The 576716-nt window shown below is 38.2% G+C and overlaps 15 protein-coding genes and 1 long non-coding RNA gene across 21 annotated transcripts; 7 read left to right on the top strand and 9 right to left on the bottom strand.

Moving 5' to 3' along the window:
- Nucleotides 1-35735: 35735 nt before the first annotated feature.
- Nucleotides 35736-36839, bottom strand: LOC131970350 (gap junction delta-2 protein). Its single transcript, XM_059331726.1, has one exon. It carries the CDS (start codon nt 36837-36839, stop codon nt 35736-35738), a length of 1104 nt encoding a protein of 367 aa, XP_059187709.1.
- Nucleotides 36840-54537: 17698 nt separating this feature from the next.
- Nucleotides 54538-79082, top strand: LOC131969737 (vascular endothelial zinc finger 1-like). Of its 3 annotated transcripts, XM_059330913.1 has the most exons (7): nt 54538-54794; nt 63145-63890; nt 66781-66850; nt 67518-67686; nt 72386-72427; nt 73081-73146; nt 73343-79082. In XM_059330913.1, the coding sequence occupies exons 1-7, from the start codon at nt 54762-54764 to the stop codon at nt 73708-73710; spliced, it is 1494 nt and encodes a 497-aa protein (XP_059186896.1). In that variant the 5' UTR covers nt 54538-54761; the 3' UTR covers nt 73711-79082. The 3 variants fall into 3 exon arrangements, with proteins under 3 accessions (XP_059186896.1, XP_059186897.1, XP_059186898.1); XM_059330914.1 differs by lacking the exon at nt 73081-73146; XM_059330915.1 differs by lacking the exons at nt 72386-72427; nt 73081-73146.
- Nucleotides 79083-88610: 9528 nt separating this feature from the next.
- Nucleotides 88611-120160, bottom strand: LOC131970567 (melatonin receptor type 1B-B-like). Its single transcript, XM_059331993.1, has 3 exons — nt 119965-120160; nt 101706-101824; nt 88611-90819 (listed from the first exon to the last, which is right to left on the bottom strand). Exons 1-3 carry the CDS (start codon nt 120158-120160, stop codon nt 90070-90072), a joined length of 1065 nt encoding a protein of 354 aa, XP_059187976.1. The 3' UTR covers nt 88611-90069.
- Nucleotides 120161-136183: 16023 nt separating this feature from the next.
- Nucleotides 136184-148103, top strand: LOC131970346 (solute carrier family 35 member F2-like). Its single transcript, XM_059331719.1, has 8 exons — nt 136184-136293; nt 138294-138469; nt 139292-139419; nt 141001-141160; nt 142096-142252; nt 143551-143603; nt 144779-144933; nt 147544-148103. Exons 1-8 carry the CDS (start codon nt 136184-136186, stop codon nt 147799-147801), a joined length of 1197 nt encoding a protein of 398 aa, XP_059187702.1. The 3' UTR covers nt 147802-148103.
- A 1207-nt stretch (nt 148104-149310) lies between these two features.
- On the top strand, nt 149311-175010 carry LOC131969988 (flotillin-2). Its single transcript, XM_059331225.1, has 11 exons — nt 149311-149500; nt 152066-152147; nt 154888-154978; nt 156302-156425; nt 157249-157367; nt 161918-162031; nt 162448-162567; nt 165264-165478; nt 166981-167164; nt 169584-169733; nt 171392-175010. The coding sequence occupies exons 1-11, from the start codon at nt 149452-149454 to the stop codon at nt 171428-171430; spliced, it is 1287 nt and encodes a 428-aa protein (XP_059187208.1). The 5' UTR covers nt 149311-149451; the 3' UTR covers nt 171431-175010.
- Nucleotides 175011-176609: 1599 nt separating this feature from the next.
- Nucleotides 176610-192200, top strand: LOC131970056 (protein FAM222B-like). The gene is made up of 3 exons (XM_059331315.1): nt 176610-176909; nt 182537-182664; nt 185084-192200. The coding sequence occupies exons 2-3, from the start codon at nt 182583-182585 to the stop codon at nt 187108-187110; spliced, it is 2109 nt and encodes a 702-aa protein (XP_059187298.1). The 5' UTR covers nt 176610-176909; nt 182537-182582; the 3' UTR covers nt 187111-192200.
- A 600-nt stretch (nt 192201-192800) lies between these two features.
- Nucleotides 192801-213598, bottom strand: LOC131970157 (transient receptor potential cation channel subfamily V member 1-like). The gene is made up of 15 exons (XM_059331454.1): nt 213120-213598; nt 210919-211073; nt 210440-210592; nt 208572-208709; nt 208191-208495; nt 206690-206866; nt 203652-203807; nt 201790-201885; nt 201633-201703; nt 201385-201550; nt 199622-199688; nt 198546-198868; nt 196788-196906; nt 193679-193785; nt 192801-193590 (listed from the first exon to the last, which is right to left on the bottom strand). The coding sequence occupies exons 1-15, from the start codon at nt 213281-213283 to the stop codon at nt 193511-193513; spliced, it is 2277 nt and encodes a 758-aa protein (XP_059187437.1). The 5' UTR covers nt 213284-213598; the 3' UTR covers nt 192801-193510.
- Nucleotides 213599-219139: 5541 nt separating this feature from the next.
- Nucleotides 219140-228920, top strand: LOC131970461 (V-set and transmembrane domain-containing protein 5). The gene is made up of 4 exons (XM_059331856.1): nt 219140-219709; nt 222957-223283; nt 226158-226301; nt 228539-228920. The coding sequence occupies exons 1-4, from the start codon at nt 219634-219636 to the stop codon at nt 228568-228570; spliced, it is 579 nt and encodes a 192-aa protein (XP_059187839.1). The 5' UTR covers nt 219140-219633; the 3' UTR covers nt 228571-228920.
- A 382-nt stretch (nt 228921-229302) lies between these two features.
- On the bottom strand, nt 229303-244611 carry med17 (mediator complex subunit 17). The gene is made up of 13 exons (XM_059330457.1): nt 244410-244611; nt 242611-242855; nt 241215-241378; nt 239016-239235; nt 238763-238899; nt 238380-238461; nt 238097-238249; nt 236443-236573; nt 235881-236065; nt 234948-235085; nt 234047-234164; nt 232265-232424; nt 229303-229719 (listed from the first exon to the last, which is right to left on the bottom strand). The coding sequence occupies exons 2-13, from the start codon at nt 242843-242845 to the stop codon at nt 229511-229513; spliced, it is 1932 nt and encodes a 643-aa protein (XP_059186440.1). The 5' UTR covers nt 242846-242855; nt 244410-244611; the 3' UTR covers nt 229303-229510.
- Nucleotides 244612-244731: 120 nt separating this feature from the next.
- On the top strand, nt 244732-261595 carry LOC131969874 (centrosomal protein of 295 kDa-like). Its single transcript, XM_059331099.1, has 21 exons — nt 244732-245177; nt 246101-246301; nt 247026-247150; nt 247234-247327; nt 248423-248536; nt 248626-248766; nt 250177-250360; nt 251262-251429; nt 251611-251829; nt 252016-252119; nt 253106-253321; nt 253401-253477; nt 253634-254942; nt 257144-257327; nt 257763-257945; nt 258041-258259; nt 258380-258477; nt 259177-259273; nt 259775-259999; nt 260983-261131; nt 261515-261595. The coding sequence occupies exons 1-21, from the start codon at nt 245079-245081 to the stop codon at nt 261593-261595; spliced, it is 4287 nt and encodes a 1428-aa protein (XP_059187082.1). The 5' UTR covers nt 244732-245078.
- A 641-nt stretch (nt 261596-262236) lies between these two features.
- On the top strand, nt 262237-271169 carry LOC131970152 (uncharacterized). The gene is made up of 9 exons (XM_059331446.1): nt 262237-262682; nt 264764-264928; nt 266358-266842; nt 267431-267586; nt 267672-267732; nt 267894-268235; nt 268465-268561; nt 270849-270948; nt 271044-271169. Exons 1-9 carry the CDS (start codon nt 262256-262258, stop codon nt 271083-271085), a joined length of 1875 nt encoding a protein of 624 aa, XP_059187429.1. The 5' UTR covers nt 262237-262255; the 3' UTR covers nt 271086-271169.
- Nucleotides 271136-282062, bottom strand: ech1 (enoyl CoA hydratase 1, peroxisomal). The gene is made up of 10 exons (XM_059331448.1): nt 281663-282062; nt 278707-278863; nt 277520-277608; nt 277318-277442; nt 275967-276015; nt 274836-274900; nt 273936-274006; nt 272999-273070; nt 271903-272053; nt 271136-271443 (listed from the first exon to the last, which is right to left on the bottom strand). Exons 1-10 carry the CDS (start codon nt 281697-281699, stop codon nt 271339-271341), a joined length of 921 nt encoding a protein of 306 aa, XP_059187431.1. The 5' UTR covers nt 281700-282062; the 3' UTR covers nt 271136-271338.
- Nucleotides 282063-283553: 1491 nt separating this feature from the next.
- Nucleotides 283554-297488, bottom strand: LOC131969496 (heterogeneous nuclear ribonucleoprotein L-like). Of its 2 annotated transcripts, none has more exons than XM_059330515.1 (14): nt 297347-297488; nt 295329-295444; nt 294887-295124; nt 294338-294423; nt 293871-293967; nt 293492-293564; nt 289087-289119; nt 287926-287997; nt 286800-287047; nt 286039-286160; nt 285072-285273; nt 284642-284699; nt 284348-284464; nt 283554-284155 (listed from the first exon to the last, which is right to left on the bottom strand). In XM_059330515.1, exons 1-14 carry the CDS (start codon nt 297422-297424, stop codon nt 284097-284099), a joined length of 1599 nt encoding a protein of 532 aa, XP_059186498.1. In that variant the 5' UTR covers nt 297425-297488; the 3' UTR covers nt 283554-284096. The 2 variants fall into 2 exon arrangements, with proteins under 2 accessions (XP_059186498.1, XP_059186499.1); XM_059330516.1 differs by having other exon boundaries at nt 284354-284464; nt 297347-297487.
- A 1133-nt stretch (nt 297489-298621) lies between these two features.
- On the bottom strand, nt 298622-306645 carry srsf7a (serine and arginine rich splicing factor 7a). Of its 2 annotated transcripts, XR_009394120.1 has the most exons (9): nt 306423-306645; nt 304571-304801; nt 304279-304470; nt 304033-304119; nt 303326-303367; nt 303129-303173; nt 302181-302279; nt 300638-301196; nt 298622-299524 (listed from the first exon to the last, which is right to left on the bottom strand). XR_009394120.1 is itself a non-coding variant. In XM_059330518.1 (8 exons), exons 2-8 carry the CDS (start codon nt 304789-304791, stop codon nt 299458-299460), a joined length of 753 nt encoding a protein of 250 aa, XP_059186501.1. In that variant the 5' UTR covers nt 304792-304801; nt 306423-306644; the 3' UTR covers nt 298622-299457. The 2 variants fall into 2 exon arrangements, 1 of the variants encoding a protein (XP_059186501.1); XM_059330518.1 differs by lacking the exon at nt 300638-301196 and having other exon boundaries at nt 306423-306644.
- Nucleotides 306646-313358: 6713 nt separating this feature from the next.
- slc8a2b (solute carrier family 8 member 2b) lies at nt 313359-362904 on the bottom strand. 2 transcript variants are annotated; one of them, XM_059330822.1, is made up of 14 exons: nt 362521-362904; nt 360500-360637; nt 360037-360264; nt 358921-359283; nt 354050-354175; nt 352764-352959; nt 352015-352145; nt 347195-347568; nt 337653-337756; nt 336427-336444; nt 325721-325845; nt 320844-320943; nt 317674-317949; nt 313359-315731 (listed from the first exon to the last, which is right to left on the bottom strand). In XM_059330822.1, exons 1-14 carry the CDS (start codon nt 362902-362904, stop codon nt 315355-315357), a joined length of 2940 nt encoding a protein of 979 aa, XP_059186805.1. In that variant the 3' UTR covers nt 313359-315354. The 2 variants fall into 2 exon arrangements, with proteins under 2 accessions (XP_059186805.1, XP_059186806.1); XM_059330823.1 differs by lacking the exon at nt 336427-336444 and adding an exon at nt 333666-333688 and having other exon boundaries at nt 325721-325828; nt 337629-337756; nt 362521-362852.
- A 33-nt stretch (nt 362905-362937) lies between these two features.
- On the bottom strand, nt 362938-544165 carry LOC131969693 (uncharacterized). The gene is made up of 4 exons (XR_009394144.1): nt 544061-544165; nt 459994-460031; nt 404047-404109; nt 362938-363062 (listed from the first exon to the last, which is right to left on the bottom strand). It is a non-coding gene; the product is annotated as an uncharacterized LOC131969693 (long non-coding RNA).
- Nucleotides 544166-576716: the final 32551 nt, after the last annotated feature.

The raw sequence follows: 576716 nt of genomic DNA, 5'->3' as shown, positions 1-576716 counted from the left end.
TCATGATGAAAAAGAGTCAAAATGACCAAAGTTGAAATCATGATGAAAAAGAGTCAAAATGACCAAAGTTGAAATCATGATGAAAAAGAGTCAAAATGACCAAAGTTGAAATCATGATGAAAAAGAGTCAAAATGACCAAAGTTGAAATCATGATGAAAAAGAGTCAAAATGACCAAAGTTGAAATCAAAATGAAAAAGAGTCAAAATGACCAAAGTTGAAATCATGATGAAAAAGAGTCAAAATGACCAAAGTTGAAATCATGATGAAAAAGAGTCAAAATGACCAAAGTTGAAATCATGATGAAAAAGAGTCAAAATGACCAAAGTTGAAATCATGATGAAATCATCATGAAAAAGAGTCAAAATGACCAAAGTTGAAATCATCATGAAAAAGAGTCAAAATGACCAAAGTTGAAATCATCATAAAACAAGTCAAAATGACAAAAAAGCAGGTAAGTCATCATGTGTTTTAATTTTATTTTATGTCATTGTTGTTTTTGAAATGTATGTAATTTCCACTGTCCAAAATTTTCAAAATGACCAAAGTTGAAATCATGATGAAAAAGAGTCAAAATGACCAAAGTTGAAATCATGATGAAAAAGAGTCAAAATGACCAAAGTTGAAATCATGATGAAAAAGAGTCAAAATGACCAAAGTTGAAATCATGATGAAAAAGAGTCAAAATGACCAAAGTTGAAATCATGATGAAAAAGAGTCAAAATGACCAAAGTTGAAATCATGATGAAAAAGAGTCAAAATGACCAAAGTTGAAATCAAAATGAAAAAGAGTCAAAATGACCAAAGTTGAAATCATGATGAAAAAGAGTCAAAATGACCAAAGTTGAAATCATGATGAAAAAGAGTCAAAATGACCAAAGTTGAAATCATGATGAAAAAGAGTCAAAATGACCAAAGTTGAAATCATGATGAAAAAGAGTCAAAATGACCAAAGTTGAAATCATGATGAAAAAGAGTCAAAATGACCAAAGTTGAAATCATGATGAAAAAGAGTCAAAATGACCAAAGTTGAAATCATCATGAAAAAGAGTCAAAATGACCAAAGTTGAAATCATCATGAAAAAGAGTCAAAATGACCAAAGTTGAAATCATCATGAAAAAGAGTCAAAATGACCAAAGTTGAAATCATCATGAAAAAGAGTCAAAATGACCAAAGTTGAAATCATGATGAAAAAGAGTCAAAATGACCAAAGTTGAAATCATGATGAAAAAGAGTCAAAATGACCAAAGTTGAAATCATGATGAAAAAGAGTCAAAATGACCAAAGTTGAAATCATCATGAAACAAGTCAAAATGACAAAAAAGCAGGTAAGTCATCATGTGTTTTAATTTTATTTTATGTCATTGTTGTTTTTGAAATGTATGTAATTTCCACTGTCCAAAATTTTCAAAATGACCAAAGTTGAAATCATGATGAAAAAGAGTCAAAATGACCAAAGTTGAAATCATGATAAAAAAGAGTCAAAATGACTAAAGTTGAAATCATGATGAAAAAGAGTCAAAATGACCAAAGTTGAAATCATGATGAAAAAGAGTCAAAATGACCAAAGTTGAAATCATGATGAAAAAGAGTCAAAATGACCAAAGTTGAAATCATCATGAAAAAGAGTCAAAATGACCAAAGTTGAAATCATGATGAAAAAGAGTCAAAATGACCAAAGTTGAAATCATGATGAAAAAGAGTCAAAATGACCAAAGTTGAAATCATGATGAAAAAGAGTCAAAATGACCAAAGTTGAAATCATCATGAAACAAGTCAAAATGACAAAAAAAGCAGGTAAGTCATCATGTGTTTTAATTTTATTTTATGTCATTGTTGTTTTTGAAATGTATGTAATTTCCACTGTCCAAAAAGAGTCAAAATGACCAAAGTTGAAATCATGATGAAAAAGAGTCAAAATGACCAAAGTTGAAATCATGATGAAAAAGAGTCAAAATGACCAAAGTTGAAATCATGATGAAAAAGAGTCAAAATGACCAAAGTTGAAATCATGATGAAAAAGAGTCAAAATGACCAAAGTTGAAATCATGATGAAAAAGAGTCAAAATGACCAAAGTTGAAATCATGATGAAAAAGAGTCAAAATGACCAAAGTTGAAATCATGATGAAAAAGAGTCAAAATGACCAAAGTTGAAATCATGATGAAAAAGAGTCAAAATGACCAAAGTTGAAATCATGATGAAAAAGAGTCAAAATGACCAAAGTTGAAATCATCATGAAACAAGTCAAAATGACAAAATAAGCAGGTAAGTCATCATGTGTTTTAATTTTATTTCATGTCATTGTTGTTTATGAAATGTATGTAATTTCCACTGTCCAAAATTTTCAAAATGACCAAAGTTGAAATCATGATGAAAAAGAGTCAAAATGACCAAAGTTGAAATCATGATGAAAAAGAGTCAAAATGACCAAAGTTGAAATCATGATGAAAAAGAGTCAAAATGACCAAAGTTGAAATCATGATGAAAAAGAGTCAAAATGACCAAAGTTGAAATCATGATGAAAAAGAGTCAAAATGACCAAAGTTGAAATCATCATGAAACAAGTCAAAATGACAAAATAAGAAGGTAAGTCATCATGTGTTTTAATTTTATTTCATGTCATTGTTGTTTTTGAAATGTATGTAATTTCCACTGTCCAAAATTTTCAAAATGACCAAAGTTGAAATCATGATGAAAAAGAGTCAAAATGACCAAAGTTGAAATCATGATGAAAAAGAGTCAAAATGACCAAAGTTGAAATCATCATGAAAAAGAGTCAAAATGACCAAAGTTGAAATCATGATGAAAAAGAGTCAAAATGACCAAAATTGAAATCATCATGAAACAAGTCAAAATGACAAAATAAGCAGGTAAGTCATCATGTGTTTTAATTTTATTTCATGTCATTGTTGTTTTTGAAATGTATGTAATTTCCACTGTCCAAAATTTTCAAAATGACCAAAGTTGAAATCATGATGAAAAAGAGTCAAAATGACCAAAGTTGAAATCATGATGAAAAAGAGTCAAAATGACCAAAGTTGAAATCATCATGAAAAAGAGTCAAAATGACCAAAGTTGAAATCATCATGAAAAAGAGTCAAAATGACCAAAGTTGAAATCATGATGAAAAAGAGTCAAAATGACCAAAGTTGAAATCATGATGAAAAAGAGTCAAAATGACCAAAGTTGAAATCATGATGAAAAAGAGTCAAAATGACCAAAGTTGAAATCATCATGAAACAAGTCAAAATGACAAAAAAAGCAGGTAAGTCATCATGTGTTTTAATTTTATTTTATGTCATTGTTGTTTTTGAAATGTATGTAATTTCCACTGTCCAAAAAGAGTCAAAATGACCAAAGTTGAAATCATGATGAAAAAGAGTCAAAATGACCAAAGTTGAAATCATGATGAAAAAGAGTCAAAATGACCAAAGTTGAAATCATGATGAAAAAGAGTCAAAATGACCAAAGTTGAAATCATGATGAAAAAGAGTCAAAATGACCAAAGTTGAAATCATGATGAAAAAGAGTCAAAATGACCAAAGTTGAAATCATCATGAAACAAGTCAAAATGACAAAATAAGCAGGTAAGTCATCATGTGTTTTAATTTTATTTCATGTCATTGTTGTTTTTGAAATGTATGTAATTTCCACTGTCCAAAATTTTCAAAATGACCAAAGTTGAAATCATGATGAAAAAGAGTCAAAATGACCAAAGTTGAAATCATGATGAAAAAGAGTCAAAATGACCAAAGTTGAAATCATGATGAAAAAGAGTCAAAATGACCAAAGTTGAAATCATGATGAAAAAGAGTCAAAATGACCAAAGTTGAAATCATGATGAAAAAGAGTCAAAATGACCAAAGTTGAAATCATGATGAAAAAGAGTCAAAATGACCAAAGTTGAAATCATGATGAAAAAGAGTCAAAATGACCAAAGTTGAAATCATGATGAAACAAGTCAAAATGACCAAAGTTGAAATCATCATGAAACAAGTCAAAATGACAAAATAAGCAGGTAAGTCATCATGTGTTTTAATTTTATTTCATGTCATTGTTGTTTTTGAAATGTATGTAATTTCCACTGTCCAAAATTTTCAAAATGACCAAAGTTGAAATCATGATGAAAAAGAGTCAAAATGACCAAAGTTGAAATCATGATGAAAAAGAGTCAAAATGACCAAAGCTGAAATCATGATGAAAAAGAGTCAAAATGACCAAAGTTGAAATCATCATGAAAAAGAGTCAAAATGACCAAAGTTGAAATCATGATGAAAAAGAGTCAAAATGACCAAAGTTGAAATCATGATGAAAAAGAGTCAAAATGACCAAAGTTGAAATCATGATGAAAAAGAGTCAAAATGACCAAAGTTGAAATCATGATGAAAAAGAGTCAAAATGACCAAAGTTGAAATCATGATGAAAAAGAGTCAAAATGACCAAAGTTGAAATCATCATGAAACAAGTCAAAATGACAAAAAAAGCAGGTAAGTCATCATGTGTTTTAATTTTATTTTATGTCATTGTTGTTTTTGAAATGTATGTAATTTCCACTGTCCAAAATTTTCAAAATGACCAAAGTTGAAATCATGATGAAAAAGAGTCAAAATGACCAAAGTTGAAATCATGATGAAAAAGAGTCAAAATGACCAAAGTTGAAATCATGATGAAAAAGAGTCAAAATGACCAAAGTTGAAATCATGATGAAAAAGAGTCAAAATGACCAAAGTTGAAATCATGATGAAAAAGAGTCAAAATGACCAAAGTTGAAATCATGATGAAAAAGAGTCAAAATGACCAAAGTTGAAATCATGATGAAAAAGAGTCAAAATGACCAAAGTTGAAATCAAAATGAAAAAGAGTCAAAATGACCAAAGTTGAAATCATGATGAAAAAGAGTCAAAATGACCAAAGTTGAAATCATGATGAAAAAGAGTCAAAATGACCAAAGTTGAAATCATGATGAAAAAGAGTCAAAATGACCAAAGTTGAAATCATGATGAAATCATCATGAAAAAGAGTCAAAATGACCAAAGTTGAAATCATCATGAAAAAGAGTCAAAATGACCAAAGTTGAAATCATCATAAAACAAGTCAAAATGACAAAAAAGCAGGTAAGTCATCATGTGTTTTAATTTTATTTTATGTCATTGTTGTTTTTGAAATGTATGTAATTTCCACTGTCCAAAATTTTCAAAATGACCAAAGTTGAAATCATGATGAAAAAGAGTCAAAATGACCAAAGTTGAAATCATGATGAAAAAGAGTCAAAATGACCAAAGTTGAAATCATGATGAAAAAGAGTCAAAATGACCAAAGTTGAAATCATGATGAAAAAGAGTCAAAATGACCAAAGTTGAAATCATGATGAAAAAGAGTCAAAATGACCAAAGTTGAAATCATGATGAAAAAGAGTCAAAATGACCAAAGTTGAAATCATGATGAAAAAGAGTCAAAATGACCAAAGTTGAAATCAAAATGAAAAAGAGTCAAAATGACCAAAGTTGAAATCATGATGAAAAAGAGTCAAAATGACCAAAGTTGAAATCATGATGAAAAAGAGTCAAAATGACCAAAGTTGAAATCATGATGAAAAAGAGTCAAAATGACCAAAGTTGAAATCATGATGAAAAAGAGTCAAAATGACCAAAGTTGAAATCATCATGAAAAAGAGTCAAAATGACCAAAGTTGAAATCATCATGAAAAAGAGTCAAAATGACCAAAGTTGAAATCATCATGAAAAAGAGTCAAAATGACCAAAGTTGAAATCATCATGAAAAAGAGTCAAAATGACCAAAGTTGAAATCATCATGAAAAAGAGTCAAAATGACCAAAGTTGAAATCATCATGAAAAAGAGTCAAAATGACCAAAGTTGAAATCATCATGAAAAAGAGTCAAAATGACCAAAGTTGAAATCATCATGAAAAAGAGTCAAAATGACAAAAAAGCAGGTAAGTCATCATGTGTTTTAATTTTATTTTATGTCATTTTTGTTTTTGAAATGTATGTAATTTCCACTGTCCAAAATTTTCAAAATGACCAAAGTTGAAATCATGATGAAAAAGAGTCAAAATGACCAAAGTTGAAATCATGATGAAAAAGAGTCAAAATGACCAAAGTTGAAATCATGATGAAAAAGAGTCAAAATGACCAAAGTTGAAATCATGATGAAAAAGAGTCAAAATGACCAAAGTTGAAATCATGATGAAAAAGAGTCAAAATGACCAAAGTTGAAATCAAAATGAAAAAGAGTCAAAATGACCAAAGTTGAAATCATGATGAAAAAGAGTCAAAATGACCAAAGTTGAAATCATGATGAAAAAGAGTCAAAATGACCAAAGTTGAAATCATGATGAAAAAGAGTCAAAATGACCAAAGTTGAAATCATGATGAAATCATCATGAAAAAGAGTCAAAATGACCAAAGTTGAAATCATCATGAAAAAGAGTCAAAATGACCAAAGTTGAAATCATCATAAAACAAGTCAAAATGACAAAAAAGCAGGTAAGTCATCATGTGTTTTAATTTTATTTTATGTCATTGTTGTTTTTGAAATGTATGTAATTTCCACTGTCCAAAATTTTCAAAATGACCAAAGTTGAAATCATGATGAAAAAGAGTCAAAATGACCAAAGTTGAAATCATGATGAAAAAGAGTCAAAATGACCAAAGTTGAAATCATGATGAAAAAGAGTCAAAATGACCAAAGTTGAAATCATCATGAAAAAGAGTCAAAATGACCAAAGTTGAAATCATCATGAAAAAGAGTCAAAATGACCAAAGTTGAAATCATGATGAAAAAGAGTCAAAATGACCAAAGTTGAAATCATGATGAAAAAGAGTCAAAATGACCAAAGTTGAAATCATCATGAAAAAGAGTCAAAATGACCAAAGTTGAAATCATCATGAAAAAGAGTCAAAATGACAAAAAAGCAGGTAAGTCATCATGTGTTTTAATTTTATTTTATGTCATTGTTGTTTTTGAAATGTATGTAATTTCCACTGTCCAAAATTTTCAAAATGACCAAAGTTGAAATCATGATGAAAAAGAGTCAAAATGACCAAAGTTGAAATCATGATGAAAAAGAGTCAAAATGACCAAAGTTGAAATCATGATGAAAAAGAGTCAAAATGACCAAAGTTGAAATCATGATGAAAAAGAGTCAAAATGACCAAAGTTGAAATCATGATGAAAAAGAGTCAAAATGACCAAAGTTGAAATCAAAATGAAAAAGAGTCAAAATGACCAAAGTTGAAATCATGATGAAAAAGAGTCAAAATGACCAAAGTTGAAATCATGATGAAAAAGAGTCAAAATGACCAAAGTTGAAATCATGATGAAAAAGAGTCAAAATGACCAAAGTTGAAATCATGATGAAATCATCATGAAAAAGAGTCAAAATGACCAAAGTTGAAATCATCATGAAAAAGAGTCAAAATGACCAAAGTTGAAATCATCATAAAACAAGTCAAAATGACAAAAAAGCAGGTAAGTCATCATGTGTTTTAATTTTATTTTATGTCATTGTTGTTTTTGAAATGTATGTAATTTCCACTGTCCAAAATTTTCAAAATGACCAAAGTTGAAATCATGATGAAAAAGAGTCAAAATGACCAAAGTTGAAATCATGATGAAAAAGAGTCAAAATGACCAAAGTTGAAATCATGATGAAAAAGAGTCAAAATGACCAAAGTTGAAATCATGATGAAAAAGAGTCAAAATGACCAAAGTTGAAATCATGATGAAAAAGAGTCAAAATGACCAAAGTTGAAATCATGATGAAAAAGAGTCAAAATGACCAAAGTTGAAATCATGATGAAAAAGAGTCAAAATGACCAAAGTTGAAATCATGATGAAAAAGAGTCAAAATGACCAAAGTTGAAATCATCATGAAAAAGAGTCAAAATGACCAAAGTTGAAATCATCATGAAAAAGAGTCAAAATGACCAAAGTTGAAATCATCATGAAAAAGAGTCAAAATGACCAAAGTTGAAATCATCATGAAAAAGAGTCAAAATGACCAAAGTTGAAATCATCATGAAAAAGAGTCAAAATGACCAAAGTTGAAATCATGATGAAAAAGAGTCAAAATGACCAAAGTTGAAATCATGATGAAAAAGAGTCAAAATGACCAAAGTTGAAATCATGATGAAAAAGAGTCAAAATGACCAAAGTTGAAATCATCATGAAACAAGTCAAAATGACAAAAAAGCAGGTAAGTCATCATGTGTTTTAATTTTATTTTATGTCATTGTTGTTTTTGAAATGTATGTAATTTCCACTGTCCAAAATTTTCAAAATGACCAAAGTTGAAATCATGATGAAAAAGAGTCAAAATGACCAAAGTTGAAATCATGATAAAAAAGAGTCAAAATGACTAAAGTTGAAATCATGATGAAAAAGAGTCAAAATGACCAAAGTTGAAATCATGATGAAAAAGAGTCAAAATGACCAAAGTTGAAATCATGATGAAAAAGAGTCAAAATGACCAAAGTTGAAATCATCATGAAAAAGAGTCAAAATGACCAAAGTTGAAATCATGATGAAAAAGAGTCAAAATGACCAAAGTTGAAATCATGATGAAAAAGAGTCAAAATGACCAAAGTTGAAATCATGATGAAAAAGAGTCAAAATGACCAAAGTTGAAATCATCATGAAACAAGTCAAAATGACAAAAAAAGCAGGTAAGTCATCATGTGTTTTAATTTTATTTTATGTCATTGTTGTTTTTGAAATGTATGTAATTTCCACTGTCCAAAAAGAGTCAAAATGACCAAAGTTGAAATCATGATGAAAAAGAGTCAAAATGACCAAAGTTGAAATCATGATGAAAAAGAGTCAAAATGACCAAAGTTGAAATCATGATGAAAAAGAGTCAAAATGACCAAAGTTGAAATCATGATGAAAAAGAGTCAAAATGACCAAAGTTGAAATCATGATGAAAAAGAGTCAAAATGACCAAAGTTGAAATCATGATGAAAAAGAGTCAAAATGACCAAAGTTGAAATCATGATGAAAAAGAGTCAAAATGACCAAAGTTGAAATCATGATGAAAAAGAGTCAAAATGACCAAAGTTGAAATCATGATGAAAAAGAGTCAAAATGACCAAAGTTGAAATCATCATGAAACAAGTCAAAATGACAAAATAAGCAGGTAAGTCATCATGTGTTTTAATTTTATTTCATGTCATTGTTGTTTATGAAATGTATGTAATTTCCACTGTCCAAAATTTTCAAAATGACCAAAGTTGAAATCATGATGAAAAAGAGTCAAAATGACCAAAGTTGAAATCATGATGAAAAAGAGTCAAAATGACCAAAGTTGAAATCATGATGAAAAAGAGTCAAAATGACCAAAGTTGAAATCATGATGAAAAAGAGTCAAAATGACCAAAGTTGAAATCATGATGAAAAAGAGTCAAAATGACCAAAGTTGAAATCATCATGAAACAAGTCAAAATGACAAAATAAGAAGGTAAGTCATCATGTGTTTTAATTTTATTTCATGTCATTGTTGTTTTTGAAATGTATGTAATTTCCACTGTCCAAAATTTTCAAAATGACCAAAGTTGAAATCATGATGAAAAAGAGTCAAAATGACCAAAGTTGAAATCATGATGAAAAAGAGTCAAAATGACCAAAGTTGAAATCATCATGAAAAAGAGTCAAAATGACCAAAGTTGAAATCATGATGAAAAAGAGTCAAAATGACCAAAATTGAAATCATCATGAAACAAGTCAAAATGACAAAATAAGCAGGTAAGTCATCATGTGTTTTAATTTTATTTCATGTCATTGTTGTTTTTGAAATGTATGTAATTTCCACTGTCCAAAATTTTCAAAATGACCAAAGTTGAAATCATGATGAAAAAGAGTCAAAATGACCAAAGTTGAAATCATGATGAAAAAGAGTCAAAATGACCAAAGTTGAAATCATGATGAAAAAGAGTCAAAATGACCAAAGTTGAAATCATGATGAAAAAGAGTCAAAATGACCAAAGTTGAAATCATGATGAAAAAGAGTCAAAATGACCAAAGTTGAAATCATGATGAAAAAGAGTCAAAATGACCAAAGTTGAAATCATGATGAAAAAGAGTCAAAATGACCAAAGTTGAAATCATCATGAAACAAGTCAAAATGACAAAAAAAGCAGGTAAGTCATCATGTGTTTTAATTTTATTTTATGTCATTGTTGTTTTTGAAATGTATGTAATTTCCACTGTCCAAAAAGAGTCAAAATGACCAAAGTTGAAATCATGATGAAAAAGAGTCAAAATGACCAAAGTTGAAATCATGATGAAAAAGAGTCAAAATGACCAAAGTTGAAATCATGATGAAAAAGAGTCAAAATGACCAAAGTTGAAATCATGATGAAAAAGAGTCAAAATGACCAAAGTTGAAATCATGATGAAAAAGAGTCAAAATGACCAAAGTTGAAATCATCATGAAACAAGTCAAAATGACAAAATAAGCAGGTAAGTCATCATGTGTTTTAATTTTATTTCATGTCATTGTTGTTTTTGAAATGTATGTAATTTCCACTGTCCAAAATTTTCAAAATGACCAAAGTTGAAATCATGATGAAAAAGAGTCAAAATGACCAAAGTTGAAATCATGATGAAAAAGAGTCAAAATGACCAAAGTTGAAATCATGATGAAAAAGAGTCAAAATGACCAAAGTTGAAATCATGATGAAAAAGAGTCAAAATGACCAAAGTTGAAATCATGATGAAAAAGAGTCAAAATGACCAAAGTTGAAATCATGATGAAAAAGAGTCAAAATGACCAAAGTTGAAATCATGATGAAAAAGAGTCAAAATGACCAAAGTTGAAATCATGATGAAACAAGTCAAAATGACCAAAGTTGAAATCATCATGAAACAAGTCAAAATGACAAAATAAGCAGGTAAGTCATCATGTGTTTTAATTTTATTTCATGTCATTGTTGTTTTTGAAATGTATGTAATTTCCACTGTCCAAAATTTTCAAAATGACCAAAGTTGAAATCATGATGAAAAAGAGTCAAAATGACCAAAGTTGAAATCATGATGAAAAAGAGTCAAAATGACCAAAGCTGAAATCATGATGAAAAAGAGTCAAAATGACCAAAGTTGAAATCATCATGAAAAAGAGTCAAAATGACCAAAGTTGAAATCATGATGAAAAAGAGTCAAAATGACCAAAGTTGAAATCATGATGAAAAAGAGTCAAAATGACCAAAGTTGAAATCATGATGAAAAAGAGTCAAAATGACCAAAGTTGAAATCATGATGAAAAAGAGTCAAAATGACCAAAGTTGAAATCATGATGAAAAAGAGTCAAAATGACCAAAGTTGAAATCATCATGAAACAAGTCAAAATGACAAAAAAAGCAGGTAAGTCATCATGTGTTTTAATTTTATTTTATGTCATTGTTGTTTTTGAAATGTATGTAATTTCCACTGTCCAAAATTTTCAAAATGACCAAAGTTGAAATCATGATGAAAAAGAGTCAAAATGACCAAAGTTGAAATCATGATGAAAAAGAGTCAAAATGACCAAAGTTGAAATCATGATGAAAAAGAGTCAAAATGACCAAAGTTGAAATCATGATGAAAAAGAGTCAAAATGACCAAAGTTGAAATCATGATGAAAAAGAGTCAAAATGACCAAAGTTGAAATCATGATGAAAAAGAGTCAAAATGACCAAAGTTGAAATCATCATGAAACAAGTCAAAATGACAAAAAAAGCAGGTAAGTCATCATGTGTTTTAATTTTATTTCATGTCATTGTTGTTTTTGAAATGTATGTAATTTCCACTGTCCAAAATTTTCAAAATGACCAAAGTTGAAATCATGATGAAAAAGAGTCAAAATGACCAAAGTTGAAATCATGATGAAAAAGAGTCAAAATGACCAAAGTTGAAATCATGATGAAAAAGAGTCAAAATGACCAAAGTTGAAATCATGATGAAAAAGAGTCAAAATGACCAAAGTTGAAATCATGATGAAAAAGAGTCAAAATGACCAAAGTTGAAATCATGATGAAAAAGAGTCAAAATGACCAAAGTTGAAATCATCATGAAAGAGTCAAAATGACCAAAGTTGAAATCATGATGAAAAAGAGTCAAAATGACCAAAGTTGAAATCATGATGAAAAAGAGTCAAAATGACCAAAGTTGAAATCATCATGAAAAAGAGTCAAAATGACCAAAGTTGAAATCATGATGAAAAAGAGTCAAAATGACCAAAGTTGAAATCATCATGAAACAAGTCAAAATGACAAAAAAAAGCAGGTAAGTCATCATGTGTTTTAATTTTATTTTATGTCATTGTTGTTTTTGAAATGTATGTAATTTCCACTGTCCAAAATTTTCAAAATGACCAAAGTTGAAATCATGATGAAAAAGAGTCAAAATGACCAAAGTTGAAATCATGATGAAAAAGAGTCAAAATGACCAAAGTTGAAATCATGATGAAAAAGAGTCAAAATGACCAAAGTTGAAATCATGATGAAAAAGAGTCAAAATGACCAAAGTTGAAATCATGATGAAAAAGAGTCAAAATGACCAAAGTTGAAATCATGATGAAAAAGAGTCAAAATGACCAAAGTTGAAATCATCATGAAACAAGTCAAAATGACAAAAAAAGCAGGTAAGTCATCATGTGTTTTAATTTTATTTTATGTCATTGTTGTTTTTGAAATGTATGTAATTTCCACTGTCCAAAATTTTCAAAATGACCAAAGTTGAAATCATGATGAAAAAGAGTCAAAATGACCAAAGTTGAAATCATGATGAAAAAGAGTCAAAATGACCAAAGTTGAAATCATGATGAAAAAGAGTCAAAATGACCATAGTTGAAATCATGATGAAAAAGAGTCAAAATGACCAAAGTTGAAATCATGATGAAAAAGAGTTAAAATGACCAAAGTTGAAATCATGATGAAAAAGAGTCAAAATGACCAAAGTTTAAATCATGATGAAAAAGAGTCAAAATGACCAAAGTTTAAATCATGATGAAAAAGACTCAAAATGACCAAAGTTGAAATCATGATGAAAAAGAGTCAAAATGACCAAAGTTGAAATCATGATGAAAAAGGGTCAAAATGACAAGTTGAAATTATGATGAAAAAGAGTCAAAATGACCAAAGTTGAAATCATGATGAAAAAGAGTCAAAATGACCAAACATAACATAAGTAATCAACTGAGAAAGTTTCATGGTGATATCTATTATTTAATTTTTTTACCCTATTCACCTGTGGTGTCTTGACTTTATTGGCTTATTATGCTAATTATGCAAATTGCCCAAAGTGCAACTTTTAGCAACCAAGTTAAATTCCATCCATTAGGCCTATAGATAACATTTCTGCAATAAAACTTTAGGGTACTCAACATTTCTGGGTTGTCTATTGGGCCTATGGGGATTATGGCTAGACTATAGGACATCAGCAAAAATTAGTTTCTCATCAACCTCATTTTGACCTTTGATGACTTCTGTGTAGCCTACTTGTAATTTTACTATCCATAACTGAAGTCAGTATCAGCAGAGCTTTTATTTGAGCCTAATATTAAGGCTCTATGACGATTTTGAAAAATGGACATTTAAAGAGCCAAAAATTGGCGGCCATCTTGAATTTGGGTCAAAAATAGGTAAAATCAATAAATTTACATCACTTATGAATTTCTTGACCCAAATCGTCTCAGAAACCATGTATTATGCAGTACTGTGGTCCAAACCATTAAAAAGATAATTTCCAGCTTGGCTGACGGTAGCCATTTTGGATTAAGGGCTCTCAAAAATTTTCCCCGCATTTTTGAGAGGGGCACCCCGGCTCAATTTCTTATTTAACCCTTATAGATGACAAATCCAGTGAGAAACCAACCTTCGCTCTCCACGGTCACGGAACTGCTATAGATGACCCAACTACTATTCCATCCTAATCATTGCATGTTTTAATTAATTATTGTAGAGGAGAATAAGGGTTCTTCTGTTTTTTTCAAGGCGTCTTATTTTGACACTTTTCTTGTAAATTCTGTGGTGGACTCTGTTAACACATTCATGTGCTCTTATTTTGCTACATGTGTTTGTTATGTGTGTGTGTGTGTGTGTGTGTGTGTGTGTGTCCATATTGGTATACAGAGAGAGAAAAAGATGGATATATAAAGGTAGGTTCTTATTTCACAACCAAGTCACAGTGAGTGGCCATTATATTTTTACTAGGCACTTCTAATGCTAAACAAAAAATTTCAATCTATCATTCCTGTTTGAAGAGTTGAAATATTATGGGCGGGACACACTTGATATAATTATTATTAATGAATTTATCAAATATTAGAAAGCAGAGCTGTGCTTGATCAGGTTTTCTGCCTTTAAAGCAGGAATTAAGACAAGGGTATAGGGTATAGCTGGCTCTTTTAATATCTGATCACTTTTTTTTTGTTGGCAAAAACCTGGGACACAACTTTAATGCACCCACATTTTCATCAAAAACATATTTTCAGGCATAAAACTAAAATGGCATGGGAGAAGGATTTGGGAGTTGAGCTGTCTGAAGATATGTGGAAACATAGTCTAGAACGTATTCACACCTCATTATTGTGTACACACCATGGGTTAATTCAATTTAAAGTGCTCCATCGCCCGCACTATTCAAGGGATAAATTGTCCAAACTCTTGTAGATCCCAGCTGTCTGAGGTGCAGCATGTACCTGCCACGATAGGACACATGTTCTGGTCATGCACCTCCCTCAGCAACTACTGGAGACACATATTTGATGTATTCTCCAAAATCTGTGGTCAGACTATAGCACCAAACTTCAAAGTCTCAAGTTTGCAAGTAAATGCTTTGGCATTTGCTTCCCTGCTTACACGCAGACTCATACTTTTTAATTGGAAATCAATACAACCCCGTCATTTCTGCAGTGGTTGAGGGAGGTACTATCTTTTCTGCCTTTGGAGAAACTGAGATACAAGACATGTAAAGCCTGCAACAGCTTCACTCGGACCTGGAGCCCCCCTTGTAAAAGGTTTTCCCTTTCAATGATACACTTCAACTAGCCTGGGTATACCCAGACTGCCTTGCGCGTTCGATTTCATTTCGAACTGCCAAAGGGTCTGGAAACCAGAGAGGTTTCTTAGCCCTGTTTTAGGGATCCAATCACAGAGCGGGGAGGGACGGCAAGACGTTGATGCGTACTACTCGGCAGACGGAAGCTTGTAGTTTTCTTACGGATCCAACATGGCTGCAGCAGACGCGAAACTCTCTTTAACTGTAGATGGTGTTTTAAATAGTTTAGAGCGAAAGTTGAAAGGCGAAAGGTCTCTCGGCGTTAAGGTAGCGGGGCTATTAGCCGCTAGCGCCGCTAATCACCGGCGCTACCGCAACGCCGGTGATCTCGCTAGGAGCCGGGGGACAGCGGAGTTGCCGAGAGACCCGCAGCAGCTTGTTTATTGCCCATAAAATCAGTGGATGTGTGTGGCTGAATGACATGAGGGGGAATAAAGCGTGAAGATAAACAATCTTGCAGAAAGCAAGAACTGGAGAAGCAACGCAGCAGGCAACACTCTCTCACAGACACACACACAACAAACATCAATTTATGTCGCTCTACATACGTCATCTGGTATAACTGATACGATTGGCTAAGAGCTACCTACAGACGATTTTGATAGACGTTCTAAGCGCCCAATAAACGGCTCCGGAGGATCGTAAACCACACCTCCTCTACGGAGAAATGAATGGCTGGTTTCCAGACTAAATCTCATTTTAGATTAGTCTGGTGTTAGCCAGGCTAACACTTCAACACTAATTGTATTGAATTCTTACAACTACTTTCTAACATGTTCAAAACATCAATTCACCCAATAATCCTGTCTATTTTTGCATTTTTCTGTTATTTAATTTTATTTTTAATTTTATTTTTTTAAAGAGCCTAGAGGGGGGAGGGGGTGGGGGGATATATCTTTTTTTTGTCTCTATGCTTGTAAGTTGTATGTTTGTTAATGAAAAACTGCAAAATAAAGTTTAAAAAAACAAACAAACATATTTTTTAACAAAAAATTATTAGTACAATTAGTACATTTTTACACCTTTGTTATCAGTAAATATTATTTGTTTTAGAATCTGAAGCCTGTCACACACATACAGGGGCATCAGACTGGGTGGAAAAGGTGGACTCTAGACTTTACATTATTTGTGTTCAGTGAAAAAACACAGACGCAGACACAGTACACAGTTATTGCTGATAGGCTACATAATGGGAATAAAAAGTCAACAAAAATGCCATCCTAGGGTAATCAATCAATATCAGAGCTGAATGTGTTTTTCAAAATAAGGCTCACTACACTAAGTGAGCTAGGCAAATTCACAAAGAACTGCAACTCTGCTGAATAAGACTCAATATAAAAAGGCCAAATAAAACACTTGAATGGAAAGAGAGCTATGGCGCCTAACTATTGTCTATAGCACCAGTTTCATGAGCTTCCAACCCAGGGAGCTAGAATGTCAATGTTACATAAAAACTCAACACAACTGAAGCCCTACCAGGGTTTGAGTTGAGCCAGTGGGAGCTGAACCCCCATAAGGAAGAATCTAAGAATTTAATTCATTTAGATGTTACCAAATGAAACAATTCAATTAAGTTGGTTCAACTATTTCTTTTTTCAGTGTGGGTTGGCACCATGGGCGCCTGATGTTATATAGGTAGGAGGGTAGGCAGAGGGCCGTCATGCACCTGGGTGGGCCTATGGTTTTTTACCAGCGCGAAGATAGGCAGCAGGAACCATGTTTCTTTGTTCTTTTTGTTTGCTTGCTCGCAATGGATAAAATAAACCTTTGGAACTAACAATTATGCATGGACATCACCTTCTTTGCCTGCGTACACCACACGCTCATGGTGCATCAGTGGCATTTTGATTAAGTTTGTTTTAAGTTTAATTTTGGTTTTTTTTCTGACAAAATTGTCACTACAATGGATTTTGATCACATTTCTAGCGAGAAATATATGTTTTATTTTCTAAATATTCACTCAGTGAATGTACATAATCACTTTGTATGTTGGAATAGCCACGGGATATGACTGTCATTAACTTGCATTGTAGCGAAATCCGTGTAAGTTTCACAGAAATTTGAGTGATTCCGTGGCTATTTCACGGATTTTGAGTTAAGCAAATCCGTGGCTATTTCACAGATTCACTCTCATTCGCTCTCTTCTGGCTCCACGCTGGCTACAGCACAGCACAGGATGTCGCTGAGATTTGAAGGTTGAAATGCAGTTTCATTTTTTATATATAGGACGGAATGCACAGATTTCTGCTGACACATCAAGAAAATCTAGGTTACATGAAGCAACAAGGGGAAAATAAAAAAAGATTCACTGAGTGTCACTGCTGGGAGCTGAGGTGAGAGCAGCTGATACTGGTGAACTGTGCAACATTTCTATTCGTACTGCAGTGCCCTGTGGCCAGTGTGCAGTGGTGTGTCTTCTTGGTACAGCAGCCAGAGGCCACACCTGCTCACATCTAAAGACAAGTGTTGAGAGTTTTTAGTCACAGCCTAGTCTCAGACTAAGGCCCCGTTTACACGAGGACGCTCGCGTGTAAAAACGACAAAATATTTTATCGGAATTGCCTTTCGTTTAGACGGTGACGGGGTTTTTGGGGCTTAAAAACGCAAAAATCTGAAACCACCTTCCAAAGTGGAAAAGTTAAATACACTCCGCCGTAGCGTGTCCGTCTACACTGCCAAGACGCAAAACTCTGCTCAGATCTGCTCACGTCACGTATGTGTTTACGTCACATACGTGTTTACGTCACATACGTGTTTACGTCACATATATGCTCCAGTACAGGGAAATAAACAAACGTGGGATTATTTCCATGCGTCGGACCTTCAAGCTGCTCTGGCAGCTCTAGTAAACTTACTGGAGTCTTTCCACCAAATGTACAGGATATGTACAGATAGTATTAGTGAACAGAGAAGGATCAGTAATTACCTCTATCACATTTTGGATGCAGCAATTCGTCGGAGGCGAGCCAGACGGCTGTGAACGAGACCTGGGAGATCTAGTGGATGGTGGATAACTTTGTGGAAGGAGAATCTGATGAAAATGTGTGGCGTGAAAACTTCTGCATGCCCAAAGATGCTCTTATCGCTTTAAGTATTGCCGCCTGGCTGCATACAATCGAATTTCACACACTTTTGCGTCACCGTATGCACACAGATTTCCTCCCGAAAATGCTCGTCTAAATGAGGAATAAAAAGTGAAGACGCGACGCCACTTTTGCGTCTTCTGTTCAGACCGTCCTCGTGTAAACGTAGCCTGAGATTCTGAGCGGGGGAAAGGTCCCCTACCTTTCCCCCGCTCATCTATTGGTTGGTGATTGTGTTACATCACTGCGACTTGAGATAATATCAAACACGTTTGATGTGATCCTAACCCAAGACTAGGAAAAGACTGATATGAAACAGAGCAGATTACTACCTTAAACTTAACCATGGAGATGACGGGAGCGCTGTGACTCCAGTAAACTCCTAGATTTACAAAAGACTTTCAGCTTTTAGTCTGGGACTGGGAAAATCGTTTGGTCTAAGCCCGACATTAGAGAGTCTGTGTTGTTCCAACTGACTAGATCTTTGCTTGTGTTGTACTCATTTGTTCATCGCTTTGGATACAACTGTCTGCTTAATGATATTGTAACATTGCAAATTGTAATTCTTGTCAGATTTGTGGACTGATAAACTCACTTCTGAAACTATACTTTTTAAAAATGAAATGGTGTTCGAAAAAGTAAAAAGAACAACCTTGAAGTTGTTTGATGCTCAGTAGAGCCAATCAGCGCCCTCTGTAACAACCAATCACAGCAGAGCATCCCTGCCCTGTCCCCCTTACCATCCATTCAAGCATAAACCCAGATGACACTGCAGACGGACCAGTGAGCCTCTGCAATTTCCAGACCCAACATTGTACACATTATGCGCATGAGCAAGTTTAAATATGAGTGATAAATTATTAAAACAGTGGTGTTTGGAAATAATGACTATTTGTCATGATGATATTATACCTAAAGAGGCGTCAAGTTAATGCAAATGTTTTGATAACGTAAATTTGTTGTAAAGCATTATCAAATGCTACTTTACATAAAGTGTGTCAATAATAATAAATAAATAAAAGTGTCAGCCCATTCTTTGTAACAGGGAACCTGCTCTAGCTCTAGCTTCAGCATGAAGCCATGCATTCTATATATAAAAGATATATCGGTATATTTTTAAATGTGATATGGAATTAGACCATAATAATTAGACCACTCATATATTGATTAGACCACCCTTGTTTTCTCTAATATCTTGTTCATATTAATGTCTGTTACAACTAAAGGTACATTTGTTTGAACAAATATAATGATAACTTTTATTAACTTTTATTTCATAAACCTCCGTCGCTGTGTATTTCTGTAACATGCCTATTTTGCTCCTGTTGTTATTTGTAACGGTGCACTTTGCTAGCAAAGCTGACGTTAGGGTAAAAAAATCCTCTTTTTGGCCGTATTGCGGCCTTCGGTGTTGTAAACTCAAGGCGAGCCTTCTGAATCGGGTATTTATTAGGCCGTGGTATTTAAATGACGCTTGTTTCGAGCCGTCACATTTATCAACAGCCGATCATTCTCACACTGTGATTGGAGAGATACAATCGTTTGATAAATCACACGTGGACCCTGTCGTAAGACGAAATAAACGCTCAGATCTGCGCTCGTTTCTACGCTCGTTTGATAAATGAGGGCCACTGTGTATCACAACCTTCAAAGAGACTTGAACAGCTGTTGGCCTGTCCATGTCATAGGTAACTGGCCAATAGGATTCGGTTTGCATGTAAGTCCAACTTCTGTAAATGAATGAAAATGTGAATTATGACTAAGATCAGGGCTCACTGTGACTAGGATCCTGCGAGAGCTGTGTCAGTCTGAGTCCAGCGCTGCATGACTTTACCTGTGACCTAATAAAAGGCCTGCATTGAGACCAGACTTTTTCTCCGGTGTGTGTTTTCTATGGGCTTCCAATTTACCAACCAGAGAGAGACCTTTACAGTGTAGGTGTGTGTATGTGTGCGTATGATTACATGTCTCAAGACAAAGACTTGTAAATACCACAAGATAGTGGTTGGGGGAAAATTGACCTTTGTTGTCTTGGAGGACAATGGCCATGTGCTGCAGTGTGAGCTGCTACAGACTGTGTTTGTTTAAAGCCAATTTAAAGTATATTGTATATAAATCTGTTTGTGAGCAAATCAAAGAAGTTAGTTTAGTGACTGACTGTCTGTATGAAGCAAGATTAACATACAACTTCAAATGATTAGCTATACAAATACCACAAAAATAATACTTAAAAACACACGTAAACCAAATCATTGATTACAGGTCAATACTTGCTGATTTTCATATTCTTAGCCCAGTTACATTACTCACAGTCCAGTTGAGAAAGGGGAGAAATCCTTTCAGTAGGGAGGGCGTGGAAGAGGGTTTGGTTTTAATAATTTGCCGTCGTGCAAATTAAGTTTCTGGCTTGTCCTTGTATGTGGAGCCTTGATCCTTGATGTGCAGGGTAGACTGGGAGTTGTTTCAGAATTCCTTGTTAAAAGCAGGCGGCAATCTCCGGGTCTGAGCATGGAGGCAAACCAGGAAGACCTTAAGCTGCATTCTACCAAAAAATTCCAGCAGGGGGCGCTAAGTTTAGCTGCAAAAAAAATAATCTGCCCATTCATTTGTTTTCATTCATCATTGCAAAATTTGAAAACTTCTCACTTGATTTATTACCTCAGAAAAAATGTTCAGGACAACACTATGGTCTCAATCACTAGTAAAAAATCTTCTTCAAGACAATTTGATGTCAATAGTTCTAACAATGGCCCCATTTAAAAGAAAATAGAAGATAAAGAATCATATGATTTGGGGCGTGGCTACCTTTGATTGACAGGTCACTAATAAGGCGAGCCGTCATCAGGAAAGGCATGTGCAGAAGAGGTTACAATTTGCCAAAGAACACATCAACTGGCCTAAAGAGAAATGGAGGAACATTTTGTGGACTGATGAGAGTAAAATTGTTCTTTTTGGGTCCAAGGGCCGCAGACAGTTTGTGAGACGAGCCCCAAACTCTGAATTCAAGCCACAGTCCACAGTGAAGACAGTGAAGCATGGTGGGCATGTTCTGACAAAATGTTTGTTGGTACACTTCTTAAGAGGCGGAAGAAGAGCCCGCCCCTTCACGTCACTCAAGCGAATTTACCAGTCGGTGACGTAGCCACGCTAAGTCACTTCCTTATTCTACAAGTCTACCTAATGCCCATACGGCCACAAAACAGCATGAAACCTAGACAAACTTGAACTAAAATACCACAAAACCTTACTGACCTGTCTCTGTCTCTAACATACAACACAGTGCTTGTTTTGCCTACAAAATAGCAACGGGCACAGCCCCTTCTTATCTAAACTCCTCTGTTCAGATTCACAAACCCTCCCGTCCACTACGCTTCTCGAGTGAAAGACGTCTGGCTCCTCCACTGCTGAAGGCCTCTGCGTCTCGAACCAGACTCTTCTCCTCTGTAGAGCCCCGGTGGTGGAACCAACTTCCAAACTCCATCCGATCCGCTGAGTCCTTCTTAATCTTTAAGAAGAGACTGAAGACTCTTTACTGAACACCTTCACTCTTGATCTACACTGATGACTACGACAAGTATCGCAGTGACCGCTCAGCGACCTATAAAGCACTTGTATCCTAATGGACTCTAACTTAACCCCGGCTCTTACTCTGCTATGTTTCTTGACTTCATCCTTGCTTGTGTTGTATTACTCTCATTTGTACGTCGCTTTGGATAAAATTGCTGCTAAATGACATTGTAGAATTGTAGAATTGGTGCCAGCATCATGATATGGGCATGTTTCTCCTACTATGGTGTTGGACCTATTTATCACATACCAGGGATCATGGATCACTTTGCATATGTCAAAATACTTGAAGAGATCATGGTGTCTTATGCTGAAGAGGACATGCCCTTGAAATGGGTGTTTCAACAAGACAATCAACGCAAACACACCAGTAAACGAGCAAAATCTTGGTTCCAAACCAACAACATTGAAATTGTGGAGTGGCCAGCCCAATCCCCGGACCTTAATCCATTTGAGAAAATGTGGGGTGACATCAAAAATGCAGTTTCTGAAGCAAAACCAAGAAATGTAAATGAATTGTGGAATGTTGTTAGAGAATCTTGGAGTGGAATAACAGCTGAAAGGTGCCACAAGTTGGTTGACTCCATGCCACACAGATGTGAAGCAGTTATAAAAAACTGGTCAAACAACTAAATATTAGTTTAGTGATTCACAGGATTGCTAAATCCTAGAAACAAAAAAGTTTGTACAAAATAGTTTTGAGTTTGTAAAGTCAACGGCAGACACTCTTCACTTAGAACTACACTTCTTTTTGAACACACCCCTTTCAACTAATTGCCCAATTGCACAGCCTTAAGAGCTGCATATCATGAATGCTGGGTCTTGTTGGTTTTCTGAGAATCTACTGAACCTACTGGTACCTTGTTTACCATGTAGCAATAAAAAATATACTAAAAACCTGGATTAATCTGGTTAGTCACATTGGGCTGCTATTATTTTGAACACTACTGTATACATTAAGACCATATCTTAGTGTTTTTATTTCGTAAATTAAGTGAGAAGGTGATTTTAGGTATTTTAGGATTTAGGTATTCTGAATAGATATTTGTCGAGATTTCCAATGAGAAAATCAGCTTTACTGAGGATAAGTGTTTTAAAATGTTTTTTTTAAAATGGTATCTTCGTGTGAAATATTTGTCACGTTTTATGTCCCTCTGACCAGAAATGTTTTAATCCTCTGCATTTCCTATATTACACACCCAGGCCTCCTACTAGTTGGTAATGGGAGGTGCCCCAGAGACGTCCTTACCAGATGCCTGAATCACCTTAGCTCTTACCTTTCAATCTGCTCCGAGCTCTGTCCGGATGTCTCATACACACGTATGTATATTATGTCCCTGCGTGCCTGTTGTCACGCAGGCACGCAGGTTGTCTGTGGCAAAAATGCATGGAGCTAGTCAGAAAACAATCCAAACCTGGACCTCTGCAGTGGCAATGGTTAAAGATTTACTGAGTTGAGAAAGATAGCTTTACTTGAAATACATGTAAATGTTTGTTTATTTGCATGCACTTACTTTGGCATACAGGACATTGATATGACTTATGTACTATGTGATGTATGCTGTATGTAATGTAGAAGATCTTTTTGGGATATCGAGGGAGGGGAGATGTCGCTAACCTGGGAGGGGTGGGTGGGTAAAGGGAAGTGAATACTACTTATTGTATTACTGTATTTGACTTGTTTCATGCCCTTCTCTTTTGAAAATAAAAATAATTGATCACAAAAAAAAATCACCTCCTTCACAGGACTAAAAGAATCCTACATACATTTGACATGAGTGGGATAAAGGAACACATACACACCAAGATTAAGGCCATCAGAGCTCAGTGACATCTAATTCTACCTGATTGTGTTTTGTTTTCTTGTTTGGTCATGACCAAGACACAGAAGCACTAATATATAGTTTTCGCTGGTTCCACTACATTGCAAATAAATGTGCATAAATGATGAATTACATAAAATTTACCCAATTCAATTATTTTAAAAATTAATTTATTTAACTAAAATAATACAGTTGTAAATCTGATAAGGCACCTTAGTACATTTGCACGTGTCACGAGTGACTCAAAGATCTAGTGGTCAGGTGTGTTCGGAAATATACTTGACTTCAGATAACACATTGTACAATTACAAATCAATAAAATACTCGAAAGTTGCATTTAGATGTTCAAACAGGGCAGAAGCAAACCAAGTTTTTCTTTGTCCCGAAAACATTTTTCCTACATTCTGTCTATACAGATTTGCATGAGTGCTGCTCCAAAGTGTTTACATGTCAGGGACCAAGCTCATGTTTCATTGAAATATTTATAAAAGCATAGAGAGAAAAATTTAGACATTTTTGAACACCTCTGGTTAAACATGGCAAGCTGTACATGAATCCTTTGGTATGCATGATATTGCATCATTTTGTAAGACATCAATATGAATCCATCAGCTGCTCTGAACAGGATTAAATGGACGTCATTGTCATTGATCTGAAGACAAGGAGCAACCATTTCTCCGCCCAGTCTTATTTCTTCTTTCTGCAGCTTGAAACCTACGTAGAACAAAGAGAAGCACTTTGTGGACGCTTTCATTAAGACAAATGGTAGGCCACTCTCGGGCCTACAGATGGCCGGATGTCACATGATTAGGGTAATCCTTTGGGTATAGCCATTGTCTGTTTGTCAAAGCCCGATGCATTTGGGAGTTCATGTCTTCTTCGTAGAACCTTCATGTCTACTCTATGGCTTCAGGCCTGGTAGCCACATAGACAAAGACAACAATGAGCAGCACCACTGCAGCTAGTGTTGGCAGTACTATGGTGGCCACCTGCTGTCGGGCTTCCTGCATGGCCTGCTTACGCTCCTTCTTGTCCTTGGACGTTTCTTTTTTGGGTTTGCCTTTGAGCTGCCTCATGATGTCTCCACAACCGCTCACTCTATGTCTTTGCTGAGCTCACAGAAACCTAACAGAGACAGAAACACATCGTAGTGAGTAAACTTGAATAAACATCAGTTCTCATGCTCCAACATTAGTGGTGAGAATTAAACTACACAGAAACGAATTCAAACAAAGAACTAGGGCTGGGCGATATATCGATATGAAAAATATATCGATATATTTTTATATGCAATGTTGAATTAGACCATATCGCATATGTCGATATAATTCAATTTTTTTTCTTTCTTTATATAATAAATGCTGCCCTTACTAGGGTTTGTCTTATTTGAGTTATTTTGTAATGTTTGTTGTTCTTTTGTCATATTAATATATTTATTTCAGAAAAAGATTGGGCTGTTTTATTTCATAGGCTATTTTTATTTCAGACCATTTTTTTATTTAAATGTGCACTTAATGGAGATTGGTGATTTTATAAAAGGTACTCCTGTTGTTATACAGTATTTATGTTCACTTAAATAAACGGTTTCAATAAAACTACATGTGACATGTCATATTTGGCTTTGACTTTGACTTTTGCTCACTTTGCGATAAAAATATCGGGATATATATTGTATATATCAATATTCAGCCTAAATATATCGGGATATGACTTTTGGTCCATATCGCCCAGCCCTACAAAGAACTGCTTACAACAATATCTGGATATTATCTCGACTTTGAGCACCACAAGTGGTGTATCGTTCCATTTTTAAAGAAAGAAGCCAGACATATATACGTCCAATATAAAGTAGTCTACAAGACACACAAAAACAATCCAGATTGATAAACAGGACAACAGGTAAGAGATGTATTTTTGATATGGGGGTTAACATCTTTCATCAAAATCATAAATGGATTGAAAAATAATATGCACCTATTCTAACTGATCTCATCTGTTGAGATCCTTTACATAAATATGAATCAGTATCATATTTGCGACATTACAGAGAACTCAACAGCACTTAAAAATCAAACATGTTCACACAAATTTGACTGCAAAGTTCCCATAGTTATAATTATATTGAGTCGTCCTTTCAAAACCATTAAAATCCTCGTCTTCCACAGCCTGGGTGATGTAATAAAATTAGTTAAAAGTATGCCAATTTAATGGTATTGTGATGCATGCAGTACAATCCTCTATTAAATTAACAAATCTTTTAAATGCATGCTTTCAAGTAAGTTCTCATTATATTGCTGGAGTGAATAATGTTCAGGACATTTCAGTTAACCAACAGATAAAATAAGGTACACAGTTTATAACTTAATAACTTCTAGTTTTCGCAGGCTGTTACTATGTGGGATGTAGCTTGATTAAGCATGTTGACTGGGGAGTTTTGATTCACCAATTTCCATTCATTCATTATTGTAAAACATTTGTTTTATAAATTAGTTGTTAAATTTAAACCTACAGTGTACACACAGCACACATTGTAGGCTCAAATTTTCAAAGCAACCTTTCCCACTAGTTAAGTTACTGGCTAGCTAAATCAACACATGGCACATTTCACTGTATGTATAATTAATGTATTCTCTCATTTCAAAGTTAAAGGTTGGTTTCTGTCTGCAAATGTCTGTGTAAGTAACATGTATTTCTATTTTATTACTGTTATTTCTGACCAATAGTCCTAAATTCCTGGTAATTGTGATGGAAAGTTTCCACCAAGGTTATTATAATTAACGAAAACTAACAAAATAACGAAAACTAGAATTGAAAAAACATTTTAAGAGTTTTTTAAAAAACGATAACTAACTGAAACTGTATTGTGTGGTTACAAAACTAACTAAAAGTATAGTGAAAATGTCCTTCGTTTTCATCTTTGTCAACTTTTTTCATAAGTAAACCTTTTTGGTTGATATGAAATCTATTTCATCTATCTGGTTTTATAACCTAGTAAACTTATTGGGGCTGAGATGGATAAGACAAAGGAAATAAAGGCAACATTTATTGTGACTTTTTGTCAATTTCGCAACCCACAAAAAAAAAAGAAACTAACACGAAATCTAAGTAAAAAATCAACTAAAACTAAGCATTTTCCAAAAAATAAAAACTAATCAAAACAAGCAAACACACTCTAAAAACTAACTGAATTTGAAAACAAAAAGTCACAAGGAAATTAAAACTAAAACTAATGAAAAATCCAAACCTATTATAACCTTGTTTTCCAACTTGAATATTCTTGAAATTTTCCAAACCTATTACCAACACTGTGGAATTTTGCCTTTTCTGGGCATTATGTGGGGCAGAATTCCAATGTGACTGTCTAATCTTCATATTGTCTTCCAGTCAACTGTGCAACTTTTTTTCTTCTTTTTTTTTTGTAAATAAAGTATAGATTATTATCAAAGTATGTGTTACACTTTTGAAGGCAACTAAATTCTAACTCTAACATGGATGAACTCTACATTATTTAGAGTTCATCCAAGTTGTTTGTGGCAATGACATGAAATAAACCAAAATGTCAATGAACATTTGAAGCCAGGTCAAATTTAAAATGAGGACAACGGTTCAGTTTTAAGCTTGAAAAGTTCAACATGCATGTGAGACTTTTTTCGGCCATTAATACCACCAAATAGAACACAGACTGCAGTCATCATGTTGCCATATGTCAGTGTGGACCATGCACTGTAAAATTCCTGAAAATTCAATGACAATTATATTTCTAACAAAAGTGGTACTTTCTATTGCCACCACCCATCATTTTGACAGAAAACTGCAGTCGATCTACCGTAACTTGTCACACCCCTGTCCAGTTGGTGTTATGTGAATGTTAAAGAGCTATAATTCAAGGCAAAACAAACAAACAAACAAAAGAACAAGAGTTTGCTCCAGTTCTCCAGAATGAGTGAAAAAAATATCAGAACCCTAAATTTAAAAAAATGCTATGATGTTATAGACCAGGGATGGGCAACTGGAGGCCCGGGGGCCACATATGGCCCGCCTCTTCACTTGAAGTGGCCCTCAGTACAACTACATGCATTTGAGCATGAAATCTTAAAAGTGCAGTGTAAAAATGCACAAAATTACTTCTTGCAATTAATGTTGGTCTGCTGTTATTGCACTGAGAAAAAAAGAAATCACATTAAGTGGTTACTTTTTATTTGCTTCAAACCTTTTGTATTCTTATTTATACTGTTATACATGCCTTTGAGCATGAAATATGTTAAGTTACTGCACTGGAAACATATTTAAAATGGCAGTTTCATCATATCTGGTTAAGTGCATGCTCCTATATGTGGCACTATGGTAGTGATGATTAAAAATTGTGGCCCCCTGCAGCATTTCAGTTGCCCATCCCTGTTATAGACCATATCGTTTGCCTCATAGCATAATTGCCTAAGTCATTTTTTGGCCAAATTGTGATATCTGCCTAACTTTACTCTCCTACTACTGCTGCATCTTTCTGTATTATTGCATAATGTTCTCAGCCTATCAGAACACTTGTTAGAGTCCAAAATCACTTTCTGCCTCAGTCATCTCCTTGACTTAGGCATTTTTGTGGCTACATACAAACCAAACTACATTATCTATATGTAAGAGAAAAATTGTCTTAGTCAGGGCAAATTCTGCCTAAGTCACTTTTATCTGTTATGAAATGGATGTGTTTAATTTTTTATGCAAACTTGTTCACACTTCTATTTGAACTTACTGTTACAATATCAATTAAGAATACCAATGGGCTTCCTAAAAATTGTGTATTTTCTTGTTTCCCGAAAACGTTCAAATATGACTTAGGCAAATATGCTATGAGGCTAACGATATGTTTTGGGATAGATAGTAGCTCATGTCCTACTAAGGTTTATTATGGTTTTACTGTACAGGTCTATGAGAAAACACCACCGTATTCTGAAGCAGCAGACTAAAAGTTTATCAAAAAGAGTAAGACCAAACATGTGTTGAGTAAAAGTTAGTCTGGAGCCCCATAAAGAGTAACAAGTTATCGCCAAGCCCCCAGCCACCAAACTAACATTATACACCGGAACGTTGGTACTGACGCAAATAACTCAGCTAAATTTACTAGCTGGCTATTTTAAGCAGGCCACAACAGAAACCTAGTGAGCTAGATACGAGGACGGATTAGACTATAACTTAGATAAATCAGTAGGCCACAGCACATTTCTCCCGTGCTATATATATATGCTGTCGGCGAGCAGAAAGTTACGGTCCTGTACCCGCTGGCTCCCTGGTCTAGTTAGCATGGAGAAACTTTTAGAAGTATGAGCTGGCTGAGAAATCCTGCTGAGGAAGCACTAAAGCTGCACCAAGAGTAACGTTACGGTATCTTACGTCAGAGTATTGAAGAGTCGAAATATATGTTTTGGAGCGCTTCCAGTGTTTCCTCCAGTGGTAGACGTAGTGTACAGTAAATAAGTTTAAAAAAAAAAAAAAAAAAAAAAAAAAAAAAAGACAGCTGTTCCTGCGGGAGTTTGACGTGGCTTATGGAATAACGTCAAAGATGCCGTTGTCAAGCGTCTTCTTCTTCTACTACTTCTTCTTCTTCTTCTTCTACTTCTTCTTCTTCTTTTGAGTTTTATTGGCGGTTGGCAGACCAACGTACAGCTGCATTACCGCCACCTGCTGGACTACTGGAGTGGAGCAGTAGATTAATAGGAAAATGATAGATAGATAGATAGATAGATAGATAGATAGATAGATAGATAGATAGATAGATAGATAGATAGATAGATAGATAGATAGATAGATAGATAGATAGAAAAGAACAACCTAGGCATACTTCAAACAATAAAATATAAAAATACAATAAAAATACAATAAAATATAAAGTGTCTAAAGAAGGAGTAGAATAGAATTCCAGTGCAGAATAAATATGAATATACAGTATAAAAATGTTGGTGCTATGAAACAAATAAGGTGCAATGAACAGTGTGCATAAAGAACACATAAAGTGCATAGACAGTATGTAATGAACCAGGTTATTATTTGTTATTGTACAGTGTGATGGCATGTGGCAGGAAAGATTTTTTATATCTGTCCCTTTGACAGCGGAGCTGGAGCAGCCTGTGAGAGAAGGTGCTCCGCTGTCTTTCTTCTGTGTGATGGAGAGGGTGCTGATCATTGTCGATCAAATAAGGAGAGAAAATAAAAATAGTGTTAATATAAATTGTGTGTTCAGATCTTTACAGATGGATCGAAGGACCCACAAATAGATGCAGCAGGGTCACTGCTGTACCTAGTTATCAAGTAGGAATTAAGGACAACAGCAGATTATTAGACTGTTGAATTGTTCTTTGCAAACATTAAGACAGGTACAGCCAGAGGTCACCAAGAGCTGGTTTATGAAGTCTTGTTATTTATTATTAATCTTATTCATCCAATATTGATGCAGCAATGAAAAAAATATTCATATAACATTCATGTGGGTCCCAGCACATTTACTTTACTACATCAAAATCAGATGGTAAAGGCATAGTGTGGAGGAAGATCAACTGTTGCAACAGCAGAGAAGTGAACAGAATGGAATGAGCAAGTGATAATAAGCAGGCTGAGAACTGGCATACCTACCTGAATAGTACATGCTGTTTCACAGAAAAACAGCCAACAGTCATCTCCTTCCTTTGGGTTCCTGCTCACAAAGAAGTAGAACATTTTGAAATGTAAAGCACCTGAAAACCACAGGTGCTATACATTTCAATAAAACATCCTAAATTCAATAAAAGTAGTGATCATTACCTTACCATTACTATTTTTCCATGGTAAGAAACAACCCATTTGTTTGAGGCAATTAGATGAGAGAAGCCCCTATTTCTAATTTAAAAACATTTAAAAATGTGTCACATCACAAATATAATATTGTCACTGTATCACAGATATATACATAACATTAGCTTGGTAGAGACGTTTGTTGCATGTCAAACCCGTTTCTCTCCAACACACTTCCATTATGCCTCTATGCTGTCATCTGTCTAAAAAGGTGAAAAATGTAAAAGAAAAAAAAAGACATTTTAAAGATAAACATTAGCATATTCCATCATTTGACAACAAATGTCATCACACAAAGAATTATGTGGCTCTGGTTTCTTAACTGGTTTCAAAAACCGAAACTTGATAATTTGGTGTGTTTAATGTTTTCGCTACTTCACCCTATTTCAAACCAGAACTTAACATGTTGAGTAAACGCAAGCTTAGAGTGCCACGCATGGGGACTAACTGTCTCATAACATCTAAAATCAAATGTCATTATCAGTTATTCAGCTGACATTCAAAATCTCACATCTTCACATCTTCCAAGGTGTGCAACTGTGCAACATTTTTCTATCTGATTAAACCCTGAAACTTCCTGGTGAGTATTATTATTATTTATTTCATTTTATTTTATTTTTATGCACTCCATTTGTCACTGGAAAGTCACAATTTGCCTCATTGAAATTTGCTCATAGACATAGAAATAGGATGTGATGTCACGGGTCTGACTCTGGGATTAAAGAAATGTCTCACAGATAGAATTAAAATTTTATATCGAAACTTTAGAGTTGATATCAAATAAGAAATGTGAACGCACTCTCATACACTTTAAAAACTTATTTTCAGAAACCCCAGAATAATATAAAGGGAAGCGCCTTATGCCCTATGTGCCTTATTATGATATATATATATATATATATATATATATATATATATATATATATTTCTACTGATACTGTAACTGACATTTTTCTTTGTATGTCTTGTTTATATACTGAATGCCTGTATTTCCTCCATTGTTAATAAAGATCTGGAAAAAGAAGAAGAAGAAGAAAAAAAAAGAAATGTCTAACAGAGCAATGATACACAGTCTGCCAATAGATGGTATGGCACACTACAAGAACAATTCCATCTTAATTTCCAAACAAAAAATGAGGCAAAAAAATGAGAAGAGTCAAAGTTTATTATTATTTAGGACCTGAAACACAAAGTATTTTGACTTTGAACTCCATAAAACTGGAGAACTCACAAAGTCTTATTTTTAAAAAATCAATGAAACAGAGACCAGGATCAAAAGCACTGGATCCAACTATTCCCATCATGCAGCTTCATGGAGTCGTTTGTTAGACCCATCCTGCCTTGTAAATGTCTGCATTTGTCAAAACGTCTCACTTCATTTTGTAATCTTTCTGTTAAAAACGTGTGACCTCCAAGCACAAGCTCAGATAAACCTGATGACATCACTATTATCATCATTTTTTGAGGTATTTGAAATCCCCTAGAATCACAGAACATCATATAACTGGCTACAAAGGATTGACCACTATGAGTTAACTGATCTAGATTAAGCATTAAGTCCCCCTTTAACCAATGCAGGGAGCAATCAGCTGCCAAAGCACAAGACCACATATCTGTCCCGTTTCATAAAACAGAAAAAACATTTCCACCATTTAAAAACACATGACATTTTCACATTTTTGTGCTATTATAAGTCACACTACAATACAGCAGAAGTGGCATAGATATCTGGCACATACAGTGTAAGTATTTGGATACAAAGTAAGGTTTTAGCACCACTCCCCATTTAAAAACACAGCATAACTGTAGAAAACAAAGTCTTCATAGTTCATCAGTTTTGTGCCAGTAGCCGGTGGTAATTTTGTTAATATTTAAAACTAGAAAAGACACTGTAAAAATCTATAATTTTTCTATGGCACAATCCAGGGTCCATAACCACAACACACTTAATCCTTTTAAACATGTATGTCATGAATTAGTTTTAAAATTCCAAAAAACCAGCATGAATGGAATTCCATAATATTTTTGAAATACATTTTTATAAAAGTGTTGTTGCTGTTGTTGTTTTTTTTTCTTTTATTGCTGGTAAAGAAAGTGAATAAAAAGTAAAAACAAGATTTCTTTGCCATATTAGAAAATAAGCTATACACTGACAGTTATCTATTCCATTACTACAAAAGCCGCTCTACCTAAATGCAAAAGAACAAAAACACCACTCAACAAACTTAACATCCTCTTATACATTTGTGTGGATGTAAAAATATGAATCCTCATACAGCCAGATAAACAGATAAAAAGTAACACAACAAATATACTTAAAAATGCCAGATTTTTTAGTTTGCTGTTGGTGTTCATGATGCAGTGCTTATGACACTAAAGGGCAAATACACAAAGAAGAGATTGCGGCTGCTGATAGCACCATGAATTGCAAATTACTTGCAACCGCAATTTGCACCATCATGAGGTCTGACTTACCACATATTTACACATGATTTGAATTATCCAAGTGGTGGAGTATAAATGCGCTTGAGGTTAAAGTGTGTGTTGTGAGTGGTGAAGCACTGAATAACTCCAAATCTGACACGTACTTGAGCTTGAGCTGTTTTAAAAAAAAAAAAAAAAGATTAGACTTGGTTAATTTAATCCTCTGGGGTCTATGATCATGCTGGCGTCATCAGATAATGCAGTTTTTTCAAAGCGCCATAACAAAAAAGAAGGTCATGGCACGCTGCTGTCGACTTCACTCCAAATTACAAACTTGAAATTTTCTCCAGTTTTTTGTTTAGGGGACGAGGCAGGCATGGCATTTTGTAAAAATGGAAAGAAGGGGACTAATAATCTAACACTGTAATAAAATAAACATGTAATAAACATGTTTTTTGGTAATTTGTGTATAGTGTCATTATATTTGAATTTTACCTTTATATGTTCATATTTGCAACCTTCAGGTCAGGAAAGCATATTTGTGGTTTTTATTGTCATAAATAGTATAATTTTATTTCATATTTCATGATTTTTGTGTATTTTCGGGCTCAATATGTTAATAAAGTGGGTAAAGTAAAAAAAAAAATTGTCAGATCATGTTGAAGTTGTGCTGAGAAAATACCAAATACCAAACATGGGTATAGTAAATCTTATGTGGTATATGAAGAGCAAACAGACTGAGTCCCCAGAGGGTTAACCACAAAGATAAATATGTCTTCAGAGATGACAGAGACACAGTGTGTATTTATGCACAAGGCACAACAGCAGGTCTCCATTGGTTATTTAAATGTCCAGAGTCAGACCAGCCAATTGGTCAGGACCTGACATTAATTAAGGCCACAAGGCGCCTACCTGGTACACTGCAAAAAAAGAAAAGTTGGGTGAACTCATAATTTCAAGGCAACAAACTTCGATAAAATTTTAAGTTGGACAATTAAACTAAATATTTTAAGTTTTGTCTTTGAGTTTGCTCAACTCTGAATTTCTCTGGCACGATTGTAACGCCACTATGAATGTCAGCTAATGTTGTGACCACAATTTTGAGTTAGCATTGATACGCTAATGGCTACTCTTGTAGCTGTAACAAGCAGCGCCGCTAGCATCAGTTAGCCACTTGCATCAGTTAGCCGCTAGCATCAGTTAGCCGCTAGCTTTTGCTAATGACCAAATTTCACAACAAAGAAATAAGAGTTAGCAGAACTATTGTCCCTTGTTGTGAACCCCAACTTAAAGATATAAGTAACAACAACTCACAAACTTGTTTTTGAACATACAACTGGCTTCCTTTGTTGTGCTAACTTACATTATTGCCCTAAATGTCAGTAATTTATATTTCCAAGTTTTACCAACTTAAATCACTGTTTTAGGCCAAAAAACACAAGTTGACTTTTTTGCAGTGTAGGAGGCCCGGGGGAAAACCTAGAATGTGGGGAGGGATTATGTCTCTCCTGTGGCCTGGGAACGCCTCATGATCCCCAGGGGGAGCTGGACGCTGTGGCTGGGGAGAGGGAAGTCTGGAATACTTTGCTTAACTTGCTGCCCCCGCGACCCGGCCCTGGATGAGAGGATTAAAATGAATGGATGGATTGATTGCTGTCTATAATATTTGGCATTGGTAACTACAGTGTGGTTATAATATAAGGAATTAGGTGGGTTATGCTGGGAAAAAAACAACAAAATTGTTCAAACCAGTTCAAACCAAGGTTATTATAGTTAACGAAAACTAACGAAATTACGAAAACTAGAATTGAAAAAGAAAAAATTCATTAACTGAAATAAAAATAAAAACAAGTTTTTTTTTTGTTTTGTTTTTTAAAGATAACTAACTGACACTGTAAAACGAACTAAAATTATAGTGAAAATGTCCTTCGTTTTTGTCTTTGTCAACTTTTTTCATATGTAAACCTTTTTGGTTGATATGAAACCTTTTTCATCTATCTGGTTTTATGACTTAATAAACGTATTGTTACTGAGATGGATAAGACAAAGGAAATTAAAGCAACATTTATTGTGACCTTATTAAATCTTGCATCTAACAAATAGCCCATGACAAAAAAACTAAAACTAATAAAAACTAGCAAACACACTCTAAAAACTCATTAAAATTAACTGAATTTGAAAACAAAAATTGACAATGAAATTAAAACTAATGGAAAAAAAAACTATTATAACCTTGGTTCAAACCAGTCTTCTTTCTAGGTATGTAGTATGAATGTTGGTGATAAGAATATTGATGTGTCAATTTCGGAAAGTAACAAAAACTTTCTGACAAAATGGAATGACAAAATGAAAAATGAATGCATTACAACAGAGCACACTCCATCCACTACCAAGGACTGTGAGCTCTTGAGTTCCTTCTTCTTCCTCTCCCAGAAGTTTAATTGCGATTCAATGCCGTTATTGCCTCAACATTACATTGGTTTCTTGTATACTTACTGCATGCTACATGGGGAGTACAATAACTATATATCATGGACACGAAGGAAAGACCTTCATCCCTCACTGTGATACTTTAAACACTTGCATTGCATTAAAGTAGTGAATCTGGGAGAAAGTTGCTTTTATCCCCCCACTTTTTTCTCGTAAATCTGCGATTTTTTTCGCGTAGATTTGCCACTTTAAATCTCTTAAATCTGCAACATTTTTTCTTGTAGATTTGCCACTTTAATCTAGTAAATTTGCTACTTTTTTCTCGAAAAATTACCTGAAGTTACCAAATATAGTTCTTTGCCTGATAAAGGGTTAAGAATTTCAGGTGATACATTTTTACCACAACAATTAATGAAACAGACATTGTATAGTTAAAATTGTATACATTAACATTTTAATTGGTACATTTCAGACCTCAGATGCCACTTTCTTAGCTTGTTTTTCACAAAGTTTATGGCAGAAAAATAAAACTCTCAAAGCCAAGACTTCTTAGTCCGTCCCAGCCTGGCCATGTTGGCCAGCTTGACCTTTACTTTGTCTCTGCTATCTGGACTTCTCTTGGACGTGCACTCCACAGTTGAGTCTGTCTCAAAGGAGATAGCAGGGCCATGTGTGAGCAGACCCCTTGTCTTCTCTGGGGCCATGGCTGCTGGGGTCTGCAGGACCAGCTGGCCCCTCAGAGAATGCCTGAGCTGCAGTAGGAGGGGGTTGTGGTTTGAGTACAGTCGAACTGTGTCCCTCTCCTGACTGCAGCAGGTGGAGCAGGCTGAGCAGAGGATACGGAAAATATAGACCCAGCCCAGGTAGTGGAGCTCTGCGATGTTGAGCACAAAGCATCCCAGGCTGATGCTGAACATGAAGTTCAAAAAGATGGTTTTCTCAGTGGCACGTGACACAAAGCAGTCTGTACGAGTAGGGCAAGGGTAGGTCTCACATCGGTACAGGTGAGGCACCTCAAACCCGAACAAGAAGTACTGACCCACCAGGAAGCTGATCTCCATGACGGATCGAAGCAACACATGAAGAATGTAGATGAGCAGAACCTGGTTGGACTGCTGGGTGGGATCCTCTCCTACTTCTCCATAATCCTTCTCCAGAGAGCTTTGCTCTACTCCTTCATTCTCCTTGGCATCCCATTCCTGGGTGTAATGATGACAGTATGAGGGCATGTTGACTCTCAGGGCCTCCATACAATCCTTTCCCCTGTGCCCATGTCTCTGTCCAGGAGACCTCTGGGCCACTACCTGTGCCCTCTGGCCATCCTTCTCATCCTTAGCAATTTTATGCAGAACAAAAACAATGTAGAAGATGGATGGGGTGGAGACCAGCACAATTTGAAAGACCCAGAAGCGTAGATGTGAAACAGGAGCAAAGGTGTCATAACAGACGTTGTTGCATCCGGGCTGCTGGGTGTTACAGGTGAACTTGGACTGCTCATCACTGTAGACGGCGTCACCCACTAAGGCCACCAGCAGTATACGGAAAATGAGCAGCATAGTGAGCCAGATCTTGCCTATCACTGTCGAGTGGTTTTGGACCTCGGACAGGAAGCGACCAAGTATGGACCAGTCACCCATGGCTTCACCTTAGAGAGAAAGTAAAACAATAATGTCAACAATGTTAACCCTCTGGAGTCTCCAAAATCACCAAATCCACACTTCTTCATGACATCCAGACTAGAAAACAAAGCAGCGTGGAGACCTACTGTAAATTTACCTCTAAAGTTAAAGTAAATATATATATATATGATTGTAGGCTTTTACAGTTCAAGAGTCACAACTGTTATTACTTTTTGAAACAGATCGCTTCTTGTTTGCAGTCTATTGACTGCTGCCACTGAAATAGCGAAACCAGACAGACTGGGAGCCAGCTGAGTGACAAAATACAATATAAATTCCATCTTTATGGATTAAATCAATGTTGAATATCGTGTTTAGATTCTTGCAACAAATATCAATAGCAAGAGTTTATCGTCTATGAGTGCCATAGACAAGTTCACGAACATCACTGTAAACAAGAAGCATATCCATATGAATTACTTCTTGTCGCTAAACAGATGTAGCTTTCAAAATAAGAGCACATTGAAGTGTTAACAGAATCCACCACATAATTTACAAGAAGACTGTAAAAATATGATGCCTTAAAGGTCCCCTATTGTGAAAAATGTGTTTTTTCTGGCATATACGTATGCTTTCCAGTCATCCTTCAGCCAACCAGACCTGTGCATGTGAAATGCTGAAGCCCCTGATACGGGTGCTATTAGCATAAACAGGTGAATAATTACTCCCAGGGGCGAGATTATATCATATTCATCAAGAACAAACAAAATGCAAAGATTTGAACAAGAGCAGCTCATTAAATCAACAAACACAGTGGATGCCCAATACTCAATACCCCGAACCCTGAACTTTATAAAAGGAAATTCGACCTGCAAACACAGTACAATTTATCAAAAGACAGAAAAAAATTGTTAAAATCACATGGATATGTATATGAATTTGGAGAAAAAGCTGGCCACCTCTTAGCCCACCAGCCCAAATGTCAATCTGTTGCCCAACAAATCCCACAAATAAAGAAACCAAATGGTGAATTAACTATTGATGTCCAGTCCTACTTGATTTGGATATAGACTATTTTTCCTGTGGGTCTAAAGACATTACAGAGTGTGGCTCTTACAAACCCATCTCCCTTTTAAACAGCAATGAGAAGATCTTAGCTAAAACCCTTGCCCTACTCTTAGAAACCACAATGAGCGACGTAATCTCTGCTGACCAAACTGGTTTCATGCCAGGGCGACACTCCGGTACAACTCACGCAAAGTCTCAATAACTACAAATGGCAGGCAGTAGCAGTACTTTACGTTGTCCAGGGCAACTCGTCAGGGTTGTACAATCAGCCCACTGTTATTTGCCTTGGCCATAGAGCCCTTATCCATTACACTCAAATCATCAGGATGAATTAGTGGCATTTTTAGAGGAGGAGAAGAACATAGATTATCTTTATATGCCGATGATTCGTTATTATATGTATCAGACCCTATTCTCAATTTACCTCATATTACCCATGCTCTATTAAAATTAGATACATTTTCTGGATATAACTTAAACTAACCATTCAAAATGTATAAAAATGGCTGTAAATATTTGGGTATTAATGTCACAAGAGATGTGCCATTATCAGAAAAAACTTTTCTCCTCCGCTTGAAAAAATGCAATTTGATCTGAAGACATGAAAAACACTCAATTTATCCTTGGCAGGAAAAGTAAATTGTATTAAGATGAATGTACTCCCAAAATTCTTGTACCTGTTTCAATGTATTCCACTTTACCTACCTAAATATTTCTTTAAATGTATTGATAAAGCTGTCACCTTGTTCATATGGAATGGTAAGAAACCCAGGCTTCGTTTAGAACTTCTACAGAGGCCTAAATCTTCCCAATCTTTGCAATAACTATTGGGCTGCAAATATTAAGAAAAAATCTATTTTGGTTTCAAATCCCAGATACAGACCTCAATAACTCTTGCAGCCCTGGTCACCTCCAGTATCTCCGTTTCCATCACAAACTTCTCAAATAATCCAATCATTAATTATTTCAAGGTATGATCTCAATTCAGACAAAAAATTGGGTTTTAAACATCTTTTTAACATAAGAACTATATGTAACAACCACCTCTTCCATCCAGCCAGAACAGACATGGTGTTCTCTCTTTGGCAAAGAAAAGGCATCAACTGAGCACCACAGTTCCATGTGTGTAAAAGTATAATATTGACAACCATTAGTTTTACAAAATAATTTGACTCAAAGTCCTCTCACTAACTTTTTCTTTAGCTTTGAACTTCAGCTTTCCAGCTTTTGTTATGTTGTAACAGTGTGAATGAGGTTCTATGTATCTTCTGTCACATTATCAACCAGAGGTCAGTGGACAGCTGGAGAAATACCAAAGAGGACATATCATATCTGACAACAGTGACAGGGGTAACCATCCCCTGAATTAAATCTTATACTTGGGTCATGTGATACCTTATCAAGCTCCACAACAACTGAAAACTCCATCCCCTTAAATTCTGAACAAAACAAGTTTACTGACCCACAGCTCACCATTTCACCATTCCATGTGTTCTTCTGCTCTTCAATTGAAGTTATGTGGTGGTCAAACTATGATGATAGCTGATATAATGATGATGAAGTTAAGGTCTTGTAGTGTGACTTATTGTGTTATCACTTGTATCCTCCATTCCTTTATGTATTATTATGAGATGGAAGCTAAATCAAGCAGAGACATAAATACAGCTTCCTTTTGGCAGCTACAAACCAAACTGGATTCTTCCCCAACCTTGTTTTTTTGCTTTCTTTTCAAACTGCACTATTATAGATTAATTTGGATTTCAAAACAGTTTTCAAATGATTCAATGCATTGTTGTTATACATTGCATTACATACTTTCCTTTAATTTGCCAGGAATTGCATCCTGTTGAGGAATTATTATTATGTCGTTCTTTATTTTCCACAACCTAACAAGTTTTGAAGGTAATTTGGTACATCTTTAATTAATAAACCGGTTGCAGAACTTCAAGTACCCAAAATCTCTGAAGGGTTGCTGAGTAGATCCCATGGTGTAAAAAAATGTGTGTGTGTGTGTGTGTGTGTGTGTGTGTGTGTGTGTGTGTGTGAATTTTTAACTTATCGTCAATCTCATTCTTTCTGAGACAAGGTTAGATAATCTACTTTGTATGATACAGTACGGAACTTGAGAAGATAGTAAAAATAAATGAAGTGTAACTGAATGCAATTTGAACTCACCTTTATGTGAACTTGAGCTTTCCAGAATAGATCCTTACAAAGTAGCCTTTGCCATGCAGTTTGCATGGCTATTTTTAATCTTAAAGTGTTGACTAAATGAATCCTGTTGAGTGTAGTAGGAGAGAATAGGCTGACGACACATATTGAGCTAGTCTATCCGAAACTGGCATTGTGCTATGGCGTTACAAAGGCTGGCAATGTACAGTGCAACAAAGTGTGTGTAGGGGGTGTCATTTTGTGAACAGCCGGGAACAGTCAAACAAAAAGCATATGGAACAAGCTAGAAAGGGGACACAATGCAGGCTTATGCAAAGGTTCTGTATTTAGCCAGCTCAAAAACAATGTTCTATTATTCTAAGGAATAATTCTACATATAGAATAGATTTTAAAATCTTACTGCTGGTCTACAAAGCACTGAATGGTCTCGGACCAAATGACATGCTTGATCTGCTACCTTTCTACGAAGCATCCAGACCCCTTAGGTCATCTGGAACTGGCTTGTTGCGTGTCCCAAGAACAAGAACTAAGCGGGGTGAGGCAGCTTTCAGTTATTCTGCTCCTCACCTGTGGAACAAACTACCTGTAGATCTGAGGTCTGCCCAAACGCTCAGCTCCTTTAAATCAGGACTAAAAACACTATTGTTTACTGCAGCGTACTCTTAACTTTAACACTTATCTGCTATACTGCCCTTACTTTTTAACTACACAATGTTTGACTTGTGCTTTTTATTATTTTATCTCTTTTTTATCCTGCTGTATCTTATTTTATCCTATTTATATTTTTATTTCTATTTCCCTGTTTTAATTGACTGTTTTTACTGTTTTCAATTGTGTCTTGCTGTTTTTAATGTGTATGTAAAGCACTTTGAATTACCTTGTGTTGAATTGTGCTATACAAATAAACTTGCCTTGCCATGCCTTGCCTTGCCTTACATTTCCCCTTTTTCTCCAGATGATGTCTCAGTAATTTCAGATCTGAGCATATTGAAGTTTCAGCTGCAGTCACTGTAGCTCTCTATTCAACCAACATACATGTGGCTCAGCTTTATCCATGAGTATCAAAATCCCACTTCAAGTACTGTAGATCATAAAATAGTCAATTAAAATATATAAAGAATGACCTCTGAACAGACTTCTTGTTCGTTGTAACTATACATTGCAAAAATGCTGCATCTGGGAATCCAGTCCTTTTCCAGAAACAGTAATCACAGTTATTATCCCCTGTGTCTGAAGTGATTGTTTTAATGATTATTGCACATAAAATATTGAGGATCTTTACCAGCACCTGCTCCACGGAATCACCTGCAGCCCCTTAACCCTTTATCGGGTGAAGAACTATATTTGGTAACTTCAGTGGATATCAAAATGGGGTCCCCATGTCTCTCTGTTTGGTCGTAGAACCACGTGGATTTCTAATCAGCAAAGATCAGGCTACGTCACAGACGGTGACACCATGACATTTGAGAATATTTCGAGAAAAAAGTTGCAAATTTACTAGATTAAAGTGGTAAATCTACAAGAAAAAAAGTTGCAGATTTAAGAGATTTAAAGTGGCAAATCTGCACGAAAAAAGATTTACAGAACTTTTTTTCTCGCAGATTCACCACTTCAAATCTCATAAATCTGCGCAATTTTTTTCCCCTAGATTTGCCACTTGTAAACTTTTTTCTCAAAATATTACCCCCCTCCCCTGGGTCCGTATGTTTTTTTTTTTTTTTTTACACATTCTGGCAGTATGTAATATCCTCCAATATTCTCTAGGGTTGAAATTTGGAATTTGCAAGTATTTCAACGAGTGCCCCATTAAGGGTTAATTCACAATCCAACACAGAGGTACCTGGTCTAGAAGCAGTACATCAGTGACCAATCATGCAGATTTCTCTGGCTGGAATTCAATTGTCACTTTATGCAGATTTAGTGAAAGGATGGATTAGGTTCAGCATATTAGGACAAAACTCAACAATATGGGTCAGCCAGATGTGAACAACACCTGAATCAATGGTCAAACAGATTTAAATTTAAAGATGGAGAGTAGTCTAGCTCGAATGTAATTTGGGAAAATATTGCATACTTGATTTCTTTCTGTCAGACAAACCATTTCTGCATGAACCCTGGGATGGACAGTGTGGACAGGTATTTTTGTCTCCCTACACTGTAAAAAATGTCTGTAGATTTTACGGTGAAAAACTACTAAACCATGACAAAAGACCGTAAAATGATAAATGGGTTAATTCAGTTTCAGTAACAGTGAAACACCGTAAATGTATATATCAGCCAAAACAATATTTTTTTTAATTTATTTTAACTACATTACTATGTGTTTAACACACTGGCACTGTGTTTGTAGCAAAAATATATTGTAATATATATACAAGCCATCATTTTTTGCATTTATATTTTGTAAAAATACTTTTTCTAACTGTTAAATGTACTAAACACCATAAATCTAACATAAATATACTGTAATATTTAATGGTAAAATCTTTAATTTATGCACCATTTATAAAGTATTTTCTTGTCAATTATACGGCAGAACAGCGTTTCTTTTGATGAAAAAACGTTTTATTTTTACATAAAAATATGGAATAAAATTACAATCTTAAACGTGAAATCAACAGTGCCAATATCTTTTATCGTAATGTTAGAAAAAGTTGCACCGTATTTATTACGGTAAAGTTCTGGCAACCACAGCTGCTGGTTTTTACCGTAAAAACAACAGGGTTTTTTTTTACAGTGTAGAGTAGACATGACTCCGCCTAAAACATCAAACTTTACTCTTTTTTCTCAGTAAAATTATATTTGAACTGTGATAGCATTTAATTAATTTCCATTCATATGGTCACAAAGTACTTGACCTCTGTCCAAACCTGTTATGAGTTCTCCATCATTGCATCAGTTTGAATGAGGTAGCATGTCCGTGTTAGCATTTAGTTTAAAGTACAGCTGTCTAAGATGAGCCTCACATACACTACTGGTCAAAAGTTTTAGAACACACCAACTTTTCCAGAATTTAATTGAAAATTATGCAGTTTAATGTCTCAGTGTTTTGAAAGTAAAAAAAAGATTCCAAATCGCATTTTATGTTGGACTAAAGGACTAAAAAAAGACACAAAATGACCAAAAAAAGACACAAAATGACCAAAAAAAGACACCAAAAGACACCAAAAGACACAAAATGACTAAAAAAAGACACAAAATGACCAAAAAAAGACACAAAATGACTTACAAAGACATGAAAAGAATTAAAAAATGGACAAAATAGCCCAAGACTCCATAGAGTTAAGTTGTTAACCCATTTCTTGTTCCCTGAAAAAGGCCTACTTGTATAATTCTGAAATGTACATTATTTTTCAGTTTTGGTTAAGCTTACCTTTTTATTTACCTCTGGCAGTTCACCACTTACCTTTGTACCCTCCCTAGCTGTTCATTTGACTTGAACTGCTTGAATTTCAATAAAAAACTGGAAAAATTGGGGTGTTGTAAAACTTTTGACCAGTAGTGTAGTTGCTAGCATGGCTATATGCTTTAACATTTGTCTTGAGTTCATTGTGTATCACCTCAGAGGTTTTCCTGTTACTATGAGAAACAGAGTCCCTTACCTCACCTCGAGGCCATGTCTTGTTACATAGCCACCTTCTAAGTCAGTTAAATTTATTTATGCTTGACCTGTTTATATGAAACATGTCCGTTTTCATTATTTTCACCAGCCTAATCTTTCAGGTTGTGGAGGTGCATGAGCTGGCTGTGATTCACAGAGATCATTTTAAATGTTCCCCATACTCTCTTGGAAACATTTCCTCATTTGAATTACTTTTACGTGGTTATGTTATGATGTTTTATGATAAATGGCAAGGCCCCTTTGCTTTGTGTTTTAATCTACGGACCCCTTTAATCTAACCCTTTTTTATTCCGGAATCTTTTAGCTATAGTTATGCTTAGTTTTGATAGAAGTTAAATATTAGATGTATTTTTTTTAGCTCTATTTGACAGTGAGAGATAGAGTGAAAGGAGAGGCAGGTGAAGACAGAAAATGCTCAGGGCCGGATAACCACAGAGGTTAGGTGCTTTAAAGCCAAATATAAAGCATGGACGAGCATATTGAAAGTAATTATGGGTTATTGGTCTACCAGAAGAAGCGGAGGGAGTAACCCAGATACCCGAGACCTAGATACCCGACCAGCTCGGGCTGGAGACGAAAACCGGCTGCATCAAAATTGAAAGAGCTCACCACACCCTAGCTCCAAAGCCGGGACCAAACCAGCGATCATGATGATCCGTCCTAATGAGGTTCCACAACTTCGCTGACAAACAGAAGGTGTTGGATGACGCAAGACGCAGGGGGACCATGAAGTACCAGGAGGGATTCATTTTTCTTCTTTATAAAAAACCCAACATAAATGAGATTTTGTTTTTTACATTTTGTTTTTTTTCTTTTATTCATTTCGTTAAACTTACACTTTTTAACTTCAAAATATTCTCTTTTTTTTTTCTGAGCCAAATGATCTGGATCACTAAAAAGAGATCAAAATCCCATCACTAACATGGACCAACTTCAATACTGACAACGCCACAGCCTGTTGAGGGCCAGGAGGAACCCTTTAAACCCTGAAAACTTTTATTAATGTTGTGTGACCAACTCTGATTTTTCCCAAACAGGAACAATTAGCAGGAGGCGTGGATAGTACAGAACAAGTAGAATTTTATTAAGAAATTTAGTTTAAATCCCACTTAAAATATGAGAGGCAGTTTAAATTAGTAATGTGAATGTACATTGAATGCTCTATTTTTGTAAATAGTGAATAAAATAAATAAATAAATAAAGCAAATAAAAGTTTATATACCTATCGTTATTTTTCCTTAAAATAAAATAAAAATTTGATCACAAGAAAAATTTGTAAAAAAACAAAATTAATAGTAGACAGCACAGTTCCCCTTGAAGCAGGAAGGTTGGGTCGGCTCACACACACACACACACACACACACACCCACACCAGGAGGCAACTGTGAAAGAGAGAAAAAGGGAGACAGAAGGCCCGACACCACAACCACAACAACATGCACTACACACGTAACATCTATAAGATTAACTACAAAAATGTCATGCAGTGTGGGAGTTATACATACACACCACTACAGAGTGTCCACCCAGTACAGTCTCACCACAAGGAGGCAGTGTGGCGACGCAGACTTAGCCTTGTACAGTTTCAAGTTGTAGATACAGTTTTTCTCAGTCGCTTTGGTGCATTTCACACATCAATATTAACATTTGCACAACAGTTAGTTCAACCTCCACAACATTTAGTCATTTGTGCTCATCATAGTAGCAGTTTCTCATTCCTTACAACAAGTTACAAATGCTTTTGGACAGTCATCAAGTGCTTTCATACAACTCTCTGCTGTTTTATAACATTATCATTTGCTTATGTCATGTCAGTCAAAATTAACTATACTTGTGAATGCTGGATAGTCATTCCATATAAACAGTAATAATAATTTCATTGCTTGAGTCATTACACACAAAAATGTTGAACCAGTTGTCAAAATCTGTCAAGCAATATTTATACATTTTTCAAAATCTTTTTTTCTCCTGAAAATGTCTCCTAAATTGAAACACTTTCACTGATGAAGCATTAGTGAAGCATTAGTTGCCAATTCTACTCATAGCTGAGTCCCATAAACCCTCTTTACAAGCATATATGAACCATTTCTACAATACTGTGACACAGAAATGGAAGGTCAGCCTTGTGGAAGAGGGGTGAGGGCGCAGGGAGGAAGCGCTTTACACTACACACTACGCTCATTCACCCATTCACACACACATTCATACTGGTGGCCGAGGCTACCAGGGCACACTGGTGCCATCTGCCACCATTGGGAATTCATTCATGCATTCATTCATACACCGATGAGCGCAGCATTGGTGGGCGTTTTGGGGTTCAGCATCTTGCCCAAGGATACTTCGACATGTAGGCTGCCACGGTCAGGGACCCTTCCGGTCAGTAGGTGGCCGCTCTACCAATTGAGCCACAGCCGCCCCATCACAGCGGAGACCAGCAGACGGTGGATTCGTAACTCAAGCAGATACTTTCCACGCTGCATTGCCAGAGATGATATTGGCTGTGATGTAGATGAAACAATGTGGCCAGACAGAGAGGAACATCTGGATGTGCATGAATGATACTATGTACACTGCTGGTCAAAAGTTTTAGAACACACCAAGTTTTCCAGAATTTAATTGAAAATGATGGAGTTTAATGTCTCAGTGTACTCTAAAATTAATGCACATTTGCAATATTTAAAATTCTTTATTGAGCATGATAGTGTTTTGAAAGTAAAAAAAAGATTCAAAATCACATTTTATGACCAAAAAAAGACACAAAATGACAAAAAAAGGACACCAAAAGACACAAAATGACTTAAAAAAGACACAAAATGACCAAAGAAGACACAAAAAGACACAAAATGACTTACAAAGACATGAAAATAATTCAAAAATGGACAAAATTGCCCGAGACCCCATAGAGTTAAGTTGTTAACCCATTTCTTGTTCCCTGAAAAAGGCCTTCTTGTATAATTCTGTAATGTACATTATTTTTCAGTTTTGGTTAAGCTTACCTTTTTTATTTACCTCTGGCAGTTCACCACTTACCTTTGTACCCTTTCAAGCTGTTCATTTGACTTGAACTGCTTGAATTTCAATAAAAAACTGGAAAAATTGGGGTGTTCTAAAACTTTTGACCGGTAGTGTATGTTGTATGTTCAACTGAACATACAACATTAGGGCCTAATTTTCAATATGTACTGCAATATTGTTTACAGTTGTGTACAGCTCTACCCAAAGGGAGTTTATGTTTGTTGTAAATAAGGGTGTATTTCTTCTTTTGCACAATGATGTGAACAAATTAGAATTGCAAAGATCATATGCAGTAAATATATGAAACATACATATTCAGTGTGTTGTACTCAGTTACCTCACTAAATACAGTAATGTGTGACTTTACTGTAGTTTTCAAATGGCTGGTTAAATAGTATATAGTGCTGTCTGGAGCATTTTCAGGTAGCGTCACCAAGATCTGACTGTTTTGCATTGGAAAACATTTACATAGTAAACTGTCATAATGATAACATGACAGAGACATTTGACTATCTTGTTCATAAACATGGTGTCAGGACTTTTCATCTTTCAACTTTCATTGACATGAATACTTGCTTTTGAGGAAGGAACTATCCATTTTGAGCAAGTGACACGCTTCTGCAGGTTATCAACTAGGTTTTGCAGTTTGTACTAATTATTTTGTGAAAATATAAAGAGCGATGTGAGAAATGCACCAAAGCGACTGAGAAAAACTGTATACAGAGGGGGGAGAGCAACCTGTATTACAATTCCATCAAAGAGATTAGCCCCAATAGGCTCCTTACACTGGTATGTTACAGTTTTTTACAACAGATATGACCCATTGTTCAATACTTTTAACGCTTTTTCAAAACTCTTCACACAGTTACTACAACATCAGCCTGTGTGGACGATACAATTAACACAATTCTTCTTCTTTTGACACAAAATACACACATTTTACACATTTAAAATCAGTTTTAACTCCTTTTACACACAAGCTCAATCAAGACCAAAACAGTAGATGTTAACTGGTGAATTTTCAATTGCTTTCACACGGTTTGTCAAAACAGAAAACCTCATGTTCAAAACCAATGGATTGAAAATTACATTGATCACAGCTTCTGCTCCTTTTTCTTTTTGTCTATTTGGCAATACAGTGATGAATGACAGCTGATTTTTTTCCCTCTTTACTTTACTGTAAGTCATTTTCATTTGCAATACAGTAAAGTGTTTACTGCAAATCCTGTCACTCACTATCTTCTTCTTTCATAAACATTCTGCAAAGCTGCTCTGACACGGCTCGTTCACTTTCTGCACTGAGTGTTGTACAAAAAAGGACCAAAATTCATGGCCAACAAATGAAAAATGAAGAACATCATCACAAACATTGTCTCTATGGAGGCTATTTTGTCCATTTTTGAATCATTTTCATGTCTTTTCATGTCTTTGTATGTCATTTTGTGTCTTTTTTAGTCCTTCAGTCCAACATAAAATGTGATTTTGAATGTTTTTTTACTTTCAAAACACTATAATGCTCAATAAAGAATTTTACAGTAAATGTTGCAAATGTGAACAAAGGTCGCAAATACAACACATAAGAGGGTTCCATCCAGTTCTATCATTTGATACTAAATCTATTTGAGCTTGTCTCCAGTTTTACTTGGTATATCATCATCAAACTGAAACTGGCCTCATGGAGTTTACAGCCAGAACTTTAGAGGTAAATTTACAGTAGGGCTCCACGCTGCTTTGTTTTCTAGTCTGGATGATGAAGATGTCATGCTTTGGAGCTTTTGGAGACTCCAGAGGGTTAATTTACATGTATGATCAATACAATAATCTGTTGATTGTAAAAGAAAAAGGAAAAAAAGTAGATAAGAAACATGCAAAGTGATTCGGTTTTGTGTTCTTCCATCAGTTGTCAGTGTTTTTTATGACACGGTGCTGTGACTGACTAAATGTTTCTGTTGGAAGACAACGTGTGTCAGTGTTTTGGTAGATTTGGTCAATTGTGTTAGTGTATTATTGTATTTTGGAAGTGTGTGTCTGTGTTTAGTTACACTGGGTGATTTTGACCATGAAATTAACTGTTTGGGGGATTGAGTGTATCAAGTGTGATGTGCGTTAACAGTTTTGAAAAAGTTTTTAAGGTTCTGACAAACGGGTCATAGCGGTTGTGAAAAACTGTAACTGGTGAATTTTCAATTGCTTTCACACGGTTTGTCAAAACAGAAAACCTCATGTTCAAAACTAATGAATTGAAGATTACATTGATCACAGCTTCTGCTCCTTTTTCTTTTTGTCTATTTGGCAATACAGTAATGAATGACAGCTGATTTTTTTTTACCTCTTTACTCTACTGTAAGTCATTTTAATTTGCAATACAGTAAAGTGTTTACTGCAAATCCTGTCATTCACTATCTTCTTCTTTCATACGTAAACATTCTGCAAAGCTGCTCTGACACGGCTCGTTCACTTTCTGTACTGAGTGTTGTACAAAAAAGGACCAAAATTCATGGCCAACAAATGAAAAATGAAGAACATCATCACAAACATTGTCTCTATGGAGGCTATTTTGTCCATTTTTGAATCATTTTCATGTCTTTTCATGTCTTTGTAAGTCATTTTGTGTCTTTTTTAGTCATTCAGTCCAACATAAAATGTGATTTTGAATCTTTTTTTACTTTCAAAACACTATCATGCTCAATAAAGAATTTTACAGTAAATGTTGCAAATGTGAACAAAGGTCGCAAATACAACATATACGTAAGAGGGTTCCATCCAGTTCTATCATTTTATACTAAATATATTTGAGCTTGTCTCCAGATTTACTTGGTATATCATCATCAAACTGAAACTGGCCTCATGGAGTTTACAGCCAGAACTTTAGAGGTAAATTTACAGTAGGGCTCCACGCTGCTTTGTTTTCTAGTCTGGATGATGAAGAAGTCATGCTTTGGAGCTTTTGGAGACTCCAGAGGGTTAATTTACATGTATGATCAATACAATAATCTGTTGATTGTAAAAGAAAAAGGGAAAAAGTCGATTTGACACATGCAAAGTGATTGAGTTTGTGTTATTCCATCAGTTGTCAGTGTTTTTTATGACATTGTGCTGTGACTGACTAAATGTTTCTGTTGGAGACAACGTGTGTCAGTGTTTTGGTAGATTTGGTCAACTGTGTTAGTGTATTATTGTATTTTGGAAGTGTGTGTCTGTGTTTAGTTACACTGGGTGATTTTGACCATGAAATTAACTGTTTGGGGAATTGTGTGTATCAGGTGTGATGTGCGTTAACAGTTTTGAAAAAGTTTTTAAGGTTCTGACAAACGGGTCATAGCGGTTGTGAAAAACTGTAAAGTGAAACACAGTAAGGCATCAACCAAACTAAATTGATAAAAGAAAAGAAAAGGGAAAAATAACAGTAGAAAACAGTGGCTGGCCTGGTCCCCCTTTGAGAAAGCAAACAAAACACATGAGTTGCCAACACATTAGTCACAAGATTACCATATCTTGCACATAATGAAAACATTAATGAAAGTAATAAAATAAAGGCCTGATTTGCAATAATACACAAACTCCTTTAGCGCTGTGATGCAGGAGGATGGAGCGTTCCAGCCCTATGGGTCCAACGCTACTGATAAAAAAAAGAAAGCATTGTAAATATCACAAAGCTTCAACACATTAACATACTCAGATAGACCATGTATATCGTTTACCAGCATTTCCGTTTAATGGTGGTGATGTGACATCAGTTGTCAACTAAAACATACAAATAAACCGTCCTTAAAAAAGCAGACGGACTACTGAAGCTGTTCACAAGTTAAAGACGCGCAACATCCACCAGATGCATCAGTAGTGAACAGACAAGCAGTCGCATCAGCAAAAAAAAGGATAGCATTAGCCAAAACCATTCATTGATACATTGATACACCACCAGTACCGTCAGGGTGTTATTATATTATATATTGTTTTTTTATTTTATTTTATCTTTTTTATTTTATTTATTTTATCTTTTTCTTCTTCCCTCTCTTCTCACGTTTCTGGTGCTTCTTGCTTTGTTTGCCTATTTATTTTCATTGTGTTATATATATATGTGTGAGCCATGTTATATATATATATGTTATATAACATATATATATATATATATATATATACAGTACAGGCCAAAAGTTTGGACACACCTTCTCATTCAATGCGTTTCCTTTATTTTCATGACTATTTACATTGTAGATTCATCAAAACTATTAATGAACACATGTGTAATTATGTACTTAACAAAAAAGTGTGAAATAACTGAAAACATGTCTTATATTCTAGTAAGCAATGGGTGGTTACTTTGAGGAAGCTAAAATACAAGACATGTTTTCAGTTATTTCACAAGTTTTTTGTTAAGTACATAATTCCATATGTGTTCATTCATAGTTTTGATGCCTTCAGTGAGAATCTACAATGTAAATAGTCATGAAAATAAAGAAAACGCATTGAATGATAAGGTGTGTGTCCAAACTTTTGGCCTGTACTGTATATATATAAATATATGTTATATTATCTGCCTCTCATCCACATACACACATAAATTGCACATACACACACGCACATACACTTGTGATGCCTCTGTGCACATCGTTGTACATTTGTCTTTGTCTTTGTTGTTGTCTGCGCTGTATGTCTGCTGTCTTTACTTGTGGTCCACATGGTGTAGTAAAAATAAAAAATAAAAATAAAAAAGTACTGTCAGGGACATTTGCGCCTGGCTATCACCCTGTGCTAAAGGGAGAGTCCTCCCAACGAGGTGTGCTCAGCGAGAGGTAAAGGACTGACAACAATATTCTTCAGCACTGGATCTTAGATAAGGGCCCCTCAGTGATGGGGCAATAATGGAAAACATACCTCTGGACTTTCTCACCTGTCTTCTGCATTCCAAAGCCTTTGAAAGATTTTGGAAACCATTTCTTGACTATATTAATCAAAATCAAATCAATCAATCAAAATCAAAATTACTTAATTTATCCCCAAGGAGAAATTCAGTTAGTCTGGTAGAATCTCTGTTAGAATGAGACAGCCTGATGGCTGTAGGAGAGAAGGATCTTTTGTATCTCTCCGTCCTGCAACAGAGAGAGAGGAGCCGTCCACTGCTGTTTCTTTGGTCCATAAAGGTTTTGTGTAGCAGATGATCTGGGTATTTCAGGATGGACTAGAACATGTTGACAGGTCATCTCTCCACCACCTCCTCCAGTGTGTCCAACCTGGCTCCAACCACAAAACCAGCTCTTTAGACCAGTCTGTCCAACCGTCTTCATCTCTGTGTGTGATGCTGCCTCCCCAGCAGACTGCAGCATAAAACAACACACTACCACCACAGACTGATAAAACATCTGCAGCATCTTACTACAGATGTGCAGAGATCTGAGCTTCAAGAAGAAAAAGAGGCGGCTCTGCCCCTTTTTGTAGAGAGCGTCTGTGTTTAGGGACCAGTCCAACTTATTATCCAGGTATACACCTAGATACTTAGAACTTGGCACCACCTCCATGTCCACCCCACAGGCTGTTATTCACTGGCTGAAGGGGGGCTTGAACTTGCGGAAATCTCTGATCATTTCCTTAGTCTTTGAGGTGTTCAGTAGGAGATAGTTCTTGTGACTCCAGTCACTGAAGGCTTTTATCAGATCCCTAGTATTCACTGAAGCATTTGTATAAACAATTTTTTATTTTTTTATTTTCTTTAATTCAGCTCTCATTTTATTTCACTATGTACTGCATAACGTACCTGACACATTTACCTGGAACCCCTGGTATTGTTTGGGTTTTGTTTTTTGTTTTCTGACATTATTCCCAGATTGTTGTTGTTGTAAATTGAGGTTTCCACTCACTTAAAGGGACACAACCTGGACATTGTTCCCTCCTCTGCTTTTACTTTTGACAGCTGGATCTCTGTAATAAAGTTATCTTATGTGTTTTTGACCACAAGCTATTAAGAAAATGACCTCCTTCCACCTTCTGCTGCTATAGTGTTTACTTATTTAGTGAAAAACCTATGTCCACTTATCTAAAAGTGGTAAAAGATGGAAGATCCTCCAATGTAACGTCTAGCTCCATAGCAACGCTTTCTTGATGTCTTTTGGATGGAGGTTGATCACATTAGTTTATCCACTGTAAATAGTTCTATGCCCATTGATAAAAGAACTGTGGAACCTCTCCTTCTTACACCGTGGGTGTAACAGTCTGCTGCTGAAGAGCTACTCTACTAAAAGCAAGAAGTAATCTTTAGTCCGTCTACAAATGTCCAATCTGCAACCAGAAACGGTTACCTTTCATTTGAAAAACAATTTACAAAAGTCATTCAATCATATTATTTGAACTGAGGAGCATCATAAAAGCAGGTAGTTTTACTTTGCCTGATGTTGACAAGGTCATTCATGCTTTAATTTAATCCCGGTTAGATTATTGCTATTTATCACACTCAGGGTCAAACCAAAAACACATCTCACATCTTCAGCTGGTAGAAAATGCAGCTGCTTGACAAGATCACACTCCTGTTTTAGTCTGTCTTCACGGCTTAACAGTGCATTTCAGAATTGTTTTTTAATATGTTATGGATATCTTCTAAAGCGCTTCATAGATTAGTTCCCATATTATAGTGTAAAGCTTCAGATCCCTATATCTGACACAGTCAGTGGCATATTTTGAATCACTTCTCAAAACACATTTTAAAAAACAAACAAATAAAAAAACATTTTTTAAATGCACAACATTTTATTTCCTACATGTGTTTTGAACTGTGTTTTTGAACTTTTAGTGTTTTTTATTAGTGTTGGGCGTTTTTATTCTTGTATTTTTTTTAAATTGCCAAATATATTTGCATCAGTACAGTCCTGAAATGTTTTAATCTTAGTTCAAATCACTTAGTAACTTTGTTGAAAATTATTGTAGAAATAATGTGTATTATTAATATTATATTAAAGGTGGGCATGTTTTTGGTTCACTTAGTTTGTGTGTTTGTTTGTCTGTCAGCAGGATATGGAAAACTACTTCCAATAGCTATTAAATCAGCAGATTAATTCATAAAGTGAATATGTGTTAGTTGCAGTAGAAAACTGGAAGTATTGCAAGGTTAAATAGGCCTATACATTAAAAGTCACTGATATAGGGAGATATGTTTTTTCTAAGAAACATTCTAAGTAATTCATATTTTTCCTTAAATGAAAGCTATATTGGCTGACAGACAGACAGACAGACAGACAGACAGATAGATAGATAGATAGATAGATAGATAGATAGATAGACAGATAGACAGATAGATAGATAGATAGATAGATAGATAGATAAATAGATAGATAGATAGATAGATAGATAGATAGATAGATAAATAGATACTTTATTCATCCCCATGGAGACATTCAGGTATCCAGCAGCTGCTAACAATATAATTAAAAGTCACTGATATAGGGAGATATATTTTCCCAAGAAACATTCTAAGTAATTCATAATTTTTCATATATGAAAGCTATAGCCTATTTGCCTCTACCTTTATAATCTATATCCTTCAGGAGTTCCTGAAGTTTACTCTTTTCTAGACAGACAGACAGACAGACAGATAGATACATACATACATACATACATACATACTTTATTCATCCCCATGGAGAAATTCAGGTACCCAGCAGCAGCTAACAATATAATTTTGATACTTCATTTCAGTACAAAACATTATTTTCTTTTTTTCTATTTATATTATTGCTATTTTTATGTTATGATACGACATGCTAACGTCATTCATTGGGTTATATTTAGTGTTTATTATCGACTATGTTTTTACATGAACAACAGTATTTTTTTTTTTTTTTTTTTTATTTTGTCTGACATCATTGTCTCTCGGAAACTGTAACTGGGCAGGATTGATGTTAAGTCAAATTTTCAGTAAAACCCAGACGTCCTAAAGAAGTGCAGTGAGTGTGTGTCGGCCCATAGACTGGATATAAATGAGCCCCGGGGGTTACAGGAAGTTGTCGCTGCCATGTTTAGCTGCTTTGTTGTAGATTCCTTGCAGGCTTCCTACATATTTTAGCCTAAGTGTTGCAATGGAACCGAGCTGGAGTACGTTTTTATTCCAAGTAAGTGACACAGTTCAACACAAGTCTGGGAAATAGCACATCCGATTTTTAAATTGAAACGTAAATACTGTTATCCAGATATTTCATATCACTCTTATGAAATGAATTAGAGTTAGGCAAGCAAAACAAAGGTGTTAGCAGCGTTAGCCTGCTAGCTAGCTCCGCTGTGTGGGCTGCACTAGCAGCTGCTAACCAGTTTTTCAAACCCGAGACCTCCGGCTGTGTCTGAGCTACAAGGAGACTCCAATGACGCCTCCTTTGTGTTGGTTACATGGCTCGAGTTTTATATCACACCACATTGCAAGGGTTGCCCCAAAAAAACACAGTAAAGCCGTTTTTAGGCAATTGCTAACGATGCGCGCGCGTTAGCAAGCTGGCTAGTAGGTCAAGCTATTGCTATTGCTTTTCGGCATGCTAAGCTAATTGGCTAATTGGTAAGCTAACCAGAGTACTTTTCTCGTCTGCACCACAGTATCACTCACAACAAATCAAAGAACGATAACTGGTTTATTGTGACTTTGACTTATGAACTTATGAAGGTAACTGAGTCGTTTTAATGAACGTTAACGTTACATCAGACTCGAGGCTTTTAACGAGAAATTGGCTAACGCTAACACTGTAAATTGGAGGGTTTCTAGCACGCGGACAGCAGCGACTAAACCACACTGAGGCTATCAAACTTACTTTTATAACACAGATTATTTGATAAAGTGAATATGTGTGACTTGCAGCAGAAACATGAACAACTGTATTTATTTTGTTTTATTTTGTCTGACATCAGTGTCTCTTGGAAACTGTTTGTAATTGTACAGGAATAATGTTAAGTCAGATTTTTAGTAAAATCCAGACGTCCTAAAAAAGTCAACTGAATTTGGTTCACTTTGTTTGTGTGTTTGTTTGTCTGTCAGCAGGATATGGAAAATACTTCTAATAGCTATTAAATCTGCGGATTAATTCATAAAGTGAATATGTGTTAGTTGCAGCAGAAAACTTTAAGTATTGCAAAGTTAAATAGGCCTATACATTAGAAGTCACTGATTTAGGGAGATATGTTTTCCTAAGAAACATTCTAGTAAGTAATTCATAATTTTTCATAAATGAAAGCTATATTTGCCTCTACCTTTATCATCTATATTCCTGATTTCTATGGGAGTTCCTGAAGTTTACTCTTTTGTAGATAGAAAAAGAGAGTAATTTTCTCGTATGCACCACAGTATCACTTGCAACAAAACATACTACGATAACTGATTTATTGTGACTTTGACTTCTGAACCTAGGTAACTGAGTCGTTTTAAATAACGTTATGGTTACATCAGACTCCAGGCTTTTAACGAGAAATTGGCTAACGCTAACACTGTTAATTGGAGGTTATCTAGCACGCAGACAGCAGCGACAAAACCTCACTGAAGATATCAAACATACTTTTATACACAAATCTGGAGCCATGGATTGCAAACAAGAACAATGTTTTTGTTAACCTTAGGCCACCTCTGACCTGACACTGTACGTCTGGCACCTCGTAAACTTGCAAGTTTGAGGTGGCCTTTTGTTAAAAAAAAAACAGAAGACATGGTATGAAAACTAGAAGTATTGCAAGGCTAAATAGGCCCATAAATTACAAATTACAAATGTTTTTGGACAGTCAATTGCTTTCATACAACTCTCTGCTGTTGAATGCTGAATAGTCATTCCATATAAAACTAATAGTCCGGTGTTTTCGTTAACCTTAGGCCTCCCTTGACCCAACATTTTACGCCTGGCACCACGTAAACTTGCAAGTTTGATGTGGCCTTTTGTTAAAAAATAACACAAGACCTGGTATGGCATGTGCAACTTGTTTTACGAACATTTCTAAATGGTGGGAAGTCAGCCTTTAGTTGGACACACATAATGTTACATTTAGGGCCTTGAAGCATAATGGATATCCAAGTTACACTCTGTAAAGTATTCCAGGAGTGGATACTTTTCCTTAATACAGTAGTGCTCAATAGTTCATCTACGTAAGAATACGTGGAGTTTTGAAGAGGACAACCTCAGATAATTTTGAATTCGGTCAGTAACTTGTTATTTGTGTTAATAGAGTTTTTGTTTTAAGTCCGAACCCTTGTGTAGCTGCTTGAAGACAGCTATTGCAAATGGTTTCTGCAATTGCTACTTAATGACAATAGTACATTGCACTTCAAAAGCTTATCTTGTAGTATCTTGTACCAACAGACCGCAAAATGTATATTTAACGTTTTGTGGTTTGTTTTTGCATTTGTCAGATTTCAACACAATTCTATTGGCACATAATTTTAATATTGTGAATCATGTTGCAATTCGGTTGCCTTTTCCTGGAAGACTTAAACCTTTTGATGGTAATCATACTTTCCCCTGTTCCTTGGAGTTTTCTTTTGAGAAATGATCTCATAATAATGACAGTTAATAAATTGTCATTTTAGGATTAACTTTGATTGGTGACCTGAATATTAACACAGACGACTGAGGGTCTTCTTGGGTTGTCAGTGTTTCCCCTAGGATGGAGTTGTAGCAGTGGAGGTGAAATAGAAAATTTCTTTGCTTGCACACGTGCAGCATTTTTTTGTGTGCAGCTTGCAAAGCCCCAGATAGGCTCTTGGGAACATTTGTGAACAGTAATGAGCAGGGGAAATGTCTGCCTAGCTTACATATGAGATTTAGGAAAATACACTTTTACTCAACATCAGCCTGTTGCCAGTAAAAGGGTCCTATGGTCATTTTGTGGGTGTTAAAAACTAATATTCAATGACCATTTGAAGATCAAATTATTTGACTGTCACAATTCATCCACTATAGGTCTACCCAAACTTGATTTACAGAGAGATTACTTGAAGAGATTGCATTGGGTGATAATTTGTTGATTATTTTTTAATGTGGTTGTTTAAGATATTACTTGCCTTGTAATGTATCAAAGAGCTGTTGTTTCACTGAATCCCAAACTGGTGACCTCACTGAAGATGAATGAATGATTGAACCTTTAATTGTTGGTTGTATGATAGAATTTGCGATCTCCACAGATTGTCCAGAAAGAACATGAACGGTTACAGTGATGAATGAGTCCACCACACATTTCTGGTGGTCTAATATCCCTTAGGATGTTGTTACAATAAATGAGGAAACAAAAATAGAACTTAATGATGTGCTATTATAATATATTATAAATAAAAGTCTGCATGAATTACACAATACAAAGTTATTCTATACAGTGATAAACAACACCAAGCTGAATAAATGAAAATCCTGTTCATATAACTGTCAGGAACTGTCAATCAAGAACAAGCTATCAAATTTAGAAATTTTTGTATCCATTGTAGGGGTGCTACGTGTCACAGATTATCCGTGATCTGCACGGACCACCCCCCACGGTTCATCACACATATGAACCACGGATCAATTGCAGAGATTTAAATATAGTTTTACTAGATTTGAATATAGTTTTACTGAGATTTAAATATAGTTTTACTAGATCTGAATATAGGGGGGGGTTGTGTGTGAACACGTGAATGCTGCACGGTGAATCCTGACGAGCTTGAGAAGCCTCCGTCATCATGTAAATTGCATGTATGGGACCATTTTGGCTTCCCTGTTAGCCACAACAATGTTGGAAGAAATGGCAAAACTGTTAGTGTGTAGGCAGTGGTGGAAAAGCAACAACTGTAAATACCGTCACATTGCCATGGTGGCCAGATGATGCGTTACTGTGCCTGGCACCTCTTTTCCTAGCAGAGAGAGTGTTCTCCTTGGCAGGCAAAATACTGACGTCTACACTCTCCCTACAGAATGCATACATCCTTATTTTCCTGAAGAAGAAATTAAAATGACACGGTTGCCCAAAAAGTCAGTCACATAAACATCACTTCTTCACACTTCAGACACAGTCCTCTGTTAAGTGTTGCTTAATTTTCATGTAATATGTTCGGCAGAGATTGATTACTTTATATTATTACTTTATCTGTCAGTAATAAATGACATTGTCACAATCATTTCATGGAAAGGGGTAAAAAATACTTTATTCCAACTTTATGGTCGACCGTGTTTAATCTAAATTCAAATTTGCTTTAAATTATCATCAGTGTTGGGTGTCAGGCTGAGATGTGTGATTCAAGTTCTAACTGATTTTGATTTTGTAAAAAAGAAAAACCTTCACTAGAGTGACTGAACCTAAATTGTTAGAGGACTCTGTACTAATTATTATTCCTGAATTGATTCAGTGATGTCACCTGAACGACACATAACATCTAGCCTTACCTCACTATGACTGACATGGAAGCAGAATGAACTTGTGTGCTTCTTACTGCAGTACTCTCTGAAACTTGTTGGTTACTTCTTTCCAAACATACACAGTCTTGCAGCTTGACAGGACCTGGCACCTCTGACTATTACTTTTCACATAATTTTGGTTAACAGGCTGGTGTTTATTTAATGTGATTATCTTATAATTTTGCTTGTGGTGATGCGTTTAGTGGGGTAAATTACAATCGTTAAAAATAGGACTGTTATAAAAGATACGATTATAACCCATTCCCTTTTGCCAGTGAAATCTGGAATTGAAATTTTATGATTTTACACTTCAGACTGTTATTCCAGCAAGGCAAAGGTTCAAAATCAATAGACGCACCCCGTAGTTGATTTGATAGCTTCAATTGCTATGGTATTTGTCGTACTTATGGAGAGTTGCAGATAGTGGTTAGCATTTGTGACAGTTTTGTTTAATGGCAGACATGCCCAGAACATCTGGAATTGGTGTGTAGAAGACCAGCCGGTGTTTGATCAAGGCAAATACAGAATAAAATACAAAATCCTGGCTTATGTTGATGAGCTAATTTAAGCGAGAGATCTCTTCCATTAATGTAGCTTATGGGTTCCCTGCTCAGTAACCATGGTAACTTACACCACAGAACTAGCCTGCTCCATGGCAGGCTAACTGACGAGCTTACTATAGCTGTGTGTCAAATAATTTTAGACGAGCAGAAGCAAAATCCCAAAAGACAGTTCCGTCATATTTTTTTCAGCACTCAGATCACTTTTGTCATGTCCGTTTCCACCTATTTTTCTCACAACATGACGAGGCATGAATTTACATACATCTTTTAGTTATTATTTTTTTAATTCATGCAACTTTTTTTTTGGAGTGAACCCTTTATTTGAAAGCTCTGCATACTTTTAAATGTAGTTATAAATGTTTTTTTTTTTTTTTTTTGTACTCCATCAATTTTTACGCAGCTTTATTTGTTCGCTGGGCAGCCGAGAAAAAAAACCTGCTGCTCTGCTTTTCAGTCGTTTTAGCGACAACATGTTGGCTGTTCCACAATTGACTGATCTGGGCTGCTGACATGCTCCGTGCTCACACACAATACCAGCTTGAATAAGCCTGGTTTGACTTAACGTTGACAAGACACGGCTGAATTGTGTTAGTGGAACAGTTTAAGCCTTAACTGAAAGTTGATGTTAATTCTAACCAGGCTTTTTCAATTAAGACCTGTTTTCATTAGCTGCAACGATGGAACGACCCCCAGGAGACTGTTAGGTGGCTTAATATTCACGGCCCACTTGGTTCACCTCATGTGATGAAGCATCTAATGAGGCAGTGTTTAAATGACCTCTACTTATTGTTCTCTAAGTGTTGTTATGATGGGGTTTGGAGTTTCCCACAATTGTTACTTTGTATACCTCTATGTAAATAGATATGTCATTAATAGCAAATATACTGAGAAGTCCTTAAAATATATCTTAAGCAAATCAAATTTGGTTTTAAATCAGAACTGTTGTCATTCAGTGTTTGTATAGAGATATTTGAAAGGCAGTATAATACGGCATTGCTCAGAAACAGATTTTCCAATACAACATTCTGTCAAATGGGACTCTGTCACTGTGACTCTTTACCCCCCTTTTACTAAGAAAAAAACCCTGACTTGTTGAGTTGTATGTTTACTCTTATTTATAAATTCACATACTTTTAAGTATTGTTTATCGTGGAAGGGACCTCACCCCTCACAAAAGATTTGTATCAAAATCATCAGAGCAGTGTAATGGAACAGCAGGCTGCTGTCCCTGTTGTTGCTGAGAAAGACTACAACCCCCCTCTGGCTGACCAGGTTGGGATGCTTGGCTAAACCTGAAAAGCCATGGGTCAGGACTTTAACCCTGCCCGATGGTGATTACAGAAAAGAACAAGACTCTCAATTGCCATGTCTCTTGGTTGACCTGTTAAAAGGTTGATGGTTACAGTGTGAATCTCTGCTTTTTCCCTGGCCAAAATATTCATACAAGCCCCCACCTTCCATCTGTTCTATCTCATTGGAGATCTGCCATGACCAATTGGACAATGCCTGCCAGCAGCTGCAGATTTAAGATGCCTTCCCTCCATTTTTTATTAAAACTGCAGTCTGGTAACATTTTATGTGCCTATCATTGCTTTACTTATATGAGCAGCACATTTTTACAAATATTTTTTCTCTGTCAGGATTCTAAATTATCACCTGTCAAGCATTACAGGTAGATTTTTCATTTGGCAAGTACATTTTGGAAAGCTATGCCACACTGACCAAAATGGTCACATTATAAAAAAACTGCTGAGATTCTCTACTGTTTTTGTCTCAGTAACAGGCTTGCTGCAGGCTCTGCTGATTGTGTTGGGCTTCACACATGGACACACATGTGCACACACACACACTTCCAGATGTGTTTGTACATGCTTATCTGAGTGAAATGAATGTGTATCACAAAAAGGAAATGTATTATTTTGGAAGCTAAAAAAATCTGCTTGTCTGTAAGATTTTTGGCTTGTGTCAAAAAGATGCGATATGGCCATAATCTGCAATCCCAATATGGGTATTTTCATAATTCGATAACGATATATATCACAATATAGCATGGTTTCTGGTAATTCAGCAAATAAATGGTCTTTATCAAATAATCACACGGTAAAGCATATTTTTATGTACTCCCGTGTGAATTAAATATTTGACAAAAGAAATGTACTTGAGTATTTTCTTATTTGAGAACTTGAGTGCAAAATACGATTACAGATAAAAATATTAATGAAAATAGGCCTAGCCTATATCTTTTTTTAAACAACAGAAGTGTCCCCCTGTTTTGGTAAGAGCTCTTCTGTTTGGTTGGACTAAATCCGAGTCTGTTGGAAAAACAGCGTCGATGGATAAGAATGTCTAGCATCGTCCAAATGCAGTAATTGTTGCCACAAAGCGCGGTTTTGCTGCTCCTTTTTCAACACCAATATAGAAAATAGATGCAGTGCTTAACAGATGTATTAGACCAACTGTCATAAAAAACGAAACATGGATATTTTAGAAATCTTTCAAAAACTTTTTTAAAACAAAAATGTTATTGTTATTTATTACTTGACTCCTGTGGTCTAAGTCACTTTGGACAAAAGCGTTAGCTAAATGACATGAAATTTAAAGTAGGAAATTAATTAAGCAGAACATTCAACCACTAAAACTCATTTTTCTGTTCAGGAATGCAAGTAAAAAACTATAATTTGACATCTTAGTCAAGAAATATGTGCTTTACTATTACTTTTTTGTAAAAACAGTAAATTTGAAAATTCATAGATAACAATAATTATATATTAACATTAAAAATATAATTTTGGTTAAAGAGCTTATACATACTGGTGTATTAACCATTACAGGAACATAAACATGATTTTGGTAATTACTAATGCTGTTAATTTAGGACAGTTGTGGCATAAACCGGTGGTCTAATAAATTTGTTATGCACTGTATATGATTGACGTTTTATGCCATTTTGACAATATCATATAGCACATCCCTACTGTCACATAAAGATTAATATTCTATTTGTTAAAATTAAGGGGAAAGTGTGTCTGTCATGTTTAGTGTTTAGAAACTCCTAATGATTAAAGATGTACAACAATGTATAGAGTTACTGTTTCAGGTACACGGGTACAATCTAATAAAAAGCAGTACACCTTTTCCTTAAATGTGGTCCATTTTAACCTGCAGCCCCAACTTGCAAGGTGGAAATGGACTTGCTTCAGGAGTATGTTCAGGAGGTTACTTTCCCCTCATAAAACACTATAGACACTTCTGTCTGTCTCCTTTGCCAATTATACAGTATAATACTTTCACTTGAAAAATAATAAAACGTAAAATGAAAGGTGATGTACATCTGTGGAGTGAGGAGTATGTTGATGCCAAGATACTGAAATGTACGCGTTGTGATGGCCAATGCATCCTCTGGATCAGAAACACTGTCACTTTCCCTCTTTATTGGTCCTTTGCTTCATATGTGGTTTTGAGGATGTACATTGACATCATTTTACATGGCTCTGTCTTTCTCATTACAGCAGGCCAATGAAGCTCTGCATCACCAGCACCAAGTAGCCGGGAACAGCCTCTTGCCTTTGCTAAGTTCTGGCACAGAGCCACCTGATCAGAAACCAGTGCTGCCCATTCCCTTAGACCAGAAACCCCCTGTCAGTGCTGCAGAACTTCTCAAAGACAATGTGGCTAGTGGGACTGGGGGTGGAGGGTCTCCAGTTACTGTGGTCAAAAAGGAGCCCAAATCAAAGACACCCTTCATCTGTGGCTACTGCAACAAAGCTTTCCGGGACAGCTACCACCTCCGGCGGCACGAGTCTTGCCACACTGGCATTAAGATGGTTTCGCGGCCTAAGAAAACGCAAACAGCCCCCACCATGGTGCCCCTTATATCCACTGTACCACGTGAAAATAGTGGAAACCCGTCATACATTACTACTGTAGCTGGTATCCTGACTACAGCCACCACGTCAACATCCACAGGCGCCAGCATCATGACGCCAATGCAACACCAACAGCAGCAAAGCATCCCTAAGAAGCCCCCCAAACCAGTGAAAAAGAATCACGGTTGTGACATGTGTGGTAAGGCCTTCAGAGATGTGTATCACTTGAACCGCCACAAGCTGTCGCACTCTGATGAGAAGCCATTCGAGTGTCCCATCTGCCAGCAGAGGTTCAAGAGGAAGGATCGTATGACATACCATGTCCGCTCCCATGATGGCGGAGTTCACAAGCCTTACATCTGCTCCGTCTGCGGGAAGGGCTTCTCCAGGTATGACAACAAAATGTCTTAAACTTGTTTTGTTTTTTTTATTCACTTTTTATTGAGGAATTTTTTAAACATTTTATACAGAACAAAGAACAAGAACAGTTGGGGTGGGGGGTACCAATATCACACAGCATCATTTTCTCCTATCATCATTCTTTGCAGCAGTCGTTGTTAGTTAAATGACAGTTTTATATAAAATCAGCACTTGTAGGCTTAACATATTCTGTCCATTTTGACCAGGTTTTGTAAAATGAGTCCATTTGTAACTTTAGATGAAAAGTCACTTTTTCCATTGTGTAGATGTCTTGTATGATGTTGTCTTAAACTTTTGAGAGGTACATGGAAATACAGATACTTGAAAACACATGTTCATATACATCATATAATATTGCTCATTGTTTTTTTCGTTTCTTTAAGACTGTTGCCAACATTTTAGTGACAGGCCTAGCAGCAGCTGATGCATGATTTTCTCCACCACTGAATTAAATTCAGTCAATCGCACTGGTGTGCAACTTTTTACTATCACACACACTTTTTTTTTATAGTGGCTGTTGCAAAAGGAGATCTGATTTTGATCATATCTATTTTAGTATTATTATTAGTATTTATTATATGTATAATTTATTATTATTCATAGAAATATGCGCAGACAGAATCTTTGAAAAGAGCTGGATCTCCCTTCATTACTAGGACATTTACTTTTCAAAAAAAAAAAAAAAAAGCATGTTAAAGGACTTAAGAGTCTCTCAACATGATCTTGCAATTATTGCTCCTAACTCTGTTAACCGTTAACAGACGAGCAGGCGGCTGAGTCCCAGTTCAGCCGTCTGGAAGACTTCAGGACATACTTTCGACAGACAGTTAGATTAGTTAAGTGATCTGCAAGTAAACACCAGGTGCTTGCTTTATGCCATGTAACCACTAGGAATGGGCATTTCAAGCCAAAATGCTATTCAATATTCACTGGGAACTATTTGACAATTATTCGAAGCGCCCAACTTTCTGCTGGATGCCTCACTGACTTGCAACATATGAACCATTAAATTTTTGTTTTAACTTAATGACTATTCAAATATTTGAAAATCACTACTTGTATTTTTTAAGTAAGTATCATAGTATCGGTTATGTGTCAGTGTTTTTGTTGCAGTATTCTGCACAGATATGACGCCTGCCTGCTCTCATCCCTGCCTGAAACTCACAAACAGATAGGATAGGTTTACTATGTGTTTATTTTCTATGTAGAGCGGGAAGGGCTTCTCCAGGTATGTGTACATCATTTCTTTAACTTTTGAAAGGTACATGGAATTACAGATACTTGGGAACACATGTTCATATAAATCCTACAATATTGCCCATTGTTTTTCGTTTTCACAAGTGTGACCATTTGTGATAACAAGTGGTCACTGTAGTCGCACATGGAGACGCATTCTAATGTCAGCAATTGACTGACGTATTAAGAGTTGTCCACTTACGATCAGATCACCCAAGATGCATGGTAACGCCAGGTCTGAACGGGGTATTATATGATTTGGAGAGACTATTGCTTGGCTTAGTTGGGTTTTTGTTTACAAAAGCTGGGCATAACATACCTACAAGGAAAGTAAGCTCTAACTATTGGTTTAACTGATGGTTACTGGAACCTTTTTTGATGATAAATCTTACTGTAAAAATGAGGTCTACTGTAAACAACAACAAAGTAAGCATGGTTTGTTGAAAGAAGTTATTGATCTTTTGTGTGGCACAAAGGAGGTTAGTCAAAAAATGCATTTCTATGCCAGGCACAGCAGTTATCAATTTCAATGTCTGGTCTCAACTCATATATGCAAGTATGAGTCAGCTTGAAGTCCACATCTGAGTGGGAGAATTGTTAGACTGTTGTGTCAATGCCTGAAGCATATAAAACTTTTTTTCTAATAGTGACAAGCCAAAGCATGTTTCTATAAAAGATTTTAAAAGTAAATAAACCTCCCTTAACATTTAATGCACCACTGTTATCCGGCTCGGACACCTGTGGTGCTTCAGTGTCTCCTCCACCATCAGTTCTACCTCAATAGAAGCATTTCCAATAAGCGCTACCACACGCTCCTCTGTCTGGGACAGAATTCTTACTTAATGTAAAGAATTGGATATATGTTTTTATATGAATGTTCTAATATGAACATATCTCCATTCTAATAATATTACTTGCATATTGTTCCCATTATATAGGCTATACATGTCAAGGTTATATAAATGAAATATTCCATTTCATTGTCCACTACTACACTGCTGACCGCAGCAATGATTTCCTTTGAAATTTTTCAGTCGGTTCTGTTGCACCTCAGATGTCAGTGTTTAGATTTCTCCCTCTGAGAAATTCTTCTTTTTGAATTAAAACTTTAAAACATTGTTTACCTCCTGCAACCAAAAAGCTGCAAAAACTTCAGTGACTATTTTACATTTGGAGCACAGACTTGAACTCAAAGTACCTCGGGTAGGTACTTTTCTGAGCCGCCACTAACTAGTCAACGCTGATTGGATATGGTTGAGGTGGCAACTTCGCGCATGCGTGATTAGCATCTTTGTTACTAAATATAGCGACAAAGATGCTAAGTTTGGCAACACTACTTGCCGCGTCGGTCAGTTGTCACATTTCAACTCCGTTGGTTAGCCACTACAAAAAGTACCTGTATGGAAACAGGCTGAGGGGAACTAACTAGTGGGCGGAGCCAAAACACTCGGACGCTTTCCAAAAAGTACTCAGTGGAAACACGCCTAATAAATGCCACTGTGTAACTATCCACCAAGTCTGACGGGGTTAACCTAATGACTGAAAATTGTGAAAGAGATGCTACTAGTTAAGCCAAAGCTAAGGGAGTTTAATTTTCATCCTTCTCTTTATCTCACCCTGCAGACCTGATCACCTAAGCTGTCATGTCAAGCATGTCCATTCCTCAGAGAGGCCATTTAAGTGCCAAGTAACGGTAAGAATCTCCTCTGCATATTTCTTTCATATTTCATGAGTTTAGACTTGTTGTTATTGATACTTGACGATCAACATAATTGAGAACACTGCTTTGTCACTTTCTGACTCGCCCACCCAAACCAGTGATATTGTCAAGTAAGCTCAAACAGTCTGTATCAGCCTCAAACCCGCCTGATTGACCAACGGGTCGACCCTTCTCCTTGTGGGTTGTCCCGCTCATCATCATAAATACTCACCTGTATTTCCTCCTGGTAGAAGATGTTGTGGTGTTAAACACTCCGTCAGTCATGTAGTATAAAAACCACAACTTCAATACTCCTGATTACAAGACAAGTTGTGTATTGTGAACAGTGCAGCTTAAAATAAACAATACTAATTTCTTGTAGTTGTCAAGTCCAGCATTTGTGGCAGAAAGTACATTGCTGATCACTCATGATCCCCATAAACTTGACAGTGTTTGAAAAAGCAGCAAAGGTGTTGCCCACCTATCTGCACATTATGGTAATGACACTCTAGTCTTTTCCCATGTTTTTTTTTCTATATCAGAAAGCATTAATACATATCTTTACTTTTTTGAAAGAAAAAAAAGGTCATAAGCATTTGAATAACACATTTGGTTTCCTTGTGTGAAGAGAAAAAAAAAGGTAACTGGTTTTCTGTCCTAGGCATGTACCTCCGCCTTCGCTACCAAAGACCGTCTGCGCTCCCACATGATCAGGCATGAAGGCAAAGTGACCTGCAACATCTGTGGCAAAATGCTTAGTGCAGCCTACATCACAAGTCACCTCAAGACACATGGCCAGGCCAGCTTCAGCAACCCATGTAACAATAAAGGTAAGCTATAGTCTCCCTAAACGTCTCCTAAACCTCCTCACTACTTCCTTCACTTTTTCAGTTTGCATTTAATCAGTATGCAAGTTGGAACTGTGACAACATGCCAGCCACACATCTGTAAACTTCCCAAATGCCATGAACATTTGATCTTATGTTTGTCATGATACTAATGAGTTTTCCAATTTAATGTATATTAGAACTTAGCTACAGACAACCACTGCCTAAACTGCTGTTTCAAAGTCGTTGTTGGGTGTTTCTCCAGTCAGTGCCCTAACTGATCTGCTATCATCAGCTTTCAAGTTGTAAAGTGGTTTTGATGCTTTGAAAAAATAATGTGTATTTGAAATCGAGTAATGATAGAAATGCCTACAGGTACACTAATTCACCTTTTTCTAAAAACCTCTTTCAGATTTTGGTTAAAATAATGCCTTACCTGCAAGTATCTCTAAATTTCAACTTTTCCCAATCTATATTTATTCTGTGCAGCTTCAAAGCTCTGTAATGCCCCCCTGTGGACAAATGACTGAATAGGTACTCAGACCCTTTGACATCCAGTTTCTGTTGTGGAACGTCTAATATCATGGAGTGCTTTCTCGAAGTCTGTCTTTCTCTACTAAAACCCACCTGGACCTTATGTATAAAAGATTGGAATTAATTCTACCAAAACTATTAAAGTATGGAGGTCATCAGTTTATATTAAATATTTAAGACACATTCCAATTTGTAGGTGGTCGTTTTCTTTTCCAGCACCCAGTTAAACGTCTTTAATAGTCGGAACTAATTGGTCTTGCTTTTTTATACCATTCTGTACTGAGATGTTAACTTATCATTTGGTTGATGTGTGACCTTGTGATTGGGAATATAGTGCTTTGGAATATTTTTTTAAGTAATGTTGAATTATCTTGGGACCAGTTTCTATTTCATGTATTGCAGGGTTTCTTATTTTGTGTATAGTTCTGTCTGCTTGCTGTTTGCTTGCTTTGCTGTAACTTGTATGATAAGAGCTTCAGCAATTTTCCCCATCTCCATAATATTGTTGCTTTGTTAAAACATTTTTTTTATATATTTCAGGTGTATTTATTGCACCTATTTCTTATTTCAGGTCAATATTTTGGGGTTTGGATTCATCTTTAGGGTTTCTGAGTGTTCTTTTTGGAGTATTTTCAGTTTGTTGCCTAATTTTCTTTTCATAGGAGGAAATGTTTATTATTTTGTCTCTAATCACAGCCTTTAATGCGTCCCACAGTACAGATGGCATCATTTTTTTTTAGGGTTAGGTTTTTAATTTTTGTTTTGATAGCTGGTTTATTCAAAATGGTTGAGTTAAAACTCCAGAGAGTAGACCAGAGCCCTCTACCACGAAGCAAGTTCAACATACTTGGGCTTAGTGAAGCAAAATAAGGAAAAGATATCCTAACAACTGCAATCTGAGATAAGTGCTATCACGAATGTGGTTATCAACTTTCTTAGTTAACCCAGGCTTTCCTCTTCAGGCTCTCTGGGATACTCTTGCATTGACAAAAAATCATGATGGGAGATGTCTATTTAAAGAAGATATGAATGTTATACTATTTTGAAATTATTCTGAGCTTTCAGAATCCATAAACCAACTATATGTTGTCCAAACTATGTCTTATTATGAAGTATTTAAGTATTAACAATAGATAACAATAAATGTAAGCGCAAGTTGTGATCAAAAGATCTGAGACAACGCTCACCAGCTTACTATCACATGCTTGGTGTCACTAAAAACTAGAAATTCCCACCTCTTCCAAGAGATTATTTTGGGGGGTTGTCCATGTTTAGGATCTTTGATTAATCCCACAGTGGGAAAATTTGCAGTGTTACAGCAGCAAATGCAGCAAACATCAGCAAATAAAGGTAAGATAGACTAGTTAACAGTTTGAGAAAAAGAAGCAAAATATAATAAGGAAACAGAACAAACAGTTGAATTCTCACAATTACAAATACAAAATATTGATATGGCAAAGTTTAATATGCATTGATAAAGCACTTTAAACAGTGAGTGAGGAGAGTAGTGTTAATTTTCAGGATGGAGGAGGATCTGCGGTATCTCCGTCAAAGTCAAAGTTTATTTATAGAGCACATTTAAAAACAACCTCAGTTGACCAAAGTGCTGTACAGTTATTAAAATAGAATAAATCATACACAACTGGGTATAAATAAAAATAATAAAATACTAAAAACAGTAAAACAATAAAATAAAATAGTAATAAAAACTCAATCCAAAACAGAGTTAGAGATAAAAAAGACAAATAAAAGGGTAAAAAAGTAAAAAGAAAGCCAAGGATTCTTGCCTAGCTGGGACTGAACGCCAGGGGGAGAATAAATTAGGTTTTTAATAATGTCCACACAGCCCGGGTGCAATATTCAGAAGTCAGTCTTCTGAACATTGTAGTTTCACCACGGCAGACCCATGTCAAATAACTCCGCCTGTGGCTCGGTTGGTAGACTGGTTGTCAACTGATCGGATGACGATGGTTCGATCCCTGACCATGGCAGCCTACATGTCGAAGTATCCTTGGGCAAGATACTGAACCCCAAACGGCTCCCGATGCTGCGTTCATCGGTGTGTGAATGAATTCCCAATGGTAGCAGGTGGCACCGTTTAGGGTAGCCTCGGCCACCAGTATGAATGTGTGTGTGAACGGGTGAATGTAAAGCTCTTTGGATAAAAGAACTATTTAAGTGCTGTCTTTTTACCATTTACCATTCACTTGCGCATAATTACGTTGTAACTTGGTGTAAGTGCAGTCAGATTCCATTTGCATCGAAAGAAGTCTTTTCCTAAGTACTATTTTGACATCTTTACGTGGCCTCATGACATTTTCCATGAAGGTCAAGGTAAATAACTTAGGAAAGCCATAATTTTATAAGGTTCCTAAAAAAAAAAAGTCTGCTGTGAAAAGTCAGTTCCACAAAAGGTTCTTAAATCACTGAATTGTTTGCACCTGTGTTATTTTACTGGTGAATCCATGTCTCCTCATAAGTTGAAAGCATGTGCCAGTTGATCCTAATAAGCATAGATCAACACCAAGCTGATCACTATGAGAAAGTATGCCCAATAAAAGTCTAAAGAGGGTGAAGCACTGGACTCTAGACATAAAAAATACCATCAATAAGCATGCAGGAAGTGATTTCAAATTAGGGCTCATATTTATTAACGTCAGGAGTAAAATGACCAGCACAAGTAGCAAACCTATGAGATGACACGGTAGCTGACCTGGCAGCAGTCACTGGATTTGTTTGTGACAAGCTGCTTTTTGCTGCATGTCATTCTCTCTCTCTCTCGACTAATTTCCATGCCTAAACAAACTTATTAAGCAAAGTGTCAAGCATGAACAAACAGGTTTAACAAACTGACCTTAAAGGACAGAAAATTAACCTAAAAAACATAGCGGTTTTGTGTGAGAAGTGGCACTACCTGCCTTCAGTTAGCTGCTTAAACCTTGGCACAAAAGGTGTGGTTGCAAGACAAAGACACTGAATTCAATGTTAATTTGTCTAGTGGCTGCGATATGAGCTTTTCACCACAGTCATTGCAGAGAATGCAGACTCGCACTGATGTTTAAAATCGAACATAAGAAGAAAGATGGCTACTTTATGGAGGAAGCCACAGTTTTCTGCAGGGCAATGAGTTTAGTCTGCAGAGATGCAGTGCTTGCCCATGGGAAGATGCTCTTGGCTTTTCTTGAAAAGTCTTGCTTTTTCATGCCTGCAGGACAGAACATGAAAGTCAGTTAGCTGTTAGCTAGCTAGCTAATTTTGAATTGGATGCAGCTCGGTAAAGCATATATGGTCGCAATTTCTAGCCTTTCTATTTTCTATTGCCTTTGAAAATTATTATTTTTTTCTTTTAATAAATATCCGTTCTCTCTGGAATGGTAATAGAAAATGTTTAATAATTATCGATTCATATTCCATAGTTTCTTGCCAATCGTAGGAGATAGATATAAGCATAAACGCCTGGCTGGGAAGCTATTCCTGATTTTAATTTTGGGTGTTTTATTTGAGGTGTTTTTTCCTTTGTATGTGCTGAACAAAATAACGCCTTGTTTGACTCTGGGAGAGCTTTATCAAGTCACATGGGCTTGGAGACTACAAATTTATGACAGAAAACCTGAGTTGCAAATCTGTGACCATTCTCCTCTCTCTCTGTGTCTTTTGTGTATCCCCTTACTTTACGCAAATACAATACTAAATCACTGGCATACACCTAAAAAGGAGAAGATGTGTGAGATGTCATGAATATGTCATGCTAAGGTAAACAAATCTATATAAGTGCCTGCATTCTGTGATTTGTGTGTGGTATAACATCCTTTTTATGAAGTGACTAAAGTAATCTCAACAATAAGTGTCCGTTAGAATTTCTTCATGACTGCTGAAGCTGCATACTGGAGTTCAGTGTACATTCAGCGTTCAAATGCCTTTCAAAGGGATTCGAATGTTTGGGAGTCTTGACTTTCAGGATAACTATCAAAGAAAAGAAGCAGACATTTTGTCTTCCTGATGCCACTAGGAACTGCGAAGCTCACCGTAAAGTGTTTAATATTTAACACCCCATTTCCAAACCACATACACACAATGTACTCATGCCAACTGTTGAAGCTGACTCCCAAATGATGGCGTCGATGACCAGTGCTCTTGTAACCCCATATGTGTCTGTATTTCTGAATAGGCATAAGTGACTGGCAGTGGAACCACTCAGGGCCACGAAAAGGTAATCCTGTAGCTAGTAGAAGAAAACCCCTAAACACTGAAATTGTAACCTCTGCAAAACACAACTGGCCAGTTTTTCTTCACGTACCACGTCACTCAAGTACAGAATCATTTTGTTTCTCTGAGGACTGGCGTATTTAAGGTTCTTCTGTTTTTTGAAGATGTAGAGTTCTGCTAATATAAGGTTAGATTTCATAAAGCAGGATCAGTAGATCATTTAAATTAGCCACAAACTGGACCATAACACTTAAGCTGGATGCACACTACCTGACCCTTTATCAGAGGTCATCTTGTATTACACGACTGTCATTTCTCTCCCTTCTTTGACCAGATTGATAAGCTTGTTCATCCCCTCGCTTTTCAAATCTACTAATTATTATAATAATAATAATAATAATAATAATAATAAACATGTTTGACAAAAATTGTCAGAAATGAGCCAGCCACCTCAGAGACAAGCTGACGAACTGGCTCTGACCTCATCTGGCATGGTCAAATGGCGGTCCTGCAATGTAGAGTGCATCCAACCTACATACACAGAGCTTAAGATGTCCTCAATAATGTGTAACTGTTTAACGTGAACGTTTTGAATGAAAACCAATGGACAGTTAGCTGGTTAGTCTATTGATCCTGCTTTTTGAATTTACCCCTCAGGTGAGTTGACGGTAGGAGAGATTTTAAATAACTCCTTCCAAGTCCTAATTGACAACTCTCACAAAGGTAGGTCTCTTCAACAATATATATATCTATTACCACAGTTGACATAATGCATTAATGATATATTGACATTTTCAGTGACCCAGCTAAACAGCCAAGGAGCTGAGTGGGCTGTTGACTTCCCTGTTTTGGAGGGGTAGTATATTTCTACAAGCTTCACCATCCCTAAATTTACTCTCATCTCTCTGTTTGATAACAGATGCCAACAATGTGCACAACAACTCCGCCACTACGACACCAGTCACCAACTCGGCAGCCATCACCTCAGCTGTGAACCGCGGAGGCGTTTCCAGCAACCCCGTCACCATCGCTGCTCAGATGAACATCACGACCAGCACGGTCAACATCACATCACCGGTCAACCTGCAGCACCCCGTCACCATCACTGGCCCCGTGAACCTGGCCTCCGTCAACATCCCTACAACGGGACACATGAATATCGCCCACCCAGTGGCTATCACCTCTCCCATGCCCATGAATATCACTGGGCCACTCAACATTGCCATGAGGCCCATGGAGAGCATGCCTTTTCTATCCCAAGTTCTGCCTTCCTCTCCTCCTTGGTAGAGCTTTTTTTTTTTTTTTGTCTACATAAGAGCTGATAATGTTTTAACTGCCTAATAATGGATAAGTCTGTCTAATCTTAGTAAAATGGCCCTTTTGATGAATTGATAGTGTACTAAACTTGAAAATGTAATTCAACATTGAAACTAATGTAATTCAACCACATAGATGGTAACCAAAACGTGTTACTTGCAGTAGGGATTGTTAAGCATAATTTGTCAGTTTTTATTTGTATTTATAGAAGAAACTTATTTCAAATACCCTTAATCTTGATAGAAAAAGGATTGTTTTGCTTACGGTCAGTCATTGCAGAGCATCAGCATACATTTCATATAAGATATGTTTGCTGCCCCCCGAGGAGGATCCGTCAGATGAATGGTCAATTTTGAGGAAGGGTAACATTGATACACTCGCCTATCATAGTATTTTTTTTATTAATATTATCATTGTAGATATTGGACATATAGGACATTTCTAAAAACATGAAAGAGAAACGTTTTATTGATATGAGATCAAAGTTTCTGTTTTGACTAACCCAGTGAATTAATTACTTGACAAATCATAGTACTTCATCACATTGATGTGTAAAAGTTCTGTACATCAAATATTACCATTAAGCATTGCCCACACTGGTCGAATGCACCAAAATTGAGAGATATGTCAGTGTTAACAGTAAGGAAAAAAAAAATCTGACAAATCTCAAATTATTAACTCAGTTAGTCAAAGCTGACAGTTGGGTTTCCGAGTGACATGTCAGTCTCACATATGAACGGAAAAACTGATTTGGTAAAAATCAAATAAATTAATAGTCTTATCAATTAAACCTTTCAGCCATGTTTCACAGTCTTTGCCAGCTATTCTAGAGGTTTCATTGGGTGATCTAGCTTTACAATTCTTGTCATGTGATAACAGGTGATCTAAAGGGGACTCTGTCTGTTCAATCTGCTGATCAAGACCATGACGTACAGTTGAAAGCTCCTAAAAAGATAGCAAATGTTCCTACCAAATTTCAAATTATTTGTGAAACTAATATCTCCAAAGTGAAAAATGAACTTTCACGCTCAGTAATTCTTTCACATGCTGTCATTATTAACCCCATGTTATGGGTGGGGGTTTTAAGGGGGACATTTGTGCACATATTGTGTGTAAATAATGACCATTTTATGCCAAAGATTTTCTTAGTATAGTGTTTTCCCCCTAAATACTATATTTTAAAAGATAAGGGGGGGAACCTTTAAACGGCATGTAAACCACCATAGGACACAACATTTTCCTTTTTGAAACCCAGCTATGAAATTGGCACCTCAGATAGGGTCTGACTCCTATCTGTTACATTTTTTTTTATTAGAAGCCTACAATACCCATTATGCAATTGCAATGATAATTATTTTAATCATATGTGATGTGTATATTTATGTTATATTGTTTGCATTACTGGCAGTTTGTCTCATGAACAAGTTTCATTACACTTTCAAACCAAAAGAGTATTTTTTTTCCCACTTTGGTTGAAAGTTATTGGGCAGTTATAACAATATTAGCTGCTACATTGTCACCCATATTTAATGTTTATTGATCCCTTTTTCAAATGCGGGTCGTGTGTTTTTACATTGACAGTTAATGGTGAGCCAGCTCATTGCAGTAGTGTTGGCATTGAACACGCGCTGTGGAGAGGCAAACCCTTTTCCTGGATGAAGTACAGTGTTGGGCATGTAAAAGTGACCACCTTATTGATTTCTTCAACTGGCTGTCCAACTTAAATGTGGGTGATATATGATACCATACTATACCTTAGACTTTTACGGCTGCTTAAAAGAAGCGCATTGCCAGAGTTGTTCTTAAATGCTTCCTCTTAAGGCAATTTTTTTTGTTTTGTTTTCTTCTGTTATTTTAGTGGACTTATCAGTATTTGATAGTTTATGTATTTTAAAGTTTAATAACAAAGACAAAGCTTCCATTTCGGGGAAGGGTGAGTGATATTGTGGATTCCTTCTATGGCTCAGAAGTTGTTGAGATCCATCAACCATCAGTGTCTGTTTTTTAAAATTGCTGGAAACCAGTCAGTCATCACTGCTGGATACTCTATACAAGTTTATCTGTGACATCTGTTTGGGGAATTTTTTGTATGTATTTATATTAGGATATGACAGTTAAAGGTACAGCAAAGAGGAAATGTCTCATACTGAAAGCATGTCCCCTCTGATTTGCCCTAAAATGGCAGTATTATCAAAGGTCAAATACTTTTAACTTTTGATTACTGAGGACTTATGATAAATGTAGAGGTCAAAAAAGCTAACTAGTGGCTCATTAGACTCTTTACTACAGCAGTCCCAAAGTTTACCTATGGTATGTTCAGTTGTTTTCTTTAGCAGGTATAGGATCCCATCACTGTCAGTCAAACTCAGGAAGGTTACTGAGAATAGTCTTTTTTAATCCATGTTCAATAATTTCCACACCGACCATTTTTTTTTTGTATATATGAAACACTATTTTATTGCCTTTTACCTGTGGGAGAGGGAACATCTCTCTGCTTACCATAGGCTAGCAATGCAAGTACTATATCACCACTGATGTGGCCGTCCATCTCGCGGAAGAGAGAAATGAGCAGAGAGTAACTTAAGGATAAGGCTGGTGTTAATTTAATTCCCATGAAGGAGTCATACCATTCAATTGGTTATCATGCCTCTTCATTGACATGAAGAAGTGAGTAGTTTATTCCCCATGGATTGTCAAACTAGCTGCTTGCCAGTGCATGTAATCTGCCCCACATGGTGCATGTTATTTGTCACCGGGTCCAGCGGTTTCTTTTTGTATTTTTAGTAGTTTTTAAAAAACGGAAGGGTAGCACAATGTTAGCAATATCTTGTTGTAGCTACACTATCAATCTGTCAGCAGGATAAAGTTGTTGGTTGAGGAAAATAATCAGTTATTATAAAAGGGACAAAACTCCAGCCTTATCCTTTTAAGTTGAATTCTGTCAGTAGATCTCGCTTGCATAGCTCCATGTCGGTTATTTTTAGTTATTTCATTATTTGTTGTTTTCCTGGCAATTTATCTTTACTAGAAAATGAGGCTAAGATCACAAGGAGACTTTCTTCCGTTGTAGCTGAAAGAGCAGGATGTCAGAGAAAAAGTAGCATTCAATAATTCCAATTTCATACATGCTATCCATGTGAAGTCATTACTAAGAATGGGTGGTATTGGTTTAAGCTTCATCAAGACTGAAGTAACTGAACTTTATGAAGCAGCAACCACAGAGGTGAACAGTGACCGGGCCAACACAAGCCTCGTCATTCAAACATGAAAGGCAGCACTTACTATATAAATTTGGGCAAAAATCACCAGTCCTTCATAGTACAACAACAAAACTGTTGCATTCTGCCATTCTGTTGACTAAAGCAAAGCTGTCTGGTCCAATTAGTCCTGGCTCAAGATCAAGTCTGAAAGGTCTAAAAAAAATTCCTTATTCCGATGTACCCCTCTATGGTCTAATTGGGTTAGGGTTATGGTTCAGCATGCATTCAGCTGTCATAAATACGCTCCTGATTATAGACATGTTGATCTCAGAAACAATAGCATCCTAACAGATGAAGGTCTTCCTTTTATGCATGAACCTACAGAGGACGCATGCTGAAGCTTAAATTGTAAGCTAGTTAACATGATGAAAAAGTGAATCATATCTAGCCCATGGACTGGATGAAATTAACATATCAGGTCTCTTTTGTAGTCCCAGCCTCAACAGTGACAGCAGCAGTCTTATAACGTCTCGCAGGTCCCTGGTGGAATGTGTTTTGAGGAACACAAGTGAATTAGTTTGCAGAAGTGAAGCCTGTTGGTAGTAAAGGGCCTCTGAAGCACCTGCAGCATACTGTAGGATGTGCACACTACCGATGAGTGGTACTTAGAGCTATATTCCAATTTTGGAATGAAACCATCATTGGTGTTTTACAGTTCACCACGTGTATTTGGCAACCCAGTTAAGCCCATTATTTTCATTATATGTATGCCAACTCTATTCACCAGTGGAAATGCTCTAATATGGAACGGCATTATGATCTTGGAATTTCATTCTTTTCCCATCTTTATTTTACTTTACTTTTTCTTCTAATGTTGCATGTGGATGAATGAGTTTGTCCAGTGTAGGTTTGATTTCAACAACCATTTTTAGAAGGCTAGTGACTTTTTATGTAAACAAAACACTAAAAAAAAGGATGAAAGAAAGTGTGTGGTGTCATTTGTCCTTCTTCAGTGGCCGTAAACAAGTGTGCCTGAAATTCTTTGCAAGACTTTTCCACACGTCGATGCTTCCTCCTCTAGATGTGCTGTGTGATGAAATAGTTTTGTGAGGGAAGCCTTCATCAATTCAGACAGCCGAGGCCCCAACAGGTCTGGCAACAAAACTGTTAGTTTTTTTTTTTTTTTTTTTTTTTTTTTTTTTTACACCTAATGATTGTGAAGTTATTCTGCTCCAGGAACAACCTTGAAACATGAATTGAGATCTTTATTTGGGTCATGGTCATGTTAATGTATCAGTGACATTTAACCATGAGGTTTAATTTTTTTTTAAAATTTGAATCCAACCTAATGTGAAAAACATTTGGTCAAATAATTTGGAAGATTACTGTTATTTTTTATTTTCTGTGAATTGTATGATGAATTTGGCAGATGTGAAGGCAAATGAATGTATATCTTTGTACAAACCATTTAGTTCAGAGGACGTTAGTTATGACAGACATGCAAGAAAGAAATAACCTTTTATAAATCTTTTTGTATTAGAACATTAACAATGGTAATTTTTGTATATACGAAGGCTAGGCTTTCTGATTAGCAGAAAGGTAAAACATTCCTACATTTTTTTTTAAATGTATGTCCATTGAGAGTAATTATGTAAACATATGCGCAATGTTTTATGTGCCTTTTATTTGGTTTTGTCTAAATAAAAGAAAACAATAAAACATGATTGTGGACAGTCCGTGCTGAGTCCCACAAAGGAAAGTCAATGCTGTTCACCTCAGCTGAATCTCTGGACTGACCCCACCCACCCAACACCACCACCACCATCACCCGCTCTCAACACTCCCCTACAGCAGGAGAGATGTTCTCCTTTCTGGTTTTAGTTGCCTTCCCTAGATAGAGTCCAGGTTTCTGGGAGGCTGAGATGGTTGCTGAAGCCCCTGGTATGTATGGATGTTTCTGATCTCCAGCCTCCACAATGTTTTCACTGGCTCACAGTTGGCCTGCTCATGATGAAAGTGCCTCTGTGACTTTGCTTATTGGAGTGGCTTGTGGGGGGTTTTGTGCCAAATCATGGTCTGTATGTGACAACAAAAACATTTAGGTGTTTTTTCATTCTTTTTACTATTAAACTTTGAAAATGTGATGGGGCTGTGTGAAGTGACTTTGTTTGACATTGACATTGAATGACTAAAGACTTGCTATCGACATACCTCAAGAGATGAGGGATTCATTGTACCTCAGCGTCAGGTCTTTGTGCTCAGGCCAGAGGACTTTGTCCATAGCCACAACCAACATTCTCCTTTGGCAGGCAACGGGGGAAACGCCCTCTGGTGTACTAATACTCGTCCTCCTCTGGCCATTCATTGCTGCTATGGTCAGTCAACCAACCTGTACTCTGAACTGGCATAAAGCCTGTTCAGTTGGTTTCACATCATTAAAAAACAAGTGTGAACACTTTTGTGTTGTGTAAACAATAGCTGGATTGATAGCTGTGTTGTAGTTGTGTGCATTTAGAGTTGTGGTTGCTGTGTTTGGAATCGGGCACTACTCCTACTAAACATTATAGTAGAGTTCAAAATAATAGCAGTCCAATGTGACTCCAGGTTTTTAGTATATTTTTTATTGCTACATGGCAAACAAGGTACCAGTAGGTGCAGTAGATTCTCAGAAAACCAACCAGACCCAGCATTGGTGATATGCAGCTCTTCAGGCTGTGCAATTGAGCAATTAGTTGAAAGGGGTGTGTTAAAAAAAACAGCAGTGTGGCATTCAATCAGTGAGGTCATCAATTTTGTGAACAGGTGTGAATCAGGTGTCCTCTATTTAAGGATGAAGCCAGCACTTGTTGAACATGCATTCCTCTTTGAAAGCCTGAGGAAAATGGATCGTTCAAGACATTGTTCAGAAGAACAGCGTACTTTGATTAAAAAGTTGATAGGAGAGGGGAAAACTTATAAAGAGGTGCAAACAATTAGAGGCTGTTCACCTAAAATGGTTTTGCTCTCCATTTTAAAACATTGGAGATCAGAGACACGTGGCAGAAAACAGAAGACAACCATCAAAATGGATGGAAGAATAAGCAGAATGGTAAAGGCTCAGCCAATGATCAGCTCCAGGATGATCAAAGACAGTCTGGAGTTACCTGGAAGTACTGTGACAGTTAGAAGACGTCTGTGTGAAGCTAATCTATTTACAAGAATCCATTTACATTTAGTCATTTAGCAGACGCTTTTATCCAAAGCGACTCACAGGAAGAAAAAAAGCAAACAATCAGGGTATAGTGCAGTAAGAGCCATTAGTGCATCAATAAGTACTAGTGAGGATTCTTTAAGCAGTAGAATTATCGTGTGGTGCTAGGAAAGAAGATGCTCTCTAAAGAGCTGGGTCTTCAGGAGGTTTTTAAAGGTAGAGAGGGACGCCCCTGCTCTGGTTGGAACTGGTAGTGGTTCCACCAACAGGAACAAGAAATGCAAAGAGTCTGGATTGCCTTGGACCAACGGGGGGCAGAGCCAGGCGCCGTTCATTGGAAGAGCGCAACGGTCATGAGGTAGCATATGTCTGAATCAGGGTGTTCAGGTAGGTAGGAGCAGTACCGGAGACAACTTTGTAGGCCAGCATTAGATATTTGATGCTTTGGGCTGCAACAGGTAGCCAGTGGAGCTCAACGAGCAGCGGTGTGACATGTGACCCTTTGGCTGGTTGTAGACCAGGCGCACCGCGTTCTGGATCATCTGAAGCGGTTTTACTGTGCAGGCTGGCAGGCCTGTCAGGAGGGTGTTACAGTAGTCGAGTTCTGAGCTGACGACGGCTTGTGTCAAGAGTTGAGTGGCATGTTGAGTTAGGTAAGGTCTGATTTCTCTGATGTTGTAAAGTGCAAAGCGGCATGACCGGCTAACTGAGGCGACATGACTGGAAAAGGTGAGTTGGTCATCAATCATCACCCCTAAGTTTCTCACCACCCTGGTGGCGGCAAGACACAGGGAGTCAATTTTGATGTTGCTGTCGTGGTGTATTGTACGTTTAGCAGGGAGGACCAGCAGTTCAGCTTTTGAAAGGTTCAGCTGGAGGTGATGTTCCTTCATCCAAGTGGCGACGTCTGAGAGGCAGTCAGAGACCCGTGCAGGGATCCCCCTGCAGAATCCCCCGCAAAGTCCCTCTGTTAAAACAAAAGGCATGTGCAGAAGAGGTTACAATTTGCCAAAGAACACATCAACTGGCCTAAAGAGAAATGGAGGAACATTTTGTGGACTGATGAGAGTAAAATTGTTCTTTTTGGGTCCAAGGGCCGCAGACAGTTTGTGAGACGACCCCCAAACTCTGAATTCAAGCCACAGTACACAGTGAAGACAGTGAAGCATCATGATATGGGCATGTTTCTCCTACTATGGTATTGGGCCTATTTATCACATACCAGGGATCATGGATCACTTTGCAAATTACTTGAAGAGGTCATGGTGCCTTATGCTGAAGAGGACATGCCCTTGAAATGGGTGTTTCAACAAGACAATGACCCCAAACACACCAGTAAACGAGCAAAATCTTGGTTCCAAACCAACAACATTGATGTGATGAAGTGGCAAAACCAAGAAGTGGAATAACAGCTGAAAGGTGCCACAATTTAGTTGACTCCATGCCACACAGATGTGAAGCAGTTATAAAAAACTGTTGTTATACAATTAAATATTAGTTTAGTGATTCACAGGATTGCTAAATCCTAGAGACAAAAAAGTTTGTACAAAATAGTTTTGAGTTTGTAAAGTCAACAGCAGACACTGCTATTTTTTGAACTTTCAACTAATTGCCCAATTGCACAGCCTTAAGAGCGGCATATCACGAATGCTGGGTCTTGTTGATTTTCTGAGAATCTACTGCACCTACTGGGACCTTGTTAGCTATGTAGCAATAAAAAATATACTAAAAACCGGGATTAATCTGGTTAGTCACATTGGACTGATATTATTTTGAACACTACCGTACATGTGATGTGAAATAAATCTGTAGTGCTTACATTGCTTAGTATGATAACTTGTGCGTTCAAGAAATTCCCGGATGTATTGTCAATAATGAATGATTTTGGAAATGCCAGATATGGAGGAGACTGAGCTGCAAGAGAGAGAAAAGATTCCTGAGGCAAAGTTACAGAGAAGAGAGAAAAGCATTGGTGAGAGAGGAGTAGAGTGAGTGGAAAAGAAGAGAGGAGGAGAGGCAGAATGAGAGGAGGGACAGAGTTCAAAGAATGAATGGAGACCAGAGCCAGGGAAAGAGATGAGAGTCCTGAGAGAGGGAGGACAGCAAAAGGGAGGAAAGGCTGCTTTCATTTTTAGAGACCTTTATGACCAAAAAAGTGAAACACATGACAAATGTCTTTTTCTTGTATTTTTATATAGTTCAGTATTAGTATTTTTATTTAGTTAATTTAAAAACAGACCAAAGCTTCAGACACACACACACACACACACACGCTTGTACTTCTATCTTTGTGAGGGCCCTCATTGGAATTGTGAAGTCGTTAGTTTTAATTCGTTTTTAGAGTGAGTTTGCTAGTTTTAGTTTAGTGTTTATTTTTTTGAAATGCTTTAGTTTTTATCAGTTTTAGTGTTAGTTTTAGTTTTTTGTATTTGTTGGGTGGGAGATTAAAAGAGGTCACAGTAAATTAATTTTGCCTTATCCATTTTCATTATGTATAAAAAAAAAGTTGACAAAGATGAAAACGAAGGACATTTTCACTATTGTTTTAGTTAGTTTTGTAACCACATAATACAGTTTCAGTTAATTATCATTATCATGTAACCTTTAACCCTAAAACAAAGTCTGGAATCTCAAAAAAGCCTTAAAAGAAGTGAGGATCGGCCGAAATGTCCTCACTTTGCAAAAATGTCCTCACTCTGTTGGTTAAAAATGTGTTCTGGTCCTCACTATGTAGGAAGTACAAGAACACACACACACACACACACACACACATTCCAGCCAACATGGCAGCAAAGCTATTCTTCATCCAGCATTCCCACAGCAGAAATTAAATCTCCGAGTTATTATTTTAGTACACAGCAGATTTTAACAGATGCAAATGTATAATTACCACACACCACTTTGGATAACTGCTAAAAGTAAGGGAAAAAAGGGTTAGAAAATTTAAATATTTTTATTCATAATGTAACTTTTCACAGTGGCAACTATTTTTTACAGTGGCAAATGTATGTTTCCATCATATACTCAATTCACAGTAATAAGTACAATATGTCATCATGCTTCTGTTTTCTTTTTGCAACTTAAAAGACCACTAAGTGACTGGTTGTTTATCAAAATTAGTTAATAAGGTGCTCCATCTGCATTAAGCTATAAGCTACAAATAAAGCAACTATTGTGTTGCTACTATCAAGACGAAATGGGGGATGGGGGGGGCTTCATCAAAGGGGCAAAATCCAAACCTGTACAATACAAAGTGTTACACCAATCACTGGTAACTGTAACAATATATTGTAATTTTGAGATATTCTAATAACAAATAAAAATTGGCTGCTAAGAAAATTGAAGATATATGTAATAATATTTTGAGAAGATTTGAATTTCCAACAAAAGCCCAATTCGGCATATACAAACATCACTATATTGCTCTTACTTTTTGTGTTATGGCTATAACACAACAACTTACTTGTGGAATGACTTCTATAGAAATGTACATTTTACCAAATTTATCAAGACAGAAGTTAGGTCTACATGGCTTAAGTGCAGAGTTTGCATCAAGGATAATTAAAGCAGAAGAAATTAGAAAGCAGGGAATATTATGAAAAAAATGAATATAAAACAAGGGAAGTTACAAATAAAGGAATGTCACTAATATAAGCGTGTTTGTAATAAAGGCCTAGTTCTCTCTGCAGGTGAGGTAAATATAACCCGCAACTATTAATTTAATATTCCATGGTATGTCCTGAAATTGCACCTGTAACTCGTGCTATATTACACAGCACTATTTTATGCCCTGTGGGGTTATTGTGGGAACGTTAGAGATGATTGCATTAGTAGTTGTCAGTTAAGTTAAGTGTAGCTTAAGAAGAATAAGAAAAGAAAATCCATCAGAAAGTCACTAAGTGGTCCTTTCCAAATTATACAATGTCTTTTCTTGCATTTACAGGTGACAAATATGTAATATACCATACTCATTTATCATCGTTTCAACATCATCATCATCATCATCATCATCTTTTTCACAGTAATCTTTACACTCCACGCCCGTTCAACTTGAAACAAAAGCAGAATAAAGGACAATTCAATATAATACATCAGTCAAAAACCTCATGCACATTATTTAGCAATATGGAACACAGCCTGACAGGCCATGAGATCAAACTGCACCAATGGTTTCCATTGGTTTTTACTAAGATACACTGGTTAAAAACAGTATTAGCATTTATCACAAGTATTTAGTTAGCTTCTTTAGCTGTCATGTTCTCTGGTAGTGTTATGAAGTATGAAATGCATAGAGAAATTGATGATTCTCATCATTACTAAGATTAAAACTTTACTAAGATTTGAACCTGTAAACTGCACATACACTGTCAACCGGGCTCTGTAGATAATTGTGCTTTTTATATACCATCAGGGCTTAGTTCAATGACTTCATTGTAGGCTTAAACACCTAAATGTTCTGACAATTTAACAGACAAATCAGAATGTTATAGTACTGCATTTGTCTGATTACTAAGATGCATTCTGAATGAATTTGCACAAAAATCACAGCTAGAGAGGTAATGCATTTTGTGTAAATTCACCTATATACCTATAAAAACACTTGGAAATACTGAGATACAGAAGGATGAAGAAGTCCCTGTGTGGACTTTCAGACAGCCATCATGGACTTCATGAAGTGTAACATCTAAATTACTAATCTCTGGTGCCTCCACTTTCAAATATATATTAACCTCAAAGTAGGGGAGGCAGGCACCCTGATGCTTATAAAAAATTATACATAATAAGTTGCAATACATGCATCATCAATTTTGGTTTTCTTTAAAAAACAACAACATGAAAGTCATTCAATAATTCAAGTACTAAAATCAGATTAAAATCAGATGACAAAAATCAATGACGCAAAAATGAAGCTGCAATGTTAATAAAAAGACAGAAATGAACATGTAGCCCTTTCCCACTGCACTGACCTCGAAGGAACCCCTTGTAGGGACTCAGGAACTCTAGAAAGTATAGGTCCTAGTTCCTCTAACCACCCAGGAACTATCAGGGCAGAGTTTGTAGCAATGAACATCGCTGTTTAGACAAACACAGGCCTCATGCTGCTACAACTTGTATGGAGCATCATTTACACAATAAGGAAGCAATGAGTGCCACTTATGTCAACATAAGGATAAGGAGTCAATGTTCCAATGTTGAGTAAATTCTCTCTACTCTTAACAGTAGCGCAACTAAAAATGTTGGTCTTGAAAAAGGTGCAAGAGGAAAAGTCAAAGAGTAAACCATATTGCCAAAAGAGCATGTTCATTATTCAGTTTTTAGAATGAAGACGGTATATTTATTATATTATATATTTTTAACAATAGTGACATCTGAGTCTGACCACCTAAACCTTTACACTCTTACCCTGAGACAGAGTCAGTATGTTTACATGACACTTGAAAAAAGCTAATTATTGCCATAATCTGACTATAACTGGACAACTGAAGTGCATGTAAACGTGTTAGTCCGACTGATGCCGGAGTTCTCCAACTCCAATTAGGACACCCAGATAATGTGATTGGAATAGGATCTTCGCCCGCATGTGTGACAAGACAACACATATGCGCATGCTCCACCCCCGGCGCTGGCGTATGACCCCGGAACAAAAACATGTAAGAAAGCCGCTCGCATTAGATGCTTGCACATTAGCCGCTCGCAAATTAGCTGCTTGCATTAGCCGGTCACGTTAGCTGCTCGCACATTAGCCACTCGCACATTAGCCGGTCACATTAGCTGCTTGCACATTTGCCACTCGCAAATTAGCTGCTTGCATTAGCCGGTCACATTAGCCGGTCACATTAGCTGGTCACATTAGCCGGTCGCCCGTATTGACGGCACAATATGTCGAACTGATGTCAACCAGAAAGGGGGCCATATTAAACCAATGAAACGACACATATCGCCACCCAGTGTTGAAGAGGAGGACACGTTCCCGTCAGTTATTTTCAATTTTTTATCAATTGCATGTAAACTGGGACAAGGACAGAAACCCTATTAGTGCGTTTACATGCACAGTTTAATCAAGCTATGCTTAAAAATCAATATTGGCATCTGAGTATTGCTCCCTCTGCTGTACTGCTGCCTCACCGTGTTCTCCCCTGTGGATGCCCCTCATGTTGCTATGCTGCTCACCAAAGCAAGGGCTACACCTTTTTTTCTAGACTCAATGCACACAGCCTTGGACATGGCATGCATACTAATCCCCTCATCACATTTGGCATAATCAAGTCCTCCTTGAAATCTGCCATGCCCCCCTCCTGTTTCACAACGGCTGTAATCACTCCTGTCCTAATATATATAATCTGGACCTGGATTACCTCACCAATCTCCAACCTTGCTTTTCTCTGTAAACAGCAGTGCATTATTCCATCATAACATGTCCAACCATGAGCTCTAAGGACACCTTTAATCTTGCTTCAGAGCTCACCAGAGTCATCATCATCATCTCGTCAAAATCTCTAATGACCTTCCATCACTGCTGAGGTTCGCTAAATCAGTATCATCCTTCTGCTGAACCTCACTGCAATGTTTGACACAGTTTCAGAAAACAGATTGGAACCATCAGATAACCCATCAGCCCAGCCCCAGTCAACCACAGCTCTGTGCTTGCACCCCTCTTTTTTATCATCTACCTGCTCCCCTTTAATGAGACTGTCCACCACTACAGCCCAAGCTTCCACTTCTATGTCAATGACACCCAGCTTTGTATCTCTAACTACCCACCTACAAATCCTTCCATGCCATTGTAGAGTTTTTGCTTTGTCAGACCTCATCCATGCCTGTATCTCAACCCAGAATCAAGTGTCTGGTCACCACCTTCCACACCAGTCTGAGGACTTTTGGGGAAAGCCCTCAGTTGGAAATATCTCCTGGGAAAGATACATAATGTTGCATCTATAGACATCTTCAAAAAGGTCCTGAAAACCTACCCTTTCACCAAGGCTTATGGCATTTTGGTATACCCGGATGTTCATGTTTTTGCCTTTTTTCTTTTTGTCTGCCTCCCTCTGTTAAAGCGTTCTTGGGTGCCCAGAGTCATAAAAATGCAAGCTATTATTATTGCTGTTGTTGTTGTAATAATGATTTCCATATAAAGGTCACACTGCTTATTGCATTGGTACTTAACACTGGCATTGACTGTAAATCGTGCGCTGTTTTTTCTCTCATGTTTTCTTTGTTATGTGAATCTGCTCAGTATATTTAATGGCAATCTGCCTATTTCTTCAGTTGTTGTGGAACAGTGAAATTTTTACGGAAAGTGGTAAGCCATGGCCTTGTGTGGCAACATTTTTCTATGGATTCACACTTAATTTTTTTTCCCTGCAGCATACTATCTCTAGTTTGTGTTTGTTCTCTTCACTTTGTTTGCATAAACGTTTTCTTGCCATCATCTGTGATTTATTGTACACTAAGGCCATCTTATTAACAGGACCATTGCTTTGCAAGCAGCTTATCATAACAAGGCGGCAACCTCCCAATCTGAGCAGTGAAGCAAACCTAGAAGTGCCTTAAGCTTGCATTTTTTTCAAAATTCCAACAGGGGTTGAATAAAGAAATCTGGTCCTACACTGTAAAAATGTCCCGTTGTTTTTACAGAAAAAAACTGGCAGCTGTGGTTACCAGAATATTTGCCGTAAAAAATACAGTACATATGTCAACATCTTTACAGAACAACTACATTTTACATCCTAAAACTGTAGTAATTAAAAAAAAACATTTTAAAGTTGTAGATTACACCGTCCTTTACTGCTAATTTAACAGGATGATGCTGCTTTTATACAAATTATTTATTAAAAATTTACATGCAGATTTTGCTTATTGTGCATTGAATACCAGTAAATTAACATTCAGTTATTATTTATTGTACACTGACTGAATACCAGTAAAATTTACAAGTTGTTCTGTAAAGTTGTTTGCATTTGTACTGTATTTTTAATTTTGCAGAATTATTCTGGTAACCACAGCTGCCATTTTTTTCTGTAAAAGCAACAGAATTTTTTTTACACTGTATCTCAATAAAAAATGAGACTGCTTCTCAATTGATGTATCACCACGGAAAGCAATCTCTTGGCAAGAGTATGGTCCCAGTCACTAGTTTAAAGTCTTCTTCAAGACAGTATGATGTTAACTGTGTAAATAATGGTCTCATTTACAAGAAAATAGACAATAAAGAAGCTTAGTATTTGGGGCGTGGCTACATTTGATTGATAGGTCGCTAACACGGTGAGCTGTCGGTCAGGATAGAAGCGAAGCAAAACAATACTTAACCACAGAACTGTGTACATCTAAACAGCCTTGAACTTGTTTGATGTGTTTTTGCCTCAGAACTTTGTGTGTGTTTTATGTTAATGCAAGTTTATTTGAACATTTTAGTCATTTTACAATGTCTTGTTCAGCGTTTGGTTGTACTAACAGACTTTTTTCCAGTAAGTAACGTCCAAATATGTTTTTTTCCCGGTTTCAAAAATGCTTCAATGCTGGCGATGGACGTAAAGCAAGATGGTGACAGTCGTAACACTGAACTCAGGTAAAAAGGCAGTCCACATACAAGTGGGTGATGTCACAGTGAATACATCCATTATTTATGATCACTATGATCCTAACCCATATTTATGTTTTTGTAATAAAGTGTCAACTTAAAGTGGCTGTAGTAATTATGACAGGTGTAAAACAAAAAGTGAGGTGACGGAGTGAGAGAGCAATGGATGTGTCAAAGAACCCAGGAAACAGTTATTTGTGTTCAATTTGAAACAAAACAGGTGACGTTGAGTTTTTTAACCTACCTGCTGGTTTTGTTTTGCGGTTAAGTGACATGATATTACGTGACATCATGCAACACAACAATGTCAGATTGTCTTTTCCTAAAACCAACCAAGTAATAGTTGTTGCATAAACATAACCAAGCAGTTCTGTTTCACAACAGCCACGTAAACAAAACAGTCACACGTTTAAAACTCCCACTGTTCAGAGTGGTTAATGGAACGTCATATATGTCATTTTAAGAGACATTCCCAAACAACCAATTCTGTCATTTGGGTAAGAGGATATGTTGACTTTTTCAGATAAAATCAGTGCTAACTGAAATTGATAACCCTTAGGTTTCACAAATGGCACTCTTAAAAAACAATGGATAACAGCTATTGTATTCAATAGGCCTTTTTTTTTAAATCCCTTTTTTAAAAATTCAATTTGTCTCACTCACTGTTGGTCACTCTATGTGTATTTCCATAGTTCATTGCTTTGGTACAGTAGAAAATAAAGTTGATGGCACGGTACAAGTGAACATGGTAAGAGAAGGGACTAGGACAGGGGTCGGCAACCTGCGGCTCCAGAGCCACATGTGGCTCTTTAGGCCATCTACAGTGGCTCCTTGTGGCTGTGATCAAAACATTTATACAATAAATGAAACATTTATTTATTTTTTATTTAACATTGGTGTAGGCCCTGTTGACCCAAAGTAATTTGTGTTCTTCGATTGGAAAAATGTGCAGCTTTTATATGACATTTAAACATTTTTTTTAAACTAGTCAACTTATATGTGCATCATTGCTTACAAAAGTCCAAGGTCTGGCTTCAACCCCAAAATTTTGCCAACTTCAAGTCTAGCAAGTTTAGCTTTTGATTCCAAATCTCGTGAGATATTTCTGTCCAGCCTTTCATTTACACTTGGTCCTTGCTGCTTTCTGACAAAATCATATCAACAAATGCTCATTATGACCTATTAGTAATGCTGGTAGGCTAATTTAGACTTAGTAGGCTGTTTTATCTTCATTGTAAGGGTTAAAATAAGGTTTGCGTCTCCATTTCAACATTTTTTCTCTTTTTTGGCCAACTGTGGCTCTTTCGTCAATAAAGGTTGCCGACCCCAGGACTAGGAGATGGAAGAAGAGAAAAAGAATGTCACATAGATTCTCCCTTTACTTGCTCATTGTTATTGAGTCCTGGTGAGGGTTTGCTCTTCATGCCCTCAGTGCCCCCTCGAGATGTTTCTTGGAAGAAGAGGTGTGGCATCCACACAGACATGACGATCCTCTTGTACTCCCTGCGGAAGTTCTGGTTCAGCAGACCATAGATTATGGCATTAAGGCAACTGTTGAAGTAAGCCATAAAGTAGCTGACCACAAAAAGCCACTCTGGGATTTGAGGTGCCACTGTTTCAGGGTTGATAGCAACAGCAAGCCCAATGAAGTTGAGTGGTGCCCAACAAATAGCAAACAGCACAAATACCACAAACATAGTGATGAAGTTCCTCAGGTCACTGGGCTTGATGCGGGAGCTGACCTCTGACTTTACTCTCCGCCTCACTTGGATGACCAGGATCCAGATGCGCAGGTAGCAGAAAGTGACCACAGCAATGGGCACAAAGAAATGGATGACCACCACTGTGATGGTATAGGACGTGCTGACTGTTTGTGCAAATGTGCATGAGTAGACGCGTGGGTCGTACTGCAGTGAGCCGACAAAGAAATTGGGCACGATGGCTATGACTGTCAGCAGCCAGATCATTGCAACCAGCAGCAGCGTGTTGCGGTAGCTGTACAGCTTGTCATAGCTGAAGCTGTGGCAGATGTAGCAGTAGCGGTTGATGGCAATGCCTGTTATGTTGAAGATGGAGCCAATGACGCTCAAGCCCATCAGGAAGCCACTCACCTGAGAGAGAAAGAGAGACAGACACCACAAAATAAGAAGTTTTAATTCATTTAAACATGCTTCTTGAAATTACAGCTCAGTTTTGAAAAAAGTCTAAAGTTTAGAATTAAAACTTCACCACACCATTTGATCACACTTTTTTTTTTTGGATCAAATCAGATTTGATCTCATCTGCTGTTCTTAGTTATGCTCATATTTTTTTTAGCTGGGGACTTCAACATTCATGTTGTTAATCCTGACAACCGTTGTACATTAGAATTTTTAACCATTTGTGAATATTTTAATTTAAGACAGCATAAACGGGGCCACACTCTTGATTTAGTCTTTACCTTAGGTTTGGACATTAATTCTCTGTGTCTTAGGGACTTTGTTTTGGACCATAAAATGGTTCTATTTGATGTAAACTGCACTTCTACGACTCTTTGTCCAAAGCAAACAGTATATACTCGTGTTCTGAATAACAACTCAGCTGCAGACTTTGCTGTTATCTTCAGTGCTCAGGGTTGTTCTACTCAACGCAATAACGTAAATGACATGGTTAATCAGTTCAATACAATGTGCCTGAGAATTCTGGACCAAATAGCCCCAATGAAACTAAGGTCATGTTTCCCCTCCAACCCAAGGCCCTGGATAAATAATAATACTAGAGAACTAAAAAGAGAATGAGAGTGGAACGTAAATGGAGGAAAACAAAACTTCAAGTTCATAGACTCCATACGAAGGAGGTATTAATTTTATTTAATTCGCTGGTAAAGAGGGAGAGACTCTCATATTTTTCCAACTTAGTTGCTACTAAAAAACATAACCCGAGAATTCTTTTCGGCACCAATAATAGTTTAATAAGCCCCGCCCCAGCTACTGTCTGTGCCACCTCTGCTGAGCACTGTAAAACATTTCTGAAATATTTTATTGAAAAGATAGAAAATATCAAGACATCAATTACTCCTGCAAGCTCACCTCCATCTACAACAGAGCCTGCAATTGTCACTCCGCTTCTATGCGAATATACTCCCATTACTCACAGAGACCTGGTTGACATTGTGGCCAACCTTACCTCTTGTAAATCAGACAGTTTTCCCTCTAAGTTTTTTAAAAAGGTTTTTGGAATCATTGCCCCCTGTCTTCTCAGGATTGTAAATGAATCTCTTCTATCTGACGTAGTTCCAGACTACCTTAAACAGACTTGTATTCAGCCCCTTCTTAAGAAACCTGGTCTTGATCCAGCACTTCCCCACAGCTATCACCCCATTTCCAAATTACCTGTAATCTCAAAAATTGTTGAAAAGTGGTCGCTAAGCAGCTCCTACAAAAATGGAAGGAAACAATATATTTGACAAATTCCAGTCTGGTTTTAGAAAACAACAACAAACAGCCTTACTAAGAGTAACAAATGACATCCTGATAAGTGCAGATTCTGGAAATATCACCATTCTCATTTTACTGGACCCGAGTGCAGCGTTTGATACAGTAGATCACACAATTCTTTTCAATAGACTCAAAAACATGGGTGGCATAGACGGGACTGCACTTAACGGGTTTTCATTCTACTTAACAGACACTGTGGACAACTTTAGCTCTTCATCAGCTGTCATGTCATGTGGAGTCCCGCAGGGCTCAGTCCTTGGTCCTATACTGTTCAGTTTATATATGTTGCCCCTAGGACATATCATCCGTCATTTCACCCCGTGTCATATCACTGTTATGCCGACGATACCCAGCTGTATGTCTCTCTTCGACCAGATAACCACAGCAAATCCGACTCTCTGCACTGCTGTCTCGTTGCCATTGAGGACTGGATAGCTTCCAATTTCCTACAACTCAATACAGATAAAACGGAAGTCCTGGTTATCAGACCTGATCAGATCTCTAACAGTGTTTCCCCTCGCGGACCTCTAACAATTAACACGACACAGTCAGCTCGGAACCTGGGAGTCATATTTGACCAGCAGCTCAACTTCAATCAGCACATTAGAAGCCTTGTTCAGTCTTGCTACATACAAATTCGAAACAGAGTCAAACCAATGCTCCCCAGAAACATACTTGAACAGCTCATCCAACTCTTATTTTTTCCCGCTTGGACTATTGCAATTCATTGTTCACTTGTATAAATGATGCAGCAATTATTAGATTACAGTTGGTACAGAATGCAGCAGCAAGACTTCTCACAAACACCAGACGCTGTGGAACAAGCTCCCCCTCAGTATCAGAACAGCTGAGTCTGTGTATCATTTTAAAAAGCTTTTAAAAACCCACATGTATAGACTGGCATTTGTGCACATATTTTAATTTTTGTTTCTATTTTATCTATAATTTTATCTAATGCTTGTTCACTGTTTTGATGATGTTCTCTTATTTTGGTTTGAACTGTGTATTGCGTCAATGATATTGTATTTTGTAAAGCACCTTGTAACCCTGGTTTTGAAAGGTGCTATAGAAATAAAGAAATAAAATAAATAATGATAAAAATCAGATGGTATGTGAGTATTGGGATTAAATGTTACTAAAAATCTGCGAGACACCCATTTCTGGAGTAAGGATTTTTAAGTTGCAGCAGTGAGAAAACAAATGGAGCACCAGCTGTATCCATCAGCACACACGAAGTTCAGCAGCAGCACCCAGGAAGTTCAGCTGTGTGGTGAGTTAAGATTATCATGTTGTTAATCAGGCACCCTTAAAGACACTTTATTTTACATTTTTCAAGGGCAAATCTGAGGGCACATTTTGTGTTTTGTTCAATGGAAAAGCACCCTATAGGATTTAGGACACCCTTTAACATTTTGTCCACAGGAAGGGCACACTCGAGGACATTTTACATTTTCTGCCTTCACTGCATGGGCTCGTTTTTTTGGCACTCTTACAATTGTCAACTGAAAGGGCACCTTTGAAGAGAGTTTTTATGTTTTGTTAAATGAACGCTCACACTTGAGGGAACTTTTTTATGTTCACTGTGTGGGCCCCCCACAGGGCATGTTACATTTATAAGATGACAGATCTTTTACAAACAAGTTGTTTTATTGGAAGAATTTGATTGTTATTTCTGTGTTGTTTTTTTCAAAAGCACAGAAAAAAATCATGCCACTAAAGCAGTAATTTTCAAAGAAATACATGTTTCAAAAAGTACTCTGTGTTTGTCTTTGTCTAGAAAATGTAGAAAGCATTTTAAAGAAATTTTAAGTCTATTGAATAGAAACCATAGAGCTTAGAGAAACATTATCAGGAAAGGGTTGCTGCCTCAAACACAAGTTGCTGTTTCACTGTATTTACAAGAAGTGATGACTTGTCAAGCTGGAGAGTGATTCCAAATTCCCATCTATACGAATGTTCAAACATTCAAATCTGGAAGTATTTCAAAGACAGTTGGAGGTCATGGGCCAATACCAAAACTAATTGGAAGGTGGAGAGTGCTGCATAAACTGCAGGTTTATTTGTCGCTCTCAGTACATGTCATGATGAGTTATGAAGCTGGAAAGTGTGTAAGTGCTTTGCATAAATGCACTGAGCATAATTTGCAAATTCATAATTTAATGAAATAAATGGATTAATAATTATTTGATGTAAGGTTAAAGTGGTTTAAATGTAATTAATAAGTTAAGATAGAAGAATCTGCCGTCTTATAAATAAGCCATAAGTGAATTATTTTGAGTTTACATTTTATTTTGTATTGTGGTGGAACCAAGTTTCCTGTTCGTGTTTTGTGTCGTGAAGTAAATGTGCAAGCATGAGCTAACTCACATTGTTAATAAGCTGAATGGAAAGCTAACATGTGGAGCTGATGGGTAAAAGCACTTTGAAAGACTGTGAAGACATTAGGCTGTACACTTTTGTTTGTATTTGTCAATTTCAGGATGATTTTTTTCACAGTACCTATGTTTCAATGCAGAGTAAATGCTGTGTTGTGCAATCTTTTTTAAATTGTATTTATTTATTTTTTACTTTTGAGATGCAAAATGCATGTGCTATACTTTAATGTGACCAATAAACATTTCTCCATGAGCTACATGCCTTGAACACTGTGTTTTCAATGTTTTTGGTGTAGTGTGTAATGACTGCTCAGCAGTTTTTCTATTTTGACCAATTAGTTCAAGATCTGACAACAGTGTTTGGTTTTGAGAACAGGTAAAACTATTTTGAGGCGATGGTATGGTTTTGCTAAAAGAATCAGAGGTTTTGTGAATGTAGTGTGAGAAAAGAGTTTTATGTTTAGAATTCTGAGAAAAGGACAGGAGGATTCAAAAAATGTGTTTTAGCAATTGAGAAAAACTGTAAACTGAGTGAAACAGCAGAAGATCACTGAGGACCTTGTAAATTTTGAGGGTATCAACAGTGTCAGCCTCTCTACTGTTGATTGTGTCCTCAATCGCAACAGACTGTGCATAAAGAAGAAGAGTTTTAAAAAAAATGTATTATTATTATTATTTTTTAGTAGGCGACCATGACTTAACCAAGGTACTGGTGGAAGAGGTAGGTCTTCAGCCTGCGGCGGACGATGTACACGTTGTCTGAGTGTAGGGTTTGATCAGATCCTGGATGTAATCTGGGCCTGAACCATTTCCAGCTGAGTCTTGAAGCGTATCCGTGCAGCCACTGGTAAGCAGTGGAGGGAGCAGAGGAGGGGTGTTGTGTGTGAAAATTTAGGAAGATTGAGGACCAACAAAGCAGCTGCTTTCTGGATGAGTTGCAGAGGTTGGATGGCTTTGGCAGGCAGACCTGCCATGAGGGAGTTGCAGTAGTCCAGGTGTGGGATGACCAGGACCTGGACAAGGACTTTAGCTGCCTTCTGAGTGAGAAATGGTCAGATTCTCCTGACGTTATGCAGCAAGTATCTGCAGGATCTGGTGGTAGCGGTAATGTTTGCAGTGAGGGACAGTTGGTTGCCGAGAGTCATACCAAGGTTTTTAGCGGTCTCTGTTGAGGATTTTGTGATTCTGACCTTATTATAGCACTCAGCATCAAGTGTCATACATCATTGTTTTCAACAGAAACAAAAGTTTTACTCTGACTCATTTAAAACCACAATTTTACATTTGGTTGTCTGTTATTACATTAATATACAATTTTTATTTTTTTTAAATGCCTAAAAAATAGTGTTTTGTTTTTTTTTACTGTGAACTGAAACAGAACCTCAGGAAGTTTGCTTTTTTTTCTTTAGAAATGTGTAGTTAGATGTTTTACATTTCCAGATAATTTGTTGTCTAGATCTAGAGGTGCATTTCTATACTTTATTTCTGTAAAAGTTCTGAAATGAAAAGAAACGTTGTAATGTAAATCAGGCACTGAACCTTTTTCTTTCAGATAAATATATTATTAATTGACCATAAACAACAAATCCAAACATTGTACAAATAGTGGAAACCATCTGCACCAACTACATACAAATATAAAGAAACCCACTGAGTGCAAAAGTGTAAGTGATTTACAAAAAAACAACATGAGAAGCACAAATGAACAAAGGGGCAAATGATCTTCAAACTATATGCAAAATGAGAAATATATTATTGAGTGTAAATATATACTATATACAAATTTGGAAATATACTGAGTGCAAGAGAACATAGTTAAAATAACTATCACAAAGTATATAAAAATATTATTATTATTTACACATCAGTCAGTAGAGTCCTGTAGTTTTTTATGGGCAAACTTGTGCACCAACTTGGGACCCCTGTTCCAAGACTGGACCCTCCTCAGTGTCTGCAGGAGGTCTGGTGACAGGGACCGTGGCCTCACTCTCATTTGCCTGAATAAAGATAAGACAATGAATAAAATGTGCAGACATAAATAAGTACATATTTCTTTTAATTTCTGCATGTATTTCTTCAGTGGATTTGTAAACCAACCGAACATTCGCACATAGAGAAACAGTTTTCTATCAGATCAGACACATACTCCTCCTGCTAACATTATAGTTATGTTAGTATGTTAGCTTATTTTATGGTATCAAAAACTGAATTATCATGCAGTGTATCTAAAATAAGAGACCGTATAAAAAAATAGGCAAGTCTGATAAATCAATACATAATACACTTTACTTGTCTCGTTTTTTCTTATTACTGAAAATAAATAGTAATGTAACATTGTGAACTTAGCTTGTATGCCGCAAGATTTTACTCGACTTACAGTATTTACAGTGAGGCTACCTAAAACTTAAAATTAAAATTCAAAATTACTTTATTTATCCCCGAGGGGAAATTCAGTTAGTCTGGTAGAATCTCTGTTAGAATGAGACAGCCTGATGGCTGTAGGAGAGAAGGATCTTTTGTATCTCTCCGTCCTGCAACAGAGAGAGAGGAGCCGTCCACTGCTGTTTTTTTGCTCCATAAAGGTTTTGTGTAGCAGATGATCTGGGTATTTCAAGATGGCCTTGAACATGTTGACAGGTCATCTCTCCACCACCTCCTCCATTGTGTCCAACCTGGCTCCAACCACATTACCAGCTCTTTAGACCAGTCTGTCCAACCGCCTTCATCTCTGTGTGTGATGCTGCCTCCCCAGCAGACTGCAGCATAAAACAACACACTACCACCACAGACTGCAGCATCTTACCACAGATGTCCAGAGATCTGAGCTTCAAGAAGAAAAAGAGGCGGCTCTGTCCCTTTTTGTAGAGAGCGTCTGTGTTTAGGGACCAGTCCAACTTATTATCCAGGTATACACCTAGATACTTTTAACTTGGCACCACCTCCATGTCCACCCCACAGGTATTCACTGGCTGAAGGGGGGGCTTGAACCTGTGGAAATCTATGATCATTTCCTTAGTCTTTGAGGTGTTCAGTAGGAGAGATTCTTTGTGACTCCAGTCACTGAAGGCTTTTATCAGATCCCTATATTCAGATTTCTGTCCATTCCTGATACACGCCACAATAGCAGTGTCGTCTGGGTACTTCTGGATGTGGCAGGACTCAGAGTTGTATTTGAAGTCCGCTGTGTACAGTGTGAACAGGAATGGAGCCAGAACAGTGCCTTGTGGAGCCCCTGTGCTGCTCATTAATGTCCCAGAAACACAGTTCCCCAACCTGACATACTGTGGTCTTCCTGTCAGGTAATCTGTGATCCAGGAGATGAGGGAAAGATCCACTCCCATCTCTGTCAGCTTGTTTTTGAGTATGTTGCGTTGGATGGTGTTGAATGCACTTGAAAAATCAAAGAACATGATTCTCACATAAGCACCAGTTTCCTTCACATGAGCAAGGGCACGGTGAAGCATGTAGAAGACAATTGGTGGACATATAACAATTTTATAGAAAATGTGTCCTTGTCATGCCCTTGCTCTTTGTAAGTCTTTGTTTGTCTCAATGCGAGTGATTTTTTGTTTGTACTTTTTCATAGTCTAGCATTACTGTTCAGTTAAGTATAGAGTCTAGCTGAGCCTCCAGTTTTTCGGACTGTGTGTTATTTTGTTCATTGAATACCAGAGTAGTTTTTCCTCCCTTGGGAGTGTTTAGAGTTTTCAGATTGTTTTATTTATTTATTTTTTCCTAGTTTAGCAGTATCTTCCCTCCCTTTTCGGAGTGGTTCTATGTTTTCCCGTGTATTCATAGATAAGTTTCATGAAATGTGATTTCTCTGCATTCATTGAAACATGCCTGACTTTCCAGTGCTTTTCTGGGGACTGATTTTCTGGTGTCAACCCTGCCTGCCTCTGACTCACCTTCTCCGTCACAAGCATGGTAATCACCTCAGCCTTCTGTCCCCGCCCAAGTGTTTTGCCTCCATTTCTCCATGTATCAAAGACTGCACAGCTTTCATACTGAAAGATGGCATACTCCCAAAACTAGAAAAGTACCTACGCAAATGTTCTTCCAAATGTATCAAACTGTGCTTAAGTCAGGTTCTGCGCACCTTTCCTTGATACATCCCAATCAGCGTGGAATTGAGCGCACATGCACAAGCCAACCAACCACGCCCCGGCCCCTCCCACAAATGAATATGCATATTTCAAATGCAAATGACATGCAAATTACTATACATTCTGCTGCTGGCCTGCTGGTTTTCAAAAGAACAATGGAAAATCAGCGTGCTGTCCCTGTGTGTGAGGTCAATGTGATGATCTCCAAGGTGGAGGCAGGAAAAATTTGATTTTTTTGTACCTCAGCTCCGGGATCAGCAACAAGCACAAACAAACCAATGTGTCACTATGGCCGTTATTGCAGCTGGATCATAGACCCGCACCATGGCAGAACTAAAAAAATAGTGGTCTGACATTAAGGTGACTTTAGAGAAGTTTTGAAATCATGTAATACATTGTACACGTATCATCCTGTGCCAGTACATCAGTGTGGTCCCTAAACTATGTCCTTCAGCGACAACAGAGCAGCCATTGTGTGATGCGTGCCAAAATCATGTTCGCACATCAATTTATAAATCAAACTTTGCCTACATCTTGTTGTCCCAAATAATCGTCACATACTGGACCAATTATGCATCACATCTGACTCATTCTGAATGCACATTCACCCACACTTTTTTTTTCTCCAGGGAGAGAGGGATCTGTGCGTCATGGACCGCTGTGCACCTGTAGCATTAACATCTTCATGTAAAATCAAAGGGCAAGCAGTCAGCGATCGTTACTTTGACACAGTAAATAAGGCTTTATGTTGTTATCTGTGACTAATTTGTTTAGCTAGGTTTATATTGCACTCCATATTAATCAGAATCAGATATATGTTTATGTATGTATAATATAAGTATGTGGATATAAAAATAGTAAAAATAGCAAAATAAACAGACTTTAAAATATACAGACTTAAGAACCAGACCTTAAAACATTATTGTTGCAAGTAAGCAGCATTATGCAGGTGAAAGATGAAATATAAAATATAATAATAATAATAGCTAAAAAAAAATCATCTATTGCCCTTATATTTAGAACCGGTTATGGAGGGTGGAAAAGCTGCATTTCCCTCCAGAGCTATAAACTGTGAACACAATACCAGTTGGATGTAGTTTTAGTTTAGATATGAAACACATTTTAAATAGAGCATAAAAGACAGAAGTCTCTGCCAGACAAAAGTTTGCGGTGCCACCGCACATTCTCACTACAGCTTGAGTTTGCGCATCGGTCCGCACATTCTCATGCCAAATTCACTTTTCATACATGTGGCGTGTGCGGGGAAAAAAGTGTATGCAATGTTTTTGTGCGTATGCAGTGTTGATACATAAGACCCCTGGTGTCTGCTTGCCTGATCGTGTGGCTGTGTGTGTGTGTCTCCCGTTTCTACAGCACTGAATGAATCCACCTGTGTTCATTGTTCTGCTCACTCTGGGACTTCACGCCAGGCTCCGGTTGGCTTTCCAGTGTCATTGGCAGATCCACACTCCATCCCCAATATCACGTGTACAGTATGTGTCATTGAAATACAAAAAAATCTTGTCATGTTACAGTTAGGAGAAATTGAAGAACTTTTATTTTGAAGAGGTGACTTTTATTTTGGTGACTCTACGGCCTCCTTAAGGTTAGAGGAGTCCTGTTGTGTTATCCCCAAGAGCAACAATCCACAATCCTTCTTTATTCTTGTGGCATTGCCAGTGAGTATGTTTATTCGTATTTGTATATTTGTAGTAGGATTTTGTAAGTGTTGTAAGTTATATTTGTTATATTTGACGTATGCACATGGTTAATATTGTTTGTATTATTTGTGTGTTTTTTTCAGTTTTACCTTTTCTTCATTGAAATCCTGCCAAGTACTTCACACGGCCTGATCATTGGAGGATATTTTTTGTAGAGATGAGTTTAGCTGACTGTTTCATAACTCAGATGAGAACAGTACAACTCTAATGAAATGCCAATAACAAATATATAGTATTTCTGACAGGGCCCAGTCCACCAAACAGTGTCCATGTGTCTCTTCTTCCTTGCAAAGTTCATGTTTGCAATAAATTTTGCTAATATTCACTCACATTTATACATATTATTTCTGTCTACTTTGCATACATTTTGAATGTCAGCATTTCCTATGAGAGGTATCTCTCCTCTGTTAGTCTCCCATTTAAAGGTAGTTTTTTTGTGAGATTTATTTTCTGAATCCAGGACAGACAGTGTGGTATGCTGTACTTTGAGGCAAACTAACTATTTGTTACTTTGATATAAATACAGTTGACTTGAATTTTGGGGAAAATACAAAAAAGGATAAAGGTTGTTCGAAAAAAATCCTTTAACCCATAAGAACACAGGTGACACGGATGTAACAAACATTTTAAATGTCCTAGAATCTACCATATACAGCTTTATGCTTGACATTAACTCATTAAGTCCCTAAGCCACACATAATTAACACCGTGGTGTGGTGGTCATGTGACTGTGACAAGAAGTGACTTCTCCAAAATGTGTGTGACTGGAAACAGACAAACATGGTGCTCATTTGACAAAAGTTTTGTTTCCCTTCAGCATGTTTTGTTTTTTTACCACCATGTATGTTTTTTCTCAAGTACATAAGTCTGTTGTTCAGTGTTCTACAGCTACAGTAGCTTGTTGAGAAGCCGTCTAATGTGGCAGTGTTATTTATATTCATATATTATCGATTTATTATTATTTTGTTACTTAAAAACAAATCTGAAATGGAATTTGTTGTTAAACTGCCCGTTGAAGTCACAATTATGACATATGTTATGGAGATGCAAACTAAAATGTACATTTGTGTTTCTGTAAAATTCATTTTAAAATAAGAAATATCATAAACATAAATACCATAAATGCCCAATGTAATGTATATGTCACATTATAGATCTTTGACACTTAGGGTTAGTATTTTTTTTTTAAAAACATCATAAATGTGGTCCACTTGGTCTCTGGTATATCCCCCATAATTTTCCTTTAAGGATAACTGGGTCTGGGTTCTTATGGGTTAAAAGCTTAGATTCATTAGATATACAGCGCATTCATTACTTGCCTTGCACTGGGTCTCGCCCAGTGACCAGCCATCATGGAAGATGGCGTACAACACCATAGGGTAGGGGTAGAATGCAACCAGCAAGTCAGCGAAGGCCAGGCTCACCACAAAGACATTTCCTGTAAAGGAGAAGAAGCAGAGTCATGTGTGGCTGTGATTGGAACTGTAACAAGCTTGAGTGTAGCAGCAGCTCCAAGTATATGCATGGACATCCTTCACACGTGACAGACTTTCCGATAATGTCTGATAATTTTACCAGGCAACATTGGAATTGTCAGAGGAGAAGAGGGTTTCGGGGTCAAAAATTATTTCAATGACAAAAATGCTGATGTTATACTTGTATGACACGATGGGGAAATTAGCCACAACACGGCTAAACCACTGGGACAGAACTTGGTGTCACTGATGCTAAACAAGTTTGACATTACGGCGAACCAAACAGCGCTGACCCTTTCAAAACTGCTGGATCCTAGATTCAAAACCATAGGATTCTACTGTCAAGTACAGGCACAGGCATCAGTAAAACTACTGACTGCACAATGCTCATACTTGATAAGTGTCACACCGCGGTGAGGGATGTCTTGTCTTGGGTTTTTTGTCTTGTGAATTTACAGTTTAAAAAAGTAACTTCCCTCTTGTTTCAGGTCACTTGCCCTTCCTCCTGTGTCATGTCTGGTGTCTTCCCTGATTCCTGATTGTTTCCACCTGTGTTCCCCTCCCCCGTTTGTGTATATAGTCTTTGTCTTCCCCTGTCCTTGTTGCCAGAGTATTTTGTCGTCCTGTCGTATGCTTCCAGCCTTGTTCACAGTCCTGTATTGAGTCAAGTTAAGTGTCAAGTTTTATTTTCTGAATTGCTTTTCCTCTGAAACAGAGTGATTTTTTTGTTCATAGTTTTCTGGTTAGCTTCTTTTTATTTTCTAAGTCAGAGTAATTTTTGTAGCGTTGTTTTCCTCCTTTGAGCGTTTTCTGTTTGTTAATTTTGTAACAGAGTCGATAATTTCATAGCCTGTGTGCTTTTCCTCTTCAGAGTGATTTTTTGTTTCAAAATTTTCATAGAGTATTTCCTGATAAGATCAGAGTAGGTATTTTTTCCTCCTTCGGGAGCATTTTTGGTTCTGTGTTTGTTTTGTGTTCTTGGTGTGTCTTCGGACCTTCTAGATTTTCATAGCTTGTTGATTTATCATTTCTGTCTATGAGAAATCTATTCAGTAAAATAAAGCCTGTCATTACTGCTGCCTAATAAGATGCACACCACCTGACACACCTGCAGAGGAACAGCTCTCCACAGCAGCTCAACCAGCACCAGCAAATGCTGAAAATCCATCATCCACTAGTAAAGTTAGATAATTTATAAAATGCAGGATAAATAAGTACAAGTAAAAAAGGACACACATTGAAACATGTGAGTACTGATGATTACTGTCATGTGTGTCTTTCAGATATTAACCTTTGGGAAACTTTGGACAGAGATGCTTCTGAAGCAAGGAGGGCAAAGAATGCCACAGCAGACGCTACAGTGGAGGTGCAGCAGTTCATGACTGATCCACCGCTGGAAAGATCAGAAGACCCACTTGCTTACTGGCTGAAACATCAGAATGTACAGCCCCATCTATTTAAACTGGCAAAAAAATTGTTATGCACACCAGCATAATCTGTTCCATGTGAGCTGGTATTTTCCAAATGTGGAGAAATTGTGACCAAGAAAAGAACCTGCTCAGTCCAAAGCCAGTTGAAAAGAAAATGTACCTCAATAAAAATCTTTGAATGTTCCCCATCCCACATAATTAATCACCGCCTGTCATAGTTACACAAGCACATCCAACATATGACATATTTTCCAGCACTATTCTTCAATAACACAATACACACATTCATCAATCTTTATTTGTAAATAGAACATGATATCCTGTAGTGATGTTACAGACTGTGCCGAGGCTTCGGGGCTTGTGTCGAGAAATCCAGGAAGCCTTTTACGAAGCTTATATCGAGGCTTGTTTCTTTAACCCTTAATAGGGAATTCATTGAAATACTTGCAAATTCCAAATTAACCCTGAACCTGAGGTAATCCAAATGCATCGCACACTGCCTCAATCTAGTTGTGATGAACTCCATTGAAGCCACTCTTGGCCTTGATGCAATTAGAGCCACAAGTAGTAGTATAGTGAGTTTCTTCAAAACTAGTACAACTGCTGAAAAGAGACTGAGCCAATTCAGCACCAACTGGGCCGCACTGTGAAGAAACTAAAACTGGAGGTAGTCACAGGTAGACTTCTCTGACCAACCAGCTACACTGTCTAGTTGGTTCATTGCAGAAGGGTTTACTCACTCAGAGCATCATACTAGACTGAACAATGAAATCCAGTTCAACACACAGTTAATGCTTCAGACAATATGTATTTCCCTGTCATTTCAGCTGCTGGCAGCATTCCAGGTGGTGACTGTGGAGCTGTCAGAGGAGAAGAGGGTTTTGGGATCGAAGGTCATCCCCCTTTACCAAGTTTTACGCCATACAACAGAACAACTCTACTCACAAATCACCACCCTCACAACACCTGGCACAGAACCTTGTGCGATGCTTGGCACACAGATTGCAAGATAAGGAAAAAGACAGTTCACTGGTGGTCGCTACACTTGTGGATCCACGCTTCAAAACATTTGGATTCAGCAGTCCAAGAGTGGCAGCCAGTGTCAAGGACCGTCTTATAATTGAATGTACAAAAGGTCATTAACATAAACAATGCCGAGCAGCAACAGCCGTCCACCTCACAAGCACCATCTCAGCCTCATCTGTGAACAGGTTTTTTCCAAGGCTGGGGAAATTGCATCAAAAAGAAGAAACCTCTTGAATCCCAAAACTGTGGAAAAACTGTTGTTTCTAAATAAAAATTCATAACAAGTTACACAAGCACAGTCAGTGCCCTGTTTTTCAAGCACAATCTCTTTACCCACCCACCCATGAACCTCTTTACCAATGAACCCCAAAACACTCAAAATCCATAATATAATCTGTATTTGCACCAGCCCTGTGTGCAAATTACATCAGTCTGTATTTCTAGAGCACATCTCATGAATGTAGCAGCATCATTTAAATGTTTCATAACACAAAAGTGAGGAGTATATAGGGTTACAGACATGTCAAATAAGAAACATGGTCTTCAATAGTTATTGGCCCTCATTTATCAAGCAAGCATAGAAACCAGCGCAGATCTGAGTGTATATTTCGTCTTACGACAGGGTCCACGTGTGATTTATCAGATGATCTTATCCCGCTAATCACAGCGTAAGAATGATTGGACGTTGCTAAATGTGGCGGCTGAAAACAATCGTAATTTGAATGTCACGCCCTAATATATACCGGATCTGGAGGCCTCGCCCCTGGAGATGACAACATGGAGAGACGACACTCTAAGAAAAGGAATTTCTCTGAAGCAGAGATTGAAACTCTGACCACACAAGTGCAACAGCAGAAAACCATATTGTTTGGCAGACTAAAAAGTGGCATCAAAGGCAGTCGAAAAAATTTGGTGTGGACGGAGATCACTGCTGCAGTCAACAGTGTGGCAGCAGACACCCGGACCCCCAGTGAGGTGAGCATATTTAATTTATAAATCTGTGATTTGTATAGGTTATATAATATGCTATTAATAGTATAACATTAACATAAAAACGATCAGAACATTTTAAAATATTTTTTCAGGTGAAGAAAAAGTGCTCAGACTTGAAACTGGCCACAAAAAGGAGGATGGCAGCTCTGAGGTGCAGCGCCACGCTGACTGGAGGAGGCCAGGTGGACCCCAGCCTCCAACTGAGCCGGCGGAGGAGCGCGTGGCAGCTCTGATAGGAGACACATCCATTTCTGGCATAACCGGTGGTGGAGGAGACACGGACTCACTACCGGCGTCCGAGTCGGTTAATGGTAAACATTTAACAGCAGAAGACAATGGTTAATGTTTATAAGTCTATGCTAGAAGCCTGTTTAAATAATTTCACAGATGCAATGTTCATTTTAAAGTTTTAATGAAAAATTATAACAAAGCTCTGGATTGTCACCAATACAAAATAAACGTGTTTCAGAGCCGGGCACCAGTGGTGTTCAGCCTTCAGCCAGTCTGGAGCCAGCCCCTCAGAGCTCGAGCCAGGCACCTCCAAGCTGCCTCACGACCCAGGGGTGCTTACAGCAGAGGTCCTGGAAAAGCAGACAGAGATTTGTCGGTTGTTGGTGGAGATCAACAAAAATCTCAAATCCATCAATGATACATTGTTAATGATAAACGAAACTTTGAAAAATAAACAAAATGTTTAATGAAACGTTGTGCATTGTCTACTTCAGCATAGATAACTTGCCAAACAGAAGTATTAACATTCTTACATTTAGGAAGCGATGAATGATTTGCTGCCATCTTCTAATAGCCCCCGGTTGTGGCTGTGCTGGCCACGGCTCTCTGGGCATGGCGTCATCTTCGAGAGTTGCCTCAAATGGCACCCCGTCGTGCTGCGCAATATTATGTAGTACTCCACATGCCAGGATGATGTCACACACCTTTTCTGGCGTGTAGAGTAGGGTTCCCCCTGCTGCTCCCAGACAGAGCCATCTCCCCTTGAGTAGTCCAATACAGCGTTCCACAGTGGCCCGTGTGCGCACTGTTGAATCGGCGCTCTTGCTCGGTGTCAGGGTTCGCCAGTGGGGTAATGAGATAATCTGTTAGTGGATAGCTCTTGTCACCTGTTAAAAAAACAAAACAAAACGTGTTCATTGAAATGCTTGTATAATGGCCTTTTAATTTAGCTTAGTTAGGCTATACTCACCGAGGAGATGACTCTGGCCCTGCAGTGCGCCACGCTCTAGTCGTGTCCCCACGGTGCTGTTTTGGAAGACATACGAGTAGTGTGTCCCCCCGGGCCACAGGGCTACCATATTTAGGAGGGATAGCCTAGCATCGCATATCAGCTGCGTATTAATCGAGTGGTAGTTCTTACGATTGATGAATGCGTAATCATTCATGGATGGCGGCTTCAGACGCACATGTGTACAATCAATCGCACCAACCACATTAGGAAACCCAGCAATCTCATAAAATTGTCTCTTAATCACTGTTTGCTGAGCATCATTATATGGGAATTTGATATATTTATGACAAAGTTCCTTTATACCTGCCAACACAGCTGGTAACATCATGCTCATTGTGGGCTGTGAGATGCCAGCTCTATCCCCTACCTCCCATTGAAACGTCCCGGTGGCCAAATGTGGAGAGCACCTGTACGGGGACTGGTACGGCACGTGAGCGTCGGGTTTCTCTTCGCAGTCGTGGTTCCAAATCATGGCACAGTTGCACCAGGAGATGCCTTGGGAGACGATAACGACTAATGAGCCATGCGTCGTTCTCCATAAAGGGGTCCTGGCGGTCCTGAAAGACCCCCTCCAGTCGTCCATGTGCGTATATGTCTTCTAATAAAGCCAGATCTGCCATTGTTGAGATTTGTTGACCGTCAAAGCTCTTCATTATATAGCTGGATAATCTGGCATCTGACCTATCACATTGCAGATCCGTTAGCCCACCCATTACAACAGCATGATATTAATTACTTGTAATTAGGCTATGTCACAATTTCTTAGTTGACTGATAATTTTAATCGTGTAGCCTATGCAGGTTTGCATATATTATCGAAGTAAATTTGATTACTACATTAGTGATATAAGATGCAATTTGGAATGTATTTTGAGATTATCTCTCTTATGAAACTACTTTTATCGACGTTTGGAACCCCTTTTTGTACAAAAAAAATATAGGTTTCCAACAGGGTGAAGGCATTTCGAAAACCACTACCACCGTTTATCCGCGTAAAGCAGGCATGTCCAAACTATTCCACAAAGGGCCGTGTGGCTGCAGGTTTTCGTTTCAACCAAGCAAAAGCACACAGTTTGACCAATCAACTGTCTGAAGACTGAGATCAGTTGATTAACTGAGTCAAGTCTGGTGTGCTGCTGTTTGGTTGGAACGAAAACCTGCAGCGACACGGCCTTTTGTGGAATAGTTTGGACATGCCTGGCGTAAAGCATTGCCTTCTGATGCCTCTACAGTAGTCTAATAAGACGTGTGGACTTCACGCTGACTCATATTTGTGTACACGAGCTGAGAGCAGACGTGAGATCTGATCGTACCCTCCACTCAGGTCCAAATTGATAAATGCCAAGGTTTGCGTAGAAATTATCTTACGCCCACTTTGCGCTCACTTTCTGACGTACGCTCGTTTGATAAATGAGGGCCATTGTCTTTATATTACTAGTAATATTATTATTGTTGTATCCACTCAAAACATACAGTCATCTAGTAGTTGAAAACAAATCCATGAACCAATCAATGACACGTCTCGATTGCACTTCATTATATTGACCACTAGATATGCTACTCGAGCACTGTGTGTCATTGAAGCCTCGAGTAATGAATCGTTTTTCGTATAAAGTGTCGGAGCTTCAACAGAGCCTCGATCGGCCATCACTAAATTGAAGCTTCAAGTAATGAACCCATTTTCAAAACAATTGGCTGAAGTGGTTCAGTGCTTCACAAAAGCTTCATTTGCCCATCACTACAGGTTAGTCAGAGGCAGAAAATGGAAAATGCCAGCAGGTCTTGCATGAAGGCTAAGAACAATCTGGCAGTGAGTATGTGAACCAGAGGGACTTAAATAGTGGCTTGATTGCTGATGGGGAGCACCTGAGTACACAGGTGAACAGAATTGGCCGGCAGGGAGAGTGAGCAGAGGGGAGGAGAGTGAAAATTACTGGCAGAGCAGCAGAGGAATGGATTTTAACACAAAGGAGTCTGGATACCAAAGACATATCTCAAAAGATTTGCCGTATATAAGCTACGCATTGTTACAACTGAAGAATCCAAATTGCCTTTGGCCTACACCAATTATAAATGACAACTGAAATGTAAAGAGCCATCTGCAGTGGGGGAGCCTGTACAGCCACATGTGGCTCCAGAGCCACAGGTCAGTTACCCCTGTTCTATCTAGACATTACTTGGAAGAGCTGTATGTGGGAACAATTATTCCTACTGTGGCCCCAGTGAATGGTTGTCTGCCCCAACATGCCTTCGCTGTGATTTACAGAATGTCCTTTTAATGTTGAATGCAGCAAGGTTAATAAACATGTCTCTCTCTTTCACACACACACACACACACACACACACACACACACACATACATGTTTTTATATAGTTGTGAGGGCCATGATCGTTGAGTTATTTGTGAGGACCACCACTTCCCCTAGCTATACACACACTTTTCAGGGTTTACCATCTCTGTTAGGACCTTCCCTGAAATTCATACAGATAAATAATTAAGGCCTTTAGAGGCTATCCTAGCATTTTCTTTGTGAAGACCAAGCAGAATGTCCTCACAACTACTAATGTCCTCACAATGTTGGTCTTCTGCCAGGAGTTGGCCCTCACAACTATATATAGACAAGCACTAACACACACACACACACACACACACACGCACACACAATGCAAAGGCTGATTAAGATTATCAAAATAAATCTGAAGGAGACAAGATAAAATACTCCCAGAGCAGCATTTTTACCTAAAATCACTGATCTGATATAAGCAGACTCTCAAAAGCAACAGCAGCAGTTGTATCAATGATAGATGGTTGCCGACAACCTCTCAGGTATAAATAGAACTTTTTTTTTTTTCAGTTCCTTCTGATGCTTAATATAGACTGTGCTGGTTCTTAAACAGTCAGGGCAGAGGGAAGGAGGGCAGGGCTGATGGGGCTTAGAGATACTTTGCTGCTGGTGAAGAATTCTCATTAATAAAAACCAGTACATCAGGTAATTTGTACTCAGCAGAAAGAGTTTATGAATAAGTGCCTGACATTTAAACTTTTCGTGCTACTGCCTGAATAATAAGACAATAAGACAATCCGTTGGAGCACAGGTAAAAAATTAAAATTAAAAAATAAATCAGCAGCCTTAGTGCAGGTTGCAACAACACAAACAATTTATTTTCTGGAATAATACCTTGAAACCATAATATGTAACTGGCCATAGAGGCCAAACTGGTCAGAGAGTTGGACTGTGATTACTTTATCAAGGACGGTGGTTTAGGTGAGTAGTTTCTAGGACTGTAGCCGGTATCTGAGTACTCGGCATCTGAGTGCCATGTTCGGTCGGACGGTCGGTCTGAACACATTAGCGCGATTTAGTGCATTTTTTTAAATTACCATTACAACATTATTATGTCATATTTGTGTGTGTAAGTGCGTCTGTGTGCGACGGCCAGCGCGAAGGAGAGAGAGTATTAATGGGACACTCTGGATGCGCTGATTGATAGCTTTTTTTTTCAAAATAGGTGGTTACCTATATTTTAATTAATACTACAAGGGCTGGCTATTTGAGCGTTCTGTCTCTCCCATAATATATGTATCGTCCTGTACATGGCAGGTGCCAAACAAAACAGACCTAAACTGACAGTAATGTTGTGTGGTTGTGTGTGCCGGTGTTTTGTGCGTAATGGGAAGAGCGCCTTTGCGTGCACACTTTGCGTCTGTAGGCAGGGGCCCGTGGCGAGTTTGTGTCCAGAGGTTGTGGACTGAGGGGTTGCAACCTTGGCTTGATTTTATTTATTTTTTTATCACAGATGAAGTCCCGCAGAGCCAACTTGCAACAGAACCAGTACGGACAGAGCCCTCCTGCAGCAGCAATATATATGCCATTGTTTTGTAGGCCGTGGATGGAGAAATGGCACTTATAAATAGGGTGGTATCACTAATGGAGGGCATGATTTCCAATTTACTTGATTCATGTTAAAGCTTTGACACATTTAATTTAATTAAAATGAAAAATGAAAAAAAATGAAATTAATAAATAAATACATAAATATGACGGAAATTTCACTGTAATGTATTTTATTGAACTTAACAAAAGAAGACAACACAACCATGCCAACATGTCAGCACTGAAATGTGCTTAAGAGTACTCCTGAGTGTTCCTAGGATTTTTTCTTACCTAAGAAAAATCCTGGATAAGAAAAAAATTCATGAATGCCACAATCTTCGTAAGTAGGACTTAAGAACAAATTTGTTCTTAAGAACGGTTCGTGAATGAGGCCCATTGTTTTACAGAGCATCTAACACATGTATAGTAAGTATTATCTTCATCAGAGATGACACCAACATCAAACACATCCCAATGAGCAGGTTCCTCTCCCATGACAAGACTAGAGCCTGATTTCCACTGGGCGCGGAACGGCTGCGCCGCGGTTGTCGTTGCTGATCGCTGCCACTCTAATCAATGACAGCATTTCCACCGGGCGCGCCACGGAACGATTCACCAACGTCTCAGCCGCGGCTCTCCACTCTGCTGCGCGATCATTAGGTAGCATTTCTATTTTCGAGCCGTTGCTAAATCGCATCAAGTTGCAGATTGTACCAGACAGGAAATCTGACACAGAATCAACGTAATACACTTCCCCCCCTTTCAAAATAAAACACAATACGCAGTTCATGCAGCCTACAACTACTTCACATCAACATTACATCTTGACCGCGGGCACCAGATCAGCAATCAATCAATCAAAGGGTCTCAGAGGGTCAGAGACATGGACGACGGGAGACTCATTGTTGAATTGGAACAGCATACAATGATTTATGACATAACACATTCTTTTTATGAGGATAGATGGTCAGATCAACAGATCTTCCACGTCGGAGAAGCGTAAGCTGTTTGTTGTTGTTTACATTACACACAGTTTATCACGGGATCTCGTGGTCTCCTGTATGTTCAGGATTATCGCATGTTCTCGTTATCTCGCGAGTATATGGCTGGCTCGCTACTCTGCCGTTCCACAGCCGTTCCGTGCCCAGTGTGAATTGAGGCCGGGCAGAAGACGAAGCAGAGGGGGGGGCCCTGAAATCATTTATAGGTGTAGTGTACTCAACATCAAGGCAATCCCTCAACTGCGATGGCATCTCTTTTGCAAACATAGAGCTGAAAGTGACAACCTCCTTTCCGACACTTGGAGCTCTGAAGCTGCACATCTTAAGAGTCCATGTCCAAACAAGAGTATGAGCACAGGCAGCCATTGCTCTGCAGGACCCACAGCTGGATCCTCGGCAAAACGGATACTTCAAACACAGAGGTCCTCCCAGCCCCAAAGGCCATCCTTGAGTTGGTTCATGTAAGTTTAAATCTGATTGCTCTTCCAAGAGCTACTCCTGCAGAGCTATGGATTTAGCCTGTACTGACAAGTGTCAGAGCAGCAGCCAGTGCCAGAACAATGACAATTCCCAAGTCGCGATGTATGAAAGTGATGATGATTATGATGATGTATGGAAACTATCTACCTGAAAAGTTTGCTTAATCATACTGTGGTCTAAATGTGAATTTTGAAAGTTCTAGAACATCCACATTTTACATTAGCTAATTTTAAACTCTTCAGAATAAGGAACTCCGAGTTATCTGACCAACTGCTTGTGATGTGTGGGTTTTTTACCCATATTGTGGATGTATTTCAATGGGATGATTAAAAAAAAACATGCTTTTTGAGGAACATGGAATATTAAATGTGAACAACTTTTCATTACAATGATATTGCAAGAAAACAACCACACAGGGTATTTTTTGACATCTATGGGTTAATGTGGTAAAGTCTTGTAGCCTTGTAACTAGTACCAGTGGATTCCCGATCCTGAATATGTGGGTTTAGCAGTTCAGCTTATTAAAGCTTATTTAGAAGCTGAGATATTACAAATTAAATTTTTACTGTGGCCATTTAAAAAAAATTCAATATGGCACAGAGACACATATTCAAACATTGATCTTCTGACTCCTTATACAATAACCTTTCCAAAAATGTATAGTTTCGCAAATCCCCAATAAATTCCCTCAAAAATATATAGTGAACCTGACTAAGAGCCCCCAAACAAAATCCCTGCCCCTAAAATACGCTTCATAAATCACTTCCTGCTGTCACTGGAAACAGACTTGTTTCCCTTGGATGGTCTCCAAGTGACTGAATCAGACAATAATATTGCTTGGACATGTAATGCTCAAAATAGTGTCTGCATACTTTTTACTATGTAGTGTACAATAGTTTCTCAACTTACTGATTCCCATCCCAAAAAGGAAAAATATAAAAGAAACGTAGACAGTGACACAGATAGATGAGAAAGTAGCAGAGAGAAAGAGAATCCATGAAGCGAGGATCAGAAAGAGAGAGAGAGAGCAATGCTGAAGGCACACTCTCTCTCCCTTTCTCTGTAGATGACTTGTATCAAAGGTCTCTCACCCATTGTGCCCCAGGAGTCCCCTCTCTTCCTCTATACTGCTCTCTCCTCTAATTGGCTCTTCTTCATTAGCTGTGGGATTGCTGACACTCCTTGGAACTGTACTGGCATATCAATGAGCACTCCTCTCTGCTGATTGGCCAACCAGACCACAGTGGGCCTTTGATGGGTCATCGTATGCTTGCTAGTTTTCTTATTGGAAAATGATGTACGATTCTGTGGCTGGTCCCTGATGAAATTGTCAAGAATCCAAGGTGTATTTCATATTTTATATATATGCGATAACAGCAAGGCTACAGCTATGTTCTTGTAGCCGCCTACAGGAACAGAGCCTCTTGTAGTAGACACACTAGCTTAGCTATCACACAGGTACCCACACAACTCTCTTAAAGGCTTAAATGTTCTGAAAGTCTGACAGTAGCTTCTTATGGCAGGTTAGCTTTAACTACCAGCTCTACATTACTGTTCATGTAACACAGACAGAATCTTGTCACAACTGGTCTAAGTTTTTGTATGACTGCAATGTAATTGCAGCAGCCTCCCACTCAAACTAAGGGGACCTATCTATCAGTGGCAGCTAACCAAAAGACGGTGCTAGGGTGCTGCCCCTCCATTCCCCACATCCTAAACCTAATGATAAGTTCACTAACACTGACTTAAAGAAAATAAAACGACCAAGGAAAATATTAGTAGCAATTTAGTATTTTTCTTTTAGTAATTTGGACACAGGCGGCTTTGAAAAATGTAAGCCCTCTAAAACCATATGTTCAATATGTTTTAAAAATATATATATAATCAACAACAGAACAAACTCAACTACAGATCAGAAGTAGAGAAGAGGATTATGCTGTTGGGACTGGTTTGACAAGTTTTTATGAGGTTGTTCAGGTATTCTGATGGGTTTTGCAGTGACTCCATTGTAATTGCTGTAAATCCAGAATACAGCTGCTAACCTCCAGAAGTGTAGATAATGAGGATGCAGAATAATGGCTGTTCTAATGGCTACAACCTACAACCTCCTCGACTGATGCACGCAACTCTTCCTGGATCAGTGCTCTCCTGTCCTTCCCCTGTGCCTTGTTGTAGCGGGGTGTTGTGCTGCTACCCAGGCCAGCTCTTCCACGAGTCACTTCCCCCACCAGTACCCTGTGACTTCCTCCCTCCACTTCCGACCTGTCCTGACTTCAATGCCAGCCTGGGAGACTTTTGGGTCACGGGACTCTCTGTATTGCAGCACCTCCCTAGTACGGCTCACCTTGAACTGTTCATTCAGGCTGCTGATGAGGAGCTTCAGCTTGTTGTTCTGCCCATACAGGGCGATGCTGCTCAAGCTCCGAGGTAGTCCCAGCCACTTCCACAGGAACCTGCTGACTCTCCTCTCAAAGCCCTCGATTGTGGAAATTGGTACTTCATAGACCAAGAGAGGCCAGAGGATCCGTGGGAGGATGCCATGCTGGTATATCCAAGCCTTAAACGTGCCAGGTAGACCCGATTTGTCCACTGCGGCTAGCCAGGCTTCCAGTTCCAGGTTGGTCGCTCGGATGGCTGCTGTGTCTCTCAGGCTGCAGTCAAATACCTTCCCCAGGCTCTTCACTGGTTTCTCGGTGATGGACGGTATTTAGGTGCTGCCAAGTGTGAAGTGCATCAGTGTTTTTCGACCAGTCCAGTTTGTTGTCTATGTGGACGCCAAGGTATTTGTAATCCTCAACAATGTCTACCTCTGTTCCATTAATGGAGACGGGGTTCAGACAGGTCCTCTGTCTCCTATGAGCAGAAACTGAAGTCTGAAGTGTACAGTGTGAACAGGAAGGGAGACAGGACAGTCCCTTGTGGTGCCCCCGTGCTGCTCACAATGGTGTCTGATGTGGTGTTCTGAAGCCTCACATACTGAGGGCAGCCTGTAAGTCTGTAATCCAGGCCACCAGTGGAGCATGCACCTGCATGTCCTGAAGCTTATTCCTTAGCAGGGCAGGTCATATGGTGTTAAAGGCACTTGAGAAGTAAAAAGAACATGACTCTCACAGTGCTTCTTGCCTTCTCCTGGTGGGTATAAGCTCTGTGCAGGAGAAAGATGATGGCGTCTTCCACTCCGATATGGGGCTGGTAGGCGAACTGCAAGGGGTCCAATGACGGTTCAATGGACAGAGAGGTTTAAGGTGAGTGTGCAGGGGGAGGGGCGTCATGAGAGGAGCTTGGGGGAGAGTGGGCAGAGGTCAGATCATCAAACCTGTTAAAGAACAGATTTAAGTCATTGGCCCATTGTAGGTCTCTTTCCATCCCCTGGCTGGTCTTCCTTTCATGGCCATTGATGGTTCTCATACCACTCCACACACCCCTCAAGTTGCTCTGTTGAAGTTTGTTCTCCAGCTTCTTCCTGTAACACTCCTTGCCCTCTGTGATCTTCTCCCTCAGCTCGGTCTGCACTTTCTTCATCTCTTCCTTCACTTCCTTCCTCCACTCCAGAATGTATCCTTTTACCTGTAAAGTGTTGCTTTAAAGTCCTTTGAAACAGCGTACAGTTTTTGTGGGAATTATATTGTCTGTGCAAAAATTAACAAAGCTGTTATGCAGTCTGTAAGTCAATCTAAGTCCTCCCCATGTGCATTACAAAGAACATCCCAGTCAGTCATCTCAAAACAGCTGTGTAAAGTCTCCTCAGCATGGTTCCCATATTGACTGATGGGAAGGAATGGACGGTATTTCCTCTTTCTAAGACATTGTCTCCTCCCGGCTCTGCAAGCCCAGTATTTCCTCCAAAGTTATTTGGGGATTTCATGTCTCTTGCCAGTCATGCCGCTGTTTTGGAGTCTGACTAGCTGATCCCTGGTGTAAACAATGGGTTACTGGGGATGCCTCTGCCATGGCAGGGAGCCCGGCACAAGAAAAACGTGCTTAGCTTAGCTAACTACATATGATATAAAAACTGGAAGAAAATGTAAAACAATAAGAAAAAAAGTAGATAAAGAGAAAAAAGGATGAATAGGGGGCAGCTGAAGAAGTGGACAAACCAGAGGATGTTGGCATTGTGATTGAGGGAGTGGAACTGCTATCCAACCTGGAAATAATTTTCTTTGGATGGGCCATGCTGCTAGGACTATTGTTTTGCTCAACTTGACTTATGCCCAGGAACTAATGAACCTGGATGGCAACAAACTGTTCCCAAAGGTCCAAGCACTAAAAATTTAAATGCTTCCATGAGCTGGCGCAGAGTACCAGAGTACAGAGCTGGATGGTTAAGCTTGCCACACTTTGGCTAGTGAGCTTTATATTTCAAATATGCATTTGGTGTCAACAGAGCTTGTTTATATGGGGTTGTTCTCCTTGCTCTTAATGGACAGTTGTCTAGGAATTGTTACTAAGATTTGTCTCATGTACCTTAATGGATGTAATGTGTTGAATTTACAATAATTCTATTGTAGATGCTGGTTTAAGAAAAGTTGTAAGTGGGGAGCCTTGTGCCTTACTCCTCAAAGCTCCTATGAAATGTTGGCCCCCTTTGGACAAAACAGTACCTCTTAATTTTTTGCTGATGTTGTCCTCTACATTCTTTAATTCTGTTTTCTGTGGATAATTTAACGAAAGTACTGTTCAGCCGTGTGTTGTGAATCATCTTGTCTAAAGCCTGTTCTGTGGAAGTGGTCTCAGGTAATGGAAATAACAATATAGGCATTACTTTTATTTTAGTCTTTTTCATAACCTGTAAAAAAAACTCTTCACAGGAGGCTTATGAAAAAAAACACGTGCATTTCATAGTTTGGATACAAAGTATTCAATTTTCACATTGTTTTATTGGCAACCGTAGGCTGTTCTGATGCATCACATTGTCATTTGAATTGCTAAAGGTACAAAACATTTATAATATCAAAATTTTGAAGTCAGTACAGTTGACCTATCAATATTTTTTAAATATTTGATTGGATTGGTCAATAAAGTTTATTGTTGCTTGTGGTTTATTACAGGGCATAAGTAACTTGTTATGTTTAAGTTTACATTAATTTAATTCAAAGAAATCCAACCAAGTTACTTACTTTATTTAAGTTGGTTCAACCTGATCCATAAGCACTGCATTTAATGTAATATTTTACCTTGAACTAAAGTAATACAATTACATAGAACAATTACATTCAATTGAAATTAAACCCCCTTTAGGTCAATATACGTGGTAAGCCATCTATCCTCTGAATGCGCTAGGTCTCTGGTTTATGGTAGAAAAGTTGTTAGATGCTGTGATTATCCTCGAGATCACAACAGGTAGCAAGGTCAAGTTTGCACTCTCTACAGGGACTTTCATTTTATTACACTTGATTACAATTGGGCTAAATTAATTAACTTTCCAGTTAGATCCAATGAATGCAATTCCAAGACTGTTAAAGGCAAAAATAACCCCTTTTTTTCTGCATGAGAAAAACAATGTGTTTTTTCACCCCTTTAACTGTATGGTATAAGTATAAAGTGTGTATCTGTGTAAAGAGGAGACTTATGGATACCCATAGAACACATTTTCATTCAGATACCTACAGTATTTGTCAGAGGTCAGGGGACTGCTTTGAAAAATGGCCATTTCAGCTTTTCCTTTGCTAAAAGATAACCTAACTTAAAAGCACTATTTCCAGACAAGATATCACAACATAGGAGTCTGCTACATTCTTTGAAATAATAAAAATGTGAAGAAGCCAGGGTAAAGAAATATAAAAAAAATTGAGATTGGATGTGTTTCCATTGGAGTTGATATGGTTTGGGTTAGTTGATGGAAAAAGTGATGCCAACATATGGTAAATGGACCTGCACTTATATAGCGCTTTTCTAGTCAATTTGTGACGACTCAAAGAGCTTTTGATTTATTCAGACACCAATCAATTCAGCATCAGGAGCAATACGGGGTTCAGTATCTTGCTCAAGGATACTTCGACATGTTGGCTGCCATGGTCAGGGATCGAACCACCAACCATCCTATTGACTGGCGACCGCTCTACCAAATAACACAGCCGCCCGATGTGTGATATGCTAATGGGTGCCTTCATCACCTAGGCTAATAAGAAAAAAGAAAAAGAAATTTAAAAAATTGTTTAATCAAAACATATATATTTTTATAATTTTGTTTTATTATTGTTTTTTTGTTGTAAAAATCAAAACGTGAAATGTGTTGTTTAAACGGTATAAGGAATGCCACTATGCTTTTAAATGCATAGTGGCATTAATGCTTTTTTAAAATTAATGCTTTTAATTTTATTTTACACAGTCAATGGGAGGGACAGATGCATGGATTTCATCTACAAATAAAGTAAGTGTCCCCCCCACTTGCTATCTAATGGTGTTGTATGGTGCGCTGACACAAAAACACTTGTTCTTCCTCTCTCCTTCTTTTTCAGTACAGCAGACAGTGTATTTGTCTCTCTCTGGTTATAAAGTCTTCCTATTCCGTGCTCTTATGTGATTGATGTCATAAAATTGCTATTTTAGGCTTTTTTGAGACTTATTTTGCTTAGAGGTTGAATGGTATGTGTGGAGAGGGCGTGGTGCATCAGCTGCAGGAGAGAGGTGTGGAGAAGGCTCAGGAGAGCAGCGCCAGGTGAGTGTGATTGACACACCTGCATAGCATTAGCTAATCACTCTCTCCCTTTAAAAACACAGTAGCATGCTGGACCTGAGGGGCAGAAGACTGGAGCATGGCAGTGTAAAGCCCAAGGAGGTGCCTGTGACCCACTCTGTATCAGTGTATAAAATTGTATTACATAAAAGAAAGTTGAACTGTCCCTGTGCTCCGTGTCCTACCTGCTGGGAAAGAGCCCAATGTGGCGTAGTCTGAGCCACTGTGGGTTCTTTCTCAGCAGGTAGGACATGGAGCACAGGGACAGCTCAGCTTTCTCCATTTAACTGGCAAGTTTGGTGAGACACTGATGGATGAGGCAGACTGATGAAAACAACACTGCAAAAAAAGGGTGTCTAAAAACAAGATAAAACACTCAATCTAAGGGAAATTATCTTGCTGCATGGACATTTATGTTACTCTATAAATATTAAGTTATTTTATTTTGTTGATATATTATTATTATTATTATTTTTAATAATACATTTTTTTTGTAATGCACTTTACATTAAATGAAATCTCAAAGTGCTACAGGTTAAAAGCATAACAGTCTAATTAAAAAAGGATTAAACAGCTAAAAATAGAAGAAAAAGTATACACATACATACATACACTGCAAAAAAGGTGTGTCTAAAAACAAGATAAAAACACTAAATCTAAGGGAAATTATCTTGCTGCATGGACAGATAATTTCACTTGACAAGATTTCTTAAATTAAGATTGTTAAATCTAGAAATAAAAATGTTGAACACTTAGAAATTAACTCTTAAAACAAGATAAACTAACAATTCTAAATCTAAAGTTGTTTTTTATCTTGGTAAGAAACAAATGTTTTGCAGTGTACTCTGCTCGGGCCAGTTCATCACTTTCATTTATCTTGTTTTAAGATTTCATTTCTTATTTTAAGCATAGGCCTACAACATGCTTATTTCTGGATTTAACAATCTTAATTTAAGAAACGTCAACTGAAATTATCTGTCCATGCAGCAAGATAATTTCCCTCAGATTTAGTGTTTTTATCTTGTTTTTAGACACACCTTTTTTTTGCATTGAACTCATTCAGTAAAGCAGTGACAGAGTAGGAATGAATCAAATCACATTCATTTTTTTGCAGGATCCATACTGTCATTCATACAAATATGTCATTCATTCATACTCAGCTCATTCACAGAGGAAGCCAGGTTATCCTGTTTTTATTGTCGCTTCAGACAGGACATAACTTTACTGTGAACAGATTGAAGGTTTATCCGAGTTATTTATGGTCAATAACAATAAAGCACATTTCACCTCTAGAGATGCTCTCTCTCAGTCTACATCTCTGTTGTTTACACACGCGCGTCAGGACACCACATCGCATAACAATAGCATTAATATTCTTACCGGCATTCCGTAGTTTACGGTTCCTTAGCACGGACACGATGACTAGCAGGTTTCCCAGGACATCCACCACAGTAGTGAGGATCAGCACGCTGGCCAGCGCTGTGACTGCCCATGCAGGGCGCGCTGCCCCCCGGCTTGGCTCCTGCCCGTGTTCCGTCCGGTTCTTTAACAGCGACTCATCCTCCGGCATGTCCATAGCCACTATGCCCCTTCCCTCACATCGCACGGTCAGTGTGAGTGATTGCTGGCATGTTGATTCCCTGTGACAGCCAAAAAATGTCAGTTGTGTCTCAGTGGCCGTGGGTTTTATCTACCCTGTCACTGCGTCCTGCCTGCGCCAGACTCCGAAGCCGCTCCGCCGCCCCGCCAGTCCACCCGGAGCGGCCCGCGGCCCGCACACATCCATGGACAGCCCAGAGACCCTGGATGCTGAGGAAGAAATGCACCGCCTGATTCCCCCACACCTCCTATTCCACCTATTCGTTCCCCTGCACTGTCTCACCACATCTCATGCTCTTCATCGCTCCTCTTCACTGCTTTCATCTCCCTCACCCCTCCTTCCTCCTCCTCTGTTCTCTGCTGTCTGGAGGCAACTCCGTGAGCCGCCTTTGACATTCCTTTGCGGTCTCTACAGTGCTGTACTGGAGTGAAGCCTACACTAGATGGCTTTTGTTCAATGGGTGAATATGACAGGCCCTCTAAACATCAACATTTAATGCAGTTGTTTCACAATTCAAAAAATAAAGAATGTAGACATACGTTGTTATTATTAAGTTACTCTATAAATATTAAGTTATTTTATTTTGTTGATATATTATTAATAATAATAATATATATTTTTTTGTGATGCACTTTACATTAAAGGAAATCTCAAAGTGCTACAGGTTTAAAGCATAACAGTCTAATTAAAAAATGATTAAAAAAAAGGATAAAACAGCTAAAAACAGAAGAAAAAGTATACACATACATACACCGCAAAGTGGGGTGTCTAAAAACAAGATAAAAAACACTAAATCTGAGGGAAATTATCTTGCTGCATGGACAGATAATTTCACTTGACAAGATTTCTTAAATTATGATTATTACATCTAAAAATAAGCATGGTAAACACTTAAAATAAGAAATAACTTCTAAATCTAAAGCTTTTTTTTTATCTTGGTAAGAAACAAATAATTGTCAGGTCTCTCTGCTTGGGCCAGTTCATCACTGCTTGCAGCTTTAATTTATCTTGTTTTAAGAGTTCTTTTTTTATTTTAAGCATACAACATGCTTATTTCTAGATTTAATAATCTTAATTTAAGAAATCTTGTCAAGTTAAATTATCTTTCCATGCAGCAAGATAATTCCCTCAGATTTAGTGTTTTTAGACACATCTTTTTTGCGTTGTACACAAGCTAAAAACCATGTGGACGGGGGGAACCAAAGGTTTTGCTAAAAAGGAAAGTTTTTAGTCCTTTTTTAAAAGTGTCTATGGACTGTGGAGCCCTCAGGGTGTCAGGAAGGGCGTTCCACAGCCGTGAGGCAGCAGCACAGAAAGCCGTGTCTGTCTCCCATGGTGCTGAGTTTTGTTCTTGGTGTGTGGAGGCGGTCTGAGTGGGTGGAGCGGAGGGAGCGTGTTGTGTTTTGTGGGGTGAGTAGTTCTTTGAGATATGAGGGGGCATTTCCGTAGATGCATTGATGAGTTAGAAGGGAAACCTTATATTCAATCCTGGTGGAAACGGGGAGCCAATGAAGTGAGTGGAGAATGGGGGTCATCAGGATCCTAGCTGCAGAGTTCTGGATGTACTGAAGTCTCTGCAGACTCTTGCTAGGGATCCCGATGAGAAGTGCATTACAGTAATCCAGTCTGGAGGAGATGAAGGCGTGGACCAGCTTTTCAGCATCTGGGAGGGAGAGAATGGGGCGGAGTCTGGCAATGTTACCAAGGTGGAAAAAGGTGGTATTGCAGAGGTGAGTTGAGGGTCCATTTTTACCCCCAGGTGTCAGGCCTGGACATGAAGGAGGACTCAGATGCAGAGCGAGGATTCGTGTGGACTTTATTAATCCCTCTTAACCTCAGGACACGGTGATTAAATAAATGGCTATGAAAATATCCTATGAGTCTAATAAAAACAAAAAACCACTCCAAAAGGGAGGGACAAAACAGCAGACACAAAAGGAAAATAAACCAACAGAAAATCACTCCAAAGGGAGGAAAAAATGCTAAGGCTAAAGATACAAAACAAAAGGCACTCCTAAAAAACGGACGCTAAGACTAAATGCTACACGATTACAAAAAATCACTCCAAGGGAGGCTGCAACACACTATGGCACTAGGTACAAACTAAGAAAACTATGAACACAAAATCACTCGCCTGGAGGAAAAGAAAACAACACTTCACGAAGAATCAGAGACAAAACTTGGACTGTGGTAACTGGCTTGGGTGATCGACAGGAACGAAACACTCTGGCACAAGACAAAGGGAGACGCAGACTATAAGACACATGAGGGCAATGGGGAACAGGTGGACACAATCAGGAATCAGGGAAGACAATCAGACTAGTGACACCAGGGGAAGGGCAAGTGATCTGAAACGAGAGGAGAGTTAATTTTCAAAATAAAGCAGGAAGTCACAAGACAAAATAAAACCCCGAACAAGACAAACCTCACCGCGGTGTGACACCAGGTTGGTAACTGAGGGGAATGTTGTGGCCAGAGAAGGTGATGCTTATTATGGACGATGACTTGGTCTGATGAGGAATGCTGATCATATTTTTGAGCTTTTGAGTCAAATATTAGAGTCAAAGTTTTTTATGGAAGGAAATTCGGATATAATTTCATAAATCAGAAAAAATCTTCGAAAGTCATATGAAATTGTCATGTTTTTAGCAACAAAAAGTCGTTTAGATAAAACTGGTAAGTTTGGCATATGTAAGTTTAACTGAAGTTGAGATTTATGGTTCAGAGCATGACAAAAAAAATAACAGCGGAGCCGCCGAGAGACCTTTCGCCTTTCAACTTTCGCTCTATATACTATTTAAAACACCATCCACAGCTAAAGAGAGTTTTGCATCTGCTGCAGCCATGTTGGATCCGTAAGAAAACTACAAGCTTCTGTCTGCCGAATAGTACGCGTCATCCTCTTGCCGTCCCTCCCCACTCTGTGATTGGATCCCTAAAACAGGGCTAAGAAACCTCTCTGGTTGCCAGACTGCCTGGAGGTTCAAAATGAAAAATCGAGTGCGCAAGGCAGTATGGGTATACCCAGGCTAAAGAAAGACATGTTATGGGCGAAAAATAGCCAAAAACGTGTTTTTGCTTGTAGTGTCTTGCCTTGAGACAGAAAAAGTGCCAACAAATTTTTATACCTTAAATGACACAAAGTTCATGAGTTACCGTTAGATAATCAACTTCAGTTTAAATGTCTTCTGGCAATGGACAATGGCTTGGGCAGGTACACTGGTGCTGACTGAAAAGGAACTCATTGTCACTCAGGTTGCCTTTAGTGAGGGAGTAAAATTGTCAAGTAATATTACTGTAAACTGTAATCACACTATGGGCACAAACTCTTTGAGATACACACCTGCCGTTCAACAAACCTGTGGCATTTACACACTCACTGCAACTTAGTGGCAGAAGCAATAGCACTCAGGTTTCACTCAATTGGACCTCTATTAACTCTGGTAGTCTGCCCTCACACTGCACTGGGGAAGTGGTGAGAAAAAAACAAACAAATGTGGTGGAAATTTCTCTGCTGCTAGTGAAGAATGAAATAGAGACTTCTGCCGGCCAACAAGGGTGAAAAAAGGTGAAAAGTAGTTCTCAACCTTTTTGAGTCGCAACCCCCAATTTAACATGCATGTTGTCCGCGTTGACCCCCGCTCACTGAACAGAATCTCACACGCACAGTTCAGATCATACAAACTCAGTTGATACGACAAATTTTGGACAAATAATGAAGCAGACGACAACTAAAATATCTCTCTGTCTGTGCATTTATATATATTTTTTATATTTTATTGTGACTTTTAATCTAAGTCCTTTGCTATAAGTCTAAAGGTCCATTCTGACCTCCTGAGTGTGTAACAGTCAGCTTCAAGCCAGAGACTCCTTGGAGAGTAATAACTTGCAGAAAACTGTCAGAAAAGACACAAAATGACCCAAAAAAAGAATCAAATTGACCACAAAATGATCAAAAAAGACACAAATTAAGCACATTTTTTACAAAATAAGGTCTACACATCACGATTTAAAACACTAAGAGGACTTTCCAGGTGTGAAAACCTCGTCACAAAGGGGACCTTGATGTAGTGGAAGGAAAGGGGGAGGGAGATTGGCATCTCAAGTGGCTGAGATCAAATTTACTTTCACACAAACAATACAAAAACAGAAATAAAATCAAATTAGTCCACCTACAGAGGCAACTCCAGACATCTTTGCCTCCATAATACCGGCTCATGTGCCAGATGGACTTGAAACGATATACAAGGAATTTGCTGTGGTGTATTGGTGCATAAGAACAGACAAAAAAAGTACTAAATGTAGATATAGATTAAGGCAAGTATTTCAGTCAAAAGACAGCAGTATATGAATAAAAAAGTCAACATTAAAAAAATAGATTTAAAAATAAAAACAGTAGAAACAATATGTATAAATATAGAATTATTTAAATGTGGGAAGGGAGCTGTCACGCTGAGAGTACAAATTATTGGCCTATTGAATATGAGAAGGGAGGACACACAGTGTGATGATCTAATGTAGTATGCATATTTAATTCCTGCTGTTCACCATCAACAAATTATCAAGTCATTATGATAGATCCATATAGGAATGTTTATTCACAGTTGATTTATGAATTAATCAATTGGCGACCAAATTAGTTATTACAGTTTCATAAAAGTTAATTTCAGACGCATGCATTTCTTCAGTCTCTCTTATTTCAGAACAGTAGTGTACCTATTTTCATAGAAATACGAATCGTTGGCTTCCGGTTGAGCATGTGAGAGAGCAAGACGCAAGTAGAGAGAGCTCACCGGTCTCACCAACAATTTTTTATATTTAATATTTTTAACACACAGTTACACCCCCTACTCTTAATCAAGTTTTGGAGAGTAAAGAGTAGACCTAGAGTAGACTACTAAGAGCTCTGATTATGCTAGCGCTTCATCTGGTAGTGCTAATGACGCCCCCACTGCTAAACTGCCTGTGGATCTGGGCAATCTTTGTTCTGCTTTAGTTCAATTAAATTCAAACAACTTTATTAATCCCACAAGGGGCAATTCATTTTGAGCAGCAGGTTGTCGTGGGTTCATTAGGCCCACAACAAATAGTGAGTACATAAATAGTCAACACAACACACATCAAACCACATGGAGCTTAGAATGGACCCAAAATAAAAGCCTGTGATAGCCTACTGCATAGATTATTTATAAATTATTTATAAGCCACACACAAGAATTTCATTATTAATGATGTTAATGCAACTGGTCTGAAATCACTGAGTTGTTTAGAATTAGATGTTTTCGGGATGGGAATCACAGTAGAGGATTTCCACATGCGAGGAATCTGGTTACAGTCAAGTGACATTTGAAAGATATGCTGGAGGGCACTGCAGAGTTGGTCAGCACAATATTGAAGCATGCGCCCACAAATAAGGTCTGGACCAGGGGCCTTCCTGATATTGACCCGTTTTAAAAGATCTCTAACATGCTCCTGCTCAATGATAATGTTTGAATCAGAGATAAGAGACTCTCTGAGGAGGGAAATATTATCAGAAAAGTCATTCATTTCAAAGCGAGAATAAAAACTATTAAATGCATTTGGAAGGTCAGACATATTTATACCCTCAATTTTAATAGGATTCCTCACTCCCACTACTTCCCTGAGAGATGGAGGTCATTGCCTTTATTCCTTTCCAAGCTGCCCGAAGATCTCCACTGGTATATTTGTGTTCCACCGTATCCCTATAAACTCTTTTAGCTTTCCTTATCTCGCTCCTTATCACTTAATGTCTGATCTGCCATTACTGGACAACTCAAACTGGCCATTGACACTGCTCTGGCACCCATTGCTGCTGCAATTGAGGGATTTACAGCGAGGAACTATTCTCAAGACCGCCAGTTAGTTGATTTGGAGCCACAGCTCTCCTCTTACAGTGACTAATGTCGCTAGAAAGGGTGGTCGAGGATCTTGCTACATCTAACAAAAAGCTTACGGATAAAATGGAGGACCTAGAATCCTGCACCTGTCGCTCCAATTTCCGTGTTATTGGAATACCTGAGGGGGCAGAAAGAGCTGATCCAGTGACTTTTCCACATTTTTTGCTGATGTGCTGGGGACAGACGTATTCCAATCACCACCACTTCTGGACAGAGCTCATTGCATTGGCCCTAAACCATCGAACCCCAACGCCGAAGGGCTAAAGCTGAGGGTCTTCATCATTCAGTTCCACTATTATCGGGGCAAGGAGTGAGCCTGGCGCTGGGGGATTGTCAACAAGAAGCAGCTTACTCATGACGGTCGGAAGTTCTACATTTTCTTGGACTTTAATGCCAGCGTCGCTAAGAAGAAGGCTGCTTTCACCACCGTGAGAGACTGTCTGAAGGAGAAAGATGTGCAGTTCTCCCTGCGTTTTCCTGCCCAGCTTCGTATTGACCATGGCAACGAGAAGCTCTACTTTAATTCACCGATGGATGCACAGAGCTGGTTTGATATTTGATGTGTTTTTCTTTTTTCCGGTATTAGCAGCAGCTCACCAGTGAATGGCAGATGTTGCATCGAGCCTTGCCTAAGTGTTTAGAAAAAAAGTATTTAAATTTTTTTTGCTATTTTTTAAAAAAATATATTTTTTGGCCATTTTTTTTTTTGGCCATATTACTTCTGGGTATTTTAACACCCATGTGAAAGTGGGGGATATGGTGTTAACTGCAGGCAGTTTTTAGCCTCAGGCATTCGTGCCCATTTTTGACTGTCCCAACTTAGAACAGCGTGAGGTTGCTGGCTCAGGTTCTGAGATCACAGCATGTACATCTTTCTTGTTATAAAAGATTGCATCTGGAGTATGGGACCATATGAACAAGTTCTTGTCATCCAACTGCCACATGGTGCTCACCTGAATTTCCTCTCCCACATCCCTTCAGGACCTGGCCCACATATGGAAGCTCATCATAGCTCACAATCACAAACTTGCCACTCAAGTCTTGAAAACTGGCTTGTTCCTTTGGTGGCTCAGGACTGCTTGCTGCAGCTTCAGTGTGGCACATAGTTTCTCTCAGGTTGACTTTTACTGGCTGGTAACAGAGGCATGTCTTCATTTCTGCATGCTTGCAGAAGCATGAAACCTCCCTGTGAGATCTTCAGGTAAAGACAAAACCTGGTGTATCTTCAAGGTTCCTCTAACAGCAGTCATATTTTCTGGAATCAGCTCATCATATTTCTGGATGTTCTCTTCGTTTATTCAATGGTGAGTAATAGTTGACCCTGATTCCTTTTCTTATCTGGTGTGAAGGACACTGGTGGATTAAAATCATGATTAACAGGGATGGGGTCTGCTACAGCTTGGCCTGCATTTTCGGGCTCTTCTTGTGCTCTATCTACATCAACCAGGACTCGTTCCTCGGGGAGAACAACACAGCGGCGCTCAGCCGGGGGCTTGTGAGTATCCCCACACCCGCCCGGCGCCTCTCACCCTGGGCAACTCCGGAAAAGGAGAGAGTCCAGCCTCTCTCCAGGAGTTTGGTTCCAGGGCCCACGCTGTGTGGAGGTGAGCCCAACTATTTCTAGTTGGTAACGCTCCACCTCCCGCACAAACTCGGGTTCCTTCCCCGCCAGCGAGGTGATGTTCCACGTCCCCAGAGCTAGCCGCAGGACAGCCGATGCCAAACGATACCTTGGCTGAATGAAGCAGACATTTACACTCCAAGAAGGGATGTCAGCACTCCTGCGTAACCCTGGAGAAATCTTGGTAGAAGCTTATCTTCTGGACGTCCCCGACCTCGAACAAGCCGCCTCACCCGCTTCCTTTGCCAAAACCTCAAGAACCACACGACGAAGGGCCCTGGGGGGGCCCCGGGATTAGCTGGTAGTAGTGACCGATGAGCACCCTCCAAATCCAGGCCCCCCTTGAAGTCAGCATGAAGGATCTCGGGGAGAGTAGCCCCCAGAAACAACACGGCATCTTCATCTTCAACATGCTCCGGAAAACCACAAATACGCAGATCCACCCACCCCTCCCGGTCCTCGTACCCAGCCAGCCTGGCGCTCAGCTCCTCAACCCTAGATGCCGAAGCCGGGGGTGAGCCACAGCCTTGCCTCTCCATCTCCTCTAGCACATCCAGACAAGCCTCCGCGCTAGTCATCCTGGTTAGCATGTTGGCTAGTTTACCTTCAATCGCCTTGATGGCTCTTCTCTTTTCTGATACATCCTTGTGGATGTCTGCAAAATGTTTAGCTAGATCCTTCAGTATTTTTGCTTGGTCGTTTGAAACTTTCTGAAGAAGCGCTTGTAGATTGCAGTGGAGATGGACTCCTCTGCGGCCTCCGGAGCTGGTGAAACAGGAAAGGAGGCCTGGCCAGCTCTCAAGCTAGCGGTCGCCCTGGTTCTCAGCTGCCGCCGAGGCGCCCTCCGGGCACATCAGCAGTCGGAGAAGGCCACAGTCGGCAACCCACACAAAAAAACCCCACGAAAACAACCGCAAATGCCTGTGTTCTCACACAAAATGCAAACCAGCGCCGCAGCCCCCAACCCAAGCAGCCATCCCACTCGGCGTCACCATGTGACCCCCCCCCCCCCCCACCCCCCCCCCCATTCTGGGTAGTTTTTATCCCAACTGCTGGGTAACTATTGGACTACCTACACATTGGGTTAATTTGAACCAGCAAGATGGGTTACTCATTTAACCCAGCAAGATAAATATTCAACCAAAATATGGGTTAATATTAACTGAAAGGTGGAGGTACTTACCATGTTTGTTCCAACCTAAGGAGGATAGAAAGCATGGGAGAAAGACAGCAAGAAAGAATTTAAGAAAATAAGCAGGATAATAAGCAGGATAAATAATCTGTTAAAATCAGTGGTAGGGCTATGCAACCTAAATTGACCTGTTGACTTAATTCTGGCAATCCTACCACTGGTCGCTAGAGGAAGCTCTACATTATGTTTCACAAGCACCTTGACAAAAGTATCTCTATTGATTACCTTTTCACAATTATAACAACAATGGCGGACTACATCGTCTCTCTACAAAACAGGACTGGTACTATTTGTGCTGCTAGCCGGCAATTGCTAACCCATGAGTGCTAGCTGTTAAGGCTAGCCAGTGAAATCGCCGTTAACACTAGTCGGTGAACAATAGCCGTTAATGCTAGCCGGCGAACGCAAACCAGCCAACGTTAACGTTAGGGCTTTTATTTGTAATCAGCTGCGGGACATCCTAAAGCCTGATTTCCACCGGGCGCGTTACTGCAGCGTCGCGTACGCCGTTGCAAATAGGTAACACTCTAATCAATGAGAGCATTTCCACCGGGCGCGTAGCATAACGTTACAGCAGTCATCGCCTCTACGCAAGCATTAGGTAGGACTTCTATTTCTCCGCGAGACGCTGCCAAATCGCGTGAATCTCAACAGAGCAGATCGCACCAGACAGGAAGTCCGACTCAGAATCAGCGTAAAACACTTCCGCCCCTTTCAAAATAAAACACAATGCGCAGTTCATGCAGCCTAAAACTACTTCACATCAACATTATGTTATGACCGGGGCACCAGATCAGCAATCAATCAATCAAAGGGTCTCAGAGGGTCGGCGACACGGACGACAAGAGACTGATTGTTGAAGTGGAACATCATACAATCATTTATGACATAACATATTGTTTTTATAAGGATAGATGGTCAGATCAACATATCTTTCACGTCAGAGAAGCAAAGTAAGTTGGTTGTTGTTGTTGTTTACTTTATACACACAGTTTATCCATAGACTGTATAAATAGAGTTTAGAGTTTATCACGGGATCTTGCGGTCTCCCGTATGGTCAGGATTATCGCGTGATCTTGTTTTCTCGCGTGTATACGACCGGCTCGCTAAGATGACGTGACGCTGCTGTAACGCGCCCGGTGTGAATTGACGCTGGGCAGAAGACGCAGCAAAACCGCGGTGGAGCCGTGCTGCTGCTGTAACGCGCCCGGTGGAAATCCCCAGTAAGGGTATCCACTGTCCATCTGAAGTAAAATGAGTCACAGATTATGGATAGTTTCCTTTTAATTGCAATTTGAAATTAGATGGAAATACAGTTAAACCGGAAAACTGCTTTTATATATATTTTTATTTATTTTGAAGGCCGTTCTAACACAATGTCTCGTAAAAACATGCATAGCGGAAACAAGTGGCGGCTGGCTTGACTGTATTTTTCGAACTGGGGGGTGGCTTGACCGCAGTTCTTCACGGAGGTTGTGGGTATGGCAAAACTGCCACTTAACACTCATGTTCGAGCAGTTCTGCACACCCATCTCGGCCAGATATGTCTGCATATGTAATTCAGTTTAGGAACTTTTTACTTGAAAAAAATAAAATAAAAAATACAACATGAAATCAAACTTGTTTTTTCGTGTTTTGATTTCTAAACGGATATGGATTGAAAGAAGATACATGGGTTCAATTCATATTTTACAGGCATAATTTGAATAAAACAATCGGTTTTTTTACTTTAAAAAAATTTAATAGAAAATACAACATGAAATCAAACTTGTTTTGTTTTTTGTGTTTTGATTTTCAAAAGGATTGAATGGAAGATACACAGATTTCTATCCCTTTCTGACCCTGATAAAGTATTTTAAAATGAAAATCAAATAACCACTCTTTTCTCATTTTTCAATATCCTTTTATGAACGTAAAGTCCAGTGACCAAAAGATACTCGTCTGTCCATCGACATATTAATAAATGAGAAACAAAAAATTAAAAAAGGAATTTGCAAATACCAAATTGGAAAATTGTCCCAGGTCCTGGAGGGATTTTGTTATTGCTGGCAACTCTTCTGCTCCTCCATGTTTGATAAAGTGGCCTCGTCTGTGACACTGGTGGAATAAGGTGAGATAAAACAAATTAGCTAATGAGACAAGATAGCTGTGATTCTCAAATTTTAACTTGCCAACACTGAAGTTAGTCCTGAGTAGATAAGCAACAAGCTACTGTATTTAGATTACTTGCTGGGACTTACAATTTAATTGAAGGTAGCCTAGTTGTGAGCTATTTAAAAGATTGACATCTTTAACTGTATATATTTTAATAAAGACAAATCTAAAAAGAACATTGTAACACTGCCATCCATATACCATATGCTCCCTAATTGTACAATATGCATAAAAAGTCCAATTTAAAATCAAGTTCAGGTGGACACATTACATTACATTACAACATGCTGATAACTCCACACTCAATCAGGCAGATGTTTACTGCTGTATTTAGAATACCTGAGCGACTTGTTTGTTTGGATGAATGAAATACTTCCTCCTCTTCTTTCTCCTCTGATAGTCTGCTTCTGGGACGGCAACAATTTTCCAAAGACACAAAGTTGATTATTTGATTGAATGAAGAGAATCAGTAATTTGTTTCTTTAGCAGTATAATAAGCTTGTTACATGTTCCAACCTCTTTTTTTCACCAAGAAAATAGACTGTTTTAGTTTATTATGATTAAGACTTTCCAAGTAAGAATTAGCATGAGGCTCTTAATTTATGACTTCAAATGGCTGTCCTTGGAATAAGAATTCAGCAAATTAACTGGAGAGCTTGTAAAGTGACCCCATCCCATTTGTCTGATTCATAAGCAAGGGAAAAAAATATCATTCAGAAATTACAGTTTGCTGATTATAAACTTGTAAGTAATATAAAATACACTAGTGTTAGTCTAGGTCACGTACTGTTTAATTATTATGAGGGCTATTTGTTTTTTATTTATTAATAATAATAATAATAATAATTTGATGGTATCTCCCTAGCCTGTAACCTTTTAGGCTCAGCCTTTGGACACAGCCATGTTAGACGGCTGGCCCTGTGTCTTCTTATCAGTAAACTCACAGGCCTCTACTGTAGTAGACAAGACACTTCTCTTTTTCTCTACTTTGCTACAAGATTACACCATTAACACCTAGCTTGATTTACTTATGTTTTTAGAACCCGTTTATTACTGTTTACTTACACCATCATGTTATAGATGTCCCTCTGGTACAATCATTACCTGCTCTTCATTTTTTAACATGATAAATCAACTTTTCATCAAAACCATGGTGCTTGTTACTTTATTAATAACAATGGGCCTCATTCACCAATATCTTCTTAAGAATCTTCTTAGATTCTTTCTTAAGTCCTTCTTAAGAAGATTTCTAAGAAGACCCTACATCAGATTCACCAACATGTTCTTAAGCTGCTGAATTGTTCGCAGCCGTGTTCGTAAATTGATGAATGCCATCTAACATAGTATTTGCATAGGTAACTGCCCATTAATGCCCATAAAAAGGAGTGCAGGGCCGTGTGTAGACACCACACAGAGGAAACAGCAACAGAATGCCTAAAGCAAGGCGTAAATCCGTTGGAGCACAGGTAAAAAGAAAAAAAAACTTTAATTAACTTTTATCAACATTTATCCTCACAGTGGATGTGGTCTATACTGCCCTCTGGTGGTCACAGTGCAATTAGAAATTAATTATACCTGTCAGATTTCCCACTTAAAATGTCTTTTGAGGAAATCCAGATGTGGAAGTTTTCGGATTTCTTACCTTAGTGAAAGAAGCATTAAGCAATGTTCTTAAATGACCAAAATTAAGTGCAGAATGGCCCATTTTATAGAATCATATACATTATATTACTTATATAATATACAGATGCATTATAATGTTTCACTTGGTAAATGTGCTGACATTACATATTGCATTTAGCTTATCCTATAATAATATCTAGTAATTTATTTGTTTACATATATTTTTGCATTAATAATCTAAATCTGCAAAGTGACTCAAGCTGTGAAATGAATGCAGTGAATTACAATATTTGCCTCAAATGATTGTGATAATTAATTAGAATTAATTGTAATTAAGTGTAATTAATTAACAATGCATTGCTTTTTTGAGGTAGGAGGGGGCCTGGTGATGGAGGAGATCAGTGAGGTAGGAGGGGGCCTGGTGATGGAGGAGGTCAGTGAGGTAGGAGTGGGCTTGGTGATGGAGGAGGTCAGTGAGGTAGGAGGGGGCCTGGTGATGGAGGAGGTTAGTGAGGTAGGGCGGGGCCTGGTGATGGAGGAGGTCAGTGAGGTGGGAGGGGGCCTGGTGATGGAGGAGGTCAGTGAGGTAGGAGGGGGCCTGGTGATGGAGGAGGTTAGTGAGGTAGGACGGGGCCTGGTGATGGAGGAGGTCAGTGAGGTAGGACGGGGCCTGGTGATGGAGGAGGTCAGTGAGGTGGGAGGGGGCCTGGTGATGGAGGAGGTCAGTGAGGTAGGAGGGGGCCTGGTGATGGAGGAGGTCAGTGAGGTAGGAGGGGGCCTGGTGATGGAGGAGGTTAGTGAGGTAGGACGGGGCCTGGTGATGGAGGAGGTCAGTGAGGTAGGAGGGGGCCTGGTGATGAAGGAGGTCAGTGAGGTAGGAGGGGGCCTGGTGATGGAGGAGGTCAGTGAGGTAGGAGGGGGCCTGGTGATGGAGGAGGTCAGTGAGGTAGGAGGGGGCCTGGTGATGGAGGAGGTCAGTGAGGTAGGAGGGGGCCTGGTGATGGAGGAGGTCAGTGAGGTAGGAGGGGGCTGGTGATGGAGGGCTTTGTGGGTGAGGAGGAGGATTTTGAAGTGGATGCAATGTTTGACTGGTAACCAGTGGAGATTCTTGAGGACAGGGGTTATGTGGAGGTTGTGAGGAGGCGAGCAGCAGAGTTCTGAATGTACTGGAGTTTGTTGAGTAGTTTGGTAGGAATGCTGTACAGCAGCGGTTCCCAAACTTTTTCAGCCGTGCACCCCCTTCTATGTCCCAACCGGGTTGACGCACCCCCAATCCCCCACACCTTCAAAAAAACCAAATGCAATACGATTTTTTATAGCCATATTAAAGGTGGAGGATGATGACAGGCTCAGGATCAGAGGCAGAAAGCAGATCAGTTGGGAAAATGTTATAATATTTTGAGCTGCATCGAACAAAAATTGCAGCAAATTTAAATGAGAGTGGAGTGAACACAACCCAGTCATCATAAAACAAGTTGGAAAAATGATACAAGAACAAGAAGATAACTTTTTCTAGTCTTCATTATAAGATCAAAAACAACCAAAAATAGATGCAAAAATGACCAAAGATGACACAAAATTATCAAAATAGACACAAATTGACCAAAAATCCATGTAAAAATGACCAAACAACCAAAAAATAGATGCAAAAATGAACAAAAAATGACACAAAAATGAATAGCCTGTATTTATTAATGAATTAATAACACGTCTTTATTGTGTGGGGGGGAAAAATGTAATTGTGTCATTATCAGACCGCCATTACATTTTTCGTCTCGCACGCCCCCTAGCAGCAGCTCACGCACCCCCAGGGGTGCATGCACCACACTTTGGGAATCCCTGCTGTACAGGATGCTATTGCAGTTCAGTCAGACAACTCAAGTGAGGCAGTATATGTTTATTGCAACAGATAGATTTGGCGTCTAGGCTCCGACTGCATCACTCCTCAGGCAGTTACATGAGGTGTTGAGTGATGTAGTAAAATCCCCCGTTGGAGCCTACAGGTGGATGCTGGGGTGGTGGTGGGGCTGAGAAAGTAAACGACGATACAGATACAGATACAGATACAGATACAGCAGCAGCAGCAGCATTGGCAGGCAGCGGGAGAGCTGAAGATTACTGTCATCTTAAATAGAGCGCCAGATTGGATAGAGGGTGTGTTTAGGTGGGGTATGTATGAGGAGTGGGACATGTCATGTGTATGGCAGCACAGCTCGAGTTGCCTGCCTGAACTAGCTCCGGGTGTTGCTCTATTAATCTAGTCTGGAGGTGACAAAGGTGTGTATCAGTGGTTCAGTGGCAGGGAAGGAGAGTGATGAACGGAGACGGGCAATGTTTTTCAGGTGACAAAAGGGTTCGGGTGATATGGGATATGTGGCGCTCAAAAGAAAGGTCAAAAGGTCGGAGGTTGCGGATGTGGGGGGACAGGGATAGAGTGGAGTTGTCAATGGTGAGGCTGAAGTTGTCAGTGGTTTTGGTGCGGGATTTTGGGCCGATTGGATATTATGTCTGATTTGTCACAGCTACCTTGCTACACTTTTAGCTGTACTTTTCTTCAGCTCCAGAAATATAAATAAATTAACAAATAAATAAAATAAATCTGTCCTGATTTTCATTGTTTTCTTTTTTCATCTGGCAATAAATAATAAATAAATAAAAAATACATTTAAAAAAAATGTATTATCTATATTTTTACTTCCATTTCATGAATGGAATGCTTTTATTATGTCTGTGTAGTACTTTGTGCTGCATTTCATGTATGAAATACAAATATTTGTGTAATTTTTCAGCTGTCTATATTGTATATATTGTTCCTGGTTTTATATTTCTTATTATTTAATGTGTTAATACTTTTTGTATTTCTTCTTGTCTAAATTGTTAATCCTTTTATATTTCTTGTTAATTTTGCTTGTTTCTATTTATTATTTTATTGATGCTTCTTTATATTTTTGCTTTACACTTGCTGTTGCTGTAACACTGAAAATTTCCCCATTGTGAGAACAATAAAGAAATATTTTATCTTAAACAAATACAGTTTATAATAATAATGGTAATTATTATTATTATTATAATTATTATATTATTATTATTTTCAAAGTAATACTTCCCTCTGAATTTTTGTGGCATAAATGAGGGATAAAAAAAAGTACCTTAGATTTTGTAGTCAAGTACAATAAGTTAATGTACTTGATTAGTTTCCACCAAAGCTATTTCCATAAAAAAACAATGTTGAAGCCCTTTTTTCCTCTGACATGACCTGTTATCTCATCAGCACAAGAGTGAAAAGGAGTGATGACTTCTTTCTAAATATCTTTCATCATCAGTTCTTATCTTTAACTGCAGCCTGGTGTCATCAAGACATTTCATACAAAGATAGAGATAAGTAACAGAGTGATCTTTGCCCTCGGAGTCAGTTAATCATTCAGTGAAAGTGAAGACAAATCGTAGCTGTCTAAGCTCAGAGAGGATTCCTCCATCACTGGTGAGGCAACATGGATACAAAGCAGACAGAGGATGCAGCCGGAGACGTGAACCAGCAGAGCCGGAGAGGTGGACTCATGGCGAGGATCAAAGAATTCAACCCCAAGGAAGTTTTCACCTGGTGAGTGGAGATAAGACGCACGTTAGACCTTCGAACAGTCAGACACAGTGGTGGAGGAAGTACTAATGTCACACTGTGAAACAGTGGTGGAATGTAACTGAGTACATTTACTCAAGTACTGCACTTAAGTACAATTTTGTAATTAACTTGAGTGTTTCCACAAATGTAACTTTATACTTCTACTCCACTACATTTGAGAGGGATATATTGTACGTAAAATGCAAAACAAACAATCTGAGTGGGTCCATTCTTCATAATAAGGTACCTTTGTTTTTGACACTTTAAGTACATTTTGACACTTTTGTACTTTTACTTCAGTAAGTTTTGAATATAGGACTTTTACTGAAGTGGAGTCATTTCACAGTGTGGTATGAGTTCTTTTTATTGAAGTAAAGGATCTGAAAACTTCTTCCACCACTCCTATGAAATTACTCAACTAAAAGTAAAAGTCCTGCATTCAGAACTTACTGAAGTAGAAGTAAAACTTTGAAATATGTCAAAACATATGAATATTTAATGATTTCTTGCCTAATTTGCAAATTTAAACATAGTATTTCAGAAAACTTGTAATACAAAAAATATGGTCTTAATGCAAATAACAAACTGGGGACATTACATGAGTTTTAAAAAATTACCCTAATCACCTGTGGTGTCTCTACTTAAACCCACCAGACTCCATTGACAAAAATGCTAATACTAATACTAGTTGGTCTACCGCTGTCTCGATCTGGTAACTTGTTTATGTTATTGTGGGACTTTGTTGTTTTAAAGGGTTAGTTTGGATTCACCAAAGTCACACAATAACACAAACAGAAGAACTGATGGAGGCAGTTGAAGACCAGCAACTCCTGCGTTCGGCAGGCTAGAATCACTGTTTTAGTCAATAGAGTCTGGTGCCTTCAGTTCCCCATCAGAAAGGGCTGTCTGCAGTAAGAAGAAAAAAATTCTCCCCTTAAAGATATTATGAATCATACTGAAGATTTGCTGTTACTTAACCCTTTGATGCACAACATGGGTCTAAAGTGACCCGACTAAGTTTTTATATTATTTATCTTTGCAATAAATTAACTTTCAGTATTCATTCAGTATTCCAGGTTTTCCTCAATTAACTTGTTTTTCATCATCATACATCCTAATTTTTTGTTTTCATTTCTTACTTTTTGAATAAAAACCCTTTTTGTATCCTTACACTTCTAATGCACAAGGTCATTTTAATATTTTTTAATAATACAAAAACTATTGTTCTTCATAAAGTATTTAAAGGAAAAGTAGATATAATGATCTGTTGTAATAAAAAAAAAAAAAGATATTCAAACACCCAGCCAGCATGAAGTAACATGTGAAATGAATGCGGCTCATTTTTGACCCATGTTGTGCATTAGAACAGTGATTCCCAACAGGGGGGCCCGACCCCCCCAGGGGGCCCCCAAAGATCCACGGGGGGTCGCGAAGCCCTCTTGATTTTAAGGGATTGAATAAATCTAATGTGTTAAATATAGATGAGTCAGCATTTAATTCATTAGTGGGACAAAAACAACTAAATAAGGGCTACATTAAATGTTTATTAATTTATTTAAATAGAAAAAAATTCCTATAGAAAAGTTTAAAAATAAAGGCTATATCGCGAGAATAAGGACATGTGTAACATCCCTCCTGCAATATACACAGGTAACATCGCCTAGCGGTAACCTCACCTAACAACAGAAACACAGAGCTAATGGAAAAATGGCGAAGCGTCAGGGAGACAAAAATGCTGAATATCTCAAAAAAAAAAGAGAGGGTACCATTAAAGTCACATTGAGTTCTGCTTCATAGGAGCAATGGACAATGGGGGGGTCGCCAAAGTTTACAATGGTAAAAATGTGGGTCCCTCAAGAAAAAGGTTGGGAACCACTGCATTAGAGGGTGTTTGTGCATCAAAGGGTTACAGATAACTAATACATGCAGTGAATATTTTTCATAGTGAAGATTTTTACTCTGCACACCCTTCTCTCTGTCAGGCAGTTGGCGAGGACGTTGGCCATGGGTCAGGGCCTGGCTGCGCTCATCTGTGGGACGGCCATCTCCTCGCAGTACCTCGCCACCAGCTTCCATGTGAACACGCCGATGCTGCAGAGCTTCTTTAACTACATCCTGCTGACTGTCACCTACACCAGCATGCTGCTCTGCAGAACAGGTAATACTTCATAAATACTCAAGTCAAGCGTGACATAAAAGTACAGTATTTGGCTAAATGTACTTCTGGTAAATGATTGCTTTTTACTACACCAAATTGATGTGATCACTTTATAAAATATGATTTATTTTTTGTGTAAATTAAACTACTTAAAATGGTAACAATAAGTTACATTTTGACCAGCTATTGTACAACAGTAAAATACTAACAAATCAGCAATAATATTCACATATATTAAGAGGAGACACGACAGGTGAATAGGGTCAGTTTATTAACTTAAACATTATCACCATGAATCTTACCGTTTTCTGAAATGTTATGTTTATAAATGCAAATTAGGTGTGAACTCATTAAATATGCACCAATTTGCATATATTTCCAGTGCATAAATCTGAACATTGGATAAAGCAAATTTCAAAGTCATTATTTTATTTTATTGATATATTAGATCCAAAGCTCCTTACAGAAGGCAATTGGGATATCTCCTTTTATGATTTAATAAATCAGAAAATACTGTCAAAAGCCATTTAAAAAATCTTTTTTATCATGTTTTTAGAAACAAAATTATAAATCATCTATAAATCAGGGCATGAATGATTGTAAAAACCTTTGTTTGTTTGTATACATCTTGTGATGCTTCTTCTCTAAGTCATTAGATAGATAGATGTAATGTAATCAACAGAAATGGAACAATAACTTTTGGTGAATTTACAATGAAATGTTTGTTTCAATGTGTTTGTTTTGTCCATTTGTTAAGGATTAGGGTGGATAATAACTGAATGGAACAATCTCAATCTCAGGATGTTCCCCTTTAAACCGTAGGGGATGACAATATTTTCCAGATACTGAAGAGGAGATGGTGGAAGTACCTTCTGCTGGGGCTGGTGGACGTGGAAGCCAACTACGCTGTGGTCAAAGCGTACCAGTACACCACGCTCACCAGTGTACAGGTGGGTTCACTCCTGCACTCCTGTTTACACCAATGTGATGAAAAAAAGATCCTGCACTGCAAAAAAGCCAACTTGTATTTTTTGGCCCAAAACAGTGATTTAATTTGGTAAAACTTGGAAATATAAATGACTGACATTTAGGGCAATAATGTAAGTTAGCACAACAAAGGAAGCCAGTTGTCTGCTCAAAAACAAGTTGGTGAGTTGTTGTTACTTATATCTTTAAGTTGGGGTTCACAACAAGGGACAATAGTTCTGCTAACTCTTATTTCTTTGTTGTGGAATTTGGTCATTAGCGAAAGCTAGCGGCTAACTGATGCTAGCGGCGCTGCTTGTTACAGCTACAAGAGTAGCCATTAGCGTATCAATGCTAACTCAAAATTGTGGTCACAACATTAGCTGACATATAGCGGCTTTACAATCGTGCCAGAGAAATTCAGAGTTGAGCAAACTCAAAAACAAAACTTAAAATATTTAGTTTAATTGTCCAACTTAAAATTTTTATCGAAGTTTGTTGCCTTGAAATTATGAGTTCACCCAACTTTTCTTTTTTTGCAGTGTGTAGGTCAGTGTTCCCAACCATTTCCCCCTGTAGCCCCCCTACTTGTGTCTATAAAATACACACAAAGATAAGAATTTCAAGGACATTAAAATATTTAAATTTAGACATTAACCCAAAAGAACCCATGGTGTTGAAAGTTCAATCATAGGAGCTTTCAGTGTGCCATTTATGTTTCTAGACCATTTTTAAAATGTGAATTTTCTACAATGAAAACTATTACTATTTTTAATTTACATGCAAATAGACTGTTTTGCAGTTTTATTATTTTTTTTTTTCTGCTGTTTTTGTGTGTATAAATGGTTAAAAGATGCTAAACAGAAACAGAATGCATAGGAAGTTGACAAATTTGAACCAAAATCTCCTGGACTTTAGAGGTTTAAACATCCCAATCACTGTTAATGTTGTAAGACAGTTAGGTTTAGGCACCAAAACTACTTTCCTGAGGTTAGGAAAGAAGAAAAGGACAAGAAAAAGACATTTTAACAAACATTTTGCATACATCTGGTATACATAAATCAAACCCCTCCAATTATGCATCCTCAGATTAAACTTGCCATCTTTCCTCAATCTCTCATCTTGGATCAGATATAAAATAACATTACATTTTTATTCATTCCAATAAAATTGTGCAACTGAAATAGTAGTCATACAATGTCATCCAAAAATGATGACTAATCAAACAGCGATTTGTTCCAGTGTAGCAAAATTAGAGAAATAAAAATAATAATATTCATAAAAGAAAAAAAAATAACCAAAAAAAACAATAAATCAAATTATAAATAATTTAAAAAAAAACAAAAAAAAAAACAACATAACTTTTCAACTTCTGTAGCTACGAACCAGGGTAAGAAAAATACATAAATTCTAAAATAAGAACTTAAATTTCGGTCTTTGGCTCCACCTGCTGACTTACTTTTTTTAATCTTCAAGAGAAGCAAGACTCTAAAAAACAAAACAAAGAATTTGTTTTTTTATACAAACACATTTTATTTACATTTCAATGTGTTTCCTGTCTGCAGCTGCTGGACTGTTTTGTGATCCCAGTCCTGATGGTCCTGTCCTGGTGGGTTCTGAAGACGCGCTACAGGCCGGTCCACTATGTCGCCGTCTGCATCTGTCTCCTCGGGGTTGGGGCTATGGTGGGGGCTGACCTGCTGGCTGGACGGGACCAGGGCTCCAGTAAGATCTTCCTTCAACACAAGTGACTTAAAATCTTGTCTCCACCTGCCAAAAGGCTCAGCAGGTGGATGACGATCACAGTTTGGCTCTGTCAGGCTAAAGAGTGCAGTCTAAAGAGGAAAAGGAGATGTCAGGGGTTGAAATATTGTTGCGTTATAGCACAAACATGCACAGTGTAACTGGAGCTGTGATGTTGGAGGGTTACATATGATCATTGGGCCTCATTCACCAATATCTTCTTAAGAATCTTCTTAGATTCTTTCTTAAGTCCTTCTTAAGAAGATTTCTAAGAAGACCCTACGTCACATTCATCAACGTGTTCTTAAGCCGCTGAATTGTTCGCAGCCGTGTTCTTAAATTGATGAATGCCATCTCCTCGTAAATAGAGCGGGCGTGCCAGGTGAGTCTAATTAACATAGGATTAGCATAGGTAACCACCCATTAATGCCCATAAAAGGACCCATAAATAGGACTGCAGGGCCGTGTGTAGACGCTTAAAATGAGAAAAACTCTTAAAACAAGATAAATGATTTTTTTTAATCTTTGTAAGAAACAAATAATTGTCAGTGCACTCTGCTCGGGCCAGTTCATAGCTGCTTGCAGCTTTAATTTATCTTGTTTTAAGAATTCATTTCTTATTTTAAGCGTACAACATGCTTATTTCTAGATTTAACAATCTTAATTTAAGAAATCTTGTCAAGTGAAATTATCTGTCCATGCAGCAAGATCATTTCCCTCAGATTTAGTGTTTTTATCTTGTTTTTAGACACACCGTTTTTGCAGTGCACAGACTCTGTCCAACAGACGAAGGACATTTGTTTACATAAAGCTCAGAATGGAAGAAACCAGAGTCCAAACAAACTGACCACCAGCAGGCCAGTCAGTGTTATTGTGACAGTGTTTGAAATGATGCGTCTCTTGTCTCGTCTCCTCAGCCTCAAACATCCTGCTGGGTGACGGTTTGGTGCTGCTCAGTGCGTCGCTGTACGCCGTCTCTAACGTGTGTCAGGAGTACACGGTGAAGAACCTCAGCAGGGTGGAGTTTCTGGGCATGGTCGGCATGTTCGGCTCCATCATCAGCACCATACAGATGTAAGAGTGAGAGAGTGTAGATAGATAGATAGATAGATAGATAGATAGATAGATAGATAGATAGATAGATAGATAGATAGATAGATAGATAGAAAGAAATTCGGTTGTCACAGCAGTCCGGTATTCAAGTACAATAAAATACAATACAATAAAATACTGAGGTAGCATAAATAAAAACAACAATAGAAAAGAACACAGAATAGAACAAGGACACTTAAGAAGTTAAAAAAATAACATCAGTTGGTAGGTTGGCAAGATTCATTCATTCATTCATTCATTACCATTAACCGCTTATCCGCAATCGGGTCGCGGGGGGCTGGAGCCTATCCCAGCTGTCATTGGGCGAGAGGCGGGGTACACCCTGGACAGGACGCCAGACTATCGCAGGGCTGACACATAGAGACAGACAATCACACTCTCATTCACACGTATGGGCAATTTAGAGTCACCAATTAAACCTAAGTGCATGTTTTTGGACTGTGGGAGGAAGCCGGAGTACCCGGTGAGAAAGGTTGGCAAGATGATGGTAATAATTAAACTGGTGATATGATGATGAATAGTACAGTATATAATATATATAATATAATATGTAATAATAAGTGAGTGTGTGTGTGTGTGTGTGTGTGCTCTTGTACTTCCTACATAGTGAGGACCGGGACACGTTTTTAACCAACAGAGTGAGGACATTTTTGCAAAGTGAGGACATTTCGGCCGGTCCTCACTTCTTTTAAGGCTTTTTTGAGATTTAAGACTTTATTTTAGGGTTCAGGTTATATTAGGGTTTATGTTAGGGTTAGTTGTGAAGGGTTAGGGTAAGGGGCTAGGGAACAAGGTTATTATAGTTAACCAAAACTAAACAAAATAACAAAACTAAAATTGAAAAAAAACTAAATCTGAAATAAAAATAAAAATGAGAGTTTAAAAAAAAAGATAATTAACTGAAACTGTATTGTGTGGTTACAAAACTAACTAAAATTATAGTGAAAATGTCCTTTGTTTTTGTCTTTATCAACATAACAACACATACATAATGAAGATGGATAAGACAAAGGAAATAAAGGCAAAATTTACTGTGACCTCTTTAAATGTCCCACCCAACAAATTCCCCATTACAAAAAACTAAAACTAATAAAAAATAAACTAAAACTAAAGCATTTAAAAAAAAAAAAATACTAAAACTAAACTAAAACTAGCGAAATCCCTCTAAAAACGTGTGTGTGTGTGTGTGTGTGTGTGTGTGTGTTCAGGACTATAGACTCATTCAACATTATGTTTTATTCTGGTGTTATTTTTCCCAGGGTGATCCTGGAACGTAAAGAAGTTGCAAAAATCCAGTGGAGCTGGCAAGTTGGTGAGTATGGGGCAGGATAAAATGACCCTCACCTCTCATTTCATTGATTTTACAATAAAAAACATGTTTGTTTTTAGTACTGCCCCAAAATTATTTTTTTTCAATTCATTTTCTCTTGGAAATTTTATCACAGTTTTATGGCAATTTTTACATAAACGGCTCGGCGAATCTCTGAGGAATAGCACAGCATGCCCCGATCATTCCACGTTAGAAATTAATCCAATTTCTTCCAATTAGTTCCAATTAGACATGATACAAACTAAAGGTAGATACATTTTTTATGTTTATTGTCTATGTGCAAAAAACCCCACCTGTGCATTACACTGCCCTACAAAGTCTAACTGCAGTAACTACACAAAGGGTAAAACTGAGAAAAACTGCTTTAAAGTGTTTTAATGTTTTTTAACTGGCCAGCCAAATGGATTATAGGTAGGTAAGTGATATGACATTTATTTCTACATGTATTGATGATGTCTTTTCAATGCTCAAAAATCATGATGATTTATTTGAAATTAAAGATGTACTTTGTCAGTGGTTAATGTTAGGTGTTGGGCTTATTATATTTTTTGGGGGGGTTTATTTAATTTTTTTTCGTTTATTTTGGTTGAAAGGACGCTACTCTTTATAGAAGCGATGTTTGCCTGGATTCATGATGTCCAGGATTACAATCAATGATACTGGTTAAAGCTGTATTTTATTTTTTTTTTTTTTTGTATTTTATTTGTTTTCTGATCAAATGCATTTGACCAATTATTCCTAAACATTTAATCCAAATGGCTATAATTCAATGGTTTGATTCTACAAACTGTCTTTTAAATTTGTGCTGCATTTTGTAATGAACTTTTGTGCTGCACTTTTCTAATGTATTTTGGAATGTATTTTTACTGTTAAAGTTGTTGTAGGACTGTTGAGTATTACTTGTTGGAATGTGGACCCCAGGAAGACTAGCGAACTGCCATGGCATAAGCTAATGGGGATCCTTTACTAAAACATAAACATAAACATAAACATTTATTTGACCTTTGACCCCAAAAACGTAGTTACTGCACTCTGGTTTTGCTGTAAAAGGTTTTTTAATTTTTTTTATTTTTAAAAACATGTTTTTTTAAGCAATTGGATATGAACTTCTCTCCTGACTAAAGTATGAAGTTGACCAGCAGTGTCTCTCCCCTCAGGGCTGCTGTTCTCGGCCTTCGCTCTCTGTATGTTCTCTCTGTACAGCTGTATGCCCGTCGTGATGAAGCTGAGCAGCGCCACCTCCGTCAACCTCTCCCTGCTCACCGCCGACCTCTTCAGCCTCTTCTGCGGGATCTTCCTCTTCCAGTACAATGTGAGCACACACACACACACACACACACACACACACACACACACACACACACACACTGTTGAGAAATGCATTGAGGAAACCTTTAAAATTAAATTATCTGACTCCAACACAAAATCCTCACATATTTCTCTGCGCTGATCGTTTCATGGGGGATGATGAGCAGGAGACGTCTGAGTTCTCAGTTTAACTTCATTTTATTACAATACGTCAAGAAATGTGCAGTTTACAGAGTCTCTGGGTTCAAACTACACATCCCTGACAACACATTAGGCTGGTCAGTTCATGAAGTCTGGACGCAGTCTAATTTCCCTTAAACCCATTTTATAGCCTAACAAAAGTTTTCTAAGAATGTAGGTAGATATCTCCGGAAGGTCCCTCCTCTCAATCCGCTGATTTGTCAGTTTATTCAATATGTGGACACGTCATGTCACCAAGCAGAGAAGTTAGTTATCTTTCTGCTCAGCACATCATGTCTGTGTCCTGACCTGTTAACAAAACTTTCAAAACACAAACTCCTGCCTTGATATGACTTACAGAGATATTATTGGAGAGACAGATTTTGCAACAAACAATATCTAATCCACATAAAATATATATTTTTGTGATAATAGAATCTTACTCTAAATAGGGAAGAGGAAGTTTAAGCGGATGGAGTAAATGTATTTAGAGTAAATGTATTTAGTTTAATCTTAGTTTAAGAACAATATTAGCACATGATCATTGTATCAAAGCATCTGGCATGATTAATCTATGAATGCACAGAGAGAGGTTACATACACAGATAGTGAATTACGCACACATAGATAGTGACCTACGTCAACAGAGACAGAATAATAGATTATTCTAACAACACAAGCACAAAAGATTGTTCACAATGCTGAAGTCACAGTACGATATTATTGCTAAACATTTTACAATATGCATGAGTCTTGCGATAACATATATTACGATTTATTTCCTTTTTTGTTTCAGATTATTAAAGCGCCAAAAGAAAATTTATGGAATAATTTATGTAAGTAATAAGCTAAAATTTTAGCCTGATTTTTGCAGCAAAACAGGATTGTGAAGCAAACAAACTGATCTGTTTGTATTACACTGTACATAATCCGAATGAAGTAAATACATTTTTTTTGGAACTAGAATAATAAAATCAATTGCTCTTTTTAGTCCACTGGTACTGATTCAACATTTTATTTAAATGTTTATTTGTATTTTCAATATTAAAAAATAATATAATATATAATGAAATACTGATAGTTTGCCTCTGTGTATGGAGATACAATATTTCCATGCAAAATATCCTCTTGTGATTTCTCCCCTAATACACACAGAAAGTAGATTAATCCGCTGCTGAAAATAGTCCCCAACAAATGCACCATTTCCTCCTGTTGAGTAAAGTTTGCTAAAGTGTACAAAATGTTTTTAGCTTATTTTTTTTTTAAAGAAAATATTTTTTGCCTCATGTTAATTTTTTCACATGCTCAGAAGGACACAGAGTTTCTGGGAGCCCCAGAGAAGCAGACGGAGTGTTGTGTGTTGTGTTTTCACACATTTAGTTTAAAAGTTCAAAGTCCTTTACACAACGTTCACTGGAAACAGAATATTTAATCTGCAAATGTCATTTAACAATAATTTACCTTAGTTTTTGTTTTTCTTCTCACACAAACTGCTCTCTGAATCAGGCAGTTAAACATTATTTGATTCATTTAGTCAAGTATTGTACCAAAGTACAACTTTGAGGTACTTAAATACATTTTAGAGGGAAATAGTGTACTTTTTACTCCACAACATTTAGCTGACAGCTTTAGCCCTACTTTAATAACTCTAAAGCAGGGATGGGCAACTTAAATGCTGGAGGGGGCCACAATTTTTCATCGACACTACCACAGGGCCACATATAGGACCGTGTACTTAATCAGATATGATGAAACTGCAATTTTAAATATGTTAACAGTGCAGTAACTTAAGATATTTCATGCTCAAATGAAAGTATAGCAGTATAAATAGGAATACAAAAGGTTTGAAGTAAATAAAAAATAACCACTTACTGTGATTTCTTTTTTTTCAGTGCAAGAACAGCAGACCAACATTAATTGCTATTTAATTTTAATTTAATTTTTACACTGCACTTTTAAGATTTCATGCTCAAATGCATGTAGTTCCCCTCCCCTTTTTTTATCTATTTTTTTTTATAATTTTGTATATGTGTATGTGTATATGTATGTGTGTATGTGTGTATGTATGTATATATATATATATATATATATATATATATATATATTGTGTGTATGTATGTATGTGTGTATGTATGTATATATATATATATATATATATATATATATATAAATATTTATTTATTTATTTATTTCAATCTCTCTCTTTTTCTTTCCCTAGTTATTTATTTATTAATTTTATTTTTATCATCATTATTGCTATCATTATTGTTTATTATTATTATTTTTCTTGTACGTGCCTTCTTGTTCTACGTTGTTCACCGTTTGTAAATTTACAAAATGTGCAATAAATATATGTTTTTAAAAAAAAATCATAATAATAATCCAATAATATATTGATATTTAAATATTAAAATATCACCTGCTGTCTCTGCAGTTCTCTGGACTCTACCTGGTCTCACTGGTGGTCATCCTCATCGGCTTCATCACCTACAACGCCGTGCCGACACCCACTGACCGCTCCGAACCCGTCACCTCCTCCTCTTCCTCTTCCTCCATCTGTGAAGAAGGTTATTATGACAACCCTGTGGCAGTTCAAGATGACATCACCAAACAGGAGGTGACAGTGAGGATCACAGCTGAGGAGGAACGTGGGATTGATGATGAAAATGTTGGATGCAGCACTAAAATGTGAACTACAGCACAGAAACCTGTCAATATGGGTTTTGGTTTTTTTAAACATTTATTTATTGAGTTTATATACATGTAGAAATGAAAAATACAATTAATAGGAAAATAAATAAATACAAAGAAAAAAGTTGAAACAATGATCATGTTTTAAACTATTGTTATATGTTATATATATTATACATTTTGTTATTGTGTCAGGAGTATTTTAATTTTGTCTGTTTTTTTTTCATCGTCACCAAAAAACATCAAGTGTAAGATATTTAACCCGCTGTATAAAAATATTAAATGTCACATAAAAAATAAAAACATATATATATATATGTTGGACTATATATATGGGCTTAAATTTGTCTCATATAACTAAGTACATTTACTCAAGTACATTATGTAAGTTTAGTTCAGATATGATTTATTTTAAATAAATAAATAAATGTATGATTTATGAAAAAAATTGCGAGATAAAGAATATTAATTAATTTAGCTTTTATTAATGCATTAAGAATTGTGATTCAGCAGAGATGTGGACTTGATTCGCTTTTTTGATGACATGCAACATGACAGAAAATGAAGAAAAAGACAGAGAGAGAGAAAGAGAGATAAAACTGGAAAACTGGAATTAGAAACAAAAACTTTTTTATTAAACGACAAAACACTTTTGTTTGTTCAGTGTTTTGATGATCTTTTGATGATGAGCTTTAGTGCCATCTAGTGGCCACAGCGGGGAATTGCAAACTGTTCAGCGGAAATCGTGCTTCATGTCGAGAAGCCCCTGACTGCATGTCTGAATTAAGGTTATTATAGTTAACGAAAACTAGAATTGAAAAAAACATTTTCGTTGACTGAAATAAAAATAAAAGTTTGAGGTTTTTTTAAAAACGATAACTAACTGAAACCATATTGTGTGGTTACAAAACTAACTAAAATTATAGTGAAAATGTCCTTCGTTTTCGTCTTTATCAACTTTTTTTGTACGTAAACCCTTTTGGTTAATATGAAATCTATTTCATCTATCTGGTTTTATGACTTAATAAACTATTGGGGCTGAGATGGATAAGACAAAGGAAATAAAGGCAACATTTATTGTGACCTCTTTGAATCTGGCACCCAACAAATACTAAAATTAACACTAAAACTAATAAAAACTAAACTCAAACTAAGCATTTCCAAAAAATAAAAACGAATTAAAACTAATAAACTCACTCTAAAAACTAACTAAAACTAACTGAATTTGGAAACAAAAAATCACGAAGAAATTAAAACTAAAACTCATGAAAAATCCCAAACTATTATAACCTTGGTCTGCATCAACGCTTTCTTGGCAATTTTTTTATTTGCAAGAAAGATTCTATTCCTGTAACTCCAATGATGTAAATAGCATGGAGCTTCGGTCTCTCTCGGCCTCCCTCGGCCCCTCTCGGTCCCTCTCGGTCTCTCTCGGCCCCTCTTGGTCCCTCTCGGTCACTCTCGGCATTTGTCGAACATGACGTCACTGTGCGGTGTCGTTAGGCGGGGCGGGGCTGTGTGTTGTTGCTGTCGTCGTGCAGGACGTGAAGACTCTTTCGCACCGATCTCACCTGGATAAACAACGGATAATATCTTTTTTATCTCCCACTCCAGCTGTTTGCTAGTTTTTCTCTCGCCCTCTTGAGTGAACATGGGGAACTGTTTAACCGTGGGGCCGAACGAGGCTCTGGTGGTGTCCGGTAGGTGGTTCCCTCCTCCCCGAGCTAACGGAGCTAAACTAGCTGTCATTAACGGCTAACCAGCGACCTGATTGTCGGTCATTCTTTCAGTTACCTTTTATTGCAGCAGCATGGATTGGCTGCTAATAAATAATATAACATGTTAGCTTCAGTACAAACCTGCTAAATCAGCATTAATGGCATAAATCACGGCTCACATCCACAGCGAGCCCTGCAGTGACAGCTCGTTATTAGTAAACTAGAGCTTAAGCCAGCTGTTCTCAACCTTGGGGTCGGGACCCCAATTGGGGTCGCGAGATGATTTCTGGGGGTCATGTGTTAATGTGTTTAAGTCTTTTTGGTCACTTCATTTCTTTTTTTTTTGTCATTTTGTGTGTTTTTTTGTCATTTTGTGTGTTTTTTTGATCATTTTGTGGTCAATTTGTGTCTTTTTTGGTCATTTTGTGTCTTCTTTGATTATTTTGTGGTCAATTTGTGTCTTTTTTGGTCATTTTGTGTCTTCTTTGATTATTTTGTGGTCAATTTGTGTCTTTTTTGGTCATTTTGTGTCTTCTTTGATTATTTTGTGGTCAATTTGTGTCTTTTTTGGTCATTTTGTGTCTTCTTTGATTATTTTGTGGTCAATTTGTGTCTTTTTTTGGTCATTTTGTTTCCTTTTTTGGTAATTTTGTGTCTTTTTTGGGTAATTTTGTGTCTTTTTTGGTCATTTTGTGGCTTTTTTTGATCATTTTGTGGTCAATTTGTGTCTTTTTTGGTCATTTTGTTTCCTTTTTTTGGTCATTTTGTTTCTTTTTTGGGTGATCTGAACTGTGAGATTGTATTCAGTGAGGGGGGGGTCACGGACAACATGCATGTTAAATTGGGGGTCGCGACTCAAAAAGGTTGAGAACTACTGGCTTAAGCGTCAGTGAAGCCTGACTGAAACACAAACCGTGTAAATAGTTGATGTTAATGTTAAAGCTCCAGTGTTTGGAAGCAGCCTGTCTCTTCCTTTAGGCCCACAGTGATGTTACTGATGGAGGGGGCGGGTTCACTCTTCCTCCCTCTACTCTGGCTCCCATCAGTAAAACCTTCAAGCTATGTGGACATTTTATAAAAAGACAACAATTGAAAGACTATTTTTAAAGCTATTCATTATTTTGTCAGCTATGATGCGTTTTATCCAAGTTTTATCTCTGTATTGTTGATTTTTCGATACATTAGTTGGAAAATGAAATATTACTGAATGTAAATATATTGTCCAGTGATGGAAAGTACATTCATTCAAGTGCTTTAATTGAGTACAATTCAGAGGTACTTGTACTTTGCTTGAGTATTTCCACATATGTCACTTTATACTTCTACTCCACAACATTTTAGAGGCAAATATAGTAATTTGTACTTCACTACATTTAGCTGACAGCTTAAGATTCTTTTCAGGTCGAGATTTAACATAAAAACATTTACACATTTATAAACCACATAGAAGTAGAGCTGCAACAATTATTCGGTTAATTGAACAATAATCGATTATTAAATTAACCGTCAACTATTTTGATAAAATATTTTTTAAAGACAAAAGTCCAAATTCTCTGATCTCAGCTTCTTCAATGTGAATGTTTCTGGTTTCTTTGTTCCTTTATGACAATAAACTGAATATCTCCTATCTTGATATTTTTCAACATTTTATTGACCAAACAACTAATCAATTAATTGTTTAAATAATCAACAGATTAATCGATAATGAAAATAATCGTTAGTTGCAGCCCTAATTTTCACATATGTAACTTTATACTTCTACTCCACAACATCGTAGAGGCAAATATTGTCATTTTTACTTTACTACATTTAGCTGACAGCTTAAGATACTTTTCAGGTCGAGATTTAACATAAAAACATCCACACGTTTATAAACCATATATAAGTATATTAAGTAGTTAAAATGAGCCCTACCTGGACAAAAGTAAAATGCTGCTTACATAAATGCATCATAAATATTGTCCAATAATATATTTAGAATATATAAAATTAGGGCTGCAAATAACGATTATTTTCATTATTATCGATTAATCTGTCGAATTTTTAAACAATTAATTGATTAGTTGTTTGGTCAATAAAATGTTGAAAAATATCAGTGTTTCCCTAAACCACAAGATGACGTCCTCAGATCTCTTGTTTTGTCCACAAACCAAAGAGATATTCAGTTTATTGTCGTAAAGGAACAAAGAAACCATAAATATTCACATTGAAGAAGCTGAAATCAGAGAATTTGGACTTATTGTCTTTAAAAAACTGCTCAAACCAATTATAAGATTATCAAAATAGTTGCGATTAATTTAATAATCGATTATTGTTCGATTAATCGAATAACTGTTGCAGCTCTTATTGGTTTGACGCTGAGCTGTTCTTTTATTTATTACATATTAATTTAACTTTTGGGCTTCTTTCTCTACCGTTTGTCTTTTTACTTGTGAATCACGGAATAGTTTTACATTCATTAGTTGCAGCCCTAAAACCAATCAACATTTCTGTGCTTAGTTGTAATCTAGTGTTGCCCTAATAATGCAACTGCTCCTCTTCCCTCAGGTGGCTGTTGTGGCTCTGACACAAAGAACTACGCTGTGGGAGGATGGGCCTGGGCCTGGTGGCTCATTTCAGACACCCAAAGGTAAAAAAAACAGTAAAAACACAAAGTCTATTTATGGTATCTTGAAATAGAGTTAGTCTTGAAGTAGTTCCTCGTAATGCTTTTATGCCAGCTCATCACAGTTAAGTGGATTATACTGCTGAGAGCCCTCTGCCCTCAGTAAAAACTCATTTGGATAAAATGGCAGAGGTTTTTAAACAGACCACAGCCGAAATGGGCTTCTGCTGCCCTGGATTTCTTCAGAGAAGTCAGCCATTATCTGCAAGAAAGCTGGTCTATCATGTTCAGTCTACGAGTAGACACAATGTTGTTTCTTATGTGAACACGTTCAGGAGTCTTTCTTTTCAGCCGACACATTCACACTTTACTGCCTGCTTGCTAAATGTGCCCTCCCCTTTAATTAACAGGGTAACAAGACATGTGCATATCTTAGGTTCATATTTTTTTTGCAGTTGATCACTGCTCAGACATCACACATTTTATCACAGACAGTTTTATATTCTACATCGCTGCCACATGTCGCAGTTGAGAGCGTCAATTGTTCCTTGACGTCATCTCCTGAGTAATGTCTCTGGATTTCCGGTACTTTGCTTCATGTGGTAATTGTTAATTAGCAGCAAAATTGCAGATTGACAAAACACAGCTGTGGAGTGATACGTTGAACAAAGCCAGGCAAAAACCCAGACAAACCCAAACCCACTTCCCACTCTTATTGGCCTGGTGTGGAGGTGAGGAACTAAGCAGGGTGTGAACTTCTCTCTTTAAAGGATTGTTTGGATTTATGAAAGTTGAGCTGGACGCTTCCACATTCCAGAAAGACAGCGGAGCACCTTCTCTCACAGGCTGCTCCAGCTCCGCTGTCATAGGGACAGATACAAAAAATCTTTCCTTCCACATGCCATCACACTGTACAATAACAAATAATAGCCTGGTTCATTGCATACTGTCTATGCACTTTATGTGTTCTTTATGCACACTGTTCATTGCACCTTATTTGTTTCATAGCACCAACATTTTTATACTGTATATTCATATTTATTCTGCACTGGAATTATACTCCTTCTTTAGACACTTTATATTTTAGTGTATTTTTATTGTATTTTTATATTTTATTGCTTGAAGTATGCCTAGGTTGTTCTTTCTTTTTATTTAATTGTGTTGTTTATTTAAAAAAAAAAACACATCAAGGCCCCATTTACACGAAGGGAAAACGCAGATGTTTCCATGCGGTTTGGCCTCTCATTTACACGAAAACCTCGTTTTTATCACAGAAAAGTGGAGAATTTGGAAAACTCCGGTTATGTGTTGTCGTGTCAACAGGGAGAAACGGGGTTTTAGGTTCTCACGCTCATTCTATGCGGCAGAAAATGCTTCACGTCATGTGAGCGCCCTGTTTACAGTTTGTTTGGCTCTCATGGATGCTGTTAAGGTGCTGCTCATTTTTACGTTTGTGCAAACGCTTTAGGTCTGTTTGAAATCGAAACTACCCTTCCTTCCTTTGGTTCAGACTGCGTTCTCCCCTGCAGAGAACTGAACGCTGGCGCACTTGGAAGAGAACCCAGACCCCCATTTTTTGGCAGACCAGAGTTCAGTTCTTTGGTCCTCACCAGAGTTGGTTTGAGTGTTCACACCAGCAAAAACCAGACTATGTCTTCACAAACAGACTATCTGACAAACACACCAGAGTTTGTTTTAACAGACCAAACAGCTCCAGTGGGAAGGGCCCCTAAGACACACAGTTTAGAGAAGCAGGCAGAATTTCTGCATGGAAGCTAAAGCTACGTTTACATGATGACGGTTTTTTATTCCGCGTTTAGACGAGTGTTTTGAGGAGGAAATCTGCGTGCATAAGATGACGCAAAAGTGTGTGAATTGGATTGGGTATGCATGTTACAGTTTTAAACTCTGGAGGGTGGTTTCACATTATTGTGTTTTTAAGCCCCAAAAACGCCGTCACCGTCTAAACGAAAGGCACTTCCGATAAAATATTTTGTCGTTTTTACCTGCAAGCGTCCTCGTGTAAACGGGGCCTAAGTAATGTTCTTCTGTGAACGGGGGCACCAGCAAAACATATTTTAGCCACGCACACACAAAAAATATCATGAGTGTAAGAAAAAAACATCAGTAAATAAAGCTCATTATGATTTTGATAGATAGATAGATAGATAGATAGATAGATAGATAGATAGATAGATAGATAGACAGACAGACAGACAGACAGACAGACAGATAGATAGATATACTTTATTTATCCCAAGCTGGGAAATTACAGTGTAGCAGCAGCATTACACACATAGACAATGACAACACAATTAAATAAAAAGAACAACCTAGGCATACTTCAAGCAATAAAATATAAAAATACAATAAAAAATAAAGTGTCTAAAGAAGGAGTATGTATTAAGGAGTAGAATAGAATTCCAGTGCAGAATAAATATGAATATACAGTATAAAAATGTTGGTGCTATGAAACAAATAAGGTGCAATGAACTGTGTGCATAAAAACACATAAAGTGCATAGACAGTATGTAATGAACCAGACTATTATTTGTTATTGTACAGTGTGATGGCATGTGGCAGGAAAGATTTTTTATATCTGTCCCTTTGACAGCGGATGGGCAGGCAGCATCAGATTCTCAGTGTCCTAACAATATATTTAACATCTAGAGATGTAGTCCTAGTATTCCTTAGTTCTTTGCTCTTAATACTACATTTCCCTCTCTTCATGGGCCAAAACATGTGCTTTTGTTCCACGCTACAGGATAACCCTGGAGATCATGACTCTGCAGCCCAGATGTGAGGATGTGGAGACAGCAGAGGGGGTAGCCATCACTGTCACAGGGGTGGCTCAGGTAAGACCACATCCCAGTGACCTCTTCTGGACTTATCTGTTTTTACCAGGGTACTGTGGTAAAACTTAATATTTGTATACTGATGGAAAGAAGTCAGAAACATTTGCAGAGTTTAGACTCTTTTATTTAGCCATATTTGTTGTGCAGACACTTTGTTGTGCACTTATTACCACTTGGTTTTGTTATTGCTACATTTATTCTACTTTTTACATAATAAAAAAGACATTATATGACACACTGCTAATACAAGTAATCTCAGTAGCATACAGATTATCTCAGATTGGAAGCATATTGACAAAGTACCACATTAAAATACTCCTGTGTGTATTTGTTAGTGAAAAATATATATATTTAGATGGACAGAATACTTTAGAAGAAGGTATTCTGCATACTGAGTCAATTCCTTTTGATACTTTAAATACAACTTCCTGATAAAACAACTGTACTTTGAATTAGGGGTGTGCCGTTCGTGTCGTTCACGATAATATCGTTTTTTTTTTTTTTTACGGTTAAAAAAAATACATATCATGATATTGGCAACATTCCTACTTCTTGATGTAGTGGCGTAAGGCTAACAATTAAAGTTGTTTTAATCACAAAAAGCTACTTACCCACTGTCGCTAAACACATGCAGCTTTCAAAATAAGAGCATGGTGTGTTATCAGAATCCACCACAGAACTTACAAGAAGACTGTCAAAATAAAATGCCTTAAATAAAACATACAAGAACCTTTATTCTCCTTTACAAAATTCATTAAAATATGCCCAGAACCCCTAAATGGTTATTTTTTTTATTTGCTCATACTCAAGAGTAAACGTTTTTGTATTTGGCAACTGTTGAGATTTGCACTTCACACTACATGTTAGATTTTTAATTATTTATACAGACTAAAAAAAATCATATTTTCTATATCTTTTTAAGTATTTCCTAATATCGTCAAGAATATCGTCATCGCAAAAATAACCTGAAATATCGTGATATTCTTTTAGGGCCATATCGCCCAGCCCTACTTTGAGTAACTTTGATATTATTCTGTTTTGAAGACATTTATGAAAGTAGACAGCCAGATTTATACGCAAACAAGCCCCACAACATTTCTCCATATAGTCAGCATATCACAGCTGGAAATGTGTCTGTAACAGCTGTAATGAAATGTCAGACAACAAAAACATATTTGCTGCTCTATTTCCTGAAATGTTTAACAGAGTTTTAGTGGTATTTTGAGGGTGCAGAGAATATAATGCACACAGCACACATTCCGCAGCTCCATGTTGGAGTTTGGTCAGTCGCCAGATGAGCTGAGCTCGCTTTGTCTTCTTCAGATAAAAGTCATGACGGAGCAGGACCTACTGGCCGTAGCTTGTGAGCAGTTTCTGGGTAAATCAGTCATGGAGATCAAAGCTGTGGTCCTGCAGACTTTGGAGGGACATCTGCGCTCCATTCTAGGTATGGAGATTCATATTCTTTCATCCAAACAGTTGTTTGTTAAAATGAGGACACCTGAACTTATGATTGACATTTGTCAATTCGGTAACACTTTAGATTAGGGAACACATATTCAACATTAATTAGTTGCTTTTTACCATGCAAAAAATTAACATATTGGCTCTTAATAAGTCATTATTTAGTAGGTATTAAGGCCTTATTCTGCATGGCCTTATTATACAACCAGAAAGCCATTAACTAAGAGTTTTCCCTCAATAACCTCAGAATTATTGCTAACTAGTAGTAAGTAAGGGAGTTGTTGTATATGAGTTACGATCTTAACATGCTTTACTTTGTATGGACTTTATAAGTCTCTACATAGCGTTGAACGAAACCATGGAAACGGCAAACAGCCACCTTCTCCAGACCTTTGACGTGACTGCTGGCTCCTTTTGGATGATTGGATGAGGATTGGTAGATTGTAATGTCAATCATTACTCTACAAAGTGGGTCACTTTGCGCCAATGTTAGTCTACCAGTGACCCACTTTTTAGAGTAATGATTGACATTACAATCTACCAATCCTCATCCAATCATCCATCCTAATAAGCAACTAATTAATGTTGAATATGTGTTCCCTAATCTGAAGTGTCTAACCCAATTCATTAATTTTGATCGACCGACAGTCCGAAAAGTAAAGGTTTTCAATTCAAATCTATGAACCAAAATAGAAGAAAAAAGTAAGAAAACTCCGCTTCTGCTTTATGAAAAGGGTCATTTTGCACTGTAAAGTACCAGTTTAGACATTCATTATGGAGATACGGATAATGTTTGTTATTTGCAGGTACCCTGACTGTGGAGCAGATCTATCAGGACCGAGACCAGTTTGCTAAACTGGTGAGGGAGGTGGCAGCTCCTGACGTGGGCAGGATGGGCATCGAGATTCTCAGCTTCACCATTAAGGTGGGTGGACAGTGATCTAAGAGGCTTCAGCAACAATACCCGGTGCTTAACTGAGCAAAGAAAGACAGGTCAAAATAATACAATTCAGCATGGATTTTGACTTGAAATCCTCTCCAGCACAAATATCAAACAGCACATATGGAAAAAGACCTGCAGCCTCGAGCCAAATCCAAACTGTGAGAGAGCTCCCTCTTACCTCCTCAGTCCAAGGATCCTCCGCCAAACATTTCACTGATAAGAACGTCCTGGATGATGGCTGACGTCAGTCAGTTTCTGGGTCAGCTTGAGGACGGAGGAGGGAGGAAGCAAGGAAGCATAATAAGATAAAGCTATAGATGCTTTTTACAAAGAGGAAATTCAGAGACAAATACCTCAATGTTTTAACAACTGTCCTGCTTATGATTTATAGATTAGTGGTGTTCAGCAAAGCAGATTGTCAGGTCTTAAAAATTCAAAGATTTTACTAGTTTCAGCTCTTATTGTTTTTCAGAAGGTTTAATTAATATCAGAATAATACTGTTTGACATTATATTGGCCCCAGTGATTGAAATTCAATATGAAACATCCCTAGTGAGCTCTTCACGAGTGTAATGTTACACACTTTGAGCTCAGGAGTGCTTCTTTGTGATTGACAGCTCTCAGTTGTGTGTATGAGACATGAGCTACAATTAAGAGCCCACCACTTCGAATGTACAGTGTGTGTTTTTTAGGCTTTTATAGGCTCAGCAGTACATAAGAAGACACACAAACACGACTCAGGAGCCACCCTGTCCTGTTTTCCTGTGTTTTTATCTGCTGTCGAGGCAGCTGCTAATTACAAAAGTCATTTCTGCTGGCAGGAGACTCCCCCTGCAGAGTTCACTGTTGTTGATTTGAACTAATTGCAGTGTGGTGCAGACACAGAGGCACAAAGCCCAGAGTGCATTTATTCATTATCAATATCACTATTCTGGGCAGAGATGGTTTCTGTGACGTGTCAAGACCAGTTAGCTCATCAGAGGAGCTCTCAGACATTTGTTTGTGTATATAATATTTGTAAAAACGATTCTGGAGTCTCGTCGTTTCATTTATTTTCATTTAACCTTTATTTAACCAGATAAAAAACCCATTGAGATCGAGACCTCTTTTACAAGGGTGACCTGGCCAAGAAGGCAGCAGCACACGTCAAAAGTTACAAGACAGACAAACAATAACAATAAACAGGCAGCGAAAAGTCCAACATATTAAAAGTACTAAAGTGCAAGTGAATAGGCGGTATAAATAGGTAGCATAAATAAGCAGTATAAAGTGCAGCAGTGATAAATACAGTAGCGAATTAGGAACATGAGCACTGTGCAAAAGATTTACATTGACGTTTTTTGAGAGTTGTGCGAAATGCTCCCAAAGGAATAAGTTCTGATAGTTTCAGCTCAGATTGAAGGGTATTCCAAGCAGAGGGGGCAGAGAAACTGAATGCTTTTTTACCTTTTTCGGTCCGGACACGAGGGACAGAAAGGTGCACAATATCATTGGATCTGAGGTCATAACGGCCACCAGATCTCTTAAGGAAAGTGCATAGGTAAATGGGAAGCAGGCCAAGAAGAGCCTTATAGATCATGGTCATCCAGTGCGTATGACGTCTTACAGTAAGGGATGGCATGCCAGCTTTAGCGTAGAGTTCACAATGGTGGGTGAGGCGGCTACAGCCAGTGATGAATCTCAGGGCACAGTGGTACACAGGAGTTAAAGATTGTAGGCAGGTGGCTGAAGCTGACATGTATACAACATCGCCATAGTCAAGTAAAGACAAGAAGGTGGCTGAGACCAGAAGCTTCCGAGCCCTGAGGGAAAAACATGATTTGTTTCTGTAAAAGAAACCTAGCTTCACCCTTAATTTTGAAATCAATTTTTTTACGTGCAGTTTGAAGCACAGTTCTTCATCAATGGTGAAGCCCAGATACTTATAATTGGTGACCAGCTCAAGAGTTTCACCCCGGACAGTTTTGATTGACGGAATATTTTCCAACGGAGTAGATGAATTTGCAAAAATCATTAGTTTTGATTTATCAGCATTTAAAACCAGTTTCAATTTTTCCAGACGAGTCTGCACTGTATTAAAGGCAGATTGCAAAAATTCAAAAGCCTGAGCAATGGCATGTGAACAACAGTAAATAACAGTATCATCCGCATAGAGATGATATGAGGCATTTGATATGTTGGCACACAGATTATTTATGTAAATTGTAAAAAGGATGGGTCCTAAGACTGAGCCTTGCGGTACACCTTTTGTGACCTTAAGAAAGGAGGAACTAACTCCGGCCATCTGAACACATTGTGTTCTGTTTCCCAGATAATCAGCAAACCAAGAAGCAGCCTGCTTGGAGATACCATTTTTGAAAAGAATTTGCAATAGGAGATCATGGTCCACAGTATCAAATGCCTTAGACAGGTCAATGAACAAAGCCACACAAAACTTTTTCGAATCCAATGCCTCAAACACATCATTTAAAACTTTCAGGGCAGTAGTAACAGTGCTATGCTGCTTTCTAAAACCAGACTGAAGAGGATTTAGTTCCTTTGTGATAAAGTTGAATGCAGCTGATATCAGACGCCACTGTCAGCAGTTCCAGTTAATGAGGGAAGAGCTGTTGCTGGCAGCTCCTCCATGCAGGTGTGAAATCAATAAGCTGCGACCACACTCGGAGAGAAGGTCCATTTGTGGTTGAAAATGCAGCAGAAACATTTGCTCACATTAGTGGTGAGAGAAAGGAGATATTTAGAAAACATGCTCACTATTAATCACATCAACAAGGCTGCTCTAATGGCAAAAATCTGTTGTTTTGGTTTATATTGAGATCAATATTGTTCAGTACTCATAGAATTAGTCATAGACTTAATTTTCATTTTTTTCATTTCACCTTTATTTATTCAGGGAAGGCCAATTGAGAGCAAGCTCTCATTTCCAATGGCGCCCTGATTACAGTACAAATACAATTTTAACACATTACACTACATATCCATAATAATATATAATCAACAGAAGCACAATAAATTCAATGAGTACATACACATTCAGAAATCATAAGATTAATAAGAATATCTTTAAAATGATTAAAAGGAATCAGTGTATCCAACTGAAGCTGTGACAGTAAATTATTCCATTTAAAAGGAGCAAAATAAACAAAAGCGAATTTCCCAACCTCCGTTTTAATAGCTTAAACTAACTAACTTAGACATAGACAAAAACTTTTTTAAATATAACATTAATTAGATGAAATATGTTGGAGTGCACTAGTGGTTGACCGATACAGGTTTTTTTAGGCCGATGCCGATACTACTGCCAATATTATTTTGACAGTCTTAACCGACCCCCGATATGTGCTGCCTAGTTTTTTTGGGCTGATTCTTGAAGCCGATATTGCCGTTTCTCCCTCCATTTACATGATAAAAATGACACAATGATAACAAATGTTACACAAGTCTCCATTTAAACAAAAAAAGAAACATTTAATAACAAAACAAACATTCTTCTGCTCGATCTTCCTTTCCTTTTTGTATGTTGTTCTAGGCCTCGAGGTGGTGGCGCCTCAGATGATCCACATATTTTATGTGTTTCTCTTTTTTCCGGTATCAGCAGCAGCTCACCAGAGAATGGCAGATGTTGCACCGAGCCTTGCCTGCTGTTGGCTCAGTGAAATGGGCTAGTTGATCAGCGAACACACGCACGTATCGGCCGATGCTATTACAAGTAAAAAGCACACTTATAGGCCCGATATATCAGCCCGCCAATATATTGTTCTACCTCTACAGTGCACCACTACAACCTATTGAAAACTTCAGATCAGTAGGTTGTAGATCACTTAGTTACTTAGCTGAAAACGGGCAGAAGTGCACTGCTGTAAGGGAAAGGGCACGCTCCACTCGATTTATAACAAAATAAAACAAAAGTGAAACAGAATGAGGCACAATAATTGTTTTATCTCAATTATATTGTTTTCGTTATTATTTGAAGCCAAAAATGTGATTAATCGCCCTGCTCTTAATTACAAATGCTAACCCCCAGGATTTACTCAGAGTTTCTTTACTTCTTCTCATTCCAACCTTTTCTGAAGAGAGCACTTTTTTTCCCCACAATATTTTTATTTTATTTTCAGTTTATAACACTTTGACATACAGCTTTTACATTCATGTGTCTTCATTCAACTTCCATATTTTAAGATAGCTGCATTTACATAGAGACAGAAAAATAAAAACAGCCAAAACATAACACTTCGAACAGGTATGCTCCTCCTGTTAAAGAAAATGGTAATCTATATACAATTGAGTAACGTTTGTAATTGGTGTAGATTATAACACATATATAAAAAGCAATATGACTCTGACAAGATCGGAATCTGAAGAGAGCACTTTTTATGATAGATTTTTATATTTTGACTTCATGGTTTTATTCATCACTTAGTTTTCTGGTAAAATGTCACCTCACTTTATGTTGGCAAACAAAATTGTCAGTCGCCCTTCAGTTAAGGGTTTACAGGAAGTTCATAGGTTGACCTGTTTGTCTGTGCTGGCAGGATGTGTACGATAAACTGGACTACCTGAGCTCCCTGGGGAAGACTCAGACTGCAGCCGTCCAGAGGGATGCAGACATCGGCGTGGCTGAGGCAGAGAGGGATGCTGGGATACGGGTAAGGAGGCTTTAACGGGTGGAATATTCGGAGAATTAGATTCTGTTGTGCACAGCTGAACAGCCAACTGAACACTACTTTACTTCTACACACCTACTTTTAAAACGGACATGTGCAGTACAATTGATATGTGCAAAACACTCAATTTACCTCATGTATAAATTATAGCATTTTAAGTAGCCATTTATTTATTTTTATACTTATTTATTACATCACATGTCCTTGTTCTAGTTTTTGTCCTTGTTTAGCTCGGTATTTTTTAAATGTTTTTACTCATGTTGTTTTGTGTTATGATTGTCATAACTATGCACCTTATGCAGGGGCACTTTCAATTTTGTTGTATAGTGAACTATATAATGACAATAAAGACTATTTGATTTGATTTGATTTGATTTGATTTGTTTATCGTTTAATAGGAGGCAGAATGTAAGAAGGAGATGATGGACGTCAAATTCCAGGCTGACACCAAGATGGCCGACTCCAAACGAGAACTGGAGCTGCAGAAAGCTTCTTTCAACCAAGAAGTCAACACTAAGGTGGGTACCTGAGGGTTGAAACTGTGTTTCCATCAACAAATTTCTCTGAACATTTTGAAGATTCTCATGAGCAAAACTTGTTAGAAACACCGAAACTTTTGAAAATGCGTATACATTTTTTTTTACGCTTGTTTGAGGTGGTTTTTGTCTTTTTCCCCAAAATAGTTAATGCGCTAAACAGGAGATGGAAACACTTTTTAGGAATAAGTTTCAAGTCAAGTCAAGTCAATTTTATTTATAAAGCCCAAAATCACAAATCACAGGTTTGCCTCAAAGGGCTTTACAGACTGTACATGGTACGACATCCTCTGTCCTTAGACCCTCACATCGGCCAGAGAAAAACTCCTCAAAAAACCCTTTTAGCAGGGGAAAAAGAAGAAACCTCAGGGACAGACAGAGGAGGGATCCACACCCTGTGAAAGAGAGAGCAAAGAAAAGTGTGAGTACTCTGGGAAAGTACAAGCTTGTGTCATGTATTATTGGGACATCAGAGAGAGAGAAGAAAAGAGGGGCCCGGTGTATCGTGTCCCCTGACACATTGGGCCTATAGCGGCATAACTAGGGGCTGGTCCAAGGCCTCAGCCAGCCCTAACTATAGGCTTTGTCAAAGAGAAAAGTTTTAAGTTTACTCTTGAATAAAGAGAGGGTGTCTGCCTCCAGTACTGAGACTGGGAGATGATTCCACAGGAGAGGAGCTTGATAACTGAAGGCTCTGGCTCCCAATCTAGTTTTAAGGACTTTCGGAACCACAAGTAAGGTAGAATTTTGGGAGCGTAGTGCTCTAGAAGGGTAATATGGCACTATGAGGTCTTTAAGATATGATGGTGCCTGACCATTTAGAGCTTTGTAAGTAAGAAGAAGGATTTTAAACTCAATTCTGGATTTTACAGGGAGCCAGTGCAGCGAAGCTAGAACAGGAGAAATATGATCTCTTTTCTTGGTTCTTGTCAGTACACGAGCCGCAGCATTCTGGACCAACTGAAGAGTTTTAAGGGATTTATTGGAGCAGCCTGACAGTAAGGAATTACAGTAATCTAACCTTGAAGTAACAAAAGCATGAACTAATTTTTCTGCATCCTTTTGGGACAGGATGTGTCTAATTTTGGTAATATTACGTAGGTGAAAAAATGCAGTCCTTGAAGTTTGTTTTATATGGGAGTTAAATGACAGATCCTGATTAAAGATAACTCCAAGATTCCTTATGGTGGTATTGGAGGCCAGGGTAATGCCATCGATGCTAATTAAGTCTTTATGAGTTTCGGAGGTGTTCGGGTCCGTTTTGTCCGAGTTTAACATTAGGAAGTTGTGGACCATCCAGGTTTTTATGTCCTTAAGGCATGCATTAAGTTTGGCTAGCTGATCAGTGTCACCTGGCTTGAATGAGATATATAACTGAGTGTCATCAGCATAACAATGAAGGTTAATCGCATGTTTTCTAATGATATTACCTAGAGGGAGCATATAAAGGGTAAATAAAATTGGTCCAAGTTCTGACGTAGCGAACATTTAACTCACATGACTAATAAGCTCTTTCCACTCTGATGGAAAACCTAAACTGACATCTTCTGACCAATGTACGATGCAATGCTTCAAATTTGCTTTGATTTGCCTAATGGAAAACGCTGCTTCATGTGAGTGACCTCACATGGGTGTGTGCTGCAGAAGTGTGACAGGGCATCAGGACCGCAGAGACTGTTGATGTTTGGTCTAGCTTTTAACTGATTACTTTACTATTTATTTAATTATTCACCTATTTATTTATCTTTTTATTTATTTAGTTGTTCATCATATTGTTTGTATTTTCTTTCCCATTGTATTTTAGTTGTTATCTGAACCTGTTGTCTTTTAGTTTTTATCCTGTCCTGTTGTCCTTTAGTCTTTTAGTTTTTATCTGAACCTGCTGTCTTTTAGTCTTTTAGTTTTTATCCTGTCCTGTTGTCTTTTAGTCTTTAAGTTTTTATCTGAACCTGTTGTCTTTTAGTCTTTTAGTTTTTAACCTGTCCTGTTGTCCTTTAGTCTTTTAGTTTTTATCTGAACCTGCTGTCTTTTAGTCTTTTAGTTTTTATCCTGTCCTGTTGTCTTTTAGTCTTTTAGTTTTTATCTGAACCTGTTGTCTTTTAGTCTTTTAGTTTTTAACCTGTCCTGTTGTCCTTTAGTCTTTTAGTTTTTATCTGAACCTGTTGTCTTTTAGTCTTTTAGTTTTTATCCTGTCCTGTTGTCTTTTAGTCTTTTAGTTTTTAGCTTCAGTGTTCCCTCATGGGGGCCTCTGCACTGGGAGGTGTGTTTGGTCTGCCCGTGGGGATGTCGTCTTGGAGACTCCCTGGGCCCGGGGGACTGGGCGGCTCAGCACCATGTGTGGAGCCCTCCCCAGTCTACCCGGGTCGTGGTCTCTGTGACGGCATCCTCTATGGCAGTGGGCTCTAGTACCAACAGTCAGTGTGGATGCTCCCAAAGGTTGATTTTTCCTCATCTGGATCCTCGGTGCCTTGCCATTGCCATGTCTCTACACTGTCAATTAATATGTGCAATGTGTGAGTCTAAGTGTGTGTGTGGGGTGGGTTATCTCATTTTTATTGTCTGTTACTATTCTTATTTTTGTAAAGCACTTTGTTACATTTTCTTTATGTATGAAAAGCGCTATATAAAAAAAGTTTGATTTGATTTGATTTTGACAGTCTCTGTGCTGATGCTTTCAGAAAGCCGAGGCTCAGCTGGCATACGAGCTGCAGGCAGCCAAGGAGCAGCAAAAGATCCGCCTGGAGGAGATCGAGATCCAAGTGGTGCAGAGGAAGAAGGAGATCACTATAGAGGAGAGAGAGATCGTACGGACGGACATGGAGCTCATCGCCACAGTGAAGAGGCCCGCTGAGGCAGAGGCTTACAAAATGCAGCAGCTGGCCGAGGGGCAGAAGTGAGTGAGAAGCCATCAGTTAAAGTGTGTTTTAGGAGCTTGTTTGGCTGAGTGATGCTATTTGTTCAGGGGGGTGGGGCGAATCCAGGCTGTGCGCTGCTGTCCTTTTCTACATTCACAGTTTGGATTGACCTCACAGTGCTTTTTCTTCACTCATTTCATTTCAAAGATAATTATGGAGGCCCAAGCACAGAGTGGTGAAAAGCGCCTATGTTCCTGTAACTGGGAATTCCCGCTGGGAGAGAAACGTATACGTTCTATTGTGCAATCCCCACTGACTCCTACTGCCGCCACGACACTAATATCCCGCTGTATATATGTTTTGAACTTATAAACAGCAGCATTATTGATGCATCAAGGCTCCGGTCTGTCTGTGAGCTTCATGTCGGCTTCATGGGAAGAAATCAACAATGTTTGTATATATCGATTGATTGATTTTGTTAGGAGAATCTGCTTGTAGTGAAACGGCAACACACATGGGGTTGCAGATGCAGTTAATAAGTTCAAAGCACATATACAGAAGATACTTGTGTGAACGATTCACTAAACGGCACAAATAGACTTGACGCATAAAAAACCACGTGGGGGGTCTCTGTGAGAAGCACGCTTGACGGACGTTAGGTTTATTTTTTTATCAGGTTACAACCTCGTCTTGTTTTCAGTAGAAAGTGCAAGATCTTATAAAGAACTAAAGATCAGGGCCGGGACTCGATTAAAAAAATTAATCTAATTAATTAGAGGCTTTGTAATTAATTAATCGCATTTTAATCGCATATAAATATTTGACCTGAGAACAGTGAGAAGTAATTTTTTTCACATGGATTTTTAGTATATATATTTTTTTTTCAAGTCCAACAGACCTGTGCAATTTTTGCCATTAAGTGTAGCAATAGCATATTTAGAAATATAGTACATTTCAGAAATCCAGGTAGCCTATAGGTAGGTAGACCTTCTGTAAACTATAATACTTTGTTTTTTTAAGTAAAACACAATCCACGCTAGCTACCACACTAGCCGCAAGCTGCTATATGTTTTGCATTGAGGTGATACTTGAGGCTCGATGTGCTGCGGTGATATGTGAATTCCTTGTTGCATAGCAACACAACCATGCTCTTATCGACGCTTCCATCCATTCGTGTTTTGTAACAAAATGTCCCATCATCCACGGGGCCAACCAAAGCGTCTCATCAGCTTCTTCCTTCATGTTCACTGTGGTTTGTTGTTGCCTGAACTCATGAACGCTAGTTGGTGCTCCAGTATAATCGGTCCGCCTGAAACTCGTCCAGTGAGAAACGTTCTGGGGTGCAAAAATAAGTGTGATTAAAAATGTTTTAACGCGTTAATTTTTCTGTAATTAATTAATTAATATAAATTAACGCGTTAAAGTCCCGGCCCTACTAAAGATTTCTTATTAATTTATCCTGATCACTTTTTATGCTGAGATGGGTTGATCCATAAATCAAATATCAGGTATTATAACTTGTGTGTTTCCCCTCTGCCAGGATAAAGACAGTGCTGATAGCTCAGGCTCAGGCAGAGAAGATCAAGAAGATTGGAGAGGCGGAGGCCAGTTCCATTGAAGCGGTGGGCAAGGCGGAGGCGGAGAAGATGAGGCTGAAGGCTGAAGCCTACCAGCAGTACGGAGAGGCAGCTAAGACCGCTCTGGTCCTCGAGGCCCTGCCGAAGGTAAAACACACAGCAGATGTGTCCTTAAAAGATGAAAAGGGTTTTTTTTTCTTTCAGATTTTTCAGATCCCCTTACTGAGAAGAATTTTTGTTGATGTCAGCACATGAATTCAAATAAAAAATCAGGTCTAAACACTGCTACAATTGGCATTAAAGTGGCAAGGTGCACCGTACCACAGACCATGCTGCAAGACAGTTGGCTTCGTAAATAGACTGTCTCGTCTAATCAGTCTGCCTCCCAGCACCTCTAAGGCTTATTTTTGGTTGTTTAATCCCCTCTGATTTATTTTAATAGAGAGGAAATTAAATTGTGTATTTTTGTAGGCCATGTTAGCATCTCCATGGGGTCTATTGAGCATTAATTTGGGGTTTTTTGTAGAAAATAATCTCTGTGGCAAACACACATTTCTGATGCTGACACGTTTTGTTCAGCAGGATAATCTTCATAGATGAACACCACTTTTATGATGTTTGAAGCGTTTATGCAGCCGACAAATGTATAAAGCTAACGTTATGCTAACGTTAAAGACGCTTCAGCTCATGCTCTCCGTCAAGCTAACAAGCTGTAGCCAAATAAATTGTTTCTAATCTACAATCTACAAGAGTTTGCAAGAGCTTTAAAAAATAGGAGTAGAAGCTGTGAGGCGACTCCTGACAGAGCTTGTTAGCAGCCGCCTTTTTAAGGACACATAAAAACTGGGGGGGCATTTACTGACGTATTTTATGCCTTACAGCAAAACGTGAACATCTCTTCAGCTTGTGTTACCTACAGACCTTATTTCAGCCATCTAACCACCAACACATTCTAAATCCTCATTGTGTTTCACAAGTTAGACCCCAGGGAGCTAATTTGCTAACTTACCTCTTGATCTAAGAAATCATTCCTGTGGAGCCCTATAACCCAATAGCATACATTAATAAACAGGACAAGATGTAACTATCCCTTGTGCCATGATCCTAGGTAGGAACACATTTAGTAGTCCAATTCAGATTAACAACCAGTAACCAACCAAGTGATATTACAATCATCAGATCTAACCCTATAGGAGACATCAGGCTACTCCGTCATACATCTACAGCAGGGATGGGCAACTGAAGGCCCGGGGGCCACATACGGCCTGCACCCTCACTTGAAGTGGCCCTCAGTACAACTACATGCATTTGATCATGAAATCTGTGCAGTGCAGTGTAAAAATGCACAAAATTACTTCTTGCAATTAATGTTGGTCTGCTGTTCTTGAATTGGATAAAAAAAGAAATCACAGTAAGTGGTTATTTTTTATTAGCTTCAAACCTTTTGTGTTCCTATTTATACTGTTATACATGCATTTGAGCATGAAATATGTTAAGTTACTGCACTGTAAACATATTTAAAATTGAAGTTTCATAATATCTGGTTAAGTGCACAGTCCTATATGTGGCCCTGTGGTAGTGTCCATGAAAAATTGTGGCCCCCTCCAGCATTTAAGTTGCCCATCCCTGGCCTACAGAGTCACTCCTCAGATGGACCAATCAGCAGCTACCTCTCCTAGCCACCAGCGGTATGCAGCGTGTCATTGAGGTTATCAAGTGGGCACCTTCCCTCATCGATGTTTCGTTAAGTTAGGCCCACGACACCTGAGAAAGGCTTAACGGTGTAAACCAGCATCCTGGAAACACCCCCCTCCACACCATCACACCAAAAAAACACTTACTAAACACTAACCTCACCAACTAATGCCTGTCCTCAACCTACACATGATTCTATAAATTCTTCCCAAACGCATACACCAAAGAGCCTCGCAGCCAGCCATGGAGTCGTGTGTTTTCCTTCCGACTAATCAAAACTCAAGGACCCTGCAGCTAGGCTACCTGGGGCTGTCCTGAAAGGTGCCTGAGTGAAATTAACAATACAAATAACCAAAGTATTACTTTTGGTAAATGGTAAATGGACCAGCACTTATATAGCGCTTTTCAAGTCGCTTTGCGACCACTCAAAGCGCTTTACACTACAGACTTCACCCGTTCACACACACATTCATACTGGTGGCAGAGGCTACCCTAAACGGTGCCACCTGCCACCATTGGGAATTCATTCACACACCGATGAACACAGCACATCAGGAGCAATATGGGGTTCAGTATCTTGCTCAAGGATAGTTGATACATGTAGGCTGCCATGGTCAGGGATCGAACCACCAACCCTCCGATCAGAACATGACCCGCTCTACCAACGGAGCCACAGCCGCTTTTCAGGCAATGGGATATAAAACCATAAAGCAAGTCAAATAAAAACGCCCGCTCTCAGTCTTACAGCAGGTTTCCCCACAATTGCTTCATCTTGAAGAGTCGGAAGTCATGAGACTGTAATTGTATAATGTATCACATGATCACTTTATTATTTCCTGCTCACAGTAAACACTCGATCATATCTCTGCAGATTGCTGGCAAGGTGGCAGCACCATTAGGCAGGACCAGTGAGATCGTCATCCTCAGCGGGGAGGGCAGCCGCGTGACGGGCGAGGTGACCCGCCTTCTGGCTGAACTTCCTGTGTCTGTCAACGCTCTCACTGGAGTGGATTTGACAAAGGTAAGCCATGCTTTGCAAGACGGATTTTATATGTAAATATATGTGAACTATAACTAAGCTATTAAGTGTGACCTTGATAGGCTGCCATGCAACACAGATATTTATAAGGTCAATTTAAAAAATAAAATCAATTTCCTTTTTTTAAAGCATATTACAAGATACATTACATTTCTGCAGTAGAAATAGAAGTATTTGCATCTGTTACTCAAGTTAAAGTTGTAAAACAACTGTGTAAAATTACAATGTAACAAGTCAAACGTCCTGCATTCAAAATTCTCCAAAAAAAAGTACCAAAAGTGAAAGTAGTCATTGTGCAAGATCCATTTCAGAATAACATGTTTTATATTATTTTATTTATTAAGCTATACTTTCTATACTTCAGTATTTGCAATTGCACTAAAGTTAAGTGTAATTGTACTTATTTACATTCCACAACTGCATTTCTGTCATTTTAACACGTTCTTGTTAAAAAAAACACACAAAAAAACAAAACAAGGAAACTTTGTTTACTTTAGTCCACTGGTGAAGCTTCAGTCGCTTCCTCTAGTGCAGTGGGGTCGGCAACCTTTATGGGCAAAAGAGCCACTCTTTGCAGAAAAAAAGGGAAAAAAATATCGTAATGAAGCCACAAACCTTATTTCAAGCCTCACAATGACTATAAAACAGCCTACTAAGTCTAAACTAGCCTTAGCTTTACTAATAGGTCATAATGAGCACTATCAATATGAGTTTTTCAGAAAGCAGTGAGAACCAAAGTGCAAATGAGAGGCTGGACACTGAAGAAATATCTCAGCAGATTTGGAATTGAAAGCTAGCCTAGCTAGGGAAACTTAAAACCAGACTTGAAGTTGACAAAATGTAGAGGTTAAGGTGCCATGCCATACACTTTCGTGAGCTATGATGCACATTAAGCTTGACCAAAAAGTAAAAACAAAATGTTTCAATGCCATATATAAGCTGCACATTTGTATCATCGAAGAATGAAAATCGCTTTGGGTCTACACCAATGTTAAATAAAAATGTAAAAGTAAACAAATAACCGTTTCATTTCGTATAAATGTTTTGGTCACAGCCACTGCAGATGGTCTGAAAGAAAAAATATGCATATACACTACTGGTCAAAAGTTTTAGAACACACCAACTTTTCCAGAATTTAATTGAAAACGATGCAGTTTAATGTCTCAGTGTACTCTGAAATGAATGCACATTTGCAACATTTAAAATTCTTTATTGAGCATGATAGTGTTTTGACAGTAAAAAAAAGATTCAAAATCACATTTTATGCTGGACTAAAGGACTAAAAAAAGACACAAAATGACCAAAAAAAGACACAAAATGACTTACAAAGACATGAAAAGAATTCAAAAATGGACAAAATAGCCCAAGACTCCATAGAGTTAAGTTGTTAACCCATTTCAGTTTTGGTTAAGCTTACCTTTTTTTATTTACCTCTGACAGTTCACCACTTACCTTTGTACCCTTTCAAGCTGTTCATTTGACTTGAACTGCTTGAATTTCAATAAAAACCGGAAAAATTGGGGTGTTCTAAAACTTTTGACCGGTAGTGTAAGTCATAAAGACACTTCAGCTTAGTCGGAAAAGTCATGAGGGTTTGTTTCAGAACTCCGAGTTTCAGGATAAATGTCCTTCTCCGACAGATCCCGCTGCTGCAGAAGATGACCAACGCTCAAGCCTGAAAAGCGCCGACTCCACATAACTTCAGTATCTGTTGTATGCACTCTGATAGACTGCCTTTAATACACTTGAAGAATTTTGTTGTTTTATATACTGTTATACCAAGTGAATTTTGGAAACCTCTGGTGCCTTACTTTATACAGGGCCAGAATATCTGCATGCACTGCTGCTCATTCAAAGATTTTTTTATTTAATTTTAACTTGGGGGCATTTTATGTTGTTTTTATTTAATTCTTAGTATTTGAATATATATAGATAGGTACATATTGGCCCGTTTGTACGACTTCTCGGTTGGCCTGTCTGCTGACTCTCACCCATAGATCCACTGCAGGTGAGCTGTTAACACCTGTGCTCTGGTATTTATACATCGGGTCGTGTTTTTCAGACCACAAGGCCGCTGCTCTCACTTTTTACATTCCGGACGTTGCAGGCCTTTACGTTGACTTAAATACCTCTTTATTTATCGTTAGACACATCTGCACTCCCTAGATAATCTGAATTTTTTTCTTGTTTATTGTAGAGCTTTCTTTGTAATTTACATGTTGTAATTTTTATCTATTTATTTAATAATTTAATGCTTCGCTGATTGAATTTTACAATGTAACAGGTGCTCACAATCTTAAAAGAAGCCCCTTTCATTGTGCAAAGTTTTCCTGTTCCCCTGAACGTAGTCTAATTCCTTACAAACACTTGATATAAGCGTGATACATATGATTATTATTTATATGCTTAGCAGGGAAATAGGAAGCAAAATCAGATTTTGTGCTGATATGTTTAGTTTTCATGTCGTTCTTTAATATTTGTTATGGGTTTTTAATGTAAAATGGTAGTAGTTGTTGGCCTTGATTAATTAAGAGTTGGTGTAAAATAAAAATAAAAAGGATGAAAAAAAATAGGGCCATTCTAGTCAAAATAATAATGAGAAATATGGTGCCAGGGGAGGGCATAATATTCAGATTTTTAAAAAAAACTTATAGAGAATATTTTAGGGTTTTTCTTTTCATAAATTTGTGAGTTTTTTCTTGTGAATTTTCCACTTTAATCTCCCCCCTTCCCTGGCTCCATGATAATTGATAAAAGATTTCATGGACAAAATTGTAAAAAATTACTGGCTTCAAGTTGTGTCAAATATGTTTATATTGTGGAAGCAAATTAATGTGAATAGATTCCAAAAAGGAAAGGCCGAACAGTGATGCCGCATTAAACAGCTTGTCTTTTCATTTTTATTGTATCAGAAGGACTTTGGATACTGTATCGTTTATCTGATCATTACTTTCATACTACAGATATCTGTAGAGGCTAAGCCATGTTCCACAGGGTGTGTCAACAAACCAAACCTGTACACTTTTCAGAGAAACACACTTTCTGTTGAATGTTTGCACATGAATTTGTTTTTAATTACTGTGACATGAAATATAGAAGAATCTTTGCGCAGAGTAACAATGTTTTATCTATTTAATCAGTGATGTTGCTGCTTGAATACTTTGTTATTTTAGAGTCTAATGCACCAAATGTTAAAGGGATAGTCTGGATTTTTTTGGAGTGGAGCTATATGAGGTACTTATCCACGATGAGTGTATTGCATACATATTGTATGACAGTGAAAAGTCACACAACAACACAAACAAGTTACCAGATCAAGGCAGCAGTAGACCAGCAAATTCTGTGTCTTGCAATGTAAAATGATTGATTTGTCAATGGAGTCTGGTGGCTTCAAGTGGAGACACTACAAGTAAATAGGGTATAAATTATAGATATCACTAGATACCAGTTGTTGTTTTTTTTTTTACATTAAGACGATATTTTTTACAAATCGCATTACAAATTTTCTGATATGTTATAATTAGATATGCAAATGAGGTGTGCACTCATTATATATCTGCTAATTTGCATATCTTTCCAGTGCATAAATCTGAACATTGGACATTGGACAAAGCAAATTTCAAAGTCATTATTTTAGTTTGTTGATATATTCGATTCAAAGTTCATTACAGAAGGCAATTGGAATATCTCTTTTTATCATTTCATAAATCAGAAAATACTGTCTGAATACTGAAAATTAAGGCTGAGTCCTTCCTGCGGCGGAGCTGGGTTCGAATCCGGCCTGAGGTCCCTTTGCCGCATGTCCTCCCCTCTGTCTCCCCCTTTCTATGTATCACTTTCAAGAAAAAGCAAAAATGCAGAAAAATAAATACATAAATAAAGTTAGGAATATAACTGGTCAGTTTGGTGTCTGTAAGTGGAGCTGAAGTTGAGATTTATGAGAAAAAACTAATTTTGAGAAAACGGCCTTTAAAGGTTTTTATACATTCTTAATAAAAAATGATTATTTGAAGGCAAAATCTAGAATCTAATTCACAGCAACAACAATATAGAACATGTCAAACATAAAATTGTGCAGGAGAGTGGGAGCTTTAGATCATGCACACGGTGCATTTTTTAAAAACATATATTTATTGGTTTTTGTGTTAATATAACAACATCCAACAACCAAAACTTCACAAACATATCGCAGCAATGAAAACAATAATTAAAATATCAATAATACTGAAAAGGACCAGAACAAATGAATAATTAAATAAATGTAGATAATAAAAAATAAATAACAAAAAAAAATTAAAAAAATTAAACTGTGGTGAGTATTCTTACTGTATTCAACAGATTAGATATTTTTCATCATCTTATTGTCCCACCGCCTCCTCCTACTACAATAACTTTTAGTGAATTTAGGGTAAATCTACAAAATATAGTCAAATATACACCAAAATATTTGTTTTTGATCTTTCCACTATTCTGAAAGAAGTAGAATTTATGGGAGAAAAATGGCACAAAACCTCAACTTTGACCAGTGCATGAAAAACAATGCTTTTGCGTGTAGTGTATCAGCTTAAAGAGGCGCCTAAAATATGTTAGAATACAGCAGTACGTGGCTTTCTTTCCATGTGTCGTCTGCTGTAGTAACACACTAACTGTGGATGAGTTCCTCATACAAACCGACCTCAAGAAATCCATTTCAGCTTCAGTGCAGCAGTAGAAGGGAAAGGTTTTTAGAAAATCATTTGGGGGAAGTTGTCAGGTACAGTATATTCGTGGCCATAATTCCTATAAAATGTATTTCACCCACTTGGACACTTCCAGAAGAACTCTGTTAGCTGTAAAGCGCTGGACTCACCTATACGAAACCTAAACTAGCAGACAGTGGCATTTAGTTTGAACCTCATATCTCCAGCAGGTGACAGAAAACAAATACAGAGGGAGTTTAACGCATGAGCATACTGACACAGAGGACTGTTATTATTATTGTTGTTAATATTTTTGTGCTCATCCTCAGTTGATATGTTGTATCATTCTTTGCTGATGAAGTGACTTGACAAACTGTGACGATTTGTTTAGCTTCCAATGTGTCCAGTGTATATATGACATATTTGTGTTATATTCCTGATGTTATTTGCATTACAAACACTGTGTCTCAATGCATTTCTGTATGCTATTGCTGCATGTCATCCATCTGTACTCCCAATAATCATTTCACTCTGAGCTAATGTCATTCTAATAAATCAAAATGCCACATTTTTACATGTACTGTTTGCAAAGTTTATTTAATTAATCATGAATACTATTACGCTGACTCACTGGCTTCTTAATCTTGGTTCAAGTATGGTGATGTACAACATCATATATATATATATATATATACACACACACACACACATATATATATATGTATGTGTGTATGTATATATATATTATGGCATGCTGGAAATTATATATATGGATTCAAAACCTGAGAATATATATTAATGTCTGATAATATGAATATTAAAACCTGAGAATATATATTAAAGTCTGATAATATATATTGAAACCTGAGAATATATTAAAGTCTGAGAATATATATTAAAGTCTGATAATATGTATATTAAAACCTGAGAATATATTTCAATATATATATTATCAGACTTTATTATATATTATCAGTTTTCAGTATATATTCTCAGATTTATATTACATAAATAATAATCATAATCATAATAGAAAAGAGGTTTGAAGTATGCTGAAGTGTGGCATTTCCCTCAAAAGTCTAATCAATCAATACCTTTAAAACAAAAACATGTTTATCTTGAAACAGAATTGTTTGCCCTGTTATAATCCCCTGTTATAATACTATAGTAGGAATGTGGTGTACATCCAGTTATAATATAACCACAAAAATAGATAGAAGAAGGATATAAAAGATAGATTAATGGAATGACAGACTATAGGCATATTCAATATATACATAGTAGGGATAAGAGAAAATGCATATTGTGTGGTGGACTGTCCATAATGGGAAGTAAGCACCATAACAAAAGCGACAGAGAGGGAAGGAAGAAAAATTATATAAAATAAAATGGTGAAATGGTGAAAATAAAATTTCAATAAAATAATAAAAAGTAAGAAATCAAAGCCACATAAGGAAAGAGAGAGAAGGGGAAGAAAAACAATTATAGATACACTGATTGGACAGTTCTATTGCTATTTTTATTCTTCACACAAAGTACAGGAATATTCAATATTGATTCTCTTAATTTTAAAAAAATATATTTGATGCAATGTGTTAACCCTCCTGTACTCCTGGGGTCCTTTTTGACCCCAAATTATTTTCAACATACATTTAATATAGGTTAACTTTCATAGAATTGCTTGACATTTTCAGCATATGTCCCCTCTGCATCCTTTATAGATAATATACATTTTAACTTTCTTCATACATTTACGTGTTTTGTAAATTTTTATAGAACCTGTGCTCCTCAGGGGTAAAAAAGGATCCCATGACATGTCACTGGTTTTAGGACATGTAGAAAAAAGGCAACTCATGACCAACAAATTGATATTTAATTTTCATATTTTTGTGATTTTTTAAAAACTAAAATGAACAATGCTTTCAAAATATAAGTTTCACTAAAAGTTGACATGACCTACTCTGTGCATTCCCATCAAGAATTTTTTTTCCCACTATTACTATTGAAAAAAATATTCAGGTTTTATTACTTTTTTCTCTTGAAATGAGGCCTAATTTGATTGACCAATAATAATGAAAATATATCAATGCGTTGGTCATGAGTTGCTTTAAAGTCACATGTCATGGGGTCCTTTTTGAGCCCTGAGGAGGATGGGTGTATAGTCGACGGGAGGAGTACACAAGAGTTAAAGGAAACATCTAAATTTCTGTGTGAATTATTATTGTATTATTATTATTATTATTATTATTATTATTATTATGATATTATTGTTCAGGCTTTCACTGCTGATGCCTAAATGCAGAAGCGAGCAGAGGGGAGGGGGGTCCTCGCTCATTGCGCATGCGCGACAAATGTTGCTGCCGTAGCCAGACAGCAGCAGCACGGAGCACCGACACCGGGGATGGTCTCTTCATCTTCTACAAAATACACGAAATAACCTCCACAAAATGAAGTTTCCTTACTCATAACGTCGTGAGGAGTAAGTATCGCTCTTGTCACTTCGGCTCGCCTCGTTGTTTTCCGACAGTGAGAGGCTAAAGTTTGCTAAGCAGCTGGCCTGCTCACAATAAGCACAAAGAAGCTCCTTATTTATTGTGACTCGAGCTAAGCTACTGGACCATTTCTGGTTCCCTCTGAGGAAAAGTAGCCCCGGATTGTATGTTTTCTGGCTGAAATGGTCATTAACATGTATTAGCTCGGCAGTACCGTCAGCTAGCTATTTTAGATTACAGCACATTAAGGCTGGATTGCTACACTGATAGCTAACACCTAGCTACAGACTGGCTGTCTGAAAGTTAACCCAGCTCTCTAAAACACAGTTTAACTCTGATCCGGCTAAAATCATTAACTGAGGACCGAGAGGCCATAGATCCACAGGGAATGTGTGACCTGCTGTCTGTGGAAAAGGTCACATTATCCTGTGAGCACTAATGAAGATTCTCTGTTTATTTACACTCCCTACACTAGGGCTCAACATTATTATTCTCAATTTCAATTAATCTGTTTTTTCTGTATTGATTGATTACTGTTTTGTCTGTAAAATGTCAAAAGATAGTTGCTATCTCTAGGCCTGTCAAGATTGCTTTCTGGTTGGACCATATATAGTCACAAAAATAATTGATTATTGTCATTTAAGGCCATTTTATGCCACTGATATGATTTTAATATAATAGTAGGGCTGGGCGATATGGACCAAAAGTCATCTCCCGATATATTTAGGCTGATTATCGATATAAGATCTATATCCCTATATTTTTATTGCAAAGTGAGAGCAAATGTTCAGTCGAAGTCAAATATGACATGTCACAAGTAGTTTAATTGAAACCGTTTATTTAAGTACATAAATACTGTATAACAACAAGAGTACCTTTAAAAAAAATCACAGCTCCATAAAGTGCACATTTAAATAAAAAAATATCTTAAATAAAAATAGCCTTTGAAATAAATATATCGATATATCTTTTATATTGATATATCGCCCAGCCCTATATAATAGCATAATTATTAAAGCCGGACCAAGATGGGATTTTTGAGTCTGATGCCGATACTAATTTTAGAGGTGGGGAAAAGCCATTGATGTTTGATATAGGAATTGTTTCCATTGTGAATGAAAATATTGAATTATATATTTCATTGTTAGCAAGTCTATAATGACTGAGAAAATAAATCAAATAAATATCTAAATAAACATAATTACTCTTTTGTATCAGTCAGTTGCTGACTATTAAAAAAAATGAAGAGCTAACACCATTTTTAAGTCATGCCAAGCTATATTTTCTGCATTTTATTTTGTGTAAAGTTTAATAACGGCAAATATCAGACAGCATATACATCTAGGGCTGGGCGATATGGACCAGAAGTCATATCCCGCTGTATTTAGACTGAATACCGATATAAGAGCTATATCCCAATATTTTTATCGCAAAGTGAGAGCAAATGTTCAGTCAAAGTCAAAGTCAAATATGACATGTAAAGTGTAGTCACAAGTAGTTTAATTGAAACCGTTTATTTAAGTACATAAATACTGTATAACAACAAGAGTACCTTTAAAAAAAATCAAAGCTCCATAAAGTGCACATTTAAATAAAAAAATATCTTAAATAAAAATAGCCAATGAAAAAAAATAGGCCAATCTTTTTCTGAAATAAATATATTTATATGAGAAAAGAATAACGAACATTACAAAATAACTAAATATGACACACCCTAGTAAGGGCAGCATTTATATATAAAAGAAAAAAAATTGAACTATATCGATATGTACAATATGGTCTAATTCCATATCACGTTAAAAAATATATAGATATATTTTTTATGTCGATATCACCCAGCCCTAATATACAGCGATACAGACAGGCAGATATCTGTCAACAGACATATCTGTCAGGCTTTAATAATACATAGCTACACCCTTTCAAAAGAGCAATGATCTTTTAATTCTGAAGAAACATTACATTTTACAAACAATGTATTTACATTGTCAGCTAATTCTATAAATGATAACTGAAACTATAAATAAATGACTAAATAAATCTTATTACTGTTCAGTGTCAGTCAATTGTTTTTGTTAGCAAAAGATGCATGTTAATACACTGCTAAAGTAGTTCCCCAAACGTAAGGACCTTTGTTCAGCATAGTTTTAAAAATCATGAGACCCAAAACTTATGACAGGAGAGAAACCTCTGCTGTTTATTCCAATATCATGTTGACTAAAAACTAAACAAGCCGCATGCAAACACAGTCAATACATTTTTATTTGTGTAGACAGAAAAGGTGTAGATCATAAAAACAGAAAAGAAAAGAACAATTGGACAGTTGGAGACCAATGCATGCAAGACTGATGAAAGATAAGAATTATGAAAATGTAGTAAATTAGATTTAAATTATATAAGAAAGAAAACGGCATTAAACAAACTAGAATAAAAATTAGATAGACTGAAAAAAGAAACAAATAAATTGAAAGGATATGATAATATTAATAACAGTTAAATAAAAGCTTGACTAAAAAACAAGATAAAATGGTTTATAAAAACAAAACAAAGACGAAATAAATAGACGAGGCGGGAAATATCTAATAACAAAATACAATAATATTTCCAACATAAATACAGAAAAGTAAGTGAGTAAAATAACATAACTTCTTTCTATAAAACATTCTTACTCCAAAGCTTCGCTAGTTTATAGTTTTAATCACTTCAGCAAAAGAAAACTAACATTTAACTGCTATTTACAGATATTTATACACAACAATAAACAACCCAATGAGAGTGCAAAGGTGCTGGAATAAATCTGGGATGCTTACATTACTTCATATACATGATGTAGGCGGATATACAGTTTATGAAAAATGCTTAGATTTATACTGTCAGTGATATTTACATGTCAAAAACTGTATTTAAAATAAAGTGTAATTGAATACATGCTGGCATGCCAAGACAACATTTTATCTCAGTTTAAAACCTTTGCCATCATTAACTTTGCACTGGTATGACAAGTCGGTCAAGTATCCGAGCAGTGGAAGTGAACTAATGGTGAATCATAAACTGTCTGCAAATCTGTGATGAATCTGCAAAATGATGTGTGACTAAACCAAAAAAACTCCCTTCCTCCAGTGTTAGAGATGGAGGGTGGATCTGCAGTATGGCTGCAACATTATTATATAAATGTTTAGTTATTCTGACGTCTTTTTTTCTTGGTTGACTCCTTGTTTGTTGTTCAAGGTAACAGCTTTTCTTTTTCTGCTTTGGGATAGTGAAACTGATAATATGGTTGCCACTTTTAAGAGAAGAAGAATCTTTATGATTTCTGATAATTTCCTTCAAGTTTTTTTGTTTTTTATTAACCCATTGAGGCCTAAAACGCCTGTAAAACCTCTGGGCGATTTTAAAATAAGCCCCTAAAACCTGAAGTTTTCTGGAAATTCAACAGAAGTGTCAACGCTTCTACTAAATAATAGATTTTTCAGCCTCTGTAGCAGATAGAAATGAAATTCAAAAAGTATTTGAGAGCTTAAACAAATACTACAAAACGACGTATCCGCTTTCCAGGCTTCAATGGGTTAAAGCCTGACCAATATTGGAATTTTGAGACTGACTCTGATTTCAATGTGGAAAAATTAATCAATAACCAATATGTCGGCCAATATAATAATTTTATTGAGCTGGAATGATATGGTGGAATGAAACTTTCTAGAGTCGGACAGATGAATCAGTATACTGATCGATCAAGGTTCTAATAGTTTGGGATTTTTCATTAGTTTTAGTTTTAATTTCGTTGTAAATTTTTATGTTCAAATTCATTAAGTTTTAATTGTTTTTTTTAGAGTGAGTTTGCTAGTTTTAATTAGTTTTTATCTTTTGGAAAATGCTTAGTTTTAGTTTAGTTTTTATTAGTTTTAATGTTCGTTATAGTTTTTTTGCAATGGGGTATTTGTTGGGTGCCAGATTCAATAAGGTCACAATAAATGTTGCCTTTATTTCCTTTGTCTGTTCCATCTCAGCCCCAATAAGTTTATTAAGTCATAAAACCAGATAGATGAAATAGATTTAATATCACGGTTTACGTATGAAAAAACTTGAGAAAGAGGAAAACGAAGGACATTTTCACTATAATTTTAGTTATTTTTAGTTAGTTTTGTAACCACAAAATACAGTTTCACGTAGTTATCGTTTTTTTTTTAAACTCTCGTTTTTATTTTTATTTCAGTTAACAAAAATGTTTTTTCAATTCTAGTTTTCGTTATTTTGTTATTTTTCGTTAATTATAATAACCTTGATACTGATATTATGAGCAGATATCGGCCTATTATAGATCTATCTGTATCAGTGTATATGCTGTCTGATATTTGCTGTTATTCAATTATTTTTACACAATATGTAATGCAGAAATGCTGCTTTGCATGTTTTAAAAGTGGTGTTCGCTTTGAATTTTTTGTATTCTGTTTTTTCTTTCTTTATTTAGCTATTTAATTTTCTCTATTTATATGATTGGCTGACAATGCAATTAATTGCTTGTATAATAATGCTAATTATTATTTCATTTTTAAGTTTTATGTGTGAGAAAGTAGCTCTCTGGGTACCTTTGTAGAGTGGGGAAAAAATGGTTCACAATCCATATAAAAAGGTCTGTTTTCATTCCAGCTCCAAAAATCACTATTTCAGCCACCATATCTGTTATCGATTAATTATCCCGCTCAAAAATCAGTATCAGCATCGGTCTCAAAAATCCAATATCGGTCTGGCTATATTACTTTCTCAAACATAAAACTTTATAAAATAATATTTAACATTGTTATTCATAATTATACAAACAATGAAGTACATTGTCAGCCAATTCTATAAATTACTGAGAAAATAAAAAAATAAATAGGAATAAAATAAACATCATTACTGTTCAGTTTCAGTCAATTGCAGATGATTAAAAAATGATAATAAAAATTAAGAATAAATAATTAACCCCATCTCTAAATAATGCCAAGCAACATTATCTGCATTATATATTATATTTGAAAAAAATCACAACATATTGGACAGAATATACACAGATGGATGGATGGATGGATGGATGGATAGATCGATCTATCTATCTATCTATCTATCTATCTATCTATCTATCTATCTATCTATCTATCTATCTATCTATCTATCTATCTATCTATCTATCTATCTATCTATCTATCTATCTATCTATCTATCTATCTATCTATCTATCTATCTATCTATCTATCTATCTATCTATCAGGCTCTAGTTCATAAGTGCTTTCTTGGACATGTTTGTGCACTTTGCTGGCTTTTCTATATTCAGATTTATGAATCATATGCTTGGATTAAAGACCAATGCTTCAGTGTGATTCAAGCTTTTCATTATGAACAAAAAAACATCATGCTGCATCTGCTGTTTTGTTCCAAAACATCTTTTTCCATCTCTGCTGCAGGGTGTGCACACAGAGAGCTCTTAACAGTACAGTGATGTCACTTTATTACAAGCTGCCATTTGCAAAAGGTCAAACTGTTCTGAATGTGAGAATAGGCGATAGCAAAGTCATTTCACACCATGAATGTAAGTGTCTGTCAGCGGCTGACTCGTGCCTGTTCTGTTCCTCCGCAGTATGGTGAGGAGAAGGTGTCCCATGCTGCATTAGTGGAATAGTGACATGCTGGCCTGTCTGCCAGCATCAGGTGACCCTACCATCAGACTTCTCTCCCGCACGCAGATGAACACTGGACTTCAGAAATGTAAGTGCTTCCTCCCTCCGTGTCGTGTTTCCATTCAGACGACTCATTACCTCACGGATCAGACAGCGACTGTGATGATGTTTGTAACATAATATATCCAATATTTACGTGACAAAAATGTGTTGTAATTAGGGCCGGGACTCGATTAAAAAAATTAATCTAATTAATTAAAGGCTTTGTAATCAATTAATCGAAATTAATCACATTTTAATATTTGACCTGAGAACAGTGAGAAGTAATTTTTTTCACATGGATTTTAAGTATACCATTGAATAATGACTGAATACATAAGCTTAAGCAACCAAAATATTGTTTATTTTTGTTCAAGTCCAACAGACCAGTGCAATTTTTGCCATTAAGTGTAGCAATAGCATATTTAGACATATAGTACATTTCAGAAATTCAGGTAGCCTATAGGTAGGTAGACCTTCTGTAAACTATAATACCTTTTTGTTTTTTTAAGTAAAACACAATCCACGCTAGCTACCACACTAGCCGCTAGCTGCTATATGTTTAGCATTGAGGTGATACTTGAGGCTCGATGTGCTGCGGTGATATGTGAATTCCTCGTTGCATAGCAACACAACCATGCTGTTATCGACGCTTCCATCCCTTCGTTTTTTTGTTAAAAAATTTCCCTGAATTTTCATGAACACTAGTTGGTGCTCCAGTATAATCGGTCCGCCTGAAACTCATCCGGTGAGAAACGTTCCGCGGTGCAATAATAAGTTCAATTAAAATGCGTCAATTTTTTAACGCGTTAATTTTTGTGACAAAAATGTGTTGTAATCATGTAACTTGATACTTCTACTCCACTACATTTAGCTGCATAAAAGAACATGATCAATGTAAAGTGATTAGGCTCTTTTTTATTAATTAAACCTCATAATAGTATATTAAGTAGTTGAAATTACAATTTATACACTAATCACACATTTAAGCAGTGGTGGAAGAAGTATTCAGGTCCTTTACTCCAGTAAAAGTACTAATACAACACTGTGAAATTACTCCAGTGCAAGTAGAAGTGCATTTATGTAAGTATAGAAGAACATGATCAATTTAAAGTGATTAGACTCTTTTTTTTTTTTTTTTTTTTAATTAAACCTCATAACAATATATTTAGTAGTCAAAATTAAAACGCTACTTACATAAATGCACCAAAAATAATAATATAATAATATATGTAGAATATATAAAACAATCTGAATGGATCCATTCTGCTGATACTCTTGTACTTTTACTGCAGTAACGGATCTGAATACTTCTTCCACCACTACTTAAATGTGTGATTAGTGTTTCTTTACATTTTGTAAGAATAGAAATGTTTAAAGTGTAACCAGCTTTAAATGTGATGAACAAAATGTGTTACAGTTTAGGTGTTGAACCCTTCAGTGTAATATGGGGTTAATTCATTTTTATTTATCCTGCAACTAATTTTTGGTTAACAAGAATCTAATAACGATCAAAAAACAGTCCAAATTAGCATCCTACCAGTGCCACTGAAGCTACAGTGACAGTGCAAATTACATTGTAGCTTGTTTTCTGGCTGCAGAGCTCTCACCCATTTTTGGACCAATTTCAAAGGTTTTTTGTCCCCATTCGTCAGCTAGACACAAAAATATGATACAGGATGAACAATCCCCTCTTCAGGGAACATTGCATTTGATCTATAACATTAATGGAAGCGAAAAGAGTTGGCTAACTTCAATTACTACAAAACTCTTAACCTTCTGGGGTCTATGATCAGGCTGGGGTGATCAGATACTTGAAACTTTCTCCAGTTTTTTGTTTGACGTTCCGAGGTCATGTAAAACCAAAGATATGATCGTTTTAATTTGATAGAACAAAAATATTTATTCAACTGTAAAAGTAGGATGGGACGAGGCAGGCGTGGCATTTAGTAAAAATTGAAAAAAAAAAAAGCTCTAATCATCTAACACTGTTCCTATAAATAAAATGTTTTTATGGTATTTTTTTATGTATAGTTTTATTATATTTGAATATTTTTACCTTTTATATGTTCATATTTGTAACCTATATTTACATTTTCCAGGTCTTAAACAGTTCATTGAGCATATTTGTGGTTTTTATTGTCATAAATAGTATAATTTTATTTCAGATTTCATGATTTTTGTGTATTTTTGGGCTCAATATATTAATAAAGTGGGTTAAAGTGAAACAATAATTGTCAGATCATGTTGAAGTTGTGCTGAGAAAATACCAATTACCAAACATGAGTATAGTAAATATTATGTGGTAGATAAAGGGCAAATAGGCTCAGAGCCCAGAGGGTTAATAGAGAGCTGTAGCTCGAGCTGCAGTACATTTTATTCCCATATTGCTTGTTGTCATACAGTGCAGTTTTCCAGAACAGTTCCGTGTGCTTTGCCTGTTTGATCTCACCATTCACATATTGCAGGGGAAACTACACAGAAGATGAGATCTGCCAGCTATCCAACCCCAGCAGAGTTGGATGCCTATGCTAAGAAAGTTGCCAACAACCCTCTGACCATCCAGATCTTCCCCAACAGTGTCAAAGTACCTCAAAGGAAGCACATTCGCCGCACAGTTAACGGGCTTGACACGTCGTCGTCCAGCCAGCGCCACAGCCCCTATCCCTCTCAGGTCAGCTCCAGTAGGGGCCTGCTGGCTGTCCTCCGAGCGCCTGCCAAAGGTGTCATCAAAGAGTCGGACGGTAGCCGAGCCCGGCACATTCAGAAGGCCATCATGAACCCTCACAGTGGGCCGTACGCCACTCAAAGCACTTTAAATCTTCCTCAGCCTGCTCCTCACCTACAGGGCCCCTCTCAGCCTGCGGCCCAGGCTGCGCAGAAGCAGGGTATGGTTCACCCACAGGCGCTACAGCAAAGCATGACTCACCCAATGACTTTACAGCAGCCTCAAACTATGCCTCACCCGCAGGCGCTACAGCAAAGGAGCATGGCTCATCCACAAGCTCTGCAGCGGCAGCAGAGTTTGTCCCAGGTTCAGACTTCACAGCAAAGATTGGCTCATCCACAGGGCCTACAGAGGCAGCAGAGTCTGCCTCACCCCCAGGCTCTGCAGCAGCAGCAGCAGCAGCAGCAGGGCCAGCCCTGCCCGCCCGTCGGACCACAACAACACCTTACTCACTTGCAGACACTAAAGCATCAGGCGGCTCCTCCGCAAGCTTTACTTTCACAACAAGGAGTGACTCAGGATCTGCGCCACATGTCTGACGGAGCTCCGCTTCCGAGCCTGCAGCACACCCAGGGGCTGGTCGGCTCGCAGCCCCTCCCCCAGGCTGTGGTCACAGGACCCCCTACCATGCCTAATAGCCTCCAGCAGCCCCAGCCGGGGGCATACGGGCCCCGGAAGCTCCCCGACGCAGACGCCCCACCAAATGTAACTGTATCTACCTCCACCATTCCACTGTCCATGGCAGCCAGCCTGCATCAGAACCGGCCGAGTGACCTGAGCAGCATCGTGCACCAAATCAACCAGTTGTGCCAGGCACGGGCAGGTATGGGTACCACCTCAGTCTGTGAGGGCCAGATCGCAAACCCCAGCCCCATCAGCCGCAACCTGCTGATCAACGCCAGCTCCAGGGTGTCCTGTCACCACCCGGCTCTGGGCTCTGTGCCCAGCTGCCTGATGGTGGGACCCCCAGACAAAGCTTCAGCTCAGACTCCCAATGCTGCCCTGCATTCACAGCCCAATATAGCTGCTACTAATAGTATACCTAACTTTCACGCTGACCCAGAGAAGGTACAACTGCAGCAGCAGCAGCAGCTGCAGCACCATTTACATCAGCAGAAACAGCAGCAGCAGTTACAGCAGCAGCATCATTTACAACAACTACAGCAGCTGCAGCAGCAGCAGCAGCAGCAACAGCAGCGCTCCTGGGCCCAGCATCAACTGGCCCACATGCAGCAGCCCCCTGAGGGGGCTCATCCTTGCAAGAACCCGAGGATGGAGCCTCCAAGTGAGTGTGCTTTCCCCTCTCGAAACCTCAGCTACTCCCACAAGCTACCCAACGCTGCACCGTCCTTTCCTCTGAAACACCCTGCAGAAAAACCACGATCATCATCCCCTGTTAACTGCCCAGTAGGTTCTATGCCTTACATTAATGGCCACTACATGCAGCCACCGTGGGGCAGCATTTCAGCCACAGCAGGTAACAATGGATCCGGTCCTCAGGACCTGCCAGTGGCTTTCCAGGGAGGGCAGGCGGCTGCCTCCACAGACCGCATCCCAGGGGCAAAGTACAGACCGGGGAAAGAGGGTCCTCCTGGACAGTCCAAGATGATGCAGAATGTGGATTTCTTAGGAGCGGGGTACCAGATGCCCAGCTTTCAGGAGCAGAACATGGATGTGATGGAGAAGATGCACAGGTCAGCCATGGGCCAGGTTCAGGAGCCCAACAATGGTGGAGGTGTTCACACTCATCACCCAGGCTACCGTTAGAAACGTGCGCTTATCCCCCTCGGTGTGTTTTGAGTTCCTCTACACAGCTACTGTCAGCTTCTGTGGTTTATTCTTTAAGATCTTGCAAGTGATCAATTACATTTTATTGCTTCAGAGCTTGATTTGTAGACCCACCAGGTTGTGATTATTCAAAGTATTCCTCAGGTCTTAAGCCATGTCGTACCTTTGTTGCAGATGAAGGGTTTTTGAGATTGTTGTCCACTGTTGAGTAGAACTTCTTTTTTCATCACTGGCATGGATGTGCTGCTCTTTGCTCGTGTATATATGGTGTTCTAAAATATTAATTTGCAGCTGAGAATATGCTTGCCATATGATTGTCACAGTGCTTTCCTTGGTTGACATGGAACAACTCAACTTTTTTCAGCATTTGTGGCCTTACAACTGCCCAAAGGCAAGATTTAGGATGTCCTTGTGTAATGTTTTTATTTGCAATTATTTAACTTAACAGGTTTGTGATCCATTTACATAAGAAGGTTACATGTATATGCAATTAACAAGACTGTTGATAAGGTTATTGTCCCACAAGATCTCTCCCATAGTTAAGGTGTACACTAAGTGAGAGCCACAACTCCTCTATCAGGAATACAACATGGCTTCTGAGCTGCACCGTGAGTGGTCCAGGTAGTTTTTGCATGGGTGCAAAAATGGCTAAATATCACTGTTAAGCAGATTTTTTTTTGTTATTAATAAGACAAAGCCAGCACTAGCAAAAACAGTAACATTCTCAGTGTTGTTTCTCAAGTTGCGAGTAGTTTCTCTTACGTTTGGAAAGTCTAAAGTGCCCTCTTGTGTGTGTAATATTTCAAGAATTGCTTTTGAAGTAGTTATTTTATTAACAGTTTTTGTCGTTTTTTCTGTAGATGGTCCTACTTGAACTGTAGACTTTTAAATGTTATGCCTCACATTTGGCAAAAGGAGCAGAAACTCCATTAGCCCATGTTTGTCTTTAGCTTATGTGAAACCGAATGGCATCCCATTAATATTAAAATGGTGTATGTATATCAGTATGTGAAAAAGCAAATTGATCACTTGCAAGCATGCAAGTACTTCGAATAATGCAAGCTGGAAAAATGCTTCATTTCCCTTCCAACACATTTCCTCACCACTTTACTACTGTAATACAAGTGAACTGACGTGGTGTGGACTTTCTCTGTGTGACTCGTGGTGGGCCGATCGTCTACTAATCACTGGCCTTACCCTGTGTTGTATTTCTGCTACCTATAAAGAAAAAACTAAGAACATTAAATGCAGGTTATGTTTTGCTAGATGTGTCTAGCATGAAGCTCTGGACCCATTTCCTCCTCTAGTCTTGTTTCGGGTTGATGTTGCTCTGCGAGCCTCAAGCCTTTCTGGAAAAAGCCTTAAATGTCACAGTAGTTATCCTCTACTTAATAGTTACCGTAACCCACTTCCTCTGCCAGGATCCCGACTTAAGTGTGGCTTCACTGCGGAAGCCCAATTCTGCCAGGAGAAGGAAAAAATATGACAGAAAGACCCTGTAATTTAAAATAATGACTTAGTATGTCTAAACTAATGAGAATCGCCTCATAATGACTTTGTATCTTGAAATGATGAGAAACATTCTCAATAAAATGACATACTATTGCAAAATAATGACTTGCTATCAAAATGAGTCATTGACTTGCTATCAAAATGAGACATTTTCTCAAATTAATAAACTGTAAACAATTTTCCAACTTTCATTATTTTGAGATTCTAAGTCAATATTTCGGGAAAGTTTCGTTATTCTGAGATGCTAAATCATCATTTTGAGATTAATTTATTACATGTTTTGAGAAAGTTCCTCAAAAATATTACGTACTATTGCAAAATAATGATTTGGCATCTCAAAAAAATACTAAGTATCTAAATAATGAGACGTTTTCTCAAAATAAACTGTAAACATTTTAGCTTTCTGTCATTATTTTGAGATACTAAGGCAATATTTTAAGAAAGCTTCATTATTCTGAGATGCTAAATCATCATTTTGAGACTAATTTATTACATATTTAAGAGAGTTTCTCATTATAATGACTTTGTTGTGAACTAATTACTTGGTATCCTGAAATAATGGGAAACTTAATAATTACTTGGTATCAAAATAATTAGAAAAAAACTGAAACATTTAGATTTTAGCTTTCCGTCATTATTCTGATACTAAGTCAAGTTTCAGATTATTCTGAGATGCTAAATTATTATTTTGAGACTAATTTATTACGTGTTTTGAGAGAGTTTCTAATTATAATGACTCCTTCTTTGTGGCAGAAATGTGCTCCCATGCTTCATTGAGAGAAAATACGTCATATTTTCTTTCCCCTGGGCTTTGGTTCATTTGAAACTTATACTGTCAGATCATTGGGCAGTTTATGTGTACAGGCAGTGGGAATGGGTCATATTGCCTTAAATCTAAATATTTAGGCAATGAAGCTACTCGTACTTGTTGATAAATCGCCCATCCTGCTATCTGAAATGTTGCCTATCAAGGATTTAAGATGATTTTAAAATATGAATAGTATCTAGCAGAATTAATAGGTATGTAGAACAGGGCTGTAGCAGTTATTTTAAAGTATTTGGACTGTGTTTTAGTTGTTATACTTAATAAATATCCTGATATAGTTTCTTAATTTATTTTTTTGGACCACTGCATCCTGAAGCCATAGGTGTTTTCACATTAGGTGCCATAGGTGACACATTGATGCAGACAGTGTAAACTGAGCTGTCTGCACTCGGAGCTTTGCATCCACACTTTAACCTGACGTCTCCGACAACAACAAGCTTACAGAAGCAGTTACAGGCGAAAAGGGAGACAGGACAGCGAGATGATCGGAGAAAGAGCGCTGAGATGCAAGCCGTAGCTTTTCTGGATTTTGGTCTTCATACTTGATGGCAGTTTTTTTTAATTTTATTTTGTTTCCTGGCTCTCATTTTTGACGTGCCTGCCCCTTGAAGCTGCTATGACTTTAATCTTAACACACACTAGTATGATTTGTGTGTGCGTGTGTGTATGAATAGTAATGATGTATGGGCTGTGTCAATGAAAATAATTTATGGGATGGGTGCAGGGCGGAAGTTGCCGCCGCCGCCCAGATGCTGGTAAATTTGGTAATATCTTCCAAATATATAATAACTGACCAGTATTGGGAGTGGTGGGACAGGGTTAAGGAAGACACCTTCCAGGCCTGTGTGGGTTTCTGAACTTTAAATCAACACTAAACAATTCTACAGACCTGCCCTGTTTATTTTGAACTGCCTCGTTACAGCCCGACATAGTCAGGTTCTACAGTTTCATATGAAGTGCCTCCACTGGGCTTAGTATGGAGAAATGTGTGAATGGATGCTTGTGTGTGCATATGTTAAGCTTGGGTACTTGCACACAGGTGTGCACGCTGACAAACGTGCAACAAGGTTAATCTCTGATGGGGGACCAAGCTACTTAGTGTAACTACTGATACTGTGTCATGGACTGAAGTCCTGAAGTGTGCCACGATTCCTTGACACTGTCAGGATGTGTGAACTGTTTGCTGCTGACTCACTGACCAAAGTGACCAAGCGTCCCTCTCTGTAACCACCCCGGCCAACAAAAGCCTTGGTTATGTTCTAACAGTAATAAGCAACAAGCTGGTGACATAAAGGAGAGCTGCTGCCCTCATTTGGACGGTTAAAGGGACAGTTTGGATTTTAACAAGTGAGGTTGTGTGAGGTTCTTATCCACAGTGTAATCTACTGTAGCTAAATGGATTTACGCAACCTTTAAAGAATCCAGTGTACTGTAAGAATATTCACCTCTTTACCTTGCTGTCATGCAGCTAGGTTTAAGCTGACGTGGGGGGAACTGGGAGCCATTATTTCCATCTATAAAGCACCAGGATGCTTTGACAAAATCAGCAATTTTACCTCGCAGAATGCAGGAGGTGCTGGTCTTCCACTGCCTCAATAGACCTTTTTTTTACAGCAAAGCAGGAAAAGCACAGGTGTGTTTAATAACCTATTAAAAACTGATAGCTGCATCCCACATAGTGCAGGCCCTGGTGTTGTGGACCTGATGGGAATGAGAAATCATCATTTTTAACCTGTGCTTTTCTGACTAACAAGTTAAAATGTCTGCTGTGAAAAAGGTTGAGCTTCAAACTGATTTTTCAGAACACCAAAGTCACACAATAGGCATGTTTCCATCAAGGAATTTGCATGAGAAATCTTGATGGAAACACCAAAATTCTATAAAAATTTCGAAAACTGCATTCAAGTTTTTACGCTCGCTTGAGGTACGTTTATGCAGCTTTGGCTAATTTACATTTTCTTTAATGCAACATTTCAAATTTTCGCTTCAAAACTGGCTTCGACTTTAATGGAAACACGACTACTGACACTTACAAACTAACAAATGAAGGGAGTGCGCAGTAGACAAACAACTTTTTCTGCATGGTAAAATTGCTGTTTTTATCAATGGAGTCTGGTGGCTTTGAAAAGAGCATAAATAACGGCTTCAGTTCCCTCATTGTAACGTGAACAGAGCTGTCTGACAGCAGGGTCAGCGTACACGTTAACTGACTGATATTCATACAACCCCTCTTAGAAAAAAATCCAAACTATCCCATTTTTAAACAAAACTTTGAAGTAAAAGTGTAAAGATGTGAACGTAGTATTAAAAAAATCTAGAGTGAGTGGTTCCTGTTTGCACAGTTCACCCCAATGTGTTTCCGCCAAGCAAGATTCAGATGTTCTAACCAGAACTTCTGTTCTGTGGTTCCATTTCACCATTTTATGATCATGCAGAAACGGCTTCTCACACAGTGTCAATATGCAGAAACTGAGAATCCACTGAAGCACATTGTAGCTCACGTTAGTCGGCGGTAGTTATTGGGGCTCAGGTGTGCAACAACTCTAGATTTTTTTTATACTCCAATTAAAACGATTGTCTTTGATCAAAGATGTTGTGAACAGTGGTGGAGGGGGGCTTACTTTCTCTACTTTGTGAAAATGTGATATTCCAGTTTTGCCTAACCTTCAGGAATAAAATGTCTTGCACAAACATTCCCCCTAACCAAAATAAAGTTTGCAAACACAAAGTTTCTACAAGTGACTCTCTTCTTTATGTACATATAAATATGGTCAAAATGATTACAGTGCATATGAAAGATATTCATCTTTATCAGCTGAAACACATTCTACACATGTGACCTATTTACAAACATTCAAAAAAAAGGACATTAAACATGTAGTCGCTAGCCCCTTTCAGACCGATGTTTCAAGCCGCAATGTTTACGCCTCTGTGGTGTTTCTCCTTCAGTCTGAACATGCCAGAGGTGTAAAGGGGGACCAAGTGATCCGCCTCTACTACCTTCAAAGGGTTTGAATTGGCAGCAAGATGGAAAATACTGGATGTACAGTACCAGTCAGAAATATGGAAACACCTTCTCATTCAATGTTTTTTCTTTCTTTTCATTATTTTCAACATTGAAGATTAATACTGAAGACATCAAAACCATGAAAGAACATGTGGAATGATGTAGTAAAAATAAGTGTTAATTATAAACCATGAACATTCTGGCTTGTTAATAACATAATTCCATATGTGTTCCATCATTTTGATGTCTTTAATATTAGAAGATTTAAAACAAAAACACTGCATGAGAAGTTGTGTCCAAACTTTTAACTGGTACTGTACGCCTCTTGAATTATGTTCAGCAAAATGCAGAACGACTTTGCTTAGTCTGTAGAATCTCTACAGAGAGAAACAGCACGACATGCAGTTCTTCACCATCAGTGTTTTGGATGCACTCGCTGCTGCCGTCGCTTATTGTACATGTACTGCACTACTGTCTCCTTCCACTTCCAAGATTGCAATATGAATGGAATCAGTATGAATGTACAGAAGATGATTAGGCCCGGGTAGGAGAGAAAAAATAATGAGAAGAGGATAAAAATGCATTATGCACTTGGGGAAAAAAAGTCTCCGAGCTACAACCTGAAATTCTTCAATACGCCTAAAAAAATTCACATAAATTACATAAAAGCAGATTTTCCCAAAACAACAGTTTTGGTAGTTACTATACTACCAAGAATATCTCATGTATATGTAGGGGGATTTTAGTTCTACTACACCCTTAAATATTGTGGTTATTGCTCATTTTATAATATTGATTAAAATCAGGTTGTAGTAACTGTTGGATAGAAAACAATGATCCTCTGATGACTTATTGGCACAGGAACAACCAATCTGTGAAGATCTTTAACACAGTTCACACTTTTTTCTAGAACTGCATGATGAAAAAAAAATCGTCATTATTTTCTTCTCCTCCCAGGCCTCAATCCTCTTCTGTATGAATGTCCTATAGATACAGATTGTTGTTTTTCTTTGTGTTTTGATGCTCTGCTGAAGTTAGGGAATGCTGGAGGCTTGTGGTTGTCGACGTCGATGACGAATTCTCTCAAACAATGGATTATGGTGCCACAGACTCCCTGAAAACGAGTAAATATGAGTATTAACTTCAGTAAGAAAATACAAATACGTCTGTGTGTGTGTGTGTGTGTGTGTGTGTGGACCTACTGGGTGTGTGATGTTCGGGCCGAAGCTTCGGCATGTTCTCCTCAGGTCCTTCCTCCTGCATAACTCCGACATCTGACCTCCATTTTTTCCAGTTCATTTCCTCCACCCTAAAGGTGAAGAACATTCTGTGATTATTGTGTTGAAACACTAGAAATGCTGCATGTTACTATATCTTCATTATCTGGCATTATAACACGGTTTCCATCATGAAACACCTGAAAAAGGCAATGGAAATCGGTTAAATCCTTGAAAATTTCAGGATTAAAATTAATTGTAGCAGTATCTTTCAGTTATTAATCCTAGATTTTATTCTTCTGTTTCTTCTGTGTTTTTTTCCGTCAACTAATCCTCCCAGAGTTTTGGTCGCACTAAAAAGGTATCAAATTGACCGGCCATGACAAGTGTGCTATGACTTTTCTAAGGGTTTCGTCAAACGTTTTTCAAATTATTGGGCAAAAACACGGCAAAAAAAACCCCCAATGTAACCCTATGGAGAGGCTAGAGTGGATGACATCAAAATGTGTCAAAAAATGAATTTGGAAACTGCGATCGAGGCCGCAAATGCCACTCGACAGAAATATTTATACATAGAAATGTAGGAAAATTTGATTTCACATTTGTCTGTTAAAGCTGTCAGAATTATAGTTTGGGTGTAGCACGCACAGATGCGCCACCAACACGCACCCACAGCCTCATAGACCGCCATAAAAAGGAGGGAACATTTCTGGAGGAAAGCAGAGGTACCAGTTTCTTCGGATCGCACTTAAAAAAACAATTTCTTCATTTTTCTTCACAAAACACATATGTAGACGTTCAGGAAGCACTCTCTTACAGTGGCGTCAAATTCCACAGCTGCAGTTGACTTAAGTTGATTGCACTGCTCTGATTGGTGGACGCCACCTGGCCCTGGTAGCTTGGCTACCAAAGCTTACGCACACACACACAGAGACAGACACACGCACACACACACACATAGACAGAGAGAGAGAGAGACACACACACACAGACACACACACAGACACATACACACACACACACACACACAGACAGAAAGACAGACAGACAGACACACACGCACACAGACAAACACACACACCAACACCTGCTTTATTATCTTACATGACTTTCTGCTCTTTTCCATTTCGAAAACAGTTCAAATTGTAATCTAATAATGTATGGCTGAGAGTCACGGGCCAGAGTCAAGCACACTCAAAATTTCTTTAGAAATGTTCTTGTTATTATTATTAATCTACCACATATAAAATTCTATGTAATATATTTTCTGATGTAATCTAACACTCTAATTTCCATCTCTGTGTGACGTTTAATGTTTCATATTCATATTAATCATATGTATTATAATGTTTATGTAGTCTGTTGCATTTTTCCATGCATTAAGATATTTTTATCTGATGTTTTACTATACATATTTATTTTGCCACATTTTTTTTGAGGATTTAGGGTTCAAATCAAACAAATTACCCCCCAAAAACTTTTTTTCCCACTATATTCACTACTATCTTTTAAAAATGTGTAATTAGTTGAAATCAGCTGGTTCTAAGGTTTTAATGCTTTAAAAAGCAAACAATTGCATTAAACTGAAATCCTCTGCAGAGTACCACTAGAGGTCACTGTTACATTTACTCAAGTACTTGACTTGACTTGACACTACAGGTGAATAGGGTAATTTTTTTCTTCCTCAGTTTGTTATTTAAATTGACTGCATGAAAAAACTGTTTTTGCCTGTAGTGTCTCTCGCCTTTAGTAAAGTAGAAATACCTCAGAATTGTTCTTGAGTCTTTCCATTTCATGTATTGTATACTTGGCATTACAGTGATGAACACATTAATTTAATATATTTACATTATATATTATTCTGCACAATTAATAATCTTACTTCTGGTTGTTTAGTTTTGTAGGAGTTTGAATGCAGGACTTTTTTGCAAAACAGTATTTCTACACTTTAGTTTTACTACTTTTACTTACAGTTTTTCTCAGTCGCTTTGGTGAATTTCTCACATCAATATTAACATTTGCACAACAGTTAGTTCACAGTTTGTGCTCATCATAGCAGCAGTTTCTCCTTACAACAAGTTACAAATGCTTTTGGACATGCATCAAGTGCTTTCATACAACTCTCTGCTGTTTTATAACATTATCATTTGCTTATGTCATGTCAGTCAAAATTAACTATACTTGTGAATGCTGGATAGTCATTCCATATAAAACTAATAGTCCTCATGTCATTGCTTGAGTCATTACATACAAAATTGTGAACTAGACAATCTGTCAAGCAAATTTTATGCATTTTTTCTAAATCTTTGTATGTTCAGTTCCAATATGTACTGCATGTAATGTATCTACTGGAGTTTATGTTAGTTGTAAATAAGGGTGTATTTCTTCTTTTGCACAATGCTGTGAACAAATTAGAATTGCAAAGATCATATGCAGTAAATATGTGAAACATACGTATTCAGTGTATTGTACTCAGTTACCTCACTAAATACAGTAATGTGTGACTTTACTGTAGTTTTCAAATGGCTGCGTAAATAGTATATAGTCTGTCTGGAGCATTTTCAGGTAGCGTCACCAAGATCTGACTGTTTTGCATTGGAAAACATTTACAGAGTAAACTGTCATAATGAAAACATGACAGACATTTGACTATCATGTTCATAAACATGATGTCAGGACTTTTCATCTTGATGACACTGACACTTTCATTGACATGAATACTTGTTTTTGAGGAATGAGCTATGATCCATTTAGAGCAAGTGACACGCTTTTGGAGGTTATCAACTAGGTTTTGCAGTTTGGACTAATTGTTTTGAGAAATAGAGACTATATAATATATATATATAATAAGAGACTGAGAAAAACTGTAAGTAAAAAAAAATCTGAATACTTTATTTCTTTGTAATTTAAGTGAACTGGAACCTTTAAACAACCCTGGGCACTGTTCAGTATCATGTTTGCTCAGGGTTGCTGATATGTTTTAAAAGGATGCAAACGTGTCTAGGAGAGACACGTTTGTATGAAGCGGAACAATTCATCCTGTTTCCAGTATAATGTTGTGCAGACTCACAGCACACATGCAGTGACGGTTTACCTGAAGAATCTACGGCCCTCGTCCTCGCCAAAAGACACCATGTTGGACACGACAGAGTACAGCTTGTTCGTCAGGCACCTGGGCAGCGTCCGCTCCATGTCCAGGATCGTATTAGCCCTCTGAGAGGTGAAACATAGTGGAAGTGGTAAAATAATTAAATTTTGTTTTGTCTGGAGTATATGATCTTCATTCTGGCAAATTCAACCAGGTTGTATTTGTTAATGTCCTGCAGCATTTAACCCTCGAGGCCTCTTTAAAATGACCTTACGCTTTACATCTTAAGGTCCCGAAACGGTCCCTCTCATACAAGTGTCATAAAAATGTGATACATAAATATTTTTTTTCACTTTCACCACATCAAACCATTTAGCAGCTTCAGACCTAAAATAGATATAATTTTTTATGTTTTAATGCACTTTTTGTCTTAAGAACCCCTGATTTTCTCAAGGGCAAAAACGCAAAATATGCAATATTTTTTTTAAATAAGGTGCAAAGTGGAATATTTGGGGTGAGGTTATTACAGCCTTGACTAGGTCAATAATTGATAACTCCTTTCTATCAATCCCAACACACCAAGACCATTTTTATGGTGTTCAGCTTCTTCATTGCCATGCATTTTGCAAGGTAAGAGAACCATTGAAACTATGTGTGATTTAGCTCTGCTGCCCCTGGTGGTTTGAGGGGGGTCATCAGACCTAAAAACCTATTTTCCCTTTATTTTGAAGGGAGAGGCTTAGATTTATTAGGTATTCATGGGAAAACATTATATTATATACTATATTATTTGTTTCTGTGTTTCGCTATCTTTTTATTAATATTTTATCCTTTCTTTTTTATGTAAAGCGCTTTGTGTTGCATCTCTCTTGTATGAAAAGTGCTATACAAATAAAGTCTGATTGATTGATTGATTGATTGATTGATACTGTGTCAGGATTACAGTGTATCAAAAATATGTGTTTATAATGGGAGTCAATGGGACGTGTGAGTGTTATGTGTATCTCCTATTCTATACACCTTGCAAAAGAGGAATTTGGGAATTTTTAAAATTATAATAAAAAACAAACCCTGGCCAAGTTTCATACAATTAGCCTTTAAACTGACCGATATATTGAGAAATATAGAAATAGAAATAGACAAACATAAAAGTAGCTGAATGTACACGTTTGGTCCCAAAGGTGCCTCGAGGGCAACCTGGTCTCACAGAAATCCGTGAAATAGCCACGGATTTCGCTTAACTCAAAATCCGTGGAATAACCACGGAATCGCTCAAATTTCCGTGAAACTGACACAGATTTTGCTACAATGCAAGTTAATGACAGTCATATCCCGTGGCTATTCCAACATACAAAGTGATTATGTACATTCACTGAGTGAATATTTAGAAAATAAAACATATATTTCTCGCTAGAAATGTGATCAAAATCCATTTTTATGCAGAAACAAAGTCAAAATATTAATTTTTTCACTAAAAATGAGAGAACTGTCCGCCATGTTTTTTGTTCTGACCACCGGAACCTTGAAAGTCACGTGACTTGGAACAAACCAATAGGAAAAAATATCCATGGGATGGCCACGGGATATGACTGTCTTTAACTTGCATTGTAGCGAAATCCGTGTCAGTTTCACGGAAATTTGAGCGATTCCGTGGCTATTCCACGGATTTTGAGTTAAGCGAAATCCGTGGCTATTTCACAGATTTCTTTGAGATCAGGTGCCTCGAGGGTTAAAGACGTCCTGCAGACTGAAACAGCTCCTCACCTGCAGGTTCCAGATGTTTTCACTTTCTTTGGAGATCCTCTCGACTGTGTTTCCCATCACAGCGATGAGCATGTTGAGCAGCAGGATGTAGGTCAGAACGATGTAGAGGATGAGCAGGATGAAGAAGACCTCCTTGTACTGAACGTGGTCAGTGAACTCCAGGTTCCCCATCCCGATGGTGAACTTGAACATCTCCAGTGTTGTGAAGCGGATGTCACTGTAACTTGGCTTTGCGCACGGAGACGTCTCAGGAACTACAATCACCTCCATCGTGCTGTTGGGATTCTTCTTAGGAGGAGCGTCGGTCATGAGAGCAACAATAGCTGGAAGAAGGAAAAACAAATACAAGTCAGAACTTTATTTTGAAAAACAGGAGCGTCTTTATTTTGCATGTGCTTAAAGAGCAGATTAAAGGTTGGCCATTTAATGCAGAATTTTAAATATTTTACAAGACTTAAGAGCTCAGTATTTCGAACCTGGTCTCACAGGAATCCGTGAAATAGCCACGGATTCGCTTAACTCAAAATCCGTGGAATAGCCACAAATTTGAGTTATTCCGTGGCTATTCCACGGATTTTGAGTTAAGTGAATCCGTGGCTATTTCACGGATTCCTGTGAGACCAGGTTGGTATTTCAGAGAAAGAGGAGGAGGAAAAGAGTTGGAGGAGAGAAGAGGGGGAGAGAGAAAGAGGAAGACAACACTTTCCGTGTTTCTATGAAAGTCGAAACAAATTTTGAACCGAAATTTAGAAATGTTGCATTAAAGAAAATGTTGCAAAGCTGCATAAACATACTTTGACCAGGACATGACAGTGTAATGTAAATGGTAAATGCGTTGTTTTTAGCTAATCCCTGAGTTAACAGGAGAAGAAGAAGAAGTGAGAAAACAACAAAATTAGGTTGTTGATCAGAGAAGAAGTCTTCAGGAATTAGATTCAACTGGGCAACTTCTAATTGTTCTTTCATGTCAGAGGAAACAGCTGATCAGTCGTGTGATTTAAATGTACAGAACTTATTCAGAAAATGTGCTTACATCTCCTGTTTAGCACATTAAGTTTTGAGTTTTTGACTCTTACCAGCAGAAAATCCAAAAAACAAAACTCCATAGTAACATAAAAACTGGAACAGGTCACACAGGATCATCTAAAAAAAGAAAAGAAAAACATACTATAAATCAGGCAAAACATTTCTCACCAGCAAGGCCGGATTAACCATATGGGCAACTGGGCAATTGCCCAGGGGCCCTCGACCTCTAAAGGGCCCAGGGCAGTGTGGACACAGGCAAAATATCTGGTTATCTCTCACTTATATGTTAAACTGTCCGTCGGAGCCGTTGCTCAAAAATGAATTTTGAGGTGATTTCAGGGTGATTTTTGTTTAAAATGAGCTGAGGACCAAAATACTACTTGATTCTAGATTCTTGATTTTTGTTTGTGTAAATATTGGATGCTTTGAAAGTGGTTGCTTACTTATTATTTTGTGAAAATTGAGGACACTTCCTTCCCTATCTTTTTCTATCTTTTTGTGCAGTGTCCTTGAGTTCCAAAAAAGGCGTCTTCCAAATAAAATGTATTATTAGGGCCCGAGCAGGCAACGACCTGCGAGGTCCCTATTGTATTTCGAATGATTATTCTTTTTATTTTTATTTTTTTTCTTCCCCCCAAATGATCTCATTTTTCACTGCCTGAACATACCCCAAAACTCATGAAACTTTAAATATAAGTCACACATGGTGAAAAATGTTATAATCTATTGTCATCCTGAATTTCCACCACTAGGTGGCGCTATAATAAAGGAAAGTGCGTTTTGGCTAATAACTCCCACATACTTTATCGCACATTCAAAATGTTCACTGAGTTGTGCTGAATCTCGTGATATAGGCCACGCCCATTTTCAGAGTTTTTTTTCCGCAAATTTGCAAAATGTCGCAAACCTACTTTTTCAAACTCCTCCTAGGCAATTTCATCGTTTTGCACCAAACTTTGCACAAAAGAATACTCAAGTTATTAAATAACAACTTCCTGCAGGTGGCGCTATTATCAACACAAGTGTTGCATATCTCCACATTGGTGTTTCTGAATGACATGAAACTCAGGTTACTACTTCCCCATGAGCCCCTGAGGCTCTCTGCAAAATTTTGGGCGATGACCACTAGGTGGCACTCTTTAAATTGAAGTATTTTATATCTCCACATCGGTGGGTCGGATTAACGCCAAACTTGGTATACTTATTGTCAATGCCCTCCTGAGGATAACCCTTGAAGATTTTATTGATCGGCCCCTAGGTGGCGCTCTGGCGGCAGTTTAATTTAATGAGTGCCACTGTGCCCAGACCATAAGACTTAAGGCAATGAAATTCATAGGGGTGGTATAGCCTGGCCCCTGTAACGCACAAACCCTGAAGGCAGCATGCCCCGACACACGTGTCCTGCGAGGCTCCGTTCAGTACTGCGCGCAGTCCTAGTTATTATTATTATTATTATTATTATTATTATTATTATTATTATTATCTATGTAGTGGGTCAATTTTGCCAGATTATACTGATGCTGATGTGTTTTGTTTTCATAACATCATATGTGAGTGAGTGGTGCATTTGTAGTTCTTTGAGCGTTTGCACATCTGTACATGAAAATGCACTTAATGACAGTTAGTTATTGATGTATTGAGTATATTAACTGTATATTACTGTAATTTATTCTGTATTTTGCCAGATTATGGTGATTCTGGGGTCGTGATGATGGGGCCCTTGAATATTGTTGCCCAGGGTTACAGCAAAATGTTAATCTGGCCCTGCTCACCAGCCAACCCACTCTGACACTTTTAGCTACTTAATTCTTACTCTTTCCATCGTGACATTGTACATCCCCATCTGTTTGGAGCCTCTGGAGTAATAAAGGACATTGATCCAGGCGAAAGCCAGCGAGAGCACAAGGAGTCCAACGTACGCTCTCCGCCCGGAGACATACAAAACTGCCGCGACCAGGAGGAGAGATGACTGCAGTAAACTGCAAACACAGTGAGGACATAGTAAGAGAGTGATGATAATAAATGGGTTTACCATAAGAGCTTCATGATGATGATACCTACGTCAGGATGTAAGAGAATCCGTCCGTGTATAAACCCTTGAAGGTTGGTGGGTTCCTCCTAAAATTAACAACCTGTGGATTCAGGAGTCAGACGTAAAGAAATCATTTGTTTGAAACACATTTTGTGTGAATTAGTGCACCAGACTTTACTTTCTCACCGCTTTATAGAAAAACCACACTGCTCCAAAGACACTGATGAGCTCACCCATGCAACGAAAGTAATCAACCGGGACTTCTTCAATCGGAAACGGAGGCTGCAGGAGGAGAGACACTACAGGTTATAGATATCACCATGATACTTACCCAGTTTGTTATTTACATTAAGATGATATTATTTTGCATTACAGGTTTTTCTGAAATGTTATGTTTAGATATGCAAATTAGGTGTGAACTCTGAACATTGGATAAGCTATTATTTTATGTTTGTTTTTTGTTTTTTTTTACCAATTTATTTATTGAAATTTGTAAACAAAGTACCACATTTCAGAATCAGTAAAATTAACATTAGGTATTAAAAGGTTATATCATTCTCTAGACTTTTAGGCTATTTACCCAAACATTGAGTGAATTCCAGAATCAAGCTCTAGATCTGTTTTTTTCCTACGATTAAACATGATCTTTTCTGATGGCAGGTATGATGTTATTTTATGTTTGTTGATATAATAGATCAGGGATTCCCAAAGTGTGGTGCGTGGACCCCTTGGGGTGCACGAGCTGCCGCTAGGTGGTGCACGAGACGAAAAATGTAATACCAGTCTGATAATTACACAATTACATTTTTTCCCCCCACACAATAAAGACGTGTAAGTAAACATTTCCTTTGTAAAATGTAAAATCAAAAACTGTAATATTAATTAATAAATAAATGCAGGCTATTCAAAATGCACTTCATCTTAAAATGAAGCGTAGAAGAAGTTATCTTCTTCCATTTTTCCAGCCTGTGTTATGATGATGGGGTTGTTTAGCTCCACGCTCATTGAAACTCATTGCTGCAATTTTTGTTCAACGCGGCTCAAAATATTATAACATTTTCCCCAACTTATGTGCTTTCTGCCTCTGATCCTGAGCCTGACATCATCCTCTTGCGCATAACTTTGTTGCATTATATTGAATCTGTGTTTCAGATTAATTAAAATGCGAGAGCGCATTGTTGTGATCCTGATTATTTAATTATATGTGTGTTCTGGTCATTTGAACTTGATTAAACATGCCGCCTTTAATGTAAAAAAGCTTATTGCATTTTGTTTTTTTTGAAGGTGTGAGGGATTGGGGGTGTGTCAACCCTTTTGGGACATAGAAGGGGGTGCGCGGCTAAAAAAGTTTGAGAACCGCTGTAATAGATTATATATTTGCTGTCTGTAAGTAATCTTATTCACAGCAACAACAATATAGAACATGTCAAACACTATCAGTGGCGGTTCTACACAGGGGCCTACAGGGGCCACTGCCCCTGTGAAGAAGCCCTTGGCCCCTGCGTCAAATTAATAATAAAATGGTAAATTTATAACAATGAACAACGGAACAATTCTTACCTATTTTTTGTTCAAATAATATCTAATTTTACACAAAAGAAAAAGTAATTGTGCACAAAAATGAGAAATGTTATTGTTGTACAAAAATAACTGTTAATGTTGATAAGTCTCAGTGTTTCAATCAATGTAGTTCTTCCAAATATGAGACTTTTAGCTAAAATAAAGGTTTTGATGCTTAAATATCATCTTTGCCGTTTTTTAATGTGCCCCTCTGATTAAACACTGGCCCCTCCTTGGCCCCCACAGTAAAATTGGTCTAGAACCGCCACTGAACACTATTATTTAACAAGAGAGTGGGCGCTAACTTTTATTGAATTTAACAGAATTCTACAAAATATTGTAAAATATTCAGCTAAATGTGTGTTTTGGATCTTTCCACTATTCTGAAAGAAGACATGTTATGGGAGAAAAATGTCACAAAACCTCAAAATTGACCAGAGCATGAAGAAACCACGAGTTTCCTTGTAGAGTCTCGCAGTGTGTTTTACCTTTCCTTCCTTCCTGTAAAAGGCCACCACAGTGAAGATGGTCAGGTACGTCACGTAAAGCAAGAAATTCATCAGGAATAATTTGGAAGCAAAGCGGTCCCACTTGTCCTGCAGCAGACTGCGCAGAGGCTCCACCTGCAGCATCTCCGGCCGGTTCTGAGGAAACATTCACACTATTATTTCAACATTAAATGTTCTTTCAGCCTAAGAAACCAATTATTAAATTAAATTCCGTTTTTGCAGCAGCTTGCTGCTTATTCAACTGTATTTATATTTGTGTAGTGATTCAAGTAGTTAAATTATTATTTATTGCCATTTTTGTAATAAACTACTGAAACTACAAACCATAAATTGGGCTATAAAAGGAATGTTTAAGTATTATTATTTAGCCATTGCTTTTCTACTGTAATTGAACCCCCTTTGACCGCCCCCCCACCCTTTTCCTTTCATAGTTAAACACAAACTTCACTTAAAACTTTGAGTAATGTTCTTGGTAGGTTAAATGGCCATGTAGATATTTCTTAATATAATACAAAAGCCAGATTTGTTAACAAAAATGCTGTCAGATTAAACCCTTTCCAAAAAGTGGGTTTATTAAGACAAACATTTTTTATTTTGGCATTTATGAAATGGCATTTGTGGAAAACATACACATGAAGGAGGGGCAATTAAGTAAAACAACATGAAGATCACTAAAGGTGGATCCCAGTAAAGCTGCAGAATCTGGCAGCTTTTTCTATGTTGAGGAAATTCATGACTTCTGGGGGAACATAACAAGTTTGAACAAGTTAACAGGAACCGGTTCGTTCAGTCACGTCCTGATTTTAGAGTAATGACACACCCGAGCCTGGTATGTTCCAGCCAAGCAGCCGGTTATGCAGCTTGTGTTGTAGGTTTAGTTTCATCTTCTTTTGTGTTTACAGCATAACACCCACATAACACACGTAACCTTTACAACCATCCACACCCTGAACCCCCGATCACACATTACTCATATCAACGTGTTTGCATTGTTTATTATAATGGGCTGTGTTTATTTAAACCTGTGCACATTTTGATGCTCTTTCTGTCCTTTCAGCTGTCAGTCAGGTTGAATTATTGTACAGCGTTTTTTTCTTTGTGCACAAAACAAACCCTTCATACAAAATCACGTTTCCTGAATACACTCCTTTGGGCTATTTTGTCCATTTTTAAATAGTTAAAAATGTTTAATGTGCCATGTTGGTATCATTTTTTCCAGCATAACCACGAGTATATAACATGATAATTATTTTTTTCACTTTCACTCACTTGATCAACATTTTTAACACAAAAAACACTATAAAATCTGATTTTTACTTTCAGAACACAATCATGCTCACTGGAGAGTTTAAATGTTGGTTTCAAATTTAACATCTAAGAGGTAAAATGAGGAGAACATCTAGTTCTATATGCTTATACTAAATATATTTGACCTTATCTCTGGTTTTACTTGGCCTATCATCATCAAACACCCCAAAAGTCATACAGAGTAAACCTCTCAATCGTCTGGACACAATAAAGCTTTGTGGCTGCAGATTAGAAACTTTTCCACTGTGGTGGAATGTAATTGAGTACATTTACTCAAGTACAATTTGTAAATGTACTTTACTTGAGTATTTCCATTTTATGTAACTTTACACTTCTACTTCACTACATTTAGCTGTCAGCTTTAGTTACTTTTCTGGTCGAGATTTAACATAAAATAGTTTATAAAGAAAACCTCATATCAGTATATTAAGCAGTTAAAATGAGCCCTATATTGACATCATTAAAACGCTGCTTACATATGCATCAAAACAAATTATCCAATAATATATTTAGAATATATAAAACAATCTGAGTGGTTCCATTCTGCATGACGAGTAATTTTACTTTTGATACTTTAACCCTCTGGGGTCTAAGCCTATTTTGGCTGTTTTTGAATACTTTTGATTTTACCCTTCATGTACCACATAAGAAATGTTTACTATACCCATATTTGGTATGCATTTTTAACTTGAACCTACTTTATCAACATATTGAGTAGAAAAATTATACTATTTACTTCAATAAAACCCACAAATATGCTCAATGAACTGTTTTGAACTTGAAAATGTAAACATAGGATACAAATATGAACATATAAAAAGGTAAAAGTTAAATTAAAAATAGTCCCATAAAACATGTATATTTATAGGCGAGTTTTTTTCATTGATAACTGCAACTATTCAAAACAAACTATATGCAAAATTACACAGAGAGCTAACCAGTGGTGTAGTGGTTAGCGCTCTCGCCTCACAGCTAGAGCTGCGGCTCTTCTGTGTGGAGTTTGCATGTTCTCCCTGTGTCAGCGTGGGTTCCCACCGGGTACTCCGGCTTCCTCCCACATTCCAAAAACATGCACTTAGGTTTAATTGGTGACTCTAAATTGCCCGTAGGTGTGACTGAGAGTGTGATTGTCTGTCTCTATGTGTTAGCCCTGCGATAGCCTGGCGTCCTGTCCCGCCTCTCGCCGAATGACAGCTGGGATCGAAACCCCGCGACCCGATTGCGGATAAGCGGTTAATGGTAATGAATGAATATCTTTGGTTTAACATGACCTAGGAATTTCAAACAAAAACTGGGAGAAAGTTTCAAGTCTGTACTTTGGAGTGAAGTTGAAAGCAGTGCTCCATGTGACCTAGTTTTTTATTAAACGTCACGTGAACTGATCAGGACGGCGTAAGTTTTGAATGAAGGACTTTTACTTGTAGTAGAGTAATATCACAGTGTGGTATTAGTACTTTTACTGCAGTAAGGGATCTGAATACTTCTTCCACCCCTGGATATGATTGAATTGTTGACCATATTTTCTAATCTAGGGGAATTTTGTGCTCCGAACATGCCGCCCCTGCGATCACAACAACGACATTCACCATGGCAGTAAACTAAAAGACTTCCCTGCTGCCATGAACATGCCCCCTATCAGTAAATCTCATACTTTATCCAACAATCACAAGAGTTTTGTAGACCTTCATGTGTAGATGATAAGTTCTTACCGGAGTATCACTCCCGAAGACGACTATCTCCAGCACAGAGTTGTCTTCATTGGTGTCAACAGAGCTGGTGTCATAGAGCGAGGAGTGAACGGGTCCATACACCCATTCTGTGAACTTCCTGGATAGAGGCTTCATCTCCTCATCCACAAATTCCCGGTGTAACATGTGCTTCAACAACTGGCCAACGAGAGATCAGAGAGAAGACGGTTATCTTTTGTCACATATGCTGATAACATGCAGTTTTAAGCAGAAACCACAGAGTTTTATGTGCTTTTTTTAGCCTATATAGTATTTGAATATTTCTGCACACTGTAAAAAACAAAAAAACTGTTGTTTTTACGGTAAAAAAAACAGCAGCTGTGATTGCCAGAACTTTACCGTAATAAATGTGGTGCAACTTTTTAAATTATATTAGCACTGTTGATTTCCCGTTTAAGATTACCATTTTTGTCCATATTTTACGGTAAAAAAAAAAAAAACTTCCATCAAAAGAAACACTGTTCTGCCATATAATTGACAAGAAAATACTTTATAAATACCGCATGAATTAAAGATTTAACCATTAAATATTACTGTATATTTCTGTTGGAGATATGATGTTTCATACATTTAACAGTGAGAAAAAGTATTTTTACAAAAAATAAATGCAAAAATAATGGCTTGTATATATATTACAGTATATTTTTGTTACACACACGGTGCCAGTGTATTTTACAGTGGAGTAATGTATTTAAAAATAAAATAAAAAGGTAAAAAATACTGTTTTGGCTAATATATGCATTTACGGTGTTTCATTGTTACTGAAACTGAATTAACCCATTTATCATTTTAAGGTCTTTTACTGTCATGGTTTAGCAGTTTTTCACCGTAAAATCTACAGACATTTTTTACAGTGCATACTGAGCTGCTGTGAGCTTTAGGATAACCACAGCCTCATGAAACTTTACAAACACAAACTAGAGACCTAGAGCATTCAGAGGATGTGCAGCTCTCCCAAATATATTAACAATAAGGGGGCTTGTCAGCAGTTTAAAGAAATTACAGAAATGCTCTTCATCCAATCGCTGAAAATACAGAAATCTGCAAAATGTGAAAAGTCTTTTTAACCAAATCACAACATGGATTTCCCTCTGTTGTTCCAAAGGTCTTGGTGTATTGATGTAATATTCTGGATGGTTTTTGACCATTTTTATCCATTCATAATATTTTTTAAAATTCCTAATTCAGTACCAAATGTGTGTAACAAATGGTATCAACACAAAAATTGATGTTCTGAACACTCATACACCTTAATAGGTTTAATAAATTAATTAATTGATTGATGAAGTCATTGAGACAGCGGCTTCATCTCCTCATCCTGGAATCCAGAAGATTTTTTTTTGACACATTTTGCAGGTTTTCCATGATCAGTTATGATGTTTGAAGGCAATGCTCCCATGCTAAATGGGACTAGTAAACATTAAAAAAGAAAAGTTTATTCTTCAAAAGAAACTTCACTTACTCCGACCTTTCCGAGTTTGGCTGCTAACTTCAGAGGCGTCAGCCCCCTATTGTTTTTAATTGCTTCCAACTGAACTGAACTTTTCTCCCCCAGTTTGTTGTACTGGATGAGAATCATGTCGTACATCTGTGCAATCATATCTGTGTTTTCTTCTGTGTTGTCTGCTATGATCACCAAGGCGTGCAAGACCGTGTTTCCCTGCGAGTCTCTGTCAGTCAGGTCAGGTCTCCTGTGAGGGTTTTCCATGAGGAAAGATACGATGTCGGGCTGGTTGGTGCAGGCTGCCAGCGAAAGAGGAAGTTCTCCTGTTGGAAACATGCAAAGCTGCTATCAGTGATTTGGTTATAACAACTGGGAAGGAATATAGCTTTAATAACTCACCAAAGTAAAAGCCTAGTCCTGCTTTACGTTGGAAGAACTTCCCGTTGGCCTTGGCTTGCACATCTGCTCCTTTCTGCACCAGCAGCTGCACATGGTCGAAGCTCCTTCTCTCGATGGCGATGTGCAGGGCTGTTTGACCTGGGACGAGTTTTATTGTGACACAGAACTGGCTGTTAATGTTTCCCACACACACTGTAAAAGATGTCTGTAGATTTTACGTTGAAAAACTGCTAAACCATGACAGTAATAGACCGTAAAATGATAAATGGGTTAATTCAGTTTCAGTAACAATGAAACACCGTTAATGTATATATCAGACAAAACTGTTTTTTTTACAGTTTTTTTTGAAAAATACATTACTCCACTGTAAAATACACTGGCACTGTGTTTGTAACAAAAATATACTGTAATATATATATATACAAGACATCACTGTAATTTTTGCATTTATTTTTTGTAAAAATACTTTTTTTCACTGTTAAATGTACTAAACACCATATCTCTACAGAAATATACTGTAATATTAATGGTAAAATCTTTAATTTATGTTGCATTTATAAAGTCTTTTCTTGTTCATTATATGGCAGAACAGACATGGAAAAACGTTTTATTTTTTATGGTAAAATATGGAGTAAAATGGCAATCTTAAACGTGAAATCAACAGTGCCAATATCTTTTTTACCGTAATATTAGACAAAGTTGCACTGAATTTATTACGGTAACATTCTGGCACATTTTTACTGTAAAAACAACAGGTTTTTTTGACAGTGCGTTGTTAGTCTCAAGCTTAAGATAAAAGTCTCTCATAAATGTGACAGTTTTGTGTTTGAGGCCCTGAACTCTCCTGATCTGATGAACCTTAACCCAGTTCCCAGAAAAGCCCTGGGCAGAGTTTTTCTCATGCATTAAAATGCGTTATTTTTGCTTACTGTATTTTAATATTTGTGCACACTGGGGTCCCTAAAAAGGCTTTTATTTGCATAAACTGGGTATCAGTGGAAAGCTGAGACTCTTGTGGATTCAATCAGTTTTCTTCATGTGGGATGATGTTAGTCATCAGTAGTAGCCAGTTAATGTCAGTAAGGACATTACCTGAGTGTCAACCTCACTGTATTAAATGAGCTGCTGTGACCTCTAGGATAATCACAGCCTCATGAAACTTTACAGCCACAAACTAGAGACCTAGAGCATTCAGAGGATGGATGGCTTTCCACACTATATTGACAAGTGCTCATCATCCAATCGCTCCAAAATCACAAAATCTCCAAAATGTCTGAATATTTTGAAACGAATCACAGCATGGATTTGAGGATGGAAATGGACTTCAGAAAGAAAAATATAACTTTTCTGAACTCTTATACACCTAAGTAGGTTAATTATGTTAATTATCTCAAATTAATATTCAGGTTCACAGCTTTCAGATGATGTTCACCACTTCTTTGTGGCATTTATCGTTGACCTGCTATCTCCCCTTAAAAATCCACTGCCCACAACCACCATTTCTCAATAAAAGTGCTTTGTCATAAAGGATTACATTATTTACAGTACATTGTACCCAATGAAGATGCACATACACGTCCATTCAGATGGTAAAAGCCTCATTCACCGGTGGGAAATTGTGTAAAAAAAGTTGCTATTGAAAGAAAACCAGGACTTTTGCCAAGGAGTCTCATGTGATGATGTTATTTGAAGTAACATGCCAAAAGTTCAAGCACAAATTAATTAAATTCTAGCTGTTAAGTCAAGTAAATTGTATTTATACAGCTGCAAGATCACAACTTTGCCTAATAGGGCTTCATGGTCTATACAACATGACATCTTATATTTTTTAGTCCCTCTGCTTCACTCAGATGGCTTGTTTCACCTACCTTTGTAGTAAGGATCTTTGTAAGACGCATTGATTAGATTCTCTAAGTCTCCAGTTTTCTCTGCAATGTCGAGGAGGACTTCCACTGTGTCGTTTTTGCCGTCTTTTAGGTTCAGCAGAGCTTTCAGGAGTGCCGTTTTCCCATTTTTTTCATCTGAAAGTTATGCACAAACCAGTGTTGTTTCTCATTACATTAGTCGCATCATTTGGTGGAGAGTTTCTGACAATTCATTCAAGTCTAACTGCACACAAGGTGTTTTTATTGAGACATTAAGAGTTTTTAAATTTACATTTCCATCCAGCTTCTTGTGGTTTACTATTTTTGCAGGTGTTTCACAAAAGATCTTAAATTTAATTTGCCTTTTTCATTAATTCTGACCAATTCTGAGGCCACATGACTCACCCTGTTTCAATCTAACATGGTAATAGATAATAGCAGGACTATTATAAGACACATTATGGTGTTTGCTTCCTACTCGCCTGTGAATTCTGGACTCGTAAGTCTCTGATTTTTTATTCGCAGGTAGTCCAGCAGGCCCTGGAGCTGAGCCGGGTCTCCCTCAGATGCTGCTTCAAACACTCTGTCCCTGCTGAATGCTTTACTGTCACCGCTGTCAACACTTGTTTTATTATTTCTGAAATAAAGAAAATCAAACTCAAATTCAATGCAATAAATCAATCTAACACAACAAACATTGAGCAAAGAACACATTGTTTATGCATTAACCCTTTGATGCTCAACATATAAACACCTTCAAATGCACAACATGGGTCAAAAATGACCTGCATTCATTTCCCATGTTATTTCATGCTCATGTGTTTGAATATCTCTTTTTTTTATTACAACAGATCATTATATCCACTTTCCTTTCATACTTTGTGAAGAAAAAGATTTTTTGTATTATTACAACTTTACACACATGGGTCAAAAATGACCTTGTGCATTAGACGCGAAGTGATACATAAAAGGGTTTTTATTAAAAAAGTAAGAAATGAAAACAAAATTTAGGACGTATAATGATCAAAAACAAGTTAATTGAGGAAAACCTGGAAAACTGAATTGAGATTAATTTATTGCAAACATATAGAATATAAAAACTTCAGGTCAGGTCACTTTAGACCCATGTTGTGCATAAAAGGGTTACAATATGCATGCAAATAAAGCATATAAATACTTTAACTCTTCTCTTTTCTGTGTGTGTGTGTGTGTGTGTGTGTGTGTGTGTGTGTGTGTGTGTATTTTTCTTTTCGGCTTGTTTATACATGTGGCATAAATGTTGGCATGGCTCCTATAATAAGTCTATAATAAACTACACAGCCAAAGTACAGACTCTCAGACCCCTGAAGGATAATTATATGTCCCTGATAAAACCAACTCCAACAACCTACAGCAAACTAAAGTATGTGTGCTTTACTAGAGTATTTCCACATATTTAACTTTATACTTATAGACAAGTATTAGTACTTTTACTTAAATTTACATAAGCTTGTAATCCCCCTCCACTTCACCTGACACTCATCAGTCCCTAATGGCTCAAACTAACTGAACCACACTAATTTCTGCTTCCTCAGTCTGTGAGAAAGATTCAAACACAAGCTGTTCCCATTACGACTGGGCGATATATCGATATCAAAGACATATTGATATTTTAAAATGTGATATGGAATCAGACCATATCACATATATCGATATAGTTCAATTTTTTTTCTTTCTTTATATATAAATGCTGCCCTTACTAGGGTTTGTCATATTTAGTTATTTTGTGCAAAAAAAGGTGTGTCTAAGAACAAGATAAAAACACAAAATCTAAGGGAATTATCATGTCGCATGGACAGATAATTTCATTTGACAAGATTTCTTGAATTAAGATTGCTAAATCTAGAAATAAGCATGTTTAACACTTAAAATAAGAAATTTACTCTTAAAACAAGATACATTATCTAACACTTCTAAATCTAAGTTATTTTTATCTTGGTAAGAAACAAATAATTTGCAGTGCAATGTTCATAATTCTTTTCTCATATAAATATATTTATTTAGGAAAAGATTGGCCTATTTTATTTCATAGGCTATTTTTATTTAAGATATTTTTTATTTAAATGTGCACGATATGAAGCTTTGTTTTTGTTTTGTTTTTAAAAAGTTACTCCTGTTGTTATACAGTATTTGTGTGATTCAAATAAACAGTTCCAATAAAACTGCTTGTGACATGTCATATTTGGCTTTCACTTTGCAATAAAAATATCCGGATATATATCGTATATCGATATTCAGCCTGAAATCGGAATATGACTTTTGGTCCATATCGCCCAGCCCTATTTCCCATGTGAAAAGCAGCTACCCGTCATCATCCATAGACGCATCCATAGGTGAGTCCATGAGCGTGTCCATAGGTTCAGCAATGATTTTTTATTTAAGATATTTTTTATTTAAATGTGCACTATATGAAGCTTTGATTATTTTATTTTTTTTAAAAGGTACTTCTGTTGTTATACAGTATTTATGTCACTTAAATAAACAGTTCCAATAAAACTGCTTGTGACATGTCATATTTGGCTTTGACTGAACATTTGCTTTCACTTTGCAATAAAAATATCCGGATATATATCGTATAATGAAATCGGAATATGACTTTTGGTCCATATCGCCCAGCCCTATTTCCCATGTGAAAAGCAGTTACCCGTCATCATCCATAGACGCATCCATAGGTGAGTCCATGAGCGTGTCCATAGGTTCAGCAACGATCGGTTCCGATCTGAGGAGCCAGTCCAGACCATTATTATCCTCCTCCTCATCTCGGCTTTTATCTGGATCCATTGAGTCCGCTGTCTGATCTTTATCCATCTTGTTTGTGAATATTCTTGAAGTGTTGATCGTGTGTGGGAAAATGCTGGTAGCTGTTGAGCCGGGATGAGCCGCAGCTGCTCAGGTGTGGAGTTATAGAGGCAGTGATCGGGTCCTTGTTACCTGGATCAGGCTCCTCCCCCTCCCCTGGGGGCAGGGCATGGCTTTTGTTTACCCAACGGCAGGCTGTGGGTACAGTATCAGGTGGGTCGTTATTTTATTACACTTTATGAGAAGTCAATCAAACAAAAAAAACTTTATTGACTTGCAAAGCAGCATTGTAAAATGAGAAAACATTTACCAAGGATTAGCAGATCATCCCACACATAAACGTTCACACATAGTAAAAAGAGGACTTCACTGCGTCGTTTTGCTGTCTTTTAGGTTCAGCAGAGCTTTCAGGAGTGCCGTTTTCATGTTTTTATTTTTATTTTTTTTACATCTGAATTTTTTACTTTATTTTTTTATTTCATATTAATTTATTGAACATATACAGCAGTAGTGCAGTAACAGAAGTAGCAGGGTAAACATTACATTAATAGTATTTGAGAAACATCGAAATAATACAAAATAAATACACAAACAGAAAATGAAAATAGTAGTAAAACAATAATTTAAAAAAGTATATAAATAGAAAATAAAAATTGCCAGGGGTTACAAGAAAAGACAAATTAAATTGAATCAAAAATACTGAAGAGGGAGCATAATCTCACAGTTTTGATAGCTTTCTTGTTTTTGATTGTTTTATATTGACTTGAAATACATCTCCAGTTCTTTCATAAAAACACAAAAGAAAGGTTTCACTTTGGCAAATTTACATTTATGGATGTAAAACTTTGCAAGGATTATAATTAGATTAATTAAATAATATTCTTTTTCAACTGAAATGTTACTCATTTTAAACCCAAAAAGCACTTTTTTACATCTAAAGTTCAGCAAAAATCACCATGTGTGACGATTCAATCTCATTAAACATTATTTAAAACCTATTTATTCTCCTGGCGTTCAGTCCCAGCTAGGCAAGAATCCTTTTACTTTTTTATTCTTTTATTTTGTTTTTTTTTAAACTCTAACTCTGTTTTTAGATTGAGTTTTTAATACTATTTTATTGTTTTACTGTTTTTAGTATTTTATTGTTTTCATTGTTTTTATTTATAACTATATTTATGTGTGATTTTTATTGTATTTTAATAACTGTACAGCACTTTGGTCAACTGAGGGTGTTTTTAAATGTGCTCTATAAATAAACTTTGACTTGACTTGACTTGACTTGACTTGACTTGACTAAATAAGTACTGGAATAAACCGTGAATTTACTTTAAAAAAAACCTCACAAAAGTCTCACTGCACACAAATTGTTCTTCATTGAGACATAAACAATAACTTTTACACCCAGATTCTGGTGGTTTACTATTTAATTGTAGGTGATACACATAGGATCTTAAATTTAATTTGCCTTATTGAATCAAACAAGTCACTATGCAGTTCAAGATTTCCAAAAAGCAGCAGTTGTACAAAAGAATCCAACATGTCCCTGATCAAACAGAAGGAATAGTAAAAAAAAAAAAAAAAGAGTGCAGATAAAAGTAAATACAGGTTTAAAGAATGAGGCATTCATAAATTGTCCAGGGCAGCTAAGTTGAAAGTAGACAGTACACTGTAATAAAGGGATGTCTAAAAAATGATCTTGCTGCATGGACAGATAATTTACCTTGACAAGATTTCTTAAATTATTTGTTAAATCTAGAAATAAGCATGTTGAACACTTAAAATACGAAATTAACTCTTAAAACAAGATAAATTATCTAACACTTCTAAATATAAAGTTTTTTAAAATCTTGGTAAGAAACAAATAATTGTCAGTGCGCTCTGCTCAGGCCAGTTCATGCAGCTTGCAGCTTTAATTTATCTTGTTTTAAGAGTTAATTTCTTATTTTTAAGCGTTCAACATGCTTATTTCTAAAATTTAATAATCTTAATTTAAGAAATCTTGTCAAGTGAAATTATCTGTCCATCCAGCAAGATAATTTCCCTCAGATTTAGTGTTTTATCTTGTTTTTAGACACACCTTTTTTGCAGTGTGCAAGAGTTTGTTAATAAAGAGTGTAAAAACGTTCAGTTCCATGTTGTTGTCATGAACCGGTCCTCTGGGTGTTTCACCTCCTCCCTGGGTGTCTCATCATTTCCACTGATGAGTCCCTCAGCTGTGGTGTCATCTGATCCTGTTGTCATGTGTGAGCCATGTAAATACTCATCAGGACTGCTTGACACTACTTTGGGTATGTGTACTTTACTTTACTTCACGTCATTTACAGATTTTCTTGTATTGAAAATACAATACATAAATAACCTTCTCATGTTAGTCACAGCTGGTTTGCCAGCCGATCACTGTTAAATATGCAATTAATGCATTAAGTGTGAGGTGGAGCACAAGCTATTATTCAAAGCATCTCAAAACGGCCTGTACACTGCAAAAAAGGTGTGTCTAAAACCAAGATAAAAACACTAAATCTGAGGGAAATGATCTTGCTGCATGGACAGATAATTTCACTTGACAAGATTTCTTAAATTAAGATGACTAAATCTAGAAATAAGCATGTTGAACGCGTAAAATAAGAAATTAACTCTTAAAACAAGATAAATTAAAGCTGCAAGCAGCGATGAACTGGCCTTATCAAGATAAAAAAAAAAAAAACCTTTAGATTTAGAATCAGGTGTTACATAATTTATTTTGTTTATTTTGTGTATTTTTGTTTTGTAATGTTTTTATCACACAGATTAGATCTTTTCCTGAGATGATTTTTCTTTATACTTATTATTTAAATTTCTCACATTTTTAGGTTGGATGATCTTAAGGGTTACAGCTCATTTGGTTACTGAAAGAGGGAAAATGTGGATTTGGTTTGTTGATTTAATGATGTTACTGATTGTATTATATAGTGCGTCTTTGAGCTTCAAGCCTGCATTTGATATTCTGAGCACATTTATGGTTTTATGAGAGTCAGTTGAACTCTGGCATCTGTACACAAACTACATGTGGGTTTGTGTTGACTGAACACAAAACAACAGCTATGCAAAATCACTAGAAGCTGCAAATCAGTTATTGGAGTCTGAGTTAGTTGGCATAGCTACTCTTACTTGAAGATAAATCAGATTTTATCTTATTCAACAGAACTATTCTACATGATGTTTATTCAGGTGTCAGGTGTTTTTGGAATAATAAACTATTCTGCAACAGCTCCAATTATTGCGGATGAAAACGAAAAGAATTGTGGTCCTGCTTGGACCATGCTTGGATTTAGTTTAGTTTTTTAGTGAATGTCTAAAGATTACAGTTTTAATAAAATAATGAACTATCAATGTCTGCCACCTGATTTTATAGCAGAGTATGTGACTAAATACTCTCTTTAATGAGAGAAACAACAACTTTACCAATGAAATAAAAGAGTTTTCTTACTGCTGTGCAGCTCCGTTCAGTGGCATTAATCTAACGCATAATTGAGAATTGATATAGTGTTTATACAACTGATTATATTCTTTCACTTCACTTCTCAACAGTAATCAGAGGTCTTGCAGCGGCCTCTAGTGGAGACAAAAGCGAACTGCACCCTGAAGACCGTGTGCAGAATAATCATTTATTTATTATAATTTACCAAAGACTCTCTTTCTAATCCAGAGCAAGGTTATAATAGTTTTGGAATTTTCATTAGTTTTAGTTTTAATTTCGTTTTTGTTTTTAAATTCAGTTAGTTTTCATTTGTTTTAGAGTGAGTTTGCTAGTTTTAATTAGTTTTTATTTTTTGGAAAATGCTTGGATTTAGTTTAGTTTTTATTAGTTTTAGTGTTAGTTTTAGTTTTCTTGTAATTATTTTATTACAATATTTGTTGGGTGCCAGATTTAAAAAAAAAGTCACAATAAATGTTGCCTTTATTTCCTTTGTCTGATCCATCTCAGCCCCAATAGTTTGTTAAATCATAAAACCAGATAGATGAAATAGATTTCATATCAACCAAAAAGGTTTATGTATGAAAAAAGTTGACAACGACGAAAACGAAGGACGTTTTCACTATAATTTTTTAATTAGTTTTAGTTAGTTTTGTAACCACAAAATTTCAGCTTCACTTAGTTGTCGTTTTTTTTTTTAAAAACTCGTTTTTATTGTTATTTTATCATTTATATGATATATTTTATTTCAGTTAACGAAAATGTTTTTTCTATTCTAGTTTTCGTTATTTTGTTAGTTTTCGTTAACTATAATAACCTTGATCCAGAGCAGAAAAAAATAAACACTCATACTGTCATACTGTGGGAAGTAATCAACTGTTAGGAAACACATTAAATCATTAATTTTAAAAATCAAACGTAAAATATAGCACATTTCTTAACTGTTGAGTTTCAAAACATAATTTACATAGATAAATAAATAATAATTTCATTACGTTTTTAACTCTCTGATTGTTCTTTCTTTCAGTTTGGAAAACATTGAAAATAATTTACAGATATATTTTTCATTTATTGTTAATCAAACAATGTCACCAAACATGATATCTCCTTCAAACAAGAAACATAAAGATATTCTAAGGGTATACAATATGCCTTATTCAGACCAGACAATAATGCTGTATGTGACAAGAGATCTTATTGTAATGTGTTTTACAGTCTGATTCATGGCAGGACAATTTATTTAATCACAGTATTAGTACAGTATAGTATTATTTACTATTTACCTAGTTGGTAAAGTAGTTAGAGGGATAAATTCTCCAATTTTATGCCTGTCAAATTAAAATCTCTGATCCCAATAGAAGTGTCTATAAAGAGAGACAGAAAATGTAATTTCCAGTGGTGAAATGTAACTAAGTACATTTAGTCAAGTACTGTACTTAAGCACAATTTTGAGGTATTTGTACTTTACTGGAGTATTTCCATTTAATGTAACGTTATACTTCTGCTCCACTACAATTTAGAGGCAAATGTTGTATTTTTCACTCCACCACAGCTTTAGTTACTTTTCAGGTCGAGATTCAAGATAAAAAAACATGATTAATCAAAAAATATTATGCAGGTTTTAAAATTAAAATACATAAAAGTATATTAAATAGTTAAAATCAGCCCTACCTGGACAACAGTAAAATCAGCCACCCTGTGTCTGGCTGAAAGATTTAACAGTGGTTAAGCCTGAGGAGAGGCAAGAAAACTACAATGAGTCTAACAGATGTGACTCATTTAACCCTTCTTTATAAAACTGCATTTTCTGGATGCTTTTCAGATTCTTAAGTACTGTACTTAAGTACAGTTGTGAGGTATGTGTACTTAGCTGGCAGCTTTAGTTATTTTAAAAGTAAAATCTCAACATATAAATATGATCAATTTAAAGCGATTACACATGTTTTTAAATGAAACAAGAAAAAACAGTATCAAGTAGTTGAAATGAGTCCTATCTTTAGAGAAATAAAACGCTGCTTACACTAATGCATCAATAATTATAATAATACAATATAAACATGATCAATTTAAAGCGATTACACGTTTTTAAATAAAAAAAAAAACAGTATCAAGTAGTTAAAATGAGTCCTATCTTTAGAGAAATAAAACGCTGCTTAAATAAATGCATCAATAATTATAATAATACGATAATATATTTAGAAAATAAAAAACAACATAACGAGTACTTTTACTTTTGATACTTTTAGTATATTTATATTTTATACTTTTGATACTTTTAGGTCAGTTTTGAATGCAGGACTTTGACTGCCGTAAGAGTTTTAAATATTTCCACCTTGGATCATTTTTCCACAGAAGCAGGCAGCTCACTATCACCGTGCTTGCTGTGTGTTTATGGTGCTATGGTGTGAAAACACACTTCCTGTTTGACGTGTTTTACCAGGTGTGTCACAGCATGAATACCAGGTGATTCAACCCATCCTGGTTTCATTTTGCAACACCGTGTCTGCTTATAGAGCAGGGTGTTTGCTGGGCGGGGTGGTAGTAAGTAAATCGAGAAGGATATAGCCTTTGTGTGTGCGTGTGTGCGTGTGTGTGTGTGTGTGTGTGTGTGTCGCTTAGTACATGTTTGCTCAGTAATCTCTGGCTCAACCTGTCTGATAGGTGTGGGCTGGCTGGCACTGACTTGCACAGGTATGAGTAGAAATCCAGCACAGTTGTGAGAGAGGAGGGAAACAGCAAACAGCACTTCTGTGACGGGAACTTTTCACTTCACACAGGAATAAGGAAGGAAGAGGTGGACAAAGGAAACCCTTGGGAAGGAGGATTTTGGGAGAATACTTTACAATGTGAAATAACCCAGAGGAGATTCTTCTTCTGCACTTCGACCCATGGCTCTGGGATTCTAATGTGGCATTTCAGGCTCTGGGACGTACAAGATGTTGCTGTGTTTCTCAGCATCACATTATATATGTTTCACCTAGGTAAGCATCCAACACACGTAGATATAACTTACTGACCTGCTGCTTTATAAAACATCCTTTGTACTGTGTAAAGTGACCCTATAACTCTCCTTAGACACACTGAAACACTCTAGTTCCCACACGGTTGGGCCTACAGGTGTGGGGTTTCTTACAGGTGTGGTTGACAGTATACAGAAGGCATGTGGTGGTTTATTACAGCTCTGACGTAAAGCATGTCCTAGTTTTTGTTATGCAAATACAACTTATTTGAGCAAATACGACTTATTTGAGCCAATAAAACCATTTAACCTGATGTAGTTTAAGATATTAGCAACATGCTAAAATAGCACATGTGATGGTTTGTTTATGCATTTCAATTATTCTGTTATAAGCTTGTACATTTGTTATATAGCTATTTGCCAAATAGGTATATAAAAGGCTTGATAGATTGTAACTAAGCACATTTACTTAAGTACTATATTTATGTGGATTTTTGAGGAGCTTCTAGTTTATTTGAGCATTTGATGTAACTTTATACTTCTATTCCACTACATTTAGAAAAACAAAACAGATGTAGGAAAATGTAGGAAAAAACGCATTTAAAGGGTTAAAATTCTAACAATTAATGATATTTGTTCCTTATGATAAGGATGGAGAATGGACCCAGTCAGATTGCTTTATATATTCTAAATATATTATTGGATTTTTATTATTGATGCATTTATTTAAACAGCTAATATACTGTTTTATGGTTTAATTTATATACATGCATAATCATGTTTTTTATGTTAAATCTCGACCTGAAAAGTAACTAAAGTTGCATTTAAAAAAGGGCATTTAAAGGGTTACAATTTTTTTTTTTTTAAAGGATATTTGTTAGTTATGATAAGGACTTATGAAGGTGGAAAATTATATTAATATCTATACTTAAAGAAGAAAGGCAACATTTTATCACATCAGAGCAACTTTTAAAAAGTGAGGCACAAGAGTTAAACAGGCTGAAGCTCAGTGGGGGAATGTAACTAAGTACATTTACTCATGTACTGAACTTCCACATATGTAACTTTATACTTCTACTCCACAACATTTTAGAGGCAAATATTGTCCTTTTACTCCACTGCATTTAGTTGACAGCTTTAGTTACTTTCAGGTGGAGATTTAACATAAAAATCGTGATCAAAAACCTCATAACAGTAAAATTAGCCGTTAAAATTATCCCTCTCTTTACTAAATGAAAATGCTGCTTACATAAATGTGACAGTAATAAGAATCCAATGATATATTTAGAATATATAAATCAATCTGAGTGGGTCCATTCTGCAAAACGAGTACTTTTAAGTACATTTTGATGCTGATCCTTTTGTACTTTTACTTCAGTAAGTTTTGAATGCAGGACTTCTACTGTAGTGGAGTCATTTCACAGCGTGGTATTATGACAATCCTATATTTGCTCAGGGCTAATACCTAGGCTGAGGGTCCAGTAGGAGTTAAACTACTTTAGTAACTTGCATACCAAAGTAGATCAACAAACACAGTCAGTGTGAGTCAGCTTGTCCTGGACTGCACCCAAAGAAAGTCTGAAACCTAAAGAAAAAAGAAAGATGAAGTAACTGAACATCTTTGACCCAAAAGTTAAGGGACTAAAACTTCCTTTTCATTCGATTCTCCCGTTCAGAACCGTGAGAATGAGTTTTAATGTCATGGAAGTTAATGATTGCTTTAAGTGTGCTGTCTGAATAAAAGGGCAGGCTGTCTTGTTTCTCAGTCAGTGTTGTTATTCTCAGGTGGAATTCTTTACCTGTGCCTCATTAAGCAAACACTCCACCAGCAGAACCAGATCCCCCACTGAGTCTGCTGTGCAAAACATTTAATAAGTGGCGGCAAAAACAGAGAGCAGGCCGACAAACACCGCTGCCCTCATTCAGATCGGTTCCTCTCAGCTCGTTTGACAAGTTGCATTCTTCCACCAAGAGGAGAGAAACTTGACAAAGAAACACAACATTCAGTGTCAGTGTCATGAGTGTGAAAAACAACAATATACATATATATTAAAATGAGACCTATCCTGGAGCACTTGAAACTATCGTTAACCCCCCTAAAGTACCTAGTCTGACATATTTGACTCACTCAAATAGACACTCACTTTTGACATTATATTGTGCCTCTTTGTTTGTAATTTCTTTTGGTATGTTATGGTATGTGTCAAGTTTTTTTTTTTTTTTGTCTCTTTTCTTTATTTATTCATCTATATTTGTATTTATTTATTTATTCTTATTATTCTTATTATTATTATTATTATTATTATCGTGTGTTCTTGAAGAGTACCTATTGTGACATTTGACACACTTAAGTGGAGATTCAATTCTGATGCACTCAAGTGGACATTGGACTCTGACATTATATTGTGTATACTCTGTTTTGACACGTCATAGTTTGTGTCTGGTTTTTATTTATAAGCCTTTTATTATTATCTTTATTATTATTTGTATATGTATGTTATTTGTTACTCTCAAAATTGACAATAAAAATATTTTGGAAAAAAAAAAGAGAGACCTACCTGGGTACCAGTAAAATGCTGTTTACATAAATGCATCAATGCAAATAATAAAGTAATATATTTGGAATATACAAAACAATCTAAAAGTACTCGTGATGCAGAACTGACCCACTCAGATTGTTTTATATGTTCTAAATATATTAAGCGATTATTTGCATTGATGCATTTATGTAAGCAGTGATCTAATATCTAATCACTTTAAATGTAACATGTTTTTTATGTTAAATCTCAACCTGAAAAGTAACTAAACCTGTCAGCTAAATGTAGTAGAGTAAAAGGACAATATTTGCCTCTAAAATGTGGAGAAGTATAAAGTTACATATGTGGAAATACTCAAGTAAAGTACAAGTAGCTTAAAATTCTTATAATATATATATATATATATATATATATATATATATATATATATGTATAGATCAAGTACAAATTAACTTAGAATAAGATAGAACAGTGTAGACGTGCAGTTAAAATATGAGATAAACTTACAAATACAAAAATAACTAAGAACCGTAAAATTACTGAGACTTTCAGTCTATCTATCAGTTGTGGCCCCACATTTTGATATGATCGGTTTTTCTGTGTTTTTTTTTTTTGTTGTTTTCTGTGTTTACTCTGTTGTTTTCTGTTGTTTTTCTGTTGTTTTCTTCTTTTTCTGTCTGTTCACACAGTGAATCTGTAATGTATATCTTCACATCCTGTTCTCTTTGGTAGCTGGAGCCATCTCCATCCGTTCTCCCCAGAGGAGCCTGACCCGGTCGGTGCAGGAGGATGTGTTCTTCTCAGTGGATGTAACCTGCAACGGGATCCCCACCATACAATGGACCTTTATGTCTGCAGCGGTGAGCCGCTCCATAGGGATTTGGCAGCAGGGGGTGTACACCAACATCACGGAGGATTACAGCAGCAGAGTGCAGTCCTACACCAACGGCTCCATGGGCCTGTCAGACCTGAGGCTGCAGGATGCTGGATACTACGTGGTCACCGTCACTGATGCAGCAGGGAGCAGCAAGGACGCTGGGTTTGTCCTGAAAGTGAACGGTGAGCAAGCTGGAACACTGTAAAACAGTACATCTTACTAAAAGAGTTAAGTAGACATAACTTAAATAAAAAAAAAAAAAATGTAAGTACAAGTTATTCATTCCAGTGTGTTCAAGTGACTTATTTAACTTAAGTGTAGCTATATCATTTTATTTATAAAATTCTGTAATTAGTTTTTATGGGTATGTCTTTTATGTTATTTCTGTTGATTATGCAATGCCCAATTCAAACTAATAATTACTGTGACATAATTTGAATTATGACAGTGTTAAGATTTAAAGTTAATCACAGAACATTGGCACATGAATCAATATAAGCTCATCAAACACATTTTCACTTAAATTACTTTTTTTGTATGTCTCTAACACTGTAGTAGCTTTTAATAGCTGCTATCTCTTGTTTAGATTTGAGAAACCCGTTTACAAAAACGATAATGACCCTGCCAGTTCACATTGTGGTATTAACGCACACAGTACTGCTAACTCATAATTCACACGTCACAATAACTCTAGACATATGAGTTATCTTTAATATAATATATCTTATATATATATATATATATATATATATATATATATCTTTAATATATATATAACATTCAACCAGTGTGGGAATGTAACTTAGTACATTTACTGAAGTTCTGTAAAGAATTTGGAGCTACTTGTACTTTACTTGAGTATTTCCAAATATATAACTTCATACTTCTACTTCACCACATTTTAGAGGCAAATATTGAACTTTTTACTCCATGTAGGCCTACTTAGCCTCATTCCCCTCACTACATTTAGCTGACAGGTTTAGTTTCTTTTCAGGTTGATATCTAACATAAAAATCGTGATCAAAAAACCTCATAACAGTATATTAAGTCGTTAAAATTAGCCCTATCTTTACTAAATTAAAATGCTGCTTACGTAATGTCACAGTAATAATAATCCAATGATATATTTAGAATATATAAATCAATCTGAGTGGGTCCATTCTGCATAACGAGCCCTCTTAGGTACATTTTGATGCTGATCCTTTTGTACTTTTACTTCAGTAAGTTTTGAATGCAGGACTTCTACTTTCTGCTTTACTAACTTTACTAACTTACTGTCAGACAGGTAGGACTCATTTTAACTACTTAATATACTTTTTCTGTTCTTTAATTTATAAAAAATGTCACTTTCAGCTAAATGTAGTGGAGTAAAAAGGTTTTACCTCAAATCTACTCAGTTACATTCCCCCACTGTATTTAACTTTATGCTTTTTTGATCTTCGGATTGAGCAGTTACTCTTTTTTTATTAGCCACATGTAGGTTAACACAGGGTCAACGGGACATTAAATTGTATTTGACGTGAGAAACAGGTCAGCTCAGCAATAAAAGCACGAGCCGCTGCAGTCAGAGCAGTCATATACATGATTAAAATGACAATAACAAGTTAAAACTAGAAAATTTCCTCTATGGAAATTCTGAAAGGGCCATGGGGGCTACTGCCGGTATGTGTACACTATGGTGAGATTCTTCAGAGATTTCAAACTATGCCCTTTAACCTCAAAATGTGTGTGTGTGTGTGTGTGTGTGTGTGTGTGTAATTAAAATCACATAAAGTTACGTGTGTGTGTTTGTTTGAAGCATGTGTATGCATGTGTGAGGAGTGTGCGTGCTTACACGCATGTGTGTGTGTATCTGTAACTGTAATCACATCAAAGTTCAAAGGCAATCAGATCAAAGCAATCAACAGAATTAACTGGCACCTGTTCCGGCTCAGTGACAGCAGAGGTAGACAGACTGGAATATCTGGCCTCGAACAGAAAGCATTTTTGGCAAAACCATAATACCTATCATTGATCCGACTTTGAGTTATAACTATAACTCTGACAGCTTTGCCAGAGGATTGTGAGTGAGAAGACAAATTTTCCTACGTTTCTATGTATAGATTATCTCTGTAGAGTGGAATTTGGGGCCTGGAGCGCAGTTTTCAAATGTATTTTTTGACAATTTCTTCTCTCCCTCTACACTCTGGCGATAATGTCACACACTGTGACAGCGGAAGTTGAGATTTATGAGAAAAAACTCATTTTGAGAAAACAGCCTTTAAAGGTTTTTATACATTCTTAATGGAAATTACTTTTTGAAGACAAAATATTGAATCCAATGTAAAACACATAATAATGTGCGGGAGAATCAAATGTTATTATTTCTTAACATGAAACACAATAATTGTTTTCCAAGCTGCATTCCTCACATGCTCCCTGCACTGTAAAAAAAAAAAAGCCAGAACTTTACTGTAAAAAATACGTTGCAATTTTTTCTAATATTACGGTGAAATGATTTTAGCACTGTTGATTTCACGTTTAAGATTGCCATTTTATTCCATACTGTACGGTAAAAAATAAAACACATAAAACACCCTGCTCCATCAAATTAAATGCTGTTCTGCCATATAATTGACAAGAAAATACTTTATAAATGCCGCATAAATTAAAGATTTTACCATTTAATATTACAGTATATTTTTGTTAGAGATATGGTGTTTAGTACATTTAACAGTGAGAAAAAGTATTTTTACAAAAAATAACTGCAAAAATTACAGTGATGGTATATTTTGTTGCAAACACGGTGCCAGTGTATTTTACAGTGGAGAAATGTATTTAACAAAAAACGAACTGTAAAAACACTGTTTTGGCTGATATATATACATTTACGGTGTTAAATTGTTACTGAAACTGAATTAACCCATTTATCATTGTACGGTCTTTTACTATCATGGTTTAGCAGCTTTTCACAGTAAAATCTACAGACCTTTTTTACAGTGTGTGTTTACATCTCTGGAAAGAATCTGTATGTTGCAGTAAACATGATTTGTCTCCTGTGTGTCTCCATCCTGCAGAGGTGCTGTATGAGGACCTGCAGTACCTGTCTGTCTCTGCCTTAGCACTGGCCTGTCTGGCGGGCCTTCTCATGCTGGCCATGTGGCTGCTGGACAAGGTCTACAGGAAGATAGTGGCCTGGAGGCGCAGGAAACAGATGCCAGGTGAAGCAACGTGCAGAATAGTACCTCAGAAATGCACTTAAACCTCTGAAGTCCAGGAGATTTTGGTTCAAATTTGTCAACTTCCTATGCATTTATTTCTGTCTCTGTTTAGCATCTTTCAGTCTGTCACATGCATCACATGCATGGCTCCTTTTTCTCCACACAAACTTGGCTATCAGTCAGATTTTTCATTTCATTTTAATTAACAAAGTCTTAAGCTGCCAGGAACCCAAAATACAAACATAAGACACAGGTTTCTATGTAAATGTACCATTTTTTTCCCCCTGATAAACAGCAGAAAATAATAATAAATAATAAAACTACAAAACAGTCTTTTTGCATGTAAATTAAAAATAGTAATAGTTTTCATTGTAGAAAGAAAATTCACATTATAAAAATGGTCTAGAAACATAAATGGCACACTGTGAAAGCTCCTATGATTGCACTTTCAACTGGCTTTCTCAGCTTGTCTACATATCATATATAAATAAAGTTATTACGGTAAATAAAACGTGTGTACTGTCAATACATAGATGGACTCAGAGGGTTAAGTTCAGTACATGAGTAAATGTACTTAGTGACATTCCACCACTGAGCTTCAGCCTGTTTAACCCTTGTGTCTCACTTTTTAAATGTTGCTCTGATGTGACAAAATGTCACCTTTCTATTAGTATATATATTAATATTAGTTTCCACTTTCATTCAGCCTTATCATAAATAACAAATATCCATTTAGTTTTAGAATTTCAACCCTTCAAATGCCATTTTTAAAATACAATTTGAGCAGTTTCATATGTGGAAATATTTAAGTAAAGTTTTTTATTTTTTGTACAGTACTTAGTTACATTCTCCACTACATTTCAGCTTTAGTTACTTTTCAAGTCAAGATTTAACATAAAGACATGATTATGCATGTTCATAAATTAAACCATAAAACAGTATTTTAAGTCGTTAAAATGCTGTTTAAATAAATGCATCAATTATAAAAAATTCAAAAAAATATTTGGAATATATAAAACAATCTGAGTGGGTCCATTCAGCAATACAAATACTTTTACTTCTGATACTTTAAGTTAATTTTGATGCTGATACTTTTGTGCTTTTACTTCAGTAGGTTTTGAATGCAGGACTTTTACTTGTAATGGAGCAATTTCACAGCGTGGTATTAATACTTTTACTGCAGTAAAGGAAACTTCTTCCATCACTGCCACTCGATGACTTAATATTACTGGGTAAATAAATGTAAGAAAGTAAAAAGTGGCCAGTACTTTTGTAGATTGTGTTAAAATTATTTTTAAACTTAATTAAAAAACATTTCATATAAAGTTGTATATACATATACAACTATATATAACTATATATATCATTGTGCGAGAGGTTTGATGTGGTTTGAGGTTGTTTATTGTGTCAATATGTGTGTGTTTGAGAACAAAGGTCTACTGTCCTACAAAGTCTAACTGCAGTAATAACATTTTTGGTCAAAATTGAGTTATAACTAAAAATTAACTTGTCTCTTTTATCTTGTGACAAAGTTTTAGATTTCAATTTTGCTTTATTTCAGAGAAATAATTAATAAAAACCACAAAATCCAACTCAAAACTTGCACTTACCACCATCTGCTTTGGATATATATACTAATTTAAACATAAAAATAATATAAATTATAAGTTTATTCAAAAGGCAAATTATTATCTAGATAGTAATTAAGTAAAAAAAAGTGAGATATAATATTAAGACTAAATATAACATTTATTTCTAATATTAAGTCTAAAATACACAAATATTTTAAGAGTTATTAAACACTTTCAAATACACTTATAACAAAATCAATTTGAAAATGTTTATTCACTGAAAACAAAATGTAAAAGCTGAAAGAAGACAACAACATTGTAGTTACTGCACTCTGTTTGTGTTACTATTAGAACCTTTTACAGCAAAACCAGAGTTGAGTAACTACATTTTTGGGGTCAAAGGTCAAATAAATCATGCCTTTTGAGCATAAAATTATATCAATACATGAAGAAAAAAGTGTCATATCACTTATCTTCATTTAACCCATTTGGCTGGTCAGTTAAAAAACATTAAAAAACTTTAAAGCAGTTTTTCTCACTTTTACCTTTTGCGTAGTTACTGCAGTTAGACTTTGTAGGGCAGTACAGCTTTGCTGCATCAGTGTGTAAAATTAAAATTAGTTATAATTTTTAATTTTAACTAACTTCAATCCCTTCTTTATGCAGAAAATGATGCAACAGAGCTGCAGCCTCTTTGAAGGACGTCCAGCTGTGGCAGGAAAACACACCAGAGACTCTCCATCAAACCCGCGGACTACTCCTTAAAACTAACAGTCACTTTTTTTTTTAATTCCACAAGTTACTTAAAGCCAGGAAGACGGCTTATCAGTAATGAAAAACTGTGCAGCAAGCTGTTTACACTTGTATTGTTTACACACGCATTTACATCTCACTACTGATGAAACCCCTTTGAATGTAAATATATCACTCCTCACATTGGAAAACAATACATACTGTATTTATTGTATAAGAGTTGTGTGGTTTTCTTTTTCTCATGGCTTCAATCATAACCCAGAAAGAAACTGGGAATATGCTGTTAGTCTGCTACGATGATAAAGACAATCTCATTTAAAATGTCATGGTTGCAATGAGCTTATATCATTTATGAAAAAAGTAACTATTTACATGTCAAGTTACCTCCAAAAGTAGTGTAATTACAGAAGCATGTTACTCCCAACACGGCGACAAGTTAAAAGGATAAAGTAAAACTTCACTGCAAAAAAGGTGTGTCTAAAAACAAGATAAAACACTAAATCTCAGGGAAATTATATTGCTGCATGGACAGATAATTTCACTTGACAAGATTTCTTAAATTAAGATTATTAAATCTAGAAATAAGCATGTTGTACGCTTAAAATAAGTAGTAATAACCAGAAGTCTTAATAAAACACCTTTATAGCTTTATTCTTATCATATGAAAAATCAACCGATAAACAGACAGACCTTTATTTTGTAAAGTATTGTTCAAGGTACACAAATGATGGCAGTATTCAAAAAGTCCATAAATTAGGTAAAGGGATGAAAAAGTTACATTTTGGACAAAGGGGCCTGAATAATGACTGAAACTGAAAATGTGCTGCCTTCCCTTACTAAATGTGTGGCTGAAGATCTGAAGGGAAAGTAAACGAGTGTCTGTGTCTAAGGACACGGGGTCAGTGCAGCCATCAGCAGCTCCATCTTGTACACAAAGTTCCGTCCCTCCATCTTGCTCCAGTGGACCTCTTTGCTGGGCCCCCTCAGGTGGCTCCACTTGCCGTCCTGGATGACGTCGCTCTTCGGCAGCTCTTTGGTCTGGCTGCGGGGGAACTGGACCAAAACTTTGCTCCCGCTCTCCGGCCCATTACGCACTAAATCAGAAACAAACAGACAACATATGAAGGACTAAAATACTTCAATGTTTAAGGGATAAGTGTAGTTTTAGTCTGTTTGGTTTGTCCGAATCAGAGTGAAATTGATACTTTCGGTTCATTTTGTATTTCATCTGGTTTGCTTTCAGGGTGCAGAAATGTAAGCGGACAAAATACAAATAAAAAAAAAAAGATTTGCAGAGGGGAGTGTACGAAGGCGGAGGGCTGGATTATTGGTTGGAAAGTTGGCGGTGAAGAAATGTGAACACGGGAAAAAAAACAAAGCAATGTGGAACCGAATGCACCATGAAATATTGCTATTGTTTTATCTATCGGGCATGAATCATTTCTAAAGATTTTTTTTTGGGCATTTTTATGCTTTACTGAAAGTGATAGAGTGAAAGGGGGTGATAGAGGGGAAGACATGCGGCAAAGAGAGCTCAGGCCGGATTCGAACCCGGCTCCGCCACAGCAAGGACTCAGCCTTAGTGGTAAGCGCTCTACCAGTGTGAGCCATCGGGACGCCCCGGGCATGAATCATTTCTGATTTCTGATTTTATACACATCATTGTTTGTGTGGAGTTTATTCAGCATCTCCTGTTTGTGTTCTTCGTCCCAGATGTCAAGCAATCAAGTCAGTATCTGTCACTCTGTGTACATCTCACAGGTCGCCCACAATCTGCTGCGTTTTGGTTCATTTCCTGTATATGGGAAATGAAATCGAACTGTACTAGAGTTAATTTGGTACCGACTGAAGCCCTCTCTCACAAGTGGTCTTGGACCAGTTGTTTGGAGTATGATTGGAGCGTTCATAAGCGACCAAACGAACCGTAACAAGGAAAAAAACTTTGGGTTGTGAAGGTGCTTATCCACAGTGAGTGGCTGCATCCCAATGTCAAGGAAGGATCCTTGACATTGGGATGCAATCACTGTATTTGCTACAGTTGATGGCTGCCAGCACACCCCCAGTGTGGATAAGCAGGCAGGAGTACCAACACAGAAAGCTAAAAAAAAAATATCATATGACGTCATTTTAAGAATATGTTTCATGCTTTACCTTTACCTCACATATTTGAGTCCGGATTAAGTCCTAAAAACTCAGTCACACAAAAGATGCAACTAATGGAGGCAGTAGTAGACCAGCAACTACCGTCTTCTGGAAGGTAAAATTACCATTTTTGTCAAAGTAGTCTGGTGGCTTTGAAGACTAGATAACAGCTTCAGTTCCTGTCTGACAGCAAGGTAAAGTTTGAAAATATTGCAAACATAATATCGCTTAGTTTTTTTGAGCTGAGTAAAAGTTTACATACATACATACATATATATATATATATATATATATATATATTTATTATTTTTTTTTTTTCTTAATGTTTTTTGAGTTTTTGGGGCCAGTCCTATTTTAATATTGTCTCGCTTCCATGCTGGATCTTCTCCTCCTCCAGACTGGGAGCGTGCCAATAATGACTAATAATTATAAATACCTCAAACACTCCAAACTACACCTCTAAATAGATCCATACTGATCATTTGAGGCATTCAGTATTCATTCATCAGATTGCCTAAGGATAGTTTTGCAACATTACTTCTTGGTGTGAATGTGCTTTACATGAGTGATTTTGTGGTTATGTGTCATTCACTTTCTTCATGATTCCCCGACTTGTATCAACCTGTCTGTTTCACCTCAAGTGATTTCAGACTCACAGGTATCAGACTCACAGGTTCTGACTGGGTGTGGACTAGTTACACTTAGTGAGAGTCAATATGCAGCAGGGGACATGTCTGCTGCATTGCATTCTGGTCAGTTAGGGCAAATGTTTGGAATGAAAACTGCATTATTTCTGCATAATTTTCTCCCACTGGGACTGTGAAATGTCACTATATCATTTTATGATACTGACAGAAAAACATTTATGATGTTTTAAAAAAAAAATACTACCCCTAAATGTCAAAGATCTGTGATGTGACATATACGTTACATTGGGCGTTTATGGATTAATGATATGTCTTATTTTAAAATAAATAAACTAGACACCTTTTCTGCTAACAGAAACACAAATTTGCCTTTTTCTTTGCATCTCCACAACATATATCAAAATTGTGACAGGAAAGGATAGGATTATTTTTTGTTTAGATTTGGTCAAATGTACTTTAAATTGAACAGCAGAGCATATATTAATTTAAAATAATTTAAACAGTGAAAATATTGAGTGGCCTATTACCATTTTGGTTATTATTACAAATATGTCACATCAGGTTTTCAATTTTTAGGTTAAAAGCTCGATGTGGCGTATACGTATTATTTTTGTTACTTCTTTTATATTAATTTGTGAAGGAAATATGGTCAAAAAAGGTAAAAAAAAAAAAAAAAAGCTTTCAAGTCACTTCTTGTCACAGCCACACAGTCCTGCTAAGGGACTTTATGAGTTAAGGTGAAGCATAAAGCTGTATATGGGAGATTATAGAACATTTAAAGTGTCACCATGGGTTCTTATGGGTTAAGATAAAGAACTTCCTTTCTGGACCTTTCCAACACTCCTCTCACCTGAGATGGCATACTCTCCATTAGGAGAGGCGACGGTGACAGCGGAGGCGTTTCCGATGCTCTCCACGGGGCCGAGGCCGACATGGTTACTGAAGCTGAGGACGTGCCAGCCCATCACTTTGGCTAGCTGCTGCACCGCATGCACCTGATGCTGTGACATCTGTAAACACAGCAATACCACACTGTTAAAATAACCATTCATTGTTTAGTTTAACCCATTTAGGCCTAAAACGCCTGTAAAAAATGCCTGTAAAACCTCTGGGCGATTTTGAAAGAACCCCCTAAAACCTGAAGTTTTTCTGGAAATTCAACAGAAGATTTTTCAGCCTCTATAGCAGATAGAAATGAAATTCAAAAAGTATTTGAGAGCTTATACCCGTGGCTTTCATGGGAAGTTGAGTTTAATTGTCCAAACCTTCAATAATTTTTTTTTTTTTTTTTTTTTTTTTTTTTTAAATCAACAAACTCAGCAAATGTTACATTTGACTGAATAAAAATCCTATGCATAATACTAATCCGTCACTTACTTCTGAGCTCCCTCAGCTATAGTCGTCTTCCGCCATGATTTCAAAGTTCTGGAAAAGTCCAATGTTGCATTGCGACACTCCCGCATGTATTCTGATGGATTTAATTGGCCAAGAGACCGAAAATAGGTGGAAAAAACTACAAATACTACAAAACGAAGTATCCGCTTTCCTGGCTTTAATGGTAGAATAACGCAACAGCGCTCCCGGTTTTAATGGTAGAAATGCGGTAATGCTTTCCCAGCTTAAATGGGTTAACTCTGGAGATACAGGAAGATCAAAAACTGTAATCTATAGGAAAGATATACATAAAGCAATACAGGATATTTTAACACACATATACCATTTGATTTCAAAATCATGGACTTAAGTTATATCCCCCCAGAACTGAGTATTATTGACAAATATTTAATGGGTGCATTACTGGCAGCTGGGAAAAAATGCCCGAACTAAAAGATGGATGTTGCAGACTGGACCTACAATTAAAAACTGGATAGATGTGACAATAGATATATATACCATGGAAAAGGTAACTTTTTCTCTCAACCTAAAGTTAGACATGTTTATGAAACACTGGGAAAGATGGGTGCAGTTCATCAGACTTTAAGACACGATTTTCTCAAGGTAACAAGCTGAAGAAACATCCATTTTTTTATTTGATTTCATTTTTTTTTGGTTTTCCCACTGTATCTCAGTGACGTGAATATGCCCAACTTCTACAGACAGTTATATTTATTTATTCAAGTTATGTGTTTACTATTTGCCTCATACCCCTCTGGATGTTAATAGTTTAATTGTATGTTTTTGTTTTTTCTTTTTGTTTACACATACATATTATGTTATTAAAAGGGAATGGACAATAACATTTGGAACAAGAAGCTATTGATACAAAACTCTTGGCTCTGTACAATTTTGATGCTAACAACTGTAAATCTATTTGTACTTGTCAATTGTTGTGAAATTCCCTAATAAAAAGATAATTACAAAAAACCCCAACTGTAATCTATAAAGTAACTAAAGCTGTCAGAATATTAAGATGTAGTGAAGTTGAAGCATAAAGTTGCATAACTTGAAAAAGTGCAACACTTTTAAATGTACTTACTTTCTATGATTGAGAGCACGTTAACTGGAGTCAAAGTCCATGTTTGCGTATGCATACTAGGCCAATAAATCTGATTCTGATAAAACGTGTTAAACTAGTACTGGGCAGCAATAAAAACTGAAACAGATGTGTGGGAAGTTCCCCATGAACTGATACCTGTGAGATGAGGAAGTCCTGCAGTTCCTGCTCCTGGTGTGACAGTGTGACCACCCGTCCATCTCTGTGCACCACCCTGATCTGCTCCACACCAATGTTCAGCTGCAGCTGGATGGACCTGAACACACAGACCGTGTAAAGTAATTACCTACACTACTGGTCAAAAGTTTTAGAACACACCAACTTTTCCAGAATTTAATTGAAAATGATGCAGTTTAATGTCTCAAGTGTACTCTGAAATTAATGCACATTTGCAACATTTAAAATTCTTTATTGAGCATGATAGTGTTTTGAAAGTAAAAAAAAGATTCAAAATCACATTTTATGTTGGACTAAAGGACTAAAAAAAAGACACAAAATGACTAAAAAAAGACACAAAAAGACAAAATGACTAAAAAAAAGACACAAAATGACACAAAATGACTAAAAAAAGACACAAAATGACCAAAAAAAGACACAAAATGACTAAAAAAAGACACAAAATGACTAAAAAAAGACACAAAAAGACACAAAATGACTACAAAAAGACACAAAATGACTTACAAAGACATGAAAAGAATTCAAAAATGGACAAAACAGGCCAAGACTCCATAGAGTTAAGTTGTTAATCCATTTCTTGTTCCCTGAAAAAGGCCTACTTGTATAATTTTGAAATGTACATTATTTTCCAGTTTTTGTTAACCTTACCTTTTTTTATTTACCTCTGGCAGTTCACCACTTACCTTTGTACCCTTTCTAGCTGTTCATTTGACTTGAACTGCTTGAATTTCAATAAAAAACTGGAAAAATTGGGGTGTTCTAAAACTTTTGACCGGTAGTGTATATAAGGTCAGAGATGTAGGTCAAAAGCTTCTTTGTGCCTTAATTATTTCTTTATCTTTCCCTCATCTCCGTCACTTACTTGCAGATCTGTTCGTAGCCTTGAGACGTGATGAGCACCTTGACGCTGGACTCGTACACGTCGTTGATGTTGGACCAGTGAGCCTGGATCTGGGGGTCTTCTATGCGGCTGGCCAGGCTGTCGATGGTCCGCGCCGTCCTGGTGATCACAAAAAGTCATCATTCCTTATACACAACCAAGATTTACCAAAGTGCTTTACATAAATGATTAACAACAAAAAATCCAAAAGATACATAAATGAAAATCAACAAAAATTCTAAAAGATACATGAATGAATAACAATAAAATCTACGAAAATCTAAGATGTACAATACAGCACACAAAAAACAACTTCCTTCTCACACAGGTTCCAAAGCCTGGGAGAAAAACGAGTTTTAAGAGAAGATTTAAAAGTGCTGTTCCACAGCTTAAAGGAGCCACTGCAAAAGATCGATGGCCTTTAGTTTTTAGCTGCATTTAGGCACATCCAGGTAGGACTCACTTAGACCTCAGAGCTCTGGTTGGTCGGTGAACATGTAGGAGTTCAGTGAAATACGCTGGGGCCAATCCGTTTAAAATTTTAAAAACAAACATCAGGATCTTAAAATCTATTCTGAAACGGACAGGAAGCCAGTGCAGAGAAGCCAGAATTGGGGATATGTGGCAACACGTACAGTGTAAACAGTAAAGGGCCTAGAATAGACCCTTGAGGCACCCCACAAGTAAGAGAGGTCATACTAGAGGAAAATTCTCCCAAATGCACTGAGAAGCTCCTGTCAGTAAGATAAGGAACAAGGGAATATTAGGGGAAATTATTCTGATATTAACAAGAAATACGTTCATATTTACTTTTTCTGAATGAGGTGGTCAAAACAACATCGTCTCCTCTGAAATTTTCTGTTTCTCGATTCGTCAGCGCTTGTAAAAACTCATAGATGTTACAACTAAAGTTACCTGCTGCGTAGGAAGATGTGTTTGGCCTGTTTAATGATCTTCTCCAGCAGACCCTCGTTCTGCTGCAGGCTGGAGATCTCAGCTTTATCGTAGGCCTGCGGCCCAGCCAGGCGCATCCGTTTGTGGCCAAAGGGGGCGCTAGCAGGATGAGGCATCACCACAGAGCTCAGCTGCTGCTTGTGGAACTGGAACAGAAAAAAGGTTGTTCAGTGAAATGAGAACTGATTAACCATTAACAATGAAGTTGCTAGTGTTCTAAATAAATAAATAAGAGTCTGCTTTTGACAAAATTTCCCCCAGTAGGACCAAGAAAGACAGGACTGAACTGAAGTAAAGCTGGAATCGTTTACACCCCCAGTTAAATTATTTGTATAATAAAAGCATCAAAACAGATCTGAGTCTGATATTAACTCTGATTGTTACGTTATCTTTGTCTTTTACAATTGTGAACAAGAAATGAACGTGTCACTCACTACACCAGCTGTCATTTATGGACTGCTGATACAAAAAAACATGCAATGAGCTAAAATGTCTTCTAGGGAGCAGCTTCAGTGACTCTCACCTCTCTCATCATCTGGTGCAGATTGTGTTCCAGTACGTAAAGGTGGTCGTCTGGTTTGGGTTTCTCTGGGGACGCCCGATTGTTCTTTTTCTCTCCCGTAGAGTGGCACAGTGAGATCGACAGCTGCAGACCTGCAAAGGAACCGACAAGGCATTAGTATGTTTGAAATATTTCATCCAACAAAGTCTTTCCTTTGACTTTTAAAGTCATTTAAATCTGTGTGAGGGGAGCAACTGGACTTTGAATGAACTGCTGCTGTAAAACAATAGTTGTTTTATCTTTTTTCTGTTGCGTTTTGGAATACCCTCACTGTTCTATGTCACATATATAAGAGTCATTTTCATTTGGAGAAAACTGGTGCTTATGTGAGAATCATGATCTTTGATTTTTCAACACCATCCAACACAACATACTCAAAAACAAGCTGACAGAGATGGGAGTGGATCTTTCCTTCATCTCCTGGATCGCAGATTACCCGACAGGAAGACCACAGTATGTCAGGTTGGGGAACTGTGTTTCTGGGACGTTAATGAGCAGCACAGGGGCTCCACAAGGCACTGTTCTGGCTCCATTCCTGTTCACACTGTACACAGCGGACTTCAAATACAACTCTGAGTCCTGCCACATCCAGAAGTACTCAGACGACACTGCTATTGTGGCACGTATCAGGAATGGACAGGAATCTGAATATAGGGATCTGATAAAAGCCTTCAGTGACTGGAGTCACAAGAACTATCTCCTACTGAACACCTCAAAGACTAAGGAAATGATCATAGATTTCTGCAGCTTCAAGCCCCCCTTCAGCCAGTGAATACCTGAGGGGTGGACATGGAGGTGGTGCTAAGTTCTAAGTATCTAGGTGTATACCTGGATAATAAGTTGGACTGGTCCCTAAACACTGACGCTCTCTACAAAAAGGGCAGAGCCGCCTCTTTTTCTTCTTGAAGCTCAGATCTCTGGACATCTGTAGTAAGATGCTGCAGATGTTTTATCAGTCTGTGGTGGTAGTGTGTTGTTTTATGCTGCAGTCTGCTGGGGAGGCAGCATCACACACAGAGATGAAGGCGGTTGGACAGACTGGTCTAAAGAGCTGGTTCTGTGGTTGGAGCCAGGTTGGACACACTGGAGGAGGTGGTGGAGAGATGACCTGTCAACATGTTCTAGTCCATCCTGAAATACCCAGATCATCTGCTACACAAAACCTTTATGGACCAAAAAAACAGCAGTGGACGTCTCCTCTCTCTCTGTTGCAGGACGGAGAGATACAAAAGATCCTTCTCTCCTACAGCCATCAGGCTGTCTCATTCTAACAGAGATTCTACCAGACTAACTGAATTTCCCCTCATCAAAAATAAAAAAAGAGTATTAACAAGATCCTGTAAAAAGAACATTATATGCATTTCCTTAAAAAAGAAAATGTATGGCATTATAATTGACCAAAATAAATTTTTGAGTTCTTGATGCCTTGATTGTTTGTGTGACAGAAGAAAAAAAAAAACATGCGTCATTGTTGACTTAAAATGATATTAAAACTAGCCTGATACTTTGCTCTCTAGTGATTGGTTTGGAAGAAGTGGAAACCTCCCTCACTCAAACTGGTTCGAGGTCAGACTGAAGATGGAAATGGAGTGAAACGCGTCATGAGCGTCCTGACCTGGGAACGGCTGTGAGATGATCTGATTCTTGACAACAATGTGAGGGATCTGGGACTTAATCTGGACAGCTTCCCTGGACAGCTGGGCGAAGATCTCCTTACAGAGCAAAACGTTCTGTGCCGCCTCAAGCTTCACGTGCCACAGCTGCGTACCTGGACACAAATGACGGCAGGATGAAGGGAAAGAAGGCCAATTTCATTTACACCTCTTTATTATACATATGTGTATATATATTTTTTAGTTTTATATGTTCACACCTGTCAGAAGTGTATTGAACCTTACCGGCTTTGGTTTTTGGCGGTCTCCTGAACAGGTTGACAGTTCCCAGGTCACCGATGTCTGGAGCTTGTTTCTGGATGGACACCTAAAGACACAAACAGTACTTATTATATAAGTATATTACTATATTACTATACTATACAGCTTCTGAAATCTTCAAAAACAGTTTTTTTCTGTCATACAATTCACACAAATCCAGTGGGGTTACATTTTGATTCTGTTTAGTGTTATCACATTCACGTTATTTGGTATAAATTGTATTATAACACCTTAGATTTTGCATATATACGCAATGAATATTATGACTTTCCCATAAAAGACATATCTTTGTTGCCGCTCATACGTAAGTATCTTAATATAAAGTGTCCTTGTGGTTTCCTGCTTACCTTAATATAAGCAGATCCTTCTAGATCACTGGGGATTTGGACATCGAGGGGGCAGTAGTCCTCTGGGATCTTTTTGTCCAGATCAATGTCTGTGTTCTTGATCACCTCAAATGTGCCATGGTGAGGAAAAAGGGAACCTGTATGGGGAAACCGTCAAACATATTAGATTGGGAACAGACTACACTTTAAAAATGCCGTCATGTTATTTTATCATGAGAACAACACGTTTTGAATGCATTCGAGGCGTGATCACCTGCGCTCCGGTAGCTCAGATCTCCCAGGATCTTGTCTCCCACTTTACGTAGTTTCCACTGCGAGCGGAGTCGCAGCAGCTCAGAGTTGAAGTCCCTCTGCCTCCGGTTCTCCTGGTTCTCTGCAACTGACTTGCTGAGCTTCTCTGCTCCCTTCAGGAGGAGCTGCGCTGCAGTGCCCAATGACTTCTTCTTACTGATCAGCTGGAACACCTGAGGGGTCTGAACAAGGGCAACACATGCTGTTATTAACCCTCGGGAGCCATCAAAAGCACCAAAGCATGACTTCTTCAGTTTCAGTTTGATGATGATATACCAAGTAAAACTGGAGACAAGCTCAAATATTCAGTATAAAAATATAGAACTGGATGTAACCCTCTTATATGTTATATTTGCAACCTGTGTTCACAGTTGCAACATCTCAAATTCTTCATTGAGCATGATCATGTTTTGGAAGTAGAAAAAAAAAACTTTCATGTGATTCAAAATCACATTTTATCAAGTTCAAGTTCAAGTTCAAGTTGCTTTATTTGTACCCAGAGGTAGATTTTGTTTGCAGTATAGAGTCCTCATACACACACACAAAGAGGCACATATCACACATCATTTAACTTAAGACAGTGGGAGTTGAGAAACAGCAAATTAAATAAAAATAAAATTTAATTAAAAATTAAAAGTTCTTACAGGTCCAGACTATACTTAGATATTGATGTGAACTAAAATACGAATAGCAAAAAAAAGAAGAAAAAAACAAAAACTAAATAAAATAAAACTTGTTTAGGTTGTAAAAAAACAAAAAACATAGATAAAAGGTTAAAATGTATATTTCAAAATAGTAAATACATACATAAAAGCAACAATAAATACATTTTATGTTGTTTTTTTTCTTTTGGGTTCAAACTGTTGATCCAGTAAGTCAGGATGAAAAAAATGATTATTAGGTCATATAGGTGAGGTTGTGGTGAAACAACATGGCATTTAAACATTTTTTAAGTGGTGTATACAGGCAGGATAAAAAGGATTCAAAAATGGACAAAATAGCCCAAGACTCCATAGAGTTAATGGAAGTAAATATGTGGGTTAAAGTAATTCAAGCAGTGGTGGAATGTAACTAAGTACATTTACTAAGTACATTTTTGCATTTTCACAGTGTGGCGTTAGTCATTTTACTTAAGTAAGTGATCTGAATACTTCTTCCACCACTGAGTTTAACTTTGCATAACCAAGGTTATAATAGTTTTGGATTTTCCATTAGTTTTAGTTTTAATTTCGTTGTCAATTTTTGTTTTCAAATTCAGTTACTTTAAATTAGTTTTTATTTTTAGGAAAATGCTTAGTTTCAGTTTAGTTTTAGTTTTTTGTATTTGTTGGGTGCAAGATTCAACAAGGTCACAATAAATGTTGCCTTTATTTCCTTTATCTTATCCATCTCAACTCCAATAAGTTTATTAAGTCATGAGACCAAATAGATGAAATAGGTTTCATATCAATCTGTGTATCGTTCGTTCTTTTCATTTTCAATTGGCAATTACGTAAACCCGACCAATTAAATATTAAAATCAAATTCAGCTCTTGTGCCCGTTTTTCCATTTGGTATTTTTGATCTGAGCCTAATATTGAAATATGAAAAAACAGGCATTTTTTTTTCGTTTTTTGTCTTATAATAAAAAAATAAAAAAATAAATAACCAGTCAATTTTTCATTATTTGATTTTTTATTGCCAATTGAAAATGGAAAGAACGAATGATACACAGATTCATATCAACCAAAAAGGTTTATGTACGAAAAAAGTTGACAAAGACCAAAACGAAGGACATTTTCACTATAATTTTAGTGAGTTTTATAACCACACAATACAGTTTCAGTTAGTTGTCGTTTTTAAAAAAAATCTCTCGTTTTTATTTTTATTTCAGTTAATGAAAACGTTTTTTCAATTCTAGTTTTCGTTATTTCTTTAGTTTTCGTTAACTATAATAACCTTGTGCAGAACATGGGAGTTGTTAGTCTATCGCTCTCTTGATTGACTTGTCTATTTGTGCTGTTGTGTGACTTGAACTTATATTGATTTTTTTTAGTCTGGTCTTACTTTAGGTGGCTAAAAATGTTTGACTGCTGCCTCTCTCCACGGCTGTTCATTAATATAGAGCTTTGGGAATCCAAACTATCCCTTTCAGTGATATTGACGTTATACAGCAGTTTACCTTGCCAGCTGTTGGATCCTGAGACACTGGGTCTAAGGCCATGTACTTCTTCTCCTTCACCACGCTGAGCACGTCATGGAGTACACACATCTCCGTCAGGGCGCTGCGCAGGTTGTTCCGGACTGAGTCCCAGGGCCACAGAGACGGCTGAAACTTCACTGTGCCTGTGAAAGAAAACCACAAATCAGATTTAACAAAATCCATGAGTCTGATAGGGCCAGGACTCAATAAAAAAATAATCTAATTAATTAGAGGCTGTGTAATTAATTAATCGAAATTAATCGCATTTTAATCGCATATAAATATTTGACCTGAGAACAGTGAGAAGTAATTTTTTTCACATGGATTTTTAGTATACCATTGAATAATGACTGAATACATAAGCTTAAGCAACAAAAATATTGTTTATTTTTGTTCAAGTCCAACAGACCAGTGCAATTTTTGCCATTAAGTGTAGTATAGTATAGTAATATTTAGAAATATAGTACATTTCAGAAATTCAGGTAGCCTATAGGTAGGTAGACCTTCTGTAAACTAGAATACTTTGGGGTTTTTTTTTAAGTAAAACACAATACTTTGAAGTACATTCAGAACATTGGCAACCCTGACTATTAGAAAACATCTCTCTGTTGCTTCAGAGGCCATAACAGACTTTGTTGATTTACCAAAAAGCTGGTTTAAAAAAAACAAAATGTCCCATCATCCACGGGGCCAACCAAAGCGTCTCATCAGCTTCTTCCTTCATGTTCACTGTGGTTTGTTGTTGTCTGAACTCATGAACGCTAGTTGGTGCTCCAGTATAATCGGTCTGCCTGAAACTCATCCAGTGAGAAACGTTCCGCGTTGCAAAAATAAGTGCGATTAAAATGCGTCAATTTTTTTAACGTGTTAATTTTTGTGTAATTAATTAATCTTAATTAACGCGTTAAAGTCCGGGCCCTAATAATAACTTGTTTCAATTTCATCCATCTGTCATCTATTCCTGCTTATTCTGTACAGGGTTGTCTTGTCAGTAACAAATGCTAAAACTCTCTTGACTTTATTATGTTTATTACTAAAACCACTGCCTCGATTGTCAGGAAACGTGGTTAAAAAGTGTAGCATGAGCCAAGGAAGAACCAATTTCGATTATGGAGTGAATCTAAAACCGACAATTGATAACAACATAGGGCAATGAGTTTATCTTTTTATTTAATAAGATGTTGTAACTCTATCGTGAAAAGTCCTTATCTGTGTGGTCGTTTCTCTTTAAATACATTTCTCTACATATTTAAAGTTTGAACATAAATGTGCAGCAACTTAAGAGTTCAAGTGAATCAGTGATGGATCCATCATAGCTGAAACCACTCACAGAGGCTATATCTGGCTCTAAACTCTTCATCTAAGCATAGGTTACCTTCTTCTTCCTCCGTCTCTTGCTTGTTCCATTCGCGGTCCCTGGGCTCAGCCTCGTTCCCGTCCTCCTCAGAGTCAGATCCCTGGCTGAAGTCAATTCTTTGTGCCAACTTTGCCAAGTTCTGGGACATGGACAGAGGGGGGACGTATGTTTCTGTTCCATCCAGAGCCACTTCCTGCACCTGCTTCTCACAGGAGGACTCGATGCTGACCCTCACTGCTGGACCACCAGACATGATGGCAGGGCTGATGGGAGGAAGACAAGCAGAGATTCAGTCATCAAACTGTGTGAGAGCAAAAAGCAATTCACTACATTTGTCTGACAGCTTTAGTTACTTTTCAGGTCGAGATTTAACATGAAAAACATGAGATTTAACTTGTCTAATCACTTTAACTGTATAATAACAGTATATTAAGTAGTTCAAATCAACCCTACCTTTATAAAATAAAAACTCTGTTTACATAAATGCATCAATAACAATAATATAATAATGTTTATGGAGCTTTGATTTTTTTAAAAAAAGGTTCTCCTGTTGTTATACAGTATTTATGTTCAAAATTAAATAAACAAATAAACATTTTCAATGAAACTACTTGTGACATGTCATATTTGGCTTTGACTGAGCATTTGCTTTCACGTTGCGATAAAAAATATCGGGATATATATCGTATATCGATATTCAGCCTAAATATATCGGGATATGACTTTTGGTCCATATCGCCCAGTCCTAATATATAAACATATAACAGTTACTTTTCAGATTCTTAATTACTGTACTTAAGTACAATTGTGAGGTATGTGTATTTAAATAATTTAAAGTGATTACACGTGTTTTTAAATGAAACAAAAACAAAAAAACAGTATCAAGTAGTTAAAATGAGCCCTATCTTTAGATAAATAAAACACTGCTTAAATAAATGCATCAACAATAATAATCTAATAATACATTTAGAATATATAAAACAATCTTAGTGGGTCAATTCTGCATAACAAGTACTTTTACTTTTGATACTTTAAGTACATTTTGATGCTGATACTTTTGTACTTTTACTGCAGCAAGTTTTGAATGCAGGACTTCTCAGTGTGGTATTAGTACTTCTACTGAAGTAAAGGATCTGAATACTTCTTCCACCACTGATTGATCCAAAACATCATATTTCGCTTTAACACTGACAGGTAACATTTCACTGCACAAAGACTACTTTGAGTTTTCGTACTTTGAGCACATTTTGCTGACAATACTCACATGATTTTACTTAAGTTAGGGTTTGAATGCAATACTTGTACTTGTAGTTGAATATTTTCAGTGGTATTAGTACTTTTACTGAAAAAAGGAGATCTGAATACCATTTACTTTTCTTTGACACCGAATAGCAGCACAACAACCACTACTGACCGTTTTAAGACCTCTTACTGTTATGAAAAGCCTGTTAGATAGAGTCTTACTTCTGTCTGAGACACACTTTAACATGTGTTCAAGCTTTATTCTATTCGTGGAAATGAAATAAAGGCAGATTTCACTGCTTTTTTCATATGTGGACCACATTAGGTCTAGGATGGAAAACCATTGTACCTAGACTGCTCAGATCTGGACTTGATTATCACAGAGAGGTTTCGGATGTGTGAAAGCGTTTTTCCAATTGTGAAAATACAATAAATGTTTGTTTATTTCTGCGTCTAGCTAGCAAGATAAGCTAGCGTTAGCCCCTTGCTAACCATTCAGGATAGATGGAAGACCCCAGAGCTCGGAAGAAATGTCCCGATGACAACATAATATTTAATTCGTTAATCAATCTCACCTGTTTATGCACTCGTCACAAGAATAGGAAATTATTCACTGGAGTTGCGGGAGATTTAGTTTTAGTGTTTTCCAGTCGCAAAGTGAATGGTTCATTATTAGCACGTGACCCTCTGCTGCCCCCTAGCGTCAAGCTAACAATTATTGGAGTTTAGCAGTTTTGATTGCTCCGTGTTACTTTCTTTCACAACGTTTTAATTGGTAAGATAAAACAATTATATTAAAACAATTATATTATAATATTATTATTATTATAATATTATAATATATTATAATAATATATATTATAATGTAATTCATGTACTTTTTATTTTATTTTAAACGCGAATATGGTGGATAGGAACCATGAGTAGTGTAGGTCCGGAACCAAGAGGAATTTTGATCAGCACGGAACTCATACGGCGGGCAGTTTAAACCGCCGGAAGTGACGTTTAGGACAAAAAGCGTTCACTCGTTATTTCCAGGTTGGCATGGATTTAATGTGGTAAACAAACCGTTTGGTGTTTATTTAGGCTTCTTTATTTATTATTTACAATACGCCGTTAAGTTCGCGTATGTCGTAATGCCACTGAATGCCTGCAACACAATGAAGCTAACGAGCTAATATTCCGGTTGCTAAGCAGCACAGCTAGCGGAGCTGCTGCATGTCTAGCAGCATTATTGAGGTAAAATGAAGAGAAAAGTGGCCAAATTAAAACTGAGCCCTAACGAAGAGGCCCGAATAATACGAGAGGAGCTGGACAGGAGAAGGAAACTGCGAATACAGCAGGTAAATTAATCCAATACTAAGTGGACATACAGAACTTAGCTAGCGGTGAAATTCATTTCAGTTATTTTTCTGCTTCACTTAATGTTCATAACATCTGAATAACGTTCAGCTTTTTGCAGCAGCTACCAGTGGTGGAAGAATTATTCACATCCTTTACTGCAGTAAAAGTACCAATACCACACTGTGGAATTACTCCACTACAAGTCCTACACGGAAAACTTACTCAAGTCAAAGTACCATCATAAACATGTACTTAACCCTTGTGTACTCCTAAAAAAGTATAACACCCAGGGGTCAAAAAGGACCCCATGACACAAGACTGTTTTTAGGACATGTAGAAAAAAATGTATTGCCAATTTTTTTCTATCTTTTAAGGCAACTCATGATCAAAAAATTGATGTATAATTTTCATATTTTTTTTATTATTATTGGTCAATTTTGGTCAAATATACAAAATTGGGCCTCATTTCAAGAGAAAAAAAAGTAATAGAACCTTAATATTTTTTTAATAGTTATAGTGAAATAATAATTTCGTGATGGGAATGCACAGAGTAGTTTATGTCAACTTTTAGTGAAACTTATGTTTGGAAAGCATTGTTCATTCTTGAAATCTCTGCACATTTTCAAGCAATGTTTTTGACATGGTTGCACTGATAGGTCATCTAAACATCTAAAACATATCTCATATCTTTAAATAGTATTTGATTTGATTTCTGTTTGCCAAAAGTTCTCGTCTGTTGTGTTTATATAGGTGGTTTAGTTCAACAGTTTTGTTTCGGCCTTATTTGTTACGCTCATTCAAAAAAGGTATTTCAAAAGGCCTTTTTGCGCCACCTTTATTAAGAAGGCCACTCTAGATTGTTTTCAAAATCAGCTGTGATTGTAATACTAAACATGCATTTATGTTTTGTGTTGACCTACAGGTGCGGGAGCAGCAGCGATGCATTGCGCTTCATATCCGCCAAGAGGTTGAGCAGAGACGGCAGCGTGAGCTGAAGCAGCTGGAGGAGGAGCTGAGGGAGGACTGGGAGAGACAGCAGAGGGAAAAACTCCACACTCTGCAGAGACTATATCAGGAGAGCCTGCAGCTCCTCGGTCAGGGACACAGGAGTGCAAAAGAAAATGTAAGATCACACTAGCCTAAAACAAGAAACTATACCTTATCTTCTTTAGCTGTAAGAACACAATACACCTGTTGAAGCTGTCACTGCCCTCAACAGCATTTTAGTCACTGTTGAGTGGATGGCTCCTGAGAAGAACATCTGAAAAAGAATGTGAACAAACAGAATCCCTGTAACATTTTGGGGTGAAGTTGTATAGTGTATTTATTTTAACAGTGGCACAAAATTCCCTCCTGTAATACATCTGTGAATGTAGATGATGCCATAATTACCTTCCAGTTCCATATCATCCCTCTCAGGATGTATACAATAGGTCCAGGTCTCATTTATGCAGTCATCTCCTTTGAAACAATATATGGAAGGTAAATAAACATTTAGCATGTAGTAGCTTTATATTTTATTACATAACATTATAAGCGAAACATGACAACAGGACTTTCTTTTCTGAAACTTTCATTCACACCTTTTACACAGTGTCACTTCCCTGATTCTGGTGCCTATTTATGATCTGGGTTTTTCTGTTTCTTTCTTGATTTAAACATGCTGCAAAACACTTTCATACATGTAAATGTGTAAAGGTTATATATAATTAAAACTGATGTGACTGGTTTGGAAAAAAAACAAAATGTGAACAAAAGTATCACATGATAACAATAACATCTAGAAGATAAATATGGCGTCCAAATTATAAAACTTTTGTGCGGTCACTTTGATTTATTTGCACAAGGAACCTGACTTGGCAGCCATCGCCCAGAGAGAGGAGGAAAATCACATCAAGGCAGAGGAGCGTTATCGAGATGCCCTAAAGGAGCTCAAATCACAGCGGCTTAAAGATCATGAGAGGCAAAGCCGGTAAGCAGCATCACAAACCTTTCTTGAAAGAAGTAAAGATGGTTGAATTTTATCAGTAAGTCTGTTGCTTTCCTTGTCCGTAGACCCATCAATGCCAGGAAGAAGGCACTGCAGGCAGAGAAGGAGAGATCAGCAAAAGTGGCCAGCCTCCCACTGCCCCTCCCAAACCCCATTCAGGTGATAAACCCCATCAGTAATATTCAATAAACTGTTTTCCTGTCGGCCTATCAAGCTAATTGAATTTGTTGGCTGACTTTTTACTTTAACCCTCGAGGCACCTTAGCGACCAAACATGTACATTCAGCTAATTTTATGTTTTTGATTCTCAATATATCGGTCAGTTTAAAGGCTTATTGTATGAAACTTGGCCAGGGCTTGTTTTTTTATTATAATTTTAAAAATTCCAAAATTCCTCTTTTGCAAGGCGTATAGAATAGGAGATGCGCATAACACTCACACTTTGACCCTTAAGGCCCGTTTTGGTCCCATTGACTCCCATTATAAACACATTTTTGATTCACTGTAATCCTGACATAATATAATGTTTTCCCATGAATACCTAATAAATCTAAGCCTCTCCGTTCAAAATCCATGGAAAATAGGTTTTAGGTCCGAGGACCCCCCTCAAACCACCAGGGGCAGCAGAGCTAAATCACATACAGTTTCAATGGTTCTCTTATCTTGCAAAATGCATGGCAATGAAAAAGCTGAACACCATAAAAATGTTCTTGGTGTGTTGGGATTGATATAAAAGGAGTTATCAATTATTGACCTAGTCAAGGCTGTAATAACCTCACCCCAAATATTCCAGTTTGCACCTCATTTTTTAAAATATTGCATATTTTGCGTTTTTGTCCTTGAGAAAAAGTCTTATGACAAAAAGGGCATTAAAACATAAAAAATGAAAAAAATAAATAACATTTTTATATCTATGTTTAAGTCGGAAGCTGCTAAAAGGTTTGATGCAGTGAAAGTGAAAACATATTTATATATCACATTTTTATGACACTCCTTAAGGACCGTTTAGGGACCTTAAGGTGTAAAGTGTAAGGTAATTTTAAAGAGGCCTCGAGGGTTAAAACAGCATCAATCTGGCAAATTGTCATAAAGGTTTCGCAGCACCAAGTTTGGGCTAGGTGGTTTAGTGGAAATGTGGCTGGTGACACACAACCGAGCATTTCATATTCTCTAAACAAAACAAAACTGTTCTAAGGTGCACATTTTAGGTTCTTGGTAGAGGCAAAGTTACATTGTCTTTTCTTGTTCAAGCAGTGCATCGATACCAAGAGGCCTCATCTAGTGAAGAAATCTGATGTGAGCGCCTTCGCTGCCACACATTACCACATGCCTGAGAGCTCAGTGGACCGAGAGGAAGGCACAGAACAGGTAAGCCTTCCAATTACTGTAAACACTTAAATACCATGGTTAGTTTGTCTCCCTTTTATTAAAGTTATCTGATCTTACTGTGTCTGCAGCCTAACGCCAAGGAGGGAGCTGAGCTGGAGGCGAGGAGACTGCAGGACTTGCAGAGGGAGGAAGGGAGGAGGAGAGAAGAGCAGCTTGAGAAGGCTCGTCTCAGAGGGAAACAAGCTTTGAGGAGGGAACACCTCGTCCAGGTACAATTTACCTTGAGCTTGATGAGCGGATAGACATAAAATTGTTCATGAGTGTCTGACACAAAATGTTCTCTGATGCTTATTGCTGTCACTGTTGAAAAACGGTCGACTGACAGCAGGACAACACCACAAAGTAAGAAGGCTGAGCTTTTGTGTGAAGATTGTAGTGGTTTGTACTCCTGTGTTGCCAACTGATTATTGTCATAGCAAAAGAACCCCAGTGGTCCAAAATCCTCATGTTGTCCTTCATAGGAAAAGGAGTCAGTACTTGGATAAAATGTTTTCTCCTTTACATGTTAAATAGTTATGTTTGTGACATGTTTCCTGGAAAGTGACGCATGAAATGTTTATACTGCCCTACAAAGTCTAACTGCAGTAAACTACATTTTTGCTTGAAATTGAGTTTTAACTAAAAATGAACTCCTTGATGTCTGTTTTACCTTGGGACAGATTTTTAGATTTCAATTTTACTTTATTTCAGAGAAATAATAATGTAAAAATTGCAGTAACTACAAAATCCAACTCAAAACCAAAGCAGTAACTTTGACTGTTATAAAGACAATAATAATAGAAATTAAGTTTATTTGATAGGGAAATTATTATCTAGATTGTGATAAAGTAAAAAAGGGTGATGCAATTATATTAAGACTGAAATATAGCCTTACTTAATAATATTAAGTCTAAAATACACAAATATTTGAATAGAGTTGTTAATCACTTGTAAACACACTTATAACAAAACCAATTTTAAAATGTTTATTCATTGAAAACAAAATATAAAAGCTGAAAGAAGACAGCAACATTGTAGTTACTGCACTCTGTTTAAGCATTACTATTAGAGCCTTTTTACAGCAAAACCAGTAGTAACTACATTTTTGGGGTCAAAGGTCAAATAAATGATCATGATTTTTTAGCATGATAATGAAATCATCAGTTCATGTAGAAATAAGTGTCATATCACTTACCTACCTATAACCCATTTGGCTGGCCAGTTAAAAAAACATTAAAACAATTTAAAGCAGTTTTTCTTAGTTTTACCCTTTTGTGTAGTTACTGCAGTTAGACTTTGTAGGGCAGTTTACACTAAAGGGATCGGTCAGATTTTTGAAAGTGGAGTTGTACATAGTGATTATCCATATTGTATTAACTACAGTAAATGGTGGTCGGCATGTCTTCAAAGGTTAGGATTCCACTTACATTGATTTTTTAGGTAGTTAAAATACATTTTGCTGTTGCCCCCATCCACAGCAGTACATTGCAAAACTTCTGTGCCAGTTCATCTTCTTTCAGTTTGGGCATGCTGACTACCCTTTACTCAATACCTCATACAACCCCACTTCTAAAAAGAACAAACAAGGCTTTCAAGTATGGCTTTTCTTGGCCTCATCCGTCTCCGATGGTCTCTTTTAGGATCGTGACCGCTTACTTGTTGAACTGGAGCACATGCAGCAGACAGACCTGCTGAGGAGGAGACAGCAGGTGTCACAGATGCCTCCTCAGATCTTCCAGCCTCTCTATAAGAGACAGGAGACAAGGGAGGAATTCCAGAGGGAGATGGAGTTTGCCTTTGAGGACATGTACACCGGAGAAAGAAGTAATGGCTGTTCATTGGTCTCGTATTAGTTTTTAGTACTTCTCACTTTACTTAACCCTTTGATGCACAACATGGGTCTAAAGTGACCCGATATGTATGCGTTTTAATGTTCTATATCTTTGCAATAAATTATTTTCATCATTCAGTATTCCAGGTTTTCCTCAGTTAGTTTGTTTTTGATCATCATACATCCTAATTTTATGTTTTCCTTTTATTCCTTTTTTTTTTTTTTTTTAACAAAATCCCTTTTTGTGTCACTACTCTTCTAATTCACAGCATGGGTGAAAAATGACCCATATCCATCTTTTAGCTAAGTAGCTTGCTAAGCTAGCTACTTAGCTAACTTCTTGGCTAAGTATTTTCTTAAGTAGCTTGCTAAGCTAACTACTTAGCTAACTTCTTGGCTAAGTAGTTAACTTAGTAAGCTACATAGCCAAGTTGTTAGCTATGTAATAATACAAAAACGTTTTTCTTCAATAAGTATGAGAGGCAAAATGGAAACAATGATCTGTTGTTATCAAAAACAAGATATTTAAAGCATACTTGGAATATCCAATCATAAAATAAGTTGATATCAAAAGATAGAGCACAGAAACACACAGCAAGCATTAAATAACATGGGAAATGAATGCGGGTCATTTTTGACCCATGTTGTGCATTAGAAGGGGTGTTAATATGTTGTGCATCAAAGGGTTAAAACCATGCAGATAACTTTGAAGTAGCCAGAAGGTGGCACTCTGTCATCACATTTTCTCAAATCTTCATTCTACTGACTTTTATTTGTATTTTAGCACAACATAAAGGCCAATAGTGGAATGGCCTCAATGCTTTGATGGGAGATTTAGCTTACATGTACAGTTTTAATGGAGTGTTTTTAAGCCTCAGCTGTGTCTGATCACAGGGGTTAAAGGAGACCTGGTGGTCCAGCTGGTACCAGAGCCTCTGCCAGCTCTCTCTTCATGCAGCCAGGACCAAGAACTGGATGTCACTCTGGATGAAATTTCTCTGCAAGCACAACATGACACTGAGCAGGAAGCCAGAAGCACTGAACAGGAGACAACTGCTCAAGGTGAAGAAAGCACCTGATACACTCAAAACCTCTAAGTTCCTCTTAAGTTTTGAGGTTTAGAAAATGCCAGATATGCCAAATGAACACAGCCTGACTGTCCTGTGTGATAACCTTGATGTTATTACATTGATGGTTATTCTACCAGGTCAGAACTGTAGTCAGTGTTTTTCTTTACTTGTAGCAGAACCCTCCAGACCTGCTCCTAGACAGGCGTTGAAGAAACTCCTGGATCGTATCCGGAGCCAGAGGACCCAGTGGACAAACAGTCACGTCCCCGCAGCTGATTTACCGTCTACCATTAATGATCAGATCCCAGAGCGGGACACAACCATCGACACAGGCTCTCTGGCCAGCGAAGAGAAAGAAGAGCTGCCCCCTGAGCCCGCCCACTCACCACCGGGTCAGTCATTCACTGTTGTAATAATATTTATCTTTGCTGCAGGTAGAATGTGATAATGTGATCTTTTTACACTTTGGGCTGTGTTAATACACCAAGGTCTGTATTAATAGTGATTATTAATGCGTTATGAAGATGTCCTACTAGACAGAGTTTTACATGGGATGTGTGTTTTTGTTGTGATTATAGGACCAGCGTTGGAGACAACAGAGCAGATAACTGCAGCAGATACTCAACTCCCTGATGTATTTGCCAAAAGAGTTCAAGAGTTTGAAGAAGAACGGAAGAAAAGGGTACATTTTGATTCCCATTTATATGATACAAAGCAAAGCCCTGTTTTTTTTTCTTCTCACATACATGTAGACAGGAGGAGGTAAAGGGACAAGTTCAAATGCTTGTAGCATATATCCAGTGACAGCCAGGGTGCAAGATACAGAGTGAATGGGGGATGCAAACCTGGGCCCACTGCACTGCAAGGACTAAGCCTTAATGCATCGAGACGCAGAGTGCTTAGTTTTTATGTCAAACCAAGGTACCAGTAACTAATGCTAATAATAATACACCTGTTCACATCTAAAGACAAGAGTTTAGAGTTTTTTTCAGTATATTGGCCTTATCACTGTCCAGTAGAGGTGCAGAACATCTCAGACGCACCAGGGGAGAAACCGGGCGGATGGACGCCCCCCGTCAGGCCTGTATGAGTCGGGCGCGGCTGCCAGTGGACACCTCGTATCCGCGCTACCAGCGATATGCGTGGCGCGTAGAGTGACGTCACGGACAGTCAAAACCGATCTGAGTGTTTGGAGCGGTTCAGACTGAGACGCATCTGTCCAAATGCGATCTGAAACTACCTCCCGAAGGTGGTTTCGATCCGGTTTGCAAAAATCGGATTTCATGTGATTTGTGACTGTTCAGACTTCAAAAGAGCCATCCAGTTCCAGTCTGGATGGGCTAAAAATCGGATTTTGGCTGGCAGTCTGAACGCGGCCTTTGTGATTGGTTGGAGTGAATTGATTCAGGTGTTCCTCGTTCCCTAATGAGTCCAGCAGTGTGCTGAGCATGATGCAGTCACATCTCCCTCAGCACTACAGTTTGTTTCTGCTTGTTGTTTTATTTCTGCGATCAAACAATTGCAGGCCCGATTCCCTGAGCCAACATATTAGTGTTTTCTTTAAAATGAATTTGAGGTTACAGCCCCTCCTCCTCCTGGTACTAGACAGGATTTATACTGTGAGCTCTCAATGTCTCTTGTTGTCTTTTCCCCTTTCTGTTTGTTCAGGAAGAGGAGCTCGAGAGGGAGAAGCAGCAGCAAGTGGTTTTGCTTCAGGAGCTCGAAGAGCAAAAAGCTAAACTGGAGCAGATGCTGCTTGAAGCCCAGCAGGAGAGAGAAGATCTGAAGGCTGTTGTGACCCAGCAGGAAGTATCTGTTGACCAACCAGAAGTACCTGTCCATGACCAGGAAGGCTCCTCTGTAACTGCTGGTGAAGCCGCTGAGGTAAGCCCTTTGATACAGAATCAAACGTGTCCTCCATTAACCGTCACTTATGAATAATTGCTGCGTCTGCACTCTGCAGCTGGTGCCTCCTGCAGGTGAAGATGACCACAACAGAAGGATTAGAGAATATCAACAGAGACTGCTTGAACAAAACAGGTGTGTTATATATGCATTAAAAACATTCCTCAAAGAAAAGCTATAGGGAGTATCGTATGCTGTGCAGATTATGATGGACAAATTTATGATATTGAAGTTTTCTAAAACAATTGACGGGACTTTCATTCCTTGCACAATAATTTTTTTTCATTTTAGAATTCACCAGAGGTCAGTGGAAGTGGCTCGTCAGCGGCTGGAGGAATATCAGCGAGCTCTACGAATTCGTTACAACATGACCGCCACATCGTCACCACCTGTAGTCGTGCCTTCTGTCTTCATTCCTCCACCTCTGCACAGCGCTCAGTCTGTGCATCTTCCAGCTCCTCTGCAGCTCTCCAAAACTCCTGCAGTGCATGCATACAACCACGCTAGATCACAAACACCTATGGAAATCCTCACAAGAGAGTCTGACAGCTTGGCTTTACCTTCACAGCTTCCTGGCTCCAGAGTATGTGCAGGCTCCAAGTTGCCCCTGGATGAATCTATTTCCGACATTCCCAACAACCAGAGACAAGATGCCACCTCCTGGTTGACTGACAACATAATGGAGAGAGTAACAGAGCACCTAGCAGAGAGAGTGAGACCCTCCTCTGATCCTCCGTCTCACAAACTGTTCACAACACGTCACTCAATTAACATCTCACTCCAGCCAACCTCTGATCCAATCGAAGCCACACGCTCAAGCATCAGAGACATTGCAGCTCCTACACCAGGCCATGCAGCGGTGAAGCCTGGGAGCTCGCTGCATGGCTCTGGGTCCCTGAGCCCCAGAGAGGACGACGACATGGAGAGGCAAAGACGAGAGCTGCAGAAGGTCCAGAGGAAGGTGCTGCAGCAGAGGGAGGCAGTGGCGCTGCAGCAGGAAGAGGAGAGGCAGAGGCAGAGGCGGGTGCTGCAGCAGAGGCAGCAAGAAGAGGAGAGACAGAGACAGGAGCTGCAGGAGGTCCAGAGGAGGGTGCTGCAGCAAGAAGAGGAGAGACAGAGACAGGAGCTGCAGGAGGTCCAGAGGAGGGTGCTGCAGCAAGAAGAGGAGAGACAGAGACAGGAGCTGCAGGAGGTCCAGAGGAGGGTGCTGCTGCAAGAAGAGGAGAGACAGAGACAGGAGCTGCAGGAGGTCCAGAGGAGGGTGCTGCAGCAAGAAGAGGAGAGACAGAGACAGGAGCTGCAGGAGGTCCAGAGGCGGCTGCTGGAGCAGAGGCAGCAAGAAGAGGAGAGGAGGAGAATAGAGCTGCAGGAGGTCCAGAGGCTGGTTTTGGATCAGAGCAAAGCAGTGGCCCTGCAGCATGAAGAGGAGAGACAGAGGCAAGAGCTGCAGGAGGTCCAGAGGCGGGTGCTGGAGCAAAGGGAGACATTGGTGCTGCAGCAAAGGCAGCAAGAAGAGGAGAGACGGAGGCAAGAGGTGCAGATGGAGCGCATGAGGCGGCAAAAGGAAATGTTGCAGGCTCTGATTCATACTGATGCACAAGTAAGTGAGGGGACTGTAAGTAAAATGATCATTGTGTGTTTGTATGTCAGAGAGTGTGTGTGTGTGTGTGTGTGTGTGTGTGTGTGTGTGTGTGTGTGTGTGTTTGTCTTTGTTTCTGTACACTGAGGGATGATGTGAAATTACTGGACCTGGGCCCCGTTCCGATTAGAAGGTTAAACTGAGTCTATCCCTGAACTCTGAGTTGATTTACCCTCAGATGGGAAACTCTGAGTTTCCGGTTCCAGAAAAGCTGATCTGAGTTAGATCGATCAAACTCTAGGTTCACTCTGAGTTACGTGCCTGCACCACAACTATAAAAACCAATTCACCATCATTAATGGAGCCGTGATATTACGATTCACCATGGTAACAGCTAAAACAAATCGTTGAGTGAGTTAGAACACATTTTTAGGGAAAAAACACATGCGGTTGCAGCTGCAACGGAGAGAGAAGAATAACATTTAATCACAAGTATAATATTACAGGTGAAAACTGGCGAAATGGTATTGAACCTAAATTTAATTCATTTGGTTGTAATCCTGCCGGCGAAAGAAGGACATGGAAGCAGCTGGAAATGAAATATAAGAACATAGTTCAAACAGGTAGCACTTAGGTGTAATAAGCTCATGGCTTATTTCATTTTATTCATATTTGACTGATTTAAGTAAATATCATTCAGTGGCTATTTCAATGTGCAGTAGGTGTTTCAGTGTCAGGATCACTTTCCTTTTCACTCTCGAAACCATAACTTTTCTCATATGTTCTGCATCGCCGATATTATAAAGAAAACGACTCCAAAAAAAAAAAGCAACGCAAAGAACGTGCTCTGACGTGAGGGCACATCCACGGTGTGTTATGTTGCAGAATGTTGTTGTCTCTGGTAGAGCGGGTCGTCTTCTGATCGGTTGGTTGGTGGTTCGATCCCTGACCATGGCAGCCTACATGTCGAAGTATCCTTGAGCAAGATACTGGACCCCAAATTGCTCCCGATGCTGCGTTCATCGGTGTGTGAATGAATTCCCAATGGTGGCAGGTGGCACCAGTGTGCCCTGGTAGCCTCGGCAACAGTATGAATGTGTGTGTGAATGGGTGAATGAGCGTAGTGTGTAGTGTAAACCATTTACCATTTACTATCAGGGTACCAAGCACATGAATTTGGGGTCTCAGATCCTCTCTCGACAACCTCAGCCCTTATCAACAGGACCAGAGACCCCACGACAGCATCCAGCTGCTTCAGGATCAGCAAGAGTTAGGAGACGGGATGAAGGTTTTTATAGAAAACCTGCATATTATGAGTGAAGGTTTCAAAGACACGACAGATGCATAAAAGCAAAAACCTTACACATTGATTGAGTAACAAACTAATATCCGAACAGGATTGTGATTGTGACAAACAGTAACCTGCTGATTAATGTGTTTTATTAGCCAGAGCTGAAGTTACATCCCTTACGGGAACGGGAAACCCAGAGTTTCCCTCATTTCAGGGTTAACATACTCAGAGTTGCAAGGTTATTATAGTTAACGAAAACTAACGAAATAACGAAAACCAGAATTGAAAACACATTTTCGTTAACTGAAATAAAAATAAAAATGAAAGTTTTTAAAAAACGATAACTAACTGAAACTGTATTTTGTGGTTACAAAACTAACTAAAACTAACTAAAATTATAGTGAATATGTCCTTAGTTTTCGTCTTTGTCAATTTTTTTCATACGTAAACCTTTTTGGTTGATATGAAATCAATTTCATCTATTTGGTTTTATGACTTAATAAACTTATTGGGGCTGAGATGGATCAGACAAAGGAAATAAAGGATTTATTGTGACCTTATTAAATCTGGCACCCAACAAATACCCCATTACAAAAAAACTAAAACTAACACTAAAACGAATAAAAACTCAACAAAAACGAAGCATTTTCCAAAAAATAAAACTAATCAAAACTAGCAAACTCACTCTAAAAACTAAAACTAACTGAATTTGAAAACAAAAATTGACAACAAAATTAAAACTAAAACTAATGAAAAATCCAAAACTATTATAACCTTGCAGAGTTGTCAGATAACCTGCTCTGTGGAACAGGCCCCTGGGGTGTTTTTAATCAAAATACATGTCTTGGTTGTATCTATACTTGAATTGAGCTCGGTGAGTTGGGCACATGTTTAGGAAAACACCTTTTCTGATACATTTTCTCATCCACAGCCGGTGCCAGAGGTGTCCAGTGAAGAGCCTGTTTCAGAGAACATCAGTCAGACTCGCCTCAGTTTACTTACATCCCTGCTGAGAGCTATAGAGGAATCTAACGGAGGAACTCTATCACACCTAGAAGACCCTCAGGAGAGAGATTTCTCCCCTCCACAACCGCCACCTGTCCGTTCTGAGACAGGTAAGTGACACGTCAGACTGCATCCTATTCACGCAATTTCCATTTAACTTCAAAAAGGAAACCTCTTTTAATTTGTGATCTTGTCCTGTTGTCTGTCTGAATCAGATGGATCTACACATTTCCTATTAAACCCCCCCCCAAAAAATCTTTAATGCTAGTGACATTTATAAATACAAAACTGTAAGGTTGTTTTGGTCCATGTTTGGAGCATTCACAAGCTTAAAAATAGAACCGTACCAAGGATTTAACCCAACAGAGTTTGATTGAAACAGACTAAACTTTCACTTGTGAAAACTCCCTTAGAGTGCACATACAAAGAAAAAGAAAAAATTATGAAATTTGGCTTCAAGGGTGAAACTTTTACCGAATCCATGACATGAACAGGGAGGTCTCAGTATGTTAGAATGAAATAACCTTGTTTTATTTTCCATTAAGATCTCATCTCTCAGAGCCCTGCCCCGGCCTCAGCCCTCCCCTCAAATCACCTCCCTCCTCCTCGAGCAGTAAAGCCCCCGCTGACCCGCATCAGGCTGGGCGTCATGGAGATGATGACTGAACAACATGAACTTAGTGCCATTCAAGAGGTGGAGACATCAGTCAACACCAGCCAAGTCACAGGTCAGAGAAACACACCAATAACATACATAACATCACATGATGAGCTGTGAAGAGCAATATGAGCTGATTGGATTGTTACTGTTTCCTGTCCCCAGGCCCCGAGGAGAGTGAGAAGGTTCTTACACAGACGCAGGATTCGGATCCGCAGGAGGATTCAGAATCGTCTGTGGCCTCTGACGCAACTCTGCAGACACCCTCCTGGTCCAGCAGCGAGCAACGGGCTGCTGAGCGATTGAGCGGCTCTGAAACGAGCCATCTCATCTGGAGAGAGAGGCTGCTGATGGGGTCAGGAACATCAGAATCCTCAGAGTCCGGTATGTAGATGGCAGTTGAGGAGTGATGAGATTTAAAAATACATGTGAGGAATTTTCCTCACATGTATTTGATTAGAAATTATAAGGGAAAAATGAGGATTTTCCCACATTATTTTTCAGATTCAGTCCTGAGGATAATTTCACCACCTTCTTCTGACTCTGGGAGAGGAGCTGACTACTCTGGTCCTGCAGTCACCAGCTACAGATCCCCCACAGAGGTAACCAGGCCAGCTGGAAAAAAAAAAAAATACACACTGGCTCTTGTCCTGTTTTACTTTCAGATTTACTTCACTCTGAGGTTCACAAGTGAATCTGTGATGAAATCTAGCCAGATCTGAGCGCTAGGGCACTATCTGCCTCAGCGTTTGATTACGCCCGAGAAGCTTTTCGTGTGTCTGTGTGCGTGTCTGCGTGTGTGTGTGTGTGTGTGTGTGTGTGTGTGTGTGTGTGTGTGTGTGTGTGTGTGTGTGTGTGTGTGTGTGTGTGTGTGTGTGTGTGTGTGTGTGTGTGTGTGTGTGTGTGTGTGTGTGTGTGTGTGTGTGTGTGTGTGTGTGTGTGTGTGTGTGTGTGTGTGTGTGTGTGTGTGTGTGTGTGTGTGTGTGTGTGTGTCTGCGTATAAATGTGTGTGTTTCTGTCAGTCTTTCTTTCTCTAAACTGAGCGATGATGTAAAATTACTGGACCTGATGTGTATTTAATCAAAATGCATTTCATGATGGTTTCTACACTTGAACTGAGCTCAGTCAGTTTTTCTTTTAAACCAAACAGTTCAGATGCTTAACAACATAACACTTGCTGATGCCTTTCTGCATAATGAGAAGGCTACTTTTACTTAAGTAAAAATAAGAATGATGTATTTATTTGATATTTTTCTCTGTAACACCTATTTTCCGCTTGTGTGTGTTTGTATTTGTGTCAGTCTGCACTTAGGCCTCCTGAATACGACTGCCTCTCCTCCACCACCATCTCCACCGGCAGCTACATCACCACCGACCCGGAGCAAAACGTAAACACTGGTGAGGGACAGCAGAAGTTTTTTTTAGATGAAATTCCACATTAACAATAGATAACAAGAGATAGAACCATCAAATTTGGTAGGTATGCTCAAAGACAAAGGAAAAACAATACAGATATGGACCCATCATACATTTTTAATATGGCTACCATTCGCAAAATGGCTGCCAGTGACATACATTTTGGTACAGATATAGCCAAAGACATGGGGAACATGTAGAGAGATCAAGACTTTAAAAAGAGTTGTTTCTATCACCTATTATCCATTGTTAATGTGAAATTTAATCTAAAAACAGTTGTCACTTGCGGCCATCTTGAAAAAAGGCCACCATATTGAAAATTTGTTGTGCCTCCATATCAATTTTTTTTTCTATATGCCTTTGGCTACAAGCATACCAAATTTGACGCTTTTATCATAAAATGCGCAATCCTTCTGGTTATCTGCCCCACTGATAGCCTAAACCTGTTCTTCTTTCTTTCTCTTTGTACCACTTTTTCATCAGATAACTCCCAGCCGTTCAGACTGTGTGTAGAACAAGGAAGAGGAGCAGATTTACTGGATGTCTCCTCTCCGTCCGATCAGAGCTCCTATCTGCAGGACAGCTCTGCTGCAGGTCGTCCTGCTCCGGCTGTAGACTCTCTGTTTAATGACAGCAGCATCCAGAACATTATAGACAGATACACAAGGGAGCTTAACATCTCCCTCAGCACTGCTGGTAAAACCACAGGTAAGACACATACTGCAGATTGAAGGTAACCATAGACTGTATATAAATAATGGACGTAGTCACCGTGACGTCACCCATTGGTTTGTGGCCCGTTGGAAGCCTCGAGTTCAGCGTTATACTCGTCGCCATCTTGCGTCGCCATCTTGTTTCCGATACGTGGAGCAGACCATATGTGGGCTGTGGCGGAGCGCGAGGGATCTGACGACACTGACTACACGCCTCTCTAAACTGGCAACCCGACTGAGAGAAGATGCTGCTAATTCATGTTAGCATTAATTGGAGCATTAACTGGGATGTTAGTTTTGGCTAGCAAAAAAACAAAAACAAAATGTATCTTTCTTACCTCAGAAAACTGAGCAGCGACTCCTTGGAGTGTCTGTTAGTCCAACCAAACGCTGAACAAGACATTTTTACTGAACAAAACGTTCAAATAAACTGTCATTAAGTGAAAATACAGTGAAAGGGTCAAAGTTATAAGACCAAATCGGTAAACGTCCTCTTTTCTATCTATATAACGTTATATATAACTTTATTGACACGTTACGCATTGCTCTGCTTCTCTCCTGGTGACGGCTCGCCTGGTCAGTGACCTGTCAATCAAAGCTAGAAACGCCCCAAATCATACGATTCTTTATCTTCTATTTTCTTCTAAATGGGGCCATTATTAGAACTATTGACGTCAAATTGTGTTGAAGAAGATTTTTTACTAGCGATTGAGACCATAATGTTGTCCCTGAAAAATTTTTCTGAGGTAATAAATCAAGTGAGAAGTTTTCAAATTTAGCACTGAAATGAATGGGCAGATTTCTTTTGCAGCCAAACTTAGCACCCCCTACTGGAATTTTCGGTGAATTGCAGGTTTTATGCACTTCCTGGTGGCCTCCATGCTCAGGCACGGAGATTGCCGCCTGAAGGTAACGCACTGACATTTTCATTTTCATCACGTTGGTACCTTGTCTTGTTTCTTCTTTGTCTGTATGCAGACAGTGAAGGCTCTTATGTAGAGGACCCCGGCTCTTCAGTGTCTCAGCAGTCTTCGGTTCAAGTATCAGAGAGGAGAGCGGAGGATGAAAGCTCTGCAGCTCGTCCGTCTCCGTCCTCGGACACAGCAGGAGCTCAGAGGATCAGCCTGGTCAGTCAATCACTATCCACTGTTGTTATTTATTTTATTATAAGCTGACATTTTTTCTAAACACATGGGGGAAAATATTTAACCTGCCAACAATCAACAAAAAAGCTTACAGGGTTCAACTTGAATGTTTGCTAAGCATGTCATTTTGACAGTTATGTTTTCAAGAAATATGCTTGGAATAAAATATACATACTTTAATTTTTAACATAGTCTGGTGGTTCTCCTACACAATTGTTCTTTCAAACCAAATATATTTTAGTATTTCAAATGAAACAATCTTGTCGTCATATTTGTCACATTCCTTCATCTAACACCGGATTGAACCTTACACGTTTTTTTAAGACAATTTATAAACTTTTCTTGTGTTCACTTTTCATTTAAAGATGATCAAGTCCTCTGCTGAACTGAGCAATGATGTGAAATTACTGAGCCTGAAGTGTATTGAATTAAAATACGTTTTATGATGGTTTCTACACTTGAACTGAGCTCAGTGAGTCAAGGTTAATAAGTCCCCTGGAAATCTAAGTTAATGTGAACAGCTGATAAAATAATAGTGACAATAAGAGATAGACCGATATATCGGCCGACCGATATTTGCGTTTTTTACTGCTGATACCAGAAAAAAGAAAAAAAGATCATCTGAGGCGCCACCACCTCCAGGCCTAGAACAACGTTCTTTTTTGTTTAAATTGAGACTTGTGTAACATTTGTTATCATTGTGTCATTTTTATCATGTAAATGGAGGGAGAAAAGGCAATATCGGCCCAAAAAAATCGGCAGCACATATCAGGGATCAGTTAAGACTGATTTCAAAATAATCGGCATCAACATTAAAAAACTTGTATCGGTTGACCACTTGTGACAATATATAATAATTTTTGTGGGTATAAATTAATTTTATAGTAACAACTTAGATGTGATGATACGGGCTCTCAAAGTCTTAAACATTTTGGTTTAGGTTTCTTTAAAGTGCTTGAAAGATGTCTAAATGTTTCTCTTAATAAGCCTGTGTAAAACGGTTTGAATTCGAGATTCAGAGTTCATTATAAATGGAAGTCAGTTAACATTTTGCAACATTAAGTTGTTTGTTTTTGCTACAGGAGTCGGACGATACAGTATATCCCATGTTGGAGCATGTGGCAGGTGAGGGCCCGTCACTGGCTGAGGACTCTTTCAGACCTCTGCTGGGCCAGCTGGCAGACCAGTCTTCCTGTCTGGCTGTGGATCGGAGGGACTCGTCCATGGAGCAGCTGGTTGGTCACCCGCCGGCACACTCGTCCATGATCGGTCACTCACCCGGTCCGTCAGTTCCACTGAGCTTGGATCAAGGTGGATGGGATTCCACTTTGAGTCGGATGATTGGTCGACTCTCTCATCAGTCCGGCTCTCATTGGCTGAGTGGTGGGCAGGACTTCTATGCTGGTCAGCTGATGGGTCAGGTGCCGGCGGAGCAGTCGACGGCGTGGCTGGATGAAGGTCCAGAGGAAAACCAGATGAGACCGCTGGTCGGGGAGCTGGATGAGTCCGCTGGCCAGCACAGTGGAAGTTCAGGTACAACAAGATGTTCACATGACTGAAACGTGCAGGAAGGTTTTAACCTTATAACACTTCAACTCCTTTTATTGAGAATGGGGGTTTTGGGTAGGGCTGGGCGATATGGACCAAAAGTCATATCCCGATATATTTAGGCTGAATATCATTATACAATATATGTCCCAATATTTTTATTGCAAAGTGAGAGCAAATGTTCAGTCAAAGCCAAATATGACATGTCACAAGTTGTTTTATTGAAACTGTTAAAAGTGACATAAATACTGTATAACAGACTCCTGTTATACAGTATTTCAAATCAAAGCTCCATAAAGTGCACATTTAAATAAAAAATATCTTAAATAAAAATAGCCTATGAAATAAAATAGGCCAATCTTTTCCTAAATAAATATATTTATATCAGAAAAGAATAAGGAACAGTACAAAATAACTAAATATGAAAAACCCTAGTAAGGGCAGCATTTATATATAAAGAAAGAAAAAAAATAGAACTGTATCGATGTATGCGATATGGTCTAATTCCATATCACATTTAAAAATATATCGATATATCTTTGATATCGATATATCGCCCAGCCCTAGTTGAGGCCAGTGGATGTTTAGGGGGAGATAGCAGCTCAACAATTGAAGCCACATATGTCAGCTGAGAGCTGGAAAATTGTTAAGTTCCTGTAGTCATGTATCTGTAATATTAATTAATTAAAATGCTCAAAGTGTATAAGGGTTTAGAACATTGTGATATGGGTATTTGAAAATCATTCCTATAGTCAATTATGTCTCATAAGGGGTTGTTATAATTACTTCAAAAATCCTTCCACACCTTTAGGAACACCATAGGGTAGCCTAATGTTGTGATTTGCTATCAAAATACCAAATCAAATACTTTTTGAGATTTATGATTTCAGTAAAAAAAATATTTTTGGGCAATTAGATGTCGAGCACTATCCTGTAAACTTCTGAGAGACTTCTTATTGTCAATCTAGTGTGGAAAGCCATCCATCCTCTGAATCTCTGCGTCTCTAGTTTGTGGTTGTAAATAAATAAATAAAAAATGATGAAATAAAAATGATCAAAAATCCCTCCAGAATATTGCATCAATACACCAAGACCCAGGCCATGCTCACCGAGCAAAACAATAGCCTAACGTTATCTTGCTGACTTCCCCACAAGATCAAATTAAGCATCAGAATGGTAATATTAATAATTACACCCAAGAAGCTTTTCCATTGTGTCTGTAGTGTGTGTGACTGTGTATAAATGCGCGTGAATGTGTTTTTTTTTTTTGTCTTTCTTTCTCTAAACTGAGCGATGATGTGAAATTACTGGACCTGATGTGTATTTAATCAAAATGCATTTCATGATGGTTTCTACACTTGAACTGAGCTCAGTCAGTCTATGTCTTAAACCAAATAGTTTACATTTTAGCTGCATATTTAACAATATAACATGTGCCTCCGTTTAAATGTGTGTGCCTGCGTATAAATGTGTGTGTGTCTGTGTATAAATGTGTGTCTGTGTATAAATGTGTGTCTGTTTATAAATGTGTGTTTCTGTCAGTCTTTCTTTCTCTAAACTGAGCGATGATGTGAAATTACTGGACCTGATGTGTATTTAAATGAAATGCATTTCATGATGGTTTCTACACTTGAACTGAGCTCAGTCTTAAACCAAATAGTTTACATTTTAGCTGCATATTTAACAATATAAAATGATGCCATGATGCAGATGCCTTTCTGCGTAATGAGAAGGCTAACTTATACTTAAGTAAAAATAAGAATAATGTAATTAATCTGTTATATATTTCTCTGTAGCACATGCATGCGTGACAGCATGTTGCACACATACTCAGGCCTCCTGATTCTGACTGTTAACACCATGGCTGTGCTATATCACCGAGCAAAAAAAAAATGGCATAACATTATCTGGCTGACTTCCCCACAAGATAAAATGAAGCATCAGAATGCTAACAGGTTAAATCGCTGGTAAACAAAATGCAAACCCAAACCTTCTGGTTAACTTTTTGTCATCTTTGCAATATTTTATTATAAAACATTTAATAGTTCATTAACAACTGCTTGTAGATGAAAGGACCCACGTGGATTTTGGAGTATCGACCGAGGCCAGTGGGCCGTCACACCCAGCGCTGCCTCCTGAAGCCTCGTCACACAGCACATCTGTCCCGGCTGGGAGTCCACATGTACAGAGCCAAACCAGTCCAGTGGAGCAGGACCCAGACAGGACTGAAGGTGATTTCATGTATTTCTTTTTACTTCTATTCCCCGGACCAACGTAAAGCCATCTTGTATTCGTGTGCATTTTTCTTACCTAGTTTAAACTTAAAGGAATAGCTTGGATGTCTTTAAAGTGGGACTAAGATGGCATTCTGCATGAAGCATTAAGGCTTAGCAGCAAAACATATTTTAAGCACTTAAAAAAATTAATATGCTTTTCTGTGTCTGTACTCTTGCCTGCTTCTCCAAACTGGTCATTTAAAGGTGAATATGTCCTCTGTTCAACTTAGCGATGATGTGAAATGACTGGACCTGAAGTGTATTTGATCAAAATACGTTTCATGATGGTTTCTACACTTGAACTGAGCTCAGTGAGTCTTGTACATGTCAAGATTATAAAGTCCCCTGTTGAAATCTTACCTGGAAATTGGCAATCTAAATGAATGTGAATTTGTGAAGAAACTGGAAACTGTACCTGACGGGAGGAAAAACAAAGTACTTCTTTGACAGCAGCAAACATATTTTAGACACATATAAAAAAATCAGTGTCTATGGGCGTTTTCACACCTGAAAGTCCGAACCAAGGTCCGTGTTCTGTTACATTGTCTACATTTGGTCCGGTTAGTTTTGGTTTCACACTGCAAAAGGAATAACGGACTTTACAAGACAATTCTACTGGACACGTCATCTCCCTGTGGACTTCCGCGGCTCATTTTGTTTTGGTTACGCTGCGTTGTTAGGCCGGCCGGCATCTGACGTCACTGTTACTTCCTTAACGTGTTTACACTAAATGAATCCAGCGAGACACCTTTTACTCCTTTTGAGTCCTTTTCCCATGCGTTATTTCAGTCTTGTGGCAGTGAAGGTTTCTGCTGCTGTCCTCATCTCCGTTGTGCACACAATTAAATGTTTGTCCTTGGTCTTGTGTTACCTTGCTGCTGATTAGTGATTGTGCTCACCTGCTGAGGCGCCGCGGAGCAACGCACACGCCGTAGCGCGCATGCAGCAGCACGGCCGCTGTCACACACACGCAGTTGCACCTCCAGGCAGATCGCTGCAACAAATACTTTTGCTGGTCTTTTGCTACCAGCAGCACCAGCTTAATGAGCAATACGTGAGCAGAAGAAGAAAAAAAACTTCCTGTCATTGATACAAAGGTCCAACTATAAAAAAAATTGTTTTCACACTGCAAAAGGTTCGGACCTTGGTTCGTTTGGTCCGGACCGAGACCACCTCTTTTGGTCGGACCAAACTTTGGTCCGCGGCACCTTTCACACCTGGAATTTAGGTTCGGATCAAACTGAAAAGTCCTAAAGTCCGGACCAAACGAGATAGGTGTGAAAGCGCCCTATGTCTGTACTCTGCCTGATTCCTCGACTAACATCTGTAATACAGACTGTGGATAAGTTCCTCATATAACCCAAGTTGTTTTTCCTATCTTTAGTGTTTGCAGGCTCAGACTCGTTCCACCCTCTGCTGGCTGAGGTCACCCACAACGAGACAGCCGACCCCTCCATGATCTTTCACCACGTGCCGACCTCGCCTGTAAGACAGACAGCCAGCGGGGAATGCAGCGACTCTGAAAGCCACAGTGTTGAGTCTGAACCGTCACCTGAGCGCTTCAGAACAGAGGCGCTGTCCAGCTGCCAGCTCATCACCTCCCAGTGCCTTCCTGGTGAATCTGTCCTCATGCTTTCTCCCACCACGAGGACAGATGTGGAGCTCACAGCTCTCAGCCTGTCAAATCTAACCGTGTGTGATGATGCAGCTACCGTCAAGCTGCCGCAGCCAGAGAGAACAGAGTCAAACAGAAGCTGCTTTTCTGAACAGCGCGAATATTCAGTTTCATTCAGCGACGACTGTGCTGGAGAACTGAAGAGTGAGGTTTCACACCTCAGGAAGACCCTTCCTCTCTTTGATAAGTTAATGGTATGTTTATGCTTCTAGTTCTGTTTGAAAAAAAAAACATCTTTCAGACTTTTAACCCATTTAGGCCTAAAAAGCCTGGAAAAATGCCTGAAAAACCTCTGGGCGATTTTAAATTAACCCCCTAAAACCTGAAGTTTTTGAAGTGTCAACACTTCCTACTAAATAATCGATTTTTCAGCCTCTGTAGCAGATAGAAATGAAATTCAAAAAGTATTTGAGAGCTTATAGCTGTTATATCTGAGCTCCCTCCGCTATAGTCGTCTTATTCTGATGCATTTCATTGGCCAAGAGACCGCAAATAGGTGGAAAAAACCACAAATACTACAAAACGACATATCCGATTTCCCGTCTTTAATGGTAGAATAACGCAACACTGCCCCCGGTTTTAATGGTATAAATTCAGTAATGCTTTCCCGGCTTTAATGGGTTAATTAAGACTGAAGAAGACTGCTTAAAAATGTTATTCACCAGAGCCCTTATGTCCCCCACCACTTGTCAACACAAAATCCTGATGTCCTTATTTTTTAATAAGGTATGTGCCGTCATTGGCTGACTTTTGGTCTTGTCTCTCTTTCTCTGCGTTATCAGGAAGCTGCCAGTGAGAAAGGGATCCTTGAGCAGTCAGAGATAACACTTGTGAGCTTGACAGATACCACACTGCAGGATCAGGAGACGACCATCACAGAGGAAGACAAACTTCCAGATGGAGGACGGGAAGGAGGACAGAAAAGCCAAGACACAGAGGTGACTTTCTAGAAATGTTTGAGAATTTTTGACTTGAGCAGCTGACTTCTCTCTGATCTCTGAACACAAACCGTTTCTTCTGTAGGGCTCCGAGTCTTCGCTGTCAGTGGATGAGACTCCAGAGGAAAAAAAGCAAACACCCCCAGGTACAATCAGCCTTTACACACCGAATCTATCAAACTGTTGAGAGTGCTGCATGTGCATGATTGTTGTACTGTGGGAGGAACTAAACCAGGTTCATTTAATTCAATTCATGTAAAAAAAATCTGATTTTCCTTGCATCCTTTGAAAAACTTTTCCTCCCTAGATTCAGCAATGCTCCTGGAGTTTCAGTGGGGTCCCTGCAAAGACCTGCAGGTGTCCCAGCAGCAGAGACGCACAGCGCTGCTGCAGAGATCAGCACGCAGGGCGGAGGAAGTCAAGGCCAGAGGGGCTCTTGCAAAGATTCAACCTGAGATCCAAGCTCCATCTGACGCCACAGAGCAGTCTAAAACTACGGAACGCCAACCAGTCACCTGTAATGAAAATACCAAACTAGAACCCCAACAAAAGATAAACACCAAATCCAAGGGGGGACAGGCTAAGCTGCATCAAACTACTGAGAAATCTGCCATCATGAAGCAGAGAAAGCCCCAGCGTCCCCCTCCAGGTAGCTTCAATATATACCATACTTTGCTCCAAACCAAGGGGAAAAATATTCACTGTTCACATTTCACTTCTGAAACCAGTTCTGTACTCTCATTCTGTAGGTGTGACTAGTTAATGCTACTTTACATTACTTAAATGCCCTTTAAGAATTTATATTTTATTCTGAATGCATAATACAGAAACCTGACTCCTCAATTTACAGCAAAACGTTTGTTTCTCTGTTCCGTCAGTGAGCCACTCCAGCCTAAAAACAGTGTGTGAGGTGAAGAGCTGCACACCGGAGCAAAGGAAGCAGGATGTTACTGAGATGCACCAGAGAACTCGGAGGTACTACTACAGTATTATTAACTTTTAGCTAGGGCTGGGCGATATGGACCAAAAGTCATATCCCGATATATTTAGGCTGAATATCGATATACGATGTATATCCCGATATTTTTATCGCAAAGTGAGCAAATGTTCAGTCAAAGTCAAATATGACATGTCACAAGTAGTTTTATTGAAACTGTTTATTTAAGTGAACAAAAATACTGTATAACAGGAGTACCTTTTAAAAAAATCAAAGCTCCATGAAGTGCACATTTTGAATAAAAAAATCTCTTACATTAAAATAGCCTATGAAATAAAATAGCCAATCTTTTTCTGAAATAAATATATTTATATGAGAAAAGAATAACAAACATTACAAAAGAACTAAATATGACAAACCCTAGTAAGGGCAGCATGTATATATAATTTTTTTTTTTAAACTATATCGATATATGCGATATGATCTAATTCCATGTCACATAAAAAATATAGATATATTTTTTATATCGCCCGGCCCTACTTTTAGCCTCTACACTGTCTACTGTTGACTAAATGTTGCAGTAACACTTTCCCTTGTTTATAATGCATTATAAACATAACATTTCTTAAAATCTGCTTACAACACTGTATAATTGTAAATATATTTTTATATAAGCATTTTATAATGACTTAAAAGGTCAGGTTTATTGCTTCATAATTGCTGGTCACTGACATGTTTTGCAAGGATCATACTTTGTTTTTATGCTGCATTATAATGTGATTACAGTTTAGTCTAAGGGGTCACTGGGTGCTTTAAGTGAGGTAAAGAAACATTACAGGCTGGTTTAGGGCTGGGAGATAGATTCAGAATCTTCTGTCTCACATCAAAATATGGCTATAATGCAGTTCGGCTGCTGTTGTGATAGCAGGTAAAGAAGAAAACAGATAATTAAATCATTGCAAGTACAACACACAATGTTGTAAAATTAATTTATTTGTTAACAGGTCATAACAGAAATTGAGTACTCCCAATTTGACAGAAGTGAATGATTTGCATTTACATTTCACACATGAAATGTTTTCCCCAAAAAATCACTAAAATGACTCAAATTAATAGGCCTAATAGCTGAAACATTTGTAAGTACAGTGTATAGTCTACGCAGATTATAATGCATCGAAAGAAATTAACAAGTGAATCAATAATGCATTAAACGTGTCCGTACAGAAATGGTTTCCAATGTCTATCATTGTTTACTTTCGTTTACACCTGGGACACACAACTTCTGTGCTTGATCCTCGGCCTCGCTGTCATTCATTACTACGGCCACTAGGGGGCAGACTAAAGTGTAAATGTGTGGGTTTTTTTGTTGCTTGTACAAAGACCTATTGGGGGGCGTTTTTGATGCTATTTGTAAAAAACTGAGTTTCAGTGGAGAAGCAGTTGAATCGTCAGCGTTTGACTGCAGTTGTGTCCTGAGGGAAAGAACGTTTGGCTGACAACTGTCTTTTGTTGTTTTAGTACATCTGTTGTTCATGTAAGCACCTCGAGGCACGCCGGAAGAGAACAACCACGCTCGGTTCTTCTCTTCTTGCTGCATGTAGTAAAGGATTTTAAATCTACAGAGAACTTACAATTCTAACCATGTTAGAAGAAGACATTTCTCTCACAAAACTTATCCCGGTCTCCCTCTATACTGCAGCACATAAAGCTTGTATCATCCGCTATAGAAAAACAAAGTATTTCATGTTTTCCACAATCGACTTGGTACTCTGTAAGGATCTGTTCTTGTGATGTTGCTGCTGGGGAACAGCTGATTTCACAGTAAGGCTGATGATGAGTGGGATTACAAAAGTAATCTCAAATATTTGACACGGCACAATCAGCTTTCTGTCCATGATAAAAGAAAAATTATAAACTAGGCTAATAGCTTGATGTCGGCTTTCTTGCGGCCTCTCCCTCTCAAGCAGCCAACAGCTCATTCCTTTTATCACAAAAGATTAACAAGCTTTAAGACCAGAACATCAGGTTCCAGGAAAACACACATCCTGAAGCTGTGCTCCTACTTAACTCCACAAAAAGAGCGCTGCAGGTTAAATAACTAAAATGGTAGCTGGTTTTAAGTGAGTCATTTGTTGGTGCTTTTGTTTTATCAAATTCAAAGAGGCTTTCTTCACATAACGGAATTAAAACATCTCCTTGTGTGATTATTACATACTACTCCAAAATCAGATGTTTTTTTTGTCCATGCATTATCATTTTTAAAGAGTTAAATCTAAAAGGAAATAACATAACGGTGTATTTGTGTGCGTTCATGTGTTTCTGCAGACTGTATGAGCAGCTGGAGGAGGTGAAGCATCAGAAAGCCGCCAGGAACCGACAGGAAGATTATGCAAAAAACAGACTGAAGGCCAAAGAATTCCACAAGGTAAAATAATAAGTATCTGTTTGAAAAAGTTAGATAATATGCAAGCAACAAACTGTTTCCTGAGTTCTGAATGTTTTTCAACCATCTCTTCACAGAAAACTTTGCAGAAACTTCGGGCCAAGCAGACTCTGAAGTGACTTTAATTGTTTCTAGTTCAACTTTTGTACATTTAAGTTATTTTGTAAAATTTTATCAATAAAGCTTTAAGTTATTTAAGTCTACTTTTTGCACTTCTGTTGCTTATTTTAACTTGTTACTTTGGATTTTAAAAATCACAGTCAACGCCAACTTTCTGATGAGTTTTTTTTAATAAGAAAACATCCATGAAGTAGATCTGTTAGTTTTAAAGGCCACACTGTCTTGCATTTCTGAACTTGACCTCAGTGATGCTCAGAGTTTGGAGAAAGGGATCGTCTTGGGACTCTTCTTCTCCATGGAGGCCTGCGCTGACTTCATCACATCTTGAGTCTGAATCATGCTCATATTCCAGTTCGCCTGTAAAACAATGATAAAGTTATTTAGTGTTGACTGTGTAAAGGCAGCTGCAGGGTGAGACTGAGACGGGGAGTTTTCTGTTTTTATTTATTGAAACAGTTTATTTAAGTGAACAAAAATACTGTATAACAGGAGTACCTTTTAAAAGAAATCAAAGCTCCATAAAGTGCACATTTTGAATAAAAAAAAATCTCTTGAAATAAAATAGCCAATCTTTTTCTGAAATAAATATATTCATATGAGAAAAGAATAACGAACATTACAAAAGAACTAAATATGACAAACCCTAGTATGGGCAGCATGTATATATAAAATATATTTTTTAACTATATCGATATATGCGATATGATCTAATTCCATGTAACATTTAAAAATATATCTATATATTTTTCGCCCGGCCCTACTTTTAGCCTCTACACTGTCTACTGTCGACTAAATGTTTAACGGTAGGCTTCTCACCATGTAGTCCAGTCCCTCTGCCACACTGTGGTCTCTGGAATAGACCAGGTTGACTTTGGTGCCCTGCACGGCTACAGGGCTGCGACCAGCAATCTCCCCGGCCATCTCCAGAGCTGCAGCCATCATGGTGTCCTTATCTTCAAACACTCGACTGGAGACAATGTGTGGAAAAATGTGAGACTAATTGTATGAAAACACATTTCCACTGGTAAATGCAAAAAGTATTGTTAAGCGGTTAATCAATTTGGCAATAACAATTTTTTAGACTTAAATCTTGTGAAGTTTGCATCTGGCTTCCTCACACAATCCAAAGACATGCAGCTTAGGTCTAACTGGTGACTTTAAATTGCCCGTAGGTGTCAATCAGTGCGTTTACATGCACAGTTTATTCAAGCTATGCTTAAAATTCGATTTTGGCGTCTAATAGGACTTCTGTCCTTGTCCCAGTTTACATGCAACTGAGAAAATCAAATAACTGATGGAACGTGTCCTCCTCCTCAACACTGGGTGGCGATATGTGACCTTTCAGCGGGTTAATATGGCCCATTTTCCAGTTGACCTAATATGTCACAATAAACAAGTGGAGAAAGGCGGGAAACCGACAACAAGATGGATGGTGATTTTGAAGGGCAGACAAGAAACGCCGGATGCTGTCTGAGGGCTACAACAGTAGCCTGTCTTGGGTTCGACACCTTGTGCCGTCGCTACTGCAAGCTTTCTTGGATGTGTTTTTCTTCCAGGGTCATACGCCAGTGTGGGGGTGGAGCATGCGTTGTCTTGTCATACATGTCGGCGAAAATCCTATTCCAATCGCATTATCTGGGTGTCTTAATCGGAGTTGGAGAACTCAGACATTAGTCGGACTAACACGTTTACATGCACTTCAGTTGTCCAGTTATAGTCACATTAAGGCAATAGTTTGTTTTCATGCGAACATACTGAATGAGAGCGTGAATGGTTATCTGTCTGTGTGTCTGCCCTGTGATAGTCTGAGAGCTGTCCCGGTGTACCCAATGTCACCTGGGATCGGCTCTAGTCACCTGCTACCTGAGTGCAGATAAGCAGTTAAAGAGAATGTATGGATGAATGTATTTACCTGACCAGTCCGCTAGTCTTTGCTTCATCAGCAAACATCTTCCTGGCAGTCAGAGCCAACTCGTTCACCAGGCTGGAGAAAATGACAGTTAATTACATGACAAAAGTCTTCATACATTAGGTTTCACCTGTTCAACTGCTCGTTCAAAGCGAGCATCAAAATGGGGAAGAAAGGTAATTAAAGTGACTTTGAACGTGGCATGGTTGTTGGTCTGAGTATTTAACAACCATCTCTAGGGTTTACAGAGAATGGTCCCAAAAAAGAGAAAATCTCCAGAGAGCCTTGATGCTTGTTGATGCCAGAGGTCAGAGGAGAATGGAGACTGGTTCAACAGGAACTCTAATAACCACTGGTTACTACCAAGACCACACCTTATAGCTAATATAGTGTAAATATAAAGCACTTTAAATATAACTTTACTGGGAAATGTGTATTTGAAATGGGGTTGTATGAGGCAGGCCTGTCACAATAACCACATTTTTTCTGGAAAATATATTATGCCAGAAATAACTGCTATAACTAAGGCTGTTTCCATAGCAACTGCTATTTTTAAGGGTTTTTTTTTTCCATTGTTTTGTCCTCATTTCCTCTCCTCGTGTTGTGCTGTATTTCTCTCTCTCTTTATCTCTGTCTCCCTGTCCTGTCCACCTCTGTCATATTGTATGTGTGTTTTAAGTATAAGTTTGGACGGGTTGATGGCTAATTTTGTTGTACTAGTACTTGTTACTCTGTCCAATGACAATAAAGTTGATTCTGATTCTGATAAATGATATATGTCGTTTTAAGACCATTCACAGTTCATTTTTAATTTGATGATTTCTGCTTTGCACAAAGATCGCTTTCTTTCACTTCTAAAACAGCCTGTGGATTTAACAGAGAGCAGAAGATACGACCTCGTCCACAGACTATGTTAGGTTTATTGAAATGAGTTGTTTACCTTCGGCTGCCGATGACTTTTGGAAGTCTTTGGAGAGTTCCAACATCTGCTGCGAGTCCAATGTCAACTTCCTGTAAAGTATCAGAGCATCAGCTGCATCCTTCATTACAACTAGATGTCTGGAAACGTCAGGTTTTAAACAATATTGTGTTTTTGCATGCTGTATACCAAGGTTATAATAGTTTTGGATTTTTCATTAGTTTTAGTTTTAATTTCGTTGTCAATTTTTGTTTTCAAATTCAGTTAGTTTTAATTCGTTTTTAGAGTGAGTTTGCTAGTTTTGATTAGTTTTATTTTTTGGAAAATGCTTAGTTTTAGTTTAGTTTTTATTAGTTTTAGTTTTGTGTAATGGGGTATTTTTTGGGTGCCAGATTCAATAAGGTCACAATAAATGTTTCCTTTATTTCCTTAGTCTGATCCATCTCAGCCCTAATAAATTTACTAAGTCATAAAACCAGATGGATGAAATAGATTTCATATCAACCAAAAAGGTTTATGGATGAAAAAAGTTGTCAAAGACGAAAACTAAGGACATTTTCACTATAATTTTAGTTAGTTTTAGTTAGTTTTGTAACCACACAATACAGTTTCAGTTAGTTACCGTTTTATTAAAAACTCACGTTTTTATTTTTATTTCAGTTAACGAAAATGTTTTCTCAATTCTAGTTTTCGTTATTTCGTTAGTTTTCGTTAACTATAATAACCTTGCTGTATACATTAAAATGCTGTTTATTTTTACATCCAGTATTTTCTTTTACCTTCATTCATGTTATAGAATTAATTAAAATGTAATTTTTTTACTCTAATCTGTCACTAGCTAATTCTATTTCAAACAAGTCATTTATCCATCCCGTTTTCCCAGATAATTCCCAAATTATGATTAGATGGACGTTTACATACCTTCACCTGGAACCAGGCGTCCTGAGTGCACAGACGGATGTCACAGGCTGTGATCAGATCAACACCTGTCACACAGTTTCAAGTTATGTATTGCAATGTGCATAAAGATTTGCAAAGAAGCTGGCAACGAAAATATGAGAGATCTCAGGCTCGCTCAAACAACGCTCATGAAATGTGTGTAAAAAGAAAGTTACACATGTAAAGATTAAGAGAGATTCAAAGACGGAATAGTCTAGTTAAAGGTGCAATTTGTTGGATTTGAACAAATTTTAGTTAAAAAAAACAACAGAATATCAACAGAATGCGCAGAAGTGACAGTGTTGATGTTAATGTCAAAGACATCTATTTACTGTGTTGCAGAGATTTCTACTGAAATTAGCATGCTAACCAGCTCGCCCCGGCACATCATGTCTTATAGCAGTGGTTCTCAACCTTTTTTCAGTGATGTACCCCCTGTGAAATATTTTTTCAGCCAAGTACCCCCTAACCAGGGCAAAGAAAAAAAAAAAAGACTTAAAAACAGAGCACTGTGCCATCAGTGTCTGATTTATTAAACTTTGGAACTGATAAACACATACAAAATTCAAACATTTGAAAAAAAACAAAAACTATTTCAAACATTTTAAATGTTAATAATGCAAATATTTCTCATCACTAAAATGTAGTGATTCAAAACTAATGTAGTAAAAACAGTGAGCATATAACCATTTAAAACTATAACTGCTACGCTTCAACCACGACTCCATCTTTTAGTTTTCTAGTGATTGACAGGTGATGCCAGGTGGCATATGACAGGTTGGGTCCAACCATCCTGGTATGGGGGAGACTCTGGGTTTTTAGGATCAGGAAATTGAATAGCCCACTGAATATAAAATTAATTTTATGAACTTATACTTATATTTTCCTAAAATATTTATTAAATAATTATTTTTAAAAGGATTTTTGCATGGATGCTCCTTTTTAAATGTATATTTTAAAATCTCACGTCTTGGAGTGCCCCATTTGAGAACCACTGTCTTATAGTACCACCATAGTGAGTCACTGCAGCATCCAGTCTGCTATTTAAAACATGGTCCTTATAAAAATCTGAATTTCTGTCTGCACTATGATAGCGTGATGATGACGTCATACCTCCACCAACACAGGCTCCGTGGACGGCCACCACCACAGGCTTTGGACACTGCAAGAAGAAAACAATCAATGTCCTAACAACCAAATATTTTAAACGATGTCCAAATATGTCTGCGACTGGTCTGATCTTATATTTCATCCGTTACAGAATTCAGTTTAAAATCCTCTTAATCACCTATAAATGGTCTAGCTCCACTCTATATTTCGGAACTCTTAACCTCCTACTCTGCACCCAGATCCCTCAGATCTGAAAACCACACGTTGTTAAGCATCCCAGAATCTAGAACATGGGTCTCAAACTTGCAGCCCGCAGGCCAATTGCGGGCCTCGTGACGATATTTTGTGGCCCCAACCTTGATATGAAAGTTTAATGTGAGTTTTATATGAATGGCACTTTACTGTCTTGTGTGTGGAAGGTCTCTTTAATAACTTTTTTTGGTAATTTTGTGTCTTTTTTGGTAATTTTGTTTCTTTTTTAATCATTTAGTTTTTTTCTGTCATTTTGTGTATTTTTTGGTCATTTTGTGTCTTTTCCAGTCTTTTTTTTAGATAATTTTGTGTCTTTTTTGGTAATTCTGTGTCCTTTTTGGTAATTCTGTGTCTTTTTTGTCATTTTGTGTCTTTTTAAAGTAATTTAGTGGCTTTTTTTGTCATTTTGAGTCTTTTTTAGTCATTTATTTTTTTCTGTCATTTTGTGTCTTTTTTCGTAATTCGGTGTCCTTTTTGGTAATTCTGTGTCCTTTTTTTGTAATTCTGTGTCTTTTTTGGTAATTCTGTGTCTTTTTTGTCATTTTGTGTCTTTTTAAAGTAATTTAGTGGCTTTTTTTGGTCATTTTGAGTATTTTTTAGTAATGTTGTCTTTTTTAAGTAATTTAGTTTTTTCTGTCATTTTGTGTCTTTTTTTTGTTGTTGTAATTTTGTCTTTTTTTGGTCATTTTGATACTGCCTCCAGCGGCCCCCAGGTAATTTGAGTTTGAGACCCCTGGTCTAGACTCAAGACAAAGGGAGATCACGCCTTTCTGTTTTAGCTCCACCGCTGTGGAACAAGCTCCCCCTCAGTATCAGAACAGCTGAGTCTGTGTATCATTTTAAAAAGCTTTTAAAAACCCGCATGTACAGACTGACACAATAATTCTAATGTTTTAACACATATTTTAATTTTTGTTTCTATTATTTTATCTAATGCTTGTTCACTGTTTTAATGATGTTCTCTTATTTTTGTTTCAAGTGTTGTATTGCCTCAATGATGTTGTATTTTGTAAAGCACCTTGTAACCCTGGTTTTGAAAGGTGCTATAGAAATATAGAAATAAATAAATATTTCCTTATTGTGCAAACAGAACCACTCTGACCTTCTCTATGACGGAGAACGTCTCTTGATACTTGACGATAAATTTTCTTAAGTTCCATGCAATTCTGGCCGTGTCGTCCCCCTCTGGCTGGAGAAGGTTGCTGGCCATGTCCATTAGGTCAATACCTGCACAGAGAATAAATCCAGCTTTACTACCAACATGATGTTAAATAACACAAACGGTCTGATAGTCTAATACCGACCAGCTGTGAACATCCTCCCAGCTCCAGACACCACCACCACTCTGCAGTCCGGGTCCTCAGCGATGGCATTAAAGCAATCCACCATCTCACTGGAGGAAAAAACAGAAAAACATCAGCAAACGGTTATAGAAATACTGTTGCATAAGTGCTTCGAGTATAAATTCTTTAAATAAGAAGATACATCTTTTTATAGGTATTTGTTGTTTATTTCAATTTCAGAACAAAAGAACCTGAGTTGGGATAAAGCAGTTCAGGGTGTTTAGAAGTTCTTTAGGATGGAGATTTGCTCACTGACTCAACAAAGTCACCTGCAGGTAAGTTTTTAATATCTTTCAAGATCTATTTTAAGTCATTTGTAATACGAAAAAATGAAGGTTAGCTCTTTTAAAAATAACTTAAGCATTCTCATTCATCAGCACTGGGTTAAAAAATAGATAAGGATTTATTTATTTAATGATTAACATAAATTCTTTAGAGATAGTTTTTAACAGTTAAAGTCTAACCTATAATTTGCATTGTAAGCTATTTTGTTTGCAAAAGATAAAGTTCCCAAGATCAATTATTGGATGTGCTTTCACATTTTTGTAATATGGGTATTTATCTGATGTAACTAAATCTTCGCAAGTCTAAAACTTTCTTATATGTGCCAACTTTTGTCATCCTGTAAAAATGATTAAATTCTGCACTCTTCAGTGCAACTATGACACCACCAATTGGAGTGAACATGCTGGCTGTTTACACAGAGCAGAGAGGTTGAATAAAAATAATAATTCAATATGTATAGCATGTAGAGCCACCATTTTTTGTTATACTGTATAAAGTTGTGGCCACATACAACTTATGGGAAAATACTGTATATGTGTATATATATATATATATATATATATATATATATATATATATATATATATATATATATATATATAGATAGATATATTTCAATTTTTTCTCAAATTCTTGTAAAATAGAGTCAACTTTTTCTGGCATTTTAATTGCACTATACCGCACAAAAGTTCTCCTTACTTCTAGCCATGATCGTGTTGTTTCCATACAGTTGAAGAACTTATATACTGCGGTGAAAAACAAGGCCACGGTGAGTAAAATGTGACCGGAGCAAAGTACTGCTTGGGGGTTGGATGTAAGAAATATAATTTTTTTTCCTTGGACTTATTTAAACAGATTCTTGCCTCCAGAAAGCTTTGTTCATGGCATTGCGTTTCTCTGGCCGGTTCAGCTCCACATGTGTGATGGAGTCTGCAGGGTGACTGATGGCCAGGGAGGTGTACGGAGAGGAGGACGACATGGCTCTGACCACAGCCTGACTGGGCAGCCAGGACCTGCTGTCTGAGAGGAGAGAGACAGAAGGGGTGCAGAGGGATGGAAAATGAATACTTCACATTTTGATAGTGAAGTATGCCCACGCACTGCAAGGCAAGGCAAGTCAAGGCAAGTTTATTTATATAGCACAATTCGGACACAGGGCCATTCAAAGTGCTTTACAGGGGCAAGATTAAAATACATAAAACACATTAGAAGACATTTAAAAGCGAATTTTAAAAAAAAGGGAAAAAAAAGTGAATGAATAAAACATTTAAAAGCGAATGAATAAAAATTACAGGTTAAAATGGAAACAGAAAAGTCTTCAGACTTGATTTAAAATAGCTGAGAGTTGCAGCAGACCTCAAGTTCTCTGGGAGTTTGTTCCAGAGATTTGGTGCATAAAAACTAAATGCTGCTTCTCCTTGTTTAGTCCCAACTCTGGGGACTGTAAGTAGACCTGTCCCAGACCACCTAAGGGCTCTGGACGTATCAGCAGATCGGTAATATATTTTGCATTCAGCAGCGTTCTTCCATCACATGTAGACATCATTTGGCAGAAATTCAGTTAAATGCATGCACAAAAGCCCCATGGTACAATATTATTGCAATTTTAAACCCTTTGCAATATGCTGTGTATTGTGATAACAATTATAAACAGAGATAACAATTTAAAACTATTTTAATTTTTCAGCAGAATGCACATTTGAGATCCCCAAGACGCTGGCCCTGAGAACACATGAGATTAAGCGGTTTAATCTCTGTTTAATACATGCGAAACGTCTTGTTGCCAGACATTGGAAAAGTACTAATTGTCCTTCTTTGAATATGTGGATTAATGAACTTTCTTCTTGCCTAGCGATTGAAAGACTCACATATATAATCAAACAAAAAAGCCATTTCATGATATATGGAATTCACTTATCATATTTTTGGAATCAAGACCTGATCCCCTTAAATCTAACTACCAAGTAAGACTATACTACTACTACTACTATTTATTTGAATTTAATTTATGTTGGTTATATATTACTATTTGTTTGTGGGTTTTTTTTTTGTTTTTTTGTTTTTTTATTTGTTTTTTACATACACAAATACACTCTTTTTATTATTTTTATATATAGGCTACATACTATATGTTCTGAGTATAGGTATGTTTCTCTTTTTTCTCCTTTTTCTTTCCTCTCTCACTGTTTAAAAGTTGTTTTGAAGTTCAAAAATCAATAAAGATATGTGTTAAAAAAAACAACGTACATTTTAAAATGCACGTGCAATATTCAAACATTCATTTTGTAGCATTAGCTAGTTCCGATAATGACAATAAACTTCATTGAATCTTTGAACAATAAAAAACAACAGGAGATAAATGTGTCATCAGTTGACATGAAGGGCAATGGAAAACTGGAGCTGGTGACCTTTCACCTACAGAGGTTTTTAAACCAGATAATAAACAATAATTTATCTGCGAGCTGACCATAGACGTCATATAACAATTTGTCCGGGCAGCAGAGCGGATCATCGGCTGCCCCCTGCCCCCCATCATGGACCTCCACAGCTCCAGGAACCATTAATAGAGCTGTGAAGATTGTGGCCGAACCCTCTCATCCTGTCTGTTTAATCTTCTCCCCTCTGGACAGCGCTACAGGGCTATTATGTCCAAAACATCACACCATCTCCACAGTTTTTTCCCCCAAAGCAACAGCCCTCCTAAATAACTCTTAAACTTGGACTCCATTGCACTTTAATTCTATTTAACACTGCACTATCTCCCTTCCTATTAATTTATTGCTCATAATGGTACTGTTTGTCCTTGTATTGTGTTTTTGTCTTTCTGTTTTACTTTGTGTTGCCTGCATGGAGAAGACCAATTCAAATTCCTAGTATCTGTAAACTTGGCGAAATAAAGTTGAATTGAATTGAATTAAAACTATTTTATTTTTTCAGCAGAACATACATTTTACAATGCACGTGCAATATTCAAACATGCATTTAGTAGCATTAGCTAGTTCCGATCAAGGTTATAATAGTTTTGGATTTTACATTAGTTTTAGTTTTAATTTCGTTGTGAATTTTTGTTTTCAAATTCAGTTAGTTTTAGTTAGTTTTTAGAGTGAGTTTGCTAGTTTTAGTTTAGTTTTTATTTTTTGAAAATGCTTAGTTTTAGTTTAGTTTTTATTAGTTTTAGTGTTAGTTTTAGTTTTTTTGTAATGGGTATGTGCCTTCATTTCCTTTGGTTTATCCATCTCAGCCCCAATAAGGTTATTAACTCTTACAGTTCTGGGTGTTTTGTATTTTGGTTGAAGTGTAGACATCCCAGTCTCAGTAAACATATTTACCATGTGTTCCTGCATGTTGAAATAGAAACACTGAATTATGAATGAAAAAAGTTGACAAAGACGAAAACTAAGGACATTTTCACGATAATTTTAGTTAGTTTTAGTTAGTTTTGTAACCACACAATACAGTTTCAGTTAGTTATCGTTTTTGAAAAAGCTCTTGTTTTTATTTTTCATTTCAGTTAACGAAAATGTTTTTTCAATTTTAGTTTTCGTTATTTTGTTAGTTTTCGTTAACTATAATAACCTTGGTTCCGATAATGACAAAAACAACAGGAGATAAATGCGTCATCAGTTGACATGAAGGGCATGGAAAACTGGAGCTGGTGACCTTTCACCTACAGAGGTTTTTAAACCAGATAATAAACAATAATTTATCTGCAAACTGGTGCGAGCTGACAGGCCTGACCAGCTGTGATCAGGTGGAGTTTCAGAACATCACAGTACATTTTTTCATTCATAACTCGACAAACATAACATTGTGACTTACATGTGGTGAGAGCTGACCTGACAATCCCTGCTAACATTGCCCTTTGGACGGTTCACTCCTCACTGATCGATAAAACCGCAGCAGACGGAGCGAATTAAACTACTTCACCTCCCCTCACCTGCTCCACCTGCTTCACCTGCTCACCTGAGTCTGCAGCGGTTAAATGACATTAGCATGTAGCTCAACTGGCGCTAGCTAATGCTAACCAAGTCTTAGCAACAAAGTGTCTGTGGTGGTAGAAAGGAGCAGCTCGGCGGTCAGAGCACACAGAGCGGAAACGCGCAACTGTTGTTTATATCATCAGGTGATCAGCAGATGACTGAATAAAGTGTTCATTAACAGAATATCTCTCATTTAGCCTGATGTCTGTCTGAGCTAGCTCTGGTTTATAAACAGTCTGTACGGTGGCCGACGAGAGACTCAAACTTAAAATAACACATATAAGACTGTACATATACTGCCCTACAAAGCCTAACTGCAGTAACTACATTTTTGGTCGAAATTGAGTTATAACTAAAAATTAGCTCCTTGATGTCTGTTTTATCTTGTGACAAAGTTTTAGATTTCAATTTTCCTTTATTTCAGAAAAATGATATAAAAACTGCAGTAAATAAATACGAAATCCAACTCAAAACCAAAGCAGACGTTCACTTAACCCTATAAAGCCAAGTGTATCATATTAGATACAGTTATTTTTGAGACCTCTACATCATCAAAAACCTGATGTATACATGTGTTGAAGATAAACAAACTGAGCAACAAATTGCACAAAAATACCAGATGTAGCAAAAATGATATGCAGGTTCCACGAATGGATCAGTCATTGCTGCATTAAAAAACGTCATATCTGCAGATGTATGATGTTGTGTTATATGGAAAAAATATGTATTTTGCATGTTTGAGGAAAAAGGAAAAGTCAAAGTCTTAATAGGTTAAAAATGTTAGGGTTTATATGTTTTTGTTAGTTCGAGAAAAACAAACTGTGAGCAACAAAATGCACAAAAAGACCTGATGTATCAAATATGATACAAATTAGAATTCATATATGCAATTTATTTATTTCTTAAAATTCGTCAGCAGGTTAATAAGCACTCAGTTTTTACAAAAATTGAATTTTCTGGCAATTATTTCATGGTTCAGGCTTTATAGGGTTAACGCAGTCTGATACATTGTAGCCGTGTATTTCTTCATTGTGTTGAATAGTGAAGACAAGAATAATAGAAATTATAAGTTTATTTGATAGGGAAATTATTATCTACATAGTGATTAAGTAAAAAAGTGAGATACAATTATATTAAGACTAAAATATAAGATTACTTTATAATATTAAGTCTAAAATACACAAATATTTTAATAGTTTTAAATACATCTATAACAAAATCAATTTGGAAATGTTTATTCACTGAAAGCAACATATAAATCTTAAGACAACATTGTAGTTACTGCACTCTGTGCATTACTATTATAACCTTTTACAGCAATGCAGTACCCTCATAAGCACCATCACCTTGTGTCTGATGCTGCATCCCAACATGTTGATAACATACCTAGTCTGTCAGAATGCTCTCAAGCTGTATACTGGAGGCTATGCATCAGTGAATGTGATCACATTCACTAATGCAGACTCCAGTGGTCCAATAACATTTTCCATGATTGTATTGACTTTTATAAAATGTTAACATACTATATGATTTCATGAAATTGATGAAATACTACACTGACAAAAACTTGAAAGCATGCTATGGTATGACTACTATGACATTTTATGGCATAGCATTATGTTAAGTAATTTCATGGCATAAGTTATTTTCCCCTCTTGTGAAATATATGTGGCATAATTTACTATGATATATACACAGCAGACACTGGAAACAACACATTCAGAACTCCATTTTACATAGATGTTTTTTATTTTCTTAGAACAAAACAATCCTCCAACTGCGTTTCAGACATGGAGAAGAACGCAGAACTCAATACTTAGCAATTAAAATAAAAATGAAAAAAAGTGAGCTATAATAATAAAAGTTCCAAAAGACAACTCTTTTACAAAACCATGTTGTCCACTGCCACTGAACGACTTGAGCATAAAACCAACTCTTTCAAATACACTTTCTCACATGTCAGGTTACTGATTAAGCATAATACAAAAAGTAAAAAGGACAACTTAATATTGAAGACACACACGTACTGATACTCTAAACCACATGTGGGGCATAAATATCAAAAATTGTAAATGCAGTTAGCACTTGTTAGGTCTGCTTACAATACCAAATAGGAGTTTGCACTTAAGGGATTGATTTCATTGTGAAAATGTATTATTTCACAGCATTTAAAGTGTTTTTCAAAATAATCTCCAGCCATCGTGCAGTCATGGTCTGTATTAGAATATGGGAATTGTGGACCAATCTTCGTTTCACTGGCTACAACGGTGAGCTCAGTTGGCGTGCTGAACAGTGGAGAAGCACAGTTTGAGGGTGTACGGGTACGGGCCAGCTGGGAAAACAGAAAGAGAAGAGACAAATTACACAATAAAAAAATATTTTTTTCTACTGTTTATCATCTCTTTTTACACTGATCTACCTCATTCATGATTACTCATATTAAGTGTTGGTGTATTGGAACAATTTGTGACCATTCCAAAAATAAACATTTCTACAAGATCATAGAACAGTTGTGGTGTCTTACCCATACCTGCATTTTTCATCTGGTAGTGGTTCATCATGGCCAGGGCCTCCATGGCATCATTGATGGACTCCCACTCCAGCAGACCTGAAGCGCTGCGGTCACTGGGAGCTGCGCCGCCTGGTGGTGAGAGGAGTCAACATCACATTACAGAAGTGTATTTGAAGATTATTTTTGTCCACTTTAGGTTTGTTTGTCTATGTTAAGCTATTGAGAGATTCCAGAACTGTAATGTTTCTATACATTTTCAGGGAATTCAAAACTTTATATCTCAAGAGCAGAATAAAAGCAGCTTACTCTTTCCTGTGAACATTTTGACATTGACGGGGCTCTTTACACCAATCTCCTCACAAATCTGTAAAGAACATTACAGAACATATTATTAAGCACAATCTGCACAACAGCACTTCAATTTTATTTAGACAAGCAGAATGATGAAATGTTTTCCTCCTTTTGCAGGTGATGCTGCGTCAACACATTAACCCATTGAAGCCTGGAAAGCGGATACGTCGTTTTGTCGTATTTGTATAAGCTCTCAAATACTTTTTGAATTTCATTTCTATCTGCTACAGAGGCTGAAAAATCTATTATTCAGTAGAAGAGTTGACACTTTTTCCCCCAGAATTTTCAGAAATTAGAGGCTTATTTTAAAATCGCCCAGCGATTTTTCAGGCCTCAATGGGTTAACCTACATGCCACCAAACACACGTGTCATCTTTCTACAGACCTGAGAGAAAACCTCTGGCGTGACGTCTGGCTGGGCGTTGAAGAAGTGCAACACGTTGCTCGGGTGCTGGATGCGGTTTTTGGCTGCCTGTTCTGGAGAGGTGAACCGGTTGTTCCGAGAGCCGTGGAAGTCCTTGAAACTGCTGGAGCCGTCCTCCAGCTCATAACACTGACCGGGAACGATGGCTTGCTGCTTGGAGACACTGCAGGGAGAGAGAGTTTTCCTTTTTAAAAATTGTGTTTTTATAAGAAGAGACACCAGTGACCACGAGGCAGGTTCAGAGCCAGGGCTTCACACCTGAAGCCTGCATTTTCTTGGCAGCGCCCATCACTCTCTACACCAGTCACATGTTATTGCCGACATGAAATGAAATGTTGCCGTTTTGACTAAAACAACAAATCTTGGTAAAATATTTTGACAATATGGAATTGGTCAGTGTGGCTGCAAAAAGTGAATTTTGACCGTTTAGGTTTCCCAGAAAGACTAGCCATGTTTTGAGGTGAAAATTTGAAATGTTGCCTTAAAGAAAATGTTAATTAGGGACGTTTCCATCAACTGGTTTTGAGCAAAGAAACAAAGCCGTATAAATGTGAAAGAAGAGAAAAACAAAAAAGTTTTTGATCAGAGAGAAGTCTTCAGGAAACATCTAATCAGTCATGTGAGTTAAATGAGTAAAGGAGTTTCCACCTCCTGTTTAGCACATTAACTATTTGGAAAAACACACACAAAAAAAAACACTTCAAGTGAAAGTAAATGTTTAATAGGATTTTTAGTGTTTCATCAAGCTTTTCTCATGAGAATCTTCAGAAAGAACAGAGGAATTCATTGATGGAAACAATACATGTTCACAATCTATGAAAATCTGTGAATTTCTAGTTTTTAGCAAAACTAAATATGGTATCAGGCTGGTGAGCTCATTTCTTCTGGACAACAGATGTGTTTGTGGAAAGAGACAGAATGAACTCACCACACATTCAGCCTCTGTCCAAAGAGAAAGTTGTTGTTGAGGTGAGTGATGGCGCGGTCCACTGCATAGCAGTCTCCCATTTCCACCATGGCTGCCCCAGGCTTACTCTTCATGAACTTCACCTGTGGGGCGTGATAGAAGAAATGATTGACCCTTGACCTTAACAGGAATGACAAATTCATTTGTAGACATAACAGAGTTCCCATAGCTCGTCAAACATCACATTTAAAGAGTTTTTAAGCCCAATTCTGTCAAATTTAAGCACCGAATACAGCATTTGAGACATGAATCAAGGTTAAAGTGTAATTACACTATATTTTCTGCAAAATTCTTTATAAAAAAATCTTTCAAGTATTTTAAGGATCTGTGGCGAGGAAGGCACTAACTTGGGTTTAAGGTAAAAGGCTAGGGGCAACAAAAACACCAAGTCATTTTTGTTGTCAATTCCTTGATTAGCCTAAATTTTTAAAGACATTTTTAACAATCCATGCCCTGCTGAGAACTTGAGTCTATTTTTAATGCCGTTATTACGTTGGATATCAAAACCATTACTATTTTAAGTACAGCAATTCATAAAAGCAATTGCAGCTCACAGCAAAATAGAGATTTGAAACAGGGATTTGACATAATATTAATATTTTTTTTACACAAACTAGCAAAGAATTACAAACTGTCTTTACAAGAACTGGAAGTAAAACATGGTGTGTGGACAGCCTGTCCTTCCCTTCACAGCACAAACAGAAACATTGTCAGATACGTACCCGCTCTACGTTGCCATAGAGACAAAAGATATTGAAGACACGGTCGGCGTTCATCTTGACAGGGTCCAACCCGTACAACATGACAACTGGAGACTCAGCGTGGCCGCCATACTCTCCAGGAGGAGGGGGAGGAGGCCCATAGCCCGGCCCGTAGCTCCGCCCTCCACGCCCTCTCATTGGCATACCCATGCGGCGACCCTCAAAGGGAGGGGATCCATAGTTCTCGTCATAGCCGTGATAACCACCACCTGAAGAATGAGGCGAGCACAGGAGGGAAAATAAACTACCAGTTCAAAAGGTAAGGCCGTGACTGCTTCTAGAGAAATATGGTCCCAATATCATAAATACGGAGAGTCACCGTTAAAAATGACAATGCAGCATCACTTAAATGATGCAAACTATCCCTTTAACTGACAACCTCTGCAGGTCACCAACCAGGCTCTGCAAAATTATTAAAGCACTGTAGGGAAGACCCTTTTCTAGATTAACTCAATACATCAGGTTTAACCTCCTGAGACCCAAGCTTTCGTTTGGTATGTATTGTTAGTTTCTCCTAGATATTTTGGATTTGTAGGACCTGATAAGTACAAAAACTAAGCGTTGTCTTTGAACAGGAAGTCGTTTTTGAAAAAAAGGTTAATTTTACTATATAACACAATTAATTCACCATTGTATAAAACTTTTTATTTCCTTACATTTACACCCTCTCTTTGGAAGAACGATAGTAAAAGTCTATTCATCCTCAATATCAAACTACAAACATTATTCAGCACAAGTAAGCAAGTTTTAAGCATAAAATCTGATCAGTTTTTGTACCTGGTCCACGTTTGTCTTTTGATTGACTTTACCAAGATGCAACCATCTGATTTGTACACTGATTGATGTATTGTGCTTTTTCTAGAGTATGTACTACTGAGGACAACATGTTAGAGTTAAGCAGAATTAAGTATAAGGTCCAGAAAACCTAAAATGAAATGTCCACATGTGAGGACGCAGGGTCACAGGAGGTTAATAAGCCCCATTATCTACAAATGGAAATAAACACCATTGTTCTTTTTCAACTTGGAGTATAGAGGAGTATTCAGTATACACATACTCTGGTTTCTCAGGGGATTCAGTGCCTTACCGTACTCTGGAGGGTGGTCACCCAGCAGGGCAGGCTGTCTCTGGCGCTTGTTGGGGTTTGCATTGACATCATCTATAAAAGAGGAGGAAGACAAGATAAGAGGAGAAAAGAAATGACATAAACTCAGGCATCCCACTGTCATGGAGAGATTACAGCCAGACTTGTATTGATATTGTCTTATAAATGACTGGAAACAACATTTTGACACCAAAATTTGGTGTGGCTCTATGCCCACCATAAAGAAGATTCATTTGTCTTGCTTGGATTTATCAAGGACTAAAATCATAGTAGTCCTTAAGACACATGCTTGCATTTTAAGATCAAGTCATCTTTCTCGTAAAGAGCCACAGAATACAAACGTATAACCTCTCTTCACATTACATTCCAGACAGGGATCTGGGATTTTCTAAAAACTGACTTGGTGTCTTATCATTAGTTGAGGGGAATGGGAAGGAATGCATGGGGAACTAAGAGATGGCAAGACTGATTCTATGGAAATAACCCTAATATGCTGCACAATCTATGGTTTCAACATCAACACAAATGTGCAAAAAAGTACCATCACAGGATGAGAGATGAAAAATCAGGCAAAATTAGCTTGATACAATGGGCAAGTTCACATGGAACTCATTTCCTATGACTAATGCTTCCAAGTACAAAATACTTGGAAGAACTGAATGAACCTTCAGTCAGACAGGACGCTGATTGGTCTGAACATGGGTCATGTGGACTAAAACATCACTTTAAGCCTGACTAGATGTGTTTTTACACTCTTCACAGGAGGGGATTTAACTTGGCAGATCATGAGAACACCTCAGTTTTGGGCACAATTACTCTTGTTTCCACCAGCTGCTGGTCAGATTAGGAAGACTACGGGTAAAGGTGGCTTGCAGCTCCTAACTTAACTTTAAAATCTGCTAAATTTTCCTCCGAGTGAGCATGCCACTGGACAGTTTATCATGCAACCCTAGACCCTAAGCCACAATGGAAAACATCTAGCATTAAAGTGAAACAGAGGAAATGGCAAACATAAGGTGGATGCTGATGAGTTAGGTGGAATAAATGGTAAGGATATCAAACAAAAGTCACTCAGAATAAGTATCAGAAATGGCTTAATTTAAAAATAGTTTTATAAAAAAACGTTTGTACGCTCACACATACCTGCATTGCTCCCATTGCCATCTGCATCACCATCTGTACGGGTACACAAGAGTCACAGACAATCAGAATGGAAGTCAGGTTATTAAAAAAAAGTTTAATAGAATTTCTGGGCAAATGTGAAATTACCCCAGTTAAAATGTCTGGAGAGTGATTAAACCACTCATGACAAAGCTGTCTGTATTTGATTATAGCAAATTGGTTATGAAATGCGGATTGCTGGGAACCTCTGCAGGTCACCATCCAGGCTCTCACAAATTATAAAAGCAATTGGCAAGGGTGTTTTCACACCAATGGTTTGTTTGTTCTTGTCTAAATCAGTTGAGTTTGTAATCTTGGAGCATTTTCCCCTTTGTGTTCCTTTGGTTTCCTTTCACACAGAAAAACCATCAGAATGAACAAAAAAGCATCATTAAAAAACATGCTAGAGTGTTCACTCTGCTACTGTAAATACAGGGAGAAGGTCCTGTGTTCTGGACTGGTGTATTTGTCTGTGAAAGAAAATAATTATCTGGCTTACTGCAATGCAAGCTGCTACCATTTGTGCTTGGCTGCAACCCAAAATGCAAAGCAGCACACCTGGCTACAGGAGCGTTAAGCTCAAATTTAGCCAAATATAACTTGTAGTAAGGTCAGATAACTTTCCCACCACAGACTGGAAACTGGACCAAAACCATCTCCTTAAAAGTTGTTGGTGCAACCCAAAAGAATCGCACCAAGGGGGAAAACAATTCAGAGTCAGGTTTAATGGAAACTAAAAAGCACAGGTGTGAAAACACCTCAAATTAAAAGCAGCTTGTTAATATTGGACACCAGCAGCCACTGTGGCTGGTGGGTGAAAAGCTTTTGTCACTTTGTAATTAACGGGTATGGTCATGGGGCAAGCACATCCTACATAAATTAATGAAGTTCACACCCTTTCTCTAGATTAAAAACAGGATTTAATTCCCAAAAAGTCCAGGGAACCATGTATAGATGAGATTCCTGAGACAAGACATAGTAAAGAGACATACAGTAAGTGAGTGGCGTTAGAAAGGCAGGCTCTGACAGAACCCCAACCAACACCCTCTCCAAGAAAGAGAAAGATTAGGCCTGTATGAGGGGAAACATGGAGTCAGTCTTGTGTGGCGATGTTGGGTGCTGGACTTTGGCGTCATGTGGTGCTGTGCAGTTATGTTCCCTGAGGAGGGTCTCGATTTACTTACTGCATGCTTACAAACAGTAGGGAGGAAGATATTTGCTGCAGTAGTTCCAACACTCCACTCAATTCATTTCATCCCATACTCCTATCCATTTCATCTTTTGGGGAAACAACTCTCCACCTCAGGATCGATTCCTGGTTTTATTAAGTCGAAACGCCCATTGGTGGGTTGGTTGGCCGTTTGGTTGGCGTTTCCATCCTGTTTGTTCCTTTTTGGAATAGTCCGCTTAGCGCCCACTGGTAGGCCTTGAGTCTGCCATAGAGCACATTTCAGTTGGGAAGCTGGCTCCTCTTAGCCGCAAATTGCCAAACCTGCATCACATGGAAGGTGTTACACAGCTTCTAGAGACTTTTAAAATATCAAGAAAAAAAACTGCACTCAAAAAAAGGGATAGCTAAACAGGGATGCATGTAGTAAGAAAATTATAGGGAGGAAAGGTGAAGAGATGAGGAGAAAGAGCAAGAGAGAAAGGCTGAACTCCATTTGGGAGGAAACACATAAAACCAAAAATGGGCCTGAGTGTGCTTGATGGTGTTGTCAGCAGTGTCTTGTCTTCATCAGTTGTCTTGTGTTGACTCCAATGTGGCTGGCTACAGCTTGATTCGGGGGTGTGAGTCATCTATCGGATCAGTTGGTACGGCGTCAGCCAGTGTGTTGCTTGAATGTTTTGTTTTCGTGTCACCAAGCGTGACAAGCAACACAGCCCAAAACAGTACAGGAAGGGCCGAGGCTTTTACAAATGTGATCTCAGGCGACTGGTTAGTATCAGTGTGCATCAGCTGTTGTACTGAGATGTCACTACCTTCTGTTTGGGTGGATGTTGTGTCTTCTCTTTTGTCAGTCTCCGTTTGGTGTAGACAGTAGGGGGGGGGTTGTAGATGCAAGCTTTGGCCTGCTTCAATGTGTCAATCGCTTGTGTCTCAAAATGGGTAAGAAAGGAAGAAGGGCCCAAGTGTAGCTCAGTGCCCAGAACTTCCCACCCTTTAGACGTGTGCGTTCTTCGTGGCTCGGAGATGAGGAGTGTGGTATAATCAGTCCTACATCCTCGTGTTGAATGGGTGGTGTCTTGTAGTTTATCCCCTTGTATCTCAGGGGACATTTGGCCCTCTGTATGATAGTGGTTGTGTCGTCACTGAAGAAGTGGATACTTGAGATGGTGGTTGCAGAATGGTGATGTTGTCAGCATGTATCTGCCTCTCCCTCCTGTGCATGTTTTTTGGACTTGCTGAGATCACCAATTAATCAGGAGATAAGCGTTACATGAGGTTGCAGATGGCCCGTTTACTAGGGCTGCCACTTTTTCATCCAAAAATTTGAACATTCATTTAAATGCAGTTAATATTCGAAAGCAGTCTACAAACGCAACAGACCATTATGTTGTGACCATGTTGTATCTTGTGACCAGAAGAGGGCTCTCTAAACCTTCACTATTGGTTGCCCTGCTTTTTGCTACAAAAATGGACAGCCCAAGGTTCTGTACCATAGAGTTTGGTCGTTGTCCGGTTTGGTTAGTTATGACGTCCAGCATCACAGCACTAAATCCAACTTGTATTTGCAGTGTTTTGCAGAGAAACTAGACAGACGTTTATTTACGGAAGTCTACATATATATCTGGCAAAACAATGGTATTTTTTAATCTGTGGTTGATTAACTCCCATTGCACGGTTTGGTATACCAATCAGTGTTTGGCTTAATATCAGGCAGTCTTTAATCTTTACATCGATCCAACTCTACAACGGAGGGCATTCGAATTAATTAGAACGAATTGAGTTTCATTTCAAATTAGTTCAAAATTATTTTTTAGGGAAAAAAAGTGACAGCCCTACTGTTTACTGATGCTGGTCTTTGCCTCAGTTTTCACTTCTCAGACAAATCACTCCTCAAAATAAGGCCGTCTGAGTTCGACCAGCTGGTCTTTTGTCTGGACCACTTTCTGTCTTACATCAAACTTGTTTTGGCTGCACTGAGTGGGACTCCAAACATTAGTACTAGACTTCAGTATATTGAAGTTTGGGTTAAAAAACAACTGAGTGGAAGAATTTAGGTAGAAGTTAGATGACGGTGGAAAACACCAGAGTCAGTCTTGGTAACAGGAAAATTTGTTTCCAGTGATTGCTTTAAAAGTTGAAAAACATGTCACCTGAATTGCTTTTCTGTTTACTTAGTTTATGCAAAAATGTCTAGGTGTGGTAAAGAAGGCAGGAAAAACAAATGCAAAGAAAACTTTGCGTGTGACAGGGTTGTGTCTTCATGGCTGAAATATGAAAACAGGATTCTTCGAGATAACATCCCTTCACTCAACATTTTATCACACAACAGGACTTTGTCTTCTGTCTTGTGACTGTTGCAACAGACAGAAAACAACACAGGAATATTCTGAAAGAGTATCACAAACCCAATTTCAGTCTCAATTATTATTTGCAGAGAATGAATATATTTGCCACTTTCCCACTACTTTTGCTACAACTAGTTAACTTTTTTAGAATATTCGTTTGTTTCCCTTTGAAGGCATGTATATTAATAATCACTAAATTACTCAATTATTTTGACTTTATTAGTAAAGTTTAACCTCTGATGAAGGTGCTCCATATACGGCTTGTGTTCAGTAGCTGTTGTTTTTTTATCTACCTGTACTTTTATCTGACTACTGAATGTATAGTCACTGTATCATTACGAGCAGGAGACAATTAACTTCCCCAGTAATTAAATCTAGCTATGCACTACCATAAACTGCAGATGTCACTACAAAGTATAGTACCCATCACACCGAGACCTGGATAAAAATAAAATAAAAAGATAAACCAGAACGACATGCCACTAAATGTTTCTTGCAAGAAATTTCATTTTCTGTCCACAAATGTGTTCCTGCCATTTCCACCACACTGCAGAGCTCTTTAACATTTTAGCTGGAATTGTGGATTTTCATTTTAGATGTCATTTGAAATGATTGGTGCCCACTAATTTTCAACGGAGAATGTTTTTACAGATGGGTTGATTAGTCACATCGTGGCCCTGATTTCCCCAAAAGTTTCACCCTGCAAATGACCCCTGACCAACAGTGTGTATTGAGAAGTGTTAAGAGTAAGACCCAAGGGTGTTGCTGAAACTCCCCACAGTGGCAGGAAGGATGCTTAGCAATATCAGACTTCTTAGATACAAAGTGTGTGTGGCACTAGACAAGTGCTTGACACGTGTTAAGGTTTTACCTGGGCCTCCCAGATTGGGGTTTGTGTAGTCCCAGGTGTCTTGGTCATTCTTGAACACATTCAGGCGAGTGGGCTGAGGAATACAAGCATAGTCCAGGTGAATATACAGTAGGCTTGGGTTTTTCTAACATTACTTCAGATGGTATCCATATCCAGGGAATAGATTACCAATTTAAAAACATTTTTGCATGAAAATACAGTGTTTAAAACAAGCTGTTATAATTTAACCTACGTAAAACATTATACGACACAAGGCATTATATCAAATCACAAAGGCAACATCCCTAGCAGGACTATTGGTAAACATTTTATATTGTGCTGGTGTTCATGTTGTTCTTTGCCTTCCACACCCATTTAGTATAAACACTGTGCTTTGTACCTTGGCGTACTCGATCTTCAGCGTGCAGCAGCCAGAGTAGATGTCTGCTCCGTTGAGTGATGCCTTGGCTCTCTGTGCACTTTGCACTGAGTCAAATGTAATGAACGTGTTAAGGACAAAACAGTGAAGTACGAGATTATCATCATGACAAGAACGCTACTGCAGTATGTAGCAAGCATGCCCCTGATGACTGACATAGACCATTAACTGTGACGACCAGGGTTTAATCATTTAGATCAGAGAAATAAACCTACAAGTTTTAAAACAGGTTTGTTACATGCAGCAGTAAGCAGGTGTGTTTCAAACTGACCGCACAAGTTCCTTTCATTAAACTAAACCAACCACTATTATGCTCAGGCGTGTTACAACTTGCAAAAAAAAAATCTGGCAGTCCATGTTGTAGCAAAACTGGTAGTCAAACATTAGATTGTGTGCCCATATTAGATAGCAGCAATGGAAAAGGATATTCAACCATCGCCTGGACTCCGTTCTTCCTGAAGATGACAATTCTCTGCACAGGCCCACAGTTGTTGCAGATAGTGTAGAGGACATCCTGCAAAAACGTACCATGTTAAAAAGATATACAAACAACACAGGAAACTGTTAAAAACTAAGTGAGCGCAACATAGAAGCACAAGTACATCTGATCTCTGCTTAACATAGACTTTAGGTATGAAGAAGGTGTTTAAATTTAGTTTGCCGTGAATACTAGAAGTACAGTCTTGAATCTTTATGCATCACACAATTGATCTCAGGATTTAGTTGTCATCTTGGACTCTAGGCTTACCATTTACTGCTATCTTATTGAGCAAATAATCAGGTGATTAATCAATCATCTAAACAAACAGTTGTGCACTGTAATCTCATTATAGAAGACTTCTATCTGATACTGCTGGATCTAGTCAATTCTATAAGTTTACACATTATATTGTGGACTTTCCAGTCCTTGTGCAAATAAGATGAAGTTCCACAGCTCTAGTAAAGAGCCATAGAGTTGTTCAAATATTTGCACTTACTGTGGTGATAGGATAAATAGGGTTCATGATGGTGAGCAGAAGAACATTGTTAACACTTCGGGAGTCATCGGAGTCTCCTGGCCTGGAGATCTTCTGGCTGGTGGAGTAGTTGATAAAGGCTGGGTGGCCCGCGATGTAAACTTGGTTGTCTGCAGCATAGGTTACGGCTGTGGAGGATCCGTTCATGTCTTCGTACTCCACCAGTGCCTGTCGCTTTTTGGGCATCACCACCACATAGCTGACAGCAAAAAAAAAGAGGTTTAATGAAAACGCAATTGGGGGGCATCTACAGGCAGTTATTGTCAAGATTTTACTTGAAACTTCATATCTTGCAGGTAAATAGGCTGTAATTAAAGGACAATAAATAAAACCACGATGAACCAGACACTAGGCTGTGTTAAAAGTCAACATATTTTTCACAAAAGCTGTTCTCTTCCTTTACCTGATTGCCCCAAATTCTTGCAAGGCCTCCACAAGGTCAGCCTCTGTAACACCATCCACCAAGCCCCGGACGTGCACCACCACAGATGGAAGGGTCTTGTGTGGATCTTCATACCCCTATGATTGAGAAAACATAAAATTAGCTTTTACATTTTACACATGCAACAATATTTTCACATCTTTAGCATTGCTTGTGATTAAAAGCCTTTGTCATATGAACAATTACACTGACAGTAAATTACAAAACGTGAACATGCAGGTAAAAAATATTGACATAATATAGTGCAGAAAAGGACTAAAATTACATTTAGTCCTGCATGCGAGCACAAATTTGTGGTACGTGTACTTGAATATTTACACTCTGTAATTATTTACTCCTACTCGGTCCTACGGTACATTTTAAATACTGTATTTTTACTTCACTGCATTTGTGTGACAGCAATAGAAAACTTAATTATTAACAATTTATCACATATTGTGTACAGTTAAAACATGCATTTCCAAATGTTGCGAGTTTTTAATGTTTCCGATAGGCCCGAGGATTCAATGTTTTCCTGAGCAGTAGTAGTTTATAATAAGCACAGTCAAAAAAGAAATCTTTAGCAATTGAATACAAGAAACACCTTTAGGCAGCAGTAATAGTAATCCCAAAACAACACATTGTAATAACACACTAACATAAAACTTTTACTGCAAAATTAACAAATGAACTTTTGATATATACGGTACAAACTTTGGTAATAATACTAATGTTTTGAATGAAAAACATTTACTTGTAGTGGAGCATTTTCAGTGTGAAAACTGAACTAAAGGTTTCCGCGGTCTTTGAATGGTTGCGACTCATCCTTATCAGTTTTAAGACACAGATAAACTATAGAAATAGCTTATTCTTTGTCCTTCATTTGCCGGAAATCATCATAATAATTAACCTCAGGTTGCTGGGGGAAGGGATAATTAAATGACAATGCATTGTTTTAATGTTAATGGTAACCCCACTCTTAACCCTATAAAGCCTGAACCATTAAATAATTGCCAGAAAATTCTTCTTTTTTTTTTAAACTGGAGTGTTTATTGAACCTGCTGACAGATAATTAAAAAAAAAATCCAAAAACAATAGGGATATATGATTCTAATTTGTATCATATTTGATACATCAGTTCTTTTTGTGCAATTTGTTGCTCACAGTTTGTTTTTCTTGAACTAACAAAAACATATAAAACCCAACATTTTTAACCTTTTAAGGCTTTACTTTCTTTTAACATTTTCCTCAAACATGCAAAATATTTTTTTCCATATAACAACATCATACATCTGCTGATATGAAGTTTTCACGCAGCAATGACTGATCCACCAGTGGAACCTGCATATAAATTTTGCTATATCTTGTATTTTTGTGCAATTTGTTGCTCTTTTTTTTTTCTTCAACACATGTATACATCAGGTTTTTCAGGAAAAAAATATCACACTGATGATGTATAGGTCTCAAAAACTTGTGTATCAAATATGATACACTTGGCTTTATAGGGTTAAGAATCATGGGGTTGATTAAACCTGCATGTACTAAAGGCATTATCTAAAAATGTTTCCCCAGATGAGCTAGCGGTTGCTCTGATGCCTCCCAGTCCGGCTCCAGTGCGTTAGCATCCGGTTAGCACATTGCTAACCGATACCGGCACGAGAACAAAGCGGAGCTGAGGCGAGGCCCGGCCGGGGGAACCCGCCCTCAAACGCGCCCATTCAAACAGTACAGCACGGGTATTTGTACAGTTTATACGTCTGGGACACCTCCAGGAAACATGATGTAGATAAATAAGCGGACAAAAGTCTAATTATGCCCCATAACCATCCACACAACCGTAGATTTACTGACCTGTGACGCGTCGTGACACCCCCCTCCCCCTCCCCCTCCCACAGCGCTGAATGAACCGAATTCAACCACCGACACGGTAACAAAGCCGTGGCTGCTGGTTATATAAACTGAGCTAATCTTCTACTGCAGCGTGCACAAAGAAAACTCACCGTGGCCATTCCGTCGGTTTTCTGTCGTTTCGTTGCCCTGCCGTCTTCGCTGTAGTAACGGTTCGCTGCAGCAGCCATGTTGTCCCGGTTAAAAAGGATGGTGGTTGTGACGATGAACTGAAATGGACGGAAAAGTCAAGAAAAACGAAGCTCGTGTATCAACGCCCAGTAGAGCGGAACTGCGGGCTGTGATTGGCTCAGGCAGCTGTCAATCTATCTTTGACTTGAGTAGCAGCCAATAGGGAAGCAGGAAGCGTCAACAGGTTTAAACCTGTTAAGAAAATACGATAACGTTAAATTATCGCATCATTTCAGGTTTACTCTGTATTTTTGCTTTATTAATTTACGTACAATGATTTGGATTTTAGTTTTTGTTGGCATATTAGCCATATGTATTTATATATATTTTTTAAATAAATTTTTCTTTATATTTTTATTTTAAATATATTTGAATTAAGCTGTTTTGTATATTTAAGTAAAAATATTCAGATTTGAGTTTTCATTAGCCATATATATGTATAAATTCATTTTTTCTTTATATTTTTAAATATATTATTTGAATTAAGCCGTTTTGTATTTTTAAGTAGCATATTAGCCACATTATATATATATTCGTTTCTTCTTTATATTTTTTAAATATATTAAGTATTTGAATTTAGCTAGTATTTTTATATACATTTAAAAATTAGATTTTTTTTTAAATTTATTGACAAGAAATATAAAGCACAGGTTCTTATTCAAATTATTGCCTTCTCACTCACATTATGTGAACTTATCTTTGCATCAATTTACATATATACTTACATCAATCAATCAATCAAATCAAAATTACTTTATTTATCCCCTAGGGGAAATTCACTTAGTCTGGTAGAATCTGTTAGAATGAGACAGCATGATGGCTGTAGGAGAAGAATCTATTGTATCTCTCTATCCTGCAACAGAGAGGAGCCATCCACTGCTGTTTTTTTGGTCCACAAAGGTTTTGTTTTTATTTATATATATATATATATATATATATATATATATATATACATAATATATATATATATATATATAAATATATATATATATATAATATATAAATATATAATATATGAATATATATATATATATATAATATATAAATATATATATATATATATATATATATATATATATATGTAATTGATTTACTTTACCTACTTTATATGAGCTTATTTCTCTAATTTTTCCTACAAACAGGTTATTCATTAAAATGACCTTACTTGGGGGGGAAATAAAATAAGACCACTGAGGTTTGTTGAAGAGGTTTATTCAAAAATAAAACTGCCACTGTCTTACATATAAGCCAGGAACAGAACAAAACTGTTAAAGCAGCCCTTACAGAAATCAAACTTCAGCACTGTATATATTTTAAAAGTAAAAGTCACTGAACAAATCAGAGATCAATACACGGGGAAAATCTTTTCAGCACACAGTGACGCTGATCGGGTTCCTAACAGGGACAGTGCAGTACAGACACAACAAACAGTAGGAATGTGATGTCATATTCAAAGGCATGCAGACCAGCAACTACCTCCTTATGCCATCATGAGTGAAAACGCTGAGCGAGCATTTAAACTCAAAAATTTGAACCAAAGAGCAATACAAAAAAGAAAATTGTTTGCCAATTCTCAATGGGGAAAAATATTGAGGTTTAGAAATTTTATGTAATAAAAGCAGTTTTCGATGCAATGTCTTTACCCTCAAGAGTTACATCAACTGGGCTCTTCCACAAAGTATTCACTGTAGGAGCTGCTCAAATCACTGCTAAAAGTCAACGGCAACATTCAGTTTTACCTTTACACAGGTGTTAGTTTTTACTTGCTACGGACCTTCAGAGAAGAAAGATGATCTATGCAGCAGCCGCAACACTTAAAACAATCTATCAAATTAATGATTTTTTTTTTTTTTTGCTATACTGACTAAATCGTCAACGATCTGAGGCTGCATGAAGACTACAGTCCTGGGGAGAAAATTAAACTTAAAAAAAAAAGACTGGGACTAGACAGACATGTACAAAAAACAGCAGCTGCAGGGCTGTAAAAGCAAGCAGGGTGCAGGGGTTGAGGGCCTGTCTGTTAAGGAACTAATTAGTCTTCTTCAATCTTCACTCTCACTGGTGTTGGGCTTCGGTGTGGACTGGCTGAACGGGAACGACTGAAACACAAAGGGAGAGGAGTTAGCCTGCCATAGGGGAGGATGGAAGAATGATCAGATATTACTAAGCATCTTAACACCTTTTAGAAAGAGTTCCTGGCTGGAAGTGTGCCGATAGCGGTTAACTGTTTGAATACCTCTTTGACCTCTGAGACCAAAGTAAAAAGTCAAGAGCCACAGATTGGTGAGGATTACACTTGACAATGGCAACTAATCTTTCTACAGCCAAACCTAAACACATAATTACATAAGCCCCAAGGAGGAAAAAAGGCAACTTCTTGAAATAGTTTCCTCACCTGTGACTTCAAGTCTCTTTTTTTAAAGGGAATTTAGGACTTAATCCTTCAATGTGTAAAAACACAAAAGTGGGGTGGGGGTTGGGGACAAAAGCTGCTCTATACCAGAGAATGACCTACACATTTGAAAGCCACTGTCATTATTGAACTGAGTACTAAAACATATAGTTCAATGGAAAAGAACCCAAGGGCCCTGATCCGACAGAGCACTTTTTGCAGGTTAAAAAACACGGCGCCATTGTTTTTCTTGAAGCCTATAATTAAAAAAAACAAAAACCCAGCTTATTGCATCTTTTAAACAAAGTATTAGGCAACCACAGAATAACTTGTCCTTTCAATTTGAATGTAAAAAAATATGCTTTTCTGCAGTTTTTTTTATTTATTTCTGCAGGTTATTATATTTTTTATTAGATTGAGACGTTTAAAAACATGTGGCAGTCCATAACACAAATGCAGCAAGCTAAAAGCCGAATTCTCTTTTAAAACCACTACAAATGGCCACCCCAGGCCGCTAAAAAAAGCACTGTCTGATCAGGGCCTCAATGGCGGTAATGATGTTGCAACATGTATGGCACAAAAAGAAAAAACATCTGTAAAAGCCTCCTCGGAGATGTCACCACATTATAATTCATCTTGCCTTCCCCTCTTGCACTCCACATCCAAACACTCACATGCAAACACACATTTGTACTCTGAGCATGCTTGTTAACAACCTCAACTTTAGCTCTATAATCCCCAGATTTGCAGACTACATCAGACCTGTGCATTTTGTTTCACCATGAACATGAGCTTGTCAGGGGGTTTGATTTTTGGTTACCTTTGGAGACAGTGGCAGAAACAACAAGTACAGAGAAGCGAAGGATGAAAGGACTGAAGGACGGATGACTACAACTTGGAGAGACACTGCGCAGGGAGGCTCTTGAAGACTGATCTCTCGTCAGCTCTCTTTCTCTCACTTTCAGAAGCTAAGACAGAGGCCGAAGAACTCTGGTAGGTAGGTAGGGGGGTCTGGTACGTAGGTAGGTAATGGATTTAAAAAGGTAGTGGTCGAACTCTGATCTGTGTGGGTCAGCCCTCTGGTACATCTGAAGGCTGGCTGGCTGGCTGGGTGGGTGGGTGACTCTAGTAGAACAACTCTATGTGTGCACGGGCTGATCTCGTCTGAGCGCGTGCGTCGGTTGAACTGACGGTCACTGTGGGGAGGGTTCGGTCGGTAGGTCGACCTCTTTCTCGCTGTCTAAGACCAGATGCAGGCGAAGGCTGATCTCAGGTCAGCGCTTAGTCACCCTCCCGCAGGACGTACACACCGCCAGCTGGCAGACCCTGGGCCTGGGATCAGCTGCGGTGTCAGTGCAGTGCTCAGCTCCCACCACACGCTTTAAAGAAAATATGAAAAATAAACAAAACTGTGCTGCAATGATGCTTAACTTAAGTTACACCAATGGTGTCGTTTTGTCTGATATCAGCTCATATTTTTCTGGAGAGTTCTCTTAATCTAGCCAAATTCAGAATAAGGGAATTTAAACGTGAGAAAAAATGATAACATTTACAATACTACCCTTGAACATCTCGACTTAACACTTGTCAATCCAATAAATACAAATTTCTCTCTTGCTCTATCAGCCTAAATTAAGTTCTGTAGAATCGAGCTATATCTAAAGGTGGGTGAGATTTTTTAAAAGCAAGAGTACAGAAAATATTGGTGCATCTCACTGGTTTTAGCTGCTAACAGTTTACAATCTGTGTAAAGACTGTCTTTCATGTGCTCTCGTTTCACAATCGAGTGAGGGGGATCAAGAGCTACACTGAGATTTAACAGTGCAGAGCTATCAAGAGTTAGAAAAGAGAGCACATGAGAGAGACGTCTAAACTTTTATCTACTCATACTTCCCTACACCAGACAGAGGGCCCAAGTCCCTGTCCTCTACCCCTCCCCCACTCCTCTGCTGGCCAACAGCAGAGGCAGAAGACATGGCAGAAGATGCAGATCTCTCCGTGTTGAAGAGGTGAAGGGGCCTCGGTGGTCGTCCCGTCTCACCGCCAAGTGGCGTCTGATTGGTGGCAGCATGGCGCTCCCGGGTGGAAGGAGGGTCTATTGAACAGTCATTCCCTGCCTAAGATGGAGCAACTAGTTCTGGCTAGCGTGAAGAACATAACTGACCCTCTCTTAAGATAGTTGTGGTCTGACCTGATATCTAAAAATCTAAAATGGTTAATCTAGATCTTACTGGAGCTTCTTTACACGCATATAAAATGTCTTGGTTAAAACACTGACACCTGGCAGGACTAAGCACTACAAATTTATTAAACAGCCTACGCCCTGTTTCAGTGAATGACAGACGTCTAGACTGAGGGTTTACCTGTTCCTCTTGTGATTGGCTGACGGAGTTCGTGAGCGGGATCTGGAGACGGATCGTCCTCTGGGTGCAGAGCCGGACCGAGACCGAGATCTGGAGCGACTGAGGGAAAGAGAGAAGAACAACATTTACATGCTCCGCTACTGAAGGATAAAGCTGGAATTATGTTTCTGCAGAGATACATGTAAACATTTTTGCAAACCTAGGCAGAGCAGGGTGTCATGGATAGCTTGCAGAGGCTTGCAGACGTGCACAACTCCCAAATCTCAATGTGGAGTGCTGACCTGCCCGTCAAGCATGCTGATTGGTTGATCCAACATTGTTTCAGGAAGGTTTTTCTCTTTCAGAGTTTTGGTGTAAAAAGCAGTCTTCTAGTAGATCATTGGAAACTAAATTCTTATCCTTAATACAGTAATTGAGGTGGTAAAGCCAAATTCTTTGTCTTAAACGGATTTCATCCTAGTGGTCCGAACAACATGTGTGCAGAGAATCATCATTCACGGCTAATATTTGTCTTTACTGTAAACTGTAATTTACAGAGAGATATTAACCCATTGACGCCAAAAACGGCTGTAAAACCTCTGGGCGATTTTAAAATAAGCCCCTAAAACCTGAAGTTTTTCTGGAAATTCAACAGAAGTGTCAACGCTTCTACTAAATAATAGATTTTTCAGCCTCTGTAGCAGGTAGAAATGAAATTCCAGAAGTATTTGAGAGCTTATACAAATACTACAAAACAACGTACCCGCTTTTCAGGCTTCAATGGGTTAACAACAATTTACCCCACTAGTTGTAAAGCGATTCTGAGCCCATTGTACGTGTTAACATAACTTAGTAAAACATTTTTACTGTGCATGTCTGACTCTACAACCCTGTCTCCAGGAAGGAAGGTTTGCAATGACAGTGTTTCAGATAATTATGGCATTCAAACATGTAGTCGAGACAACATACCTTCTTAACGGAGTCCTGGACTTGGAACGAGCTTGGGAGCCAGACCTAATGTCACAGGAAGTAAAGTGGATTTAATTATAGCTATGGAGGGAAGGATAACACTTGTAGTGTTAACGACTGGAGAGAGACTGCAAAAACGACAAACACACTGCACATAAATTTAATTGATCCCTTGTGTCAATTAAATGTGTCCTTACCTGCTCCTGCGCCTGGAATAGGATGGAGATCGGCGACGACTCCTGAGAAAAACAAGAGGAACAAAAAGGATAAACAACAGGCTCATCTGTTTGCCTGACTGGCAAGTATAACTAGACAAAGCATAACTGGTTACAATTAACTATTCAAGATCAAAACAACTGTATGGAGGTTAGTAAAAAGAAAAAGGTTTCTAACCAGGGACAAGATTATTCTAATTTGCAAAATAAATCATCCATTTAGATGGTTTGTACAGTTTTCTGGAGTAAAATGACACAAACAGACTTTGTATTTAAGGGATGGGCTCAATAATGAAGTCCCTGAGGGGTCAACATGGCTAAACAAACGGCAGCTACTAGTCAACACTTCCTCCCAGTGGAAATAACTTGCTCAGTGAGCTATCAACATGCCAGTATAACCTGTTGGACGACGTTGTTCCTGGCAACAGCAGAAATAAACAAGACGGATGACGTGAAACTGCCAATGACCATCCGCCACACAGATAGCTGTGTTATAGCTATACAAGAGACCAGGAGTTTGCAATCGCATGCATGGCAAAAATTGATAATAATCGTGTTCTGTGTTATTTTATGTTTCGGATCTTATCTTGCACGAGACACCAGGAGACATTCAATACATATGTTGTGTTGCAAAAAGCACCATAATTAGAAGCATTGGCCACATTGTGTGTGCATTGGTGCTGACGTACCGGCTGTGGCTACGGCTGCGGGAGCGAGATCGATAACGGCGCCCACGGGACCTGGACCTGGAGCGAGATCGGGAACGAGAGCGAGATCTGGAACAGAAACAGAAACAAAAACAAGTTTATTTACAAAACCAGCATGCTTCAGAGCAGTAAATGATAAATAAATCTGCTGCCTCAATGTCAATGCGGACTGAAAAAGTGCATCTCATCAGCTACAACTACATGAAAACACCATCATATTCTTTTCACCTGCTGCCGCGACGACCTCCTCCTCCTCCCCCTCTCTTGCTGAAGCGGTAGCAGTCATAGGCATAATGACCCCGGTCCCCACACTGGTAACACCGATCATTGGGGTCGAACTGTCGTCGGCTGGGGCGCCCACGGCCCTTCCTGGAGAGGCCTGTTGACATCTCCACACGAACACGGGACCCACAAAGGAGCCTGAAGAAAAGAAACATTAGTAAAAGAGGCAAAATACTTTGACTGTTTAATTCATAGTGTTCTTCACGCCAGCTGCAAGGATTTAAATCAAAGTACTTACTTCCCATCCATGCCTTTAACAGCATCTTCTGCATCTCTAGGATCCTCAAACTCCACAAATGCAAACCCAGGTGGGTTCCTGGCCACCCATACGGTTCTCAGCGGGCCATAATAACTGAATGCTCTCTCCAGCTCCCCCTTGGCAGCACCATTGCCCAAGTCACCCACGTACACTTTGCAGTCGGTGGCCCGAGACGAACTACGGGAGGAATAGTAAGACATATCTCCTTGCCTGTTGGGGAAAGGGGAAAATGTGTAAAAAAGAGATCTTATGTATTATCAATGAGATGATAAAGAAATCACAGTCTACTTTAAAAATGCAAATCTTTGGTATTAGCACAGAAAACAAACCAATGAGGAAAATGTCACATTAACCTTGAGAAAAAACTAGATTAGGCACTTTAAAAAATATATATAAGTTTTATGAAATGCTTCAGACTTGATAATTAATGTTCAAAAGGAATGTTGGACTTTGGGTGTAGTTGATTATTTGACACCATGGTATTAGCAACGTTAGAATAGTTTGGGATTTTTTATTAGTTTTGATTTCGTTGTCAATTCTTGTTTTCAAATTCAATTAGTTTTAATGAGTTTTTAGAATGTGTTTGCTAGTATTAATTGGTTTTTATTTTTTGGAAAACGTTTAGTTTTAGTTTTTATTAGTTTTAGTTTCTTGTTATGGGGTATTTGTTGGGTGTGAGATTCAAGACGAGACGAAAACGAATTACATTTTCACTATACTTTTAGTTAGTTTTGTAACCACAAAATGCAGTTAGTTAGTTATAGGTTTTTTAAAAACTTGTGTTTATTTTTATTTAAGTGGAACACCCTGCCTGACTCAGTTAAACATGCCAAATCAGTAGCCATTTTTAAAAACAGATTAAAAACCAATCTTTTTTCAACAGCATTCGGTTGAACTGTGTATATGGCAGAGCTTGTCTACCTGCACTCTTCAATTAATTTGTAATTGATTTTTTTTTCTAATTGTTTGTATTTGCTTGTTTTCTGTTGTTTTGTTTTGTTTTTCAACTGTAATTATGTATATATTGTGAAGCACATTGAGTCTGCCTTGTGCATGAAATGCGCTCTATAAATAAAGTTGAATTGAATTGAATTATTTCAGTTAACGAAAATGTTTTTTTACAATTCTAGCTTTCGTTAGTTTTAGTTAACTATAATAACCTTTGATATAAGTACATGTCCTGAAATAAAGGACCTTTATACTGCTGCACCTGCAGATGGAGGACTAGAAGATATTCTGCAGCTCAGCAGGTGTAACAGCGACACATGCCGCCTGTTAGCGCGCCAAACACGGCAACAAGAAACCTCTTTGACCCAAGATCGATCACGGCAGAAATCAGCTGCTTGACTTCAGTCACAGAGACAGAGAGTTAATTATATTATCTGGATAACAACTGATAAGTTGTGTTAGCCGGGCAAATCTCACTAAATCCGACAAGAAGCATGTTATATGCGTTATTATTTACAGTATTCCATACCCACTGAAGACGAATAGCTGTTTAACTTACTTAAATTAAATGTGGGTAACTTAATCCATTGCATAGACTGAATAACTGAATATACAGTATGAATATAGAGTATATGTAGCTTACGGTAGCCGTTAGCTTAGCATTAGCAACAGTCAAGAGGGTCACGAAGCTATTTGAAGCTCACCAACACTTCATTGATTAATAATTTTACGTAGATATACCCTTTCAAACATATCTACTCAAAATAAATACATAAATATGACCCGTGTGTGTATTAAGGTGGTTAAATCGGGACTGAGGCGAAGGCCCGCTCTCAGCCTGCTCATAAACAATGGCCGCTGCTAAGTCTGAAGCTAACGTTACCTTCTCCCGCTGCTCCGCCGATTTCTGACTCAGATCCCCGCAGAGATTAAATCCTCCCGCTCCGAACAGAAGCCCGGCTGGTGTTGCAAATATCAACGACTGTGATTGTTGCAGAATGAATGAGCTAAAGCGCCACTGGAACGGACATCAACGAGTCCTCCACATGTCTGTAGCTCACAGGTCATTAACTTCCAGAAACGGCTCGCTGGAAACGATCATGCTACGTCACATCCGCTTCTGCGCACATCCGGGGAATACTTTCAAAATACAGGTAATTAAATACAAGGTCGACCTTTCTTTTTTGAAATTGAATTCAACAACTACCTTGAATGTATTAAAATCATTGAAAATAACAAATGTAAACTGTGAACATAATTCAAAAAATATTTGGAGAATATAATATGCCATGCCTTTTTCTTTTTTTTCCCCTCTTTCCTTTTTCATTATTTTTATTATCCCGTTTAATTTACACTTTGTCTCATATTTATTTAAATTCTCAATTTGTGATGCCAGACTTTGTTTTGTTCTACCCAAGATCAATGTTCTGACTGTAATCTGAACTTCTCAATAAAGTTTTGTTTGGGGGAAAACAGTTAATTAAATACAAATGCATTTGAAATGTTTTCTACAGGCCACAGTTAAAAATACTCATAGCATTCCTAAATAAATGAACTCAGGGGACTGCTCATACTCACTTTACATTTGTCTACGTATTTACACTACCTCGTTCAATAACTACATGGATTTTTTTTAAAATATATTATTGTCAATCAGCATTAATAAACACATGACTATGTCTGTGAATTTACATTTAAACTTGGGTCTTATGAGGGGTTGGAATACATTTAAAAGGTCTTAGTAATCTCTTTCAATTTCAACAAATATATATTTTTAATTTTATGCTATTTCTTTCTATTTTATCTTTATTCTATTCTATTATTATATTATATTTGTATTATTTTAATCTCTTTACTGCTGCAACGCCCGCATTTCCACCATGGCTATCAAAAAAGGAAAATCTTATCTTAGTGACTTTTATGTTTTCAGTGATATTTAAATAGATGTTTGGATCAGAATATTTTAACATTTTAAAGGAGGGCAATTATTTTTGATAACTACATGTAGGCTCTCAGTGCTTTTCTGTTATTACAATACATTATTGTTATTAAATCAATTGTTTTGGACTTTGTTTTATATCCTGTTTTCTTACTCAGTGGTGAAGTAAACAGATATATTATTAAAGCAGAAGTAGCAATAAAAACAAAACAAAAAAGGAGTAGAAATACTCAGTTGCAAGTAAAAGTCCTGTATTTAAAAAAAAATCCCATAATCATAGTATATGTTATTATTATTATTATTATTATTATTATTATTGGAGATTATGGTTATACATGGTAGTTTTATATATGTATGTTTATGTATATATATATAAATAAATAAATAAATATATATATATATATATATATAAATATCTATATGATATTCCAATTCATTGAGATGCACCTGTAAAAGTGGATATATGCAATAAAATAATATGTGTAGTTCAGAGGAGGGGAGCTGCTGCTACATGCTGTGTGTGTGTGTGTGTGTGTGTGTGTGTGTGTGTGTGTGTTTATGTATATATATATATATATATATATATATATATATATATATATAATCAAACAGTTCATGTTCATATATATACATATTTTTGGAGCATTTATATGTGTTATCTACATTATCTACATATGACATCTATATACCATCTGAAGGAATGAATGATAATCCTTGAACATGACAATTTAATAAGCAATAACCTGACATATTTATACAATAAAACATTCCTCACATTTTGAAGAAGTCAAAACAAGAGAATGTTTATTAAAATTGTCGTCAATTAATTTTGTTTTGACAAATAGATTCAGCTCTTAGTGGCATCACAGAATAATAATTCAAATAAAGTCATATTATGCCTTCTCTCCGACTGCTGCACACATACCTAGACTTGAGAAATTCTCTCCTTGTGGGTCCTGATCATGATTTGTGTGTGGTTTACAGTTTACCTGACTCAAAAATATTGTACTGTAAATTATTTTTGTTGCTCCTGATCTCTCTCAAAGTTCTTCTCATGCTAAATTCAATCCTCCATTTATTTATTTATGGACACTTTGATTGCACTCAAGCAATAATAAAACAGAACTTTACAGTAATATTGAACCTGTAAAATGTCCATGCATCCATTGTCTCACACAAATAATGACTCAGACACGTTACACCTTGAAAATAAACTATATTCAAATAAGGTCAATTTCACTTAATTAAAGACCTTCATATTCTGTCAGTAACACATTACACCTCATGCCATGTTCTCAAAAACAAGTTTTCATTTTTTTTCAAAGATTTTTTTTCCACATTTCATAAAAAAAACTTAAATATCATCTTCAGTTAATAATTTATTACAGTATTGAATAAATGTTTATGTCTATCACATGATATTGTAGTAACTCAGTCATTATTTCCCTACAAAGGTTCAGGCAGAGAGAGAAATTTTTCATCATCACAGGAAAAAACTTCACAGAGAGACACATAGAAGAGCAAGACCTGGGAGGGAGCGAATGGGAGAACAGGGGAAGAAGAAGAAGAAGAAGAAGAGGTGGGACACGAACACGGACACAGAAATATCGTACACCAACAAACAAAAAGATGAGCGGGCGTGTTGCTCGATGCAGACGGAGCTTTGACACAACAGAGCACTCTCTCTTTACACAGCTTCAATAGGTACCAAAACAAATAAGCAGCAGACACTGAATCCACATATGCTGTGTGTGCTTGTGTGTGTGTGTCTTCAGGCTCATTGTATGCATCTCACCTGCACCTCCCAGTTCATGTATTGGATTTTTCTTGTAAAAAAGCATGCGAAAACTTCCATTAAATTCACAGGACCATGCATTTTCCTATAGCTCTACTCTAAATATGTTTTTAGTTCCGTTTTGGCTTCAAGTTTGGCCATCAGAGTTAAATTTAATGATTTTTCTGTTCCATAAATGTGCATTATAAGCCTCACCAATTGCTTTTGAGGATAATTTGCAACGTGTATTCATATAAAATAATAATACAAAATAAGTAATTTCTTTAATTTTTCACCAGTTTTTACTTCCTTGCAACCAAATTTTCAGTCTGAGTGCCAGAGATCTTGTTAATTACAAGATCCCAAATAATTGAACTGAAGTTTTCGCTTTTGTTTTTCAAGAAAATCCATGATCTGATCAGAGAAGTCCAGGTGAGTTGGTATGAGATGAGCCTTGATGTGTGTGTGTGTGTGTGTGTGTGTGCTTGCATGCTTGTGTGTGTGAGTGTGTGAGTGTGTGTGTGTGTGTGTGTATGTGTGCCACTTGCTCATTTTTAATTTCACAAAGAGCCTCTGCTGTTTAAGATTCAAACTGTGGGGAGTGATTACCCCGGGGGTAAAATATGCCTATAGGCGTCCATCACAGTAGACCATGCTGCTAACACAAGTACACGAGGATTCTTCATGCATTTGCAGAGTAACACGGAGGGGATGCAAACACAAACACACACTGGGGAGGGGCGGGTGAGGAGGAGAGGCTGGATGGGGGAGGGAGGGAGGGAGGGGGTATCACATCTAGCTACAGAACAGCAATGGCCGAAGCCAGACAGTTAGTACAGAAGTTCATGGAAACATGGAGCATTGTCCAGACATTGTAGACAGTTCTGTTTGTGGGTGCTGAGCTGAGCACACCTGGGTCTCACCTGCTGGGTGCTGATCGTTCTTCACACAAGAGTTCAGCAGATATGTGTGTGTGTCTGTGTCTGTGTGTGTGTGTGTGTGTGTGTGTGTGTGTGTGTTTGATGTGTAATCTTGGTCCCACCTGGTGGTTTAGTGAGTAGACTACAGTCAGGCTACTGTTACACCCTCACGCACTGCTGGCCTGCCCCACAGCCACCATTAATATCTACAAAAAGTTCCTCTTTAGCTCATGACAACCCGAGACTGACAATTATACTGGCAATGTTCCACACTGTTTCTTCATGTAAACATGCTACTTACACTCAAAAACTCCTCCTCCAAGAGAACTGAATGAAGAAAATGTACGTTGGCGGAGGGTTACAACAAACACTGGAGCAGAAAAAGATGTGAACTGACCTCTCGTCCGAGCTACTAACGAAATAAGATGTTTTAATTGTTTTCTGTATTGCACATTGAAAACACTCCTTGAACTAAACTCCAAACTGTTCGCCTCAAGGACCTGCGGCACAGCTTATCCATAGATAAATAATCTTCTTGTAAATAAATAAATATCTAAATAAATGATTTTATACATAAGTAACATTGACACAAACGTACTTCAGTAAATTAGATTATGGATTATGTTTGGTTATGATACACTACACTGTTTGAGCAGTTCCAAGGGGAGCTTCTTCTTCGCTGTGGAAAATATATCAAAATATTATCCACTCAATTCAGTAACGATGTAATCTACACTACCAACTATATATATATTGATACTATTCTAAACATTGTTTAGAAGTACAAAAAAATCTACCTTGGCTATATCTGCAAGGAAAATATACAAAATCTGTTAGTTTAAGAAAAGTTTACAAAGTATAGTTAGGTAAGGGTAAACGAATCAAATCTTTCTGATATATCGTGTGTAACAACAATAACAAATTCCACTTGTATAGCTTATCATTTGTTTGTAATGCACCTGCAGCACAATATGCAGTGTATTTAATGTAACTGATATTAGGCAGTAAATATTACGGTCGTTGTGATGTGAAGCAGCATGTGGAGAAGCATGCTGGACTCTTCTACTGTAAACTATTTTATTGTTCTGTGTTGTTGCACACTGTTTCGCTACATTTGCTCGGACATTTTTGCAAACACTGACTTCTCAGCTTTTTGTACCTCAATGTTGACAGTAAACCTGAAATGTCGGTGTGGAAATGTCACAGCAGGTGTCACTGATGCACTTTTCTAGCTGTGGATTATTATTATTTTTTTAATTAAAGGGATAGTTTGAATATTTTGAAGTGGGGTTACAGTCAGTGTTTTACAAACAATATCAGTTTAAATCTATGCTATATTTAGAGTTTTTTCACCGCTTTACCTTTCCGTCAGAAAGCTTTTTTAAAGTCACAAGACTCCTTTAACCCTTTAATGCACAACATGGGTCTAAAGTGACCCGGAAAAGTTTTTATATATTCTATATCTTTGCAATAAATTATTTTCATCATTCAGTATTCCAGTTTTTCCTCAATTAGTTTGTTTTTGATCATCATACATGCTAATTTTATGTTTTCCTTTATTTAAAAAATAAAATAAAATCCCTTTTTGTGTCACTACTCTTCTAATGCACAACATGGGTCAAAATGACCCATATCCATTTTTTAGCTAAGTAGCTTGCTAAGCTAACTACTTAGCTAACTTCTTGGCTAAGTTTCTTGCTAAGCTAACTACTAATTTAACTTCTTGGCTATATAGTTAGCTTTGCTGCCACTGTCCACAGCAGCACATTACTCAGCTTCTAGGCCACTTCTCCTGCCTGCTTCTCCAAAACGGAGGCTGTGGATAAATACTCATACAACCATATTTCAAAAAATCCAAACTATCCATTTATGCAGCCTGTAGTTTCAATAGCTTGTGAGAATTTTACTGTCCGATCCAACTCTGTCATGCAATACTGAGCAACACATACATGCCTTGAAGTGCAGCGTTTTCTTATGTATTTTCCCCCTGGAAGCAGCATATGCTATGGAACTGTGACTACAGAAACTGTCTTTGATTTAAATGTATGATGAGACCAGCATTACCTGCTGTTGACCTACAGACTGTAAACAAACCCCGGACATTTGCTGATAGACCTTAGTGAGATAGTTCTTTTAAACAGTGTGCAGGCTCTCCATTAACATTGAAAGCCATTTTTAGCATGTCTGGTACTCGTAGTGTGCTCTACACTAAAATGCATGGGCAGGCATAAATTACACCTGGATCCAGTGTAACATTAGTCATAGTTTCCTCCACTGTGTCTCCCCACAGTATGTTTTAGTTACACCAAATAAAGTGCAGCTTTGTTCAGCCAAAAGCTTGAATACTAAGAGTTTTACTTGAGAGTTTTCTTAAAGGCATGTATGGTTGCCACCTTGAAGCATCAGTGTGGTATAGACTGGCATCCTGCACCCTAATTAAAGTGTAGATTAGGAAGTCCTGATCAGTTTGCTGCAGACTGAATCTATTTTTTCTTTGTTTTTAAACGGCTTGATTACAATTCTCCGGCTTTAGATGCTTCATGCTTGAAAGTTAACTAACACTGTCTTGTTCGACCATCCATACGTGTTTTGTGACCGTGCTGCTGTCACTAAAAGTAAAGGATTAGTCTGTCAGGATACATGCCACAATAATGACTGACTGCATCTGTGTTTCTGCACTTACATGTCAGATCATCTGGATGGAACAAAAAGCCTTGAACAAAGTTTCCATGTGTGTTTTGATCACATTCCACACAGCTAGTGTGTGTGAATGTATTTGGTCCTATTGAAGAGTAAAATGTCCTTTTTGTTCCTCTCGGACCAACTCCTCCTTCCTGTCTGCCCACACACACATGCAGCTTTATACAGGAAGATTTAAAGGAATACTTCACCCTGAAATTCTTGAATTCTTAATCCTTAATAGGGCACTCATTGAAAAACTTGCAAATTTCAACCCTAGAGAATATTGGAGGATATTACATACTGCCAGTATGTGGATTTTGGAATGTGTAAAAAAAAACATACGGACCCGGGGGAGGTTACAAGATTAAAGTGGCAAATCTATGAGAAAAAAATGCACAGATTTGAGATTTAAAGTGGTGAATCTGTGAGAAAAAAGTTGTTGTTTTTCCACTTTAAATATCTTAAATCTGCGACTTTTTTTCTTGTAGATTTGCTACTTTAATCTAGTAAATTTGTAACTTTACTCTCAAAATATTCTGGTGGTTCTACGATCTCACAGAAAGACATGGGGACCTCATTTTGATATCCACTGAAGTTACCAAATATAGTTCTTCGCCCGATAAAGGGTTAAAGAAAACGTTTTCTTCTATCAGTGAGAAAAGAATCCAAAAACGTCCAAAGACGTAGGTAAACAATTAGTGGATTTAAGTAAATGGGGGTTTAACAACAGCAGAACTATATCAAATGATTTGTTTCAAACTCTCAGACACGTCTTGCAGTTTAATCCAAGTCTCATTTCACCAGCTGTCTTCTCTCTCCCAATAGTGTTGTCACGATTCTGGAGTTTTTTTTTTTACTTTGATCATCGATATATCACTACTTCCCAAACACATGCCATTTCACCAAAGTCTTTTAGAACAGGTTTCAGTTGAGAGTCAATTACAAATGGTCGGAATCTTTGGGATTGTGTGTCTCTGAGCTAAGCAGTTCTGTTAAGCATCATTCATTTTTGTGCATTGCAAAAAAAAATGATGTCAAAGTCATGCAACTGCAACTATGCTGCTGGAAACTTGCAAGAAGAAGGAGTCATCTCAGAGAGGAAGAAATGGTCTCTTGACAGACGAACTGTAGTTTTTACACTGTTTCTAAGAAGTATTCTATCTAGAAGCAACACAAAAATAGATCAGGAATTGATAAGGAATCTGAACAATAAGGAGATTGATAATGGCACTTCAACCACGACCATCTCAGCCAGTCTGAACAATTTGCAAGTAAGTATTCTTCAAGAGTTCAGAGAGTAACTGATGTTCAAATGGTCATTTTCTGGGTGAAGTGTTCCTTTAACATCATGGAGCAGCTGACACACAAGGTGAATTCTGATCATGTATTTGTGACTCATTGTGTGAAGATGCTCTGTATCTGGATATACATGCAAAATGTATAAACCTCTGTAAAATGGGCCAGAAACTGTTTTGGTAAAAAGTAACATCTGAGTGGAACGCAGGATGCTGGGAAGCTATGGCTCTTTATAAACTTTTATTTCAACAGCGTTTTGTTCGTTTGGTTAGCCAAGTCTGACAGTCTTCACTTTCCTAATGGTTGGGAACATCTGTTTTAAAAAGCAGAGAACTGACTGTTGTTGTTCTGTCTCTTTTCACTGTGATTTGCATTTTTATACAGTTTATAACAGTAGGTATTTGTTTCCACCCTCTCTAACTTCATCAGTGGTAGGCGCCGTCTGCCTACTGAAAACACTACACTCTATATGTACAGTACACTGATTTTTACTATTTACAGCGCGTGTGGAGAACCGCCTTCATCTATACAGTGTATTAGACAAACATCACCACTTTATAAGAACCTTTTGTAGTAAACAAACTTAATGTTATTGTTATTGTAAACATTCCACTCCTTTTTTTCACACAAAGCTCCGCCTCCTCAGCGAAGAAACGTGAAGCCGTACCAGTAAAGATGGTGCTACAGAGGACAAGCAGGAGAGACAGGTTTCTGTTGTTTCTTGGATACATTAAGTCTGGTTTGCACAGGTTTTTGTTCCTCTTCTCTATCCTACAGGACAACTAAACCCCCTGGCTTTGAAATTAATGAGAGAGTTGTTGGGAGACAACATCCAGAGGCTGACCTGACCTTCTTTACATCTCTTAAATCTTCCTTTCACAATAAAAGCTCTCTTTCTTTCTTCTCTCTGCGGTAACCTTTTGCATTCACACTTCCTGCCCCTCACTTACACTTCCTCTCACCCTTCGTCATGCCTGTAACTGTGCGTGCATGTTTTTGTTATGATCTGTTTACACATGCTTACATATAGTGTGTGTGTGAACATGTATCTGAAGTGTTTTAGTTTCCCTGCATCAGAGGCCGGGACACTTCCAGGCCACAGTGAGCCCTGTCAAACAGATGAATCGTACTAGTTTCATGTGGAGCTGTGTCGTGTGTTGAAGTATATGTGTGTGTTGCTGTGCAGTATTCTTCCATTTCCTTTTTAGAAGCCGCTGATGTGGCAGTAGGCCTCCAGGCTGGAGAAGAGGATGTAGAGGAACCACAGACCCAGGAAGAGCAGGCTCGTCACGAGGCGGGGCCCCCGGGGGCCGCCGAGCTCGCCGCCGATGGAGGGCCGGCGCCGGAACAGGAGCACGCCCATGCAGATGAAAGCGAAGATGGTGAAGAGTGTGACGGAGAAGGCCAGCGATCCCGGATCCACCTTGAACTCCTTCCCTTTGAATTTCCAGTAGATGGCGGCAACTGACCACGCCACGCCGATCCCCAGGAACACGTTGACCGCGTTACTACCGGTGACGTTACCAACGGACGCATCAGCGTGCTGGTCCTGCATGGCGGCCACTTTGCTAGCAAAGGTGTCTGAAAAGAGAGAAAGAGGTAGAGAGAGTAAAAAAATGACCACAAATAGGCGCACAACTATCACAGACACCAAACAACAACAAAGATACATACAACAACTACAGAAAGAGACAAAATAACCACAAAGAGATATCACATAACTACAGAAAGACTCAAAAGACACATAAACGATTACAAAGAGGCATAAAATAACCACTGTCTGTTTCCTGTGTCACTCTCATTGGCCCTCATTTATCAAACGAGCGTACGACAGAAAGTGAGCGTAAAGTGGGCGTACGATCATTTCTACGCAAGGCTCGGCATTTATCAATTTGGAGGGTACGATCAGATCTCAGTCTGCTCTCAGCTCGTGTACGCAGGTTTGAGTCAGCATGAGGTCCACACGTCTGAGTCTGAGAATTGATCTTAGACTATTGTATCGATGCCTGGAGCTGATAAAACTCTGTGGTGTTTTGTTTTTCAATGGTGACAAACCAAAACATGTTTAGGCTACATCATTTATCATTAAAACATAATTTAAAATAAATAAAGACTGCGACCTTGATATTCTTTAACCAGAATACTAGCTGAGGCTGTTAAACGTTGTTGTCATCTGCTGTTTACCGTTATTATTATTATTATTATCGTTATTATCCTGCTTGACACCGGAGCGTCAGCGTCTCCTTCACCAGCGGTTCTGACCCAAATAGAAACATTTCCAATCAGCGCTGCCACACGCTCCTCTGACTGGGACATAATTCAACTAAATGTAAAAAAGGGAATAATATATCTCCATCATAATAATAACAATATTTGGATATTATATATGCTTTTAGGCTTTATATATCACAATGTATAAATGAAATATTCCAACCTCACCAGGAGTTGAATGCTCCACTGCTACTCTGCTGAAAGCACCACTGATTTCCTTCCTTTTCACTTTTTATGCTGCCAAACAAAACCAGTTTGTTGTGTTGCAGCTGTTGGACGTCAGCGTTTCACTTTCTGACTCTGAGAAATTCCTCTTCTTTTGGAATTAAAACTTACTTTTTAAAACATTGTTTACCTCCTTCAACCAAAAAGCTGTGCTCCAAATGTAAAATATTCACTGAACTTGTTTGAGTTTATAACTATAAATAATTTTATTTCATAAACCTCCGTCGCTGCGTATTTCTGTTAAATGTCTATTTCCTCCTGTTGTTATTTGTAACGGTGCACTTTGCTAATAAAGCTGACTTTAGGGGGAAAAATCCTCTTTTTGGCCGTATTGCGCCCTTCGGTGTCATAAACTCTCAGGGCGAGCCTTCTGAATCGGGTATGTATTATATATATATATTATATATATTAGGACGTGGTATATGAATTACACTTATTTCGAGCCGCCACATTTATCAACAGCAGATCATTCTCACGCTGTTGGAGAAGATACGATCATTTGATAAATCACATATGAACCCTGTCGTAAGACGAAATATCTCAGATCTGCGATCGTTTGATAAATGAGGGCAACTGTCCCTGCAGAGGTATGAACTGAACTGTTGAAATCCTGTTGTTCTCACCTTCTTGGCGATGAAACTGAGAAACTGGTTCAACAACAGAAACTTTGGCACGTAGCCAGAGAAATCCATTTCACTTTGCTTCCGGGTAGGTGGAGGCTCAGAGAAACTTGATCTGTTGTCATGTAAACTATTCTCATGTAGATGTTAATTGAAAGGGTCAGTGATGTGTTTTCCTTCTCAGTTTCTGTAATCCTTTTACACAGCTTGTACTGAAGCTGGATGCTGTATTTTCAGTGTGATTTATTATTTCAAAATACTTTAATTGGATTTTTACAAATGGATTTAATTTATGGTTATGAAAACATAAGGGTTCTGCTGATGTCACAGGGTCTGTGCAGCTTCAGAGCTGGCCCCTGTTTTCTCCTCCAGCTCCTCACACAGTGTCAGAGGACGCTCTGCCTCACCTGGAATAGAAGTTCCCAGAGCCACAAACACCACGGCGGTGACGGTGTCCCGGAGCCCCACGGTGCAGCCAAAGTGTGACGCCAGATCTCCGATGATGGCGGTGAGCAGGCCGATAACGCTGATGGAGACTAAGAAGCAGGCCCAGCCGTTCCAGTACTCTGTGGGCGGGACGCAGGCGAACAGAACCTTCCAGAACACGGTGACGAAGTGCATGACGTAGTCGTAACAGGAGGGAAGACGCTCTTCACGACCCTCCTCGTCATCATCCCCGTCCCCTGAGAGGAGAATCACAGGAGGAGCGTTAGAGCATATACACATACATATGTACATTTAAATAGGGCTGGGAACATGGATACATTTAAATATTCACATATTCTGTTGGGACAATATTTTGTTTGACTTTTGGTTCTTTCACAAAGTACACGGCAAGGTTATTATAGTTAAAGAAAACTAAAGAAATAACGAAAACCTAACGGAAACTGTATTTTGTGGTTACAAAACTTACTAAAACTAACTAAAATTATAGTGAACTGAATTTGAAACAACAAAAATTGACAACGAAATTAAAACTAAAACTAATGAAAAATCCAAAACTATTATAACCTTGGTACACGGTCGCCAATAAAATTGGAATAAAATATTTTTGGCCTTTTTCCATGAAATTATTTTGACAATGTGATTTATTATTGACGGATAAAGTGAATATCTTCGATAAACTGTATTAATATAATATAATATAATATAATATAATATAATATAATATAATATAATATAATAAAATAAATGGAGCAGCTAAAATTTCAATTAGTGCAAAAAGAAATCAATCTCTTTCACAACGAAAATGGAACTACAAATAACAGACGATTCAGTCTGAAAACAAAAATATTTCAACTTCATGACTTTGGGCGACCGTGCAATTACACAAGAAGTTTTTGATAAATAATAATCAGTTATGTGGATAATATCACAAAGTGAGTAAAGGCAAATCATAGAATTGACTTTTAAGTTAAGAAATAACATTTTACAGTAATTCAGCCTTAAAAACCAGGAAAAAACAACACTTACGATATACAAATTCTAAATTGATATCTTGTCTCGTATCAATAACATATCTATATCTTGTCCAGTCTTTATTTACAGCATGAAGCTTCCGGCTGGCTGGTGCTAGATTGACATGAACACACTTTCACATTTCATAAAAAAGAATGCAAATTATATGAAAAGTTAACCCAAGAGAGGAATAATGACTGTCTGCAGTGAACTGTTACTTCCACTAGATGGTGGTAGTGAATTATAAATCTGACTTGAATAAAGACACTGGCTGAACATGCAGTGATTGCAATGAGTGATTTCAATTTAATCAATATTTTCAAATTTTGTGATTTCCCCTGGGCCATATACACTCTGAACTCACCTTTCCTTCCTCTGTGCAAGAACTGTTTTATTCTGTGCAACAATTATAACTCTTGTGCAATAATCAACACATGGAATAACTTTTCACTGTGTGCTGCTAATGTGAACAAATTAATCTGTGTATGACTGACTGTGTCCTTCCTTACCCTTTTTTAAAATATATGTTAATATATATATTTATGTCTTTTTTATGTACATTTTATGTGCATTTTATGTGCTTTATTTATGTTGTTTTTCTTTTTATACATTTCCTGTGCACTGATTGGGTGGAGCAGCTGCAGTTTTGTACTCTGTGCAATGATTACTTTTTTTGTTGTAAGGACTAATGTAATGTTTTTAGGTAATAAGTTAGTCGTGACCATGTTACCACATTTTCTTTTTTTTTTCATCAACATTGAGTGCTTCTCCTCAATCACTGCTGACTTGCGACTATGCTTCCAATTCACTAAACCTCGCCTCCAACACAAGTAATTACATGTATCATTATCAGAAAAGATGCTGAGGAGGAGCTAAACATTTGACACACCAAACAGGAGAGAGAGTAATGTACAAACAGATTAAATTAGCCATAAAGTTGCTACAAGAAGGAGAGAGATAAGTGCTTCAGCAAAACTTGCGGAGGTGTAAATAAAGTGAACAATCATCTGCATAATGTTTAACTTTTACAGACTTACCTGTATTTAGTGATGTGGACTTTACATTGGGGTACAAAAGAAACATTTTTTTGTATATTGTGGTCATGGTTTGTATGATTAATAGATAAATAAATACATTAAATTGGAGATGTATTTGTTTGGTAAGACTTGTGGTGTGGATATTTCTTTACAATAGATGTGACAACAAACCAAACATCATATTTTAAAAGCATTTAAATAACTTTGAAATTACTTTACTAGTTACTTTCAATGAAGAGTTAGTCCGTGAATGGTGAATCACACTTATAGCAGAGGTGCCATGTGACATTTACATTTGTGACAGCTGTTAATGTGTCTACACTGTAAATAATCGCTGTGAAATCTACATTTATTGACTGTATTATTCACAGTTCATCTCTGTTTTTGATTTTTACAGTATCGTGCTGTATAATTTACAATAAAAATCGGTCCTTGTGACAAAATTACAGTAATCAAAGCATTACTGTGGAAAATCACAGTAGTTAAAACATTACTGTAGAAAAAACAAAGTAAACAGTGTTGTACTCAAAAGTAAAGTAGACTACTGTATTCCATGTCTTTCCATCATCTTATCATGTTGATCAGAATCGGTCCTATACAAATGCTGTTTGAATAATTAACTTAAAATAAACACACAAAACATAGTATGGAAATCAATTGTAAAACAGTAAATGTATTAATATTATTTTATTTAGTGTATAGAGTAATTCCTTGCAATTACTAGTTATTTCTATAAAATGTAATGATGAAATTATTATCAAATTAACAGAATCGTTTACTGTGCCGTATTGCCGTATACACTACCATTAAAAATCACAATGTTTAACTGTTTTTTTATTCTTACAGTAAACAAATCAGTACTGTAAACACAACTAAAAAAATCAGTGTTTAATTGTTTTTTATTTTACAGTATAAAAAACAGTACTGTAAATAAAAATACAGTAGTTCTACTGTAAATAATAATTACAGTAAGTTACTTGTTAATTGCTGCCAATAACTTACTGTAAAAATCACAGTAAATTCTTTACAGTGTACACACACTCTCACACACACACACACACACACACACAAACAGAGCTCACCTGCGCTGACAGTGACCGCCTCCACAAACTGCTCCCTCCAGGAGTGTGTGCCGATCACCAGCGCCAAGTTGGTCTTTTTAATGAGCTTGTCGACGGTGCTCTGCCAACCAGAAGAAGAACACAACACTTCATTAGCAGCCAGTTAGAGTAGAGGACAGGTGACAGAGTCGTTCAGGTGAGACAGAGCTTGTTATCTGCATCTGTCCGTCTCTCTTCATATGTGAAACACCATTAGTCTGCTTTATTTAGAGATTTCTCTGCTAATGCATCTTAGTGTTATAACATCTTCTCTTTTATTTATTTATTTGCTTTTGCTATAATAATAATAAAAAAATAAGAATTATATATATATATATATATATATATATATATATATATATATAAAGGCACTTACTGAACTGTACAATTTTAAAAAAAAAGGAATATATTTTCTAATTTCTCCTTATATATATATATATATATATATATAATCATGCTCTACTTCTAAATTGTTTAATTATTGTTTTTATCTTTTTTATATAGCTTTTTTAAAACTTAAAAAAACTTTTTATTGTTATTATTATTTACTTAGTTATTTTTTATTTACTTTTATTTTATCTTACCTTACTTTTTTAAAATGTATTTTATTTTATTAATTTCTAAGCTGCCTCTAGTGTTTCCTCACTGCTCCATGTTGAGATGGAGCTTCCTCAGTTTGTGCTTTGTTTTTAATGGGATGGTGGATGGAGGGTCAGGGTGGAGGGTTGGGGATGGGCAGAGGGTGTTTGCTTGTTTCTATGTTTTATTATTATTATTATTATTATTATTACTCTCTCCTTTTTAATGTAAACTTTGTGTTACATCTCTCTTGTATGAAAAGTGCTATACAAATAAAGTCTGATTGAATGATTGATTATTATACTCAGGCATTTTTTAAATCTTTTTTTCCCTAAACGACATTGACTCTGACTCTTGTGCATTATTTCACTCAGGTGAATTTTTGATTTATTGTTAATATTTCTTATATTGACTCAAATTTGCGTACACGAGCTGAGAGCAGACGTGAGATCTGATCGTACCCTCCGCTCACGTCCAAATTGATAAATGCCGAAATGATCGTACGCCCACTTTACGCTCACTTTCTGTCGTACGCTCGTTTGATAAATGAGGGCCTTGTCTCTAAAAAAGGTTTTTAAATAGTTTAAAGAGTTTGTCTTATTTAAAATTTGTCCAAAAATAAACCATTTGAATTAACCAAATCCTGTGAAAAACACAATATTTTGCACTCCTTGGAAAAGGGAAGCCATGAATGACTCAGCTGAGACCAACAGTCACATGACCATAATTCAGTGAAACCTGGATTTCAAATCCACAGAAATGTTGCAGCAACCAGACCACATATCAAGGATCTAGACAACTTTCTCGTCTTGAAAACTGTAAGACATTTTTAAATGAACATATTAACCATCCCAAAACCAGCTGGTGGGTTTAAGAAGCATGTTGATCAGTAAAAGATCAATTTTGTGATACCTCATTAAAATAATTTTAATCTACATGTCTAAATTCAAAATTTGTTTAAAAATAAACCATTTGCACTAACAAGATAATGTAAAAAACACAATATTTTGCACTTCTCGATGCAAACGTAAAGCCATGAATGACTCAGCTGAGACCAACAGTCACATGACAATAATTCAGTGAAACTTGGCTTGGCTGTTTACACAGAGCAGAGAGGAGAGTACAAGAGAGGTTCAGAGTAAAAGTTGTAAAATGTATATAGTTCAATATATATTTAGCATGTGTTGCACCCATTTTCCCCCAGTATTGGAAACACTTGTGGGCACTGGACACCCAAGGCAAGTTTCACTGAATTATTGTCATGTGACTCAGTTTGTAGAGTGCAACATATTGTGTTTTTTACAGAATTTGGTTAATTCAAATGGTTTATTTAGGACACATTTTAAATAAGACAAACTCACAGCTTTACGATTTCAAAACACAAACAAAGAAAAATAAAAGTTTCAGTTGAGGGCACAAACGGGTTAACTACAACAACCGAGAGCCTCAGTCCACTCACATTGATCTCCAGTGTATTAAATCATATAGCCAATCATACAGAATTACATTATTCCCCACTACACACTACCCGCAAATCATAAGAGACAAGGCCAAATATATATGTCCACAAGGGGTCAACTGACTTTGTAATTTAATAGAGGAGGAGAATATTAAATTTGGAACTGCCGACTCTCCATTATCCATTTTCTCTTTTTAGTGCTCGCTTTATACTCTTTAATCTCCTGTATTTAATTCTTAAACAATTCATTCTTCGCAGAGAGAAGCAGACATTTGATTTATTCACAACATCATCATTTTTTAGGGCTTACTATAAGACATCCTTATTTTAAAATACTATTTTTATTCTTTATTATTCTTTATTGTTCTTAATCTGTTTTATTCTGTAGCAGAAGGAGCTGGAGTCCTTGTTTATATTATATCTGTGGATTTATCAGACTCAGAGGAGTAAGAACACGACCCAACGTCCCCTACTTTAAGTAAAACAGTATACTATTTAGTTCACAGAAAGTTAACTGCACATGAGGGAACTTTCCTAATTAAAAATCCATCATTTTCATTTACCTTAAGAGCAATTAAAACAGATGGATTAGCAATATAACATCCATTTGTGAATTGAGCCTTATTGGTATGCAAGTAAACTAAGCAGATTTTATTGCTTGGAGTGGCAGGCTGAAGGGATTGGCTTGTGTGGCGGCTGCTTTTATTTGCTTAAATACACCGGAGCCCAATGCACATTTCAAATATTGGCATGACTCGCGGTCCACTTCCTCTGATTTTGCTCTCTCGGGGATCGCAGTGGAAGCCTGAGAGACAAGAGAGTGTAAGTTCTGCACGCCTCAAGCTATCTGCTGCATCAGGGGCAGCTCGTGCATTTTCAATAATTCAGACCCGTATTAGACCTGCTCGCTTAGAGGATTAGGAACCGGGTTCTCTAGTGTGAGAGAGAGTGTCAAGGTGGATTACATAACATGTCTAGAAAAAGACAGTTCAGTCCTTTAGGCTACAGAATCGATGCCTGGAACACTGCCGAGAGGACAGGACCACAAGAATGAACATTTCTGCTCTGCACACTGCAATCAATATTTGGTGTGAGCACCCTTTGCCTTAAAATCAGTATCAATTCTTCTAGGCATTTTTTCACACAATGCCTACACTGCAAAAAAGGTGTGCCTAAAAACAAGATAAAACACAAAATCTGAGGGAAATGATCTTGCTGCATGGACAGATAATTTCACTTGACAAGATTTCTTAAATTAAGAAATAAGGATGTTGAAAGCTTAAAATAAGAAATTAACTCTTACAACAAGATACATTATCTAACACTTCTAAATCAAAAGATTTTTTTTCATCTTGGTAAGAAACAAATAATTGTCAGGTCACTCTGCTCGGGCCAGTTCATCGCTGCTTGCAGCTTTAATTTATCTTGTTTTAAGAGTTAATTTCTTATTTTAAGTGTTCAACATGCTTATTTCTAGATTTAACAGTCTTAATTTAAGAAATCTTGTCAAGTGAAATTATCTGTCCATGCAGCAAGATCATTTCTCTCAGATTTTGTGTTTATCTTGTTTTTAGACACCCCTTTTTTGCTGTGCAGTGGCTCGTACCAGCAACGCACAAGTTCAACACATCGTCTGGTTTCAGCATCATTTAGTAAAAACTTGACTCTCTACTAAGATTTTAAGGGATTTTAAAGAATTTTATTTGTATTATACTTGAGGATTTCCATTTTATGTAACTTTATACTACTGACAGCTTAAGTTACTGTCAGGTTGAGATTTAACATAAAAACATCAAGTTAAAGTGATTAGATCAAGTTAAACGTCACAGTTTATTAAGTAGTTAAAATGAGCCCTTAAGAAAATTAAAATGCTGCTTACATAAATGCATCAATAATAATTTCTTTCTGCATAATGAGTACTTTTACTTCTGATACTTCAAGTACATATTGATCCTGATACTTTCGTACTTTTACTTCAGTAAGTTTTGAATGCAGGACTACACTTTTACTGCAGTAAAGGATATGAATACACTGCAAATTATTTGTTTCTTACCAAGATAAAAAAACAACAACTTAGATTTAGATGTGTTAGATAATCTATCTTGTTAATTACTTATTTTAAGTGTTCAACATCCTTGTTTCTAGATTTAACAATCTTAATTTAAGAAATCTTGTCAAGTGAAATTATCTGTCCATGCAGCAAGATAATTTCCCTCAGATTTAGTGTTTTTATCTTGTTTTTAGACACAGAAGTGACTTCTCCAAATGTGAAAAAGTAGCTCATTTCAAAAAGCTTATTTTTTGTTGAGGCTATGTTTAAAGCCATTTAACAATTCTAATCTGTTAATAGGGTGTACTGTATTGCATTTAACTTGACCACATTTCCTGAACAAATGGCTATTTGTTTTTATTTATTATTGATTTATTATTATTTTGTTACTTAAAAACAAATCTGAAAAATAATTTGTTAAACAGCACTATTAATGTCACAATTTTGATAAATGTTGTGGAGATGCAAAGAAAAAGGCACATTTGTGTTTCTGTAAGCAGAAAATCTGTCTAGTTTTTTTATTTTAAAATAAGAAATATTATAAACATAAATACCATAAACGCATAAACGTTTATGTCACATTTCAGATCTAGGGGTAGTTTTTTTTTTAAAAACCCATCATAAATTTGTTCTATGTGGTTCACTTGGTCTGTTGTATATCCCCCATAATTTTCTTTCAAGGATAAATAGGTCTGGGTTCTTATGGGTTAAACAATGTCCCAGCTTTCTGTGACTCTGGGTTGTGTGAAGATAAATGAATGAAAGCTGCACCTTGAACTCATACGACTCCTCGATGACCACCTCCAGGCGGCTGTGCTCTCCCAGGATGGGTTTCCCCATCTCAGCTATCCTCCGGGCCTCCTCCTCCTCAGCACTCATCTGCCCCTCCGCCCCCTCTGTGGGAGGGAGAAGAAGAAGAAGGACACCAACAGTGAGCGTGGACTGAAACTGAACGTCGCAGATCTAACGCTATCAATAATAGATTGTGAGTCAGCATTTTATGTAGCGCAGAGTGAACGCATGAGTCTGAAATATGTATCCGTGAGCGTGTGTTCTCACACAGCATGGGAGAGGATGACAGATGGATGATATCTCTGTATGTGTGTGTGTGTGTGTGTGTGTGTGTGTGTGTGTGCGTGTGTGTGTGAGAGAGGAAGCAGAAAAACAACAAAGAGTGACACAGAAAGATTAGAGAGGTTGATCTACAGGGAGCAGGTATGTAAAAACATTTGGATTGTACCAACCAGAGGATCAGAAACACCTTCATGTCACACACACTAGCCATGTTTCCATTAAAGTTTAAGCACATTTTGAAGCAAGATTTTGAAATGCTGCATTCTAGAAAAATGAGAACCAGGCCCTGTTTACACGAGGACGCTTTGCGGGTAAAAACGACAAAATGTCTTATCAGAAGTGCCTTTCGTTTAGGAGGTGATGCCGTTTTTGGAGCTTAAAAACGCAAAAATCGTGTGTAAAACTGTAATACGCTCCGCCGTAGCGTGTCCGTCTACACTGCCAAGACACAAAACTCTGCTCAGATCTGCTCACGTCACGTACGTGTTTACGTCACATACATGCTCCAGTACAGGGAAATAAACAAACATGTGGGATTATTTCCATGCGTTGGACCTTCAAGCTGCTCTGGCAGCTCTAATAAACTTACAGGAGTCTTTCCACCGAATGTACAGGATATGTAGAGATAGTATTAGTGAACAGAGAAGGATCTGGAATTCCCTCTATCACATTTTGGATGCACCAATTGGTCGGAGGCGAGCCAGACGGCTTTGGACGAGACCTGGGAGATCTAGTGATGGTGGAGAACTTTGTGGAAGGAGTAGCTGATGAAAATACGTGGCGTGAAAACTTCCACATGACCAAAGATGCTCTTATCGCTTTAAGGCCCCGTTTACACAAAGGGAAAACGCAGATGTTTCCATGCGGTTTGGCCTCTCATTTACAGGAAAACCTTGTTTTTATCACAGAAAATGATTATTTTTAAAAACTCCGGGCAAAGTGGAGGATTTGGAAAACTCCGGTTATGTGTTGTCATGTCAACTGGGAGAAACGGGGTTTTAGGTTCTCATGCTCATTCTATGCGGCAGAAAATGCTTCACGTCATGTGAGCTCCCTGTTTACAGTTTGTTTGGCTCTCATGGATGCTGTTAAGGTGGTACTCATTTTTACGTTTGTGCAAACGCTTTTGGTCTGTTTGAAATTGAAAATACAACTGCTATACTATATCGAGCAGCAGAGGCGAAGGAGTGCACGGAGGTCAGCATTTTTACTGCAGCTTTCCCATCCAACACGTATGTACATTGCCTGCCAACGCTGCCGCCGCCGATTTTGGATTCGACCTGGGCGAACTGCAGTCTGGTGGGCAAACTTCGAGAAAGAAGTCGTCCATCCGGAGGAATGGCATGAGAAAACGATGTTGTGTGCACAATGTTATTTTTGGAAACGGAGGGGGGAAATATTCGTTTCTCTAAATACCCTGCTATGTATAAACGTTGCCTAAGTGATGCCGCCTGGCATGCATACCCAATCCAATACCACACACTTTTGCGTCTCCGTATGCACGCAGATTTCCTCCCAAAAACGCTTGTCTAAACACGGAATAAAAAGTGAAGATGCGACGCCACTTTTGCATCTTCTGTTCAGACCGTCAGTTTAATGTATTGCTGCAGGGCTAATCCGTCAGTAAACAGGAGGAGAGGTAGAGAGCAAACAACAACAAAAAAGTGGTCGTTAATCGGACAACTTTGGCCACCAATGAGAGAAAATATGTCTTCAGGAATTGGATTCAACAGGGTAACTTAAAGTAAAATGTAAAGAACTTATTCAGAACAACATTGTTCCATCTCCTGTTTAGTGCATTAACTATTTTTTTTAAAAAGAACAGCCTCAAGTGAGCGTAAAATCTTTTATGTGCATTTTCAAAAGTTTTATTGAATTTTAGTGTTTCCATCAAGCTTTTTCTATGAGAATCTCCAAAATGCAAAGAGAAATGAGTGGATGGAAAAATGACTAGTGCATGCAAACGAGTAGATGAAGAAAACCTGCAAAATTCATGTACAAGCTTTGATGCGCGTAGTGTTTGTGTGAAAATGGCCAAAGCCAGACTAAAGTGCAAGCTAATTCAAGGAATTAATTCATGTTATCTGTGCAAAAGATATGCAGACAAAGAAAATATTACAATGCAAGAGATCAAGGTAATTTACGGAAAATTCCCTCCAGTCAGCAACAAGGCGACAAAGACTTTGATTTTTTATACTTTTTTCAAATATCAATGCCAAGCTATTCAATTTTCAAGTTTATCATATTGCATTGATTTTAACAGCTTTTATGTAGTGTGCACTGTGCAGCCGTATTACCTAGTGGTAAGGGTTATTGGACTGGGACTTGGTAAAAACAGATACTCAATATTAAACGACTCGAATTGGCGAACAGAGAGAGAGAGAGAGAGAGAGAGAGAGAGAGAGAGAGAGAGAGAGAGAGAGAGAGAGAGAGAGGTCTGATTACCTCCACCTCTCTGTTCTGAGACAGGAGGTGATTGGAAATGGAACTAGCAGTAACGTTTTCTCAGTTTATTAAAACACATGTTTCAGTTTGTGCGTTGATAAATTCTGCAGCCCAGGTTTTTAGTCAGTTTGAACAATTTGTAACATTGCTATTACAGACAGGAGCAGATAAGAAACTTAAATGGAGACTCTTTAAATGTATAGATATAACCACGAAACTTCCCCAGTTTATTATTTACATTAAAACAATATTTATATATTTCTGAAATTTTATGTTTAGATAGACAAATGACATGTTCACTCATAAAATATGTACACATTTGCATATATTTCCTGGACATTAATCTAAATGTTGGATGCAGCAAATTTCAAAGTCATTATTTTATTTTGTTGGTACATTAGAATCAAAGTTTTTTAAGTGAAGGAAATTGGGATATCTCTTTATATCATTTAGTAAATCTGAAAATACTGTCAAAGCCATGAAAAAAAATCAATTTTCGTCATGTGTTTAGGAACAAAATGTTGTATAAATCAGGGTATAATTGATTATTAAAACCTTCAGAATAAAGTTAGGAATATAACTGATTTTGTGGGTCTGTAAATGGAGCTGAAGTTGAGATTTATGAGAAAAAAATCTTTTTGAGAAAACGGCCTTTAAAGATTCCATACATTCTGAATGGAAATTACTATTTGGAGACAAAATATTGAATCTAAGTCACAGAAATGACAATATAGAACATGTCAAACACATAAAATAGTGCAGGAGAGTGGGATTTTAGTGGGCTTTTTAAGGAATGTTTAGACTACGCTTGTGGTACTACTTTACTGAATTTAGGAGAAATTTTCAGCCGCAAACGGATCAAATATATTAAAATATACACCTAAATTTTTGTTTTTGGATATTTTCTTTCCACTATTCTGAAAGAGAAAAATAGCCCAAAACTTAAAAACTGACCAAAATCAATAATTATATTATTTCCCCATCTCTAGGATTCACCCACATACTTTAACATTGCCTGTCATGGCTTATTCTACTGTTTCTTGCAAGAAATGATTTTTCTTCAGCTGTTCTTAATGATATAAAGAGCTCATTGGGAATTTGTAGTGTAAATTTACTACCTCTCTGAGTAAGAAAAGTCGATTAAAGACCAAGTCGAAGTTCCTTTTAGTTTTCTTTATTATCAAACATCAGAATACACTGCCTAGGTACAGCGGAGGAGAACTCTGTCTAATCTCAAAGGCTTCTGAAAATAAGTGTCCCTTTAATAACAGCCCTTGTTCTCTCTGGCTTTTCTGTCTTTGTGTAAGATCATTAAATTCGAATGTTACGCAGCGCATCGGGAACGAGCATGCTGCTAAATCTACTTTTTAACCTTAAAAGGATACAACCTATACTTCTTTATATTCAAATTCCAACGCCTCGACTGTCTCACAACTCCCAGATCTTTACAGTTAATTTTTCTGGTTTAAACCACTTGTTACAGTTCTGTTCTGAACAAAAGGCCAGACTGTAGCCTCTGCAAAAAAGCCAACTTGTATTTTTTGGCCTAAAACAGTGATTTAAGTTGGTAAAACTTGGAAATATAAATTACTGACATTTAGGGCAATAATGTAAGTTAGCACAACAAAGGAAGCCAGTTGTATGTTCAAAAACAAGTTTGTGAGTTGTTGTTACTTATATCTTTAAGTTGGGGTTCACAATAAGGGACAATAGTTCTGATAACTCTTATTTCTTTGTTGTGAAATTCGGTCATTAGCGAAAGCTAGCGGCTAACTGATGCTAGCGACTAAGCTACAAGCTACAAGAGTAGCCATTAGCATATCAATGCTAACTCAAAATTGTGGTCACAACATTAGCTGACATTCATAGCGGCGTTACAATCGTGCCAGAGAAATTCAGAGTTGAGCAAACTCAAAGACAAAACTTTAAATATTTAGTTTAATTGTCCAACTTAAAATTTTATCGAAGTTTGTTGCCTTGAAATTTTGAGTTCACCCAACTTTTCTTTTTTTGCAGTGCATGTATTCATTCACACACCTGTGAACGCAGCATCGGGAGCCATTTGGGGATTACTATCTTGCCCAAAGATATTGGGCATCTTCGGCATGCAGGCTGCCATGGTCAGGGATTGAACCACCGACAATCCAATCAATGAATGACCGCTCTACCAACTGCTACAGCCGCCTCTTGATAACATTGAGCCAATTGTGAGTTTTTCTTCCCCTGCTTTCATTTAGTATTTGAGAGATAGACAAAGGGCTCCCAACCACATGAAATTAGAGGTAAAAATGTTGCCCAGTTTTTTGCCATTGATCCACTTCTAAGTATCCAAGTCGCAGACTTAGAGAAACTGAACCAATCCAAGACTCTTTTCTCTTTGCCAAAGAGAGGTTGTAACCAAGGCCGCTTTAATGCACGGGCTTACCTGGGCTGAAGCCCAGGGGCCTCCCAAGTTAAGGGGCCTCCCATGATGAGCTGAAAAGGTCACATTGTTTTGTAACTTGTCAGGTTTTCTGTCAATCACTCTAATCGCACGTTACGTCACGCAATGTAACGTAACTTACGTGGCTGCTGATTGATCTAAATAAGGGGTGACCCACGTGCCCCCATAGCCTATGGCGGGTGGGCTTACCTATCAGAATGTCTATAGTTAGTTCTGGGGCGTGTCCCTCTATGACTGTCAATCAAAGATTGAGTGGAAAAATTAAGCACCGGAGGTAGGTCGCTGTCCCACACACCGGAGGGAGCGGAGGAAGACGTGCAGGTGGATGTAGCGGGAAAGGAGCAGGGGACCGCCCGCAGCAGTGGAGGGGAGGAGGAGGGGGGAGCACACGAGCCCCAGAGAGAGGACCAGGCTGCAAACCAGTCAGGGGGAGACCGAGACGAGTCAGATGACCCGTACAACAGTGACCCGGGCCGCTGGGGAAACAACAATGACCCAAAAGTGAGCGCTTTTAGGGCGAAAATGGGACCGGAGTCCTGTCAAAATAAAGACGCTAACGTGTCAGCATCGGAACGCCAGTATAAACAGCAGAAGATTTTTCTCAAAAATGCATTTTGAACGCAAACTGAGTAACGGAGAGTGTGTGCCCAGAGAATGGCTCTGTTACTCACCATCAGCAGGTACTGCGTTTTATAGCTTGTGCAGGTTTTAAACTGTTGTGGTTGTCAGTGGTGGAAAAAGTATTCAGATCCCTTACTTAAGTAAAAGTACTAATACCACACTGTGAAATTACTCCACTACAGTAAAAGTCCTGCATCCAAATCTTACTGAAGTAAAAGTAGAAAAGTATCAGCATCAAAATCTACTTAAAGTATGAAAAGTAAAAGTACTCGGGTTATGCAGAATGGACCCACTATGATTGTTTTATATATTCTAAATATATTATTACATTATTTGTATTGGTGATTTAAAGTATGCAGTGTTTTAATTTTGTAAAGATTGGGCTCACTTAATTACTTCATATACTGTTAAAAGATTTAATTAAGACAACGTCTAATCACTTTACATTGATCATATATATTATGTTAAATCTCGACCTGAAAAGTAACTAAAGCTGGCAGCTTTATCCTAGAGTAAAAAGTACAATATTTGCCTAAAAATTTAGTGGAGTAGAAGTAAAAAGTTACATAAAATGGAAATACTCAAGTAAAGTACAAATACCTAAAAATTGTACTTAAGTACAGTACTTGAGTAAATGTACTTAGTTACATTCCACCACTGGTGGTTGTGCATTGTTTTTGAAATGCATATTTTTTAGATGTTTGTCTAGATTATACTGCAAATCTTCTATTAATGTTGCTCAGTTTAATCTTTTTGGTACCTGGCATTAGGCCATGGTGCTGAATGGAGTGTGTTTGTGTGTCTTTGTAGGTGCATGTAATTGTTCACAGGGCCCACTGAGGCCAGAGAAGAGGCTCCTACTTTGATCTGTTGCTTTTCTTATGCTTATGCTGTTGTTATTAAGTTAATAAGTTATTGTTTGTTTGTTTGATTGTATGTTTGTGCAGACAGGTGATGGATGATGATATTTTTCATAACATTGTTTAAAATCATCCTTTCACACATTTTGGTTTTATTATCACCATAAGTTGCTGTGTGTGGTTGTTAAATAAAGTGTCTTGTGTTTATTCTCAAGTGGGATCAGTGATATGTTAATAACAATATTATTGTGTTTTCTGACTCAAAGAGGGAAAACTCACTGTTGTATGTCTCGAAAGAAACTAATGCATTTTGTGGTGTAGATTACCTAGATATCACACTTTTTTTAAAATGAGACTCTATAAATCGAGGGGATGGGGGGCCTACAAATCTCTCAGCCCCGGGGCCTAACATTAGGTTAAGGTGGCCCTGGTTGTAACAGTCTGTTGGACCACAAAGAGCTTTAGAAAGACTTCTTCAAGCCAGACGCTCTGTGTAAGTGGCAATTTCTCAAACGTCCCTTCTGCTCAGGAGTGAGAGAGTCGGGAAATAAAGAGGTGAGGAGGTATGGAGACGGTGTGTGAGGAGCAGGCAGAGATTACAGCCCTCCCCTCTCTCTTCTCTGTCTAATTATGAAAAGAAGTAAAGCAGCATATGGCAATCATCCCTGCAGCATTCATTGGCACTATTTCAAGCTGTCATAAACACACAAACACACGCTCAAACACTACACTTTACGATGTAACAACTTTCAGCCTTCAGCAGAAGAATGGCTCTGCAGAGGTCGTCTCCCCTGCTGTGAGACATCTCCTGCAGCACATTGATGTTGCAGGTCTTTCCACTTCCTCAGCATTTTTCATTAATCCGTCAGCCTCTCAATTCAGCTTTGGCTGCAATAACTGTCGGTCATTTTAAGGTTAATATGAGCTTCACCCAGAGCACTGACGCCTTAACCCTTTGATGCACAACATGGGTCGAAAGTCACCCGACATAGTTTTTAATGTTCTATATCTTTGCAATAAATTATTTTCATCATTCATTTTTCCAGGTTTTCCTCAGTTAGCTTGTTTTTGACCTTCTTGCATCCTAATTTTATGTTTTTACTTTATTATTTTTGAATAAAATCCCTTTATGTGTCACTACTCTTCTAATTCCATTCACAGAATGGGTGAAAAATGACCCATATCCATTTTTTAGTGAAGTAGCTTGTTAAGCTAACAACTCAGCTAACTTCTTATCTAAGTAGTTAGCCAAGTAGTTTGTTAACTACTTAACTAACTTCTTGTCTAAGTACTTAGCTAAGCAGTTTGTTAAGCTAACTACTTAGCTAACTTCTTGTTTAAGTAGTTAGCCAAGTAGTTTGTTAACTACTTAGCTAACTTCTTGGCTAAGTAGTTAGCTTAGCAAGCTACTGAGCCAAGTATTTAACTATGTAATAATACAAAAACTTTTTTTCTTCATAAAGTATGAGAGGCAAAATTGAAGTAATGATCTGTTGTTATCAGAAACAAGATATTTAAAGAATACGTGGAATATTCAATGATAAAATAAGTTGATATCAAAAGATGGAGCACAGAAACACACAGCAGCATTAAATAACATGGGGAATGAATGTGACCCATGTTGTGCATCAAAGGGTTAAACATGCATTCTTTCTAATGGCCAGCAGAGGGTGACTCCAAAAAGAAGTCAGTTTGTATGTAAGTAGAAATAAATGAGCCTACTTCTCACTTGATTTATGAGCTCAGTAAACAGTCTCATGATGAGTTTATGGCCTCAATTGTTCGTTCCAAGTCTTCTTCAATACAACATGATGTTCATTTTGTAAATTATGATTCCAGTTAATAGACGATAAAGCAGGTTTTGCTTCAGGGCGTTATGATTGATGTGAAGAATTGTTGTTCCCATTAGTCACTTGGAAAGAAAAACATGGAGAGATAGAGTCCAGGTCGAAAAATACAGATTTTTTTTCTTGTATTATGAATTCTGGAACCGTTTTTAAGACTTCATAAGACAAACAACATGATGTCAGTGCCTTGTGCACATTGGGAGAAATAAATGAATAAATCTTCTTCCTTTCTGGGCACTAAAAAGCGTTCTGGCACCAGGTTTGACTTGTTTTTGGCAAATCTGGTTTCGTTGGATTCAGTTGCTGCTGTCTGGAGAAAATTGTCGCAAGCTCAGAGGAGTTTCTGCTCAAAACTAATCTGAACTCAGAAATCAGTGAGTCTTCTCCTCTGCAGGATGAATTCATTTAGATTTCAAGAATCAATAACACATCCCTGACTCATGTTTACTTCATTCTCCCTTCTGCTCGCTCCATTTTGTATTAAATGTAAGAACATTTCCATATAGACCTATAAATCAAGTGAGAGATACCCAATCACTCGCTCTTCTGTCTCCGCACACGACTCAATAATAAGAAGCAGCGTAATATTAAAGTACAGCACAATATGATAACGTACAGCCACAAACACAGTGGATTTATTTCCAAACTGTTTCATTGTGCTGAGATTCACAGAGGCCAGGTCAGCTGTGATCCAGAAGTAAACAAACAAACAAATAAACACCCGTTGCTCCCTGAGAAAGGCGTAGGGAGAGAGATGCCAGGAAATGTGAAGCAGTCTAGTAAACAACAATAAACAAAAGTCCCAGCTGTGCAGAAAACATGGGAAAAACATTTAGTTTTCACAGTCAACAAATAGTTTGTCCAAGCCAAGAGAACATATATTTTATATCTGAGGAACTGAGAAACCAAAATGCAAAAATATAATATCATCAAATTTACTGATGCCCTAAATGTTTAAGATAATTAAACAGTATGTTGATTTCACTGCTGAACTAAACAGTATTTGCACAACGTCTGCCTTTGCAGAATAGTGTTACTCTTGCAAATAAATTATGGTATGAACAATTATGATTAAGTGGGATTCACTGTTCAGCAGATTAGACGGTGACGAAAGTTTGGTGCATCTTGAGCTGAATTCTCTTATTATTCAGAAAACAAATGCTTTTTTAACATTTCCTTCACCAGAAAGCTGCTTTAATTCTGCTTGTACCGAGGACAAAGAGTGCTGACGTGCTAAGGTGAGCGTATTGTGTCACTTCCAGTTTTCTGTGTGTGGTCGTATTGTTGTGCTCTTGCTAAATACAGTTAACTCTGTTAAAGTTACACATTATAGCGGATACCTGTCCGCTTTAATGTGTAACTTGCAGATGACACACTGTTGCCCTTCATCTGTTTAAACTGTTGTCCTCCAGAAAACGCTACAGGTCCATCACAACACATAACACAATATTTATGAACAGTTTCTATCCTTAGGCCATAACAATAATTAAGTGAATTGAAAACAAACCCCCAAAATACACATCAACTTTAATGTGAAATAACTTATGTTTATTATTATGTGCAATAATACCAATGAGCACTTTTTATCCCTTTTTTAACTGCATACGTTGGCAATAACGGTGTGAGTAAATGGTATAAATGCTGGAGCATGTTTTGATATTAAGTATGTAAGTGGGTCATTGACAAATAAGGGTTGGCAAGATGTCAACTGGTGTAACCACAAAAGAATGATACATATTAAATACTTTATCCACCTACAGTGTATTTAAGTGGACTTTAAAAATAATTACTTCATTTTAAAAAACATTAAATTCTTTTTTTTTCAGTATTTCTACATTTACACATTTCATCAAGTTTTGACAAATTGTGTAAAATGTGTTATATACCATAGTGTTGCAATGTACACATGGATTGTATTATTTTCTCATTTTAGTTAACATTTACTTTCCTGTATATAATCAGATTTTTTATGGGACAAAAGTTACTGGTTACACCAACTGACTGGGTTAAATCACGTCATTGACCCAAGTATGAATGAATGGAATGACAGCATTATTTATTTTTATTATCTATTTTTAGATTTGAGCCTGGTCCTTGAGTGCACCTGCATGACAATAAAGACTCTAATCTAATCTAATAATTTCCTAACAAATAAAATTAAGCAGAAGAATAGTCAGACAGTCTTACCTTGGTTGAGCAGCAGAGCTGTGAGGGGGACAGAGGAGGAAACAGAGCAGTAAGTAATAGTTCAGCCTTACAGCAACATCTAATAATACATCAAACTTCACATTTAGAGATTAAAGTGCAAACACAAACAAACAGAAACAATTTATATTTGCTCCTGTGTGCATCACCTATTCCTTATGCCTCGGCTGTCACACAGATAAGAAAATAAACACTCCTCTCTCTCTGTTTGTCTTTCTCTATATATCAAAACAAAGGCACTCTGCCCGTGTTGTGGTAATGGATGAATGGATATGTCGAAGAACTTTATTGATCTCTGTGGTGTGTGTCACTGAAGCAGCTAAAAAACTAAACAAAAAAGACAAACGGGCTGCAACAAAACCAAGCAGCATCTTGCAGGTCTGAACAGTAGAAGGGCCTAAAACCTGCATTCTTTCTAATGGCCAGCAGGGGGCGACTCCTCTGGCTGCAAAGAGAAGTCCGATTACTTAATTTTGTCCTCTTAAAAGTTTGTTTTTCTGGTCTGGCAGTTTATAAAAACTTGGTTCTGGTTCTTTAATTTGTTGGTAGTACATTTCACCACGCAGCAGCTTTTGACCATTTTCCATCTTTCAATACAAAGTCAAGGGAGAGTGATGTTTTAACCCCTTTTGTGGGGGCGGGGCTTAAATGTCCTCTGTCTCTATAGGAAACGACACTTTTGCTCGCCTTGTTTCTCTTACTGTGAAAAATGTAAATTATACATAATGACGGAAAATGGCATAAGTAGAAATAAATGAATAAATAAATAAAGACATACATTTTAGTGTGGAATAAATGTAGAAATACATTAAAAATACATATGCATATATGCAAATTATATTATCTTATATGTACATGTATTTTATTATTTATTTAGGTATTTCTGTATTTATTCATTTTTTTCTATTTGTGTCTTTTTCATCCCTCATAATCTTGTTTCTCTTACAACTTAAGATCCAACAATAATAATAATAATAATAATAATAATAAAAATTATAATAATAACTAAAATTCTTAGAGTTAAAAGTGACCAACATCTAAATAGTGTATCATAAAAATGTGTATCTCCTTGTGCGTCTGTGTCCAGGAGTTCATGTTTATCTCCCATTTCATTTGTTTGCAATATGCTTTAATAAGTTTCTCTATGAGGTCAAATAAAATCATGACATCAAATGAAGAAAAACAAGAAATAAACTGTATAAACATACCTGAGATTCCTCTCTTCAGCCAGCGCGGCTCCTCCAACACGATGAAGAAGTTTTCATGTTTCTCATACTCTTCATCATCAATTATCCTCACTTGGAACGTCTGACTGCAGACACACACAGACACACACACACACACACACACACACACACAGAAACAAGAAAGAAAAAAAAGAATAAATGCCAAACTTTAACTTTGTTTTCCTGTAAACCTGTAAACTAACATGCGGGCTCTCCCATCAATACAGTGAAGCATCCTTCCACACACTGCAAAAAAGGTGTCTAAAAACAAGATAAAAACACTAAATCTGAAGGAAATGATCTTGCTGCATGGACAGATAATTTCACTTGACAATATTTCTTAAATTAAGATTGTTACATGTAGAAATAAGCATGTTGAACACTTAAAATAAGAAATTAACTCTTAAAACAAGACAATTATCTAACACTTCTAAGTCCAAACCCTTTTTTTTTATCTTGGTAAGAAACAAATAATCTGCAGTGCACTCTCGGGCCAGTTCATCGCTGCTTGCAGCTTTAATTTATTTTGTTTTAAGAGTTAATTTCTCATTTTAAGCGTACAACATGCTTATCTCTAGATTAATAATCTTAATTTAAGAAATCTTGTCAAGTGAAATTATGCAGCAAGATAATTTCCCTCAGATTTAGTGTTTTTATCTTGTTTTTAGACACCCCTTCTTTGCAGTGCACCCCATCCCTGTGCGTGCGCACACACACACACACAGACACACACACACACACAGACACACATCACACAGCATGCTGGAGAGCCCCCCACCACCCCCACTACCGGTCACTAAGGCGACCACTCCCTATGTAGATTGGAGGATTAATGTTCTTCCAGTGTGTGTGTGTGTGTGTGTGTGTGTGTGTGTGTGTGTGCGTGTGCTTCGTCGCCATCTACCCCAAAACACACAAACACAAACACACACACACACACACACACACACAAATATAAACCATGTCACATGTATACACACACACAAAAAACCTACTATTACATTAATTTCAATTGCTGTTTTGTCTTACACACACACTCACACACACACACACACACACACACACAAATATAAACCATGTCACATGTACACACACACACACACACACACACACACAAAAAACCTACTATTACATTCATTTCAATTGCTGTTTTGTCTTACACACACACACACACACACACACACACACAGTACAGAGCTGCCCACATGGTGGTCTCCCTCCTCTTGTCTGATGAAGACCAGCTGCTGTGCAACATCACAACAGAAGGAAGCCGGATTCAGAGAGACAGCATCAATAATTCAGTCAAAGGTGGGAGCAGAGGAGGAAAGTGAAGAAGATGGAAGAAAGGAAAGGCGAATGTTGAGATTCTTTACAAAACCCAGCAGTCACAGAGCAACATGAACCTCCACCTGCTGGACATACATGTCACGTACACCGTGCTGCTTCATCACTCTCTCCAGAATTAGAAGTCTCTCTCTCTCTCTGCTCCTTCGACCTGATTGCAGCTCTCCGCCGGCTTCATTCCCTCGAGGGATTTTAATCAACATTAAAACATTCTGGAGAGACCTTCTGCGGGGCTCTGCTCTTGTTCTCATTTATAGTTCTTAGGAGTACAAACTCCCAAACTCCATCCGATCTGCTGAGTCCCTCTCAGTCTTTAAGAAGAGACTAAAGACCCAGAACACCTTCACACACAATCCACACGGATGAAAGAATAAAAATGACATGTGTTGCCTTCTGACTAAATCTTTGCTGGTGTTGTATGAACTATCAAATGTTTGTCGGCTTTGATAAAGACGTCTGCAAAATTAAATGTAATTTTTTAGACATATTTTAAAAGAGACATGGATGATATGTCACTGTTTTGAACTTTGATTATTCTTAAACTTCTTTTTTTTTATGAAAACGCTGAGATTTTTTTTAAAGAAGAAAACTTTTGGGGTTCAGAGGGTTACAATATTATTTTAAAAAATATTTTATGGAAAAAAGAAACCATTAATATTCCTGACATTTACATATACATGTCATTTTTAGACACATTTTAAAAAAGACATGGATGATATGTCACTGTTTTGAACTTTGATTATTACTATACTTCTTTTTTTTTTATGAAAACGCTGAGATTTTTTTTAAAAGAAGAAAACTTTTGGGGTTCAGAGGGTTACAATATTATTTTTAAAAATATTTTTATGGAAAAAAGAAACCATTTAGATTCCTGACATGTAGTCAATTAATCTAAACAATTCCTCTTTGAAAATTTGCTGATATGTTTTTAACGGAGATGTGATAAAAATCTATTAGCTCAGTTTTTGGTCACCACCACCTCCTGAGGGAAATGTCCATCGTCAGTCTCATATTCGTCTTTGTGTTTCACAATAAAAGTCCTAACCCTTTCTGTCTGTTGCTTGTTTAAAAAAAACTTTCGGCTGGAGAAAATTAAAGTTATAAAATACAAAAACAGGAAAGTTTGTGAGGGTTACAGTATTGAGGGGAAAGTGATTCAGATGAATGATGGCCTGGTATTGGAGGACAGGAAGCGAAGATGAAGTGAAGATGAGAAGACCTGTCTGTGTCTCTAAGGACCACTGGTCTGAAATAAAAAGAGAGAAGAGGAAAATCTATAGTGACAGCAGACAGAGAGAAGGGACTGGAGGGACTGGAAAAAAGGGAGGAAGAAGAGCAGAATAAAACTAAAAATGATTGAAAAAGGAGTTTGAAGAATGAGGAACATCTTAAAACTCCTAAAAGAAAAGTTTAGAAAAGTTATTTCGTCAATAATTTCCCCCCCTTTAACAATAATAATTGGTATTGTATTTTATATTATTGGAAAACCTGATTAGTCACCTTTACAACTTGTAAGGACCGTGCATTTGTGGAATGAGCAACACAGCTAAACGTGTGAGTAGTGCCCAAACAAATGCAATATTCTCATGTTGGTGTTCACTCTTTTTCTGAGCTTCAGGTGCTGCAGGTGTGTGACCTGATTGACAGCACTTGTGTGCATGGGTTCTGCAGCTTTGTTGAGTGTGTGTGTGTGCTCCACGTTTGTCCCTTCAGGATAAGGTCCAGCAGCTGGGCGACTGGAAGCAGAGAGTGCAGCATTATTAGCTCTCAGCCCTGGTATGATTTCAAAACCTAGGACCAAGTTCTGTGAAGTCAAAGACACGCTACTGAGGTCCCTGACTGTAAAATGAATAAAAATGGTCAATACTAGGGGTGTGATGATACACTCAGCTCTCGAGAACAAGATGAGACGAGATGTTAACCCTTTATCGGGCGAAGAACTATAAAAAATATATATATATATAATATATATAAAAATATAAAATGGTCCCCATGTCTCTCTGTTTGGTCGTAGAACACATGGATTTCTTCCAGCTAATCAGTAATGATCAGGCTACGTCACAGACGGCGACACCATGACATCTGAGTGTGAAAATGAAAAATTTTGAAAAAAATCTGCAAGAAACAGTCGTACAAACAGAGTTATTCTTCAATGATTTTGCAAATTTACTAGATTAAAGTGGCAAATCTACAAGAAAAAAATGCGCAGATTTAAGAGATTTAAAGCGGCAAATCTGCGCGAAAAAGTCGCAGATTTACGAGAAAAAATTCTTGCAGATTCACCACTTTAAATCTCATAAATCTGCGACTTTTTTTCTCGTAGATTTGCCACTTTAATCTCGTAAACTTTTTTCTCAAAATATTAGGCTACCCCCCTTCCCCCCGTCTGTATGTTGTTGTTTTTTTTACCTATTCTGGCAGTATGTAATATCCTCCAGGTTTGAAATTATTTTTGAAATGAAATAATTAAAATTGATATTTCTTTCTTTATTTCAAGTGTTTACCTTAGGGGGAAGAGTGGCCACTGGGAAAGTCTCAAGCCACACCCTCTTAAATGTCCGCTCACTCTGCGTGTCTCCATTACAAAAAGGCCCCCAGAGGGATTTAGAGACTCTGGAAGTGACGTATGGTTTTCCATCATCGCGTAATCGCTTAGCGACAGTTTCGACCATGATCACATACGCGACGGATTAAACACGGGAGACGCAACTGCAGCCGATAACTGTGCACAAAGTCAGCTGCTAATCAAAACAAACCAGCATGGCTAATTATGCACAGCTTTTCCGCTGATCATAAACATAGTGATTGTGAATTAACGGCATCACTAACTGTGCACAGAGTGTGTGGTGCTTGTTGTAAACAAACAGAGATCGCTAAGTGAACACCTCTTGTAGCAGCAGCACATACACACTGTACTGCTACAGAGCTAACTGTTAGCCTGTTAGCAGGACTGTGCCGCTTCAATTCGTTCTTACTCTTCATAACAAGCCGTCATTCCCCTTCTTCTCCTCCTCTTCTTCTTTTCCTTTTACTGCCCCCACAGGTCACAAATAGAAGTTTGGATAGCTCACAAATCTTGTGGAGGAGATCTCGGCACACCCCTAGTCAATACGTGTTGTTTTTTCCTTATTACTGTGGGAGAGGGCAATCATTCAATCCACCAAGTAACTCAGAACAAGAGTGAACACCAACAGCAGAATACTGCAGAGGATTTTGGCACATTTTCTTTGGCCGCTACCGCCACCTTTAACTATGTTACTCATTCCACAGAAGCACAATTCTTACAAGTTGTACCTTGTTGTAAAGGCCACTAATGAAGCTATCCAACGATATAAAATACAATACCAGTTAGTATTATTAAAGGGAAGAAATAATTGACAGAAATAACGTTTCCGAACTTTATTTGAGGAGTTTAGAAGCAAAAGGTGTGAACATCAGAGAATGGAGAGGAGAGAGAGAGAGAGAAAGAAAGACACAAACAGAGGGAGAGGAGACCTGTGGCAAGGGAAACCTAAGAAGCAGAATTGATGGACATTGAGTGAAATAAGGTGGAAAAGAGAGGCACAGTCAGAGCAATGTGGCGTGAAAGTACCAGAAGATGATCAGATGAGGTGAGGATGAGCGATTAGAGAGACAATAATGCAGCTCAGCAGCAGAGTCAAAGCTGCTGGAGTGGAAACATGCTGATATATATATCAACAAACTTCTGCCATGAATGTGGATTCAGTTTAATTTCTGATCAACTGATGGTGGACCCCGCCAAAATCAGAGATAAATAAACAACTCTATAAATAAATTAATATATATAATATATTGTTTTAATTTGCCTCTATAATTATTTACCATTGTATTAACCCTTTATCAGGCAAAGAACCATATTTGGTAACTTGAGCGGACATCTATAACAGGTGATAGTCATAGAACACATGGATTTCTACATCACAGATAGTGACACTGTGGCATCTGACCAATCAGTAAATCACACAAGATTCAAGCTTTCCTTTATTGTCATTGTATTTAAAAAAGTATACAACTAAATTTACGTGTGCTTCTCATATATAAGGTGCTTTAAAAAAGACATTCAGACATTACACATATGTAATAAGTAGTCTAAAAAGATAATAAATAGTTTAAAGGTCAAATATAAAGTGGTGATGGGTGCAAATAATGTGTTATTGTCTATTTAGGGTTGCTGTGGGAAAGAGACTATAATAAATATAATAATAATGACCTCGATTTGCAATATAAAAATGAAACATTTTGCAAAAAGTCTTGTAATATCCTCCAATAACACTTCAGGGTTGACATTTTTAATTTCCAGGAGTGCCCTATAAAGGGATAATTCCCTACATTTTTTACTTTGACATTTTTATTTTTGATGATTGAATTACTTTTATTATTTGTAAATGTACCCTCAAATTTTAAATAAGGGTTTAGAGGGTTCAACAAGTCTTCCACAATTTAAAGTTTTTCACTCGTCTGTCACTCAGCAGCAGCCCTGTCTCACCTGATCCGCCTCTCTGTCACTCAGTGAACCTGCCAGTTTAAATCAGCACAGAGCTGCTGGGATCAATAAGCAGCAGTCACATCCACTTTGTCACATGTGCTGCACAAACGCTAAACCAAAGAAACAAGCCAGCGGCCAAAAGATTCCCATAACGATTTATCAATTTATGCACATACTAACCATAAACTAGCATGCAGATTATTAAGATAAAGACTCTATATTAGTTATTATAAAGTACTCATGACCATATTCTACAATTACTCAGCCATTTGGCGAGCCATCTGAATTTTTGCTGTTTTTCTTTTCCTTCGGAGGGTTAGGTTAGGAAACATTAAAATGTGCTATTTTTGCCTACTGTCTTTGAATATCTGTGCATAGTGAGATATATCGATATAAAACATATATCGATATATTTTTAAACGTGATATGGAATAAGACCATATCACATATATAGATATAGTTACATTTTTTTTCTTTCTTTATATATAAATGCTGCCCTTACTAGGGTTTGTCATATTTAGCTCTTTTGTAATGTTTTCTCATATAAATGTATTTATTTCGGAAAAAGATTTTATTTCATAGGCTATTTTATTTAAGATATTTTTTAAATGTGCACTTTATGGAGCTTTGATTTAAAAAAAAAAAAGGTATTCCTGTTATACCGTATTTATGTCACTTAAACAAACGGTTTCAATAAAACCACTTGTTACATGTCATATTTGGCTTTGACTTTGACTGAACATTTGCTCTCACTTTGCAATAAAAATATCGGGATATATATCATATATCGATATTCAGCCTAAATATATCAGGATATGACTTTTGGTCCATATCGCCCAGCCCTAATACTGAGGTCCCTAAACAGGCTTTGAATTACATAAACTGGGTATCACTGGAAAGCTAAGGCTCTTGTGGATTCAATGAGCCCAGTTTTATTCAATGAGTGATGATATTAGTCATCAGTAGTAGCCAGTTCATAGCAGGGAGGGCATTTATTGAGTCTCGACCTCACTGTATACATGAGCTGCTGCGACCTTTAGGATAAGCACAGCCTCATGAAACTTTATAACTAGAGACCTAAAGCTTTAAGGGGATGTGCTTTCCTATGTATATTGACAATAAGGGAGTTTTTGAAACCAAATCATAGCATGGATTTTTCTATGTTGTTCCAAAGGTCTTGATATATTGATATTCTGGAGGGTTTTGGGCCATTTTTATCCATTCTAGATATGAATAATATTGCATCATTCAGCACCAAATGTGTGTAACAAATGGTATCAACTCTAAAAATTGCTGCAACAACTTATGGGACATAGTTGAGGATGGAAATGGAATTTAAAAGGAGAAATATTAATGTTTTGAACCCTAGAAGAAGAAGAAAGGTGGTGGGCTGAATATAATGAAGCTTCCAGGATTTATGTTGTTTATTCTATCCACATAACTTGATGAAATCATTTTTTTGCTGCTTAATAAACGTATTATGCATTCAAACCAGAAATCAGGGACCCGAACACTCCAAAACACAAACTCTCGCTCTTCACACAAACTTGGAGAGAAATCAAAGTGAACGTGCTGGGCCTTGATGAATAATGGAGAGGACTGTTGTCTGGCTAGCACAAGGACGAGGAAGGAGAGCGGTGAAGAGGAGAGAAAAGGGGAGAATTAATAAGAGGAAAGGTGGGAGAGGAGTTAAGTATGATTAGAAACAAGAGGAACTGTATCATCTAATAATAATCTAATTACACAGACAGAGAAGAGGCATTCTGAACAAACAAAATCATCAAACGCTGTAATCCTTTTTCACAGATAAACATGCAGAACAGTGCAGAGAGAGTCAGATTATTTGCACTCTGCTTCATTGACTGCTGCAGGAAGCCACAGGGCTGGAAAATAATTCAAATCATCGTTTTTAAGAAACAAAACATGCATCATCTGACTAAACGTGATCCTCGTATAAGGAATCCATAAACACGATATTTACTCTCTGACCCTCAGGAAAATAATCATCGGCAGAAACAACCATACAATTTACATTAATTTAAAAAAAAGACAAACTGGAAACTGAAAGATTTTTTTATTGTTCTGAAGCCAGAAAGTAGTTGATTAGAATTTCAGGACCAACTGAGATTAATACAAGTCCAATATTTAGTGAGATTTTGTAGGCCATTTACACTTTACAAGATGTTTATATATAATTTATATATAAAATATTGATTCATATATCCTTTTTCAAACAGACCAGGCCTGTTATCTAACTATAAACCCCAAAGTTCTTATTAAATAAATAAAAAAAATGTCCTACTTTAGAAAAACATATAAAAACCTATGCAATAAGGAGGATTAAATAAAAGTAGGCTTTACTATGTGGCGACAGGAAACAGAAAACATGCTATGTCATAATAGATATTGTTATGAGATGTGAAACTATCAGAATAGGAGATTTTTATGAGCTGAGATATGTGCCACCAGAAACTGAATTTGAATCACATAATTTGAATTTGTATTGTTCAATTTGAATCATTGCATTGTAAAACTGAATCTGAATTGTAATTTGAAATTTTCAGTTCGCAAAATTAAATTTCAATCTTGGCCGAAGAGGCCCTCTGTGTTTCTGCGCCTCTACTACCCGGATGTTTGTCGCAGAAGATTTAAATTGAATTTTGCAAACTGAATTTGAATTGTGAGAACTGAATGTTCAGTTCCAAACTAATAATTCAAATTCAGTTTCTGGTGGCACATATTTCAGCCAATATATTTTGTTCGTATCGCCCAGCTCTAGATTAGTGGAGTTTTAATGCTCTTATTTCCTTTGACAAAGACAACATATGAAGACTAAAGCTGTAAAGAAAGGTTCACCTGAGATGCAAATTTATAAAATAAAGAAATATAAGTGTAAAAAGACCATATCGCATATATCGATATAGTTCAATTTTTTTTCTTTCTTTATATATAAATGCTGCCCTTACTAGCGTTTGTCATATTTAGCTCTTTTGTAATGTTTTCTCATATAAATGTATTTATTTCGGAAAAAGATTTTATTTCATAGGCTATTTTTATTTAAGATATTTTTTTATTTAAATGTGCACTTTATGGAGCTTTGATTTTAAAAAAGGTACTCCTGTTGTTATACAGTATTTATGTCACTTACGGTGTGTTCAGACCGGACGCGTAGCGAATTTTCGCGTCGCGTTACTCGCGCGAAACCCACGATTCGCGCCGCCGGCAAAAATTTGCGTCTATTCGCGTGTTTGCATTGACTTTGTATGTAATCTTGTCGCGCGAAATATTCGCTACGCGTCCGGTCTGAACACACCGTTAAACAAACGGTTTCAATGAAACTACTTATGACATGTCATAAGTGTCACCTTTGACTTTGACTGAACATTTGCTCTCACTTTGCAATAAAAATCGGGATATATATCGTATATCGATAATCAGCCTAAATATATCGGGATATGACTTTTGGTCCATATCACCCAGCCCTAATACTGAGGTCCCTAAACAGGCTTTGAATTACATAAACTGGGTATTAGTGGAGTTTTAATGCTCTTATTTCCTTTGACAAAGACAACATATGAAGACTAAAGCTGTAAAGAAAGGTTCACCCGAGATGCAAATTTATAAAATAAAGAAATGTAAGTGTAAAAAGCCAGAAATGATTATTTTGACTCACGTTGTCTGGTCGTTGGTGAACTCCAGCTCTCCTCGGGCCTCCTCATAGTCCTCCCCGGACATGGCGGTGCCGGACTCGGTGTGGTACGGCAGGATGACGGTGCCGCGGGCGCCTGAGTTGCGCACCACCGTCACCTCCATGGTGCCCACGCTCTCGCTCACCCGCACCAATCGCTCGCTGAAGGTGAAGATGCCGGCGTGGTCGTCGTCCAGGATGGTCACCGTCGCCACCAGTGGTTCAACCAAGCGACCTTTAGGGGCGGCACCCACTTCGTCACTCTCGAACATGCCCTCTGCGTCACCAATGCGCAGGTTCAGCAGGCGCACAAAGAAGTGCTCGTCCTCCTCGAATATGTCGTCGTCGATGATACCGACCTGTAGCGCAGAGAGACAGACGGTCAGCGGACAGGACTGTTTTTTTTTTTGGTGTTTTCTTTTACTTTCTTTTTATTGAACATTTTGACAAACATTTTGCATACAGTACAGGCCAAAAGTTTGGACACACCTTCTCATTCCATGCATTTTTCTTTATTTTCATGACTATTTACATTGTAGATTCTCACTGAAGGCATCAAAACTATGAATAAACACATATGGAATTATGTACTTAACAAAAAAAGTGTGAAATAACTGAAAACATGTCTTTTATTTTAGATTCCTCAAAGTAGCCACCCTTTGCTTACTAGAATATAAGACATGTGTTCAGTTATTTCACACTTTTTTGTTAAGTACATAATTCCACATGTGTTCATTAATAGTTTTGATGAATTTACAATGTCAATAGTCATGAAAATAAAGGAAAAACATTGAATGAGAAGGTGTGTCCAAACTTTTGGCCTGTACTGTACATCTGGTATACATAAATCGAACCCCTCCAATAATGCATCCTAAGATTACACTTGCCATCTTTCCTCAATCTCTCATCTTGGATCAGATATAAAATAACTTTACATTTTTATTCACTCCAATAAAACTGTGCAACTGAAATAGTATTCATCCAATAATTATGACTAATCAAACAGCAATTTGTTCCAGTGTAGCAAAATTAAAGAAATAAAAATAATAATATTCAAAAAAGAAAAAAATAACCAAAATACAATATATCAAATTATAAATAATTATAATAAAACAAAACAAAAAACACAACTTTTCAACTTCTGTAGCTACGAACCAGGGTACTTTTCCTTCTCATGATGGTCATCTCAATACTGTTTTTTTTATCACCTTTTAGAGATACACAAACATATGTTGACCTTATAGAATATGATGCACTTTTTCATTTGCAACAGGCTCCTGCCCCCTAATTTTTGTGGCGTGTGGCTACTAATTACTAACACCTTTAAACATCTACAGCGGTAAAATGCAACATACACATTGATGCAGCAGTACTATTTATCCACAAATAAGATATAATAGTAAAACACTGGTTAGGTGAGGTTTTGAAAACAGGATTTTCACTTGTCGTGGAGTATTTTCACAATATGATATTAGTAAGTAAAGGATCTTATTCTTCTTCCACCACTACATAAGCAATAAACAGGATAAGGCAACAGATATATGGTGTATTATTGTGACAAAAAGAGAAGCTGTGTTTAAATTATTTACATCTGTTTGTAGTGGGTTTAACCTGTGACTGCTGGTGTTTCACCGAGGGTAAAATATATTTTATAAAGCAGAAACTGGTGCGGATAACTGTGATTTATGTGCATTTTGAGATGGCATGCAATGTACAATATAAACACTTTTTATGCAAGCTCCTATAAGCAGATAAACAGAGATCTGGAGGTGAATTTTTATTCTGCAGGAGCTTATTTTGAACGTTCTCTCCACAAGACAAAAGATCCTATACTCGTGTTACGTGAACTGCAGTTTAATTTGATGAATTTAAAGTGATTCGACATCTATCCTGGTGTGGATGGTTGAGTTGAATACTGAGGAGAGGCAGGGACACATAAACAAAGGCTCCGGTTACATCTCTCATCCATATGAGATTGTTATCATCTCATTATGCCACCACACATTAACGGACAGGTGGCTGCTGCAAATCAGTTTAGGCTGGCACTGTAATTGAATGAGCCAGAGCACGTCCTGCCCTGCTCTCAGACTCCAACAGGTCCGAGGGTGGAGCCGGCCACGATGCAACAAGAAGAGATGAAGAAAATGTGATTCCTTTGTTGCACGGTGGTATAAACTCCTGTAAGTGTTTCAACAATCAGATTCTCACTTAAGTGAGGATGGAAGTTGTTCCTCAAGCAGTTACTGATGTTTTGGCAGCAGAAACAACACACAAATTTCAAGTTGATGTAGTGAATCTGTAAGCAAACACACTGCAAAAAAGCCAACTTGTATTTTTTGGCCTAAAACAGTGATTAAAGTTGGTAAAACTTGGAAATACAAATTACTGACATTTAGGGCAATAATGTAAGTTAGCACAACAAAGGAAGCCAGTTGTCTGCTCAAAAACAAGTTGGTGAGTTGTTGTTACTTATATCTTTAAGTTGGGGTTCACAACAAGGGACAATAGTTCTGCTAACTCTTATTTCTTTGTTGTGAAATGCGGGAAAGCTGTGAAATTCGGTCATTAGCGAAAGCTAGCGGCTAACTGATGCTAGCGGCTAACTGATGCTAGCGGCTAACTGATGCTAGCGCCGCTGCTTGTTACAGCTACAAGAGTAGCCATTAGCGTATCAATGCTAACTCAAAGTTGTGGTCGCAACATTAGTTGACATTCATAGCAGCGTTACAATCGTGTTGAGTTGACAAAAATCTGAATTCAGAGTTGAGCAAACTCAAAAACAAAACTTAAAATATTTAGTTTAATTGTCCAACTTGAAATTTTATCGAAGTTTGTTGCCTTGAAATTTTGAGTTCACCCAACTTTTCTTTTTTTGCAGTGCAGCTGCTTTTTCCCACATCCAGTAGTTAGAGTTATGAAGTCTATAGGGGGACCAAGCAGGCGGCAATCTCCGTGTCTGAGCATGGAGGCCAACCAGGAAGTGCCTTAAGCCTGCAATCCACCGGAAATTCCAGCAGGGGGTGCTAAGTTTGGCTGCAAAAAAAAATCTGCCCATTCATTTCAGTGCAAAATTTGACAACTTCTCACTTGATTTATTACCTCAGAAATTTTTTTCAGGACAACACGATGGTCTCAATCACTAGTAAAAAATCATCTTCAAGACAATTTGATGTCAATAGTCCTAATAATGGCCCCATTTAGAAGAAAACAGAAGATAAAGAATCGTATGATTTGGGGGCGGGCTACCTTTGATTGACAGGTCACTAACAAGGCGAGCTGTCATCAGGAGAGAAGCAGAGCAATGCGTATCCACGGCAACGAGTCAATAAAGTTATATATAACGTTATATAGATAGAAAAGAGAACGTTTACCGATTTGGTCTCATAACTTTGACCCTTTCACTGTATTTTTACTTAATGACAGTTAAGTTTATAGAATAGCCTTTATTGTCATTGTATATATACAACGAAATTGGAGTGCAACTCCCAGTGGTGCAAAATAGAAACTCAAAATATATAAGTACATACACGGAAAAGATAGGAAATAAAATAGAATAAATAAATAAAAATAAAACAAAATAGACTTTTTACATGGGCTGTGCTTAAAAATGTGTCCTTAGATATTGTTCAATAAATTAAAAAAAAATTATTTCTACGTCCATTATTTATATACAGTCTATGGGTAAAACACTGGAATGGATATTTGGCGTTACATTTTAAATATGGGACAGTGATTGTTTGTGATTGATAGCTTTTAATTGAATATCAACAAGCCCCGGGAATCTTATGTTGCTACTTTCCCCTTTGTTTCAGGCTACCAAACTTCATACTTGTATGACTTATTAATGTAATTACAGTATCTTAATAGTTTCATTTACATAATTTTGCAAGAAAGAAACCAAAAATCCAAAAGCACCCTGAGACCAAACGGGGTGCCCATTATCAACTTGTGATAGCCCAAGTTATAGGATGAGATAAAATACTGAAATAGTGAAATAAAGGTAGCAGAAAACATCCAGAGGCAGATAAGATTCACCGTCTCGCCTCAGTTAGCACATTCTGCTTTATTTACAAAGCATCCCAACTCTTTTATGAATCGGGGTTGTAAGAAAGACGATCAGTACTTAATTATGTACAATCTGTCTTTTGCATCACTATTTTAAGACTTGAATAACTGCAGTGCTGGTTTTAACAAACAGTGCTGACAGCAAGGCCTTTGATTGGTTCTGTCAGACGGATCTCTTTTTTGTTTAATCAGCAGAGTCACAGGGTGGAACTGAGTGAGACATTCAGCTTTAATTGGTGTCTCTGCTGCTCATTTCTGGCACCGTGATCGATGAAATCCACGGCTATACCTGTGAAATGGATGACACTGATCTTTGTAATGCACTCACTAAGCGTTTCTTCTCATAGTAGATGAGCCAATTTATACTGTGTAGGTTCATTTCATTCCCTGCTTCTTTAATGTGTCTCTTCAGGCTCTTTCGTCAGTCTCCTAGACCGGCCCTCAGCTTCTTTTGATCTCTCATCAAACTTTGGATCTGGAGAGATTACCCGCCTCACCATTTCTTCACCTTGTGCAATCATATGCTTTTTATTCACACAGCATAGTGCGCTGTGAAAAGTAATATTCAGTTCAGATAGCAGAGAAAAAAAAGATGGAGATTGGAAACATTTGTCGTTAAAGACTTTGAAGCTTGTACTGAACATATAACTTTGTACTGAAAAGATATGTTGCAGGCAACACTACTGCATCATTTGAAGTGAATCTCTCCTCTCTTCCGTCTCTCCTCCCTCTTCACTCACCTTAATCTCTTTGCGAGTCTCTCCAGGTTTGAACACCAGTGTTCCTTCGCTGTATTCGTAATCTGACCCAGCGTTGGCTGAACCGTCCTCTGTCCTGTAGTCCACATAGAAGGTGTTCTCTCCCAGACCCCCTACACGGCAGGAGTGAGACAGAATTAACGCTGAGCATCAGTTCACATTGAAAAACATCTGACACAGGGAAGATTTTGAGGCTTTTACTTTTAGTTTTAGTGTTAAAATAAGTCACAGCAGTGCAGTTATGGATTGTGGCTTCAAGTTCAGATTTTAGAAAATAAAACGAACAGATCTAAAGACAGGTAAAAAAAAAAATGGAGTTCAATTGTAAACATTCGTTTGGAGACTAGAATGCAATCTTAGCCCGTTCTTATCATTTTTTTTTATTGCATGACATAGGCTGGTTAACAAACATTTCCTCAGGAAGTAATACAACCGGGATTATGTTAGTTGTCGCGTGTTATGTTGAGTGTGTGTGTGTGTGTGTATCTGAGAGAGGAAGATAAATTAAAATTTTTAAAAAATAAAAATAAAAATAAAAATAAAAATAAAAATAATAGAGTTAATTTAAGTATAAAAAGAGAGTGAGAGAAAAACATTTAAATAACAAAATAAAAATGCAAAATAAATAATTGAAAAAAAAACAAACAGTCCACTGTCAATGAGGCACTATCGGGGAACCTCCTGGTTATTGCTTTATTTTGATATGACATTTGACTTTTCCCTCTGACTACCTTGGCAGACCACAGCCAGCGTCAGAATGCCACAGTTCTCCATGCACTGACTGTGGGCGCTTTCGAAAGAGATGCGGCTCGATGTCCCCAGGTCTTCTTCTTCTGGTGCTTCCTCGTCGGTCACGGCTGTGCGGCGAGCGTGGTCGGCTGCGTGCTTCTTCAGGACGTTTCCAGCTCCGATCATCATACGAGTCGCCTGGATGGAGACAGACAGACAGAAAGGAGGAGGCGTGAAGACAAAACACTGCATAGACTGAAATATAACGTGCCACCACTGGTAACTAATAACACAAACTTCTGCTTGACTCCTTAGACCTCCTAAGTCGACATAAAAAATACATCAACTGCTGCTGCGATCTAGATCAGATGCTTTCAGCATGCACCATGCTGCTCTGTGTGGTATCACTGTGAAAACCACGTTGCAGATTGTTTAACCCTTGTGTAATGTTAATATTGTTGTTACTCAGCCAGCGTTTGTGGGTCTGATGGACCCGTTGCATTTTGTGGCTTTTAATGCCTCACAATCAAACACTTTTATGTTAAAATACTGAACAGATGTTTACCTTATCCCAATTCAAGCAGTATAATATATATGGTTAATATTTGCCCTTTACCTTTAACACAAGGTTTCAACATTGTTTGTCAACACTGTCTGCTCTCATTTTCTCGCACATTTGACCCTCTGATGTTCTGTGTACCTACACTCTGTCCTCCTCCTGTCTAGGCCTGCTGTGTGTGTGTGTCTGTGTGTGTGTGTGTGTGTGTGTGTGTGTGTGTGTGCGTGTGTGTGTGTGCGTGTGTGTGTGCGTGTGTGGGTGCGTGGGCGTGTGTGGTACACAGAACATCAATTTCCACACTTCTATTAGCCCCTGGGTCCAGTGGACCCGGACATCTTATATGTAATAGAAATGTGTAGGGGGGGTGTATGGTGTGTGGTCATTAAATATGTATTCTGATATATGTTCTTCACAGAAAATGAGCCAAAGTCAGTGAGTCTCAGTTTGAAAAATGAATTAATTGTATCATTTTTCTTTTAATAAAAAATGAAAACGGGTCCCACAGACCCGAACACCACACAAGGGTTAAAAAGGACTTTCATGCATGTGTAGTTTCATCATGAGCTGAGTTTGAAATTAGTTGCAGAAATTCAGTCTTGCAAGTCCTTGAACTACTTTGTGTCCTTATATAGGTCTGGACAACCTTGTGAGTTCAGTTCATGAACATGATGAATAATGAATAGTGTGTGTGTTAGTGTGTGTGTGTGTGTGTGTGTGTGTGTTTGTTACCTGAATGCGGTAGAAGGCTCTGCTCTTCTGTTGGTGCAGCAGTGCGTAGTAGTTGGCCAGCTCCACCAGCTGGTCCAGTTCTTTGTCAGGATATTTCTGCTTCAGCTCCTTCAGGATACGAATCACCTGGAGGACAGACGAGAGGACACACTGACTAAAATACCCAAACCACACACACACAAACACACACACACACACTGGCAACATGCTTGGCTGTCCACACACTTTCCGGCTCCAAGGAAGTTGGATTTTAGGTTTCAGCTTCCAGCTCAATAACCACTTCCTACAGTCCTTGAACTTTAAAAAGTCACTTCAAATTAAATTATAACCTTTAATCATGTTCATGTTCTTACTTGTATCAAACGATAGCTTGGTTTTATGTGTGGGTGAAAAAAGTTCTGCAAAAACATTTCCAAAATGTTAAAATGCTGAGTGCCAACTTGATAAAATGTTATCCCTTAAATTGAAAAAATAAAATGATCTTCTGACGGACCAGAAGATTTAAGGCTAACAGCATCCAAGAAATTCAAAGGTTGAGTTGATAGAAGATGTACACAGATGGTCAATCAATAAAAAGCAGAAAGTTTCCTCTACTCCTTAAATATATCACTGCAAAATCCAAAATGGAAAAAGCTTGCTCCAATACGAGAGTGAATCTAGGGTTTGCTTTCACTTTCATTGAGCCAGGGAGGAAGAAACACGTTGAAATTCTACAATTCTACAATGTCATTTAGCAGACACTTTTACCCAAATCGACGTACAAATGAGAGTAATACAACACAAGCAAGGATGAAGTCAAGAAACATAGCAAGACTAAGTGCTGTGGGTTCAGTTCGAGTCCATTAGGACACAAGTGCTTTATAGGTCGCAAGAGCGGTCAGTGCGATACTTGTCGTAGTCGTCAGCGAACAAATGCAAACAGTAAGCGACTGTTCCTGCATTGTTTGCCTTTGACATTTTGAGTGAGTCATTCTGAGTTCTATTTCATCCTTCCTGACCACCAGAGGTGGTGCATAGGCACTGAATGACTTAGTCTTGCTCATGTACAGGTCGAGTAGTTATACCAACAAAGTCACCTGTGACCCCCTGATGACCCCCAGATAGGTTATATCTTCCGGTGTCATCAGAGAATCTGTTCCTTTGTTCTTCTCGTGTCGCAGGTGTACTACAGTTGTAGTGTCAGCATATGCTAAAATACCTAACTGAAGCTGATATAGCCAAAGCTAAGTTGTTAGCAGCTTGCCGCCGGTAGCCTTTTGACCAAGCTGTTTTAATCGGAGCTGCGAGGAGTTCGCCCTCCAAAGGTTCCAGCAAGCCGTCCTCCGAGACACAGCATGCGGCCGCTCTCACCGGCACTGTGAACACCCTTCCTTTGGATCGTCATACATCCAAACAAAGGTTGGCATCTCGGCTGGGTGAGTATTCTTACCTATTTATTACCTTGTTGTTAAAGGCAGTTTGTCCACTCCCTCTCCCAGCATAACGGTGCACCGTGGTGGCTCCTGGTTAGCAGCAGCGTGTTCGCCTGTGTTAACTTGTTTATCTCTGAACGCCTTAAGGCTGCTTTACCTTGTTTATGTTAACTGAATTATTACGGTAGACGACTCGGTCGTACCCATGCTGCCTTCAAGGTACAGCTTTTCTGTTGCATTTGAGTAGACTTTCATTTTGCAGTTAATAGTGCTATTTCCACTGGCTAAAATTATATTATTAATAAATTGTTGTTATTAATTAAACAGCAGCTTGTTTGGGTTAAGCCTGAGGTTTATTCATTTTTAACAAATAAATACAAAATAAAATAAAGGCACCGCAGCCGCTATAGCTATGTTATCGGCAAAGACTGCCTTCCTCCTCGCCATCATTTCAGCAAATCGCGTTCGGGAGCTTCATGCCCTATCGATCAGTAGTTCATGTCTGAGGTGGAACTCTGATGGCACAGGTGTCACCTTACGGCTGAATATGGCATTCCGGCCTAAGGTCCTGACAAGCTCAAATCTTACATCCAGCTGGCAAGGTTTGTCCCACCTGAAGGGGAAGGGGATGATACATCTGAGCTGTTATGTCTTCTGTGGACTTTAAAGGCATACATTGAGGGTACTGCAAGTTTACGCCAGTCAGACCAGCTTTTTGAGCTGGTGGTCACCCTCTGCCATCCGGGGTGAGGTGCCACTCTGTCCGGGGTGTCTCCACATCATGGGCAGCTCTGAGAGGTGTGCCCCTGAAGACCATATGCTGCGTCCTCATGGGCATCGCCAAGCACCATCACCAGATTTTACTGGGTGAATGTTGCCATTCCTCACCCACTGGGTATGGTCCTCCTACCAAGTTCCTCTACTTCCCCTCAATAAGGTGAGTATTTGGGATTCCTTGTGACTCTTTTGGTGACCGAGAAGATTCTGCAGGAAAAGATACTCTGATAACAGCGGAAGCAACATGGTCTCACAGAAATCCGTGAAATAGCCACGGATTTCGCTTAACTCAAAATCCGTGGAATAGCCACGGAAGCGCTCAAATTTCCGTGAAACTGACACGGATTTCGCTACAATGCAAGTTAATGACAGTCATATCCCGTGGCTATTCCAACATACAAAGTGATTATGTACATTCTGAGTGAATATTTAGAAAATAAAACATATATTTCTCGCTAGAAATGTGATCAAAATCCATTTTTATGCAGAAACTAAGTCAAAATATTGATTTTTCACTAAAAATGAGAGAACTGTCCGCCATGTTTTTTGTTCTGACCGCTGGGACCTTGAAAGTCAAGTGACTTGGAACAAACCAATAGCCACGGGATATGACTGTCATTAACTTGCATTGTAGCGAAATCCGTGTCAGTTTCACGGAAATTTGAGCGATTCCGTGGCTATTACACGGATTTTGAGTTAAGCGAAATCCGTGGCTATTTCACGGATTTCTGTGAGACCAGGTTGGCGGAAGATATAACCTATCCGGGGGTCGTCAGGGGGTCATAGGTGACTTTGTTGGTATAACTACTCGACATGTACATGCGCAAGACAAAGTCATTCACTGCTTATAAACGGACTCTGGCGGTCATCCAGGATTCATAGAACCGTAGTTACATACGTAACTTTCTTAATCATGTATGATAACACACTCTCTGTTTTGTCAGTTTCCAGGTTTACTGAATTTTATGAAAATTAGCGAAAAGAAGTGCAAATGAATGAGCATTATGCTGATGAATCCTGTTTGAAGCGTCCGCACAGCACTCGTCTGCTTCAAGCTCTTTCATTTTGTCGACTGGATGTTTCCTCTCCTCGACCTCTCTGACCCTCATTAATGTATTTTTACCTTTGCCCATCAAACCTCCGTTGTTACCTCTCAGACTTGTCTCATTTCTTCTCCTTAATGTTGAGACATCTAATCTCTTTTCAGCAGACTATCCACAGGGTTTAAATGTGGATAATCTTTATTCCCTCTGCATCCGCATAAAGTGTTTTGTGTAAACTCAAGTAAAGAGAAAAATGAGTGTCACAAAGTGCAGAGCGAAGCGTGCATCACTTTAGAAAATTTAAATGTGGAAGTGGAAACATTCATCGCAGCTGGAAACGGCACCGACATCTTATCACTGACTTATTCTGTCTCCTGCAGTGAAATGATCCATTATTTTGCACTCCAATTATATTATCATCACAACAACAGAGAAGGTGTTTTCTATGTTAACTGCATTTTTCACCAAAACAAACTCTGGGAAATGAAATTAGAGACTTATTACAGAACACAATCTGCAGTGAGAACAGCCTCTCTCAATCCATCTCAAAGTTTATGTGTGAATTAACAACTTTCTTTGCTCTCTTTGTCATTTCACTCTCTCTGTTCTACACCAACCAGTGGTGTGTGAGGGACATTCTGGCCTCAAAAAGGAGTAATAGAGTATTGTGAGTACTATAACTATCGTATTTACTTCTTCAAAAATGACCCAAAAGTGTTTCGAAAAATAGCACACGTCATAAAACATAAATGCAAGGTTCGCTGTTGTAAAAAAAGGCTGCAATTTTGTTTAATTTAGGCTCCAAAAGCACTTCTGTAAGGTTAGGGCCAAAAAACTTGCTGTTGAGGTGTTTAAATAGTTAATAAATGATATAAATGCTGGAAGTGAAGTAGTTATGAGAACGATGTGACTACTGGAAGTGACATAGTTATGTGCAAGTTTTTACATAATTTAAATACTGAATCAAATGGTTTACTTTTGTTTCGGACATGAACGCCATTCTCCTGGTGAAAGTCCTGGGTCTGTTCAACCCATCCAACTCCCTTCCCTCCCACCTGACTGCAACTTTGGTGCTTTATACTCCACCTCGCCGTCATTTACAATTACTACGGCTGCTAGAGGACACCACCAACTCCAAACATAAACATGGGTCGTATTCAGCTGCTTGTAGAAACGTCCTATGGGGCGTTTTTAAGAGGAGGACAACCTATTTTTGGCAAAATAACATCGGGTTGTGACGCAATGTGACATAATAAAGTGTCTAAAAATCTAAAATCAGTTTTTTTTTGTTTTGCTTGTTTGTTAGCTTTTGTTTTTCTGTTTCATAAGCCAGGTATTGATTTTGCATGTTTTAAAAACTGTTTTTAATAATTTCGTTGAATTGTAATCGGTATTCCACTTTTTGGTAAATTATTGAATTTAATATTGTAGTTTTTTTTCTTATAACTGCCAGAGATTCTAGATTCTAATTGTTACTCTGTATGCTTTTACAATGTATTTAAATTGTGTCATGTTTGAGGACCCCAGGAAGAATAGCCATTATTCCCACAACAGAGTGATGGCTAATGGGGATCCTAATAAATAAATAATAAAGAAATAAACAATCAATATCTTCAATCATATTCATTATAATTCTCACCTCTTTGCGGCTCTCGTCCAGCTCCTTGCTGCTCTCCACGTTGACCATTGTGCTGTTGGAGTTGGGCAGGTTGCCTGTTACTCCGACGTTATTTGCCACAGCGCCCGTTGTGCCGTCCTGAATCCCACAGTTCTCGGCGGGGACCACGGCGCCCCCTCGTGGTGGGAACTTGCCATCCACCATCATCTCCATGCCGCCCTTGGTGGGCGTCAGGTCTCCCTCGGTCTCCACCACAATGCCGTGCCGCTTGTCTGCGCGGTAACGCTTGCCCATGTACTTGTAGAAGAGCAGGCGGCGGTCGGCGATCCACGCCAGGATGACACACACCGGGAAGTACAGCAGGGTCACCAGAGCCTCCCAAATCTGAGACACACGGCATCATTACAACATTAAATATTAAAGTGAAAGTCCTTGTAGAACCTGATAATGTGATAAATTCCCGATAATGTAATATACCCGATAATGTAATAAAAATCTGCACTTGAGTCCATTGAAAATGTAATAAAACCTGATAATGTAATAACTTCCCGATAATGTAATAAAGTGCATTTCCCAATGTAATGTAATACACTTTTTACCAATAATGTAATAAAGTATAACATTAATGGGAGGTTATTACATTATCAGGTTAGCCTTCATTCGCCTTCATTCGCAAATCCTGATAATGTAATAATTCCCCAATATTGTAATAATTTAACAGCAGACCACCCATTACTTGGGTTCAAGTGGTGATACTGTGTAGGCAACTCTAGCTCAAGAGCTCTAGCGCCACCAACAGGTCAAAGTTGAATGTTTATTAACTTTTGACCCGTTCATCCGTTTTTCACAAACGAGGTATCTATGACACACGAATGCATTCAACAGCTTCTTGAAATCTAAAGGTGCTTGGTGTTATACTTTATTACATTATTGGTAAAAAGTGTATTACATTATTGGGAAATGCACTTTATTACATTATCGGGAAGTTATTACATTATCAGGTTTTATTACATTTTCAATGGACTCAAGTGCAGATTTTTATTACATTATCGGGATTATTACATTATCGGGAATTTATTACATTATCAGGTTCTACAGGCCTGATAACACAATTAACTAAAAGTGTAAAGGTCTCACCTCCACGACGCCTGGCGACATGACGGACAGGATGAGGTAGAGCCAGATGTAGGCGAAGATGCTCCAGAAGGCGGTGATGAAGAACACCCTGAGATGTTTGATCTTGCGAGTCTCGCCTTCGGGGATCGTCCACACGCAGATCCCGAGGATCACAAACATGTTGAAGGCGGCGCTGCCGACGATGGTTCCTGGTCCCAGCTCGCCAGCGTGGAAGCCGTGACCACACACCTAGAGAAATACAGTGTGTGTGTGTGTGAGAGGTTTGTAGCAGGAGGGAAGAGACAGATACTTTTTTACAGTTTTACCAACTGAGCAGGCACTACTGTTTTTTAGCAACATGCTCTCTGCAGAAAATATTCTAGTTATAGAGATAGAACTAACGAGGAGTTTGCATTGTGATGTAGAAATGAAACATTATAAAGTTGGAGGGAGTGTGTGTGTGTGTGTGTGTGTGTGTGTGTACCTCTATAACAGACAGAAGTATCTCCGGAGCGCTGGAGCCGAGAGCCATCAGTGTCAGATTGGATACTGTTTCGTTCCAGATTCGAACTGTCGCCACTGATGTTTCGCCATTGGGCAAGGTGATGGTCACCTCCTTCTCCTGTTGGCCCGAACACACACACACACACACACACACACACACACACACACACACACACACACAGAGTCACAGCTTTTTTCAGCTCTGGGATGCTGCATTTTCCTGCTGTTCATTTCGCTTAGAATCTTAAAATCAGGAAAATGTTCTCAACACATACAGAAACACTTCACTTCACCCTTCAGTTTATCAAATCTTCTTTTCCTCACAACAAGGAGAGCAGTGGACAGAAACAGGTTGTCCTTTCTCTCTCCTTCCTCTCCTTTTTTCTCTCTCTGGTTGCCCTTCACTTCTCACACTGAACATCAGTCTCCATTCAAGCCTCCTGGGACCCTTCCAACCTTTTTCTACAGTGCTTATGACTGCATGACCTCAACTCCTGAACCATTATAGGCCACCAGGGACAACACACACACACACACACACACACACACACACACACACACACACACACACGCACACACACACGCACACACACACACACACACACACACACACACACACACACACATACACACACACTGCACCAACATCCATATGTTCTATATAGTGATGGACTACCCCTCAGTAATTCAGTAATTCCTGCTGTCTTGGGTCCAAATGAAAACAGCTTGGGGGTCATTTCAACTATTATAACAGAGAAATGGTTGTGTCTGCTAGTTTTTTCTTTTCACAAACTATCCTGAAATAAAATAGCAGACGTTACAAGTAAGTGACAGAAGAAATTTCTTCTTCAAACCCAGTTTACACCAAAGTTTTCCTATTTGGGATTTTTTTTTTGCACACACATATGTGCAAAATAATTGGTATTTGCATTTTTCTTCAATTATGCAGTAATATAATATTATGGCATTTTAATTACAATATTATTTCATAATTTATAATATTTTTTATATTATCATTACATTGTTTACGAAGCCATATGGTATTTTAGACAAAATAAAACAACTTAAACTAAATAAACACTACACCAACACTTAAGTGGAGACACTACAGATGATTTTTATTTTTTCAACTTATAGATATCACTATGAAACTTCGCCAGTTTGTAATTTACATTAAGACAATATTTTTTTTTGCATTACAAGTTTCATGAAATGTTGTGTTTTGATATGCAACTGAGATGCGAACTTTAACTTTAACTTTTATTTTAAATATGCGCTAATTTGCATATATTTCCAGGACAAAAATGTGAATGTTGGATAAAGCTAATTTTCACTGTAAACACCTTCAGAATATATTTAGGAATAAAAGTGGTAATGAGAAAAAATATATTGAATATTGAATCAAATGTACAGTGACAACAATAAAGAACATGTAAAACACATTAAAACTGATAAAGTGAATGACACAACTTTTCTTTTTACTTTCTGTGCAGGATTGGCTGAGCGTTTTATTGGCTGCTTATTAGGTTCAACTGGCACACCTTTTCAATTTACCAATTTAACCCTAATAGGGCACTCATTGAAATACTTGCAAATTCCAAATTTCAACCCTAGAGAATATTGGAGGATATTACAAACAGCCAGAATGTGTAAAAAAGGGGAGGGGGGGGGTCATATTTTAAGAAAAAAATGTACAAGATTAAAGTGGCAAATTTACGAGAAAAAAGTCGCAGATTTATGAGATTTAAAGTGGTGAATCTGGGAGAAAAAAGTTGCTTTTTTCCCTCCACTTTTTTCTCATAAATCTGCGGGATATGACTGTCATTAACTTGCATTGTAGCGAAATCCGTGTCAGTTTCACGGAAATTTTAGTTATTCCGTGGCTATTCCACGAATTTTGAGTTAAGCGAATCCGTGGCTATTTCACGGATTCCTGTGAGACCAGGTTCGATATTTCCACTACTTCCTAACTGCACCACTCATACATGTATTTGTGCTCACCTGTGAGGTGATGACCTCTATGGACGCCATAAAGCGGTCTGCGATGATGGACACTCCCAGGAACATGTACATGAGGGACACAAAGTAGACCACAGCTCTGGCCACCTGGTCTCCGAGCCCGGGACTTTTGGGCATCCAGACGGGCAACAGGATGCCGGGCCTGCACTCGGTCGCTTCCAGACACTTGTCTTTAACAGGTGGGGTGCCGTTACCGTAAGACATGGAAGGCGGGAAGGAGGAGGGGAACATGGAGGGCGAGACCGCCCGGTACAGGGGGTCGCTGCTGGGGTCGCTGCGCTGCGACTCCGGTTGGCAGGGGGGCAGTGGGAGGAGGAAGAGGAAGAGGAGGAGGAGGAAGGGAGAGGGAGAGGCCAAGACAGACATGGCTGTGTGTGTGTATGTGTGTGTGTGTGTGTGTGTGTGTGTCGCCCACAAGGAGCGGGAGGAAAGGGTGAGGCAGAGGAAGACGGGATTAGGCTGAGTAAGAGGGAGGTGGGAGGGGGAGACGCTGCGTGGAGCTGAGGGTGGTGCGACTAGCTCACCTGCAGGGGAGAGGGGGAGAGAGAGAGAGAGAGAGAGAGAGAGAGAGAGAGAGAGAGAGAGAGAGAGAGAGCAAATGAATGAATGACTCACTGAAGAGACCTTTAAAAACATAATGGAACACAGTCAGCCTTTCTTTGTCTTTTCATAAATACAGATGGTTTTGTTTTGTTTTGACAAAGGGCTGTATAGGTGTGTTCCACTGAACACAAAGCACATTTAGATTAGATTTGACTTCATTAATCCCACAGCGGGGAAATTTCTTTGTTACAGCCGACCACAACAATTTCACACAAAATAATTTCCCTTTTAGATAAAGATAAAAATAAACATAGAAAAAGACATTCAATAATATATAATATACTATACACAACTAAGTGAAGAATGTGCAGTGTGCAAATTATATGCAAAATGTGCAGAAAAGAAAGAAAGAAAACTACAACACGTTCAGGTTGTTCTGGTGTTGTACAGTCTTATGGCAGCTGGAATGAATGACCTGCGTTCCTTCTTACACTGTGGATGTAACAGTCTGCTGCTGAAGGAGCTGCTCAAAGACCCCACAGTGTCTTGCAGGGGCTGAGAGGGGTTGTCGATGATGGATGCCAGCTTGGCTAAGAGTCCAGTGGACAGTTCAGGACAGAGCTCGCTCTTCTAATCAGTTTGTTAAGTCTGTTAAGTCCTGTTCCTGTCCCTGTCCGTGCAGCCAACCTGGTCTCACAGGAATCCGTGGAATAGCCACGGAATCACTCAAATTTCTGTGAAACTGACACGGATTTCGCTACAATGCAAGTTAATATTTTTTCCTATTAGTTTGTTCCAAGTCACGTGACTTTCAAGGTTCCGGCGGTCAGAACAAAAAACATGGCGGTCAGTTCTCTCATTTTTTGTGAAAAAATCAATATTTTGACTTCGTTTCTGCATAAAAATGGATTTTGATCACATTTCTAGTGAGAAATATATGTTTTATTTTCTAAATATTCACTCAGTGAATGTACATAATCACTTTGTATGTTGGAATAGCCACGGGATATGACTGTCATTAACTTGCATTGTAGCGAAATCCGTGTCAGTTCCACGGAATTTTGAGTGATTCCGTGGCTATTTCACGGATTTTGAGTTAAGCGAATCCGTGGCTATTTTTACGGATTCCTGTGAGACCATGTTGGTGCAGCCCCCTCTCCAGCAGACCACCGCGTAAAAAATAGCGGAAGCTACCACAGAGTCATAAAAGGTCCTGAGAAGAACCCTGCAGACACCGAAGGACCTCAGTCTCCTTAGTAGGTAGAGGCGACTCTGGCCTTTCTTGTGTTATCAATAATTTTAGAGCAGAGCACACAAAGCACACTGAACTGAGGCAGAGACATGAGTGGAAAATGTTTCAACTCCAGCAAATAATCTGTGTGTAACCTGAAGCTGTCTGACTTCTTTTCATCAACACCCTGAGATGGGAGGAGAGACAATCAAGGGATGTAAGTAAGAAACACACATACGATTTATTGTCTGTGGCAAGGTGAAGTGTACACATTAGTGGGATATCTAAAAATCCCACAGAGCCCAACACTGCAAAAAAGGGGTGTCTAAAAATAAGATAACAACACTAAATCTTAGGGAAAAGGTACTCAAACACAAGTCAAATGATCTGTCCATGCAGCAAAATAATTTCACTTGACAAGGTTTCTTGAATTAAGACTGGTTTCAATCTAGAAACAAGATTATAGCGTAAAGTTGAACACTTTAAATTAAGAAACTAACTCTTAAAACAAGATAAATTATCTAACACTTCTAAATCTACGTTTTTTTAAAATCTTGGTAAGAAAACAAATAGTTTGCAGTGAACAGGAAGTCAAACCTTTAAGCAGATGCAGAAACAGCAGAGAATCTACAGAAGCAACCATAGAGGAAAATGTCATAATCCTTTTCTTTTCTAAGATCTGCAGAATTTAGTGATCGGTCAAGATGGTGTGTGACCATTCTTTTATACATTTTCTGGCTTTATATGAAGAAAAATCATAAAGGAAAGAACTCAAAAGAGGTAAGAATCATGAAAGCTATGCTTTTCAGAAAATACTGCACTATAAAGTGCTGCAACAGTGTATCCACTTTGTGAACGTCAATCTTTTCAATGTCAAATCCATTTCAGGAAGATGAGCAGAAAGAGTCCTGACTCATCTATCGATAGAAGCTCATCTCTGACGTCTTCACCGCTCATACGAGGGTAGAGACTCTCCTCAAGTCCTTGAGCATTAAATCGAATCCAAGTGGATGCATTTAAACATTTAAAATTGAACACAAGCAAAAGAATTCTGAGAATGAAAGTTGTGATTCATAGCAGATGATGGGATCCGGAGAGCCTGGTTCATTCTGTGGTGAGTCATTGATGAAGGCCACAAGCCTAAACGTGGTCTGATGATGAATATGGAAGGCCATTTGTGCAAAATAATGTCTCAGAAATGCTGTTTACACAACATTTAGTCTCGCAAAATCTCTAAATGTGTTTTTGCAATTTGAAAGAAAGTCCTGCAGTGATGTCACCATGTTCAATCTGCCTCTGATCTGAAACTTTACCCACAGAAACTGGGCCAGAAATCCTTCCTGTGATCCTCCAGTGAGTCTGATGTCTGATTGTGACAGACGACAAGTCGACAAGTTTATGTTTTTTTGTTTTTGTCATTTTTTTCAGTTTATTTGAGTTGTGTAAAGCCAGAACTTTTTACCAAATGTAACTCTCCTCTTTCTTCCCCTGACACACACACACACACACACACACACACACTAAAAGAAGCCAACTGCTGCGTGTGTATTCACTATTTTTGTTTTGGAGTTTTCATCAAAATTAGTTTTTTTTGTCCTTTTAGAGTCCCCGTCTTAAGTGTCTTTCCAACACGCTGAGTGAGCATGTGTGTGTGTGTGTGTGTGTGTGTGTGTGTGTTTGTGTGTGCGTGTGTGTGTGTGTGTGTGATAGTATGCAAGAATGCCTCGGCCAACTGGTGAGACTTAAAGCTCGGCGTGAAACCAAAGGATGGACAGATGGGCTGAACCCTGTTTCCTACAGTATGTTAATCTTCCACCTCTCACGCTTCATCTCTCTCTTCATACGTCCGTTTGTGACGATGAAGGCACCTGTTCACACCTTCTGTTTGAAACACACACCTACGATAATCCCTCTTTATCCTCAAATCAAAATCATTCACTCTGTTGCCATTTGTTGGCATCATGAAGGAGATGTTACAGAAACTGCTGCATAGAAAAATGTTTTGGGAATCTCTGCATCAACTTAAAAGTAATAGTTCTTGTGACATACTGCAACTGCATTATTTTTGAAAAACCCAGGCAGCATCCTGCTGCTGTATTAAAACAACCCACGTTCACACAGTAAATAAATCAAGGTCAGCCTTGACCACACAAGCAGAGAAGGCCAATATTCTGACACAACACACAGACGATTCAATATTTAGATTCTGAGCGGTTTCTGTTTAACTGGACATCATGTTTAGTCTCCATGTTTGCTCCTCTGTATCTGCCGTGTCCCCACAGGACTCTACAGGACAACAGTCCTGTCAACAAACACAACGTCACCGTTAGCTAGAAAGGTTTGTTTGTTACCAGAGCTGCTCCAGGCTGCTGCTGGCCTTTCAGACGCTCATATTACACTCCAGTTATCAGCTGAGATGTTTAAGTAATACAGACAGAGAGTGAGGAGGGAGGGGAGGTGCAGGAGGAGTGACGGAGGCATGACAGGAGTAGGAGAGGGGGAGATGGAGGGATAACAGGAGTAAGAGAGGGGGAGATGGAGGATAACAGGAGTAGGAGAGGGGTAGATGGAGGGATAACAGGAGTAAGAGAAGGGGAGATGGAGGATAACAGGAGTAAATTAATGGGAGATGGAGGGATAACAGAATAAGAGAGGGGATATGGAGGGATAACAGGAGTAAGAGAAGGAGAGATGGAGGGATAACAGCAGTAAGAGAGGGGGAGATGGAGGGATAACAGGAGTAAGAGAGGGGGAGCTGGAGGGATAACAGAAGTAAATTAAGGGGAGATGGAGGGATAACAGGAGTAAGAGAGGGGGAGCTGGAGGGATAACAGGAGTGAGAGAGGAGGAGATGGAGGGATAGAAGAGGTAATGAGGCGTAGAAGAAGGATATAAGATGGAATAAGAGGGTCTGAAAGAGGGATTGATTAAAGAGTAGAAAAAAGAGGGATTCAACAATTTTACAATTCTAAATGTTATTTAGCAGACACTTCTATCCAAAGTGATGTACAATTGGAAGTAAGTAAAAAACAAACAAAGATGTAGTCAAGAAACAACACAAGAGTAAGTGCCATGGGTCAAAGTCAAGGTTTGAATTCAAGAGGACTAGCGCGGTTTGAATTCAAGAGGACGCAAGTGCCTTTAGGCAGTGCAAAGTGTGTGAAGATGTTCAATAAAGAGTTGGGTCTTCAGTCTCTTCTTAAAGACTGATAGGGACTCAGCAGATCGGATGGAGTTTGGAAGTTCGTTCCACCACTGGGGCACTACAGAGGAGAAGAGTCTTCTTTGAGACGTAGAGGCCTTGAAACGACATGATCATCCAATTATGGCCTCATGAACCAGTTGGTCATAAGTCATGACACCCAAGTTCCGTGCAAAGCTTGTGGGCACAAGTTGCATGGATCCAATCTGGATATTTCTAGGCTGATATAAGGCGGGATGGCCTGGGATGGCAAGAAGCTCCGTGTTTGAGAGGTTAAGCTGAAGGTGAGATACGAGGCAAGACTGTGAGGTCTTTGGTGGGAAGGAAAGGAACAGCGGGCTATCATCGGCGTACTAATGGTGTGAGAAGCCATGATTGTGGATTATCGCGCCGTGAAGTCGTATAAATTGAGAAGAGAAGGGGGCCTTGCACTGACCCAGAGGCACTCCAGTGGATAGGTTTTGTAGTTTGGTCACTTCTCCCATCCAAGATACTTTAAAAAATCTCCTTTAAAGGTAGGACATGAACCACTGGAGGGCAGAACCTGATATACCAAGTTCTGTGAGTGTAGAAAGGAGGAATGGAAGGGATAAAATAAGTAATGGAGGAATAGAAGGAGGGATTAAATAAATAAGGAAAGCAAGGGAATAGGAGGGTGAGGAAAACGAAGGAGGCATGAAAGGAGGGGGAGAGAGTGATGGAGTGCTATAAGGAGGAATAAATGGAAGGATGGAGGAGCGAAACAAGGGGTAATAAGTCATAAATAAGAGGAGGAACGGGAGGAGAAAATAAAAGGTGGGGGAGGTCTGAGGTCCTTAACGCGTTTCATAGGGCGCGTGTGTGTTGCCATGCAACCAGGGGACAGTCTGGATGGGGCAATCAATCAGCAGCAGCACACACACACACACACACACACACACACACACACACACACACACGGAAGCATCAAGCTCTGTCAGCAAGAGAGACACATGTCATATTTCTTGTCTTTGTGTTGTTATTTGTGATCATTTCGGATCTGCTGATTTCAGTGAAGAGTTGGATAAGAGGAAGACAGGTTTTGTAAAAAAAAAATGTGAAGGGCAACCATGACAGGTCTTTGAGCAGACAGTCACAAACATGCAAAAACAAATATTAGCCTGAATGGTGCGTTAGATTAGCTGCAGACAGACAGAGACAAAACAAACCAAACCAAAGCTCTCTGATTCAGCCAGAGGGAAGAAAACATGCTTCTGATCCACTTTCTTTGCTTCTCTCATGACATAAAAACAGAAATGATGGTGACTGAGCAGATTATTGTCTGCCTGCATGATATTACATTATACTCTCTCTCGCTGTCTTTGGTCATCCTTATGCACACACACACTCCTTATGAAAAACACACAGTCTCTTATCTTATCAGTCGAAGCCTCCTTCGCTCACTGTATATCTGATCTGTCAGCTCTCCCATGATCGGCCAGCTCTCCCATCATGCATGTTACAGCTTCATTAGCTTCTGACTCTTATCCTCCACTCATCAAACAGCAGTTTAAACAATGCATTAAACACTGATTGCTGATGCTGATAGGTTTGTTCCTATTAATTCCTTTTGGTGCTGACCCGGAACAAAGGTGAATTCAAACCCATTATTGTAATGAGTGTGTGTTCTACTGCACCAGCAGGAGCTCCGAGGACACATTTAGTTGTCTCCTTATGTGCCATAGAAAAAGGAAATGCTTCTTCTGCACACACACACACACACACACACACACACACACGCGCTCTGGGCTCTGCTCTGAGTCAGCCCGAGGCTCGCTGCTGTAGCTGGCACTCTACATCACAGGCTGACAGATTGTCGGCCGGCTGAATGTCACAGTGTTCACCTGCTTCACTGCTGAGCATCAACACAAAGCAACAGAAACATGTGACAGCAGTCTAAGGAAGGAGGCCAATCAACAGTAAACAGTAGCTGCCGGGGCTGCAAGATCTGAGGAAATTATACTATAAAATTATTATATGTGCACAGTATCTGTGCTTGTGGCACGCTGGCTCTGCAGCACACAAAATATTACCATATTCCTCTCTGGCAATCACTCAACTTGTCACACTTTTTTCTTTAAACCATGCAGAGCATAATGGCAGCACTAGTCTAACTAGAACAGGGATGGGCAACTTAAATGCTGGAGGGGGCCACATTTTTTCATCGACACTACCACAGGGCCACATATAGGACAGTGCACTTCACTAGATATGATGAAACTGCAATTTTAAATATGTTTACAGTGCAGTAACGTAACATATTTCATGCTCAAATGCATGTACACTGCAAAAAAGTGGTGTCTAAAAGCAAGATAAAAATACAGTGTATTCTATAAGAGACATGTGGAAAGCACAAACACTCCCCACCACATTTCTCTCCACAATAAGTTGGAAACCAGCAGCAAATCACCAAGTTCACACCAATATGAATATATACAAACTGAATGAAAATGGAAGCTAAGTCGGACACTGATGATGATGCAGGTTTAAATGTACCTGTTAGTGCACATTACATTTTATCACACAGTCAGAAAACAAATACTATCTAACAGTTATCTAAACTGTGTGAACCGTTTAGTCCAGTTCTCTGTTGTTATTGAATAAAAATCTGCCAGAAAGAAAGCAATAAGGAGAACAAATGAAACAGATGTTTCTGTGTATAATGATTAGCAGCATGTTCCTGCTGAACATTTCTCCGAGCTACAATGACATTTGGCCACTGAACCATTAATTAGTCTTTAAGAAGAGCACAGGGGAGGTCTGACTGCTGCGGCTATTTCTGTGGTTTCACACTGAGCACCAGCAGCCATTACAGAGCTCCACATCAGAGGGTTAGAGACACTTCTGAACTCATGCATTTAAATATAATATTAACAGTGACACTCTCACAGCATTCTGGGACTCTGGGACCGCCCCTCCTTTCCTCCAAACTTCAAATCGATATTTAATATCAATATGCAATTTGTGCCGGGAAGCTGAAGATTTCATTACCCCCATGCAGGTTTATATGCGTTTTGTCTGATAGTCTGTTTGGTTTTTGCTGGTGTGAACGCTCAAATGAACTCTGGTCTGCAAAAAAATAGGTTCTCTTTCAAGTGCACCAGCGTTCAGTTCTCTGCAGGTGAGAACGCAGTCTGAACCAAAGGAAGGAAGCCGACCAAAACACAGAGCATTCTGGGTTGAATTTAAGCAAAAATTTGAGAATCAATAGCAGCACGGTAGTAGCAGGATGAAAAATGTCTCGTGGACAGACGTGGTCAAATGAGGAAGTAAAGGCCCTTATCCAAATATGGTCAGACGATCAAAAAACACAAAAACATCAAAGTCTGAACAATGATTTAGCCACAGAATGGTGGCTGATGGATTCAATCGCTCAGCAGATCCAAAACTTATCTAACCCTTACCCTAACCCAACAATACATTTAAGTCGGCAACTTGCTTCTAAAAAGTTCTTTCCCTCCCAGATTCTGTCCATCAGACGAAGGACATTTATTTACATAAAACTCAGAGTGTGCGAAAACCAAACCAAATGAAACTGTCAGGCCGGGCTCAAATCAGGACTGAGATGAAGAGCAGGTGAACTTAAAAGTTTCTTTATTCAAAGAATGCAGCTTGGTAAATCCTCAGAGTGAAAGAAAAGGGCTATGAAACAACTGACTCTGAGTAAAAACTAAACAAAGAAAAGTCACTCCAAAGGAGGAAAACACTGAACCTATCTAAGGGGGACTATTAAATAATAACACCTACAAACTAAAAGCGCTCCAAAAGGGAGGAATAAAACCTGATAGAAAAAAATAAAAGATACTACTAAAACACCATGAAAAAACTGGATCAGGACCAAAGGGGGAAAAATAATAAAGAACACAAAATTACTCCAAAAGGAGGAAAAACAAAACGACTGAGGACGACGAATGAAAAAGCTATGAAACTAAGATCTGCCCTTAACTAATAAATAACAAAGAAAAATCTCTCTTGTGAAGAATCCAAAAGGGCGAAAAACAAGACAAGCTGTGGTAAGAAGGAGATAACTGACTGGTATGGTGACGGGGTCAAACACACTGGACCAAGACAAGGGAAACACAGACTATTGGAACACATGGAGGGAAGGGAGCACCAGGTGAACACAGACTATTGGAACACATGGAGGGAAGGGAGCACCAGGTGAACACAGACTATTGGAACACATGGAGGGAAGGGAGCACCTGGTGAACACAGATAATTGCAACACATGGAGGGATGGGAGCACCAGGTGAACACAGACTATTGAAACACATGGAGGGAAGGGAGCACCTGGTGAACACAGACTATTGGAACACATGGAGGGAAGGGAGCACCAGGTGAACACAGACTATTGGAACACATGGAGGGAAGGGAGCACCAGGTGAACACAGACTATTGGAACACATGGAGGGAAGGGAGCACCAGGTGAACACAGACTATTGGAACACATGGAGGGAAGGGAGCACCAGGTGAACACAGACTATTGGAACACATGGAGGGAAGGGAGCACCTGGTGAACACAATCGGTGAATAGGGGAGACAATCAGACAGATGACACACGGGAAAGGGCAAGAGACCTGAAGCGAGAGGAGAGTTACTATTTAAAAATAAAACAGGAAATAACAAGACCAGAACACAAAAAAACCCACCACCTGACAGAAACTGTAATCACTGTACAACACCGAGTCCATTGGGTTCTGGACCACTGCAGTGTGAGGTTGTTGTGCAGGCCAGTGTCAGAAATAATTGACGGCAAAGGGCAGAAATGTCACCAAATTAAAGGTATCGGCCTGAAATACACAATGTGTCTAACAAACCTATAAAAAGTTTATTTTATAGCCTGGTGCTGGTGTCTAAAAAAAGAGTTCAGGCAACACTGAAACAAGTTTACGGCCAGCTAAGCTTCTGATTGCGCCATATTGATCCCTGAGGGAGTTATAATCTTTTTCTGTGTGTGTCACTACCACTGGCAGGTCAGAGGTCAGCTTCATAACAGGCTGTGCAGCCCAGAGGGGATTTAGTGTCTTATTTCAGGGTGGTGAATGTCTGCTCTAATGGAGGTTTGAACTTCAGTGGACGGGCATCAGCTGGAAATGCCAAATAAACAGGGCATAAACATCCCACAGGCAGTCGTGCATAAAGAAACACAGTGCATCATGTCCAACAGATTTCAGTGTCCTTTTCTGTCCTCTGTGTGTGTGCAACAAGTCCTGGTACCACAATGACAAAGTGGGTCATATAAGGTAGCTGATGCATGTGATTAATCCAAGAAGGCTCATTATCAAATGTACCTACATACCTCCACCAAGGAGGTTGTGTCCTCAGCTGTTTGTCCAACATGGTCTCACAGAAATCCGTGAAATAGCCACGGATTTCGCTTAACTCAAAATCCGTGGAATAGCCAAGGAATCGCTCAAATTTCCGTGAAACTGACATGGATTTCGCTACAATGCAAGTTAATGTCAAAGTCATATCCCGTGGCTATTCCAACATACAAAGTGATTATGTACATTCACTGAGTGAATATTTAGAAAATAAAACATATATTTCTCGCTAGAAATGTGATCAAAATCCATTTTTATGCAGAAACTAAGTCAAAATATTGATTTTTCACTAAAAATGAGAGAACTGTCCGCCATGTTTTTTTGTTCTGACCGCTTGGACCTTGAAAGTCACGTGACTTGGAACGAACCAATAGCCACGGGATATGACTGTCATTAACTTGCATTGTAGCGAAATCCGTGTCAGTTTCACGGAAATTTGAGCGATTCCGTGGCTATCCCACAGATTTCTGTGAGACCAGGTTGGTTTGTCTGTCTGTCAGCAGGATTACAGAAAAACATCAGGCCTGACTTGAATTAAACTTGGTGGTAGGGAGCAGCATGGGCCAAAAAAGAACCCATTAAGTTTTGAAGCGGATCCAAGTCACGAGGTGGTTACACTAATTGTTTTTCACTTTCAAAAATGCATTTGTGACTGGGAAAATTCAGGTGAATGCCCCAAGTCTACATGTTAACATTGTAAGATAAGACAAGCCTTTTATTTAGGTTCTGACTTCAACATTTGTAAGTAAGTTGTTATAAATAACTAAATTCAAAGAGTACTCGACCATGAGATGGACAGCACTGAATATGAAATGTTGATTAAATGGTGACTGACTAATTTTTCTGGGGTTGATGAAGTGAAAACACTGTGAAAGGGTCAAAGCTTTCCTTCCTGTGAAAATATTGAAAAAAATCTCCTGTTATAGTCTAATTAACTGTAAACTGGACCATATTTTCCAAAATGAACATCATGCTGTATTGAAGAAGACTTCAAGGATATTTTGTCATAGAAGTCAATGTAATCTGACTTTTTTTTTTACACCCAGTGGAGTCGCCTCCTGCTGGCAATTCGAAAGAATGGGGAATGGGCTGTACAGGTCAAATAAACCCAGGACTTTCACCAGGATAACGGCGTTGGTGTCCATGTGAAAACAAAAGTAAACCATGTGATTCAAACATCACTTAACTTCCTGCAACACATTTTAACTGAAGTATGTCACTTTCAGCCCTGGTAACTACTTGACTTCCAGTATTTACATCATTTATTTACTGTTTAAACTGTCTTTTAGAACGCCTAACCAGGGACTTTTTGGCCCTAACCTTAGAGAAATCAAATGAAACTGCAAGCTTTTTTTTTTTTTTTTTTTTTTACAACCATGAACTGAACGTTAATGTATAATGATGTGTGCTCTATTTTTAAGATGTTCCACTCTGTACTGCGACTCACGAAATGCTCATTTGAGGTAGCAGTCTGAAGGACTCTTCTCTGCTCCTTTAACAGCAGACAGTATTAGCAGCAGCAGCAGCAATGCACTTTTGAAGAGAGAGGCTTTTCTGTCCCCAGTGTTTTTCTCGGCCAACTTCTGTCCTCTCTGTCTGTCACTCTCTCCCACTTCTTATCCTGTGTGGCTCACAAACACAGAGTTTTCCAACTCTGCAAACTAGCTGCCGGTGAAAGAGTCCTTCAGCTGTCGGGAGGTCATTTTACTGTCATCAAAAAAAGAATGAACATGAATGATCTCACCTCCATCACTCTCTCTCCTCTCCTCTCCTCTCCTCTCCTCTCCTCTCCGACCTCTCAGCTGCTGCCCAAACATCAGGAGGTCCGGATTAAAAGTGTTTGAGGCTGCAGGGCTTTAATCCATGGATGAGAGACTGCAGACCACTTTCTCTTAATGAGATCAAGACGTGATGAGGCGGGCCTGCTCTATTGGTTTTATCCTTTTTTTGTATGTGAGGATGTTTTCTCTTTAACTAGTGGTTTCTTATATATTCTTGTTCCAATTTGTACTGTGTTTTCTATGCAAAACATCGGTCTGATTTGCATCCTGACACTGTAGCTTGTAATCAGTTTTTATATTGATGTTTGTCTTGAATCTTCCTCGGGATGGATGGATGGATGGATGTATCTGTCTGTCTGTCTGTCTGTCTGTCTGTCTGTCTGTCTTTCAGAGATAAAACAGAATCATTCAGACAGCAAAGATGTAAAAGTTGCATTTGAAATAGTTTTGATTAAATTTCCATTTAGTCAGTGCTTTTTTGTACTAGTAGGCTAGTTCTTGTGTCTAGTGATGTGTCGGTTGTGAACGAGCCGGCTCACGTCCGTCAGTGAGCTGTTCTTCTTCTTTTTTTTCTTTTCTTTACTTATCTCGTTACTTTCTCGGAAAAGTACCTGCGGGTGCTGCGGACGCTGACTACGGGTGTCACGCTGAGACAGTGACAGGAGGAGGAGGAGACGTGCAGAGAGGAGTGAAGACGAGAGAGGAGTGTGTTGCAATGATGAGTGAAAGTCGAAAAAGAAGTAGCATTTGGATGCATTTTGACACTTGTGACAAGCAGGGTCCACTAATAACTAACAGGCATTTGAGAACTGAACATCAGCCGGATAATAGTTCAGTCGGAAGAAAAAAAGGCAGGCTAGCATGCTGCTTCTGCCACTACTCCACCTGTTGCTCGTGTGTGTGTTTAAAAAATAAAGTACAAAAATGTCAATAGCTGGCCTTTTTTCATTGCTATGCATTTTCTATCTGCTTTGTGTAGCAGAGTGGTTCTTCAAGCCAGTTAGAGAGTTACAAGGGATTTTACAACTGTAAATGCAATTGGTTGCAATTGGCTGCAACATTTTATTGGAATTTAAGTGATACATGTGTTCAAATACAACTCACAAGTCAAAACAGCGCTAAATTTGGCTGAATTATAAAAGGTATGAGAGGTAAAATGAAGAGCCATTTGGGAGCCAAATGATCCAGATCACTAAAAAGAGACCAAATCCCCTTGTGTCCTTAATCTATATTTAATTTTTTATTTTGTTCTTTTGCACCAATACACCCCAGCAAATTCCTTGTATGTGAAAACCTACTTGGCAATAAAAAATAAAGTTTGATTCTGATGTCTCCACAGTTTTTTATAACGGGGATAATGTTGAAACTTGGATTTTGAATGAGTTTTTACGGCCCATAAAATCGTCAGTGACCCTCGAAGGTGCAACTCTTCTGCAGACACAGGAGGTTAATTATCCCGCTCAAGGACAAGTTGGAAGTTGTGTCAGGTAAAAAGAGCTTCATTTAATAACTTTCCTACATTTTTAATATTTAATCAGCGGAGAGGAGGTTCCACATTCTGAACTCCACATTATATTGCATGAGATTACCCAGCTCTGTCCACCCTTTACAGGCTTATAAACTTATAAACGCACTTCAGGGAGAGCTCTGAGGTCTGATAACCGAGACTAGTCTACTCGTAAAAAAACGTCAATACAGAGCATTTTTATAGGCAGCAAAATACCACTCACATTTAGGTTTTAGACTTTCTTCTACCGTCATTTTGCTGACGTAGTAGTCATGTAATGGCGAGTTTAAATGGAGGATGGAGGATGGGTCGAACAGGTAGACAGAAACAGAGAACGGGGTTCATGTCCCATGTGAAAACTAAAGTAAATGACTTTTCACGTAACGTACGCTGTTTACGGAACTTCTGTGGCTCATGTCACCCTTATAGCTACTTCACTTCCAGCATTTGCATACATATATTTACTGTTTAAACTGTCTTTTATAACGCCTAACAAGGAAGTTTTTTTTGCCCTAAACCTAGGTCAGTGGTTTTGTAGCCTGAATTCACAGAAACTGCAGCTGTTTTTTTACAACCATGAACTGTACGTGTTTGTATAATGAGTGTGCCATTTTAAGAATATTTCTCTCTGTGCTGTGAGCCGCCAAACGCTCATATGAGTCGTTATGGGTCGGGCTGACAAATGATCTATTCTGTCGTTTAGGTTGGAGATCTTGTTGTTAACTGTACAGCAAATTGGTCAATCACTGGTTGTTTTAAATGTGCTGTAGAAATAAACTTTGACTTGACTCGACTCTTGAAGGTGATTTGCGATTATCATATAACACGGTGGAGGGATTATATCTCTCTCCTGGCCTGGGAACGCCTCGGGGTCCCCCAGGAGGAGCTGGACGTTGTGGCTGGGGAGAGGGGCGTCTAGAATGCCCTGCTTAGCCTGCTGTCCCCGCGACACGGCCCCGGATAAGCGGACGAGAATGGACGGATGGATGGATGGATGGATATATTATAAACACATTAATTGTGATGTGTTGAAAAGCACTATCAAGAATATTCACTATATATTCTGTCAGATAAATGTGGCGCAATAAAAAGTACAATGTGATGTAGTAGAAGTACAGTTCTGCTGTTGCATAAAATTAAAATACTTAAATACAAATACCTTGAACTTGTATTTATGTTCAAAACATGTTCTTGTTAGATGAGTTAGAGTTAGATGATAAGTTTTGATAGAAGTGTTTTCAAGTTTTCCTACAACCAATATTTGAACCAAAACTGAATTATTTCCTGTTGTTAGAATTCACAGATTTCGTTGTGTGAATATGAATGATGTCAATATGAATCAGCATCCAGCCTCCTCTGTGCCAACTTTCTCATCCCATATATCAAGTTAAAGGAAATGTGATGAGTGCTTGCTCTTCATCAGACACCTCTGTGTTATCAGCTGCAGCCAGCTGGCAGGAAGCGAGGCACTCTTTCTCTCTCTGCTGTAAATTCTGATGACGCTAATTTTCTAAGAGGGAATGATTATAAGGAGTTTCTGGAGAGGACCCTGGTGATGAAACCCAGCTGTGAGAGCCTTTGTACATGGAGGGAGGAAAACAGCAACAACACAGTGTGCATCTGTGTGTGTGTGTGATGATAACACCATCTGCTGTTGACTTGACAGAGGGGACATTAGTGGGAAATGGAGAGCTCGCTGATGTATTTAATATAATAGGCAACTTCCCATTCCGTCTATTAATTACTGAATTTTCATGCAGACAGTTTTGGTTTGATTTCTGCCTCCACATGAATACAATGGAGGTGAACTAAACGACCAGTCCCTATACTCTCCTGTTTGTTTTTCAATCTGCAGAAATTATGCACAAACTGGATGAGTCAACACTATGCTAACAATGCTGCTGCACATTCTTTTAACTGGCACAAGAAAGTATGAGCACATTTCACCTGTTTTAGCTTCACTGCACTGGCTGCCCGTTCATTTTAGGATTCATTTCAAAATTATTTTATTTGCTTTTAAAGCTTTAAATGGTCTTGCTCCTCCTTACTCTCCTACCCGCTCTCTCAGGTCAGCTGACCAGCTTCTCCTGAGAGTGCCAAGAGCTCGGCTGAAGCTCAGAGGGGAACGAGCTTTTGCCATCGCAGCTCCAAAACTGTGGAATGAATTGCCGCTGCACATCAGACAGGCCTCCTCACTGTCTCATTTTAAATCTCTTCTTAAAACCCACCTCTTCTCGTTGGCTTTTAACACCACATAGAGTGTTGATTTTATGTTGATTTTATGTTGTTTTTATGATTTTTTGTTTTTATTGTATTCATGCATATTTTATTTTGTGCGGGCAGTACATTTTACATTTTATTTTATTTATTTTTATCCCATTTTTAATTTATTTTATCTTATTGCATCTTACTGATCTATTGTTTACTACATCTCTTTGTATTGTGTTATGTATTTATTGTTTGTGCAGCACTTTGGAAACCTTGTGTTTGCTAAAATTGTGCTATATAAATAAAGGGGATTGGATTGGATTGGATTGAACACTAGATGATTTTTTACATTTGTGTGTCTTTTGAGCAGCGAGAAGAGTTGATGGAGGTAGTTTCCCCGAATTTCCTGCAGGAGTTTACATCCTGTAACATATATGAAATAATGGTTCACATGGGATATCGTGACTGAACCGCAGCCGGGCGAGCCAACAACAGAGCTGGGCTCAACAGCCTCTAAGGACATAATGGCAAAGGAGAAGAGACCGAAGAGGGCGGTAACGCAGCAACAGGCTGTCAGACAAATTAAAACCTCTGACTCACTTTTAGAGAGCTTTGGGAGACAGACACCAAGCTTTTATTGTGAAAGAATCGAACAGAAGTAGTGAAGCTGTGATGTGCAGCTGTTTTTCAGACTGCAGAGCCTCCGTGCTATTATTTAATTACCTTTATTCATCTGACACGTTGGACTGGTTTGTGAAGTGTATTATGCTTATGTTGCTGAGGTTTTTTTCATAGTTTTTTCCTCCTTTCCTCCCCTCACATTGTGCTTTATTTCTTTCTCTTCATCCCTGTCTTCCTGTCCCGTTCACCTCTGTCCTATTGTTTTGTGTGTTTTTTATATTTTTTGGACGGGTTGATGGCAATTTTCCTTGTACTACCCTGTGCAATGACAATAAAAGCTTTCTGATTCTGATTCTGAGGAGCATTTCTAAAAAATAACGACCCTACCAAGTGCAGGACATGGGTGAACATGGGGATGAACATACGCAGAGCGTGTGTTGTGTTGTGTGTGTGCTGTGACACTTATCAGCACTTGCTCAGCATTGTAAATTGATTAATAATAATTGCGTATTAAAAGCAAATGTTGGATTCACACTATTACTTCATAATAGTAAGTTAAAGCAAAAAGCCAAACGTCTATTGCCAATGTAGATCTAATGTTATTTTCCATGTTTTTTTGTGCTGTGATGCTGTTGGTGTGTTTGTATCTGCAGGTGGGTGTGGTGCCCTCAGGAGGTGATGTCAGCAGTGATTGGCAAAAACACAAATGGAGGCATCTGTGTAAGCAGCAGGACCCCAACACACACCGTACACACACACACCGTACACACACCGTACACATACACACCGTACACACACACACACACACACACACACACACACACACACACCGTACACATACACACCGTACACACACACACACACACACACACCGTACACACACACACACACACACACACACACACCGTACACATACATACCGTACACACACACACACACACACACACGCACACACACTATCCCTTCACCTCTCTTCTACATCTTTTTTTACCATTTCTCACGATCCCTTTCTCTCCGTCTCAGGAGAGAGAAGTGGCAAAGTGTGTCTGATGTGTGAAGTACTAACACCAACACTGTATCATTTCAGACACAGAGGTAATTACTTTATGGATTCATGAGACTTTTTAATGTTGTGTTTCTTCTTCCTTATACAGAATTTACTTTACACAACTTTAAAAACAAATGTATGTTAAACTAGTTCCACACCTCTGCAGTAGTTTGTGTGAAATTTAACAGGTGCTGTCAACAGAGCCTTCACCCTTAACAACAATATTAGTTATTTGTCATCAACACCTATTGGAGTCATTTCTCAGCTCCAAAACCACGAAAACTGTAACAGAAGTGACTCCTGAGGATTGTTGCTCTTCCTGTGGTGAACGTTTGGTTAGTGGTTCTGCAACAAACACACTTCCAGCTGACAAACTGCGTTAAGCGAGCACAGCTATTTATTGATATATTTTATATCTTTATAAATATATATATATATATATATACTTGTGATGCTGCAACACCTGGGGGATCAATGAAGGGAGATCTTATCTTAAAGGCTTAAAGGGACTTTTCGCAACAATTCAAGTGTCTCGGTTTGAAAAATTGGTTTAAATAATCGAGGCTAAACAGTTTGCTTAAGACTGTCCTCCTTATCACATATTTACATAAAGAATTAGGTAGCGACCTCTAGTGGCCGTGGTAATTATGACAGAAGGAAAGGAAGGAGTCGGGTAACTTGGTATAAAGAGCGACAAAGTCAGCGTAAGGGAGCAGGTGAGGGTGGAATTTGAAGCAAGAGATCTCTGTTTGTGTCGCAAAAGTCAACATTTTTTGGCTTTATTGATAGAGAGACAAAGTCAAAAGGGGAGACAGAGGGGAAAACATGCAGGAAAGGGCCCGAGCCAGATTCAAACCTGTGCCTGCTGCACTGCCAGGATCCACCTCACAAACATACTTGTTTTAACCCAAACCATAACCTTTTCCTTAACTTAACCGAGCTGTGTGTGTTATGTTTAGGTAGAAGGACGTGTTGATTTCCTGGAAACACTCCTGTGGGTTATATTGGTCTTATGGGTTGAAGCACATGATTTGCTATTTTTAGTACCTGTCTGGTCCCCAAAGTGGTGGCCAACACAAGGTTTTCCACAGGTGCATACAACACCAGCTGGATGAAAATTGTAGCTAGCTGGGGACCTCAGACAAACAAGGGAGCTCCAAGGTTAAAATATCATCAAATAAAGGACATTGGCCCTCATTTATCAAACGAGCGTAGAAACGAGCGCAGATCTGAGTGTATATTTCGTATTACGACAGGGTTCATGTGTGATTTATCAAATGATCGTATCTCTCCAATCACAGCGTGAGAATGATCGGCTGTTGATAAATGTGATGGCTCCAAACAAGCGTAATTTAAATACCACGTTTTAAATGTCACGCCCTAATACATACCCGATTCAGATGGCTCGCCTCGAGAGTTTACGACACCGAAGGGCACAATACGGCCAAAATGAGGATCCCCCCCCCCTAAAGTCAGCTTTATTAGCAAAGTGCACTGATACAAATAACAACAGGAGGAAATAGACATATTACAGAAATATGCAGCGACGGAGGTTTATTAAATAAAAGTATTTATAGTTACATACTCAAACAAGTTCAGTGGATATTTTACATTAGGAGCACAGACTTAAACGTTTTCACAGCTTTTTGGTTCAAGGAGGTAAACAATGTTTTATAGTAAGTTTTAATTCCAAAAGAAGAGGAATTTCTCAGAGGCAGAAAGTGAAACGCTGACGTCCAACAGCTGCAACACAACAAACTGATTTTGTTTGGCAGCATAAAAAGTGAAAAAGAAGGAAATCAGTGGTGCTGTCAGCAGAGTAGCAGTGGAGCATTCAACTCCTGGTGAGGTTGGAATATTTCATTTATACATTGTGACATAAAAAGTCTAATAGCATATATAACATGCAAATATTAGTATAATTATTATGATGGAGAGATATTATTCACTTCTTTACATTTAGTAAGAATTCTGCCCCAGTCAGAGGAGCGTGTGGCAGCGCTGATTGTTGGGAACGTTTCTATTTGGGTTAGAACCGCTGGTGAAGGAGACATTGATAATTAATAGTTAATAATAATAATAACGCTAAATAGCAGAAGACAACAACATTTAATAGCCTCGGCTGGTATTCTGTTCAAAGAATTTCACAGTCGCAGGGTGTATTTATTTTAAATTATGTTTTAATGATAACTGATGAAGCCTAAACATGTTTTGGTTTGTCACCATTAAAAAAAGACACCACAGAGTTTTATCAGCTCCAGGCATCGATACAATAGCCTAAGATCAATTCTCAGACTCAGACGTGTGGACTTCACGCTGACTCAAACCTGCGTACATGAGCTGAGAGCAGACTGAGATCTGATCGTACCCTCCGCTCACGTCCAAATTGATAAATGCCGAGCCTTGCGTAGAAATGATCGTACGCCCACCTTGCGCTCACTTTCTGTCGTACGCTCGTTTGACAAATGAGGGCCATTATGAATGTGTTACAATGTCATTTGAGGTGACTTCCCTTTAATATTTCTCACAAAGCTGTACAAAGTAAAACCATATGAACCTGTGTTCATACAAAGTGCAAAATATTGCTGAAATACATATCTTTCTTTGTCCGTTTTTAACACTCTATGCATCCATACTTTTACGTATAAGCAAACATCAAAACTGAGGCAGCTGATGGCCAATGATCGCTGATAGAAACCTTCCTCGACTCTGTCAGCTCAGCAGCTAAAGTAACCTAAAGGGTGTCACTCGTATTTTTGTATCAATGCTGGTTTAGTGAGAGCAAGTGACAGTTGTTTATTCTAATGTTATAGAAGGAATTCCACAGTTGATCATTTGACTGATGAGCATATAGTCACAAACAAACAGTGAGAGACAGTTTATGTTTTACTTTCATGATAAATGCTCCGCTCACTTGAATGCGAGGCTCCTTAGTGCAGCATCAACACAGAGAAGCAACTCACTATGAAGAAGAAATAGTAAGAGAGTAGTCAGATGGGAATGTTTTAATGTCAAACCATCTGGCTGACAGCCGGCGCTGATTGAAAACTCAGCAAAACTATGAAATAGAAGAGCTATACAGCAGAAAAAGTCACATCTTTTACCCAAGTCATAGCAGTAAAATATGTACAATATCTCTCTGTAAAACATTATGTGTGGGTCAGCAGAACACATCTAAACATCACCATGTCCCATTCATCATGACCATGACACATGTACACACACACACACACACACACACACACACACACACACACACACAAACATTCTTGTACTTCTATCTTTGTGAGGGCCCTCACAGCAAGGTTAATAATAGTTTTGGATTTTTCCTTTGTTTTAGTTTTGTTTTTTTAATTTTGTTGTGAATTTTTATTTTCAAATTCAGTTAGTTTGAATGAGTTTTTAGAGTGAGTTTGCTAGTTTTAGTTTAGTTTTTCTTTTTTGGAAAATGCTTTGTTTTAATTTTTGTTTCTATTTCAGTTAACCATAATGTTTTTTCAATTCTAGTTTTCGTTATTTCGTTAGTTTTCGTTACTATAATAACCTTGTTCCCGAACAAAAAAGCCTTTAAAGAAGTGAGGACCAGCCTAAATGTCCTCACTTTGCAAAAATGTCCTCACTCTGTTGGTTAAAAACGCGTTTCGGTCCTCACTATGTAGGAAGTACAAGAACACACACACACACACACACACACACACACACAGCTTACTCTGTGCCCCATCCATCATTGTAGCCTCATGAATAGTGTACATTTGCAGTCTGTACCTGCATTAGCAGTGTTAGTTAGTGTGATTAATGAGCTGATCTGGAAGCAGCACGGATGTACACACACACACACACACACACACACACACACACACACACACACACACACACACAGACACAGTAATTGTTATATCTCTGTAAATTACATTACAAAGTCTAGACCTGATCTTGAAAAATACTTCTGCTTTGATATGTTGCTCTATAAATATAATTTAATAAAGATATAGACGTGCATATATGCAGAGACATAAAACAGTTTGTTGGTGTAATTTTCTGTCTCTCTTAATATCTCAGCTACACTAAAAGCATCATGGGACTGGTGGGAGAACACCTCACTTCATCACCTGATGAGTAAGTGTTAGTGTGTGTTTCCAAATTGGGTTCACAGAGTCTGATTCAATCTTTAAAGTTGAAGATTTTGTTCAGTGCTGTCTTGTCAATTAATAAGACGTCAGGTTTAACGCTCACATTCTTGACAGCTGGGTCAGACTGTTCTCCGAGCCACCTTTTTTTGCAGTGTGTTTTTGTAGCGTAATTTCGAGGAAACAGCAGCTTTTTGCCCAACTCTTTGTCCAACAGCAAGCTTTACGTTTATCTATAAGGATGAGTTAGAAACAATCAGCTCTGTACCAGTGAATCATATGGGTTGTTTAAGTTGTATTCACAGACGACCTGTTCTGTCGTTCAAAAGAAATCTAATCTGATTGGATCAAATCTTGAAAAGGCATTGTTCAAATTTAAAAAGAAACGTTTTTGGGTAGAAACAAAAATCGGTGGACCGTTGATTTAGCGTACAAATAAAAGAGTATCACATTTTTAGGCTGGGGTTTTGTTTACGTGGATAAAATACATTTTTTGACAGGCAACGTCTGGATCTCCAAACTGGGAATGCACAGACCATCATCTGCTGCAGATAATACATCGACTGTGGGTCAGGACCTCAAACAAACTCACTTCAAAAACCCCTTTAAAACACAGCACATGAAGGCGTTCTAGTTCTACATAAAACAGCCTTTATTACAGTATATATATAAACCGCAATATTCTGTCATTCATACTTTAACTTGTCATTGTACATAGACAGAGAGAGTGGAAGAGATGTAAGAGAAAAAGCAGAAATAAGTGTTTTATGTGTATATATAGTGTTTAGTATTCAGCTTTGTTTCTTCTGACATTTTGATCTACATAGTTTCTGCCTTCCAATGTCACATCTCTGCTTCTGTGGCTTGTTATGTCCCCCTGGGAAACAACAGACTGATTAAATGACATTGTGACGTTAGTTTTCAGCTCTAACTGCTGTCATGTGACTGTGAGCTGTTATTGTTTTTATCCAGTGAGATAATGTGCTCATGCTTTTGAGAACAAACCAATCAGAGCGCCTCAAATGATACAATTATAAAGAGGACAAACCCAGCTGTGTGTGTGTGCGTGTATCTACTGAGTGTCGCTAAGCAGCAAGTTGCTGTTGCCAAAGTGCTGTTTGTCTTGTACTGTTGAGAGTTCCCGTGAGAGACAAAGAGATCAGGACAGGACTGGAGAGTTAGACAGTGACACACACACACACACACACACACACACACACACACACACACACAGACATATACACACAGACACATACACACAGACACACACACAGACACATACACACAGACACACACACACACACACAAACACACACACACACACACACACACACACACACACACACAGACATATACACACAGACACATACACACACACACACACACACACACACACACACACACAGACAGACAGACAGACACACACAGACACACACATACACACACACACACACACACACACACAAACAAACACACAGGCACACACATAAAGGCAAAGTAGTGGATGAGAAACTAAATAAAAATCAGAGAAAAGTGCTTTTATAATGTTTCCGTCTCAAACTAATGAAGAGAACATTAAGCTGCTGAAAACTCAGCTGCTTAACCTTCATTTGTTTCAATCATTCAGCAAAAGCTTTTACACAGAACTTCTGCTGAGTGAAACTTTTCATCAGAATCAAATAGAAATCGTGGCTGGGCAGCATTGTAGCCGGTGAACAAAGTAAATGAAGGCCACTCATTAATGCTAAAGAACTTTCTCAATGACACATGTGGCAGCTTCTGTCGCCACATAGAGAATGTACAGATGATATAAAATATTTTATTTGTAAAAGCTTTGTAGGATCACTGTAGAAATCATAGTATATGATTTATGTATATAAATGCATCTGCAGGGGGCGTTTTCTGCAGATTAAACACTTCGAGTCTTAGCATGCACCATCCTAAGAGAGAGATATTATGTACATTTTCAGCTTCATATTTGTATTTTGTGTTTCTTCTAGAATATATTTGCATGATTTAATGTTCAAAAACACATTATTTTTTGTCATAATGTCAAGGTAACTAAGTACATTTATTCCGGTCCTCTACTTCAGTACAATTTTGAGGTACTTGTACTTCACTTGAGTATTTCCATTTTATGTAACTTTATACTTCTACTCCACTACATTAAGCTGACAGCTTTAATTGCTTTCAAGTCAAGATTTAACATAAAAACATGATTTAATTTAATGTGATTAGACTTAAATGCATCAGGACAAATAATCTAATAATATATTTAGAATATATAAAACAATCTGAGCGGATCCATTCTGCATCCATTCTGCAATGAGTACTTTAACTTTTGATACTTTAAGTACATTTTGATGCTGATGATTTTGTACTTTTACTTCAGTAAGTTTTGAATGCAGGACTTGATATTAGTACTTTTACTTAAGTAAGGAATCCTCCAATCACCACTGATCTGAATATACCTGTATTCACACTCTGGGCCTGCAAGTTACAAGGAGACAAATATGTCTGAAGGTTCGTAGATACTCCAGATACTTAAATATGTGACCATGAAGTGAGCTTTTCTGTCCCTTTTTCTGTCCCATCTAAATTTTAATGTTTAAAATGTCAGTCCTGACTGATTTGGTGACTGTTTTACAGTGAAACCAGACAGAGGATCATCGCTTCATGTTGTTTTCTTACCAACAAGATATTTGCACCGATCTTTTGATCTGTTTTCAACAGTTGTTGTATCAGGATTTAATCTTACAAGTGATTCAGTGACTGTCTTCTCTCAATGATTACGTTTACATGCACAAAATGTTTTGCTCTTTGCCCCAAAAAAGACAACGTTCCTTTTAAGCTGTGGCTAATATTCCTGTTTACATGCAGTCGTGAATTATTGACATGACATGTTGTTTATCCTGGCAAGTTATGAGTGCAGCTAGGGCGTGTTATTTTCCTCCTTTGCGACAAAACATTTTTTTGAACCGTGTGAAGACAGTGTCCTTCTTCCTGGAAAAGCTCTACAGTTTGTTATTTGTTCATATCCAAAAACCTGTTGATATCCAAGTCTTCATAATGTTTAAAAGTTGCAGTGTTTCTCCTTCTGACCAGGGATGTTGGCTTTAGCTTTTGGCCCAGCCTCCCAAAACTGTTGGCTAGTTGTTTTTTTGCACACGGCACATAATGCAAGCCATAAACAGTCACAAACGGCAGTAAAACCCCACACTAAGACATATATTCTGTATAATTGTGCAAAGAATTCTCCTGGGGCAGAGCGCGTACCATTAACCCTCTGGAGTCTCCAAAAGCGCCAAAGCATGATTTCTTCATGACATCCGGACGTAAAACTGGAGACAAGGTCAAATATATTTAGTATAAAATGATAGAACTGGATGTAACCCTATATATGTTATATTTACAACCTCTGTTCACATTTGCAACATTTAACATTTTTTTATTGAGCATGATAGTGTTCTGAAAGTTAAAAAAAAGATTCAAAATCACATTTTATGTTGACTAAAGGACTAAAAAAGACACAAAATGACTAAAAAAATACACAAAATGACCAAAAAAGGCACAAAATGAGAAGACAGAATGACTAAAAACAACAACACAGAAGACACAAAATGACCAAAAAAAGACACAAAATTACTAAAAAAAGACACAAGTAACAAAAAAAAAACCACAACAACAGACACAAAATGACCAAAAAAGACACAAAATGACACAAAATTACTTACAAAGACACAAAAAGACATGAAAAGGATTCAAAATGGACAAAATAGCCCAAGACTCCATAGAGTTAAGGCTGAGTCCTTGCTGTGGCGAACCCGGGTTCGAATCCGGCCTGAGGTCCCTTTGCCACATGTCTTCCCCTCAGTCTCCCCCTTTCTATCTGTCACTATCTAATAAAGCAGTAAAATGCCAAAAAATAATCTTTAAAAAAAAAAAGAATTCTCCTCAAGCCTGAATAATACATATCGGCATATTCCACGTCTTTATCTGAAAATGCTCCTTTGAATATTCTGAATAATAGTTAGACATCCACTGACTGTGAAATGATTCTCATTCATCTGCATTGATCCCGCTGCTGTTCTGAGAACACAAACAGTACGTGACACACTGTTGCTCTGCATTAATTGTTAATCAGAGGAGACACGTTCACACCTCTGCTTAGAAATGCCACGGTTGGTATTGATTCATACTAATGAGCCGTTTTAAAAACTTCAAGTAAACATGTCTGTTTAGTCATTCAGAGCACATTTGATTTCTGGCTGTTTTATAAAAGTCAGTGGAACATGAAGTTCTTTTAGCTTTTAATTAAACTCAGTTTGTTATTTGATTTAATGATTCAGACTGGCAGCACCTTGAACTCTTCACCGCCGTATTTTCTCCCTGCTGCCAGTAATTATTTCTCTACAACTCTGCAGTTAGTCTCTCTCTCTGCTATGATGCACATACCCATCACTGCATATGTAGTTATCTCCATTTTAATTGTCTTTTTATTGTCCTCACTGACTTCTACTTTTTTACTATTCATATTCATGTTTGTCAGTTTGGAAACTTGCAGAGATGGCGAGAATTGCGGGGGAAAATCTTCACTTTATTTCTTTATTTTATGTACATACTTACTTATTTCTATTTATATGTCTTATACAGCAGCAAGTGTAACAAAAGCAATTTCTCCGAAGGGATTAATTAAGTATTTCTGATTCTGATTCTGGTTCCTATAGCAACATGCCTCCTGCAGTATTTCCATCATAATTTCACTGACAGATACCAAAAACAGCTCAAGATCAATTAATTTATTTTCGCATTTCGAAGATTCTTATGAGAAAAGCTTGATGGAAACACCAAAATTTGAAAAAACTTTCAAAAATGCATATAAAAGTTTTTTTGGCACTTGAGGTGGTTTTTGTCATTTTTGAAAAATAGGTAATGCGCTAAAAGGGAGATGGAAACACTTTTTGCGAATGAGTTCTGTTCTGCAGCGACATTTATCTCACATGACTGATCAGCTGTTTCCTCTGATATGAAAAAAAAAACCTTGATAAGTTGCACAACTGAATCTAATTCTTGAAGACATGTTTTCTCTCCTGAGTGAGTGGCCAAAGTTGTCTGATTAGCGACCTCTTTACTATTACACGGTCGCCCATAAAGTTGCGATAATTTAGTTTTCAGACACAATCCTCTGTTAATTATGGTTTCATTTTTATTGTGATATGTTTGGAAGAGATTCAAGTTTTGAGAAGATATGTACTCTATCTGTCAGGAACAAGTCACACCGTCACAATCATTTCATGGAAAGAGATAAACAATATTTTATTCCAACCTTATGGGTGACCGTGTATTTTTTCTCTCTTCTTCTTCTGTATACTTACGATTAGCCTACATCAACACAGTACACAGCCATCTACTGGCCAAAGTATGTTTATGCAGCTTTGTTTTTTCACTCTAAACCAGCTGATGGAAACACCCCTAATTTCACATTTTCTTTAATGCAAGTTTTTTCTTCAAATTCCAAGTTGACTTTAATGGAAACTTGGCTAGTCACAGTTTCATGAAACATTAGCCGTGTTTCCACTAGGGGGGAAAGTGGCCACCGGGAAAGTCTCAGGCCACACCCTCTCAAAAGTCCGCTCACTCTGCGTGTCTCCATTACAAGTTAGCCCCCAGAGGGATTAAGAGACTCTGGAGGTGACGTATGGTTTTCACCGTCGCTAAATGTGCACAACGTCAGCAGCTGAAAGCAGCATGGCTAATTTTGCACAGAGTCTCCGCTGATCATAAACATCGTGATTGTAAATTAACCAGCATCGCTAACTGTGCACAGAGTGTCCGGTGCTTGTTGTAAACAAACAGAGATCGCTAAGTGAACACCTCCTGCAGCAGCAGCACATACACACTGTACTGCTACAGAGCTAACTGTAGCTAACTGCCGCTAACGGCACGTAACCCAGTAATAAGGAGTCGCTGGATTTGTCTCCAGTCGCTTTCTTGAAAAATAGTCACTAAGGGGGTCTGAAAAGTCGCTAAATTTAGCAACAAAGTCCTAAATTGGTAACACTGCTTGGCCAGGTTTTTCAAATGGCGTGTGTTGTTGTCGTGTAGAGTACTACATCACATCCTGCTTAGCGATCTATCCAATCAGTAACCAGGCTGTTTTCAGGGGAGAAAAAAGACCCTGCTCTTCTACAGGGACTAAAAGTCCAGACAAAAGACCGCTCTGGACTGCTCGTATTCAAATTAGGGCCGTTTCAGCGAGTGAGACCAGCCTCATTCCGGGTACTGCCCAGTAGTGGAAACAGCCTTATGAACATCATCTGGAGAGTTCCTTTACTTCCTCAGTAACTGTTGCTCTCAGCAGCTTCGTCAACAGGTTTTAAGAGGAAACTATTAGCCTGGAACTTGAAATGCTTTTCTTCCACCATGTTGATCTCCCTGCCATCAAACTGAGGTGCTCCCAGTGTCCACTGGGACTAAACCTCACATGATGAAGTATGTGTAACAAAGGGACGCTAACAAACACCATCTCTTTTCCACTCTCAGCCTCCCTCTCTCTCTCTCTCTCTCTCTCACACACACACACACACACACAAACCCTCATTAGGATACATTGAGGCTAAATCAGGGAGCAAATTGGTCTCTCAACAATCATTTTCTTTATGCCTGCTGAGCCTTGTACTCTTGGAGGAGACAATCAGTGTCAGTCAGCAGAGCAGAAAGACACACAGAGACACAGAGAGGGGACAGGAGAATAACGTGCCAAAATTCACCGACCCAAAAGGAAATCTTTCTGCGGTCCAGAGACTGCCCTGAGAGCTCAGTGATAGTACGTGACTGAGAGTCTGAAATAAGAAGCTGATTGTCTCCGAGATGTTTGTGCACTTTACACCGTGTCATTACAGCAACTCGTTTCAAAATGTTTTTATCTCAATCAGTGCTGTTCCTCTAGGGATCAGTTTGGAGTGTGTGTCACAGCTACGTCACTGTCAGAAACAACTGCAATCTATGAAAACAATAAGGAAATAGAGGGAACAGAAGAGCTTCACAGGGTAACAATGTCTGGCTGTTACAGAAGAGGATTGGAATCAGGTCGGAAGGAAAAATAATGAGGAGTACATTTTTTTTTATTGTGCAGTTCGAGGAAAAAGTCTAAATGTCAAGAATAAAGTGAACTTTTTTAGTTCTGTAATGTCAGATACTAAAATCCTCTGACACATACATGATATATTCTTGGTAGTAGCTGCCACAACTTTTGTTTTGGAAAAAATATGCTTTTATGTGAATTTATGTGAATATTTTAGACATATATTAGACGTATTGAGGAAAATCAGGTTGCAGTCTACTTAACTAACTCAAAAAGTGACTTTATTGTCGACAAGTTTCTCTTCCTTACGTTATTTTTTCCTCTGGCCTTCATTCTTATGGAGATGATTATGGTTGGAGACATTAAACAGACGAAATGGACTGGAAATCTTCATTCATCACCCCCTGAAAACTCTTGTGTTTCCCTCTATTTCCTTATTGTTGTCATAGACCGTTAAGAGTAGTTTCTCTCGGAGTGTCTGTATAAGTTAATTTATAGTAGGCCTAGCAGTACTTCTGTTCGTAGCGCACAAAATCCTCAGACAAATCTTGATGTTCAGCCACTATAACTTTGGCCATTTAACCCTTTGATGCACAACATGGGTCTAAAGTGACCGACAGAGTTTTTATGTTCTATATCTTTGCAATAAATTAATTTCATCATTCAGTATTTCAGGTTTTCCTCAATTAGTTTGTTTTTGATCATCATACATCCTAATTTTTATGTTTTCCTTTATTAATTTTTGAATAAAATCCCTTTTTGTGTCACTACCCTTCTAATGCACAACATGGGTCAAAATGACCCATATCCAGTTTTTAGCTTAGCAAGCTACTTAGCCAAGTAGTTAGCTGTGTAATAATACAAAAACTTTTTTTCTACATAAAGTATACAAGGCAAAATGGAAATAATGATCTGTTGGTATGAAAAATAAAATATTTAAAGAATACTTGGAATATTCAATCAAAAAATAAGTTGATATTTATAGAGCACAGAAATACACAGCCAGCATGAAATAACATGGGAAATGAATGCGGGTATAATATGTTGCGCATCAAAGGGTTAAGTTATTTTGGGTCCTTTACCATCCCGACAGTTAATATGGTCAGAAAATCTCACAACATTGTTCAGGGTCTTTTGCTGAAAAAAAAAACCCCATATTGTGCCTGATATACTTAAAAAAGATAAGGCAACTTTTTGCATCAGATTATTATGTAGATAAAGCAAGGCTAGTCTTTGTATAGGCTACTTAATTTCTTGAATGTAAGAAATTAGTTTTGTAAGTAAAGTCTTATTCATTTAGTAAGTAAAGTCTAATGAATTTAGTGAGTAAAGTCTATTTAATTTAGTAAGTAAAGTCTATTTGATTTAGCAAGTAAAGTCTACTTAACTTTGCAAGTAAAGTCGATTTTAATTTTGCAAGTGAAGTCAATTTAGCTTAATTGAATAGACTTTACTTATAAAATTAAGTTGACTTCACTTGATAAATTAAAATTGACTTTACTTCCAAAGTTAAGTTGATAAATTAATATTAACTTGACTTGAAAAACTCACTTCTTACACACAAGAAATTAAGTAGCCTATACGAAGACTGGCCTTGCTTTATCTACATAATAATCTGATGCAAAAAAAGTTGCCTTACCTTTTTTAAATAGATCAAGCTCAATATTTTTGTCAGTGTATGAGCATTTCACTGCTCACAGTACAGAGCGGAGCATTCTAAAAATAGCACACGTCATTATACATACACGTACAGTTTGCAGTTGTAAAACAGGCTGCAGTTTCTGTGAATTTAGGTTACAAAAAAAAAGTCCCTGGTAAGGTGTTCTAAATTAAAGTTTAAACAGTAAATGAATGTAAGTAAATGCTGTGAAGTAGATACGAGGGTGACGTGAGCCACGGAAGTTAACGTAAAAAAATGCAAGTAATGTAAAAAGTTTGTTTTCACACGGGACACAAACTGTTCTGGTGAAAGTCTCTACTTTATCTCTGATATTTTTGTGCTTCTGCTTATCTCTGCTTTTTCCTTCTGTTCCTGTAGCTCTTTTGTGTGTCCCTGTGATGTTTAATTACCATGTGGAGCACTTTGAATTGTGTTTGCATTAGCGGTTCTTCACTGAATTCCCCAAATTGTTCAAAGTGTTTCTCTTCAATAGGGTTTTCCCTCAAAAACAGGTGATGCAAAAGGAGATGTTATCATCAAGGCCGGTTTATATTTGGAAAAAACGGGAATAAAATCTTTCCTAGAATCTCCTCTCTTTCTACATTATCAGTCCGGAGTAGCGGTTATATTGATATAAAGCTACAAGCATGTACTTATAACATAGTCCGGTTGACAGCCCATAGAGCTCCATTGTGGACCTGGAAATGTTGAGTATACCAAAGTTTTATGATGAAAATATGTAGTATGGGTTCCCAGCATGCAGAAACTGCCGGATGCTAATTTGCTAATTAGCATAAATGAGCATAATCACCTAGATTGGTCATATTATGGAGCTGCTTGGCCAAATGATACAATGTTAGCATGTTTTTGTGGGTTACTTGGAATGCTGAATCCATTTCCGACATTTAAACATTTGAAATGTTGGCACTTTAAAACAATTTGCTATTGATCTGGGCAGATTTAAATGAATTTCCAAATTAATTTTGATGTAATTTACGTACCTATACATTGCACTTTCAAGAGAGTTAAAGTACATCGGTGTAAATGTTGAGACATTATATTTGTTCAAATATCTTTGTCTTTATTTGCAATTTTTTGTTGCAAAACAGTGTCATGGACCTTTGATAGTTGCTTCTGTAATCTACGGCATTCGTATCTGGAACGCTGCTCCACATACTAGCCCTCATTTATCAAATGAGCGTACGTCAGTAAGTGAGCGTAAAGTGGGCATACGATCATTTCTACGCAAGCCTCAGCATTTATCAGCCTGGAGCTGATAAAACTCTGTGGTGTTCTGTTTTTTAATGGTGACAAACCAAAGCATGTTTAGACTACATCATCAAACGTCAAACAAATACTAGCCGAGGCTATAAAATGTTGTTGTCTTCTGCTAAATATTCAGTGAACTTGTTATAACGCTAACATATAATGTAGTTATAACTATAAGTACTTTTATTTCATATACCTCCGTCGCTGCTTATTTCTTTAATATGTCTATATTGCCCCTATTGTCATTTGTAACGGTGCTAATAAGAGTTAAAAGCCTTGACTAGCACGTCTCTTAAAGGAGTGAGGTTTATGAACGTTCCACAAGCACAGCTATGCTAGCTAGTATAGGAGCAGGAGCTAATAGCTGAATGACTACAATCTGAAAGCAGATGTGAGGTCAGAACATAAATGGAGGTTAAATAGGGCGTGAAAGGCAGAAGAAGCAGAGGAGGAAACCTGGGGGCCGGGCTGTGTGTCAGCTCTGTATTCTGAGTGATTTTTCTATTATATCCTGTTCTAAAGACAGTTTTTAGTCCCGAGGCTACAGCCAATCAGCTCCTCAGTCGGAGCATGTGAGCTGCTGCTGTTGGACCTAAACAAGCCTGTTTTCTCTTTATGCTGAGTATTTTTGCTCCCTGCAGCACTTCTCATTCTACACATTTCATTTACATTCAAAATTTTTGTCCAATCGAGTCAAGTGACTTTAACATAAGCCAGAAAAAGCACCATTTATGTAACTAAATCACATAAAACTGATGTCATTTTAGCTAGTAGAGTTGACCTAATTTACATTGATAACATTTATGTAATTACTGGTGATAAATTCCATGTTTTTTTGCTCCAAAAAATACATTTTATCCAATTGAAAGGATTAAACTTCATTTTTTGGTCACATACATAAACAGTATTACAGCATTAATTACAAAGACTGTTTTTCAGTCAGACAACTCATGTTATGCATTGTAGATTATAAGATTATATTTTACCTTAAAAAAAAAAGGAAACGCTGTTCTGCCATATGATTGACAAGAAAATACTTTACATAAATTAAAGATTTTACCATTAAATATTACAGTTTATTTTTGTTAGAGATATGGTGTTTAGTACATTTAACAGTGAGAAAAAGTATTTTTCGAAAAATAAATGCAAAAATGGCAGTGATGGATTGTATATATATAACACAGTATATTTTTGTTACAAACAAGGTGCCAGTGTATTTTACAGTAGAGTAATGTATTTTTTTTTTAAATGTAAAAAATAGTTCAAGCAGATATATACAGTTATGGTGTTTCATTGTTACTGAAACTGAATTAACCCATTTATCATTTTACTGTCTTTTACTGTCATGGTTTAGCAGTTTTTCACCATAAAATCTACCGACATTTTTTACAGTGTGGCATCACAGCTCGAGTAGCCTGCCTGAACTAGCTCGCAGGTGTCGCTCCATTAATGTAAATTAGGTAAATTATATGAGCTATAGTTACATACATTTCTTATAATAAAGTTCATAAATGCTCCTTTGGTTGATGTTCATTTAACTTGGATAATAAATGATTAAACTTGCCCAGACATTTTTTGGGGGTGTATTTGTGCATCTGCACCTTATTATGGGACTTCAGAAATAATTTTAGAGACTAGGTCATTTTATTGGCTGCCTTTTCAGTTTTCGAACCAAGCCACACAAGTAAATGCTGAAAGGTTTCCCTTGAGATAAGCGAATCATCCATTAATACCCCAGCGGGGACATTTGAGATAAAGATTTACCCCTAACAGTCAGTTTGTTTCACACTGAGCTGCTGCCTGCAGCAGTTTGGACGGATGGATTCTGGTTATAAAGCTGCTTTGAATGAGCAGCAAGTCTGCATCAACTGGCTGACAATGGAGTTCAGACCTGTTGGGATTTTATTAATACCAACAACATCATCAATTCTGCTTATTGGTCTTATTTTTAATCCTTTTTCTTCAATGATTCCTGATCAATTTCTGTGTGTAAAAAAGACTGACACATGTTTTCTGTGAAGTGTGAGTAATTTCTGCCATTTTGGCACAACCTCATCTTTATGACCAGATAATTATTTTTTCACTTTGACTCACTGGATCAACATTTTGAACCCAAAAAAGACACATTTTTTATTTTATTTTTTAGTTTCAGAACACAATAATGCTCAATTAAGAATTTTAAATGAGGCAAATGAGGATAGTTCTATATTTTTATACTAAACATATTAACCTTTTTCTCTGGTTTTACTTGGCCTATCATCATTAAATACAAAGTGGCATAGAGTTTGAATCCAGAACTTTAGAGTGAAGCTGACAGAAGGAAACATGCTGCTGAAGGTTTTGCAGTGGGACTTCATGAAGAAGTCATGCTCCGGTGATGTGGAGGGTTAAAGGGAGGAGGTGGGGAATAAAATATTCTCTGTACTCCTCGATCTGATTTCGAAATGACTTGGCTTGGGCAGTATCTGTTCTTTCCAGACGGCAACCCCCGGGTCTGAGCATGGAGGCAAACCAGGAAGTGCTTTAAGCTGCATTCTACTGAAAATTCCAGCAGGGGGCGCTAAATTTGGCTGCAAAAAAAATCTGCCCATTCATTTCAGTGCAAAATTTGAAAACTTCATACTTGATTTATTACCTCAGAAATTTTTTTTGGACAACACTATAGTCTCAATCGCTGGTAAAAAATCATCTTCAAGACAATTTGATGTTAATAGTTCTAATAATGGCCCCATTTAGAAGAAAACGGGAAGAAAATAGAAGATAAAGAATCATATGATTTGGGGCGTGGCTACCTTTGATTGACAGGTCACTAACAAGACGAGCCGTCATCAGGAGAGAAGCAGAGCAATGCGTATCCACGGCAACGTGTCAATAAAGTTATATATAATGTTATATAGATAGAAAAGAGGACGTTTACCGATTTGGTCTCATAACTTTGACCCTTTCACTATTTTTTTACTTAATGATAGTTTATTTGAATGTTTTGTTCTTTAAATGTCTTGTTCAGCGTTTGGTTGGACTAACAGACACTCCAAGGAGTTGCTGGTCAGTTTTCTGAGGTAAGAAACATTTTGTTTTTGTTTTTTGCTCGGCAAAACTAACATCCCAGTTAATGCTGACATAATTTGGCAGCACATTGAATTTAGGAGGTAAAAGCAGCATCATATAAAGGCAAATGTTTCCAACTCAAACAGAGTGAGATGTCTTTATACCAGCCTCACAGCAACGTCAGGAGTTCAGCTCTCCCAGTGAAACTTTCTTCATATCTTATCAATAATTCAGGCTCTTAAACTTTAACGTTTAACCAGGACTATCAGAATTAAGATCAAGAAGCTGACAAAAAGGTATGTGTCAGATTTAGTTGGCTGCTGCTGTTATTTCAATACGTCAGATACATATTTAGTTAAAATGAAGGTAAATACAGGCAAAATTCTAAAAGTTGGGATGTTGTCTAAAAAGGAATACAATTTACAAATACTTCGTCACATGTATTTAATGGAAAACTGTACAATTACGATATATATTTTGCTCTGAATTTGATGCATTCTGTTTTTATTTACATTTGACACAGCACCCTAACTTTTCTGGAATCTGCATTGTCTACAAGGAAAAAAATTATAGGGATGGAACACTCCCACTGTTTTACATCTTCTCTGCTACATTGTTGATGCGCAACATGGTACATTAAGTCCTCCAAACAATCGTTTTACCTGTTTGTCTCCTGTTTTGCAGTCAGAGTCTGTTAAATCTCATAAGTGATTGTATACATCCCTCAAAGAAACATTCTTCAACACCTGTACAGGCGCAGTGAGAATCAAGGCCCCGTGAATAATTTAGCACAAAGTTCCACTGAATGAACTCCATATTTAATTTGCAGCTAAAGCAGACAGAGCTCTCTGACAGGAGGGAATAATGGTGTTATCAGAATCTAAATCGCTTCGGCTCCTGAAAAAAATCAACAAATGTATTGACTGAAGTGTTTTATTCAACGAGGGATTGTTTCCTGCAAAAACAAGAAACTCAACTTACTTCCCTGAACCACTGAAGCATTTTTTTCTTTACTTCCCTGCACAGATTCTTTCATCTGCATGCATCGTGCAAAGTAGTGTTGTATTTAGCTTAACCCATAAGCACCCATGGTGACACCCATGTAACAAACACTTTAAATTTTCTAGAATCTCCCATATTCAGCTTTATGCTTCACCTTAACTCATTAACTCTATGGAGTCTTGGGCTATTTTGCGCATTTTTGAATCATTTTCGTGTCTTTGTAAGTCATTTTGTGTCTTTTTTAGTCATTTATGTCTTTTTGTGTCATTTTGTGTCTGTTGTTGTGTCTTTTTTCGTTATTTTGTGTCTTTTGTTGGTCATTTTGTGTCTTTTTTTGTCATTTTATGTCTTCTGTGGTTTTTTTGGGTTATTCTGTCTTCTCATTTTGTGTCTTTTTTGGTGATTTTGTGTCTTTTTTTGTCTTTTTTAAGTTATTTAGTAGTTTTTTTTGTGTAATTTTGTGTCTTTTTTTTAAGTAATTTTGTGTCTTTTTAAAGTAATTTAGTTTTTTCTGTCATTTTGTGTCTTTTTTTTTTATAGTAATTTTGGTCATTTTGATACTGCCTCCAGCGGCCCCCAGATAATTTGAGTTTGAGACCCCTGTTCACAGGGCCGGTTATTCCTACAGGCCACCAAGGCGGCTGCCTAGGGCGCCAAATTGGCAGGGGGCGCCCGGGGCATGTATCAAATATAAATGTACATTTAAATTTCATTTTTATGTTTATTTTTATTGCATTTGTATGTCTACATTTTATTTATTTTCAGTCTTTGCCATTCTTAATTTGATGAAGATCTGTGTTTTCTTATTTATTTATTCGTATTTTCAATTCAGTTGTTGTTGGTAAAGTTCCAAAGTTTCTAAAAATAAAAATGTTCTGAGACCATTACCTTGCTTGTAGTTCATGTATCAAATATTAGTGTACAGCATAATACAAAAAACATAGTGTACCTATATCAGAATGAATACATGGAATGGATGTGGTTCGGGGGGGGGGGGGGCGCAAAATCTCAATATCGCCTAGGGCAGCCAATGGGCTAGAACCGGCCCTGCCTGTTCAAGAAGATTTAAAGTGTTTGTTACACGGGTGTCACCGTGGGTTCTTATGGGTTAAAGCACTGCAAGTTTAATTTCTTCTCCTCTTAATGCCAGCACTATTCTCCTCTCCTCTTTCCACTGTTTCTTATGTTCTTCTTCTCTCACACCCCTGTTACATTCTGTCCCTGGTTTCCTCTCTCCTCTCCTGCAGCTCACACAGCACAGATGGTAATGTAACAGGACAAATGCATCTGTGTCCCCTCACACTTACTCTTCCACCATCCATCTCACTGAGAGCTGCATGTGCTCCTGCACACTGCCTGGTCCCTGAACTTCTGTTCTTTTCCATTTGTTATCCTAACAATATAAAAAGTCTCAAAGTAAAGATGATTTCAGATAAAAAGGAAAAAGCAGGCAGGACTTTTTTTCAATTCCTTCCACAGAAGCAGCTCTCATGCATCCATCATCTCTCTGTGTGTCCTGAAGCAGCCGAGCTGAGTAATAAGAGCTGTAGTAAGGAACCACCGCCTGCTCTGTAGGTAGAGGGCACTTTGCTTTATGTTTCATGCACTGCAAAAAAGCCAACTTGTATTTTTTTGGCCTAAAACAGTGATTTAAGTTGGTAAAACTTGGAAATATAAATGACTGACATTTAGGGCAATAATGTAAGTTAGCACAACAAAGGAAGCCAGTTGTCTGCTCAAAAACAAGTTTGTGAGTTGTTGTTACTTATATCTTTAAGTTGGGGTTCACAACAAGGGACAATAGTTCTGCCAACTCTTATTTCTTTGTTGTGAAATTCGGTCATTAGTGAAAGCTAGCGGCTAACTGATGCTAGCGGTGCTGCTTGTTACAGCTACAAGAATAGCCATTAGCGTATCAATGCTAACTCAAAATTGTGGTCACAACATTAGCTGACATTTCATAGCGGCGTTACAATCGTGCCAGAGAAATTCAGAGTGGAGCGAACTCAAAAACAAAACTTAAAATATTTAGTTTAATTGTCCAACTTAAAATTTTATCGAAGTTTGTTGCCTTGAAATTTTGAGTTCACCCATCTTTTCTTTTTTTGCAGTGTGTGGACCCTAATCATCAGTAACCATGTTGGTTTCCAGGTGGAACGTGACCATTTTATTACCAATTTTACTAACTGACTAAGCTCTAACTCCCTAAGAAGTCAAGGAAAACCCCATCAAAAGGATAAGATCCCAATTTTAAATACAATAAAAAAACATTGCTCACATTATTCAACGAAACGTGGCCATTTTATGATTCATACCCTCCAGACTGGACTACTGCAACAGCATTCTCCACCATCCTTCAAAACTACAATATGTCCAAAACTCAGCTGCCCGATTGCTCACCCACTCTCACTCCAGAGAATACATCACACCCATCCTTCAGCACCTTCGCTGGCTCCCTATCCAGCACAGAATCCACTTCAAGATCCTGTTCATCACCTAGAAAGCCCTCAATAACCTGCTCCCCCATACCTTACCTCCAATCTCACTCCCCCACCCCTAACCTCAGATCTTCACACGCCAATCTACTGACCTCCATCACCAGGACCAAGCACCGCACCGTTGGCGACGGATCCTTCTCCACTGCTGCCCCAACCCTCTGGACCCTCCCTACTCACATCAGCAATTCAGACTCACTCCACACCTTCAAAAATCAACTCAAAACCTTTTTCAAAATAGCTTTAATTTTTTTTCTGCATTTTGTGTTTGTGTGTGTCTAAATTCATTGTTATGTTAACCCTTAATAGGACACTCATTGAAATACTTGCAAATTCCAAATTTCAGCCCTAGAGAATATTGGAGGATATGATTCTTTATCTTTTATTTTCTTCTAAATGGGGCCATTATTAGAACTATTAACATGAAATTGTGTTGAAGAAGATCTTTTACTTGTGATTGAGACCATAGTGTTGTCCTAAAAAAAATTCTGAGGTAATAAAGTGCAAAGTTTTCTCATTATGCACTGAAATGAATGGACAGAAATGTTTTTGCAGCCAAACTTAGCGCCCCCTGCTGGAATTTTCGGTAAAATGCAGCTTAAGGCACTTCCTGGTTTGCCTTCATGCTCAGACCCGCTTAGCACAAAACAATGAATTGTGCCTCATTATGGCTATAGTGTTCATGCATATAAAAGTGAAATATATTTAGTTTAATACTGGCTTCATGAGAATCACCCAAAAATATGTCCTCAAAAAGACATATGCAGTGTTCAGCACATGGTCAGGCCAAATGTGGACACTGAACAATCCACAGTGTGCGATTTTTATAACTGGACCTAAAAAATAACGTTACCAAACAGTGTGCAGCGGCAGCCGCAAAGGATTTCGATTTTCTTCTTCAAAATCAACCAATATTTCACTTAAATATGGTAATATGTCCTTTTCATGCGTTTCCTATTAGTGGAAACACACCTCTGAGATTCATCAACCACCCCAGCACACACACACACACACACACACACGCTCTGCAGCCTGTTAGTTCATTGAGCGCTGCCACACTTCGCCTAACTCCATCCATAAAAACATCTGTCACTGTCATATCTGGCTGATGAAAACAATTCAGCCGACACACACGTCAGCAAACACAGACACACAAATCATTCTGATTAGGTCCACAGTTGGTTAATGCAAGGCTGTTTACACACACACACACACACACACACACACAGATACAGATACAGATACAGATACATACAGCTCCACATCCTATTAAAGTGCAGCTCTGACAGGAAAAGACAACGAGCCAAAGGTGCATCTGCAGGACGAATGTGAGAGAAGAAAATGGGAAAAAAATGGAAGGAATGAATGAATGAATGAACAAATTAGTGTAGAGGAAGGTGGAGCGGAGAGAGGTGGGGGGAGGGCGGACTGAAAAAAGAAATTACATATAATAGGAGTGTCAGGTCTGAGCGGGAGGATGTATGGGACGTGTGTGTGTGTGTGTGTGTGTGTGTGTGTGTGTGCTGGGGTGGTGGGCCATGAGGAGACAGTAATTGAGTCCTGTTGTAGTTATTTCTGAGTTCCTGACAACTTGACATGAGCAGAGTTCCATCAGCCAGCACCAGGGTGAGGGGACCCAGAATACACACACACACACACACACACACACACACACACACAGATTATATATGCATAATTAGTACAAGTATTACACACACACACACACACACACACACAGAACATGAACATTAATTACCACACATACCACGCAATTATATGTGAACATCACCGCCCACATGAATAAGAAAAAAGAAGAGAAAAAGATAAACATATATTCATGAATTATCTTCACACATACACATATTATATATGCATAACTAGTGCAATGTATTACACACACACACACACACGCACACACAGATTATATATGCATAACTAGAAAGTATTACACACACACACACACACACAGTAATGACCACCCAACAGCGCCCATTCATCACCATTTGGCCCGTTGCTGTGGGATATGACTAATGAGTCACTACTGTTACCCAGAATGCATTGCTTCAGCCCTTTAAGCCCTCCGACTTTCGTTCAGCTGTGTGACTGCATGTGTGTGTGTGTTTGGGCATACATGTACTTTATCTCATGTCACATCTCTTTAAATAGGTTTGTTTGAACTATATTACAGTTACAGTTTTAAGTTGATGATATTTTGAGTTTTGTCAGCGCTGTTTAATTGCCCTTTTGGTCTGTTTTTATTTACTCTAAAAGGAATATGAGGTGCACATCTCCCTTTTTTCTCTTTAAAATGTTCAAAAATGTGTGTGTGCAGTGCACCTGCAACATGAGGAGATGCACAGAACAGATGCATGGAAATGTAAGACCCAGTATTCAAAATAAAAGTAAATCATTTTAAGTAATTTGATAGAATATTTAGCATATTACATTTTAGGGCATGCATTAAGGAATCTGTAGTGGAATAGGTTTTAAAAGTAACCTTTCGGACACTGGAGAGCCGTGTTTGTGTCCCATTGTTGGAAGTTTTGTCCAGAATTATTGTTCTTTAGAGCCTATTCCTGTCCTTTTTTCCTGATCTTAGGTTAGTGGTTTGATTTCAAAGCATTAATAACATGTTTAAAACCGTGATTGTGATGTTTTAAACATTAACTGTGACGTACTGCACTTGTCACACGCCACATGTTGTAGGCTATCATACGAATCGCCCTGCAAAACCTTTTGTAGGAAATCTTATGTACCCCTTCATGATGCTGCTTAGTTTTTCCTCTTTGAGAAGTGATCTAAACACTTGCAACTGTAAAAGATGAAAGTCAGAAAAAGATTATATAGCGTACAGTGTGTGTGTGTTTGTGTGTGTATATTAAAATATATAACATATAAAAATAAATGTAACGATCACAAAACTCATTCAGGGACAGTTTATATTCTTCTCAGAAAGTGTTTTCTCAACTGTCACATATAAATATTTCTCTAATGGTAAAATGGTAAAAAAAAGAAAAAGAAAAAAGTTTGCAGTCAGTGAACGTCTCACAGAGCCGGACCATTCATCTCCATCATGGTGAAATACATACATTCACATGTAATTTTCTCTCTCTCTCTCTCTCTCTCTCTCTCTCTCTCTCTCTCTCTGTCTAACAAGCTCTCACCACAGAGCTGTGTAAGGTGTGACATGCTGCAGCATTACATGACCTCCTCTTGCAGCTCTGAAAACCTTTTTTCTTCTTCTCTGTCTTCTCTCCATGGCAGTGTCTTCCCCAATTACCGCCACTCCCAAAGGAAGGAGATGTGACCAGAACAAAAAAAGGAAGGAGAGCAAACTCACCACTAGTCTGGGGTGCTCCTTCTTCAACTCCTGATCCACATAGAGCTCCTACTCACTAGCAGGCTGCAGAGAGAGAGAGAGAGAGAGAGAAAGATATGGGTCAGTGATCAGGTTTTATTTGTATATATGTCAGTTAATTATGTGAGAAATCCTCCCAGATGGGTCACAGATAATGAGCAGTGTGTGTGTGTGGTATTTACCCAGCAGTGAGTCATGACAAACAGTGTGAGACAGGTGTATGGATGCTTATTAAATATAAACTATTTGTGAGTCTGAGTCACCCACACATGATGACACATATTACTCTCCGACCACAGACACATAAAAAAAGTGTTAAAAAAAGTTGAAATTCTGCTTTTAGGAGCCTCTAAACCTCCAGGGATCTCATCAACGGGGACCCACAACAACAACAGTTTCAAAGTTTTACAATAACTGTTTTGTTATGACTTTTCAGTTTGAAAATTATCACATTTTAACCCTTTGGGGTCTATGATAACGTTGCTTTTTTTAAAGTGCAAACATAACAAGACGAGGTGACGTGGAGCGCTGCTGTCGACTTCACTCCAAATAACAGACTTAAAACTTTCTCCAGTTTTTTGTTTGATGTTCCGAGGTCATGTAAAATCAAAGATATGATCGTTTTAATTTGATAGAACAAAAATATTTATTCACATATAAAAGTAGGATGGGACAAGGCAGGCGTGGCATTTAGTAATAGGCATTTTTTTTATGTATAGTTTGATTATATCTGAATTCATATTTGTAGCCTATGTTTACATTTTTTAGGTCTTAAACAGTTCATTGAACATATTTGTTATTTTTATTGTCATTAATAGTAAAAATTTATTTCAGATTTCATGATTTTGAGTGTATTTTTGGGCTCAATATGTTAATAAAGTGGGTTAAAGTGAGAAAATAATTGTTAGATCATGTTGAAGTTGTGCTGAGAAAATAGCAAACACCAAACATGGGTATAGTAAATATTATGTGGTATATAAAGGGCAAATATGCTGAGACCCCAGAGGGTTAAGAAATCAAGTATTTCATGCAAAAAGTTAATTTATTTAAACTAATGGATAAAAATCACATTTAGCTTTTTTTCCCCAGTTTATTCTTCTTCCCTGAGGAGATTATTGTTTTGATTTGATACAATGTTTACAAAACCTGGTGGAAACATGTAGCATGGGCAAAGAAAGAACCCACTGCAATTTGGCACATGATCACAGGGCTGATACAGATATTATTTTTCACAAACAGAGCGAACAGGTGGATAGGGACATGCACATCCAGCCCCACTTGAGTGTAGCACTCTGAAACGCCGACAGGTTTATCCCAACAGACTACTTCCGGTGAGTCGGAAGAGTAATCTGCAGTCTCATGTGGTCTCATGTGGTCCAGCCTGCTGAAATAAACCACTTTTTGGCACAGCAGGTTTCTGCCAGGCTGCTCAGCTGAGCCTGGATCTGTTTCCTCTCACTGCCACCTGTGCCTCCTCTCAGCTCTACGGAGCGAGTAATCTCCGCTGGTATGAAAATAGACTCTCAGGGACCGGCCCATTGCAACAGTCTCTTCAAGACAGAACCCCAACACAGGTCTTAATTGTAGTTTTTTTAATACTCTTTTTATTGGTTAAAAACAAAAACAATTCAGACAACAAAGCACAAAACAAAACCAAAGAAACCCCACCCCAAACTGTGAGCGATGCGCTATATATTTATATTTATATTAGGGCCGGGACTTTAACGCGTTAATTAAGATTAATTAATTACACAAAAATTAACTTGTTAAAAAAATTGACGCATTTTAATCATACTTATTTTTGCGCCGCAGAATGTTTCTCACTGGATGAGTTTCAGGCGGACCGATTATACTGGAGCACCAACTAGCGTTCATGAGTTCAGACAACAACAAACCACAGTGAACATGAAGGAAGAAGCTGATGAGACGCTTTGGTTGGCCCCGTGGATGATGGGACATTTAGTTACAAAAAACCAACGGATGGAAGCGTCGATAAGAGCAGAGTTTACAGAAGGTCTACCTACCTATAGGCTACCTGAATTTCTTAAATGTACTGTATTTCTAAATATGCTATTGCTACACTTAATGGCAAAAATTGCACTGGTCTGTTGGACTTGAACAAAAATAAACAATATTTTTGTTGAACAAAAATAAACAATATTTTTGTTGAAAAAAAATAAACAACATTTTTGTAGATTAAGCTTATGTATTCAGTCATTATTCAATGGTATACTAAAAATCCATGTGAAAAAAATGACTTCTCACTGTTATCAGGTCAAATATTTATAAGCGATTAAAATGCGTTTAATTTCAATTAATTAATTACAAAGCCTCTAATTAATTAGATTCTTTTTTTTAATTGAGTCCCGGCCCTAATTTATACATAAAATAAGTAAGTAAATAAAAAGACAACAGGAGACAGGTAAACGAAGACGCATACATAAAATAAATGAAAGGGCAGAAAGTCCTCATCTTCCTTATAGCTTCTCTAAAAAGGAATGGTTCCCAGATACTCCAGAACTTTTAGCCAAAAACAAAAGAGACAAAACAGAAATTTGGTGTTTGTGCCCCTCAATTGAAGTTTTAGTTCTAGGTGTAAAGCTGCAATTACTGAATCATGAAATTATTGCACAAGATGAGAAATTATCCTGTATTTTTTGGAGCTTGTGGCCCATAATTACACGTTGCATCTTTAATAAAAACATATTTTTCAAACTTCAACAAAATATAAATACCAGGGCAATGTTTCCTGATAACTGATATGTCAACACAGACACAGTGAGGTGAGTTTCCTTCCTGGAGCACCCTGTGATTAACAACATATTCATTATTTACATGCTGCAGCGGCTCTTTCACCTGAATGCGGTGCCTGGTACACATTATGTGGTCATATGATATTTCTTTTGGATGCTTCATTGAACAGCTGATCAGGAGAGAATTAATGAGAAAGGGAGGGACTGCGCCAAGGTTATAATAGTTTTGGACTTTTCATTAGTTTTAGTTTTAATTTCGTTGTCAATTTTTGTTTTCAAATTCAGTTAGTTTTAATGAGTTTTTAGAGTGGGTTTGCTAGTTTTAATTAGTTTGTTTTTTTTTTGTTGGAAAATGCTTAGTTTTTATTAGTTTTAGTTTTTTGTAATGGGGTATTTGTTGGGTGCCAGATTAAAAAAAGTCACAATAAATGCTTTTTTTCTTTTGTCTTATCCATCTCAGCCCCAATAAGTTTATTAAGTCATGAAACCAGATAGATGAAATAGATTTCATATAAACCAAAAAGGTTTACATTTGAAAAAAGTTGACAAAGACGAAAACGAAGGACATTTTCACTATAATTTTAGTTAGTTTTGTAACCACAAAATAACATTTCAGTTAGTTATCGTTTTAAAAAAAACTCTCGTTTTTATTTTTATAATAAAATCTAATAGGAAAAATAAAAATATAATATAATATATATATATATTTGTTATTATTTTGTTAGTTTTTGTTAACTATAATAAACTTGGTCCAGTGAAGGCGGCTGAAACAAAACATCTCTGGGCTTCATTTCATGAATTCTGTCTAGAAATCAGAGGACCCAGCTGTTAAATTGGGACACGACTAAAGGTCTCGACCTCTATTAAGACGTCGATGGATTCCCTTCTTCACTCTGTCAATAACTCTTTATCTGCTGAGAGGAACGGCTGCTCGAAGACGGACTGAGCAATGACCTCTTTCTCTGTACGGGTAACTCATCTGATACACACACACACAGTGAGCACATCGCACATAGAAGGGCAAACTGAGACACAGTCACAGTATTTACACGACTTTCTGACTGTCTCACTGGAGTTTATCTTGTTTAGTAGGGAGGCGTACATTCAGTGCAATAATTTGAGGTCAATTAATTAAATCACTCAGCGAAACAGAAGTAGCAGAGGCTGAAAAGTTAAATTGCAGCGATTCATTTACAAATTAAAACAGCAATTATCTATCATCACAGCTGCAGTAAAGTCCTTTTCTGTCTGTATTTCCATCTTTAAGAGGGATGTTTGAGCTTTCATAACATTAACATGAGTGCTGGATGATGTGATCACAAGCGGAGGGTTCAGGTGTGGATGCTCTCTGATCACTCTGGCAACATTTGGAGATGGTTTCAAAGTTATTATGCTTCTAGTCTGACGAACCCAGGACTTCACCCAGGCATCACATTTTTACTGAACTATGTCACTTCCAGTAGTCATGTCGTCCTGCATTTACATTATTTACTGTTTAAACTGTCTTTTAGACAACCTGGTCTCACAGGAATCCGTGGCTACGGATTCGCTTAACTCAAAATCCGTGGAATAGCCACGGAATCACTCAAATTTCCGTGAAACTGACACGGATTTCGCTACAATGCAAGTTAATGACAGTCATATCCCGTGGCTATTCCAACATACAAAGTGATTATGTACATTCACTGAGTGAATATTTAGAAAATAAAACATATTTCTCGCTAGAAATGTAATCAAAATCCATTTTTATGCAGAAACTAAGTCAAAATATTGATTTTGTTTTTCCTCCTGTAGCAGAAAGATAAGGATCAGAATCATTAAAAGTCCCATTAAATGTTCCAGAGTTTGGACTCAAAATATGCAAGTCAACGTCACACCCCAGGGGATAGAGACTTGAGTCCTACAGGCCTCAGGTGTGTGTAAATGAAGAGCTGTGACCTTGTCTGTGACACTCCATTAAACAGGTTTTATCTTCCACTCAGGCCGTGGCTGACGTAAATGTCTGAGCTAAAGGTTGAGACCAAGGCGTTTGTTATGGAGGCATGCATCAGGAGCCGAGACGCCAAAGTTCAGCAGTAGATAATCTCCGTCTCTGAGCCGCCTGTCTAATCGTGGTGCTCTTTTCCTCTGCATGACTACTTCCTTTCTTTCCTCTGCTACATGTCGTACAATGCAGCTATGCATCTTAACACATCTCCGGCTCTTTACCTCTGTCTCCCTTTGACACACGCAGAGTATTTCTAAAGGTCAAGTCACACAAAATATTGAAAATTATATCCAATGCACTGAACCGAAAATGATCTCATTACCTTTATTTCATTACCTCCATTCAGGTAAGACAGGGAATAGATTTCACAAGGATAAATCTATCAAAACTCATTTTCTACTTTCTCTGTATATTGGTCAGCGTGGCAACAAGGTACTTCCGTCTCGACAGGTCTCGGAAGAAAAGGTAATTATATTTCAATAACTTGGGGTCTTTGTTCCTGCTGTGAATAGAATCAGGTTGTTTATTTGTGTGTGATTCAGGCGGCAACCTGAGTCTGAGCAGGGAGGCAAACCAGGAAGTGTCTAAAGCTGCATTCTACTGAAAATGCCAGCAGGGGGGGCTAAGTGTGGCTGCAGAAACATTTTGTTCCATTCATTTCAATCCAAAATGAGAAAACTTCTCACTTCATTTATTACCTCAGAAATGTTTTTAGGACAACACTATGGTCTCAATCGCTAGTAAAAAATATTCTTCAAGACAATTTGATGTTAATAATTCTAATAATGGCCACATTTAGAAGAAAATAGAACATAAAGAATCGTATGATTTGGGGCGTGGCTACCTTTGATTGACAGGTCACTGACAAGGAGAGCCGTCATCAGGAGAGAAGCAGAGCAATGCGTATCCACGGCAACGTGTCAATAAAGTTATATATAATGTTATATAGATATGAAAAAGGATGCTTACTGGTTTGGTCTCATAACTTTGACCCTTTCACTGTATTTTCACTTAATGACTGAATTTATTTGAACGTTTTGTTCAGTAAAAATATCTTTGGTCTTTGTTTGGTTGGACTAACAGACACTCCAAGGAGTCGCTGTTCATTTTTCTGAGGTAAGTAATATAAGTTTTGTTTTTGTTTTTTGCTAGCCAAAACTAACATCCCAGTTAATGCTCCAGTTAATGCTAACATGAATTAGCAGCAGCTTCTCTCAGTCAGGTTGAGGTGTAGAGAGGCTGTAGTCAGTGATCAGATCCCTCTCCTCCTCCACAGTCCAGATATGGTCTGCTACCCATATCGGAAACAAGATGGCGACGCAAGATGGCGACGAGTGTAACGCTGAACTCGATTCCAACGGGCAGTCCACAAAGCAATGGGTGACATCACAGTGACTACGTCCATTAACCTATTTATACAGTCTATAAAAGAGGTGTTGGTTACTAATCACCTACATGTAAACCCTTGTCAATTGAAATGATGACTTTGGCTGTACACCTCCACAGTTTGTCCTGTTAGAACAGATGTATGATGCTGGTAATCTGGCCGGTCCAATAACACTCTCACACTCTTTGATCATTTTTTCTGATCCATTTATTTAGAATGAGATATGATGCATTTACAGATATTGATGTGTGTGTGTGTGTGTGTGGTAACTGAAAAGAGAAAATAAATATGTAAACAAATATAAAAGTTAAACATGTGAAACAGTAATGAATAAACAATATGATATAATATAAATGAGTTTGAAATGACATATGATGACAGAACTGAACTACAATGAATGATTATAAAGAGGAGCATGAAATGAATAAGGGACCGTCAATATTTTACGTATTTGAACTGAAAAGCGGCACTGCATAGGCCTATTATACACACACTGAACAAGTAATTAGGCGACGGTCCCTAACTGAGGCCTGAGCGCTCGCGGTACAATCTAACGAGGAGGAAAAGTCCGACATAAAGTATGAATATATTGACTATGAACATGAAAATAAACTGAACAATATACACATGACATATGAATAAGAGTATGAATTAAAATAGGGCTACAAAACACACAGAAACAAACTGCAGAAACACTGCACTCACCTCTAAAGGACGCACACAGATATGAAAGGAAATAAAGAAAATATAATCCAAGTATGAAATGAGGTGGAATCCAGATGATGAGCTATGAACTGTAATGAAAGTGTAGATCTAATGGTAGTGTCCCCTGGAACGACAGCAACTCAACTGAGGAGAGCCGGCTTCTGTGTCTCTGATTACCATACCTAATTGATGAAATTCTATTGGTCTAGGGGCCGCATGCACAGCTCATGGTGCGAGTGTGTGACCTTCTGAACACAGTCTATGGTGTGATTGTGGAGGCCGCTGCGACAGGAGAAGAGACATTTCAATGAGGAATCATTTTCAGGAGAAAATGATTTCTTCTCTCCTCATTTTCAACAGTTCATAATCTCGAAATAACGAAGATGTGAATTAGTGAGTTTCCATCAGCTGGTTTAGGGCAAATAAACAAAGCTGCAGTAACGTTCTTTGGTCAGAAGATGGCAGCATAATGTTTTGCTGGAGGCCAATCCACCAGTAAACAGGAGAAGAAGAAGAAGAAGAAGAAGAGCGAAAACAACAACAAAAAGAGGTTTCTAATCTGACAACTTTGGCCACCCAAGAGAGAAAATGGAGAAAGGTCTTCAGGAATTAGATTCAAGTGGGAAACTTTAATAAATAATAATAATAACTTCAATTAATAATTGTTTTTTCATGTCAGAGGAAACAGCTCATCAGTTATGAAAGTTAAATGTTTGCTACGTCAGAACCTATTCAGAGAAAGTGTTTCCATCTCCTGTTTAGCGAATGAACAAATTTTCTCATAGAAACAGAATATATATTCATACACTAACGCAAACTCTTGGTCACCACTTTCTACATTTGTAGGCCAGAAAACTCTCCAGGTTTCTATTTCCACCATCAGCATAGTTTAAATCAAGGAGCAAAATGAAAAAATCAATTAAATGAAATCCACTGAGTGCCAAAGTAATACTCTCTCATTGATGCTATCGCTCCTGCAGCTCCTCTGCATCTGATCACACAGAGAGTCACTCATTTAGTAATTAGAAAAAGCTGCAGCCGCGGCAGTTTGTTGTTGAAGTGCAGCTTTGGGTCAGTTTGATCTTCACGCAGCTGTTATTCACTAATAGCTGAACCCTCATACACTGTAAAAAAAACTGTTGGCTGCTGTGGTTGCCAGAACTTTACTGTAATAAATAGCCTAAAGTGCAACTTTTTTAATATTACGGTAAAAAGATGTTGGCACTGTTGATTTCATGTTCAAGATTGCCATTTTATTCCATATTTTACCGTATAAATAAAATGTTTTTTCATCAAAAGAAACGCTGTTCTGCCATATAATTGACAAGAAAATACTTCATAAATGAAGCATGAAATAAGATTTTACCATTAAATATTACAGTATATTTCTGTTAGAGATATTGTGTTTAGTACATTTAACAGTGAGAAAAAGTATTTTTTACAAAAAGATAAATGCAAAAATTACAGTGATGGCTTGTATATATATTATAGTATATTTTTGTAAGACGGTGCCAGTGTATTTTAAAGTGGAGTAATGATTTTTTATTTTTTTTAAACTGTAATAAATACTGTTTTGGCTGATATATATACATTTAGGGTGTTTCATTGTAACTGTAACTGAATTAACCCATTTATCATTTTATGTCTTTTATGGTTTAGCAGTTTTTCACCGTAAAATCTACAGAAATTTTTCAGTGTAATCTAGGCTTAAGTGTACATGTGTTTATGAGAAGCAGCATTTCTGAAGCAATTCTGATTATTTAAAAATATTCGACCATCATTTTGAATTTGGGCAAAATACTGTTGCTGTAATTCTCCGAACCATCCTTTCAGACATATACAAATCCAATATTTCAATTAAAAAAAACCTGCTTTACAACAATTCTTGTTTTGTTTTTTTAACTGAAAAGATTTTCTTTCAACTCTGTCAATCAATGTATCCATTGAGACTATTAAACTTTTACTCTATCCGTATATACTTGCAGCGAACATCGTTATAAATGAGATGTCAGAGCGATGCGATCACACAGACAGGCAGGAGAATAGATGCTGTATACATGTATATAGATATGGTCATAGTGCACAGGCGAAGACCATGAAGTGGCACTTTAAAAGTACTCTTGGCTGGATTTATGTGACAAACCTGAGGCTGCAGGGAGAGGGAATGAAGGCTGCTCTCACTGTTATCGTTCTTTGAAACGCACAGAGGAGGCGACGCTGCGACTCTGATGCTCTTCATTTATTTTCTCCTCACAAACGCATCGACTGGAATCTCTTTATGAACTTGTCGATGCTGCAGTGACCCCGCACTGACCCAGAGGTGGTAAATGTCAACAGCTCACTGCGGTCGACATGATGCGATCAGAGTGATTTCACAAAGAGTGGAGGGCCGGGGCCAAGGCAGAGAGAGACGACTTTAGATGAAACAAACCCTCGCACTGACTTGTAAGCAGTTAGGATGAAAGGGGAGTTCAAAAGTTACACTTCCAGCATGAAAACACGGCGGCTGAGTGAGTGTTATGGTGCAGAAAGTTTCTGCCAGCTCTCTGCTCACTTCTTCAAGAGTTACCCAGTGAAGGAGCCCAGATGGACATGCATTAAAGATCAGACCCAGATTTGAACTACTTCACTTGTGATGGACAGAATTGTTTAACTTGACTTGTCTTGTTGAGGAGGCAACAGCAGACATTCGTCAGCAAAATGTTCTTTCTCCAGGTAATAAAGGGGGTCATCCCTATGTTCCCCGTCCTATGTTCCCCGTTTTTCCCAAAAAGGGTCCTATGTTCCCCTGTAGCAATACATGCCGGGGAGCAGGGCCTGAATAGTGGTGTCAACAATAATCGATTCGGCGATGCATCGCAATGCGGGGCATGCACGATTCAGCATCGATGCGGCAAAGTGCCATAATCGATTAAGTTTATTTCCTGGCCTCCAGTGGAAAGTTGTGGGGGCCAGGGTGGGAATTTCACGACGGCCCCACACTCTGGCCTTGATGCCCTGTGAAAAAATGTTCAATTTACGGCCCAGGTGGCCTCTGCCCCCCTGTCAAAGTTTCAGTAAACACAATGCTAACCAGACACACTCCCCTTCCTTCCAGACATGTGCACATCAACACATGGCTAATTTGAATATTCAAATGAGCCATGTGTTGATGCGCAGCACAGGTAAGCTAGCGGGACAAGCTGTTTTGATATGTTGTGACTGAAGTATGTGGTAGTATATGACAGGACTTAACATTTAAATTTTTATAGAAAGTACTATTGATAGGTAATTACCATTGTATTTGCCTATTTAAAGTCGACTCGTTAATGTTACATCTTTTCAAAATATAGCCAATAAAATCAATTGTTATTAGGCCTATCTGACTGCTTGTATTGCCTCATGACTGACGAAAAATGTCCCTTGTTGTGTGCAGTATAATTGTGATGCATCGCAATGCATCGTAGAATCGAATTGAATCGAATCGTTACCTGGTGAATCGTAATCGAATCGAATTGTGAGGGCAGTGCCAATGCACACCCCTAGGCCTGAAGTTAACTTTTTTTGGCCACCAGCCACTGTGGCAGGTGGATTTCAAAATCCACCTGCCACAGTGGCTGGTGGTCTGTTTTTTACCAGCCAAAAATGTTTTTGTGCCTAAAATAAAGGTGAATGACTCAGAAAATGCATAAAAATGGTTCTTGAACTTGTACAGAATACACATTAAAGTGCTGTCGAATTATCAACCAACTTAATCTCATTAATGACTAGACCTACATAATGCCTTACAACTGTATGTGACCTGGTGTGGCAGGCATTTAGAATAGAAAATAACAGAAATACAAACAGCCAATCATCTCACTGATGGTCTCATTTATTTAGTTAACACCCAACTGCAGACCATTAGTCACAGTTTCTTTGTCACTGTAGTGTCATTACATATCCAGGTTCAACATTTTTTTAAATTTTAGATGAACAATAAACATTACATTTATAAGAAAAGACTTAAATTTATGTTGCTTTTCAAGACAAGACTATTTTGACTGAATAACATTTAGATAAACAACAACAATAACAATCATAATAATTAACAGAAACCAAACTAAGCTAAACTAAACTCCTCTCCAGCTACGCTCTTTTCATCAACGTCAGTGCCTTGACCGCGGCTGTCTGCTCTTCCTCACCTTACAACTGATAGTGTCCACGTGGCTTTTTGAGGACTCTAAGTTTTTGAGGACTCTCTTGCCTCTAACTTTAAGTTTTTTGTTCCGGTTACAAATGGGTTTGATTTTGCTTTCTCCGAGCGATACATACGGCGATCCTGACAGTGCATCTCCTCTGCTGTGATGTGTACACCAGCCAGTCGCGAACCTTTCCATCCCTTTCCACTTTCCACTTTGTATTAAAACGTCTTTTTTTATTTTTCTTGGAATCGTCCTCCTCATCCTCTTTTTCTTCTGTTACAGCCAGCGGCCTCTTCACGCCAGCAATATGCCGTCACATTTTTTTTTTTTTTTGAAAATCCAAGAAAACGGCAGGGCTTGTTTAGCAACAACAATAGGCTACCTGATTGGTCAACAACACACGTCACTTGCTCAGTGTTGTGTTGCCTTATTGGCTACACTCCAACGTGGCAGGTTGATCGATCATTGATTGTTTCATCCGCAAATCACAAAATTTACCCGCATTTGGCGTGCAGGCGGGTGCCAATTTCATGCCCTGCCGGGGAGCAGCTATGCTCCCTGCAATCCATCAATCTTTACGGTAGACTCTCAGCATGGCCAGCAGGCCTACCGTCACATGGCCAGCCTTAGCTCAAGCAGCCCAAAACTTACATTTACACAGCAGCTACTTTATGGTTACTTTGCAGTTATTTTTTTGGCTTTTAAAATAGGGTTAGGCCTATTTGCCATGGAATTTGGCAGTAATGGTGGAAAAAGTAACAGTTCTGGGAACGTAGGAGCATTTTTGGGAAAAGCAAGGAAAAAGGGTCCTATGTTCCCCAGTCTCATACAAAGAGGGGAAAAAAGACACGCTACCGAATAAAGAAGTGTACAGCGATACTTTCATGCTAAATGGACCTGCACTTATATATCACTTTTCTAGTCACTTTGCGACCACTCAAAGCTCTTTACACTACAGACTGCACTCATTCACCCGTTCACACACATTCATACTGGTGGCAGAGGCTACCCTAAACAGTCCCACCTGCCACCATTGGGAATTCATTCTCACACGATGAACGCAGCATCGGGAGGTCCAGTATCTTGCTCAAGGATACTTCGACATGTAGGCTGCCATGGTCAGGGATCGAACCACCAACCCTCCGATCAGAAGATGACCCGCTCTACCAACTGAGCCACAGCAGCTAACACAATCACAACAAAACTATTACCAAGCTAAAGTAATAGTTAAGCTTGTTGTTCACTATCTTGAGTCTTCATTGAGTCTCATAAGAATGAACATAATGAACAGTGGATGAGAGCAGCTTGTGATCTTAGTTTCCTTCCCTCTGTTGAGAACCACATTAACTGAATGTTCTGCTGTTGACTCTTGAACATACTGCAGCTGGATATAAGTGTTTATTTGAAGCGTAGACAGGGCTAATAGGAGCTGAAGCCTCTGTCATATTGTATCAGTCATCCCACAGTGTGATGCAGCAGCAGAGGTTACAGAGGTGAGCTGGTGACAGGAGCGACTCTCATAGCTGAGCGGCTCGAATATCCAACTGTCTCTGACAAAAGCACTTAATGCCAGAGACAAGTGAGATGAGGACTGTTTCTAAAACCCACACATGATCTAAACTAAAAATAATGTTCCACTACTTGAAAATGATGACAGAATGGACTCAGCATCTCAATCTGTTCATCACTTTAAAACACAGAACTAATAGTTTACGTTAAGTCAGACAAACAGTAAAAGTTATGTTTGGATCATTGGATAAATTAAAATGCACAATGTGATTGAAGGTATAATGCAGTTTTGGAAATACTACCACTGAATGAGACGTGGGTACAAAACCTCAATATCTGATATTATCGTCACATTTACACACCTGACCTGATTATTGGTCCAGTTCCTTTTGTATTTTTGTAAAAAAAATATTGTGGAGTTGATAAAATATACATATTTGGAATTGTTCAAACAAAAGAAATGTGATAAATAATTATTTTTTTCATGCCAGCTATGTTAAAAAAAAAACTATGTAGATGTCTAAACGAACATTTTATTTATTCATGAATTAACATTTACTAAGAAAAATAACTGTGATAATATATTCATGAAATATATTTAATGAAACATTAACATAAAAATGCAAGTATCCATAAAAAATGGATCGGAAGGAACACAACAAAAACAGAAATGCAGACACGTATCTGTGCATCTTATTACTATTTCTGATGTCTGACAGAGTACAGTCTTCATTTTGAGAGTAAATTGGACAGATTTCTGTTGTGGTCACTCACACACTGGGTGTATCACATTTTTTAACGTTGTTAGAAGCTGTAAACGCCCATTATGAAGAAAAATCCAATTAAAATTTGGTTAAAAAAACATTTTTTCTAAAAAAATTAAAATGTTCCAAGTAGTTCTGGATCTGCAGCATTATTTCCTTCAGCATCTGCAGTCATCTGATAAATAGCACCAAAAAGTAACTATTGATTCCACTTATTGACTGGTATCTGTTTTTTCTCTGCAGAAAAGAGCAGAACTGTAACTAAGAAACAGTGAGAAGAGTCAGTCTGTAAATGCTCAGAATGAACAAGAGACTAGAGTGCTGCTTCATACGCAAACAGATGTATGAAGTCGTCTGGAAGTCGTGCCTGAGGCTCCGACACCAAGCTCTGCTGCAGACTGCGGTCCACTGATGGGCTGTAAAGCTGTCGGGACACACACACACACACACACACACACACACTCTTGTACTTATATCTTTGTGAGGGCCCTCATTGGAATAGCGAATTCCCTTGCAAGTTTATAATAGTTAGGGATTTTTCATTAGTTTTAGTTTTAATTTCGTTGTGAATTTTGGTTTTCAAATTCAGTTAGTTTAAATTATTTTTTACAGTGAGTTTGCTAGTTTTGGTTTAGTATTTATTTTTTGAAATGCTTTAGTTTTAGTTTAGTTTTTATTTTATTAAATATTTGTTATTATTTAGTTTTAATTTTTTTGTAATGGGGTATTTGTTGGGTGGGCGATTAAAAGAGGTCACAGTAAATTTTGCCTTTATTTCCTTTGTCTTATCCATCTTCACTATGTATGAAAAAAGTTGACCAAGACGAAAAAAAAAAGGACATTTTCACTATAATTTCATTTAGTTTTAGTTAGCTTTGTAACCACACAATACAGTTTCAGTTAATTATCTTTTTTTTAAACTCTCATTTCTATTTAAGTTAACGAAAATGTTTTTTCAATTCTAGTTTACGTTGTTTCGTTTTGTTTTCATTAACTATAATAATCTTGTTCCCTAGCCCCTTACACTAACCCTTAACCTTCTCTTCACAACTAAATGCCCAACCCTAACCCTAACATAAACCTAATTGTAACCTTTAACCCTTAAAACAAAGTCTGAAATCTCAAAAAAGCCTTAAAAGAAGTGAAGACTGGCCGAAATGTCCTCACTTTGCAAAAATGTCCTCAGTCTGTAGGTTAAAAACGTGTTCCGGTCCTCACTTTGTAGGAAGTACAAGAACACACACACACACACACACACAGGTACAGAACACACACTAATGTTGGTTCTTTATGCATGGCGATGATAATTCTCAGCCCACATGCTCGCTAATGAGGAGAGGAGAGCAGAACGCTGCTCTGCAGGAGGGCGGTGATTGTCTCAGTCAGTGTGGGTGGAGAGGGCCGCTGGGTGGGGATCAAGCTCCAAACTAGTCCTGGGCATCCACTCCTGTGTTTCCTTTGACACAGCTGCTTTCTCTCTGATGATGCAACACTTATTTTACATGCATTTACTCCTGTTTTACATAGTATTGCGGCTTTACTGTTCCTTAAAAGTCTCTTGTGAGGCAGGGGATAGCTCCTGTGTATTTGTTTGACCCGCTGCTGCTGCTCCATGGAAGCACACTGAGTCCAGAGAAGTTTTATGGGTTTTAATTATAATCAGCGGCTTTACACGCACGTATGATGTTGATGTGTATACTTTATGGTGAACGTGTATAAAAGCAGATTACAAAATTGGTCAACAAAAATTACGGCTACCTAGACTCGCCGCTCCCGACTCCCGTTCAGGTAAAGCACACTCTGATATATATGCTCACGTGACCCGAAATCATGGTAATCAATCAATGTTCTCCCCTTGTAAGCGTGGGTTCTCACCGGGTACTGCTTCCTCCCACAGTCCAAAAACATGCACTTAGGTTTAATTGGTGACTCTAAATTGCCCATAGGAGTGAATGAGAGTGTGATTGTCTGTCTCTATGTGTCAGCCCTGTGATAGTCTGGAGACCTGTCCAGGGTGAACCCGCCTCTCACCCAATGCCAGCTGGGATCAGCTCATTATAAAGAACCAACATTAGTGTGTGTGCTGTACCTGTGTGTGTGTGTGTGTGTGTGTGTGTGTGTGTGTGTGTGTGTGTTCTTGTTCTTCCTACAAAGTGAGCACCGGAACACGTTTTTAACCTACAGAGTGAGGACATTTTTGCAAAGTGAGGACATTTCGGCCGGTCCTCACTTCTTAAAGGCTTGTTTGAGATTTCAGACTTTATTCAGGTTACAATCAGGTTTATGTTAGGGTTAGGGTTGGGCATTTAGTTGTGATGCTGAAGGTTAGGGTAAGGGTTAGGGTAAGGGACTAGGGAACAAGGTTATTATAGTTAACGAAAACGAAACAAAATAACAAAAACTAGAATTGAAAAAAACATTTTTGTTAACTGAAATAAAAATAAAAATGAGAGTTTAAAAAAAAAGATAATTAACTGAAACTGTATTGTGTGGTTACAAAGCTAGCTAAAACTTTTTTTCGTCTTTGTCAACTTTTTTCATACATAATGAAGATGGATAAGGCAAAGGAAATAAAGGCAAAATTTACTGTGACCTCTTTTAATCTCCCACCCAACAAATAAGCGGTTAAGGTTAATGAATGAATGAATGAATGAATAATCAATCAATAAAGCAATATATTGCTCCTACAAGTAGTCTCATGCTGTTACAGGCCACACAGGGCTGTTGGCTCAAGTGCTGCAGTGTGGTTGTCTGGACCCAGACTGCTAAATCTACCAACTCCACAGAGATCAATGATTCGTCTGGCATTGTGGCATGAAATTGCAGTTTTCAGCTGAGGGATGAACACCCCTTGAGAATTTTGTTAGACAAAAGAGTGTCGACTAACTTATCATCCAGCTGACCAGAAGCAAAGTTAAAAAATGTGTTGCCTTTGCATTGATTTTTTTTTGACAGCAACCATGTCCTCACACCATATTGCAGTCCTGCAAAGCTAGACCCAAGTCCATAGCGCTGTGTCAGCGTTGGAGAATGGTCCAGGTGCACACTAGAGTTACTCCGATTCCGATACCAGTATCGGAAATTGCTCCGATACTGCCCAAAATTCTGGCATTGGTATCGACAAGTACTGAAGTCCAGGCACCGGTCCGATACCACGTAATTTATTAAATTAGTAATCTATTTACTGGTTCGCTCCGTTAAGCTAATATTGTGACTGCACTTTAATTTAAATATATTCCTAGATTTATTTATTTAAGTAGCTGTTGCACGACTGTTTTGTATACTGTTTTATTTAAAAATAAATGGCTTGAATTTGCTGTATTTATTCATGTTTTACAAAGGGTTTAACCTGAGCCAGGCTTTACCACAATGATAATCATATCACAGTCATGCAGGTGTAGTATGAAATTATCTTTTATAACATACTGGTATCGGATCGGTACTCGGTATCGGCCGATACCCACAGCACAAGTATCGGAATCGGTATCGGGAGGGAAAAAATGGTATCGGAACATCTCTAGTGCACACATTATCATTCTGGTATAGGGGAGAAAATAAATGCTCTTGGTTGTTTGTATTTCTTTTAACTAATCAGTGTCATGCTGAATGGCACTCCACTATGCAGTCCAGGGTGCAGTAATGCTGCTGCTGTAAAAAAAACAGAAGGGAAGGAGAGTGGCATCTGAAATAGACACCAGATAACAGGCTTTAACATCCAGTGATTCAAGTACTCAATGTTCATTTTATTGCGGTACAGATACATGTGCTCTGTTTTTTCCACGTGAACCTAAAGCTCCATCAAAGTACAGCCAAAGAGTGAAGTTATGGAAATTGAAGACAATATAATATGAAAGATTGAGGGTGAGTTTTCTGTCTTTATACCTTATCATTACTGTATGTCAGACATGCCTTCAGTTAAATCAGTCATTACTTCCTGCATGGCTCTGATTTGACAACCTTTGATATCATCAACGTTTTTAACAAATTACTTAATTATTTGAAGTCTGTTCTGTTATTTCCCCATCTGCATTCTTCCTTGAGACTACAATGCAAACTTGTTTCATCTGCATAAATTCTTACAGCCCTAATTAACCGAAACAAGTTTCCCCTGTGGACGAGAAAGACACATTTCCAAATTTACAACTCTCCTGAAACCAAACAAACTCATGGCAGTAACTTGTGTGTGTACATTTGGGTGATAGATGAGGGAGCACAAGTTATATCAACACTGATTCTGTGCTGTAACCACTGCCAAGGATGAAGATAATAATAATAGTATCAAAATATCAATGAATCTCAGAATCAATGGATTCTAACTGAATAAGAATACATTGTCAAAATTAAATATGGAATAAAGATGTCATATATTTACCTACAGTATATTGTTTCCACCAGTGTTCGAAAAACAGCTGAACTGTGTTATTTTGCAACATGATGAACAGATCATTTGGAGTAATAAATATGCAAAATTGGCTTTACCAGGCAGAAATGCAATTTCCAAGAAGTTTTACCAGCATCTGCACTTCTTGAGAAAAATGAATACTTTTAATGAGTGCAAAACAATAAAGACTTTGTTTTATAGAAACTTTTATGGAGTCTTGTTTTATGGCCAATACGACTCAATAAGGCTCATTAAAGTGGCAAGCAAAGTGATTGGAGCAAATATGATGAATATGATGACAGACAGGTCCTCAGAAGGCCAGACTACAGCTGACTGTCCTCATCTCCTGCAGAGGGACTTTGTGTTTGACCCTCAGGCTGCAGATACAAAGTTACTGTTCAGAGGACAAAATGATTCAAGTGTCTTTTGTCTTCAGGTCAATCAGAGGCTTGAACCAGGCGGCAGCCTCCCGTTCTCAGCAGTGAAGCAAACCTAGTAGGGCCTTCAGACTGCATTCTTTCAAAAAGTCTCAATACAACATGAGACGACTTCTTACTTGAGTTATTACCTCAGGAAAAATTATCGTGGCAACATTATGGTCTCAAACGCTCGATTCAAATCTTCTTCAAGACAATATGATGTTAATGTGTAAATAATAGGGGTGTGACGAGATCTTGTGACACGAGATCACTTGACGATATTTCTTGTCGCGTTAAAAATCAGTCTCACGAGATTTGTGAGTTATCCAAACTTCTATTTGTGACCTGTGGTGGCAGTAAAATGAAAAGAAGAAGAGGAGGAGAAGGAGGGGAAGCAGCAAGCAGCCAGAATGAGTAGCAGGGGCTGCAAGTTGCAAAATTGCTAACAAGCTAACAGTTAGCTCTGTAGCGACGGCGGCCACAGTCGCATCTCTCGTCTTTAATCCATCACGTATGTGATCACGGTCAAAACTGTGAGTAAGCGATTACGAGACGATAGCAAACCATACGTCATCTCCGGAGTCTCTAAATCCCTCTGGGGGATTTAATTTTTTTATTTGTCGTTTTTTAAGATTTATAAATTTTACTTTTAGTTTCAATTTGTGGAAGTTTATTAAAAGCTCATGCTTACATCATGCATGTAAAGAGTTATAATAAAACATTTCAAAATGCATTTGCAACTCTGTTAAATAAAAGTCTGTTGGTCCAGTTATATATTGTGTCATTGTAGTTTTCTAAAAAATCTCATCTCGTCTTGTTCTCCTGAACCCAATATCGTGTCTCGTCTCGTGAGCTGAGAGTATCGTCACACCCCTAGTAAATAATGGTCCCATTTAGAAGAAAAGAGATGATAAAGCAGGGTATGATTTGGGGCGTGGCTACCTTTGATTGACAGGTGGCTAACACAATGAGCTGTCATCAGGATAGAAGCAATACTTATCCACAACAACAACAATGCGAATCAACGGCAACGTGTTCATCTATACAGAACTTTGACCCTTTCACCGTGTGTTTTCGTTTATTTGAACATATTGTTCATTTAAAAATATCTTGTTCAGCATTCAGTTGGACTAAAAGTAACTATTAGTAGTAGATTAGTAAAACTATTCAGTTTCTTCGGTGAGTAACAAAGTTTATTTTTAGATACACCCATAAATCCACCCTCCACTCCTCCCCAGGTCAAATATGGTGCTAGATTTAAAAAAACAAAGATGTCGACAGCTGTAAAGCTGAACTTGAAGCTTCAAACAAGCAGTCCACAAACTATCTCCATTATTTATATACAGTCTGTGGCTTGAACTCACATATGGTCTATGCAATTTAGTCCTGCACCGATTAGCGCAAATTTGTACGTTTTCTAATATATAAGTACTCTATGTATTTTGCACTCAGCAGTTTCAGTCTCCATGTGAAGTGATCTTACACATTTGTTTCCATTTGTTTATATGATTGTTTTTATTGTTTTTTTTCTGGTTTATTATTCTGGCTGAAACTAAATTTCTCTGATGGGAGATAATAAAGTGGACTTGATTTTATTTACATATTTGTACATTCAGTTTATTTACTGAATGACTAAAAAACACATTATATTGCAAGATATATCATTATCACCCAGCCCTAAAATCATGAAAATGAACAAACATAAAAGGCAATTTGTTGGTATATCGCTTCATAATTGTGTTATTATGGCAATAAATATATAATTAATACACTTTTAAAGAGAAGATTAGGAAACAATTATGGGTTTAATTAAGTGTGGGTTCATGAGTTTAGAGATGGAGCTGTATTCATCCAGCTGAAGTTAGATCTCCCCTCACGTCCATCGTCCTCTTCCTCATCCAGGGAACATAATAAATCAGCAGTTAGTGATGACTGCGAGGAGTGAAGAGCCCGAGGCGAGCGTCACGCTACGATGGATTCACTCAGAGTAAACCACATCTCCTATTCTGCACAATAAATAAATAGGGAAGTTCTCCGCTCTATAGACTCATTTTTTTCTACATTACCAGCCTCTCTCTCTCTCTCGCTCATTTCCTCCTAATTGTGTTCAACTTCAATCAGCCGCTCTAGTTTTCTCTCTCCTAATTGTGTGCTGTTTATGTATTCATGGGACATTTCACTCTCTGTTTTCACTTCTTTCCTCTTTTTAGCTGTTCAATCAGCCTCTGTCTCTCTAACCTAATCATGTGCACGTTGTGTACTTTTTGCCTGACCTCTCTCTCTCTCTCTCTCTCTCTCTCTCTCCGTCCTCGTTACGGTATCTCTATCGCTCCGTTGTTGTCCTGACCTCTTTTCTTCTCCTTCATCATTCCGGCGGACTGTTCGGCCTCTTGTCCTCTCCAATCTATTTCCCTGTCAATCTATTCCCACCGCTTCCAACCTTCTTATTTCCCGGTCCTTTTCACCTCTCTCTGCTCTTGGCACTGATGTAATTTCATCATGTCCACATATAAATGTGTGTGTATGTTGTCTCTGAAGAGGCACTCCACAGTTACACTGTGACTGACTCTCTATTCATCTCCATCAAGGTTGTTCTGGTCCTGATTGAAGAGTTTTTATTCAAACTGTTCTGCAGTTAAATGTGCAATATGTAAGATATGGACACATTTTTACTTCAGTGCAACAGAGTGGCCCTCATTTATCAAACGAGTGTAGAAACGAGTGCAGATCTGAGCGTATACTTCGTCTTATGACAGGGTTCACGTGTGATTTATCAAACGATCGTATCTCGCCACATCTCATCACATTGTGACACTGATCGGCTGTTGATAAATGTGGCGGCTCGAAACAAGCCTAATTTAAACACCACGCCCTAATATATACCCGATTCAGATGGCTCGCCTCGAGAGTTTACCACACCGAAGGGCTTTGTTAGCGAAGTGCACCGTTACAAATAACAACAGGAGCGAAATAGACATGTTACAGAAATATGCAGCGATGGAGGTTTATGAAATAAAAGTGCTTATAGTTATAAACTCAAACAAGTTCACTGAACATTTTTTACATTTGGACCACAGACTTAGAAGTTTTCACAGCTTTTTGGTTGAAGGAGGTAAACAATGTTTTAAAGTAAGTTTTAATTCTAAAAGAAGAGGAATTTCTCAGAGGCAGAAAGTGAAACGCTGACGTCCAACAGCTGCAACACAACAAACTGGTTTTGTTTGGCAGCAAAAAAAGTGAAAAGGAAGGAAATCAGTGGTGCTGTCAGCAGAGTAGCAGTGGAGCATTCAACTCCTGGTGAGGTTGGAATATTTCATTTATACATCGTGATATATAAAGCCTAATAATCTATATAATATCCAAATATTGTTATTGTTATGAAGGAGATATATTATTCACTTCTTTACATTTACTAAGAGTTATGTCCCAGTCAGAGGAGCGTGTGGCAGCGCTGATTGGAAATGTTTCTATTTAGGTCAGAACCGCTGGTGAAGGAGACGCTGACGCTCCGGTGTCCAGCAGGATAATAATAATAATAATAATAATAATAATAACGGTAAACAGCAGAAGACAACAACATTTAATATCCTCGGCTAGTATTCTGGTTAAAGAATTTCACAGTCGCAGGGTGTATTTATTTTAAATTATGTTTTAGTGATAAATGATGTAGCCTAAACATGTTTTGCTTTGTCATCATTAAAAACAAAACACCACAGAGTTTTATCAGCTCCAGGCATCGATACAATAGTCTAAGATCAATTCTCAGACTCAGACGTGTGGACTTCATGCTGACTCAAACCTGCGTACACGAGCTGAGAGCAGACTGAGATCTGATCGTACCCTCCGCTCACGTCCAAACTGATAAATGTCGAGCCTTGCGTAGAAATGATCGTACGCCCACTTTATGCTCACTTTCTGTCGTACACTCGTTTGATAAATGAGGGCTTGTTGTGTGTTTTGTTGACATTATGTGTTGTCGACTGAAATCAGCATGTTAACCAGCGAGCCCCGGCCCGTCCTGTCTTGTACCACCTGTGATGAGTCACTGCAGCATCAAATCTGCTCTGAAAGAGCACATTACCCTGCACGCAAGCTCTTTCACGGAGCTTTTCACTTGCATGTCTCATGCAGCACATAGCTCTTATTTTCCTCCATTCAGCTGTCTGCAAGCTGTGTCTCACTGACATAAATGTAACCTGAAGCGTTTATTTACACTTCAACTCTATTTTTCGACACTGCCTGTGTAAAAGCAGGCAGTTGATGCCCAATAAAAAGGCATAAAAAAGCATTAATATATATAATAGATATAATAGATATATTTATCTACATTTGCAACCCAGGGGCCTTATATATCAACACTGCATACGCACAAAAACGTATGCTTGTTTACCCGCCACACGTATGAAACTTGAACTTGCCGTGAGAATGTGTGGTGGCTCCTCAAACTTTTGTTTGGCGGAAACTGCTGTTTTTTATGCTCTATTTAAAATGTGTTTCATATATAAACTAAGCTAAACTGGCATTGTGTACAGTTTATAGCTCTCGGACAATGGAGGAAATGCTCAATAACCCTAAATATGAGGGGGATAGAGGATTTTTATTATCCATTATTATATTTTATATTTCACCTGCGTACTGCTGCTTGCTTGTACAATAATAGTATGTTAAAGTCTGTTTATTTTTATTGTTATTTAAATTTCCTCAAACATTTCAGTACTTAATTTAGCGAAGCATTAATCTAAACTAAGAGTCATGCTTGTGAGATGTTTATCGACCTCCTCCCTAATAATCCACCTTATTTTTACTTCAGATGTAGATGTAAATAGATGTAGATGTAATTGATTAAATGGAGGTTTGGTTAACAGCCTCAGTTCATGCTTTTGTGTATTTGTGAGTTTACATTCAACTTCGTTATTGAACTTGATGTTTTTGTTTCACGGTATGTGATGAAAGAGAATGAAAGGCATCAAATATTTCATCTGTTCTCTGCACTTTTCTCGTGTTTCTCTACTTTCACAAATAATTGAAGAGGTGAGATGGATCGCTGAGGCAGCAGGCAGAGACAGGAGGAGGAGAAAGAGGAGGAGAGAGGGAGATGACAGAGGAAGCTGGGAGAGTCGAGCCAGAAGGGCGGATACCTCTGGTCCCATCGACACACTGTGTCAAAGAAACAGGACGAGATTTCCTATGTCTAATTCTCATGATAGGTTTAAAAAGATCTGATTATTGAATACATTAGAAAAGATAGACCTCAAACTGGGACCTGAATGCACTGCTTTCTTATTTTTATTTTATTAATTAATTATTTTTTTAAATTATATTATAGTGTATATAAATATATGTTATATGTATATTATATATTTTTTCTTGATATGTATCCAGGTTGTGAGACTTTGCTGTTCCCCTCTGGCTCGGGCCTCCTGGACTCAATCTCTGGCTCTTTTCATATGAGTGGACAATTGGGGGCATTTGGTTGGACCGACATGTTTTTGTGCACATTTTCTTTTTATGTTAATGATTAAGTGGTGGCTGGCTGTCTGTTGCTTCTGTTTTGTTTTATCTGTTTGATTACTTTTATTTTATTCTTTTTTCTGTTGGGTTTCTTCTATCTTTCTTGTACTGTATGTGTCTGTATATATATGTGCCAAAACTTTGCATGAATAAAATTTACAAAAAAAAAGAAAAGAAACAAGAAGAGTCACGTTCCAGAGAGGGAAAGATGGAAGCAGAGAGAGAAAATCAGAGGAAAACAGGTCCAGGTGGAATTCATGCAGCATCTGAACAAATACATGCTGTTAAAACAGAGATTATATAAATTAAAGGAGTGGATTGATGGACTGAAGACTGAATGGACAGAGGAGGAGGAGGAAACTCCTTCACTGTTATTTCTCCATCTTTCTGAGGGAAAGGATATTTTCTTCCCTCTCTAAACACACACACTCCTCTTCAATAATTCACACCCACGACTTCCTCTCCCACACTAATCTGTCACCTCCTCTGCTTCTGTGGCCTGTATATACATGCTGTGTGTGTTTGTCATTTGCATGTGTTTCCCTCTGTGTGTGTGTGTGTGTGTGAGTGGGTGGGTGATGCGTGTGTGTATGTCCTGTACGTGCTAGTGTTTGTCAGTTTTTAGGGCTATAGCAGCAGCAGGCTCTGAAAGCAACACACACACACACACACACACACACACACATCCTCGTACTTCTATCTTTGTGAGGGCCCTCATTGGAATAGTGAATTCCCTAGCCCCTTATCCTAACCTTAACATAACATTCACCATAGGGCTGGGCGATATGGACCAAAAGCCATATCCCGATATATTTAGGCTGAATATCAATATACGATATATATCCTGATATTTTTAACAGAAAGTGAGAGCAAATGTTCAGTCAAACTCAAATATGATATGTCACAAGTAGTTTTATTGAAACCGTTCACATAAGGGAACATAAATACTGTATAACAACAGGAGAACCTTTTTAAATACCAAAGCTCCATAAAGTGCACATTAAATAAAAATAGTCTATAACAAACATTACAGAAGAACTAAATATGACAAACCCTAGTAAGGGCAGCATTTATATAGAAAGAAAGAAAGAAAGAAAGAAAGAAAGAAAGAAAATTGAACCATATCGATATATGCGATATGGTCTAATTCCATATCACATTTAAAAATATATCTATATATTGCCCAGCCCTACTTCACCATCATCTAAATGCCCAACCCTAACCCTAATGTCCTCACTTCACAAAAATGTCCTCACTCTGTAGTTAAAACAAACAAACACACACACACACACACACACACACACACACACACACACACACACAGATGCCAGTGCTTTAACCTACAAGCAGCTCGGCTCTGCATGAAAGGCGCCCGCTGCAGCTCAGGACTCAAACCACAGCAGCGAGACAAACAGGACAGCACAGCTTTTCTTTCAGTGAAGGCTGGTCCAAAAATCAGTTATTGCAACTTTAACACACAAATAAACAAGACAAAAGTCATCATGCCATCCCCCAGCAGTGATTCAAACAAATAACAAATGTTTCTGTTGGCCAGGAAGAAGCAAATGGGATTCATTGTGTTGTTTTTGCTTATTGCGATGATATGGAATCCCTCCAAACCAAACGACCCACAGGAGCATTTCTGAAATTAGTATACACGTCATTATAAATAAACATAAGGTTCACTGTTGTAAGAAAACAACAACTCTAGTTTAGTTCAATTTAGGCTACAAAACCACTGATCTAGGCTTAAGTGATCCTATTCAAGTTTTTTTGTGGTAATTTTACATCTTTTTTTGGTAATTTTATGTTTTTTTAGGGCCATTTTGGTCATTCCATGTATTCTTTTGGTCATTTTATGTTTTTTTATTTGGTCATTTTGTGGGGTTTTCTTCATTTAATGGTTTTTGGTCATTTTACATCCTTTTTTTCCGTCTCCTGGTGAAAGTCCTGGGTTTGTTTGACCCACCCCCCTCCCACCCTAACTGACATTTTTTTGCACATACTTCGCCTTGCTGTCATTTCATAATTACTAGGACTGCAGGAGTGCGCCACTTAATCCAGATGCAAACATGGGGTCACATTGTGGGAGGACAATCTCAGACTAAGCTGCTGGTAACTGAGCTGTCAGAAACTCGCCCTCTGATTGGCAAACAGGTATACACAAAGCCTCATGGAGCTGCTACGAGACATCTAACAAGAACAACTAGAAGATTCAATGTTGGTGTTATTCTGAATCTATTTTAAAAGTCTGTATGAAGACACTGCAGTTGGATTAAACTGGGTTAAAGCTTCTTAAAACAACACGATCGCCTCCTTTGGAACAACTGTTAGCCTGTTAGCTGGGGGTCATGCCTATGTTCCCCGTTTTTCCCAAAAAGGGTCTTATGTTAGGGTGACCAAGCGTCCTCTTTTGCCCGGACATGTCCACTTTTTACGTCCTGTCCAGGGCGTCCGGCTGGGTTTTATAAATTCACGAAAATGTCCGGTGTTCACTGTTTTTCATAGGACCAGTGCACGTGCACGTAAATTGACCGGCGCTTTGCACACAATTTTGCGAGACGTAATTACCAAGAGGCTGCCTTGTGGGCGGGTTAGCGCCGCGCACACAGAGAGAGAGACAGAGAGCAGAGCAGACAGAGGGCAGATCGAACAGCGGAGCAGCATTGCACGGGAAATGCCGAAGCGTAAGTGCAGCTTCACAGATGAACTGCAAAAAAAATTTCCGACGTACCGTCCCGGTCGGGACAGGTGGGAGGCGGAGTGCACCGTGTGCAATGCTGGCACATATGTCTCAGTGTCTAATAAAGGTGCTGGAGATATCAAAGCTCAAAGACAACTAAAGATGAAAAGTATAGATCCTTTTTGTTTGTTAAGTTAGTATCTTTGTGAGACTCTTCTATTATTTATCTTATTGCAGTTATTAAGAGATATATTGTTGAACCTAGATTTTCTAACAGAAGAGTTCATATTCAGAACATTATTTCATATTAGTCATTCATTTATTTGAAAAGAGTCTACGAGAGCTATTATTTTGTTACAAGTTTTTACAGATTTCATTTTATTTTATTACAGAAGTTAATTTTGCACCATTGAAGCATAATAAAGCATGTTCATCAACCTCCGAGAAGCCTGTCTGAATTTGTGTCTCGAGGCCGTGCCGATTGTCCTCTTTTTTGGAAATCAAAATATGGTCACCCTATCTTATGTTCCCCTGTAGCAATACATACGGGGGAACATAGGACCCTTTCTCTGAAAAAGGGTCCTATGTTCCATCCATTAATCTTTACGGTACTCTCAGCATGGCCAGCAGGACCCGGGGAACATAGACACGCTCCAGTTAGCTGCTAACCACCTTCATTTTTTCTAAAAACAGATGACATTTTGGTAGCAAATCCATTTGGACAAAACTGCAGGGCTTTTTCACTCATGTAATAAAACAATCCACAGCTCTGATGTTAGTTTCTATCTAACTACAAGCAACAGAAGCATAATATCAGCAGGATCTTGGTTTCGTTTTCCATTCTGGACATGGATTGTGTCAAATATTGTTTTCCTAATGCCCCACGTAAAAGAGAAATACCTGAAAGTTAAAAGCTTCCTGCCCTGTGTGAGGGTGCTGTTTGCCTCTGAGGCTGGCTTTCTTCAAAGCTAACACTGAATTATTTAGTGAGCGAGTTCAATATTCACAGCTGAGCAGCGTCTCAGACAGAGCGGAGGTGCAGCTCGATGAGGAGCGTGTAGACTTTAGACTGCAGTTTTATTATTTCATTTTATGTTTTACTGTGCTGCATGTTCCTGTATGTGCAGGGTAAATTAATGGACTCATTATTCACTCCGTTTGTGTTGAAGTCATGCAGCATCAGCACATGTAAGGCATGTTCACTTTATGCCTTTGCAGAAACACACAGACATACTGTGTATCAGTTCGGTGCAAATCTGCTTTCATTTTCAGCAGCATCATGCATCCGTGAATTTTTCGATTACTGTACATAGTGTTAACCTTGTTGCACCAGTGAATGTGTTTCTTTGAGTAGAATAAATGCATCAGTAATCTTCTCCTTTTCAAAAGAAGAAGCCCTGGACATATTTTGTGAGACATTTGGAATTTAAACCTTCCCCTCACCAGTATTTCTGTTCACTAGAGTCCAATTGTTATGGGATTTTTAAGGCAGGTACTGATTTAAGAGGGAAAAAAATAACTGATAATTGATACAAAGGCCAATTTTTCATCTTCATTTTTGAGCTGGAATAAAAATATATCTTTTCTATGTTGATTATGGTTAAATTAGGCAAGTAGAAAGCTGCTTTCTTATTCGAATTACAAGTTTCAAATATTTAACATCCTTTAACATGATACAAACAACAACCAAATATAGAAATGATAGCTGAGAAAATAAAGAATACATAAAAATAAAATAAAGAGCTAAATAAACATTAGTACTGTATGTTCAGGGTCAGTGTATTGCACACCATTTAAATAATAAATTAATAAAATAAATAGTGACCATATCTATTAAAAGAATGAAACAAGACATAATCCTGCACTGCACTAAAAACCTAACTAAAAAGCCACGGGATATGACTGTCATTAACTTGCATTGTAGCAAAATCCGTGTCAGTTTCACGGAAATTTGAGTGATTCCATGGCTATTCCATGGATTTTGAGTTAAGCAAATCCGTGGCTATTTCACGGATTCCTGTGAGACAGTGTTGAATAAAACATGTATTTTCAATAAATAGATGGACTCCAGAGGGTTAACAGCTGAAGCATCATTTTGAAGCTGTATTCCTGGAAAGTGCAGCTTCAGACTGTCGGTGGTCATGACTGAGAGGCTGAGACGTCTCACATAAATGATTTGACTGACAGTTACAGCAGCGAGGCTGAAGGCTCAGCGCCTGCTCCTTTTTGTCTGACTGACTCTGACTGGTACAACGGTTTGACCTGCAGTTACACAGCTCAGAGGCTGCTGGCTGACATGACACATTATTAAAAAATGGTGTCGAAAAGTGGCACCCACAGAACAATGTGGACGGACATGTAGCAGCAGAGGACACTGTGTGTCTCGCCTCAACCAACACTCAAATGTTTTGTTCAAGTTTCCAGTCGCCTAAAGGAACTCACTAAACTCAATCGTTCAGATAAAAATTTATGCCACTGGCATATTAATAATATAATAGGATTTAAATGCAAGTGCACCCTTTCAAAGAGCAATTAACTTTTAATTCTTAAGAATATTCACGCATGAATGTGAGAAAAATAGTAAAGTATACTGAATAAATAAAAGAACAGAGCAGAAATTATGTTTTTTTTCTATTCATTGTTTTTTTTTCCATTTCACTTAGGTCTTATAATAGTTGGTAAAACCTGCTGTTTGTCAAACATCATATTGGAAAGCATTTCATGCATAAAACGGTACCTTTTCTCACTTCAAATGTGCCATTCCATAGGTTTCTTCTATAGACTACTTAAAGAGTACAGTACTGCAGGGACATTACATTTAAAAGAAACATGGGAAAAGGACCTGAATCAAAAGATTTCAGATAAGGAATGGGATGAGGGATGGGAACATGCGAAAAACTTTGAGTATCTGTAACAGAGTAAAAGCAATTCAGTTGAAAATCTTACACAGAGTCCATATATCTCCTTCCCAATGGCACACATGTAATGCTGGCTTTTCTCCTCTATGCCCTAACTGTAAAATAGAGATAGGCAGTCTAACTCATTGCTTTTGGTCCTGCAGGAATATAGAAAAGTTCTGGCAAATGGTGGGGAAAGAGATTAATAGGATTTTATCTAAGAATCTGCTATGTGACCCATAAAGCATGTTGCTTGGGATATCACATGGCTTTATTGTTGATAAATATGAGAAGAAATTGTACAAAATGTTAACTTTCTGTGCTATAAAATGTATTCTCTTAAACTGGATAACAGATAAAGCTCCCTCGAGAACACAATGGCATAATGTTATTATGGAATATATATCTCTTGACTATCTGACAGGTATGCTGCATGATAAAGAGGACATCTTTCATAGAATATGGGACCCTTTTATGTTATACATTGGTATGAATATATCAACCGTATTTAAATGAGGATTTACATAGGACTGGAATATATGGTGTGCTTAACTGTCATTTATTTTTGTATCTTTATAATTTATGAATCATCCTTCGGTAAGTATTTTTCTTTGTCTGTGAGCCGAGTTTTAATGTAATATAGGCCAGTGTGGGTTTTTTTGTTTGTTTGTTGTGTTTTGTTTGTTCTTTGTGTTTGTTTGTTTTTCATTGTGTGCTGTGAAAATCAATAAACATATTATTAAAAAAACAAAACATCATGTTGGATAAAGGGTCGCTGACATTATTAACTAAACAAACCTCCATGGAAAGATATGAGGTCGGACACAATTATCCTGCTCAAGTCCAAATATGCAAAAAATCATATTTGTAATAATCGTGACAGGGCTAACTATATGTGCTGGGAAGTATACCGGTTTACCCAGCATACCGGCGGGTAACTGCTTGGGGCCCCTGGCCACCTGAGGGCCCCTGAAGGTGGAAAAAGTTTAAACTTAAGTAATGTCAATGCGCAGTGCAAATTTTGCAGTGATTGTAGGAGATCCCCCCAAGGGGGCTCCACCTGACTCCACTCACTCACAATACAAGCTGTGCATGATTCTGTGTGAACAAACAAACATAATGGCAAGAATAAAGCTCTCTCTGGGAGGGAAAAAAGGAAGAAAAAAAAGGAAGAAGAGGAGAAAAATAAGCAAGACAGTAGTCGTTTTTCCATCAACAAATTCTCTGAGCATTTCGAAGATTTGCCAAGAAAAGCTTGATGGAGACACCAAAATTTGATAAAACTTTCGAAAATGCGCATTAAGTCTTTAAGGGAGATGGAAACATTTTGACATAGTGAACATTTAACTCACATGACTGATCAGCTGTTTCCTTTGACATGAAAGAACAATTAGAAGTTGCCCAGTTGAATCTAATTCCTGAAGACTTCTCTCCATTTCTCTCTGATCAGCAACCTCTTTTTGTTGTTGTTTTCTCTCTACTTCTTCTCCTGTTTACTGATAGATTAGCCTACAGCAATACATTATACTGCCATCTTCTGATCAAAGTACGTTACTGCAGCTTTGTTTGTTCGCTCTTAACCAGCTGATGAAAATGTCACTAATTCACATTTTCTTTAATGCGACTTTCATGGAAACTCAGCTACTGATCAGAGCAGATAATTAATATAATACTAAATACCAAATGCCTGACACCACAAATATATAAGATATATATGCATGGTGAATGGAATATTTTAGAAAATAATCACATTCACTTTCTCTCTCAAATAATAGCGTCAATCTAGTTTATAATGAAATACTTATGATAAAAATAAAAATAAACAGACATGAGAGCTCAGATGATGAGGCGGCTTGTTTTAAAGCTTGCATTTGTTCTACAGAAATTAAAAAACAGTGCCATTATAGTAAAGTGATTACATAACAGAGAAGGATTATGTGAAAATAAATAGACCAAAAACAACATTCAAAATGAAAGGAGGAAGAAAAGATGGTAAAAGAGTTGCATCAGCCGGATCAGATTGGTTCTACAAGCGGTTTGGATTAGAGAACAACAGGAATCTGATCCTTTAATCCCTCGATGTTACTCCTCGACTAAACATCACGTCTCCTCAAATCTCCTCAGTCTGCTGTTTTATGCAAATGTGCACATTTCTGTGTCTGTGGGGTGGTGTTGAGAAAAATGTGGAATTGATTGTAATGGGCTGAGACTGAGTGTGTGTGTGTGTGTGTGTGTGTGTGTCTTTCTTGCCTGTAAGCACAGTTCTGAACAGTAATGAGGCTCCAGTATAATGGGAGCAGCAGTGTGACCATGAAGTCACATTATCATAAATTTACAGAACACACCTCACACAGGAGCTGCTGGACCTACTGGATGATATTTATAGTGCAATCTCCCAGCATGTTAACAGGTATCTTAACGTGGAGATCACAGAAGAAGTTTTAGAGACTTATTGTAGAAAACCTACGAACATCTAACAAAATCTGTTCTAGACGATGGCATGTGAGACACTCAAGAGAATCTCAAGAATTAGTTCTTCATTAGCTGAGTTTCTATTAAAGTCGAAGAAAATCTTGAAGCTAAATATTTTAATATTGGATTACAGAAAATGCTAATTAGTGAGTCCCATTAGCTGGTTTAGAGCGAATAAACAAAGCTGCAGTAACGTACTTTGGTCAGCAGATGGCAGTGTAATGTGTCACTGTAGGCTAAACAGGAGAAGAAGAAGAGAGAAAACAACAAAACGAGGTTGCTGATTGGAGAGAAAATGGAGAGATTCAACTGGACTTCTAAGAATTATTTCATGTCAGAGGAAAAATCACCTGTCTCCATTTTCAGTTAAGCACATTAAATATTTTTCGAAAAAGACGAAAACACTTCAAGCGCGCGTAAAAACTTTTATGCACATTTTCAAAAGTTTTAAAATGTGCAGAGAAATTTGTTGACTATTTGGAACCATGGAAAGGCACACATACATAAGAAAGAAAGAAAGAAAGAAAGAAAGAAAGAAAGAAAGAAAGAAAGAAAGAAAAAGAGCTGTCCTTGACTATAAAATATATATATAAAAAAATTAAGAGTGCCCTTAAAATCAACTGTGGTGTAAACTATATAAAATTATTTCTGTCAACTAACTTTTTTAAGTTTCTTGTGCAAAGATGTCAAAACTCAAGTTTTTGTATGTATGAAAGATTAATTATTTGGAGAAAAAAGTTCTCCTCAAAATGTAAGATTTTTAGTTGGCCTCAAAACTAGAATATCTTGTGCAGAAAGTTGGTTTTGAATTTGGGTTTTCCTAACTTTTTAATTTTTAAGGTGTAAGTTGCTCAGAAATAAGTTATTTAATATTTAAAAAAGGCATGAAAAATGACAAATTGACTAATGAGATCCTTTAACATACCTATGAACTTAATTAAACAATGAATTCATTGAATCCCTCATTTGTACATTTTTCTAATTGCTTTTCATTCTTTTCTGACATTTTACAGATGATTTTAAAACAATTTAATCAAGAAAATATTGTGCAGATTAATGAATAAAACCCAAGATACTATACATTCTTCTTCTTCCTGGAGCAGTAAATAAATGAAAACACACAGAAATGTAATTATTCCATTAAAACCACTGACAACCAATACACTTGCTTCAGTGTATCAGTACAACAAGTACAGAAACTATTTAGAGAACATATTTAATTTAACTTATACAACACAATACATATCTCATGCTGTTCTGTGTATTTAAGCAAACACACTCCTTCATTCCTGTAATCTCAGCACTTAAACCTTCTGTCTTCAAACTGAGAAGAAGATTTATGACATTATTGATCTTTATAATTAGTTTGTGAAACAATCGTCTGACACTGCTGAATGACTTTATTTGCCATTCTTGCTGTATCTCCCTTTTAACTTAATGTTAAACTGTATTTAAGTGACATTAAAGCAACATTAGACTCCAACCGGCCCCCCGAGGGTCAGCAGCATCAGTCATCAGCTCGCTCCTTACAGGCCGGAAGAAAATTGCCATAACTGACATTTAAGAGACACATTAACGATCAAGCTTTGACATTTTCTGAGTGCCCTCAAAGCTAAATGACGAATGCTAACTGACATTCAGGTATATATGACCTGTAGAACATGAAACGTATGTAAGATTTACAACATGTGACAGTCTGCTGCAGGCGCACAGGAGGTGGTGCATCGAGTGACACAATGAAATAATCTTCTCTTTGCTCTTCACACAATAAAAGCAGCTGATGTGGTTTGTCAGGCTGCAGCCACAGGGGACGCCCACAGGAACACTTTTGTGAGTTTGTGAGGTTTTTTATGGGCTTTGCAGCAACAACAACTGACTGCACAGAGTAGGCATATTAACAAGAAGTAATCAACCCACAAGAAGAATTTGGATCGATAGAGCCCTGATCACAACAATCTGATTAATCTGTTTTGACAAGATCTCCAACCTAAACGACACAATAGGTCGAATGAGTGCAGTACAAAGCGGAGCACGCGTCATTATACATACACGTACGGTTCGTACTGTTCTATAGCTTTGTAATAAATTACTTTCATCATTCAGTATTCCAGGTTTTCCTCAATTAAATTGCTTTTGATCATCATTTATGTTTTGCTTCATTAATTTTTTCATAAAATCCCTTTTTGTGTCACTACTCTTCTAATACACAACATGGGTCAAAAATGACCCATATCCATTTTTTTGCTAAGTAGCTTGCTAAGCTTACTATGTAGCTAACTTCTTGGCTAAGTATTTAGCTAAGTAGCTTGCTAGCTAACTACTTAGCTAACTTCTTGGCAGATTATTTCGCTAAGTAGCTTGCTAGCTAACTACTTAGCTAACTTCTTGGCAGATTATTTCGCTAAGTAGCTTGTTAAGCTAACTACTTAGCTAACTTCTTGGCTAAGTATTTAGCTAAGTAGCCTGCTAAGATAAATACTGAGCTAACTTCTTGGCTAAGTAGCTTGCTAAGCTAACTACTTAGCTAACTTCTTGGCTAAGTAGCTTGCTAAGCTAACTACTTAGCTAACTTCTTGGCTACGTAGTTAGCTTAGCAAGCTACTTAGCCAGGTAGTTAGCTATGTAATAAAACAAAAAATCTATTTTCAGGTTTTTTCAAGTATAAGAGGCAAAATGGAAATAATGATCTGTTGTTATCAAAAACAAGATATTTAAAGAATACTTCAATCATAAAATAAGTTGATATCAAAAGATAGAGCACAGAAACACACAGCAAGCATTAAATGACATGGGAATGAATGAGGGTCATTCTTGACCCATGTTGTGCATTCGAAGGGGTGTCAATATGTTGTGCATCAAAGGGTTAAAAAAAGGCTGCAGTTTCATCCCATTTAGGCTACAAAACCACTGATCTAGGTTTAGGGCAAAAACTTCCTGGTTAGGCGTTAAAAGACAGTTTAAACAGGAAATAAATGTATGTAAATTCCAGAAAAGTACTTGCGAGGGTGATTCGACTACTGGAAGTGACATAGTTACATAAAATGTGGTGCACAAAACGTGAACAACAGAAGTTCAGTGATGTATAAATCACATTGTTTGTTTTCTCCCGGGTCAAAGTCAGGGTCAGTCTCATTTTGAACATGTCGTGTTTTGCAGTGAGCTGCCCAAACCCAAAAAGTACTAATAGAAATATACATTTTTAAACATATACATTATTATTTTATACACTTACATTTGTATGACTTGCCTTTCCCAGAGTGACTAGTTGTTTTAATATCGAGTCTGCATTTAAACAGTAAAATGAAGAAAAAGTATTTTTTGCCAACTAGTTTCCGTCGTGAGGTCGGTGTACTTATTGGTGGTCTGTTTTTTTGGAACCGCCATGCACGTGCATTGTCAATGTTAATGTTAATCAGAACATTAATAGGACCAAAAAACAATTTATCTGAAGATATGGTGTAGTAATGGCGTCATGATACCCCCTAATCTGTCACTGTTAATGTGGAAGACAATAGTAAGAATGGAACTGATACATGACTGAAACTGACATTGTGAGTCATCTGCTTTGTCTTTTATTTGGTTTTTATTCCACTGTGTGCACCTTGAACGGAAGTGTGACAAATAATTAAAATAAAAGTGTGTGACTACTCATGCATTGCTGCAAATTTCCCTTTTCAAACATCAGGTAACGACAGTCTGCAGTATGAAAGCAGCCTAGATAAATGTGTGAAAGCCCACCACTGAGAGACACAGCAGGATTCTTACACTCCACTACCTCCCTGATATCATTCAAGAAACACGATGCATCATAAAACTAATGCTACTAAACCACCGCCTCTTATCCTCAAACACCCGCCTATAAATGCGAGTGCACCATGAAGACATGGACGAAGACGACGCGGCTCGGTGGAAACCATTTACTTGACATACAGCTGTAATCTGCAGAAGTTGTTTGGAACCTAAGAGCAGCCAACCATAATGAGAGGCACAGGAGGACGACTGGGAGGAAAATAATGGAGGGTAGAAAACAACATATTGGTGTGATAGCAGCAGGTTGAGCTGTGGATTGTCCAATTCATATGAACATTAGAACATTAGAAGAGATAATGCAGCCATGCAGCCGCTGTGAGGCAATAACAAGCTGCTGCCGACAAATCCCTCGGCTGCTGACTGCGGAGGATCTCATCTCCATCAGAGAGAAAATGAAACACGTCTTTTTGCATTCTGAAGCATGGGAACAATGATTTTTATCAACCGAATACAACAGGCCTAAGAGGCATGCTGGGAAAAATAGATTGCCCGTCATAGTAGAAGTAGGTGAGACAACAAGCATCAAAGTATCAAGCATCAAGAATCTCATTTACCAAGGTAGTCATATTTCTGTTTGCCTGTCAGCAGGAAAATCTTTGAATATATTCTGATATCAATACTGATTCTGCTAGCAAAGCATATTTGTACTGCATTACAATTTTGCCTTGAATTTAAATGTATTAACCCTTTATCGGGCGAAGAATTCGGTAACTTCAGTGGATATCAAAATGAGGTAATATTTCGGGAAAAAAAGTTGCAAATTTACTAGATTAAAGTGGCAAATCTACAAGAAAATAAATTGCAGATTTAAGAGATTTAAAGTGGCAAATCTGTGCGAAAAAAAGTAGCAGATTTACAAGAAAAAAGTGGGGAAAAAAGCAACTTTTTTCTCGCAGATTCACCACTTTAAATCTCATAAATCTGCAAATTTTTTTCTCTTAGATTTGCCACTTTAATCTCGTAAGCTTTTTTTTCAAAATGTATGTTTTTTTTACACATTCCACAGACCACATTCTGGCAGTATGTAATATCCTCCAATATTGTCTAGGGTTGAAATGTGGAATTTTCTAGTATTTCAATGAGTGCCCTATTAAGGGTTAATAGTAATATCTGAACTGGAGGTTTAGCAGACTTCACCTACAAACAGACTGAAAATCAGACTGTTATCCCATCAGAAACAAGTAAGTAAGTAAGTAAGTAAGTAAGTAAGTACGTAAGTAAGTCATAAGTAAGTAAGTAAGTTAGTAAATTTTATTCATAAAGCGCTTTTCACAGGAAAGAAAACCCACAAAGTGCTTTACAAGGGCATAAAAACAACATACAGGCAAACACAGAAAAACACAATACATCAAGAAAACATAATTAAAGCATGGATGTCTAGTTGACCAGGTACATATAGTCAACTAAACGCCTGTCTAAACAGATATATCTTAAGTTGACATTTAAAAGAATCCACAGATACCGCAGACCGTAAGAGCAGAGCAGAGCGTTTAAAAGTTTGGGAGATATTGATTCAAAGGCTCGATCACCAGACAGTAAATTGAAGGTGTTTGATGGGGGGGAGCGAGCAGAGGGATATAGGTGAAGTTGTTCAGTTACATATGCCGGGGCCAGTTCGTTCAGTGCTCTGTAGGTCAGATTGAGAATCTTAAACTGGATCCTGTATATAACAGGGAGCCAGTGAAGAGATTTGAGTACGGGGGTGATGTGAGATTGTCTGTTTGTCCTAGTGAGGAGCCTTGCTGCAGCATTTTGAATTGACTGTAGACGGTTTAAAGTGGACATACTGAGTGAGGAGGAAAGTAAGTTACGGTAGTCGATACGGGATGAGATGAAGGCATGTACGTATGAGCATCTCAAGTTCAGCATTTGAAATTACTTTCTCACTTTGCTGATATTTCTCAAGTGGAAAAAGCAGGAACTAGACAGCTGCTTATCATGGGTGTCAAACGACGATGATTTATCAAATATTACCCCTAAGTTACACAAGTGGGGGTGGATGGCAGAGGAAAGGGGCCCAATACACTGTAGGATTGTGGACACAACCTTCTCTAAAGCAACCCCATGGGTCGTTTGTACAGGTAGCAAAAAAAAATCTATATTTAAGTTTGAGACTGTCCTCCAACCTCCAGTGGCTGATATCATTTTGAATGATGGCGAGGCGAGTATAAATTACAGAAGTTGCACTCAGAGCGGCTGGGTTGAACAAAGTCCGGACTTTCACCAGGATAATGAAGTCCCATGAGAAAACAAAAGTGCAGCATGTGATTCAAACATCACTTAACTTCCTGCATCACGTTTTTACTGAACTATGTCACTTCCAGTATTCACATCGTCCTGGTGACTACTTCACTTCCAGCATTGACAAAATTAATTTACTGTTTAAACTGTCTTTTAGAACGCCTGACCAGGGAAATTTTGGCCCTAAAACTAGATCAGTTAGCCTGGCTAACGCCAGACTAATCACAAATGAGATCTAGTCTGGATACTACCTATTCATTTCTCCGTAGAGGAGGCATGGTTTACGATCCTCCAGAGCCGTTTATTGGGCGCTACAAATGTCTATCATAATCGTCTGTACGGAGCTCTTAGCCAATCGTATCAGTTATACCAGATGACGTATGTAGAGCGACAGAAATTCGAGGAAGCATCGAGCGAGAAGACGGCTGATGTTTACATAGACAGACTAGCCCATCTCTACTTTGAGACTAAAATGCTCAATTCTGCTTCTGCAACTTTTTTCTGAAGCATGTTCTGGCTCTGGCTGCTCTATAGTTTCAGCTCACAGTCTACCGGCAGTGTTGGTGTGTGTGTGTGTGTGTGTTGCTTGCTGCTTTGCTTCTCCAGTTCTCGCTTTCTGCAAGATTATTTATTTTTACGCCTTATTCCCCCTCATGTCATTCAGCCACACACATCCACTGATTTTATGGGCAATAGACGAGCTGCTGGGGGTCTCTGGGTCGCTCCGCTGTCCCCCGGCTCGCTGCGAGATCAGCGGTGTTACAGCAGAGAGCGGTAGCAGGGCAAGTTGGTAGATTAGGCTTTTGCCAAATCCTGTCAGAAGCAAGGCTAAACATCCTTTTTCATGGTGAAACAGGAGTGTAAAGTTGTTCTTCTTTTAAAATAAACTTTCACTCTAAAATATCTAGAACACTGTCTACAGCTAGATCCAAAGAGAGTTTCACGTCTGCTGCAGCCATGTTGGACCTGTAAGAAAACTACAAAACTACAAGCTTCCATCTGTCGAGTAGTACGCGTACGCATCGTCTTGCCGTCCCTCCCCGTTCTGTGATTGGATCCCTAAAACAGGGCTAAGAAACGGCCATGGACACCAAACTGTCTGCAGGTTCGAAAGGAAATCGAGCATGCAAGGCAGTATGGGTATACCCAGGCTATAGATCAGTGGTTTTGTGGCCTAAATTTAACCAAACTGCAGCTTTTAATGACAATGATCCTTACGTTCATGTAGCAGTCACATTGTTCTCGTAACTACACTTCTTTCTGCATTTTATGTAAAAATATTTATTTGTCTTTTATAACGCCTTACCTAGAGTTTGTTACGTTCCACAATACAATGACTGTAAACCAATGCATCAAAATTTCTTTCAAATGTTTAGGGTTAGGGTAACAATGACAATTAAGTCTTAGTTAATATTGTGTGTGCTATTTTTAGAATGCTCCGTTCCGCTGTGCAAAATGCTCATATGTATCGTTAGGGATGGTATTCACAAACGACCTATTCTGTCATTTAGGCTGGAGATGTTGTTGAAAAGGTGTAGGAGTTCAATTTGCAATGGCAACTCCTTAAATGTTCTGAAAGATGTGACTCTTATTGTCCAGACGCACATGCACGCACGCACGCACGCACGCACGCACGCACGCACACACACATCCTTGTACTTCTATCTTTGTGGGGGCCCTCACAAAAATGTCCTCACTCTGTTGGTTAAAAACGTGTTCCGGTCCTCACTCTTTAGGAAGTACAAGAACACACACACACACACACATACACACACACACACACACACACACACACAAATATATTGTATCTCTGTTCTTTGTAGACCATATAGGAATGTATTAAGTGAGTGGAAGCCACAAACAAACACACATACACACACATGCTTACTCTCTTTCTGAAATATTATATAAATATAGTGTGTGTGTGTGTGTGTGTGTGCGTGCTTGCGTGCATGTATGTGTTTGTGTGTGCGTGTGTGTGTGTGTGTGTGTGAGAATGGAAGAAGAAAAATATGTCCTCTTAAACAAACATACAGTCAAGTCCTCTTTAAGTCATCATCAATTATATCCTCATTATGGTCCCTGTGTCTCCTCTTGACTCATTCTCCCTGTTTCATGTTCCTGTGAGCTAGAAGTGATCTGATCTGTTATCGTTTAATATAAACGCATTAAATTTAAACTGTGAAAGTGTCCTTGTGTTGGAGTAGATATTTCATTAAGTGCTGATTTATTAAACCCATAGTTTATTTAGCTATAATCTACTGGGGTGATATTAATTTGTCATCCTGAAATATAACACGTCTTCTGTCTTTCATCTCTGTTAGTGAATGAGCCCTCAGTGTGACAATTTGAATACTGAGACTGAAACACAAGTATGATGTTCCACTTCACCACTTATACAAATAGTCGAGCTGCCACAATGAGATTCATGTGCAAACATTTAACTTTAACCTCAGTGTGCTCACTGTGACTGCACAGAGAGCAAATTTACCTTTTTTCAACAAGTTAATGACACAACAGTCACAGTCACCGTGCAGTTTAAACAGATGCTTTCACAGTTACCTTGCACTAATGTCCCTGCTGATTTGAGTGGTAAAAGTGATCTGTCATCTATGTTTGTTTCCACAGAAACACTTTGGAGTTTTTTTTAAAGACTTTTTTGTTGTACTAGATTTAGTCAACCTTGAGTTTCCTCCAGGGGAATATAAAACTGTCCTCCAAAGAGAAAACTCTCACAGGAATCAAAAGACATTAGAGTCTATTCTAGTTCACTCCCAGAGTCATTGGAGTACAACAGAAATCCAATAAAATATAATGTTCATAATCTTCACCGTTTGATCCCTGTAGAGGGAAAGTGGCCGTGTAATCTGGACTGAACTGAAGAACAGTTTTTGCTTCATTGCTCCGGGATGTTCTCACAATGACTTCCTGTTATTTCTGCTCTCTGCTGTTATATTTCCCTCCTTCCTCTTTCTCCTGCTCTTCCATCCCTCCTGGTCTTCCTGTTTTCTCTTGCTGCTTTATTAATCTGTTAAAATGTTTCCTGCTCCAGGCTCCACAAAGACTTATAATAAAGTATGGAACCACTTTTCTTAAACCAAATCGAAGATAACTTCACATTTTCTGCTGCTCCGTAAAAAGCAGGAATTAAAAATTAGCCATGCAAAATTACATATTCAATAGCCCTTTTTTTTATTATTTTTTATTACTAAGTTATCTTGCCCTTTCTCATCTTAAAATAGAAGTAATTATACTTGTATTATTATTATTATGCTTTGTTCTTTTTTCTTCATTATGCATTATTATATTGCATGTTAAAAATCAAAGTAAATCAGTTTTTTAGGTTTCTTGCTTCAGCAGTTCAGCAGACTTAATTGCTTTCTCTGCCCTCACTGTATTTATTTGTTGTAAATATTCTAGTGTGTATTAAAAAAAAAGCAAAGACTTTTGACTGTTTAAATACCAGCTTGATGTGAAAACTTTAACAAAATGCTATAATTTTGATGTAGACAAATCAGAACATGAAACAAGAAAGCAGAAGATAACAGGAAGTTGGACTCACAATAAGTATTCATATTTTTGTTTTTTATACAAAGTAAGTCATAAGAACCAAATATCCTGCACACTACTCATCACTTGAACTTAATGTTTCAGTCTTTAGATCTTCAACAGAAGACTTTTACCAGATAAATTCAATTAATTTTTGAAGTTTCATGGAACTAAAACTGATTTATTAACCTGAGCTTGCTGCGTTGAACTTAAATTGATCTGACTGTAGAAAATGTTTGTTTTTCTGCCTTTTAGAAGTCTATGCACCATGTTGCCTGGTGCTGCAGCTTTTATTAAAAAAATAATATTTATGTAACACAGCATTACCGCTCATGTTAAAAAATAATATAGCAAACACAAAAGCAGTCTCATAATCAGCGGGTGCAGACAGCGACAGGAATAAGCTGCTCTATTCTCCATCAGGGCGACAATAAAGCAGGCATGACTGGTGTAATGGATTTGCTGGTTTTGTGAAGCATGAAGCTTCAAAATGAAGACCCATAATCCATCTCTTGCTGTGTTCAGAGAGTGTGTGTGTGTGTGCTTGTGTGTGTGTGTGTGTGTGTGTGTGTGTGCAGCTACATTGTATTTTGATGGATGCTGTGTGTGTCTCATTTTTACCATCACCACTGTTAATTTTCATATAACCTTGTTTCCTGTTGATTGGTTTGTAAATTAAACTAGAATAATTGCCTCATTGTTAACCAGTCAAGTAGCAGTTTATATCCACGTCTGCATATGTGTGTGTGTGTGTGTGTGTGTGCGTAAATATATATCAGCAATCAGATGGCGGCAAACATTGACATTTTCAAAGGAAGTGGTGGCAAATGTCAAAACGTTGAAGTGTCGAGATGCTGCAGAGAAAGTGGAGGAAACCTCAGATAACTGTAGTAAAATTGTGCAATTTGTTGCTACTAAGGACAAAAGTAAAGTTTAGTCCATTTTAATCGAACTCTGGTGCAGTTATATCTTCGATATGATTTGTTTGGTTGCTTGTGAATGCTCCAATCGTACTCTGGTGCGGACCAAAACAACCGGTCCTAGACCACTTGCAGAGAGGGCCCCGGTCCGTTTCTACATGGAACATTGTAGATACAAGCAAGATACTGAACCCCAAATTGCTCCCCATGCTGCGTTCATCGTTGTGTGAATGAATTCCCAATGGTGGCAGGTGGCACCGTTTAGGGTAGCCTCTGCCACCAGTATGAATGTGTGTGTGTGTGAACGGGTGAATGAGCGCAGACTGTAGTGTTAATCGCTTTGAGTGGTCGCAAAGTGACTAGAAAAGCGATATATAAGTGCAGGTCCATTTACCATTTACCAAATCCGACCAGAATCCGATCCAATTAAAGGAATTTAATCAAAACGCAGTGCATTGTGGGCTAGCTTCTCGGGCATTTTGTGAGAAGTACACAGATAATAGCATAAAGATGAAATATGTCTCTTTCAGTTTCACTCTGTAGGCTACCACTAAGCTAAAGCTGATTTTTCATTGCAGAATTATCAATCATATTGCTCAAAATAGCAGAATGTGGTAGGAGATTATACAGCTATATTGATGTGATTATATAGGATGATTATACAGCTGTTTGATTGCAGCACATTGTCTTTGGAAACAATGGATCAACATATTGTTGACGACCTGGAGCCTCAACAGGAGCTCCTTCTGACAGTTTCTCTTCATATTAGTTTGTTGAACTCCAGTTTATTGCTGGTATAATTAAACATACTCGTTTTGTGCTCGGTTCCACATTGCTTTGTTTATTTCCATGTTTACATTTCTACACCAACTTTTTAACCAATAAGAAATATAAGTGTGAGTAGATTTCCAGCCCTCCACCTTCATACACGCCCTTCTTCAAATCTTTTTTTTTTTATTTGGCCTGATTACATTTCTGCACTGTGAAAGCAAACCAGACTAAATACAAAACAAACCAAATGTATCAAGTTCACTCTGATTCGGACTCACCAAGCAGACTTGGGTTGTGAAAGCACCCTAAGATAATTTCTCGAGTTACAACTACTTCATTAAACACATTCATGTATAAAAAAAGATGGACAAACATATCCTTTTTAGGGAACTGCACATTATAACGGCTAAACTTTAAAGTGTCTTCAAATCCCTGAATAACAATCAGTGACCACGATTAATAATACGTTTTAAATTATTTAATTCTTCCAGCTGCAAAACAGCAGCTGGCACATCAGAGCTCAGCGAGGATAAAATGGATGTGATCTGCGGTGGTCCCATCAGAGCCATTATACATGTCACTGTAACAGCACATGAAAATAATCTGAAGCACAACTAAATGGTCTGAAGTTAAAGATGACTGTAGAAGATAAACATATACAGGGCTGAGGGTAAGACAGAAGAAGAAGAGTTTCTGAAGACGTCCTCTGGTGATAAAGTAACGTTAAAGGATGCAGACACTGCGCAATATTACGAGTGTGGAGTCTGCATGTTTTCCCTGTGTCATCATCTCTCCGGGTCCTCCAGCTTCTTCTCACAATACAAAAACATGCAGCTAAATTACCCGTAGGAGTGAATGAGAGCGTGACTTGTTGTCTGTCTCTATAGCCCCTTTCAGGCTGACATTTCAAGCTGAAAGAAGATCAGCTTTACACCTCTGTGACGTTTCTCCTTCAGTCTGAATGTCCCCGAGGCATAAAGGGGGACCAAGTGATCCGGCTCTGTACCGCCTCCAGAGCTAGTAACAGCGGTGTTTAAGGGGTCGAGGATACAGGCTTCATATCAAAATGGTTTGGAAATGTTTACACCGGCCCAATCCAAGAAACTAGAGCTGGAGCACTCAGAGAAACAGAGCAAGACGCCGTACTCTCTCTGTTTATCCTCTCTTTCTGTCTCTCCCTTCATCTTTCTCAGCAAACTCCATTGTGTGTTTGTGTGTGACGGAGAGACATCCATCTCCCACCCCCGATCGACTTCTATAATTACAATGGGCCTGTCATCCCCCCATGCCAGCTAATACTCCCCTCATTACTGTGGGCAACAGTGTGTGTGTGTGTGTGTGTGTGTGCTGGTTCATCGAATACCCAAACTCCAACACCTCCGCTCCTTGGTAATCACACTCTACAACAGCTTTCACCTCTTTTGTGCCGCAACAAAACACACACACTCCAACACACGCACACATGCAGATAGAAGTTGAGTGGAGTTGTGTGTATGAGTGTGTGATTACTGAAGCCTGCCTTCATTTAGTGATTAATCAGAAAACTACAACTACAGAAAAGTACAATTTGCAATGGCAATTCTTTAAATGTTCCGAAAAACGTGACTCTAACTGTCCACACGCACACACACACACACACACACACACACACATGCACATGCACGCACGCACGCATGCATGCATGCACACACACTCACACACATCCTTGTACTTCTATCTTTGTGGGGGCCCTCATTGGAATAGTGAATTCCCTAGCCCCTTAAATTAACCCTTAACCTTCTCTTCACCATCACAACTAAATGCCCGATCCTAACCCTAACATAAACCTAAATGTCCTCACTTCACAAGTTCGGGTCCTCACTCTGTAGGAAGTACAAGAACACACACACACACACACACACACACACACAGCTTCAGTAAATAAGTTACCTAAAATTTTAGTGGCCTTTAACTACAGGGCTGTTTCCGCTACAGCCCAGTACTTGGATTGAGGCGAGTCTCACTCACCAAAACGCCCCTAATTTGAATATGAGCCGTCCGGAGCGGACTTTTGACGGGACTTTTTTAGTCCCTGTTGAAGAGCAGGGTCGTTTTTCTCCCCTGAAAAAAACCTGGTTACTGATTGAATAGATCACTAAGCAGGATGTGACGTAATACTTGACGCCAAGTAAAAGCCGGCTGTTATAAAAATGACATTAGCCTGGGGTATTTGGATAATCTAGTCATGTAACTCAGATGTCTCTCTTATGGCTATATGTTTAAGGAGCATCTTTTGTGTGTCATCGAACATGCTTAAATGTTCTGGACATGCCTAGCGTATGATTGGACATGTTTTATGTGATGTCGGTGGACAAATTGGGTTTGAAGAGTGACTGGACATGTTCCAGCCAGCTATATGTCCGATATATAAAGTAATCCCAGAGTCTAAAGAACTGATGCAATCAGTGTGCTTGTTTCCATCTTTTACATGTTTTTGTGTTGGCACCAAGAAATTTTACTGGTGATTTTTAGCTGTCCTTCCTTCATTTAGCATTTGAAGCTGCGTCGCTATCAGGATACATCATGTGTTGAACTTGTCCAACACTATAGTTTTCTTTTCACTTGTGAAAGATAAAATACTTATTTTTGTTTGCAAACTCTGCCCCTGCAAACAAAAAGATGCTCTGTGTATGTTGAACTGGCTCTTTAGCTCAGAACAGATCTTTGGTTTAACATGGGCAACAGGGTCCATCAGTCTTTACAGTAGACTCTCAGCATGGCCAGCAGGCCTACCGTCACATGGCCAGCCTTAACTCAAGCAGCCCAAAACTAAGCAGCTACTTTCTGGTTACTTTGCAGGTCAGTTTTTGGCTTTTTAAATCTAGGATTACTCATGTTGGTATATTCCCACCCCTAATCATATTGTCTTGCATCAGGGCTTAGCTTTTTACTTTTAGGGTTAGGGTTCAGTTATTTCCATATGTGCGTCAAACAGTCCGTAGGCCTACATAGGCCTATTTGCCATGACATTTGGCAATAATAGTGGAAAAAGTAACAGATCGGGGAACATAGGACCCTTTTTGGGAAAATCGGGGGAAAAGGGTCCTATGTTCCCCAGTCTCATACAAAGAGCAGAACATAGGACCCGGGGAACATAGACACGCCCCTGTTTTAAAATGCTGACACGTTGCATGTTGTTGCATGCTCCAAAACAAAGTTTATGAACTAATTAAGCGATGTGGACCAGAACAAACGAACTATAGGTGTGAAAACGCCCTCAGACTCCAGAGGGAGGCTGCTGTCTGAGATCTCATGAGTCTGAGCTGTTTGCACGCTGGGAGCTTTATTTGTTTAATGTTGAAATGGAACGGTGCAGAAATGTATAATCCAGTACAGTAATCTACACATATTAAGATTTTAATTTGAGCCAACAACCCCGGAAACATTTAAACTTGTTTGAAAAATTGAAGCTATACCTGATGTTTTATTTACTTTTGATAAGCACTGCAGATGACTTATATGTATACTTATGAATTCATCAACAGGAGCAGCATTATCTCTGAACAGCTGGTGTGTCACAGTCGGGTCAGACTGGTGGAGGGATGGATGGAGGATGAAGAGAAGAAATTTTGGGTGTGGGCCGACAAATCTGCACTGCAGAGAGGAGCCTGCAGTTTCAACGGATTCAAAGCTGTAAAGAGGAGAAAGGGAGTGAGAGAAAGAGCTGCAGGGAAGAGAGAGAGAGAGAGAGAGAAAGAGAGAGAGAGAGCGGGAGAGACAGAGAAAGAGAGAGAGAGGGGAGGGGTCATAAAACAGTCAGTGAAAAGCAATAGAAGAAAGGAAGAAAGAAAAGGTGTGATATTGTGGGGGAGTGAAAGAAACATGAAATAAGAGGAGATAAAGACAGGTGATAAAAAATCCTCTGAATAAGTAGTAAGAACAGATGAGATGAAGAGAGAGGGAAAGAAGGAAGGAATGAGGAAGAAAGAGAATCAGAAGAAAAGAGTGAGGACGAGGAGGAGAGTTGGACAGCAGGACTGTGGGAAATAAAATGACACAAATAAGCGAGGGACTGTTCAGACAGAAATGGACGGCAGGGAGAGGAGGGGAGGCTAGCGGAGGGATGGAGTAAGAGAAATACAGGAGAGTGGAGCAACACAGTGGAGCGAAAGGAAGGAAACTCAACAGTTTGAGCCCTTTTTACACCAATATATTAATTTAAATTCACCTACAGTGTCACAGAGTGGTAGAATTCTGCACATAATAACCAATTTTTGACCCAGTTAACTGACAAAATCACTGTTTGTTTCATGCATTGTCTAATAGAGCCCACCAAGGCTGTTTCTCCTCATGTTTTCAGTCTGAGGCGCCCAGTGTGAGACACACCTCTGTGGTGTGCATCATCCTCGCAGGTCAGATTCATGACTGTGTCTCTAGCCATGAATTGTTAATTCTCCTCATGCGGGTATTCATAAAATATTTCAAAGCAAGCCTTCGGGGTCTCCTGGTTTTTATTGTCTTTGAGCTGAGATCAATATTTTTTCAGTACAGCAGGATCAGCTCAGTGGATGATGTCATCGTCTCCTCAGCCCGGCATCATGATTTTAGAGTCCCACCCACCATTCACAATTCTGATTTATTTATTGTTTCAAAGATTGATTTTGTGAGTTCAACTGAAGGTGCACACTCTTCATGTAATTTCTAGTGAAAGAATTAATAAGATGACACACATCCTTTTAATCTAAATGGTGGATATACATAGACTCTGTAGCTGGTTTTGTGCCCATATGATCTGATCATATGACACACAGAGACGTACTGCCTCAAGCGAGGGAGTTCAAGTATCTCGGGGTCTTGTTCAGCAGTGAGGGTAGAACGGAGCGTGAGATGGACAGGCGGTTTGATGCAGCGTCAGCAGTAATGCGGGCGTTGTTCCGGACCATCGTGGTGAAGAAGGAGCTAAACCGGAAGGCAAAGCTCTCGATTTACTGGTCTATCAATTTTCCGACCCTGACCTATGGTCATGAGCTTTGGGTAGTGACCGAAAGAACAAGATCACGCATACAAGCGGCTGAAATGAGCTTCCTCCGTAGGGTGGCTGGGCTCAGTCTTAGAGATAGGGGGAGGAGCTCAGACATCTGGAGGGAGCTCGGAGTAGAGCCGCTGCTCCTTCACGTCCAAAGGAGCCAGTTAAGGTGGTTTGGGCATCTAGTAAGGATCCTCCCTGGCGCCTCCCGTTAGAGGTGTTCTGGGCACGTCCAACTGGTAGGAGGCCCAGGAGAAGACCCAGAACACGGTGGAGGGATTATATCTCTCTCCTGGCCTGGGAACGCCTCGGGGTCTCCCAGGAGGAGCTGGACATTGTGGCTGGGGAGAGGGACGTCTGGAATGCCCTGCTTAACCTGCTGCTCCCGCGACCCGGCCCCGGATAAGCGGACGAGAATGGAGGGATGGATGGATGGATGATCTGATGAGTTTGACTCATGCTGATAATATCATTGCCCATTATGATGTTTCATTGCCCATTATGATGTTTCAGTAGCCCTTTTCATACTGCGTTTCTGCAGGAGTGCCGTAACGAGCTCTGCTGTCATTTCGCCTGTGGACATTCATACTGATTCAACAAATTGCGCCTATTCATATTGCAATCCTGCATTGCAGAGCATATTATGAGGACACAGTAGTGGCGTGTAACAGAACAGCAGCAGTACATGAAGAAGCGACTGAGGCTCTGTTGGTAGATCGGTTACCCACTGATCGGAAGGTTGACAGTTCAATCCCCGATCATGGCAGCCTACATGTTGAAGTATCCTTGGGCAAGAAATGGGTGTTGTCAGGTAGCCTCGGCCACGAGCATGAATGTGTGTGTGAATGGGTGAATGAGCACAGTCTGTAGTGTAAAGTTATTTGGATAAAAGCACTATATAAGTGCAGTCTATTTACCATTTAAATGAAATTATGTGACGGCAGCGACGAGTTCATTCAAAACAATGCCGTGTTTCTCTCTGTAGAGATTCTACAGACTCAGCAAAGTTGTTCTGCACTTTTCTCAAGTGAGAGGCGTGTTTCTGATGATACGTTGCACTTCTTCTTTTATTACTAGAGTGTTGGTCGCACAAATAATGTACATCAGGTATTTTCTGTCATTCCGTCACACTGATCCCACCTCAAACTGTCTCGCCTATTTAACGCCTGGTACTACCTCTGAAGGAGATACAGAGCCGGATCCCTTTTTTCCCCCAATTACGCCTCTGTGACATTCAGACTGAAGGCGACACGTCACCCAGATGTAAATATGGCAGCTTGAAACAGCAATCTGAAAGGGACTAATGTAGCTGTGTTGTGCGTGGATGCCAGAACCATCAGGTACAGGTGAAGTCCACAAAATTGCTACTCTCGCTTCTGAAACCTGCTGCTCTGTTTCAACTATGTTAGGCTGAAAAAATGTGCATGCAGAATGAAATTCAACGGTAGTGTTCCATCTATATTGAAGATAAATTTTTACATCAACATTGTAAAATTAAAATCACCATCATCCCCAGCAGTATTATATGGAAAACTGATCACTAGCTGATTCATAAGGAGAAACTAAAAAAATTGCTTCAACAACACAAACAACCCTGTTCTCTTTTGTAAATTCATACCACTTTCCTCACTACAGCCTCACTATCTTGAATGTATGTTTCATAACCAGGTTCAGGGTAATCCCCACCTCTGACTCATCTGTCATGTCTGTCAGGTCTTTAATGACACACTAGTTGTAATATGGCTTGTGTGTCTGTGTCGCCGAACTGCTTCTGATTTGCTTCAATCAAACCGACACAGGAAGACTGAAATGCCACTGTGTAAATATGATTATAGCAAAGGTTATGCTCCAGGCAGTATTGTTCATTACTGCAAACACCACCCCTGCAGCATGCAGCAGAGCACAGCGACATATATGGACTCAGTCTCAGGGGATCTGTGACCAGGAGGCCAGAGGGGGAGCCATGTGTGATTTAAAAACAGTTCCACAACTGAGAAAAAAAGAGATGGAAGAAGAAAAAGAAGACACAGCATCAAACAAATACAAAGTGTGTGTGTGTGTGTGTGTGTGTGTGTTCTTGTACTTCCTACATAGTGAGGACCAGAACACGTTTTTAACCTACAGAGTGAGGACATTTTTGCAAAGTGAGGACATTTCGGCCGGTCCTCACTTCTTTAAAGGCTGTTTTTAGATTTCAGACTTTGTTTTAAGGGTTAAAGGTATGATGATAATGATAATTAACTGAAACTGTATTGTGTGGTTACAAAACTAACTAAAATTATAGCGAAAATGTATTTCGTTTTCGTCTTTGTCAACTTTTTTCATACATAATGAAGATGGATAAACCAAAGGAAATAAAGGCAAAATTTACTGTGACCTCTTTTAATCTCCTAGCCAACAAATACTCCATTACAAAATACTAACTAACTAATAAAATCTAACCTAAAACTAAAGCATTTCAAAAAAATAAATACTAAACTAAAACTAACAAACTCACTCTGAAAACTAATTCAAACTAACTGAATTGAAAACAAAAAATCAAGAAAAAATTTAAACTAAAACTAATGAAAAATCCAAAACTATTATAACCTTGCAAGGGAATTCACTATTACAATGAGGGACCTCACAAAGATAGAAGTACAAGAATGTGTGTGTGTGTGTATGTGTGTCTGTGTTTAGGGGGTTAGTGGTGATAAAGACAAACATATTGTTCCATCTCTGCTCTCTCCTGACCTTATTAGGTGTGTGTGTGTGTGTGTGTGTGTGTGTGTGTGTGTGTGTGTGTGAGGAAGGAAAATGTGTCCTCTTAAACAAACATACAGGCATTTGAGTCAAGTCCTCTTCAAGTCATCATCAATTATGTCCTCGTTATGGATCACTATTTCTCCTCTCACACACACACACACACACACACACACACACACACACACACACACACACCTTTAACTCCCCTTTGGTCTCCTCTCAGAAAGCCAATTACTACCCACCCACTCACTCCCCCCCTCCGCCCTGCCACACTGTATCCAGGCAGAAGTCACACAGCAGAAAGTAACCTTCTGCAGACACATCACACACCGTGCAGCTGAGCTCAGCGTGGTACAGAATACACAGGCCGATCTTAGTCCGATACACACAGCATGAAATAAGACGGGAAGTTGGTCAAGCTGTGAGAGTTGATGAGCTAATTCAAATACTGCTCAACAAGACGGTGAATCGCTCAAATATCCCTGGACTTCAACTTTAACCCTCTGGAGTCCATCTATTTATTGAAAATACACGTTTTATTGACAGTAATAACCTTATTTATATATGATATGAAGACAAGTTGAAAGTTCAATCATAGGAGCTTTCAGTGTGCCATTTATGTTTCTAGAACATTTTTAAAATGTGAATTTTCTTTCTACAATGAAAACTATTACTATTTTTAATTTACATGCAAATAGACTGTTTTGTAGCTTTATTATTTATTATTATTTCTGCTGTTTTTGTGTGTATAAATGTTTTTTAAAAATGGTACATTTACATAGACACCTGTGTCTTTTGTTTGTATTTTTGGTTCCTGGCAGCTTTATACTTTGTTAATTAAAATAAAATGAAAAATTCGACTGATAGCCAAGTTTGTGTGGAGAAAAAGGAGCCATGCATGTGATGTAAGGACAGACTGAAAGATGCTGAACAGAGACAGAAATGAATGCATAGGAAGTTGACAAATTTGAACCAAAATCTCCTGGACTTCAGAGGTTTAAGAAGCAAACCCTAATGCAGAAATACCCTGAGCTCATTATAATATTTCATAACATTTTGATTCTTTTGTTTGGCCCACCATTATTCCATTGGAATAGTCTCATTTTTATTGTTGCAAAATTCCAGCATTCAACATATTTTAGATTTTTTATTATTACATTTATGTCAATAATTCATTTTTCAACAAAATTGAACCCATGAGTACAACATTTTTCCAACAGCCTGCGAGGGTTGCCAATATTGGAAGTAATGAGAGTCCCATTGAACCATTTACATTTTTACAGCCTCTCTTGTCCTCTCCTCTCTATTCCTTTGGTCCCAGTTGAATCATTCACAGCTTCACAGTGTCGTTGAGGAGTGCAGAGTTGAATGTTTTTAACAGGAACTGGTTAGTGCAAACTGTATATTTTTGGCGCATTTTTAAATGAAGCATTTCGAAAAAAATATTTTTTTATTAAATATCACACGTGATCTGTCCAGAAAGTTGTACATCTGATGATAATGTTTCTGTTAAATGGTGTATTATGGCAAATTTTAAAAAGGAAACGTGGTAGGGGTTTTGGCATTGAGATGATTAATATGTCGCATTGCTATTATGATTTATTTTGGTCCCATAGAAGAAAATTTATTGCACTTGCAGTTGTCCCTCCTCTTTCCATTTCTTTCCTCCCATTAGTGAGAATTCATTTTTCTGCATTTTTCAGTCTTTTTTTTTTTAAATAAACCCATCTTAAAAAAGTAACACATACTGTCATTTTGGACCTTAAGAAGAAATCCAATAGCTTCACTGTGACTAACATGTCAGAAATGTGAGCTACAACAATTGATTTCATGTCTTTTTCACACAGAGGATGAATTACAGATCTTTCTAATGGAGAAATATTGATTATATTTCAATCCTGTTCATCCAGTTACCCAAAGCTAGTGGTGTGTATCAGCGTGTGGACTGGGTTGAAAGTGATATTGTTTTGTCGCTGGGGATAACAAGGTTATGAGTTCAAATCCCCCCTGCTTAACAACTTGTATTCTCCAAATAGAAGGACTGGGAGCAAATAGGGAATATGAAAGTCTCTGTCAAACTAGGCTTGAACAATAAAAGGAAAATTTATGTGTGTGAGTGTGCACTGTAAAAAAAAGTCTGTGGATTTTACGGTGAAAACTAAAGCATGACAGTAAAAGACCGTAAAATGAAAAACGGGTTAATTCAGTTTCAGTAACAATGAAACACTGTAAATGTATATATCAGTCAAAACAGTATTTTTTACAGTTGTTTTTTTTAAAATGCATTACTCCACTGTAAAATATTGACACCGTGTGTGTAACAAAAATATGCTGTAATATATATACAAGACATCACTGTAATTTTTGCATTTTTTTTTTGTAAAAAATAAGTTTTTTCAATGTTAAATGTACTGAACACCATATCTAACAAAAATATACTGTAATATTAAATGGTAAAATCTTGTCAATTATATGGCAAAACTGTTTCTTTTGATGATAAAACTTTTATTTATATGGAATAAAATGGCAATCTTAAACGTGAAATCAACAGTGCTAATATCTTTTTACCGTAAAATTAAAAAAAGTTCTACCGTATTTATTACAGTAAAGTTCTGGCAACCACAGCTGCCGTTTTTTTACCGTAAAAACAACAGTTGTCTTTTTTTACAGTGTGTAGGAGGAGGGCAGGTAGTGACGCAGATGCAATGCTGTCTGCACAGTCAGAAACACAAATGAAAATAGTAAGAATAAAGAAATATTCTAAGATGGCAAATCAATGCAGAAACAATGCAAAAAAGCTGATGAAACATGACCCACTTCATCATTTTCACAACAACACAAATCCAGCAGCATCTTCAAATTAGCATAAAAAGCTTACAAAGTACCTACAAAGTTAGGATTTAAGTAACAGAAATCATTTCACACAGAGTTGGTGGACAGAGAGGAGGAACATGTTAACACCTCAGCTGTCTGTCAACTTATTAATAATGATGATCATCCTGATGATGTTGCTAAAACCTTAGCTTTCAGGTGATCAGACGGGCTGTGTTGGGTCTGTTCTCCCTATGTGTCGATAAAATAGCAGACAGAGAAGAGACTTTAATTTACCACAACTAACACACACATACACACGTGCAGACATTTCCTCTAAACGAGATGCATTCAGAGAAATGTTCCCTGTGGCAATATAGTGTTGAAGCAATGAAAGTACTAAAGTGTAAATGAAGAGGAGGAGGTGATTCAGCCTGACGTAAAAATAATTACTTTGGGCAGATATGGAGAGAAAAGACAAGAAAAGCAAGGGTAATTATTCTAACGACCTCTCGTCCCATTTTATAGCTGCCCACGTCATTGTTTTATTGTCTCTGTGTCACTATTACATTTCATCAGGAGACAGAGATGGAAAAAGCCTGAAATTAAGTGCAGGAGGTTAACCTGGCCTTTTTCATCAAAGGGTTCTGTAACTGACTGGAATACGGTATGAAACATAAAGAATGCAAATGCATCTAGTGAAATGAAAGAAAAAAAGAGACATATTGTAAGTAAGTAAGTAAGTAAGTAAGTGAGTAAAGTTAATTTATATAGCACTTTTCACAGATAAAATCACAAAGTGCTTTACAGAAGATAAAAAGAAGGCAATAAGATAGGGGAACATAAGACAATTAAAACACAGTTAAAACACAATGAAACATAAAAAAAATGTATAAAATAATGCATGGTGGTCACTCAAATGCCTGTCTAAATAGATAGGTCTTAAGGTGATTTTTAAAAGAGTCCACAGAAATAGCAGACCGTAGGGGGAGAGGCAGAGAGTTCCAAAGTTTGGGTGCCACATATTAAAATGAACGATCACCACGTGTTTTCAAACGGGTACGTGGAACAGACAGAAGATGTCGTGTGTTTAACCTAAGAGACCGAGCGGACAGATATGGGTGAAGTAGATCAACAATATATAGGGGAGAACCTGGTCTCACAGGAATCCGTGAAATAGCCACGGATTCGCTTAACTCAAAATCCGTGGAATAGCCACGGAGTAACTCAAATTTCCGTGAAACTGACACGGATTTCGCTTCAATGCAAGTTAATGACAGTCATATCCCGTGGCTATTCCATGGATATTTTTTCCTATTGGTTTGTTCCAAGTCACGTGACTTTTAAGGTCCCGGCGGTCACAACAAAAAACATGGTGGACAGTTCTCTCATTTTTAGTGAAAAAAAACAATATTTTGACTTAGTTTCTGCATAAAAATGGATTTTGATCACATTTCTAGCGAGAAATATATGTTTTATTTTCCAAATATTCACTCAGTGAATGAACATAATCACTTTGTATGTTGGAATAGCCACGGGATATGACTGTCATTAACTTGCATTGTAGCGAAATCCGTGTCAGTTTCACGGAAATTTGAGGGATTCCGTGGCTATTCCACAGATTTTGAGTTAAGCAAATCCGTGGCTATTTCACGGATTCCTGTGAGACCAGGTTGATAGGGGAGCCTGACCATGCAATGCTCCATATGTGAGAGTAAGAATTTTGAACTGAACCCTGTATGCAACAGGGAGCCAGTAAAGGGAAGACCAAAACAGAAAAATCTGAGAGAGAAAAAGCATCAACAACAAAAACAGAAAGAGAGACAAATGCTGCAAACATGCAGGTAAGAGCCTGTTTGTCACTGGCAACAAGTCCCTGCTGTCTCCTTCATGGTACTACATTATTACATCACGCCCTGAGGACACACACACACACACACACACACACACACACACACTGACTCTGATGGAGTGACCATTGCCATGTACGTATGTATTCACAGCACGGCCACCAGCTCCTTTGCAAACCACTGCTACGTAGATGAAATAGTAGCCAGGAAGTACACTTTCACTTACACACACGCACACATTTATAAATTAAACACACACACAGAGCAGTTGTTGGTTTCCTGGCAGTGGATAACAGCAGTGACATGTTTAGTATTCAGAGAGAGGGAAGGAAAGCAGAGTGGAGGGCGAGCTGGCTGCAGAAACAAAGCAGCCTCTCCGTGACTCGCTCACTGAGACTTGTTAAGTGTGTGTGTGTGTGTGTGTGTGTGCATGGCTGGATCTATCCCCATGAAACATTTGCTCATGCATAAACCAACTCCTTACAACTTTATGTACAGTAGGTCACGCTTTCTTGTGTGAAAAAAGTTTTTCCTTAGTGTGTCAGTGTGATTGTACAATTAATTCCCACAAAAAAGCACAAAGGCAGTTAACTTACCCAAACCAAAGTCATGGGCTCGTGGCGGTTCAGCTGCCCTGAAACATTAAAAGAAAATAATTAGTGGAAACACAGAAAACAGCAAATTACTGAACGAATTTTAGTCAAAAAACATTTTATGAAAAACATGATAACATGAACAAAGATATACACTTTTACACACAGTCGACCACAGTCTGAAGTCTTTCCAATTCCAATATCTCTTCAGTTTAAAATGTCCCGAGACACTGAACCAGAACAAAACTGCCTCATATCGATAAAGAACCAGTTTGACTGAAGAGGATTTGTTTCTACTTCGACTATAGAAAATCATTAAGAGAATGAGAAGTCAATTTTTCTATTGAGGATTTGTCTTCAGTGTGTGTGTGTGTGTGTGTGTGTGTGTGTGTGTGTGTGTGTTTTAGTATGACAGTCACAATCGAATGGCGTGCTTTGGTCTGAGAGGTTTGATCAGCTGTAATCCGTCAAAATCCTTTAAAACTTCTGCACTTAATTTATTCCAGAAGCCACAGTTTAGTTGTTACAGTACTTGGTAAATAAAATCCAACCATAAAGCAATATATCCTCGCACCATGTGTGTGTGTGTGCGTGTGTGTCCTTTTGAGCTGTTAATCTGATCTACTTCACACTTGCTGGGTGTCTACCACTGGAACCAGTGACGAACATTGTGAAATGTGGGACCATCTGAGTTATTTTCTAGTCACATAATTGAATATCTCTCATACCTGAACATTATAATAAATGTAGAGCTGTTTGGTGTCACATCGTGGTGAGTTGGTGTTTTATTTTGTGTTCTGGTCTTGTTATTTCCTGTTTTATTTTGAAATAGTAACTCTCCTCTCGTTTCAGGTCACTTGCCCTTTCCCGTGTGTCATCTGTCTGATTGTCTCCCCTAATTACTGATTGTGTTCACCTGGTGCTCCCTTCCCTCCATGTGTTCCAATAGTCTGCTGTTTTTGTGTATATTAACAGTGAAAAAAATTGGTACATTTCCATAGAAACCGGTGTCTTTTGTTTGTATTTTGGGTTCCTGGCAGCTTTATACTTGTAATTAAAAAAAAGAAGAAAAATCCGACTGATAGCCATATTTGTGTCAAGAAATAGGAGCCATGCATGTGATGTAGGGACTAAAAGATGCTAAACAGAGACAGAAATTAATGCATAGGAAGTTGACAAATTTGAACCAAAATCTCATGGACTTCAGAGGTTTAACCTTTATTTAACCAGGGAATATCCCATTGAGATTAAGAACCTCTTTTTCAAGGGAGCCCTGGCCAAGAGGCAGCACACACAAAATACAGTTACATATTTACATAAGATGCATGTTTTTGTGAGAGGTCCCTGTAAGGGGATCCTCTGGGGACACGGGGAGAACATGCAAACTCCACACAGAAAGGCCCTTTTGCCGACACCGACCAGCCCCGCGGGCACTGGAGACATGGAGGTGGGGACACGCCTCCAACGCCCACAGCGTCCTGGCGGGAATCGAACCCAGGACCTTCTAGCTGTGAGGCGAGTCACCGTGCCCCCTCAAACGGCTTAAATTGATGTTTTTGAGGGGAGACCAGTCTCTAAATGTAACGAAACAGCGAGCAGCCACTGAATGGGCTGAACCTACGAGAAGGTGGAGCAGGCCCCAACCTGGTCCAGATCGGGTGGTAAGGCTAGATCAGACAAACAGGCCCAGAACCAGTTCAGTGTGAAGGAGAAGTTCACTAGAAAATTTCCTCTGGGGAAATTCTGAAAGGGCCACGGGGGCTACTGCCGGTGTGTGTACACTATGATGAGATTCTTCAGAGATTTCAAACAATTAATACTAGAAATGTTATGATACTATATTATATACAAGAAGCACACCTACAACAAGCATTCCTTTTCAAGTATTTATTTATACAGCAACCTATGCCCTTTAACCTCAAAATGTGTGTATGTGTGTTTGTGTGTGAAACATGTGTATCTGGAGGAGTGTGCACGCTTATGCGTGCATTTGTGTGTGTGTAACGAAAATCGCATAAAGTTACCTGTGTGTGTGTGTGTATGTGACTTACGTTACCAAAAATGAATATTCTGTAGAGAAGTAATCAAGTAATCAAGTAGTCAAGTAATAGCACACCGATCCCGATCAAACCGCATATTTTGATATATATTTTTGACGTACTAGTAGCGGGGTTAAATTGTGTCCGGATGAGGAAGAACAGATATTGCTGTATGGGACCAGTGCTCGGTGTGATTGCCCCGTGGCCCTAATCAAATGTTAAGACAGAGAGCATCCAGTCCGAGAAAGCAGAGGAATTTGAACGTCTCTGGGGGCTGCGGGGACTGTCTTCAGTAGATAATTCACCCGTCTGATAATCCGTCTGACTGTCAACCTGTCTGTCTGTCTGCCTTTTCTCTTCCTAAGAACGTGCCTGAGCTAGTGATGAGGGCTTCACAGAGCACAGGCTGAGTAGAGATTGGATTATTGATCACTGTGCACCAACAAAAGAAAAAAGAAAGTGTACGTACGTGCCAGTGAGACACACAGGAGAGGAAAGAAGGATGATGACAGACAAAGAGAAAGGAGTACCAGAGGTTAGGGCTGACAGGTAAAAGAAAGCTCCATAACAAGAAGCTGAGAGATGAGCCTGTTCCCATAACGTCAATTTCAAGCCCCTAAAGATGTTTTAAAGTCTGCAGATTTCATCAAAAGGCAGCAACCATAGATCAAAACACTCAAACCAGCAGTAATATCACGCACATGCCAGTGAAAGTTTTTTTTTCCCAGATCCCAATATGATAATACTGGTAATTTGCTGATACTTTTATTTACTTTTTTATGAAATATTTGACACAGATAGATAAATAGATAAACTGTGTAGTGTGCTAAATCTAAATCTTTAAATCTCACAAGCTTCTTCATCCAAGCGGTAAAGGTACACTGTAACAAATTGCTGTGGATTTACGGTGGATTTAAAACAGTATCCTACAGCATTTTATAATAATTGTAAAATACTGTTAAATATTCATCCCTCAGATGTAAATTAACAGTTAAATCGGTCAATTAACAATAGGTAACTGTAATTTAACAGCATTAAACGGTATTGTACTGTTTGATAACACCCACCATTATCCTACGGTCATATACTGTAATCCAAAAAAAGATAATATACTGTTAAAATAAATTATAGTACATGGACACAAATGACAGTTAAATAATGGCGTCCCTGCTGCCAGTATTTTACTGTTATTTTACAGTGAAATTCAATACAATGTACTGGTTCAAAACTAGTATGTCTACAAACTTACTTTTTCGGAGACAGCAGAAACTTCCCTCTCTTAACATGCTAGCCTGCCTTTTTTCTTCCAACTGAACTGTTGGATGTTCAGTTCTCAAATGCCTGTTTGTCATTAGTGGATCCTGCTCCATAGGAGAGCTTCATTTTAAACATCCTACACTGTGCTTTCATGTTGTCACAAGTGTCAAAATGCATCCAAATGCTACTTCTTTTTCGACTTTCACTTATCTTTGAAACATACTCCTCTCTGGTCTTCACTCCTCTTTCTCCTCTCTGTGTGTCTCCCCCTCCTCGTCACTGTCTCAGCGCTGCGCGACAAAAACTTGTCGGGCCATGACGTGAGTGGCTGATTGGTTGACAGCAGAAGGTGCCAAAGACACCTCAGACCTCTCTCTACTGTTTTATTGGCCATTGGCTAATCAGTCAACCATAATATAAATAAAAAATAAAAAAAAAAAACACTGCAGCATACTCTTAGTGTACTTATCTCCCCCTACACATCCACTGCCCACAACCACCAATTCTAAAAAAAAGGACCTGGAATGGTACTAGGTTGAATTAACTGATATGAAAGAAGAAATGGAAGAAACTTACATGATATGGTCCACCAGAGAGAACTCAAAGTCTACAGAACTACTGTGATTATACAGTTACGTTACAAAACATTATCTTTTTTTTTAGGGCCGGGACTTTAAGATTAATTAATTACACAACGATTTACTCGTTGAAAAAATTGACGCATTTTGATCACACTTATTTTTGCACCGCGGAACGTTTCTCACTGGATGAGTTTCAGGCGGACCGATTATACTGGAGCACCAACAAGCGTTCATGAGTTCAGACAACAACAAACCACAGTGAACATGAAGGAAGAAGCTGATGAGACGCTTTGGTTGGCCCCGTGGATGATGGGACATTTTGTTACAAAAAAACAACGGATGGAAGCGTCGATAAGAGCATGGTTGTGTTGCTATGCAACAAGGAATTCACATATCACCATAGCAGCACATCCAGCCTCAAGTATCACCTCAATGCTAAACATATAGCAGCTAGCGGCTAGTGTGGTAGCTAGCGTGGATTGTGTTTTACTTAAAAAACCAAAGTATTATAGTTTACAGAAGGTCTACCTACCTATAGGCTACCTGAATTTCTGAAATGTACTATATTTCTAAATATGCTATTGCTACACTTAATGGCAAAAATTGCACTGGTCTGTTGGACTTGAACAAAAATAAACAATATTTTTGTTGCTTAAGCTTATGTATTCAGTCATTATTCAATGGTATACTAAAATCCACGTGAAAAAAATTACTTCTCACTGTTCTCAGGTCTAATATTTATATGCGATTAAAATGTGATTAATTTCGATTAATTAATTACAAAGCCTCTAATTAATTAGAATAATTTTTTTAATCGAGTCCCGGCCTCCTTTTTTTTTTTATCTGTGTGACTGAGCTCTGAATCACCTGCATATAGATTGAACTGCTCACACTAAATGGATGTGGCTGACATTAAAAATGAGCATTGGTGTAACACCGACAGGTTGATGTGGACAAACTGGGATCAGTCCTGATAACGATCCTTGGGACCGGCTCCAAACCTCTGTCATCGAGAAAAAAATCAAGTGTCAGCAAAAGTGAAAAAGTGAAACTTTTGTGGACACGAGTCAGCATACACTCTCTGACATGTTTACTGGACAGAAGAGCTTGTGTGAGTCATGGTGAAGAGAAAACAGAACCAGAAATAAATCCCTCACATGCTGCAGTAAAAATAATGTAACCAGGTTATCCTTGAGCTCTGTTGATTTAATTTGATTTATAATCTACCATCAACCTCAGCACCTCATAGACTGTAGATATAATTACACTCTGCAGCAGCCAACATGTGTCCACACACTACAATAATTACTGAGGTGAAAGTATCTACAGTACCTGTCTGCTGCTGATGGACTATGGACGGCTGCAAACATCTCAACACTCTCGGGTAGTTTCCCAAAAATAAAAATAATTCAGAAAACATTCAGACGAGTTGGAAGTTTTCAACTCTCAGTTTTCACCGGCTCCAAAACAATCTGCATCATTCATTGGTTGGGGAGGTGCACCAAAGCACAGAAGCAATTAAAAAGCACATAAATGCCAATATTCTTCGCTCTTTTAGGCATTACACACACAGGATTAGGGATGACTTAGCAATGTCAAGTGCACAAGCTCTTTAAACATTTTAAAAACGCCTGAGATGGTTTTGCAAGCTTCTTACTGCTCAATGCTGAAATGCAACAGAAGCAATAGTTAACACGTATGAGACTCTCAGTTGAATGCTGATGTGGATCACTGCAGGCAGAAGCAACAAAAATATGTGTATTAAAACCTGACTGCTTAATGTGTTTGTATATAAGACTAATTAGTCCAAACTGTCATGTGTTTGAGCATGTTTTCTTGGATTGTGTTGTACTTCCTGTGAACTCCTGCTAATATGATAATTAGTAAGTACAGATTTAGTCTCACCACAGAGACTACATCACCGACTGGAAGTAAATAATTACATTTATTCTCGTTAAAATAAACCCTTTTAGTGCTGTTGGGGCTGTGCCTCTCTGGTGTCCTCTGGATCGGATGGCAGCAATAAATTCAATAAAACATGTCGATATGGAACCATGTTTTATTGTGTTTGTCAGACAATGACAATAGACAATGGAATAGAACACATGTCAATAAGCAATAAATTTAATGTTGCTAATATATATAAGCCTTCATCTAACGGCGGTTAAAGGCTCAGGTCCCATAAACATGGTGCAACAATTCCTTTTTTTGCTGGTTAATATAGTTTACTTGATTTGGAAAAGTAGTGCTTAACAATAATTAACACCTACCAGCAGGCCTGGAATTTCATCATTTTAGGGGCAAGGCCACTTGGCCTTTTGTGTTGTCAATTTTTTGAGGCCACAAAGGCCATGAAATAAAACAATGATTTTAAGTCCACGTCCATAATGAATTTAATTTAAGGACTAGTAATGACGCTTCTGAGGAAGATTGGAGTCTCAGTCAAAACTGTAAAGCAGGTAAAGAAACATCTCCTGGTAAAGTAAAACGCATCAATCTTGTGCATTTTGAGAGCTAAATGAGAGCAAACACCTCACATCACATTTTTCACAGTCGAGAGATACTCTATTATAGGATCTTTGTTATCCTATACTGTATCATTTATAATTGCTGCCAACATGACTTGCACTAGGATATGGAGTAGCTAACCAGTTTGGAAAATAGCTGGCTGGGGGGGTCTTCTAGTCAGTATCATTTTTTTTTCCTAAAAGCCCAAATTTGGTGGCCTCCCGCAGATTCTAATGCCACTATTCCATCACATACACTGATCTTAATCATTGCATATTTTAAGAATTATTTTAAAGGAGAAAAAGGGTTCTTGTATATTTGATTTAAGGCATCTTATTTTGACAGTCTTATTGTAAATTCTGTGGTGGATTCTGTTAACACACTGCGCTCTTATTTTGAAAGCTGCATGCGTTTAGCGACAGGAAGTTATTCAAAACAGTAAGTCACAGTTTAGTGTGATTAAAACAACTTTAACTGTTAGCTAATGTTAGCTCGCGGCTACCGAACGGCATATGCAACAGTGCATTTGGACCTCTGACCGCCCGGACAGGTTGATAGTATTTAGTTCGGCACGCGTGCACACGTAGACAGTGAGACACGGAGCGATCATCTGGGGACGAGACTGATACAGACAGGTAGGCACAGCAGCTCGGTATATTCAGTGTGTGTGTGTAAGTGTGTGAATGCGTGCATGTTTCGGAGGAGGACGGAGAGGTGGGGGGCGGGGTTTGACTGACTGACGGGTCACAGACACTCTGCTGAGGCAACGGCAACACAACACAAAATAAATGTATATTATAAATAGTGTAGATAAACTTTCAGTAGCTTGAAATGTGACGTTAGCGCAGCACATGAGACTGTGACGGGACAGATTACAGCCTTTGATGAAGTCTCCTTGCTTGGCCACTGATAGATTCATGTCAAACTGTCATTATAGCCCGTCTGAGCGCTTCATGCCAGGCATGAATCAAACCCACCACTGATGATGAATGTCAGAAGACGCTTTTTTTCTCTAAAGACACAGGTGTCAAAGCTGTGTTGACAGGAAAGAGGCAGACTAGAAAACTGCAAAACCAACTGGGGCAGTGGGCATGGCATCAAGGCCACTGTGGCCTCTGGGCAGATATTTTTTTCAAGGGCACAAGGCCAAATTGAGAGAAATTCCTGCCCTGCCTACCACTGAAAACAACGGCACAAGAGGGGGAGAAACATTATGAAGATTTTCTTTCTTTCTTTCTTTCTTTCTTTCTTTCTTTCTTTCTTTCTTTCTTTCTTTCTTTCTCTCTGTCTCTCTCTCTCTCACACACACACACAGCCGTCGTACCAAGTTGTTTTTCATTGCTAGGTGACAAGACAAAATGAGCAACTATAACTCATACTGTTGTGTTATTGCAGCATGTGTGTGTGTGTGTGTGTGTGTGTGTGTGTGTGTTTGTGTGTGATCATGAAAAGAGAGGTCAACAAGGAAGAGGGAACGAGTGAGTGCATCTGATGTGTTTTGGTCTTGTTTTTCTTTATCTGTCAACCACACTTCATCTCGCTTGTCTCGTTATTATGCTGCCAGCATCTCCAAACACACACACACACACACACACACTTTCTCAGTACAAATAATATTGCCAGAGTGCACAGTAAACAGCAGAAGCACATATGAGCCAATATCAGGACACAAAACCAATCACACACCTGCACACACACATACACACACAGACACATCCTGACACAGGGCACATAAAATCGCTACGACTCAACGGTAAACAAGAGGCCGTGTTGTTTCCCAGGAAATAATATAGCAGTGTTAACACACACAAACACACAGACACACACATAAATACATAAAGGGGAACTGGGATGACACCTTGAACAATATGAGGTTTGGGTCCACAGACTGGAGCAGGCTGCACATTAAGCCCACATTGATTTTCTCCTAAACCATCTCTGCTGCTCTCCAAACAAGAATTCTGTTGTTAAACAGAGATCCAAAAATGTAGGAAAGCTTGAGGAGAGACGAACCGTATTACAACAACTAAATAGTGCTGAACAAATGCTCTTGGTCTCAGCAAATGCCAGACTTATTTAATAAAAGACAAAACTCAGCAGTGATGGATGATGAAAACAATTGAAAACTTTTGTTATTCTCAAAGTTCCTTATATTTTACTTCCTAATTTATCCATTCTTACTCGTTTTACTCTTTTACCACTGTTGAATTTAAACAACAAGATCTGGGAAAAGATAGGTCTTGTTCTAATCATGCTTTGTTTTGGTTTCTTTGTGGTTTGATAACACAATTTCACTCCCAACTCGTCCCACCTGCACGCTTGGTCAGCACCCCTTGGCATCCCTTTTTAGACCACAGGATAAACCTTTATTGGCCGCGTTTCCCAGATTCGCTCTTAGCGCTTAAGAAGCTCTTAAGCGCTAAGAGCGTCTTAGGGACGCTCTTAAGAGCGCTGTGAAAGAAGGAAGTGTTTCCCAGAGTCGTTCTTAGCTTAAGAAGATCTTTCACTAAGAAGGAAGTGTAAGATCGCCCTGACCCACTCTTAACAGCCTTCTTAGCGACCAAACGCTCAGTGCAGCCGCATCAGGGAAAGTTATATCGGACACAAAGGAATACTAAAACCCTGCATAATGATGAATGTGCGCCCATAGCTGCAGAACACTGACGCAAGAAAAATAATAGCATTAGAAGAAAAATAACGATATAAAAATAAAGAATTGCCCATGTGTTCCTGTAGCTACATAAATAAAATAAATCATCATTACTATCACTCTTTACGTTTTCACACACATTCGGCATCTGCATATGAGTTTACAGTAGCTATAAAAACATCAACAACCCTGTGGTATTTCACAGATATGAGGGAAACTGAGAGATGTAATTGAACTCAGCTGGAACCTCATCAAGAGGGTCTCCACCTGCAAGTCTATATAAAGGCGTTGCCGAAGTCCACGCGTGTGAGACACCATGGCTGCAATACAGCATATTCTCGCTGCGAACCAACAGCGTCGCCGTGCGCGAAGCCAGACGGTTTATATAAACGCTTATGTGCGTCAGCACTTCTCCCCACTCGACGTGCTGTCGGACCGGGCTGTCCAGTCCAAGTACCGGCTTCCTCGTGAGGAGATCCACCGCCTCGTCACGCTCGTGTCACCACACATCAACCAGGGCAACCCGCTGCAATTTTGCCCTCAGCCCGAAGGTGCAACTCCTGGCCGCGCTGCGTTTTTACGCAGTGGGGAGCTTCCTGGAGGTGGTGGGGGACGGCACCGGCCTCAGCAAGGCACCGGTTTCACGGAGTGTGGCAGCTGTGACACCGATCCTCCTGCGCCATGCCCGGAGACACATCAGGATGCCCACCACGCGGGACGAGGTCCGCCAGTGGGGTACATATGCGTTAATGGCTTGATTACTACTCGGATACACCTGTAAGCTGTGATCACACACACACACACACACACACACGTAGCCTTATTGCACAGGTGTGTGGGGTGACTTAAGCGCTGATAAAGTGGTGGGTGATCGATTTGCCTGGCATCGATTGATTTATATTTCAGCACCACGGCGGTGGACAGCTCCCACTAAGAGCTTCTTAAGAAGCTTCTTTGGCGGGATCTTAAGAAGGCAGTTAAGAACGCATCTGGGAAACACCCCTATCTTAGCGCTCCTTCTTAGCCGAACCCTTCTTAAGAGCCTTCTTAAGTCCTTAAGAACGAGCGAATCTGGGAAACGCGGCCATTGTCAGTTTGGGATGTAAAGGGCAGCTTAAGGATGTCAGGTGACATAGTATAAAGAGTGAGAAAGTCCGTGTAGAGATGTGGTTGTGATGGATGAATGAAACAAACACAGGACTTTCACCCAGAAAATGTCCCTTGTGGAACCATCACAAATGTAGCGCCTACTTATAGTATTTCAACCCAAACCAATCTTTTCCAAAACATAACCAAAAACTTTTGTATGAACTCACAATATTCATCATGTGACTAACCTGCATGTCCAAAAATGATGCTTAAAGCTACAGCAGGCAACTGCTTAAAAACTTTTAAAAATATATGTTTTTATTATGGTAAATGTTAAATGGACCTGCACTTATATATCGCTTTTCTAGTCGCTTTGCGACCACTCACATTCATACTGGTGGCAGAGGCTACCCTAAACGGTGCCACCTGCCACCATTGGGAATTCATTCACACACCGATGAATGCAGCATCAGGAGCAATTTGGGGTTCAGTATCTTGCTCAATGATACTTCGGCATGTGGGCTGCGACGGTCAGGGATCGAACCACCAACCCTTCAGTTGGGGGGCAACCCACTCTACCAACTTGAACAAAAATAAACAATATTTTTGTTGCTTAAGCTTATGTATTCAGTCATTATTCAATGGTATACTAAAAATTTATATGAAAAAGTTATATGAAAATACGATTCATTTCGATTAATTGATTACAAAGCCTCTAATTAATTAGATTATTTTTTTAATCAAGTCCCGGCCCTAGTTTTTATATGTTGAAACTATATCCTGACAAAAATAGTACAGATAATCTGTGAAACAAATCCTGTTTCTCTGCCTCATCTCAGTGCTCCTAACTGCATTTGCAGGAATCTACCATGTCAGAACAAAACAACCACTTAGAGCTGATTAGCCTCTAGTTGGACTCTGGAGTGGGCTCTGGGGGCAGCCGTCCCCCTTGGTGGTGCCATGTTGGGCATAAACGCAGTCCTGATGCAGTCTTAGAGCGCATTAATGACAAGTTGGGAGTCTGATTGGAATCGTATGAAAACCCAACTGGTTGTTTTATCTGCATCAGAGCTTGACTTCCAGCTTCCACATCACCCTGAACAAATGGAATCAAACTCAGAGTTTGTTCAAGCTGTAATCATGCACATTGTTTGTCATGTGGCTTCCTTTTCTTGCCTCGGGCAACAGTTAAAAGAACTGTTTTTAATACACAACAGTGAAAAACACCTCATTCTGCATAAAACACACAAACTTCTGTCTCTCTACTGATGATATCAGAACTAATTTTGAATTGGATTACACCAGGTAGGATATTAAAATGTAAGTTATTTATTTTTACAACTGCACCACTGCAGGTGAAATGTATTTTGTGGTCTGTATGAGTGTGTGTTCCTGTGTTTAAAAGAAGACAGGTAAAAGGTAAAGGTCAGATAAAAGGTTCAGTCCTGAACACTAATGAGAAGCTTACACTTTCACCCAGGGACTCGAGCTCATTAAAACATATTGCTACTTGTCATTCAGGAACCATTAGCACTAAGCCTACGGGTCCAGACTCACACTGCTGTTAAAGAAACAGTAATGAGGAGACAGTGATGGGGAGGATAGATGGATACCTGGCGAGAGACACGGAGAGAGAACAACAGTCTGGTCCAGTAAAGGCAGACTCTGATGTTCTCTCAAACTGACACCAACAATAAATGCAGAGACGTTTCTGATGCAATAGGATTCTGAAGACAAAATTAGAAAACCCAAATTCAAAGTGACAAGTTATCGTTTGAACAGCATGTGCTGATCAGTGGGGGTACAGGCATCTGGGGAGGCGCCAGACAAGAAATATGGATATAACTGGGTGATGGATGGAGAATTGTATAGCTTTGAAAGGGCGTGAAGAAGTGTGTGTAGATGGACTTTTCCCAAATTGGACTTTCTTGTGTGATTATCAATGCGCTCATTACAATGCAACACTTTCAACACATTTTCTCTTCTGTCTCTCAGACTCACAAGTCCTCTCATGTGCAGGTATTTCCTTTACAGACTTTGCAGACTTTTCTGCACACATATTGCAAAGTTCAGTGTGTGAAAAGGTGCAGCATACATAAGAAAGAGAAAACATGAACTTCAAAATACAGAAGTATGGTCTGAAAAAAAACATTGGTTTAACTTTCAGTGTTTTTTTTTATTTGTTTTACTTACTATCAATAATGTAAACATGTCAATGTTAAAACATTAACAAGGACATTTTTATGTGGCACTAGTATGATTTTCATGGAAAAGCTGCAACACGCACATCCCAAATCCTCATAAATGGCAGACAGAATAATCTAGAGCATGATTAGCCCCAAATAAATGAAACATTTCCAGGCACAGTGTTCATCAGACAGTAAAAGCAATTAATGGCCTGATGAAATGCGTCTGTCTGGAGATGGCTCCTTTATTATGTTTGTCAGTTTACAAACTTTTTCTACTTTCTGACAGGACGACAGCGTATGAATATTACTTTGACCATCATCTTGTGTTCCAACAGTGTAAGACCAAAACATATATTCAGCCCTGTATATCAAAATTTACCACTAGGTTTCACACCTGACTCAGCAGCTGCTTACGAGGGAAGCATAATGAGACTGAGAGAGTCCATGAATGTTAGTATAGCGGCTCCAGTCCACTTGGTGGCAGTAATGCCCCTCTAAGCTGTTTCAGCAACCAACAATACACACTAAATAAGAATTAGATTCTTCGGTTATTCTGCTCTAGCTCTTTCATCGGCTTCAAACCTAAATGTTGCCATATTGATGCAGTTTTGTGTGCATCTCCCCCTCACATCATACTGAAATTTGATCTCCTCCAGCTTGCCGGCATTACCTCCACTTATCAACAAACATAATATTATGTTAATCACATTTATATTTTAATTATTAAATATTTAATTAATATTATTATTATTATATTATTTAATGTATAATTTTACTTGTCATATTGCTTAATGCTAATGCAATACAAGGTAGATTTATTTCTGTGATGCCAGCAGCACAGGATCATGATGTAGGCCACTAGTGCCCAACATCAGTATTGTAGATATTCGCCTTGTTGATGCCTTATTTTCCTATAAAATAACAATAATCCATGGTAGATACCAATTGCAAATTTTATTCATTATTCGTAAAAAAAACCTCAGGTCTGCAGGGTAATGGAGCCAAACCCAGCACTGACACTGGAAGAGAGGCGGGGTAAACCATGGACAGATCACCAGACTATCACAAGACAGACGACCATTAACTCTCTCATTCACTCCTACGGGTCATCAATTAACCTATGATTTATTTGTTTCCCCCAGCATAAAAGGGGTAATAAATAGCAACATGCAAAAGTATACGCTGCTTTTTAATTCACCATAATGTGTCATAATGAAAACTACCAGTTCAAATAAAACCAGTCATGCACCAGACTGAACCAGCAAAACTGGAAGTCCACCACTATTAACCATATAAATCTGGGCTGCTGGAAAGTTTAAGTTACTGTCAGCTGCACAATACGCCAACATATCATCTTAATATGTGTTTTTACAGTGATCAATCTATTTGTGCACAAGTCTCAGTCCCATTACTCAGTGTGTAAAGAACAAACCACTAACTGACTGGTCAATTACCAGTACTGCTGGAATCTTTCTCTGTAGAAGCTTTTATCTGCTAAGGGCCAGACCACAAACCTCAACAGACTGCACCTTTTAGCTCCAGAACATTACTGAACAAGAGCTGTCATGCATGCAGCAGAGTGCATTTAACAAGGGAGTATGAAAAAGATGGATTTATAAAAGGGACATAGAATACAATGGTTGGCTAATTAAAAAAGGATTCTGCTCCCATTGGATATCCACCCACTGCAACACAGGTCAGTCCCCCAGTCAGAGAATATTTCTGCTCTTCTGTACATTGCAGCGGAGCCCACTCGCTGCTATTACAGAAAGATAGATGAAAGGAAGTGCAGGTCACGTCTTTCACATAGCGAGCAGCAGGGTCTGCTGTAGCACGCTGCTCTGTCCTCACCGCCAGTTTGGAGGTGGCTGCATTATAGCAGCAAACCAGACCAGTCAATTACCAGCTCACTACCTCAGAGAATAAAGAGCTCAATTTCCCATTTGAAGAAGAGAAAAGGGTTTCTGTCTTGTTTTAGTGGTTGCACAACTCCATTCTAGAAAACCAGCTGCGGATCCATTATGAGCTTAGGTCATGAGGACATTTCAATTCCCACATCCAAAACCACAAACAAGGCAATTTACAGGATTCAGGCTGCGGTTGGCCATCAACCGCAAGAGCCTGCTCAGTAAAAGGGCTTCTTGTGACAATTCCTCTCTTTATTTATCTCCACTTACTCTTTCAAACAGAGGATTTCATTTAGATAATTGAAAAATGCAAACATCTCTGATTCATAAGATATTCTCTCTCTCTTTGCTTTGATTATCGTTCTAGAGATTGAAGCATTTCTGTCTGTATTCTGTGGCCTCACCCACACACTGCATTCTGCTTAATCTCTGATAATTAGGTCAAAGGGATGGGATAATGTCCCAAACAACAGGAATTTAGTTTGTTTTTGCCTGTTTAGTATTTCAGGCACAGATGCCAGCTACATGCCTGCCAAGAGACAACAGACTACTTTAGTGCATTGAGGTTTTCCTGGCTCATTGTTGCACCCAGTTTATATCTTCAGTTGCATTCATCCTGACATATAAATACTTAATTTTATAGAATATACTGAAGCTACAATATGTTAGAACATTCCAGTGTTCGCATTTAACCCTTAATAGGGCACTCATTGAAATACTTGCAAATTCCAAATTTCAACCCTAGAGAATATTGGAGGATATTACATACAGCCAGAATGTGTAAAAAAAAACAACAACATACGGACCTGGGGCAGGGGGGTAATATTTTGAGAAAAAAAGTTTACTAGATTAAGGTGTCAAATCTATCAGAAAAAAATGTGCAGATTTATGAGATTTAAAGTGGTGGATCTGCGAGAAAAAAGTTATTTTCCCCACTTTTGTCTCGTAAATCTGCAACTTTTTCCAAGCAGATTTGCCACTTTAAATCTCTTAAATCTCCACATTTTTTTCTTGTAGATTAGGCACTTTAATCTAGTAAATTTGCAACTCCCTCCCCCCCTCCCGGGTTTGTATATTTATTTTTATTCATACTTGGCCTTAATATGCCGTCACAGTCAAGTTATCCTCGTACAAGACCATGTGGTTTTACGACCAAACAGAGAGACATGGCGACCCCATTTTGATATCCACTGAAGTTACCGAATATGGTTCTTCGCCCCATTAAAGGGTTAAACTTCTTAAAATCTGAAATATCTCCATATTATCCTCTTTAGCAGCACCTGAAGATAAGCGGGGTGTGTTTTTGTCCTCACTTTCATAGAGACAGAACGTGTCTGAAAACCATGATCACTTAATGTCAGCTAATGTTAGCAAACCAAGGCCCTTCTTCTAGCTTTCTGATTTGTCCACATTCCACTATAACATAAGTTGGATGCTAACAAAAAACTTTAGCTTAACTTGCAGAAATACAGTTAGTCTAAAACTGCCATTTAAATCCCTACTGGACGTATTTTACTCAGTGTTTTTGATGTCTCACTCGCTCGTCTCATGGAATAAATATGATTCCTTTCTATTTGTGGATGTGTCAATCCACTCTGAGGGCGTAATACAAGCCTCTAACTGAGACCCCCTTGTTTTTCTACGTGTCAAGTGGGGGTGTGACTAGATCGTGCCACGAGATTTGTGAGTTATCAAACTTCTATTTGTGACCTGTGGGGGCAGTAAAATGAAAAGAAGAAGAGGAGGAGAAGAAGGGGAAGCAGCAAGCAGCCAGAATGACTTGCAGAGGCTTGTTAAGAAGAGTAAGAACGGATCGAAGAGGCACAGTCCTCCTGCAGCAGTCTCTCCCAGCTGCAGAGCCGGAGTGCAAATTGCTAATAGGCTAACAGTTAGCTCTGTAGCAGTACAGTGTGTATGTGCTGCTGCTGCAGGAGGTGTTCACTTAGCGATCTCTGTTTGTTTACAACAAGCACCGGACACTCGGCCACGGGATATGACTGTCATTAACTTGCATTGTAGCGAAATCCGTGTCAGTTGCACGGAAATTTGAGTGATTCCGTGGCTATTCCACGGATTTTGAGTTAAGCAAATCCGTGGCTATTTCACGGATTCCTGTGAGACCATGTTTGTTAATGCGCTGCACACATATAACGACAGACATACTGAGTGTTAGTTTATCGTTTGTATACACAATTTTGGTTCGTCATCTTCATAACAGGTTCTTTACCCTGTTGGTAGTGTACCACAGAGCAGCTTCTTGGCATTTTTCTGTTGTGTGGTAACAGAAAAATGGAGCTCAAGACGACTACTTTCAACAGCTTCTCATTTTTCAACTGCAACAGAGAAAAGAGCATCAGAGACAAGTGGCATTTGGTTGGACTGCCTGCTTCCTGCCGTCATTAGCTGACAACCAGTAAACACACTCAGGCAGGGGACTAATTGAATTACAGCTGTTTCTTCTGCCCGCTGCTAGAGATAAACCCTATCAGCTCAGACGCTGTCATGGATTCTCTCTGATGTCTGGTGTCCCAAATACACTGGAGAAAGGAGGGGGGTGGTGGCTGGAAATGCAAGATGAGGAATCAGAAAGACATTAATATCCCTGATTTGTTGTCATGCCATGGTGGATCAGAGGAAGAGAGAAGGCAGATTTACACTGATGGTTCAAATATTCTCTGTTCAGGAGAGACTGGCCACGTGCAGTAATGCTTTTTATTCATTTTTTTATTAATTTGCTCTAGGCTCTAGTGCTTTGGCTACACGGTGGTCTAGTAGTTTGCATGTTCTCCCTGTGTCACACTGTAAAAAAAATGGCAGCTGTGGTTACCAGAATAATTCTGCAAAAAATACAGTACAAATGTAAACAACTTTACAGAAAAAACTTGTAGATTTTACTGGTATTCAGTGTACAATAAATAATAACTGGATGTTAATTGACTGGTATTCAATGCACAATAAGCAAAATCTGCATGCAATTTTAATTTTGCATAAATAATTAGTATAAAAGCAGCATCATCCTGTTAAATTAGCAGTAAAGGACGGTGTAATCTACAACTTTAAAATGTATTTTTTTTAAAAATTACTACAGTTTTAGGATGTAAAATTTACAAGTTGTTCTGTAAAGATGTTGACATATGTACTGTATTTTTTACGGAAATATTCTGGTAACCACAGCTGCCAGTTTTTTTCTGTAAAAACAACGGGACGTTTTTACAGTGCAGCGTGGGTTCTCACCGGGTTCTCCGGCTTCCTCCCACAGTCCAAAAACATGCACTTAGGTTTAACTGGTGACGCTAATGTGCCCGTAGGAGTGAATGAGAGCGTGATTGTCTGTCTCCATGTGTCAGCCCTATGATAGTCTGGAGACCTGTCCAGGCCCAGCCCCCCACGACCTGAGTGTGGATAAGCGGTAAAAGGATAATGAATGAATGAATAATTTCCTCTTTCCTTCTCTTACATAGAATCCTCCCAATGAGATAACATGGTCTTTTTTTTCTGCTGCCCCACGGCTGTGGAACACCCTTCCTGACACCCTGAGGGCCCCACAGTCCATAGACACTTTTAAAAAAGGACTAAAAATATTCCTTTTTAGCAAAACCTTTGGTTCCTCCCATCTAGATGGTTTTTAGATTATTTATGTATGTTTTCTGTTTTTAGCTGTTTTTTTCCTTTTTTATCCTTTTTATAATTAGACTGTCATGCTTTTAACCTGTAGCACTTTGAGATTTCCTGTAATGTAAAGTGCATTACAAATAAAATGTATTATTATTATTATTATTATTATTATCATTATTTTATAACATGTTGAAGCAGCTTTCTGGCCATTTTTCTTCTTGTATTTTGGGGCGTGGTCTTACCTAACTAACGTGCTTCCCCATATTCACTAAAATCATTATTTCCTTTTCCAACCATTCATTCAGTCATTTGATGCTTAACTCTAAACACAAAATACTGATGCTAACTGGATAGGAGTCATATAGTCTCTATCATCTGCACAGCTCCTTCCCTTATTTAAACAACTGCATATTAGTACATATTGTTTCTACAGTTTTCATTTTTAAATATTTTTATATGTTGACTCATATTTTCTATTTAAGCTGCTGTTTTATGACTTAAGTACTTGCCTTAATCTATATTTTAGTACTTTTCTTTTGTTTGATCTTTTGCACCAATACACTATAGCAAATTCCTTGTATGTGAAAAAAAATCTACTTGGTGATAAAAATGATTCTGCAAGCATGTGCAACACAAAATCATTGCATCGCTGATGGCTAATATTTTCATAACATGATTCACGATTCTATCTGAAGCACTGAATTTTAATAATCAGAGGTTTCCAGTAGGAACCGTCTGTGAAACCTGTAGATGGTGTATGGCAGGGGTCGGCAACCTGAGGCACATGTGGCTCTTCAAGCCATCTGCAGTGGCTCCCTGTTGCTTTGACAAAAAAAAAAAATGATATGGAATTTGTCTACAATTGTAGTAATTCTTACATGATCCAATTGTAAAAAATATGTACCCTATAGACAGGAAAAAAATATTTATTTTAGTCAACTGAAATGTGCATGACCATCTGGGTCTTCTCCATTTATATTCTTCTATACATTGTTGCCAAAACCAGCTACAACAGAAAAGACAGATTCGTTTACATGAACTGCCAGTGCTTCATGCTGAGTGATTTTCAGCGAGAAATTGGCAAATTACTTCCATTATAAGGCTCAAAGATGCGGCTCCAGAGGGATTTTTCTTTCTGTTTTTTGGCCAAAAATGGCTCTTTTCATGGAAAAGGTTGCTGACCCCTGGTATATGGGAAGAGGACGATGCCACTGTGACATCACAGACATCAGTTTACGGACTACAATTTTGACTTAAGCGCAAACTCAAACCCATGTGCAGCATACACAACCCCAACCCATGCAATATGTGCTGCACAATATATGGCCTTAATATATATATATATATATATATATACTTATCTTTCATTTAATCTGTTTAATAATCTAGATAATCTGCACAACATATTTAATGTCAGTGTGTGGTGCTATAAGAGGTGAAGGAACAGACAGTTTCATCATGTGAAAAGTATCATTCTGCTTGCAGCCACTTCATCAAACAGTCAGGTACATTTAACATGTCGCTCAGGAACATTTTGCCTCTAATATGCTCCCAGAGACAGGACGCTCTGCACACTGGGTGCCTCCACGATATGTACTTCATGACTAATTATTTCCTCATTTGTCTCTTTCTCCTTCTTCTGCTTTTTCTTCCATGTTCCTTCCCCCCTATCTCCCACTTTCCATCTTTTTGTCAGTTCCTGTCCACCACTGACTATGTAAGTTAATCTTCATCACTTCCAGTACAGCTTTTTACATGACTGCGTTGCTGGTGGCTGATGTAGCTTTGGTTTAGCAGGACCTCCACTTATTATTCCATGTGTTTGTGTAACACAAAACACACGTTTGTGTAACGCACACCAAACATTGACGATTACTGCACTGTAAATGCTGTACAATATTTCACTCAGGTTACTTTTTAAATTGAATTTATATGTGCAATATTCTCCGTGCTGGGTCATCCCTATGTCCCACTGTTTTTCCCAAAAAAGGGTCCTATGTTCCCCTGGAACGCATCGAGAGCCATTTGGGGTTCAGTATCTTGCTCAAGGATACTTCGACATGTAGGCTGCCTGTCAGGGATCGAACCACCAACCATCCGATTGACTGGCGACCGCTCTACCAACTAACACAGCTACCCCATAATAGAATAAAGGGGGTTATCCCTATGTTCCTCTTTTTTTTTTTTTTTTTTTAGAAAAAAGGTCCTATGTGTCCTGTTTTTTCCCAAAAAGGGTCCTATGTTCCCAGCAATCTATCAGTCTTTACGGTAGACTCTCAGCATGGTCAGCAGGCCTACCGTCACATGGCCCACCTTAGCTCAAGCAGCCAAAAACTTAAATGTGCCCAGCAGCTACTTTCTGCTTACTTTTCAGTTCATTTTTTGTCTTTTTAAATAGGGTTAGGGTTAGGGTAAGGCCTATTTGCCATGGAATTTGGCAGTAATGGTGGAACATAGAATCCCTTTTGGGAAAAGCAGGGGAAAAGGGACCTATGTTAGCCTCATACAAAGAAGGGAACATAGGACCCGGGGAACATAGACACGCTCCCCTCTGTGCAATGGTTGCACAGTTGCTATTTTTATTGAAGCTCCTCTCTATCTTGCTATTCACTTTGCTGCTGTAATACTGGAAATTTCCCCATTATGGGACTAATTAAGGAAAATCTTATCTTAACTTTCCAAAACTAGACAGAAACCTGGAGCCACTGCTGATGGCTTATAATATGATTTACTGACTCCAACAGTGACAAAAGAAATCAGTTAATTTGCTCTCAAATTACTAAAATTATTAAACAAGATTATCTCCCTCCGCTAGTCACAAAAAAGGAAACACTCGTAATGAGGCTTTAATAGAATAAAAGTAATGGTTTGCCTATTAGAAAGCTACGTGGCTCTCATGATTGACTGTCTTCAGAATGAGTGCATTGACTTTATGATACACAAGGCTGAGGAACTGTTAGCAATATTATGTATTTTAATTGGGTTAGCATTCAGTTCTATAAATATTTTTTGTATTTATATATATTCCACTGTTTATTCAAGAATCTATTCAAGATCAAAAGTAACCTTGACTGGGATCCAGGGCTCCTGTCCACACCATGCAGCCTGAAATTCATTTGATTGATTGGTTGATTTTATTTGACTGTTCCTGATGTAAAAATATGAAACAGCAACCGGTGCCATATGTTATGTAAATAAAAAAATAGTCAGGGATGACACAATAAAGCCCTAAGGCTTATTTCCATTGTGGTCCCTATCTGGCAGGAGACAGGGGCAAGTAGCAGCATATCATACATACATCAAACATATATCATTCATACATACATCAAACATATATCTATCATACATACATCAAACATATATCTATCATACATACATCAAACATATATCTATCATGCATACATCAAACATACATACATACATACATACACACACACATACATACATACATACATACACACATACATACACCATTCATAAAACACATAAAAACATAAATTACAGTTTCAAATATACATGGCAAATACAAATTGCCAACAGTGGTCTCTAAACCATTTTTTCAAGTTTTGTTTAACCCATTGAAGCCTGGAAAGCGGATACGTCGTTTTGTAGTATTTGTAAGCTCTCAAATACCTTTTTGAATTTCATTTCTATCTGCTACAGAGGCTGAAAAATATATTATTTAGTAGAAGAGTTGACACTTTTTCCCCCAGAATTTTTCCAGAATTTCCAGAAAATTAGAGGCTTATTTTAAAATCACCCAGCGATTTTTCAGGCCTCAATGGGTTAAAACTACTTATGCTTCTGCCTGCTACCTTTCAGCCTGGACACATTATATCAGATAATGCATTATCGCCCTTATCCTCTTTATTCCCAGCCCATGATCGCATGAATTAGGGGTGCGACTCCAGCTGAACCAGACGCTTTGTTTAAACATCAGCTGGATAATGTGATCATACTTCTACTACCGAGGGACTGAGGAATGACCTAACAAGCGTCCTTAGGTAATGTACCAGAGCATATTTAGCTTCTTTATAGACCTCATTGCTTTAGAGTAGATAGTGGTTGGCACGCCGCCAGTTTGGAGAAGCATCTGAAGAAATCAATATCACTTTAAGTGTACACTATATATAGAATATTTTTTTATCTCTCTACCTTGCTGTCAGACAGCCCTTAATGATGGGAAACTGAAACAATTTATGCTCTCTTCAAAGCCACCAGACTCCTTTAACAAAAACAGTTATTTTACCTGAACAGAACACAGGAGCTGCTGGTCTTTCCACTACTGCCCAATACTCAGAATGAGGCGGGTCTCACTTGCCGAAACAACCCTAATTTGAATATGAGCCGTCCGGAGCCGGCTTTTGTCTGGACTTTTTTCATCCCTGTCAAATAGCAGGGTCTTTTTTCTTCCCTGAAAACAGTCTGGTTACTGATTGGATAGATCGCTAAGCGAGATTTGACGTAGTACTCTACACGACAACAACACACGCCATTTGTAAAAGCTGGTGAAGCACTGTTCCCAACTTAGCGACTTTGTCGCTATATTTAGTGACTTTTCAGACCCCCTTAGCGACTATTTTTCAAGAAAGCAACTGGAGACAAATCCAGCGACTCCTTCTTACTCTTCTTAATGAGTAGCTAACGAGCCGGAGGCTGCCTTGTTAAGAATAGCTGCCGTTAGCATCAGTTAGCTACAGTTAGCTCTGTAGCAGTACAGTGTGTATGTGCTGCTGCTGCAGGAGGTGTTCACTTAGCGATCTCTGTTTGTTTACAACAAGCACCAGACACTCTGATCACTATGTTTATGATCAGCGGAGACGCTGTGCATAATTAGCCATGCTGCCATCTTTATCATCAGCTGCTGACGTTGTGCACAGTTAGCGACGGTGCCCACAGTTACATTTCCTGTGTTTAATCCGTCGCGACGATCGAAAACCCTACTTCACCTCCGGAGTCTCTAAATCCCTCTGGAGGTCTTTTTGTAATGGAGACACGCAGAGTTAGCGGACTTTTGAGAGGGTGTGGCCTGAGACTTTCCCGGTGGCCACTTCCCCCCCTAAAGGAAACACGGCTTTTGTGTCATGTGTGACTTTGGTGTCTTAAATGGATTAGGAGCCAACACAACTAACAACTAATTAAGGCAGCGGTTGACCAGCAGCTCCCATGTTCTGCAAGGTAAAATTACTGTTTTTGTCAAGGGAGTCTCGTGGCTTTGAAGAGAGCATAGATGGAATCAAACGTTTTAGTTCCCCAACATTAAGGGCTGTCTGACAGAGAGGTAAAGTGAAAAATATTCTTAATATAGCGTACACTTAAACTGATACTCATATAGTATTACATAGTCCATTTTTAGAAAGTTTAAATATGTTTTGCAGCTGCTGCTTCTCCCATCCACAGCAGTAATGCTACATTACTTAGCTTCTGTGCCGGTACTTCTTCTTACTGACTATGGATCACAACACAACCCCACTTCAAAATCCATTCTATCTCTTGAAATATCTGTTAAAAAAACAGGGCAGCATTTGCTAAATTGAAGGCAAATTACTTTTATTGTAAGCAGTTAGCCGCCACGGTTAAACCTCGAAAATTGACTTTTCAATTCCTCAATTCTTTCGGAACAGAAAGGTGTGTTCTGCTGAAGAGCAGCAGATAAAACAGCATGAGGCTGTTAGTAGAGAGTAAACACTTTCAAATGTGAGAAAGAATTATAATGATTGACAAAAATTGTCCTTTTTGATAATCAGATTCACATGAATACCAAGAAAAGCTTGTCAACAAGAAGCAGAGTGAAGGAATTGATTTAACGCAGAATTGATCGTCTCAGCATGATGGGGGTAAAAAATGGGAAATAGGATCAGAACTATTTGTAGTTATATTTTGAGGTTATGACAAGCCTCCATATCATCCAATTAATTGAGTTCCATACCTGCAATCTATATCTGAGAGAAAAGTTGTTAAAATTCCTCATTTTAAATCGAAGCTTCTAATTTGGAACATGCCCGACCATACAGAATCAATGTGGGCTGCATCTAAATTAGGCTGCCTCACCTAAATTCCCTTCTGAATTATTGAGGGTCCAGAAATGGATCTACAACCACCTTTAATCATATCCAGCCCCCTGCAGGCTTTCACCTGTCAGTGGCAAAAGGATGCAAATTTTCAGACTTATTAAAAAGATGAAATAATAGCTTTCAACTTCACCTTTAACATTATTGTCCCAGAGGGAAATCTGGTGTTGCGGCCAGGTAAAACAGAACACACACAGACTCTGGCACACGAACTGAGGCATAGAAAACGTGATAAAATTCATAAAACTCATAAAACTCGACCCTTAACTGACCGAAGGCAGTCTTTTTAATGAATCCATTATTTAGACCTTTGTGCCAAAGCAGATGGCAGCGCTGAGATGAAAAGGTTGGAGACTGTGAACGGATTGTCGAGCATCAGAAAGAATACTGCATGACTGAAACATACAATCCAGAGAAGAGGCAGAATAAAGACAGGTGAGATAAATGTAAAGGCCTGTGTGAGACACAGTGATGGACAGGTAGATGCAGAGAGAGACGGGGAGTGGTAAAAGGAACAAATAGATGTAATAAATCTTTCAGCTTGTAAGTGAGACACTAAACACGGGAGCTCTGGGGAAATGGTATGTAACATTAGAGCGAGGGCGAGAAGGAGCGGAAAGGAGATAGAGAGAGAAAAATGAAAGTTAGTGAACAAGGAGTGAAAAAAGGGCTGCAGCACAATATGGAAGAGACAACGATTCATTTTGAGAGGAAACACTGGGGACTCGCTCTTCTACAGGAGCTCAGACAGAGAACAGAGACTAAAAATAATCAGATGCAATTACAAAGGAAGGAGTCTCTCTTTCCGTGTCCATCCTTCGATTTTCTCACCAACTGGTCTTCGATGGATGTCACACTTGGCAGATGTGTTGCAACATCGAGTGCAAGCTCTTGAGATCTACAGGACACACCGCACTGCATGCTGGGTACAGCTTGCTCTCTCACAACAGTATAGTCAAGAACAGATACCGTATTTCCTCAATTTAAAGCCGGGCCCCTATTAATGACCGGCCTCATTTAGTAACCGGGTGTAAAAACAATTTTTAGTAATTATTTAAACAGCATTTGTAAAGGACTGATTCTGATCAAAATTACGATATCAATGGAAAAATACAGTCTACTGTACTAGTCTACTTTACTTTTCATACTGTCTACTGTGTTTTTTCCACAGTAATGTTTTAACTACTGTGATTTTCCACAGTAGTGCTTTGACTATTGTAATTTTGTCACAAGGAGCAATTTTTATTGTAAATTATACAGCACTATACTGTAAAAATCAAACACAGTGATGAACTGTGAATAATACAGTACTACATACACAGTGCTAGTTTATTTTACAGTGGAGTAATGTCTTAAAAAACAAAAAAACTGTAAAAAAAATAAATAAATACTGTTTTGGCTGATATATATACATTTAAGGTGGTTCATTGCTACTGAAACTGAATTAACCTATTTATCATTTTACTGTCATGGTTTAGCAGTTTTTCACCATAAAATCTACAGACTTTTTTGCAAAGATTTTTTTACAGTGCAGCACAAAAAGTTTCTGTCAAAGTTTGAAGTATCATGTGAAGCAGACACAAACTAATTTAAACTCAATACCCACCTCTCACCATCTGCCCAAATACCGTTAATCCTGCGTGTGTGTGTGTGTGTGTGTGTGTCTCTCAGGTCAGGTAGGTGTGTATAGTCCAGCTGGTGTCTCTGCTGGTGCCGTGTTCATCAGGATGTTTTACCTCCATGCACCGCTCACCCTCACACTAACAGGTCACAGCACACACACACAAACACACACATTAAGACAGCAAAACGCCCACACATATCCGCCAGGAAACACACACACATACACACACACATACACGCACACACACAAACTTGCCCAAAGTCCTTCCTCAGCAGATTCATTGTGTGTTTAAACTTCCCTCATCTAATCTGCATTTTCGCCTTAAACCCTTTAATCCTGCACAGAGAGATTCTGATTCATTAAAACAGCGTGTTTCAAGAAGGGTGAAGAACGAAAATAACAAAAACAATAAGAACAACATATATTTTTAACATATTTCTTCAAATAAAGCACATGTGACTCCTGACCTGCTCTAGATTACACTGTAAAGAATTTACTGTGATTTTTACAGTAACTTATTTGCAGCAATTAACAAGTAACTTACTGTAATTATTTACAGTAGAACTACTGTATTTTTATTTACAGTACTGCTTTCTTTACTGTAAAATAAAAAACAATTAAACACTGATTTTTTAGTTGTGTTTACAGTACTGATTTGTTTACTGTAAGAATAAAAAAACAGATAAACATTGTGATTTTTAATGGTACTGTATATGGCAATATGGCACAGTAAACAATGCTGTTAATTTGATAATAATTTCATCATTTTTTTATAGAAATAACTAGTAATTGCAAGTAATTACTCTACTAAACTAAATAAAATAAAATGAATACATTTACTGTTTTACAATTGATTTCCATGCTGTGTTTTGTATGAAATACTTGACTTTAAGTTAATTATTTAAACAGCATTTGTATAGGACTGATTCTGATCAAAATTACGATAACAATGGAAAAATACAGTAGTCTACTTTACTTTTCACAGTACTATTCTGTCTACTGTGTTTTTATACAGCAATGTTTTAACGACTGTGATTTTCCACCACGATACTGTAAAAATCAGTGATGAACTGTGAATAATACAGTAAATAACTGTAGATTTCTCAACGATTATTTACAGTGTAGTCTGTTAATAAAGGAAGTGATGATTGAATAATACATCTGTTTACTCTCTTTACTCCTTGTTCATTTTTCCTTTCTGTACGTGTGTTTGTATGTGTTTTGTGTGCAGTTAAGGCCTGTAGGCTACAGTTTCCATAGGAGCTATCTGCATTCTGGAGGTCCCGTTGGACATGTTTGTGTGTGTGTGTGTGTGTGTGTGTGTGTGTGTGTGTGTGTGTGTGTGCGTGTGTGTGGCAGCAGGCTGTGGTACCGTATATATACGGTTTGTGAAGGTTCAATGGGACCTGGAGGTTATAATTCTTGCAATCAATCCTGCTGCACTGAATGTTGTGCCCATAAATTGCTGTGCGTGCTGCTGAAGATCACTTCAGCTGGGAGAGGTAATGGTGGAAGCAGCTCTGGACGTTCAGGAGCCGCTCTGAGGACGAGAAAGAACTAAATTGGAAGATGGGATTGGAAAATGGAAAACGATGCATGAGTGGCTGCATCGAGCTGGGGCAGTTTAAAACGTCTATGAGATTGTTGAAATGTAGCACGGACAGACACACTGATGTGAATTTTAATATAAAAAATATGTCAGCAGGTTTAATATTGTCTCATATTGAAACCACCTCATGACTTGTCTATTCGAATATGGACTCCTTTTTGGATATCATATACACTACTGGTCAAAAGTTTTAGAACACACCAACTTTTCCAGAATTTAATTGAAAATGATGCAGTTTAATGTCTCAGTGTACTCTGAAATTAATGCACATTTGCAACATTTAAAATTCTTTATTGAGCATGATAGTGTTTTGAAAGTTAAAAAAAAGATGCAAAATCACATTTTATGTTGGACTAAAGGACTAAAAAAAGACACAAAATGACTAAAAAAAGACACAAAATGACTTACAAAGACATGAAAAGAATTAAAAAATGGACAAAATAGCCCAAGACTCCATAGAGTTAAGTTGTTAATCCACTTCTTGTTCCCTGAAAAAAGGCCTACTTGTATAATTCTGAAATGTACATTATTTTTCAGTTTTGGTTAACCTTACCTTTTTTTATTTACCTCTGGCAGTTCACCACTTACCTTCGTACCCTTTCAAGCTGTTCATTTGACTTGAACTGCTTGAATTTCAATAAAAAACTGGAAAAATTGGGGTGTTCTAAAACTTTTGACTGGTAGTGTATATGGAGTTCTCTACAGCTCGTATAAATGGAGCATCAGAAAGACTTTGGATACTTGGCTCAACATTGCTGACTCTTTGAAAAATTCGCTGTAGATGGGGAGAGGGACGTCTGGAATGCCCTGCTTAGCCTGCTGCCCCCGCGACCCGGCCCCGGATAAGCGGAAGAAAATGGATGGATGTGTGCTATAGCCTTTTTACTTCTATTTACACATATGTATGGTCCCTTATGTCTTATGTCTGTTCCTTCATCAATGTTATTTGTTTGTTTGTTTATGTGTGTGTTTGTGTATGTCTGTTTCTATTAGAGGTAGACCGATATATCTGCCTGCCGATATATCGGGCCGATATTTGCGTTTTTTACTTGTATCGGCATCGGGCGATACGTGCGTGCGTTTGCCGATCAATTAGCCCATTTCACTGAGCCAACAGCAGGCAGGGCTCGGTGCAACATCTGCCATTCTCTGGTGAGCTGCTGCTGATACCAGAAAAAAGAAAAACACATCAAATATGTGGATCATCTGAGGCGCCACCACCTCCAGGCCTAGAACAACATACACATTGTTTACTATCCAACTGTTAATATGTTTTGTTTGTTTTGTTAATAAATGTTTCTTTTTTTGTTAAATTGAGACTTGTGTAACATTTGTTATCATTGTGTCATTTTTATCATGTAAATGGAGGGAGAAAAGGCAATATCGGCTTCAAGAATCGGGCCAAAAAAATCGGCAGCACATATCGGGGATCAGTTAAGACTGATGTCAAAATAATCTGTATCGGCATTAAAAAACCTGCATCGGTCGACCACTAGTTTCTATATGGCTTATTAGTAAGCTGCAGACATCATTCTTACTGTTGTGTTTTTATTACGTACCCCTCAACTTCCCCTCTTTCCTCCCTGTGTCTTTTGATTTTACATCTAGAAATAATGTTGTATACTTAATGTTGTATGCTTAAAATAAATAAAAAATAACTCTTAAAACAAGATAAATTAAAGCTGCAAGCAGTGATGAACTGGCCCGAGCAGAGTGCACTGCAAATTATTTGTTCCTTACCAAGATAAAAAAACCCTTTAGATTTAGAAGTGTTAGATAGTTTATCTCGTTTTAAGAGTTCATTTCTTATTTTAAGCATTCAACATGCTTATTTCTAGATCTAATAATCTTAATTTAAGAAACCTTGTCAAGTGAAATTATCTGTCCATGCAGCAAGATCATTTCCCTCAGATTTAGTGTTTTTATCTCGTTTTTAGACACACCTTCTTGCAGTGCATCCACCCAGGTCAAGTCAGGTCAATTTATATGATTTAGCCAATATCACAAATCACAGACTTGCCTCAAAGGAGCTTTACAATCTGTGCAGCATCCTCTGGACTAAAAAATCCTCCCAAAACCCTTTAACACTGAAAGAAATGAAGAACAGAGGAGGGATGCACAGACAGGTATATACAGGCATTAGGCATATGCATGAAAATCGTGCATTATTTTACACCCACTTCAAGTGTTTTTGTCCTGTGTGTGTTTCATGTGTGGCAACCAACGTCACTGCAGCACTCAGAGCTGTTCCCCGGGGCTCGGCTCAGGCAGCTTGAACCTTTTGTTTTTGGCCGTTAGATTGTAAAATGAATAAATAAATAAAACACCAGCTTGATAATTTGGCAATGCAAAAAATTTTAATGTGTGTATGATTAATCCTGCAACAAGCTTGTAGGGTCAAGCTTAATTAAATGTATTTTGGGCATGATAATGAAATGTAATTGTGTTAATAACTGTGTTAGCAATTTTCATAATCTTGATCAGCTGCTCAAAGCCACTGTTGCTTGTGAGGACTCAAATCCGGCTGCCAGAGCGTGAGTAATGTCCTCTGCAGGGTGTTATGAATCACTGCCACAAATAAAATCGGTTGAAAATGCAACTTGTGTTACCTTGAGCTGACTCAGCCACAGTTAACTGTCACAGTTAACGCTGCCTGACGTGGCATCAGTATGCGGAGAGGCTGCAGCACCATGCTGTGCCTCAGCAGTGAGCACCACAGGCTGCATCTATCTTTTAACTCTATTATTGGTATGTAGACGGCAGCTCAATGCTGCCTTAGAGACCCACCTCTACATATTACCACAGCAACAGCTCTGGGGAGGATGTGGCATGATGCAACACATGGTATCCAATGTTACACAGCATGACGATGCTCCACTCAGCCAGGTAGTGATGCAACTGGATGCTGACGGGAAGCAAACATGTACAAAACCCTTCGGAGTTTTGGGCTATTTTGTCCAATTTTGAATACTACTACATTCTGCCACTTAAAAATGTTTACCATGCCGGACTTACATCTCACTGTGTGGACTTACATCTCACTGTGGCACATCATAAGCTCCTTGATAAACTCCTTCTAGTTGATCGAAAGTCAACCTGGTCTCACAGGAATCTGTGAAATAGCCACGGATTCGCTTAACTCAAAATCCGTGGAATAGCAACGGAATCACTCAAATTTCCGTGAAACTGACACGCATTTCGCACAACCTCACATATATATGACCTGATCATTATTTGTTTAAAATGATTTTGAAAATTATGTTTTTTTTTTACTTTCAGAACACAATCACGCTCAATGAGTATATGATCTAGTTGTATATTTTTATACTAAATATATTTGACCTTATCTCTGGTTTTACTCGGCCTATCATCATCAAACAAAAACTGGCACGGAGTTTGAAGCCACAACTTTAGAGGGAAGCTGACAGCAGGAAACACGCTGCTGATTCCGTGGACTCCTGAGGGTTTTAACATTGTTTTCTCAGGAAGACTGCTTGCTTTTTTAGTGAAGTCAAGTCTGCACATTGTTGTGGCCATCAAACGTACTTCATTTAAATATGGTGGTAAAAAATACATAGACCGAAGTTCTAGCAGCAGTATTACAGAGGCTGGAGAGATAACAGATAAAGGGAAGTCTCAATGCACCATCACGCTGTGGGAGAGATGCAGGCCGAGAAGTATTCAGCCATCATGAAAACACTTTCTCAAGGCCAAATATGGCAGACGATTGTTTCTTCTTCTTCTTCTCTGCTCTCCCTCCTGCAGACTCTGCAGGCTGGGACTGCTCCGACGGGTTGTTGTTGTTCTCACCGTTCTTCTCCTTCACCTCCCCCTCCTCTTCTTCCACCTGATTTTTCTGACCTACATCACATCATCTACAACAGGGCTTCCCAACCTTTTTCTTGAGGGACCCACATTTTTACCATTGTAAACTTTGGCGACCCCCTCACTGTGTTATCGGACAGTGGTACAGTCTTACATTTGTTAGCCACCTGAGGTCCACATAGTATCTCAGCCATTTTAATGCAAGCAGGTTTCATCAGTGTTTCCCCAATGTTGTGTGGCTTTTTGGCTTGCACAATAAGGAGAGAGCACTCAAAAGACGCAACCTTTGACTGCTTCTGGTCACTTCAAGCTTCATTAAAATGGTCCATAATGTTTTGGGGCCTGTTTGTGACAACGGGTTCCCTTTTTCTGAGGAAAAACTCTTTGGGGTAACCCACCGTCTCGGGATGTTTAGTTGTCTGGTGTCGCTGCAGGGTTTCAAACTTTCATTTCCCAGTTTCTCACTGCAAAAGATGCATTCGTTGCATTTGTCCATTGCTTCTATGAAGCCGAACTCAATGTGACTTTCATGGTACCCTCTCTTTTACTTTTTGAGATATTCAGCATTCTCGTCTCCCTGACGCTTCGCCATTTTTCCATTAGCTCTGTGTTTCTGTTGCTAGGTGAGGTTACCACTGTGTATACTGCTGGAGGGATGTTACACACGCCATTTAATGCTGACTCATCTATATTTAACACATTATATTTATTACACCTCTTAAAATCAAGAGGGCATTGCGACCCCCCGTGGACCTTTGACGCCCCCCCCCACCCGGGGGGTCGGGTCCCCCTGGTTGGGAATCACTGATCTACAGTATCGGCTACCGCCATCTTCCATTTTTGGCCCTGAGAGAGCCAGGCCTTTCTTTTTACATAACATGATGGCAATTTTGCACCATTATTATCGCTTTTCTTCCAAAGTAAAGGAGGACGCACACTGTGAGAGAGTGCTGTGGGTTAGTGAAATATGGAAACAGCATCACTCTATAGTCAATAGTCAGTCTATGAGACACAGATGAGCAGCTGAGGGAATGCTTTATAAATGCAGTTACAGTAGTACAAACTATAGTATGTGTTTTTATAGGACCCTTCTTGCTTTTAGTTGGTGAAAATCAGAATAGTGTGTAATCCTCTGTAGTTCACAAAAGCAAAAATGCATGATTCCTGCTGTCAGCTTTCCTCTAAAGTTCTGGATACAAACTTGACATTTGACAACATGACACTTTTTGTTTGATGATGATAGATTAAGTAAAACCATAGATAAGGTCAAATATATTTAGTATAAAAATACAGAACTAGATGTTCTCCTCATTTGACCTTAGTTGTTGGCATGGGAACAATTAAAATTCTTCACTGAGCATGATTGTGTTCTGAAAGTAAAAACAACATCATTTTCAAAATTTTATTTGAAAAAATAACTATCAGGTCATATAGGTGAGGTTATGCTGAATGTTATGATACCAACATGGCATGGTAAACATTTTTTAAATGGGAAATAAATGGGAAAAATAGCCTCCAAAGGGTTAATTCACAAGGTTGTTGCTTAGAAAATGGATTAGCCTGTTAGTATTTATCATAATAAAATTCCATCAGTAAAATTAAGTTTGATTTGATTCAGCCAAAAGCGATTGTGATTTATTTATGAATCCTTTATTATGTGTCAGACCTGAGTGCAGCTCTTAAGTGTTTACCATTTAAATCAATTCTAATTGTGTAAAGTGTGCAGCTGTCACATTAGCAATCAACCGTAAGCACCGAGGGAAAAATAAATGTTATCATATTCATTTGTTCAACCCTTCCATTATTTACTATACTCTTCAGTTACTGGAAAAACAACTCCCCTGGAAGAACAATGTAATAAGACGCTCTTGCTTCCTACCCCCACCTCCCACAGACACCTGCTGATTGTTGACTCTATCCGGAACCTGACCAAGGCTGTCTCCATGGCAACTTGCTGTGTTATCGCTATGACATCCCTGCGAACTGAGGCACTGACTGATTGGGATGCCAGGCGAGACGACTCAACAGGCTTAAGCACATGAACTTCCACATAAATACACACACACGGCCACATATACAGATATGCACTCACGCCCCTATTACCCCCCATCCCACACCTTCGCCGATTTGTAGCCCCAGTATGACAAGCGGGTCTGTGACCAGCTACCTCCATTCCCCCACCCTCCTCCCCTGTTGCAAGTCACAAGTTTTTCATGTTGTAAAGTGTGTTGAATGTGTGCTTTTGTTGCTCCCCTATCCTCATGTTTTGCTGTATCTCTTCAATTCCTGTCTTCCTGCCCTTTGTCATATTGTATGTATGTTTATGTATATAGTCCGGCGGCTAGGACCAGATTTGGGAAGAAAGGGGACACGTCGGACAAAAGCACCACATTTTTTCCACATGCTCTCTATCACTATAGGTTTCAATTTTTGGTAGGAGCCAATTCATCAAGATTGCAGATCGGAGATGGCAGCCATATAAAATCTATGAGAACCAGTATATCTTCTAAGCCACTTAGAAGGTCAATCTTAGTGTCAAAATATACATTTTCTGGGTCAAAGAATAATTTAAAGCTACTGAGAATATCATTAGATGATCAAATAGATATGTTCATTTTGGCCATGTATTTACATAATTATTAGATTCCAAACATTTTCAGCTCAGGATTCTCTGCTGCAGCACTTGAAGCGAGTTGCCTACCAGTCTGGGTGAAAATGAACATATCTATTTGATCAAATAATCATCTAGTGATATTCTCAACAGCTTTAAATGATTCCTTGACCCAGAAAATGTAGATTTTGACACCAAGATTGACCTTCTGAGTGGCTTGGAAGATGTATTGGTTCTCATAGACTTTATATGGGTGCCATCTCGGATCGGCCATCTCGATGAAGTGGCTCCTACCAAAAATTGAAACCTATGGTGATAGAGAGCACGTGGAAAAAATTTGGTGCTTTTGTCCAACGTGTCCCCTTTATTTAGCTAAGCCGCCTGACTAATATGTATGGACGGGTTGATGGCTAATTTTGTTGTCCTAGTACTTGTTACTCTGTTCGATGACAATAAAGTTGGATCTCAATCTCATTTGTGCTGCTTTTTTTTCGAAATCAGTTCGAGTAAATTGAAATCCACATGGCCCCCTTTATGGGAGCAAGCACAGAGCGTGAAGAAGAAAGCCTAATAACGGAGAAGGTGATAACCACCGCTGGTACCTGTTATCTCTGATCAGCTATAGCAGAGAAACCCTGACTCTGTGGAACTTTCTTCGTCTTACAGCCCTCAGGTGTGAGTAGGCTCCAGCAAAGAACAACAATAACAGAACACTTTCACCTACACAACTCCTTTCTCCTGGCAAACAATCATTTTGATTCAGTATAAATGAATAAAGTGTGTCAGGGTGAGTCAGACGTGTCATTGAGAAGAGAGAGCTCACTGCTCTTTATAATGCTTCAAAGAGCTCAGTGTAGTTATTGTTCCACATGGAGCTCATACCCAACTGCATATAAGTAAGATAAATCATAACGTGTAATAATAAGGCTCTTGAACTTGTGGCTGAAACATTAATTAGAGCAAACGACCTACGCACTGCAGCCCACACCAGCTTCAACAAAGAAGTGACTCTAATGACTAATAATCTGCAGAGGAACTCACAGTGCCACCTGTGAAGAGGAGCATTTCAGCATGAATAAATATTTAACGTGCAAGTTAATTCAGATACTGTGACCACTGATCAAACTTATTCATCTGTTGTTCAACAAGACACACACCAAACGTCCAAATGAAGCAAAGACGTTGGCATTTATACTAAGTTCACTAGATTTAGAGTGTGGGACTGATATACACATCACAATGCACAAAGGAGGAGGAGGAAGTTACTGCTGCAAACTCACATCATGAGTCATCTCAGACAAGATTTAAGGAGATGAAAAATGGAAAATCTAATCTGTGGTAAGTTTAACTGTTAGTAGCTTCACAAAGTTGCCATTTATAGTCATTTCTTTAGTTCATACCAGACAATGTTAGTCCTCTACAACCCTTTGAAACATCAGAATTTAATTTGGGCAAATTGGAGCCGACAGCATCTCAATCACAGGTGACTGGAGCCTGAAGAGCTGGAGATTATATAACTGCTGCTGTCTCAAAGGAAAACATGATCCAGAACCATCATATACATGACAGATGATATGATATGATATGCTGCACACATAGGACAGCATATATTATCCTCTTGGTCACCTCCATGAAGCTATTTTTGTATACGCTACCGCAGAGGCTCGCTGTTTAGATCTTTACATTATATAACTGTATAGGGATATGATGGAGGAGTATGAGGTCTGTAAGTTATGATGAGAGCTGTCACTGTAAAGGAATTTACCCTGTGGTGGTTTCAGGGAGGCTCAACAGCGTGATAAGACATATCAGTACTCATCTATGTAGATTGATGCACTTGATGTCTCAGACGACACTGCTATTGTGGCGTTTATCAGGAATCAACAGGAATCTGAATATAGGGATCTGATAAAAGCCTTCAGTGACTGGAGTCACAAGAACTATCTCCTACTGAACACCTCAAAGACTAAGGAAATGATCAGAGATTTCCACAGGTTCAAGCCCCCCTTCAGCCAGTGAATACCTGTGGGGTGGACATGGAGGTGGTGCCAATCTAGGTGTATACCTGGATAATAAGTTGGACTGGTCCCTAAACACAGACACTCTCTACAAAAAGGGGCAGAGCCGCCTCTTTTTCTTCTTGAAGCTCAGATCTCTGGACATCTGTAGTAAGATGCTGCAGATGTTTTATCAGTCTGTGGTGGTAGTGTGTTGTTTTATGCTGCAGTCTGCTGGGGAGGCAGCATCACACACAGAGATGAAGGCGGTTGGACAGACTGGTCTAAAGAGCTGGTTCTGTGGTTGGAGCCAAGTTGGACACACTGGAGGAGGTGGTGGAGAGATGACCTGTCAACATGTTCTAGTCCATCCTGAAATACCCAGATCATCTGCTACACAAAACCTTTATGGACCAAAAAACCAGCAGTGGACGGCTCCTCTCTCTCTGTTGCAGGACGGAGAGATACAAAAGATCCTTCTCTCCTACAGCCATCAGGCTGTCTCATTCTTCAAGAGCTACCAGACTAACTGAATTTCCCCTTGGGGATAAATAAAGTAAATTTGATTTTTGATTTTTTTGATTGATGTTGAACTAATGTTTACCTGTACAAGAGCAACAAAAAGAGAGTTTTGTTTAATGATAGAGATCCACCAAGCCCAGCCATAAAACAAAAAGACTTGCTGCAACCTGAAGCGGTCCAATTTGCTCTGTTTGGTGGCCAATCACAGCAGGATTACAAAGTGCCTCATTTTACAGCTAAAATGAGGCACTTTGTGTCAGGTGAAAAATAGACTGTGCAATATCAGAATCTTGAAAGGTCGATCTAAATTTCACAGTACAAGTGCAATGGTACTGTAGATGGATCCAATTCAGCTTGTGTGCTGCTAATATTCAACACTGGTTGCTATTTATTTAACAGACAGGTCTCCCATCAAAAAAGTCAAGATAGGGCGTTTGTACAGCCAGCAAAATACGACTCACATTTATGTTTTAGACTGTCCTCCGATGCTATCTAGCAGACATAGTAGTAATGATCAGCGGCGATGCAACGTTTAAATGGCGGATATCACACTCGGGGAGGTGGATGGGTCGAACAAACATCTGACTTTCACCAGGAGAACGGGGTTCTTACCCTGTTTACGTTTTTTGCGTAACTTCAGTGGCTCATGTCACCCTCATAACTACTTCACATCCAGCATTTACATACATTATGATTTTCCCGTCTTTTACTGCTAACCAGGAAGTTATTTACCCTAAACCTAGGTCAGTGGTTTTGTAGCCTAAATTCACAGAAACTGCAGAACCGTACATGTATGTATCATGACATGTGTGCTATTTTTAGAACACTCCACTCTGTACTGTGAAATGCTCATATGAGTCATTATGGGTGGTGCAGACAAACGGTCTATTCTGTCGTTTAGGTGGAGATCTTGTTGTTATTTAACATTCAACACACGGAAAAAGTGCAGTGTAAAAGAAGAAGGATGGGAAACAAGAAAAAACATGGTGGTTACCTGCCGTCCCCTGTAGTTGCTTGGTGATAATGCTGTTTTGCAATATTACAAAATGATTATAGCAGGTACCCTAAATATGATGGTGTAAGGATGGAAGAAGACAGCTTACCAAGACTATAAAAAGAGCAACAGGTGACTTGGAACAGTTAAGGAGACTCTCTTTGGCATACTGTTCTCCTCCTTGGCAACTGGTATATTCACTGAATATTCATTTTCTGTTTTTCAGTTAAAACACAGCTAGAAGAGAAATAATTTGGGATTTGTCAGCTAGTGTTCAGTGGAAGCCAGGAGTAAGCACCACTTGTGGAACAAACACACAAACACATCCACACCATCTCTCTCTCTTCATCAGCTAAACAAACAAACAAAAAAAATTCAAATAAACCCACGTCCAAAAGCAAACGTCGCCTGCCAGACAGATGGCTGCCGCTCTGATGTAGAGTTGGGTTTAATTCCAGACGGACACAAACTGACGACTGCACTGTTTGATAATCAACAGGCACAAGAATTAACATGAGTCGTCCGTCAACTCAGTGCTGTTAAGTCTTTAATCCCCCTGCCTGATGGCTGAGAGCGTGAGAAACACTGTTTCAGTACATCTATACTCTTGGGTGCTGTGTGTGTGTGTGTGTGTGTGTGTGTAGGTGTGTGTGTGTGTGCGAGGTGATTCTAACAGGTTACCAGCTGGGCATCCTGGTCTTTCACAACAGTTACCCAGCAGCTAATGAGACACTCCCAGCAACACCTGCAGGAGCTAACAGCATGGAATCAATCACACACACACACACACACACACACACACACACACACACACACACACACATAAATTCAGTCCTTTATGTACACAACTAAACATATACCACTAAATTACCCCACTACGGAACACATGAAGTTGTTTTTTATCTTATCTTATACACAAGATCTCCTTTCCATAAGCACAATTCCATTTACAGTATGTACCTTTTTACACACGTCAGCTCCTCCATGAATTTGCCATCACTATAATTAATCCTAAATAGCTGCTAACTATGTTCAAAGGCACACTGAGATGACATTTAAATGAAATAAACATCAAAGTGACGTAAATCACTTTTCTGCTCTATTCTGATGCTCGCTTTGTACTTCAGCAGCTCTTCTTCATGTCGACGTGCCTAAATGCATTGAGCTACTACAACAAAACTGAAAGCTTGACAGGCCTCCCATGCTTGGCTACATTTGCAAACATAGGATTGCTGTCGTCAGCACAGAGGCACAAAAATTTGCACAAAGTTTTAGTGCACTTAATATCAGCAAATATCTGCAGATAGCAGGATCTACTTGTTTCTGAGAGGTACAAAGAAGTATAAACTTACATAAATTGTAATTAGATGTGTTGGCATAGATTTTTTGATTGACCTTGTGAGGGCAGGTATTAGCTGATACCAATTATCAATAAATGGCTTTAATCAGCGCAATTAATCGGTCTATCACAAGTTTAGTTCTCTCAAAACAACCCTGAATCATAAAAAGTTGTCTAAACGATGTCTAAAGCGTTAATAACAACTGAATGCATCAACAATATGTATATTTACAAAAACAAAATTTTCTCAGCTTGAGCCTTAAAAATACTCCGACAGTTTTTTATTCAATATATGTCACAAAGGATTAGGCTCTCTCCTGTTAATGTTAAATCAGAACAGGATTAAATTCAAGTTCCTGCACCTTGTTAAGGCTTTTCAAAATAAAAGCATTGATTAACCTGTTAACATCTGGATTCCTAAGTCCGCCTAGGAAGCCAGTGACTCTGTCAGTCACAGTTCTGGATGCTCTGACGGAGGCATTGTCACTTTAATCATATTTCATCTTCATCTCAAAGAAGTTAAAAACAAAATTATTGTCTCCTCTCCTCTCCTCCTGGAGAGGGGTGTGTTTTTTGTTCTAAACCTGAGACACTGGAAAATCTTTTTGTTGAATGTCCTCGTCAGTCGGCCATGTTTGACCTTTTAAAAAGTTGGTTTGAGGGTTTTGAGGAGGAGTTTTCTTTTTGTTTATTTATTTTTGGCCCCAAGTACTCTGTCCAGAAGAAGGCTGTGCACCTCCTGCTGAACTTCTTGTCTGGTGCTGCTAAGTTGGCTATCTGGCTAACCCGTAGGAACCGGGTCCAGGATGCTGGTTGTGTGGAGCCGGTTTTGGTTCTGGCAGGTCTGGTGAAAGCCAGACTCAAGGTGGAACACACCTACTATAGTGTGATGGACAATGTGCAGGATTTTAGCCACATGTGGGCTGTTGGGGAGGTGCTGTGGTCCGTGGGGAGGGATGGGGAGCTAATCATAGTTTCATAGTTACTTTGAGTTTAATTCTCATTATCATGCACATCTTACAAGAAGAAAGAAAGATTTACATATTCATTTCTGTAGGACCATCTGTTGCCAAATTCTCATTTGTTTATCAAGGTGCAGTGCTGTGGAATGACATGAAACATCTAACAGAATCATGTTCCTCTTTAAATACTTTTAAGACCAAGCTCAAAAAATCCCTATAGATGTTCTACACCTTTGTATTTGTTTTGTTTAAATTTTGTTTGTATTTTTTTATTTTCATCTAGCTATGTAATTTAAGTAAAGTATAGTTACTTATAGGTTTAAGAGGGAGGGTCGCGTATAAGCCCTTTGGGCTTTTTGATCTTTCCTGCATTTTCTTTTACTGTTTCTTGTACTGTTATTTCCTAACGATTGTATGTTTTTTAAGTGCAAACAATAATAAAAAAAAAATCATCAATTTATAATATATACTTATTGTTTGGTTCATTGGTTGTATTTCATTATGTATTTTTTTCCGCTAAAATGATGTGGTGAAAAAAAATCATCTGGTGTATCCCTGAAATAGTGTAATAAAGGGATTTTTAAAAAACCTCTCCTCTCCTCTCCTCTCCTCTCCTCTCCTCCGTCCACAGTGAAGGTCTTACAACTGGTGCGCTGCTGATGAAGCAGAGCTGCGTGTGCCAAACCAACTTGGCTGCAGTAAGCACAATAGAATAAGAATAAATGGAGTGGTAAAATACCCAGGCGGACGGCTTTACTGCAGAATGAATGGAGAGATGATGGCCACTGCAGGACAGAGTGATGAAGCCAGAATCAGCAGAATGAAAGAATAATAATGACTGAATTTGTCCTGTAGCTGGAGGTCATAGGTCTGGTTCTTGCAGCAGTGAGGAGTGGAGTCCCAGTGTTATCTCCTCGCCCCACACCCTGCTGGAGAGAACCATTTCTCCACCTGTCCCCCCTTTTATCACATCTACAGACAGCTGAGACTGCAGCAGTAAAATATCTTAATTGATCTAATTTTCTTTATATTTTCCTCTCACTAGAGAAAATGCCCTCATCGCACATGGCGCTCAGCCCACATCGAAATGAAGCCATGAATCGTGTTCACGCTGGGCCGCAGCCTGCTGGCTCTGAGGCCACAGAGAAAACAGTTGACAATACAGGTTTTTCTGCTGGAGTCTGGAGAACCAGGTCCAAGTCTGCACTTAGACAGAATAACGACCTGCTTGATGGAGTGCGGACGGCAGACTGACAATTAGGTGATGAATAGAAGGAGACAGAGTGGAGATGAATGTGACAGATTGATTGAAGAATAGATTGACCTGCTTTGTGCTGCCATGGTGGTAAGTGGATAGAAAGACAAAGAAAGAATTCATTCATCCAATTTTCTCAGAACATTTCAACAATTTCCCCACAACAGCAGCAGCAACAATAGGTGCTAAATGTTGTTTTTATCCAGAATGAGGCATCAAATATTTGAACAATCCTTTAAAAAATAAATGGTGTGCAAATACATTTAACAAATGATGGCACGAGAAGGACAGTTTGCACCTGGAGGCTTTGGTGAGAAAATGAGAGCAATTGCAAAATCCTGTTTTGTTTCAGCTTCAGTAAATCACACACACACAGAGCTGTATTTTGAGCACATCATACCTACAGGCTGTGTGTGTGTGTGTGTGTGTGTGTGTGTGTGCCTTTGTGTGTGTGTTCTTGTACTTCCTACATAGTGAGGACCGGAACACATTTTTAACTAGGGATGTCCCGATAAGGTTTTTTGCCCCCGAGTCCGAGTCATTTGATTTTGAGTATCTGCCGATACCGAGTCCCGATCCGATACTTCTATAATACATTTGTGCAATTTTAGCTGTGATCCCGTGCGCCTTATCGCAGTCGAGGGGCATTTTTTTCTTTCCTCTTTAAAGTGTCTTGCAGCGTGGGCTGACTGGTCTTAGGCTGGGTTGCCTGGGTAAACTCAGTGTATCGTATCGGGTGTTTGTTTTTGAGATGACGTATCATGTTTTTTGTATTGAATGCAGCCTTTTCCTTGCCACCTCTTGAAATTCCCAGTTTACATACCTCACAGTTTGCAATCGTAGTGTTATTTTCGTTCACTTTAAAATACTTCCAGACTGCAGACAAACTCACGCGTCGGTTTAAACCGCTGCCGTGTTGTTGGTTTTTTTCTTCTTCTTCTCTTCTTCTTCTTCTCTTCTTCTTCTTCTTCTCTTGTTCTTCTCTTGTTCTTCTTCTTGTAATGGCAGCAGCACCAAGTTTAAGGTGCATTAGCGCCACCTAGGTTGGAGTGTGTGAACTTCTGCTTCGCTTATTGACATGCAGCCTGCAGTAAAATGATATCACGCTGAATATACATATATCCGATCCCTGATCGGGACAAAATGTCCGATTCCAATCGAGTCTGAAACCATGTGATCGGCTCGGGACATCCCTATTTTCAACCAACAGAGTGAGGAGATTTTTGTGAATTTTGAGACTTTGTTTTAGGGTTAGGGTTACGATTAGTTTTATGTTAGGGTTAGGGTTTGGCATGTAGTTGTGATGGGGAAGGTTAGGTTAAGTGTTCGGGAAGAGGTGGACAATTAATTTTCCCAAGGGGCCACATGAGATACTGTAAAGATCGCGGAGGGACGGACCAATACTCTGAACTTAATTCTGTTCGATATGAATTTCATCGCTTTATAATATGCAGCAAATTATATGGTTTTAGAGCTGTTAGCAATAAGAATATATGTTTTGAAAAGACTATGTTAACGTTTATATGTTATACGTTTAAACCACAAAAACAATATAGAGCATGTATGTTATGCAGTAAACAAACAATTTATTTACCCTGTGCAAAAAGCAAAGTGTTTTTAACAAGATAAATCTGTGCAGGTGCTTATGCATGCACGCACATATGTTAATGGCCTTCAAAATAAAAGCACTGTGGTTTTATTGATTTCTAATTTCGGGGTAACCTCACGCGGGCCAGACAGGGACAGACAACGGGCCGAATGAGCCTGGGTAGGGTAAGGGGCTAGGGAATTCACTATTCCAGTGAGGGCCCTCACAAAGATAGAAGTACAAGGATATGTGTGTGTGTTTGTGTGTGTGTGTGTGTGTGTGTGTGTGCGTGCGCAAAGCTGAAAAGGTGAGACTAATTAAAAATAATGTGGTGTGATCTGTCTGCCCTGGTCAGACTAATATTTACCTACAGCTTCTGACATAAATCTAAAAAAAGACACAACTGCTCTATCATGTGAAAAGGAAAGTAATTTGTCCACGGACACATTACATACAAATAAAACAGCAAACTTAACAAACTCTCTGTCCAGCTATAGGCATGATGGGAAGGCCTTTACTATAATACTTTAGTTTAGATCTGTTCCCGATTAAAATGAACACTAAATCCTTTCAGATCGAAATGGAAATTCAACTCAGATTTGCAAGTTATTACACAGTCTGTGGTTGTGACAGATGAAACAGACTGGAATTGTATGTTGTGTGTAGTGTGGACCTTTGAATTATAGGTGATCCGGCAACACAGATATCAAATTAAAAACTTCTGGATCATTTAAAATAAACAGTTGAGACACTTATTGCAATGAAAACACTTATTGCAATGAAAACAAAATGCTAAATTATGATTGAAACCATTTTTTAAACGGCTGTATGCGTAAAAAAGTCTCTCTTTTAAATATTTAAAATGTACATGATATGATAACCGCTTGTTTTCCCGAGATGGAGTTCCACAATTTTTTGTTTAAATTTGTGTAAAAGTTATTGTTGCTGGTGTATTTTAAAACTTTGCTCTTGTTGCAAGAGGAGCACTTATTAAAATGTTTATCTTCCATTTTTATTGTAAATAAAAAGGAATAAAAACACCATTTTATACATCTGTACAGTGGGTTGTTGTTGTTTTTTTGTGTGTTTCCGTTTAATATATTTTATTAGTATTTCAATATTTCATATGTGCACATAGTAGTCCACCAATGCACATTTCTCTACATTTTAGCATCTCTCAAAAACAGACATGCATGGGGGATATTACTAATGTATCTCACTCTCTCTCACACACACACACACACACACACACACACACACTGAAGAAAGCCTCAGAAGGAGAAATGAGCCTTCAGGGGCCACTTACTTCAACAGCAGAGCAGACTGCATGGAACTCTTGGGGGCCAAAATGTACTGACATGCAGAAGTACAGACAAACAAACACATAAAAACACACAGAAACACACAGACACACACAGACACACATTGTAACTGACTCATCAGACCCTTTACAACACAAAGTTATTAGCTCCGGCAGAGAACAGCCTCACTGGGAGATTCCAGCTCACACAGAGACAAACACAGCCACTATTAATTTAATGAGACACTACAACAGGAGCCAGAGGTCGCCCCAATCCCAAAGACCTGTGGGATGAAGCATCGTAACAGTAAATCAGGCTAATGATGGGATTACACCAATAGATTTAACATCATTAAGCTCCTGTTTGCAGGAGGTGTTCCCGTCAGAGCAAAATAAGAGCTTTTCGTTCTGTTAGGAACAGACACGTCTACAAACACGACAGCCACAGAGAGGAAAGGAGAAAGTCACTTCTGATCCTCTTCTAAGAAACCTGCATCCTTTCGTGTGACGCCAACGAGGATTTGGGGCAGTTCGAAGAGCGTAAATGCGTCCAGCCTCAGTGTTTTAGGGCCCCTGGCGCTGATTCAAGCCCAGATGGCATCAGTTCACACGAGAGCAGTTTCAGTTACCTCTCAAATATGGTCCTGGGTGTCAATAGGACAGCACTGCCCTCTCTGACTTTGTGTCCGTCACATTGTCATACACATTCTCTGCCAAAGTGCCTTTTCAGACCACTTTTTTAATTTTATTTATTCATTTATTTATTTTTACATTCATTTATTGAACATATACAGCAGTAGTGCAGTAACAGAAGTAGCAGGGTAAACATTACATTAATAATATTTGAGAAACATCTAAATAATACAAAATAAATACATAAATAGAAAATGAAAATGGCAATAGTAGTAAAATAATAATTAAAAAAATATATATAAAAAATAAAAATTGCCAGGGGTCACAAGTAAAGACAAATTAAATTGAATCAAAAATACTGAAGTGGGAGCATAATCTCACAGTTTTGATAGCTTTCTTGTTTTTAGCATTAGATATTGACTTGAAGTACATCTCCAGTTCTTTCATAAAAACACAAAAGAAAGGTTTCACTTTGGCAAATTTACATTTATGGATGTAAAATTTTGACTGACTGAAATGTTACTAATTTTAAAACCAAAAAGTACATCTTGCAAGAGGAGCTTGAAGTCACAGGTGACATTATCTAAAATAAATCTGCAAATATCTTGCTACAGTTTACAGGTATATTTACATTTCCAAAACAGATGGATCCTTTTCAGACCACATTGGAAGTTTAACAGACCAAATATGTTGTCACTTACTTAAGCTGGACAAATATAAACATATGGCTCAAGCTCACGTGTTTTTTGTTGACCTTTTATGATTTAATATTCATGTTAGACATAAAAAATTGTTTGAATACGTGTGTTCACTTGTGTGTAAAAAAGGATGGGTTAAATGCAGAGGTAAAATATCCCCATTGCTACAAGCTATCGGTCCCTATATAACCAAAGTGAGAGCTGTGTCCGCATACTCGGCACAACGTCAACATGTTCCCAGTAGGTGTTGACCTCCACCAGGGTTGCCCCTTGTCTCCAATTCTGTTCATAGTCTTCATGGACAGGATCTCAAGGAGCAGCCGGGGGGAGGAAGGGATCCGGTTTTGTGACCTTAGAATTACATCTCTGCTTTTTGCAGATGATGTTGTTCTTTTGGCCTCATCAGACCGGGACCTTCAGCACCCACTGGGGCGGTTTGCAGCCGAGTGTGAAGCGGTTGGGATGAGAGTCAGCACCTCCAAGTCTGAGGCCATGGTTCTCTGACAGAAAACGGTGGACTGCCCCCTCTGGGTGGAGAGAGGTACTGCCTCAAGCGAAGGAGTTCAAGTATCTCGGGGTCTTGTTCAGCAGTGAAGGTAGAACGGAGCGTGAGATGGACAGGCGGTTTGGTGCAGTGTCAGCAGTGATGCGGCTTTGTACCGGACCGTTGTGGTGAAGAAGGAGCTGAGCCTGAAGGCAAAGCTCTCGATTTACCGGTCCATCTACGTTCCAACCCTCACCTATGGTCACGAACTTTGGGTAGTGACCAAAAGGAGCTCAGACATCCGGAGGGAGCTCGGAGTAGAGCCGCTGCTCCTTCTCGTCGAAAGGAGCCAGCTGAGGTGGTTTGGCCTCTGGTAAGGATCCTCCCGGGAGCCTCCCGTTAGAGGTGTTCCAGGCACGTCCAACTGGTAGGAGGCCCCCGGGAAGACCCAGAACATGCTAGAGGGATTATATATCTCTCCTGGCCTGGGAACGCTTCGGGGTCACCCAGGAGGAGCTGGACGTTGTGGCTAGGGAGAGGGACGTCTGGAATGCCCTGCTTATCCTGCTGCCCCCGCGACCCTGCCCCGGATAAGCGGAGGAAAGTGGATGGATATATGGATGGATGGGATCAATAAAGTAACTGATCTTAATATCTTGAGAATAGTGACTGAAAATTTTTAAAATCATTTCATGTTTTATATTGTTAATACTGTATATTGTATTGTATTGGTATATGCTATATCAGATTATAAACTTTTCTGTATGTAAGAAAACAGTGTGCAGGAGTCGTCTCTCTCTTTCTTCATGTGGATATTTCATCCAATGCATAAGAATTTTTCAGGTGTGCAGCAGCTTTAGTAGATTTGTAACGAGTTTTATATTGAAAAACCCCAAATACATTTGCAGCACTATACATTTCTTGTTTGCATGAACATTAAATTAATAACACAGCCAAATTGTGCTTTAATTTAGTTGTTAGAACAGGAAAACGAAGAGGAAAGTTTAATCGAAATGTATCAGTGATGCAATGTATTTCAAGGTTTGTGTGATTTCTTAACAGAACTCTAAAAAACAACTTCTGACACAAACACTGGTCTCCTGGTTAAAGGTTTGCTTTGTCACTTATCATAAATGTGTGTAATACCTCCAAATTCTAGTGCATCACTTCCGCAGAAAATCATTTGAACCGTTCATAATGAAATACGGAGTTTCTTGTTTCAAATATGTTTATTGGGAAACCAGTCACTCTAACAGAGAAATTAATAGTCAACAGTTATGTTTCCTTTGTTTTTACAGAAGGTGAGAAAAACTAATCCCTGACAAAAGAGACTGATGAGAAAAATGAATAGCAAGTAAACATGCAGAGTGCTGCATCAACAAAGCAGCTGAAACAAAAAGGAAAGGACAAGAAAAAAAAAAGTGTGTACCCCTCAATCACTCTATCAGATTCTCTTTCGAGGTGAGAAACCAGAGGTTGCCAGATTTTATCAAAATCCCTCAACTTGTCTTTCAAAATAAATCGAATTCTCTCCAAATGTAACGTGATTGTCAAATCAGTCAACCAATGCTTAAATGAGGGGACCTCTCTCTTCTTCCAGTTAACTAGGATCAGTTTTTTTGCTGTTATAAGGCCATATGCCAGAAGGTGCTTTTGTGCACTATTTAGCTTCTTTAGCCCCTCAGATGTTCTCAGAATTATTAAATTAGATCTGTGTCTAGTTGAATCCCCAAAATCAACGAAAAGAAATCAAATATTTCATGCCAATAGTTTTGAAGTTTGGGGCAGAGAGAGAAACTATGAGATAGGGTAGCCTCCATGGACTCACATTTCTCACATAAAGGAAAGGAGAGACTTTAGGAAATATTTTATGCAGCTTCGTCTTGGAGTAATGTAGTCTGTTCAGAGACTTCATATTTAAATTGATTCAATTTAAAATATTGCACAGAGAAATTAAAAATCATTGTTTTTCCAAAGTTTGCTATCACTAGGCGATGTTTTAGCAACAAAAGATTATGAAACTGTCTAAAACTTTGTACATGTCAGCAGTCAACAGTCAGCCAGTCAGTAGATAGAAAGAGTGCACAAGGTGAGAAGAACGTCCATTCAGCCTTAAGGAGTTCTGACAGTTTCTGTGCAGCTTGTGGAGGTGGACAGTGTTAAATGCTGAACTGGCACCAGCAGCATTTGATGCAGCCTCAGGAGACAGCATAATTACACACCGAGTGAAACAAATCCATGGTTCTAAATTAAGGAAATTATTTGTTGGCGAATGATGAAAAGAAATGAGGAAGCCTCTGGCAGCCATGTTGGAGGTACTGAGGCAAAGAGAAAAAGCAGATTGTGTCTCTAAATGTGCAACGTTTTCTATCTCAGCTGTTTATGAATGAGCTGCTGATTTATTGCTCTGCATCTGATGTTTAGTCAGCTGTCTTCTAAAGCTGTCAGACTGTAAACTAGAAGCCTGTTTGTACTGACTTATATTAACCTGCCAGAGCTATCCCGATGCTTTTACATTTATATACACCCAAAAAAATAAAAGCCACATTCATAATCATCAATCAATCTAGACTGATGGCCCTGTTAAGTTAAAAATCCAATATGAATGCAAATGTTTTTTCAACATTATTTCTAAGACCCCCCTCCAGTCGCCCATCACAAGATCAAATTGAAATTGCACTGCAGTAAATCTCCTGCTTTAGCCTTTAAACCAGGGACTGATTTACTTGTCATGTGCGTATATGTTATTTACTAATCTAACATCTATTTGCTCTTTAAGAACCAAAAACCTTATAAAAGGTTAATAAAATGAGGTCAAAGCCATTTGCTGCTGGGGTCCTGCAAAATCAAAAGCTTTTATTAATGCAACGTGAAGAAACAGAGCTGCATGTGCACACACACAACCACAATTAATACACACAGACACACACAGACACACACACACACACACACACATATGCTTGTTTGAATCCTTCAGTTATTAATTATGAATATGTGGTATAGAGAACTGCACAGTGTGGCAGTTTGGAGTTGAGAGCGACGAAAGAGAAGCAGAAAAGACAGCGTCAGGGCGAGCAGACACGCTCTGAATGTGGATTTTATGAAAAGATTTCAGTAGCTGAAAGCCTCTTGATGTGGAAACATTCTGAATGGCTTGTTAGATGAAGGCCTGTATTTATCAAGAAGCAGAAAATGGATCTGGACCAAAATCCTCAGAATGACACAAAGGTAAGACTACTTTCAGTACTATTAAACTCACAGTGTGTTTCCCCCAAACCAGTAACCAGAATAAATGTTGGAATTCTCTCTCTCGCATGTGCGCATGTTCTACATCCCCCGCGCTGGCTTATGACCCCGGAACAAAAACATCCAAGGAAAGCCGCTCGCATTAGCCACTCATTAGCACATTAGCCGGCCGCGTTAGCCGGTCGCATTAGCTGGTCGCCAGTCAGTAGCGACGGCACAAAGTTTTGAACTGAGGTCAACCAGAAAGGGTGCCATGTCAACCCACTGAAACGACGCATATCGCCATATATGCTCGTCTTGATCGCTATGGACAGTGATTACGTTCTTATTAACACTGAACATAACATGTTAATGTTGGTTTATGTTGTAAGCTAACACTAGCCTGCTAGGTCTACCTAGCACAGGGTACCTGGTATCTATCAAATTGCAAAAAGTGGTTTGAGACCAGCAAAGAAAAAGCTCCTGGCCAGGAGCCATTTTTTTGCGGTTGAGATTAGATAACGGCTCCAAACTGCCTTGCTGCATCAACAGTTAGATTTGCCAGTTGATTCAAACCATTGTTGATTATCAATTTAATCGACCGTCAGTCCAAGCATACACACAACATTAACCAGTGCTTGAACAAATCCTGAACAGCGACAATGCAGCTGGCCACACTTTGGCTGTTTTGTAACATTCACAGTGTGAAGGCAGCATTAAACACACTGCAAACGTGATGACACATTGTAAACGTGATGGTGGCTGCCTTAAACAATTAAAACACACTTTGGTTAAGTTCACTAAATATAACACTGGTAGACAAAAGAAAAACCTCCAGACATAACTTCCAACAATGGAACACAGAAACACAACTTCTGCACAAAACTTCCAACAATTCAATTCAATTCAATTCAATTCAATTCAATTCAATTCAATTCAAGTCAAGTCAAGTCAAGTCAATTCAATTCAAGTCAATTTTATTTATATAGCCCAAAATCACAAATCACAGATTTGCCTCAAAGGGCTTCACAGACTGTACATGGTACGACACCCTCTTTCCTTAGAGCCTCACATCGGCCAGAGAAAACTCCTCAAAAAACCCTTTTAACAGGGGAAAAGAAGAAGAAACCTCAGGGAGAGACAGAGGAGGGACCCTCAACAGGAAGCAGACACCTGTGTCCCACCTGTGAGATAGCTTTCAGCATCACAAGCTTTCTCACTGGACAAAACCCCCCAAAAGGAAACGTTTCACCATATCAGTGGTTTACAAAAACATCAAATACCAACATTTTTACCAGGGGCTAGAATTTCAGAAACTTGAGCAACTGAGCTGGAATTAATCCAAAATAAATAACTTAAAACAGGTTTACAGATTTATTATTATAAATTTGAATATTGAAAGTATAACATACATTGAATGATTTCTGGGAAACTTGCTTGCAAATGATTTAATAACAGCAGAAGTCGTGGATAAAAGAGAAATAATGTCACAGATTAACATCCTGGTAGAGTTCAGCAGCCTCTGATGTCATCAGGTCATGTGGCTCATTTGCTCTCTTCCCTCTGAACCTCCTCTGTTGATGTTAAACCTTCTGGTGCCCCAAGCCTTTTATCTCTCTGATCCTTTTGTTTTAGAGCATAGCAGCTCCATTACCACAAAGCACTCAGAGAGAGAAGTGGCTTCGCTGTGCTGACCCTGGATAAATGCAGCGGCTACTCTGCATATTAATAAGAACGCTGCAGCTCATGGAAACACATTTATGCAAATCTGAACAAAAGTCAATTAAGTGGAAAATTGTCTGCTGGCTGTCTTACATGGAACTACACATGCATTGTGTGTGTGAAGAAGGGTGTATACTGTATGCATTATCATGTCTGACCTCATTCATAACCTCTCGCTGTCTTTACTACCACAATGCCTTTTATTCACACAGTTCAAGAAAAAGGCCAGGGTTATTTTAGGTTTTTATCCCCCTAAAGACACAAAAATATCAACGAATTTAACAATTATCATTGTAGCCCTGATCCTGAACCGCTATATTACTATTACTTAAAATGTCTTGAGATGACTTCTGTTGTGATTTGGCCCTCTATAAATAAATACGATTGTATCCCCTCATGTCGATCAGCAGGCAGCCCAAACATTTTTGTCACAGTCACAGGTTGTCACTTGCCATTTCTTTCAAGTCTTTGGACTTGGCAAGATTTTCTTGGTGTTTGTGATCCAGCAGAAGTGAACCAGAACCCCGGTGGGTTTGATACTGTGGGAGGCCAGCTTTGACCACTAGTCTGGCAGACAGTAGAGGGGTAGCCGTGCAGCGTGTGAGGCTAACAAGCAGCTAGGGTTGTCAAAAGTATCGATACTAAATCGTTGTATCCGGATACGATACTCATTTTCAAAAGTATCGATACCCCCCGTCCCCCCCTCCCAACGCCGACGCTGCTGACACTGCGTCCTTCTCTCTCTCTGCCTGCACACACACACACACACAGCAGCAGGCCCCTCCCCCTCACCGTGACGTGCATAAGCAGTACTTCAAACTTGGCGAAACATCTTAAGGAGCGACACCCTTTACAGCATGGGTCTCAAACTCGCGGCCCGCGGGCCAATTGCGGCCCTCGTGATGATATTTTGTGGCCCCCACCTTGATATGAAAGTTTAATGTGTTTTTGTCATTTTGTGTCTTTTGGGGGTAATTTTGTGTCTTTTTTTTAATAATTGTGTGTCTTTTTTGTCATTTTGTTTCTTTTTTAAGTAATTTCGTTTTTTTCTGTCATTTTGTGACCTTTTTTGGTAATTCTGTGTATTTTTCAGTCATTTTATGTCTTTTTTGGTCATTTTGTGTCTTTTTTGTCATTTTGTGTCTTTTTAAAGTAATTTAGTGTTTTTTCAGTCATTTTGTGTTTTGTGTTTGTGTTTTTTGTCATTTTTTTTTGGTAATTTTGGTCTTTTTGATACTGCCTCCAGCGGCCCCCAGGAAATTTGAGTTTGAGACCCCTGCTTTACAGCCTTTACAGTGAATTTCCACAGGTTAGTGTCTTTCGTTTCAAACTGACCTATTACTGATGTTATCGTGGCCGGTGGCTCGCATTAATGTTATCGTGCCGTGTTATTATTAGCCATTAGCCGTAGCTAGCAATTAAAGGCTGACGTCACGTTAATGATTATAAACAACGTAAATAAATAAATCAGGCACGTAGTATGCCCATATTACGTTAATTGACACAGTGTCAGTATACATAAGCATAGAGTTAATAAGTTAAATATTAATGTTGGTGACTGAAAAGTGTTATTTTCTCTCTTGAAGTCCCAGAATGAAGCAGAGAAAAGTCGACCTGCAACCAAACAGCAACACACACAGTGACTCTACCTCTTTTTTTATCAAGCTTTCCTAATATTGTGCACAGCATACGACCTCAAAATATTGTTCTAATTGTTATTGTTTATTGTATTTTTTTTTTTTTCCACTACCTCAGACCTGAAGCTTGTTATCATAGTTGCAGTTTCTTTTTGCACAACTGTTTTTTATAATAAATATTTAACCTGTGGTTCTGTTCATTTTAACATGTTGCATTTTTCTTGTAAATATAAATATTTCTGTTAAATTTTATAATGAATAAAGGACTACTACAACATTTTGCACACTTTTCTTAAATTATACATGTTTAGCTTTCAAATAAAGGGTTCACACCAAAACAAAAGTTGCATGAATTACAAAACGGATTAACTTAAACATGTTGTGTACATAATGTCTCGTCACATCGTGAGAAAAAAAGGTCTCAACCAGACTGTAACATAAAAAAAGCTAATTCTAAACTTTCCGCACAGACATGACAAAAGTAACGCACGTGCGAAAAGAAACGTGACGGAACTGTATTATGGGATATTGTTTCCGCCCGTCATAAATAATTTGACACACAGCTAAAGTTAGCTCATCAGTTAGTCTGCCCAGGTCAGCTCGGCAGTATAAGTTACCATGGTTACCGAGCGGGGAATCACATAAGCCACTTTAATTAACCTCTCACTTAAATTAGCGAGACTTATCAAAATAAACCAGGCTTTTCCTTAATCCACCTTGATGGAACAGCCCTCTGGATGGCACAAAGACATAACGTGTGTCAGTATGTGGCTGCACTGACAACACATTTTGGAGGGAAAATCCAGTGTTGATTTCAGTATTTTTATTTGACATGTTGATAATAAAAATACTTACTTAAACTGGCCTGCTGCCAGCAGTTTAAAGGATTCTGAAGGCTTCTACTGGACAGGGCTGAAGGAGAAAAGAGGTTTTGGCCTCTGTGTCTCACTCCCTGGGTAAATAAACAGGTAAATAAAGGCTCCAATAAGCTCCTCGCTCCCTCAGCTGTCAGTCCTGGAGGTGAGGCTGAAGTTGTGGTGAGAGGAGCTCCGGGACTCTGCTGACTAGATCTCTTCTGGGCTTTAATATGCTGTTAAAGGTTCTCTCTCGGTCTCTCTTAACTTTCTACTAAACTCTGCTGATGGCCTCTAAAGTGGGCCAATTGTTCTGTGAAGTTAAACAATATCTCCACATAACTGAGCATCATAAAACAACCACAACCAAGACACCTTAAGAGTGTTTCTCAGCAGTTTCTGGAACAGAAGTGCTCACAATGCAATAACTGAAATATACAATTCTTGCAGAAATCTTCAAAATGTCAAAAGTTTTTGAAGTGAAATACCAGCATGGATTTTTCTTTGGTGTTCATCAAGGTCCTGGTGTCTTAGTGTTTTTATCAATTCTTGAGTAAAAAAGAGAAGGTACAAATTATCACCAAATCTGTTAGTATAGATAATAGAGAATAGTATCAACCTATGAGACATAACTGAGCATGGGAACTGAAGAACCTGGAGTGTTTCTAGAACAACACACAGTTAGTTCATATGCATTATGTATATATTATGTCTGCACCACAAATGAAATGGCAATAGCGTGTATGTGCCTGTGTTTCATCTTTGCATTGTTTTGCTTTGCTTTGCGTATGTGTGTGTGTGTGTGTGTGTGTGTGTGTGTGTGTGTGTGTGTGTGTGTGTGTCTGCTCCATTTGTCTGCCAGGCCCTGTGGCACAGAAAATATTTTAAGTGTCTTCAAAAATCTTTAAACCTCATTCAGCCTCTGTAAATGGTTGAATGTTGTGTATAATTAATTTGATGGATAAAACATTTAAAATAAAAATGAGTGTGTGTGTGTGTGTGTGTGTGTATATGTAACGGCTTCGAGTGTGTGCATATGTGCATACAGAGAGAGAGGGAGAGGGAGAGAGAGAAAGACAGAGAGAAAGAGAGAGAGAGAGAGAGAGAGAGAGAGAGAGAGAGAGAGAGAGAGAGAGAGAGAGGGAGACAGAGAGAGAGAGAGCGAGAGAGAGAGAGAGAGAGAGAGAGAGATAGGGAGAGTGCCATTCAGTGTCAGGCCACAGCTCTCTAAACAAAGCCTTTAGAGAAGTTCGTGACAGTCTGAAAGGAAGCGAGGGATGATGGGATGAACAAGTGACAGAGAAAACAAGTGAGAGACTGAGAGGGCCGAGGGGAACACACAGAGAACTGAAAGAGAGCTGCGTAATGAGAGGAGGACACGGAGTCAGCGATGCACAGAAACACACAACAAACACAGAAATAAGCCTATACACACTTTCAAAGACAGAGATATGACACACACACACACACACACACACACACAAACCGCTGGTCTGTGGTGTGTGTGCAGGATTGAGGCAACAGCTCTGAGCAGCTCTTGTCTGGAGAGACTTCAGAGGGAGAAAAACAGTGACAAAAGAAAGCAAGAAGATGGAGAAAAAGTTTGTCAGGGAGGTGAAATAAGTTTTTTAGCTGCGTTCAGACAGTCAGTGTCAGACCGCTGACAGAGAGTGTGAAGATATATAAATAGTGACGGGCGGTGAACACAGGGAACAGGGAGAGGATGATACAGGTGGTAGACCTGTTTCAACAAGATCTCCAACTGTAACCACAGAATAAGTCGTCTGTGAATACCACCCAAAACTACTCATATGAACGTTTCATTAGTAAATATGTCGTTATACATGAACGTTAGGTTCACTGCTGTAAAAAAACAACAACTGCAGTTTAATTGAATTTCTGCAACAACCTTTAGGGCTTCATACTCACAAACCTGATGCTGGAACTGACCTTAGATCATATTCTATCTTCTTTACTGTACCTGCAGCAACCAACCTGGTCTCACAGAAATCCGTGAAATAGCCACGGATTTCGCTTAACTCAAAATCCGTGGAATAGCCACAGAATCGCTCAAATTTCCGTGAAACTGACACTGATTTCGCTACAATGCAAGTTAATGACAGTCATATCCCGTGGCTATTGGTTTGTTCCAAGTCACGTGACTTTCAAGGTCCCAGCGGTCAGAACAAAAAACATGGCGGACAGTTCTGTCATTTTTAGTGAAAAATCAATATTTTGACTTAGTTTCTGCATAAAAATGGATTTTGATCACATTTCTAGCGAGAAATATATGTTTTATTTTCTAAATATTCACTCATTGAATGTACATAATCACTTTGTATGTTGGAATAGCCACGGGATATGACTGTCTATTAACTTGCATTGTAGCGAAATCCTTGTTAGTTTCACGGAAATTTGAGCGATTCCGTGGCTATTCCACGGATTTTGAGTTAAGCGAAATCCGTGGCTATTTCACGGATTTCTGTGAGACCAGGTTGGCAGCAACACATCACCATCATTATAGTGTTTCCATCAGGGCAACAGTGTTAATCCTGCTCTGAATGTCCTGTACTGATGTTCATGACATCAATATTTCTCAAATATGTGTTTTTATTTTTAAGGTATATTCAGATCATGAAAACTTTCCAAAGCACTTTAAGACTTATTTTAAATTTAATTCTCAGATTCACTCTTATTCAACGCGTCAATCTTTAGATCTTCATCCTCCAAGATTTCTGACATGCAGAGGTCAATTTATTGTTCAATTTAGGGCGACCAAATTATGGAATACCTTTTCCCATCTGGCAAAGGACTCCATCTCCCTAAAATGTTTCAAAAGATGTCTAAAAGCTCATTTAACTGCTGTTTTAAAATTCTAATTCACACAGAAATACACTTTTTTAACATGTTCAATTTTGTTTTTAATTGTTTTTGTTATTGTCATTATAACTTGTTGATGTTATACATGTGTTTTTTCTATTATCAGTTTATTACTTTCTAATAACTATGAAATTTTAGGTGGAGGCTTTAAATAAGCCCATCTGGGATTTCTGCCTCCCCCTGCACTTTACATTATATGTTATCTTTGTCATTTTATGTAATTTTAACTGTGCAAATAAAAAAAAACCTAAAAAAAAAAAAAAACCTACTGTGCAAGTATCTCTCCCTGTCCTTCTATCAGACTCACTCAGTCACATATTGATAAACAGAAATTAGAGGTGTGAGGCAGGAAGGTGTTGCACCTGATAATCCTTCCATCTCACTGGAGATGCACACTAGCAACAAGACTCAAATAAATAGGAGTAAAGGAGTAGAGCTGGAGACCCAAACACCCCGAGCTCACTTTATATTAACACCACTAATATAGATTTTAATTTACTTCTGAATTATCTATGAGTCAGTTGCCTCCAGACTTAAACAGTCCTTTTAATTGCCTTGTGTAATGATCTCCCCCTTATGACTGAAAGGGTTCAAAACATTAAATCAATAAGACACCACAGCACTCACCTGCAGTTAGACGGCAAAATATAATTAAAAATGAAAAAGCTTTTATTAGGGGAGAGCTCTTTAAGCTTTGGATCAACAAACTGGATCCTGCTTTTGTGAAGAAGAAATCTGCTGTTTTTCCTCACAGAATCAACTGCTATTGGTTATTACAGAACAGTATTTATAGTTTAAGAACACGCATCTAATTATCCACTGAGGCATAAATGTGAGTGTCTTATTAGGGCTTCCTCTTTTATTGCTTTCTTGTTTTGTTGCTGTTTGTTATTGTGCAGTGTGCAGTTAGAATCTCAGCCTATTTAATAGCCAAGGATATTAATTGTCATTCTCCTCTCACAGCGTCCATGTTTGTTTACTGGTTGCCCTCTGGGCTTGACAAGATGAGAGTACAGCTCATGGAAGCAGAACTGATTGACAGCTGAGACTCAGCTGCCCCACAGCAGCAGGTCTTTTTATTTGTTTTCTTTTATTTTCTACTTTTTTTATTCCAAAGTAGATCATGAGTGGGCTGAAAGTGACATTTTCAGTTAAGGATTGTTTTTGTGTACAAATAGTTTCCTTGTGGTTGCGACTCCTCTTGGTCCACAATATCATATCAAGAATCTATTAATTCTAATATAATACAATATCAAGAAAGTAAAAATCAAACCGTTTCAATGCAACAAATAAGGCAGAACAAACCAAATCATACATCACAAAGCCGGTGAACCAAGTTTGCAAATGAGAGCTTAAACGAAAATGACACAGCAACTTTAACTTCATGATTCTACAGATTGATGAACGTTTTACATGAGATTAACATCGATCTGAAGTCCTCACATACAGACACGCTTGAGGTTTTCTCTGCAGGAGTTTGATATATTAGCCACGTTTCCACTAGAGGGGAAAGTGGCCACCGGGAAAGTCTCAGGCCACGCCCTCTCAAAAGTCCTCTCACTCTGCGTGTCTCCACTACAAGTTAGTCCCCAGAGGGATTTAGAGACTCTGGAGGTGACGTATGGTTTTCACCGTTGCTAACTGTGCGCAACGTCAGCAGCTGAAAGCAGCATGGCTAATTATGCACAGAGTCTCCGCTGATCATAAACATAGTGATTGTGAATTAACCGGCATCGCTAACTGTGCACAGAGTGTTCAGTGCTTGTTGTAAACAAACAGAGATCGCTAAGTGAACACCTCCTGCAGCAGCACATACACACTGTACTGCTACAGAGCTAACTGTAGCTAACTGCCGCTAACAGCGGCTCTTCTTAACAAGCCGGCCTCCGACTCATTAGCAGCTCGTTAAGAAGAGTAAGAAGGAGTTGAGGATTTGCCGCCAGTCGCTTTCTTTAAAAATAGTCGCTAAGGGGGTCTGAAAAGTTGCTAAATTTAGCAACAAAGTCGCTAAATTGGGAACACTGCTTCACCAGCTTTTACAAATGGCGTGTGTTGTTGTCGTGTAGAGTACTACGTCACATCCTGCTTTGCGATCTATCCAATCAGTAACCAGGCTGTTTTCAGGGGAGAAAAAAAGACCCTGCTCTTCTACAGGGACTAAAAAAGTCCAGACAAAAGTCAGCTCCGGACTGCTCGTATTCAAATTAGGGGTGTTTCGGCGAGTGAGACCAGCCTCATTGCGGGTATTGCCCAGTAGTGGAAACAGCCCTATTGAGGTCAATACAAAATGAATGTCGTTGAAAGGTCAGGTAGGCTTTTTTGTGTTTGTCAGTGTTGTGCTATAATGGGCTCCTTTGTAATGGAATTGTGACAGTATCATCTTAAAAAATAAAAGACCTTAAGAATCCACATCTTAATGGTATCTTGTCTGAAATAACGCTAATAGCGCTACAAAGCTAGGGTTAATTTTAGCATCAAACTGGCATGACCTGAAGATATCAAAAGAAAATGAGTTGTATGCGTTCATAAACCGGGTATGACTGGAAAGCTGAGACTCTTGTGGGTCAAATTAGCCCAATTTTCTTCATTTGTGATGATGTTAGTCAGTGAAACTTGAGTTCAGTGTATAAAATGAGCTGCTGTGACCTCTAGGACAATCACAGCCTCATGAAACTTTATGACCATAAACTAGAGACCTAGAGCATTCAGAGTCCTGATGGCTTTTCACCATAGACTGTATAAAATTCACACTATACTGACAATAAGGGGGGTTCTCAGCAGGCAACACAACACAAGTGCTTGCCATACAAATGCTGAAATTGCCATTTGTGCCAAAATCTCCAAAATGCCAAAATAACCAAATCCCATCACGTATTGTATGTTTTGAAAGGGATTTTTGACAATTTTTATAATTTCTTAAGTGGTAAAAAATGGTGAAACGTAGCATTTATTTTTATTTTCTATTTGCGTGCATTGATACATTTTGGATTAATCTCTTTTGCAATGAAGTTGGTGATAAAATAGTTACATTAACTGGTAACTGAAACTATCAGACAAATATACAAAAAGGACTTTCTAAAAAGGAATTTTCTCTTAAACCCTCCCGGTCTCTCACTCTACACCACCAGCCTTCTCTCTCTCTCTCTATCTGTTTCTCTGTCTCTTTCTCTCTCCCTCTCTCTCTCTCTCTCTCTCTCTCTCTCTCTCTCTCTCTGTCTCTGTCTCTCTGTTTCTCTTTCTCTCTCTCTCTCTCTCTCTCGTCCCTCCCTTTGTCTCTCGCCCTCTCTGTCTCACAGTAAGTCTGACTGACAGGTTCTATTAGAGGGTCACTGTCCCCCACCTGTCTGTCACTTTTGTCCGTGCTTCACACACAGTGGACAGTGTACATCTCCCCTCACTTTCAGATTTACAGCGCCTGTCATCCCTAAACCAATTTTCTGTCTATTCACGACAGCAAATATGTAAATAAAAAGTGACAGGAAGACTAAATACAAACCTAGAGATTTTATTAAACAACAGTCTCAGAACTGATTTGTTGGAGTGGTGTCCTGATTTCATATGAGCAATGATTTAATGCCACCAATACATGTCAGGATTTCCTTTTGTCCACACTGAACGGTGTATGTTCAGTGTGTTTGTGTGTGTGTGTGTGTGTGTGTGTGTGTGACCTTTAAATGGCAGGTGATGGACTGGTTAATTTACTGCTGCTACTCCAGGGGCTGAGGAAGATTTGCATTTCAATGTTATCATAAGGTTGTGGTAGCCTTTGGTGAGTTACAAGAATTATAAGAAGTTTTAAAATGTTTTCCATCAGGACATTTTTAATCGTATTGTTTAAGTGGTTTGTGATGTAGTTTTTGTTTGCAGTGCGTTTCACCTGTGTTTGCTGTTTTTCTAATACTGGCTGATTATTAAAGGCAATCCTGGTTGTTGTTTTTTTTTACATTTTCTCTGCAATTAATAGAAAATGTGCATTTAAAAAAGGCATTTGGTTGGCTTAAAGTAGAGTAAAGCTGAGTATTTAGCTGGAAAAGTGTCATTTTTTGCAATTCTTTAGATATCTAGGTTAAATACAACCATACTAAACCATAACCATAAAGGGAATTAAAGTAATTTAAAATTTGTAATGGTTGTGTTTAACTTATACGGAATTGTAGAATATATGTTTAAAAGAAATGGTGGAACTTGAAGTCAAGGAAAAACATTCACCAAATCTTCAGGGACAATACCATAAGGCTATATATACTTATTTTTTATGATGAATAAATCAATCAGTAACATACTTTTATGCACGTTTTGAAGTATTTCATTAGAAAAGCTAAATGAAAACAATAAAACTTGCATAAAAACCCCCTCTTGAGGTAGTTTTTGCCTTTGTTGAGCTAAATGGGAAATGGAAACGACTTTGCTGAATAAGCAAACAATTAAAGGGACAGTACATGACACTGAGGACATGAATAGAGCAGTAAATCACTATTTACTCAGTAAAGATATCTGACCATGACCATGTCTGTTTTAATCAACAAACTGTTGTGGTAGCCGGAAATGAAATGAATAGAATCTCTAATGTATTTATATACATAACCACGCCACACTCATGAAGCCATGAAGTAGTTTGTGGTTTTATATTTGCTCCCAGCTGAACAAAACCATTTGAACTTGACCACATGATAACAATCAAACAGCCAGCTGTTTTAATCTGCCTCACACCCTCCGAACCGAGCACAACGGAGCTCCGCTGAGTCACACTGCAGGAACCAGGCTGCAGCAATTATTGGTTTATTTCAGATTACACACAGGAGGCGGGTTCATCGTGTGTGACACTGCAACTTTAGAAGAGACACTCAGAAGCTAAAACCGCAGGAAGCTGACTATTTACATGTTTATTCGCTAAGAAAGAGTCAAACTCATCAGTCTTATCAAATATTTGTTTGTAGTTTAGATGAAATTATTACAGCTAAGACATCGCTGGCTTGTTGTATTTGTCATCAGGCATAAGATAAAAAAGATAGAAGATAAAAGACACAAGCTGTGATAAAAACAGGCGAGTGACATTTATCAGTTTAAGTATTGTGTGTGTATCAAAGCCTGATATATCTTCTTCTGCTGTGCAACAGAGATTCACTTTTCTCAAAAACTATAAAACACATCATTGAGCTCCACTGTTACGCTCCATGACCACACACACACACACACACACACACACACCACACACACTGTAGTTTACACACATTGGCCTGCTGCCACAAAAAAGCACCAAAGGTTGATCAATCCGCCGCAGAAAATAGTCCCAAATAAAGGTCTTCTTTCCTTAAAAAACCACAGCAACCTAGTCATTTAAATGTGTGGGATAAATTTCTTAAATATTTACATCTTCATTGGGACCCAGGGTATCAGAAAATATTGAGTGAAGGACTAACATATTGATGGTTTTACTCTTTTCGTTGGAATTGCTGACAATAAGAATGATGTAGAATAACAACAACCATATCTTATATTCAGTCTTTGCAATCACATTTTTATATTGTGTTAATATGTATAAATCCAAGGAACTCAACATGGAAAATGGAGATCAAAACCATTCAATGTAACAGGCTGTAAAAATGTCTATTTCTGATGTAAAGTTGGGAGTTTTAACATTGGAGTCTATGGGGATTGACTTGCTTTGGAACCAGCCTCCAGTGGTCAGTCAAAGAACTGCAAACCCTTCTGTCTCTGATTGGTAATGTGTCTGTTTTCTGTCTGTCTCTCACAGAGGATAACCAGATGATCGTGTCTTAATGGCTGTAAAATAGAGCTTCTGCAGATCCTCATCACAGCTCGAGGGCTGCAAGGACACAACACTCCTTAAAAGGTCTCCTGATACACTTACAGTGAGCAGACACACTCTTCTCCTCCTCTCTTATAGGAGCTCTGGCCACTCCAAGGGATAGTCATTGCTATACTTTCATTTATAAGGCAATATTGGGACTGCTGCCTTCTTACATTTGCACCTTAATTACTGTGAGAAATGCTGGATCTTATTCTCTTCGTTTACAAGATCAATTGTTGCTTTCTGTCCCTTCTGCTCGTACAGAGTTGGGTCTAAGGGCATTTGTTTACTCTGCACCTTATGCTGGAATATGCTACAGAAAGACTGGAAACTAACTGACTTTGTTTCTTTGAGCACTTTTAAATCCAAACTAAGTTAGTTAGAGTTATTGAGGCCAATTCCACAATATGCACTTGTTTCTCATAACACGTTTAAGGTCTGTGTCTTATGTAAATATGGAACTGTATTTAGTGTTTTCTGCCTCTTGGCCAGGGCTCCCTTGAAAAAGAGGTTCTTAATCTCAATGGGATATTTGCTGGTTAAATAAAGGTTAAATAAACAATAAAAATTATATAGTGTATGTTCCTGTAAAGCAGTGGCACCACCATCTCAGACACTTCCGATGCTGATGTCGAGCTGGTGGTCATTTCATTTCTCTTCCTGTCACGGTCCATTTATGCTTTCTTGATTTTGGGGACGATGAATACTTTTCAAAACATCCCTGAAGGTCAGCAAAAAAAAATCCATGAATCCTAATCCATGAAGAGCTGACTTTTGGGAGATAAATGTTTCAGCCACAGGAAGCAGATCTAACCTGTAGTAGCTGTATTAATAAAATGAACTCAAAATAATTGAGAAAGAATTACATAATATAATGTTTTAAAATGTACTTAAAATGTATAAGTCCAGTCAACATAATAAAAATATCTAGATTCAGATAAAACTATTTTTCAGCAACCACTTGTCATAATAAAATTATGTTCATTCAACAAAGTGTAACAAGCTTCAGGTCTAAGGTAGTGCACAAAATAAATAAAACAATATTTTTGGCTGTGTGTGTTGCTGTTTGGGGGAATCGATACTTTTGAGAATGAGTATTGTATCCGGATACAACGTTTTAGTATCGATACTTTTTTGAGTATCAATACTTTTGACAACCCTAGTTGTTATGGTTTACAACGGGACGCCAACAGCGATCTCTATAAAACATGATAGATAGTGTAAAAATTCTATCACAGCTTCACAGAGCCTGAGGTGATGAATGAAAGAACAGGATATAAATGCTCGCTGTGAGAGACGTCACCACTATTCACCTTCTCTCCAGGGAACTGATCTGAGAGCCAACGCAGTTCATTGAAAGTTGTGTCTGCTCTGGATGTAAAATGTTGCTAAAAGAGGACACCGCAGCGCACCGTGGCTGAACAACAAAGTGTTATCAGGGAGAGCAGCCAGACGATGGTGCAGGCAGGCGGCCAGATAAGAGAGGCAAACCCCCAAAACAATGCTAGCAGCAGAACAAAACACTCGCTCATGCTGACACACAGAGGAGCACCCTGCAGCGCCATGTGTCACTGTCGGGGAACATTTCATGTGCCTGCACTGTAAAACCTGACAAGTTAGTTCAACTTAAACTGTTAAAGGAAACCGATTGCCTTCAATCATTTAAGTTTAGTAACTTAAATAAATCAAGTAAACACTTTTATTTTATGGAAGTAAAGATAACTCATATGTCTAGAGTTATTGTGACGTGTGTATTATGAGTTAGCAGTACTGTGTGCGTTAATACCACAATGTGAACTGGCAGGGTCATTATCGTTTTCGTAAACGGGTTTCTCAAATCTAAACGAGAGATCGCAGCTATTAAAAGCTACTACAGTGTTAGAGACATACACTGCAAAAAAGCCAACTTGTATTTTTTGGCCTTAAACAGTGATTTAAGTTGGTAAAACTTGGAAATATAAATTACTGACATTTAGGGCAATGATGTAAGTTAGCACAACAAAGGAAGCCAGTTGTCTGCTCAAAAACAAGTTGGTGAGTTGTTGTTACTTATATCTTTAAGTTGGGGTTCACAACAAGGGACAATAGTTCTGCTAACTCTTATTTCTTTGTTGTGAAATGCGGGAAAGCGGTGAAATTCGGTCATTAGCGAAAGCTAGTGGCTAACTGATGCTAGCGGCGCTGCTTGTTACAGCTACAAGAGTAGCCATTAGCGTATCAATGCTAACTCAAAATTGAGGTCGCAACATTAGCTGACATTTCATAGCAGCGTTACAATCGTGCCAATTCAGCACATTGCAGAAGTTAGCAGAAGTAAGGATTAAAAGTTGTTACAATGTAAAATTTTAAGTTAGTACAACTTATAGTTGAGTTGACAAAAATCTGAATTCAGAGTTGAGCAAACTCAAAAACAAAACTTAAAATATTTAGTTTAATTTTCCAACTTAAAATTTTATCGAAGATTGTTGCCTTTTACATTTTGAGTTCACCCAACTTTTCTTTTTTTGCAGTGTACAAAAAAGTAACACTGTCATAATTCAAATTATGTCACAGTAATTATTAGTTTGAATTGGGCATTGCATAATCAACAGAAATAACATAATAGACATACCCATAAAAAATAATTACAGAATTTTATTGATAAAAATGATATAGCTACACTTAAGTTAAATAAGTCACTTGAACACACTGGAATAAATAACTTGTACTTAAAATTTTCCATATTTTAGCAGCACTCAAAACAAAAGAGTTATTACATCAGTTATTAATTTCTAAGTTAATTTAATTTAGGTAAATAACTAACCCCAGTGATTTTTTAGATTAAAGTTATGTCTACTTAATTCTTTTAGTAAGTTTTACAGTGTGTGTGGGAGTCTTTTTTTATTTTTCATTATTAATCACATTGCCTCGTTTAGACAATTGAGAGGAAGTCATTAAGAAATCCAGAACAAGTAATTTTGTGTCTCATTTGTATGTGTGAGTGTAACCCTGGATGTGTTGGCCCCCATGCTAAATAACAGCAGCATTAGCCAGAGATGCGTGTCAGTTATCCTGCAGTAACAATGAGCAATGGCCCCGATGGTCACAACGACTGACCCCGGCTTTGACCCCGTCGCCATCTAAAAAAAACAACACGGCCCCCGGCGGCCGGGGAAACACAGAGGAGGAGAGACATAAAAGAGAGTAAGAGATCTGTCAGCCGGGTTATTTTCTCATGGCTCATTTAGGACTTGGGGATAATTCTTCATACATTATTTACAGCACAGAGAGCATGAATATGCACTCACCATATAAATATAGAATTACTGTGTTAGAAATGTCTTTTCCCTCCTCGGGTCACAACTTATGGATTAATGTTCTGCAGCAGACTTGAGTTCAACTGTAATGAGATAACAGGAGTTGCCTGTGAGTTAAACATCCCCAGAGGAGTGTTTTTTCAATGCAAACAAACACAGTTTTGTTTACAACTTTTCTCACCAAAATGCATTGTGCATTTTCGACAGGCTTATGAACACGTGAAATGTGTTTTGTAACTCTCTAATGTTTTTAAATGTGCTTTTTTACTGCCATTTTAGCAACATGATCTCACAGATATCCGTGAAATAGCCACGGATTCGCTCAAATTTCTGTGAAACTGACACGGATTTCGCTACAATGCAAGTTAATGACAGTCATATCCCGTGGCTATTCCAACATACAAAGTGATTATGTACATTCACTGAGTGAATATTTAGAAAATAAAACATATATTTCTCGCTACAAATGTGATCAAAATCCATTTTTATGCAGAAACAAAGTCAAAATATTGATTTTTCACTAAAAATGAGAGAACTGTCCGCCATGTTTTTTGTTCTGACCGCTGGGACATTGAAAGTCACGTGACTTGGAACAAACCAATAGCCACGGGATATGACTGTCATTAACTTGCACTGTAGCGAAATCCGTGTCAGTTTCACGGAAATTTGAGCGATTCCGTGGCTATTCCACGGATTTTGAGTTAAGCGAAATCCGTGGCTATTTCACGGATTTCTGTGAGACCATGTTGCATTTTAGGCCTTATTTGTTTTTATTGTTTTTTTACAGTATAATTAATGCCACCAACTGTTAAAGTGCAGATATACTTAACTCTGCATGTATGTGTGACTCAAAACAACCTTGCTTCCCCTGCGTTCTTTTAACACTCTGCAAGCTGCAGTTGAGAACATGAACAGTAGGGCTGTTGGAACGCATTTCAGAGTTGAATATAAATTGAATGTTAAAAAAAAAACAAAGAATGAAATGCTGAAATGACTATTTCCTGCAGCATGACATCACACACTGAGCTTGTGAGATGCATATTGATTTCAACAATATTTAACGAAACTATAAGATGTGATCAACCGTTTCAAATTACACAAGTTCAATTATGTTCACTTTCAACTGATTTCTAAATGTTTTTAATACAAATTCAACTTATGTGATTCAAATTCAGTTTTTTAATGCAATTATTCAAGTTAAGCAATAGAAATTCAAATATAAATCATACAAATCCAGTTTCTGGTGGCACATATTTCAGCCTATGCAGCCACATCTGACATCAACCATCAGCTCAGAGTTGCATAATGAAAGCCAGAGGCTTCTGCAGGATGCATCTCCATCTGACATGAAGTGTTTTACAACATGATGTTTGCTGGAGAGGCTCAGCTGTAAACTCCAGTACAATACTTTGCAATTAGTATTAATCTGTCATATAAAAAGTATTAAACAAATGCTTTAGCATCACAGGCCTGCAGGCTGATAAGAGAGATGTTAGTAAAATGTGTCGTTTATAGACCAGAGGGGACATATTTAACTCAATCTCTCATCCAATTAAAACGTGCTTTTCTTGATAAATACTGTTTTTTTATGACAATAAACACAGCAACAATATGGATTACAGCCTTGTAACCAAAGTGCCTGAGGATGTGATGGTTTCTGCTACACAACTGCAGAGGACCAGGGGTCTGTGCACGGCAGGATAATGTTTACATCTTATATAACACACTTATCTCTTTGATTACAAAGTGCTGCACTGAAGACCATATGGCCACCCCCCCCCCCCCCCCCCCCAACCCCCCCCAACACACACATCACAAAGGCTTACAGTACATTAGTTTGAAACAGCAGCATAAGGCAAACAAAAACTCATAAATATAGCAGCACACAGGAGCTTTGAGAGCATCTGATCGCTGAGAAGTCTAGTGCAGAGATGATTGTTAAGCTTCTGACACATGACGCAGCTTCAACAGAGTTACGCTGAGCGCTGGTATGACTTATGGACCAGTATAATGACATCAGCAGGTCCACATTACTGTTTCAAAAATAAATCTGCTTTACAGTATGATCTCAAACAGCCAGTTCAGGTTTGGTTTAGGCACAAAACTACTTAGGTGTGTTTAGGGAGAGCACAGAGTGGTTTATATATCTGCTTTGACAATGTTAGGGGACTATTATCATAATTTACAGTCATACCAGTTAACCCTTTGATGCACAATATGGGTCTAAAGTAACCCGACTCAGTTTTAATATTCTATATCTTTGCAATAATAATAATAATAATTAACTTGATTTTGATCATCATACGTCCTAATTTTTTGTTTTCATTTCTTACTTTTTGAATAAAAACCCTTTTTTGTATCACTACGCTTCTAATGCACAAGGTCATTTTTGACCCATGTGTGTAAACTTGATGTAATAATACAAAAAATATTTTTCTTCATGAAATATGAAAGGAAACTGTCAGAGGACAGTTCTTCAGAATGAATTATGATAGCAAAAAAGTGCTTTATCTTACAGCTGGCACGAAGTGCTGCACGATGCAGCACAACTGTCATTTTAAATTTAAGACAGACGCATTTGCAGGCCCAGCAGGCCGCCTCAGGTTCGGGTTTTTGGTCTGTGCAGGCCTTTGCCATTGGTCTTAAAATGGGGTGAGGTCGGACGCATTGTTGGTGCATTTTTAACTTGAGGCAGCAGAAAGTGATCAAGCCACTGTCCAACAGAAAATCTGGTCTAAAGCCAATGGTGCAGTGTTTTTGCGCTAGCTGAAAGGTTCACAGGGTTCAAAACATGCTTTCACTCTGCAGCATTGCAGTTGTTTCCATGGGGGAAAAAATAACATTCTGATTGATAGCAGATTATTTCAGGTTAATGAGGGAAATTTAAACTACCATGTCAACATAGAAGAGAATCGAACAGAGCTACAGCAGACAGCAGTGTGCAATTAAGCACAATGAGAAATTAACTTGATCTATATTATTTCAGAAGCTTAATGTTTATTTCTATTTCTTCCATCTTCCATCCTAAATGGAATATTCTGATTGGTTTACTTTATGTTAAAAACACATAACTATGACTAATTAAAAGCCATCGCCCCTAATGCTTAACTTTTGTCCAATATAGATTGTTTAATAGGGCTCAACAGCTCTAAAGTTACATAGATACTTTATACACACTGTGACTGACTGTTGCATATATATCCAGACTTTTACTTGTCTTGCATCTTACATTTTCCACTTTTACTTTGTTGATACCATCATCCAGACAACCGACCCAACTCATGTGCTAAAGCTGTGGTTTGACTTTAGTTAGATGTCATTTTCTTGTTTCTGTCAATTCTCTATCACAACAGAACAATAGTTCCTCCAACAAAATGGATGTTGTTGCTGCTCAGATTCTTAGAAACCAAGACTTTTCTCTTTCTCTGTCTTGGCTCCCAAATGGAGGAACGAGCTCCCCACCGACATCAGGACCTCAGACAGCCTGGACATCTTCCGCCACAGGCTGAAGACCTATCTCTTACAACAATACCTCGGTTAAGTCATGGTCACCTAACAGATATATTTAAATAAAAAAAAAAAAGCTCTTATTCTTTTCTCTTCTTTTCTTCTTTAACATATAGCACTCCTTTAGCGATGACAGTTAGCTCTTAAAGTTATGTACTTACTTGATTCCTGTGGTCTGTGTCTAGTCACGTCAGGTTGAATGCAAGTAAGTCGTAAGTAAGTAAGTTGTAAGTCGCTTTGGACAAAAGCGTCTGCTAAATGACATGTAATGAAGAAAGCTCCTCCAGAAAAATCTATGTGTAAAACCTCTGAGTATAACTGACTGATTCTTTCATATAATATGGCTCCAGATGGTCGGCTTATTGAGGAGAATAAGTTAGTTTAAGGTCACGCCACAGCTCAGAAAAACAGATTTTCTCTGCTCTCCAGTTTGTTTTCCGTGCAAAGCTTGTGCTCAGCATCAGACCTCCTTGTCAAAGAGTCTGAATCATCAATTTGCAGCATCCTGCAGGAGCCAATATTGTGATTTCTCAATTTATTAGAACCAAGTGCAGCTGCAGCTGAGGGCAGAGTGAACAAAGCATCAGGCTGTGGAAAATAACATAAGGTATGCCGACACAAACTACACACAAACACACATATATGCATGTGACACGCTGTGAATATACACATTCAGACATCAGGGAGACTGTTACTGGTTTAAAGAAGTCAGCCACACTGTGTTTATGATGAGTCACAGTGTGGAGGTGTGTGGGGGACAGAGGAAAAGCAATAACCAATCACAGCCTGTGTGTGTGTGTGTGTGTGTCCAGTTACTTTTGATTCAGAGAGACAGGGAGAAGATTTGATGAGACTGTGGCCGAAAACGACCTAAATCTAATTACACTGACTGCTGCAGAGCGGGAGGAGGACGAGGAGAGACAGAGAACATTTGAGTATTGAAGCTCCGTTAAATGTTTTCTGAAAAAAGGACAAGACAAAATGCCAGACTTTGAAGATACGGCCCTCCTTTATACACCAACCTTTATGAGTAGTGTCTATAGTTCTGTGAGAATAACTGCACTTTATTTTATTTTCTTTACTTTTTTCTTTAACTTGCAAACTTGTGGCTTGTAAAGCGCTTTGAGATGATTCAGCAACATTTTCTCTGCATCTCTGGATCACTGCTGATATTTACACATGTTTGTTGTAAATATCAGTAAATATCATGTTACACTGCTTTTATTGTCAGAATCTCTGAGAGTAGACTCGATATTCCTTTATTAGTCCAACAATGAAGACATTTTCACTGAAACAGCAACAAAAAGTGTACAGCAAAAATAGAAAGAAGCATCAATAAAATAACAATGAATAAAAACAAGCGATATTTACAAGAAATAAAAGCCACTGCTCTTAAGTGGTTTAAGTCATACCTGTCTGATCGGAGCTTCTCTGTGCAGCTGGGCCATTATTCCTCAGACTCTTCCCCCTTAAGTTGTGGGGTGCCTCAGGGTTCTATTTTGGGGCCCCCTCATCTTTTCTATTTACTTGTTGCCATTGGGATCCATAATTCAAAAGTATAAAGTCTTATTTCATTGCTATGTGGACGATGTACAAATATATTTGCCGATAAAAATGAATGACAAAACCTCCGTGCAGGTCTTATTAGACTGCCTGAAAGACACTCAGTCATAGATGGAAGCAAACTTTGTCTCAGTTATTGAAAACAAAACTGAGATGATTTTATTTGGCCAACAAAATCTTTTAGATGGCTACGACTTAAATCTTATCTCAATTTTTTATTTATAACTATATTTGTGTATGATTTTTATTGAATTTTAAAAACTATACAGCACTTTGGTCAACTGAGGCTGTTTTTAAATGTGCTCTATAAATAAACTTTGACTTGACTTGAAATATAAGTATTGACACTAATCATTAATATAAAATTGGGAAGTATGTACAATATAGACAGCTGAAAATTGCACTATTACTTAAGAAACATATTTATATTGCACAGTGAGTAGTATACTTGATTTATGTATTGCAGGTATGGATATTACACAGTTTATGTACATTATAGTGCAGTTTTTGTCTCTTATAGAATCTGTTGGGGAGGTCCGTCTCTCTACCCCAGCTTTAAGGTGTGTCAGTTCTGCCATTAAAATAAACCCAAATTCAACTAACGCTCTTTAAATATTTGTGATATTTGTCACTGTTTACATGTCCCAGCTATTTTTTCCACAATAATTGGATCAAACCAGATGTTTGATCCATTATTGTTCTTGCCAATTCTACCTGCTTAAAAATAATCAATTTCACATACCAGTCAAATAAAAGTTAACCCTTAAGTTCCATGAAAACAACCAACATTACATCTATGATGGGAGGACCTATTTTAAAGTAATGAAAGTTAAACAATATATAATCTATATATGTCTTGTACACACCATGATAAGAATCACTAAGGCTTGTAACTAATGGCTTAGTTTAGGGTGAAACATTACATTAGTGTTTTTAACTTCACAGGGGAGAGGCTATGGGCAGAAATGTCAACAAATAGATTATTATTGAGCTCCTGATGGACACCAGAAACAAGAAAGACAAATGCTGCAGATACTCATCTCTTTAGGCTGCATTAGTCACAGAAAAAATCCATGAGATGCAAGAGGGACAGTTTGATGAATGATTATACACAAACCAACATTTACACACAACGAGGAAGAAATAAAGGAAGAGTGGGCGGCTTTTCTCTTCGTAATGATGGATTGATCCGTCTCCTACACAGAGCTATTGTTTGTTTGTGTTTTCCTCTTGTTGTGGGTCCTGGTGCGTGTTGTGTAACAGTGATGGCGCAGGATGTTTAAGCTGCCGTTTTGTTTCGTTTGCTCGTCCTCTGAGAGAGTCCGAGTACATTTATTTAGTCCAGGATGTGGATGTGGATGTGCGGGAGAGGAAGTGGGCGAGGCTGAGTGAAAGTGAGAGAGACCCCAACACGCACAAACACACACAGACACACAAACACACCACCTACAGCCAATAAGTGAACAGCTGGTGTCACAGCTCCTGGACTCAGACCAGTGTGTGTATGTGGGCGGATCAGTGGGGTGCATCGTGTGTGTGTGTGTGTGTGTGTGTGTGTGTGTGTGTGTGTGTGTGTGTTTGTGTGTGTGTGTTGAGTGTACTCTGATGGTCATCTCAGCAGGTGTTGTGTTTCCGACGTGTAAAAACTGAGTGCCGCAATCTGTTGAACGTGAACACAGTGTGTGTGTGTGTGTGTGTGTGTGTGTGTTTGCAAAAATGCAACATCTCATACCAATAAACAAGAAAATGTGTCACATAGTCAAAATAAATTCATGTTTTGCAAATTCGGACATTAAAACCATATTTCACTTCCTCCTCTGCCAGCAGAAGCTAGGCACTGAAGCAGTTTTACTGCACACACTTTCTACTTCGTCTGACAGTGTGCTATACGCTGCAGTTTTAACCTGCCAGGAAAGACAGAAATGCCTCACGGGTAAAACTCATTTGGTGGAAATGTATATTACAGCTCCACAGGGCTCACAGGAATCTGGCTTTGGTATGTCTAATGTTCAGTGTTAATGTAGTCTGGATGGTTTCTGACCGGAAATTACTGATTGTCTCTTATTAACCGTAACTGCAGTCTTTAGGGAACCTCAAACATAAATAAACCATCACCACCATCTTTTCTCTGCAAGAGATTATCCTTTATTCATTATCCTTAACCGCATATCTGCACTCGTGGGGGGCTGGAGCCGATCCCAGCTGACATTGGGCGAGAGGCGGGTTCACCCTGGACAGGTCTCCAGACTATCACAGAGCTGACACATAGAGACAGACAATCACACTCTCATTCACACCTACGGGCAATTTAGAGTCACCAATTAAATCTAAGTGCATGTTTTTTGACTGTGGGAGGAAGCTGGAGAACCCAGAGAACCCACGCTGACACAGGGAGAACATGCAAACATGCAAACTTGTACTATCCACTAGACCACCATGTAGCCCCTTCATTAGATTAGATGTAAAGAAAACCCTTTAATGGTCCAATATAAATGTTCCTCTCAGACAACAATGTTAAAGGGGACATACAAACGAAAACTTTTTTCCAGAAAAGGTCATTTTCAAATTATCATTATCAATTATCATTTGTCAAAAACCCCCATAATGACACATATGAGCCATATAACCTAAATTTAGGTCACAAAACCAACAAGAAACCACCCAAACAACAGAATAGGTAGTTTGTCAATACCACCCATAACGACTCATATTAGCGTTTCACGGCTCACAGTACAGAGTGGAGCCCTCTAAAAATAGCACACATGTCATTATACATACACATACTGTTCGTGGTTGAAAAAAAGCCAGCAGTTTCTGTGAATTTAGGCTACAAAACCACTGACCTAGGTCTAGGGCAAAAAACTTCCTAGTTAGGCTTTATAACAGAACAGTAAATAAATGTACTAAAATGCCTAGTGAAGTAGTTACAAGGGTGATGAGACTACCGTTAAGTTACAATTTTTGAAAAGTCCGCCGTTTGTTTGACACATCCACCTCCCCTCCCTCCCGCCTGAATGTGCCATCGCCATTTAAATCGCTTAAAGAGACAGGCGCTTAAACACAGCATTAACAGATGGTTAATGGTAAAATGGTAAATGTAGTGCACTTATATAGCTCTTTTATCTAAAGCGCTTTACACTACAGACTGCACTCATTCATCTGTTCACACTCACATTCATACTGGTGGCAGATGCTACCATAAACCGTGCCACCTGCCACCATTGGGAATTCATTCTCACACCGATGAACGCAGCATTTGGAGCCATTAGGGGTTCAGTATCTTGCCCAAGGATACTTCGACATGTAGACTGCCATGGTCGGGGATCGAACCACCAACCTTCCGATTAGTGGGCAGCCGTTCTACCAGCTGCCCAGATGGGGGATTAGAACTATATAGTCATACAGACATTATGAGAAAAATAATGTCCAAGAATGAACATAAACAAACAAGATAAAGACAGACTAGAGTTTTCAACATGCCAATAAAAACATCTGCAGCATCTTAAAGATCACTGAGATCTGTAGACGTTACTGGCTGCAGCAAAGAGACCGGGCTCGTATGGCGCCACATGACATCACCATAACTCTCTTTCTCCTTCTCTTGATCCCCAAGGAGACGGAGGAGACGCATGAGTGGACACATTTACTGCCTGTCAGTCACACGCAGAGGTAGAGTGGAGGTGGAGGGTTACAGACAGAGTGGCCTGTGGGTTGTGATGTGTGAAGGAGAAAGGATGAAGGACAGAGGAGAAGGTGGAGGAGGAAAGGATGACTTGGCAGATGTTGAACCTGTCACTCAGACAGGGAGGGAGATGAGTGGGAGGGTCTTGGATTACAGATATTTAACAATTATTTTATCTCAAAATGTTATTTACATTTTGATTTTTAACTGAGACTGAAAATATTGTTTTCTGTCATCTAAAAAGGAAAAATTAAGCACGGTAAGGTTTCTGGATGTGGGCTATTTGTCCGTTTTTTAATCCTTTTTATTCTGCCACTTAAATGGTAAATGGTATCATTGTTTTCAGCACAACCACACCTATATGACCTGATAATATTTTTTTCACTTTAACTTACTGGGTCAACATTTTACACACCAAAAAACCATCAAATCGGATTTTGAAAATTATGGGTTTTTTTGTTTTGCACTGTAAAAAATGTTTGTAGAAATTACAATAAAACATTGTCAAATTACATCAGAATAGGGTGAAAAATTAAAAATTCTATATCACTGTAGTAGACACTTTTAATTACTGTAAATCAAAGAATAGCACAAAACTTTTACTTTTACTATCATAAACTGTAGGAAACACAGTTTTGCTGTGCTATGGAGAAATACCATGATGTCACAATGACACAATTGCCCTAAAAAAACAGGATTATTCAGTCTAAATTACAGTTTTTGCTGATATTTACATTTAAATTTACAGTAGAAAACTCACTCACTGTAATTTTTACGGTGAAGTTCTGGCAACCACAGCTGCCCGTATTATACCGCTAATTAAACAGATTATCTTTTACAGTGTGGGATTTTAGACCTGTGGCTCAGGGAAAGAACAAGAGGAGTTTTACTAGGAGGGCTCGTTGAGTGGGCACATTTCATCTTTAGCATGTCGTTAAATCAACACTGAGTCCTGAAATCACCTCCGCTCCACTCTGAGCTGATCCAGCCTCCATCTGCCTCAGAGTGTCCTCCACACTGCTGATCACACCCTCAGGTGACAACAGAAAGCACTGACGGGCGGAGGAGTGGAGTGTGGGATGAGAGTTTGAGGGGAAGAAAGAGGAAGAACAGCACAGGAGGATGAGAGGAGAGAGATTAGTAAGGAAGAAATGACAGAATGTGAGGTGTTGGAGGATGCAAAGAGAGTTTAGAAGAAGAAAAAGAGCTGAAGGTTTACTTACAAAAACACAAACAGATGGAGATTAAACTGCTGAAAATGATCAGAGGATAGAGAGAAAGAGTGGTGAATGAATAGCAAGAAAAGAGTGAAAAAGAAGGAGGGGTACGGGAGATGACAGGAGCAAATCAAATGAGGTGCAAAGAGCATGAAAGGAGGAGGTGAAGCACTGGAGGGAGGATGGAAAAAAGAAAGAAGAGAGAAGAGGATGACAAACGAGTTGTGTGAGGAGGAGGGCGAGAAAAAGTAATTTGGTGTATGGAACAATGGACAATATAAAGAGAGGAGGATGAGAAGAAAGAGAAGATTAAATGATGGATGGGTAAGGTGTTGTTTTTGGAGAACTGAAGAAGGTGAAGCAAGTGGAAGAGAGATAAACAATGGACAAAAACAGGAAAGACTGAGGTGGGAGGGTGAGAGCACAGAGGGCTGGATGAATTGGAAAAAAAGGTTGGTCTGTGAGGATGGAGGGATGATAGAGGAGAAGAGATTGAAGCAGCGGTAGTAAAAAGCCCTGCAGCTGATTCCACTGTTAGCTGTAAACTCTCCTCCAGCAGCTGCACTCCCTCTGGACTCCTGCAGGCCTCTGAGCCTTTAATAGGCAATAGGCAACACACACACACACACGCAAACAACACACACACACACAGGTTAGAGCACAAACATGTGCTAATAATGTAAAATCCCTAAAGCACACAGAAAAACAGGTGATGCACAAACAGTCAGCAGAGAGCGGAGGAAGCAGGAGGACAGAGTCCCACAAGGACATTCGTGACGCCACAATTCACTTTATTTGAATGGAATCAGGGGATTTACCACAAATCACCCTGGTGGAGCAGAGAACCACTGATTTGGTGATCGTAGACAGCTATGTTACATGGTGTAGTGCAGGGGTGGGCAACCTGCGGCTCCGGAGCCACACTTGGCTCTTCAGGCTGTCCTCAGTGGCTCCCTGTGGCAAAATGAAACGTTTATTTCTTTACATTTTAAATTTAATTTATCATTGGTTTAGGCCCAAAGCAATTTGTATTCTTCAATTGTAAAAAATGTGTATATTATAATGGCTATGGTTATGCTTTAAAAACATTTAAGTCCACTAATATGTGCATCATAGCTCGGGCCGGGACCCTAACCTCTAAATTTAGCCACCTTCAAGTTGAGTTTTCCTTGCTAGGCTATAGCTTTCAGTTCCAAATCTCCAGAGATATTTCTTCGGTTTCCAGCTTCTCATCTGCATTCTGACAAAATCATATAAATAAATGCTCATTATGACCTTTATATCTTTACACTTTATATCTTTATGTGTATTACTTGTCTCCATCTTGTTTATTTATGTTTGGTCTGTTACAGCCCGGATTCCAAAAAAAGTTGGGACATTGTTTAAAACATAAATAACACAGAGTGATTGTTTGCTGATCCTTTCTGACGGATATTCAGCTGAAAACTATACAAAGCCAGTACATTTTATGCTCAAACTTTTGTTTTTATTAGTCTGAATTATTCATTTTATGCATTCTGTTTTGGTTTATATTTTACACAGAGGCCCAGCCATTAAAACATGCTTCTTTTCTTCACAATCACAATCTGATCTCATTTGTGTGCATATGTTACGTTTTATTGTTGCATGACTTTTTTAAAGTGTAACTGGGGTTTCTCAGTGGCTCACTGGTACTGATGACTGCTGGGACAACTGGCAGTAAAGTTGACTTTAGTTGGCTGTACACCAATCTAACGATGGAAAAGTTGTGTTTATCTGATGTTATGCAGTATAAAGAGACATCACACAGGGACAGAGACAGAGGCGGTGATGTGACGAAGATATCTGGTAGTTAAGACAAATAGTATGCATCCAAAGCACTCAACCACAAGGAACTTTCCAAATCAAATGGACACACATGGACACACACAGTATCCAACTGGTGGACGAGTATCTCTGGACAGAATAAAACAAGCAGTAGCCATGCATTATAATCCTCATTCATATTCATGGCTGCAGAGATGGATGAGAGAGAGAGAGAGAGAGAGAGAGAGAGAGAGAGAGAGAGTGAGAGAGAGGGTAAGGTTCCACTGATAAGTGATAAGGTGGAAGAAAGGGTAAGTGAGAGGGTAACAAATTTATTCATACAAATTAAATAAATTAGAGAGAAAGATGGGGACAGCCAGAGGAAAAGAGGAGTATGTGTGAGGTTAGTGTAAGGGTAAGAGAAGGAGCGGGAGAAGCTTTAACCCTCTGGAGTCTCCAAAAGCGCCAACGCTTCTTCATCACATCCAGCCGTAAAAACAAAGCAGACCAAAAAAAGACACAAAATGACCAAAAAAAGACACAAAATTACTAAAAAAAGACACAAAATGACCAAAAAAAGACACAAAATGAGAAGACAGAATAGCCAAAATAAAAAACCCCACAGAAGACACAAAATGACAAAAAAAGACACAAAATGACAAAAGACACAAAATGACTAAAAAGACACAAAATGACCAAAAAAGACACAAAATGACTAAAAAGACACAAATTGACCAAAAAAGACAGAATAATTTAAAAAAAAAGACACAAAATGGCCAAAAAAAGACACAAATGACCAAAAAAAGACACCAAATGACAAAAAAAGACACAAAATGACATGTAAAGGATTAAAAAATGGAAAAAATAGCCCAAGACTCCATAGAGTTAACTCCAAGAGGTGGAGAGACACCAGTAGAGAGAGGAGAGAGAGAGGCTCATATCAATGGAAACGTGCCACAGTTACTCTGCTGCTGATGTAACCTCCCAGCTCTGGCAGCAGCTCGCCTCAGTCCAACCCATAATGCATTACTGCTGCAAAGGTTGACAAGAATATAACGCAAAAAAAATCCATTTCTCCTTGACGTGTGTGTGTGTGTGTGAGAGTGCCTCACTAACACACAGTTTCAAACACATCTGATAAGACAGCGTGATTTCACAGCTTCTCAGCAGGGCGCCACTGCAGCACTTATATTCCCCACTCTGCACACACAAACACACACACACACACACACACACACACACACACTGTACAATGATAAATGCTGATAAATAAATTGTATACAGCACTTCTGAGACTCTTGTGATTCCAGAAAACGTTTTCTATCAAACGGTGTTAAAGAGGAAGAGAGGAAGAGGAAGTCCTTCAGTGCAAACAGACTTTGACCCAAACACAACTGTTCATATTAAACTGCACTTAAAAACATGAATGAATGTGTTGTACCCATGTGTGCAGGATTAAAAGATGCTTTGTTGAGTAATAGTGTAGCAATAGTTGTGTTTGGTTTCTTGGATAATGCTGCACTGTGATTTTGATAAAGAAAATAATCCCACCATGAGCTTTCAGGGACTGTGTAAAGAACAGTGAGCTGTTGGATGAAGAGATTCAGACTTTAAATCACGTTGACTTTCTTTTTTATGAAAAAATGTTTTTATCTCAGCCTACTGTTTGTTTGGCAGCATTGTAAACAGATTCACCAGTGGCTCTGCATGTGAATGGGTCTCTGTTGTACTAAAACACACTCGCTATTTCCACCAGTCACCACAGGTGATGCCTGAAATCTTCATTCTAACTTTAAACCTGCAATAACCTGTGTGTTTGCTAATTTTGGCAGCAGAAACAAGTCATTTTCACATCTTGTAGTTCGGGAGCAACCTGATCATTCATGTGGAGTTTGTTAAAGTCCAATATTCACTTTATTTTAGCTCCATTTTGGTCTCCACCAACCCCTATGGGGAATCTATTTCTCTTTAGCTGCTACATTTTCAGCTTTTTACAGTGTTTTATGTGTTTTAGAATTAATTTCATTTCATTTTATTAATTCTTCTTTTCAAACTGAAAAATAAACACCAACATAGATGCATAGACATATACATACACAGACTCACATAGACACCATTATACAGATGTATATATAAACATATACAGTATATATAGCCCTATACATATACATGCATCTGCCCGTCTAAGTAATAAGATAGATATAAGAACCAGTTAACTTAATATTCACTACGCATTTCCTTATATCATTTTGGTCCGGAAAAAAAGGGAGTAGGCTGAAGTAAAAAATACTTATCTAATAAGAGGTTTTCCCTATATATAGCCACTTAATGTCAAATAAATATATAATATTATTATTTATTTATTTTCTTATCAGGCAACCATTTTTGTGCGGGCAGTAAATTTTACATTTTATTTTATTTATTTTTATCCCATTTTTTATTTATTTTATCTTATTGCATCTTACTGATCTATTGTTTACTACATCTCTTTGTATTGTGTTATGTATTTATTGTTTGTGCAGCACTTTGGAAACCTTAAGTTTGCTAAAATTGTGCTATATAAATAAAGGGGATTGGATTGGATTGGATAGTATATCAAACAATTTAGATCAATGAAAAGAGGGATAAGACAAACATACATGGTCTGAATATTTATTGTTAGGCCTCTCCACGTTAAAATAATTTACAAGACATTCATTCATTTCAGTTTAAAAGATTTGTGACTTAAAGACTAGAGAGAAGACTTGTCAACAAATGAAGAAAATGCATAGGTCTGACTGCATGTCTGTCCATCCGTCTGTCTGCATTTCTGTCTTATTTGACGTGTTTTTGCTGTCTTTTCATTCTCTCCATATATCCCCTCTCTCAAAGGTTCTGTTTATCTGATTTCTAGCCTTTGTTTGTCATCTGTCTTCCTGTCTCAGAGTCCACCTCCTGGATCTTATCGGACATCAGCTCTGTGTGTCTGTTTACCTGTCTGTCCTAGAAGTAATCCCTCTGGCTTTTCATGCTGCACGATGAAACAGACGGAAAAGATCATTCTGTTTGCTCATTTATTTGTTTGCCACTCACCAGTATCTCACATCGCACTGACCCAATTTCAGCCAAACTGGAGGGAGCGATGCGTCTCACTACAGCACTCCCACATTTGCAAATTTACAGTTAAATCTCCAAAGTGACAGTGCTTTAGACTGCCTGAGCATCCATCCAGCTGCCTGCTCTGCCAAAGATCAATCCCCCTGCAACCCTATAACCTGAGTCACTCAGACACATGCAGTTTCATCCTGCACCAATCAGCCAGATCATTTGTGTAATTAGGAGCAGTGAACAGAAGCTGTGGCTGGAGGTACGGAAACAGCCCTGAATGTTTCCCAAGAGAGCAATCAGATGGAGGAGACAGAGGAGGAGTTTGGAGGCGGGAGGAGGAGGATGGATAATCAGGACACAAGAAGATAGAGAAAGTGAAGCTTATTTAGATAAAGAAAATGCTTCTTTGGTTGGTTGCTCTTTGTTTAGCGTGTTTACAATCATAACTCCCTCTGGAAATAAATGTTCTACCTGAAGTAATCTGCATACTCTTTAAACCTCCACCGAAGAGGTTGTGTGTTTAATCTTGTGTGCTCGTTAGTCATCAGAATATTTTTTTTTAGCTTTTGAGGCAAATCCAGGTTTTCTTTTTTAGATTATTTCTTACAAAACCAAAGAAAAAAAGTTGTTTTTCAGAACTTTCCAAAATGAACCAAAGCACAATAACTAAGATAAGACACTGCAAGGCTCAAATTGTTATTTTTTTCATTGAACTGATCATTCTTTATATAAATGCATTTGAAAACAGCGAAAAACTGACAATCACAATATTGTAGAGCCCAATGTTACTTCTTAAAATCTCTTTTTGTCAGAGTAACTGACTAAAACCCAACAAGATCCAGTTCTCTCAGATAAACTTGGTCTCTCACTTGGTTGCTGGATGACCAAGTAACAAAGCTAAAAATGACTTTACATTTCCTCTTTCTGCTAATTACAAACAAAGTAAATGCATGTGAGGATTTATGTCAGATGTCTGCCAAATAAATATGTTATCCCCTCAAAATAAGCCAGCAACATTAATCAGAATTTATAAATCTATATTTTAGGAAGATACAATATTTGCTAAAAGCAAAAGCTGTCAAAATAGCCTCCTAAATTATGCATCGTGGCGCTGCAGAGATGTCCTGGCCTACACATCGCACATTAAAATCATTATTAAAAAATTGGAATAATGATGCAAAATTCCCTCCAATATCATGAAACCTATTACAATTACAATATCAGTCACAATAACCGCAGTTATATATATTTTTTTCTAGAACCATGCAGCCCTGATCAAATGTTGCACATTATTACTTTAATATCTGAGTCGAGAAACGTAATGTTATGTAACAGCCCATCACAGGGCTGCGGCTTTGCCAGAGCTTTCCCCAAGTGTGGTTTGTAAATGCAAGAGTGTGAGGTGGGGCGGTGATGAAAGAGAAACACACACACACACACACACACACACACACACACACACAGCACCCAGTGGGTAAATAAAGGTTAAAAGATGCAGAAAACAGGGGAACATATGTCTCTCTGTGTGTGGTGGCTCGTGATAAGAGAATCTGCTAAATGCCCTATAGACATATGCAAGAGGAGAGGAGAGGAGAGGAGAGGAGAGGAGAGGAGAGGAGAGGAGAGGAGAGGGGAGGAGAGGAGAAGAGAGGAGAGGAGAGGAGAGGAGAGGAGAGGAGAGGAGAGGAGAGGAGAGGAGAGGAGAGATGGGAGGAAGCGTGAGTGAAGGAGAGAGAGCTGCCTTGGAGATAATGGAGAAGAGAACGATGAGATGCAGAGAAAGAGAGGTAGAGAGAGGAAGAAGCGTTAATGAATAATCCATCAGCCAAAATGAAAGGTAGAGCAGCACTTGGATTCTCTTCAGAAGAAGCAAAACATGTTGTTGGATTTGTGCAAACGGCTGCAAAAGCAAACATCAAAGGACAGAAAAGGCAAAAGTCTCATCATCCCTGTGTCACACTGTTCACACAGCCTGATTGAACATGACTCTAATTCTTAGCACAACAACCCCTCAGGGACAAATGATGCTGCTGTAGAATTATTATATCATTCCTTTCATTTTCCTAAACATGCAGGATCTCGGTTGTGCTGCTGCTGCATCTGTATCCTGCAACCTTTTTTCCTTCAGAGATAGATGGAGGGAGGGGAGTTGCATGGCCTCATCGACAGGGAGATGGATGGAGGAAGGGCTGGGCGGAAGGCTGGTGCAGGGAAAAACAAGGGAAGCCCTAGAAAACTGCGGAGACAGAGAGAGGGAAAGGAAAAGCCCAGGGAAGCCCCGCTGCAGCGAGGAGGATCCCCACTTCTCTGGTTTCTCTGCAGCCTGCATGCTGCAGCCTGGCTTTCAGGACCACCTCCCTCATTAAAACTATCCTGCCAGACTTCACACTGAATGCATACACTGTTCTTATTCAGAATCAGGTGCTGTGCAACCGTCCCTGTGCCCTGCAGAGCTGCCTGAAGCACTCAAAGCTGAAATCATTATTATGTATATAAAAAACATCTTGATATCAATTATATGTCTATAATGACACAGGGTGCAATATATTACATGCAGGCATGTAAATGCATGTTAGCATGTTTTATTTCATTCATTTATTGTGCACAGTAATTACTTTATATTGCAGTATCCGGTTGGGACGCACGGTTACGCAACATTAATGAACAATGTCTGCACCGCCCAAGTGGCTCGGTGAGTGAAAATGCTGAAATAAAACATTGAGATGGGTGGATAATAGAGGAGGAGGAGGAGGTGGAGGAGGAGAAGAAGGAGGTGATCCCGGCGTTATGAATTGAAGGAGAAACATACAACCAGCCCAGCCCGACCAGAGGGACCCTGCCCGGACAGACCACTAACTCTGCTGCGTCAAGGTTAACACAAAGAGACAGGAGGAAACCGGAAAATAAGACAGATGCTTTTCAAGATAAAAGCTTAAAGGGTGTACATTTAAAAACACTAGTATAAACTACAATAATGTAGTTTAGCTTTTGAAAGGCATGCAGATGAATGATCTGCAACTACAATGTAAAATATGAGTGCAAACATTTGTACAAAGCTGGTCTATTAGAGCTCATGCTCATGCTTATTTTCCATACTGACTCATCTGCCCATACATATTACATATTGCAATACAATGTGAGAACATGGTGTAAGTTCCGGTTAGGGGTGGGTCTGTTTAACCAATTATTAGTATTGAGGGAAGCATTGAACGTAATAAGACAGGTGAAATTCTGAAGTAACTTTGATTTTGATGAAATACTATGGAACTCTGATATTGATGAAATTCTGAAATTGCTATTTTTTATTTTTTGTTGTTTTGATGTACTTTCTTGTACCTAACTATGACGACCCACAAAAATGAATAAAATCAAATTCTAAAAAGAGAACATGGTGTAAGTTCAGGAAGCCCAAGACAAAGACATTCAGTTTGTTGTCATGTATCATAAAGAAAAGAAACAAATGCTCACATCTTGGAAGCCAGTCGATTATTTGACTAATCGTTCCAGCATCAAAGCCTATAACCTGCTGCGCATTATCTCTCATCTGTTCAACAGCATGGTTTTATTTTGAAAGTTCAGCCAGAAGTTGTATGTGTCTCTTCGCTGACTTGACTCCGCAGCCAAGAGGCGCAGTATCATCAGACAGATTACTACAACCTCAGCTCCAAAAGATTCCACATTCAGCTCAGATTTCATATTCTCACCAGATTATGTCTTCTTATGTCTTATTCAAAGCAGAACGAGAACAGTGCAGATATGTGTGAGATGAAGTGTTTCTCTGCATCAGTGAGGGCAGCTCCAACACAATGTTAAGAGTTGGTGTTGTTGATCTTTGCGCTTCAACCAAACCTACACACTCCCAGCGCACCCAGGCTGCACGGGCTCCCCGTGGGGCCACGCGGGGCAGTAACGCTCATTAGACTGGGAAACACTTTGGATGAAAGCGGCGGGCAGAAAGGCTCACTGCGGTCTGTCCGCATCTCACACAATCCCTGCAACATCCTTAGTATTTCACTCACGCTCCCACAAAACTTCAGGGGAATATAGGACACAGAGAGGCTTCAGGCGCTCAGTATGTCGAGAATGTTTTGTAAAGAAAAAAATCAGAATTAAAAAAAAAAAAATCAAAATCACTCAAAATATTATAGCGATTGCCTTTCAAAGCGGATATTCGTATGGCACTCTTTATAGAAAACATACATCGGCGACATGTAGTTATTTATTTGCAGCATTTAACGCACCAACAGCACTTCCAGGGGACCGGACTCTGTCAATAGTCTAGTTTTTGGCAGCACGAAGCAGCTCCACATGGTCGGACGCGGCCAGATCCAGCAGCCGGGGATGCCCGCATGGGGCTAGGCACGCACCCAACGTCAAGTGCGCACAGCAAACACGTGCAAAATGCGCCCACAGTGTCCACAAACAGAGCAGAAGTGTGAAGGGAAATGTCTCTTACCTTGTGTTCTAGTGCGAGCCACCCGAAGCGATAAGCATAGTATCTGGTGTTAGTATGAAAGAGTGGAGAGGACTGCGCTCTGCCGCTCCGTCCCCGCTGCTCTCTCGCTCTCTCACTCTCTCGCCCCGACACACTCAATAAAGTGCACGCACACACACGCACTCGCGCTCCCCCTCCCCGCGGCCACTCATCACACACATCACACACAGCGCGCAGCCGGGCGGGGTGCACATGAGCGCGGTCTGTCCTCGGGGGCGCGGATGGATATGGAGAGGGGATATACAGTATGCGCCCGGCAGAGAGGAGAGGAGAGGAGAGGAGAGGAGAGGAGAGGAGAGGAGAGGAGAGCAGAAGAGAAGAGAAGAGAAGAGAAGAGAAGAGAACAGAAGAGAAGAGGAAGGAGGGAGAGCTGAAGGACATAAGTCAGTAGACAAAAAAATGAAATGGAAAAGGATAAAGAGGGGAGTGAAGAAAAGGAACAGAAAGGAACGTAAAATGATTAAGATGAGGAAGAGGGAAGGAGGGAATCAATGAGTCAATCAAATACATTTTTTATAAAAATACAAAAATTAATGAGACAATCAGGGAGAAAAACAACAAGGGACAGGGACAAAGGAGAAGGAAAGGGGACAGCAGAGGACACCAGGGCTGTGTGGGGGAGCTCAATGTCTTATCAAAGTCCAGAATATAGGTTTTACCTTCAACTTTGTGTCATTTTTGCCAGTAAATCTGACTGGAGCAGCACATTAATGGAACAGAAGTCATTTTACTGAGGAAATATCGCCACCTGTCAGTCACTCAGCCCTAACATTGTCATTGGGGGGTTGTTCTACTACTATACTACTACTACTTCTACTACTATACTACTACTACTACTATACTACTACTACTACTTCCACTACTTCTACTACTATACTACTACTCCTACTACATCTACTACTACTTCCACTACTTCTACTACTATACTACTACTCCTACTACAACTACCACTATACTACTATACTACTACTCCTACTACATCTACTACTACTACCACTATACTACTACTACTATACTACTACTGCTACTACTACTACTACTACTACTACTTCCACTACTTCTATTACTATACTACTACTCCTACTACATCTACTACTACTACCACTATAATACTACTACTACTACTACTACCACTATACTACTACTACTACTACTACTACTTCCACTACATCTACTACTACTACTACTACTACCACTATACTACTACTACTACTATACTACTACTTCCACTACTTCTACTACTATACTACATCTATTACTACTACTACTACTACTACCACTATACTACTACTACCACTATACTACTACTTATATACTACTAGTATACTACTACTACTACTTCTACTACTACTGCCACTATACTACTACTACTACCACCACTATACTACTATTACTACTACTACCACTATACTACTACTTATATACTACTAGTATACTACTACTACTACTTCTACTACTACTGCCACTATACTACTACTACTACTACTACCACCACTATACTACTACTACTACTACCACTATACTACTACTACTACTACTACCACTATACTACTACTATTACTATACTAGTACTACTACTACTACTATATTACTACTACTACTACTACTACTGCTTCTATTACTTCTACTACTATACTACTACAACTACTACTACCACTACTACTACTACTTCTATTACTTCTACTACTATACTACTACTACTACCACTATACTACTACTACTATTACACTACTACTATGCTACTACTACTACTACTACTACTACTACTATTACTACTACTACTACCACCACTAGTACTACCACTATACTACTACTATTACTACTACTACTACCACCACTAGTACTACCACTATACTACTACTATTACTACTTCTACTACTACTATTATACTACTACGACCAAAAAAAGGGTTAACATGTAAATGTTCTTCCGTTGGCATGATATATAACTGAAAGGCTTGAAGGCCACATTTACTAGGCAGAAGCCAGACTAATTTGCAAACGTATATTAGTCTGTAAGTTCTCAGATCATTTTTGGTGTCCAAGGGGCATTATCAACAAATAAAATGCTTCTGAATTTACCAACAGCAACACATCTTCTGATATAGTGCTAAGTGAGGCAGCAGTTTAATTAGTTTAATTAGTTTAATTAGTTTAATTCAATTAATCGAGGCTCCAAAATCACAATGTAAAGATGTGAATTTGTTTCACAACCAGAAATGTTAAATTCATGTATGTGTGACAACAGTCTGACACACGCATGTTGGGGCAGAGGTTGTCCTATCAGACCTGCTGATGTGCCTGTCTGACTGTCTGGAAATCAGTTTGAATGGGAAAGAAACTCATGTGCCAGAGCAAATACAGCTGAGCTTGGCAGATTTGTTTCAGACTGACTTGGCATTGTTGGGGATCCTTAATTTGCAGTAAGAGCAGCCCAGATTATGGGATGAATTCAAATGGAGCAAAACTGTCAGCTAAAGATTCATGCTGTGAACTCCACACAGGATTACTACTGCTGTTTACACCAAGTACCTGCCCTTTCTATGTTATGTAACTTAAAAACAGTGACATCAGACACTTTCTGTTTCTTTTTAGGTGGCAGGAGTGAGAATGAGTCATCCTCAACATTTGTTGTGTTATTGTTTCAGAATGACGAGGACAATCAAGAACAATTAGACACATTTATTTTTTCTCAGCAACTGTCATATTTCAACCTAAATGATTTTCAGAGTTTTAAGCGTTCAGTTAACTCAAATGGTTTGAAAAATAGTGCATGTAACTGCAGTCAATGCAGAAAAAGATCTCCCTGGGGGACCATGCCCTCAGACAGCACTAGGTCTGGGCTGACCCTCAAATGTTTTAGCACCTGACCTGGACGTTATCACACTATTATATGGGGTATGGCAGGTAGAGGCCTGATCTGCCTTCTAGTAGGTTCTTATCAGCTCATTCAGTAGCTGCTCGCTGCTTTGTTACATTTTACTCTCAGTTTCATTAAGTTTAGGCTACAAAACGACTTAATGCAAAATAATCATAAAGTTTGACCACAACTTCCTCTTGAGTCCTCCAGCGCAGATGTTTACCTGCATGGGGGTGAAGAGATGAAAGGCATGGCAATGATGAGTGAGGAGGCAGACACCGGTGTGCTTCTGGGCAACTTTTGATTTAAAAAGCTTCCGAATGGGAGTTCAGATAAAATCTAAATTGTGTACGTACTGCAGTGACGAAAGTCTTTCCACCGAAGCACAACGAGTCTGAAGTACCATCTTCGGGCAAAGCAAAGATGCTGATACCGAAAAGGGATCGAGTTGTAGCGGTTTGACAAGAAACCTGTGGACATGGAGAAGATCAAGAGCCACATGTTAGCTCAGAGCTAATCTGACAATTTTCTTTGGTATTTTTGATTTGTCAACCTTACACAGGACCCACACTACCCATGCATGGACCCTACTAACAACCAGAACTTAAGCAACCTTTTCCAAAGTCGACCCATTAAACACAAAACACACACAGAAGAATTTGCAATTCAACACAGTGTATTATACAATTCAGTGCCCCAAAATACAACCCATAATTCACACAGCCAAAACACCAAAAATATTCTCTTTCTTTCAACCAAAATTAGTCCTCTTCAGGTACCCAATAAATAAACAAAATAGTCAGTTTTTGAAAATAAAAGTTGGTCAAACAAAACCCAAACTAAGTGGCGCCTCCGGCGTCTAATAAACCAGCTTTGACCGCCGCGTGGAAGCCAGGAGTTTTGGAGCCAGTGAATAAATCCAAAGTTGAGAAGCGAACACTACACAATACAACACGGACTGGAAACCCGCTGCCAGGGATTGGCAAGCTAACGGCGCAGACACTGGACGAACTAGCCCTCTTCCTCCTCAGTAGCTGCGGGCCGCCCTTTTGAATTCCCCATACCGGCATTTTTGTGATTGGCTGAACAGAGGGCGTGCTTGAGTCCGGGGCGTTCCCGGAAGTATGACAGCATCGCTATAGAGTCATGTTTGTCAAACTACACTGGGGGACTGCTGGATCGGTCAAAACAACAACAACTAAGCTAACTGATGCAATTGCTAAATGGTCCGCAAAGGCCATGAACATAGTTAAATACAAAAGGCTTCAAGACGTCATCCAGATCATCATCCTACAAAACACCTTCGAGGGGTATTGAAAACAATTTTTTTATTGGTTTATTTAAAACAGGGACCATGTACAAGGTTCATTAATTACGTGGAGTAAAAAGATGGCGCGCGCACATGCTTGCACACACACAATCAATTAAAAATATCAAAGATAGACATACAGTATGCAGAGAGTACAGAATAATGATTAGTGCAGACAAGACTGATTACTTAAAGTCCATTTTTTCACTTCACTTGAGAAAGTATGGAAATCTGTAACACTTTTTAGATTACTTGGGAGAGTGCTCCATGCTTTAGTAGCTCTAAAAGAGAAAGCTGATTGCGCAAATGCAGTGCTCCGATTTGGGAGGCTACAATCTCCCCTAGTGATGATCTGGTGGCTCTGCCTATTTGTTTAGAGCAGGGTTGGACAAATTTTTTCAGAGGTGGTGGAGCAGCATTGTGAATTATTTTATGTATTAGGCGCATGCCAGAATATAGTATGAGGTTTTCGAGGCTAAGCATGTTATACTTGCCCAGTATAGCACAGTGGTGGTACTGAATTGATCTTTTGTCTCGTATTATTGTAACAAGAATCCATGAACTTTATGAAACCAACCAATGAAAACGGCAATATAAGTGAAGCAGCTGGCACAAGCTACATTCATTGCACTCAAGGAGGCCACTGGACATCAGTTAGCAACCATAACTGCCTCAGCATAACAGCACATCTAATCGATGATAATTGGCAGCTGGACTCGTTTCTTGACGTTGCTTAAAGAGTGGAGGATAACAGACATTGTTTCAATACCATACTTGCACTGTTTAATCTCCCACCAAAATACAAGTTAATAGTAGCATTTTAAACGTATAATAAATTATGATTAATCATAGCCTATTTATGTGATTAACTTGATTTTTAAAAATGTTTTATTAATTGACAACACTATTAAAAACACGACACACCGTAGTTAAAATAGAGATGGAAAGGAAAGGAAAAAGGAAAGGAGATTAAAGGAATGAGATGGGGGAGAAGATGAGAGGGATTCAATTAAAGGAGAGGAGAGGAGAGGAGAGGAGAGGAGAGGAGAGGAGAGGAGAGGAGAGGAGAGCTCAAAAAAGAGATATAAAATAGGGAAGATGGGGGAAAGCAGAGAGGAGAGAGGTTTGAAAGGGGATTGGCAAAATTAAAGGATACCTGAAGAAATGAATGTAAATAGAAACAAAGAGAGAAATGAAAGGAAAAAGAAAAAGAGAGGAGAGAGATGAAGGACATGAGGGATGACATCAAGAAGAGATAGAAAACATGGAGATTGAGTGAAGTCAGAGAGATAAATTGAAGAGAAAGAAGCAGAATATAAAGCGAAGGAGAGGAAACCAGCAAACACGAAAAGCAAATTGAAAATTGATTAACCACGACTGCAACAGGATGCTGTGCAGCCAGCACGGCTCACTTCCTCCACAATCTTCTCCCCAGTTTTCTAATATTAGACATCACATTATACATTATCATACCTGACACTAATATCTAAATTTGGATATTAGCAGGCTCCACTATTTGACGCTTCCTCAGTTAACCTGATAACTGAAGTGTGGGTGTATTTGCAGGAGAGAGGAGAGGAGGGCTGAGAGGGAGAGCCGAGAACGAGGCATTTATCAGAGTATCGAGCAGAGCCAATTACTTAGCCGCTGTGCCACGTTTCAGGCTATGCTGGGGCCTGCTGACCAAGCAGGCTGGAAATACAGTCAGTCAATCAGTCTGTCTCCATGTAGACACGCTGCGTAAATCCACCTCCACAGTTCATCAAGTGGAGTTTGAGTGTACAGTGTACGCCACCTCCACCTCCTTCAGCAACCACAGGAATGACTTCTGTACTTAAGTCAATTTCTAAGGTGGGTGTACTTTACTTCACTCAAAAAAAGCAAACTGGGTGTCTGTTACCTTATGCTTAGTCTAACATGTAGCTTCTACTAAATAAAATTATGTTTTGTGGTTGAACAGTTTTAAAACATGTAGTTTTAGCATAAAATGCAACACTTTAAAATTTACTAGAATACTTTAGGTTAAAACAACCTAATTAAATTGCTGAATATAATACTCTTTAAAAATTATTTATTTCCTGAATAATTACTATTATGTTCATTTTCATATGATAAAGGTAATCTTTTAGGCTAAACCACTTCAACCTAACTTTGTTTTGTTGGCTCAGCACAATTAATTCATGTACTTCACTATTTTAAAAAGTAGTTGTAACTACCCTATTCAATAAAGTTACATGTTTAAATGGCCCAAGAAAATTACGTTAGTATGTTACAATTACCCTGACAAATCTAGTTGGACTGACCCCTGGTAATTAAGTAACAGTAACGCAAATACATCATGTTGACCCAACATATTTACATTTTGTTCACTCAACAAAACTGTTTCTCGCTAAATTAAAGCATTTTATTTAAGTGGAAATTATTTCCATAATTTTATTTCATTCTGGGAACAAGTTATTTTTTTGAGTGTTGAGTATTTCCATTTTATGTAACCTTATACTTTAACCCTCAGGAGTCCACAAAAGCGCCGGAGCACGACTTCTTCATGACGTCACACGTAAAAACAAAGCAGCATGGAGCCCTGCTGACAGCTGAAACTAAAGTTTTGGCTTTTCCACAAGTTTCCATGTCCAATTTAATGCATTAACCCTTTTTTAGCAAAGGTTAAAAAAACACCTCAAAGTGTAGTAACATGATTTTACTTTTTTTGCAGAGATTTTTCTAATTTAGCTTTGTGCTTTTTTTTTAATTTATCATTTCTTTGTGTTTTTATCTGTGTTTTTTGTATTTTTTGTGTGTTTTTTTTTTTGCATTTTTATTATGTTTTGGTGTGTTTTGAGTGTGTTTTTATGTGTTTTTTTGTAATTTTGTGTGTGTTTTTGGTTAGTTTTTCATGTTTTATGTGTGTTTTTTGTGTTCAAAATGTTGATCCAGTAAGTCAAAATGAAAAAAATAATCAGGTCATATAGGTGAGGTTGTCTTAAAAAAACAATGATACCAACACGTCATGGTAAAGATTTTTAAGTGGTTTGTATACAGGTAGAATGAAAAGAAGTCAAAAACCGACCAAATAGCCTCAAAATCCAAACGGTTAGGTAATGTGAATGCTTAGACTTCTAAGGATTAAGTACAGGTTGATGCTGATACTCCACTTGATTTGAATGCAAGCCCGCTGAATTTCAGAAGTGTCCTTCAAAAAGGCATTTGCCATAAGTGGCTAAATGAGACGACAGTGTTGTCGGGACATTAAACCCCAAAGTCGCCTGTGACCACGCTGGGGTCTATACATGTCTCCTCTCCTCCTCTGCCTTGATATGATTTCATGATAAACATGTTATTTATAGAGAACTCTCTCACCGCTGCCTCATTTACATAATGTGCACAGCAGCATGCCGAGACTCATGTGATACATCACGTCATTTATCTGCATGGAAGCAGTGGAGTCACTGCTGCAGGCAAACACTGTTCTAACTGCATGTGTGGAAATGCACCTACTGTGTGTATGTGAAGCAGATCTTATTTGGAGATATGCACTAATTATCTGACCCAAAAGCCAAAGGCCAAAGACTCTTCTGTGTGTAATTCTGTGTGTGTGTGTGTGTGTGTGTGTGTGTGTGTGTTAGTGTGTGTGTTTGTGTGTGTGTGTGTGTGTGTGTGTGTGTGTGTGTATGTTTGGCAGTGAGATATATAGAGCACTGCATAGGTCATTCTGGGGTCATATAGCCAATATGTTCCCTCTGCTCTTGCAGGAGGGCATTTACTGACAGATTTTTTCCTCTCTCTGATAATTTACGAGGCGGAGAAAAAGAACAGTGTGTTTTCACATGCATCTAGTAATAATACTGATTTCAACAGGGACAGATATACAATTTATGCATGTCATACAACAATAAACGTACCATTAGATTAGATTAAAGCTGCAGGAGAGCAACGCAATAACAGCTGACTGTACACTTTCCACTGCTGGAACTTAACAAAATGTAATACAGTGTGATGTGTTTCACTGTTTTGTGCATTCAGGACAATTTCCTGGAACATGTTAAAGGTAATGTGCCTTAAATTTTAGCCTGACATGGTTCTTAATTGTTCAGTTTATGGGAAGCTCCAGGTTCGACTTATTGTCAGGCGTCATATGATTTCTTATGAAACTTTCCAATTTGTTTGTTGTCAGCCCCTTTATTGGCTATTTATCAGAGTAAGCTCCACCTTCTAGCAGGTACAGCAGGTTGTTATCAGACCATTGAATGAGCTGCTATATTAACAGCATTACAGCATTAAATTAGAAAATTTCCTCTGGGGAAATTCTGAAAGGGCTACAGGGGCTACTGCCGGTGTGTGTACACTATGATGAAATTAATACTAGAAATGTTATGATACTATATTATATACAAGGAGCACACCTACAACAAGCATTCCCTTTCAAATATTTATTTATACAGCAACCTATGCCCTTTCAACTTCAAAATGTGTGTGTGTGTGTGTGTGTGTGTGTGTGTGTGTGTGTGTGTGTGTGTGTGTCTGGTTCTCTCTTTCTGTGAGAGATGGATGAAATGATCAAAGGATCAAAATTTCTGGCCTCCAACAGAAAGCATTTTTGGCAAAACCATAACACCTATCATTGATCGGACTTCACTTTGAGCGTCCTGAGTCCTTCCTGAACAGCTAGATATGTTTTTTTGTGAAGAAAAATAAAGAAATAGCTTTGTAAGAGCGATCTGAAAAACTGTTAAATATGCTTTTCTACAGAAATCTTCCTGCGTTTTTAATATGGGAGTCAATGGGGCTGTTGGTGCGTGTTGGTGGCGCATCTGTGCGTCCTACGCCCAAACTATAACTCTGACAGCTTTACCAGAGGATTGTGAGTGAGAAGACAATTATTCCTACGTTTCTATGTCTAAATTATTTCTGTAGAGTGGAATTTGCGGCCTGGAGCGCATTTTTCAAATTAATTTTTTGACAGTTTTTTCTCTCCCTCTACACTGAGCGATGATGTCACACACTCTGACACGAACCATGCCATACACACCCATTATAATCTCAGAATTTCTCCAAAAATGATCATGGTCATTGAACAGGGATTGATAAAGAACTATATGACCTATCAAAACGTGGATTAATACACCCATACACAAGACTTGTGTCTATTGTTTAAAGTTTAAATGGAGTCCCTAGGTGAAATTATGCCGGAGAAGTAGACATTTTGAAATCTCCAATTATTGTTCTTTTTTGCTCATTTTTTTCGGCCGTCCCATTCACTTCAATGCAAAATTTTGCGTAGTTTTGTATTCCATAGAGAAAAGTAATAGCACACCGATCCCGATCAAACCGCACGTTTTGATATATAATTTGTAGCGGGACGAAATTGTGTCTAGAAAAGGAAGAAGAAAAAATCCACAGTATAACAATATTGGCCCTAATAAACCAGACACACAACTAGAATACAGCAGGCTGAAACACACATGCTGATATACACACATACTGTCACATTTGTGCATATTCAAAATGTGTTTTGCTGCTGTTGTTTCTGGTTTGTCTTACTGCTTTTATGGTATTCCTGTTTATGTTTTTGTATTGATGCTGTTGTCTGCCAGCTCCCTGCCTGCTGCTCGTGTTTTGTGTTTTATGTTTTATGTAATGCTTGTTCTGATTGTTTGTATGTCTTGATGGGTGCTGCTATCTTTTTAATGAGCTATTTATGTTTCTTTTTAGCCCCTATCCTGCCTTACACTGCCTTTTACCAGGCTGCCATAGTAAATACAATTTTAATGACTTGCCTGGTTAAATAATCATTTAAAAAAAAAAAACAATACTCATCCTTACAAGCCACTGCTACCATAAAAATGTGTGCATACACATTGACAGTACAGTGACGAGGACAAAATAAACAAAGAGACAGAGAGAACATTCACACACAAAAACACACCTACGAGAAATCCCAAAATAACAAACTTCAGCACACAATGAGAAGACCTGACACACTCAGACAGAGGCTGACACACACTTGGTGTTCGGGGAGCAGAGGGGAGAGCAGGTGAGATGCGATGGTACCTGAGGTGGAGCGTGGCAGCATGTTTCCTTCAGGCCTCGGGGCTGGAAACAAAAAAGAAAAGAAACAACAACATGAAGTCCAATCTGTCACTTGTTGAGAAATGCATTGAGGAAACCTTTAAAATTAGATTATCTGACTCCAACACAAAATCCTCTCCTATTTCTCCGCACCGATCGTTTGATGGGGAATGATGAGCAGGAGACGTCTGAGTTCTCAGTTTAACTTCATTTTATTACAATACGTCAAGAAATGTGCAGTTTACAGAGTCTCTGGGTTCAAACTACACGTCCCTGACATCACATTAGGCTGGTCAGATCATGAAGGCTGAACCAGTTTAATTTCCCTTGAACCCTTTTTTATAACCGAACAGAGGATTAATAAAAAATGTAGGTAGATCTCTTCCAGAAGTCATGTCATGTCACCAAGCAGAGAAGACAGTTATCTTTCTGCTCAGCACATCATGTCCATGACCTGACCTGTTAACAAAACTTTCAAAATACAAACTCCTGCCTTGATAGGACTTGCAGAGATATTACTGGAGACACATATTTTGCAGCAAAACAATAAATATATATATTTTTTTGTCATTATAGAATCTTACTCTAAGTAGGGCAGAGATAGTTTAAGCAGATGGAGTAAATGTATTTAGTTTAACAGCCTTCTCTGCCTTCTCTGTGGCGGCCCCAAAGCTGTGGAACATATACCTCTCCAGGTCAGAGCTGCACAGTCTGTGGAGCACTTTAAAACATTATTAAAAACCTATTTATTCTCCTTGGCGTTCAGTCCCAGCTAGGCAAGAATCCTTGGCTTTCTTTTACTTTTTTACCCTTTTATTTGTCTTTTTTTATCTCTAACTCTGTTTTGGATTGAGCTTTTATTACTATTTTATTTTTATTGTTTTACTGTTTTTAGTATTTTATTGTTTTTATTGTTTTTATTTATACCTATTTGTGTATGATTTATTCTATTTTAATAACTGTACAGCACTTTGGTCAACTGAGGTTGTTTTTAAATGTGCTCTGTAAATAAACTTTGACTTGACTTGACTTGACTACCAATAGTTTAACAACAATATTAGCACATGAGCATTATAGCAAAGCAGCTTGCATGATTAATCTATAAATGCAATCTATAAAGGTTACACACACAGATAGTGAATTACGCACGCATAGATAGTGACCTACGTCAATCAATTCCACTTTATTAAAGAAGAAAAGAAAGAAGAAAAACTCACTCTTTTATCTGAAGACGAAAACTTCCCAGCCTCAGTGTTCATGGACAAAATGTAAAAAACAGTGTTTTTGCTGATATATACATTTACTGTGTTTCTTTGTTACTGAAAAGGAATTAACCCATTTATCATTTTACGGTCTTTTACTTTCATGGTTTAGCAGTTTTTCACCGTAAAATCTACAGACATTTTTTACAGTCTAAGTGCACTCCATTTACCATTCCATTTCTCCCTCTGCAGTGAAATGAGGAACTATATAACTTGATACAACTTACATATGCAACTCTTTGCTGCAGACTGTGTTGAAGCCTTATTTATTTGAGTCATCTACTTTCTAAACACTTGGATAGTGACCTACGTCTATCAGATAGTGACCCCCACCCACAGAGACAGACAACAGAGACAGAATAACAGATCATTCCAACACACTCGCTGACTTCACAATGAGCCTGTGTCAGCTCATCAGGAGCTTCAGTGTAAGGCATCACACACTTTATTAAAGAAGAAAAGAAAGAAGAAAAACTCTATTATCTGAAGACAAAAACTTCCCAGCCTCTGTGTTCATGGACAAAATGTCTGAGAAGCAATCAGGTTACAGAGCAAATGATAAATTATACGTTTTTAATTCAAGTTTGTACATAAAACAATACTACCCAAACAACATACTACCCAAACAACATGTTTTACAATCAACCATGCACTTTCCTACAGCATGTAAAATATACTGCACCTGTCTGTGTGTATATTAAGTAAATTACTTTCAGCTGCTAGTCTCATTTTTTGAATAAGACACTAATTACTGTGAAAATGACACTGAATCTGTGAGCTGAATTATTCCATGCTTGGTTGGTGTTAATGAGGAGGTTTAATCAGTACGACCATAATGTTCTCATTCTGTGAATAACTGCGCTGTCTGTCTTTATCCGAATGTCTGTATTTATTGTGGTTATTACTTTAATGGTGCCACCAGCCAGCATTAGCAGGGTGCTCGTGTTGGGCTGCACTACATCACAGCAAATTGTTAAGATATTATGTTTGGTTATTGGTGCAGGTGTGTTAAAAGATTTAAACTTCACAGAGCATCAGCTAGTGTGCAGCTACACCCTGAAGACATGTAGAGAACATCCTCTCTTTCATCTTATAAGTGCAGTTTTAACACCGTTTTAATGTGCTGCTTGTAGCATTTTAAACAGCAATGCATCATATCATATTCACTGTGAGAAAATAGAAAATATGATCTCCCAGAAACCCTCTGATTCCTGCTCTCTCCCTCTGTTTATTGTCTCTCTTTCTCCACTGGGGTAAAGATCACCAAAACTTTTAGCTCAGATTTTTTCTCATCTTAAATAAGTGGTAAATGTGCTGCACTTGTATATCGCTTTTCTATCACATCAGAGAGCCTTTATTAGCCATCAACCCGTCCAAAACGTATAAAAAACACACACATATGACAGAGCCGGACAGGACAGGAAGACAGTGGCGGTTCTACACAGGGGCCAACCAGGCGGCAATCTCCGTCCCTGAGCATGGAGGCCACCAGGAAGTGCATAAAGCCTGCAATTCACCGAAAATTCCAGTAGGGGGTGCTAAGTTTGGCTGCAAAAGAAATCTGCCCATTCATTTCAGTGCTAAATTTGAAAACTTCTCACTTGATTTATTACCTCTCTCAATTGCTAGTAAAAAATCTTCTTCAAAACAATTTGATGTCAATAGTTCTAATAATGGCCCCATTTAGAAGAAAATAGAAGATAAAGAATCGTATGATTTGGGGCTTTACTAGCTTTGATTGACAGGTCACTGACAAGACGAGCCGTCACCAGGAGAGAAGCAGAGCAATGCGTATCCATGGAAACGTGTCAATAAAGTTATATATGACGTTATATAGATAGAAAAGAGGACGTTTACCGATTTGGTCTCATAACTTTGACCTTTTCACTGTATTTTCACTTAATGACAGTTTATTTGAACGTTTTGTTCAGTAAAAATGTCTTGTTCAGTGTTTGGTTGGACTAACAGACACTCCAAGGAGTCGCTGCTCAGTTTTCTGAGGTAAGAAAGATACTTTTTTTTTTTTTTTTTTTTGTGCTAGCCAAAACTAACATCCCAATTAATGCTCCAATTAATGCTAACATGAATTAGCAGCGGCTTCTCTCAGTCGGGTTGCCGGTGTAGAGAGGCGTGTAGTTAGTGTCGTCAGATCCCTCTCACTCTGCCACAGTCCAATTATGGTCTGCTCCGCGTATCGGAAACAAGATGGCGACGCAAGATGGCGAAGAGTATAACGCTGAACTCGAGGCTTCCAATGGGCAGTCCACAAACCAATGGGTGACGTCACGGTGACTACGTCCATTATTTATATACAGTCTATCGGGCCAACAGGGGCCACTGCCCCCCACGGTAAAATTGGTCTAGAACCGCCACTGCAGGAAGACAGGGATGAAGAGAAAGAAATACAGCACAATGTGAGGAGAGGAAAGGAGGGGAAAAAACTATGAAAAAAACCTCAGCAACATAAGAATAATACACGTTACAAACATGAACAGACTTATGACATGCCACAGGGGAGGGGGGCATTATTATCCAAAGACCTTGAGTCAGGGCTGTTGGGAGGGAGGCCAGATAAGATTGGTATTGGCTGTAGGCGAAAAATTGCAGTATTTTTCTGCTACTCAATCTTGTCGAAAATGTCCATACTGGTCTCCGGAGTGATCCTGTCTCTTTTCCAGGGCCGTCAGTCACTCCTTGATCTCTAGTCTTCTAGTCACAGCAACCACTGGTAGGGTGATTTTTCCTCAGGTCTTCTTGCAAGGCCCTTGTACTGTTTTTGGAATGTATTCTTCCATTTGCGACAATGTTTAATTGTGGTTACTCAATAAATTTGGTCTGGCATTTCAAATGTTATATTTTTTTTCTATTCAAAACATATGTATTTGGGGCTTTTTAGTTAAAGCTACTTAAAACATTTTTTGAAACTGATTACATAAAATGTGTCAAGGTAAACTAACTTGCAGTTTTGCTTTTAAATTAAGTAATGTTTTTAATTATAAAGGAGTTTTTGTGCATTGTTAATTTAACTTAAAACAGTTAAGTACATATTAAGTGAATAATTTACAGACAACTTACATTTTTTATGTTAAAGGTAATAAAAATATTTAATGAAGCCACACTTAATTCTGTTCTTACTGTGAAAACAAAATACCAAGTAAAAAGTACTTAAACAAGAATGTTTGTGTAACTTAAAAAATGTAGTTAGTGCCACTTAAAATAATTTAGTTAAAGCTACTTAATTTAAAATGTCAATATAACACACAAAGTTGAGTAAGTGAAACTAGAAAATTTCGATGTAATCAGTTTCACCAATTTTTTTGAGTTATATTAACTTGTCGGGTTTTACAGTGTACATAGTATGCACTCAGCACAAACTTTGTACTTATCAATGTGTGTATTTTAGGAGACGATGAGGAAAAACTGCCACTCCTCCTGGGGAAGAGTCACAGAGCTCCTTCTTTGCTGGGAGGGTTAGATTGTATGTATGATCAATTGATTGTAATTCAATGATTGTAAATATTGCTTTCTTTTATTGTTATTAGTTTTTCTTTTCTTAATTCCTTTAAAATGAATAATAGAATTATAATAATTTATTGCAAATATTGCTTTCCTTACTGGTATCTTTTTTTTCTGACGCTTGCTTTGGCAATATGTACAGTGTTATGTCATGCCAATAAAGCCAATTGAATTGAATTGACTTAACATCTGCACAGTCAGAACTAGAGTAAAAATGTTGCTTCTGTGTTCTGTGACAGAATGACCATGAAAGGACACATTCCCGTTATAATTTTAGAAACATCCAATGTACCAAAATAGCTGGTGCTGAACACGACTATATAAGATCCCTCTGTCCTGTAATCTTCATTCATTGTGCTGCATTTGAGAAATGAATCGGAGCTTGTGTGCATTAAATGTGCTTTGAATGCATCAATCACATCAAAAACGCATCACACCGGAGCACTCAAAGTGTTTTCAACACTGCAGATGATCATTCACACACACATTTGGTTGCCTTATGTGGTGCGACATGCCACCATCAGTAATCCATGACACAGCATCAGAAGCTGCTGCACTGCAAAAAAGGTGTGTCTGAAAACAAGATAAAAACACTAAATCTGAGGGAAATTATATTGCTGCATGGACAGATAATTTCACTTGACAAGATTTCTTAAATTAAGATTGTTACATCTAGAAATAAGCATGTTGTATGCTTAAAATAAGAAATGAATTCTTAAAACAAGATAAATTAAAGCTGCAAGCAGCGATGAACTGGCCCGAGCAGAACAATATGAATGAACATAATTTTATTATGACAAGTGGTTGCACTAAATTCTTTTTTCTGAATGAAGATATTTTTATAATGTTGACTGGACTTATACATTTTAAGGAAATTTTAATAAATTATATTATTTAATTCTTTCTCAATTATTTTTAGTTCATTTTACTCAAATGCTCTTAGTAAATCCAATTAAACCCACTTTAAATGAACTTAAATAAATTGTGTATGTTTTTTAAATATATTGTACTCTTTCAAAATGTTTAAATTGTACCTTTTTTATTCAGTTGATTCTAATTAAATCTTTTTTTTAGCAATCATACAAGACGGATAACCATGTGTAGACCACCAACTTTAATATGATACAAACAATACAACACAAGAAAGCAGAAACACACTGCTCAGATTCTGTCAAAAAGAATCATAAGGATGGAATGAACAGTCAAAAAACTGACAAAAAAAAATGAAATTTGGATGAACTTAATTTTTTCCAGCTACATTTAATTAAATAAAACAAGATTGTCATCATTCTGACAATATATATTGAAATTATATGTATTTTATAAGTGGAGTTAAATAACACATGCTTAAATAATCTATGTAACATTTACTAAGGGTCAAAATCACTTTTTTCAGTGTAGTTTAACCCACTGAGGCCTAAAACGCCTGTAAAACCTCTGGGCTTATTTTAAAATAAGCCCCTAAAACCTGAAGTTTTTCTGGAAATTCAACAGAAGTGTCAACACTTCTACTAAATAATAGATTTTTCAGCCTCTGTAGCAGATAGAAATGAAATTCAAAAAGTATTTGAGAGCTTATACAAATAATACAAAACGACTTATCCGCTTTCCGGGCTTCAATGGGTTAAGCGTTCAACATGCTTATTTCTAGATTTAACAATCTTAATTTAAGAAATCTTGTCAAGTGAAATTATCTGTCCATGCAGCAAGATCATTTCTCTCAGATTTAGAGTTTTTATCCTGTTTTTAGACACCTTTTTTGCAGTGTGGATTTAAGGCTCAGTATCTGGCAAACATACCAAGCAATCTTGGACAGTCAGACTGCGATGGTCAGGGATCAAAACATTGACCTTCTCACCAGAGACCACTTCACCATCTGAGCCATAGCCGCCCCGGGCTAATGTGTCAGATTTCCCACAGACTTAAACTTCAGCAAGCCAGTGTAAAAGTGCCTGAAGGTCAATCTTATGCATGCTGATGCAATGAAAAACTGAAGAGAAGTCAGTCAGTCTCAAGTAATTTAAAAGGTAATATCAGTTTTTCTTACATGGGCTTTTTAACGTTATTGTCCCATTAAAATAGAATTTTAATTTTTTAGGTTTATTTACCAGGTGTAAGTCCTCATAATAGCCTTTCATTGCAGTGAGAGCATTGTTTGAAACTTGTGACCTCTACACTGCAAAAACATGAATCTTACCAAGTATTTTCTTCTTATATCTTCTGTGACTCAGAAGATGGCTGCCACTGTTTTTCTCTGCTCAGAGGCCTTCTACTATCCATCAAAAACCACCAAACCAAGTTGCCATCCTTTCTAAATTAAATCATTGCTGTGAGCACAGTATTGATTTCTACCCATACTTTTGGAAATTTTTTCATTTGAATGCAAGGACTGGATCCTAGGAGCAACTGGAGGTTGGCAACAGAGCAGTGTTGAGCCTACCTAGAGTATACTTTTGTGTGTGTGTGTGTGTGATTTATACTCAAAACAAGATGTCAACTAACTAACATCAAAAAGTTGGCAGAGGAAATGACGGAGATTAAAAGCTCTCTCAACTTTATGTCTGAGGAAATCAGTACAGTAGTGAAGCAACAAAAAACCCTCACGGGCCTCATGGAGGAGATCCGTGAACTGAAAATAATCATCAAGCAAAGGGACCAGAGGATTGAGTTCCTGGAGCAAAGAGTTGACGACTTGGAGCGGTACTCCCGAGCTGATGACCTTATAATCACTGGACTGGAGACTAAACATCGAAGCTATGCCAGGGTTGCTAGCCCAGCCGGTGATCAACAAGGTGAGGATGCACCATCTGAGGAGCAGCACACCCTGGAGAAACAAGTTGTTCAATTCCTGACAAGTAAAAACATTCACCTGGAGAGTCACCAGATCTCAGCCTGCCACACTCTTCCACGTAAGGACAAAAAAACTAATCCCACAATTGTGATCAAGTTTGTAAATAGGAAGCACAAGGTGGAAGTGTTGAAGCAAGCCAAAAAACTTAAAGGCACTGGGGTGTATGTAAATGAGCACCTGATAAAGAAAAATGCTGAAATAGCAAGGAATGGCCGTATCCTCAGAAAGCAAAGCAAGATCCAAGCAACCTGGACAAGGAATGGAAAGGTGTACATTCGGTTGAATGGAACCCCAGAGCAAGCTAAAGTGGTTGTGGTAAGAAGTTTGAGAGACCTGGATCAATACAAATGATAATGAAGTTGTTTTTTTTTCTCATTTTTCTTTTGTTCATTTTTTTTCTGCTGGGATTTGTTTAAAAAGAGTAGAATGAGTATTTGAGTTGACTACATCAAAATTCATTAGTAGAACTCCAACAGGAATTTTTGTGTAAAATATCCAAATATAAATTAAGTTTACTTCTTCAAATCAATTAATATTTGACTAACAGATTACATTGTTTAAATATTTGTAATTATAAGTGTACAATAAGTGTAAAATCAGTCAGTACAAAACATTTTTTTAAAGTAAATCATAAGCAAATTTGAATTCATATTTGTTTGTTTTCAACATAAAATTTCAGTTACATTTACTCAATTTATGTGATAATTGAGCCAAGTCAATTCATTCAGACATACTTGAAAATATTACTTCAATTTACTCATGTTTAGTTTAACCGATTTGAGAGCTTTCAAATCAACTCAATATTTTTAAGTGTAAAAATGTTGCACTGATTGAATTAAGTAATATGCAGTGTTATTTTTTTGAGCAACCTGGTCTCACAGAAATCCGTGAAATAGCCACGGATTTCGCTTAACTCAAAATCCGTGGAATAGCCACGGAATCGCTCAAATTTCCGTGAAACTGACACGGATTTAGCTACAATGCAAGTTAATGACAGTCATATCCCGTGGCTATTGGTTTGTTCCAAGTCACGTGACTTTCAAGGTCCCAGCAGTCAGAACAAAAAACATGGCGGACAGTACTCTTGAAAAATCTTTACCATACCATGTTGGTATCAGTTTTTCAGCACAACCTCACCTATATGTCCTTATCATTAACTTTTAACTTTGACTTACTTGATCAAAATTTTGACCCAAACGAAACAAAGGAAACCATAAAATCTGACCTCGAAAATTATGTTTCACACACAGAAATGTACATGTTGCATATATGAATATGAACACAGGTTGCAATTATAACATATAACAGGTAAAATGAGGATAATATCTACTTCTATATTTTTATACTTAATATATTTGACATTATCTCTGGTTTTACTTGGCCGAATATCATCCAAAAAAATCTGGTATGGAGTTTCAATCCAGAACTTTAGAAGGAAGCTGATGTCAAGACTTGACGTTGCTTCATTTTTATGTCTTGACGTCATGAAGAAGTAATGTGCCGGTGGTTTCATGGACTCCATCACAGCTTGGGTTTTTCTATAGATGCTGTTTCTGAGTGTTACAAAGCAATTAGTTCAACATGTTCATTGACAGAAACACGTTGCAAAGTTGAACATTTTCTCCAGTCACAGATGGTGTTAGCTCTCCCACAGCAGCAGGAGCTTCTACTATCAGAGTGCTTTAATATTCCTGACTCGATGTAACTGCAGGGTCTGTAATCGACGACCAGACATCCTCATCCTGAGCCTCGCGGCCACCACCGAAAAGCTCTGCATGTCGCATCAAATCTAAATTAAATCAGCCACAAGATGCCGTGAGGCCGTTTCTATTCCATCTCAGTCTTTTTCACACACACACACACACACACACACAGAGCACTATGTAGAAACAAATGAAAGTATAATAAGTGGCCTTCGAGTTTGTCTCTTGGAAGTGGACACAGAGTGGGGAATTAAGGCAAAGACAAAGAACTAGAAATAAATAGGGCGGGGACTTTAACGGGTTAATTAAGATTAATTAATTAAACAAAAATGAACACATTAAATAAATTGAGCCATTTTAATTGCACTTATTTTTGCACCGCGGAACGTTTCTCACTGGATGAGTTTCAGGCGGACCGATTATACTGGAGCACCAACTAGCGTTGATGAGTTCAGACAACAACAAACCACAGTGAACATGAAGGAAGAAGCTGATGAGACCTTTGGTTGGCCCCGTGGATGATGGGACATTTAGTTACTAAAAACCAACGGATGGAAGCGTCGATAAGAGCATGGTTGTGTTGCTATGCAACAAGGAATTCACATATCACCGCAGCACATCCAGCCTCAAGTATCACCTCAATGCTAAACATATAGCAGCTAGCGGCTAGTGTGGTAGCTAGCGTGGATTGTGTTTTACTTAAAAAACCAAAGTATTCTAGTTTACAGAAGGTCTACCTACCTATAGGCTACCTGCATTTCTGAAATGTACTATATTTCTAAATATGCTATTGCTACACTTAATGGCAAAAATTGCACTGGTCTGTTGGACTTGAACAAAATTAAACAATATTTTTGTTTCTTAAGCTTATGTATTCAGTCATTATTCAATGGTCTACTAAAAATCCATGTGAAAAAAATTACTTCTCACTGTTCTCAGGTCAAATATTTATATCGATTAAAATGCAATTAATTTTGATTAATTATTTACAAAGCCTCTAATTAATTAGATTAATTTTTTTTATCGAGTCCCGGCCCTAGGAATAAATAAAGGCAGACATGTATAAAACAACAGAAAAGAGGGAAATTATGTAAAGAGAGAAGGATATTCAGAGAGGCTGAGATAAAGAAGAAGTTAAAGAGGAAGAAATCATTACGAACTCCGATTGGAAATCTTTTGATTGATCCTCTTACTGTGGCTGACAGATAAAGCTCGCTGTGGAGGGTTTGTCCTTCACTGCTTCATCAGCAGGAAATCATTTTTTTCCTCCCCAGCTGAGCTACATGCATGCTGGCTGTCCTCAGAACGATCTGCACTAACGGCCTCGAAATCACTTCTGCTTGACTGGAGGCTTGAGGCTCATGAAAGACACATAAAAGCGAGAAAGACAGAAATCAGATATGTAAAGCTCAGATAAGATGAATGATGAATAAGGGTGCTACATGTAACATTACTGCCATCAAGTTATTATGACTTATATCTTGAGACATTACTGCGATTTATAACCGTTGGCAGGATGAATGTCGGCCTCTAAAAGTCTGTCAGCGCGTTCATTGCTTTAAGGCACAATACGAGAGAGAGAGAAATGGAGCTTCAGTTTCTTCAGTCAAAAGACTGGTGGAGAAATGACTTCTTTATCATGTTTGGAGACAGGGAACACAGAGTATCAGGGATTATGGGAAATGTGATTTTAATTTTGAGGAACACCAACTTTAACACTGCTGGCATGATATATGCTGTTTTTGCTTACAGCACATTTAAAGCTGCAGGTGCATCTTTTGTGGATGTGGCTCAGTTGGTAGAGTGGTCACATATTGATCGGAGGGGTGGTGGTTCGATCCCTGACCATGGTTTTAGAACACACCAACTTTTCCAGAATTTAATTGAAAATTATTCAGTTTAATGTCTCAGTCTACTCTGAAATTAACGCACATTTGCAACATTTAAAATTCTTTATTGAGCATGATAGTGTTTTGAAAATAAAAAAAAGATTTATGCTGAACTAAAGGACTGAAAAAAAAGACACAAAATGACCAAAAAAAGACACCAAAAGACACAAAATGACTTAAAAAAGACACAAAATGACTTACAAAGACATGAAAAGAATTCAAAAATGGACAAAATAGCCCAAGACTCCATAGAGTTAAGTTGTTAACCCATTTCTTGTTCCCCGAAAAAAGGCCTACTTGCATAATTCTGAAATGTACATTATCTTTCAGTTTTGGTTAACCTTACCTTTTTTTATTTACCTCTGGCAGTTCACCACTTACCTTTGTACCCTTTCAAGCTGTTCATTTGACTTGAACTGCTTGAATTTCAATAAAAAATTAAAAAATTAGGGTGTTCTAAAACTTTTGACCGGTAGTGTATATGTCGAAGTATCCTTGAGCAAGATACTGAACCTCCCGATGCTGCGTTCATCGGTGTGTGAATGAATTCCCAATGGTGGCAGGTAGCCTCTGCCACCAGTATGAATGAGTGTGTGAACGGGTGAATGAGCGACGTCTGTAGTGTAAAGCGCTTTGGATAAAAGCGATATATACACTGTATAAAAAAACCTGTTGGTTTTACGGTAAAAAAACGGCAGCTGTGGTTGCCAGAACTTTACCGTAATAAATAGAACTTTTTGTAAATATTACAGTAAAAAGATATTGGCACTTTCGATTTCACGTTTAAGATTGCCATTTTATTGCATTTTTGCCATATAAATAAAAAGTTTTCCCATCAAATGAAACGCTGTTCTGCCATATAATTGACAAGAAAATACTTTATAAATGCTGCATAAATTAAATATTTTACCATTAAATATTACAGTATATTTTTGTTAGAGATTACATTATGATATGGTGTTTAGTACATTTAACAGTAAAAAAAAAAAAAGTATTTTTACAAAAGATAAATGCAAAAATAACAGTGATGGCTTGTATATATGTTACAGTATATTTTTGTTACAAACACGGTGCCAGTGTGATTTACAGTAGAGTAATGTATTTTTCAAAAATATACTGATATATACATTTATCGTGTTTCATTGTTACTGAAACTGAATTAACCCATTTAGCATTTTACGGTCATGGTTTAGCAGCTTTTCACCGTAAAATCTACAGCCATTTTTTACAGTGTAAGTGTACCTTTACCATCCATTTCTCCCTCTGCAGTGAAATGAGGAAATATATTACTTGATACAACTTACATATGCAACTCTTTGCTGCAGACTGTGTCGAAGCCTTATTTATTTGAGTCATCCACTTTCCAAACACTTATAATATGGAGGAAATCCACATCGATTCAAATCTGCCATCCAGATTCAAACCCCTGCAGCACATTTTACAGCGAGGCAACCGTGAAAATGTTATTTGACTCTTGCACGACATGAAAAGTTTATCCACCTCTTTGCTATAGATTTGGCACTGGGATTTGAGACCCTGAAGGATTAGAGGATCTTTTCTTGTAGACTTTCCTCTCTCTTTATTATGAAACAATGGACACTTTGTCCGACTAAACTATTCAAATGAAACAATCTTAAGCCCCTCGCACAGATGAACTGCAAAGACGGACTCATCGAGACATTACCCAGAGGAGCAGTAAGTGAGAACGCAAATGTCTGAATCCATTAAACTGGACATTAAATAGACTTTACTCTTCTAGCTCGCTGGTAAAAAGTCCAACCAGTCATTGAAGAATTCACAGGGAGTGTGTGGGCGTGTTGATGATGTTTCTGCCTTGTGGCTGCTGTGAAACCAGAAAAATGAAAACATCCGAGGGTGAAGAAAATGGTAAATGGTAAAGGGCCACCTGCCACCATTGGGAATTCATCCACACACCGATGAACGCATTGGGCGCGATCTGGGGTTCAGTATCTTGCTCAAGGACACTTCAACATGTAGGCTGCCATGGTCAGGGATCCAACCACCAACAATCCGATTGCTGGGCAACCACTCTACCAACTGAACCACAGACGTCCCACAGAAGAGAAGTCAGAAATACGAATATGTCTCACTGGTGAAACAAGACAAAGACAGACATAATGGCAAGATAAATTATGCAGCATGCAGTTGCAATGCATAATATCAAATTCAATGAGAGACAAACAACAGTTGTCTTTTTTTTACAGCGTAGTGTACATTACCTTTGAGTATACAGATTTTCTGCATGGTTTCTTGCTTATACTATGTTGAGACCAGACAAATTTCCTATCAAATTGTTCTACTACAGGTCAGTGTGTGTGAAAATATGTATGAAAAATGTTGGCAATTTATCAAAGGAAAATGATGTATCGATTCTGAGCTTTAGTCGTGCTTGGTTTCCTAAAAGGCTGCTATGACTCGGCTAAGCTCAGTTCAGGTAGAGACAGTCAATTCTAATGTTGAGATTTAAGTTATAAGAAGAGGTGAAGGGAGAGGAGAGAAGGAGAAAGGATGCAAGTGAGGTGAGAGGAAGAGGAAAAGATTTTAGAAACTGAAGAGGAGATGGAAAGAAGCTGAGGAAGAGAAATGGAAAGCTTGATGACGAGGCAGAGGGAAGATAAAAAGAGAGAAAGCTGAGGAGAAAGGCAGAATTCAGTGAGATGTCAAAGGGGCTGGAAATCAGAAAAGCCCTAAGAGAGAAGAAAATAGATTTAAAGAAACTGCAGAGTGAGAAATGTATTATAATGGGGCTGTGAAAGAGAAAACGTGGAGTGAATGGAGGAGCGAGGAGGAACAGCCGGCGGCGGGAGGAGACGAGAGGTGATGAGATGACGAGGAAGAGGAGGAGAGCAGGAGCGATGTTCAGTGTGTTCATGTGTATGACTGGGACAAATGGGGATCATCAATCAATCTCTGAGCCTGTATTGGCACCTCGAGAAGACAGAGAGAGAGAGAGAGAGAGAGAGAGAGAGAGAGGCTTCATCAACGAGACACACTTCAACTTTTCAACAGTAATGGAAGCAGTGGAGGGCTCTATGTGTGTGTGTGTGTGTGTGTGTGTGTGTGGGTGTGTGTGTGTGGGGGTGTGGGGGTGGGTGTGTGTGTGTGTGTGTGTGTGTCTGCATGGATTTATATTGTCACATGAATTTGCTTGTCTGCTGCACACCAGCTGGCTAAAAATGGAACTTGGATGAACAGAGGGATGAAAATCAGGACCAGAAGAAGAGAGATGCTGGCGAACATGTGACTGCTGACGAGAGGACAGCTACCTGAAATAAACTTCGGGACGCTATAAGGCGCTGTTCGAATATTCGCTGTCAGCACCTGCTGCCAGGCCCCAGGCTGAGATGAAGGATGTGAGAAAGGGATGTTATCAGCAAACAAACTGCAGGATAATTCACACTGCACCACCAGGAGAGACTTCACACAGTTACACAGCTCACACAGTCAAAAAGGGTCCAGGCTGGGGCCACGTTAAAGTTTAGGGGATTCCATAAAGTGGGAATGTCTGTAAAGGAGAGACTCATGGGTACCCATAGAGCAGGGATGGGCAACTTAAATGCTGGAGGGGGCCACAATTTTTCATGGACACTACCATAGGGCCACAAATAGGACCATACACTTAACCAGATATGATGAAACTGCAATTTTAACTAGAAAATTTCCTCTGGGGAAATTCTGAAAGGGCCATGGGGGATACTGCCAGTGTGTGTGTGTGTGTGTGTGTGTGTGTGTGTGTGTGTGTGTGTGTGTGTGTGAAGCATGTGTATCTAGAGGAGTGTGTGTGTGTGTGTGTGTGTGTGTGTGTGTGTGTGTGTGAAACATGTGTATCTGGAGGAGTGTGTGTGTGTGTGTGTGTGTGTGTGTGTGTGTGTGTGTGTGTGTGTGTCTAAAATCACATAAAGTTGTGTGTGTGTATGTGTGTGTGTGTGTGTGTGTGTGTGACTACAATCACATAAAGTTACGTGTGTGTGTGTGTGTGTGTGTGTGTGTGTGTGTGTGTTTGTGTGTGACTAAAATCACATAAAGTGCAGTAACTTAACATATTTCATTCACAAATGCATGTAGAACAGTATAAATAGGAATACAAAAGGTTTGAAGTGAATAAAAATAACCACTGTGATTTCTTTTTTATCAGTGCAAGAATAGCAGACCAACATTAATTGCAAGGAATCATTTTGTGCACTTATAAGATTTCATTCTCAAATGCATGTAGTTGTGCTGAGGGCCACTTCAAATGAGGGTGAGGGCCGTAGGCAGCCCCCGGGCCTCCAGTTGCCCATCCCTGCCATAGAGTATAATTTCATACAGATATATTGAGGTCAAAGGTCAGGGGACATCTTTGGAAATGGCTGTCTCAGGTTTTCCCTAACTGAAATTTAGCTGAACTTTGGAGCATTATTTCACCCTCTACCTGACAAGATATCATGACATGACACCAGTTTATTCACTGGTTTCACTGACCCTGAAGATGCCTGGACCCCCCAGAGTTTAGTTTTTAGTTTAACTGCTCACAACTAGATGGCATCCTGTGACACGACCAAGGAGTCACTTTAAAGGGCCATAAGTCAAAAATAATTGGAAACTACTGATGCATTTGACATAAAATCACCACACCATATTTTTTACACACTCCCATGTACTGTATGTTACCTTTGCTGAGTACACATTGACAGATTTTCTGCATGGTTTCTTGCTTATACTGTGTTGAAACCTGACGAATGTTCCATCAAAATGTTCTACTTCAGGTCAGGCATGTGTGTGAAAAATGTATCACAAGAAAATGGCGTATTGATTCTGAGCTTTATTTTTAATTTTTATATTTTCATTTTTGTGATTTTGCGGTTTCAGAGTACAATTCATTATCACACCACTGTCAGATCTATAGACTGCTGTACATGAATATTTGTTATGAATAAATTAAATTAGTTAAAACCAAGTTGACAGCTTTACTAACACTGTTAGACATCAGCCAAGTGCAGCATCACAAGACGTAGCAAGCCAGCTAACTTACTAGTCCAACAGAAAGAAGTCAAGTTCAAGTTTTAATCTTGCCCTCTTGCTCTATCACTCTCTTTTATCTCTATGTTTCAGTTGCCCTTGGAAACCTCCTCCTTTCAGCTCCAAAGCTCCTGTGCAAGTGATGTAAACACCAACACTTCACTCATTACTTAAGCAACAAGTAAAGCTTTCCGTCCTTCAGGAAACTCCTAAATCACTGATAGTTGAAGGTGTGTAGTACCCAGAAGAACCCAGAAGATCGTACCCACCCACCAAAGTTACATGAAAATTGTAAATAATGAAGGAACATTACTGTTACAAGTCCCTCTAGCACAAAAAATACTCTGAGGCTGCAATTTGTAGGTAATAGTCAGTACGTTTACATCACACTTGAAAAAAACGAATTATTGCCTTAATCTGACTATAACTGGACAACTGAAGTGCATGTAAACATGTTAGTCCGACGAATGTTAGAGTTCTCCAACTCCGATTAGGACACCCAGATAATGCGATTGGAATTGGATTTTCGCCAGCATGTATGACAAGACAACACGTGTGCATGCTCCCATGCTCCACCTCCCGCACTGGCGTGGTGACCCCGGAACAAAAACATCCAAGAAAGCCGGTCACAATAGCCGGTCACATTAGCCAGTCACATTAGCCGGTCATGTTAGCCGGTCACGTTAGCCAGTCACATTAGCCAGTCACATTAGGCGGTCACGTTAGCCAGTCACATTAGCAGTTATCGTTAGCTGGTCAGTAGCGATGGCACAAAGTGTCAAACTGAGGTCAACAGAAAGGGTTCCATATTAACCCGCTGAAATGACGCATATCACCAACCAGTGTTGAGGAGGAGGACACGTTCCCGTCAGTTATTCAGTTTTCTCAGTTGCTTGTAAACTGGGACAAGGTCAGAAGTCCGATTAGATGGCAAAATCGATTTTTAAGCATAGCTCAATTAAACTTCGCATGTGAATGCACTGAGTTATACAACTTTGCTTTGTGCACCAACAGCAGATCACACTGGCACCAGAAAACAAAGATTTAAGTAAATCAAAATGGTTTGGACTGAAAGTCTGTCTCCTCTAAGTAACGTACTAATCCCGCCTCTGAACCTGTTGAGAGGCAGAGGTCGGCAGAGGAAGCCAATGACAAACTGCTGTAAAATATCAACGAGGAGCTCTTGAGTGCAGTCAGTGAGGATGATTCTGTAAGATCTGACTAAAGGAAATGTTTTGTCCGTCCTCGTTTCTCTCAGTTCATATATCTCATCATTTCAGAGGATAAGAGGCATATTGAGTAGCTCAGGCTCGGGAAAGGATCTCTTCCTCTGTCAAGGTGACTGAGCTTTCTAGTTCCAATTAGCATGTCATTATCCAGAATCAGAGAGAATTTAATTACAGGGTAATTTATCCTCTTATATCTGTCACATGAGGCACTGATGAACACATTCCCATCAGGTTATTCACCTTAATCCCCTCCAGTGAGGTAAGCGTGTGGAAATTCCTTCAATATTCTCTTAATTAACTGACTCGTTGCATCAATGCATCAAATGCATTGAATACAGGACTTTTACTTGTAGTGGAGTAACTTTAAAGTGTGGTTTTAGTAGTTTTACTGAAGTAAGGGATCTGAATACTTCTTCCACTTGTAGTGAGAACATTAAAATGGTCCCCTTGTTATTCTACTGTAGATTATCTGCTCCACAAAATTTAAATTACGTTCTAAAACTTTGTTCTTGATCTGTATGAGAGGCTAAATTAAATTATTGAGGTAGAAGTTTAGTGAGGCGTGAAATAAAAAGGAGATAAGCATTAGCGTGCACAGTCAGCCAGTCACTGTTGAATTCTCCTATCCTCATTTTAAATGTTTGAAAAGTCTGAAAACCATTCATCTGAGCCAGTGAATCTTAGTGGAAGTCATCAATCAAAAACTGATTACCATCTACAAACGGAATACATTTAACCACAATTAACTCTTGAGTTTTTTAAGCAGGATCATGAAGAAATGTACTATTTCTGCTTTGGGATATTACTTCTTTCTTTTTTTTTATTACGTTATTGCAGGTTATGAGATTACAAATATTAGCAGCTTCATCACATATTCAATTCATTCATGTTTAATTCATGTTTAATTGTTTGCTTATTCAATTAATTAATTAATTTAACACAGTTCTAGTTTTCCACTCCATTTATTTCCATTACCCATTTACTCCAGTTTCTTTTAAATTCTTCTTCTCTGTTTCTCAATTTATAGATGATTCTTTCCATTTCCTTAATCTCATCTACTGTTATTTTCCATTTGTTAATGCATGGTGAATTAACGTACAACCAATTGCGTGTGATCTGTTTTAATGCAGCTATACTTATCACTGTATACAGATAATTATCTCCTTCCTTCTCAATTTCTGATGGAATAATACCTAAAAGAATATTAACTGGTTTTAATGGCTTCTTTAAATAAAATGTACTGATGATTTTCTCCTGAACTGCCCTCCAGAAGGGATATTATTTCTTCATGTTTATTTTTAGCCTTAAATCAGGTTGCTCTCATGAAGGGTTTGTCGGATTCCTACAATAAGTAATACACCAGGATTCTGAGGTAACCAGCTGCATTTTGTTTATTGACGAAGCAAAATAATGTTAGAAGCCACGCAGGGCACCAGGCTGCAGGGAAGACAGATGACTTTCAACCAGAAGAACAGTGTTATTATATACCATCTATTGAGACCAGAAGAAGTGTAATTTAAGCCTTATCCTGCTTTAATGTTTGGAAAGTGGATTTCCAGTGCCTAAAACTAACCACTTTACAACATTAACAATGTGAACAGAAGCTGAGACATGAATATTATTGATTCTTTCCATGGTGTTAAATTTGAAGCGAAAATGTTATAATTTCTTTCATGAACTTTTGCCCTGCATGTTATGTGATATCCAACAAAGAAATGGCTGCTGTTTCAAACACATTGATACGTTGTGATCAAGCGGCAACTTCCGGATCTGAGCAGTGAGGCAAAGCAGGAAGTGTCTTAAGCTGCAACAATCTACCGAGAATTCCAACAGGGGGTGCAGACGGCGGCTGCAGAAGCATTTGGGTCCATTCAAGTAATGCGTATCCACGGCACTGTCTCAATAAAGTTTTTTGTCTTTTAAAGGCTGCTTACTGGTTTCCTCTCATAACTGACCCTTTCACACTATATTTTCACTTAGTTATTATCATTATCTCAACATTGCTACAGTTAATGCTAACATGAATTAGCAGTGACTTCACTCAGTCAGGTTGTCGGTGTGTAGTGCCTAAAACTAACCGCTTTACAACATTAACAATGTGTTTAAACAGTGATTGTTTTGTGTGAATGTCGGGCAGCCACGTCTCTGCCACATGTCGAAAACAGTGTTCATCACATGTAATATTTCATAGGATATTATATGAATTATGCTGCATACATTTTTGTAAGAAATCCTACAAACAAGTGCATGAGAATACGTTGTCTTAAACGTGATTGCGACCGGGTCGTCAATGACCTCTTTGACTTTATTGTAAATTATTACTCTTTCAGGAGCAACTTCGCTGATCTCTGAGCAAACACTCCACTTCTTATTGACTCCAAATATGGAATTAATTCAGTCTGTGAGACACTTTCATGGCCTCAAAGTTTAGTTACATCACTACATTAGTGGACTAATTAAGCGGAGCTCCTCAATGACAGCTGAAGGTAGAAATCCTGCCTCCGGCTCCAACCATCTGTGCTCAGGTCCCGTGGAGTTTACATCACTTCTGTCTGTGCAGCGCTGCAAGGCAGAGCTCTGCGTCACTCAAACTCCACTGTTAATAATATAGATGCAGTGAAGAGCATGAGGCAGGAACAAGCTGAACAATGTGTTGCATTGTTTGCAGGTTTTTAAGGTACAATGTGTTTGTTTAAAACTTTTAGAAAATCGACGAAGTTTATCAATAGAATGTGAAGAAGTTTTGAAAAAGGAAATGTTTTTGTCTACGTATTGTCCTTCAGATATAAAAAAGACCAAGCTAAACTAAGGTAGTTAGTGGGGCAGGAAATGTCACACGGCAGTTGGGACTGGGTTTATTTATTGATAATTGTATTGTGTAAATTGTTGGTTTTTATCATATTTTATTGTATATTTTAAGAGTTGTTGCATGGTTTTATTCACCAGTGTGTTTTTAGTTTGTACTGCATTTTTTAGAAATATCCCACTGCCTGTGAATGCACCGTAAAATGATGAATGCACTGCACCTGGAGGTTCTGCTCTTGTCGCCAACAGGAACCAATCAACGGTGAAGGAACGGAACGGGGTCTGAATTGGAAAAAGAAGCCAACAAAAGCGTCGAGGGAGAATGGCAAAGGGGAGCGTGTCCAGAAAAGACAGACCGGGAAAGAAGGCACAGAGAGGAAGACGAAGGCGAAAGACACTGGGAGACGGCGTATAAGTACAACTTCCGGCCATTAGTAACACTCTGGTGTATGCATCCCTACGTTAGGGCATTGTGGTTTATTGGACGTCCGTACTGGCAGTGATTTTGTGTCTTCAGGTGGCTGCCGGACACCGGAACAGCCGAGGTACCAGAGAAACCTGACAGCAAGTCTCCTCCTCTGGATCCCATGCGCCGCAACTCTCCTTGTCTGACAGACTTTTAAGCAGCTAGCTTTTTACCCTCATTTAGATGCACCAATCAATAATTAACTTCATTTATTTTTGTTTTCACACCCCACCCCATACAGAAACACAAAGAAGGTGTGGTGTAAATGTACCACCTCTCTCACCGAGTGAGAAAAGTGGATTAAAAACCAAGTTGAAGTTCCTTTTAGTTTTCTTTGTTATCAATCAATTAGAACACTGCCTAAATACAGCGGAGACAGAACTTTGACAATTTTGAGGCTGCTGAATGAAAGGTGTCCTGAGTCCAATGGAGCCCTCAGTTCTCTCTGGCTTTTCTGTCTGTGTGTAAGATTATTTAATTCAAATGTTCCAGCCCATATGCGACGCATGTGTATTTTTTTTTTCTTTTAAAGGCTGCTTACTGGTTTCCTCTCATAACTGACCCTTTCACACTATATTTTCACTTAATGACAGTTTATTTCAACATCACTACAGTTAATGCTAACAAGAATTAGCAGTGACTTCACTCAGTCAGGTTGGCGGTGTGGAGAGGCTGTAGTTAGTGTCGTCAGAGATGGCGACGAGTGTAATACTGAACTTGATGCCTCAAACGGGCAGTCCACCAGCCAATGGGTGACGTCACAGTGACTATGTCCATGTGTGATACAGAACTACTTTGGGTTAGGGAAAGATAATGAAAAATTGACATACAACCAAGATTATTATAGTTAACGAAAACTAACAAAATAAGTAAACTTGAATTGAAAAAACATTTCCGTTAACTGAAATAAAATAAAAACGAGAGTTTTTAAAAAAAAACGATAACTAACTGAAACTGTATTGTGAGGTTACAAAACTAACTAAAATTATAATGAAAATGTCCTTCGTTTTCATCTTTGTCAACTTTTTTTCACGTTTTTGATTGATAGGAAATCTATTTAATCACATCTGGTTTTATGTCTTAATAAATGTAAAACTTTAAAACACTAAAACTAATAAAAACTAAACTAAAACTAAGCATTTTCGAAAAAATAAAAACTATTTAAAACTAGTTAACTCACTTAAAATCAAATTAAAACTAACTGAATTTGAAAACAAAAAAATCACAACAAAATGAAAACTAAAACTAATGGAAAATTCTAAACTATTATAACCTTGCACACAACTACTAGATGCAGTAATGTCAGAGATCCCACTACCCTCCAACCAGCCCTCAATACTTCTGCAGTTTGTATGCAACATTAACATATTTTGTATATACATATAATTTTGTGGGATATCTATACAATTCAGTGCATTTATTTCATAGGATATCTGCAAAATTTGGTGCATTATTTTTCATAGAAATACCTACTTTAGAAAGCGTTCCAGAGCAGTGAAAGTCAGTGATTTGCTTCCTTTCAGACACAAAAGAGACAATGTTTCTCTCCAGGATACATTTCTATTGGTTTTGTCTCCAGACCCCAGTAACATGGTATAAATCTGTTTAGTTTATAGAATAATGAGCTGGGTCATCACTTCAGT

The sequence above is a fragment of the Centropristis striata genome, chromosome 4 (assembly GCF_030273125.1).
Source record: "Centropristis striata isolate RG_2023a ecotype Rhode Island chromosome 4, C.striata_1.0, whole genome shotgun sequence".
Lineage (NCBI taxonomy): Eukaryota > Metazoa > Chordata > Actinopteri > Perciformes > Serranidae > Centropristis > Centropristis striata.
The sequence above is the reverse complement of the archived record's forward strand: the minus strand, read 5'-3'. Positions and strand labels throughout refer to the sequence as shown.

Excerpts from the sequence above, each read along its gene's own strand:
- LOC131970567 (XM_059331993.1), bottom strand. The coding sequence starts at position 120,160 with ATGGACATGCCGGAGGATGAGTCGCTGTTAAAGAACCGGACGGAACAC. Across the intron at positions 101,825-119,964 it reads CCGTAAACTACGGAATGCCG|GAAATGTCTTTGTGGTGAGC; the intron begins GTAAGAATATTA and ends TCTCCTTTACAG. Across the intron at positions 90,820-101,705 it reads TGGGCGAGACCCAGTGCAAG|GTGAGTGGCTTCCTGATGGG; the intron begins GCAAGTAATGAA and ends TTTCTCTCTCAG.
- ech1 (XM_059331448.1), bottom strand. The coding sequence starts at position 281,699 with ATGTTAGCAGGGATTGTCAGGTCAGCTCTCACCACAT. Across the intron at positions 276,016-277,317 it reads CGTTCTCCGTCATAGAGAAG|TGTCCAAAGCCTGTGGTGGT; the intron begins GTCAGAGTGGTT and ends TTCTTCTTGCAG. Across the intron at positions 273,071-273,935 it reads AAAGTCATCGGCAGCCGAAG|CCTGGTGAACGAGTTGGCTC; the intron begins GTAAACAACTCA and ends CATTTTCTCCAG.
- LOC131970152 (XM_059331446.1), top strand. The coding sequence starts at position 262,256 with ATGTTGGAGCATGTGGCAGGTGAGGGCCCGTCACTGGCTGAGGACTCT. Across the intron at positions 267,733-267,893 it reads AAAAAAGCAAACACCCCCAG|ATTCAGCAATGCTCCTGGAG; the intron begins GTACAATCAGCC and ends TTTCCTCCCTAG. Across the intron at positions 270,949-271,043 it reads AGGCCAAAGAATTCCACAAG|AAAACTTTGCAGAAACTTCG; the intron begins GTAAAATAATAA and ends ATCTCTTCACAG.
- LOC131970350 (XM_059331726.1), bottom strand. The coding sequence starts at position 36,839 with ATGGGTGACTGGTCCATACTTGGTCGCTTCCTGTCCGAGGTCCAAAAC.
- slc8a2b (XM_059330822.1), bottom strand. The coding sequence starts at position 362,904 with ATGTCTGTCTTGGCCTCTCCCTCTCCCTTCCTCCTCCTCCTCTTCCTC. Across the intron at positions 317,950-320,843 it reads GGCGGTCACTGTCAGCGCAG|GGGACGGGGATGATGACGAG; the intron begins GTGAGCTCTGTT and ends TTCTCCTCTCAG. Across the intron at positions 315,732-317,673 it reads TCTGGGAACTTCTATTCCAG|ACACCTTTGCTAGCAAAGTG; the intron begins GTGAGGCAGAGC and ends CTCTCTTTTCAG.
- med17 (XM_059330457.1), bottom strand. The coding sequence starts at position 242,845 with ATGTCTGGTGGTCCAGCAGTGAGGGTCAGCATCGAGTCCTCCTGTGAG. Across the intron at positions 241,379-242,610 it reads AGAGACGGAGGAAGAAGAAG|GCACAGTGAAGTTTCAGCCG; the intron begins GTAACCTATGCT and ends TTTCTTTCACAG. Across the intron at positions 236,574-238,096 it reads CATCTCACAGCCGTTCCCAG|GTCTGCAGCTGTCGATCTCA; the intron begins GTCAGGACGCTC and ends GTTCCTTTGCAG.
- srsf7a (XM_059330518.1), bottom strand. The coding sequence starts at position 304,791 with ATGTCTTACTATTCCTCCCGTAGTTCGTCTCGGGCCACCGACTGCAAA. Across the intron at positions 304,120-304,278 it reads GGAGGTCGTCGCGGCAGCAG|ATCTCGCTCTCGTTCCCGAT; the intron begins GTGAAAAGAATA and ends TTTCTGTTCCAG. Across the intron at positions 303,368-304,032 it reads CGCAGCCGTAGCCACAGCCG|GAGTCGTCGCCGATCTCCAT; the intron begins GTACGTCAGCAC and ends TGTTTTTCTCAG.
- LOC131970346 (XM_059331719.1), top strand. The coding sequence starts at position 136,184 with ATGGATACAAAGCAGACAGAGGATGCAGCCGGAGACGTGAACCAGCAG. Across the intron at positions 139,420-141,000 it reads CCACGCTCACCAGTGTACAG|CTGCTGGACTGTTTTGTGAT; the intron begins GTGGGTTCACTC and ends TCCTGTCTGCAG. Across the intron at positions 141,161-142,095 it reads TGGACGGGACCAGGGCTCCA|CCTCAAACATCCTGCTGGGT; the intron begins GTAAGATCTTCC and ends TCGTCTCCTCAG.
- LOC131969874 (XM_059331099.1), top strand. The coding sequence starts at position 245,079 with ATGAAGAGAAAAGTGGCCAAATTAAAACTGAGCCCTAACGAAGAGGCC. Across the intron at positions 248,537-248,625 it reads GAGAGGAAGGCACAGAACAG|CCTAACGCCAAGGAGGGAGC; the intron begins GTAAGCCTTCCA and ends CTGTGTCTGCAG. Across the intron at positions 258,260-258,379 it reads ATCAGAATCCTCAGAGTCCG|ATTCAGTCCTGAGGATAATT; the intron begins GTATGTAGATGG and ends ATTATTTTTCAG.
- LOC131969988 (XM_059331225.1), top strand. The coding sequence starts at position 149,452 with ATGGGGAACTGTTTAACCGTGGGGCCGAACGAGGCTCTGGTGGTGTCC. Across the intron at positions 156,426-157,248 it reads ACATCTGCGCTCCATTCTAG|GTACCCTGACTGTGGAGCAG; the intron begins GTATGGAGATTC and ends TGTTATTTGCAG. Across the intron at positions 167,165-169,583 it reads TCCTCGAGGCCCTGCCGAAG|ATTGCTGGCAAGGTGGCAGC; the intron begins GTAAAACACACA and ends ATATCTCTGCAG.
- LOC131970056 (XM_059331315.1), top strand. The coding sequence starts at position 182,583 with ATGCTGGCCTGTCTGCCAGCATCAGGTGACCCTACCATCAGACTTCTC. Across the intron at positions 182,665-185,083 it reads GAACACTGGACTTCAGAAAT|GGGAAACTACACAGAAGATG; the intron begins GTAAGTGCTTCC and ends CACATATTGCAG.
- LOC131970461 (XM_059331856.1), top strand. The coding sequence starts at position 219,634 with ATGTGGCATTTCAGGCTCTGGGACGTACAAGATGTTGCTGTGTTTCTC. Across the intron at positions 219,710-222,956 it reads ATTATATATGTTTCACCTAG|CTGGAGCCATCTCCATCCGT; the intron begins GTAAGCATCCAA and ends TCTCTTTGGTAG. Across the intron at positions 223,284-226,157 it reads GTTTGTCCTGAAAGTGAACG|AGGTGCTGTATGAGGACCTG; the intron begins GTGAGCAAGCTG and ends TCCATCCTGCAG.
- LOC131969496 (XM_059330515.1), bottom strand. The coding sequence starts at position 297,424 with ATGGCTGCTGCAGCGAACCGTTACTACAGCGAAGACGGCAGGGCAACG. Across the intron at positions 287,998-289,086 it reads TGGCAATGGGAGCAATGCAG|ATGATGTCAATGCAAACCCC; the intron begins GTATGTGTGAGC and ends CCTCTTTTATAG. Across the intron at positions 284,700-285,071 it reads CGCCAGAGGTTTTCTCTCAG|ATTTGTGAGGAGATTGGTGT; the intron begins GTCTGTAGAAAG and ends TGTTCTTTACAG.
- LOC131969737 (XM_059330913.1), top strand. The coding sequence starts at position 54,762 with ATGGAACCGAGCTGGAGTACGTTTTTATTCCAA. Across the intron at positions 72,428-73,080 it reads CCACTCAGGGCCACGAAAAG|GTGAGTTGACGGTAGGAGAG; the intron begins GTAATCCTGTAG and ends TTTACCCCTCAG. Across the intron at positions 73,147-73,342 it reads AATTGACAACTCTCACAAAG|ATGCCAACAATGTGCACAAC; the intron begins GTAGGTCTCTTC and ends GTTTGATAACAG.
- LOC131970157 (XM_059331454.1), bottom strand. The coding sequence starts at position 213,283 with ATGGATAAAGATCAGACAGCGGACTCAATGGATCCAGATAAAAGCCGA. Across the intron at positions 210,593-210,918 it reads TACGAGTCCAGAATTCACAG|ATGAAAAAAATGGGAAAACG; the intron begins GCGAGTAGGAAG and ends CATAACTTTCAG. Across the intron at positions 196,907-198,545 it reads AAAACATCTGGAACCTGCAG|AGGGCTAATACGATCCTGGA; the intron begins GTGAGGAGCTGT and ends TTCACCTCTCAG.